General features: G+C 38.6%; 19 protein-coding genes and 3 long non-coding RNA genes across 82 annotated transcripts; 14 read left to right on the top strand and 8 right to left on the bottom strand.

The window, feature by feature from the left end:
- Window positions 1–1,579: 1,579 nt before the first annotated feature.
- Window positions 1,580–12,861, bottom strand: c22h7orf57 (chromosome 22 C7orf57 homolog). 3 transcript variants are annotated; one of them, XM_022211672.2, is made up of 8 exons: window positions 12,712–12,861; window positions 11,308–11,373; window positions 10,873–11,046; window positions 9,606–9,693; window positions 9,072–9,201; window positions 6,783–6,850; window positions 6,598–6,698; window positions 1,580–4,915 (listed from the first exon to the last, which is right to left on the bottom strand). In XM_022211672.2, exons 2-8 carry the CDS (start codon window positions 11,348–11,350, stop codon window positions 4,857–4,859), a joined length of 663 nt encoding a protein of 220 aa, XP_022067364.1. In that variant the 5' UTR covers window positions 11,351–11,373; window positions 12,712–12,861; the 3' UTR covers window positions 1,580–4,856. The 3 variants fall into 3 exon arrangements, with proteins under 3 accessions (XP_022067364.1, XP_022067363.1, XP_022067365.1); XM_022211671.2 differs by having other exon boundaries at window positions 12,717–12,860; XM_022211673.2 differs by having other exon boundaries at window positions 6,783–6,847; window positions 12,717–12,860.
- Window positions 12,862–14,776: 1,915 nt separating this feature from the next.
- Window positions 14,777–33,236, bottom strand: LOC110963349 (four and a half LIM domains protein 2-like). The gene is made up of 7 exons (XM_051941852.1): window positions 33,143–33,236; window positions 22,674–22,838; window positions 19,627–19,804; window positions 18,527–18,701; window positions 17,962–18,131; window positions 16,433–16,619; window positions 14,777–15,301 (listed from the first exon to the last, which is right to left on the bottom strand). The coding sequence occupies exons 3-7, from the start codon at window positions 19,780–19,782 to the stop codon at window positions 15,150–15,152; spliced, it is 840 nt and encodes a 279-aa protein (XP_051797812.1). The 5' UTR covers window positions 19,783–19,804; window positions 22,674–22,838; window positions 33,143–33,236; the 3' UTR covers window positions 14,777–15,149.
- On the top strand, window positions 29,279–33,974 carry LOC110945285 (PI-PLC X domain-containing protein 1-like). Its single transcript, XM_022186871.2, has 7 exons — window positions 29,279–29,496; window positions 29,637–29,773; window positions 30,734–30,859; window positions 31,244–31,399; window positions 31,852–31,964; window positions 32,576–32,646; window positions 33,162–33,974. The coding sequence occupies exons 1-7, from the start codon at window positions 29,376–29,378 to the stop codon at window positions 33,467–33,469; spliced, it is 1,032 nt and encodes a 343-aa protein (XP_022042563.1). The 5' UTR covers window positions 29,279–29,375; the 3' UTR covers window positions 33,470–33,974.
- A 240-nt stretch (window positions 33,975–34,214) lies between these two features.
- On the top strand, window positions 34,215–46,704 carry LOC110945284 (serine-rich adhesin for platelets-like). Of its 17 annotated transcripts, none has more exons than XM_051941833.1 (20): window positions 34,215–35,327; window positions 36,611–36,754; window positions 37,861–37,986; window positions 38,069–38,223; window positions 38,359–38,446; window positions 38,544–38,645; window positions 39,096–39,173; window positions 39,552–39,629; window positions 40,148–40,186; window positions 40,310–40,369; window positions 40,621–40,698; window positions 40,918–40,980; window positions 41,086–41,151; window positions 41,567–41,629; window positions 41,738–41,803; window positions 42,219–42,281; window positions 42,390–42,455; window positions 42,871–42,933; window positions 43,037–43,099; window positions 43,547–46,704. In XM_051941833.1, the coding sequence occupies exons 1-20, from the start codon at window positions 35,270–35,272 to the stop codon at window positions 43,630–43,632; spliced, it is 1,605 nt and encodes a 534-aa protein (XP_051797793.1). In that variant the 5' UTR covers window positions 34,215–35,269; the 3' UTR covers window positions 43,633–46,704. The 17 variants fall into 17 exon arrangements, with proteins under 17 accessions (XP_051797793.1, XP_051797792.1, XP_051797795.1 ...); XM_051941832.1 differs by having other exon boundaries at window positions 40,289–40,369; XM_051941835.1 differs by lacking the exon at window positions 39,552–39,629.
- Window positions 46,705–50,676: 3,972 nt separating this feature from the next.
- Window positions 50,677–101,355, top strand: LOC110956413 (collagen alpha-1(XVIII) chain-like). 5 transcript variants are annotated; one of them, XM_022201866.2, is made up of 42 exons: window positions 50,677–50,935; window positions 78,203–78,744; window positions 80,231–80,311; window positions 80,396–80,455; window positions 81,476–81,551; window positions 84,710–84,846; window positions 84,940–84,957; window positions 85,329–85,535; window positions 85,612–85,638; window positions 85,730–85,792; window positions 86,508–86,591; window positions 86,675–86,725; window positions 86,804–86,935; window positions 87,346–87,402; window positions 88,297–88,341; window positions 88,478–88,540; window positions 89,054–89,185; window positions 89,449–89,514; window positions 89,597–89,623; window positions 90,525–90,623; window positions 90,763–90,798; window positions 91,308–91,394; window positions 91,570–91,602; window positions 91,710–91,742; window positions 91,838–91,897; window positions 92,817–92,894; window positions 93,017–93,052; window positions 93,130–93,183; window positions 94,289–94,360; window positions 94,446–94,511; window positions 94,617–94,647; window positions 94,886–94,936; window positions 95,019–95,053; window positions 95,156–95,272; window positions 95,398–95,545; window positions 95,699–95,763; window positions 95,877–96,005; window positions 97,298–97,330; window positions 97,412–97,915; window positions 97,993–98,190; window positions 98,886–98,995; window positions 99,544–101,355. In XM_022201866.2, the coding sequence occupies exons 1-42, from the start codon at window positions 50,857–50,859 to the stop codon at window positions 99,749–99,751; spliced, it is 4,230 nt and encodes a 1,409-aa protein (XP_022057558.2). In that variant the 5' UTR covers window positions 50,677–50,856; the 3' UTR covers window positions 99,752–101,355. The 5 variants fall into 5 exon arrangements, with proteins under 5 accessions (XP_022057558.2, XP_051797756.1, XP_051797758.1 ...); XM_051941796.1 differs by lacking the exon at window positions 50,677–50,935 and adding an exon at window positions 67,591–69,175; XM_051941799.1 differs by lacking the exon at window positions 50,677–50,935 and adding an exon at window positions 67,593–68,665.
- LOC127531787 (uncharacterized) lies at window positions 56,940–64,350 on the top strand. The gene is made up of 2 exons (XR_007938889.1): window positions 56,940–57,417; window positions 61,820–64,350. It is a non-coding gene; the product is annotated as an uncharacterized LOC127531787 (long non-coding RNA).
- A 1,114-nt stretch (window positions 101,356–102,469) lies between the features above and the next one.
- Window positions 102,470–162,576, top strand: LOC110956415 (inositol polyphosphate-4-phosphatase type I A-like). 17 transcript variants are annotated; one of them, XM_051941811.1, is made up of 28 exons: window positions 102,472–102,604; window positions 107,869–107,989; window positions 113,116–113,175; window positions 120,149–120,350; window positions 121,258–121,302; window positions 122,010–122,128; window positions 123,385–123,501; window positions 123,590–123,669; window positions 123,873–123,984; window positions 124,949–125,039; window positions 126,005–126,152; window positions 126,925–127,055; window positions 132,016–132,120; window positions 132,210–132,318; window positions 132,573–132,590; window positions 134,735–134,921; window positions 135,422–135,637; window positions 136,614–136,755; window positions 138,187–138,336; window positions 140,137–140,169; window positions 141,113–141,285; window positions 142,761–142,884; window positions 142,970–143,037; window positions 145,080–145,279; window positions 145,365–145,462; window positions 145,800–145,912; window positions 146,128–146,282; window positions 151,145–158,937. In XM_051941811.1, exons 4-28 carry the CDS (start codon window positions 120,245–120,247, stop codon window positions 151,323–151,325), a joined length of 3,021 nt encoding a protein of 1,006 aa, XP_051797771.1. In that variant the 5' UTR covers window positions 102,472–102,604; window positions 107,869–107,989; window positions 113,116–113,175; window positions 120,149–120,244; the 3' UTR covers window positions 151,326–158,937. The 17 variants fall into 17 exon arrangements, with proteins under 17 accessions (XP_051797777.1, XP_051797773.1, XP_051797770.1 ...); XM_051941817.1 differs by lacking the exons at window positions 107,869–107,989; window positions 151,145–158,937 and adding an exon at window positions 160,097–162,576 and having other exon boundaries at window positions 102,470–102,604; XM_051941813.1 differs by lacking the exon at window positions 107,869–107,989 and having other exon boundaries at window positions 102,470–102,604; window positions 134,738–134,921.
- On the bottom strand, window positions 129,036–130,800 carry LOC110956429 (tripartite motif-containing protein 16-like). Its single transcript, XM_051941831.1, has one exon. It carries the CDS (start codon window positions 130,721–130,723, stop codon window positions 129,047–129,049), a length of 1,677 nt encoding a protein of 558 aa, XP_051797791.1. The 5' UTR covers window positions 130,724–130,800; the 3' UTR covers window positions 129,036–129,046.
- A 4,093-nt stretch (window positions 162,577–166,669) lies between the features above and the next one.
- LOC110956416 (neuronal acetylcholine receptor subunit alpha-2-like) lies at window positions 166,670–176,683 on the bottom strand (the record flags this gene model as incomplete). Its single annotated transcript, XM_022201878.2, has 8 exons — window positions 166,670–167,531; window positions 167,632–168,067; window positions 169,639–170,141; window positions 170,838–171,057; window positions 173,323–173,432; window positions 173,559–173,603; window positions 173,836–173,987; window positions 176,569–176,683. Coding segments are annotated over 8 exons (1,707 nt in total), but the record flags the coding sequence as incomplete, so codon positions are not given.
- Window positions 176,684–180,775: 4,092 nt separating this feature from the next.
- On the top strand, window positions 180,776–213,602 carry als2b (alsin Rho guanine nucleotide exchange factor ALS2 b). Of its 3 annotated transcripts, XM_022201879.2 has the most exons (35): window positions 180,776–180,987; window positions 181,289–181,357; window positions 181,891–182,036; window positions 182,797–183,767; window positions 184,007–184,361; window positions 187,925–188,099; window positions 189,875–189,971; window positions 190,327–190,404; window positions 190,485–190,736; window positions 191,283–191,454; window positions 191,536–191,725; window positions 192,122–192,187; window positions 192,324–192,486; window positions 193,390–193,521; window positions 193,602–193,730; window positions 193,847–193,870; window positions 199,141–199,211; window positions 200,015–200,081; window positions 200,165–200,361; window positions 201,415–201,480; window positions 201,579–201,677; window positions 202,182–202,346; window positions 202,433–202,544; window positions 203,134–203,211; window positions 204,269–204,402; window positions 205,492–205,656; window positions 205,732–205,849; window positions 206,188–206,345; window positions 207,327–207,437; window positions 207,516–207,692; window positions 207,781–207,838; window positions 208,432–208,493; window positions 208,602–208,751; window positions 209,318–209,414; window positions 209,993–213,602. In XM_022201879.2, exons 2-35 carry the CDS (start codon window positions 181,338–181,340, stop codon window positions 210,029–210,031), a joined length of 5,094 nt encoding a protein of 1,697 aa, XP_022057571.2. In that variant the 5' UTR covers window positions 180,776–180,987; window positions 181,289–181,337; the 3' UTR covers window positions 210,032–213,602. The 3 variants fall into 3 exon arrangements, with proteins under 3 accessions (XP_022057571.2, XP_022057574.2, XP_022057572.2); XM_022201882.2 differs by lacking the exon at window positions 193,847–193,870 and having other exon boundaries at window positions 184,007–184,316; XM_022201880.2 differs by lacking the exon at window positions 193,847–193,870.
- Window positions 213,603–213,656: 54 nt separating this feature from the next.
- Window positions 213,657–232,962, top strand: mpp4b (MAGUK p55 scaffold protein 4b). Its single transcript, XM_051941855.1, has 23 exons — window positions 213,657–213,861; window positions 216,091–216,405; window positions 218,566–218,642; window positions 218,721–218,842; window positions 219,867–219,944; window positions 220,016–220,099; window positions 220,390–220,521; window positions 225,351–225,432; window positions 225,532–225,617; window positions 226,647–226,721; window positions 226,798–226,994; window positions 227,872–227,930; window positions 228,031–228,048; window positions 228,146–228,187; window positions 228,280–228,300; window positions 228,436–228,450; window positions 228,797–228,838; window positions 228,979–229,152; window positions 229,776–229,856; window positions 230,008–230,101; window positions 230,527–230,635; window positions 230,724–230,858; window positions 232,035–232,962. Exons 3-23 carry the CDS (start codon window positions 218,585–218,587, stop codon window positions 232,224–232,226), a joined length of 1,896 nt encoding a protein of 631 aa, XP_051797815.1. The 5' UTR covers window positions 213,657–213,861; window positions 216,091–216,405; window positions 218,566–218,584; the 3' UTR covers window positions 232,227–232,962.
- Window positions 232,963–233,984: 1,022 nt separating this feature from the next.
- Window positions 233,985–242,722, top strand: tmem237b (transmembrane protein 237b). Its single transcript, XM_022201885.2, has 14 exons — window positions 233,985–234,186; window positions 234,412–234,447; window positions 237,928–237,959; window positions 238,071–238,084; window positions 238,175–238,246; window positions 239,282–239,410; window positions 240,017–240,113; window positions 240,348–240,505; window positions 240,688–240,823; window positions 240,903–241,094; window positions 241,501–241,574; window positions 242,143–242,230; window positions 242,307–242,428; window positions 242,511–242,722. The coding sequence occupies exons 1-14, from the start codon at window positions 234,166–234,168 to the stop codon at window positions 242,573–242,575; spliced, it is 1,236 nt and encodes a 411-aa protein (XP_022057577.1). The 5' UTR covers window positions 233,985–234,165; the 3' UTR covers window positions 242,576–242,722.
- Window positions 242,723–243,322: 600 nt separating this feature from the next.
- LOC110956421 (cytochrome P450 20A1) lies at window positions 243,323–252,961 on the top strand. The gene is made up of 13 exons (XM_022201889.2): window positions 243,323–243,641; window positions 244,619–244,668; window positions 245,094–245,260; window positions 245,999–246,141; window positions 246,249–246,416; window positions 247,390–247,468; window positions 249,200–249,312; window positions 249,386–249,440; window positions 249,650–249,770; window positions 250,370–250,481; window positions 251,252–251,316; window positions 251,815–251,904; window positions 252,363–252,961. Exons 1-13 carry the CDS (start codon window positions 243,570–243,572, stop codon window positions 252,517–252,519), a joined length of 1,392 nt encoding a protein of 463 aa, XP_022057581.2. The 5' UTR covers window positions 243,323–243,569; the 3' UTR covers window positions 252,520–252,961.
- A 254-nt stretch (window positions 252,962–253,215) lies between these two features.
- On the top strand, window positions 253,216–283,350 carry abi2b (abl-interactor 2b). 17 transcript variants are annotated; one of them, XM_051942344.1, is made up of 12 exons: window positions 253,216–253,377; window positions 261,171–261,338; window positions 263,131–263,307; window positions 264,728–264,745; window positions 266,779–266,885; window positions 270,753–270,899; window positions 274,180–274,304; window positions 274,977–275,177; window positions 277,713–277,877; window positions 280,016–280,099; window positions 281,579–281,767; window positions 283,162–283,350. In XM_051942344.1, exons 1-12 carry the CDS (start codon window positions 253,261–253,263, stop codon window positions 283,335–283,337), a joined length of 1,674 nt encoding a protein of 557 aa, XP_051798304.1. In that variant the 5' UTR covers window positions 253,216–253,260; the 3' UTR covers window positions 283,338–283,350. The 17 variants fall into 17 exon arrangements, with proteins under 17 accessions (XP_051798304.1, XP_051798303.1, XP_051798305.1 ...); XM_051942343.1 differs by having other exon boundaries at window positions 280,013–280,099; XM_051942345.1 differs by lacking the exon at window positions 264,728–264,745 and having other exon boundaries at window positions 280,013–280,099.
- A 2,833-nt stretch (window positions 283,351–286,183) lies between these two features.
- On the top strand, window positions 286,184–301,577 carry LOC110956424 (sodium/hydrogen exchanger 2-like). The gene is made up of 13 exons (XM_022201898.2): window positions 286,184–286,696; window positions 288,547–288,872; window positions 290,302–290,439; window positions 292,766–293,016; window positions 294,511–294,728; window positions 295,924–296,123; window positions 297,038–297,127; window positions 297,626–297,696; window positions 297,777–297,944; window positions 298,546–298,651; window positions 299,743–299,859; window positions 299,929–300,022; window positions 300,508–301,577. The coding sequence occupies exons 1-13, from the start codon at window positions 286,444–286,446 to the stop codon at window positions 300,885–300,887; spliced, it is 2,412 nt and encodes an 803-aa protein (XP_022057590.2). The 5' UTR covers window positions 286,184–286,443; the 3' UTR covers window positions 300,888–301,577.
- A 5,965-nt stretch (window positions 301,578–307,542) lies between these two features.
- On the top strand, window positions 307,543–372,201 carry LOC110956425 (inactive dipeptidyl peptidase 10-like). Of its 2 annotated transcripts, none has more exons than XM_022201899.2 (27): window positions 307,543–307,838; window positions 333,546–333,660; window positions 333,874–333,969; window positions 341,072–341,166; window positions 342,956–343,030; window positions 346,199–346,251; window positions 346,373–346,454; window positions 347,567–347,687; window positions 350,622–350,776; window positions 351,687–351,784; window positions 351,871–351,994; window positions 353,025–353,063; window positions 353,138–353,245; window positions 354,460–354,551; window positions 356,193–356,240; window positions 356,334–356,452; window positions 358,032–358,079; window positions 360,366–360,464; window positions 360,612–360,681; window positions 361,804–361,932; window positions 362,016–362,081; window positions 363,793–363,847; window positions 364,280–364,382; window positions 364,765–364,823; window positions 367,965–368,037; window positions 368,256–368,329; window positions 368,538–372,201. In XM_022201899.2, exons 1-27 carry the CDS (start codon window positions 307,779–307,781, stop codon window positions 368,664–368,666), a joined length of 2,385 nt encoding a protein of 794 aa, XP_022057591.2. In that variant the 5' UTR covers window positions 307,543–307,778; the 3' UTR covers window positions 368,667–372,201. The 2 variants fall into 2 exon arrangements, with proteins under 2 accessions (XP_022057591.2, XP_022057592.2); XM_022201900.2 differs by having other exon boundaries at window positions 307,544–307,838; window positions 364,283–364,382; window positions 368,538–372,156.
- Window positions 372,202–376,489: 4,288 nt separating this feature from the next.
- On the bottom strand, window positions 376,490–385,811 carry LOC110956426 (tubulin alpha chain-like). The gene is made up of 4 exons (XM_022201903.2): window positions 385,666–385,811; window positions 380,045–380,267; window positions 378,110–378,258; window positions 376,490–377,629 (listed from the first exon to the last, which is right to left on the bottom strand). The coding sequence occupies exons 1-4, from the start codon at window positions 385,666–385,668 to the stop codon at window positions 376,655–376,657; spliced, it is 1,350 nt and encodes a 449-aa protein (XP_022057595.1). The 5' UTR covers window positions 385,669–385,811; the 3' UTR covers window positions 376,490–376,654.
- An 8,861-nt stretch (window positions 385,812–394,672) lies between these two features.
- LOC110956427 (nuclear receptor subfamily 4 group A member 2-like) lies at window positions 394,673–404,718 on the bottom strand. 2 transcript variants are annotated; one of them, XM_022201904.2, is made up of 8 exons: window positions 404,096–404,718; window positions 403,969–404,016; window positions 402,947–403,779; window positions 399,926–400,055; window positions 398,721–398,878; window positions 398,434–398,633; window positions 397,468–397,646; window positions 394,673–395,431 (listed from the first exon to the last, which is right to left on the bottom strand). In XM_022201904.2, exons 3-8 carry the CDS (start codon window positions 403,772–403,774, stop codon window positions 395,175–395,177), a joined length of 1,752 nt encoding a protein of 583 aa, XP_022057596.1. In that variant the 5' UTR covers window positions 403,775–403,779; window positions 403,969–404,016; window positions 404,096–404,718; the 3' UTR covers window positions 394,673–395,174. The 2 variants fall into 2 exon arrangements, with proteins under 2 accessions (XP_022057596.1, XP_022057597.1); XM_022201905.2 differs by lacking the exons at window positions 403,969–404,016; window positions 404,096–404,718 and having other exon boundaries at window positions 402,947–403,957.
- Window positions 404,719–406,348: 1,630 nt separating this feature from the next.
- On the top strand, window positions 406,349–438,031 carry gpd2 (glycerol-3-phosphate dehydrogenase 2 (mitochondrial)). Of its 3 annotated transcripts, none has more exons than XM_051943073.1 (17): window positions 406,349–406,488; window positions 412,979–413,085; window positions 417,118–417,289; window positions 419,221–419,345; window positions 419,426–419,523; window positions 420,075–420,238; window positions 423,965–424,129; window positions 424,653–424,797; window positions 425,987–426,180; window positions 426,912–427,046; window positions 427,129–427,304; window positions 429,886–430,017; window positions 430,221–430,379; window positions 431,918–432,030; window positions 432,104–432,182; window positions 432,267–432,365; window positions 435,814–435,947. In XM_051943073.1, the coding sequence occupies exons 2-17, from the start codon at window positions 412,984–412,986 to the stop codon at window positions 435,904–435,906; spliced, it is 2,151 nt and encodes a 716-aa protein (XP_051799033.1). In that variant the 5' UTR covers window positions 406,349–406,488; window positions 412,979–412,983; the 3' UTR covers window positions 435,907–435,947. The 3 variants fall into 3 exon arrangements, with proteins under 3 accessions (XP_051799033.1, XP_022057599.1, XP_051799034.1); XM_022201907.2 differs by having other exon boundaries at window positions 406,350–406,488; window positions 435,903–438,031; XM_051943074.1 differs by lacking the exon at window positions 406,349–406,488 and having other exon boundaries at window positions 412,980–414,797; window positions 435,903–438,031.
- A 3,354-nt stretch (window positions 438,032–441,385) lies between these two features.
- LOC127532191 (tripartite motif-containing protein 16-like) lies at window positions 441,386–460,495 on the bottom strand. Its single transcript, XM_051943460.1, has 2 exons — window positions 460,354–460,495; window positions 441,386–458,891 (listed from the first exon to the last, which is right to left on the bottom strand). Exon 2 carries the CDS (start codon window positions 445,385–445,387, stop codon window positions 443,600–443,602), a length of 1,788 nt encoding a protein of 595 aa, XP_051799420.1. The 5' UTR covers window positions 445,388–458,891; window positions 460,354–460,495; the 3' UTR covers window positions 441,386–443,599.
- A 1,701-nt stretch (window positions 460,496–462,196) lies between these two features.
- On the top strand, window positions 462,197–481,834 carry LOC127532121 (uncharacterized). The gene is made up of 3 exons (XR_007939382.1): window positions 462,197–462,327; window positions 463,796–477,899; window positions 481,718–481,834. It is a non-coding gene; the product is annotated as an uncharacterized LOC127532121 (long non-coding RNA).
- A 19,211-nt stretch (window positions 481,835–501,045) lies between these two features.
- On the bottom strand, window positions 501,046–505,094 carry LOC110971115 (uncharacterized). Its single transcript, XR_007939383.1, has 4 exons — window positions 504,963–505,094; window positions 504,354–504,391; window positions 504,082–504,194; window positions 501,046–503,950 (listed from the first exon to the last, which is right to left on the bottom strand). It is a non-coding gene; the product is annotated as an uncharacterized LOC110971115 (long non-coding RNA).
- Between the last annotated feature and the right edge of the window lie 16,404 nt (window positions 505,095–521,498).

Raw genomic sequence — 521,498 nt, 5'->3', positions numbered from 1 at the left:
GATTAAATTAGGAGTGAAATCGACATATCAGTAACTGGAAAAATTTTAAATAAGCGACTGAGTCAAATCAGCATTATAATATGACATTTGTACCTCAAGGTTTAAAGAAAAATTTTAATGCTACTGAGAAAAAAGGGGTGAAGAAACGGCTGAAAAACGTTTTAATAATGCACTGCTTTGGAAGATGTTTGTCCAAGTTGATTTAAATATTTATAATTTGCAGTAAATTGGTGAGAAAACGCAAAAACACCGGCGAGATTAACATCTGAGGGGGCCTGGGGCAAGAACTTGCTTGGCCTCTGTTGACACCAATTATAGTTGGTGGTTTCATTATTTCAGAGAGAAAAATGTTATTTTGATAACTAATTAGTCACGTATAAATCATTTATCAAAGGAAAATTGTCTGGTTCAAGCTTCTCAAACGCGTGTTAGCTTCGGCAATATAAACACATCGACCAATAATTAATTACCTCCGCCAGGAGGTTATGTAATCACCGGAGTTTGTCTGTCTGTCTGTCTGTGTGTCCGTTTGTCTGTTAACAGCATAACTCAAAAAGTCATGGACGGATTTTCACGAAATTTTTACAGGATGTCCGGAAGAGCAAAAGTAACAATTGATTAGATTTTGGAGGTGATCCGGATCACCATCTGGATCCAGGATTTTTTTGAAGGTCGAAGGACAATTGCTAGATGGCCGCCAGTCTCAATACAGTCTCAACTGGACTGTAAAAATTTGGTGAAAATCTGTCCATGACTTTTTGAGTTATGCTGTTAACAGACAAACGGACACACACACAGACAGACAGACAGAAAGACGGCCTGGTGGAGGTATGCGCTCTCCGAGTGCTTTTCTAGTTACTAAAGAAACTGGTGGGCACATGACAACGATAATTAAAGACTACTTATGTAGCCTAATGGAATAATATGATCTCCTTCTTGTGGCAAGGAGAATGCCACTGACGTATAAAGCTCATTAAATCTGGACTAGAGTTCACCAGAAGACATGGGAAACTCTGAAGTCAACTAGAAGAAGGTTCAGCATCATGATGTGAAGCATAGAGGATCATGATATGAGTATGATTCTCAGCAGCAGCCCTGAAGGTTTGTAAAGGTAGAAGGTAAAATTAAAGCAGCAAAGGCTAGAGAAATCTTGGAGGACAACCTGACGCAGAGTGAAAAAGAACTGAGTCTGTAAGTTTTGTGTATAACCTGACAAGACTTTCAACAGTTCTACAAAGAACAATGAGGTAAACCGTTAGCATCAAACACAGAATCAATGCTGTAACAGCAGCCAAAGCTGCATCTATGAAACACTGACATGAAAAGGGTATGTTCTGACGCAATCACTTAACCTACCCTCTGTATTTTTAATTGACTTAATCGAAATCCATTTCACTTTGACATGAACAGATTTCAAGACATCTGAGAAGTGTTTTTACCGAGCTGAAAGTGGCTTTGACAACCAATATTAGTACTGTTGGTGTATATGTAGCATGTTTGACTAACATAAGCTCATCCAAAGTGATAAAAAAATGCAATTTTCTTCTTTGTTTCGTCAGAAAAAAAAACAGAACACAGGTACATGCACATGCCCATTTATTTAAATGACAACTAAAAGTCTGTGTGCAGTCTTGAAGAGAAGCAGGGTCTCACATTGAGTTGTGTCAGGTGGATTTCTCGTCTCTACAAACACTTGAGGGATCTTCTGCCTTCTTCAGTCTCCTCTGGTACATTTGCAATGTAAATAAACAAAAAAAGCAAACAAAGCGAGACAAGTGACAAGATCTCAGGGAGAACTTTGCAAAGTTAAGCCACTAAAGGTTCCCACTACTGGTTTGTAAACCGTTAACTCCACAGAGCGGAGGAACAACACTATCATAAACTGAACACTGTACCTGAATATTTAACAGTTCATAAAAATAAACCCGCTCTTCAAAGCAAACAATATCTAAAGATGATACATTCGCCATTCCTTGTACTGCAAAATAATAAAAACTCCAAGTGTCACGAAAGCGTAGGGAACAACACTCGACACCTTTTTATACCTCATACAGATAAATTATGCATCACTGTTTAAATATATCGTGTAGAAGAAAGAAAAAAAGCCTCGAACCAGACAGACAGACAGCCGTGTTGAACATGACACATCTCTTGTAAGTTTTCAAATGAGAGTCTGTCACCGCTGCAGCGTTTTATTGGATTTATTAGGACAAACACATCACCACCATGCTTTTTCATTTCAGGAGCAATTCCTCCTCGACAAATGTCCCTGTAGGATTAGGATTTCGCTGTCACAGTGGCAGCTCTAAAAAATTAAAACTATTAAACGACTCGAGGCCGAACCATCTGTCAAACGTCACAGGAAACTTTTACCTGACAGAAGTGATGTTGCAGCCATATTTCAATGTCTGCTGTTGTTTGGGTGCAACTTTCAAACTCATTTCCTTCGCCTTTTCATCTACAGTGAAGCCTAAATGTAATCAGAGTCGTGGTACACCTTGCGTTAAAGTGAATTTGTATTTGACAAACAGGTTTCTTCTGGCTGGAAATGATACAAATAAGTAAGAACAGATGGTACATACTGAGATGTTTCAACTTTTCTGCACTTTTTCCTCAAAAAAACAGGCAAAAAAAGTAGACATACTTCTTGAAACTGGTGCAAATGCTTAAGAAAATGCAGCTCCACTACCAGGACAAGTGGCTCTGGTGATTTTCTAACATGTTCTAATAAACTAAGTACAGGTAAGGAGTGGAAGAAGATGCTTTTTCTCACAGATTTGCACCAGTTTCAAGGGGTACGAATAATTTTGGAAACTCTCAGTAAATGACAAAACAAGCGAAACAGTGCAGTTGGAAACACCAAATTTGAGCTATTTATGTGTTTGACATTTCTACCATCAAAATATTTTTACTAAATTAGCCATACTCCTTGAAATTGTTGCAAATGATTAAGAAAACGCAGCTCCAGCAGCAGGACAAGAGGTTCCGGTGATTTCTAACATGTTCCAGTAACCTATGAACAGTCGAGAAGTTGAAGACGATGCATTTTCTCACAAATCTGCACCATTTTCAAGCAGTAGGAATAATTTTGGAAACAATAACTTCTCACTCTGTTCAAGAATGTATTGTAAATTCTTATTTGACCAACAGGTTTCATTTGGAAACACTGAATTTGAACTATTTCTGTGTTTGACATTTTTACCCCCACAAAAATGTAAAAAAAATTAGTCATACTCCTTGGAAACGGTGCAAATTTTAAAGAAAATGCAGCTTTAATAGGATTCTGGTGAGTTCCAGCATTTGCTACAGCGTTCGATGCAGTAGTTCTCTAGTTATTTACTTGTAGATGATGCCTTTTCTCAAAATTCTGCACCAATTTCAAGCAGTTTGAATCATTTTCCACATGGCATTTCCAGCAAAAATTGACTTAAAAATACTTACAAATCTGTCACAACCATCGCTGACAGTGTTTTATTGTCTGTTGTCTCTTGTCTATGTCATTTCCAGCCAGAAAAAAAACATCTTGATGAATAAAAAATTTAGTTCCGGCATGAATAATTTAGGGCTTGACTGTAATTTATTCAAGTTTTTTTTTTTTTACTGACAGTCTAATGCATTTAACTTAAGAATTAATGTCAAAAAGCATCATATTTAACTTGTCAACTTGTTTTATTTACTACTAGAGAATGTTTTTTTCACTTTCTATGTCTATTTTAACTACTTTAATGAACATGAATTGTGCCAAAACGCTGCAGCGGCAACTGTTCCTCTTATTTAACTGTAACAAACTCCCATTCTATCGATGAATGCGCGTCATAAGATGGAGGCTTCGGCGTGACCAGGCTGTGCACTAACACTAACTTCTCCTACTGACGTCTACAAAGTCAAAAAACACTGCGTTAGCAGGGACAAACTGCTTGGTTGGCATGTTCAGAACTCACGTTTTTAAAAACTCGTCTGCCTTCATCTTCACAGGGAATTACAGCGGAATTGGATTTCAGCTCGTCGGCCTGCAGAAGGAAACCGTTCCAGGTGTGAGATTTGTGTTATTTGGTGGAAGGAGGACGGATTAACTTAACACTGAAGGTTTTTAAACAAATTTAGATGCACAATCAGGATGTTTATTGGCACTGTCGCACTTGATTGCACTAGTTTTTTGCTTGTTTTTCCTTTTACGTTTCAATTAGAATCCATTTTGAACATGTCTGTAGGTTAAAACTGACACCTCATCTGCAAGTTTCTCAGATCATTGAAAGAAGCAACCTTTTGCAGAGCAGCAAGCTAAATCGTTTTTTTTGGCCCTTTTTAACCGAACTAATTCACCGTATGGTTTGGTCGCATCCGCCCCCCCGCAGCTGAAAATGCTCAAACCTCCAACATCCCTTCAGACAGCAGGAGCCCTTGGTCGAAACAGAGTAATATTTCACGTCACTGGAACCACAATTTATAATTAGCACGAACACTTTAAAACTTCACAAACTCGATCTTCATACAACCAGGGAGGGAAACTAACAGCAGCCACCAGCCGAACGCAGACTTTTAGGCTGCAAATCAAATCAGCTTCTGTGGTTTAATGCTAGTTTCCAGCCCTGCACACGAGTCGTCTTTCAAATCGAGAAACACAGAAATGAAAAATACCGCGACATGTCTACCAGAGAACTAAATCCATGTTTTTACAAATTAAAGCGAAAATAAATAGAGAGGACGGTACCATTGCATAAACATGAGTACAAAACCTAACAGTCAGTGGATGTACAATAAATGCGAGTGAATCCGAGGGGCGTGTTCGTGGATTTGTGACACCATGAACCACAGTTAGAGGGCGCCTCGTTCCCTCCAGACCAGAACTTTAAGCTCTACTCCAGGTCGTCCACGTCCTCCGTTGCGACGGTGCTGGTCTGTTCTGAGGTCACACCTGGAGAAATAAAACAAAAATCAAACATTTGAAGCAGAAAAAGGCCCCAAAATGTCAAAATGGCAGTAATTTGAAGACGTCACACAAATTATAATCACTATTAATTTGTATTATCACATTTTAGAGACTGTAATTACCTGAAAAAAAATTAATGAAAGTGTCTTCTCAGCACTGGTCTCACTTTCACTGCTTTAAGCTTCTATATCGGTCACATGTTGTGATATTTAAGAGGTAAACATGGCACTTAAAGAATGATTAAACTGTGCCACATCATGTTTCCAATGTATATCTTCTAATAAACATTCCAATTTTAAGTTTAGATTTGGCCATTTTATCTTATTTTTGGGTTGCAAGGAAGTTTTATGACCAAATAAATTTATATACACTCTACAATACGTCATGAGAGTGAAAAGTGATACCTAAAAATGCTGATTTGCACTCGTATCAAGGTGGAAAAGTCTCTGAAACGGATTCTAAGTGTTAATTTGAGCAAAAATCTGGACATAAACACAGAATAATCCGGATTTAAACACTGGTCTTCTTTCTTACGTCGGTCAGTGTCAAGATTTGCAGCTTTTCTCTGCTTTACGCCACTGTAACCCCAATATCTTTGGGTTTCAAGGAACTTGTGATCAACATTTTTCCGACTAAATAATTAATGTTTCTAATAATTTTTCCAACAATTTCATACAAACCATCATCGACTCTCTAAAATATGTTATCAAAAAGCACATTTTTAAATTTTATCAATTTGGAGAAGCCTAGTTATAGCCTAGCCGCGCTAGACAACCCACGGCAGCGAATTTAATTCTCTGCCAGGGTGGGTATAGTTACCCTCCATAAGCCTCGAGGTTGGATGCTCCTAAAACTGGCCGATGAATCACCATGAAGTGTAGAGTAAGAAGGCGGGCGTAACTAAGTGACAACAGAGGCGCGACGATTCTGACAGAAACAACCGGAAACAACCACAGAAACAACCGGAAACAACCATAGAAACAAGGATAGACAAGAAGATGGCTGCGCACAATAAACAGTTATCTCTCGACAAAAACGACAAGTCGTTGAGCTCCATTAGCACCGACTCTGAATAATCTTTCTGTTAACATGTCTGTAATATACTCGAGCTTCACCCATTGACTGTATAAATAAGGCTTCACCGAACTCCCGCATCCTCTGATTTCCGGCGCTCTAGGAACTACGTCAGCCTATTCGTTGCACTGATTGGTTGTATACCTACCCAACTGCTGCAGAGTGATTTGAAAGACAACCTTTTAGCCCGCCTCCCTCCCTGTCAAGAGTTCCTAGACCCTTGTGTCTTCAGACCTGGGTCTAGAGCGGCTAGGCTAGCCTAGTTATGGATATAAACACATTTAATAATTTAATAATCACCTTTTTTAATGGCTACAGTGACAAATTTCTTGTTTTTGTTGAGCCTTGTCAACTGAAACAGCATTTAAATTGTCTCAGGAAAATAAATGTTTACAGACTTCAAAGGAAAATAAAACAGCTTGCTGCTCTTTTGGCTCCTCAGAGAGATGAAGTTGAAGACAAGCAGAAATTATTTGTCTACAAATTGCACCACAGATCCTCATACAAGGATTGCTCCTGCTTTATTGAAGAAACAGATAGTAAATCTTTAAATATGTGCAGCACAGACAAGCCTAACATCAAACCCGTCTTACTTGAGGCATCATCGTCATTGGGAGACTTCTTCTTTTCCTCCACATATCCATGACTCAGCAGCTTGGACATGCTGACCGGTGGAGCTTTCTTATCGTAAGACCTGAGGAGGCAACGGGAGTCAAACGTGTCACAAACCCCTTTTAAGAAATAAATTCTGCTTTAATTTAATGATCAAAACTCTTACGTTCTCTTGTATTTGTTGGTTACAGACAGACCTTCCATCTGACCAGCGGCTTCATCAGGAGACATCTGCTGGACGTAAAAGTTTTCCAGAATTGTTTTTGTCATTAAATCAAATTAAAAAAAAACACACAAACGTGAACCGTTCTGACTTTGATACTGCAAAATTACAACACGTGTTCACGTTACACACAAACACACAGACTAATAAACCAGTACGAACTTGATCTGGGAAGCAAACGGATGAAATGAGGGCGGGAAACTTCAAGTGAAATTAGTCATGCGATGGAAAATGATTCAGGAAACTTGCGTAAACAAAACCGAACTCAAAAAGCAACAACTGATGGAGCTTCGACTTCCTCGGCACATTCTTTACACTATTAGGGAACACTTTTAGATACAAATTTCACAATAAATGAAAAGAAGATCAGGAGATATCTGCTGGTGTCTTTTTCTTACAGCCAAGAGGAACCCTCTGAACCCTAACATCCACCAGAATGTTTGAAAAGGAATGACGTCTTTGAAAAAACTCCCAAACTGGTACCATCTATCAGAGCCAGAAATTGTAAAAACAGAATTAACTGCCAGATTTTCAATTTTCAAATGTCTGTTTTTACATAATCATCTGTAATGTGCTGTTCAGCTGGAAAATCTCAGCTCTAAACCATATTTAATCAAATTCACTTTATTCCACATCTTTATTTAAAAAAATCATCTAAAATAAAACATTTGCTCTAACCTGATTCTGTAAAAGTTCTGTGCTCCTCATTAAACAGTGAAACTATTACTGCTTCAGTTGCGACTGACAGTCACTTAAAAATTCTGAGACTAATTAAAAGTGTATAATTTGTAAAATATTTATAGTACGTATTGTCACCGTTTTGTCATTCTAGCCTTGTTATAATGCAAGCCATTACTGAGTTCTCTCTACTTCTTTGTGGTTGTCCTGTTTCCATTGAGGTGCAGGATTTTTATATTGCAGTGACAAATGAGTGTGGAGTGAGGAAAAATGTGACAGGATCATTAAACGATAAGAAAAAGCTTTGGGCTCAGAGGGTTAAAGCTGCTGTCCGGAGTTTCCGTTTGTTTTCAATCTATGTATCATTTTTTAACAAAGCTTAAATGTGTTAGTCTAGTTCGATACTATAATATAAAGTTAGAATAACGCGATATGAAAATTTATTCATGAGCTCCGCCTTCCTCTCATAGACCCCCATGTTATTCCAAAAAGCGCCGGTCGCTGCCGACCAATCAAGTTCGAGCTTCAGCTTTGTCATGCTGTCAATCAACGGTTACGCGCACAGCAAGCAAGCCCATGCAGAGGTGGGCGAGCTACGCACTACGCAACCGCGCGCACATTTGTTTTGCTTGTGGAGGAGAGAGCATCAGGGCTCAGCAACTTCCAGAAAAGTTACCAATCCCACGGCTTGTCAGGCCAAGAGACTGCAGGACGTTTTTTGGCTCGGGGTGCTCGCGTCGCTCCCCGACCACGGCCTCCATAGCCCGCCTGACGACTTCGTTTAGATGCCCGACCTCTGGAGGAAGATGTTGGGGCGTCTGGGACATACTCTTCGTCAGAGGAGTCATGCAATTCTGAACTCTAGATAGAAATAAATAAATAATGTAACACATATACACGCGTAAATGCACTAAGTTTGATAAACAACGTCATTGAGAGGGATACACGAGTGTAATCACATATTGAAACTTTACTCGTTAGTCCTAGCAGATTCATGTTATTTTGGTATTAGGACAAGTTAGACTCAATACAGCATTCTAACGTAATTCCTTTATTATTTACTAAATGTACTAAATGCAGAAGAGGGGAAAACAGCAAAACAGGCCATATGCTGCAGCACTCTGGGCACTTCTCTCATGTACTGCGCGCGTGCACAAATAAAGGGGCAAAATCAGAGGGAGGGAGGGTGGGACCACCAGTGTTCTGGGAGACGCTGCGATTCAAACTCCGGACAGCAGCTTTAAAATAAACAGAACATTCATAAATTTTAATCTTTTTCCTTATAAAATTTTGCATGTTGCAATCATATCCTGTCAAAGCACCGCTCTGTACTTACCTGAACTTTTTATCTTTCAATATTTGCAGGAAATTTATCACAGCACCAGAAGCAGAAATTCAAACCCAAATGAATTCTAACTAAACAGCGAAGACAACGATGGAGCAAAATCAGGCGAAAAAATGGGGAAAATGATGGTATCAATGGAATAAATAAATTAAAGATGCAGGACGTTGGCATGGCGTTAATGTTGGGAGTGACCAGTTCAGCCCATTCACCTTATTTTTATCATGGGAAAATATATCAGTCTCTCTTTCCCAAGACGAACCGTTATCGGTGCCAAACGGAGCAGCCAGAGGCTGCAGGCCCGTCTTCATCTGGCTGTCAGGAGACGTTGCTTTGCTGCCGCTGTAAGCACAAAACCACGGTGACAAGCCATGTGAATTACTGCTCAGCCGTACGGTTCACTAAAGCTGCAGCTCAGGAGGCCCAACAAACACTTAGAAAGGTTTGGTCTTTAAAATGCAGCTGGATGACTGAAAGTGGTCGACCATTGACCGTCCTCAGAGTCCAACACATTCCAGCGTCGTGTTTGTTTGGATATCACGGTTTTCAGCTACTTAACCTTCACTGCACTCACACTATTATAAGGTTTCTACTCTGAAACAGTAAACATCATTAAAAATAGGCCCCCGGGGGAAAATGTGCTACTCAGAGTTTTGATTTGAACACAAACTCATCATCTCAACATGCGGTGATGAATCTTTATTGTGTTCAGGCGTCTTATCCGAGTGTCTAAACAGAGTTCTCACCTCTTTGACTCATCACCTCCAAACCAGTTGGGTGGATTGTAGGTTTTCTTCGGCTGATCGTCGGCATCAACATCATGACTCAACAGCCCTGCAGGAGGGGACAAAATATTCAGACTGAAACAAAAGCGCTGGCAGCAATTATGAAGCATTCTGTCTCACCTTTAATAGCACAATGTGGCATTTAACTTGCAGCCCATTCAGCCCAGCACCTAAACAATTACTCAGCTCCAAGCTGAGTCTGGAAATCTGCTTTTTAGGCAGCCTAATCCCAACTCCCCACTATTCTCCTTCATTGCTACCACAGCAGTGATTAGAAAAACAAATCCTTATCCATCTGGAACACAATGTAGAAGTCGACCCTGAATTTTTCAGCACAGGAAACAAAAATCACTCTGCAGCCGTTTTTTTATGTTTAACAAAGAGGAACAGTGAAGAAAAATATATTTGTTTAATACTCAGTAAATTTCATTTGTGTCAAACTTACCAAGAGGCTAAAGCATAAATAAATTGCAGCAAATCATGTTAAACAAGAAGTCTGCTGCCAATTTAATGCAACACAGACGTAAATTAAACATTTTTCAGATAGAGTCTGGTGTTGCATTGTCGCAACAGCAGTGATTTTGCTATTAGGGCTAAATAATTAACCAGAACATTATCGGAATCGCAATTTGCCCAAGTGCAACATCCAAATCGAAGGAGCTCTGAGGTAAAATGTTTCACAATAGACCTTTTGCAAAAGAAGCAATGGAGCGCTTTAGGGATGACATGGAAATGAAATATTTTAAAGACATACGAGGACATGATTGTTTGGTACAGAACAAATATAAAAAATTCTGATGTTTATAATTTTTTCAGTGGAAAAGAAAAGAAAAAACTATCGTGGGATTTATCGCAATATTTAATATGTATAGTCTACAATGTTGATCAGCCTAAAACGCACATATAGAACTCAAAGTGATATTTTTACTACAGAAAACCTTCTTGTCCCAGATAAGTAAAATTTGCAAATGTTGCAGTCTCAGTAAACAAAGGAGGCTGTTATGTTTGTCTCAAAATGTATAAAAAATAATGTGGATTCTTTCTTTCAAGCTGTGGACCTGTTGGCCACTTGTTCTAGATTTGCATTTCAAAGAGTTTGAGCCACGTGTGTCTGCATCAAACAAATCAACTGGGAAGCATTTTTATTTTAAAAAATCCTCACTTGCACTGCTGTGTTTCAAAGTCTCTGCACTGAGAGCATCAGCAAGTTGGTGGCTGGTTACTTTACCTTTATGTCCTCCTCCCTTAGCGAGCTTGACGTAGTCTGAGTCCGTCTCGAAGATCCCAACTCGTCGTCCGCTGATCCTCTCCACTGGAGAGGTTTTGTCAGCAGTCTGGGACAAACCGGGGATCTGGGAGGTCGGTCCAGTGACGCCACTGTTGGCAGCCCCAGGCTTTATTCCTGCAATGAACTGAGAATTACATCCGCTTTGCTTCGCTATGAGGCTCCACTTATAAACTAGCCGTCCAGGGTTTCCTCGCAGCATGAAAGGCTAAAAAACATACTGCCTTTCTGCTAAAAATGTGTCATTACAGGCAAAACTTTTCAGTCTTGAGTATAAAACAATGCTTACAGGTGATGGAGCCAGAAAATGTTTAGGATGTATTACAGACATGCATGCAAATTTTTTATGTCCCAAAGTTTAATTTCAATAAGTCTTACCGCCGGGCTTGGTCCTTCGATGGTTGGGTACAGCAGCACTCATTTCAGCTCAAGACACGAAACAATCTAAAGTGAGAAGGGAATACTTTACTATATAAACATTATTAATCACTACTTATGCAGCACTTTTAGAATCTAGGTCACAAAGTGCTTTACAGGGCAGCAAAATAAACCAAAGTCATAAAATAATTTGAGTTTAAAAGACAGTGAAAAGCACAACAGGGTGCATAAAACTAACACAAAGTTAAAGAGGCAGAAAAACTATTAAAAATATACATATGTAATGTTTTCAGTGTCACAAGTTAGCAAAAATTTAAAAAGACCTATAGTGGCAGCAATCAGAACACATAAAATTATTAGCACCAGGGCAATTTTTCTGACAGATACTACAATCTGTATTATCATTTTAGTTAAATACTTATTTTTGAAGCGATTTAGATCACATGATGGATTATGAACACATGAGACTCAAAGTAAATATTACCTGATCTATACTATATAATGCAAGAATACAGGAACAAGATTAGAACAGAAATCTTCATTCTATCATGTACTATGACATAGGAAATAGAAAAAGTATTACATAACCTGTGCTGGTGCACACCAAAGTAACATTAACAAAAACAGAAGAATTCTTGGCTCAGAAGCAGTATCTGAGTCCTGCACATTCTGCAGTTAAAGCAAGATGTATTGCACAGTAAATCTGAAATGGCAGCTTTTGCAAATTACTTTTTGAATTTTGTTCAGTAAACTAACCAAAAACCTGACATTTTCTGCAATAATTTATAGCCAGGTAGATAGCATGTGTCCCCAATGTACCACAAACCATTAGTTAAGATTGTAAATCACGTTACACAAATAACGCATCATCATCTGGCATCTATACCGTTCTAAATTGGCCATTTTCCCAGTGTTATTTGGGTTGTATGACCTCATGCGAAACATAGAGCTCCATTAACTGCACAGAAGCAATTATGATACTACCAACATGATTAAAATTGACTTAAAACGAATACTGTGCATTTATTTGTGACAGAAAACAAGTATATTAGCTAACGCCTGTGAAAAACATCAATAAAATAAGGTAGAGTAGCAACATATTACATGAAAAAGTGAGCCTACAGACGTAAAATTATAAGTGCGCGTTACACACAACGCCGCTGCTATACACGGAGGTAAACACTACCCAGAAACCCACTGTAAGGATGTTTTTTCTAGAGTTTTCGATGATTTAGTATTAACTTAGCAATGTGGCTAACAAAGCTTTGCTAATTAAGGCAGCTAAGCTAGCTAGCTGCCGCAAGTAGCATCACTGGCGTTACATTGAATTTGCGCAACAGCAGCGTTAGTTTTTGGGTGCGCAGCTCACAAAACTGCAGAGAGAAAATAAGAATAACATCTTACATTACCTGTGGCCTTCACTTTCTTGGTTTTGTGTAGCAGATTGTGGCAATTAAACGCCGTTAGCTTGTTCTATTCAAGGCTGGGCTGGTGGACGCTACTTCCTGCTGCACCTGCTGCCCTTTTCCGCTGCCAAAGATCGTATGTTTACTACAGACTTCTCACGCTGAGAAATATATTCTGCTGAGAAATATCTCAGCGGTCAATTCGCAGAGTGGATCTCGAAATGGAACAGAGTGAGAGCTCGTCCTTACGTTCATTCCGTGAAGATATAGAGGGACGATCTTTGATTTTTCAAAACTGCTTTAGCAGTTTTTCTTCGCAGAAAATTCAAGAATTTTATTTAACAAGTCAACAAAATACTACATTTGTATGTATGTATGTATGTATGTATGTGTATATATATATATATATATATATATATATATATAATAACTTTAGTTCTAAGTTAATCAGATTAATTTATAGGACTTGAAGGTCTTAGCTAAAACAGTCAAATTAGTCACATTAATCCTCATAATTTATGATACTTTAGGGCCTTAGCCTTAACATTTAAAGTAGCTCACCTGATTAATAATACTGTAGAATCATAGTTATATTATTTTAAATGGTCAATTTAATCTCAATATATAATATTACTGTCCAGTGGTTGCCTTAATATTTAGAGTAAAAATCTATCACAGAAACATTTATTTTGATGCCTCAAACACTTTCATTCCAAAATGAGGTGCACAGTTTATTTGCTTATAAGTATTCTTCACATAAAGACTGGAGAGCTGTAAATGACTCTTCATCTAAACAGGAAAAAATATTAAAAACATTGTGGAATAAAGGCTTATTTATTTGAAACACAGAATCATCAGCATATGCTCTCATAAATAATTCCTCCACCGCTGCCATGGACAATAAGACACAACTGAAATGTAATTTAAAGAAGTAAAATCAAAATTGAATTCACCAGAATTAGAAAACGGATGTAGGAACCCAAAGGGCTCTGACTCCAGCGAGTTATAAATTGAACAGCAGAGTTAGCTAAATCCAATTTTGCCAGGATTCTGTTTTGTGGAAGTTAAAAATAAGTTTTATTTCGTAGATGCCCAACTTTTTCATGCCCTGGATAAGAAAATGGCAAAATTATTGTTAAGTATTTATAATACAGTAAAAGTTCAAATAAGAAGCAAATTAGCCTAAAGCTAACTCAATAAACGATTAAGTATAACTGGCGAAATTACTGTTTCCTCATTTGAGAAGTGTACTTCACGTGATTCATGCATGTAGAGTTTGATTAAAATTGGTACTTTAAGCAAATGAAGCATCAATCAAGTCACAAAAAGTCTTTATATTGTATATTAGATTTAGATTTTATTAAACATTAATGATGTAATTAGAACAAATAGCATTAGTAGTCACAATCAGGTCATAGTGGCATTCGTTAAGTCAATTTCGCATGCTTTAAAGGGGAACTTTGTTTTTTTTACCTGGGGTCTGTTTTCATATGTCATTTCATACATGTGAGTGATGGAGAAATGAATTTTCGACATAGCTCCAGTATTTAGCCAGACAGGCAGCTTAGCAGCTCAGCTAGCAGCTTGGCTAGCGAAAAGTATGGGGCAGCTGGCCCCCCCGCGTCAAAGTCCGCCCTAACGTGCTTTTTTTCCCCACACTGACCGGCTCAGATAGTCTCAATGAGTGTCCCACAACATACTAGAGATGAGAAGTGAACGAAAACCTCCACATTACCTGGTGATGGGTCTTTGTTGTGGTCTGTATCCAAATCTCAGGACGCTTGAAAGCAAATCTCGTTCCGAAATCGCGTGAGAGCTCGCGCCAAAACACTGGTTTTGGCGCGATTTCGCAAGCTATCGTGCGATTTCGTTTTCGTTCACTTCTCATCTCTGGTATGTGGTGGGACACTCATTGAGACTATCTGAGCCGGTCAGTGTGGGGCAAAAAGCACGTTAGGGCGGAATTTGACGCGGGGGGCCAGCTGCCCCATACTTTTCGCTAGCCGAGCTGCCAGCTGAGCTGCTAAGCTGCCTGCCTGGCTAAATACTGGAGCTATGTCGAAAATTCCTTTCTCCATCACTCACATGTATGAAATGACATATGAAAACAGACCCCAGGTTGAAAAAAACCGAAGTTCCCCTTTAATGCTTCTGAAACATCCATCAGAGACATTCATCTTGAGGCCAGATACGCTTTCATTCCAAAACGAGGTGCACAGTTTATCTACTCATAAGGATTCTTCACATGACAGCAAAACAGAAACTGTGGAATGAAGGTTTCTGCTTATTCCTTAAAAACACATAATCATCAGCGCATGCAGAAAACACGGTAGAAGCAAGTTAATGTGTGAGAAACTCATAAATCAAACCGATATTGCAACTTTAGGAGGCAGCCGCTCTGCTCTCAAGGCTCCTCTCCAGCGTTAGGAAGTTTGCTCACATGTCTTTGCCACAGTCGGGGCAGAGGATGTCATCGTCGCTGGTCAGGAAACCTCGACCCACCAGGGAAACACAGCACCTTTTGCAGTTGAAGCACTCGTTGTGCCACTGGCGCTGCTCAAATGAGATGTACTTGCTGCCCCCGAGACCTGCGACGGATGCAGCAGAGAGAAATCTCATGATCTGTGTAATGTAATAACCCTGTAATTGATGCTGATTGGATCCACACAGGACACATAGGGAAGCATATGATCTATCGAGGGAACCTTCAGTCTAAGTTAAAGACCACTTAGAGACCAGATCTGCCCTAACTTCATATTGTAGCACTGCAGGTAATGTGTTTCATTCAGTGTCTGATGGCCAAAAAATGATCACAAGAAACTATTTTAACAATAATCTCTCATCAAAGGGGGAAACATAATGAAAAGTGGCAGCATTCAACTTTAAAGCTCTTTTATCAAACGTCAGATCGACTTTGAAGTTGTCTGCTGGTCCTCAATAAAAGGAAATGAGTGATATGTGACTAAAAAATTCAATATCTGGCCGTGAAAGAGTAGACTGTAGAAGGAAAAGCAGCTAATCCAATTAGCCTCTTGAAATGAATTCACAAACTAGGTAGCCTAAATTAGCAGAGGAGCCTCTGACTAACAGTTTTCATATGATAGTAGTGGTTAAGCGGCCTTTAAATTGGACCTTTAGTGCTATCTCGGTCTGGTGTACCACATAAACAGGCCAAAAGCGGAATAATTAAATCACACTGTAAAAGCAGAAAAACTGGCCCATCTAAAAGCTAACTAGCTAGATGCTAACAAACCAGTGTCTGACAAGTGGATTTCATTTGATTTTAAAAGTATAGTTCAGTATCTGACTGAGTTTGTTGTACCATATAGCCTAAATAAGACAAAAGCTAAACTGTTAAATTATACTGGTCAAAGAATGGTATCCAATACAGTAGCTCCTTAAGCTAAAAGCTAACAAAACTGGCTCAGCAGTTTAGCCTTTGACTGGAGTAGTAAAGTACAGTTTTCATATCAAGTTTTGAACTGAACCGTGACTGAGATTTGTAGATTTGAATGAGATAAGTCCAAGGACCTCCAGTGAAAAGTCGACCAACCTCAAACCATCCCCAAATTCAATTAATTAATAGTTTACATTAACAACGTGGTGTTTAAAATTTAGAAGTGCAATGATTTGTCAGACTGAAAGTGTTCATTAAATTACTGAACTGAATAATTGCCAACAAAAAAGACAGTTTTTAAGGGCAGTGATTGTGACTTTACCGCTGATGGGCTTGGTGCAGTGAGCGCACTTCTTGGCAAACAGGTTGCAGAAACATATGAGGCAGTAGGCGTAGTCGTCCCGAGAGGTGAATCGCTGGCCGGCCAGTGGCTGCTTACATCCGGTGCAGAGGAAGCACTCCTTATGCCAGGGCTGGTCGCGGTAGTTCACCCCGCCATGGATGATCGGCTGGAATGATATGATTTGATATGATATTTCACAATATTCAAAATAAAAATTGATCAAACAGAGAAAAAAATGAAGTAAACTCAATATCAGCAGTGAAAGATTGTCCCTAAGTGTTTCAACTCGGGTACTTAAATATGAATTTTGTACTTTTAGAGTTAGCTCCAGAAACCCGGGAGTGGGGTGTCTGCAGAGCAACAGCCACGCATGTGGGTTTTGGTGTTGTGTGTGCTTGGACAGCGTTGTGAATTGGGTTTTGACCATGCAATAAACATTTGTTGCTCACCGTACAGTGGTTGTCTCTGAGTTTTTGCTACAACTGTGGAGCCAAGTTGTAACAAAGCTCGAAGCTAACTAATCAGGCTTTGACCTACAGCCTCTGAATTTTGAATCTACTGGATTTTGTGTGATTTGATGTGGTTTAAGCTACATTTAAATTACAGTTTTAAGACTAACTGAGATTGTTATACCACATAAGTAAGCTAAAAGCAAAATTAATTACACTGTGGAAAGAAAAAAATAGCTCTTGTCTTGAAGCTAACTACTTTAGCATAGCAAAGTAGTCTCTGATTTTAGTGGATTTCATCTGATTACTTTTTATTTAATTTCTTTATTTGATTGGGACATTAATGGACATCTATTTAGACAGCAATAGACGTAATTATGCCGGATTGTAGCAGCAATGCTAATTTACTTGTGGTCAAGTTGCTTTAAAACACATCTTTTAGTATATGTATTGCATGATTCATTTATCAAATTATAATGGTCAAAAAAGGTCCAGAAGAAACAAAAGGGCATTTAAATGTAGATACTGAAACACTTAAGATGCATCAATTACAGAGTCCAGGAAAAAATTAAGATTTTACAATGCATATTAACACAGTTTCCAGAGCTTTAAATATATAATTCTGAAGTCCACTGTTCTGCATTACTGCTCTCTGCCTTTGTATGACGGTGAAGCTTCATATCTTTTAGTCATTTAGCCATTTGTTGCTGACTTAGTCACAGGCAAGCCAGATGACTAGTGTCTCACCTACCAGCTTTTAGCACAAAAAGACGCCTCCGATTCCTGCCTGCATGACCATCTGTTTCCTGCCCATAACTGTTGTATAGCATACATGCAGGTCTTTTTCTTTCACTGCACGTCATTCCATTGCGTTAGCAGGATTGGGACAAATAAGCATAAAACTAATTACATCTAAGGTAGCCAAAGACAGTAAAGACAGTATACTCCTATTTAATGAACTGTGCAGCTGTTAAAAACATCAATACAAGCATCCAACTACTTTATGTGTCTTTCCAGTTGCTTTTGCAGAGAGTGATTGATTTCTGCGCTTTCTTTTACCAATTTGCAGTGGATGCACTTCAGAGCAAACTGCTTCTCATAGCAGGGCAGGCAGTAGTAGCTGGCGTCCTTCTGGATGAAGCTTCTGATGCCGATGGGCTGCTGGCAACGGTTGCAGGAGAAGCAGTTATCGTGCCAACTGTTGCCCTTATGCTCCATCTTTCTGGAGCCTGGTGGGTGGAGGGGGCAGTGGGAGAGACAGCGAGAATGTAATTTTTCAGTTTAACCTGCATGTCAGCGCAGCATCCATATGGTGCCGGTGTACCGCTGAGTCATTCCAACTCACTAAAGCAATCTCATAGCTCATTATGCCTTCAATTCTTAAGTCTTCCTGTAGACAGAAAAGTCATTTTAGTTTTTATGTCGGATATTCAGATTGAACTTTGGTGATGTTATTGATCATTTGCACAACAATAGAACACGTTGCACCTTTGATTTCTGGTGGTTTTTGTTGATTATATAGCAAATATGCACATATTTGTACCAGTCAAATCACCTCCAACCTGTTTTATTTCAGGAAAATGGTGAAATTTGGTGCGTAAAAACCAAGACACAGTCTGCTCACCTGGCATGATGGTCTTCAAACATGCATGGCACTTGGCAGAGTACTCATTGCTGTAGCAGTCGGTGCACATCGGCAGATCATCCTTGGTGGCAAAGGGCCGATCCACCAGAGACTGGTTGCACTTAATGCAGAGGAAACACTCGCCGTGCCAGTGACGATCCTTGTAAGACAAATCCTGCAGAAACAAAGACTCCTTGGTTGCTAAATTTGCTTATTTTAGTCGAAGGAAGTATTTAAACTACTGCAAAACCACAGTGAAAAATACAGTGGTTTATGTCATAGCCGAGTTTATTTATGGAGCTTCTAAAGCGTCTTTGTTGTTCCATTTAATGCTATTAACTCAACTTTACTTTTCAGACCCATCTTCATATACGGTATGTAGATAGTGGTTCAACAGTAGGGCTGAAACTAACAATTAGTTTCATTAACAATTAATCTGTTAATTATTTTCTCAATCAATTAAATTGCTTGTTTAGTCTGTAAAATCAAAAAATGGTGAAAACTGTCAATTTGTGTTTCCCAAAGACAAGTGGTGAAAAATGTCTAGTTTTGTCAACAATTACAGATAGTAATTTACTATTGTAGAGGAGAAAGAGACGAGATAACATGTCTCAAACTAATTAATAGATTATCCAAATCATTAACAACTAGTCAATTATGTGCATGTTGGCCAAATTTACTTCAAAAACCCCTAACACTGATTAAAGAAAGCAAATCATGTAAACAAATATTGTTAACTGACAGCAATACCCTCATAAATTGGACATTTTTCAAGTGGAATTTTGTTTGTGTGCTGTCATACGAGACAAAGTAACCTGTCTGCACTCCTTTAAGTGCACAGTTGTTATTATGCTAGTGTTAACATATTTTTTGAATGTATAAAAATTCATATTTTGTATTTATTTGATGGGAAACAAGATATATTAGCTTACTATCTGTACAACTAGGTGCAGTAGCAAATATATTTCACGCAAAGAGAGCCAACAAGTGCAAAATTATAAACAAAATGTACAAGACTGACACTTTGGAAGAATCACTAAAGTTATGACAATTCATTTAAATACTAAACATCGATGGAAAATGAAAAGTTGGAATCTTACCTTGCTTGTGCAGCCAATGAGGTTTTGGCAAACTTCACAGTTGGAGGAGAAAAGTTTCTCATAGCACTTAATGCAGTACGGAAGGTCCTCCTTCAGCAGGTACTTCTGTCCATACAAGGACTCTTGGCACTCCGAGCAGTCGTAGCGTTCCACCATTTTGACTCAAATCCCCTCTGTTCTGGGAAAAAAAAAATAATGACAGTCAAAAACAAGGTCATAAATTCACATATCTGTCACAAAGGATTAGTAAGTTCCTAAACTTTGAAGATTTGATTGAGTTACTGTAATTGGAGGCCTGACTTTTTTCTATAAAAGCACCCCAGTGCCATCTGAGGATCACATGGATAAATATTTAAATGAATAACAAGCTACATAATGCCACTATGACCATGTACAGTGCTCTGGGATTCCGGGGAAATTCAATCCAATTCTACATACAACAAATTAAGCTAAGGTATGCTGCAAAACAGGCCCGTGGTGTAGAATAAAACCCATTTTAATAAAGCACATGATGTGACTATGCAACTCTTAAATCGGATTTATTTCCAAAATGATTCTAATTGTAAGTTTAAAGGGAGGTCTAAATTAGCTTGGATTTCACTAAGTCTAATCCATGCAGAAAATCATAAAGAAAAAGGAGACGAAAAGCAAAGAATTTTAATTAAAGTAAGGGAGAATCAAAGAAATATGTTTGCATTATAAGGTATTGTGGTATCTGATCTGTTACATGTATTACTTATTAAGTTAGTAGTATAGAATCTGTTTTGTTTGTTCTAGTATTTGATATGAGTTGCTTGTTATATGTAGTGTTTGCTCTGGTGTCTCTGACCACAGATGGAATCTGCATTATATTCAACCCATGCCATGGGAAAGTGTTCTCCTGTTTACAGAGCCCTGTTGGAGGTGTTTTTATGAGGGTTCTTCTGTCTAAAATACTGATTTAGGGATTCTTCAGCTGTTGTAGACACAGGGGGTTTGTTTGGGGATACTCCTCACTTGTTTCCCATGTGTTAGACAATAAAGAACCATATGTTGTACTCATTTACATGTTAAAACCTATAAAAGTGATCGCTGGCTATTGTCCAGCAAGGAGGATTCAATTGGCCGACTCCTTCCAGGCAGGTTCTGTCTGTACTGATGCTGCTCTTTCTTTTAATAAAATACTTTTAAAGAAAGTCAGTGTCACGGACATTTTCTCCTTCACCTGCACATCATGGACACCAGAGAGAGGAACAACGACAGTATTTAAAGTTACAAGGAGAGCTATTGCAGCGCTATCAGATGTTAAAATGCTGACTTTATAATGTGTTGCTGCATGCTTCTAACATGTTTGGAAGAAGTTCACCCTATTTATACAAGTGGAAGGTCCTCAAATGGGAAGATCTCACTGATTATGGCAGCTCACTGCTTAACTTTATTACATTAATAGGCCAGTAATTGCATTCAGTTACCACAAGAAACAGCTGAGATGACTGAGCGTGGTGTGTTACATATAAAGGATTATCATCAATGCAGAGCAGACAGAGTTTTTATATTAATGTCTCGTCAACATTGTTAAGTTGTTAGAGCCTCTCAGGAGGTAGTTTATGCACTGAGTGACTGAATGAAAGTTAGAACAAATCTTTGAACATGACAAAAAAAAGGCACCACATTTGCAACATTCCTCCACTTTTCCTGACTTGAGAGACATGAGACAGCATGTCCAACTAAACTTGTAAACTGCCACAGAATCCCGGGCTCATGTCAGTTAAACTCTGTATGCGGATTTGAGGCGTCACTGTGACCTTTGGGTGCAAAATCAACAGAACAGTTGTCTAATTTCATTTTAATTGAACTGAGATGAGGGGAAATCTACTGGAGAAGAAGAAAGATTTAATGCTGTCTTTCTTTCGGCCTTTGGTTTACCTTCGACATGTCCTTAAACAATGGATCCTATTGTGCTTATCTATCTGTACCTGCCATAGCCCTTTTCTGTAACTTCTATACTCTCCAAAATAACATTTTACCTTCGATACCTCTTCAAAAACCATTTGTTCCTTCCTCCAATTCCTCTGTGATCTTTATACTTTTGATACAAGAAAACCCTGTACCCCTTCAAAAACCCTCTACAAATCACTCTAAATCCTCTGTACCCAGCATACCCTTGTGAAAACCCGATCTACCTTCCAAAAGCCTTTGAAAAACCCTCTGTACTTGACCATAAAGTTTCTGAACCCTATATAATCTTCATTAAAAATTATTGTACCCTTCTAACCCCTTCATAAACCCATCATGCACCTCATTGACATTTCTTTGTACCCTTTAAACTCTTGAAGAAACTACTGTTCCATTTATACACCTTCATACACCCTCTGTACCCTATATGGTCTTCTAAAAAACCACTGTACCCTTCGTACCCCTTCATAAAGTTTCTCACCCTCTATATTCTCCACTGCACCCTTCCTACCCTTTCATAAGCCCTTTGTGCTTCCCTTGAATCCCTCTGTACCCTTTATACCCTTAATAAAAACTATTCTTACCTCTTCATAACTACTCAAACTAGACCTTCTGTACCCTCTGTACTCTTCTAGAAACCCACAGTACCTCCCATAGCCCTTCATAACCCCTTCGTTCCCTTCTCTAAACCCTCTGTGGCCTCTACTTCTATCCCTTCTATAAACCTCAAATGACCCACTGTAGCCTCCGTACCCCATTAGAAACCCTTCGTCTACAATCTTCTATACTCCCTTTAACCCTTTGTACAATTTACGAATGCCTATAAGCTATCTGCATCCTAGCAAGTCAACATCTTAACACTAGTCAGAAGAAAGTGACCGGCTGCTCGTCCACTTCAGCTGTTTTCAAAAGGTTTCTGAAGCAAATGTTTTGCTACAACACCCCAGAAACTTGGACTGTATTCAGCAAATCATGAGACAATTTGTAATATAGTGATTTTAGGATCCCAAACACTTCACAAAGAAGCGACACATGAATATTGGCTTTGTACCTTTTGCAGGAGCACAATCACCCAACTTTGTCTTCAGGAAAAATCTTGAAAAAAGTCATACCTGGGCGTCAGAGGAGTAGTCGGCTTGCCGTCTGAGTCCAGAAGTGTCTACTGAGCGCTGTAGTCCATCGGCTTTATATAATTACAGCATAATGTGATCCACAGTGGGGCAGGAAGGTGGAGACAGTGGTGTGACCAGAGTGGGCTGGCCAGCAATTTCAGGCTACTATAAATTAAAGAGAAAATCTTTTTTAATAAAATGTGACAAATTTCAATTAAATATTCCAGAGAACATATAAACACTTTAACATTCAATTTCAGTTAAGCAGCAGCAGAAGGCCTCATCTTTGCCCTGTGGTGGTTCAACTTCTTACATTCCTGCAGTTATTCTTTCCCCTCAAGGACAAAAGGCGATAACTTTTTAGGATTTTTAAAAACCTTTTTCTTAAATGTACCGTGCAATTAAGGGCCAAATATTAAAAAACAAAAAATATCCTAAATTATATTTGCATGGCAGGATTACTAAGCAGACAGAAATGAAGAGACATAAGCAAACAGATGTGAAATGATGACAAAAAAGATGCAAAACAATCAAAATGAGACATAAAACAATCATACAAAACAAACACAAAGAGACACTGAATGGCTACAAAGAGATGCAAAATGGCCAAAATGTGCCTGAAGCTAGATGTAAGCAACCACAAAGAGATGCACGACTATTAAAATGAGACAATAAACCAACCAAAATGAGATAACATATGTATGAAAAACACTACATTTGAAAAGTTTCCCAAAAGAGAGAGAAAACAACCACAATGTGCCATAAAGTGACCTCAATTCCACACAAAATGACCACAGAGAAGCATAAAATGGCTCCAAAGACATGTAAAATGAGACACAAAATTATCAAAATGGGTCAAAAACAGTCATAAAGAGATGCCAATTGACAATACGAGCCACGAAAAGATGCAAAACCATTAAAATAAAATGTAAAATGACCAAAGTGGGGCAATAAACAATCACAACAAGACAACAAACATGCAAAAAGACCAGAAACAGACACAGATGAAAAATGATGAAAAATAGTTGCAAAACAACCACAAAGACACACAAAAGTGACAGTAAAAGACACAAAATGTCAAAAAATTAAGAAAACAACCATAGCAAGATGCAAAACTACCAAAATATGACACAAAATGACCAAAATTGGACAAAAAAAAATACTACAAAAAGATATGAAATGACCACTGAGAGACCCAGAATGGCCTAAAAGTGATGCAAAGTGACCAGATATGAAGGAAAAGAGATGGAAAATGAACAAAATGACACACAAAACTATCAAAATGGGACAAAACACAAACATAAATGGATGCAAAACAGCCATGAAGAGACACAAAATTAACAGTGTGACACATGAAATTATCGAAGTTTATAACCACAAATAACAAAATGTGATATAAATTATTGGAAATTGGACAAAAAACAACCACAAAGGGTTGCAAAATGAACAACATGAGACACAAAATTATCAAAATTAAACCAAGAGATGTAAAGTATTTAATATAAGACGATGGGACACAGCAAATCACCACCAAGACATGTGAAATGTTCTTTGTCGCGAATGTCACATATAGCTTATAAGCTGTTATTACATTTGGGTTAGCTGTAAAGAGGATGGAATAAACGGGGATTTATTAGAGAGAGGAGGTCAGGGCAGTTTGTAAATTAGTTTAGTTGGAGGGTCTTATCTGGTTAGGAAGTGGTCACCTCAGTTAGCCTCCATCAACAATAAATCGGTTATTATATCATTGCTGATGACAGCCCATGTGTCCTCATAAACTCATAGTGCGTCTTTGTTTGCAGACGGGACGCCCAGCATCGGGATTAATTAAGGGTCTGCTGCTTAAACACATTACGATGACTGGCATCTTATAGAAGCAATGCGTACCGTAACACAAACAAAAAACATCCATCCATCCTCTATACACCGCTTTATCCTCACTAGGGTCACGGGGGGTGCTGGAGTCTATCCCAGCTGACTTGGGTGAAGGCAGGGGACACCCTGGACAGGTCGCCAGTCTGTCACAGGGCTACAGATACAGACAAACAATCACACTCACATTCATACCTACGGGCAATTTAGAGTAATCAATTAACCTCAGCATATTTTTGGACTGTGGGAGGAACCTGGAGTACCCGGAGAAAACCCACTAATGCACAGGGAGAACATGCAAACTCCATGCAGAAAGATCCCAGGCCCAGGCCGGGATTTGAACCAGGGATCTTCTTGCTGCAAGGCAAAAGTGCTAACCACTAAAAACAAAAAACATGTTACATAATTTATAGATGTGACAAAACATTTGTCTTTGTAAGCTAAAGAATGTCTCTACTGTCTTGTCCTGCACACTGAGGTTTCTCCCCAGCAGCTTCTGGGAAACTTTGTGAAATCTTTTGGCTTCTTGAGCTGAAAATATGTTCTAGAAAACTGTTAAAAAAGTGAAATCAAACCAGAAGAGGGAACCTGAAGCCCAAACAAAGTGGGTCAAAAATGACACCGTGAGGTCGTTTTCTGACATTATCGTTGAAATGAAAAGTTTGTATCATTCTATATTCCAACTATTCCTCAAAAAACATGTTTTTGACATCATTCTATTTACATTTTTAAGTTGTTTTTTACACTGCCAAAGAAATTTCAATACTGGAGGGACGGACGGCAGCAACAGCTGGAGGAAAAGAGTGGAAAAATGTCAACAAAATGGATGTTGGGATTCTTCTTTTTCAATCATCAAAATGTTCAAAATCTGTTGTAAAGTGAAAAATAAACATATTTCAAACATGAAATTATTCTTGCATAGATAAAAAAAATTTTAACACAAACAATCATACAAATGATTATTTTAAACAAAAATGACAAGAAAAGCCATAAAAACACATTGATTCTTATATGGGTCATTTTGACCCACTTATGGAAGAATGTAGGGTCCAATCACTGAAGCATCTAAGGGTTACAATGGCATCTGAAATCTTACATTGATATATCAAGTTCTTTTGTTTCTAATTGCTTTTTCACACAGTGAAATTTGGGGTTGTTTGAATAACAAAATGAAAGCCTGAAATTCCCCTGTTTTTTCTCATCATGTTGTTGATTAAGAATATACAGTTTTGGACAAGAACATCAAAGAATCTCTGAAATTCCTTAAAATTGAATAAAAGTCTCTTCTTTGAGCTCACATTAGCAAAAAAATGGATAATGCGGAAGTCAATTGGGGATATGTTCTGAAAGTTATTTTTATTGAACTTTCATGACTAAGTATTTGTCCATAAACTAATCCAAGCAGAGCATTAACATGGGTGTATTTTTCGGGTTTTGACCCCAACCACCAGCTGGAAAAACAGAGAGACTCTTTTCTTGTGCACTTATTGAATTCCTTCACTTCTTGGAAGAAATTCCTGGATGTAAATTCTTCAGCAGTTACTATAAATGTACAGTACATGTACTCACGCTAAACAAGAAAATCCATTTTGATCCCATCAAACAGTCTCCACAGTGATCATGAGAAGAAATTTACCACGAAAGTTTAGCCCACAAAAGTGCATCAGATTACTGTTAAATATGCCAAGGCACGGAAGTTTCCCTGTAAAGAAATCTAGCCATCCTCACAGATCTATATGGGACAAGACCAAACCTCAACAGTGGTGGAAAAAAGTTTTCAGATACTCCAAGCATTTGTGAAATATTGCATTGAGAATCACTCTTAGGTCTTCCAAGTGTAGCAGCCAAAATGGGAAACAAAACTTCAAAATGATTGTTGTACAGGAACAGAAGAAAGGTACATTTATTGAAAAAACCCCTGTTTTTACAGTGTAGGGTTGTGTAAGTTGGAAAACTGGAAGCTTCAAGCTGAGGTTCTCAAGCAGTAACAAACATTTGAGAAGCTTAAACCGATTTCAATCCATCCATCCATTCTCTATACACCGCTTTATCCTCACTAGGGTCGCAGGGGTGCAGGAGTCTATCCCAGCTGACTCGGGCGAAGGCAGGGGACACCCTGGACAGGTCACCAGTCTGTCACAGGGCTACAGATACAGACAGACAATCACACTCACATTCACACCTACAGGCAATTTAGAGTAACCAATTAATCTCAGCATATTTTTGGACTGTGGGAGGAAGCCGGAGTACCCGGAGAAAACCCACGCATGCACAGGGAGAACATGCAAACTCCATGCAGAAAGATCCCAGGCCGGGATTTGAACCAGGGATCTTCTTGCTGCAAGGTGATAGTGCTAACCACTATACGCCACTGTGCAGCCGATTTCAATCCATCTAAATTAAAGCAGTGACTTAATATCAGTTGTCAACTTAATTTAACTAAAATTAATTTAATTGCATGCTTCAAATTGAAGCAACTCATTTGAGTTTGTTGAACAATTATTGTCATTTTTTCAGCATACTCTTATTGAAAAATTTGTATTCATACAGATGTAAATATATGTAAATAAATCATTATGTATTTAAAGACTAGGAAGGACAGTATGATGGATTCCTTGAATTTAAACAATCTGAGAACGACGATTGGCTGAAATGGTTAAAATTCACAAACATAGAGGATGCAAACTGACAAAGTACGCACTTTACATATTAAAAGCAAGACAATTAAAGTAATTTTCAAACAAGAAACCATCCACAACCCAGTATGACCACAGAACAGAGGATAAAATGTGGATTTTAAGCCTGGATTTGACCTTTTAAAACAAAGCCTTCTTTCTGAATTTGCAGCATTAGTTTATTTCAAACTCAACCCCACAAAATCTGCTTTTTTGGTCACCATGACATTTACCGAATTTAGAAAACACATGTTTTTCATCAAAATGAAATGAGATGAGTAAGAGTGTTGGATTTTTTTTATCACCATCTTTTCTTTTTTAATCACCACATAAGATGCTTGTTTCTTGCCAGTCTCAAGTAGCCATAACAAATAATTACTATGTAGTATCAAAATAACGAGATGTCAGGCCATATTTCACATGATCGCAGTCTATTTTCTACAGAGTGGCAGGAAAACGAACATTAAAAAAAGCTTCTTGTGATCACATAACATCATTACTGGTCTTTTCTCAGGCCTCTTTCTCAGGGTGAGTTTGTGCCGCTGCTACATATGCATGACATGAAAGACCCACGGAAGTCGGAAATACTGAGTCAGTAGGTTGTCGTTTTATAACTGATTTACTGCAGCATTATGTTTAAATTTATTTCTTGTGCTAAACAAAGCAAAACCAAAAGATGGAAAATGAGATTCTCCTTTTTATAAATGGTCTTTCATGTGTTCAATATGGCTCACCAACACAAAGCATGTAAGTACATTAGGATAATCTAATAGAGCGGCACTAATGGAAGAACCGATCATGTGGAGGTAGGGTGACCTGCTGCTTTCCCCTGGTGTTGTTTCAAGGCTAGTTTTAAAAATACATCAATAACACAATTAAAGTAGTTAATAAGAATAGTGCCCAGAGATCTAAAACCAGTCAACAAAACAGAAATATAGCATAGACCCAAATTTAACAAAAGCAGTGACACAACAAGCCGTGACAGCACTATGAGCGGACAATACTTTAAGTGGTCACAAGACAGAAAGGCTGAGAATGGGTTTCCAGTAGGAGCTCCTAATGATTCAAGTGACGCCACACTGATAGAATTATCTGCTCTGTTAGGAAACAACTGAGCTGCAACTGACAATTTTCTGTTACTACACAAGTTTATGAAATGTCAGAAAAGCGTGCCTTATAGCGATGACAAACGTCTTGTTTTGTCCACAACTCAAAAATATTCTGTTTCCTGTCACAGATGAGGAAGGAAACAATAAATTCACAAGTAAAGATCTGGAAACAAAGCAGTCACTCAGAGTAAATTCAGAGTTAAGAACTAATTGAATCTGCACATTAACCAAAACTACACTACCGGTCAAATGTTTTAGAACACATCAGTTTTTCCAGTATTGTATTCAAATTAAAGTAGGTCAAGTCCAATGAATAGTTTGAAATGGTACAAAGATAAATGATGAACTTCCACAGGTAAACAACATTTCAGAATTATACAAAAAGGCCTTTTTCGTTTTTTTTAAAATAAATATTTAACTTGTATAAGTCCTTCTATACATATAGATATCTCTTTCAAAGTTTGATCAAATTACAATTACACTGACAAGACAAGATTGATAAGAAATGAAAATGCATGTGCTACAATCCCATTGGACACTTTGGCCAATGTTACCCAAGCAGTAGTTGGCCATACACATAAATGTCTGGAAGCCAGTGGCAACCACCTAAGCACCTCTTGTAAATGTCAAGGTCAAAGGTAACTTGTATTAATCTTGTCATGTTTGAATAAATTTGGTATTGAAATATTTGTGCAAGTTTTTCTTTTCCTGATGTGTGTATACATTGTTTTGGTATTATGATACCATAGTAACTGGCAGCTGCAATTAATGATCAAGAATATGCTTTTGAATCAATATATTTTAAATATACATAGCTCCTGTCAAACAAAAGCTACACTATAAATAAGACTGCACACTGTAATTTAATATTAGTCCTAAAATATTTAACTTTATTTATATTCTGGTGGTTAGTTGTGTAAACTGCTTTTATTTTTGAAAAGCAGACGCGAAATGATGACGTGTAAACCCGGAAGAGTTTGTAAACAAACGGTGTTTAGCAAAAGCAGCTTCAAGATGAGATTTTAAGATTAAACAAAGAGAGGAGGATGTTTCAGGTTAAGAATATGGAGGACAAACAGCGGCAGCAGCTCGGAGGGAATTCGGACTGGATGTCTCGTCTGCCGGAGGAACTGCTTGACGTCCCGCTGTGGAACTTCGCTCTGCCCGGTAGCACTGAAGCTAGTTCCGCTAGTTCGGAGCAACATTTAACAACAAAACTACATAAAACATTAAACATATATTAATAACACATCCACATATAGCCTATCTAAATAATTAAAAGTATAAAATGACTGTGTTCCCCGCAGGGAGCCACGACAGCATGTCCTTCTGCCTGGACGTCTCCTCCCCAGTGCTCGGATCAGAGCCCGGCCTCCTCAGACTCACCGACCGGTTCTTCCCCTGCTGCACCCGGCGCTGTGTGAACCGCTGGGCCACCACACAGGTACAGATGTGGGGCTTATAATGGTCACCTGCCTCACCATTAACCTGAGCCTCCTTCTGTGCATTAATTCTTGTGATTCAGTACAACACACTATTAAAATACAAAATAAGGATGATTTTAGTGGCTATTTTCTATCTTCTGATCACATTTTTAAATAATACTTCAAACATCCAGTGTATGAAATCCAACTGTGGCCTCTTCAAATGTCTAATTTTGTCCAAAATCCTTAAAATATCCAGTTTCCAGCAACATGTGACAAAGAAAAGAAGCAATTCATCTCCCTTGAGAGGCTAAAATCAGAAAATATTCGACATTATTCACTGATTTCAGCTGAAAATTACCAAAAAATGTGACAAAATCATTGTTGATTATTTTTCTTGACGTGTTGTACTATATACATTTACTTTATACTCTAACATGATCCAAGACAAGTGGCAAAATAATCACAATTGACAATTAGGAAGCTGGAAACAGTTGTTAAAAACACAATGAATCGTCAAACTAATTCTTTTTTTCGTCTCATAATCTTTTCCTATATTTTTAGCTGTTTGCAATATTTATGTGATATCCATTTGCTGGGTTATTATTTGAAAAAGGGCAGCAGGTGTTTCTTTTACTTTAGTTTCTCTCTCACTAAAAATACAAACATTTTGGATATTTCTGCCTTTAACTGTTTATTTGTATGTTGTGAAATTATCAGTATCTCCACAAACATAACACACCGAAATAGTCAGTTGAAAGCTACAAAAACATCAAATATTCCCGTTTAATCACCTAAAATAGCAATATCAACTGAAAACTAGTTAAATGAGAAGTCAGTTATCCCAATATTTGCAGATTTCTGATGTTATTTATGTAACTAATAAAATGATAAATCAATTTAGTGTCATTTCTGATGTTATCTTTGAATAAGACTGCTGAGTTTCTATGTTTCCACTGTAATTCTTCCCGTCCATGCAGCAGTCCGTCCTCAGTCATCAGTGCGATCTTGGGATTCGTTTCTTCGACCTGCGAATAGCCAGGAAGCCGAAAGGAGGCAGAAAACTGTTCTTCGCACACGGAATCTACACACTGATCACTGTCAAGGTTTGGAATTAACTAAACAACCAAAAATTGTTCAAAGATTTCCCAAAAATGTTGAAAATGTGGACATCAGAAGTTCCACTGTGAAAATATACTTTTTTTTCCACATTTTCAAACTATAGAACAAGCCAGTTTTGACCCGCAGGACGACATGAAGGTTAAGAACAAACCTGGTCTTGTAGCTCACAGATTCAACCCAAAATTCGCTGTAATTTAACATAAAACTGGAATCAAATTGGATTTAACTTCACCTCTTTTCTGCAAACATCCGTCCTCTTCCTCCCTACCTCAGCAGTTATCTTCTCCTATCTCTGCTGTGCTGCATGAGAAAAAAAGCACAACTGTGCTGTTTTTTGAATTGGTGTTATGAACGGTGTTTATGTGCAGGAGGCTCTGGATGAACTCTCCGTCTGGCTCGACGCTCATCCTAAAGAGGTCGTCATCGTCTGCTGCTCACATTTTGAATCTCTCACCGATGAAGATCACGCAGATCTGGTGAAGTTTATCATCTCGCTGTTTGGACGGAAGCTGTGCCCCTCGCAGGTAGAAACATTCACTCAATGCAGCCTCTCTGATGCAGGATTTGCTGCAGTTTTCTGCTTTAGATTCTAAATGAAGACACTTGAAGGCGTCACTTTGGGCTCTAACATTGAAAGACATAATTATGGTGCATTTATGCTCAGATTTTGCACTGAATCGTCTTGAAAGTGTTTTATTTCTAATTTTCTGCCGCATTTTATTCAGTTTTAATGTTTGTTTTTCACCTTTTAATTCACTTGTTTGAGCTGAGAATCCAAATATTGGTACTTTTTGTGCATTTGAAGACTTTGGTGTCGCATTAATCGAAGTTTTGAGCATCAAACACGACATTTTCTGTGTTTTTGAGAATTTTTATGCACCAATTCTTGACTGTTTGTTTCTTTTCTGCAACAATTTTGGCGTTTGTTTGTGATGAAAATTACTGAAAATGTATTTTTGCGTGTTTATCTGTGCAGGAGACTCCCTCTATGCGCTCCTGTTGGTCCAGAAGTCAGCAGCTTGTCGTTTCCTACGACAACCAGCAGGTGGCGCCGCAGCATCCTGAGCTGTGGGATGGGATACCTTACTGGTAAAATGATAAATATCTCAAAAACTATTAAAGCTGCAACACTCAGCCTGATTGAACAGCTGCCACATTAGAGACCAAACTGGAAGCGATAGTGCCCCCATGTGGTGAAACACGACCCAGTTGTTTTCAGTGTTGCGTGTCTGAAGCAGAGGGAGCTGCAGTTTCAGGACGACATTTGTAGAATCTTTATTTGTTGCAACAGCGCCACCTACTGAATTTTAAGGGTTTATTGCACCAGAACTCAAAAAATGATGCCTTTATTCCACCCAAAATACTACTTTCTGCACAAATACTTCTAGTTTTAAAGGTTTATTCGACTCATTTAGTATTTTCTAAATAATAAATTCTGGTTTTAAAGGTTTATTCAACAGAAAAATACTAGTTTCTGTCGAAGTGAAGTTATGGTTTTCAAGGTTTATTAAACCCTAAATAATACTTTCTGACCAAATAATTACAGTTTTAATGGCTATATTTATTAAAGGTTTGTTCCACCCAAAAGGAACTTTCTACAGAACAGGGCATAATTTTGAAGGTTTATTCCACTTGTAGAAGTACTAAAGGAACATGGTTGCTGTGGACTGACTGTCCTCATGGTGGCGCTCTGTCTGCAGGTACGCTGACAGCTCAGATCCTGAGAAAGTGATCGCTTATCTGGAGGAACAGAAGAGCCGAGGAAGACCAGGTGCACATTCTAAACTTGAGCATCAGAGTGTTAGTAGTGATATTACTAATTATGTAGGTATTAGATTAAATAACGTTGATGTTTTAACCCTCTGGAACAAAAAAAACTGCAGTATTTGTAAAATAATAAGCAAAATTACACCACTTTTCAGAGCCAGGAGCTATAAAAACACAAAGAGTTGTTTGTCCTTGAACTAGTTGTGCGCTATTTAATTTGAAAAATTAATCTAGTATGAGCTTAAAATCATGAAATCTATTTTTATTATTTCCTTTATGAAACCTTTCTGAGTTTTCTCTCCTTCTTCATGGTTGTTCTGTTCCCATAGAGGCACAGGACTTTATGTTGTAGTGAAAAATGAGCCCACAATGAGGAAAAAATGAGACAACTTGGAGTTCAGAAATGTTTCATGAAAATATTTAACTGCTTTAAGTCTTTTTTTCTGATCTAGCACATAAAAATCTGTGTAAAGTCAGATAAAAACCAACCTGAAACGTACCTGTCTGTTTGCCTTCCAGCTGGTTTCTACGTCTGCGGTCTGAATCTGACCGAAGACGCTCCGTACGTTTTCCTCCACCCGCTGCAGGACATGAGGAAGATGACGATGAAGGCTCTGTCGCTGCTGCTGCATTGGACCGGCGAGCAGCGTCCGGGACCGGAGGGGGGCGGAGTCAACGTCGTTTGCTGCGACTTCGTGGGTGACAGCCGCTTCTGCTCGCTGGTCATCGGCCTCAACTACAAACTCGCCGCTCGGCCACCGGCATCTTCCTCGGATGCTGCTGGCTGTTTCCATAGCAACCGACCTGATATCTCACATCCAGCATAGTCTGAGAAGCTTTTTTTATCCTCAAAAAGTGTTAAATAATTGTTATTTTATGTCTTATTCTGTTTACAGACTTCTTTATTTTCACATCACCTGCTTTTTCCTTTACATTAGTAGTATTATACTATGACCAGCATGTGTATATTATGACATAGTTTGAATATTATTTTTCATATCTGCCTGCATTACAGCTGCAGATGCTGACAGAGCTGCCTTTTTATGACACTTTTTCACAAATATTTGCACAAATAACCAACTTAGCATCACATATCATAGAGTATATTTTGTTTAAAGCTTTACAAATGTCAATTTTCTGTTTTGTTTTCATGTATTCTACTTTTTTCATGATTCAAATAGCTCTTCATTTATTTTTTACCTCTTAACTTACCTTCACATTTGAATTTCCTCTCAGGGATCATCAGTGAGTGTTATTCACCTCTTCACTGACACATTTCAATAATTACAAGTGTTTACTGTGAAATTACTGTCATAAATGGGACATAAATAATGGAGATTTCATGCGTGTTGTTTTTCGATTGTCACATTTCTGTTTTTTTAAAAATACAAACTCAATTTTTCTACTTTAAGCTTTTATAAGAAGCAACAAATGTTCATTAAATGGTTTATAGTGAAAACAATACAGTTGTAGCAGCTTTTTCTAAAAACTTTAATTAGTTTTTCTGTGTTTAAACAAACTGTCATTTATTGTCATTTAAAGGGAGGGTGTAAAGTGTTTCTGTAGCACTGGACATATTTGTAGTGTTTTACTTTGTAGTATGTAGTAATAGTGTTCTCTTGTTGTCATGGTTACAGTGACGCCATGTCCCTATCTCACAGTGATACAGAAATCTTTAACAAATCCGTGGATCCAGACTATAAGCCGTGTCACTCCCAAAATCTAATCAGGTGGTTCTTGTGTCATTTCTGACCTTCCCTGAAAATTACATCCAAATCTGTTTGTCTGTTTTTGAGTAATGTTCTTAGCAGACAGACAGACAGATGGACAAACATACGCTGATCGTCGCATAACTCCACCGCGTTCCTTTCACGGAATAATTAGTTGAATTTTGTAGACAAAATTTGTATAGTTTTACTCAAGTGCAACTTTAAATGCAGGACTTTTGCTTAAAATACAACCACAGGGGCCCTTTAAGAAGCATGTGGCTCTAGATCTGTTGTCCTATTGGTGTAGTCCTCAGAGCTGAAGACAAACTTCCTGGGGCCAACATGAAAGCGCAACACTTCTTGAATAAACTTTTTAAATTTGAGGTATATTTAGAGTGAAATCATCCTTTAATACTATAACTTGTGCATTCAAACCGCAAACTTAACGGTAAGTGGTGCTGTCTATAAAAAAATGCTCTAAACGTGTGGCCTTCGAGGACGTGTGGTGCTCTCAGGCTCAGTTGCTAGGCGACCACATAAACATAAGCAACTGTGCGCCTTGTTTTTTTAAACTAATATTTTTTATTTTTACTTTATACGACTTTTAACTTTAAGTGCTGCCTTTTAGAAGCTTTGTGAGTCAATCGAAAAAAAAATCTTTTTTCAACCACCACTGCCCTCCACAGTGTAACCTTAAACAAACTGCGCCACAGGAAATAGCTCCTTTTTTACTTTCGATTTCTTCATAGGGCAGGGCATCGCTCAGTTCGCTCTTTTTGTCAAGTACGACTTCTTTTAGTGCCTTTTTTGCAGCCTTTTCGACAGTAAAGTTGTTTCTGACGACTCTTTTTGTTCTTCTTTAGTTTTATTAGTTAGTTTTTATTAGTTTATATAGTCTATTTGTTTTAAAGAGGAATCATGTCGCTGGCGCTGCTCGCTTTGATTTTCCTCGTGTCTTCCAGTTTGTCGGACGCAGGTAAGTTCTCGATCTTTAACTTCATCGTGTTTAAAGTTTAATGTAGAAATATTCAGCTATACGAAAGTGTATTTTTGATGATTGATGATTTTGATGAAGACGGCTTCCGTATTCTGTATCTCGTCATGCAGTGCGCATGCGTCCTGCCTGTTAAAGTTAGTCATTTCTCTAAAAGCCGGTGAAAAATTGTTTATAAATCAGATTAAAGGAGCAGTAATGTGAATAAAAGTGTTTGAGCAGATTGACTTCACAAGGAGCTGCACTGACTGTAATTTTATGAAATGATTAATAGTTTAAGTCGTTTTAAAGGCAGAATACCACAAATTCTCCTCTTCACGTTTGTCAGAAGTGAATATTTGCTTGTTTCTTCATTTATTTACTATTTCAAAGCTGATTGCAGACATCTGAATATGTTCATTTGGGCTTCAGACAATAACAATGCAGCTTTTTCAATATAGACTGAAAATTAAAATCATCTGAAGAAGATAGATGTCAGCCTTGCTGCTAATGGGAGCGATTTGATGAAAGAAACTATGCAAAATGAGCCTAATAAAATCTAAAATAAATGTCCTAAAGCTACGTTTACAAGACAAGGCTATGATTGGAGGCGGTGTGAGTAGTATATGTGGTGCAAATTTAAATTATGTATTTATTAAATGATGTAAACTCAAAAGATATGTTGAATATTTTCATTTTATGATCTCATTAATGTAATTTTACTTTTAAAAAAAATGTATATCTGACTATAGGACCAGTAATGTGAATAAGAGGACATGTGGCCGATTGATTCACTCATTAATCATTAAAATTATTGTTTTTTCAATGACAAAAATATGAATGCCACAATTTCCTGTTTCCTAATTTAGTCTTCTAGAATCTGATCAGATTAGAAAAACAACAATAACAACTTATAATAACAATGATATTAATGTAATATAATAATTTCCAACAAAGCTGTGATTAATTAAATTATATAGACCCCAATGAGATGGTGATTATTTTCATTTTGTGTTCAGAATATTTCCACTTTATTCTGTAAACAAAAGCCGATTTAATTTATTGTGTGAGTAGTTGTAGTTGTATGTGTGAAAGCCTCACATTTATACACTCGTGAGTCATGACACATAAATTCTCAAGTGTTTCATTACATATATATGGAGTTAAATTGAAAAACTACATTTGGACAGAACATTGTGATGATGGAAAACACTAAACAGACTTTAAAATGTAAAATCTGAGAGTTTCAATAATTAAACGTGTTGATGTTGTTTTGTTCGGGTCAGTCATCTACAAAAGCACTGGAGGTGAAGTCGTCATCCCCCCCGGGTCTGCGGCTGATCTCATCACAGCCATAACGTGGAAACACAACGAGGACATAGCCATGGAGTGGTACGGAGGAGAGCCTTCTGCCTTCCGACAATTCAACGGTAAGTGTCCTTGAGATTAAACAGAAAATTGACTTTTACGCTCATTTTTAAACGTTAGCTTTAAGTAGCATCTTTACTCTAAACCATAGGTGTCAAACTCATTTTAGTTCAGAGGCCACATTCACCCCAATTTAACCTTAAGTGACCTGTAAAATCAGAGCATAATAACCTATAAATAACCACAACTCCAATTTTATTTATTTGTTTTGGTGCAAGAAAAGTATGTTCTAAAAAAGTTCACATTTAAGGAATTATCTTTTTACAGCACATCACGAACAACCTGAAATTTCTCAAGAAAAATAAGTGAAAATTCAAAAGTATTCTGCCTCAGTTTATCATTTACATATTACAACTTATAGATCACAGTCTTTCTACAAATGCACAAAACATTCAGTCACTGTTTGTCTGGAACTGATTGACATAGTATTTTACTTGATGATCAAAACAACACAAGTCAGAGAAAAACAAAAAAAAACTAAACAAAATATAAAAAAAAAAAAATAGCCAGTTGCTGAAGACAGACAGTTATGTTCATCATTTTAACTCTTCGGTCTTCCTTAGATGCACCTCAACGCACAGCTGACAGAGTGATGAACAGTCGTTCTGTACTCTAATATTTTGTACACTTGCGTTATTTCTGCAGTTACTTTCTGGTTTTTAAGCTGTTGGCTAACGTTATGCTAGGTTGGTATAACTACAGCGATGTTATTGCTAACATAAACAGACAAGGAGTAGCTTTAGCCGGGTTAGCACAACTTCAGCAACGTAAATGAAAAACATGATGCAACGAAGCACGCGTCATTCATCATGACACATGGCAAAGAGAGTCAGCCTGAAATGGGAGACATGTTGAGTCATTGTTAATTTCACATCGTCATTATAACTCAGCCCACTTAACAGCATATACTGTTTTATGAGAATATATCAGCGTTTAATCTGCAAAAACTCCGGTCGATGATGATTATCTTGAAAGGGGCTATAATCAGCTGGCTGATAAATCGGTCGGACCCTAAATTTGGCATAAAACCCTTAAATTGAGCAGATGATGCCTGAATATTTCAGTTTACTCACTAATAATCTATAAAATGTCTTTAAAACACCTCCAGGCTGCACTACTCTGAACACACTGACTGGAGAGCTGACCATCTCAGGTTTGACTCGGGAGCACAGTGGCAGCTACACGGCAGAAATCAACAACAAAGTCGCCGGCACGACTGAAGTCCGGGTTATCTGTAAGTAGAGGAATTTCGTCGTCTTTTTTTTTTTTACATTTTCACTCAATTCTGATCGGTGTTTGTTGCCTATTGCCGTCAGCTCCCGTCCCCACACCAACTGTGTCCATGTGGTGCGACGCTGAAATGACTTACTGCACTCTGACCTGCGAAGGCAACACCACCGACCCCGAACTGGTCACCTACTCCTGGCAGATACCTGATGCACATAAAGGTCGACAGGTCAACATCACGAAGGTACAAACGGGAGAAAAATGTGGAAAAGATAAAACAACTGTGGTCGTTGGTCATCTTTACAACATCATGCAGTGTTTTGTAAATCAGTCTTAGTTTATGAGTTTGAAGCTAACACTGGTGTTCCCGGGTTTCCAGGAGGACTCTGAGCCCTGGTTCCGCTGTGAGATGCAAAATCCCATCAGCTCTGAAACGAGTGAAAACTTCTCGAACCCTTTCTTGTTCGGTAAGTCGTCAGATGTGTTTAACAGCACGATGACCGCAGTCTGCAATGTAGCATCCATGTTGCAGTGTTCGTCATTTATGCTTAATTTTTTTTGTAGGAAATCGGATGGTCACCATCATCTTGATACCCTGCATAATTCTGCTCCTGATTGGTTTGGTTGTTGGGATTTGCATATATTCCAAATGCAAATTCAAGAAAAGTAAGAATCCTCTAAATATTGGTGCATCACCGTTAGGAATATATTTCTGTACATTGTTTACCTGAGCTACCCTCCTTTCTCTAAATCTGATCATGTCCGTTTACTCACTCAAGTGAGTTCCAGCAGCTAAAATGCAAAACTACACTAAACAGCCTGCAGCAGGAGATTAAACAGAGTTTGCATCTTTAGGCAAATAAACTGAGATGCTTCGGATCTGCAACCAACAGCTGCAGAGTAAATCACTAAAATTCCAGCATGTTTTGTCAAAGATATTCAGTTGACTATCATAGAAAATGAGCTAACGTGTACATTTTACGATTTAGTTTAGATTTTTGACAATACAAGTGAGACACAAAATGAGAAGTGAAATGACAAGAAGAGACAAAACAACAAGAAACAAACACACAACCCTGAATGAAGTATTTCATTAACTCTTCTATTTTTTGACAGCATATTCACCAACGAAGAAGGAAGAAATCGAGATAAAGGTCCACAGCTCAGAAACCCCAGAGAGCAACAATCACACAGGTCAGTTACAAGACACAACACTACACAATGAAACACAAAGCTACACAAATGAGACAGAGAACCACACAAACAAGACAAAACATTACAAACAGCACAAATGAGCTACAAAACCACACACGCAAGCTACAAAACTACACACACGACCTACACTCCCATTCAAACAATACACAAAATCACACAAACAAGGTATGAAACTACACAAATGAGCTGCAAAACCACACAAACAATACACAAAACCACACTACACAAATGAGATACAACAAACAAAACAAAACTAAAGCCACACGAACAAGACACAAAATGAAAAGAAGAACCACAGCACAAGACACAACATTCTGGTGAATGAAGTATTTCATTAACTCTTCTGTTTTTTGACAGCGTATTCACCAATGAGGAAGGACGAAATCGAGCTCACGGTCCACAGCCCAGAAACCCCAGAGAGCAACAATCAAACAGGTCAGTTACAAGACACAAAACTACACAATGAAACACAAAACTACACAAATGAGACAAGGAACCACACAAACAAGACAAAACATTACAAACAACACAAATGAGCTACAAAACCACACAAGCAATACATAAAACCACGCTACACAAACGAGACACAACAAACAAAACATAAAGCCACACAAACAAGACACAAAATGAAAAGAAGAAAAACGGCACAAGACACAACATTTTGGTGTTCAGGGGTTACACACAATATTAACGACTTGAGCTGCATACAAACTAACTTCCTGTTTAGTGTTTAAGAACGGAGAACTCATCTGTTGCCATGGAGACCATAACAGTTCATTGTTCGAGGCTGTAAACGTGTTTATTTCTGCTGTAAAGTTGGACGTTTTAACATAGAGCTCTATGAGGGTTGATTTAACGTGTTGGAGCCTCAAGTGGACGTTTTGGCTGTTTGATTTTTAGTAACTTTGAATGTGAATATTTCCGCTCATGACGGTTCTTTTATTGTTCAACAGAAAACACAGAACTACGTGAGGTTTCCTGTAACGGAGCTGGTGAGTAAAGTGTGATTTATTGATGGGAAAACAGTAACAACGTGATTGAAAACCACTAAATTTGACAGGTCTGTTGTGTGTCTGATGCGTCTTTAACCACAGTACCATCTCTATCTACTGAAGAAACATCGGCTCTGATCCCCCAGACATCCTCTGTGGTCCCTGACGTCAGCAGGAGAACTGGTGAGTAAAATCTTTACTTCTATGGTTCGGTGTTATTTTGTGTCTCGCTTGTTTTGTATTGTTTCATGTTGCATTTGTGTTATTTGATGTCTAGTTTTGTTGTTTTGTGTCCTTCTGTGTCTCGTGTATGGTTTCATGTGTTATTTTGTTGTTTTCTGTCTTGTTTGTGTTGTTTTGGGTCTCATTTCAATGCTTTCTGTCTTCATTTTTCAAAAACAATAATAAATCTCAATCCTTTTATAATTTGACAGAGACTTCATCAAAGAAAGAGGAAGAAACTCAGGCCCTGATCCACAGATCAGGAACCCCAGAGAGCAACGATGAAACAGGTCAGTTACAAGACACAAAATTACACATAGAATACACAAAACTACACAAAGAATACACAAACCTACAGAAGCGAAACACAAACTACAGAAATGAGACACAAATGAGACACAACAAACAAAAAAACTACATAAATGAGACACAAAAATACAAATGAGACATTTTAGAACATGATATAAAATATCATGAGTGTTTGTGACGATTATTTTATCGTTTCACAGCGACGACAACCTCAAAAGGTGAAGAAGCTGTGATGTCTGTTGCAGAGAGCAGCAGCGAAGCAGGTGAGACAAACTTCAGGAAAAGAGTAGAAAGCTGCTGTTTATGATGAGATTTTGTTGTTTTGTTGTTTTTCACATCTACTCTTTGAATGTGTGATACTTTCACAGCGACGGACACACAGGACCAAAGCACATCCAGAAATGACCTAACAACAGCTGCATCCACAGACACTGGTGAGCTAAAACACTAAAAACTATCTTTATCCACTTTTCTGCAGCTCAAACTTGATTTAATGTGTAAAAAATGTAACATCAAATTCACATCTGTGCTTCCCGGTTTGTTTTTATCGCCGCAAAGTGGAGAAAATGTCAAATACAACTGAACTTTATCTTTCCAACAACTCTAGTTGCTCGTTTGTACATTGAACAATCACAACAGAAATGAGACACAAAAAGATACAAACTTGAAAAAACTACACAATCGAGACTGAAGAATATTATAAGCAGCATTAGAAACCATTTTTTGGCATTTTAATGCTGAAAAACGTGACTTATATTAAACATATTTGATGCGAAGGAATGTGAGTTTTAGAATGTGTTATCAAACATTATTTTGAGCACTTGTGACGATTATTTCATCGTTTCACAGCGACGACATCGTCAGAAGGTGAAGAAGCTGTGATGTCTGTTGCAGAGAGCAGCAGCGAAGCAGGTGAGACAAACTTCAGGAAAAGAATAGAAAGCTGCTTTTTATTATGAGATGTTGTTGTTTTGTTGTTGTTTTTCACATTGACTCTTTGAATGTGTGATACTTTCACAGCGACGGACTCACAGGACCAAAGCACATCCAGAAATGACCTAACAACAGCTGCATCCACAGAAACTGGTGAGCTAAAACACTAAAAACTATCTTTATCCTCTTTTCTGCAGCTCAAACTTGATTTAATGTGTAAAAAATGTAACATCAAATTCACATCTGTGCTTCCCGGTTTGTTTTTATCGCAGGAAAGTGGAGAAAATGTCAAATACAACTGAACTTTATCTTTCCAACAACTCTAGTTGCTCGTTTGTACATTGAACAATCACAACAGAAATGAGACACAAAAAGATACAAACTTGAAAAAACTACACAATCGAGACTGAAGAATATTATAAGCAGCATTAGAAACCATTTTTTGGCATTTTAATGCTGAAAAACGTGACTTATATTAAACATATTTGATGCGAAGGAATGTGAGTTTTAGAATGTGTTATCAAACATTATTTTGAGCACTTGTGACGATTATTTCATCGTTTCACAGCGACGACATCGTCAGAAGGTGAAGAAGCTGTGATGTCTGTTGCAGAGAGCAGCAGCGAAGCAGGTGAGACAAACTTCAGGAAAAGAATAGAAAGCTGCTTTTTATTATGAGATGTTGTTGTTTTGTTGTTGTTTTTCACATTGACTCTTTGAATGTGTGATACTTTCACAGCGACGGACTCACAGGACCAAAGCACATCCAGAAATGACCTAACAACAGCTGCATCCACAGAAACTGGTGAGCTAAAACACTAAAAACTATCTTTATCCTCTTTTCTGCAGCTCAAACTTGATTTAATGTGTAAAAAATGTAACATCAAATTCACATCTGTGCTTCCCGGTTTGTTTTTATCGCAGGAAAGTGGAGAAAATGTCAAATACAACTGAACTTTATCTTTCCAACAACTCTAGTTGCTCGTTTGTACATTGAACAATCACAACAGAAATGAGACACAAAAAGATACAAACTTGAAAAAACTACACAATCGAGACTGAAGAATATTATAAGCAGCATTAGAAACCATTTTTTGGCATTTTAATGCTGAAAAACGTGACTTATATTAAACATATTTGATGCGAAGGAATGTGAGTTTTAGAATGTGTTATCAAACATTATTTTGAGCACTTGTGACGATTATTTTATCGTTTCACAGCGACGACATCGTCAGAAGGTGAAGAAGCTGTGATGTCTGTTGCAGAGAGCAGCAGCGAAGCAGGTTAGACAAACTTCAGGAAAAGAGTAGAAAGCTGCTTTTTACTATGAGATGTTGTTGTTGTTGTTTTTCACATTGACTCTTTGAATGTGTGATACTTTCACAGCGACGGACACACAGGACCAAAGCACATCCAGAAATGACCTAACAGCTGCATCCACAGAAACTGGTGAGCTAAAACACTAAAAACTATCTTTATCCCGGTCTCTGTGACCAATATATAAATATTTTATTGTCCAGCAAGACACAAAACCAAACAAAAAGGACACAAGACGACACAGCTGCTTCACAAACTGACAAGAAGAGACAAAAAAGCATGAAATGAAACACAAAATGACACAAAGGGAACATTTTTGATTTCCTGATCCTAGTTTTTGACTTTTTGACTGAACTTCTGCACCTCGACTCAAAATTAAAGAAATTTCACTGAAAATAGCCTCACATTAGTGTTTGGCAGATATTCCAGCACTTGAAACTCCTAATTTCAAATATTTGCAGCTTCAAAGTTGCTAATAATTCATAGTTTTGGTTATTTATCACCAACAGGCCTCCACACTCAGTAGAAAAGAGTAAGTTTGTGTCATTGTGGTTAAAAAATTCTTTCATCTTTTAACAGAGGAATCACCAGAGGAGTCGAATGGGGAAGAAACAACCAGACCTCTATTGGAGGCGCAAAACCAAAGTGTCTCCGTTTCTGCTTGACGAAAACAGGTGCTGTAAGGAAAATAAGGACGAAAAACAAGTTACCAAAGGAATTTTCTGAGATTTTCTGCTCTTAAACTGCTGTTTACACAATGCTAGGGAAATGAGCAGTTTACTGAGACATATAGTGCTGTAAAATCTGTACGACATAGTTTTTTATGCAACTTTTTACTTGAATATTTATTAAAAAGGTACAGTGTTCATCTCAGACTAAAATTTAATCCGCCCCAATTAGTGGCACTGCAAGATCTTAATTTTTAAAAATGTAATTTATTCAGGTGACTTTGGATTTTATAGAATTTTCAGGGTTTTTACCCTGGAACTAAATGTTAAATGCTCAGGTAGCTCACATCATACAACACTGTTTATACTTAACCTTAAAGCTGCCATATTGTGCCTTTTTTTCAGCAAAGGAATGAAAGAGTGTATTTCAAATTTTCAGCTCAGTATACCACAAAGAGAGTTCACTGGAGCAAGACATTGCATATATGGTTTTAGTTCTATTCTAAATGAGCTGTTCCACTCTGAAAACCAATGAGCTGCTGCTGGCCACGCCCCACATCATTAGCAGTGATGGTAGGAGTAGTAATGTGGCTAACACTACCGTTAGCATTGATGGTAGCAGTAGTAATGTTACTAACACTAACATTATAGTGATGGTAGCAGTAGTAATGAGGCAAACATTGCCATTAGCAGTAATGGTAGCAGCAGTAATGTGGCTAACACGACCATTAGCATTGATGGTAGCAGTAGTAATGTGGCTATAGCACTGATGGTAGCAGTGGTAGTGTGGCTAACCTTACCATTAGCATTGATGATAGTAGCAGGAGTAATGTAGTTAATATTAACTTCAATGATAGCAGTAGTGATGTGGCAAACATTACCATTAGTATTGATGGTAGCATTAGTAATGTGGCTAACATTACCATTAGCAGTGATGGTAGCAGTAGTAATGTGGCAGACATTACCATTAGCAGTGATGTTAGCAGTAGTAATGTGGCTAACATTGCCATTAGCAGTGATGGTAGCAGTAGTAATGTGGCTGACATTACCATTAGCAGTGATGTTAGCAGTAGTAATGTGGCTAACCTTGCCACCAGCCTTGATGGTGGGAGTAGTAATGTGGCTAACACTACCACTACATTGCTACTTTTACCATCACTGCTAATGGTAATGTTAGCCTCATTACTACTGCTACTGATATCATTAAAGTTAATGTTAAGTACGTTACTGCTGCTACTACCATCAATGCTAATGGTAATGTTAGCCATATTACTAATGCTACTGCTAGCATTAAAGTTAACTGTATTACTACTGCTACCATTAAAACTGTGTTTATGCTCGCAGAACATTTGGTGATTTTTACTCATGGCTAAAACATTTAAAAGATTAGCAGAAGCTCTAGAATGTAATTATACTTGGTGGACTGAGAGGCGGCAGCTTATTTGAATGGAAAAACCTTAAATTTACCAATTTAACTGGTAAATTGCAGTGTTTCCCCTGGGTTGAAATGACTGTGAGGCGGTGGGGTGTAGGCAAGGGCCAACGGGGTGGGGGGCGCGGTTGTGGTTGTGTCAAAAGCTCCACATTCCCCCTTGGAACAAAGCTGAAGCCTTGCAGCCTGGCTTAATTTCTTTGATATTTAGCATCTTTCACCTTCAATTCTGTACATCTTCATATTTTCTGCTACAGATTTAAGTCTGAAACAAAAAAGGGAAGTGTAATAGCTTATGGTGCAGCTCCTGTGTTGACTTTGCCAGTGTGACTGACCAGTATTTGGGGTTAATTTGCTTTAAATGTCATTGAACCACCAGCAGCAATACTAAAAGGGACTACTTTAACCCATTAATGGTCCAAAATGTGCTCTGTAATGCACTGAAAATATTTCAGACCACTGTTGTACTTATTTCCTCAGCAGTAAAGTGCCAACTTCAGTGCTCAGTGTCCAAGCTCATCTCAGATAGTAACTGCTGCTAAAACACCAGCCAAAAAAAAAAAGGTAGAAAATAATAGTATATACTTTATTGGTCTCACAAAGGGACATTTGCAACTTCACAGCAGCAGTTACAGAAAGAAATATCAAGAGAACAGATCTGTAAATTAAAAATATAACATATACACACTATATATGCAATATAAATAAGATGAACTGAATAACACAAGGATGGTAGCATACCAATTTAAATGCATATTTAGATTATATTTTGCATGCTGTAGCTTGTGCTACTTGCACATGAATGTATCATTTGTCCAGCAGAGGGTGCACCATCCTATGTTATTTAAGTGTTTTAATGCATGGATGATGTGTAAAGATGGAAAACACAATCATTGAGTAGTAAAATGCATTTAAATCCTTTTAATCGTGTTTCAAATGAGCTTTGTCAGAATGTCATCATGAAGAAAAAAATGTGATAATGAAAAAATGTGATAGCAATACAGACAAAGAGATTTAAAACTGCGATGAACTTTTATATTAACATTAGTTATTTTTTAAGCTGTTATGTCTTCCATCTTCACACACAGTCTGTGTCTTCTTTGTTTTTAATAGTTTTTAAGTTACATTAACTTGTGAAAATGTGACTTAAGTTTTCTATGTGTTCTTGTATTTTTATGTTTAGTTTTTTGTAATGTTCACATTGAACATATTTTCACCATTTTGAAACATGCTGACAGTCTTAGTATCCAGTTAATGCAGTAAACACAGAAAGCCAACACACTAAAGTGCCTTTGTCTGTTTAAAATGGACCCATCTGAACACCTAAACATCATGAACTAAATACTTATATGCTGCGTCAATGTCCAGCACTTTGTCTGTGGTGTCAGATTTAGTTTCAGTTTGATTGTTTAAACGGCACAAAAGTGACACAATAACTGCAGGTGAGGTGACTGTGGTTCATTGTCACAACATCATCATATTACCGCCTTTTCTCGCCTGCTGGCTTCTGTTTACAATGAAAACTAGCTGCTTACAGGTAATCGTGGTGCACTAAAATCAGAACTGGATATTTGAGCCATTATTTGCTTATTTGTACTGTCATTGATAAAATTGAATAAACCACTATGCCTGAAAAACTGAGAAAACCTGTGTATCATTTAATTTACCGTAATTTAATTCATTGCTGCTGCAAATATTGGAGCCCTGCTGTTCTTCAAAATCAATTAAAACCACCGAACAAAATGCGACTAGCAGCTCTATGCTACTGGTTAGCATTCCTACGTGGTCACTAGCACCTTCAGCTACTGACTAGCATTCCTTGGCTACCCATCAGCATATCTTAGCATCTTTGGTGACTAGCATTTCTAGGCTAGTCAACATTATTGCCTGACTAGCGTCTTTGGACTGGTAACTAGAATTCCTGCACTTTCGATGGACATTTCTAAGGTAGTCACTAGCATCACAAACTATCAACTAGCAATCCCTGAGCTGGTTATTACCATAGGTTTGTGGCTAGCTTTAATAGGCTAGTTCCTAGTATCCCTAGGCAGTAGTGACAAATACTGCTAGGCAAGCATTCTGAGGCCAGAGACTAGCAAATCTCAGCTACTCATGCTTCATTGCCTGGCTAATCACTAGCTTACCTGGGCTAACAACTGGTGTTCCTAGGGTAGTCATCACCACAGGGGTATCAAGTAGAACACCGAGGTCACTGAATAGCATCTCCAGGGTAGTCACTAAAATCCCTTATTGTCACCGTTGTCTTACTACGTTAACAATTAGCAATCCTTGTTTAGCTTGTTACTAGCACATGGCTAGTCACTGGGATCGCTCGGCTGGGAACCTAGCATTCATGACAAATATTGTTGGGATAGTCCCTATCATTTCTAGGCTAGCCAAAAGCATTCATAACATAGCAACTAGCAATCTTTGACTACTCCCCATCGTTGCTTGGCTAGTTACTATCATCCATGGGGTGGCAACTAAGATTTCTGGGCAACAACTTGCATTCCTAAGCTAATTACTACCCTATGCCAGCAACTAGTATTACCTTGATATAGCAGGTGACTAGCATTCAGAAGCTAGTCACCTGCATTCTTCAGCCACTGTCTAGTATCCCTGTCCTTATCATTAGGATCTCAAAATGAATGATCAGCATTCCAAGCTTGCTCGCTAGCATTCGTAAGCTTGTTACTAACTTTACTAGGCTAGTCACGAGCGTCTCATAGGTTAGCATCTGGCATTCCTGTGCACTTGCACCCAAGATGAGTGATTAGCGTTCCAAGGTTAGCCACTAGCATTGTCATTCCCGACACTAATCAATATTACAGGTGATGTGTAGATTGTCGTTTTCACAATGAAAACTCTACAGTATGATGATAAATGGTTAGGAAAGGTAGGGAATGATTAGCTCTGGGATGCTAATGACTTGTCCAGTTCATCCAAACCTCTGAGGCCTCTGAAGATTGACAACATGAAAGTCCAGCTGACAGATTTGCAGAAATGATGAATCATGTCGACATGCAGCAGAATCTCAGAGGAATGTTTCCTTTTTGACACCAAGAAGTGAGCAGAACATGTCCCTTCATTGATCTGACTGCAGAGGTTTCTGGGGAACAGGATATTTGTGGTGCAACACTTCCTGTCAGCTGTGGATGAACAGAGCTCAGTGTTCTCTGCAGGTCGGTGGGAGGACGAGCTGTCAGGTCGTGTGTTCACACAAAAATTACAGGTGTTTGTGAGTGATGCGCTTGTTTCCATAAGTGCTACCTTCATGATGAGTCTTTCTGAGCGTTGACAGCACAGAAGATGCATGGAATTTAAATTTTAAGTGTGAGGAGGGGGATGTCTGAACAACAACACTGAGAGCAGCTGGTGGCAAAGACCTGCCAGCGGAAAGTGGACTTATCTTTACGTGTGCAGACAGGACTGACAGTGAACTGAGGGATTCAGACAGGGAGGGATTTTTCTATTCAGTCGTGTAGTTCAGAAAACATGTTCTGACAAACCCTGTTACACTGACACCCACTTTACTTCAACCCACCAAGAGACGATAAAACAAAAGAGATTCTTTCTACAGAAAACCTTGAGAGCAAGGGCTGGTTGTTGAACAAAGAGCCAGAAAACACTAACGTACAGTCAAAGTGCCCCCTAAGGTGTCAAATTATGGGTTATTCAAGTGGGTTTATATGTGAAAATTTGCTTGATGGATTGTAATTGCAGCCAGTGAGCGATCCATCCAGAAGGTTGTTCAGTAAATTGTGTCAAACAACTTGTGCCAGGCTAAATCAAGCTAGCCACTACCAATCTAGTGTGTTGGTTAGCATTTTAAATAGCTATGGACAGGCCAAAGCAACATAGCTAGCCTCAATCCTCTAGTATGCTGTTTTAGCTTTAGACAGACCAAGGCTAACTAGTTAAATACAATTCATCTAACATGTTGTTTAGCATGTCAAATCGCTGTACAGAGACAAATGCTAGCTCACTAGTTACCTTATATTTTGCATGTTGCATGTCACACAGCTTTCACTATGCTAAGGCTAACTAGCTAACTACTTTCCATCTAGCACATTTTTTAATTCATTGAACAGCTTTGGAGGAGCCAAGGCGAGCTAGATTTCTATCTTGCCATCTATAATATTGAGTCGTTGGAGACAGACCAAGGCTAGCGACCTAAACCAAATCTGTTTAACTTGCTAAACAGCATGCTACATGGATAGTAGCTAAAGCTAGCAAGACTTGGACTGTCCTAAGGTGTTTGACATGTTAAACACGATGCTAGGTCATCTATATGCTAAATATTTGGTACAAATCATAAATTAACCTTGTGGTTGGTGTATTAAAGTCTTTAAGGATATATTTATATCTAGCTTATTTATTCACTTGGACGATGTAGATTAGCATTAAGTTCAACTGTGATTACAAGATGTAACATTGCTAATTGTGACAAAAAATAACAGAAAATATTCAGGAGCTTAATTCTTAACATGTTATTGAATTATAACTACCGATGCAACATGATTTATATTGAGAATTATTAATGCAAATCTGCAAAAGCATCAAATAGGTAAATACAGTATGTGCCTCCAAAATGCAAAATACTCAACAAGCGTCTTAAACTTGCACCAAACCAAACAGCCGCCTAATTAATTAAGAAAATAATAATTAGTTGCACCCTTATACCATAAAAATGATTAAATATGAGCTCCACTTCATGAATGCATGAAAAATAATATTCCAATCATGCCAAATGTAACCCTGCAACAGTCTCCAGAGTCATTTGTAGGACTTTCGGTTCATTTTCCTGCCTTATGTTAGTACTTATATACAGACTCTGAATACATCCTCCCCCTCAGATAGGCAGTGGTGGTATTTATGGAGTATCTGTCATCATGTGAAGCCTTTCTCTGGTTGTGGAATGCAGGTTTTAGTGCAGAACTCAGACAGGTGCCACTGCAGGCAACATGTCTGAACAGAGACTTAGTCAAACTCATGGAAAACTCCACATCGGTCAGAGTGTATTTGCTTTTATGACTCCATAATCATAAATCTCCACCCAAATATGTGACTTTTGAGAAAATCTCACCACAGTTGTATTTCTCAGTGGTGGATTTGGTCATTTTGGTCAAATAGACGAATCATTTACTCATTGAGCTCAGATATTTATTCAGCAAGTGTTTTACATCTGTCTCCACATCCCACTGGAAATACAACGGACTTCACTAGTCACTAGCATCACCAGGTAAGTCACTAGCATCTCTTGGCTAGTCACAAGCATCTCGATGCTACCATCGAGATGCTTGTAAGTGATCCTATACTAACTGCTAACATCCCTATGCTTTCCAATTGCAGAAATGAAGTTAACTGACATCAATTAACAAAACAAAATGTTTATCAAAGTATCCGAATGTGAATACACATTAAAAACAAATGCAACATCATAAAATGTATTTTTTTTTTTTTAGAATCTGCAATATATCTTTTAGCAGCTAGTGTGTGCAAGTTTAGCGACAGGAAGCGTTGGACGTGAAACTCTTACTGTGAAAACCCTCCTCCGGAAGCAGCGGGGTGATTTCCTGCAGCTTCACAGCGTCACATTTTCGCTCTGAGCGCAGCGTCAAGGTGCTCAATCCTCCGTCGGTAGCAGCAGGAGGTAGCAACTGCTCTCACCGGGCTCCACTCGTCCTCTGCGGCCGCCCAGTGTCTGCTGGAGATGAAAACTCCTCCAAGAAGCGTCTGAGCGGATTTTACTTTCAGTTGTTGTGAGATTTGTAGCTTTATCGATCAGGATGCGCAGCAGGTGTTGGACGCTGAGCTGCACTTTCATCCTGCTGCTGCTGGTGGCTCAGACGCGATCACAGCGCAGAGGTAACTTAATTTTATTCTTTAAAGCATGTTCTAATATCTGGTTTCAGTCGGTTTGGAGGAAAAATGTTGCTACAGAGCTTCAGAAGTACTGAAATATTGCAGAAAAAGTGCAGAAAATGAGTATAAAGCTGCTAAACATAAGGAGTTGTATCAGATTCTTGGTTTGCTGCTCTCAGTTGTGACTTTTTGCTGCAGTGAGCTGCAGAATTTGGATTTAGATGCTTTGCAGCAGGAATGAGCTTGATGATGTCTGGACTTGTTTATTGGAATAAAGAGCAGCTCAGACTCTGCTTCTGTCAGTTTTATGATTCATGCATCGACCTGTTTCTACTGCTGATCTCAGCTGCTTCTGATTCTACTCAACCTGCTGCTGCGACTGTCAGCTTCAGGGGCGTTTTGCGTCTCTATGTTGTCATTTTATTTCTCTTTCAGGCCTTTTTTCATCTGCTTGCAGTTGTTTGAGATCAATTTGTGTCATTATGTGTCTTATTGAGGTCATTTTGTGTCTTTTTGTTGTCATTTTACTTTTCGTGATGGTGGTGTTGTGTCTCTTTTTCGCCATTTTGTGTCTATTTGTCAACTTTAAGTGTCCTTGTAGTCCTTTTACATCTCTCTGTAGGTGTTTCGTGGCTCTCTGTGGTTGTTTTAAATTTCTTTGTAGTTGTTCTGTGCCTGTTTATGGTTGTTTTGAATCATTTTGTGCCTGTTTGTGTATGTGGTTATTTTGCGTCTCTTTGTGTTTTTTTGTGTCTCTTTGTGGTTGTTTTGTGTCACTTTGTGGTTGTTTTGTGTCTGTCTGTGGTTATTTTAGTCTGTGTGGCTGTTTTGTGTCTTTTTGTGGTTATTTTGTGTCCATGTGTGGTTGTTTTTGTCACTTTGTTGTTGTGTTTACCTTTTTGTGTCTCTTACAAAATGACCATAGACCGCTGCAACGAGGTACAAAACAGTTTTTCATTGTCGTCTTGCTGTTTTTGGTGCCTTTGAGTCCTTTTGAATATTTTGTTGTCATTTTGCATCAAACTGTGACTAATCTGTGCTTTGTTTTGGCCATTTTGAGTCATTTTGTGTAATTTTGTGGTCATTTTCAGCCTCGTTTTACTTGTTTGTTTGACTTTCTAACAAGAATTTCATATATTTTTGTGTGTCTGTGTGTGTAACTGTGATTGTGTTACTATGTGGGGGTGTGTGAGGTAATTTCTGCCTTGTTCAGATTTTCCCGTCTTCAGGGCTCCTCAGTCAGAGAAACAGATACACACTTCATTGCCTAATTTTACCTACACACACACATACACACACACACATCACGCTGACATTTAGATTGCCCACACAGTCATGTAGAGACACAGACTGTACTGTACATGCAGAGAAGCTTCACCCAAGCATTCCCTGTACAGTTGGGAGCTGTGGAACTCTGCTGGTGTTTCTGTTCTGTTGTCTCTGCAGCTACAGAAGTTGCAACAGTTTCCAGCTGCTTTCGGTCAAATTCCAAAGAGTTTCCAGCTGCAAATAGCTAAGGTGATGAGAAACATTCACAACAATGCATTCAATTTAGAAAGCACAGCAGAATTTTCTAAATTAGTCCCATCTCTCCACGTTTTCTCTCTGCGCTCTCAGTTTTTTTTTTTAAATTGGAATTTGTTTGTTTGCGGCTTGTGATCAGTTTGACCAAGAAAACTGAGCGAACACAGTGTCATTTTATCTTTATGATTTTCCCGTGTCTATTTGTGGTCATTTTGTGTCTGTGTGGCTGTTTCGTGTCTCTTTATGGTAGTTTTGTGTCTCTTTATCGTAATTTTTTGTCTCTTTATGGTTATCTTGTGTCTCTTTGTAGTCATTTTGTGTCATTTTTTTGGTCATTTTGTGTCATTTTTTGGTCATTTTGTGTCTCTTTGTGGTCATTTTGTGTCTCTTTATGGTCATTTTGCGTCTCTGTGGTCATTTTGTGTCTCTTGTGGTCATTTTGTGTCTGTGTGGCTGTTTTGTGTCTCTTTATGGTAGTTTTGTGTCTCTTTATCGTAATTTTTTTGTCTCTTTATGGTTATCTTGTGTCTCTTTGTAGTCATTTTGTGTCATTTTTTTGGTCATTTTGTGTCATTTTTTGGTCATTTTGTGTCATTTTTTGGTCATTTTGTGTCTCTTTGTGGTCATTTTGTGTCTCTTTATGGTCATTTTGCGTCTCTGTGGCTATTTTGTGTCTCTTTGTGGTCATTTTGTGTCTCTTGTGGTCATTTTGTGTCTCTTTGTGATCATTTTGTGTCTCTTTGTGGTCATTTTGTGTCTCTTTGTGGTCATTTTGCATCTCTGTGGCTGTTTTGTGTCTCTTTGTGGTCATTTTGTGTCTTGTGGTCATTTTGTGTCTCTTGTGGTCATTTTGTGTCTCTTTGTGGTCATTTGGTGTCGCTTTGTGGTGTTTTGGTGTCTCTTTGTTGTGTTTTGGTTGCTTTTTGTGGTTGTTTTGTGCCTCTGTGTTAATTTTAAGTTTTTTTTTTTTAGTGTTTCTGTGTCTTTTTGTCACCATTTTACATCTTTTTGTGGTTATTTTGTGTCTCTTTGCAGTGTTTCTGTGTCTTTCTGTTGTCATCTTTTTGCAATTTTGACCATTTTGTGTTTCTTTGTGGTCATTTTGTGTCACTCTGTGGTGTTTTGGTTGCTCTGTGTGGTTGTTTTGCGTCTCTGTGGTGGTTTCATGTTTCTTAAAAAAGTGTGGTTTTGCGTCAATGTAAACTTATTTTGTATTACTTTGTGTCTTTTTTGATTTGTTTTGCGTTTATTTTTTCAGAATTTTGCATTTCTGTCATCGTTTTCTGTGTCTTTGTTCATGTTTCTACGACTTTTGTGGGTGTTGTACTGGCTAATGCTAGTTAGCAGTTATCTCTGGTTTACTCATGTCCAATCCCAGTTGTATTGAACAATCCAGTCCAAGTCCAGGTTATGAAAAAACAAGAATGTATTTATTTACATTGTGTCGCTGATTAATTCACAAAAAAGGCTTTCAAAACAAACACAGGACGGGACACGGTAAGAAAACCGTGTGTCTCCACTGCTAACCTGGCGTTTTTTCCCATAATCTCACGTTCCGGTGAGTCAAGCTGCAGGCTCTTAAAGCTACAGTACCACCAGAAATTAAACATAAAGTGAAGAGTCTGTTCCAGTCCAGAAGATAAACAAATAACCATATTCCATTAGCATCACTCTGAAATAACCATTAAACCAATATGCAAACTTAAGATTCAAAAGTTACAGCAAAAATTATATCTACTGTAAATAACAAACAAATAAAATGAGAAAATCAGCAAACTTATGATTGCCTCATACAGGTGTTTTGTGTGTGTCTTTGGGTTATTTAGTGTCTCCTTTTTGTTATTTTGGAGGCTGGAGCAGGTTGGAGGAAACTAAATGAACCAAATAAAGAAACTGTTGTGAAACTGTGAGCCTCATTACCTGATAATTTACCGTCCGTGCTGGATGTGATTTACATCCTCGTTGTTTTCCGTCTCTGTGTTTAGCTGCTCTCAGATTTACTGCAGTCGTGTTCAGGAAGCGTGTAAACGCCGAGCAGCAGACGTCTCCTGTGGGTGGCCAGCAGCCTCTTCATGTTATGTACGATGGGTATTTTATCAAAGCACACAATAAAACCTGAGAGCTGCTCTAGATGACTAAACAAAGAGCTCCAGATTTAGGATGGAGAGGAGCCTGATGGGGTAATTAGACCTGAGGAGGATCTTTATTTCAGTTTGTTTCACAGCTGGTGCGACTTGTTTCGACACGACAACATCAAAAATGCCTGCGTTGCATTTTAATGTGGAAATTTTGTGTTGGCTGCTATTTTCAGTCGCCTCGAGCTCTTCAGATGCAAACACATGTCGAACACACAGTGGAAATATTGGAAACGCACTTGATTTGTTGTCCAAAGTACAGGAAGCAACAATTTGGAGACTGGTCTGTTTGTTGAGTCACAAATAATTGATTCCATTTAGAGTTTGTGGTGATTTTGCGTTTCACTGACAGGTTCATGTCTCTTTGTGGTGGTTTTAGGTCCATATGTGGTCATTTGGTGTGTCCTTGTGGTCATTTTGTGTCTTTTATTGGTCATTTTATATCTTGTTTTAATTGTCTTGTGTCTCTTTATTTTTGTTTTGTGTTTCTGTGTGGACATTTTGTGCGCATTGGTGACAGCTTCTTGAATGTAAAGATTCACAGCTTTTAAAATGTTGAATATCTTTGGTTCACAGATCAGCTGGTAATGAAAATAATTAATGACACACCTTTAGACGAGCCCTGCAGGGAACATGACATGAAACAGTTTAAGATTAAATATCTACTGGATTGTTATCAATTTTCCTGACAGACTGAAATCTGTTGATGTTAAAACATCATTAAATGTCTGCGGTGTCTCAGATTGTAATTCATGAAGATGCATCAGTGCTGCAGAACCACTAATTACAGAGTTAAACTATATGCTGCAGTGTGAAGCTGTAATGAAGAATCACTGTTGGGGTTTTGGAGAAAACATGTCTGGCTCAATTGCTTCACATCTAATCTAATATGAAGTTTTAATTACGAATATTTGACTTTACCTCACTGCATTAAACCTGTTATGATGTTTGTTTCCAGAGGATGATTAAAATCTTATCTTGACTTCGTTTAACATTACAAATCCTGACTTTTGTGGACTTAACTTATCTTGACTTATCTCTTTGCAGTATATCTTGTCTTATTTTTTGCTTATGTTGAGCTATCTTCACCTGCAATGATATTGACTTATCGCGACCTATCCTAACTTATCGCGACCTATCCTGACTTATTTTGACTTATCCTGACTTATTTTGACTTATCCTGACGTATTTCGACCTATCCTGACTTATCGCGACCTATCCTGACTTATTTTGACCTATCCTGACTTTTTTCAACTTATCCTGACTTATTTTGACTTATCTTGACTTATTTCGACCTATCCTGACTTTTTTCAACTTATCCTGACTTATTTTGACTTAACGTGACCTATCCTGACTTATCGTGACCTATCCTGACTTATTTCGACCTATCCTGACTTATTTCGACCTATCCTGACTTATTTTGACTTATCCTGACTTATCGCGACCTATCCTGACTTATTTTGACCTATCCTGACTTTTTTCAACTTATCCTGACTTATTTTGACTTATCCTGACTTATTTCGACCTATCCTGCCTTATCGCGACCTATCCTGACTTATTTCGACCTATCCTGACTTATTTTGACTTATCGTGACCTATCCTGACTTATCGTGACCTATCCTGACTTATTTTGACCTATCCTGACTTTTTTTCAACTTATCCTGACTTATTTTGACTTATCTTGACTTATTTCGACCTATCCTGACTTTTTTCAACTTATCCTGACTTATTTTGACTTAACGTGACCTATCCTGACTTATCGTGACCTATCCTGACTTATTTTGACCTATCCTGACTTATTTGACCTCTTCTGACCATTCAAAGATCACTTCCTAGTGCCCTTTCAGTGTAGTGTATGTGAAAGTGAAGCTACTGGTGCTCCAGCAGTCTTAGACATTGAAATCGAGTGGATATTTTTTAAAGACATTCTCTTTTTAGTATGAAATTAACTATTAAGTTTAATTGAAATCATAATAAAAAGGTCATTTTGTGTCCATAAGATTGTAACTTCACTAGCTCACCTTGGTTAAGTATCGTTAACTTCACATCAAAGCAATAATTTTGTGGCTCATTAATTACAGAACAGAAAAAAATATGTTAAAATGGAAACATGGACCTGGAAATATGAAAAAAATACACTTCTGTTGCTCAAACTTGTATTATTTCTCATATTTTCTTTTCAATCTGTGGTTTTTAAAGTAAATATTTGAAGTCTTTGCACCTTGAACATGGCGGAGGTGTTGTCTTTTCTTTTGTCTTTTTCGGTAATCCCTAAAAGAAGCAAATATGTAGGGCACAGAATCAGGTTTGTATCTGCAGGCTGAATCAACAGTAGCAGCTTGGCTTCTTTAAACAAACTCCCGGCACTCCTTAGTTTCTGCGTAGCCTCCAGGGCATTTCTCCACTGCGGTTAACTCCCAATTTAATGTGTAATTACAGCTTTTGTCCTGAGTGCGTCTCAAATCCTGACGATTAGACCTGCAGACTGTAACCAGCGAGACATCAAACCTCTCTGTAGAAGCCTGTAAAAGCTGCAGAGAGGCAGCTGTGGGTGTTTTCTAGCCGCTGCCAGTTTTTTAAAGGTGTGATCTGGCATCGAGGGCCGAGAGGATGTTTTGCTTCCCACCATCCCATGTTTCTGAGCGGCCGTATCCGATGGCCAGGTTGTTACCGGTGGAGGGTTTGTTTAGTCAGCTGCAGCGCCGACGGCTTTGAGGAGGTGATGATGGTGGATGTGGTTCGCTGCTGCCACCTGCTCGCCTCTTTAAGATCTAATCAGCAGCCGGCCGCAAATTATGACCGATTGTTGGAGCTCCTGGTAACACTGTGAGTCTGTGCCATGTTTATGTGTGAAACAGGCCGATGATTAGCCAGAACCGAAGCTTCTATCTCATCAATGAAGCTCCTTAAAATATGAAAGTGCTGCTTTTGTTTAGAGAGATGAATCAACCTGAAATTGCACAAGACATGTAGCAACCAACATGCAAAGATAAAAAATTAGTAATTCATATTAAATGAGCAAAAAAACTGCTGAATTTTCAAAGACTCTGCTAGCTATGTTTGAAAGGCATGTTATCTGTTGAAAAAAATGCCAAAATTAAACTGTTTTTTTAGTTTGAAGCTATAAAAACTGAAAGAATTGTTAGATTTTCATCTTTCTGGCGGTCCTTGAACTACTCATCTGTAAAGTGGTGTTTTGTCAGGAAAATGGACCAAATCTAAGCTAAATCATTGTGATATTTCATCACACGTTGCTTTATTTTGCATGTCGTATTTACGTATTTTGACAAAAATAAAGTATTTTATTTTTGTCACACTGTAACAAAGAAGTCATGTTAAAAACTGTGAAAACTTGGCAGAAACTGAAAGGAAAATAATATGCTGGAGGAAAAAAAATAATGGAATACTGTAATGTCCAAAAACCTTTAAGACAAAAAAACCCAAATAAAACAAAAAGTCTGCAAAAAATGGCAAATTTTTTGCAAAATAATGTTTTTTTTAGGTGATTTAATTCAATAAAATGCAATTTTACAGTCACATACTACTTATAAATATATAGATTATATATTTTTTAATGTTTAACATGTACATTATTCCTTTTTTGTGATTTTTCTGGACATTATCTACAATCTAAAATTCAAATCAGAGCTAAAATCAGAAAAAATAACATTTAAAAATGTATTTAACATTTTTAAATTCCAAATATACATACATTTTCTTTCATAAGAGAGCAAATATCTGTAAAATAAGAATTTTTTTTGCTGATTCCAATACAGTAAAAGCTAGTAATCAAACCCTGTAAAAGAACAATTGACCATTTATCAAAACATGGATTATTTACAGGTTTGGCGTGATTTTAAGGTTAACATTAAACACTAGGTTAATGATTATTTTATGTGATTTTCCAAGCTGTTTTCTATAATTTAACTAAACAAGGATAACCTGTAACATAACAGTAAATAGTTCACAATAAATCTGTTAAATTTGATCTTATAAGTTATTATTTTATACTTATTAGGGAGATCATTTGTGATGAATTTAAAATATTTTCTCTTTTGGTCACCAGTCCTTTATGTTTTTAACCCAAAGTCAAGTCACATGAAAGTAAAACGATCAGGCAAATGATCTTGTTTTGACCAAAACCACTTGTTTGGAAGCTAAAAGACGTTTACACGATCAGGCAGCTGAACTCGAGCTCCTGATATTCGACGCTGGAGGGATCGACGTGTGAAACGATGCAGCTCTTCTTTACCTGAGAGGTGTCGAAAGTAGAACTCAGGTATGCAGCAGGTCAAGTGTTCAAGAAGGCAGCGCTGTCAGCAGCTTTCAGTAGAATGAGAGGAGCCTGATGGATGAAGAAGGAGCAGCTTTTCTCCCAGAGTCCAATCATTTTAGTGCACTTAAATAAATTAATTTAGGACAATTTTAATTCTTTTAGGTTTCTAAATTGAAGCCTCTGTACTCCAAAACCTGCTAAACTGTCTAAATTAAACCATTTATCACCTGGAAAAACATAAAGAATGATCAGATTATCAGCTTTCTGACAGTCCTTGAACTCATCAAGAAAATGACCCTAATAATGTAAAAAAAAAGCAAAAATAAACCGTTTACTCGAACAGGTTTCTGTAAAAAACTAAAAATTCTTTACTTCTCATTGCATCCGTTAAGATATTAGTTACTCAGCTACGACCAACAGTCACATGATGAAAATTCAGAAACTTCTAGGCTGAACTGCATGCAGTGTTGACACAACTCAGACGAGTGTAGAAACAAGTAAAGAAAATGCAAATGATTAAATATCTGTTGCATGTAGAGAAGCTATTTATTTGTGTAGTGTTCATAACAGATGTGGAAACTAAAAAAAAGATTTCACATGTTAATTCCATGTATTTTTGGAGTTTTTTTTCAGTTTTTGTAAAATAAGTAATCAAAGAAATGTAATTGTTGCTTTTTCGTTTTGAATATTTCTGTTATTCTAATCGTGTCATTCTGCATTACACGCATTTCTGAGTTCTCTCTACTTCTAGTCATGGTTATGATCTTTCCATAGAGGTGCAGGACTTTATATTGCTGTTAAATCTGAGTGCACAGTGAGAAAAAAATGTGCAAGAAAACGCCCAAAACCTGCTGCTTGGAGTTTGGAGGGTTAATTGATTATGTTACAAATTGACGTTTTACTGCTTGCTCACTTTAAATGTGCAGTAAATGACTCTCAACAACTTCAAAAACAGCTTGACAGACCTTGATTAAGAAGGCTTAATTCTGATAAACAAATATAGTATAGCATATTAGTTATTTTTTGCAAGGAGTGGAAACCGTCTAGCAGCTTCTGAGTCAGAAAACGCTTCAGGTTTTGCAACAAAAGAGTCGAGCTTGGTCTCCACGCTCACAGAGGAGCTTTTTGTTCACGTCAACTGAAGCTTCATTCGCCTCATTTCCAGCCGTAAAAAGTTTAGTGGCGTCCGCACAGTGAAGCCTCTCAGTGTTTCTATCCTTGACTGTCAGCGTGAATCATTTCCACCGCGGTGGTCGAGCAGCAGCAGCTCTTCATTCACGCAGAGGTTCGTCCTCGCTTTGTTCCACTGACATTAACGGCTCAACTTCTGGTTGTTTTTCTGGATTCCAGCTTCAGGAAAAAACACCCTCGTGATGTCATGTTTTAACAAATAAATCAGTACTAACTCCTGTGTGGATCATGTGACTAAAACAGACAGAAAAGAAAGCATGGAATCCTAAAAGCTGGTTTTTGGCAGTAAAATGTCACAGCTATTGATGTAAGAACTGAAGTGATTTTGGTTATCAAGAAAACCATGGAAAATATCTCGATATCAGCTCTTAAGTTAAACTCTTATGAGCTATTTTTGTTGTTATCATTATATTTGTCCAAACAAATGCATCTTTAGTTGTATCAGACATTAAACTTAACAAGAAATTGAAGAAAACAAAGGTGGTCTAATCATTTTTTCCATGACTGTATGTTAAATTTGTTGCACTATTTGCCAGTTCATTAGGGCTGCAACTAACGACGCGTCGACGAGTCGTCTGAGCGCGAGACGTCATCAAAAGCGGAAGTGAGCGCGCAATGCAACAGAAATAACCTTCCGACCGGAGCGCGGAACACGGACGGACGTCGGCGTGTATTATGTATTGTGTGCATGACGTTGTGCATGTATCATGTATGCACGATGCAGCGCGGACGTCTGCGTTTAGATACAGCTGTATAGTAAACGCTGACATCCATGTTTACGATATAACGCGGACATCCTCGCTGCATCGTGCATACATAATACCATAGATATATACAAACGCCGACGTCCGTCCGTGTTCCGCGCTCCGGTTGGAAGGTTATTTCTGTTGCATTGCGCTCTCACTTCCGCTTTTGATGACGTATCGTGCTCAGACAGGCGTAAACTAACCGTGACGTCACCCGTTGTTTTCAACGGCGAGAAAATGAAGCCCGGATTTTGCTACTTCCTGGTCGCCGTTTTGGATTTTTTGGAGCCAGTGACGTAAAAAGCGTCATCAAACAGACTGGACCGGAGAGCAACTAGGGGCAGGATTGGCTGAGAACTCTCTTATCCCGCCCACGTTTTACCGCAGAGGCTTCTGTTGCTGTCTATCAAGTATAGCCACGCCCACTGGCTCCGCCAACTTTAATGATTTATTTAAAATTCAGTATTGATTTATTTTAAGATCGGCCACCTGATCTCTCATTTTGACCATGAAAACTAACGGTAAAAAATCCTGAGCTGTAGAAGATCAGTCTATCAAATTTTATTTTTTCCAAAAATGAATTGGGGTCTATGGAGAAAAAGCTTTTTGGAGCCAGCCCTAGCGGACGGCGTGATATTGCAAGTTTTTGACACTTCCGGGTTTGCTTCAATTCTGGAGCCAGATGCTACGTCCATTATATATACAGTCTATGTGCTCAGACGACTCGTCGGCGCGTCGTTAGTTGCAGCCCTAAAGTTCATAGAGTTAATAATGCTCTGTTTGAGTTAAAATGTAGTTTTTCCACACAAAAAGTTCAGTAACTTGCAAAAAAACCTTTCAAATTCTGTCTGTTTCGTCTTCATTTGACTCTAAATGTTGATGCATCGGTTTCTATTGTGTGTTTGGAGATTAGAGGGTTAAAAATACTCGAGTAAATGTACTCAGTTACACTGAAACTTGCTGTAGGAAGATGAACGTTTCTGTGCTTTTTGGACTTTCTCTTTGCTCCACTCAGGAATTTAAAGCTGCAGCTCGGAGGCCTCAGAACTCAACCTGACAGGTGAATCTGCTCCAAGGTTTCCCTTTCTACCTTTGATCTGCTTTGAAAGCTCCATAATTGGGTTTAATTTTCTGCAGTCAGTCACTTCACGAGGCGTCGGCCACCGTTTCTGGAACAACACGACTCATTTATTTATTCTGAGCTGCTCGGTTTATACAACAAACGTTCATTGACACCAACAACCGGACGACTGTCTCGAAGCTCCCGCTGCTTCCTGGGTGAAACTCCGAGCCGTTGTCTGGAAATTCCTTCGCTTTTGTCGGAGCTTCTTGGACGAGGAGGAAGACGAGGGCTTGTCATGGTGTTGATTTCTGCTGAGCCGCTGCCAAAGACGCCCTGCGGGGAAACTTTCCTTTATTTTGCTCCTTTGGCTTTCAGGAATTCCAGTTATTTGATATCTGTAAAGTACAGCAGCCTCCATTCTAAGCTGTCTACACACTGTAAAAAATTAATGCAAATTTAACTAGAAGTTCTTGGAAAATGTGCAGATATTTTACAAATGTTCTGTGAAATTTCAGATGATATATGATAATTTGCTTGTTATTTTGCTGATATTTGCTGTTATTTGAATGAAAAATGTTATTTCGATGACTGAAAAATGGTAAATAATTGTAATTTAACTTCTAATTTAACTATAAATCCTAAATAATAATCATAATGATGATAGATTTTAGTGTCTACAGTGAACTTTGAAAACTAAATTTTGTCACTTTTTTTGACCAAAACTGAGGTTTGAAGCTTTTTCTAAACAGGATTTTGCAATTTTTCTGATATATTTGATGTTATTTGAAAGAACAATTATGTTTTTCAATGACTGAAAAATGGTAAATAATTTAAAATTTACTCCTAAGTTGTCTCTGCTTCTTGACGCAGACAGTTTCTAGTGCATAAAGTAGTTTTTTGAGGTCTTTATAAACAGATTTTTGTGGCTTTGTTGTGCTTATATGACTGTTTGTGATATGCAAATTCATTTGACTTTTTCTATCAGGGCTTGGTGATTTCCAACTTATTTCCAATCCCTTTTATGTCATTTATCTCTCCATATTCACAGAAAGACACTGTGTTGCTGAATGTTTGCAGTCTGAATGCACAGAGGTTGTATTTTTCGTGCTTCTTTTGTACTTTTCAGGCATTTTTTTGTCGTTATTGATGCCCCGGTTTCCAGTTTTTGTCTTTTTTTCACATCAAATTTCAACATTTTTTCCCCTAAAAAGCAGGAGAATTTAATATTTTCAGCCTAGCTTTATCAGTTTTTCTCTCTCATTTCATCTCTGAGCTTCAAAAAGTTATGTGCAGCTGCAAGAAGACTCCTCTATCAGAATGTTCAGCAGCTTTTAAGGCCCTTTTGAATTTACTTCTTCGAAAAAAAGCAAAAGAAGTCAATTATCGTTCATATTTTGGGTACTAATTGTTCTCTATTGGTTCTCTTCTTTCATATTAGGGCTGAAAGCAGTGATAAGTACAGCCGCTCAGTGGATTTAAATCCTGTAGCGTTGTGCTGCTGCCATCTGCTGGTTCGTTTAATTATTACAGGAGATAAAACGTGACGGATGAGGCCTCTAATGGAACCAGATTCTCCATGTTTGTCCCTCACTGCTGCACTTAGGATGTTTCCTGCACCTTGAGTAAAGTTTTTATGGCTGAAAATGTCTGAAACAAACTGCGGCGTCAGCTTTTCCTGAGGGGAGTTTGACTTTTTTTTGTCAGAGAGATAATTTTTCAACATTTGAACTTCTTAAATATCACATTTGATTGTTCCTTGTGTTGAAAAACGAGCCACAAATGAGGTTGTGCTGCAAACAGCCGGTCCTTTAATGCACTCGTCTGCATTCGCTTCACAAAAAGATTGTAAGAAGATAAATATTTAGTTGTTTGCAATAAATTAGAGAAAGTATTATTACTGTTTTGCTTTGCACATTTCTGGCTGCTGTAAAAATGCTTTCTGCACAGTGATACGAGGGATATTTAACCATAGAGTTAGTATTAAATTGATTATTATTATTAATAAAATAATATTTTAAAATCTGTCATAAAAATCACTAAAAATCTGCCACAAGGATTCCAGAAAAAAACATTAAAAATACTGGAATAGTGTAATAATAAAAACAATGAAAATAACAGGAAATGTCTCTACAATAATTATATTTTTGGCTAATTAAATGCAATAAATCGAATTTTACAGTCACACATTGTCAAACAAAAAATTATTATTAACTATTATAATAATTTTCAAAAGTACAGATTTCAAAAATATTTTTTCTTTAACATGTAAATTAGTACTTTTTCTATGGTTTTACTAGTTATTTGTAATTTAACAAAACGGAAAATTAACGGTAAATGGTCAAAAATGACATCTTAAAACCTGTTTAAGAAAAGCTAGTATCCTTACTTCTTAAGTTCAGTGCTGTTGCTATATAAAATTAATGAATTTATATCGGTTTTCTTGTCCAAATTGTTGTTTTATTGGATTAAATCTCCATATTTTGGCTCGTTTTGGTCTTTCCAGCTGCCGCACAGTTCGGCCTCCCTTTGGCTCCGTCTTGTTGGTTCTTCCGTCTTTTGTGGAATAAATCTGAAACTCTGGGATTTCTCAGCCTCAGCAGCTTCACTGAGTCTCTGTTTAATCGCTGTATCGTGTTTCCGTCGCAGCGTTCTGGTTTCCCACAGTTCAGATGTTTGCTGAGGAAACACACCTGCTCATGTGTCGACTACAGCTGCTGGATAGTAGCTGCTGCTGTTTTGTTGGGTTTTTTTTGGTGCTTTTTCTGCTGTATGTTTTGGGGCCAACATTTTATCAACACCTAATATCCAGCAGATTATCAAGTCGAGGAAAATATCGGTCTACTGCAGCTCCAGGAACTGAGGTAGAGGCATGAAATTTGTAAAGACCCTCCAAACTAAGAGCAGTTTCTGGTTTTTTTTTTGTTGCTCCCGGCACATTTTTCCTCGACTTTACCCATTTTTTCCTTTTGGTTAACATTTAAATCTGATGTAACTCCTTTGGCGGCCACTCGAGGGCAGCAGTAATTATTCTTCTTGCTCTGGTTTTGGTCTCCACCAGCTCTTTAGCTGCTGAATATGCCACCGTATTGTTTCCACAGCAGTGTAGAGAGGGTTTTTAGAGTTTTTTTTTAGGACTGCATAATTGCTATGGGTTGGCACTAAAAGAAAAATTAAATTCAAATTCAAGTAATCTAATGAAAATGGCCGGATAACTACATTTTCAATGAAAAAAAAAGTTTTTTCATTCAAAATCATGTCAACAAACTGACATTTAAAGGGTCAAAATCTTGAACATTTATAAATATTAATAATATAATTTGGATCAAAACTGATGTAGATTAAAGTAAACAAGTCATTTAAAGTGAAGAAAAAAATTAATATGTAACTTGTTTGACATTTTTGATGTGGAGATTTTTGTCTTTAAGGTCCTGATTGTAACTTTTTTAATGATACTCATGCATTAAACATAATAATGCACCAGAATTAATGTTATAAATCACTGACAAATGCCAGATTGTCTTTTTTTTTTTTTAATTAAACCAACAGTGGCATAAAGAAGCTGGCATTAATCGGATTAAAATCCTGAAATTGTTGTCAGAGCTAGTAATTTAAAGTCAAATATAGCATTAATATGTAACATTTTTTGGCGATATTTTCAACATTTTTCTCTTTCAGGCCTCACTGTAGCTTCTCCTTTCATTTCCATGCAGCAGGATGCCTTGTGCTTCTGATTTGGTTGCATTCAGAGCTCACAGTGACAACAGGGGCTTTCTGGTTCTCGTTCTGGTTCCTACGGTGTCGTATGAATGCACAGATGATGGCGACCAGGCAGCGTGGGTGTGGGAGGTCTGAGGGCTGGAATGCAGAGCAGCTGGAGGGGTCTGGATGATGGGGGCACTCCGGGCCGAGCAGAGGATCCCTGAGAACCTGGAAGCGGGACATTTTCCGAGGATTTTCTGCGATGAGGCAATGGCGTCGGTCCCTCGGGAAGGCGGCTTAAGACATGGAGCCGATCCGACACGCCGCCTCCTCCTCAGCTGCTGCTTCCAGCTGCGTTTCATCACATCACAAACCAACCCGAGCTGCACAGAGCTGACTCTGTGGTGGTTGTGGTTATCTGGGAGAGAATAAATCAGGCTGATAAACACACCGAGCTGTCAGAGTCGTGTAACCGAGCTCCACGTTTGTTTGTTGTTTCCAGTAACAGCTGAAGTGCTGCAGGTCATCTTCATTGAGTTCTCAGAGTGTCGTCTGATTTGTCAGCCGCTGTGTTCGTTTTTCCACAAGTTTCCTGAAGTTTCTGGCCGAGAGAAACAATTTAAACCACCTTCATTTGTACATTTTGCAGTATGTTTACATTAGAAACCATTTAGAAAGCAACTGCAGATGTTCAACATGCAGATAATTCAGTTTAACATGATATGTTTTTGTCTTTAAGGTCCTGAGTGTAACTTTTCTTAAATGTTACACTGCATATTACACAATAATGCATCAGATTTAAAGTTATTAATCACTGATAAATACCAGATTGTGATAATCAAAAAAGGAATTTTCCACTTAGCACCTACGACATGGACAAAAAAATTAAAAAATCTTTTTTTTTTCCACCCAAAATCATGTAAACAAACTGGCAATTGATGCAGGATGGCACAGTTCAAAAGACAGCAATTACAGAAAATAACATTATAAATAGATTTTTTTTCAGTTTTTGATTATTCACTTCACAAAAATAACAAACATGGAATCAACATGTAATTCTTTACTAATACTGGAGATAAAATGTTGGCTCTACATACTATGGAAATTTTACTCTACATTTTTAATTATACAGTGCTTGTTTTCTATCTGCTCTGTATCAACACATCCTGCAGTTTAACTGAAAACTCCTTGGATTTCTGCCACGTGATAGCAGGTCACAGCTGAGTCACTAAGAGCTCCACAGTTGCAACAAAGAGTGCAGGATTTTTTGTTTTTGCAGAATTTCATTGGCTCAAGTAGTTTATTTTTAGAATTTTTTCCCCCATTATTTCCGGAGCTGGCAACACATGCAGACACTTGAAGATGTGCTGCATGTGTTGAGTCCAGTTTTTGTGAAGTAAATAAACCAAAAAATTAAACTGTGTTATAATGACAAGATATTTCTGAGTTCTCTTTCGTTCTGGTCATGGTTGTTCTGTTTCTAGAGAGGTGTAGGACTTTACGTTGCTGCGAAAATGAACCCATGGTGAGGAAATATGTGAGAGGAGCAAAAGAAAAGAGCTCAGAGTGAAGCTGCACATAAGAAGAAATGTGAAAAAACAAACATTGAGCTTGTAACTTTTGCATTTATGTTATTGCACAGATTCAGCAGCTTCAGAGGTTTTATGCTAAGCTACGTTAACAGGAGCAGCTACACCAGATTCAATGCAAAATTCTGCACAAAAAACTGCACAATGACTCTCTGAAGCTAAAAAAACTGCACTAAACTTGTTGCTGTTCTGTAAATAGTTTCTGAGCTTCACTTATATCTGGTTACTAATCTACATTATGGTATAGATTAGTAGAAACTCCAGGTCGTGCTGAGCAGGGTGTGTCTGAGCGGTACCAGGAATGCTGCAGGATCAGGGCTCAGGGGAGCTGCTTGTTGAGCCACACATGGGAGGAGTTTTTTTTTTTTTTGGGCAACTGTGAGGAACCAATGACTTCAGTCAGCATGCAGCGAGCCTCCCTCCTCCCTTTACTGAGGGATGCAGCAGCTCTGAGGGAGGGTCTCCAGGCTGCTTTTATCAATCTGCTTCCACTCGGTGTGGCTCGGATTCGACCGGCTGGCGAGCAGGTGGAGAAACGGGAACATGAGGAGGATCCAGATGGTGCTGCTGCTGCTCCTCTGGGCTGGCAGTGTCCAGGCCTGGTTCTGGAACAGTGGTCCAGACACCACAACAGAGACCCCCACAGAGATGACGGAGGCAACGACAGGGACGATGACTGGGACAGCAGGTGTTACTGGAACAGCACCTGTTAATGCAACAGCGGGTGTTACCGGGACAACAGGCATCACCGGGACAACAAGTGTGGCCGGGACAGCAGGTGTTACTGGGACAACAGACATCACCGGGACAAGCGTGGCCGGGACAGCAGGTGTTACTGGGACAACAGACATCACCGGGACAACAAGTGTGGCCGGGACAGCAGGTGTCACCGGGACAACAGACATCACCGGGACAACAAGTGTGGCCGGGACAGCAGGTGTTACTGGGACAACAGACATCACCGGGACAAGCGTGGCCGGGACAGCAGGTGTTACTGGGACAACAGACATCACCGGGACAAGCGTGGCCGGGACAGCAGGTGTTACTGGGACAACAGACATCACCGGGACTACAAGTGTGGCCGGGACAGCAGGTGTCACCGGGACAACAGGCATCACCGGCACAGCGGGTGTCACCGGGACAACAGGCATCACCGGGACAGCGGGTGTCATCGGGACAACAGGCATCACCAGAACAGCAGGTGTCACCGGGACAGCAGGTGTTACCGGGACAACAGGCATCACCGGGACAACAAGTGTGGCCGGGACAGCAGGTGTTACCGGGACAACAGGCATCACCGGGACAACAAGTGTGGCCGGGACAGCAGGTGTTACCAGGACAACAGGCATCACCGGGACAACAAGTGTGGCTGGGACAGCAGGTGTGGCCAGGACAACAGGTGTCGCCACGACAACTGGCAGCGGTGCAAAGCAGACGGAGGAAGCGGAGGACGACGATGACAATTTGTCCGGAGTCGGGGAGGAAATAATCAACGTGGCGACGGGAATCCGTAAGTTAGTGGAGGCGTGGGACGCGACCCCGACCACCTGGACTACTAACGGGAGCCTGACCGAGCAGCCAGAGGGTGCTAACACTAGCACCACAGGCAGGTTGCCAGGGCAACGGGTGGAGGAGGGCTCGGGGTCGGGGGATGGATCTGGGTCTGATGTAGTCACTGGTAAAGTTTGTCTCCCGGTGCCCTCCGATTGGCCCGTTTGCAAGCAGCCAAAGTTGTTCTCGCTGCCCAACTTTTTCAACCACACCTCTGTGGAACAGGTGGGGGCGGGGCTGTTGGAATGGGCGTGGCTAACAAGGGCACGGTGCCACCACAGCGCCGAATGGTTCCTCTGCCTGCTGATGGCGCCATGGTGCCCATCTGCCACCGCCCGCCTGCCCTGCCGCAGCTTCTGCCACGTGCTGCAGGACAGCTGCTGGGCGTCGCTGGACGGCGGCCAACTCCCAGTGGAGTGTGACCGCCTGCCGGAGAGTCCGGCGTGCGTTTCCGTTAGTAACTGCAAAGGTAACCCCGGCGGGTTAGAATGTATCCGGTGATACATTTTGAATCCGGTCACTTGCCGTCGTTTTTCCTTGTTGGTCTGTGTGTTTGTTCTGGTGTCGCAGCACGTCATCGCTGTTGTTGATGTCTTTGAACGTCAGAATTAAAATTTGCATATTTTTAACGCGTACTTTACATGAATTAAAACCAAATTAAATCCATTTAAATCATACCTGGCCACGAGTGGTACAGAAAATCAACCTGCAGGGACTTGAGTTGACCCTCTAAAGCTGGTCGTATTTTGTTATTTACAGAACAGCAACAAGTTTTTTTGCAGTTTTTTTATCTTCAGAGAGGCATTGTGCACTTTTTCCGTGCAAAGTTTTCCATGGACCCTGGTGTAGCTGTTGTTACTAAGCTGTTAGCTTAGCATAGAACCTCTATAAACTTAGAAATATCTAATTTGAGGAATGTGACGGTTAGAATGACATAAATCCTAAAAAAAAAAAAAAAAAAAACAGAAGTTAAATTTCTGTAATTATTTACAAAGTTTTGAAAAAAATCAAATCATTGCATATAACATTTTTAAATAATGTAAAATAAAGATAATTTTAGTCCATTTTCTGGACTTATCATGGACTGTCACAAAAGTTGAAAATGTAATTGGAAAAATATCTAATTTTGTCATAATAAAAGGTAAAATAGAACACGTCTTCCAAACCCAATGGTAGGTTTCATAGTTCAGAGGGTTAAAATATAAGAGTACAAAAATGATACAATTAGATGTCTTTCTCTGTCTTAAAACTGGTCAGAACATCAAAGTATTGGATTTACTATAACATAAGGCGGCAAATTCTCAAAAGTTAGTCTGGAGGCATCAAACTGTAGCATTTTTTTTGCTAGAAAATGATGTAAAATACACAGTTTTCGTCCATACCTTCCTTTTTCTTGTCAAAACTGCCTACATTACCCACAATGCAACTCCACCATCAACAGTTTTCTCTGCAGAGGTCTTCTTTTCCACTCCTAGCCTTGTCATCTTCACACAACTGACTTCATGAATGCACCAGTTCTCTCTGAGACCCAGAAACAGTTTTGTTGTTGTCAAAGCTGAACGTTTGTTGCACTTGTAGGATTTTGGTGTGTTTCAAGTCTCTGCAGGTCGATTTTCCAAACCCTCAGCGTGCCTGGAAGACGGTTGTTGTCGATGTAAAGTACAAATAATCCACAATTAATGAGTTACATGCAAAAACACTGGTGTTGTCACTGTTGTGGTGTCATTTTGTGTCACGCATGACACCTGAGCTCACGTCAGCGGGCAGCATGCCGTGTGGTTGTCTTGTCATGTGCAGAAGTGCATCCACAAAAAGCTCAGTTTTTGTGTGATGAGTCAGTAATGGTCAGCAATGCTCTTTTTGATGTAACTGCAGCATTTTTATTGCATCAAATTTAATGAGAAAATGATTGCATTAGCCTCACATTCATCAAACACAAGGTCCATTTATGTTAAAAAAAAAAAAGAAGAAGGAAATGCATATGATATATACAGTTTTCCCTTGAGTATAAACTGTGAGGACAGAAAGTTTTCCAGAAGTCCTCGTCCAGCTTTTTTACTGGCTTCATAAATTTACCGGCAGCTGTATGGGCTCGTTTCTTTCAGGGGTTAACAGGATGAACTCTGCTTCATAAAACCACATTATCATGTGTTTTCCCACAGGAATATTTAATGTCGATGTTCCAGGTTTAACCCTCTGAACCCTGAGCAGTTTGTCGATGTTTTTTGTCACTGTGGACGCACTTTTCACCACAGAGAAGGAGAGAGGACTCAGAAATAGGCAGTTTAAGACAGTTAGAATGACAGAAATCCTATAGAAATTCCGTATTACTATTGTTGTGGATACACAGCCTGCAGTTCTGCCGAAAAGTCCCTGAATTTTTGTCACGTGACTGTTTTTCACAGCTGAGTTATGAACAGTTTTTCAGTTATAATAAGCACTGCAAAATTTTTTGTTTTCTGCAGAATCTGATTAGATGAAACTGTTTATCTTTGGAGAATTTTTAAATGAGGCACGTCAAATAATGGGATTTTTGTGCTTGGATTTGGTTCAAAATCACACGATTAGTTTCAGAACTCTCAAAAAGTTAAAAATCTAATTAATTTTTTCAGTTTTTACAGCTTCTGATTCTAGTAATTGCTGTATTTAGGCAATTTACATAAAAACATAATCAGTTTAAGACAACAGATGTCCTGAAGCAGACACCATGTGCAGGATGTTTTGTTTTTTGTTTTTCTTCCCTTCCCTCTTTGCAGACTTTACTTTTTGCATGAGTCATAATCAGTTAAACTGGCTTTTAAAGCAGACACTTTATTCGGTTGCTGCACTGGCTGAGTCACAGAGTTGCTGTGTTGATCATTAGTGTGTTTTACTGGGTGTGAATTTCCAAACACCTGCATGGAAAAAGGGCACCTTTAGGGTCTCGTAGCCTAATTATGCTCAGACAGATGTGCACTTCGACAACAGCTCCCATCACGTCCCACTCTTGCATGCCGGTCACACGTTCCCATCCTCGGTGATCTCTCTGTCGTCACGTTTCAGGATTCCTGATCAGCTGTGTGGATTTATGGAGTGATGGAGGGAAACAATCGGCCCGTCTGTGGAGGGAAGATGTGGATGGCATTTGTGATAGCGGCAGTGGGTGGGAAAGTGGTCTGAGAAAGAGGGCGGCGACTTGTGCGACTCGGTAACAACGGGGCCTTGTGGCTCGAAGGAGACGGGGCGGCTCAAAGGCTCTGCCAGAGGTCGGAGGTCATGGTTGGGCCTCCCCGTCTCAAAGCAGCAGCTCTGGATGGGAGGTGATCAAGCATCCGAAGATGAGCAGAGACAGAGCGAGGCCTTTATGTGGGCAGGGAATTACCCACTGGTTAACTCAAAGTGCTGCTCTGCAAAGCAGTTCTTTAGGCTTTTTTTAGTGTCTGAAATGAAGCCTGAAATTGTCTTGTTTTTCAGTTGAGATTAAAGTGCTTGAGATAATAGCAAAAATCTGCAATATTGGACAAGCAGATTAACCCTCGTGTTGTCTTCGGGTCAAAAATGACCCAGCCACTATGTTTAATAGCATAGAAAAAAACATAAATGACCTTGTTTTAACTTGAAATTCAATGACTTTTCCATGCTGTATACTGTACACTTCCATTTTACAGTTTACACTAATCTGTTCCTTTATTTCTGACCTTCCCTGAAAGTTTCATCCAAATCCGTTAGCCCGTTTTACTAAAATGTAAATGTGCCAAACATCTGTTTTTCAGGGAACTTGTTTCTCTCTGACTTGAGATGTTATGCTAAGCTAACTAGCAGCAGGCTCCAGCTCCATATTTACAAGCTATTTCAAGCTAAAACAACTCCTTTTATAAGCAGTAAAAGGATAAAATGTGGGCAAAAGATCAAGACAGCAGGAAACAAGACAGGTTACACATGAAATTGTGTTTTCAAGCACTTCTTAAGAAGGTCCAGCACCTGTTTTACTTTTCAGAACTTTTCTGAGCAGCATTTTGGAGTTGAGAACGGTCCTGATGCTCTAAGAAAATCTACATGGACTCAGATAAATCTGCAGTCTGATCCACCATCAGTCAGCATCAATTAGCTGTCAGCTCTCCGCTCATTCAAACATGGATTACAGGCTAACGGAGGGATCAGAGCAGAAGGTGTCGCAGCTGCGTCGCCGCTGTTTGAAGCGTTAACTGATGCCTTTTAGCTCCGATCAGTCCCAGGAGAGTAAAACTAGAGCTCAGTCAACAGGTGGTGTTTGAAGAAGCAGCGTATCACTCAACATTACTACACTGATTACGTTTCCAAACAAGGCCTGCAGCAGAGCAAATTAAGCTCCAGTTGACTCATGTTTTGATAGCGGAGTAATGTTGTCCTGCAGGCTGAGATCACTCGCATGGAATATATGTTTATATTAGTGGCTTTAGCAGATAATTTCACTTTAGGTCAACCAGAGGACAACAAGAGTGAAATTCACATTTAAAGCAGTAATATTTTTTTATCTTCTGTCACATTTTTCTTCATTGTGGGTTCATTTTTCACAGCGATATAAAGTCTTACACCTCAGTGGAAACACAACTCTCATGGCTAGAGGAAGACAAAACCAAAAAAAATGTCTTCTGTGCAGTGTGACACAGACTGACAGAAATCATTATAAAAAAACTAACAAAAGGGGAAAGGAAAGTTGAATTTTCTTTACATTTAAATTAAATTATTAAATTAAATTATTATTATTAAATTATGTAAATTATTCTACACAAAAAATGCAAAAAAATGAAATCGACAAGTACAGGAATTTTCCAAGAATCCATGTGTTACCAACACTGGGGAAAAAAATTCCACATACTATAATTATTTAACTTTTTACATTTTAAATATGTCACCATAAAGGCGACTGTTGGTTACAGTTGAATCATTAGTAGTTTGCTGGTTGTGTGAAGAGGACAGCATTTTTTTATTTTTTGCAGAATTTGATTAGAAGAAATGGTTTATTTGGGGGGAATTTTTAAATCGAGGCATGGAGAATAAAGTGATTAAAAGTCACGATTTTGGGTTTAGATTTGGTTAATTTTCCTGATGGAACCACATGGCACAAAATCAGTGGTTTAAGGACAGTCAGGAAGCTTAAAATGTCTGGATTTTTTCTGTTTTTACAGTTTGTGGCTCTGATAAAGAGTGAAAATTTGGTGATTTTTCAAAAAAAAAAAAAAAAGATAACATGCTTTTTAAACTGACTTAATGTAGGAATAAACTAATTTCTTGAGTTGTTCTAGTTTTTACATCAGTTGGAATCCAACTTTTTGCAGCGATAAAGTTCAACCTTTTGCAGGTTTTACAAGAAAATGTAACTTTTTCCTCCCTCTCTGTGTCGTCTCCAGGGAGGACGGAGGCACTCTGCCCTCCCAAACCTCTGGAGGAGTCCATTAGGTCCACAAATGACATTTCAGCATGTTTTAACTGGCACGTTTCTGTGCTGCATCCTATTAGAGTCCCTCATGATCCACTTTCCCATGGATATCTGACACGCATTTCCTTCCTCCATCTGTCTGCCCTTCTTCACACAGCAGAACAGGCATTGGATTTCTCTGGAGTTGCATGTTGGAAAATGAAACATCGTGCATCCAGTGTTCCTCTGTAACAAAAGATGTGAGATCACCGCTGTTTGCCGATGCCCACAGGGCTGTGAATCATCGCTGTGACCCTGTTAACTGGAGAATATGAGTCAGAAATTAACTTTCCACAGTCTGTGTCAGCAGCAGAAGAAGCCTCAGCGGTGTTTTATCTACTTATTCATCATTCATTATTATGCAGATTAAAATTTGCTTTAATTTCAAAACACATCAAACACCCAGAACATCTATTTTGTTAATTTAGCTTCTTGACATCATCGGTGTGCATCTTCTTGAAGTCATTTATTGCAAAAGTTGAAACAGTTTTGCATAATTTCACGCATCTAATTTAATCAAAGTGGGCGGAGTTTAGCTGCAAAAAAGTGATGTCACATATGAATCAGAATGAAGCAATGTTTTAATCACAATTTTCTTCTGTTGTCAATCAAATATGATTTTTAAAACATTTAATTAACATAATTCAATGCAATACAACAATAATTAAGAATAAAACTCCAAATCTGGGCACATAGAGCGGCTAATCCAAGGAAAAATATACAGAGATGGAAATAAACAATTTAAACGTGTAAATTAAATACCTAATACGATGAGTTTTGCACCTAAAAAAAGACAAACGTCTTCATGTAAAACTGAGTCAGTCATTAATTTAATCCATTTCGCAAAATAACTTTCTGATATGTGTATTTTATTTACAGTACATGTTTCATAGACGCTTTCCTGGTTAATAAATGTCTCCATTGGTTTGTTAATGTTTGTTTTATTAGAAGTCCTTGAATTTTTGTCGCTTTACTGTTTATCACAACTGAGTCACTGATGGCTGCATAGTTGCTTCATGGAGAACAGAATTTTTTGGTTTTTGCAGAATCTGATTACCAAAAAGGGTTCAATTTTGGTGAATTTTTTTAATTTTTAAGTGATTTCTGATGAAATACTGCAATTGTAAGCTTAGATTTGGCTAATTTTACCAACTGAACCGCACGTCTTCTTCCTGTTTTTACAATTTCTGACTAATAATTTGGGACACTTTTGATTTGAGGGTTCAGAGGGTTACAGCAAGCCTGATAAGATACAAAAATGATCTTTGAATAATAGTAGGTTGCTTAATATGTGTATTTTAGGACATCAACATGAGATACCCTCAGAATTACAAGACTAAGGACAGATTATTTATGCAGAAAAGTAGCTCTCTAAGTCATTATGTCTGTTGTTATGTACAAAATATGTCTTGCTTTGTTATTTTATTTCATTTAGATGCCAGGAAAGGTAAAATTAGGCAGAAATGTGCTGTGAGAAGAAGTCAACATGGTGGTTTTGTGGAGCAGAAATGTCCCCTGGTGCCACAGGAACAGCATCAGTTAATGACTCAGACTGAGATCTCAGCTCTGATAGAGAAATTAAAAAAGTGTGTGTAATTGTTACACGATGCTCCTTCGACCACAACTTTAGCGGTTTGTTGGCAGACGTTGTTCTTGTTCGTGGGAGGCTTTGCTGCGACTGGCCGAAGGCTCCGGTTGGTGGGAGATCTGTGGTCTGAGTGGACAGTTTCCAGATGTGAGAGTGCATTAAAGCACGGCTTGAAAACATCTTTGATTAAAAAATTTCACGTCGGGGCAGAGGACAAGTCTACCTATTTGTCATGCTGAAGCTCCGCTGTGACCCACGTGATTGGTGCAACAGCTGCAGCAGCTGTGTCGCAGCGAGATGAACCGATGGCAGGTGCCCTCAGTGGGAAGCCGACCACCCGGCAAAGACCCGCTGCAGCTGGATGAAATCTCTCAGGATCCAGGCTTAGCTGCAGGCACCATTCATACCGCTACGACTGTGTATGAGTGTTCTCAACATGTGTTCAGGATTATGGTTGGCTATGAGCAACATAAGCAGGTATGAGGGGAACAAACACAAAGTTCTGAAGCAAAATTATGAATTTAACCACTAACAACCTGCTGTAAAACATAAAACATATTCATAGAAACAGAATAATTACTACTCAGCAGTGCTTTTCATAAAATGCAGCATTGCAGAGAAAACCTCTGTCTCTTAAGGTCAGATTTGGGAAATATTCCCCCTGAAAAACAGTAAATTGATGCTGTACAAGTTAATCTTAATGGTGTCAGAAATGCCTTGTGAAATTCTTGAAATTATTGATGAAACTGAAGACAAAATGGAGCTGCTAATTGACAAAAATCTTTTCTCTGAAAGAATTTACATGCGAATAGTGTTTGTTTTGTGTTTCAAATTTGGTTGGTGTTGTTTATGATTACAGTTCTTGAGTTTGCTGGTTTTTCGGTGAGTTACAGTTTCCTGTACTTTCTTTGCTTGAACGCTGAAGCTGCTTTCACAACGTTCACATCATTTAGAAACTTTGGAAAGCCCCACCATCGATGACCTCTGTACCCCCTTAATGCACAGATTGTACTTTCTGGTCAGCTCCTCTTATGAATCTGCAGCGACGGGCCCCAAAGTGTCTGCAGGGCCGAAACCCTTTTCTCCCTTGTGATGCCGATTTATGAGAATGTAATCGTCGGTCTCATGGCTGCTGCTCATTTCCCGTTGGGCTATTTCAGTCTATGGGAACTGAAATATCAGCAGTTTTCTCCATTAATTTCTTCCATGCTCTCAGTCTCAGATGCTGCAAATAAAAAGTCTTGTATCTGTGCTTGTCGATCATTTAGACGTCATTGTGCAAATCCATTTGACCTGCAGGGTCGCTGTATTTTATGGTTTGTTGTTCCAGAGGCGCTTGTCACGGTTCAGTTGGGTTGGCAGCTGGTTTTAATGCAGCTTTCTGACATGTTGCACCTCCTGCAGTGGTAAACTTTGGCATTTTGACACCTCCTTACTTGTGTTTTTTCTTGAACATCAACCAAAAACAAAATGCTCTTAGAACAAAACATCTGCTATGCTTGCAGTTTTTATGTGTTTTTGTACAGAGAACTTGTGATTTGCTGATCATTTCTGTGTTTCAAATTGTGGCGTTGTCACTGTGCGCATCTTAGCATGCCGATGTTAGCATTTAGCTTCGGTTTAATGTCAGATTAAATACGGTTTATTAGATACGTGTGTAACTAATGACATTCCTATTAGTCTCTGCTATTTGATGCTAATTAATAACTGTTAGAATGCTAATATGTTTAACAAAGGTAATAGATATTGAGAACATTATGCTAATGCTAGCATGGCATTGTGGGCATCTCAGCAAGCTGACATTAGCATTTAGCTTTCTGCCCAATACCAGGTCAACATGGCTGCCATTGCTAAATGCTAACTATCAAATTTTAGCATGCTAGGATGCTAAACCAAACTGGGGGACAAGATAAACATAACAGAGTAGCCTCAGTGCATTACTGTGAGTGTGTTAGCATGCTATTGTTAGCATTTGGCCTTAGTTGATAGAAAAATCTTCAAAATGACTTTAATGACAAATATTTATCATGAAAAAACAGGAAAATATCAACAGCTGATATGGGATTACAGCTAAAATGTAATTCCTGGTTGCTGCACTGAGCTGCTAGCATGTCTATTATTCCTAATTCTGTAGCTATATAATGTATTATTTATCCATTATCTTCAATACAAAGGTAGATTGTATTACTTCTGTTACATTTTTTGGTAAATAATCAGTCAGCTAGCATTAGCATTAATCACCATAAGTTAATCAAGCCACAGACTGTAAAAGACAATAGCTTACTTTATAGTCAAAAGAAGATTTAAACATACAAACACCTAAAATGAGTTTGATGCACGTATGTCATTAATCATTTTTGCTTTTTGGAGGGGAAATAATATGTCTTCTCACACAGCTACTTTTCGGTGGCTGATGATTTCATTCTGCAAACTGAAGTCCTGATTCTAAATCTTAATTTCCTGTTTTCCAGAAGACAGTGGCATCTCTTTGCTGCAGCTGATCGGAGATCCTCCTCCAGACGCCATCACCAGGGATTATGGACCAAATGGCAAGGCTGCCTACATCTTCTCCTCGGCGGCGGCATCAGGCCAGCCGGCTTTGGCCCACGTCCCCAACCCTTTTTACCGCCACTTTTCCCTCCTCTTCCACATCAAACCCTCCAGGTCGACCGCCTCGGTTCTCTTCTCCATCACGGACGGAAATCAGAGGCTCATGTACATCGGCGTCAAGCTGAGCGCCGTGCGGTCAGGTCGCCAGAAAGTCCAGTTCTTCTACACCGAACCCGACTCTGAGGCTTCGTACGAGGCGGCCAGCTTCGATGTACCGAGCATGGTGGACACCTGGAGTCGCTTCTCGCTGGCGGTGTTCGAGGAACAGGTGACTTTCTACCACGGCTGCGACTCGGAGCCTCAGGCGGTGAAGTTCGAGCGCTCACCGGATCCCATGGAGCTCGACAATGCCGCCGGGATCTTTGTCGGTCAGGCAGGAGGAGCTGACGGTGACAAGTTCCAGGTAGCCTTCAAGCAAATTTCTGATACTTACGAAAAACCTTACTGTTTTTACGTTGATGGTACTGCAGCTTTTACTCTCCTATTTGATCATTTTTATCATCTATAGGCAATTTTTGAAGTAAAAATACAAGAATCCCATAAACTTACTCTGTTAATCAAAGGACATCTGAATTTATTGGCTTCATGTTTGAATCTGTAATACAACTGATCAGGCAAAAAACGAAGGATGCACGTCAGAAAATGTATTGTGGATTAGCTGTAGCACCTGGTTGTTCCACCAGGTGGAGCCACTTACCGTTGATTAGCGACCAGAGGAGGACTACAGGCAGTTTGTGTTTGCAACAAAATTTAACAAAGAGGTACAGGAGAGGTTTTTCTAACATTCTCATTGCAGTACTTTTTCTTGAAATGCGGAAATGACATGAACAAGTGACAAAAAAAACAGTAAAAAATTGTTTTAGAGATGTTTTAATGATAAATTTTAAACATCTTATGTCATTTTGTAATGCATTTTTACTAAAAATACTGTGTTGTCAGTACTTTAACTTCAGTAAAGTACCACAAAAAAATCTTTCCACTACTCCTTTCCAGAGATATCACACAGAATTTGCTTGAGAAAAGTGATGTTTTTAAGTTTACATAACACCAGAGTAACACATTGACAGTTGTCTGTACATCCACAGTTACACCACAGACACAAAATGCTAATAGCTAATTGGACATCTTTATAATCATGTCAAAATACAAACAAAAGACTCAATTTTTTGTGTTTTAAGGCTTTAAAACCCATTCAAAATGTAAATACATTCAAATTTGGACAAGAAAACAAATATTCTGTGCATTTATGCAGACCTTAAGGGTGGGAACTTCCTAAATTGCATGTGACTGTTAATAAACTAACAGCAAGATGTGTTTTATTCTTCTGAGAATAAACTTGAACTCAGACATAAACTGAAAATGGAAGAAATAATGACTTTTCCAGACTCTTTTCTTAAATGTCGGCCTTTTATTGCTCAATATTTATTTTATTTTGTTGAATCCATTCATCAGTCCAACGACTTTAAAGTTTATGTTTTTAATTAATTGGCATTACCTTGTAGAAATCTTGTTTCACTTTGACATGAAAGAGGCTTTTTATCTTCCAAAGGATGGTGAATACTTTTTGTGGACATTGTTTAGTTTTAGTTTGGAAGATTCTGACCATTAATTCCAGAGTACCAGCAGAGGAAATGGTCAAGTGGTGAGGAGGCATTTCTGACAGAAAAGAGAAACATCGCCCTGGGTAGCCAGAAAAGTCCGAATAAAACACTGTGTGCTGACAGAGCAGGTGTGTGGACGTCTCACTTGAACATCTCCCTGTGGCAGGTTCTGACCTCTGACCACACGCTGACCACATGTGTTCATCTTTTGAAGTGACAAACTGGGGAATAAACTGATTTAAGTTCGGAAAATTAGCTGCATCTTGAGGCTAAATGTTGTGTTTTCAGGGAGCCATCGCTGAGCTGAAGGTGGTTGGAAACCCTCGGGCAGCTGAACGTTTGTGCGACGATGAGGATGACTCAGACGCTGTGAGTCTCTAGATTTTGTTTTTAATGTTTGTATGATTTTATGTTAATTTCTGAAGGCTTTAGGTGACGTCTTTATCTCTCCAGGCCTCTGGTGACTACGGCAGCGGTGAAATCGACAGGAGGCAGTCGGGACACTCAGTGAAGGTCGGTGCTGGGCATCATAACTTTGAGTTTTTAGCAGCTTGTTTTCACACCAAAAACATGTTCACTTGTTTTCCTGTTTATCCCTCTGAGCCCCAAAACCTGATCGCTGGTTTAAAAAAGAAATTTGAGGCATTTTGATCAAATTTTGAGTCAATCTAGACATGTTTTAGATTGTTTTATTCATTATTTTTTGTCAATTTCAATATATTTTTAACCAATTTAAAATATTTTGAAAAATTGGGTCATTTTGGAAAGATTTTGAATCACTCCAGACAATTTTTGAGTGCTTTTGGATAGCTTTAAGAAAGTTATTTGCCACTGGGTCATTTTAAAATAAGGTGGGATCATCTGGGACAAGCCTTTAGTCATTTTGAACAGGTTTTGAATTATTTTTTTTGACAAATTGTGAGTCATTTTGGACAAAACTTGGTTATTTTGGACAATTTGAGTAATTTTAAACCGTAATTGTACCACAATGTAGCTTGATGTGATTTACTCTGGCTCCTTGAAAACAAATTGAAAACAAAAACAACTTGCATGTAATCTTTTTTCTTACAAAGAAATTAAATGAAATACAATCTAGCTGCTTTTCTGTCCCTTGAAAAGAAAAAAACAATGATGAGAAAGCTTGATTAGACATATTTACTAGCACCTTTTAGCAGCTTTTGTGCACCAATAGTGGCCAAAATTGAATCAAAACGGCCACAATCAAGCTTGAAAGTAAAAATAAACTTAAAAATACTCAATGTGGGTGCGTGTTATTTGTGAATCTGTGCAAACTGGATGGTTTATAGTCACCTGATATGAATGAAAGTGATTGGAAAACCTGATTAAATATTTTGATTATTACCTTTTTGCAGTGTTTGTGCACAAATATCGTCAGAAATGTAATTAAAGCATCTGCAGTCAGGCTTAAAAGTGATAACATACTCTAAAAATGCTGTGAATTTCTGCACATTTATGTAGAGTTGTTGGCTGCAGCAATTATAAACCGCTGTACTCCTGTTGTGTTGTCCTCAGACAACCCCGGCTTCCTTCCGTCCGGTGCCCGAACCTCCACTGACATCCTCACAGGGAACCAGAGTCAAAGAATCAGGTACAAAACAAGTGACTGCACATCTTCAGCGAGCCGCTGCCAAGATGTTCAACACTGTAGCTGCTCTGTGGAAATGTGTCATGGAAGTTTTTAATCATACGGCAGCCGCTGCCAAGGAAACGTCTTGTAGGATCACAGAGCTTTTATCCAGAAATATGTGAACGGAGCTGCTTGTCCGGACCTGAAAGTGTGATGAGGTTCATTGAGGCCTTTTAGCATGGTGGTGAAGCTCTTTAGCTCCTTCAGGTGGAGAATTTAAGAACTTCTTTTGGTTTCGCACTGAATAAGTTGGAAAAAAAAAACACATTTGGCTTTAAAATCCCCTTTAAAGACCCACATAATCAGCAAAGGAACATTTAAATTTAATCCAGAGTGAAGATCTAGTTCGTTAAAAGTGCAGTTTTCTTCTTGTCAACGGCCTCTTCCTCTGCAAAATTAGACTTTTTGTGGAAAATAAAGTCAGAATATGTTTATTTCCAATCAGATTCATAGTAATGATGATAATAGGGTGTATTTAAATAACTTGTACTAAAATCTAAGTGCTTTACAAAAAAAAAACCACACAGAATAGAATATGAGAAGAATAAAACTGACAAGAATTGATGGTTAAAAAAACAAAACATCACAGCATAACAAAGTTGTAGTGACAGGAATCATAAAAAGCATAAAAACCAAAGTTGAATTTCTTTCATTATTTATTTGGCACAAATTTTAAAAGCCTGGTATCAACATGTTCAACATTTTTGAAGTGTTCACAGGTGTTATCAACTCTGAAAAAACATGGTGGCTCTCCATATTTTTACATTTTTAATTAGTTTCCCCACTTGTGTCCTCTGTGCTCTGTGTCAACACATCCTGCAGTTCAGCCGAGAGTTTCTGAATTTTTGCCTTTTGACTGTTTGTCACAGCTGTGTCACTGAAGGCTTCACGGTTCGGACTAGAAACACAGAATTTTTTGTTTTTTTACCAGAATCTGTTTTGAGAACACGGAATATTTTTTCGCAATTTTTTAAATGAGAAACAAAACAAATCACAATTTTAAGCTTGGGTTCAGTTAAATTTTCAGATGTAACAACACCTCATCGATGAGTAGTTTAATGACCATCAGAAAACTGGAATTTCAGTGATTTTTTTCAGTTTTTATGGTTTCTAGCTCTGATGAATAGTGTAATTTTGGGGATTTTTACGGCATTAGAAAACCCAGTGAACCCTGACAGACCTGAGCGGCAGGTAAAGACGTGTTTGTGTTGACTTTAGACGGCAGGTACGAGCGTCCTTCGGTGGACTACAGCCGGTCTGGATCACCAGGCCCCAGAGGTGGGTCACTGAGGGGCAGCAGGATGTGGTTTTAATCCACATGTGGCCGTCCTATCCCAGGATAGAATGAGCGCTGTGGTTCTGGCTGCTGTGCTTTTTGAATTCTGGTGTGTTTGCTGCCATCTGGTGGTCGTTTATCCTCATGCAAGCTTCTGTGGTAATTTTGTTTGCATCATTTAAGTCGTACTTACATGTTGTGTACTCCTACACAACTCTGTGTAATCAGATTACCATGCAGCCGTGTCGGACGCCGTTATCATCCTTAAAAAGTCAGTCAGGGTTGATGTGTCCACACCCCTGGTTACCATGGTAACAGAAGTTTTATTGCTTCGGCAAAAATTAGTTGAACAAAAAACAAAAATAAAAAAACTTCTTGTGTTTAGTTTTGCTGCTTTAGAGTAAATGTCCTAACCCTGCATTTTAAGAGTTTTATTTTGAAGGAGCAGCAGCAGTTCATCAAAATCTGATGTCTTTACTTTCTTGTTTTGTTTTTATTTACAGCCATGGCCATAAGTTTGGACACAGCATGACTTACTATGTCTGTTTTGATGTCTATTACAGAACATAACTAATATTTTTTGACAGCACCAGTTTAATTAGTCAACAAATCAACAAAGGATATAATATTATCAATAAATTCCAACAATTGGAACAACTTTGTTCCCAAAACATATTAGAAGAAAATAACACACAAAAAAATGCAGTACTTTCACAACTGAATTTGGTAAGAATAACAAAATGACACCAAACTCTTTTGATGTTTTTTTTAAAATATGAAACTTAATATAGTTCTCAGGAGTTGTGTACTGTATTGTAAGTGACAATTTTGTGGTATTTTGTAAGATTCACAAGCGTCATGGTACTTGTGTCCAAACTTATGGCCATGGATGTACTTCTCCATATCTATACTTTCTTTAATAACATTTTAGCAAACAAACACAGGTGCAAGTAAAATGAAAACTAATGTAAATTCAGAGTGAAAATAAATGGATAAACTTTCAGCATTAACAGTTTTCTGCATTTGTAGTAACACTGCAGCTTTTTACTGCAATAAGTTTTTATTTTCTTCACAGATCTCCTGTTAACTGAAGCAGGCGCTTCATGATTTGGTCCATTTTGAATTCAATGATGTGTTTAATGTCACATTTTGTCAGAAAGATTCATTAAAAACACAGAGAAATGTTTTAACTTTCAAAAACTGGGGGAAAAATCTGTCTAAAATCAGTCTTTAGTGTATTTAAACTCGGTACAAAATAGTGTAGTTTTGGGGTGAAGTTCTGTTAAACGATGAATTATCATTTGGGAAAATACTGGATCTAAACGTTGAGACAGTAAAGAATTTTATTTATATTACAATTTTAAAAAATCCTTAATGTTTTTAATTTGTCTTTCAATTAATTGCAAATATCTGTAAAATAAATAGATATTTTTTGCTTTTTTTAAATGAAGTAAATCAATTGTGTAATACTATGGACGGATGTTGTTAAAGAACAAATTACCAGTAGAAGGACAAACACCTCCTCTGTCCTTTGTTTTGTGTTTCTTTGCTGTGGAATTTAAAATTATTGCAGCTACATTTCAGCAATAATGGTCGCTTTGCTTTGTGCTGATGGTGGAGGTATTGATTCTTGGTTTGTGCTGATCAAAGCTGCATCAGTGTGACGTAATCTGAACTCAGCTGGAGTAAAAAATTCTGCTTTATGTAACTTTTACATGCACTAGAAGCTGGAAATTGCGTGTTTCTTGTGCCATTAAATCTTTTAATTAAATGATTTTTGTGCATAATTCTTGCTCGATTTGAGCGTATTTTTCTGATTATTATTTAACTTTGCGTCCTTAAGGTCCGAGCGGCGCTAAAGGTGAGAAAGGAGACCGAGGAGAGAAAGGCTTGACAGGGGACCGAGGCCCCATGGGACCCAAGGGAGAGCCGGGTTCTGGTTCCAGTTCTGGTTCCTCGTCTGCTGGTGGAGGACAGAAGGTAGAACGTCCCTCTAAGTCTGCATGTTTCAAGTATTTAGCTACAGATAAGTGACATATGACTGACACTATCCATTTGTTTCTTGTTTTTCAGGGAGAAAAAGGTGCAAAGGTACATAGGAGGTTTTAATTTTTACTGTTGCATCAACCTTTTATAAGTCATCACAAGTATTTGGAAGGTTGTTCATGTTTTGTTAATAGTTGCTGTCCAATTACTTTTGGTTACTTCCAGTTACCTTCCACACAATTCTTCCTGTACTGATGTAAACCCACTGAAATTAAAGATAAAACTTGACAATTTAATGCAGTTATTTCAATTTAAGTTTGATGACTTATTGACTGACTTATCAAATAAAAATGACAAACATCTCTTCATACAGAAGCTCTGGATCAGGTGATTTTAACTGGAAGCCAAAAGTTGTGACAATAAAAAGTTGATTTTTTTCTTTAAGCACAAATAAACAAGTCCTTCTTCCTCACCAGGGGAGCTCCGGCTTTGGATACCCTGGTAATAAGGGTGAACGTGGGGCTCAGGGGCCTCCAGGGCCCCCTGGTCCTCCAGGACCTGCAGCTGAGGTGGTCCGACTCGGCGACGGCTCCGTTGTGCAGCAGGTAGCCGGACCTCCAGGACCACCGGGACCACGGGGGTCGAATGGAGCTGCAGGACCTCCAGGAACTGACGGGGAGCCGGTGAGTAAAAAGATCAGAGGAATCTTTGAAAGTTTTTAGAGAAACTTGTTACTAGTTAAGGTTTGTTGTTTTTCAGGGCGATCCAGGAGAAGATGGAAAAGCTGTGAGTTTGTTGGTTTTTACTGAATAAGTTCTGCAAAGGAGAATTATTTATGGAAAACTCATCAGTGTCATTTTGGTGTTGTGGTCTCCAGGGTCCTGCTGGACCTCGAGGTTTCCCAGGAACTCCAGGAAGTGCTGGTGCCCAAGGTCAAAAGGTAGAGAACCTAAATACACAGCTTAAATCCCACAACAAGTTGTGTTTACTGCAATAATTTGTAGCCCTGTACCCGGATTTTGCATGAACTTGATGTCCATTTCTGTTTCCTTGCTGTCATTTTGTGCATCTTAACAGTGAATTTGTCACCATTTTCAATCTTGTCCTTGTCGTTTCTTGATTTTCTTGCCACTCATTTATGTCTTGGTGTACATTTAACAACTTTTTACTGTCTTTTTGTGTCTGTGTTGCATGCTTTGCGCCCATTTTACATCTAGTTGTGGTCCTTTCCTGTTTCCTTGCTGTAGTTTTGTTTGTCTTACCAGTGGTTTTATCTGTGTGTCCATTGGATTTGCAAATATTTCTGTTCAGTTTCCCTTCTACTAATTTCGTTCCTGTCTTTTTGTGTATTTTGCTCTAATTTTATGTCTATTTATGTTCAATTTGCACATCTTTCTGGTCTGTTCAGGTTTGAGTTCAGCTGGAGTTCAGTCTCTTTGCAGCAGTTTTGCATCTGCTGGTGTCCTATTTTGGCATTTGTTATCGTTTTCTTGTCTATTTTGAGTCTCCTTTTTAGCCATTTTTCTGTTTCCTTGCATTCATTTTGTACCTCTTTGTGTCTACTTTGCATCTCTTTTTCACTGAATTGCAAAAAAAGTTTTAAATCAGACTAATGATTGTATATTGTGATCATTTGTGGCCCCTGAATCTCTCAGGGTGAGCGTGGAGAAGGTCAGCCTGGACCCAGAGGCCCCCCAGGCCCACCAGGACCTCCTGGACCAGGCAATGGTGATCGCCCAGTAAGTTCACATGTCAAATCCTTTTTTATTCTAACATTTAAGTTTCCAAAACAAACTCTTCACTGTGTTTTCTGTTGTCACAGACATTTTTCGACATGGAGGGATCAGGATTCCCAGACTTGGACAGAATGCGGGTAGGTTTTTCTTCATAAACAGAAAGTTAAGTAGTTGAAGAAAATAAGAACATAATCATTGTGTGATTTATTCTGTAGGGTCCCCGTGGTCCTCCGGGCCTCCCAGGTCCTCCAGGTCCTCCTGGTACCTCAGTGGCACTAGGAGCTAGTGGTCCGGTAGCCTTTGGACCTCCTGGACCACCTGGACAAGATGGAGCACCTGGTCTACCTGTGAGTGTTTTACTGTGTAAATGTATCACAATGATCAGTGGATTGATGGAAAATTAATTACTATGATCAATTTCAAGCAAAAAATAGCAAAACATTGATGTCCAAGCTGCTTATAAGTGCTGTTTTTCTATCGTTTTCAATAAAAAGAACATGTTTATTTGTAATTTTGTTTGTATTTCTTTGGTCTTTACACTTGTGAAGCCCATTTCTCACTGTGTTGTGACACAGTATGGACCACTGAAATTAAAAGTCGTTGTTGGTTGCAGCTGTACTATGTTCAGCATGCTGTTAAAACCACCAATGAAGATAACTGCTAGCAGACAAAATGCTCTTCTTTACCCTCTGTTTGGAATCAGAATAAAGTGCAGGACTGTGAAAACCCATAAACACTTGTTGTTTTTCGCTTTCAGGGCCCTCCTGGTCCTCCTGGTCCACCTGGTCTACCTGGATCAGTGAAAGGCGAAAAGGTAAGAACAAGCTGACTCAGACTCTAACTTCCATTATCTTAGTTTTATGTGTTAGCCTGCTAACATATGCAAATTAGCTCTAACCATGAGTTTTTAGGTGATTAGGCATAAATAAAAGAACTGGACAAATGAAATGGGCAAATTACCAAATAACGGGTCCAGATAAATGAAGAAGCACCAACATTTTTGCAATTCACCTGCGTTGTTTGTCAAATTTTGCCATCCAGTTAATTTTGGAATTATTTTGTCAAGGTAAAGGTGTACCTCAAGGCTCTACAACAGGGCCGCTTCAGTTTTCTTTTCCTATGTTTCTTTATTTATGTCTCATTATTATTTTTTTATTTTAATGCTTAATTTGATGTAAACAACAACTCAAGCTGCTAGTGTGGCTGAAAAGAGGACTTAAGGATGTGCCACAAGGTTAAAAATCAGTTCTGTTTTCTGTTAATATCCCATAACCTTTACTGATTTTGGTGTCCAGTGATATGCAGATGATACTATTGTATATACATTTGACTCGTGGCCAGAAAAGAAGTGCAGAGGTGTACCACAAGGTTCAAAATCAGAGCCACTTTTGTTTTCTGTTTTATCGCTCTTGAACTTTCCTGAGTTTGGTGTTCAGTTATATGCACATGATACTATTGTGTATCTATGCATTCAAACTAGAAACTAGAGGCTACAAAGAAAATGGTGTACTTGAGGTGTACCTCAAGGTTCTACATTGGAGCCACTTCTGATTTTCTGTTTTGTTTGATATTTCATATGATATCTTGAAATTCAGTGTATATTATACTGTATGCAGATGACAACATTATATATACAGTGAACACTAGTATGTACAGTCAAGAGGTGTATGTTTTTTAAGGTTTTTTACTAAATCGCTTCTTCCTCCAGGGTGACAGTGGTGAGCTCGGTCTTCCAGGAGCAGCTGGAGAAAAGGTGAGAAAATCCTGTTTTGGCTTTAAAAGCATAACACTTTTTTTTGTTTTCAATAAAGATTCACTCAATGAACTGGTTTAAAAGTGAATATTTGTGGCGGCTGCATCTCTATAGACTTTTTGTTGCTTTCCTCCAGCAAAACGCTCAAGACTCCAACTTTTTCAACGGCTTCTTCTCTTTCTTTACTCCATCCTCTACGGTGTGTAGTGGGTCACAGGTATCGGGGGGTTTCGGCTTTGGTGGTTTGCTTTCTTTTTCTTTGTTTTTCAACATTTTTCATTTTCACGTTTGACACTATTATTAACAAATTGTGATGAGGATTTAATTCAAAATTACATCCTCAGCTGGGCTTTTTCAACATTTTTCATTTTCACGTTTGACACTATTATTAACAAATTGTGATGAGGATTTAATTCAAAATTACATCCTCCGCTGGTCTTCCAGAACTTTGCAGAGGAGGAATACTTTTTCCAGGATTAGCTGTTTTCCAGACTGTTTGATCTAACTTTATTTCACCTTCAGAGATCACTTAACTCCGCCTAACTTTTACCTTTTCACCCCTGCACATGTTTCTTGCATATCAGCTTTCTCTGCATCAGTTTTCCTCTCTGTCTTCTTCTCTGGTAGCGTTGAAGATGATTTCCGAACCAGCTAACATCAGAATTTTCTGAAAAAAAAAGAGACTAAACTCATTTTGTGCCTCTTTTGTCAGGGTACTCAGGGTGACCCAGGTCAGACGGGTACACCTGGACAGACTGGACTGGCAGGACTTCCAGGTCCAATGGGACCAATTGGGCCACCTGGGCCTCCTGGACCACCAGGGCCACCATACCGAGTTGGCTATGTGAGTTTTACAGTAGCATTGTGGTCATCTTCCAGGATTGAAATTAAAGCCACGCTAAGAGATGCCAACAAGGAAAACTTAGGATTGAAAGATCACATATTTTGATTTAGATTTATTCGAGGACCAGACACAAAATTCTTTAAGAAGCCAAAATTGTGGACAAAAGTCACGACATGTCTGGTTTTGGCTGCTTGTATGAATATCTGAATGAATAAAAACGTCCTTTATATGTCTCTGTTTGTATTTAAATCCTCTCATTACAGAATGACCAAAATGGATATGAGGTGTTAAATGGCGGGCCTGGAGTTGGAGGCCCACCTGGACCACAGGTACCCAGCTGGAGGTTGTATTTACTTTACTCACAGTGCTGCACATTCTTTGTCTCATTCTGTCTCCTATCACATGTTTTAGGGTCCACCTGGCATTGCAGGTCTCCCCGTAAGTACCACTAACACCCTGCATATCACTGCTAATGTTGCTTCTCTCAATATTCATCAAAGGCTGCCGCAGAATTAAATAAATCTGCTCACATTTTTAGACTTCTTCAAGCAGATTACCAGTAAACATCAATTCAAGTTGTACCGGAAAAGTGTGAAAAGTGTTTATTTTTGCAGACTTGCTCGACATTCATCTTATTTTATATTGAAAGGGTATAAAAGCTCATGTCGTATAAATGTGTCAAGTGCAAAAGTGAATGAGACAAAAAGGTGTACCTCAAGGTTGTATTTCAGGACCACGTCTGTTTTCCATCGTTATTATTGATGTATTGTATATTTTTCTGATTGCAGTGTTCAATTCTAAGCAGATGATGGTATTTAATGTATACATACACACTGAAAACTTGAAGTTTGCAGTAGTATTTCAGTATTTTAAAAACGTCTTTTTACTTGAAGATGCAATATAGACTATTAAAGTCAAAGACAATGCAATGGTCCTGAAAAACTCTGTCACAAATCCAAATAACAAAAAAATACACCAGGGCTTCTAAAAATGTAAACATAATATAACAGAAGAACATTTGAAAAACACAAATACAACAAGAGAATGTATGAAATAAAACAGTACACATATACAGTCTGTTTCCATGTACACGAGATGTAGTCCTTTTATTTTACATTGTTTTAGTCAGCATTTTTTAAGTTCTATTAAAGAAAAAAGTCTACAGAAGTCAATGGGACACTGCATTAAAGCTCCACAAATATAAATAAAGCTATATTACTAGAAGTAAACACACCCTCCTGTCAATATGTGTTATTTAGAATATTTGTGGTAGATTTCATGATTTTTTGTCAACCTTTTATTCATTATTTGCCCTATTTGCTTTGCCAATGGTTGCTAGGGTAAACCAGGTTTACCAGGTATCCATGGAAACAAAGGATCAGAAGGACCACGAGGACCAACTGGTATCCCAGGTCTAGATGGATTCCCTGGACAGCAGGTATTGATCCAGTAAACAGGATTTTATTGTTAAATTACTCCTCATGTTTAAAATATCTTCATATAATCTCCATATTTTATTGTAGTATTGTACCTGGTCGTATTTTTTGCACTGATAATATCTTGTGTTTGTTGTTTAGGGTGAAAAGGGCGACAGAGGAGAGAAAGGAGAGATGGTGAGTTTGCTATCTTTTATTACCTTTGTTTATGAATTTTGTCTTTGTATCTTTAAGTACATTTACACCTGTGCTTTTATCGACTGTTATTGATCTGTTTCCAGCATCGTCTTGTTTTACAGTCGAAATTTAACATTCTACATATCTGATTGTGACAATACAAAATGCTGACAAGTTAAAGACAGATTTTAAAGCTCCTATACTATAGTTTTTGGTAGAAAACATGACCTCCAAGTCCAAATTTATCATTTTAGTTTAACTTAAACTACCAGTACGGCAAAGTTGTTTATCAAGATGCATCCAAAACTCTAATCTAAAAACATTCTTTAGTTCAACATGTAATAGTCTATGCAGATTCATATAATCCAAACCCATCTTCCAATTATAACAATTCAAGTGGTAGAATTGGTCACTAAGACCTTATCGCAGTATTTTCTTAATGTAATGGATGCAAATTTGCTGTGTTTTTGCTAGCTTTCTGGCTGATTTTGTTCCTATTTGTTATTCAGGGTCTACCAGGACGAGATGGTGGACCACCCGGACCTCCAGGGCCTCCTGGACCTCCAGGACAGATTGTGTACCAGCCGACAGCAGATGTGAGTCTGTAAATGCGGGAGTATAATTGCATCAAATTACATTAACCTCTTACACCACAGCTTGTCTCTGAATCACTCATCGACTAAATTGAACTCATTCACTAACGGTCACAGCTCGTTGGATTGTTTGTTTGTTCACCTTCGTACTAACTGACCTAACTTTGTCTCGCTGTAGTATAACGACGTTTATTGGAACGAAGAGGGGCAGGTGAGTCGCCGAACTAACGAATCTCACCGTAAACTCACTAAGCCACTTAAACAACCGGAAACAATATTTTATCTCTTTTTAAAGCATTATTAATGTCTCGTCTTCAGGGAAGAGGTCTTCCAGGTCGAGCAGGATTCCCGGTAAATATCAACAGCACACAGTTCAGTTTGGTAAAAATCCAACTGATTCCAGAAAACGGTGGTAAATGAATGTACTGTATTGTGTTTCAAATTAGGGGCCTATTGGTCCAAAAGGAGACAAAGGGGAGTCAGGTCCTCCAGGATTTGCACCTAAGGTAGGATAATCCAAGTTTGAATTAAGGTATTTTAGCCTTGCATGCACTAAAACTTGCAAATTCTGTATATTTTTGTGCAGAACAGAGCTCTGCAAAGTCAGTTTTGTCTGAATAATGAGTCGTAGTAACATTGTATGCTCATTTCTTCCAATGTGGTTTATTTAACAGAGCAGTGTTCAATTTATCAAGCTCATTGCCAACTTTGACTGGTTTCTGGTTATTCGCAGCCTAATTGGAAACATTTGTTTACATGAAACATAATATTTTTAGTATAACTATTCAATATTTTCTGATGTAAGAAGTGATGAAAGACGAACTATCAACTCTGTTATGCACAAAATGAAACATGAAGCAGTTTTTATCTAATATTCACATTTCTGTTCTGAAAATGAGTGCAAAATAGCACATATTTAAAGAGCAGCTCATTTTTAAATGTAAACTTTATAGACTATATTAGAAAACTATTCCTATCCTACCGACTTCAGTATATTTTCGAGAACTTTCAGTGCTTTGTTTTGATCTTCTCTTTGAATTATACATTTAGTTGAGATTTTATGCTGTTTTGTAGCTTGTAAATTAAGTAACTAGAGAACAATACTGTAAGTAGGTGAATAAATCGTGGACAAAAGACCATGGGTTGCGATATCTGCTTAAATATTGGCACGGTATTCCTCAAGGTTCTGCATTAGGGCCTCTTTGGTTTTCTGTTTTTTGTTTCATTAATGAGAGGTCAAAAGCTTTTAAAGTTTTAAGATAAATAACTACAAAACAATACTGTAAATAGGTCAATAAATCCTTTACAATCATGCAAAAATTCTAATTTATTGTGGAGAAAAAGACTATGGGGAGTGATAGCTTTGCCTAAAATTCCCTTGAATGAATGATTTTTCAGTAGCTTTTATGTGAATGCTTTGTTTAGGGAGAAAAAGGAGAACCAGGCATCATCATGGGGCCTGATGGGAGACCTTTGTACCTCGGAGGCCTGCAAGGAAAGCCGGTAAATGAATCTCTGCATAATAATTTAGCATTTTTTCATCACATTTTGAATTATATGTGTCAGGAATTCCCTTGTTGGCAAAATCTCTTCGAAAAAGTGCATTAAACCTGTGATGTTTGCAGGGCGACCCAGGACTCCCCGGCCCAGAGGGACCTCCAGTATGTAGCTCTTTTTATGACTTTACAGTTGATGAATCACATTAGTGTATTTAGCTCACATGTGCTTTTTCCTCCAGGGTCCAAATGGTCCTTCAGGTCCAAAGGGGGAGATCGGTTTTCCAGGCAGACCGGTAAGTACCAAGTGTCAAATTAGAAATACAGACAGTTTTAAAAAAGACTTATCTGTAATAAATCAGGATCTGATTATTTTTGTGAACACTGCTGGTGCACATTTGCGATTTCTTTGTGGATTTCAAACTGCCTCAGAGAATAAAACATCAGATTCTGACTCACTCAGCACCTAAATGATCCCAATTTCATGTAGAGGGTCATTGTTGTGACCAGAGGATCGTCTTCGCCAACCATCAAGAGAAGAAACAACAATTTTTACAGTTAAAGAACCAGTTGCTGAGGTATTTTAGTTTGTGATGGACCAACAAACCAGCCCTGAAGCTAGGCTGTTAGCATAACTGCTAGCTGTTTTTTTTTCAGTCGTATTAACACTTTTTTCTGTGAATTTAATAGATAGAATTTAGATATTGTCTGTAATTTAGCAAAAGAGGGAACCACTTATTTGTATTTTTTATGTGGGTGTTTTTTTTTACAATGCAAAATGAAGAATATGAAGATACAGATAATCTTTGTTTTCATTAAGTCTAAATTATTACTTTTGTCTTTGATTTTGCTGGACATTATCTGTAATGTAACACCAGAAATTTGGTGGAAACACCAATAAAATTCCACATTTCCTGACACCAACCTTTGAATTTGACAGACTGAACAGTAGTGGTTGTTGCCTTATTACACTTCTTGACATCTCAATACAGGATGAATTTTTTTGGTCTAACTGTTGGTCACAGCTGGATCACTAACGGATTTTTAGTTGCAACAAGGAACACAGATTTTTGGGGTTTTGACAGAATCTAGTTAGATTAAAACTGTACAAAAAAATCACATTTTTTCCCAACAATACAGCAAGTCACAGATGAGCGATTCAAAGATGCTACTAATAACGAACCAGTAAATGTTGAAAGACGAATATGAAATCTTGAACTAAACACAATATTGTAAGTATAACAGTTTTTGATTTTTTTCTAGTGGGTGTGAAGTCAAAAGGTTATTGGATCTGTAATTGTAAATGTGTTTTAAACTGAAAAATCTAAAGTAAGGAGTCTAAAATGAGAAGAAGCTCAACATTTGACTTCACAGGATTTAAATGTGAGTCTTTTGTTTTAGGGTCGACCAGGACTGAACGGTGTCAAAGGAGAGAAGGGAGATTCAGGCGGTGGATCTGGATATGGTTACCCTGTGAGTGCTGCATTCACTTATTTCTGAGTTTGTGCAGCTTTTATGGTCAGAATAACAGCAGTGATGGATATTTGTTGCATCTCAGGGTCCTCCAGGTCCTCCGGGGCCTCCTGGACCTCCTGGACCTCCCATACCCGTTGACGGAGCCAGAGTGAGTTGATTTTCCTGTAGTGGTGTATTTATTGGTTTGTCTCATGCCTTAAAATTAAACTATTAAACTGGTACATTTATAACCATCCTTCTTTTTTTACTTCAGGGGTATGATGATTATTCCAGGTATTACCCAGGTGAGTTTTTTGCTCCTGATACAAAATGGTGTCATACTGTCAAAAAACTGTAAAACAAACAAACAAAAAGCTATAAAAGTAAAGCAAGTATTTCTATAATAATTAGATTTTAAGCTTATTTAGATACAGTGAAAGAGTGTCATTTTGTGGTCACACCATGTGAAAGAACTGATTTGAATCCGTATGATACATATTTTTGATGTGTATCTGCTGGTGTTTAATTTGTTGTTGTTTACAGCTAAAGGAGAGAAAGGAGATCGAGGACCACCAGGAACTCTTGACATTCCAGGTAGCACCACTTTATACGCTTAACTGCTTCAAAAAACTCTGGAAGTGAATGTTTTTACAGCAAAACTTTGTTTCTATTCCAGGTTTGGGGTCAAACGTTGACATTTACACTCTGAAGGTAAACCTTATGTTTCCCCGTGATTGTAATTTTATGGCTTATCGTTGTCATTAAAGTGCTTAAATCTACATCACTTGCTTGTGTGTTGTTTTTTCTGTCCAGTATCAGCTGAAAGGTGACGTGGGCTTGAAGGGAGAGAAAGGAGAGCCAGGTGGAGGATATTATGACCCTCGCTATGGAGGCAGTGGAGTCGGAGCACCGGGAGTTCCTGGACCTCCAGTAAGAAAAATAACAGAATTCAACCTCAGGATTCACTGCCTCCATTCAACTATATAATCTACGCTATTTAAAATACGGCATCCTGCTTTTAAAATGCTGTAAATAAGACTCTGTCCTCTCATCAGGGACCTCGAGGCGACTCCATCATCGGTCCTCCAGGCCCTCAGGGACCACCTGGACCCCCAGGAAGAGGCTACGACGGGCAGCCTGGACCCCCAGGGCCTCCTGGACCTCCAGGACCAACGCTGTCTGGGACTCACAGGGGAACACAGAGTGAGTTATGCTAAAATGATCTATCTCTTCCATGTTTATTACAAACCAATGAGGAACACATTGAATAATAATCCTCCACCTTTGTTCATAGAAAGTCAGTCCAGTTTACATTATAAGTTTCCTTTAAGCTCATCTGACTGTATTTAATGACAGCCATCAGTATTCCTGGACCCCCGGGACCACCTGGAGCTCCTGGACTACCTGGACACTCCTCAGGGGTCAGTGAATCTTCCACACCTTCAGCTTTATTTCTTTGTTATCCATCATTAAATACAACAGAAAAACACTTTCAGGCTGTGCAGCATTGGTCAGAGTTTGTTTGTGTTTGCAGGTGACAGTGCTGAGGTCTTATGAAACTATGACAGCCACAGCGAGGAGACAGCCTGAAGGTTCTCTGGTCTACATTATAGAGCAAACTGACCTCTACCTGCGGGTTCGAGATGGAGTTCGTCAAGTGCAGGTGAACATTTATCTTACTGCTGAACCTAAATCAGCCACAATGACACAAAATTGCTTGTTTAAGATGGATTTCTTTTTGTATTTATGCAAAAAAACCTGAAAAATGAATCAGTATTGCGTTGTATCAGGAAGCTTTCATGTTATGCTTGGGTTTAGACATGGTGAGATGTCTCATTATGCCAACTGTCACATCAAACAAAGTTTTCTACACTCAAGAAATGAGAATTCATCAGAATAGTTTTTAGGGTCGTTTCAAATTATCCAATTTCTGGAAAAGTGGATATTCATAAAGAAATTTGTGAAAGGACAAATTATTGCAAAGAGACAGAGAGCAATGACAGAATGACTGTAAGGAGACAAAAGCAACCACAAAAAGACAAAAAACAACCACAAAGAAACAAAAACAACCACAAAAAGACAAAAAAACAACCACGAAGAAACAAAAACAACCATGAAGAAACAAAAACAACCACAAAGAAACAAAAACAACCACAAAGAAACAAAAGCAACCACAAAGAAACAAAAGCAACCACAAAAAGACAAAAAACAACCACAAAAAGACAAAAAACAACCACAAAGAAACAAAAACAACCACAAAAAGACAAAAAACAACCACAAAGAAACAAAAACAACCACAAAAAGACAAAAAAACAACCACGAAGAAACAAAAACAACCACGAAGAAACAAAAACAACCACAAAGAAACAAAAGCAACCACAAAGAGACAAAAGCAACCACAAAGAAACAAAAGCAACCACAAAAAGACAAAAAACAACCACAAAAAGACAAAAAAACAACCACAAAGAAACAAAAACAACCACAAAAAGACAAAAAAACAACCACGAAGAAACAAAAACAACCACGAAGAAACAAAAACAACCACAAAGAAACAAAAACAACCACGAAGAAACAAAAACAACCACAAAGAAACAAAAGCAACCACAAAGAAACAAAAGCAACCACAAAAAGACAAAAAACAACCACAAAGAAACAAAAACAACTCAAAACAACTACAAAGGAGCACCAAACTACCACAAAAGACATTTTTAACCAACTGTGAGCATCAATGGCATGGGATGTATCAGTATGACAGAGACTTTCTGTACATTCTGGGTAAACTTTAAAGCTTCATTTCAGCCCTTGTGATAGGTGGTTGGTCAGCACAATTAAATGAGGACAAAAGAATAATTTTACACACATTTGATACCAGGATCATCTGAACTATGTCTAGTTTCCCTTTGGCATCAGTACTTTTCCATGTGTATTAATGCAGTTTTCGTCTTTATTTTGCAGCTCGGCAGCTACATCCCTTTGCCCATTGAGGACGTGAGTGTAGTTCTTCTTTTGTCTCTTGTTCAGAATATAAAACTTCCTGTTTGAGCACGTTTAAACTTGTTTTGTTTCCAGGGTAACGAGGTTGCAGCTGTGGAGCCTCCTCCGGTCGTCCCGTACTACCCGGACCACCATCATCACAACAACCCCGGGACCTCCACCCACAATAGGCAACCTGAGAGTCCAGTAGAGCCCCAGCCTCAGCCACAGCAGCCTTACCCGGACCCCCGGTACGAGCCAGACACCCGGTACCAGCCGGAGCAGCCTTACCCTGACCCCCGTTACCAGCCGGATCCTCGGTACCAGCCGGAGCAGCCTCAGCTTCAACCGGACCCCCGTTACCAGCCGGATCCTCGGTACCAGCCGGAGCAGCCTCAGCTTCAACCAGACCCACGATACCAGCCAGATCCTCGATACCCGGCCCCAACAGATCCCAGGTTCCCGAGCTACAGCGACCGGTTAAACCAGCCAGATGGGAGGTACTCTGTCCCGGAGAACCGCTACCCGGTCACCCCTGCAAGAAGGCCGCCTCCACCGGTACCTCAGACGCCGGTGCACCGCCACACCTCCGGACCAGGGGTAAGAAACACCACCAACTCCAGCTTAGGTAGAAGGTGTCGTCGGTAGGTGTAGTAAATGTTTGCCACTGTCCACAGCTCCACCTGGTGGCCCTGAACAGCCCTCAGACCGGCGCCATGAGGGGCATCCGGGGGGCAGATTTCATGTGCTTCACTCAGGCCCAGGCCATCGGGATGAAGGGAACTTTTAGGGCGTTCTTGTCCGCCAGACTGCAGGATCTCCAGAGCATCGTCCGAAAGGCCGACCGGGACATTCTGCCCATAGTCAACCTGAAGGTAGCAATTCAAACATTCCTATGCATTGCATTTTGAAATGAATGTATTTTTTCTCTGAAAGGTGAGGCTTTTATTTTGAAAGAGTCACAAATTAAGGGAGGCACTTCTTGTTGACCGTCTCTGATTTACTTGAAAGTTTTGTATCATAAACTCTGAACATTTAAAGTGGTGAAATTTTAGCTTAATTGATCAAGTTTTTATTGCTTTTTTTTAACCCTCGTGTCATCCTGCAGGTCAAAATTGACCCGTTTTAAAGTTTGAAAATGTTGGAAAAACAAAAACAAAAACATTTTCACAATGACACTTCTGATGTCCAACATTTTTGGGAAATTTTTGAACATTTTTGGTGTAAAAAAAGAAATGTCAAAAATGTTTCTTAAGAACATTCATATAAAAATCAACCAAAATCCAGCAAATTTTGCTGGATTTTGGTTGATTTTTATATGAATGTTCTTAAAGAAAATATTATAAGTTTTATTCTCACAGTGAAATTTGATGACGTTTGAACATCTCAAGAACTTTTAAAACTAATAAACTGAAATTTTCAGTTATTTCTCATCATGTCACTGATTCTGAATCTGCAATATTGCAACAACAAATAGATTAAACAGTCTCTGATTATGAGTGAGTTAAAATATGAAAAAAGTCATGAAAAGTCGTAGCTTCAGTTTTTGATCTTGTGTCGTCTTCTCCAGGACGAGGTTCTGTTTGACAGCTGGGACGCCATCTTTAATGATGGCAGAATGAAGGACGGCGTGCCCATCTACTCCTTCGATGGCAGGGATGTTCTCAACGACAGCGCATGGTGAGAAAAAGCATCAATGTAAATAACTATTTCACAACATCTGTAAGAACTACCAGCAGTCTCTGGGTGTTTTTTTTGCACTTTACACATGTTGGTTGTGTATAGAAGCACAGAATTTCTAGTTCTTTTTCAGGATCTGGTGAATGCTAATAGCTTATTTTTGTCAAAAAATAATTTGGTTTTGATTAAATATAATATGCTTTTCAAACTCGCTGGTGAGTTTTGGTGTTCTGATGAATGCAAAAGGTTTATTTTTTGGTGAATTTTAGTGTGAATTTAATGAAATGTCTCAATTTTAAGCTGAGATTTGGTTATTTGGTTTGGTAATTTTGGGAAATTTTTAAGGAATTACTGGGATTTTCTTCTTGAAGGTTTTGCTAATTTTTGTAGATTTGGGGAATTTTTTCACTGATTTTTTTTTTGGCAAGGAAACTATTTTTTGGTGCCCGTAAATGAGGACAGCGAGAAGGTTACAGTTTCAAACATGCTGGTAGATTTTACAGTTCAGAGTAAAGTTTTTACAGTTAGTAAACCTTCTCTTCTAACAGGCCGGAGAAGACGATGTGGCACGGCTCGACCAGCGGCGGCCAGCGACACGTCGACAGCTTCTGCGAGACGTGGCGGGTGGCCGACCGGGCGCTGACCGGCATGGCGTCGCCGCTGCAAGGCGGCGGCCTGCTGCAGCAGAGCTCCAGCAGCTGCTCCAGCTCATACATCGTGCTGTGCATCGAGAACAGCTACATCGCCAAGAGATAGACGCACAGAAACACTGTCGCCTACACACACTTCAGTTTGTCCTCCCACTGCCTGCGGTGCTCTGTAAATAGGATTTGTGTTAATGGATAGTTAGTTTGTGTTTGTTAGCCCTTCGTATACGGTGCTACACACGATCACCCATCATGTACGTGAAGCTCAGGTGACCGACAGTGACTCGGCCACAGTGGAGGTGGCCGGAAAATGTTCCCAGAAGAGCAGCTTTGTTGTCATTTCTTTACTGTTTGTGACTCGTCGGCTAGCAGAAGCTACAGCGCTGATAGAAATAAGATTAGCATGCTTGGGTCCAGCTAGTGAAGCCCAGTTTGTGTTAGCCCGAGTTGAATTTTAGCCGAAATCTTAATGCAGTTTTGGTGTTCACAGAGTTGAAAACTGAATCTAGAAGAATTTAGCAGAGCTTCATCCTGGTTGCTCAGTCTAGTCCAGACTTCTGTTACCCAGAAAGACAAAGAAGTTCTGCACTGCAAAGCAGGATTTAAGGTTATCAAGATAAGGTTTAACTCTGGATTTCCAGGACTATGACGCCTTACCCTGCACCCTATGTTCAAGATTCAATGATTCTTCTGAGTTTTTAAATGCTTATTATCGATTCTCAGAGCTACAAATGTTTTTTTTTCAGAATTCTCAAAGACTCACATGATAAAGATGATTTTTAAGCAATTTATCCTTCCCTAAACTGATATCTTTGTTGCTTTTCATATTCGGTGTTTATAAGGCTCCTATGTAAAACCGAAATATAAATCTAGAGGTTAAAAATCTGTTAAATCCAGCAGCAGTTGAAGAGTCTTTGAGGGTTTTAGAGTTAATTTAAAGATCCAACAGACAGAAACACTGTAAATTCATAAATATTTCAGCACTAAGTGAGACAGAAACACTCGCTGGAAGTTGATTTTTCATAAATAAGTGACTGCAGTGCAACTAAAACACACAAGCTACTGCTAAATTGTCATTTTTCAATCCTGTGTCGACCACAACAGCAAACCTTCATCTTTGTGAGGAAACACCGTGAGCGATTAGGAGGATAAACCACTAGAAATTGTTGACTTTTAATTTCTTTTACACCTCAAATACCTGAAAAACAGTGTTAATAACGATTAAAATTAGATAATTTCTGACGTTTTATACACCACAGTTACCTTTATATACAGTGTTTGTCAGGGCTGCAGTGGAAAATAGATACTAGGATGAAATATTCTGATGATTAATATAAAAGTTTTTATATGTGAAAAGTGTGTTTTTTAACGTCTCCTCTTTTACTCCAATGTAAGCCACAGCACTTGAGTAACATCCTTTTAATTTTTGCTCCAAGAGAAGATGTTTTCAGATCATATTTTTAGCAGTAACAAAAGGGATATTTATTTTTTATAAGCCGTGTTTTTTTTTTTTTCTACTTCACCTATAATGTTTGCTTTCACAGAGAATAACGCTCGGTGTGTCCAGACAAGGACATGCGAAGGACATGCAGTTAAAATGTGACGAGGATTCAGCCATAGATGTGTTGTGCACTGTTCAGGCTTCATGGAGGGTCGATGTACTAACAGAGTCTCTTCTGCATCTCGCTGAATAAACCTGTGTGGAAATTGTGAGTGATGGAGTCTTGAACTGACTTTATAGCAACATTAGTTTAGAAATGAACAGAGAATATGGAGATATTGAATAAGGTAAGGTGGGTTTTTCTGCAGCGTGCTGTGTTGGTCTGGTTTGAAATCCAGCAAATGTATTGTAATCAGGAGTCACCGCTGTGCTGCAGGGCTTACAGTGGTACAATGCATTCACACATAGTAGCTTGTTCATATTTACATATAAACAAGCTGTAAATATTACATGTTGTACATTTAAAAATAGAAAGTCAATGAGAGTGGAAATAACTGAGTCAATGATTAACCCAGCAGGAGAATTTACTTCACTCACTAGGTGGTGTCAAATGAGAAACCCAGAGTTCCTGAATTAATGGTAACTATTTAGGTCAAACCAGCCCTGCCATGGAGTTAAAGTTGGGTTGTTGTTGTTTTTTTCTTTAACAAAGCAGAATTTGTATTTTTTGTTTTTATCTTTTCCTCACCATCTTTTAACAATTTACCTCTCTGTTCCTGTGTTATTATTGTGTAATAGTAATAATAATATAATAATAATAATAATAATAATGATGCTATTACTGCTACCGGTACATTTGAAAATAGAAAGGCAATGAGAGAGGAAATAACTGAGTCAATGATTAACCCAGCAGGAGAATTTACTTCACTCACTAGGTGGTGTCAAATGAGAAACCCAGAGTTCCTTAATTAATGGTAACTATTTAGGTCAAACCAGCCCTGCTATGGAGTTAAAGTTGGGTTGTTGTTGTTTTTTTCTTTTACAAAGCAGAATTTGTATTTTTTGTTTTTATCTTTTCCTCACCATCTTTTAACAATTTACCTCTCTGTTCCTGTGTTATTATTGTGTAATAGTAATAATAATATAATGATAATAATGATGATGCTATTACTGCTACCGTTACTACTACTATTCCAACTAATAATAATAATTTTACTTTACTAGTTATTATTTTAAATGTATTCACAATAGATCAAATAAATATTAATAAAGGAAAAATAAATAATCCTCTAAAATAATTACATTTTTTTCCTTGTTTTAAAAAACTGCGTGCTGCTTGCTTTCGAGGATGCGTGATGACGTCCTGCGTCATTACGTAGGGGGCGTGGCCAGCGGTAGTCTCCGCTGCGACTGCAGCCAGAAGAGACAAGAAGAGAAACAGTGCGGCAGTTTGGGGACGAGCTCCACACAACAGTTTTCTGGCCTTAAACGGATATTTTACAGCGACTCTCAACCGAAACGGTATGTGGAGCTTGTCTACGGTGGATTTTAATTCAAATTACGCTTGGAAATGACATTTTTTTAAGGTGTTGTTAGCTATCTGCTGCGGCTTTGTCACTGTTTATACTGTTAGCGACAAGTTGAGAAACGGAGGCTGTAGTTAGTTTTTGCGCATTTTCCTGAAAATGACATAGTTTAGCTGATGTTTTCTGTGTGGAAATAACAAAAATACACGAAGTGGGACACAGCAGACTAACGTCAGGCGTAGAGAAGCAGCACAGGACAGTGAATATAACAATAATTGGTTATCTGTTGTACATTGTCAGATAATGTGAATTAGCTGCAGAGACAGGACGTGTTAAAGTATGTTAAGGTGTTTTAAGGATGTCAGCCGGAGAACAAACACTGCTGCTGCCTCTCTTACGTAACTTAGCGAGGAAAAGGTGCGTTTTCCTAAAGCCTGGGACTGTAAACACTCAGCTTTTATTGCTATGTCACGGCTGGACGAGCTCGTTTTATGACACACTCCTGCAGATTTGACTGTGTGTTTGCTGCAGGATGCTGGCTGTGATGTGCACATGTGCTGAGTGTGTGTTCGTGCATGTAGTCCTCATGGTCCACTGCAGTCCTGCTGCTGGTTTAGAGTTTCACTGTGGCAGGAGTCAAGGTCAGCTGGACGCTAGTTTCAGAGCTGATGATGCTCTTTTGGGATGCAGGAGGAGACTGACCTGCTTCAGAGTGAGGCCTAGGGGGTAAATCTGGGTGAAACGTGTGATTAAAAGCAAAGACAGACACTGGAGGTGGCTTCATTTGAAGGGTCTGCTTCTGTTTTGGTGCCAGAAATCTAACTAATAACTTCACTAGCTGGTTTGAGAGCGAGCAGGTGACCATAAAGTTCAGTCAAGTTCATTTTATTTATGGAGTCTATCACAGCAAAGGTGTGTCTGTCACTCAGATGGGGTAACAAAATGAACTAAACCAGGGGTGTCAAACTCATTTTAGTCCAGGGGCCACATTCAGCCCAATTTGATCTCAACTGACCTGGACCAGTAAAATCAGAGCAGAAGAACCTATAAACAACCACAACCCCCAAATTTCCTCTTTGTTGTCATGAAAAAAATACATTCTGAAAATGTTCACATTTAATAAATTATCTTTTTTACAAAACATTATGACCAAATGAACATGTTTGACACCCCTGTACTAAATGTATTTGACTGTTCCATTCACTTTTGTTACTACATTTGTCTCTTGTCTGCTCTGTGTGAGCACAGCCTGCAGTTCAGCACAAAACTCTGAATTTTTGTCACCTAACTGCTGGTTGCAGCTGACTCTCGAATGGCTTCTTGGTTACGTCAAGGAGCTCAGCATTTTTTTACTTTTTTGCAGAATGCCGTCTCTGCAAATTGTTCATTTTTGGCAGATTCTTTTAAAGTCATGTTGAATAAAATGATTTTAATTATTTTAGGTTTGGATTTGGTTATTTTTCCTGACAGAGCAACACATCACAAATGATTAGTTCAAGGACTGTTAGAAGGTTGAAAATGTGACAATTATTTCAGTTTTTACAGTTTCTTGCTTGAATAAGTTGCAGAATTTTTGCAATTTTTTAATTTTATTTTTGTACAGGTAACGTCTTTTAAACCTGCTTGTGGGTTTGGGTGTTTTTGGGTTTTTTTATTTACACATTCTATTTTAAAGCCAAAAAATTATGTAAAGTTGTAATATGTAGTTAACACAAGCTTCCAATTTGTGCTTTTTAAAGTGGCATAGAAGTTGATTTGAAGACCACCTATCGGGAAACAAGTTGGTCAATTGGGTGACGAGTTATGAAATTTTTTTATGTATTCAGCAGATACAAATTAGTAAAGCACACATTTACCTTTCTTTTAATAAGATATTGTCAAAAATAGTGGATTCTGTAGCACTTTCTTGCTGGCCAAACTCTCAATTTGAAATTGTCTGGTTAAATTTATGTGATTTTTAATTCTTTGATGTGGTAATTCTTGACTTAAGCATGTTTAAAATATGGGCAGAGTTCTAGTCTTAAACTGCTTTACTCATTGCTAGATATAAGATTCACAAAAGGAAAATATAAACACTAATGTCCACTGAAATCCCAGTTTTTACCCTGAATCTAAACATTCAAGGGTATTCCTGCTTCTTTACTTTGCACCATTTGTCAATTTCAGCAGATTAATGGATAATTCAGTCAATCAGCTGTAAGGTCTCAGGTCGATCATTGCATCAATTATGCAGTTATGGTGAATTTACTGTTATTCTGGTTCGGCTAGATCATTGTTTTGTCTCTAAAATGTCAGAAAATAGAGGAAAAACGCCTGTTCTGACACATCCAAGTTGCTTTTTCTGTACTACCAACAATCTGACACCCGAATGAACTGAGTTTGACAAATAACAGGAGCAGATTTCCACATTTTGGAAGCAGCGAGTGTTTGTTTGCTTTGACGGAGCAGATTTGATCTGAAGGGCGAAGCGTGTTTATTCGTCGGCTTCAGTAAGACGAGTTATCGACTGCGTCTGAGGCGTATTGACGAGCCGTGATGTGATTTGCTGCCACGTGGTCGGTGCTCTCCTCCATCTCCGTCACATCGTTGTTTGTGACTCATCACGTCTTCCCACTCAGCCTGAATCCTGTTGATTCATCTTCATCTCGCATTCGGCACGTGTGCAGCCGCTGCCAGCAGACGTCTTACTGCCTGCGATAGAAGGAGGAGGGGGATTACGTAATGATATTTATGAAATAATAAAGAGGAGCGGGCTGGTAATGAGCTGCGTCACCCTCTTCAGCAAAACAGATTTGACTGAAAGGTGGTTGCACAATGCAGATGAGCAGGCGGAGGAGCTGCTCCACATCCACAGAGATAAGAACAAGTAAGAGAATAAAGAATTATGTTGGGAAAAAACATACAAATGTGGCAGCAAGGGTGCGAGAAAAAGTGGAATACTGTAGTGTTGAAAAAAATGGTGAAAGTGTTTGTTTATGTGATATAAAAGTGTGCAACTGTGTCACACATTGCACTATTTTTAAAAACACAGATTTCTCTTCTACAATATTTTTATTTTGCTGTGATTTTACCGGTCCTTTCCACTTGAGATCAAATTGGGCTGAATGAACTGGAGTTCATGGTCTCCATGGTTGCACCAAGAAGGGCTGAATTTTTAGTTTCATAAAGAATCTGTGAAGTGGAAACCATTCATTTTGGGACAAATTTTCAAGTCAGACATCTAGAATTAGCGTTTTTGTTCTTTATTTTAAGCTGATGTTTGGATAGTTTCCCAAATGAAAGTAAAAGTCACGTATGAGTAGTTCAAGAACCTTCAGAAAGTAAAAAAAAAATGATTTTTTTTTTCTGTTTCTGCTGTTTCTTTCTATGATAAATGGAGAAATTTGGGTGATTTATTTCTTCTTTTTTTATTATTATTTGTTTAAAGACAGCATGCCTTTCAAACCTGCCAGCAAGTTTTGGGATTCAGAGGGTTAAATAACAAGGAAGTTTTAGTGTTTCATGTATTTTTCTGCTCATTTATTTTAGTATTAATTTAATTTCAGAGTTAAACAGCCACTTATGTTTTGGTGGTATTTTTTTCTGCCCGTCTAATTTATCAACTTTCTACTGAATTTTAAACACCAGAACGTCTTTGCTCTGTGATATTAGGTTAATCCTCCTCTGATGTCTTTACTCCACATGTAAACACTGAGAAGGATGCTGCGTGTCTCTGCTGCTGTTTCATGCTCAGATGGACACTTATGAATGAAGTGCTCGTGTACTGAGGTGATTTGGGCCGACTGAGCCCCTCATGCGACATTCGCTTTAATAATTGATAAGCATCAGGGAAAACTGAGAAGCATCAAAAACAAGAGGCAGAACCGCACAGACCGAGCGTGGAGCAAAACGTGATTTATCTCCCCATGACTTCTGCATGGACGGACCGGCTCCACACTGCAAAAGATATCTGCGTCGAGGCTTTTAGTGCTGGAAAAAATGTGTTTTTGATTCATTTACTGACAAAAGACAAATGTAAAACAGCCACTCAGATGTAAAGATTCCCTGCTTCTCTTTATTTTACGATAATCTCTGTAGTCTTAAGCTCATAAACTCAGTGAATTTATCTAAATAGCAAATTTTTTGAAAGATCTCAAATCGTCTTTACGGATTAAAAAAAAATTGTTTAGATGGTTCCTGATTGATATAAATCTTTTTGTTTTGTTTTAGATTATTCTTCTTTGGCTTCTTCCGCTTGTGTTTTGACTGTTTTGTTAACTTTGTAGGTCGATGTTTTGTATTCCGTGTATCAAAGTAAGGCAGCTATAAAAGGACTTTATTGATACGGGAGATGCAAAGGTAAATTAATTCATGAGTTGTAAACTGTTGAATTTTTTTGGAAAACAAATATCAACATTGTCTGATTCCACTTTTAAAAAGCTGAATACTTTTTTTCCCCAATGACAGTGAACTGAATATTTGTAGGATTTGAACAAAAACTTTGTTTTCCTGGTCATTTTTGAAAACTGATCGACATTTTTCAAAATTTTCTGACATTTTAGAGACCAGACAACTCATCAGTTAATCAAGGAAATAACCAGAATCGTGAAAATAACGGTTAGTTGTAGCTGCTGTAGCTTGGTACTCAGACAGCTCCTCTCCTGTTTTCTTGGTAAATAAAATACTAGAAATAGCTGAAAAATATGATTTTCCATCACCTACAGTGATGTATTTAAAATGGTTGAATTGTCAACTTTCCAACGGGTCTTGAACGCATCATGTGTCATGTGTGTTTCTGTCAGGAAAAACTACCAAATATCAGCTTAAAAAATCCCTTTATTCTACATGTAAAATTTAAAATTTACCAAAAACGAATGGTTTGCTTTAACCAGATTCTGTTAAAAATAGAAAACTTTGTGCTCCTCAATGGTACCGTGAAGCTATTAGTGCCTCAGCTGTGACCAAAAGTGATACTGGATCAATAAAGTAAAGCAGCGTGGCTCAGAAACAGTATATAGAGGAGCAAGCTGGAAGATACATTGAGCATGGTGAAGCATCTGATGTGCAGAGTAGAGTGGAAAAAGTTTGTAGAGGTTGTAAAAATTTAAGTAAACTATCTGTAGCTGCTTGATACAACACAGAGGACATTTCTCTCTTCTTCTAGACATAGTTGTGCTGTTTCCTTAGAGTTGCAGGGACTTTATATTGCAGCGAAAAATGAGCCCACACTGAGTGAAAATGTGACTGAATGCTGAATAGTCGATGCTGTTTTTGCTGCAGATGTGGCAGAGAAAGAGTTAACGTTTGTGAAGCAGCAGCAAGTCGAAGGAGTAAGAGGGTGAGGAAGAGCAGCTGCAGCTACGCCGTCTGCAGTTTGTTTACATCCATCGGCAGCAGACGGGTACGTGTGGAGACCATGTTCTGCCGGCATCACTCTTAAACACCGATGTCAAGCAAACACGCCGACTTTCTGCCCTGAGCGCAGAAATGCAGCATCATGCTCGATGCTAGTTGCTTATTTTTCCCACGTCTTGCTGGACTGTAGCTGCATTTATAGGGGAAAATGAGCAATGCTGCACCGAGACATGAAAAGTGGAAGGTGGTAGGACAAACGTGGCTTTAGATGAAGAGATTTCGGTTGGTTTTAAAGCTAATACAGTGCAGAGTCGCTGGAGGAAGGGAGGAAAGAAGGGCATGAAGCCTGGAAATTGTGCTAACTCAAGCTAAGAGTGATTCAAGCCTCCTGTTGTCCTGCAGGTCAAATAGTCCTGTTTTAAAGTGTGAAAATGTGGGAAAAAATATATGTTTTCACCAGAAGATTCTTGTGTTGTTTGTACATGCTCTGTTTTTGTTTACAACAGGTTTCCAGTCACCTGTGTACAAACCTTTGGATGAAACAAACAGAAACGTCATGTTTCAGTCGCTATTTACAGGATTTCCATTGTTTGTTTCCCCTTTTTGACCCGTTGGTTAATGGAACTAGCTGTTTATTTGGAGGCGTTTAACTTCTAATATTATAAGTGAAAATGTTAGTCTGAAGTCTTGGGCTTGTCTGCACACTTCAGCTTTTTTCCCGCAGACCGTTCACTAGCTAAAAGTCCACAGTGCCTATAATCACCGTTCATGATCTGACATCCATGGTCCTTGTCTTCTGATTCATTGGTGAATTCTCTGCATAGCTGCTCCGTTTTCATCAACAACATGTTTTTAGTTTTATTTTTTTTAGAAACAAAAGGATTTAAAATTCACCCAGCAGCCAAATTTTCATCATCAGATATAAAGATCTTTGGATTGGATGAAGGTTAAAGCCGCCACGTCCTTGATTTTATAAAAAAGGAATCTTACGGGTGTTTTGAGAGTCTTGGTGAACTGATAATAATCTTTTTGCTCGTCGTCAGCATGGATTACTTCCTTCATGTTGCTGGAATCGGTGCATTTTTTCGTCAAAGTAAAACTATAAGCGAACCCAACTAGCTCACTTCTGCTTTCAGCGTCTTCTCTTCAAACGCAACAGACTAGTTGTTGCTTTTGTCCTTCTTACGTCTGTTTGACCACAGAAGAAGCTTGTGTCATCTCAGCTCAGTCGAAGTGTTAAAATCCACCCACCTTCGGTCACTCTCTGCATGCTCGCTTTGACTCAGCAGCCACAAATCTCCCCAACTGCACCGAGCAAGAGGTTTATGCAGTTTAAGCTTCTTTGTTTTTTTGTGGTTGTTGGAGACGTTTGCCTTGTAGTTTTTAATTTGCCAGCTACTTTGGATATTTTCACTTTATCCCTCTGCCTAAAACAGATCAGTATTCCTTCACTTCTTTTTAATCACTGTCCATAATGTTGAAAAAAGAGAGATTATGATCTATTTTGACACACTATTGGTTCGATTCCCCGACTCAATATCTTGAATACGTCGCCCCAGTAAAACAGGAAAGAAGCGAGGCACGTTTTCCTTCGCATAAATAAAGAAAATGAACAAATTGGTGCACATAAATTCACTAGAAAGCAGCAAATGGAGCATTCGATACAAAATTTCCTTTAAAAAATGTTGGGAATGTTCAAACAAACATGTAATAGGTTATGATATGAGAGAAAAAAACATTTAATTGTGAAGATAATTGCTTCTAAATCCATTGTCCGGTGATTTGACTCACAGGCTTTTCTAGTTTTTTGGCGACTGACTCACCTTTTTCCCCCAAACTTGACTCATTTTACTTCCAAACCGATAATCGAAGGATTGTTTTTTTGAAAAAAATCGCCTAAATTGCACCATTTATGATAGACAGAGCATGTTGGTGATCCATTTTAATGCCTGTAGTTGTGTTTAGTGTGTTTGATTCTGGTCGTTGTTGTGTGAAATAGTTTGTTGAAGGTCGCTGCTGTCGACCAGGCTGTCTGTTTTAAGACACTTCCTGAAACAGCAGAAGGAAGTGATGCTAACTTGAGCCGCTGGCAGTTTAACACGCTGAGGGTTTTTTTTTTTTTTTTCTGTGCTTTTATAACCTCCTTCGCTGTCAGCGGCAGTTTGGTGAACAGCTGCATCTGATGTGGTTTCAGTTTTATGGACATTATTTGTGATATAATTTGACCCTCTGAACTCCAAGCAGCAGTTTCTGGGTGGGCTTTTTTTTACTGTTCTTGTGACACTTTTACTCACTGCTGCCTCATTTTTCTCTGGAATATAAAGTCCTGCACCTCTGTGGAAACAGAACAGCCATGAAGAAGGAGAGAGAACTCGGAAATGTCTAAAATACCATTAAAAAAGGAAAGCGAAAGTTGAATTTGTTTGATTATTTACTTAATAAAAATAGTAAAAACCTTTAATCTATATGTACAACAAGTGTTGACATGTGTTGCCGCAATGCTGGAAGAATACTGTCAAGATTTAACTCTACATTTTTACAGCTGAGTCACTGACGGTTTTACAGTTGCATCAAGGAGTGCAGAATTTACAATTTTTTTTACAGAATCTGATTGGTGCAAACGTTTTACTTTGAGAGAACTTTTAGTAAAAAATTATTATCCTGAAGAGTGCATGATTTTGTGCTTTTCAGCCAAATCTCCTTTTTGCAAATGGTTATTTTTAAGTCATGAGAATAAAGATTTTAAATGACTTTTGTTAATCCCTGAGAAGAAATTAAGTTATTACAGCAGCATGGATGTTCAATAAAGGGGTAAACAATAAGACAACAGAGAATATTAGGGTATGAAGTCAAGGTAAAATAAAAAAAATAAAATCAAATAAAAATACCATTAATAATAGTAATATGATATGAAGTGAAGGTAAAATCAAATAAGATGAAATAAATTAAAATAAAATAAAATGATAATACAATAAAAAATAATAGGACATTAAGTGATGGTAAAATAAAACAAGGTAAAATAAAATAAAATAAAATAAAATTAAATACAGTAAAATAAAGACATAAGATTTGATAAAATCAAATATAACAGAAAAAGCATCACAATATACAAGAGTATAATAATGATAATAATTTCTACGGGATTTATGAAACACACATGATTATTACAGGGACTACTGGAAACTGATTAATATGATGATTATTTCTGTTTTTACAGTTTCTTACTCTCATAAATTGTATAATTTTGGTGATTAAAAAGAAAAGATAACATGCCTTTCACATTCACTTGCAGGTTTATGGGGTTGGGAGGGTTAAAGTAAAACTTTAGTCAAACATTCAGTGTGTGAAATATCATCTGCTCTATATTTTAAAGCTAATATGAGAACTCAAGAATGTAACGTATAGCAAATACATGCTTCTAACATGTACTTATTACATTTTTAAATGATAGCAAGAAGACCACAAAAGCTTTGACTGTGTAAAATTCAGTCGGTACTCATGAAGAGTAAACTATTCTGATATCAGAGTATTAGAGTCCTCATTGTGCAGTCAAGTTAAATGAAGGAATAATAGTACATAAAATAAATAAACCCTGCATCAGACATGCTGCTTCACCTGCATCATAAACCACAGCCTTTAGGATTTGCTAATTGCATTGTCCCAAACATTTCAGCTTGGTCTGTAGGAAGCCAGTGAGTTTCTCCAGAGATATCTGCGTCACGAGGGTCTTGCAGAGGTTGTGGTTTTTGCAGACTTTAGCTGGAATAAACTGAGAAAAGCGGGTGGTGTGTTGAGAGTGACGAAGCCGAGAGTGAGGGGGAGAAACTCGCTCAGTCGGTGTGTTTGTGGCTGTGGGCGATGCTCATTTTCATGTGAAAGGCCTACAGCTGCTGCGTCCCTCTAAAGAAATTATTCATGCTTTATTCTAATGTGGATCCCAGAGGGTGCAGAGACAGCAGACACCTCTGTTTTTGGCTCAACACGAGGCCCAATGTGTTGTTTTTTTAGATGTGTCCTTTAAGTGACAGAGATGTTTATTATCAGGAATTATGTGGACGAACCGACAGAAACAAGCCAGTCATGAGTCATCTTTAATTTAGAGATTTATTGACTTGTTACAGTAACATTACAGATTATTCATAGTTTTGTCCTGTTTTTTTTTTACAATTTACATGTAAAGTAATATTTTTTTAATTAAACAGAGTAGTAATACTGTGATATTTCCACAAAACAGGGAAAATCTGTAAAATAACAGTTTTTAAATTAAAAAAAATAATTTATATATATATATTTAATTTTTTTCAAATAACAGCAAATATCTGTTAAATAATTATGTTTTTTTGTTGAATTTAAAAAAACCCAGAATGGTTATAAAAGCAAAATAGCACTGTATAAATATAAATAATTTGCAGTTTTCTCCTGTTTTTTATGGTTTGTATGTAAATTAATCTTTATTAATAAAGCAGAGTAGTAATACTGTGATATTTCCACAAAACAGGGAAAATCTGTAAAATAACAGTTTTTAAATAAAAAAATAATTTATATATTTTTTTAATTTTTTTTTCAAATAACAGCAAATACCTGTTAAATAATTATGTTTTTTTTGTTGAATTTAAAAAAGCAGAATGGTTACAAAAGAACAAAATAGCACTTGTATAAATATAAATAATTTACACTTTTCTCCTGTTTTTTACGGTTTGTTTGTAAATTAATATTTTTCAATAAAGCAGAGTAGGAATACTGTGATATTTCCACAAAAACAGGAAAATATGTAAAACAACATTTTTTAAAAAACAATTTTTTTTCAGTCCTCAAAAAAAATAAATAAAGATTTTAGTAGATTTTATCTGTAATTAATCAAAATGAGGAAAAGTCTGTTAAATAACAGTGGAGTTTTCAAAACATTACAGTTCAAAATGTTGAAAAATATTATTGCAAAATTATACATTTTTTTTCCGGTGCACATTCAGTTGGTGATGCAGAAAAAGTATAAATCTGTGGTCTTTGCTCTAAAATCCATTTTAAATTGCAGCAAACAGAACACAGATTAGAAAACTGATCACAGAGAAGATTCAACCAGTAACATTATTCTTGCTTGTTTTTGCACTGCAGCTAGTAGAACACAGATTCAGTAAATCCTGAGCTGACCGTTACTATTTCCTGCTTTTTCAGATTGTGAACTTCTGCTGCCTTTTGTGGAGAATCATCCTCCCCGACTCTTTTCAGTAAACTGTGAGTAAACATGAAATCCTCAGAGGCGACACAAACAGACACCCTCAAATTTAGACCTGCACCTCATATATTAGACCTCAAATCATCAAATTTTAATTCCAGTTTCTGCTCAGCTATATTTTCTTTACACTTTCGTAGCATAAAATATCAATAATTATAAAGATGTTTATAGAAGTTTAGCTGGATATGTTAAATATCTTCCGAGATAATCAAACAAACCGCAAATAAGGTTTTTCACACGTTAAAATTGAAATTTAAAGATGTTTGATTTAAATATAATTTGAAAATAACAGGCTTTCATTTGTAATAGTTCCTGAAATATTCTTGTTCAGCCTCCAGTTTCAATTCAGTTGAAAGTGGGTTGATTTTATCTGGGAGAATATTTGATAAATTAATCCAAAATGTCACTGATTCTCATTCTTCATGTGCAGTTATTTTATCATAATCTAAATATCTTTCAGGCAGACACTGTAAACCCAACGTAAACAGGAGTGTTTTTTCTATTGCAGCGGTTTGATAATATGAGTATTAATTATCTGTATTTTCTCCTGTGTGACTAAGATGCTGCCCTACTTCTGAAAACAAGTCTGATCTTTTTATTGACTGTAATCCAGCACCGACTGTGTTGTAGACAGATTTCTCCATTTTGTAGCATTATACACGTTAAACCAGTCAGATGACAATGAAGATGAAACATTTTGACAGTCGTGGTTCCTCTCAGCTTGAAGGGAACGTAAAGGGCAGAAAGATCAGATTTGTCCAGAGCTCAGCAGAGGAACTTTGATTGGGTTTAATACACACCAGTATCCCAGTTATGAGGCGCATGTACAATATTTAAATCTGTATTATGTTGTTTAGGTCAAGCACAGCTTCATTCCTGTTTACAGTCAGACATGACCACTGTAGTGATTCTAACATTCAGTCTGATGCGACGATATTAACAGCCGCAGCATTAATTCAGAATTCCTCATGTTTTTCCTTCATTTGTTTACATCTGTTTTGGTCCATGTTTGTTTTATTTGGGAGTTTTCCTTCTGCTGCTGGGTGCCGTTTGAAAAGTGTCAAGGAAGAACCAAATTTAGCAGAAAGTGTCGTCGGTCTGATGAATGCGAGCGGACACGTTTTCACATTCAAGTGTGTCGGTGTGTGTTCGGTGTGTGAAAAGGCTGCTGGCAGAGAAGAAGCTGCAGGATGAGGTTTCACCATGTTTGGTCAACTGGACTCTCAGCCTCCAAATCTGTCTTTTCTGCCCGAGGACGAAGCTAAAAACAGAAGCTTCAGCCTCGTAAATAAATACGCAGACAGTCCAATGCAAGGCCAACGTAAACAGCGTAGAGACCGGCTTCACAAATCATGAATTATTTTCTGGTGAGCTCTCAGTAGCTACTTGTTCTGTTAAAATAAACATCAACTAAAATTTCTCATCTAGTCGATTGAAAATCTGTCCAGAAAATCCTCCAAAATCACTGAAAATCAACCAGCTGTTCTCATGTGAGATTTTTTTAGGTTGACACGTAAATTAATACCTTTTTTCAGTGTTTTGTCTGTAAAATTCTTTATCATTATTTATTTATTATTTATCATTATTTATTTATTATTTTTTTGCACCAGATTTCAACACATTAGAAAAGTCGTAATTTAATAGTCAAAAAAAAAAAAAAAAAAGTCAAATGCTGTAAAGAGACGGATTCTTGATTCGATTTTTTTACAGTATATGTGCCAATTATTGCTTTTTTCTGTAATTTTATGAAGCATTATCTCTAATTCAACGTAAAGTAAAAATTGTAAATAATTATTTAGTATATATTAGAATATATTTCTTAATATACAGGCATTTTCCCTTTCAGATACTGGCAACAATATGTCAAAATAATGATGTTTTTAACATTTTTTTATTTTTAGATTGTTTATTTACATACAATCTTTGTGAAATAAAAAAAAATCAAAAATACAGATTTCTTACGTGGACATTATTTAATTGCTTATGTGTAAACTGTTGATATTATTTGCTATTTTTTAAGGCAAACCTGTATAATTATTAATATTAAGACTTTTTTATTACAGGGTAAAACTGTCAAGTAACAGGTAAAAATAAATCAACAATTTTATAATTACATATCTTTTCTTACAAATAATAATTGTAATTGTTTTCTGGTTTAGTTACAGTTAAAAATTAATTTATTCATAACTTTGTAATACAACATTTTTAACTTTTTTTCTGTTAATGTGCAAATACATACATTTTTTCCTGTGATTTTATTCGGTGTTGTATGTAATTTGACAAATTTTTTAAAAAGAAAATCAGTAAAAATAACAGTAAATTGACCAAAAAGCTTTATTTTTTTCAGTGTACGTACAAAGTTAAAACTTTGTGAGTGACTTTTGTTTCGCTGTTTCACAATAAAAGCACGTCAGAGGCTCTCTGTGAAGGATCTTTATCGGCCTAATAAACCTAAATCCCCAGTGTGAGCGCTGGATGGGGGTTTTATGTGTCAGGAGCTGTGGCCTGGATTTACTTCAGCTTTTAGAGTTCATGTGACTCACCAACCTACACGCATATAAACACCGACCGGCCCTGCAGCTAAATCTGGAGCTCCCTTATATGGCTGCTTTTCCCCCTCACACAGGTTCAGGGTTTGCTGCTCGACATATTTTCAGTTTGCTGAATTCTCCAGCCGGCGTCGTTACTAAACTGTCGCTGTCATGAGTTACAGGTTGTAGACAGCAGAGATGACAGATTGAAACTCCACAGGTTACACTTCCTCCTCTGTTGTCTAACAAAAAGAGCGTTTTATCGTTTCTGGGAAGTGAAAAGAAACTCAAATCAGCATCGGATCTCCGTAAAAAGCCTCAGCACTCATTTTTGATAAGAAGGACTTGGAAGCTGGTGCACATCTTGAGCCCTCCGTGGTGTTTTTTGGCCTAGACAGTGGAAAAAGTGACTTCAATTGGACGAGAGGCTGGAAAGTTTCTTGTAGGTTTGGAAACAAAGAGCAGAGATGCATCGAGTTGATAATTTCCTTGAATTTATTCACGTTTGTCAGAAACATTCCTACTTAGACACACATTTACTGGGCCTACTGGGTTGATAATCTCTTTGAGTTTATTTGCTCGGGTGTTTTTAGTCTGTAGAAAGTAGAAATCCTCATAAAAAACTAATATTGACAGGATGTTTTTTACTTGGAAAACATTTTCAGTTTGTCTCGTGTTTGGGACAGAAGTCTGCAGCTGTGTTGGGCCTCTCAATGCTAACATGCTCGGTGGTGACGGTCATTTTATGTTAGCATGTTAGCATGTTAGCATGCTAGTATTTGATTGTGATGGTATTTTTAAGGCAAGACCCACCGTCTGAGTCTGGATTGTTTTTATTTAACAATTAAGTAACTTAATTTGTTGTTGTTGTTACTACTATTTTCTGAGACAGATTTAATTTATTTCTCTATTTATTTATTTTTTTTACATCGTCTGATCACTGCAAATCGTTTTCTAGGGGGTAATGTTTAATTGAAATAGAATAAGTGGATCTATTCGTAGTACTTTCCCACATTTCACACGTAAGTGGTTCACAAAAAATGTGATTAGAGCAAATTACTGTTTATGAAACCACCAATTTTTTGACATTATTTACAGTTCTGACTATTTTTGTGGTAAATGTGTAAATTTTTCTGTGATTTCTTTTTGTATTCTCTGTAATTTCACAGAACAAGGAAAAATCTGCAAAATAACAGCAAAGAGTTGAAGAAATTGCAGTTAACAGCTGTTGAGAAATGTCATTTTTGCAGTGCAGCAATTCAAAGAAAACGTGCGAATGTCAGATCATCAGTTTCAGAAAGTTTTGTAGAAATAAGAGAAGCAGTCTGACACTATCTGACAGTTTGGAGAAATTCTTAATCCTGCTTAAACCCTGTAAATGTCCCATCTGTGGCTTTCCTCGCAGCTCTTTTGTGTTGACATGTCGCTGTGTTTGTGTGAGGAAAGCTGTGCGCCAACATGCTGACTGAGTTCACTTCCATCTAATCACAGAAGACGACATGTGCTCGCGTTTTATCTCCTCGTCCTGCTGTCAGACCGCATGTTGTCGCATTAATAATGAAGAACCGCAGGAACAACGCGAAGCTTCCTGCAGAGAGAAGACACTTAATCAATATTCAGGTCAAGAGGCGTTACTTAATATGACAAAAATGGAGACTTAACTTATTATGGATATTATATTTCTTACATTTCAGTAAATTTCCATTGCGCTGTGGACATGAAAACACAGCCTGCAGTTCAGCCGAAAATATCCAAATTTTTTCCACATGACTGAGTCACTGATGGTTTAAGTTTTTACCAAATTCGATTAGAGTATATGAGGAAAAAACGAGACAAATAAAACAGTGGGATAATAATTTTTTCAACATACGAGACTGTAAAAAAATAAAATAAAATTTTTGAAGTCATGAAAAGGCAACCACAAAAGATACATTCAAAAAAAATGGTGTAATACTGTTTAAAAAATTAAAATAACAGCAAATATCTGTAAAACAAGGATTTTTTTTGCTGTTTTAAATGCAAAAGATAATGTTATTTTAAAGTCTAACAGTGTAGAATCACAAATTCTAAGTGTTCTAACGTAATTTGTTTTAAGGTCAAAATGTAAATTAAATACATTTTCTGTGATTTTACCAAATATTGTCCATAATGTTAAAAAAAATGGGGAAAATCTGTAAAATAATAGTCTGTAAAGTCCAATTTTCTACACTTAACAGCAAATATTTGTAAAATTGCAAACTGCATTTTTTTCCCCAATTAATCAGTTTGAGTGAATTTTTGAGAAGTAAAAGTCAAATTTCTTGCATGTGAATATATATTTTTTCCTTTTCCTCCTTTGTGACAACAAACTGAAAATATTTGGACAAAACAAGACATTTGCCATCTTTAGGAAACACTGATTGACATTTTTAACCTTTTCCTGACATATTAATAAACAATTAATCAATCAAATATTCAGCAGGTTTCATTAGTTGTAGATATCTTCAGTGTTCTGGAGACTTTGGATGTTTAGCTGTCAGTAGAAAGGAAACTAGAAATGTTGGCCCAGAGGAAGATGTAGAACAGCATCCTGTTTCCAGTCAAACTAAATTCAAATGTGGATGTAAATCAGATGGATTCTCCGGCAGGTAACGCTCCTGATGTAGGGCACCTGTTTCTGACCAAAGTGGGACGCCGGCACTGTTGGACCACAAACGTCAAGAAGTAGGACAGCAAGCGTTAACCCAGACCCACAGATGAAATGAGAACACACGGTGGGAGTATTTAACGTAAAATGATCAGTTAGAGTCCTTTTTTTAAACGGCAAAACATCATTTACATGGAAACACAGTAAGAACATCTACAAGAACCTGAACTTGAATATTGATTTTTTTAAAATCATAAATAGAGCACGATTTAACCCAAATCCACCGCAGAGATCTCCATCTGTGTGGCGTTAAAGTGGACCACGGTGCTTCTCCATCTGAGCCAGATAGCCTCCCTTGCGTTTCCAGCTCTGCTGCAAATAGGCTAATTGCTCTTTTACCAAAATGGGGCAGAAAAGGAAGGAAGGCAGGAGACTCGAAGCTGCTCGTCCACATCAGGAGGAAACCTTCAGGGGATTGATCCCAAAGGAGTCAGGTGCAGATTTAGGGATGAAAAAAGAGGTAAAAGTTGTTGTCGTTTTCACAAAAGTTGAACAGAAAGATGTGGAAGAGGATGTAAAACAGAAACGAGTCATATGTGGATCCTTTAGGGAGCTTTAAAGGACACATAAATGTACATTTGTAAGTTTGTGAGTGGGATAAACACTGTGCACTGCTGTTCATGTATGTTTTTTTTCACGTCTACACAAATAAAACCCACGTGCTGAGGCTCAGGAGGCCGACAGATGATGCTAACAGACACGTGTTCTCTCTTTTTAGATGTATTTATACACCAGACATGGATATATGTTTGCCCTCCTGCTCCTTCTAGCGAGCAGCTGGATTTCTTCGAGCCAATCTCCTCGTCTCTTTTTCCACTGTTTTCCAGAGAGACGGCAGTGAAACAGCAGGGAGGTCAAAAATGTAGTATCAGTCTGCATTTCTACAAACATTTTTACATTAATTTCCTTATTTAGGTTAATATGCTGCAGCCTGCACCAACATTCAGTCTGTATTTTAGTCCAAAACTATAAACAAATTCAGCTACTCCAATATACAACCTAGAAAAACAACATTTTTGAATCTGAGACTAGAATTTGATGTTGAAAATTAATAATTATGCTTAGTTTATGCTTGACAGTAATGAATTATTTGGTGAAAACACCCAAGGTGACAACTTTATACGGCTAAAGTTAAACTAATAAAATAAATGCAGTTCAGACTTGCGTTGGAAATGAATTGTTGCTGTCTATAACTGCAGCTTTTACCGACATGTTCAGAAGCCGTTGCATTAACTGAGGAGTCTGAACGGGGCTTTAAAGCAGATTTTGAACACAGAATTAGAATGTGAAGATAGAAATGCGTATTAAACCGTCATATGAGCTGTGAGCTGTGTGGGCGGCAAACACGAGCAAAGATTTGATTCCCCGACCTTGAAAGTTGCAGTTTGTTTCGATCTTTGTTTTACTTTCTGTGTTTTGTTCCCTGTTTCTGTTCTCCACATGCTTTCCTTTCCCCCCACGCTGCTTTCAGAGGAACATTAGCATCAGATTCATTGAGATTCATGCAACCACGCATGTTATGCGGTTCACATTTTTCTCATTTGTCTTGAACTTTCGAGCATGACAGGACACAACAGAACTATAACAGTCTGCATCCTTTTGCATTTACCAACTTATAACTATAGAATTAAAAATAACAAGATGTGATGCCTGTAAACCCCTGAGGTGTTATTGGTATAATTAGCAGCCCACTGTCGGTTTAATAAATGCTGAATAATAATCATGCTTCTCCTGTTTGTGTCTGTTTCCACCCAGTGAGGTGAAGCGTGGCCTGCAGCAGCTGTGGAAGCGTCACATGGGAGTGTGTGTCTGTGTGTGTGACGCTGTGTGTTCACGCCGGACCCGACCGACATGGCGGGCGGCAGAGAGCGAGGCTCGCGGACACAGCGGCCGTGGTCGGTTTACCGCGCTAACACCTTCGAGCTGTCCAGCGAGTTGATCGGCCTGGCTCTGGCAGGTGAGCGGACGGAAAAAGTAAACCAGAAAATGTTTTTAAAAATGTATGTATTTAGATTTAATTATGTTTTCATACACTTTAGAAGAACAAAGGTACAGGAAAGACCATGTCAGATTGAATATTTCCTCAATTAACTGATTAGTTATTTGGTCAAAAAGTCTTTGTTCGGCTAAATCCATCCAAAAACCCAAACCAATTCTGGTAAAATAATAAAAATCCAAGAAAAGCAGCAATTTTGAATAGATTTTTTGCTCCAAAATGATTAATTATTTATGACATGTTTACAAGGCTAAATCAGTCCAAAACCCCAAACAGTTTCTGATAAGCTAATACAATTCCAAGACAAGCAGCAATTTTTAATTGATTTTTGGCATGTGTTACTTGACAATGATTAATTATTTGGTGAAAAATGTCCAAGGTGACGTCTTTGCTGGGCTAAATGAGTCCCAAAACCTCCCAGAATTTAGTAGAGCTAATAACAGTCCAAGAAAAGCAGCTATTTTGAATCTTTCTATTGTTTGCTTTAATATGCTTTTTTTTGGTGAAAAATGTCCAATTTGACAACTTATTAAGGGTAAAAATAAGGATAAATTATATTTTCATACGTCTCCTAAGAAATTGCACCTGCACTGATATACAAAGAAGCAAATTGGCATTTTTGAATCTTAAACTAGAAGGTTTTTGGTATTTTTTTGCTTCAAAATGTTTAATTATTTGGTAAAAAATGTCCAAGAAGACGTCTTCTGGAGGCTAAATCAGTCCAAAACCCAAACAAATTCTGGTAAACTGATACAGTTCCAAGAAAAGCAGCAATATTTCCTCCATTAACTGATGCAACCGTCACACAGAAATATCTACAAATGTTGTTTGAGCCAAATATTACGATGAGTTCTTGATGCTTTTCCAGGAAATAGTCAGGACCCGGATGAACCTGTGCTGGAATTCAGCGTCGGTGAGTCACACGTCAACTTTAGTTATCCCTCTGAACCCCAAGCAGTTTGTTGTTGTTTTTCTTTTGCTTCTGTCACATTTTTACTCACTGTGGGCTCATTTTTCACTGCAACATAAAGTCCTAAACCTTTAGTTTTTACAGAATCCTATGAGTACAAGCACTTTTTAAATGATACATGCGGAATAAAGTGATTTTGATTCAGGTTTGAACGCTTAGATTTGTTTGTTTTTTTTCTGACAAAACCAAAAGTCACATATAACAAGTTCAAAAACCCACTAGAAATTTTTTTTAAATCTGATGATTGCTTTTATTTTGACAAGTTCTCACTCAAATAGGTAGCATAAATTTGGTGATTTTTAAGATACACACAAACCGAAACATGCTTTTCAAACTCAGGGTTCATTTGTCGGTAATTTATGGACCAATTCATCATTTACCGCCTTTTAGTGACAGCGTAGCAACTTTAAGAAAGCAAAAGTTGCACCAAAACATACTCTTTCAGTGAAAAATTATGATTTTTAATGAAGGAAAATCAAATGAAATGTGTTATTAGCAGCAAAAATGATGTTTGATTATAGTTAAAAATGGTAAAAGAAGACTCTTAAACTGGAATATTGTCATCCTCTGACTCCTTACTTGCTTCACAGTTTGTGAAAGTCTGTAAAAGTCTTGCTTTCTACTGACTGTAAACGTGTTTTCTCGCCCAGCGTGCGCAGATCTGGTGACTCCGGCTTTGGATAGGAAACCAAACAGCTTCGTGGCAGTGAGCTGCACGACGCCGCCACAGGCCTTCTGGACCAAACACGCCCAGACCGAAGTCATCGAGGTCAGAGTCCTCACACCAGCTAGTCCATCTTCTGTCCTGAATCCACACCAGAGCTCCTCCAGCTTCCATAATGTGGCTTTATTCCAGGTTTTTAATGCTCAGAAGTAGGTGTGACTTAGTGACCACAGAGCGACCTGCAGAGGCGTCGCCCACGCTCTTCGATCAGGAGCTGGAGGACGACGGAGAAAGAAAGAAATTCAGCTGCAGCCACAAGCGTTTGGAAAAGTTTTCACCAGATTAAGTCCAAATCTGACCCCTGAAACCACTTTTCTAGTTTGAGGTCTCTTCAAATCGCATTTATGGAGATGCGTTTCGCCCTCGAGTGAAGAATGAGTCAACAAAAATATGGATTTTTCTTGCATGAACATCACTGTTTTTATGTTTATTTTGCAAAATTTACATTGCAGAATGTGAGAACAGTGCCAGAAATGTGTGTTTCCTACAAAAGACACTTTTTAAAAAGCAGCACAAACAGAGGGGTTTAAAGCTGGAAGTCGTTTTCCAGCAGAAATTACACACAAACCTTTCAGCAACTTGGATTAATAGAATGAGTCTGTTCAGCATTTTTCTGCTTTAACCCTCATGTCGTCCTGCAGGTCAAATCGACCCGTTAAAAAGTTTGAAAATGCGGGAAAAAAAAAAAATATATATATATATATATATTATTTTTTTTCACAGTGAAACCTCTGATGTCCACATTTTCAACATTTTTGGGAAATCTTTGAACATTTTTTGGTGAAAAAAAGGAAATGTTAAAAATGTTTCTTAAGAGCATTCACATAAAAAAATCAACCAAAATCCAGCAAAATTCACTGGATTTGGATTGATTTTTATGTGAATGTTCTTAAGAGAACATTAGAAGTTTTACTGATATATATGTAATCACTTTAGATATTTTTAGGATTTTTTTGGGAAGATTTTTACTTTTATTTTTTGAAAATAATTACAAAAATTTTTACTTTTAAGGAATTATTGGAATTTTCTTCCTGAAGGTTTTTTGCAAATTTTCAGAAATTTGGGGATTTTTTTGCTGAATTTTTGGATTTTTTTCAGAAAAGGAAACAATATTTTTTGGTGCCTGTAAATGAGGACAACAGGAGGGTTAAACATCTGTTAAAAATATAAAATATAAAATATCTGCAGTATGTGAAGCCATGATTTTTTCCCCCAATATTGATAGCATGTGGAAAATGATTCCAGGCTTTTTCTTTATTTTTTTAATGGCTGACTCTTGGTGTCGCTGCGTCTCTCCACAGGGAACCAGTAATCCCATCTTCCTCAGCAGCATCGCCTTCTTCCAGGAGTCCAACATCAACCATCAGACGCAGGTGAAGCTCGCCGTGTACGACGTGAAGGACCGATCGCAGGGCACAGTACGACCTTCCCTTTTAGACCTCTTTTCTTTCAAAACCCAGCTTGTGTTTAGACACGCGTGGATGTTAACGGTCTTTCTGTCTGCAGATGTACATGTTGGGTTCAGCACTTTTCCCTGTCAAGGAGCTGCTGCACGAGAAGAGCCACAGATTACAGCTGGAACTGCGGTAACACTCGCTTCTGTCTTTATACTTCAGTAATGAATAAAGAAGTTATGTCTGATGCTGTTTTTTTGGTTTTGATGCATTCGATGATAGTGACAGTTTAGGTATGGATAAAAATCCAAAAACTGCAAGTAACCCCAGACACTGTGAGGGGCAGATTTTTCATAGATTAGACGTTTAATGTGGTCATTTGTTTGGATGCACAGATCGGCAGAGAACCAGCGGGTGGGAAACATCACCATCGCAGCCTGGCAGATGGAGGACAGAGCAGATCAGAGGATGTCGGTCGGACGTCTGCCAGACAGCATCAACGGACGGGTAGGAATTCTGGTTCAGACTCCATGCTGGTACAAAACCTGGTTACAGAGCGACTTGTGCTGCTCCTTTAAGGACAGTAACTTTAAGTTTGCCTAATTCTTCAACTTTATCTTATTCATTGATTTGTATTTGGAAGCACTGTGAAGGTTTACGGTGTAAATAAAGTCCTCTGTGTCCAGTATTTCTGCTTTTATGAGCTGGTAAATCATCCCAAAACGCGTTTATACAGCGTCTTTAAAACAACCTGAGCTGACTGAGTTGCTGTACAAAATAATGAGCAAATGTGGTCTAGATCAAAGTCCAAAACCACTTTAAAACAGGTCAAAAAACAAATTTGATCCTGATCTAAAAACATTCCAAAATTAGTCTGATTCAGGTATTAAACCAAGTGTGAAACCAGTCTTAAACTGGTCCAAAACCAGTCCAAATGTGGTCTAAAATAAAATGAAACTGATGATGCAGTAGTTCTCTGGTCAGTTTCTAGTCAGTCTGTTGTTTAATTTATTTCCAGGAAGTACAAACCTGTTTTATCAAACAAAAATACACTAAAAATCAACATTTTAAATTCAGATTAATAATTTTGGGATTAACTGTATGTGTGTGTTTACTTACTGAGCAAAAATACTCACTGCAGCTTTAAGTTTTCTTCCCAAGTTAAACCCTAACAAGTAGAATAAGTTGATTCAAGGCCTGTGGTTCCAGATGTGTGGCCTTAATAGAACATGAGACATGTTATTCTGGTGGTGAGGCAGATTTCCAGCAGTTTCCAGTTTCATATCGCTGTACTTACATCAAAACTCTCTGAATTCGCTGTGTGCGGTTTCAGTTACCTGCACTTAACTTCACTGTGGCATATTTGCTGCTGATTTAGATTTTGAGTTTTATGAGGGTTTGTAATTAAATTACAGTGCAGTGTAACAGCTGCAGAGTGAATTCAGATTTCTGGATCCTCTTTGTCCTGCAGACGGTGCTGCCGGTCGACGAGAGTCTGACCGAGTCGATGGGAGTCCGAATAAAGTACGCGTCGCTATGCAAAGACACGCTGCTGCGCTCAGGTGGGAAACAGCTTTATTCACACTGAAATCGTCACTTTTTCAGAACAATTTCTGCTCAACCATGTTGCTTAAAGTCACTGTTGGCCAGACTCAAATGGCTTCATGACTGCACAGAAGAGTGCAGAAATTTTAGTTTTTTACAGAATGTGGTTCATGTAAACGGTTTAATGTTGGCAAATTTTCAAGCGAGACATGTAGAATAAGAAGATTTGGATGAAATAACGCTATTTTAAGCTGAGATTTAGTTGATTTAGCTTGAAGCAAGCTGATGAAAACAATGATTTTCTCCGCTTTTATAGTTTATTGCCCTGATAAATAGTATTATTTTAGTGATTTTATTTTTTTTAATATTCAATTAATTGTGCAGCCTCAGCTTTGGATTATTTCTACTAAAAGTCCAACACTGAAGCTTAGTAATGAATTAAAATTGAACCATTATGGAGTTTTTAGTTGAGTAAGTTTCAGTTTATGCTGATTTGTTCCATCCAACTGTCAAAGTGGAAACATATCTGTACGCTGCTGGTTTATTTGAATTATTTTGTCCTCAGCTGATAAATGAATCAGCTCTGTTAATTATCCTGTCAGAGGACAACAAAAACTGGTTCATGTGGATGAAACACCTCCAGGAAAGCAGGTTATCAGGTCAGCAGGAGGGAAACAAAAGGAAAGCAGCAGCATTGGTCCTGAAAACAAATCTTTTTCAGTCAAAGAACAAACTAATACACTCATTAATGCAACTTTTAGTAAAACCTTCTGCACTCTTGCATTCTTCTCCTCTGTGTTTCTTGCCCACACGTCTCTACATTTTTTAATATAAGAAATATTGATTGTCACAGCTCAGTGGGGGGTTTCTGTTTCCATCAGGGGGACGTTAGCGATCCAGAAATAACTGTTTGTAAAGGAATAACGACATTTACACCGTCAGAGAAGATCGTCTAATCTGAGCTAACTGAATTGTCCTCCAGTGTTTGGCGGCACCATGTCCAGGATGTACCGCTTCCCCACCACCGACGGGAACCACCTCCGGGTTCTGGAGCAGATGGCCGAGAGCGTCCTGTCGCTGAACATTCCCAGACAGTTCGTCAAACTGCTGCTGGAGGAGGACGCCGCCAGGTACAAACACACATTTAGCATGGAGCCGAGAGACTCCTGATGCAGCAGAATTAAACCGGGCTACTCCCTGTTACATGTATACAATCTGGAAATACACCTGCTACCTTATGCACCTTGTATTTATTCACTGAACCCACATGTTTACACAGAGGTGCACATTGTGTGTCATTTTTGCTCTGCTTTACTTTATATTTTTGTGTATGTGTTCAGCAGTATCTACAAATACAACATCAGTTACTGTCTTTATACTTATAAATTCACCAAATTAGCTTCTTATAAGAATAAGCTGTTATATTTTAGGTTTGCATATTTCTTGCTGTACTTTAAATACAAACAAGATTTCTGCTTAATTTCATTGTTCACTGTACAATGACAATAAAGGGAGTCCTTTGTCTGCTCTAAAAAACCTCGTCATCTGTAAGTGAAACTGGATTTAGCAGCACTTTGTCTGAGCCAATAGTGTCTGGGAAAAAATTGCACGTAATTCTGTCTTTTATTTCATTTATTTAACCTTTATTTCACCAGGATTAAAACCTCTTTACCATGGAAAGTCATGATGAAGTTACGGAAACAGAGAAAAACAAAGAACAATAAATCAACAAAGTGACGAAAGAAACATAAAACAGTTTTAAAACATCACAGTGTTTGACTTTTTTGCTTGCTAATGCCGATAATCGTCTCAGCTTTAATTGTTAGTAATTTACAACACAGTTTTGCAGTAATAACGACACATATTCCCAGTCTAACTCCTATTTTCCTTCTTCGTCTCCAGGGTTTGTGAGCTGGAGGAGCTGGGAGAGTTATCGCCCTGCTGGGAGAATCTGCGGCGACAGATCGTCTCTCAGTACCAGACCATAATACTCGCATACCAGGAAACGCTGTCTGACCTCAACGACTACAGAGGTTAGTGTCCACACAGGTTTGAAGGTCTTAAAAGACATGTTATATATTAAAAATTCACTACATTTAGCCCATTTATCAGAGCCAGGAGCTGTAAAATAAAAAAAGTCACCACTTTTTCAGCTTTAAGATGTTATTTGAATGCATCACGTGTGGCATATTGTTCAGTTGGTAAAATTCACCAAATTTAAACAAAAGTTTATTTAACTCTTTGAACCTTAAACCCAATGGAGGATTTAAAGTCAAGTTATTGTTTCAAAAAATTGCCAAATTTACCCCATTTATCAGAGGCAGAAACTGTAAAATCAGAAAAAATCATAACATTTTCAACTTCCAAATGTTCCTTAAAAGTATTGTGTGTGACATACGGTTCAGTTGTGAAAATTAACCAAATTCAAGCCAATAATTATCACCAGTTTCTCCAGAGTATGAGAATAAACGAAGCAGAGACTTGGTTGATTATTTACTTGCAGCTGTGGTTATGGCTTTTTATGTGAAAAGGAAATGATAAGCATATCTTAATAACTGAAATCTAAATACATAATCGTCCTCCAGTAAGACAAATATTACAAACAGAAATGCAATCAAATGCTCTACAATCATGAGCTTTTCCTTAAACACCATCAAATACTCTTATTGCCGCTACTTTGAACTTAACATAGAACGTCCAGTCTTATGTTTCATAATGACACACTCTTGCTAAATGAACATGGACACACTCTTATTCTGAAAACCGGAAGTTACGCTATACATGCACAGAGCAGCAGCAGCTTAACACTCATAACTTCAGACTCATGACATTCCTGACTTGACAAAGGTACAGTGTAGTAATAGTTTGAGCCAAAGAATAAACATATCAGAATGAGCTTCACATAACATGTATTAACTTGCTGCGCAGCTCCACATAACACTTAATAAACATGCTATTGCCACAATGTTGGCTCAATAATATAATAAGCACATGGAGTAAATGGAAGTATCCCCTCAATGAAGAATAGAAACATGACAACAACATTAATCAGCCGAAACATCACACATATTCCTTAGAAAATACTCTCTCTTTCATTCATGCACAACCAACCAAATTTCTCTGCCAACTCTTGACTTATCAATCACCCATTAAGCTATCACGCTGTGCATTACTACATGACATCACTCCTCATACATGTCTCACGTGGACACTAAATGAACAGAAAGAAAATCGAAGGCAATTTCAACGTAACATGTGTAACTCTGGGGCCTTTTCTACATGTATTGTGTTTGACTTGTGGGCCAGTCGTGAAAATTCACCAAATTTTAGCTAAAAATCGAGACTTTTCATCAAAATCAAGTTATTCTACATGTGTCATTTGCGAATTTGACAAAAATAAACGATTTGCTCCAGCTTAATTCTTAAAAAACAAAACAAAACGATAAATTCAGCACTCCTCACCACAGCCGTGAAGCCGTCAGTGACTCAGCTGTGACCAGCAGTCACTCCATAAAATTCAGGCTGTTTCCACAGAGCAGAAATATAAGATAAGAGCAAACCTTTTTCTTCTTCTTCCAGATAATACCAACATGAGAAAATGCAGTTTCGACGTAGAAAAGCAATAAAATATATAAATGAAAATAACAAAAATAATAAACTTATTAACCATTTTTTCAATCATTAAGATACAATCATTTGTCTTTAAAATAACAGCAAATACCTAAAAGATTTATGCACAATAAAAATAGTGTGATTTTATGGTCAGATGTTGTAAAAGAACACATTAACATTTGTATAAACACAAATTATTCATGTAGACATTACTTTCAATTTTGGCCTGTTCTTTGTCTGTTACTCCATTTTATCTTTGATTTATCAAAACAGGGAAAGTCTGTGAAATAACAATAAATGGTTCAAATAATTACAGCTAAAGACTGTTCATGTTTTACAGTTTACAATGATGGAGACCAAATCAGCTGGAATGTAAAACATTTTAACCAGTTGTTCTTTAAAGGACTTCAGCCTATGTGAGTTTAATGAACTTTACAGTGGAGCCACGAGTGTAAAGTCGAACTCCAGCATGTAGCGGCTGACTGAATGTGGTCTGGACTCTGTGGAGGAGAGTCACGGTTTCAGAGACGCTGTAGAAAGACAGAATACCTGCACTGTGATCCAGATAAACTCCAACTCTGGAGGAAGGAGGACCTGAGAGACGAGTTCTATGGCTGTTGTAGTGAAATGAATAACCGTGGGTGTCACATTGGACAGACCAAGATTTGTCATTGTACCCAAAGCCACAGTCATTCAGGCTCCCACTTCTGCTGATATTCTTGTATGAAACTGCTGCTATGAATCCTCCTCTCCACTCCACCTCCCAGTAACAACGTCCAGTCAGACTCTCTCTGCTCAGGACCTGATAACAGTCGATGAATGTGTTCGGATGATCAGGATAATACTGACGTTGATATGTTAATGTTACTTTGCTGTTTCCTTCAGATAATAACAGACATTTGTGTGCTGTGTTTGGATCCAGAGTGATTTGTCGTAAATATTGTAAGAGTTCAGATCTGGTCTTTGGTTCTGGTTCTGGCTGTGGCAGAAGAACATCTGGTTGAGGGACTGTCGGTGAGGTGTTTGTGCAAGTGCCCCTCAGAACGTCCTGTAGATGATCTCTGAGCTTTTTCACAGCTGCTGTCATGTCCTTAAAGTCCTCTTGAATGCTGGTGTTGATGCTGGATGGGTGTGTGGACACACCGACTTCTGACTCTGAGGGGTAGTTGAGGAGAAACTGGCTGTTATCTCGTGTATCTAAGATCTGCTTCAGCTCAGCATCTTTCCTCTTCAGATCAGTGATCTCCTGCTTCAGCTTCTCCTGAAGATCTTTGACTCGACTCACTTCAGTCTCCTGCATGGATCTGATCTGCTGCTCCACATCTCGGCTTCTTTTCTGGATGAGTTGGATCGTCTCTGTGAACATTTTCTCATTGTCCTCCACTGTTTTGTCAGCAGAGACGTTGATGTTCTTCACCTGCTGTTGGAGCAGCTTCACATCTTCTTCTCTGCTCTGGATTCTCTGCTGGATGTTTAGTCGACTCCTCTGGAGTTTCTTCTGCTTCTGCTTCCTTTCTGCTGCAGCTGAAACCGTGTCGTGACCTTTATGATCATCCACAGAGCAGAGATAACAGATCAACTCTTGATCAGTACGACAGAAAATCTCCATCGCCTTGTCATGAAGAGAGCAGATGTTCTCCTGGAGGTTCTTGGAGGGTTCCACCAGATGGTGCTTCTTAAACGCTGGAGACTCATAGTGAGGCTGAAGGTGATTCCTACAGTAGGAGGCCAGACAGACTAAACAGGACTTGACAGCCTTCATCTTCCTCCCAGTGCAGAAATCACAGGACACATCTTCAGCTCCAGCATAGCAGTGATCAGCAGCAGCAGCTTGGAGTCCGGTCTTCTTCAGCTGCTCCACTAACTCTGCCAACAGGACGTTTTTCTCCAGGTTAGGCCTCGGTGTGAAGGTCTTCCTGCACTGAGGGCAGCTGTAGATTCTGCTCTGGTCCTCTCCATCCCAGTGGGCTTTAATACAGACCATGCAGTAGCTGTGTCCACAGGAAAGAGTCACCGGATCCTTCAGTGGATCCAGACAGATGGAACAAGAAATATTCTCTGAAGAAAGTTGAGCTCCTTTCTGAGCCATTTTCTCATCTGAGCAGCAGCTTTCAGGGAAGTGAGTCGATATAAACCAGTTAGACCCAGTCAGCTGTCTGTGGTCACCTGTCACGTTGTAAAAACACCTGTTACTGTAAAACATTGATGTTTTTTAACAGGCTTAACTGTAATATTTTATCAACAATTTACTGTGACTCTACTGGTTTCCCCTGTTTAGATATTTTACTGATATTTTATTTCACAATTTTTCCACATAACTAATTTTTCTTGTATTTTTTTTCTGGCACCTTTGCTGCCTGATTTTTACAGCTATTGTTTTATTGGATGTATTTTTTACAGTGTGGTTACAACCAGACTCAAAGGTCTCAATCATGCAACAAAACACCTTTGACCACAGATATAATGTCTATAAAGGTCTCCACCCTCTGTGGAAGTTTTCTCATTTTGTTTCTTTACAACATTCAATCAATGTCAGTATAATCAACATAAGTTGGCTTTTCAGACAAAAAATTACAGAAAAGATTCTTTCATGGCAAAGTGGGATAGTTACCTCATTCAATATGTCCTTTAATGAACCAAATTAATTGTAGACTAAAACTAACAGCTGTACTTCAGAGGTTTTTCTCTGGTGTTGACGATTTCTTCCCTCTTATTTCCATATTAAAGTAAAAAGAAGCCATTTGGTGATGAAAAACAGTTCATATAAATAGCATCACTGACATACACTGATCAGATGTAATATTAAGACCACCTGCCTAATATTGTGATCCCCCTTTTGCTGCCAAAACAGCCCTGAATCTGTCTCCACTAGACTCCTGAAGGTATGATTCTGTGCTTCGGCTTTTTTCCAATGGTGTTTTTGGTTCAGTCATTTGGTGTGGCTTGGAAATGACCAATGTTCTTCTGAAGATGAGCATTTGCAGTCTTTGAATTTTGACTGAGGTTCAGGATGAGCGCCGTCTAGTGCCTCATCTCATCGTCCTGTGATGGCAAGCTCAATAATGGAGGGTAAAAAATAGGAAAATAGAAGATACTGAGTCAATAAAATAGATGCAACATGGCTCAAAAACAGTATAACAGTTGGACGATACATTCAGCTTGGTGAAACATCCTTCTACAGCTGATGTGCAGAAGTTTGTAGAGGTTGAAAAATGCAAGTAGTAAAAATATCTGTTGCACCTAGAGCCATGATTCTCTGTTTTTCCATTTTTGGGAAAACTTGTGGGCACTTGGAAAGATATTGAACTTGCTGATTTCATTTCATCGGTGAAGAAAAATGTCACGTGAAGGTTAAAATAAAGACTGTTGCTCTCTGCTCAGGTCCGTCATTCAAAGCCAGCAACCTGAAGGCGGAAAGGAAGCTGGAGTTCATGCCGACCAACCTCCACGTCCAGAGGATGAGGGTGCAGGACGAGCTGGGCTTCGGTAAGTCGCCAGCATGTAATTTAGTCGCAATTTTTCTGCACAAACTCACTAGTTTTTCATTCCAAACATCTCTTGAATTGATTCTCCAGAGCACACCTACGATGTGGTGACAATCGGCGCTCCGGCTGCTCACTGTCAGGGCTTCAAAAACAGTGGACTGAGGAAGCTCATCCAGAAATTTGAGGAGGCAAAGAAACAGTAAGTTCAAATCTAACCGTGAAACAGCAAAATGAAAAAAGTGTAATAGCATGTTTATCTCCTCAGTGATCTCTGCTCTGGTCTTGAATTTGGTTTTTTGCTTCATTCATTATTTGATTTTGTTGGTTCAGATGGTTCGAATGCTTTGATTTTGACATAAAATGACTGCATTGTTTCTTCAATTTCTGCATTTATTCTGCGGTTCAGTTCTGTGGCTTCCGTCTTAATTTTGTTTTTGTTACTTTCTCGATCAGCGTATATGAGGAGGAATGGTGAGTCATTGCACTGCTTTGCTTGTTTTCATTCTGTTTGCCTTGAATCACCACAAAAAGCTACTGTCACTGTGCTTTAAATTTTAAACAAATAGTTTTTGGGTTGCAGATGAGCTGGTGGGAAGTTTTAGTGTGATTTGCAAACACAAGATCACAAAACTTATGTTAATAGTAAGAACGGTTTGAAAGTGAGTCGAATGTATGTTGTTTTAAACAAAGTACACATTTTATAACACAGTTTGTCAAAATACTGCTCATTTTGTGAGTTCAGTCTGTGCTTTAATCTTGTTAAAGCATGTATCTTCACCTGGAAAACTAATGCTGGCAATAAAACGTCAATAAATTTCCTAATTTCTTGACTGAATATGTAAAGTGAAAGGTATCATCCACAGTCCTCAGTGTTTATCCAAGTCAGTTTCATGTTGTCTTTCCTGAACCACTAGCCGTGTTTACATCATGTAGTTTTATGCTTATTTTCAGGTAAAAATTTTTTTAAAACATTCCTGCAAAAAATTTTTTACACTCGCAGACTTTAATGAGAGATGGGGACACCTTCATTGAATAAGTTCTTACTGAGCAAACATTTAACTCACGACTGATTTGCTGTTTTCTTCCAATGTCTTCGTCTTTGGACAGCATCAAACACTTCCGATACCAGCAGTCATGAATAAATCATCACAACTTTTCAAACTTACAAAAATTCCTGAAGGCTTTGCTCCATTTTTCTGTCGTCGATGGAAAAAGTTTTGTTTATTTATACTTTTTCTTCAAAGTTTAGATTCCAGTTTTCCCAACTTGTGCTATGTAGCTTACAGTGACCCCATCTGACACAATGCAGTCTCGTTTATTAGCTAAATTTGAAAATTTATTTGCATTTGAAAGCAAAGCAGTTGATGGAAGCAAGCCTAGCTCACTTTTTCCTTGTGTTATTTTTACGATGTGTCCAAACTTCACTTCAAATTTGCTTGAAAATTATATGAAAACACGGCTACTGATTAGGACTGTCAAGAAAGGCATGTGCATGCAAACACTATTTATGTGTGTAAATGTCTGTAAAATTAGCAAAGCTTAACATATAAAGGAAAGAGCATTCGTCCCTTCGTTTTTGAAACAGTTCCTTTGAGACACAATGAGGATGTTCATGATTATTGGTCAATTAAAACCATATTAACCAATGAGGAAGACGACGAGGAAAAGGCATATCAGAAAATACCTTTTAGATTAGCTGTAGTACCTGCTTGTTCCATCAGGTGGAGCCTCTTGCTGTTTAATACTGAAGCAACCAAAAGAGGCGGTCACAGTTGATGATCTGATGCATTGTTGGGGTTTAGCTGGTGAAGGCGCACCATGACAAAGACTTCTGTTACGGATAATGGATTCTGGTTGGATAGCAAATACTAAAAGAACGTCATGCATCATGGTTAAAAGTAGATCTATTAGCATGTTCACTGTACTTCATTTGTTTCCTGTTTACCTCTGTAGCAAACCCTGGAAGCATTCACTCAGACTCCGAGCAGTTCATGTTGGCAAGCAGAGAGCATTGTGGGGGTATAGGTGGCAATGAACACCGTGGCAAAAACCTCTGTGGCAGTTAAGAGGTTCACAGACCTAAACCAGAGACAACTAGGACAGCACGCGAACGGCTAAGTTGCTAATCTAACAAGCCGCTTTTGCTGCGAATGTCACGTGTTGTGATTAACATTAACATCATTAGCATGTCTTCTGCATTTTGTACCTTTACTGTGTGATCCTGTAGCAACCCGAGGAGATTGTCTACAGGAAGTTCTGCCTCATAAGCAGAGAGCGTTGTCGGGCTTTTGCTAGTAAGGGGGCACGATGACATGGATTTCTGTGGCAGTTAATGGAGTCTGACCAGAGCTCACTTGTTTAAAAAGGAGCTGAAGTCATCAGGGACAGAAGTTCAATGACCAAGTAGTGTCAAATACCCTTACTCTGAAGTAGCTGTATCACAGTTGGGAAAACCTCATCCTGTTAACAATTAATTGATCATTGACTAATAATGTTTTCCAACTGTCAGTTAAGGAAGCGATTCAAAATTTGCTAGCTAACTCTTTTCACAATAAATATGTAAATTTAAGAGAGTGCCGTCAGCTCGGATACCAACGTGTCTTTGTTTCCCGCAGCAGTGCCCTGTCCAGCTCGCAGTCCATCGTCTACATCCCGCAGGACATCGTCCGAGCCAAAGAGATCATCGCCCACATCAACACGCTCAAGACTCAGGTCAGCTACTACGCCGAGAGGCTTTCACGAGCCGCCAAAGACCGATCGGCCAGCGGACTGGAGAGGACGCTCGCTATTCTGGCTGATAAGGTAATAAAACAGTTTGGAAACAATATTAATAACTTTATTTAGATAATACCTTTAATAGCAAGGGGTTAAAAAGTGCTTTGATAGACAAAGTAGAAGCAGATCCGTTTCCACGTCCTCAGACATTTGTGGAGAACTTTGAAAACTTTTGATTGCCCATGTCTGGTGTACCTCCTGAACAAATTTCAGCTCTTTCTTGGTTCACCTGTTTGAGTTTATAGCTTTTAAAAAATGTCCAAAAATGACACAAAATTGTCCAAACTGTCGCTAATATCATAATTCAAAATGGCCGACTTGCATTCCAGTAGGTTCATCGGACCCTAATGATTATTCTTAACCAAAATGACAGAAATGGCATAAAAAGCCATGAGGATTCTTAAACAGTTCATTTTTGACCTACTTATGGAAGAGTATAGGGTCCAATCACTTGTGCATCAAAGGGTTAACAATAAAAAACACCAACATTTCTCATCAGGTTTGTTATAATACCTTCTCCATTTCAGACTCGTCAGCTGGTGACGGTGTGCGACTGCAAACTGCTGGCTTCGGCTATTCAGGCCCTGAACGCAGCACGGCCCGAGTACATCGCCTCGAAAGCGTCTCCTTCCGCCGAGTCCGAACAGGTAGTCCTCCGCAACGACCAGGACACGCTGCTGGCCAAGTGGAGCGGTTCCAACAGCCGATCTTCACTGCACGTGGACTGGCATGAAGAGGAGTGGGTGAGCTGGAATCAACAGAACAGAACAGGACATTTTTTAATTCCTAAAGTCAACACAGGGTTAAAGTGACAGTATTATGTTCATTATTACAGTCATTAGTCTAAATCTGCAGTATTTTTCCTCCGTATCCCCGGGCAGCCTGACACAAGAGTCTCCAGTTATGTAATGAAGTTCACAACTCTCACTCATGTGATTCATCTAATAACTTGTGCATCCTCTCTCGCCTCCAGCGCAGATCTTTTCCCTGCTCTAATTTCCTGAATTGCTTTGCACCCACCTTTTTTACTGTAATGTTTTTATTATCTCAATAGCAGCTTCTGAGTGTTTTATTTTGTTCCGCTCGCATTTTTCCTCACTGTTCACTCACTTTTCACCGCAATATAAAGTCCTGCACCTCTATGAAAAACAGAACAACCATGAAGAAGGAGAGAGAGGACTCAGAAATGTTACTAAAACTGTAAAATATTTACATGTTTGATTAGTTTCCATACTTGTCTCCTATTTGCTCCCTGTAAACACAGCCTGCAGTTCAACTGAAAAGTCACAGAATTTTTGCCGCAAGACTGTCGGTCACAGCTGAGCAATTCATAGCTTCACAGTTCTGCCAATAAGAGCAAAATTATTTGTTTTTTACAGAATTTGGTTAGAGCAAGTGTTTTATTTTTGGCGAATTTTAAAACAGGAGATATGAAGTGGACTTGATAATACAGAAAAAGCTGTTTTAGCTCAGATTTGGTTGGTTTTCTCAGTGATTTGAGAGCTCCGATTAAGTTAAATTTAATAGAAAGAAACGGGTGAGTAGTTGAAGGACCATCGCTGAGTAGAAAATCTGACAATTCTTTCCACTTTTATAGTTTCTGGCTCTGGTGATTTGTGTCATTTTGGCCAATTTAAAAAAACAACATTAATTTCAAACCTCACGTCAGGTTTCATCATACAAACCTGACAATTCTCCACTTTAAACTTTTGTTTTCAGGAGAAAGTTTGGTTAAATGTGGACAAATCTCTGGAGTGCATCATCCAGCGAGTCGACAAGCTGCTTCAGAAAGAGAGGAGGCCGAGTGTTGGCAGTCAGGACAGTTCCCAGAGTGACCTGCAGGGCGGCAGCACCAAGAAAGGTAACACACTCGAATGCAGGACGGACGAAAGAGACTTCCTGATGTTGTTTTGATTCTGTTCTCTGTCAGCAGCAGAATTTAATTCACGTTTCAGCAGGCGATCGTTCACTGAGAGGTGAAAGCACTGTTGTTTTCCTTTTAAAGTCAACCAAATGTGTAAAAAAATTCCCATCAGACCTCCTCAGAATCAGCTGATTCTTTACCTACAATAACTTTACTATACTTAATGAAGTCATGCAAAGATTCATCTTCATACTATTTTTATTATCAAGCAAATAGAGGCGGTTAAAAGTTTCACAGCTTTTTATTCATGTTTTGTTTGTTTGCAAACTGTTTTGTAACAGCAGGAATGTTTTCCAGAAGATGATCCTGATATCCAGTGTGTACAAAAGAAGATCCATTCTTTGTCTAGAACTTGTTCTGACCGACCACCTATCACACATGTTGGTATGAGCCTTCAAAGTTTACCCAGAATGCACTTTTTAGAATTTTCTCTGGTGAATTATTAGAAAACAGAGACACATCCAGAGTACTAAAGAGTCGTTTGTCATTCTGGAAAATTTCAACATAATTTTGAACTTTTTTGGTCACTTTGCTTCATTTTTTACTCATTTAAGACAGACCTTGGATAATTTTGAGCGGCTTTTTGGACCGTTTTTGAGTCATTTTGGTCATAGACAATAAACTGCTGCTGTTTTACTGTTCAAACTATGATACATCCCATAATATTGATGAAGTTTCGAGTAATTCTGGATGCGTTTGGGGTTGGTTGGGTAATTTTTGAGTCATTCTGGACAATTTCAACATAATTTTTTTTAATTTTTTTTGGTCATTAAGATTCATTTTTAGTTCATTTAAGACAGACCTTGGATAATTTTGAGCGGTTTTTGGACCATTTTTGAGTTATTTAGGCCAAGTTTTGAGTAATCTTGGAAATGCTTTCAGGCATTTTGGATAACTTTGAGATATTTTGGAGAATTTTTGAGTCATTTGGGGCAAGTTTTTGCGATTTTGGAACGATTTTAAGACAAATTGAGCTAATTTGCTCAATCTTGGAAATGAAGGAAGAAGTGATTAAAAGTGTGAAATATGGACCCACCTCTATGTACTTTAATGTCCTCTAATGCTGCATGGCTTTATTAATCATACTAAAGTTCAGATTTTTAATTGAATGGCCTTGTAGTAATTATTATTTGCAATTTACGGTCATATTGCACTAAAAACTTTCATATTTTCAGTTGTCTGGGTTTCGTTTTGCTTGCTTGAAGGTGATGAAAACACAAAAGACTCGCTAAAATCAGCTTTCACAGGCCGGTAACTGATAAAAAGATGAACCAAATTTCTATATTAAGTTAAAAATAATTCACTAAACAGGTGATTTGTGCACTCATTTAGTGAAGTATGAATTGACTCTTCTATGGCTGTGAAAAGGTGATGGGAAAAGACGAGCTTTCTGGATCAACCCAGGAAGCATGTCGGAGGATTCTCCATCATTACCACCATCATCAGATCCACCTCCACCTTCATCACCGCCTCCATCCTCCTCCTCCTCCTCTGCACGTCCTCCCAGCCCTGAAACCTGTACGTTCATTTTTCTGCTTCTTCTTCTTCTTCTTCTTCTTCTTCTTCCATCGCTGCTCTCATGTCATAACCAGACAGGTTTCCTTCACTTAGAAGTGTTTTTTTATCCAAACTGAAGCAGGTTTTGTTGTGAATTACTCGTCTTTAAGGGTGTCGACGTTTTGTTTTGTGTGCAGTTTTTGTCTTTTCCCTCCGTGTTGCAGTGTTATTGTAGCTTTCAGCTGAGTCGATCCTTCGGCTAGCAGTCGTATCTGAGATTTTGTACATGTTGTGCTGGACCGGGGTCAAATGTCTGTCCAAATTCAACTTTACTAAAGAAAACAATGCAAAAAATATACTTTTACAGTTCCTGATGGCTGCTTAGACTCAATCAACCCTCTGAACTCCATGCAGTTATAGACGTTTCTTGTTCCGGTCACATTTTTCCTCACTGTGGGCTCATTTTTCTCTGCAACATAAACTCCTGCACCTCTATGGAAACAGAACAACCATGACTAGAAGTAGAGAGAACTTAAACATGTCTTCTCTACAATATGACAGTTATAATTCCTTATATTTAATGAATTCATGCGGAAAAAAAATTAAAAAACTTGTACAACTTTTTTCCAAGTTTTCACAAATGACACACTGGAAAGAAATGGTGGCTCCTCGTGCACCAGATATTTATATTTTAGATATTTACTCTTTATTGCATATTTTACATCGCCTACAAACTAGAGAGATGTTTCACCATGCTGAATGCATCTTCCAACAACTAATTCCTCTGTTTGCCGTTTTTGAGCCCTGCTGGATTTATTTTATTGATCCAGTATGTTTGATTTTCCTCTCGATCTCTTTTGTCGTCTTTTGAAAACTCAGAATTTTTGTCACATTACTGTTGATCACAGCTGAGTCAGTTGTGTTTTTTTTCAGTTGTAATAAGGAGCTCAGAATTTTTTGTCTTAAACAGAATCTGATAAGAGATTAGATTCAGATTTTTGTGCATTTTTCTTCAAATAGACATGTCGAATAAAGTGATTTTGATCTTAATATTATGTCTATTGTCAGGGTTTAAAGTGCTGTGGGGCCTAAACTAATGAGCTCAGAGTATCCGTATTATTTATGATATACATGTTTCTGCATTTTTTCTGGCTATAATGAAAACAACTATTTAAAGAAAAACGCCACAAAGGAAAAATCATATGACTCAATTAAGTACAAAACTTTAGAGACTATGCCAGTAAAAATCAAAAACTGTCCCAGAAAACTCTGAATTTTTGTTCCGTCACTGTTGATAATAGCCGAGTCACTAATGGCTTTCCAGTTGCGGCCAGCAGTGCAGAATTTTTTGTTTTTTATAAAATCTGGTTGCTAGATATGGTTTATTTTTGGTGGAATTAAGGGATTTTGATGAAATATCCTGACTTGATTGCAGATGAGTAGTTCAAGGAGCGTCTGAAAGTTGAAAATTGATAATTCTTTCTGTTTTTATAGATCGTAGTTATGATAACTGGTGTAACTTCTGGCAGATTTTGGGGTTCAGAGGGTTCATTAGTTTTAACATGCCTCATTAAAAAGTGCAAATCTCACATTTTGGTGTCTGTTTTGGAGCCCTTTACATTTAAAACCATGCATTTTGGGTTAAACTTTATGCACTTTGTGACCAACAGATTAGTTAATTAGCAGATTTAATCCGTGTTTTTGCATTAAGCAAAAAAACTTTTTTAGGTAGCTTTTGACCCCGGTCTGCAGTGTTTTCTGTGTGTCTCTGCTGCCCCCTGTGGCTAATCATGCATGTTGCACCTCCGTCCCCTCTTCCAGATGGGAGCCCAGCTGCTGAGGAGGCGTATCCAGGTAAGAGCTGCCTCCTCCCCCCAGGCTCCTCTCTCCTCACCCTCCTCTTCAGGACGATGTCTGCGTAGACAATACGGAGTTTTAAATAACTACACCTTTATTTATTGGAAAGCTGTGTGTACCACTAGTTTAGTTCTCTTTATGAAAGAACAAACTCAACCTCTTGGCATCTTCAAACCCTTCAAGACTTAAATATGAAGCTACAGAAGTTTCAACCAGTCAATTCATCACCGTTATAAATGAATTATTAGGACAAAGGTATTGGAAAAGACCAGTTGGACAAGTTCACATTTAGAACCTTGAGCCATAAACACCCAACAAAAGTACGAGTTAGACGATTGTTTTTAGATGTCTGTTGATCAAAATCAGTCAGTTTGGACTCTGAGTTGACTTTAACCTCAGTAAGTCAGACGGAGCTTCAGGCTGGATGAGGTGATGATGTAATAGTTGCGATCAGGTGACGATGTAATAGTTGCGATCAGGTGATGATGTAATAGTTGCGATCAGGTGATGACACAATAGTTGTGATCAGGTGATGATGTAATAGTTGTGATCAGGTGATGACGCAATAGTTGCGATCAGGTGATGATGTAATAAATGTGACGTCCTGGAGCTTCAGTCTGATCAGTTCGGTTTCTGTCGTCGCTTCTGCTTCCTGTTGTTTCTGTTCATGTGTTTTCTGTTTATGTCTGAAAAGTCCTTCTGAACCCCGTTTTATTCCAGTTTTAATGATATTCAAGGAGATAATTGACCCTTTGAACTTCAACACATTAATCTTTCCTCACAATGAATTTGCTGAATTCTCAGATGTTAATTTCACTTTTTTTTTCCGACTTCATGGATGATTCGTTTAAGGACTCTTTAAGTTTTTCTGGCTGATAATTGTTGCTGCCTTGTGATTTAACTGAGCTGACATGCTGTTGTGTATATTTTGCGTTACCAGGCGAGTGGAGCGAGGCGCTGTATCCCCTCCTCACCACGCTGACCGAGTGCGTCGCCATGATGAGCGACAAGGCCAAGAAGTCGATGGTGTTCCTGTTGATGCAGGACAGCGCTCCCACCATCGCCATGGATGTGTCGCTGCAGTACCGCCGCGACGTCGTCTTCTGCCAGACGGTCAGACTTCACATTTACACGAGCGTGGAGTGACTCAGACACCGCCACAGATCTGTGAATATGACCAACTTTAGAATGTTTTTATAAGTTGGACTCTGGAGTAAAGTGAAGGCAGCAGGTTAAAAACGAGATCAAACTCCTACTCGGCTGTGAGAGAGATGGTTCAGCACTCTGGGCCAAAGTTAAAAAGAGGATGTAGATTCTTTCGTTGGTATTTTTAGATCCTCGTACTGTTGTGGTTTTGGCAGAAACAGTCGATTCAGTTGACGGCAGGTTTCCACAACCTCTGAGTGAAAAACAACAGAGGCAGACAAACACATCAGGTGAACTGTAACAGAAGAAAACTGGAAAGCAAATACAGCACAAGTTTGCAGTTCAGAGAGCCAAAAATGGGTTGTTAAACAGAAGACTGATCATTGTCTAGACAGAAATAACAACTTTTCCAGTTCCAGCTGCTTAAATGTGAGGATTTTATGCTTTTATTTATCATCTGCTTCTAAAAAATGATCATCTTTGTGTTTTAGTTTGACAAAAAAAAGCAATTTAAAGACAAATGGCTGTAATTTTTCATCATTTTATGACGTTTTCTGATCAAAAGGTGAATATTTTAATCAGGAAGTCCATCTAAATTAGAAATTAAGTTGTAGTTTGGGTCAGAATGCTCTTTAGAGGCTCAACACTGGGATCAAAATGAACACGTTTTCCAAATGCTTGACTGTATCGTCCACATTTTACAATTGAACGCACACAAACGATCAGAACATTTTACTCCACTGTTCTTACAACAATACACAATGAATTTAAAAAATCATTTTACAGACAGTTCTGGTGGATTTAAATTGTTTTGAAAACTGATTTTGCATTCATTATTATGCAGCTTGAGTCAAGGGGTTTGTGTTGCTGCTTTTTAATTCTTAACTGACTGTTAGCTTAAAGGACAAATGCAACCAAAATATTTGATTATATTGCAGTCCTTGTTTCTTTTCTAATTTCCTTCCTACCATCTCTAAAAGTGTCCTTCCTTCCTCCCTTCCTCCCTTCCCTCCTTCCTTCCTTCCTTCCTTCCTTCCTTCCTTCCTTCCTTCCTTCCTTCCTCCCTCCCTTCCTCCCTCCCTCCCTCCCTCCCTTCCTTCCTTCCTTCCTTCCTTCCTTCCTTTCTTTTCTTTGTTGTTTTCTTATTCTTCGTTTCCTTCCTATTGCTTTTTCAAGCCCTTTCTTTGGAGAATTTTTTTGCAGAATTTTTGGATTTTTTTTAGACAAGAAAACAATATTTTTTGGTGCCAGTAAATGAAGACAACAGGAGAGTTAAACTAATGAAATTGCTGCAAAAATGTGACATAGCAAAAGTTAAATTCTTCCTTTTAATTCTAAAAGGCCTTAAAAAGTCTGAACCCACCGACTGAAAGCTGTGACTGCTGCTCGAACACAAACACAGCCTGTTCTGATCGGATGTTAATGCCGATGTGTTTTTACAGCTCACCGCTCTCGTCTGCGGCTTCATCATCAAACTGAGGAACTGTCTCCGTGACAACGGATTTCTGCGACAGCTCTACACCATCGGCCTGTTGGCTCAGTTCGAGTCGCTGCTCAGCACCTACGGTACAAAAACACCTTCACATTGTTCACATTCAGCTCTACCTGAGGTTTTACTTCCACTGGACAGTAACTGACTCTGTGTTTGTAGGAGAGGAACTCGCCATGTTGGAGGATATGAGCGTCGGCATCATGGATCTACGTAACGTCACCTTTAAGGTAGAAAGCACTTTACCATCAGTATTTGTTTTTAAACATGTCTGTCTATGATATTTTTTAGTGTTTGGCTTTCATTATGGTTCAGTTATTTCTGTTTTCCTCAAAACAAAAGAAGAAGAAAGGCTTATATTTACACATGTGGACAAAATTGTTGGTACCCCTCAGTTAAAGAAGGAAAAACCCACAATTCTCACTGAAATCACTTGAAACTCACAAAAGTAACAATAAATAAAAATGTATTGAAAATTAAATAATCAAAATCAGCCATCACTTTTGAATTGTTGATTAACATAATTATTTAAAAAAACAAACTAATGAAATAGGGCTGGACAAAAATGATGGTACCCATAACTTAATATTTTGTTGCACAACCTTTTGAGGCAATCACTGCAATTAAATTCTGTATTTGTCAATGAGCGTTCTGCAGCTGTCAACAGGTATTTTGGCCCACTCCTCATGAGCAAACAGCTCCAGCTGTCTCAGGTTTGATGGGTGTCTTCTCCAAATGGCATGTTTCAGCTCCTTCCACATATGTTCAATGGGATTCAGATCTGGGCTCATAGAAGGCCACTTTAGAATAGTCCAACGCTTTTCTCTCAGCCATTCTTGGGTGTTTTTGGCTGTGTGTTTTGGATGGTTGTCCTGTTGGAAGACCCATGACCTGCGACTGAGACCAAGCTTTCTGACACTAGGCAGCACATTTCTCTCCAGAATGCCTTGATAGTCTTCAGATTTCATCGTACCTTGCACACTTTCAAGACACCCTGTGCCAGATGCAGCAAAGCAGCCCCAAAACATTACTGAGCCTCCTCCATGTTTCACCGTAGGGACAGTGTTCTTTTCTTCGTATGCTTGGTTTTTGAGTCTATGAACATAGAGTTGATGTGCCTTACCAAAAAGCTCCAGTTTGGTCTCATCTGTCCAAAGGACATTCTCCCAGAAGCTTTGTGGCTTGTCAACATGCATTTTTGCAAATTCCAGTCTCGCTTTTTTATGAGTTTTTTTCAGCAGTGGTGTCCTCCTTGGTCGTCTCCCATGAAGTCCACTTTGGCTCAAACAACGACGAATGGTGCGATCTGACACTGATGTACCTTGGCCTTGGAGTTCACCTTTAATTTCTTTGGAGGTTGCTCTGGGCTCTTTGGATACAATTCCAACGATCCGTCTCTTCAATTTGTCATCAATTTTCCTCTTGCGGCCACGTCCAGGGAGGTTGGCTACTGTCCCGTGGGTCTTGAACTTCTGAATAATATGAGCCACTGTTGTCACAGGAACTTCAAGCTGTTTAGAGATGGTCTTATAGCCTTTACCTTTAAGATGTTTGTCTATAATTTTTTTTCAGATGTCCTGGGACAATTCTCTCCTTCGCTTTCTGTTGTCCATGTTCAGTGTGGTACACACCTTTTCACCAAACAGCAGGGTGACTACTTGTCTCCCTTTAAATAGGCAGACTGACTGATTATGAGTTTGGAAACACCTGTGATGTCAATTAAATGACACACCTGAGTTAATCATGTCACTCTGGTCAAATAGTTTTCAATCTTTTATAGAGGTACCATCATTTTTGTCCAGGCCTGTTTCATTAGTTTGTTTTTTTAAATAATTATGTTAATCAACAATTCAAAAGTAATGGCTGTTTTTGATTATTTAATTTTCAGTAAATTTTTATTTATTGTTACTTTTGTGAGTTTCAAGTGATTTCAGTGAGAATTGTGGGTTTTTCCTTCTTTAACTGAGGGGTACCAACAATTTTGTCCACGTGTGTATTTGAAGGGTTTGGAAGCAGAGTGGTCTAACTGCTTATTTTAGTTTTTGAGAAAAATTGGTTCAAATTTAGTGTTTTCAAGAATGGTCTAGCATTGGAAGCGTCACTGCAACGCTGTATTTTGGTTTGCCACTACAATCTGGACCATAAAACAGACAGAAATGATATAAAACTGGATTATTCGTGAATTAGACCACTCTGCTTCTGACCCCCTCATTTAAACTGCAGATGCCAGCGTTAAACTGATTCTAAATCATTCGCTTAACGCTGCTCTCAGGTCACCCAGGCGACCGGCAGCTCCGCCCCCGACATGCTGCCCATCATCACGGGGAACCGCGACGGCTTCAACGTCCGCATCCCGCTGCCAGGAACCATGTTCGACGCTCTGCCTCGTGAGATCCAGAGCGGCATGCTGCTGAGGGTTCAGCCGGTTCACTTCAACGTCGGCATCAACGAGCAGCAAACGCTGGCAGAGAAGTGAGAGAAATCAGCAGGACACTGATGTTTTATAGCAGCAGAGATGTCGGTGTTGGTAAAACTTGTTTCTCTGCGTGAGTTTCAGGTTTGGAGACACGTCCCTACAGGAGATCATCAACTCAGAGAGTCTCTCCAGACTGAACTCCTACTACGAACAGTTCAAAGAAGTCCTGCCTGAGGACTGTAAGTACAACCTGGGCAAGAAAGCTAACTTACAATAGAAAGAGGTAATAAAGTGTAAGATGATTAAACAGAAGTTTAACCCTCGGAACTGCAGCAATTTTTAGCTGTTTCTTTGCTCCTGTGCCTGAAAACTGGGTCGGTTTTCTGAGAGAATCTGGGTTACCGCTTAACACAGTGTTCATTTTTGACACTTTGGTCCATATTTGTGCAAAACTTCTGTCACTGAAATAGGAAATGCTCTTTTAAGATGCATTTTTGCATTTATTTTTTTTGCTCAAAGTTAATTTTGTAATGCTAAATATGTATCTATATATGTATCCGTCTCACCTACATTCAGGCCTCCCGAGGTCTCGCTCTCAGACGTGTCTTCCTGAGCTGCTGAGGTTTCTGGGACAGAACGTCAACGCCAGGAAAAACAAGAACGTGGACATCCTCTGGCAGGCTGCCGAGGTGAAGCTTCTGCTCTGATATCTGACAGAATTTCACTCAAAGCGTCGACTGATGACAAAACTGCTGCTTTTAACTCTAAATTAGGAACAGTTACAGTCAGATGTATTTCTTTTACAAAAAAGGTTTCCTATCATATCGCTCATAGTATTACAGGTGTGAATCTGAGTTATGAAAGAATTAAATTAACGTGTGATTGTATTTTCTCTCCGTCTCAGATCTGTCGGCGGCTGAACGGCGTTCGCTTCACCAGCTGCAAAAGCGCCAAAGACCGCACGGCCATGTCGGTGACGTTGGAGCAGTGCCTGATCCTGCAGCACGAACACGGCATGGCGCCGCAGGTTTTCACGCAGGCCCTCGACTGCATGCGCAGGTAGGACGCCCTCACAGCGCCTGAATGAAAACGCACAACCGCAAATCACACCTGGGCAAAAAAGAGTCTCACTGATCATTTTATGTAGAGGAAGTTAATCCTTCTAGACAGTGTTATTACCTACCAAAGACAAAGATACAACATGAGCTGAAACTGAGTTAAAAATCAGCAGAAATGAGAGAAAACAGACATTTAACGCCCACAAATCTGATTAGAAATCAAAGAAAAACGTGCTGCAGAATCGTCACATTCAAAAGTTTGCCACAGTATCACAATAATTCAATGATAAAAACTTTTTCATGCATGAATTCAACGCAATCAGGAGCTAATTCCACACACTTCTAATGCTGCTCATCAACTAAAATACTGCCTTTTAACTTTTGACTTTATTAATCCCCAGAGGGAAGTGAAGTTGTTACAGCAGCATGGATATTCAACAAAAGGGATAAACAACAAGACAACACAGAACATTAGGGTGTAAAGTAAAGTTAAAATAAAAAGAAATAATATACAAATATCTAAAATATAATATAAAAAAATCAACAGAATATAGAAGAGTGATCCAGAAATGTGCAAATGAGAATGTGCTTGAATATGCGAATAACATAAGAAGGTGTAGAAATGTGTTCTGAAGGTTCAGTTTTGGCAGTTTTCAAAAAACAAACCAGCCCATAGAAACCTGCTGGCAGATTTTGGGGTTAACTGGCACATTTGATGAATTTTAATGGATCTTTCTTCTCCAATACGCCTATTGTGTTCATGTTTGCATGCTTTAGTGTGTCAGGTTAGCAAACAAAAAGCCTTTTAGTCTCCCTAAAAAGCCAAACTTTACAATGAGATGATTCAAAAATGAAACAAAAAAGTCTCTATGTAAGAACAATCAGAGATAAGTGCAATGAAATGGTTCTGACTAAGATTGAAATTAAAGCAAATTATAGCAGCCAATTAACAAAAAATGCAGGAAATTGCAGCTTCTATTATCCACATGCTTCCTCTGATTGTTTTTTTTAAAATTAATGGAGATAAATCCAGGAAAAATACAGCGACTGTATCAACACACTGATGCTTTACATGTTGCACCGTGTCTTTAAAAGCAGTAAAGAACTCAAGTGGAGCAGGAAAGCAGTGTTAGGATTGAATTCAAATGTGTGTTTTGCCCACATGGGATTTGAAAAAAGCACCACTTGCTTTGTCTGCAAACAAACTGGACCTCAGAGAGGACGCTGAATGTTGTGGAGTTCGGTCAAAAAGGCTCAAATTTGCTCTTCAGTGTCGTTTTCTGGAGAAGAAAATTTCCCAACCGATGTTCAGAGTCCTCCTTCGATGCTTGTCGGTTTGTCTGAACGTCTGTCTGCTTGTCTCGTCCGTCTTTGTTGTCTTGTCTCTTCGTGTTTTTCCTTTTATTTTTTTGATCAAAGCGCTTCACCTGCCATCGATGCCACCTTTTATTCTCCCTCATTCCTCCACGTTTTCTACATTCAAGACAGAAATGCAGGAAAGATTACAAAACACATCCTCTGTTCACTTTTAAGTTTGGTTCAGTCTGTCTTGTCGGATGTTTGCCGTGCTGCAGAGCAAAAATATTCACACAGTCATGAAGAAAAGTTTACGTACATCATAGCACTCTTGACTTTCTGACTCCTGTAACTCTGACTTTTCTCTAATGGAGTTACTGAAATACATTATTTACGAAAAGCAATCTTGTGTTTTGGTCCTTTCATACATTTATCATAGATCTTCTGGAAATAAAACAAAATCTGCTGAGTTGAAAATATACATACAGCAACGATAACAATTGGTGAAATGTACTTTTCACTTCAACTGCATACTTTTGGTCTCCGTCCAAATTTCTGGTTGTATCTTCAACAGAACTGGTGCAGATCAGCTCAATTTGTTGACTTCTTTCTTCATCATTTCACAGGTGCTTGATGGGTTTAAATCAGGACTAAGTCTAAAACCTTCTTTCTAGCCTGATTTAATCGTTTTTTCACCCCGTCTGACGTGTGTTTGGGCTCATTGTCTTGTCCAAGATCAACCTTCTGCCTGATTATTTCAGGTTTTCCTGTAGAATCTGGAGGTAATGCTCCTCCTTCATTATTCGATTTACTTTGTGTAAAGCTCCAGTTCCACAGAGTGTAATACCAAATACATAACACACACCTGTGCTCTGCGCAAGGCCATTTTTTTTGTGAGTACATCAATATTAAATGGCAACATTCTACAGTGCCGTGGTTTCTGCTGCAATTTTTTTCGAAATTTCACCCGTACGAAATAATACAGAGCAGCTGAGCAGCCTTGGCGGAGTACTGCACTCTGAAACAAAGATGCACATGTTTTAATGATTCCATCTGAGGTAATTAAGAGTTACAGGAGTCATTAGAAACTTGAGACTGACATTACATGCATGATATTTAGAGGTGGATGTAGACTTTTGTCCAAGATGGTAAATTAGTGGAGTGAGAAAAAACTGACTAATATGAAAATTAAGAAATAAGAACTGAAATAGGTAAATTGTCCTCATGTTGTCAACTTTTAAATTAATGGCCAACTATTTCACTTCAATTTGAGCTTTTTTTTTTTTTTTAGCAAGAACCAACCTAAATTCTCTAATTGCAGCTTTTTAAACGTGAATATTTTCACGTTTTTTTTCTCCTCTGTGACAGTAAACTGAATCTATTTGGGCTGTGGACAAAACAAGACATTTTTTGGGAAACACAACTCGACTTTTCTCACCATTTTCCAACACAACAGCTAATTGATTCATCGACAGTGACAAGAATCGTTAGTCATCACCTTAAAAACAACATTTCTGACAGGTTTTATGACCAAAATGCTTCAAACAACGAGGTTCTAAAAATAAATCAGCCACCAGAAACACAGGAGACACTGTGACAGTAGAACTGAAGTCTTCTGGGAGTTTATGTTCCCAAACAGAGCGTTTATTGACATTGATCCTTGTATAAATGGGATTTCCCGCTACAGAACAGTCAACGCCTCTTTAAAATTTGCAGCAACTCTGTGTTTGTGTCGAGCAGAAACTGTTTGTGTCAGAAAAAAAGAGAAGCTTTGTTTTGTCATGTCGTGGATATTTCTGTTGCAACGAGATGTAATCACGCCTGTGCAATAAAGTCCCACAGATATGGCATGATACGATGTCTCTTCACCTCTTCTCTTCTCCTCACATCTCCTCCCTTTGTCCTCCCCTCCGCCTCACCAGCCGACGAGCATGAGAACTGCTTTTAGAGTTTCATTTGAGATGCATGTTAGAAAAAGCTCGGAGATACCGTTCCCCTCCCCTCTGAATTTCCCCTTCATTATCCTCTTTGTCCCCTCATTTATCCACGTTTCAAATGGACAAAACACCCTTTAAATACACTGTAACCCTCTGAACTCCAAGCAGTTTTCTTCATACTCCAATTTAAAGTCCTGCATCTCTATGGAAACACCACAATCAGAACTTAAAAATTGCCAGAAAGCAAGAAGAAATTCAAGTTTTGGCTTCACGGTTTTCTTGAGAACAGTTTATTCTTAGCAAATTTTTAAACAAAACATGTACAATAATCTGATTTTGATGAAAATATCACGGTCTTTAGCTTGGATTTGGTTCAGTTTTTCCAATGGAGCCAGGACTATCGGTAAAGTTGAAAATGTGATGATTATTTCTCTTTTTATGGTATTTCACTCCAATAAAAGTACGCAATTTTGGCGTCATTTTCAAAATAAAACCCGACTTTTAAACCTGTCCAGTGTTCTTCAAAGTGCCCACAAATGTCCACAGGACTGCATGTGACTGATATTTGACTGTTATTTACATTTTTCCAACCTCTACAAATGTTTTCATGCTTCTCTGCACATCAACTCTACAAAGATGCTTCACAATGCTGAGTGTATCTTCCAATTTTGCTGTAAACAGTCAGCTGAATAGTCTCAGAATTTTACTATTGGTCACAGTCGAGTGACCCAGTTGAATCAGGAAGCGGCGAATTTTCATTTTTTTTTTACAGAATCTGCTGAAAACAGCCACTTTATTAAAGGTGATTTCTTATAAAAGACATCTTGAGCAAAGCGATTCTGATAAAATCTGACCAAATTTGGTTAATTTCACTGTGAAAAATGTAAAAATCCAACATTTTTTCCTGTTTTTCCAGTTTCTGGCTTATAAATGTTGTATTTCTTTAAAGATAGCAGCCCTTTTTTCTGATATTTGGGATTCAGAGGGTTAAATGTCTGCATGCATACACACAGTAGACTTTAAAATATCACTTTAATTCTTCCCGTAAAGGGTGTTTTTTCCTCGTCCGTCCTCCTCCGTCTTCACCCCATGTCTTAGAGTATATAAACATGGAGAGCCATTGCTGTATTTTCTTCTTTCCCTCAGAAAGAACATCTCTTAATTTCTCTTGTTTCTCTCTTCTCCTTCTCTTTTTTCCTCCTCCTCTGTTTCCCGTGACATTTCTGTTTGTACGCCGGGTGTTTTTTTTTTATTCTGGTTGATTCATTTCCATTTGACTTATGCTTTTGTGCAATATTATTTCGACGTCACCCCATGAAAACCTCTATCATCGTGGTGTCCTCGCTGTCGTTGTGATTTTTCGCCTGTGTCTCGTGTTGATTTGCCATTTCACCTCCTTGCATGCACACGGACACACCATCTGTTTCTTTTGGCTTCGCTGCCACACTCGCTGCCCGCCTCCTTCCTCATCTTGCCTTTTTGTCTTCCTTGAATTCGCTCTCTCCTTTCCCGTCCATCACTTTTCGTCATCTTTATTCCCACTCCCGCCTTATTTTCCTCCTCCAACCTGCCCCACATCTCCTCCTCCATCTTCCTCCTCCTCTTCTTCCCCCCCCCCGTGACTCGGCAGCATTGGTACGAGGGAGGGGGTGATCCAGAAGAACCTGAGCGGCTTGCTGCCGGTGCGGGACTTCCGGCTGGACCCCAGCCTCCTGTACTCGCTGCCCCTGCTGGCCCTCAGCCCCAACCTGCTGGTGGTGTGGATCTTCCTCAGCGTGGCCTACTTCTTGGCCAAACTACGCTGCAGCTGAGTGGCCCTCATTTGACTGAATGCTAAACACTTGCTGGTGGAGGTGGTGGTAACGCTCTGCACCGACTCCCTGGAGTGTTTCTCAAACTGTGCCACTGTCCTGTGAGAGTGTTTGATCTAAAGGGCTTTACACAACCAACGCCCCATTTATCACGGGCCCGGCCCTGCACCTCATCTGATCTTTGCTTGTTTATGTCAACAGACACTTTCTGTTTCCTTTTCTTTCCTGCACGTGGACGGCAAACCTGGTGTCATGCAAATATTAAGATTAACATTGTACCGACACATGACAACACAGCCCCTTTCAGACATGCTCTGCTTTCCGTTAATGTGACGGCAACTAAACATGTCGGCTTCATGTCTGCATGCTGACTTTTCTTACGAGGTCAGACCAAGTAACACTTTACTTTCCAAATGACGCGAGTCTAAACTGAACCCGGTCACGTCTCAATATTCATCTAAAACCACCACAGAGAGTATTTAGTCTGAGTTTATTAAATACCTGCAGTGTCGGGCAGCACTAGAATCCACATTAGTGTCTCCAAGCTGTACTTTATGCACAGCATCAATCATTTCATTCATTAGTTCTAAACTATCCAGGATGGATCAGGATTTAACAGCAGGCCACACTGTGAACTTGTCTAGTTTAGCTTGTTTCTTCCAGCTGTTCAGGCTTCTTTCCTCTAAATTTACTTGTCAAGTTTAGTTTGTTGCTTCCGGCTGTTTAGGACTGTTTCCTCTGAGTTTATAAAATACTGCCGCAGGATCCATAGACCTTCATTATTTAATAATGAGTTATTTCCAACCTGGATTAGGATCTAACAACAGGCCACACTTAGATGAGCTGTCAGTCAGTTTAGGTTGTTGCCTTCAGATGTTTAGGACTGTTTCCTCTGAGTTTATTGAATATCTGCAGCGTCAAACAGCAGCAAAATCATTTGTGCATGTGGAACAACAGCGCTGGTGACTTCCTTAAATACATGTATTTATAATTGTCTCGGACGTGGAGACAGTATCAATCAAGATCTAGCAGCAGGTCATACGGTTGTTTTACTGTTGATAAAGTAGAAGTTAGACTATCATCGCACATGGTAGTATTTTCAGTATTTAAGAAGTCACAGTTAGTTATGTGGACAGTTTTATAAGCTGCTGTTAGTTTAGATTTTGTGTTTTGCCTGAGCAACATTAATGGAATGTCGAAATGGCAGAATGCCGTCGCTTTAACGGACTGATGAGGCAGAAATGTTCCTTCTCTCATGTCTAAAAGGGGCTTTTGTGTTCACACTAAACCAGCTGATTGTAAAGTCTGCATACGTGAAGTCATATGAGTGTTTTCAGCAGAGCATCCCCCTACACCACACACACAGACATAGCAGTACGCACTATACAGCTTTGGAAATATTCATCAGACAACTGTGAACACTGATTACTATCTTCTTTCCATCTCAAAATCTTCTTCTTTCAGACATTAAGTGATAATTTAGCTATAAATTATTTACATACAAAGCTTATGCACAAAATAATTATAGTGACTTGTGAATTTTGACTTTTTTTGTTACTATTGTGGCTTTTTTCGTGTTTTTCTTGAAGATGCTGTCATTATTTAACCACTATGATAACATTCAAACAAAACCATTTTAAATTTAAAGGAAACAGCAGGTTATTCCTAAAGCTCTACATATTTGTCTGCCTGCAGTTAGGCGGAACAATTCCTGAATTCGGTCATGATTTCTTTTTTTTTTAGTTTTTTGCAGAATCAGGGTAGAGAAAAAGGTACATTTTGACCACTTTTTAAATGTGGAACAAAGAGATATTGATGAAATCTTCATCTTTTAAGCTTAGATTTGGTTCCAGATGTCACATCACAGATGATTAATTCAAAGAAAACCTAAAACCGAATTGTTATTTTAGCAGTTTCTGGCTGATAAATTTCTTCCTTTTCAGCCGATTTTGGGGTTCAGAGTTGTTAAAATAAATGACCAGTGTGGTTTACAAGCAGCCCCTTTTCCAAAAGCCCCATTTTCTTTGAATTTATAAGATTATTTGAGTTATTTTCGGTGACGACAAACGGCCATCAGACTAAACTTCACATACTCAGATATTCCTGAAGCTGTCATTTCTCGCTGCACTTAGCATTAGCAGTGCTGTGGTTTCACTTTCAGCTGGTTTAGTGTGAACCTCCAGGATCCTCGTTTGTTTTCCAGTCTGTTTCTGACATATATGAAAGGAAAACTGACTAATATTGGTGGATTATCACGTCTTTTTTGTGGTTAGCGCCCTCCGGTGGACAGAATTAGCTCCTTTGTGACTCAGTGGGTGCTCTGCCTTATTCTTCACTGTTATAACACGACACTCGCTGAGAAAACAGATATAAAAAGGGACAGTTTATTTGTGAAATATGTGAATATGTATAAAAATGAGCAGATTATATACAGACTTTGCTTTCAGGACGGATCGACAGTAGCTCTCATGAGATTTAATTTCTGATTTAAGCGCCGCACAAACAGCTTATTTCATTCGTGCAATAGCTTCTTTGATTTATCGTTGTCTTCCACGTGCTTTTGCACTTAACCTTACAGGCTGATGTAGACGAAACTGAAGCTTTGATTTAGTGCCAAAGTCAAGCAAGCAGACTTTGGCTTTTGCATATTTATATATAAATATATTCAGGCTTTCTTTATTTCTTTTGGTCTTCCTGCTTTCCTAGAAGATAGAAGGAGTTTATTTTTTTGCTTCTACTTGAGCTTGTGCACTTTCCAGCAGATCTGGGTCGCTGACTCTGTTTACATGCAGCTTATTATATCCATTTTGATCACAACTATCCAGTAGGGATCATTTTAGAGTAAAAAAAAAAAAAAAACAACTTGCGCTTTACTGCACTGTTTACTCAGAAGTAAATGAACTGAACTCATTAAAGACATCAACCAGCCAAGAGCTCATTAGAGAAGGTTAAATTTAGTCCAAAATCTTGAAAATAAACACGTTTAAAGCACGTGAAGGCAGAAAATTCCTTTCAGCATATTGAAATTCAAGCATTCTGAGAGGAAACTAGACTTCTTGCACCTCCTCTTGACTTTGCTTTCATCAGGTATGTCAAATTATTTTAGTTCAGGGGCCACATTCAGCCCAGTTTGATCTCAAGTGGGCCGGAGCAGTAAAATCACAGCATAATAACCCATAAATAGTCACAATTCCAAATTTTTCCTTTGTGTTAGTGCGAAAAAGTACATTCTGAAAGTGCTCACATTTAAGGAATTATCTTTTTACAAGACATTATAAGCAACTTGAAATTCTGAAGAAAAATAAGTTCACTTTCAATAGTATTATGGCGCAGTTTATCATTTGTACATTACAACTTACCGATCACAGTTTATCTACAAAAAGGCACAAAACATTTAGTCACAGGTATCTGGAGCTGAATGATGTGGTGTTTTACTTCAAAAGGCAGACAAAAAACAACAAGACAAAAACAAGACAAAATATATCAAAAATGAGATGCAAAATGATAAAAACTGGAAACAAAATAACAAAAAATTTGCCAAATGACACAAAACAAAAAAAAAGAGACAAAAGTTACAAAGCGACAAAAAAATGGACAAAGCAATCAACTTGTCAGTGTCTAGCAATTATTTTAAATTCATAATTTTACAAATTTACCATTTACAGTTAATGTCTTCTCTGTAATTTTTACTCTTCACAAAGTCTCCCAGCGGGCCGGAGCGGACCCTCTGGAGGGCCAGTTTTGGCCCACGAGCTGCATGTTTGACACCCCTGCTTTAGAGGTTTAAATAATTCTTAAGTATAACTGATGACTGTAAAGTTTAAGTCTCTCCCCTCTAATGCTGCCGATGAGAAACCTCTCCTGCTCACACTGTGCATACCTTGCATACTTTGCAAACAAGCAGAGCGTCGTGACCCACTTTCTAAAGACAGCGTGGTTGAATGTGCCTTTTCCTGTGCAGCAGGTTGTAGCAGAAACAGGCAGCTGGAGGTAAAAAAAAAAACTGTCAGGACAAGATTATGTAAGAAAAATTACATTTAACACCTTCGTTGGAGGAAAAAAGAGAACAAACGCTCTGCAGCAGGAGATCCTCTGCTTACAGATTCCCCTAAAAGTCAGTAAGGGATTATTGTTTAAGATTTAAAAACACTATGTGGGTCTGCAGCTCCAGTTTTAGTATCTAATAAAACATTGCAAAAATCCTATGTAGCCTGGAGTGTACCGGCAGAATGACTGTAGACAAAATAAAAAGCGTAATTAAAGTTTCTTTCAAACAATCCATTGCTTTAAAAACTATATTTTAACACCTTATTTTTCGTGCAATTATGAAACACAGAATTAGTTTTTTCATGAAAGAATCCAACGTCCAGAAATCTAGAAGGGCTACAACCAGAACTTATTAATATTCCCTTTTTTTTTATTAGTTAATCAGTCAATTATCAAGTCTATGAAATGTCACATCTAATTTAAATGGAAAAAAATGGCATTCACAGTTAACCATCGTTAAGATTTTTCCTCGACTGTCACACTGACCGCAAATCCTCACATTCAGGAAACAGAAACTGCTTGAAAAATGATTAGTCAGCGACCAAAATGGTAAAAATTACTCGCGGTTAAATGAATATTCACCTGTACTCGCTGCACCTCTGAGATTTCTGGTGCATGCTAGCATCTTGAAGCTTATTGTTTTGTATTTTTGTCTACAAATTTACTTTAATTCACCTCGTTAGCAGGTGCACGCTGCTCGTTAGCATCATTCAGGAGATGGTGGAGACCAAACATGGAGCTAAAAGAGAGTAAATATTGGACTTACATTCATTTTGGGTCACAAACTCAGCTACTAATGAATGCTAATGTTACTGCATGTCTTCTGGATGTGTTAAAAGATTAGAATTAAATTAGTTAATATTTTCAATTTTTCTTTTTGACTGTGGTATTATGTAATAATTAGTTTTCAGTTCATTTAAAAGCAGCTCCTCTTAATCAAGAGATATTTAAATCCAGCTGGTATTTTTCAAGAGCTTTTTCTAGCACCTGCAAGATGATGTCTAAAATGTAAAAGGAAAAAGGACCAAATTAACTTTAAGGTTATTCGAGAGCCATTATGACTGAATTCTTTCAACTCTTTTGGCTGTTCTTGCCCGGCTGAGTGTCATTTCTGGGTTCAGTTCATCGATAAAAGCTGCGATAATGTTAAATGTCGTTGCTGCTATTCAGATTTTTTTCCCAGCGAGCTAAACTGGGTACAGTAAGTCAGCGTTTCGGCCCAAATCTGCTCTTCAGCTTTCATGACGATGCAGTAAAGATCGGCTCCGTCTTGCCAATTGACAAAGCCGAATCTTTGTGTTTTGTTTTTAGGATGCAGCTTCTAATTGGCTAACGTTGGAATGTACGTTTGTAGGATATTCAGGGGAATTGTGTTTGATTATGCAGAATAGCACTGCAGGTTGTACAGCCTTTAGAGCATTTAACTGTACCTGTACCAGCTATTACATTCATATAAGCTTTATCAGGTCCATTTGTGTAGAGCAAAGGCACTGACTTTATTTTATTCATGAATGAAGGAGGGATGTATTCATTGTTGCGCCAAAAGTCAGGTTTTTAGCACATTAATCCAGGTAAAACAAGTAAAAAAAACACACTAAAAATATGTGTTTCTCTTGTTTCAGGCGTTTTTGCATCACTTTACTGCAATATAATGCTCCTGTTGGTTTCTCAGTTGGTCTATTAATGTTTTGTCCATAAGATGTCAGACATTTGTTTGTTTTAGTTTACAAATACTCCAAAACCCAAAGAAAAAAACGGCAATTTTCACATTTTAGATTCTGAAACAAGCTAATTTTTGCAATTTCTTCTTGAAAAATTACTAGAATACTGAATTGATTGTCACATAATTTGCTGATTAATTTGCATATTGTCTAATCAAAGAGAGCTTTCTAGAAAAATATGTTAATTTTTCATGTCCCCTGTTACTAAAATGGTAGTATATTGTGGAAAATAAGAGTTTATTTAAGAGTATTTCCCAAACAACTAGCAGTAATACCATTTAACCCCCAGTGAAGTATGAAAATTACACTCCTAAAATACTAAAACATGGTTTCAAACCAATTATTGGTTGTCATGGAGCCTGCATTTTGGATAAAACCATTAAACAAACTAAGAAACTGGGCATTTAAAAGCATTTAAAGAGTATGGAGGCAGAAGCACTGAAGTTTTTTTTTTTGCTCACTGCAAACCTGCAATGTAGAAATCAATATCTCGGCCCGTGGAGCTAAATGAAAGCGTCAGTCGGCTCCCCGGAGTTTGGAGGCGTCGTCTCATTAAGATCGACCCAGTAAGGAAATGGATCAGACCAAAATAACCTCCTGTGGGAGTTCAGCTGCTCCCATGACCTCCAAACATCCAAAACACTACAATCATCCAGCGTGGACAGTAGCGTCTCCATTCCATCCCCGAAGATTAAATAGAAATATTCTGTCCAGCACTGGGTTGTTAACATTTCTGGGTTATTTCGGTACAATAACAGTGCTGTGCTTTACATTTAAAGGAATAGTTTGATATTCTGGGAACAATTCACTTGCAGAGAGTTTAGTGAGAAGATTGACACCACTCAATAAATAAGAAGCCACCACCAGCTACTAGTTAGCTCAATTATACTAATTTCATTGATTACCAAAAAATTGTGGGTCAAAAAGATGCAATATGTTCCGTTAATTAAAGAGCTTTGAGCTACTAGTAGGAGGAATTTCTTTCCTTTCAACAGGCCAAAGCTAAATGCTTTTAAAACTTTTTATTCTCTCATCGACCTTAAAGAGAAACGTCTCAGTTTTGCCAATTTTTGTTCCTTATTTTGTTTTTTTAAATGCGAGGAATCCAGATGTATCAGAGAATATATTTATACCGCTGTACATAAACTATATTTAAATGCTTGTATTGCCTAAATGCTTTATTTATTCTACTACCGTTTGCAATATATTGTCTTAAGTTGTTCCAAAGCAGAGTATAACTATTGAAGATTATTATGCTTGTGCCATATCTGTCACGCTGTCGTCACTTTAATATATCTGTTGTGATAATCTCGCTTTGAAATACATATTTATATGTTTTTGTTTATAGTGACTGTTGCCCTAGTGACAGTTTGCAGATATTTTAAACCTCTGAGCCTTCTTGTTAAATGAAAGAATAAATATTAAGTTTTTTTGTAATATTGGACATGTACATTAACATTTCTGTCAATAGGATCATAATTGCAAACTGTTATTGTTAAAATGAAGGTAAAAAGCTCTAATTTAATGCTGGTGTGTCTACAAAGTGTCTCTAGGAAAGGTGTTGTTAGAGGTGTTTTAGTCCTAAATGACGTTGATTTGCACTGTTTTTGCGGCTCTTTTGGTGTGACATTCGACACCAAACAGGAAACCCTGACGCTGGATTGTCATTCTTTGTGTTTCTTTTGGACTCGGCAGCAGTTTGGTGTCAGAGAACTTCATGTCCCATCATCCACGTTGCTCTAAATGTACCACAAACCCAAGAAAACCTCCCGTCAGTGCGTCCAGACGGTCACACTCCTGCTGAAATAAATGCTTGTGTGCCTCCGGTGGCCCAACAGACTTCAGTGATGTTTCATGTTCTCCTCATTTTACCTGCTTCAGGTTCTTGATTCAGAAACGAAACTCTCCGTGCTGTTTATTCATGTGTTTGTGAGTCTACGTCTCCTGAATGCTATTTGTCGATGTGTGTGAATGTTTTTATGTGTTTGCATCAGCAGCGTTTGCTTTTTCATGTCTTCATTCAGTTTAAAGCAGCTTCATCTTACTGCCCCCTGCTGGTCGTCAGTGGGAGCTTCACCAACAAAATATGCTCATTACTTTGTTCAAAGGGCGACTTTTAGCTGCATTTATATTATTAAATCGGCAAAAAATGAAACCTCAAGACGTCAGAAGAGTTTGTTTACAGTCTCTTCCTACATCTGCTGCTTCAGTCCAGTACTAACAAAAAAACAAACAGTCACATCTGAAGAAATAAGACCTAAATTACCTTTTTTTTGTCATTTTTGTTCCTTTATTCAGACTTGAGAGTGCACATTTCATAATTTTTCTTTTATGAATAATTTATTCTGGTGTCTTGAAGAGCTGTAAAGCAACAGAATGACTTATTATTATTATTATTAATATTATTATTGTTATTATTCTGTGTTTGGTCATTTAATCCCAGATCTTCACATTTGTATATTTGCTGCTTCGCCATCCCTGAATGTTTTTGTAGCATTAAAAAACTGAAATTCATGAAGATATTCATTAAATTTTAGCTTCATAAATCACTTTTTTTAAATGTGGGCAGTCGGGAATGTTTTCTATTTTTATAATTTTAAATTCCCGTTAACTGTTTCAAATGCAATACTTTAAAAATGTGTTTGAAAATATATTTTTGGACATTCTGTTAAAATACTACAATACCCATGAGCCCCGGTGCTGCTGTTGCCATGGAGAAGAAGAAGAAGAAGAGACCAGGAAGAGGCAGATTGTAAAACTGATTTTAAGTAAAGGTTGTATTTTTCGGAACTGTGGCCTAAAATTTGAAGCTCTGTGATTGGATGTTTGTTGAAATGCATCATGGGAAATGCTGTCAGTTTGTTCGACAGCAAAAATCGATTGAGCTTCACCTTCAGGAACAGGATGCAAACCAAAAAAAGTCTGGTTTCCTAATATTTTTTGTTACAAATATAACTTTTTTGGATAAATAATCCTGTGTGTTTTGTCTTGTGGTCTCTTCAGTGAAGGCTGCCGGAGAGAAAACACTGTGAAGAACGTCGGATGTCGAAAATACGCCTTTAACTCACTGCAGCTCAAAGCCTTCCCCAAACACTACCGACCACCGGACGGCACCTTCGGGAAAGTAGAAACCTGACGAGGAATCCGTGAATCTGAACCTCATGGGACCAGACTGAGGACAATCAAGACCAGAAGCAGCTTCAGCTCGTCTGGTTGCTGTTTCACAAGTTACAGAGTGGATGTTTTTGGACGGTGAACAAACAGAACATTTCCACCGCCTTAGTTTAGGAGCAGCTTTAGGCGCTGCAGTAGTTGCTTGTGTCCTATTATGCCGAACACGTTGTTTTCTTTGGTTTTTTATTTTTTATTGTTACAAAGAAGCACTGCCTCAGTCTCCTGTAATCAAACTCTGATGTAATCAACATGCAAATCTTAGAATTTTACGAATTTTCTCAATGAAAATCGTCAAGAAAAATCATTGAAATTGATTGAATTCAGCGAAATATAAGCAAAATGGTTAAAAACGGACATATTTCAAGAATAAGAGGAAGAAGATCGATGTGTTTTGGTCTATTTGTTGACAAAAATGGTTTATTCCAACTAAAATCATGAACTACAGTTATTTAAAAAAATATCTGTGTGGGTTTCGCTTCATATATCAAACACTTTATGAAGTAAACCTTTAAAATTTTGCCTGTTTCACTTTCAGCAGGTTTTTTTCTCACATTGACCTCTGAGGCTGTTTGAACAACAATATCTGAGAAACTATAAAAGATAAAAACCTTAAGTTTTCTCTGTTATTTCTCATCATGTCATTGATTCAGAATCTGTAAAAGTGGACTAATAGAGTTGAAATATGAAAAGAAACTGAAGCATACATTTCTTGTGTTAAATTTCTTTTGTTTTTTTGCGACAACTTGTCAAACCTGCTCAGTTAGGTTCAACAAACTTCACTTTTTGTCCATTTCTGTAGTAATATTTCATATTTAAAGTATTCTATGTGATTTATTTTGTATTATTGTGACATGCAGCTACATTTGGTTCAGAAAGTTTCACTAGTTGACATCCGGATTATTCATTTCTTTAATTTGTCGTCAAAAATGGGAGTTTTTATGACAGCGTGGCTTCATTGTTTTCATTTTTCAGCTTACCCATAATTAAAGATTATGTGATTTGTAATATTACAGATTCTAAAAGAGAAAACTTGCGGCTTTTATCTTTAAAAGTTTCTCAGATAGTGTTTAAACAGCCACAAATTTCAATGTGAAAGTTGGTCAAAGGGCAAATTGAAGTATCTGATCAGTTGAGCTAAAGTTTCACTAATATCTTTTCAAATGTCCGTATTTTATATTATGAAAATCTGAGGACAATCAGAGACAGTCGAGTAGAAACTGTTGTAGAAACTGTGATGATTTGACCCAAATCTAAATGCTTTTTGTCCTTTCTTGTCCTGTCACTGAACCAGAAGCTAAACTAGCGTCTTTAACCGTCTAGAATCAGCAGCAAAGTTACCTGAAGTGCCCTTGAGCAAGAATCCAAACCACCGACCTGCCTGGAGTGGAAACGGGAGAAGTGATCGCGATAAATGTGGAGCTCTTTAGCTATTTTTACCCACTGTAGGAGCAGCAGAAAACCTACAAATATGAATGTTTATTTTCTGAATTTTGAGTCTCTTTTTGCTCTGTTTTTGGTCTCCACCACCTCTCTTCAGCTGCTAAATGCTCCATTTTAATGCATAACATTTGGCCTTTAGTTTGCACTGAGATTATTCCTGAAAAGAAGCTCATATAGAGGACTTTTCAGTTTTTTTTGAGACAACAGGGGCTAAAAACAGCACTGTAGAAATCCAAACATCCAAACTTTTCTTTACGTTCTGCTTAAAAAAGGAGAAGTTCCATTTTATTTTTTCTATTCAGGAGCAGAAACTCAACCTACAACTAAGATACAATGAAGAATAGCATCAAAATAAAGTTCAATAACAGCCCAGAGCTTCAAAAACGTGGATAATATATAAATAAGTCGCATAAAGTAGCAGAAAATGTACAAAATAAGAAATAATGTCTTCATTCCTTGTTTAGTTTCTATGCAGTTTGTTTTCACGTTGCAGCATTTTGCAGATTGTAATAAAGAAGTCGTAGAACCTTATTAAACCTGATTTCTACTTGAATAAAACCCCTCTGAGACAAGTCCCGTTGATGTTTTTATGTTTATTTTCTGCTCCAATGTAAACAAACTATTAGATTTCTGTGCAGTGATCAGTTTTTGCCACACGAGGGCGCCACTGTTCCGTAAAAGACTCGTCACACCTGAACTATTTCACATTAAAACTGCTTCAGTTCATCACATGTTGGTGCTCTTTTCCTGCTGGATTCACTGAACAGCTGCTGTTTGTTCATCTGGACTGAAAACGTCTGTAAATGTTCTCATGTTGTACTAGAACCTGTGAATATCAGACACTGAAATAAACCCGAAAAGAGTTTCGATTTGGTTTGTCGTCCCGTTTCCTGTGTAATCATGTCAGCTTTGAATATTAGATAAATTATTTCTCACTCAATTAGTTGCTCCATTTTATATACATCATCCTGAAAAATCCAATAAATTAGTTCAGGATATTTCTAAGGAGCTAAAGTCCACAAAACCAGACATGGAAGCCTCAAGTTTATTTTGTTTTATGGCTTCAGGTTTTCAATCTTTTCTCAGGTTTTGCTTCTTGTGATTTATCTTTTGTATGCTTCAATATAACAAAAAAATGTTTTTTTTCCTTTTACAGTCAACATGTAAAGAGCTTTTTATGTATTTTTCATTATTAACTAGAATTTAACAAAGCATTTTTATGTTCTTAATGCACATATTTTTATCTCTAAAATAACAGCAAATATCTGTAAAATAATTTTTTATTTGCAGATTTGAATCCACAACAATGGTGGTTGAAACAGAACAAATTGATATTTGTCGTAAATGAAGCTTTATGGTTTGGCTGTTTTCGTGGTCGTTTTTTTAATTAATCCTTTTTTCCCTCTGATTTCACTATATATGAACTATGATTCATCAAAACAGGACAAATCTGTAAAGTGGCATGAAAATATGTTTAAAAACTTGTTTATTTATTTGCATACTGAACTCTCCTAATCTGGATTTATTGATGTTTTCAGTTTGCAGTTCATTCCTCCAACCAGCAGGTGGCGCCTGAAGAAGGAAGTTTTGAACCAGCTGCAGGTTTGATCTCTCCCCAGGTGAACTCAGGTCAGACAGCTGAGTCCCTGAGTCACTGAATCCCGAATCACTGCCAAACTCACACCAACCTCCCACGCTCAGCGGGTGAGTTTCTTCTTCTTCTCCTTCCTGAAACTAAACACTAAAAACCTGTAGCTAAACTACCTGCAGCTGTTCAGATGTGACAGAAAACATAACTAGCATTTTTATTATTATTACAGGATTCTTTTAAGGTTGTGTCTACAGATACGGACCCCTACCCGTAGCCTGTGGCCTACGGATACGGCACTTTCCCTTACTATAAATATTAATGAGACGTACATGAATATTAATGAGCCGGCTGATGAACGCGCTTTGTGATTGGCTGGTAATCCGACGTACATAAATATTAATGAGCCGGTTTGGTAATCCGAGTGATGAAGGCGCTTCCGTGATTCGAGGTGAATCTGCGTGCCGAGCCTGTCATGTCAGTCATCTGCTGTTCTCTTTTCTATCATGCATAATGTCTTATAAATATCATTATCTGACTTTTTCACGGACAGCGATTTGGGGGTTGAAATCGGCACTACTATTAAAAATAGCAAAACTTTTTATTCACGTGACCCTGTTCTAATAAAGCACAAACAGCAAACAAAACAAATGGCGGAACTAACAGCCAGCAAACTACAAGTATTTTTTTACCTTCAAAAGTAGCGACAGACTATTACATATTAACAACCTAAACAAAACCCTGACGTATTTTCTGCGTCTGTCAACACAGACAATGTTGTGTTTTCATGACATGCTGCTACATGCGGCTCAAGTCAGTTTGTGGAACTGAGTTTGGGATTTTTCACAAAAGTTTACGCCACAAGAAAGTAGACTGCGTCAGAACCCAAAATCAATAGATCCATTACTGATGGAATGAATGTCATTAAAGAGGCAGCTGACAGACACTAAACAACACTTTACTGTTGGACAGAGACGTCGCATCACTGATGGTGTGAGATCAAAGAAAGTTCTATAAGGATGACATGCAACATGACAAAGTTAGCATTTCAAAGGAGGCATTAGTTCTGAGAAGTACATTATCAGTCAAAAGCTTTATAACCATAGACTGTATATATAGTGGACGGAGCATCTGGCTCCCGAATTGAAGCCAACCCGGAAGTGTCAAAAACTTGCAATATCACGCCGTCCGCTAAGGTTGGCTCCAAAAAGCTTTTTCTCCATAGACCCCAATTCATTTTTGGAAAAAATAAAATTTTGATAGACTGATCTTCTACAGCTCAGGATTTTTTTCCCGTTAGTTTTCATGGTCAAAATGAGAGATCAGGTGGCCGATCTTAAAATAAATCAATACTGAATTTTAAACAAATCGTTAAAGTTGGCGGAGCCAGGGGGCGTGGCTAAATCCTGCCCCTAGTTGCTCTCCGGTCCAGCCTGTTTGATGACGCTTTTTACGTCACTGGCTCCAAAAAATCCAAAACGGCGACCAGGAAGTAGCAAAATCCGGGCTTCATTTTCTCGGCGTTTGTATATATCTATGGTTGAAACCAACGGGCGACGTCACGGTTAGTTTACGCCTGTTTATAACGCTCCAATTTTTCCATGTTTTTTCTTGGAAATGATGCATGTTAATGCCTCAATGTACTCTGAAATGAAAGCAAATTCTTCCCAGCTTTATTGCAGAAGTTCCCATAAATGTGTGGCACTGGTAGGTTCTTTGCTTTCACTCTTCTGTCCAGTTCAGCCCAAACCACCTCCATGGGGTTGAATTTTGAAGACTATGCTGGACACTCCATGTGTTCAAGCCTACCATCTTGTTCTCTTTTGCTGAGGTAGTTCTGGCATAGTTTGGACTGATGTTTTGGGTCATTATCTTGCTGTAGGATGAACCTCTGATCAACTAGGAGCATACCACAGGGTACTGCATGGTGCTGCAGAATGCTGTGGTAGCTGTTTTGGTTCAGGGTTCCTCTGACTCTGTCCAGGTCACCAACCCTGGATCCAGCAAAACAACCCCAGACCATCATCTATAGTTGACATTTGATGTCACACACTAAAAGATGCACAAACAACACCAAAAGATCCAAAAATGACACTAAAAAATGCAGAGGTTACACTAAAAGATCCAAAAATGACACGAAAGATGACACTGTAAGATAAAAATTACACAAAAAGATGCACAAACACTAAAAGATGAGAAAAATAACACTAAAAGATGCAAAAAATGTAGTTAAAACATGCAAAAATTACCCCAAAAGTTTAGACACTGAATATACACGTTTTGACCAAAATATCTGATTTAATCACACACTGATGCAACAGATTCTTCATTCTAAAAATTAAAATACCCTCTGTTTTCATTTATTGTTCGCTGAAAGTATTTAGAATATAAAAAGATAGATTATTTATGATGGGAAAGTGGTACCAAAAACAAATCCAACAGTAAATGCATGAATGAAAGCAGAAGGTCGCTCATTCTACGGATGTGAGCTGCTGCTGCACCCTGCTGGTAAGAACATGACTCACTTTAAAGAGTGTAAAGAGCCAGCTCAAACTATCCACGTCAAAAATGCTTTCATTGGACTGTATTATAATGTAATTTTAGTTTCTGTGTGATATCTGAGATATCAATATGGGAGTTTGACCGACACGTACAGCTTAATTAATGTCTTTAACGTTTAGAGTCATGCACGTCTTGTGGTGTTTACTGGTCGTGAGTAATGGCATTTTTGGGTTAAGAAATCACTCTTGCGAACTGAGGAACCCTTTTGGAAGAGAAACATCTTCAAGAACCAAAAAGAAGTCGAGTTGTCTCCTTTTAAAGCACTTAAGATGAGAGATCAGTTCCTCTGTGGCCCTCAGTGCTCTATTTCTGACCTCAGTATATTAAATTAATTCTATTTAATGAAGAAGACATGTTATAGTTAGAGAGAAGCTCCAATGCTTTATGATTGACAGCCACTTTCATTCGGTGTAATTACCCTTAATGCGCATATATCAAGGAACTATTACTCCTCTCTAATGCCTGTAAATACAGCACATTTCATTTCTTTCTTCCTCTCTGCTTCAGTGCAGAATTTAGATTTTCTTTCTCCCTCATATGACATAGATTTGTTGTTTTCTAGCCGCTCTGAACAGCTCCTCACCTTGCCTTAGTCACAAAAGTTTCATCAGATTTTTCTCTCTTTTCCGGTGTCGGTCTCCTAAGCTTTCGTCAGTCTTCTCTTTTTTCCCCGCTGTGAATACTGACTGCTGGGCTTTTTGACGTCAGCTGTAAGCAAATCAATGTCATGAGGGACAAAGCAAATTCCGTTTCACTTTATTTCAGTGAAAAAGCCACACATTCATCAGAAGCCAGAAAAGAACACTGGAGGGTTGTGGATCACACAGATGAAGTTTTATTTAAAAATAGCAAAATTTAAAATCACTTTTGATTGAATTTTTAACAGAATTTTGCATTTTTTGTGCATTTGCTCAATAAAATGATTAACTGGACTCCAAGAGATATTCAGTGACTTTTTGAATGCATCCCCTGATGTTTGCTTTTCAATACCCTTTTCACAGAATTGCTTGAAGTGTTCTTTTGTCATCATAGTCTAGTTCTATGAAGAAGCACTGATTCACCAGTCACTGGACCGTCCAGATACAGATGTCTTTACATTAGAATCACTGAGGCACATTCACTGCACTCATATAATCTTTACTTCACTAAACTCGTGCCAGCTGACTTCTATGTTAAATTCGTCATGGTAAACGGGGTGAGCACTTCTTGGATCACTTACTTTACATTTTATATTTTTAATTAGTTCTACTTTGACATAAACGTCATACTTTGTACATTATTGTCATAGAAGCCAAATAAATCAACCATGATTCAATGTTGAAAAGCAATAAAAGCGGAAAACTTCCAAAAGTGGGTGAATAATTTTTAAAGGCAATATAAAATGTCGAATTTGTTGGATTTGTTGTGAGAAGCTAAAAAGTATGCTTTACTGTTCATTAATAGACTTTTTTTCTTTCCGTGCTTCTGGGATATGCCTGTCCACTTTATCGGATAATTTTATTCATGAAGTAGATTTTTAGTCATGTTAATGTGATTTCCATTTTGGTTCTAAATCATCCCAGAGAGCCACGGAGGCAGGAAGAGTCCAATCGTCCCCAGCAGACACACGATAATGAACATCCACAGGAAGATCCGGTCTACTACCATGGCAACGTACTTCCAGTCCTCCTTCACCTGGAGAAACATAAAACCAAAGAGGGGATTATAAAGGTCTAGAAATCTGCAAAATGCACATTATTATTGAGAACAAATCACAAAAAGGTTCCACACTTACTGAAAAGTCTGCATCTTCTGCCTTTAGGTGCTCTGCGATGTAGGTGACCCCCTCCAGGGCCGATACCACCGCGGGAGACAGCACAGAGGCCAAGGGGCTCTGGACCAAACCATGTTCCACAGGAGGGGTGTCCCAGTCCAGGCTGAGCGTGGACTGCCTCTGTGGGAGGAGGGTGTAGCCCAGAGAGCGAGGGGAAGGTGGAGAAGAGATCCTGGAACGACCGGCCAGCTTCACCCCAAACCTTGAAAAGTCATGTGTGTGTGGATGGAGGTCGCAGTCGTTAGCTTCGCCTTTGGTTTCCAAGGAGGCCAGCTGGTGGCAGTCATCCTGGTAACCATGGAGATCGATGTCGGACTCCTGAGTGATCCAGGTGGAGGTGCAGTGGCAGGAACCCGGGGTCCGGATGGCGAGGAGTTTATCGGTCAGGTGCCTCCGCCTGAGAAAACAAGGTGAGTTAGAGGCCCAGTAGCAACAAGCAGAATATTTATCAATATGAAACATTACAAAAAGAAAAAATAATGATATACTTTTCCACAGAATCCCAGCTAACATTAACAAAATAGCACCACCACTTATAAGACAATGTGAAAAATACAATTAAAATGAAAAAAACTGGAAAAAAAATACAGTACCAATCAAAAATTGTAAAAATGTCTGTAACAAGTTGGTTTTTAAAACTGATTTAATACAGTAAAACAGTGTAGCTTTAGGGTTGCACATTGTAAAAAAAAAAGCAAATTACCATTGGTAAAAACTTACATTTTTGACATGGATTACAGTATTATGTACAGTTTTGGCTAATCTTTTGTAAAGTTTGTAAATTTATGCTTTTTTCTTAGACTTTACCAGTACAAAATGTGAAAAATAGTTTTTAAAAAAAAAGCATTTAAAAAAGATAAAATATTTACTATTATTTAGTCCTTAATAATATACATTTCTTTCTGTAAAGTAATACCAAAGAAATATAAAATAATGAAAACTTACGAACTCTTACATTGTAAAAGAACACGCTACTGTTTACATTATGTACTGGTTTGATTGGTATTTTTTTGTAATTTATACTTATTTTCTTAGTTATCTAGGGGAATAGAATAAATTTGTTGGGCTCAGATGGAGTCCAGCATGTTTGATGTGAATGTGGTCAGGACTGCCACAGTGAATGCACCGTCCTGACAGTGAAGCACATGGGAAATTATTAGTGAAATAACATTACTTTTTTTGAGGAAATCCTTAAAATACAGATTTTTTTCTGTAATAACCTCTTAAGACCTGCTGTCCACATATGTGGACATGTTTTTGTTTTTGATTTTTTTTTTTCCCAAAAGGGCATATTGTTAATACTAATAATAATACTAATATTACTGCTTCTACTACTACAAATAATAATAATAATAGTAACAACAATGCAAATCTAGTTTTATATATATATATATATATATATATATATATATATATATATATATATAAAGTAAATGTAATAAACATAATAATTAGATATTAGATATTATCCAGTTATTATATTTATTGGTTACTCCTTATCCCAAGAAAATAGAAAAAACTAAAATGCAACCCAAACCAAAGCTCGGCTCTAAGGAGGATAAAGAGGCAAATATCTGTAAAATAGTTATAGTTTTACTAATTTATTTACAGTAAAAGATATTTAAATTAATCTAGACCTTAATACTCAATTAGCCAAGAAAAGTTGTGTAATAAATGATATTGTTAGGTCTTAACTTTAATATTTAAGTCAGTCATGTAAATTTATATTGTATATAATAATGTAGGATCTTGACATTAATGTTTACATTATAAATATTGTAGAATTTTGATGTTCATATTTAATGCCATTTAATATTTAAATTGGCCTTGTAAAGTTGTATATAATATAATATTGTAGGGTGTTAACCTTAGTATTATAATTCCTTTTAATTTGACTTTTTGGGCTATATTCCAGTATACAATACAGCGTGAGAGAGTTTTGGGATGATATTCATTGTACATCCTCACCTGCCGGGCCTCAGCTCGTGGTCCGGTCGCTTCATGCACAGCCATCGTGGAACCGCCGACAGGAAGCACCTGCGAACCCACCTGGGCATGGAGTGGGTTTCCGGCGAGCGGTGGTGCACGTTCAGCACGAACACGGTGATGATGATGGACAGCGTGACGAAGATCATGGTGAAGAGCAGGTACTCGCCGATGAGCGGGATGACCAGCGACGTGGACGGGATGATCTCGGTGATGAGCAGCAGGAAGACCGTGAGCGACAGCAGCACCGAGATGCACAGCGTGATCTTCTCGCCGCAGTCGGACGGCAGGTAGAAGACCAGGACGGTGAGGCAGGAGATGAGCAGGCAGGGGATGATCAGGTTGATGGTGTAGAACAGCGGCAGGCGGCGGATCACGAAGTAGTACGTGATGTCGGGGTAGATCTCGTGGCAGCAGTCGTACTTTTTGGTGTTGTAGGTTCCCACGGCATTGACAATCGCCCACTCTCCACTCTCCCAGTAGTCCTAGAAGGAAGACCTTGTTAAGATACCATTTTGACTCCAGCACTCATGGATCCTGCAGATCATGGTTCCCAGCTGATGAATCATAGTGACTGTAAAGACTGCCTAGTTTTCCTTGAGTGCCACTTCACCAAGCAGGAAACATTCCCACAACACTGGCTAACATTACCTATAAATTCTAACCCTAGACAGGGTGTTTGAGGGATATTTAAAGAAATATTCCTATGAGGTCAAAAGTGAAGTAAGACAGAACAGTTTATGGTTGTTTCAAGTAAAGACGATGAACCACAATGACTTTAAAGTTTAGAACCAGTAGGAGCAAACAAACCGATTCCTTTAATTTTTCCAGTTTCTGGTTGTGATAAAAGGTGTACATTTAGTTATTTTTAAGAAGTAACACGCCTTGTAAACCCGCTGGCAGGTTTCGGGGTTTAGAAGTTTAAAGAAAACGTCTACATCTGCAGAAATCGACTCTCCTTTGCTGATCTTTAAAAACTCGGCTGTGAATTGAATTTTCTGCAACACGATGCTGGTAAATACTCCACTAATTAAAAGTGAGAGTGTTCAGCTGGCAAGCAGAGCTGAAGAAGACCACATGTGAAGCGTAGATAAGAGGAGGTGAAGAGGAAGAGCAGAAATCTGAGGCGAGCAGAGACACCAGCTGTGATGAAACCATGAAGGAGGACTATCAGCTCCCACCTTCAGGTCCACGGTGTTCTCCAAGGGCTCCAGGTCGATCTTGGCCCGGTCGTACGTCCACGATCCGAACTTCATCTTGCAGCTCTGCTGGTCGAAGGGGAAGAAGGTGACGTCGATGGAGCAGGAGGATTTGTAGATGGCTGGAGGAACCCAGCGAACCCGACCGGTGTGGAACAGCTGGGCCTTGGTCATGTGGGTGACGGCGAACTCTCCATCTGCACTGCATTTAAAAAACATTTTTTAAAATGTTTTTAACTGTAATTTACTGAAAAATGTACTGTTATATTACAGTTTCCCTATTTTGTTAAATTACAGATAACTAGTAAAGGGTATTACTATACATGTTCAACCAAACATACATTATGTTCATTGGATTTTTACAATTAGTACTTTGTTCTTTCTCAATATTTCACTGTAAAATTCTGCAGTTTTTATGGTATTCATATGAATTAAATTATGAAAAAAATATTTGAAAGGAAAAAAATAATATATTAAAGATTGAAAAATAGTACATAATTTTTAACTGACATTTTATAGTTTCTGTGTTTTGTTAAATTACTGATAATAACGACTAAAATCACAGAAAAAATATTAATTTACATTTTGATGAATAAATGAAGCCAATATTAAATATTGTCTGCATCTAAACATCTGCATTAAATAAATAAATTCTTGTACATCATTTGACAATAAAATTAAACATTCTTTTTGTTCTGTTTAAATGAGCAAACACTATTGTTATTTTGCAGATATTTCCCATTAATTGAAAGGAAAAACTATATATTTTAAGGATTGAAAACCAAGATTTTTTCAACTGTTATTTTACAGTTTTTATGTGTTTTGTTAAATTACAGACAATATCTTGTAGAAATGCAGCAAAAAAAGATTCATTTACATGTTAATGATAAAAAAGCTAAAAAATACATAACATCCACAGCTAAAAGTCTGAATTTTTACAAATAATAATTAATTCTTTTACATGGTTTGATCATAAATTTGCACATTTTCTCACTGGATTGAAATCAGTAAAAAAAAATTTAAAAATACTTAATTATTAGAAATAATTGTAAGTCCTGTCCACATCAAAAACTGCATTTTTGCAAACTATATTTATTTGCTTTTTACAGCTTTTGACTGTGAATATTTTGCCGTATTTAAATCAGTAAAAATATATACTTATTTTACATTTATTTGCCGTCATTTAAAAAAAAAGGTGTATGTTAGGGATTATAAAATGGTAAATAAAGCTATTATTTTACAGGTTTTCTCTGTTTTGTGAAATTAACGATAATATTTAGTAAAATCACAGAACGAGAGGAAAGAGGCAGCAAAAAAAAAGAAATCTGGATTAAAAAGTGCTGATGTTATTCAGCAGTTTTCATCTCATTAGTTTTCAAACTCAGAACTTGAATCAATAAACCTGAAGCTATGCCCATTTACACAGTCAACGCTTAATTATTGATAACTGAATGTTACCTCCAACGGATTCATGATGCAAGCTCATTTCCACAAAGTTTCACCCCCATCCAGACAAACCTCAGAGCGAACACTTCCTCAGACCCCGAGGGGAGGAAACTTGACTAAAACTGGATGATGCAACGCTGCTGTACAGCCGCAATAGAATCGGGGTCATTTATTCAACAGGATAATTTGCATGTATCACAAACTGATATGCGGTGAAATGCAGGAATGCCGTGGCGTCGTCGGGCTGCTGGGCTCCATGGAAGTGACCTTTGCTGTTTCTGCTCTTCACTGGAGGAGGACGCTGTTATGGATCAAGCAGGTAATTGATCACTACAGATTATTTCCAGCTCCGCCTACACAATTTCAAAGCCCACTCTGATTGGAAACACAATCTGTGCCCTTCTGCATGTGTTTCATATTCACAAAGTTGCTCAGAATCTTTACCTGCACCAGTGTGTTTTTTCACACCTTGTGGGACTTTCAGAGTTCTTTAGCTGACAGGAAACACAACAAAAACAGGATTTCCTTCCTTATTATTTAAAAATCAGCTACTCACTGATCTTTCTTTATCCTTTACCATCTTTGTGAAGCCTCACAGTCAGATTTTTCAGTTCTTTTTGCTATTCTTTTCCAGGCGGAGCCATGATGCAGACGTATAGATTGACACAGTTCATTGGTCCAGAACTGAGAAAGTTCTGGTGTTTGCAGCTTGTTTTAAAAGCATGTTATAGCTTTCAGGCTGAATGGAAATGACAGGTGAATTGAGTTTAGTGTCACTAACCACAGGGGAATTCATTTCGCATAATCTAGTCATTCTAAAGTGTTTGTTCTTGGTTGTTTATTAGAAGAAAAACTGTACAGTTCAACTCAGAAATAATACAGTTGTTGAGAGCTGACATGTTTCACATATGGTATTCATTAGGTAGGCATTTCTGTGTTTCTATTTGTTGTCCCTTAAATGTGTAAAGAGATTGTGGGGAAAAAATGAGTAGGATTTGTTCAACTGTGTGTGGTTTTTTACTTGTTGTAGAGCACGATGTCCGGCACCCAGATGAGCTCAGAAGGAACTCTGATGGACGTCACGTTGTCGAAGTCGGAGGGACTCCACTGCAGCTTATAATCTGTCCACTCCTGTCAACAAATACACATTTATTTAGTTGGTTTTACACACAAATCCTTTAGTTAAAACACTTTTATTTTGGATTATTTTTCTAATATTTCTCTAGTTTTGGTTATACATATTTTCACTTTGTTCACCTGTTTCAGCCACACGTTGGTGGTCATCATCTGATTTTTCTCGTCCTGTTTTGGAGTAAAAAACTGACAGTAAGTGAGTTCTGTGGGAAATATAGTGTTTATATTTCAACAACTAGATATCAACTCCTTAAGATTTTACATGTGAATTCAAAGTAATGTTTATAACGTAACATTTTCCAACTTAAAAAAAAACTAAAGAAGCAAAGAGGGTAAAATATTTCCATTTTCTGGACGTTTGATGTCGTTTTTGGGGTGTTTTGTGTGCATGTGATCTAACCACATCTATCAGCTGTGCGATCGAAAGGCCAAACTTGACGATGACGACATCCGTGATGTTCTGCGCCGGACGAGTCCACTTGCTGTAGCCTCCAAACAGACTCCGGAAGAGCTCGTCCTCGGTGTGAACTCGACTCGTGTCTTCAGCCAGCACTGAAAAAACACACAAAAGCAGGAAGACTGTACGTAAGTACGGCCACCGCCCTGGTCTGCCACTCCAGAGGTGCTGACCTCAAGAGTTCTTGGAGTTCCCAACTTCCTCCCAGGTCGCTTCACAATTGGCTGTGAACTGCCCCAGTGCAAGCCAAGTTAACGACCTGATAAAGCAAACAGAATGACGTCATCTGCAAAAAGAAGAGAGTCCAAGATTCCCGAACTGAACATCCCTCATTATTGCAACTGTGTCTTGAGATCTTGTTCAAGAATATCTTAAACCACACAGGATCGCAGACAGTGGCCTCGGTACTCCATAGTCCCTCAGTACCCCGATGTGGTCCTTTGGGTTACACGGTTGTAGGCCTGCTCCAAGTCCACGAAACACTCGTGAACTGGGTCGTCAAACTCCCATGACCCTCTCAGCCACTCATGATGAAGAGTTCGTCTACTGTTCCAAGACCATGGAGGAAGTCTGGACTGCTCTTCTGAATCTAGGGTTCGACAGTTGGTTGGAGTCTCCCTTCAGTACTCTGGAATAAACTTTCACAAGGAGGCTAAACAGTGTGATACCCTGATAGATGGAGCACCCCCTCTGATCCCTCTTTCTGAAAACCGGAACCACCAGCTTGGGCATCCTCCTCAACCTGGCTGCACATTGAGATCCTGTTCTTGAACGTCATGAACAGGATCATAAACAAGGGATATCCTTGGTGGAGTCCAACACAAGAATGTAACCTGTTGGACTATTAAAGACCCAAATTGCCCCAGATTGCCCAGAACTGTAAGACCATGACCACTTCTGGAGCCAAGAATGGGGCAAGAACAAGATGACAGACAGGATAGGTGTTGGGGTTCAGCGCATTTGAAGCTGGACGGCAAGCAACGACTGTTTCTACCGTTCTTTCACAATGTAGAAACTGAAATATATATATATATTGCTTGCTGTCTTCCCAAGAGCCTCCTCAGAAGACAACTCAACTTCTCTTTTTCGCTTCTCGAAAACTAAAGAACCAAAAGAGAGAGAAGTCCTGTTGCCCTCTCGTGAGATTACCATGGCCTGGATAACTGTAAGCCTCTGCAGACGTTCTGCTCTCTTCAGCACTTTCACTCCTCCTTTCAGTCTTTTCCTTTCCTGGGGTATCTCTGATTTATCTCTTAACCTTTCCCTCCCTGCGGGGCTTTTAAAGGACTCTTCTCCACTTTTTGCTCTGCTAAAACCGAAGCCATTACTGCTGAGATACTGTACCCACTCTCCGGAGAAAAGCAATTACCTGAACTTTATTGTTCATAAAACTCCACCGATTAGGACTGTACGATTTGATCTACTACTCTTTGATTTCTTTTTATGTTACGCACAAACCATTAGAGGTAATTGAACTTGGCGTAAAGCTCAGTGTCAGGGCAGGTTTTCTCACCGTCATCAGAGGCGATAATTCCATGTCCGGAATAAACTGCTTTAATTCCTCGTGTTTGACCTTCAGTATCAGATGTGTTGCAGGTTAAAGAACATCGTTGGAGACAGCATGAGGTAAAATATCCTCCTTTTCTGTTCGGTTTATGACCGGCAACCTTCTTTCTCTCTCTGTGAGCTCACGGCTTTGAACTCTAGTGAGCAACTTGGCATCACCAGCAAGAAATTTGGGATTAGCCAGAGCAAGAAACAGAGAGCCAAGAGCACAAACTGTGCAAATGTGTGCGTAATGCCAGTTTATGTGATTATATTGTCTATTTATAACCAGCAAAATGATGTCTCAGGTAAGACTCTGCCAGTAGAGGAGAAGCAGATTACGGTTTGTGTCCCAGGATTCAGCATAAAGATCATCTCACGTCACTGCTGGGCTTATTTACGGAAAAATACTGATAATTAGTTTTCAGTGCATTTCAGTTTCTTCTTCTTCAGACTCCTCTTGATGGCCCAGATAGGTAAAATTATGTAATTTATTGAAGCTCAACAAGAAATGGTGCAACTAAAATACATCGTTTTCAAACAGAAAGTGTCAAAAAAATTAACCCTCACCCTCACTGAGTTAATAATAAAGTGTTTTAAATTTTAAATGACCCTACAAGAATATTACAATAAGATTCCTCTTCCTTTGTCTTGCAAGAAATTAACATAATTTCAAAAATGAAGGGAAAATAATCAATTAATCTCCTGAAAAATTGCCTCAGCACACAATAATTTATTATTCAGCTCCTGCAGTGTGTATTAATATTGTAAAACCTGAAGCCTAATGATATAAAATAACAGAATTAAGTTGCAGAAGTCAGAGGAAATGATGGATCTTTGATGATCCTGGCAAGAATACAAGTGAGATTGATGAAAAATCTTAATTTAATCAGACATTTTCAAGATGTTCTCATGTCAAACTATTCTGATAAATGAAAAACACAACAAATGACATGAATTATGGGAAGTATTCTGACTTTAAAGAGCTTATAAAGTGCCACTATTAGGAACAGAAAGTCTCAGCGTGAATCAGAAAGCAGCCAGAGGAGAATCAGTGTTGATTTTTGAGTCTAATCGGGTGAATTAATGTGATTATGTGAAGCAGCTGTGATGTTTCAGAGGTTTTCTCACCGGAGTTGAAGAGGATCCAGCAGCAGCAGCACAGCGGCGTCAGATCTCTTTCTGCTCCATCTGGATCGCAAAACAGAAGCTCAGCTCTTCCTACAGACCTCCGTTCTCCCTCCGCTCATCTCCGAACAGCCCAGCCGGAGGTTTTCCTCACAGCTGGATGATCCGAGGACGTCCTCCCTCCGCCAGCATCACCGAGGCAGCAGCATCCGATTGGAGCTGGCAGCCTCCACTTCAGCTGAATGGAAACACCTCAAATTCTAAAATCTTATATTCCCACTAAATAATCTGTGTCTTTGGGGGGAAAATTCTGCTTAAGTCTGAGTTGTGCTGACTGAAAAAAATGGGATTTATGAGGTTAAATGTCACCACACTGTAAAAACAAAAACAAAAGTATGTTTTTTAGCAGTAATTGTTTCATCAGTTTACAGATTTTGTTAAATTGCAGATAATAAAAACACAGAAAATAAGTGTTAACTGACATTTACACATAAAAAATGTATATTTAAATGAGCGAAAAATAGTTATTTTACAGATATTTGCTGTTGTTTGAAGGAAAATTTATATATAAAGGGTTAAATAATTTTTACGTTATTTCATATGTTGATTTTAAAAAAGGTATAAAGAAACAGCCCAAAATACGAATAATACACACATCAAAAACTGCATAAATAACGTAAAAATAACATTAAATCCATTGAAGTCCAGATAGAAAGACATCGATCTTGAATTTATTTTCTCCCTGCTGCCCTCAGGTCTGTTCTACAGCCCATAATAACTAAACGCTGCCTCGCCGTGTTCCACTTTGTTGTGGTTTTGGGATTAAATAAAACCAGAGGACCGGAGGGTTCTACAGAGTTCACAAGATAAAGCAATAAATAGTGATAAATAGTTGGAGCTTCAGAAACCAATAAAGGGTCCTGGAATGGGCTCTAAAGCAGACAGATAACCAGAGGGATGTGTTTTTAACTGGCTCTAATTCAGATGTATTCTCCCAGAGCTTCTAACTGCACATATAGTGACGACACGTAGACCTTCATGAACACCAGGGTTAGTTTCCTACCAATAATTCTGCACCAGCATTTAGTCAAAAACAGCAGTAACTGGAATCTTGTCTTATCATACTTAGAATAAATCAAGCTCTACTGATGTTAGAGGCCTTCAAAGTTGATGAAATGTCAACCAAAGGCTGTATTTTAGGAGGAAAAATGGATCCACTCATAAATATATACACTCATAAGAACTTTCTGAGGCCATAACAATGTCCTCATATAAACATTTTGCATGTTTTTCCATTTTCAAATACCAATACTTATTCATTGTTATAGATTTATTGTCATTTTGAACAAGTTTAGAGTAATTTTTGATCATTTTCAGTCATTTTGGACAGATTTGGAGTCATTTTGATGAAGTTTCAGGTTGCTTTCAACAGTTCTCAATCAATTTGAACACATTTTAAGTAATTTTTAGTACTTTTTGAGTCATTTTGGACCATTTTGGTTTTATTATTAACATGTTTCAAGTCATCTTGGCCAATTTTTAGTCATTTTGGATAGGATTCAACTCAAAATACGAAAAAAACTGCAACCTTTCTTGACATATTCACCATCCATCCAACTCTACTGATGTTAGAGCCTCTAAAGTTGGTGAAATGTCGACCAGATTATGTATTTTTACTAGAAAATATGGATCTGTCTGTAATTATACACTTACAGGAACTTTCTGGATCCACAACAACATCCTCATTTCAAAACTTTGCATGTATTTCTATTTGTAAGGACCAATAATGGCTCACTATTGTCATTTTGAACAATTTATATGTAATTTTGAACAAGTTTAGAGTCATTTAAGACTTGAAACTTGTCCAAGTTTCAAGTCTTAAATGACCCCCCCTTAAAACCAACTCCGATTGATTCCATTTACTGTTCGACGTTTTGTGATTGAAAAGATAAATAAACCCCCAAATTAACTAACAAACTACTTATTTGCTCAGTGCTTCAGTAAATATACTTAATTATTCCCACGTCTGTGAGCTAAAGATGTAATAACTAAGAGCTGGAGTTGTTACATCATCACTGTATTATGTAATAAACCTCTGCATTAATGAGCAAGGAGCTGCTAAAAATGTGATGTGACCCTGTAGAGGGGCAGTAGCTGATGGAAGCTTTTATTTAAATGTTGATTTTTACAGTGTGTTTTTTTTTTTTTTATTTGAAATGATAACTATACTGATTACCTGATTGGAAACTATAATGACAGCATTGTTCCTGTTATTGAAGCAGTTCTGAGTCTTGAATGATTCACTGATTTAACTTTTCTTGCAGGAAACACAACCATGAAGATTTATTGAATATGAACAGTGAGAGTACACTACATATATTTGGGTTGTCTTTTTTTTTTTTTTTTACAGTGTTGAAAAGCAACATAAATTTTAGAGATGTTCAGACGTCTACAGTGTAAAATACAGGAAAACTAAATAAACAGTCCTTATTCCTGCGTTTGGTCTCCACAGATCTGAGGTGCAGCCGAGCAGAACTCATTTTAATATTCCCCCAAATGAATAGCAGCTCTTTCTGCAGATCAGAGGAAGATGATGGCTGACTGCAGACTCTTCATCAAGGTCGACAGTCTCTCAGCTCAGATTCCCTCCGCTGACCTCGACTCTCCGTCTCCATTTTGAATGAAGTGGTGTCTGGGGCTTGAAGTCGGACATGCAGAGTGCAGGAATCAGCACATCAGAGGGACGCTTTTAATGAGAAAAGACCTGAAATCTGCACAAAGACGATAAGGATGAAGGAGCTTTTCAAGGCCCAGAGAGCAAGAAAAATGTCCATTAGTGTTTCCTAAAGTCCAAGAAGACAAATGTACATTTTTAACTGTAACTTTCTGAACAATTTTTAAAACCGTTATGTTTGTTTTATTTACACTTGGTCATAAAACTTACCTTAGGTAACTACAATATGTTTATAATGAAAAAATATTCCAGATAACAGTAGAAAAAACCCTCTAATATAGTTTTATACAGATCCAGAAGACTTCACAAAATAATTTAATCATTACATTTTAAACTGTATTTATAACAGAGGAACTAAAGCCGAGAATGCACTTGTCTGTGATATTATCATCCTGATTAAATTATTTTTATTTAATGGTTTTAGTTATCTAATTAGTGAACTGAACTGATTTGAAATACTATTTGTAATTATTTTATTAATACATTTTAAAAAATCCTTTAAAAACAATTTACAGTTATTCTTAATTTTTTTTCCTGTTTTGGTAATTTTCTAGATATTATTGAGCAAAATTACAACAAAAACGATAACTATACAAAAAGTACTGTATGTAAACACACTGGCATAGATTTGTTTTTAATTACACACGTATTCACGACTTGTTGTCAAATACCTTCAATCAGTAGATAAGCAAGAGTTGCATAATCAATTAACTGATTTTAATGTTCGCGTTCTGATCCTTTTCGGGATCCGTAGATTCTGTCATAACATCCGAGGAGCAGCTGAGAGCAGAAGAGCACAGGAGGTCCCACTTTGTTCCCGTTTAACTGTACTACGTAATAAAAACATTTCCATATTTTATTCCTTTAAGAATTTTCACAGTCCTGGTAAAAATGTTTTATTTTTTATACATTTTTTTTTCTTAATTTTCACAATTACTAATGGGAATGCTGGTTATTTTCTATTTGATGTTACATAATAATAGAATAAATAGAATTTACTACTGCAGTTTTAATAAATGTAGTCAGTTATCAAATAAATACATTTAATTTTTCTTAGTTATTTAAAAAATATAAATATATCACATTTGTTTTGTTTTGATAAATGCATCTAATGTTTCAATCAATGATTTGTTTGATATCATTGATTGAAATGATTTTAAAATTGATTTAGCTCTTTCATTAACTATTAAATCTTTTATGTATTGCTTCTCACTAGTTTCAAGGTAATGCATGCAATGATTTGGTTATTAAACTTTATTAACTGAATTTAGTTTTAATAGAATTTTCAACAGAATCAGCATGTGCTAGAAATAACATTTTATTTCTTCATATCATGAAGAATAACAAGCCACACATCTGAATTTTTATTTGTTTATTTAACTTAATTTATTTTAATTTTATTTTACGTTTGAATGCGGCCGTTTTTAATTTAGTGTATTTTGAAGCGTCGCTTGGTCTCTCCGCAGAGTGACTCCCCCTGTCTGTGTGTTGGTGTATAGACGATCTTCGTAGCTAGCGGCGCCCTGTGTGTCAACATTAACGGATGAACAACAAGCGGCGGCGGTTAGCTGCTCAGAGAACTGTCGGGCCGGTGACTTATCTTCTTGCCAAGGCGAACAACCTCTGAGAGAGCTGACGAGAACCAGCCGGTGAGAAGGACGATACATTTTATGGAGGAGACACCGGAGGTTCGTGCTAGCTTATCGACGCTAGTTAGCAGGATTGATTAGCTAATGTTAGCTAGTAAATTTATCAACCTGCAGCCGGATTGAAACACCTGCCACAGTCTGTGTGAAGAATTTTTCAGCATGACATGCAGTTAATGTAGGTTTATGCACATTAAAATAAGCCTTTATTCACATTTCACCCTGCTGCTTTTAACTACAGGGGGTTTCTTCTGGGTTTCCCCCCTTAAATCAGGTTGGCAGTGAGTCAAACAGGTTAAAGTTGGTCTGATAAGGCTTGTTTGGATTGTGTTGGTGCATTCAGGTGCAGCAGTCCTGAGTGTAACATGCAGATGGAGGTGTAAACCCCACTGATGGAAACCCAGAGGAAGAGGTAGGTCCACTCAAAGTCCTCCTGCATGGGATAATCCTGCTCAGCTGGTGCCTGGCTGGATGTGATCGCCATGTGACATCGCCTACGGATGGAGCTGAGCTCACTTCTGCTTTCACCCACAAAACATCTGTTGTTAGGATGAAACACCGGCTGAGGACCCGCTAACACTTTTTCTACTTCTGCTTCATCAGCCACCCACTCACTCTAATCTCACCATAAATCAAATCAGTGTTCTTCCGCTGCCGTCCATCCAATTAGTCTGCCATGTTTCATGTCTGTTTTGTTAGACTAGAAGTGCACAACACCAGGACAAACTGACATATTTTGTGATTCTATGACATGAAAAACTCCCTAAACTTTCACCAGAGCAGTCCATTAACTCTGTTTGGAAATTTGGGAATGATTGGAGATACCAATAATGTAAGATGTATTTGAAAATAATATATATTTCTTAAAGCATTGTGTTTGCAGTGTTAAACTTAACCTCTTGAACCCAGCTTTTGTGGCTCCTAAGTGTTGTGTTTGCCTTGTAGCTCTGAGGATGACGGTGGTGGAGAGCGAGGCCTGCTCCACACCTGGAGGGGCTACTCCTACAGCGTCACCCCAGAGAGGGTGCTCCTCCCCAGGCCGGTGCTGCAGGTTGCTCTGGGCTCACGGCACGGCATCCTGCTGGTGGAAGGTAAAGCTTTACTGTTGTTTTGTGGACAGCGATGCATGTGCTTATTCCGTTATTTCAATAGACAAAAGTGATGTGTTATCAAACAGTAAGAGGCTCTACTTGGTGGAACAATCAGGTACTACAGCTAGTATACAATTTATTTTCTGATTGAAAATGTTTAAATTAATGTGTTTCCTTCATCTACTTACAACAATCTATTGATGAACATCTCTGGCAAATAGTTGAAGGTTTGACAGTGACTCGATTAATAGTTGCAGCTCCAGATTTAAGTAAATAAACCTGTAATGACAAAAATAGAAGTAAGAAGATTAATAATAATGATTTTATTTATATAGCACCCTTAAGAATAGTGTTCACAGAGTGCTTTGACAGTCAAAACATACAATACAGACACGATCAAGCAAAACATAAGGAGACAAGGCAGAGCAGTCAGTTAAAATAAATAGAAGAAATGACAATGTGTTCAGTGAATATATAGCAAGAATTGCACACATGTCAAACAAAGAAACTAGGCAGTTTTAAAATTAAAGAATAAGATTGGGGGAAAAAAATGAGATTTAAACAATTAGAGATGACATCACACCAAAGAACCAGGCAACTGAAATTAGAATTAAAAGAGAGAACATATAAAATAAACAGGATGTAATGCAAAATAGAAAACTAAAACTAAACTTCACATAAAAGCAAGTCTATAAAAGTATTTTTTTCAGAAGTAAATTTAAAGAAGTTCCTGACATGTTTGCTTTTACTTCCCCTTCAGGAGGACAGGTGTACAGCTTTGGTGAGTTGCCATGGAAACAGAGCCAGGTGCCCGAGCCGGCCAAACCGACCCTGGAGAGCGCGCTCAGTGGGCAGCGGGTGGTCGCTGTCGCTGCCGGAAGCTTCCACTGCGGAGCGGTGACGGAGGACGGCGGCGTCCACATGTGGGGCGACAACGGTGCCGGTCAGTGCGGCCTTCCGGGCCTCAGCACCGTCCCCAACCCGACTCCGGTGGCTCTGCTGGACTCGAACCGCAGCCCTCCGCAGACGGTGCCGGTGCTGGAGGTTTCCTGTGGCGAGCGGCACACGCTGGCGCTGTCGGTCCAGAGGGAGGTGTGGTCGTGGGGCAGCGGCTGCCAGCTCGGCCTCAACGCCTCCGTCTTTCCTGTCTGGAAGCCGCAGAAGGTGGAGCACCTGGCCGGCAGGTGTGTGCTGCAGGTGGCCTGCGGGGCGTCACACAGTCTGGCTGTGGTGCGCTGCCCGGGGCCTCAGGACGTCCAGCGGCCGCCCGTCGACAAATGTGGTCAGTGTAACCAGCTGCTCTACACCATGACGGACAAAGAGGACCACGTCATCATCTCAGACGGACACTACTGCCCCCTCGGCGTGGAGCTGACGGAGGACGAGGGCAGGCTGGAGGCGCCGGCCCCCACACAGGGGCTGAAGACCTCCCCATCAGAGCCCGTCCTGCCCTCCTACACCTCCACCTCCTCTGCCAAAAGTGCTGAACCCTCCTCCGAGCCGTCTGACCCTCAGGACTCCCAGAAAGATGGAGAATCTGTAGCTAGTGGAGAGCTGCCCACCTCAGAGCCTGATGCATCAGTTCAGTCCAAAGGTTCGAGCGGCTCTTCTGCTTCAGTGAAGAATTCACCGTATCCAGACGAACAGGCTGTGAAGGATTACCTGAAGAAACTGACAGACACCACACAGGCCGAAACAAAGACGACTGTTGGAGGGCTGCACACTCTGCTGGTGAGGACGGTTAATGTTGTTACCTTAAACACATATTAACCGATAAAGCAGAAGACAATAAAGAGTCAAAAAATACCCATTAGCGGAGTTAGCTGCTACTCTCAAATTATTTCCAGAAAGTAAACTGAACTGAACTGAACTAAAGCAGGTTTCAGTGTCTTCTGCTGCAGCTGTGGTCTTGGAGGAACTTCTATCATAATTCACTGATCTTCTGTGTGGCTCTGTTGCGTCTCTTCCAGCCCTCGGCAGCAGGACTCGGTTCCTCCGCTCCCACCTCCGCTCTCAACACCCTGGTGGCCTCCTGTGCCTCCGCCGTGGGCGAGCGGGTGGCCTCCACCTACGAGGCTCTGTCGCTCAAAAAGATGATGAACTTCTACCTGCCCTCGGCGGCGGCCAGGTCAGGCGGCGGCGTGGGCGACAACAGCACCGAGCGAGTCCGTCAGGAGGACTCGGTTCAGGCGAAGAAGAGCTCCAGCACCGGAGACATCCGCGAAGAGGAAGCTGAAGGTCTGCGGCGTCGCCTCTCACTGCCAGGACTCCTCTCTCAGGGTAGATACGCTGTTCACCTCTTATCCTCCTCCTATGCCCTGCTGCGTAAGTACACCTTACGCATGTGCGGGTCGATGTCGGTGTGTGTCCGCTTCAGGCTTCGTTGCTCAGCTTTGTGGGCATGCTCTGTTTGTGTCCTTAATGTCCCTGAATGCAGCACAAGCCAGTTTTAGATAACAGTGATCAGCCACTACATGAAACCATGTCTGAAAGGCTAAAATCGCAGATTGCATAAAGGATCATCAGATTATCAACTTTCCAACAGTCCTTGAACAACTATGACAGGTTTAATAAGTGGAAATGAACACTTAACTTAGAGCCTGCATTTTTTCTACTATAGGTAGCACCTTTGATTCCAGCTTTTTAAAAAGTTTTCTTAGACAAATATCAAATACAGACTGAAATTAAACTTTCTTTGCTGGTGTTTCTATATAAACACAGCCTGCAATTCAACCAAATATTCTGTGAATTTTAGTCTAAGTCTGTCAGAAGTTTCCTAAACCAGTCACTGCTTCTCAACTTTACCAAAAAATGCAGAATTTTTGTGTTTTTACAGAATCTGATTACCACAGATGCTTTATTTATTATATTTATTTTTACTAAACATCATAATTTCAAGCTTATTTTTGGTTATTTTTTCTGATGGAATGGGACTGCACATATGATGCATTCAAAGACTATCAGAAAGTTAAAAATCTGCGAAATTTTTCCGTTTTTACAGGTCTTGGGTGGGTCTGATAAATGTGTTTTTTTTTTTCGGCTACAAATCGCCAAATTGAAGCTCCTTGACCTCCAGTTGCACTATCGATAATTTAATTCACTCATAAACCTCATTCATTGCTGGCATTTGTCAGGACTACAGCCTTTTTTGTAAGAGCCGTTGACTTCTTACTGCTATTTTATCAAAAGTAAAAAAGCATAACAACAGATGACTTGAAAATAACCCGTTTTGATGTGAAATTCTGGCATTTTCAGACTCTGACTCTGGATTTTAATGCCAACAAACGGATCTGGTGTTCACGCTTTTGCTGCATTTGAAGGTCCACTTTGAGGAGTGTTCTAATGTCTGAATAGTCACCTTTTGTGAGATCAAAAACAAGGGAATGCAGATTATTTAGCCTCTTAATTTGTTAATCTACCGTTAAAAGTGACAGAGAAAAGAGTGCCGGGTTGCATTCAGGTCAAAGTTATCACCTCCTCTCTACCTGCCAGAGCGCTGGGAAGGATTTACCTGATTTAATGGAGCAGAATGAAGGTTTCAGACGTGATTAAAGGAGAAAGGTGCATTATGGGAAAGCCCTGAGCTTGTGTGTGACCTCGAACCGGAATTAGCAGCTTTGTAGAATAGATAAATGGTCGGACTTTGCTCCATTTATCATTGTATCTCTTACTGACAGCTCGAGTTAGTTTGCTGTGGATTTCATCATCTGTTTCTAGGTCAGACAAATGTGATGATTTCAGACTGAAAGATCCGGTTTGACAAGGAAAACTGACAAGTAATCTAGAAACCTCTCATATATGCGGGCTAGACACGTTAACTCTCTGAAGTGTAACCAGTTTCTGTGTGTTTTTTTTTTTTTTTTAAGCTCCTGTTTCATTTTTCCTCAGCGGAGCGGTCGAATACGTCGTCATGCGGCGCTATAAGATGGCTTTGTTTACATTTGCCGGTTGTACGCCACCTTGGATTGCGCTACATTCACTACCTTTTTGCCCTTCATTCTGGCTTCAATTCACTTTATTTGAAAATTCACCAAAAATAAACTATTAACATAAACTAGATTCTGTAAAAAATAAAAAATTCTGTGCTATGTGGTGCAACCGTGAAGCCATTAATACCTCAGCTGGGACCACCAGTCATGAGACAAAAATTCAGAGACTGTTCAGTTGAAATGCAGGCAGTGTAATTAAGATCGTAAAAAGTGAAATCTCTGTAGTATGATATGGCTAGAATGTTGTCCATGCTTATTCTAGTTTTTTTTTTTCATTTTTTGTTAAATAAATCAAGAAATTCAGCTTTCTTTTTACATTTTTTTTGTGATTTCTGTCATTCTAACTGCAGGACATTTTCTGAGTTCTGTGTCCTTCTAGTCGTGGTTGTTCCGTTTCCATAGCGATACAGGACTTAATACTACAATGAGAACCGTCACCGGAGCAAAAACAGCCAGAAACCGCTTGGAGTTCAGCGGTTTTTACAAGAATCCTCCGAGAAGGAAAACACAAGCTGCTCTCGTTTTAGTCGTCTAAGTTGTGTTTACTGAACTCGCCGTCACCAGAACTAAATACTGTAGCTGTCAGCCGCCTGTCGGTGTTTGTTCTGTCTGGTTTCTCCTTGTTGTTTGTCGGCTGTGCGACAGCTTGTGTTTGAAGCTGATCTGATCTGCTGTCTTTGTGCTGGCATGCTCTCACTTTCTGTTTCTTAATGCTGGACTTAGTAATTTTGTTGCACCATGAGAAAGTGCAATGACAATAAAAAGGATTTCTATCTATTCAGGTGGGGCTACACAATATATATATATTTTTTAAAAATAACAAGGCTGTTTGACGACGTCTCTGGTGAAAATCCACTTTTTTTTTACCATGTTAGAATGTCCATATGCTGTTTTTTTTATATGCTGGAAGACACATTGTGAGTAAAAAATGCAGTCAACAAGGGCTACAACTAATGATTGTTTGCTTTATTGACTGTTTCTTTGAGTAATCGATTAGTTGTTTGTCTGGAATGCAAGAAAATGGTGAAAAACATCGGATCAGTGTTCCTCAAAAACCCAAAGATGTTCAGTTTCCTGTCAAAAAGGAGGAAAGAAACCATAAAATAGTCCCATTTAAGAAGCTCCATCTTCAGAATTTAGACTTTTTTCCCCCCAAATTTGGTGTCTAATTTCCTTTCTTTGAACAAAATAAACAATATGAAGATGTCAAAGTGTAATCGAGGAAGCTCTATATGAGAATTTCAGGTATTTTCTGATAGACCAGGAAAGAAACAAGAAAATATTGACATTTAAGAAGCTGTAATCAGAGAATTTAGACTTTATTTCCATAAAATTACTCAAATCGATTAATTTGATACTCAACAATTAATCAATTAATCTTCAGCTCTAGTTGGAGCTTCCTAAATGTGAAAATTTGCAGATTTTCTTTGAGCAAAATGAACAATATGAAGATGTCAAACTGTGATCTACAAAACTGTAAATTTGCATGTCATGTTTTTTCCCGATCGACCAGGAAAGAAACTAAAAAATATTCGCTTTTAGGAAGCGGCAAATAGAGAATTTAGACTTTTTTTAAAACTCAAAATGACTCAAACTGATCGATTTGATAATAGACGAGTAATCACTCAATCTCTTTAGCTTCAGTATGAGCTTCTCGTGTGAAAATTTGCCGATTTTCTTTGAACAAAACAAACAATATTCAGCTCTCAAACTGATCTATGAAACAGTAAATCAGCATTAGAAGAATTTTCTGATAAAGTAGTGAAAGAAAGCAAAAAAATATTCACATTTGAGAAACTACATGCAGAGAATTTAGACTACTTATTGATTAACGTTTCCAGCTTTCATTTGAGCTCGTCCAATGTGAATATTTGCATCTTTTCTTTGAACCTCCGACAGTGTCCCCTCGGCTGCTGAGGAAAGCCGGTCGTCCTCGGATGCGAGCGGTGGCCCTCAGCCCGCCGGGAGGCTCCGTCCCCGGGGCCCAGGAGGTGCTGCCCTCCCTGCAGACGGAGGTGTGGAGCTGGGGCCACGGAGAGCACGGCCAGCTGGGCCACGGAGACAACATCGCCAGGTAGGACACAGGAAGTACTGTTCAAAAACAGACGCATCACGGGAAGGACTTGGTCTGCTTTATTTATCAGATTTAGTTTTCATTACAGCAGAAAAATGCAATTTAGAGCTCAGATTGACTGTAGAGACAGAGAAGATTTAGGAAATTAAGAAGAAAAGATTCATGTTTAGAATTAATAGTAACATTTTTCTTTTTTTTAGACTCTAAGTGAACATTTTTTATGAACTGCAAATATGTTTAATCCTCTGAACTCCAAGCATTTTCAAATTTTTATTTATTTTTTGCTCCTTCCACATTTTTTCTCACTGAGGGTTCTATGGAAACAGAACAACGGTGAAGAAGTTGAGAGAAAAAGATGCTTAACTTACACAAAAAGACACATAAATGACACAAAAAGATGCTAAAACCACACAAAAAGATGTTCAACTTGCACAAAAATGACATAAGAAGACATCAAAATGACACAAAACAATGCTAAAATAACACAAAATGAACCAAAAATGACCCAAAAAGATGCTAAAAGGACACAAAAAGATGCTTAACTTGCACAAAAATGACATAAGAAGACATCAAAATGACACAAAACAATGCTAAAATAACACAAAATGAACCAAAAATGACCCAAAAAGATGCTAAAAGGACACAAAAAGATGCTTAACTTGCACAAAAATGACATAAGAAGACATCAAAATGACACAAAACAATGCTAAAATAACACAAAATGAACCAAAAATGACCCAAAAAGATGCTAAAAGGACACAAAAAGATGCTTAACTTGCACAAAAATGACATAAGAAGACATCAAAATGACACAAAACAATGCTAAAATAACACAAAATGAACCAAAAATGACCCAAAAAGGTGCTAGAATGACACAGACATCAAAATGACACAAAACAATGCTAAAATAACACAAAATGAACCAAAAATGTTACAAAAAGATGCTAAAAGGACACAAAAAGATGCTTAACTTGCACAAAAATGACATAAGAAGACGAAAAAATGACACAAAATAATGCTAAAATAACACAAAATGAACCAAAAATGACCTAAAATGATGCTAGAATGACACAGACACCAAAATGACACAAAGGATACGAAAATGACACAAAAAGACATAAATGTTGCAAAAAGATGCTAAAATGACAGTTTTTTAAAATGTTTTTTAATGTTTAAATATTTTAAAAATTAGAGAACTGAAATCAACACATACAGGGTGACTCTACAGATATTCAATATTTTACCGTTTGCATTTTTCATTTGTTTCCATACTTGCCTCCTCTCTGCTCTGTGTAAACAATCTGCAGTTCAGCCAAAAAGTTCCTGAATGTTTATCACAGCTGAGTCACAAGCAGCTTCACGACTGTGGCTAAGAACACAGATTTTTTGTTTTTTACAGAAGCTTCTTGGTGCAAATGATTTGTTTTTGTCAAATTTTCGAATGAAAAAACACTGAATAAGGCGATTTCGATTAAAAGCAATCCAGATTTTAGGCTGAGATTTGGTCACGTTTCTGACGTTTGCTACTGGAAAGTTGAAAAACAAATGATCCCCTCTGTATTGTTTCTGGTAAATGGTGCAATTCTGGTGATTTATCAAAGATAAAATTCCTTTGAAACACCTTCATCTACTGTTGTCTTCACCTCAGGAACCTGCTGTTCAAAGCTCAGATTAATAGAATATATCTATAATCAGGATTCAGTGATTTCATGCAGATGGACACAGTTTAGTCCAGTTTTTTGTCTCTGGCTGCAGTGTTTTGTGTTTGTTTGCAGGCTGCAGCCGCTCTGCATCAAAAGTCTGAACAATAAGGAGGTTGTTCGGGTGGCGGCCGGCGCTCATCATTCACTCGCTGTGACGGCTCAGTCTCAGGTCAGTCGACGGTTTGTATTTTACAGCCAGAAAAGCTGGATTTTTATCTCTTTTATCACTTTGTTAATTTATCTGTATGCATATATGTATATATAATATGTATAGCCTTTATTGTCTTTATGTTTGTCTTTATTCTTCTTTTGATTTTTTTGTCTTATTTCATTCTTTGAAATAAGCTTCATTATGATTTTAAGCTCGCCCAAGTCAGCTGAGATAGACTCCAGCCACCCCGCCACCCTAGTGAGGATAAAGCAGCGTATAGAGAATGGATGGATGATTTTAAGCTGACATTTGGTCAAATTTATCAGAAAGGTACATGGATACTGTACTGGATTTGTGTGCTTGTGCCTTCCAGGTGTTCTCGTGGGGCAGCAACAGCTCCGGTCAGCTCGGACACATGAACTCGCCGAGCACCGTCCCCAGACTCGCCAAGGTCAGGACGACCTCCACCCACATCACATGACACGAGTCCTCCATGTTTCTCACATGTGACTGTTTGCCTCCTTCATCTAGATGTCGGAGGGGATCCGGGTTTGGGACATAAGCGCCGGTGAGAAGCACACCCTCCTGCTGGCCGACGGCGACTGCATCCAGCCCATCATCTACTACAGCGGGCAGCAGGTGAAGGAGGAGCAGCAGCAGGAGGAGGAGGAGGAGGAGGAGGAGCAGGCCAAGGAGGCCGGTCGGCAGGAGGAAGGAGAGGAGGAGCAGGAGAGGACGGGAGACTACACCCAGCAGCCGGTGCTGCTGCCGTTCTGCATGAACGTAAGTCACAGGAGGCTGTTTCTGCAGCGCAAGTTAGTGTTCAGAGGGTTTAGATGATTTAATATCAGCATAAGTAAACAGCTGGCATCCTAGAAACAAACTCGGATTTAAAGAGTTGAAATCCTACAAATTAAAAATTGAGGTTTTGATCAGGGCTGATGTGAGTTTAAAAAAAAACAGTGAAAATGGAAAATAATATTTTATTTTTATCGCTTCTTTATTGGTGGTTGTTGTTGGAGACATTTTTGTCTGAAGCTTGTCTGTGCTGCTTTTTTAAATCGACACCTGAGGCATAAAACACGGTTGTCTGTCAGTACTAATACACTTAAAGTGCTGCTTTAGTCATATCCCATTACCTTTCTAGTATTACTCTACCAATCAAAACTGCCTTTTACTAGATTTTGCCACAATTTATAGAAATATGCATCTAAAAAAAACAACATTTTGTGAGTTAATCCAGACGTTTTGCTGACAGGATGAGAAAATCTGCTGTAAAACCCCAGAGTTTCAGATTGTTTGCGAGTAGTTTTTGTGTTGTTTTTCCAGCTGGGCTATGTGAGCAGTGTGTTTGCGGGCGGCCGGCGGTGCGTGGCGCTCTCAGACAGGAACGTGATGGGCTTCATCGCCAGCCTCCACGAGCTGGCGTCCGCCGAGAGGAAGTTCTACTGCAAGCTGTGCAGCATCAAGTCTCAGATCATCCGCCCCCTGCTGGAGCTGGGTAACGCCACGCATCAAGGAGTTTAAAAAAACATCTGCATGTTTGCCTTTCTTTGGCTGAATTCCTTCTCTTTGGTGACAGAATCTCTGAGCTCCGCCCTCGGTCAGGTGGTCCTCGGGGTCCTGCAGACGTTGGCGGGTCGGTTCAGCATCCTGTGTCACCTGACCGGTCAACACGCCGCCAGCCTCACCGCCAACCTGCGCCGCGGCCGCGAGGTCAAAAATCTGCTCATCCTCGACCACGCCGGCATCTTCCTGGAGGCTTACCGCGAGTATGTGTCTGATTTATTTCTAGATGGATTTACCCTCTGGACCCTAAAACCTGTTAAACCATGTGTGGTATTTCTTCAAATTCACTTTATTCTACATGTTCCAGTTAAAAAATTGCCCAAAATATACCGCTTGCAGTTACCATTGGTGAGCCAACTGTTACCAGCAGTTACTTGACAAATATTCACAGACTTCTCATTCACTCTATGTAATTATTTATAGATTTTTTTTAACCCTCTTAACCACAAAACACACCTGTGAGATTTGAAAGGCAAAGGATGTTTAAAAGATCATTTAAAAAAGCACTTAGAAGCTACTTAGAGTTCAGAGGGTTAACAGAAACATGCTGATCACTGCCTGTTTATTCCTTATATTAACACTTTACGCTCTTTATCCAGCTACTGCGACGCTTTGGGAAACTTCCAGGTGATGGGAGGTTTCCAGGCTTTGACTAAACCTTCCCTGTAAGTACACATCACACACACATAAAACACACTTTCTGCATTAGAGTGGCCAAAAACAAACAGAAATACGCCTCTAAATGTGAAAAAAGTGACCTATAATTATCATTTCTGACAACTGGTGGGGATTTTCTTGAAGAGACTTCTTTGGGAAGAGTCCCGAGCTGATCCAGAAGCTGTCAGAGTGCAGCGAGGAGAACCCCGTCATGGCCGACCTCCTGGTGGCGCTCTTCTACCTCCCGACTCGCCACCTTCACGAGTACGGACGCCTGCTGCTCAAACTGGCCACCTGCTTCGAAGTGGTAGGAAGGCTGAACTCAGGCAGCACGTTTGATGACTCCTGGTAGAATTACTTCACAGTTAGATGCTTTAATTCCAACATAAGGCAGCCTTACCTCTCTTTCTTTTGACAGTAGATTTTTTTACGTTGCTGTATACATTGTATCTGCACCTCCTGGGGTAATATCTGAAAATTAGTGAAATCTACTGGTTTCAGCCATGATGAAGCCTTTGAAACATCTTAACTAAGCCAGAACATGGCTTAAAGTAGCAACAAACGGAATGAAAAGTGATCAAAAATGAATCCAAAGATAAAACAGCGAGCAACTAAACTTTCATTCTCACTGTGTCCTTCTGCACAGAAGACATTTTCAAGTTATTTCTTCTTCTATTCATGGTTGTTTTGTTTCCATAAAGGTGCAAAACTTTATATGTTGGAGAAAAATTGGCACAAAAGAAAAGTTAAAAATGTTTCTTAAGAACATTGACCAAAAAAATCAACCAAAATCCAGCGAATTTCGCTGGATTTTGGTTGATTTTTTTGGTCAATGTTCTTAAGAAAATATTAGAAGTTTTCTTGATATATATGTAATCACTGTAGATTTTTTACTCATTTTTGGAAGATTTTTACTTATTTTTTACAAAAATTACAAGAATTTTCTTGCCAAATCTGTTTTGTTTTTTTTAAAATAAAACTTTAAAAAAAAAAAAACTTTAAGGAATTGTTGGAATTTTCTTCCTGAAAGTTTTGCAAATTTTCAGAAATTTGAGGATTTTTTTTGCTGAATTTTTTTGATTTTTTTCAAACAAGGAAACAGTGTTTTTTGGTGCCCGTACATGCCAACAACAGGAGGGTTAAAACTATAAAATATGTATGTTTAGAAGCATAATTTTCTTGATTTTCCTGGTTGTTTCTGCGTTTTCAGAGCTCCAGCGACTACCAGAAGCTGCAGGACAGCTGCTCCAAGTTCGAAGCTTCGGCCCTGCAGCTGAAGAGAAAACGGAAAGAGGCGGATTACACCTTCAACTTCTGGAAGAGCTTCCCTGGAAAAATGACGGTAAACATGTTCCCTCCCCGAGCGTATCCGTCCACATTGGTACCTCGAGGTGTCTGAATGGCGTCCTTGTGTCTGTCCAGGACTCTCTGAGGAAGCCTCACCGCCGGCTCGTCTGTGAGAGCAGCAACAAAGCCCTGACGCTGCAGAACGCCGGACGCTTCTCCGTCAACTGGTTCATCCTCTTCAACGACGCTCTGGTCCACGCGCAGGTCAGCCGCCGCCGCCGCCTCCTCTTCCTCTTTCACTTTTATGAAGCCGCCATATTTCAGACTCTGTAACCTGGTGTGTTTCAAGCGTTTGTGTGTGCTTGCCTCCGTGCTGTCAGGGCGTGGCGCCTTGTAAGAACCTAGTAAGTATGAAGCCAGCAGCCAGTCTGAGCGCAGTGACCCTCAAGTCCCCTGTCAAACCCTGCTTCTTCTTCTGCTGCTTCTTCTGCTTCTTCTTCTACTGCTTCTTCTTCTGCTTTTTCCACTTTTCTTCTGCTTCTTCTTCTGCTACTTCTTCTATTGCTTCTTCTTCTTCTGCTACTTCTACTGCTTCTTCTTCTTCTTCTTCTTCTTCTGCTACTTCTACTGCTTCTTCTTCTTCTGCTTCTTCTTCTACTGCTTCTTCTTCTTCTGCTACTTCTTCTACTGCTTCTTCTTCTGCTACTTCTTCTACTGCTTCTTCTTCTGCTACTTCTTCTACTGCTTCTTCTTCTGCTACGTACTTCTACTGCTTCTGCTTCTTCTTCTACTACTTCTTCTACTGCTTCTTCTTCTGCTACTTGTACTGCTTCTTCTTCTGCTACTTGTACTGCTTCTTCTTCTGCTACTTCTGCTGCTTCTTCTACTGCTTCTTCTTCGACTGCTTCTTCTTCTTCTACTGCTACTTCTACTGCTTCTTCTTCTGCTACTTCTACTGCTTCTTCTTCTGCTACTTCTACTGCTTCTTCTGCTTCTTCTACTGCCTCTTCTTCTGTTTCTTCTTCCACTTTTTCTTCTTCTCCTGCTGCTTCTTCTTCTCCCTCTTCTTTTTCTTCCTGTTCCTCCTCTTGTTATTATTCTTCTGCTTTGTTTTTTTTCTGTTTCCTATTTTTATTATTTATTTTTTCCTTTTCTTCTTCTTCCTCTCTGTCTTCTTCTCTTTGTATGTGTGAGGGGTGTAGGGCTCTGTGTCACAGGATTTTCACCCTTTTGAACAACACAAAATGAAACAGCTGGAGTCATAGCTGGGAAAATGTAACTGAGATTGAGATTTACCAGTTTTAATATAAATGTAACTTTTAATTCTAGTTTCAGATTTAGCATATGTATTCAAATACGACTTGAAATCATAACCAGGAGCAGCTGAAAGTCTCAGATATTTAAAAATATTTTGAGAAACCAATATTTAGGTTATTTTTTTAGGCAAAAATGCCAAAATCTTCATGTTCCAGCTTCTTAGATTTGATGCTTTGCTGTGCCATACATGAGAGTAAACTACACATATATTACTTAAGCCTTCAGTATTCATATTAAAGTTTGTGGATCTAAACATCAAACCATCAGCTTAAGAGTTAGTGTGAAAACAAACTGTGGTGCAACAGAAGAATTATTGACTTATTTTATTTGGATTTTAAAGCCTGTTCTCTGCCAAAATGTCAACACCAGGAACAACTGAAAGTCAACAAAAACCTTTAAAACAATGAAGAAATAGGGCTAAAAACCGTGGTGTACTGTCTTAAACCAACTGATTTGAGAAAATCTGCATGTTATCTCTAAATGAAGTAAATGTTGTGCAGAGAACTGAATACCTGCAGCCTTTTCATCTCTAATTACTTTTAAATCAACATACAAAGCTGCTATTTAAAGCATGTTCAATCATTTTTACCTGGTTATTTACTTGAATGCTAACTGATTAGAATTTTGTTGAATTTCATCCTAAAATATGACAACTTTTTCTTCAGTTTTGCACAGATTAAAGGCTGAATTTGTGAGCTAGCTTTAAACTAAGCGTCCTGTGTTTCCGGTGATGCTGAGCCCTACCTCCGCCTCCGTCCTCTGCCTGCTCTCCACCTGCAGGAGGCTGCATGGGAGGATGAACCGACCACAACCAAGGCTCAAACGCTCTTTTTCTTCCTCATTTTGCCAACCGATCCAGCTTGCACCTAAAAGCCTGAAGCCTTGGTTTCTTCCTGTTGGTTTAAAACCCTAAAAAGCACCAACAGTTTGTGGTTCACTTCTCCTTCGCCCTCCCTCTGTTTGTCTCTATTCCCATCCCTGTCCTCTCGACTCTGCTCCGGTCCTTCCTGTGGTCGTCCTGCACATTGTTCCCCTCTTCTTCTTCCTCTCTTGCCTTGAGTCGTGCTCGTTTTGTCGTCCAAAATGTCGAGCAGTCAGTTCTCTGTGAAAATGTGAAGCAGGTTTGTGCCTTTAAATTCCTGCAGAGGTGCAGCCGAGTGTCGTGAATCTGAATGAACGAGACGCTGCGTGTTGGTGGAAGAAAAACGTAAAACCATGCATGCTGAGATTAAAAACACGTGTTGTCCTGCATGACTGATGCATCATCAAGTTTCCTGTTTGAGCTGTGAAGGCCTTTTTTGCTTTAAATTCATAGTTTTAAACTCTAACCTTTAGAAACGAGCTAACATTTCTACTGATATCCATCTTTATCAGGATTTAATCTCACTTGTATAAAATCTTCATCACAACAGTTAAAATATTGGAAATTAGCTGAAATTTAAAGAAAGTTGCAGGAGAAATCCAAAAGCAGGACAGTAGAAAGGATTATCTATCACTAAATTTACTGTTTAGGAGGAAAAAAGATGCAATTTCTGTGCTTAATATTAATATAAAAATGAGTTTTGACCCATTAATAACATTTAATTAGTGTTTTTAAGCTGAAAATGCAGGATAATTATTTAAAGTGTTTCAGTTTTGCTGCTATTCTTAAAAAGCTGCATGTAGAATTATTATTGCAGTCTATTTATATGATATTTTCTGGTGTCTGTCCGGCAGCAGATTTAGAGTCAGACTGAAAATGCGTCATGACGTTTCTTCAACCTGTAAAATCTTTTAAAAGCTTCAAACTTAAAATTTTACAGTCGATGGTTTTCTGCTATGAACATTCAATAACTAGCATTTCTGCTAATATTCTAAAAAAAAAACTGTATCCAAAAGTAGCGTCGCATTTTTTAATAATAATATTTTATATAAAAAAACTTAAATGCAGAAATAAACATGTTTAATTTACATCAAATTGCTTCAAATTATGTCAGAAACAGGTGAAATGTTTCTTAATTTTAAGTAAATGAATCATCACTTGTTTAGCATGAGGAATACATCTGTAAAAGTCTTTTAAAAAGTCGAATTTAAATATCCTCATAATGACAACAGAGTCTTGTTTTTAAGCGTACATTCAGGGAAGTAATTTATTGTTGATTTTTTTTTTTTAGCATTTCTGCTCATATTCCTAAAAGATATTATTGTAGTCTTTGTATAAAATGTTTTACTTTTATCAAGTTAATGTGTTTATTCGCAATAAACGAAATAAATTAATAACAGATTGAATAGAATTAAATTTTATCAAAGCAAAAAGGAGAATCCAGTGCTTTTGTTTTGTTTTTTCAGAACTAAAGTTAAAATTTTGACATATAAAAAGCTAAACCTCCAAAGTTTAAATGGGATGTTGAAGCTTGAGATTATTACAGACTAATATTCAGTTTCTGCCATGTCAGTCACCAAAAAGAGCATTTTTAAATAAACGGAGGTATACACACGTGGACAAAATTGTTGGTACCCCTCAGTTAAAGAAGGAAAAACCCACAATTCTCACTGAAATCACTTGAAACTCACAAAAGTAACAATAAATAAAAATTTATTGAAAATTAAATAATCAAAATCAGCCATCACTTTTGAATTGTTGATTAACATAATTATTTAAAAAAACAAACTAATGAAATAGGGCTGGACAAAAATGATGGTACCCATAACTTAATATTTTGTTGCACAACCTTTTGAGGCAATCACTGCAATTAAACGATTTCTGTATTTGTCAATGAGCGTTCTGCTGCTGTCAACAGGTATTTTGGCCCACTCCTCATGAGCAAACAGCTCCAGTTGTCTCAGGTTTGATGGGTGTCTTCTCCAAATGGCATGTTTCAGCTCCTTCCACATATGTTCAATGGGATTCAGATCTGGGCTCATAGAAGGCCACTTTAGAATAGTCCAACGCTTTTCTCTCAGCCATTCTTGGGTGTTTTTGGCTGTGTGTTTTGGATCGTTGTCCTGTTGGAAGACCCATGACCTACGACTGAGACCAAGCTTTCTGACACTAGGCAGCACATTTCTCTCCAGAATGCCTTGATAGTCTTCAGATTTCATCGTACCTTGCACACTTTCAAGACACCCTGTGCCAGATGCAGCAAAGCAGCCCCAAAACATTACTGAGCCTCCTCCATGTTTCACCGTAGGGACAGTGTTCTTTTCTTCGTATGCTTGGTTTTTGAGTCTATGAACATAGAGTTGATGTGCCTTACCAAAAAGCTCCAGTTTGGTCTCATCTGTCCAAAGGACATTCTCCCAGAAGCTTTGTGGCTTGTCAACATGCATTTTTGCAAATTCCAGTCTCGCTTTTTTATGAGTTTTTTTCAGCAGTGGTGTCCTCCTTGGTCGTCTCCCATGAAGTCCACTTTGGCTCAAACAACGACGAATGGTGCGATCTGACACTGATGTACCTTGGCCTTGGAGTTCACCTTTAATTTCTTTGGAGGTTGCTCTGGGCTCTTTGGATACAATTCCAACGATCCGTCTCTTCAATTTCTCATCAATTTTCCTCTTGCGGCCACGTCCAGGGAGGTTGGCTACTGTCCCGTGGGTCTTGAACTTCTGAATAATATGAGCCACTGTTGTCACAGGAACTTCAAGCTGTTTAGAGATGGTCTTATAGCCTTTACCTTTAAGATGTTTGTCTATCATTTTTTTTCCGATGTCCTGGGACAATTCTCTCCTTCGCTTTCTGTTGTCCATGTTCAGTGTGGTACACACCTTTTCACCAAACAGCAGGGTGACTACTTGTCTCCCTTTAAATAGGCAGACTGACTGATTATGAGTTTGGAAACACCTGTGATGTCAATTAAATGACACACCTGAGTTAATCATGTCACTCTGGTCAAATAGTTTTCAATCTTTTATAGAGGTACCATCATTTTTGTCCAGGCCTGTTTCATTAGTTTGTTTTTTTAAATAATTATGTTAATCAACAATTCAAAAGTAATGGCTGTATTTGATTATTTAATTTTCAATAAATTTTTATTTATTGTTACTTTTGTGAGTTTCAAGTGATTTCAGTGAGAATTGTGGGTTTTTCCTTCTTTAACTGAGGGGTACCAACAATTTTGTCCACGTGTGTAAAAACTACATTAAACTGCTGAAAATGTGCAGCGCTGATGTATTAAAATACCTCTGAAGAGAAACGGTTTCCTTTTTCTCCTTTGAACTCACATTAAAAGTAGTTTTCTCTCTCAGTTTTTCCTTGTTTGTGGAGATTCTCTGTTTATTGTACTTTATGTTTCTGTCTCTCTGTGTTTGTGCTGATTGAACGTCGCAGTTTGTTTCTCTTTTATAAAAACCCTCTCTTTGCCTCTTTCTTCACCTGCAGTTCTCCACCCATCACATCTTCCCTCTGGCTACACTTTGGGTGGAGCCGATCCCAGAGGAGGACACCGGACTGTAAGTTTGTTCACTCGCAGGTTTTAAACCCCTGAGAAATCTCTGTAACCTTCTGAATCTCAAAATCTGCGTTGAAAAACACGCTCTCTTTAAAGAAATCACCAAACTAATGCCATGTATGAGACAAAGACAAGAGAAACTTGTCCAAAATCACACAAAAATTGTCCCAAAATGCCTTGAAACTTGTCCAGAATGACTCAAAATTGTCCAAAATGCCCTGAAACTTGTCCAAAATCACACACAAATTGTCCCAAAATGCCTTGAAACTTGTCCGGAATGACTCAAAATCGTCCCAAAATGCCCTGAAACTTGTCCAGAATGACTTAAAATTGTCCAAAATGCCCTGAAACCTGTCCAAAATCACACACAAATTGTCCCAAAATGCCTTGAAACTTGTCCAGAATGACTCAAAATTGTCCAAAATCTCTTGAAACCTGTCTAAAACCACACAAAAATTGTCCAAAATGACTTGACACTTGTCCAAAATCACACAGAATTTGTCCAGAATGTCTTGAAACTTTTCCAGAATGACTCAAAATTGTCCAAAATGTCTTGGAACTTGTCTAAAACCATGCAAAAATTGTTCTAAGCGATGTGAAACTTCAAAACTATCCTAAATGACTTGAACGTGTCTGTAAAATACGACCAAATCCAGTAAAAACCTCAAAATTCTGTCTCCTCAGTCAGCTGCAACCAGTAATCAAAGGCACTCAGACTTCTGTTTTCAAACTTGTCTGTATATTAGTGTGTTTTTCACACAGTAAGTCACGTTTTCAGTGTCAAACTGTGTGTCGTTTGTGCAGATTTGGATTAAAGGTGATCACACCTGAGGAGACGTTCACCCTGCTGGCCTCGTCTGCCATGGAGAAGGTCAATCTTTTCATTCTGCTCAACAGCATTGTGCTTCCATTCCAGTTTTCCATTGTGTCTGAACTGTGTTTTGTTTTTTTTAGGCCAAGTGGCTTCGCTCCATCAACCAGGCGGTGGACCAGGCGCTGAGCGGGTCGGGGCAGGACGTGGCGTCGGCCGGGTCGGGGCAGAAGTTGGATCCTCCCATCTCCAGGACGGCGTCGTACACTTTCTATAAAGACGGACGGCTAAAAGAGGCGACGTACGACGGCCGCTGGCTCGCTGGGAAACCCAACGGCAGGTTAGACGAACACACCGTCTGTGTTTCAGTTTTAAATATTGATTTATCCAGTGATCGACACCAATTGCGTCTTTTCAGAGATGGTAGTGGGGCCTCAGAAAGTTGACACCTGTCTTAATTTGGTACTCAAAATTGTACTAAACGACTGAAACAATAGTCTAAAATGACTCAAAAGTAGCCAAAAATGACTCAATATTTGACGAAAATGACTGAAACTTTTGCTAAATGACAGCAATTGATACAAGATTACTTGTAACCTGTCCACAATGACTGGAAATTGTCTAAAATAATTTGAATGTTGTCCAAAATATTCTGAAATGATCTGTAACTTGTCCAAAATTCTCTAAAATGAATGTCTAGAATTACTCAAAATTGTGTAAAAGGACTCAAAATTACAATAATCTTGACTAGAGTGACTTAAAATTTGAACAAAATGAGGTACAACTTGTCCAAAATTACTTGAAATGATCTAGAATAACGTCAGTGTTGTCCAAGACGACTCAAATGTGTCAAGAAGGATTAGAAATTGTCTGAAATGACTCAAAAATTGCCACAAAGACCTCAAAATGCGTCTGGAATTACCCAAATTGTTCAAAATTTAGAAAAATGACAAACTGTTTCTGAAATTACTCAAAATTTGACATAATGACTTGAAAATGGTTCAGAATTACTCAAAGTTTGCCGAGAATGACATGAAAATGTCCAAAAATAACAATAATGAAGAATTATTTGTCTGGATTGACTCAAAACACGACTTGAAATTGTCCAAAATGACTTTAAACTTGTTCTAAATAAGTCAAAATTGTCCAAAATAATTCAAAGTGAGCCAAAATCACTGAAATGATCCCAAAATAACCTGAAACCTGCCCAGAATTACTATAAAAATGTAGCAAAATGACCATAATAAATAATTACTGGCCCTTAAAATGGAACAAAGTGGCACATTTTCAAACGAGGATGGTATTGTGGCCGTGGAAACATCCTGCAAGTGTGCATATATGTACATGGATGTGTCGGCATTGATACTAAAATCAGATTTATTGATCTTTCCAGAGGAGTGCTGAAGTGGCCTGATGGGAGGATTTACACGGGAGCGTTCAAGAACGGACTGGAGGACGGGTGAGCGTTGACCAACACACCACCTGAAGCAGTTCTTCTTGTTTTTTTTTCTCATGTGTTTATACATTTTTTGCGTGTATTTTTGTGTCTCTGTGCAGCTTTGGGGAGTTTGTGGCTCCGAATAAAACACTGAACAAGAACGACCACTATCAAGGTCACTGGAAAGACGGGAAGATGCACGGCCTGGGAACGTACAGGTGAGTAGAAACCTGAGAAACCCTGTCTGACGTTTAGCTCATATTTCTCTCCTGGCCTTCACTATAATTGTTTTACACTCAGATTTTCTCACCATGTGGCCATACTAAGGAACAAAACAGCATGTATTGTCACATTTTAAGGCCAAAAATTAAACTGATTAATCATCCATTGGAAAAAAATGTCTAAAAATGTACATTTATTTCCAAGAAGAAACAAAAAAATGAGCCTTCAAGCTTCGATTTTCTTGTTTTATTTTGTTGACACAGTTGAGTCAAAGGTTTTACAGCTTGAACCTCTCTTTCTATCAGTCCATAAATTAGAAAATACTGTCAGCAAACTGAATAAATACATTTTCACTATGTTTTTACGTCTCAAAATCCAGCTTAGGGTGATATTTTGTTTCAGATTTAAGCCCAAACTGCAAAATATTGTTATTTTAGTGTTATTATTCTGACAAATTCCCATGTCAGAGGACTGAATAAACGTCTTCGGTGTGACTGCAGATACGCCAGCGGGGAAGTTTACGACGGATCTTTCCAGGACGGGATGCGTCACGGTCACGGGATGCTGCGCAGCGGCAAACTCAACACCTCCTCGCCGAGCGTCTTCATCGGCCAGTGGCTGCAGGACAAGAAGACGGGCTACGGAGTCTTCGACGACATCACTAAGTCAGTTTTATTCACACGGATGAAACCGGATGAGCTCAGAAGAACGGGTTTGTGTTTTTAGAATGACGGTGATGTTTGTTTTCCAGAGGAGAGAAGTTCATGGGCATGTGGCAGGACCACCAGCGGCAGGGAACCGGCGTCGTCGTCACTCAGTTTGGCCTTTACTACGAAGGAGCCTTCAAAGACAACAAGATGACGGTAAATTCAGGCTTTACATCGAAAAAGACGACTTTTAGGAGGGAGAAAAACCCTGTCGAGGTTTAATCTGGTCGAGATTTTGTCCTAAAATAATAATTGCACAAATTTTCTCACATTTCCAACCTCCATCACCTTAAATATCTGATAATATGGAGTATTAAAACGCTAAATAAAGTCTATACAAGTGATTGAAAACATGCAGGACATCTATTTTTTAAAAACAAAGAAAATTATTAAGAACTCACAGCAGCACAGGCAAAGAAATGCACTGAAACAGAAAGTAGAACACATTTAATTCTCAGTTTAAATAATCAGAAATCAATATTTTTTGATCATTTGTTTGATTTGCGAGTGATATCTCTGTGCTTAAAATGTATAAGTAGGCAGGATTTATGCCCAATTTGATAAATTTACTTAAAAACGTTGTTAAAGCAGTTTATTATTGTTGTTGTTAATTGAGTTTCCTCGCCGTCAGGAGTAAATTAAAGCTGTTCGATGGGCAGAATAGAGTTAAATAGAATTCTACGAGATAGTGAAGTTTTGACCTGAGCCCTACAGAAGCCATGATTAGCGACTGTTTGTGTTTCAGGGCACCGGGGTCCTTCTGTCCGAGGACGACACGACGTACGAGGGCGAATTCTCCGACGACTGGACCCTCAGTGGAAAGGTGAACGTTTTAACTCTCTGAATTGTCCATTTTTAGTCACAGTGGGCTCATTTTCTGGCCGAAAATGGAGAGTTTCCTCTTTTCAGACCTCAAAAAAACATCAGTATCTCCGGAAATAGAACTTTCACAGCCGAGACATTTGATGAAGACAAGACAGAATAAGTTCCAGCAGATCTAAATGCTAAAACAGCTTCCTTCCTTCCTTCCTTCTTTCCTTCCTTCCTTCCTTCCTTCCTTCCTTCCTTCCTTCCTTCCTTCCTTCCTTCCTTCCTTCCTTCCTTCCTTCCTACCTTCCTTGCTTCTTTCCTTCCTTCCTACCTTCCTACCTTCCTACCTTCCTTGCTTCCTTCCTTCCTTCCTTCCAGAAATTAGGAAACTGAGGAAGGTGTGATTAAATGCGTTATCATTTACAGGGAGTTATTTTGTCAGTAATTAATTCATCCGAATTAACGCGTTAAGTCCTAGCCTTAATACTTTGATCTTACAGCATGAAAAAGCAAAGATTTTAACAACAAATTGACTTGGGAGACAGACGTTTTATTCACCCTCAGAGCTCTGAGTAGTGTGATAACATGTTCTGCTCCTGTCACATTTTTACTCACTGCAAAGTAAAGTCCTGCACCTCTATGGAAACAGAACAACCACGAAGAAGGAGAGAGACTTCAAGAAATGTCTTCTGTCCAGCATGACACTGAAAAAAAGAATTTCGCATAGCCTGCAGATTTTTTGTCACACAAATGTTGGTCACAGTTGAGTCACTGATGATTTTACTGTTACACCAAGAAACGCACATTTTTTCATATTTTACAGATTCTGTTTAAGACAAACGGATTATTTTTGGCAGCTATTTTTAAACAGGCATGGAGAATAAAATATCACAATTTTTTCTGTTTTTAAAGATTTTGTCTCTGGTGACAAAACCGATTTTGATGCTTTTGTTTAAAGATAAAATGCGTTTCAAACCCTCCATTGGGTTTTCGGGTTAAATGCAAACTTTTAAATAAAGCAGATGCAGGTGCACAGTTGTGATTGACTAAAACGCTGAACTCTTCCTCAGGGCGTGCTGACGATGGCGAATGGCGACTACCTGGAGGGCTCCTTCAACGGTGAATGGGGCTCAGGGCTCAAAGTCACCGGCTCCTACTTTAAACCTCACCTGTTCGACACCGACAAGGAGAAGACCAGAGCCGTGTAAGCTCACAGTGTGCTCATATTTACAGGAAATATTTTATGTTTGATTCATTTATGTTGTACATTACGTTTAATAATGTTGTAGGAAGTTAGGGAGTAAAGTTTAAATTATCTTTCAATGGACTCAAGTCACTTTTATTTGCTTTCTTTCTAAAAAAAAAAAATGATAGTACAGCATAATAATGCAAAGTTAATCCTCAGAATACTCATGAAAATGTCGAAAATGTTTGTGTTTGATCTTTTTTTGTCATTCTGGGCAACTCTGTGTCACTTTTGGTCAAATTTTGAGGAATTCTGGACACGTTTCAAATCATGTTGTTAAATTTTGAGGAATTTCAGAAACAACTGGGTCTTTCTGAACTATTTTTGTGTCAATTTTTGAGTAATTCTAGCCAATTTGGAGTCATTTAGAGCAAATTGTGAGTCATTTTAGACAATTTTGAACCCTTCTAGACAAATTTTGAATCATCCCGGACAAAGCTGAAATTATTTTAGACAATTTCAAGTACTTTTGGACAACTTCCACCTCACTTTGTTCATATTTGCAGTCATTTTAGTCAAGTTGTGAGTAATTCTGGTCCAGTTTCAAGTCATTTTGGTCAAATTTCGAGTCACTCTAGACACAATTGGTGTCATTTTGAGTCATTTTACAAAATCTTGGGAAGTTCTAGACAAATTTCATGTCATTTTAGAGAATTTTGAAGGATTTTGGACAAGTTTCAGGTTATTTTGCTCAAAGTTTGAGCCATTATGATTCATATTTTGAACCATTTTGGACAAGTTTCAAGTAATTTTAGACTATTTTAGGTCATTGACATTTTGAGTAATTCCGGTCCAATCTTTCTGTCAAATTTTGAGCAATATTTCTGTCACTGAAACAGGAAATGCTCTTTAAGATGCATTTTTACGTTGAATTTTTTGTACAGTTACTTGTAATGTTGAATACGATCTTTTTAAGACAAATTCTCTATGGTTGCCGCCCACAAGTGTTTGTCTTTATGGTGTTTTTGGTGCTTCATTTACACATTTCAAGCAACACACAGCATATTTTGTGACAGGTTTTGTGTATTTTTTCATGCGATGCTGCAGGAGGTTGGGGCGTCTGTGTGTCTGCGCTGAGGACAAATGGCAGGCGGTGTTCGAGGAGTGTTGGACTCAGCTGGGCTGCGATTCGCCGGGTCAAGGAGACAACGGGAAGGCCTGGGAGAACATCGCTGTGGCCCTCACCACCAGCCGGAGACACATCCAGGACAGGTAGATGCTCCAGAAACCTGCCTGACAGCAAGTTAAAGTTCAGAAACCCGTTCTTACGTTTGTGCTTCTTTCCAGTCCAGAGACGTTGTCCCGGAGTCACAGCAAAACTCTGGAGAGTCTGGAGGTGATTCCTCAGCACACGGGACCGATCACCATGGAGAGATACCACAGCATCCGCCTCTACCTCATCAAGGTGAGTCCAACAGCTGTCACGGTTCACTGCAACATGAAATCCTGAATCACCGATGGCTCAAAGGTTTTTACAATGGGATGAAAAAATGCTGCCAGCAGACTGAAAAAACATCAGTTTTCATGATGTTTTATGAATGAAATGTTCTCTGAATGTATCTTTGGATAATGTTTGTGAATTTCCCCGTTGAGGAATCAGTAAAGTTGTTCTTATATATGAACACGTCCATCTGTCGTCACCTTCAGAGTATAAATGGGAATAAAATTGACCAGTGCCTGGTAGAATGTCATTCCTGTAGCTGATTCCTGTGAGTCTGTGGAGCTAAAACTTCTCCCCTGCAGGCCTGCGACACCCCCCTCCACCCGCTGGGCCGGCTGCTGGAGGCCCTGGTGGCCGTCTACCGGATGACCTACGTGGGCGTCGGAGCGAACCGCCGGCTGCTGCCTCAAGCCGTCAACGAGATCAAGTCTTACCTCAGCCGCATCTTCCAGATCGTCAGGTACGCCGCTGAGCGCTCAGTCAGCAGCCGTCTGCACAGAGCTGAGATTTGATTCACTGTTTCATTCAGAAAACATGAAATGAGCCACAGCAGGTTTTTTAAATTTAAAAGGACACGATAAACGTCACATTTGAGTTCATTGTGTTCATTGATTCCCAACATTCCACTAATTTCTGCTCACTAGCAACGGTCTAAAAAGGATTAAAACTTATAATATTCCTACCGTGTTTATCAATTTCGAAGATAGACTTGTAGAGAGTTTTTAAAAAAGTGATATTTGCTTCTGTTTTTATATTATACACAGACTTTCATTTTTTTTTTTTTTACTTATATGACCTTTTGGAGACAAAATCCCCAGGAAAGTCTAATGAAATAAGAGTGTTTATTTCATTTTATTTAGTTTATGCTAAATTACCAATAAGAGCTCCAACTTTCTTCCAGATTGCTGCCTGATCTGAATCTTTTCTCATGACAAAGACACCAGAAGTTAAAAAAAATAAAAATAAAAAATGTAAAGGATGTTTTTGATTTCAGGGAAGGGTTTAACAAAATGAGCATTTTGTGGCATATCTCTGATTTTTTTTCTCTTTTAAAAAAAATAAATTAGTTCAGACTGTTTATTTTTGGCTTTTTTTAATTATTGGAATTTTCTTCCTGAAGGTTTTGCAAATTTTCAGAAATTAGTGGAATTTTTTTGCTGACTTTTTGGGATTTTTTTCAGACAAGGAAACAAAATTTTTTGGCGCCACTAAGTGAACAGAAGGATTAAAGAAACATTTTTAACATTTCTTTTTTCCACCAAAAAATGTTCAAATATTTCCCAAAAATGTTGAAAATGTGAACATCAAAAGTTTCACTGTGAAAATATATTTATTTTCTACATTTTCAAACTTTAAAACGGGTCATCTTTGACCCGCAGGACGACACGAGGGTTAAATAATAATCTAACTGAAGATCTTTATATTTTTTTGTTCCCTGCAGGTTTCTGTTCCCAGACCTACCAGAAGAGGGCGGTGTGATTCCAGAGCCGACCACCAGCCTCCAGGACATCAAGGACGCCACCGATGCCCCGCTGGAGTCGCCCAAACCCAGGTACGTCTCCGAGCATATGTCGCCATGATGGCAGCTCCACCGGCTCACCTTAACCTCCAGATTCCCTCCGTGTTTCAGCCGTGTGGTGAGCAGCTCGGCTCTGCTGCTGCCCGTCCTGCTGCCTCGTCTTTACCCGCCGCTCTTCACCCTCTACGCTCTGGATAAAGAACGAGAGGATGACGTCTACTGGGAGTGCGTCCTCCGCCTCAACAAGCAGCCCGACCTCGCCCTGCTGGCCTTCCTGGGCGTCCAGCAGTACGTCACACCACACGTTCACAGCAGAACACTTTCACTTTCTCAGCAAATCTGGAACTTGTTCTGTGTCTTTTTTGTGCCTTCACAGGAAGTTCTGGCCCGTTTCCATCCCGACTTCTTTACCTGCACGGGGAGAGAAGCAGCAGGTATCAGTTTGTTTATGTTTTTAAATGATAAAGCAGCATCTGGTTTGATTTTTTTGTTTTATTTCAACACTTCTTCACTTGTTTGTCATGTTTTTGGATTGTGTTGACTCTCTGAAGTGCAGTTTTTCCTTGCAGACAGACCAAAATTAAAATTATTAATCATTTTGTGGATTCATAGCTCTTTTATTTGCTTTTTTCCCGAAAAGTTCTGTTACATTACAGCAGAAAAATGCGACGATTCGAGCCTTTTCCAGGTCTTATTTTTGCTTCTGGTGCATTTTTCCTCACTGTGAGCTCATTTTTACTGCAGTATAAAGTCCTGTGCTTCTATGGAAACAGAAAAACCGTGAATAGAAGTAGAGAGAACTCAGAAATATCTTCTGTGCTGAATGACAGAAATGCGAAAAAACTAAAATAAATTACAATCGTTATCTTTTACTCAGCCTTGGTCACAGTCGAGTCACTTGATGGCTTCACATTTGGACGAAGAAATGGAGAATTTTAGTTAATAATTTTAGTTTTTTTGTGATTCAGAGGGTCAGTATGTGAGCTACACGGGGATACGTAAACGATGTTTGTTCTGCTGCGTTCAGGTGATGTCCAGCACCAAAGACGCCTGCTTCGCCTCTGCAGTGGAAACACTTCAGCAGATCAGGTAGAGACGTTTTTAAAACGGGCTGCATGAAGCATTTAAACCACAGGGGACACCAGTGTTGTTAAATATGGCAGAATAATTACAGTGATCCTTGTTTCATTTTTGCAGCACAACGTTCACGCCGTCAGACAAGCTGCAGGTGATCCAGCTCACCTTCGAGGAGATCACGCAGGAAGTTCAAGCTCTGCTGAAGCAGGACTTCCTGTGGTCCATGGACGACCTGTTCCCCGTCTTCCTCTACGTGGTGCTGCGAGCTCGGTCAGCGGCAAACACAAAAATCACAGAAAGTCACGCACAGCGAACACACACGGACAGTTAGCTAATTAGATCATCTTTTTGTTTCATGTTTTTAAGCAAAAACAGCAAAACTTTCACGTTCCAGCTTCCTAAATTTGATCATTTGTTGGTTTTCTTTGACATACATGTGAGAGTAAACTGAATGTCTTTCTGCTGGTCAGTCACTATTAGACACTTAAACACGTCATTTTGACTCTAAAAATTAATCTGTTTTGTTGCCATGAAGGTTTTATGAGGAGTCTGACAGTAAAACACGGACAAGTCGAAAAAAAAATTAAAAGGGCAAGAAAGATTGTGAGGTGCAAGAAAATTAAAAAAGATCCCAAAATCTACAAATATTTTAAATGTTATTTAAATGAGACATGAGTGTGGACTGTATAATCACACAAAATAAGGTCTGGATAGCCGAGACTACTCTGATTAGAGTGTAAAAAAGAAAAATACAGCTCAGACCAAATGGTTTGATGTTGTAATATTCAAAGGATTCAAGTGGAGGATCTTTAATTATTTTCTTGGTTCCCTTTTAGAATCAGGAATCTCGGTTCAGAGGTCAGTCTGATCGAAGACCTGATGGATCCGTGTGTTCAACACGGAGAACACGGAATCATGTTCACCACCCTGAAGGTAACATTTGAAACGCATGTTTTCTGTAAATATGTATCAAAATTACACCCTTAAATGGACACAAAATGACCACAGAGACACAAAATGAGCATAAAAGACACAAAACAAGCAAAAAAAGACACAAAATGAGCATAAAAGACACAAAATAAGCAAAAAAAGACACAAAATGAGCATGAAGAGACACAGAATTACAAAACGACCCCAAAGAAAACAAAAATGACCACAGACACAAATGCTTTTTTTTCGTGATTTATGGCATTAAAACTGTCCTACTGCGCTTAAAAGTGCAATATTTAATTAATATCATTTTATGCTACTTGCTGTATTTTAATAAATTGCCAAGAAAAAAAGCATTTGCACAGATTGAACTCTGTAAAGCCTGAAAATGTAAGTGTTCGAGTGGAGCAGTGAAGCCTTTAGCGTCTCAGCTGCTACCAACAATCAGGTGAGAAAAATTCATAGATTTTTCGACTGAGCTGCAGAATGAATTTAGGAAGTGGAGAGGAGACAAATGTGAAAACTAAGCTTAAAGCTAGAGACTGTTTCCTGTAATTGACTGTACTGTTCTCCTCCTCCAGGCCTGTTACTACCAGATCCAGCATGAGAAGATCACTTAAGACCGGATCCGCTGGTGATCCGGTGGGAAGCGAAGGATCTGCTGCTGCCATGGAGACGGGATCACCTCTCCCGTCTCTGACTCTCTACCAGCTTCTTATCCACAGATCATGAAGGTACTCGTGTGAATATTCTGCCGCAGACGAGCCTCTTAACGCCGTCCGGTGTAAAACGATGAATCCTGGGCGGTTTCTCCACCTCGGAGGGACGAAGACGTTTGTTCCGGTGTTTGTTCGGCTCATTGTGGGATCACTGGACCTGAAGATTCAGCCTGAAGAACAGAAACATGAAGTTTGGTCTGTTTGCTTCACACAGGCGGGAAATAATCTCCTCGAAGCTTCAGGATTTATGCAATTCTCGGCAGACAGATATTTAAGAAACCAACTAGTTCTTCTTCACTAAAAAGGAAGTAGGAATCGACTGGTATGTTTTTTATCCCCCTAACCAAGGATGCTGATATTTTCAGTAACGGTTAAATCAAGATTTAAAACACAAATTCCAATGCAAAACTTTGTTGAGATGCTTTTGTTTATTCATGTTTCAAACAAAATACCCCAAAGTGACTACATTTACACCAGTCATTCATTGATTTTGTCAGATTTCCAGCTTTCCAGCACTTCATCCGTGCCATCCGATTGGAAAAATTAACCAAATATGAGCTTAAAAATGGGATATTTCAACAAATCCACTTTATCCTATCTGTCTCTTGCAAAAAAATGCAGTCAAATAAATATTTTGCAAACAAGTTATGTAAAAAAAACTAAAAAAAATTATGTACTCATCATTTTCTCGACTGAACTGCAGGCAGTGTTTTCACAGAGCAGACGAAAGCCAATAAACAATATAAATAATAAAATATCTTTAGCATGTAGAGCCACCTTCTTCCAGTTTGGAAAACACATGTAGGCCTTTGGGAAAATGTTACACATGTTGACTGCATGTTTTCTCTCTTTTTTTAAAAAAATTTTTGTGAAATAAGTAATCAAAGAAATTCGCCTTTTCTTGTTTGTTTTTTTATGATTTATGGCCTCCAGAAATGTGGCCGATACCAGCTGACAGAGTGAAAGCACTTCCTAAATACTTCATTCCGTTTTTCTTCGCTAAATTGACAAAATTTTGTTAGTTTCTTCCTTTTCAAGGTTCTTTTTAGTGGTTTATTTGCCTTTATTTTGTGCATTATACTCCAAACTTAAACACAAACCATAAGTCTTGTGCTTTTGTCGCCAGAGGATCGGTTGGTTTGATAAATATCTGCCTAAGCGGTCATTTATGGCGAAGTTTGATACTGTATTTATACAAAACAACTCCAAACTGACTGTAACTCTAAATATCCATTTCTGTGACGTGAAGCTGAAGATCCGGCTTCGATTCGAGGACTGAAAGCACAGACTTTTCCCAAAAGCACGTTATCGACTGAGAAAATGCACAACCACGCTCTGGTTTTTGAAGAGGTTTTGCGGGAAAACCGACAATCTGAAGGCGCACATTGTTTTGTTTGATGAAGTTTCTGGTTCAAATTACTGTAACTGTACAGGACAGCGACTACATGTTTGTTTCCTAACCTGCTTTTATTGTGATTTCTAGGATAAATCTTCCTTCAACAGGAGGATTTGAGCTGCAGGAAGCTGTTTGTATTAATTGTGAATAACACAGGAGCTAAACTAACCGCAATCTGAAGCTACAATTTGAACTACAAAACAAATATTTGGGTTATTTTTTTCCATTTGCAGGTGAACAGAAGGTCAGCGGGCTTCAATGTGAACACATTAGAGCATTCTCGACCTCATGAAGCTCAAAGCTCTGCTCATCTGTTAATACTGTTCTTTTTTTAACTGTCACACACTTATGATCTGCGTCACACATGCCACTTTATAAAAGGGCTTAAGAGAGGAGTGTTTTGTTTTTTTAAAAATAACACAGACGGCTTTACTTTCCTCAGACGGTTAAACAACAGAGAGGCCGGCGGATCAGAGGTGAAGCTGCCGTTTTATCCGCAGCGGTTTTTGAAAACTGAAAACGGGCGTCCAGCTGGTACTGACAAAACCGATCTACAGTGTATATTATGTGCAATATGTCATTTAAATGTCAAAAGCTTCAGTTAAGATTGACTTTATGAAACATAAAAGCCCCAAAGGAGGAACTGAGTGCAACAAAAGTTCATTTCTGTGATTCTAATCTGAATTTTGTACAATATTTTGTGCGTCTACATGTATTTTTGATGAACAACTCAATCATCCTCAATATGAAGGACGCCAAATTCCTATAATTCAAGGTAATTTTGGCTCTTTTTGGGGTGATTCTGTAAGTTTTGTGAGCCAAATTTATGTTTTTGTCACAATTTTACCTATTTTGGGTGTTTTTCCTGGCATAGTTGAACCCTTCAAGGTAGTTTAGGCTCTTTTTGTGGTAATTTTCCAGTTCTTTTGAAGTTATTTTAGTTGGAATATTCCTCTTCTTCAAGCTTCTACAGACTGGGAGCTAGAATTTTTGAGTATCCACAGGCATTATGGCGCATCTACAAATATCGTCTCCAAAACACCTTCGACTGCCGCCTCAGTTCTTCTCTGTCAGGACTATGCATTCACTGTGGTAGTCCTTGTTCTCCCAACATTTATCAGGCTTGTTTTCATGCATTTAATAAGCAGACTCTACGCTTGCAGTTTTCCACCTAAGGATATATTTCTCGTCCTCCATCCATAGAGGTAGATGAGGTCGATGTGGATTCACTTTTGTTGCGCTGAGTTTCTACTTTGGGGCTTGAAAGTGTTTCTTTTTGATTGTTTCGAGCAAATACTCTGATGCAGTTTCACATTTAATTGATGTTGCACATGGGTGTACTTCTGTTGTGTAATGCGTGTTGGTCAGACAGATATTAGAAAAACTCAGAACTGCTGCTGCTGTTTTGCGTTTTAAGCGTGCCGGTGAAAGGCCACGTGCTCAGACATGATCCTCACATGTAATTTCAGAGTTTAATCATTTCGAATCTCTCCTGCTTTTTGCTCTTCCATCCCTGCTGAGACCATATGTGCCTGAAGTGAAGCAATATTGTCCTTTCTAGTTCATCCCCCAAAACGCCATCGACACACTTTAGGCAAAAGCAATCAAAACATCCGCCGGATTGAACATTAATTTGACGACCAGGGATTTAAGTTGAATGCTGTTCTCCCTCCTGTTTTTTTTTTTTTTTTTACTTCCTCTGCTGTGACTTTTTCATTTTACTGAACCACAATCTGAAGGCTGACATCAATAAAAACTGAGATTTCCAGTGCACAACAACACAACTGACTAGTGCAGAAGTATTACATGTATAGCAACAGTCGTACGCCAACTGACAAACTGTGTTTCGTATAAACTGAAGAAAGTGTTCATAAGCTCATGTTGGGTTCGTGTTTTTAACCCTGTGACTTGTTACCTGACTGCACCTCATGTTGTTGCGTTGTGAGTGAAAGTAGCTGTTACGTCGGTGGACTTTTGACTTGACGGACGCCCACATGTGTGTCTTTTACATGTCAAATGTGTTGTACCTTTAAATACTGACAAGGGGCAATAAAGTCATTTGATGGTTGTTGCAGATTTCGCTGTGACTCCTGCGTCAGCTTTAAGTGAATGAAAGGATTGTACTCTTTCTGCCACTGTACACTGAAAATACTTGAGTTTTCTTGGACTCTAGGAAACTTTCAGATTTGCTGATTGATCTTCAACACGAGCTCTGGTTGGAGGTCATTAAGCGACCCAGAAGTCTTTGTCATGGTGCCCCTTTACCGGCTTAACTGCAGCAACAACGTGAACTGTCTGAGGGACGTCCCCCCTCCAATTGCTGCAGTATTAAGCAGTAAGAGACTTGTCAAATTATTGTTTTTTTACCTAAATGCATGACTGGAGTGTCAAAAACTTGGATGTTTTGTGGAAACAGTGTCAAGAGCCTCGATATTAATCAGAAAAAAGTGACAAATCTGTTAAAAAATATCTTTAAAAGTCAATGATCTGGATAGTGTTCAACTAACCCAAATAATAACTTCCAAAGACATCAAAAACCTGAATATTAATGCTCAAAAGTATCAATAACCTGTATAATGATGCTCAAAACTGTCAAAAACATGGATATTAATGCACGAAAGTAACAAAAACCTTGGTGCTGATTCAGAGAAGTATCCAAAATCTAGATTTAAACTAAGAAAACGTCAATAATGTAGATAATGATGGTCAGAACTGTCAAAACATGGATATTAATGTCAGAAAATTGGACATTACCTGCAAAACGGTATCAAAAACCTTCACAAAAGAATCAAAAATCTGCATAGGCTGATACAAAGGTGTAAAAAATAATGGTCATTTATGCACTATCATATTAAAAATGTATATGTCAGTGCACAAAAATATATACAGCCTAGATATTAGCTTACAAAGGCATCTAAATCCTGGTTATTAATGTACAAATGTGTCAGAAATTTGGACAAACGGTATCAAAAGCTGGGATATTAAAGCCCAGAATGTCAAAAACCAGGATATTAATGCACAAAAATATCAAAAAACCTGGATAGTGTTGAACAAAAGCATAAATAATCCGGATATTAAATGTTATTAATGCACCAAATTATCCAAAATCTCACCAGAAATTACTAAAATATCAATTAACTGGATATTCATGCACAAGACCGTCAAAAAAACCTGGATATTGATGTTCAAAAGTAGCAAAATCTGCATATTAACACAAAACTATTTTAGAATGTGGATATTAACACTGAAAACTGTCTGCAAAAAAAGCACAAATTGTAAAAAAAAAAAAATCTCTCAAAAGTCTGTCCGTATATCAAAAAGCTGCATTTTAATTCACAGCTCGGAGAGATGGATGCTAATCTGACGGAGCTAAAGCACATTAGCTGATCATTAAATACAACTTAAAAGGGCTTTTCTTCACTTTAACTACATGTGTTGAATGCATGAGTTTGAAGTGGATTTTTGAGTGAATTTTCTAAATTTGCAGATGAAGAGGAATTCGAAGTGAATCCAGCAGGTTGTTGCTCTTTTCGAAGGAGAATCGTCCTGCTGTGTGTTGGCAGCTTTAAGCCTTTTCGTGTCAAGAGCCGGGAGATAATCTCAGTGTTTTGGGTGCAATAAAGCATCTTAGGAGTTTGTTTGCAGAGGGAGGACGGGCACATTTGGTCAAGTTATCTGGGAACCAATCTGGAGATTCTCCTGAATTTTAAAATTTTTTCTTTCATTCGTGATCTCCAAATGTTTTAAGCATTCATTCAAGGTTTCTTCCACCTTCATTCGTCGAATTCTCGTTCTTCTTTATACAGAAGAACTCGCTTCAGTTTCTCCCTGGATTCTGAACATTAATGCCCAGAATTGTCAAGAATCTGGATATGAACGCAAAAATGTATCAAAAATCTGGATCTTAATTCTCAAATTTGTCAAAAGCCATGAGAAAAATGCACTGAAGCATCAATAATCTAGATATTCATGCACAGATTTATCAAAAATCCTAATGTCCATGCACAAAAGTATTACAAACCTGCATGTAAATGTTTTACAATTGTCGAAAACATAGATATAATTGCATAAAAGAATAGGAAATCACACTATTAATGCAAAAAAAGGATAAAAAAAATCTAGATTTTAACTTACAAAGGTCTCAAAAATGTGAGTATCAATGCACAGAAGGAGAAATATTCTGGATAACAGCGCTCAAACATGCCAAAAACCTGAATATTAATGCAGGAAAACATCAAAAATATGGATATTAATGCAGAAAAGTGTCAAAACATAGGTATTAATATATAAAAGTAGGAATACTCTGGATATTAGTACTCAAAAGTGCCAAAAACTTGGTTAATAATGCCGAAAACTATCAAAAATATGGACAATAATGCACGGTGGTGTAAAAAATATGGATATTAAAGCAAAAAAGTTTTTCTGGCGTCCATTGACTTCAGATGTTTTAAGCATTCATTTGAGGTTTCTTGAGCTTTAATTCTTGTTCTTCTTTTTGCAGAGGAACTTGCTGAATGTCTTGAATCCCCTGAAGTGACACCTCCATTCCTCCCTTTCTGTCAAGCCTTCTGCGTGCCGCTGAAAGAGTTAAGAAGATTTGGCAGCTCCGCGGCAGCCAGCCAGCCGGTGAGGGAGGAACCGGCTTCCGGTGGCCAGAGGCAGGCGGCTCACTTGCCTGGGATTAAGTGGGATCGGGGGAGATTACAGCCCTCTCTCTCCTCTCTTGTTCCCCCGGAGCTCGATGAAAGCTCAGCGCTCTGTCCGGTCTCCAGGGTCCAACTCATCGCAGATATCAGCACATTTCCGTCTTTCCTGCAGCTGCCCTGGAGCTCGGACCTGCGTGAAGACCTGAGGAACCTCTGAGGCTTCAGGTGTTCAGGTAAGAGGCGTGCAGATTATTTTCCGAAGAGAGCGGGGCTTGGAGGATGGCCACACGGATCATCCTCCTCTTTATCTACAGAAATCTGCCCTCGAAGAGCTCCTGCTGCTTTATTCTTCACACCTCTGAGACGACTTTTAACCAAACAAAGGCTGAAACTCAGCCACAGCTGAGTTGTTCTGGTTGCTGTGAGTTGTCACTAGTGCAGCAGGAGATTATAATCTGCACTTCTCTGTATTTACATCACCATTAACCCCTGACCCCGTTCACACTGGTGCAGCCAGGGCTTCTTTCCTTTCTCCTTTCTACCTGCTTCTGCTCGGATTCTGACTCCAAAGCATCCACGATCGCTGCATGTCGGCTGTAAATTTCATTAACTGCAAATTTGTGAAATCCTCTAAAGCCGATCCTGCATTTTCAGCTAATCTTGGTCTTGTAGAGCTGTGCAGAAAGGTCGTTTCAGGTCTTTTAGTTTGGTTAATTGTTAAAAATGACAGAAAACCTGTTTTCTCCTGCAGCAATGCTGGAGTGCAACTGAACGCTGCACTGTTCTGAGTATTTCTGTTTGAAAAATGAACAAACATCCGTAGAGCCTGAAGAAAACAAGCCTTTAATTGTCCTAAAAGATCCTTAAATTCATCTTCCAGCTCCTAAAAGTTCTGCAAACCCAGCAGATGGAAATAATTTGTCATTTTAAAGTGTTTGCTGCCAACAAGAGGACTGATGTTTTGGAATAATAGGTAGCGTTTGTCATGTTAAACTGGAAAATCCTGCACAAAAATGTCAAAAATCTGCACATTAACTTACAAAGGAGTCAGAAACCTGAATATTTCTGAGCAAAAGTATCGCAAACCTGGATATTAACTGACAAAAGTGTCAAAAAGCTGAATGTTTTTGCACACAACCGTAAAAACCTTGAATATGACCTTGGAACAGCCTGAAAAATCTGGATGTTAACGCACAAAGATATCTGGAGTCTGGATACTAACTAACAAATGCATAGAAAATCTCAATATTACAGCACAAAATTATCATGATTCTGAAGATTGATGCTCAAAAGTCTAAAAAATCGGGACATTAATGTACAAGTCTGTGAAAAACCATTAAAATAATGTACCAAAGCTTCAAAAATCTCATTTTTCATGCATAGATTTATCAAAAATCTAGATATCCATGCACAAATGTCTTAAATATCTGGATGTTGATCCGCAAAAATATTAAATATCTAGATAGTAACTTGGAAATACATAGAAAATCTGAACATAATTGCATAAAATTAGCATAATTCTCAACATTAATCCCCCCAAATTCTCAAAAATCTGGCTGTTAATGCACAAATGTATCAAAAACCTGGATATTGATGCACAAATCTGTCAAAAACCATGAGAATAATGCACCAAAAAATCAAAAATCAGGATATTCATGTGCAGATTTATCAAAAAATCTAGGTATCCATGAACAAAAGTATGAAAAATCTGCATATTAATGTTTTACAACTAAGCAACTAAGCATAGAAAAAAACGGTTATGATTGCACATTAGCAAAATTGTCGATATTAATACCCCAAAAAGTCTGAAAAACATGGATGTGAATGCACAAAAGCATAGAAAATCTCACTGTTGATGCACAAAAATATCAAAAATCTTCACGCTGACTTACAAAAACATAAAAAATCTAGATATTATCGCACAACATTAGCAAAATCCTGGATATGAATGCCCAAAAGTCTCAGAAATGTGGATATTAATGCTCAAAACTGTCAAAAACCTACATATTTATGCAACGAAAACTGAAAATCTTAATATTAGTGCACAAAAAGATCAAAAATCTGGATATAAATTTACCTAAAATAACACTTTTTGTTTTGTAGAAACCAAAAATGCAAAGAAATCCACTTATTATTATGTTCTCCATAAAACTGTGGATGTAACACTTCACTCTAATAGTGAAAACCTTTACAGTGACACATGACAACAATTTAAAACATGTAAAATGGAAACTGGAACATAAAAAGTAAGTTTTAGATCAGTGTTTCAACTGCAGAACTATTAGAACGTCACTGTGATGAAATGAAACAATGGAGTGACATTTTACAAATTTGGGTTGTTGAGATTTTAATCTTGTTGCTCTTCATTTTATTTTCTGACTTTGTCCCTCCAGGTTCCAGTCAGCAGCCAGCATGAGGCAGGCGGTGGAGGCTCAGGTGTTGAATCCTCACTGTGAACTCGGAGAACACGGTCAGTACCCGACATTTATCCCGTTAACGCGCTGATTCGTCCTCCTGTTGACGTCTCCGCTGTCCGTCCGTCCTGCAGGCCTTCGTCAGATCCTGACGGACGTCATCGAGGAGGTGAGGCAGTCGGTCAGTCAGGACATCGACGGAGCTGAAGTTCTCCACAGTCTGCTCAACGCTCCCTGGCTGCAGTCGCTGCTCAAGGTCTGGAAACACTGACAGCTTACTGTTGGTCTTCATTTCAGTTGCAAAAACGTGGATATTGATGCACAAAAGTCCCTGGATATTGATACAGAAAGCATGAAAAACCTGAATATTACTGCAGAAAAGTTCCAAAAACCTGGATATTAATACAGAAAAGCATAAAAAAACCTGAATATCACTGCAGAAAAGTTCCAAAAACCTGGATATTAATACAGAAAAGCATAAAAAACCTGAGTATTACTGCAGAAAAGTTCCAAAAACCTGGATATTAATACAGAAAAGCATAAAAAAAACCTGAATATCACTGCAGAAAAGTTCCAAAAACCTGGATATTAATACAGAAAAGCATAAAAAACCTGAATATCACTGCAGAACAGTTCCAAAAACCTGGATATTAATACAGAAAAGCATAAAAAACCTGAATATCACTGCAGAACAGTTCCAAAAACCTGGATATTAATACAGAAAAGCATAAAAATATGGATATTAATTCACAAAAATATCAAAACCTCAATATTAATGAGAAGAAATTTGAAATATTCTGGATGTTACTACTGAAAAGTGCCACAAACTTGGATTTTAATGCAGAAAAGTATCAGAAATATAGATCTTAATGCACAAGGGTTTGAAAATCTGGATATTAAAACCGATAAACTGGATATTAAGACACACAATACAATAAACATATAAACACACAAACCTGGTTGTTAACATACAAGGTTATAAAAAAACCTTAATATTAACACACAAAATTGTCAACAAACTGCATATTACTGCTCCAAAGTCTCAATAACCTGGATGTTAACACAGAAAAGTATCCAAAACTTGCATAAAAATGCAGAAAAGTATCAACAACTTGGATGTTAACATGTTAATCATTGCATAAATGTGTCAAAACCCTCAATATTAATGTACCAAAGCATAAATAAAATGCATATTGGCACACCAAAACTTGCAAATGAGTACTAGTAATGTAAATATGTGTAATAATATGTGAGAGTGGATGTTTGTTCCTTGTTTCCAGGTGTACGAGTGTCTCCAGAGGTACCTGAGAGATTCTCCTGCTCCGGCTCTGGATTACGCTTCCGGACTTTCTCTGCAGGTTTGTGTCTGGTGATGAATTCTCAGTCGTCATGTTGAAACATTTGTTGAACTGTTTGTTTGTTTGTGTAGTTGCTGATAGACATCCGATCGTTATCCGGCTGCTCTGAAGACGCCAAAGAACTTTACCGTCTGTTGAGGCAGCCTCACCTGCAGGTACGAAACACCTGAACTCATCCGTCGCTGTTAGAACAGCTTACAGAAAGAAACCTGGATATTAATGTGGATCCAATACCAGTTCGCAAAAGCATCAAAACTTTGAATATTTTGTACTAAAATGTCAGAAATCTGGATATTAATTCACAAACGTATCAAAATGTTGACATTAACTTCCAAACCAGTAGAAAACCTGGTTATGTTAAAGTGAATATGACAGGTTTTATATTTAACGGTGTGCTGTTCATTCTCCAGCTGGTCGCGGTCCTAAACCTCCGTTTTGTTTCCAGGCTCTCCTGTCGGCTCACGATACGGTGGCCCAGAAGGACTATGAGCCGGTTCTGCCTCCGATGCCGGACGACCTGCCGGACGACGAGGAGGCGACTCGGATCGTCTGTCTGGTGAAGAACAAGCAACCTCTGGTGAGTCCAGACCTCCTCAGTGGGATTTAAATTCTGGAAAAATGTGAACAAAGTTTGGTTTGCAGCGCTCACGGTAAAAAAAAACAACCATTTTAACTGTAACTAGTGGGAGGATATACTGTTATTTTACACGACTTTTTGTTACATTACTGATGGTATCGAGTAAAATTACATGAAAAAACAATAATTCACATTTTGACTTGACTGCTTTTACTGTATTTTATCAAAAAAAAACATTTTTACAGTATTAAAATGAGCAAAGATTATATTTATTTAAACATTTCTATTATTTAAAACATTTTATGGACTGAGAAAGTGGTGCATGATTTTCAAAAATATTTATATTTTACAGATTTAAATTACAGATAATATTTAGTAAATCAAAGAAAATAGCACTAATTTGACGTTTGCATTTGACATATATTCAGGACTGAAAGTGTTAAATTATTTTATAGATTTACCCTTTTTTTTAAAGGAAAACAGAAAGATTTTGACACAAAATAATCCTGTTAAATTATTCCTAATATTATTATATACAATTCTGTATTACCTTTCGTGTTAGCAATAATTTGCCTGTTTTTGTTTGTTTTTACAATATGTTACCTCCCACCTCCTGAGAATGAGACTGTATTTTATTTTTTAATAAGTAGTCGTGCTATGAAGACATCAGTAAAGCAGGTTTGAGGTGCCAGCGGTTGATACTTGGATGATTTCCTTGAAAGAAAATTGTTAAAAGGTCTTTGAGTAGCTTCATTTTTTAATGGTTCTGTCCCACTGCATCATAAACCCAAACATTTATACGTGACCTGAATACAATCCAGAGGTGTCCACATGCTTTTGGTCACACAGTCAGATTTGGAAATGGTTCCTTCCTTTCTACCGTCACTGTAATTGTGAGGCTGCATGTAAAACAAACTAAGCATGAAGGTAGGAGAGTATAGTTGTAATTTGAATGGAGTGGCCATTTAAGCTGCCTCTAATCTCATTACTGCTTCACATTTTAACAGTTTGTCTGCCTCCGATGTCGTCCGCATATTTCGGGACACAAACTGGACCGTGGAGGAGCTCCAAGGCTGTTTTAGCAGATGGATATTTTAATATGTGGGTTGTGCAGCTGACGGAGAGCAGATGTTTGACTTGTATAATCTCTCATTTGTGTAATTGCCTGTCGATGCTGCAGATGAATTTCAAACCGCTGGAAGAGAAACGGGAGACATCTGATGCTAATTTACCGTCTGCAGGACGATCCGCGTGCTGCTTCTCTGTTAGCGACATGGAAACAGAGGTTCTCAACTCAGCCGCTGAAGTTTGTAACTCATCCAGAGGAGTCATAGGTGTCTTAGTGGCCGCATTCACTAGTTTCTTTCTTGTAACTCCATCAGAGGAGACATAAGTGTCTTGGTGGCCTCCCTGACTCGTTACTTTTTACTTACTCCTTCAGGAGAATCATAGATGTCTTGTTGACCTCCTTCGTAAGTCTTTTTCTGGTAACTCCATCAGAGGAGCCATAGGTGTCTTGGTGGCCTCTATTATTAGTCTGTTTCTGATAACTCGGGGGAGGAGACATAAATTTCTTGGTGGTCTCTCTCACTAATCTCTTTCTGGTAACCTGCTTGAGAGGAGTCATGGTGTCTTGGTGGCCTCCCTGACTAGTTACTTTTTGGTAATTCCTTCAGAGGAATCATATATGTCTTGGTGGCCTCCTTCATTGGTCTCTTTCTGCTATGTCTTTCAGAGGCGTCATAGGTGTCTTGGTGGCCTCACTTACTAGTCTTTTTCGGATAACTCGGAGGTGGACTCATACATGTCTTGGTGGCCTCCCTGACTAGCTACTTTCTGGTAATTCCTTCAGAGGAATCATACATGTCTTAGTCCCTCACTTGTCTCTTTCTCTCTCAGTCACTCAGTTTTTGAGGACAGCCACCTCTGGTCAGATTTATGCGTCTTTAAATGATGGCTTTAACTCGACTCCAGGGGATATTCAGTGACTCGTTCTGTATCCACCTCCTGACTTTTCAGTGTGAATGTGTTGAGCCTGTGTTGTCCCACAGCTGAGCGACCACCGCCGGCCTGCTGCTGCCTCCCCTCCCTCCCCTCCCTGTGCTCGGAGGCTCAGAGGTGGGAGGCGCAGTCGCTGGGACACGCTGAGGCGTTTCACCATGCAGGGGCTTCACCGAGTCGCCGAGAGCCAGAACCCGAAGGAGTCGTTGTGGTGTCGTGTCCAGAGAGGCAGCTACCCGCCCACTGAGCCGCCGTGCCGGCCGGCGGGGCATCAGCCGAACCCTCCACCGCCTCAGAGTCAGCTGACAAACCACTGCAGAGTCTGTTACACCAACCTGCTGTGGGAGCAGAGCTTGAACCGATCAGCTCCTTCGGTTTACAGCTCCGTGCTGATCGGTAAGGAAACATCTGGGCCTTGTTTCTACCTTCACTACCTTTAAAGTGAGAGTAGTGAAAAAACACTGAAAACAGCCTCATGGATGCTGTTGGGAAACGAGGTCCTCCTCATCACTTGTCGTTGCGTCTTCATCCATCATCTATTCATCTGTTTTGATCGACTTGAACAAATGCGATAAAAAATAAATTAGAACCATTTTATTTGAATGTGAGTTATTAGTTTGAAACTGAATTCAGTTGGAGTGATCCGACCTGAAAATTTAACTCTACGCTTCCACATTCAGTTTTTTAGGTCTTTTTCATCCATCATCCATTCGTCTACGTTAAATGATTAATAATGTCTGTTTCGTCCTCGAAGACAACATTGACAGAGCTTGACTTCAAAAACACTTGTAGAATTGTATTAAAAATTCATTAAATGATTGATTCTGATTTGAATCGGAACTACCTGAATTTTCAAAATCATGTAGTTTGAGTTTGTATTGTTTTACTTGAACATTTGTAAAGAAACATTTGATTTGAATCATGTTATTTGAAATGGAATCCCTCCATGCTTTCATATTCAGGGTTAAAAATTTAGATTTGAAGGAGTAAAGTTAATATGAACGACAAGAACTGAATTTGAATATCTGGCAATCAAAGAACACTTGAAACAGCCTCAGAAATGTTTTCATGACTCGTCATCTGCGTGCTCCTCATCTTCATTGTCCATCCATCTACTTTCATGGATTAATAATGTCTGTTTAAAAGTAAAGAAACTGAAAGAAGACTTAAAGCAGCCTAAGGAGTGTTTTTGTGGAGCGCCTTGTTCATCACTCATCGTCATCTTTATCTTCCGTCCATCCGTCTACTTTCATGGATTAATAATGTCTGTTTTTTTCTCGGAGACAACATCATCGAAGAGCTCAACAACGCAGATGAGGATGAATCAGGACGGATGGCCGGCGGTGCATCCCCAATCTCCACCGGCCGCCGTTGGACCATGTCTCCACCATGCCTCACGGTGCCTTACAGCGACTACCTCCCTCCAGGTCTGCCACGGCGGTTTCCAAACAAAAGCCCTCGTATCCGGACGGCTCCGCCAAGCCCCATGCGCCCCCACCGAGTCCTGGAGGTTCCCCCTGTGGAGCTGGCCAAGCAGGAGAGTCTGGACGAGCTGAGGAGCACGGTGCAGCTGGCCGCCAGCTCCATGGAGAGCAGCACCAAGGACATCAAGCTGCTCGGCGAGAGGATGGCGGCGGCGACCGAGCGCATGTCGGAGACGGTGCAGGACAACTCGCAGGCGTTGGCGCTCCTCACACAGGTGGTGGATCGACTGCAGACGCTGCTAACCACCACCAGAACGGAGCTCGACACCTTAAAACCGCCCGAATCCAAGAAAAGCCCAAAGTCCGGAGGCCACCGTCCATCCTTGACGCACCAATCCAGATGTTCCCTCCTCTCTCCGCCATCCTTCACGTCCTCCTCGTCCTCCTCGTCCTCCTCCAGCTCACTCAGCAGCTACATGGAAGCTCCCTCCACCTCCAAGCCCACCAGATGCCGCTCGGTGTCCTGCCAGGGATCTCCTCGGACGACCCCAAAGGTGAAAAACGCCCTCATGAAGAAGTACAGCCACGGCGATCATCCGCTCACCAACGGGCTGCTGGACGAACCCAAGGAGGCCAAAGGAGGTGGTTCAATCCAACAGAGGAAGAAGAAGAAGAAGAGGAAGAAGACGACATGAGAGATTCCCAAAGATCATCCAAACAGTGGACTTGTTGGGTCCTTTCAGAGTGGCTCGCCTCCCAACCCACCGTGGTAGTTTTACTTTTACTGCTCTTCTTCCATCATTGTCTTTGTTTCACATCTGGAACTTCATTCCAAGAACTTTCATTTCATCTGCCTGAACCTTAATTCCATTTTCACTCCGAATTGACCTTGAATCTGAATTGCTCAGCTTGAATGACTGAATTTGAATCACATACGTTGAATTTTCATTGTTTAACTTGAATGATTTCATTAAAAAAAAGATTGAATTTTAAACTGAATTATTAGCTTGAAATTGAATTCAGTTGCTTTGAAATTGTACTTGATCCTCACTGAAAACTCTCCATATGTTTCCAATTCACTTTTCAGTGCAGTAAACTGAATTAGAAAATTGAAAACTGGACATGGAGGTCTGAAGATCAAATACAGTTTCAGAGCCATTGAGTTCAGTTTCAATCATGAAATCAGGTAAATACCAAACGTGATGTAAATTCAGAGGTTTATTTCACTTCTACTCCACTTCTTCCATCTTCTCTGTTTCACATCTGGAGCTTCCTATCATTCTGAGCCTAAATTCCATTTCACTCCACAGATTTTACCCTTCGCCGTGACTGCTTCCCCATTTTCCATCCATCTTTGTGTCTGAATATATCAGGTGTTAATTCTTCATATTTTTTTTGTTTCAGGGAGCGACTATAAAGAGAAACGAGATCACAGGGGAGATTTTTATAGCTCGGGTGATTCACGGAGGACTGGCCGATCGAAGCGGTGAGATAAGTTTGGTTTTTGTGATGCTGGTCAAGTGGAATTACTGAGTTTGACTGATGGCGTGAAATAAAATACCTGATTTTTGCTGGGCGTTGGCAGGTTTGCTCCATGCAGGCGACCGGATCATCGAGGTGAACGGTTTTCCTGTAGACGGGATGGAGCCTGAACAAGTGATCCAAGTTGTGGTAGGTCAACGATGACTGGATTTAATGTTTTGACATGAACTTTGAAAAAGGAACAGTGAGAATCAAAATGTACAACTTTGTGCTTGTCTGGAAATGTTACTTTCAAATATTAACTATCCCATAGATCAACTTTTCTCAGTTGTTATCCTTGATAAATCAACGTGCATATCAGCTGGGTTTACTCTTTAGTATTTTTTTTGTCTTTAAGGTCCTGAGAATTTTTTCTTTTTAAATCTGACACTGCACGAAAAATAACAACACATCAGAATCAGTGTTTTTGCTAATCAATGAATATTTGATCATTATTACCAGAATTGATGTTGGTTTCAAAAACTAATTCAGTTTTAGTGAAAAATAATAATATTTAATAATTTGATGGGAGATTTCTGACATGGGCATTTATTGTCTTAAAGATCCTAAGTGTGAAGATTTTTTTAACAATAAAAATCGACATTGTATACAAAATAATGCTGCAACCAACTCACGATGTTATTATAAATATAGAGAAATCAAATTACCACTTATTATATGGAAAACATATCCTGTTTTGTGCTTTTTTGCATCAAAAACGACAGTGACAAGGTGTAAAATAATATATAATATTTTTACGGCCGTATTTTTTTGACATTTTTGTCTTTAAGGTCCTGAGTGTGATTTTTTTTTTTTTTTAATTTGGACACTACATGAAAAATAATAATGCATCCAAAAACATCCCTGTACCACTTAGAGATAGATCATGTTTTATGTTTTTTGCATCAGAAAAAACAGCGACAAGGTGGAAAAAAATATTAATATTTTGACGGCTGTATTATTTTGACGTTATTGTCTTTAAGGTCCTGTTTGGGTTTTTTGAACCTGACATAAATGTGTCACATGAATGATAGTTTAATGAATTTAAATCTGAATATTGAGGTGAACTTATCCATAATACATCCATCCATCTACATTAGCCAATAAGTGTGCATGCTGATGGCTGTTTTTATTCTTTTGGGACCTTCTATTATCTCCTTCTTTCATACATCCAATCAGCAAGCTCGGTCGCAGGGCACCATCATGTTCAAGGTGGTTCCCATCACAGAGAGGCCGGTCCACAACCAGACGATGGTAAATCTGCATTCATCTTCTGCCTCTTTTTCCACTTGTAAACATCACACTAATGAACTAGCGTGTTGCGTTTCAGCTGTACGTCCGAGCCATGGCCGACTACAGCCCCCAGCAGGACCCCACCATCCCCTGCGCCGACGCCGGCATGAGCTTCAGAAAAGGCGACGTCCTGGAGATCGTGGACCAGACCGACGCCCTCTGGTGGCAGGCCAAGAAGCTGCCCAGCAACACAGCCTGCGCCGGCCTCATCCCGTCCACCAACCTGCTCAAACGGTCAGACACTTTATGTTTTTTGTTCATTTAAATACATTTTTTTTTAAACTGTATTTTTTTTTCAAATAATGTAAATTGCAGTCAGGTCAAAATGTAAATTGATACTTTTTTCCCCTGTGATTTCACTAGATATCTGTAATTTTGCAAAACAGGGAAAAATCTGTCGAACAATTGAAAAATGAATTGCCATTTTTGAATCCTAAATAAACTTAATACATTTTAAATAATTACTTCTTTTAAAATAATAACAAGTATGTCCAAAATTGTACTTTTGCTCATTTTATTACAGTGAAAATGGTTGATTTTTAACCACTCATTTCTGTGATTTGACGAGATTATTAGCTATAATTTAAAACATATTTTCTCCTTAACAAACCATCTTGTAACAAATTCCCTAATTTTCTTTTATTTTTTTCACAGTTTAATATACATTTCAATGAATGATTTCAAAAATCTGTAAATTTTGCTAATTTAAATACATAAAAAATAAACAAATGTGTGTAATTTTACAATCAAATGCAACTTTTATTTTACACCTTGAAGGTCATTAAAACATACAAAACACGCTAAATATTATTCCCATCATATGGGCTCTTTAAAAGTGTATCTGTGTCATTTTAAACCAAATTTGCAAAGAATTTTAAACAATGAAAATATGTACATTTCTATTAATTAGGTAAAATTACAACGGTATTTTGTGAAGCAATTAAGTGTCTAAAATGCAAAATGGAAAAAAATCGGCTGATTCAAGCTTTCTAAATGTGAGAATTTGCTGTTTTCCTTCTGGTATCTGTTGTTATAAAGTGAATATTTCTGCGTTCTGGGACATTTAAAGACCTTTTCCTTTGGTTTAACTGGTTTCTTTTCATTCTGACAGGAAGCAGAGGGAGTTCTGGTGGTCTCAGCCTTACCAGCCACATGTCTGCATACAGACCTGTGAGTAAAATCACAGTTATTTCAGTTAATATGAACTTTAAAGTCCCATTGCAGCTTCACAGACCAGTTCTCTTTGTGTTTTGCTCCACGTTTACTGAAGTGAGCACTGTAGAAGAAGGTAAGGACAGATCCAGAACACAGCCCAAGTTAAATCTGCACATTTAGTTTGGGTTTTAGGGGAAATTTCACTTTTTATTTCCATTTTTCACCCACAGAGGAAGACTTGATGGCCCTCGATGAGAAATGTGTTGAAGCAGGTAAAGATTCAGCTGTGATTTACTGCTTTATGGGTCAGACGTGTTTATTTCTTTGTGTTTTATTCCCTCTGTGTGTTTTTTCTTTGGCGCAGATGAAGAGACATTTGAATCTGGTAGGTAAGTCTTTGTGGGTTTGACTGAATTTGTCTCTGAATTCGGAGCGTCGCTGTGATTTATCGTCCTACATGGGAAATATGTTTGTCGTTTCTTTTCCAAATTTTCCTGCCATCCAATGGGGGAAATATCAGAGGAGCTCAGAGACGGTAAGAAAACCTCCAATGCCAAATCAAGATTTTTTTCTTTCAGCATTTGATTAGCATGTTTGTTTTCTCCCTGAACAAGGTTTCGTCCTGCAAGTAGCAAATCATTTCAGTTTTTTCCCCTTTTTTTCCACTTTTATGTCAAAATACGAGCCACAATTAATGGGATATTGCTAATTCTTTGCATTTTTCCTTCATTTTTCTTCTCTTTGCTGATGTTTTTTAAGTCATCTGCTGTTTCTTGAGATTCTTCTGCTGTAGTTTGGAATCATTTTTAAATAACTTATGCATTTTGAGGATCTGTCTGTTTTAATTATGTTCCACTCTGCTTCTCTTTGTGTCCAACCAGAGGAGGATGACTTCAGCAGCAATATTGAAGGAGTATATCTGGGTGAGCAGGTTAAAACTCTTCATTTCTTGCATTCTGGGGAATCTTTATGCATCAGTTTACGGTTGAAATGTCCATATTTATGTCAATAAAAACCCTAAATTCATTCACAATGAGTCTCTTTCTTTTATTTCCTCCTTCAGTGGGTTTCAGGCGCAGCATGCGTCTGTGCCGGCGTCGCTCTCACAGCACCACCCAGCCGTCCTGCCACACCCGCTGTCCCAGCAGCTGCTACAGCGCCCTCAACAGCCCCTACGAGGAGGTGGTTCGATACCAGCGCCACCCAGAGGACGCACACCGCCTCATCGCTCTGCTAGGTTGATAATATAAACTACATATGTAAATTAAAAGCCAAATGTTTTTTACTCCGCCAAGGAACGTGGCCGAGTTATGTGATGATCGGTATATGTCTGTCTGTCTGTGTGTAACATTACTCAAAAATGAACAAACGGATTTGAATGAAATTTTTAGGGAAGGTCAGAAATGACACAAGGACCAAGTGATTAGATCTCCGCAGTGATACTTCTTATACTCTGGATCCAGGGATTTGTGAAAGATTTCTTTATCATTGCGAGACAGCAGCATGGTGTCACTGTAACCATGACAACAAGTGAACACTACGTCAGCTGCCTGCTGACGATCACATGATTGTGATTCTACTAAAAATCCACCGCTCCGGACTTATCAGGACTTATCCATCGGAAATCATACAAGGAACAAATGATTAAATAGTGGGGGTGTCCCATCAATTCCAGCCGCCTGCTACATATTTTGGTCACACAATTCGGTATCTGTACATCTATATTCTCTCTTCCTCTGATTTTTTTTTCAATATTTCAGCTGTCGGAAATGATACGATTGAGCAGCCTTGGGGTACTACTGTGCTCCCTGAGTGCTATTCTTGTTATTGATGTGATTCGATTTTTCTTCCTCCTCTCAGGTCCGTCTAGTGTCGGAGTGAATGAACTTCGCAGGCGTCTCGTTGAAATGAACCCGAACATCTTCCAGGGAGCGATACCTTGTACGTACACTTTACAACGCACGGAAACTTTCCAAAAACCCTCGCACATGCAGCGTTTTTCTTCATTCTGAATTCTGTTAAGCAGGTTTCTGTGATAATCTGAAGAAATCATTTTCTCAGACAGGTAATAAAGTTTGTTTTCCTTCACCAGACACCACCAGAGCACCCAGAGGATATGAGGAGTCCGGCAGAGAGTATTTCTTCACCAGCCGAGAAGTCTTTGACAACATGGTGTACAACAACAGGTGAAGCTACGGATACTGCGACCTGTTTATGAAGCCTTTTCCTCGTCAAACTGCTGATTGGTGGTCTGATTTTAAAAGTAGTGACTGCTGGTGTTGTACCAAAAAGTGATCTTTTAATCCACAAAAACAGCTGTCCTCATGTGTCTGCATGATTGTAGTGTAGTGTGTAGTTGTTTCAGAGTAATGTTTTGGTGCCCCAGCTGCACAAATATTGCAGTTTTTTAATATAAATGAGAGTTAGTGTATTGTTGAAATGGAACTGTGTGTATTTGCACATTCATTCAGATGAGAGCAGCTGTTAACGTGATGCTGAAGTCAAGAATAAAAGTTTTCTCCTTTTATAAAATCTAAAACTGCAGTCATTTTGCATAAAGAGCTTGTTAGTCAGATTATTTTTTTGTTAATTAAAGCATCATGTCCTCCAGGTTTGTGGAGTACGGCGAGTATAAGGGGACTCTGTACGGCACCAGCATCGAGTCTGTGAGGGACGTTTTAGACTCCGGAAAGATCTGCGTCATCGACATCGAGCCAAACGTGAGTCCAGACGCTTTCAGCAGCAGAATCGCTTCACTAAAATGCTATGAACGTGTTTTTTCATTTGAATTTATGTGTGTGTGTTCAGGCCATTCAGGCCGTGAGGACCCATGAACTGAGGGCCTACGTCATCTACATAAAGCCTCCGCCTCTGGAGAGACTCCGAGAAACCCGACAGGATTCATTCATCACCACCAACTACTACGTCAACAGACCCTTCAAAGTATCTGAACCTGCTTCTCCTGTCTTTATCACATTTAATTCCACAAACATTTGGTGCACAAAATTTCCTGGAAAGTATGTTGTGAATGTTCAAACAAACATTTGATCGTTTATGATTTCAGAGGGGGAACAAAACATACGTGTGAAGATCATTGCTGCTAAATCCATCGTTCGATGATTTGACTCTTAGGGTTTTCGAATTTTCTGGGAGCTGGCTCGATTTTTACCCCAAACTTGGCTCATTTTATTTCCAAACAAAAAATCAAAGTGATGTAACAAATTTCATTTTAGATTTTAAATGCACTGTAGCACATAACCTACACATCGCTTCATGTTGATTTAATATAATGTAATGTAGGTTTTGCTAATCAATTCTTTTTTTATCTTCAAACCACATTAGAACTTACATTTATGAGTGTTTTTGCAATTTTATGAAAGTTTGAAACAGATAAAAGCACCTTAAAGCAACTCTTTAAACTTAAAAATGTTAAAGGAAAGTTACTAATGTATCGTTACTATCTTAATATCGTGATTTTATCAAGTGTTTTCTCACATTCAGTTATTTTAACTCGAAACAATTTTGCAACTCAAAAGATGAGTTTGAACTAATGAGCTGATCACAAAACGGTAAAGAAAAAAGAAAATCAGTCTGTAGCTTTTTTTTATGTGACTAGGGGACTCAACTTATTATCTTGAGTTTATTAAACCTGTTTCTCATGTTTAGTTAATTTAACTCAGAAAATTTTACACTTTTGCAATTCAGAGAGGAATTTAAACGAGTTAATCGATCACAGCGGTGCTCAAAATGTAAAAGGAAAGCTCATCTGTTTGTAAACATTGTTTATGTGGCTAGTTCATTTTACTCACTTTAACTTACTTTGAGCTAATTAATCAGCTGAAATGTAAGTAACTCAAGGTTTTTAAGGCAGCAGGGGAACTTTTCTAAGCTGAAAGAACTCAAAAGGATGATTTGTGAACAGATTAAAGCTGCATATCTACATTACAAAGTCACGTCACAGTGGGAAAAATGCTCCTCCCATTTTGACTAAAAATAAGACAAACAGACTGGGTAAAATGTTGAGTTTTTGCAGTGCATACCTACCAGTAACTAGTACGTTTCCCACATTTGAGACACTTTAGACTCAGTAATCAGAGCCGACTTTGGTTCCTCCACCAGGACGAAGACTTCCAGGAGATGGAGGAAGCGGCCCGGAAGATGGAGTTGCACTACTCTCAGTTCTTCGATTACGTCATCGTCAATGACGAGCTGCAGGATTCCTGCGTCCAGCTGCTGACGGCGGTGAGGAAGGCCCAGGACGAGCCTCAGTGGGTTCCTGCCAGCTGGATCCGACCCACCGCCGAGTCGTAGAGCGCAAAACAACATGGCAGCTAGTTTGGCAAACTCAGCGTCTGGAATATGGGCAACGCTTGGAATATTTAACACAAACCTGGATGTGCAAAATCAGTTTTTATTACTGCATGTTTGAGGGGAGTAGGGCACAAAAAAAAATTCTCATCTTTGTGTTTGTAGCGTGCTTGATCTGGAGTTTAAACGGCTTCAAATCCGAGAAGATGGATGAACTGGAGCCCAAAGACATCCCTGAAACCGTCTCACTGTTCTTATTTGTTTCTTCATAGCTGCAGTAACTCTACAACCAGGAGTGTCTCTTCCTGATGTGCTTTTTGAATTTAAATGAGAAAAAGTTTGGGTTTTTGTGCTCTGTGTGCAGCTTTCATTCTAAATTTTTGCCCTGCTTCCTGCTCTTCAACACAAACCTGCAACAAAGATGCTTTTTCCAGTTGATGTTTACATGTTAGAAGGTTGTTTTGTTTGTTTTTGGGGGTCAGTCTTGATGAAAGGTGTGCTTCTTTGTGTTTTCCGATGAAATGTGAAATGTGTCGTCGCATGCCAAAGAAGCGGTTGAAGATTTATAACAGATTTCCAAAGAACTTTGTTTGGTTTGCAGAAGTAACACCTGGTGTCCTTACTTCATTCAGATAAGCTGATGAATTCTGTGTGTTTCAAAGTAAAGTGCAACCAAAGCAATGATGTTTTAATATCTGTACCTGTTTGTGACATTAATAAAATACTTGTTCGTCCTTCACATGCCATTTTTTCAGCTACTCTTTGCTATAGTTTGCTCTTTAACCCTCCTGTTGTCCTCATTTACAGGCACTGAAAAATATTGTTTCCTTCCATGAAAAAAATCCAAAAATTCAGCAAAAAATATATCTGAAAATTTGCAAAACTTTCTTCATGAAGAAAATCCCAATAATTCCTTAAAAGTTTCCCTTCAAAGTTTTATTTTAAAAAATCCACTAAATGTTTCAAGAAAATTCTTGTAAATATTTTCAAGAAAAAAAAGAGTAAAAATCTTGCAAAAAAATCCGAAAAATATCTAAAGTGATTACATATATATCAGTAAAACTTCTAATATTTTCTTTAAGAACATTCACCGAAAAATCAACCAAAATCCAGTGAATTTCGATTTTTTTGTTGAATGTTCTAAATAAAAAATTTTAACATTTCTTTTTTTTTCCACCAAAAAATGTTCAAAGATTTCCCAAAAATGTTGAAAATGTGGACAACAGAAGTTTCACTGTGAAAATATTTTTTTCACCACATTTTCAAACTTTAAAACGGGTCAATTTGACCCGCAGGACGACACGAGGCTTAATGCTACAAGTACTGTGATTTTCAGTCGGTTACCAATCTTCCAGTGTCATTTTCCATGTTTGTAAATTAGATTTTGATTTTTTTTTTAGCTCCTCTGTGTAATTCTTTCTCATGTGAAACCATGATGCGTGGATAGACTGAGGAAGTACCAATATTCACAGCTCATTTCTAAAAAACATGTTCTTGCAGTTATGATAATCAGGAAGCAACAGGTGGACTCAGGTTAGTTTCAGTCATCACAGATCAGTTCAGTTTTGTTGCAAACTTTCTGCTTTAAAACCTCAATTTTCAAATTAGTCATTTTAACATATTAGTCTCTGATTGTTTATGAGACTGAATACTCTACTGTAAACTTAAAAATAATGTGTTTTATGAGTGTTGACATGATCGGAAATTACTTGACATTTCAGCAGCACTTTCAGAGAGGGAGCCTTATTTTGAAGACACGGGATGCGCGTCTCCTAAACGGCTCCGGGTAAAATCGTTCCGTTAGCGCAGTGTCAACAATAACAGTAAAAGTGGCGGTTTACTCACTTTTTAGCGAGTTAACTCTTTAAAATACACTCAAAAGCTGCAAATGATTGAACTAGAGGGATAAATAAAGTCGCTGGTTTCGGTGATATTTCGGCGGATGGATACGAGAAGCACAAAGGTTCGTATTTTCCTAAATAACGGCTGCTAGCTTAAATGTGATTTAACCGACAATAACATCTGATAACTGGTAAATTTGGCTTCCAGGGTTTGTAATATGTAAAAATGTCCTTCTTTGCAGTGTAAATTAAATGGTAAAGTTTAGATTAAACTCACCAGCGTGTTATAATAATATACAGGAGTTAATATTGTTCGTAATTTCTGTCTTTTCTCTGTTAATAAACAGAAAATGAGGCCCAGGGAGCTCCCGCCTCTTCCGCAGGTAAGTAAGCTCACATTTCATCTTTTTGAATTTAAACTAACAAATAGTTCTGTCTTTTAGCATCTTAAATCTACTAAAGGTAAAAACATTGTGCTTTTCTGAGAGTCTGGGCTACTTTCCTTCCATAATATCTCTACTTTCAAGACCTTTGGATAGAAAAAAAGACCCCTTTAGGTGTTTATTTTACTGCACTTTGTCTGTTTGCATGTGAAGATTTTCATTTGAAGGTCATTATTTCAGAAATTAGATTTTTTTTTCTGTCACTCTGAGCCAGAAATCACTTCCTCAGTAGCACTTAAATCCACCTGACTTTGCAGTTTTATTTACATTAATATATGTTTTGAAGATTTGTACGTTGTACTTTGTTTATATGTCATTCACAATGGTTTGTACAACATTTTATTTATTAAAACTTGATGAACTTTATTTTATTTTTTCTAGCCATTTAGAGTATTTTCTGATTTGTTTGGATGGCAAACAGATATTCAGAATCCACTTTGTAAGAACTGTTGACTTTATTTATAATTTTAAACCTGACTTTGTTTCTGATTTGTGAATGCAAATTAGCACATATCTTGCTAGCACATATCTCGTTCCTCAAATTTCTAAAAACTTTAAAGGCAAAAAAATATTAGTTAATTGTTTTTACCCACCTGGAGCGTCTCTGTATTAATCTGATTTTTTAAAATATATATATTTAAAGCAGCAAAATATTGAAATCTATTTGGATTTTTGTTTTTGGTCAAATTAAGACGATGTTTTGAGCTCAGGGGCATTTCCACATTTCAAATTTTTTTAGACATTTTGTTTAAGTAACAAAGTGTTCAAGAACGACAGAAAACAGTAAAACTTTTAGCGAGAGAACTCAGCGATGATACTTTATGTCACAGATCAGTTCAGTGGAGCCTACATTTCCCATGATGCCACTAATAACATCATCACCTTTGATCCCAACTTCCTGGGAATATTTAGTCCAGGACATTACCAGGATTATTTTCTCAGACTTAAATAAAGCTCCTCTGAAGCTCCAAAGGAATCACTATATACATCTGTGCTCGGTTATAAAGGAATAAAGTTTTGCAGGTTCTAGCTTCTCAAATGTGTAGTAAAAGTAGCAGCAGCGGCCCTGAAACGTACATTAAAACACAATATTAACACATTTGCAGTATTTAAATTCAAATTTGGAGATGTCAGGTGGGTGTTTCATAGCTGAAAATGTGCTTTTTTATGGTGATTATTTTGGCTTGATGGGAAACCTGAGAATAAATAACCCTTGTGTCGTCCTGCGGGTCAAAATTGACTCGTTTTAGTTTGAAAATGTGCAGAAGAAGATATATTTCCACAGTGAAACTTCTGATGTCCACATTTTCAACATTTTTGGGAAATCTTTGAACATTTTTTGGTGGAAAAAAAGAAATGTTAAAAATGTTTCTTAAGAACATTCACCAAAAAATCACTTTAGATATTTGTAGGATTTTTTTTTGGGAAGACTTTTACTCATTTTTTTTTTGAAAATATTTACAAGAATTTTCTTGCCCAATTTGGGGGATTTTTTAAAAATAAAATTTTGAAGGGATTATTGGAATTTTTTACCTGAAGGTTTTGCAAATTTTCAGAAATTTGGGGAATTTTTTTGCTGAATTTTTGGATTTTTTTCAGACAAGAAAACAATATTTTTTGGTGCCTGTAAATGAGGACAACTGGAGGGTTAATGAAAGTTTGAATATAAAGTCCGAGAATATTGAATAAAACAGAAAATGCTGATTATAAACGCCTTTTGTACACATGGGATTTGATATATCCCCACCCAAAAAAAGTGACGATTCTCAGACTTTTCATTCCAAATTTATGACAAATCACAAAATTTCATTTAGCCACGTGTAAAAAAACTACTTTGCTGTCATTTGCCGTGTGGTTTAAATGAGAATCAACAAAAGTTTCTGAAATTATTGCCCTGTTCTTACACAATAAATGCCCAGATGATCAACATATTGCATCCTCAGATTCTGAATTTGACCATGTAGCACTGAACCAAATCTAAGTTTCTGTTATTTGTTCACGAGTAAAACCTGAAAATTCATTCAAAAAGGTCGCCTGCCTGTAGGAACCCACTGACAGATTAAACCACGGACGCACTTTGCTAATTCAAAGACTGCTGCAGCTCCAAGAGTTTGAAAAAAGCCTTGAGCAGTGTGACCTCTGTCCTGAGTAATCCTCGGTCCTGGCAGATGCATGAACACAGATTTAGCCGAAGATTTACCCGTCAGGACGTCATGGGTCGCTTCACTCTTACTTGATTCTTGGGTGAAATGGCCAGAAAGACGACGGTAAGGTTTCATTTTGACTGTTTTATCTGTTTCAGCTGAGAATTTATCCGTTCTCTATCACAACAACCAAACTGATTTACTTGTCGTGGGTCGTGGATTTGCCAGCATTTTATCATGACCTTGGTCTTGTTGTGTAAGAGCAGGTGTCTGTATTCCAGGAAATGTTTGTTTTTGGAGGAGAGAAAATCAGGTTTATCTACTTTTGATGAGACCAGGTGATTCATTCCTCGATTTATTAATTGTTTCATCTAAAATGCGTGAAAATGGTGAAAAATCTTGATTGGTGTTTCCCAGAGACCAAGAAGTCGCCCTAAAATGTTGCGTTTTATCAACAACAAGCAAAAATATTCAGTTTACTGTCAAAGGTGAAGAAGGAAACAAGAAATTATTGACATTTAAGAGGCTGCAGGCGCAAAATGTATTTAGTTTTTTCTTGGATAATTAATCGATTATCAATATTCAGTTCATAATAATTGACAGCTAATAGACTAATACATACAGCTGATCATTTTATTCTGTTGCTTTTTAAATGAAATTGTATTTAAAAGGTTCAAAAGCCACTAAAAACTCCAAAGATTTTGAATGTTTTATAATCTCAGTTACACAATATTTTCATCTTTCCAGTCTTCTGACAACATTTTAAATTCAAATTTGGATTGTTTACTTTAACTAGAGCCCGACTGATTCTGGATTTTTGGGGACAATAATGATTTTAAGGAGGAAGGAATTCTGATATTGATCGATCCGCCAAGTTATTCTGAAAAGGGAAAATCGTGTGGTCATAGTTTGTTAATTTTCCAGCAATATATTTTAGTAGCTGGTTAGAAACTTACCATGGAGACACCGCTCCACTCCGCACCGCCGTCTGCTCAGCTACATGTGCTGCAGATAGAGCTGAAAGGTTCTATTCAAATAATATTTGACTGCTTTGATCATTTTTTCTGTCTTTTTTCCTGCTTAATTAATAATATTTGATTTTTTTTAAAAGTAGAACTGACAAAAATGACACTAAAATCCAACTATATATATGATGTTTTTCACACTTTACTGTTAAAAAATGTTTTATGTGATTTGAAACTGTCTTTTCAGAAGTCTGCTTCTGTGTTGATGCTTTTGGATGCAGTTTCAACTCTTTCTCTTTGTGTTTCTTCAGCGAGGCCAGCGATCTCTTCCCACAATGCCGAGGTAAAAACAGCAAACTGTTGAATTTTAAACATTTACTGTGACTGTATTGATGTTAAACAGCCAAACTAAACTTCTCTTCTGTTGTGTTTTGTGATTTGTGGACTCGTGAAGTCAAGACACGACTGGTGAGTGAGGATTTACGCGACAGGAAAAAGGCTGTATTTGTATCGAAGCTCTTTGTTTGACTTGTTTTATGTGTTTATCGTTGTTTGAAGGAGAAGTTCCAGCACTAAAACACAAGAAGAAGAGAGTTAGGAAGGAGGCAAATGGAGTCGATGACATGGACGGTACAAAACGCCTTAATTACCTCATTTAAAGCTGCTTTATTCTCAGTTTAAAGGTTGTAAAGGGTTGTTAACAGCCTGTTCTACCTTTTTTCCATTATTTTGGAATTTCTTTCACTGTAGATGTTTTAGGTAAAAGGATAAAGAAATAAAACAGATCATTAATACCTTATTTTGTCTTTCTGATTGATTATTTCTTCCATTTGTAGTCGACTAAGGGTCTCTTTATAGTTAAAAGCTTTGTCATAAATGCTCTTTTCATTACATTTTTTTTTAAAAAAGTATTTAAATGTAACTTTGAAAATTAAAAAACATGAATAACATTTAGTGCAGTGTTACTTTAGGATGAAATGACCATAAAGACGGCATTAAGATTCTTATTTTGGCTGACTTATCAATTCTCTGCAATGAAAGCCAGACCAATTGTTCTATATGTGGTCAGAGCATTTTATAATAAGTTTTGTTTTGTTTTATACAATCTAAGCTCATTGTTACAGAGTAGATCTCATCTGTTAATGTGTTTCAGCTGCATTCACTGAAATAAAATGCTTTCCAAATCCAGTTTTACTCACTCCGAAGTGTTTAACGAGTAAAATTTCACTTTGTTCTTGTTGCTTTTTGAAGAAAAGTTGCATAAATGGGCTCAGGAAGCTCTAAAAAATCTTTAATTTTGTTTTAAAATGTTTTATAATATTAGCTATGCACTGTTTTACTTCTTTTTCCTGTTATTATACGGTTTATTTTGTTGTATATTTGTGGGAAATGCTTTAAAGTAAAGGATAATGGCTTCAAATCAGAGCTTCCCACTTGTCATGATATCGTAAAAAACTGTCTTTCCGACTGTTTTTTCTTATTAAAGCGAGGTCAGTTTGCAGCAAATTGAGGGTTTGAATCACTTTTCAGTTGATATGTGTTGTTTCAATGGGGGAAATAAAATCAAAAATGCATTTAAATGTGGCTTTGGAACATAAAAATGTGAAGAACTCAAAGATCTTTTCAGATTAAAATCCTGCTTTTTGCTCTATCTGTTCCGTTCAGATCAGGGGATGGAGATGGGAGGCGTCGGCAGTCGGAGGGCGTCCGAGATCGGAGAGAATCTTTCCCTGGAAGCCACGACGGACGCACCGCCGCAGAGGAGGAAGAAGAAGAAGAAAACCGCCACGACAGGTGAACATCTGGACTGCTGCTGCTTGTGTTTAAATCAACGCTGGTCTGACTCCCAGAATGTAGACTGAGGGTGTAAGAGCAGTTCTGATCTGAGAAACATCCAGGCAGCAGCCGACACGCAAAAATGTAAAGTTTGGTTGAAGATTTGGATGAAGCAGCAGGACAGCACCGCTAGTTTGAGAAATTTTATTCTTTTCGACGAGAGATCTCACCTTCCTCCATCAAAACAAAATAGCAAAAACGTTTCACAGCTTTTATCTTCCCCATGCAGTAGAACAATGATGAGGTGCACTCAGAGCATCCACCACTACAGCTGAACATCGCTAGTACGTCTTGCTAATTTTTTATTCTAAATTATCTATTTTTATGACAGTGCTCGCCTCTCTGAATGAAGATGTCCTCACCCTCATTTTCTGTCACTCTTTTTCAGTGAATAATGCAAACATTGCACATAAAAGTCAACTTTCTTCCCAGAATTCTGTCTTTAGGTCTCTTAAAACACGTTACATCATGCAATAACTTTTCAAACCGTCATTTTTCGTGAAGTATAATGCATAAAGTTCAACCTGCAAGTTGCTCTTTAAATATAAAGCGTCTGGATTTCAGATCTTGAAGACGACCAAGCCGAGCTGGTGAACGGAGATACGGCAGCAGATCAGACCACTGATGGAGAGGAAGTGGTGAAAAAACCCCGAAAGAAAAAGTAAGAGGAATTGTTTTCATTCCCAATGAACATGTAGGCCTCTTGCTAGGTTATTCTTTTGACGGAATTTGACTTAAAAAATGTCAGAAAATAGTGAAAAAATTCATGTAGGATTCATTTCAGAGGCAGGACTATCAGAAGTTTGAATTTGTTCAGATCCATCATAGCATCCAAACAAACTGGACTTGATGAACAAAACGTTGATCAACTTGAGAGTGTTTTAATGTCTTTCAGGAAGTCCAAAGTCGTGGAGTCGCAGCTTCCAGATGAGCTGGATGTGGAAGAAGACGATATCATCACCGACACTCCTCCTCCGATCCCCCAGCATTCCCTGTTTTCAGCCCCGCAGGGCCAAAGCCAGCCGGTCGGGAAGGTTTTTGTGGAGAGAAACAGTGAGTGTCAGCAGACGGACAGGAAGTAGAGGAAGCTTTACATTAAAGCAGGTCTATGAGAGTGGATTTTAAGAAGTGATTTCAAAGACTGCAAGCTTTGCCTCTTGATGCAGGTTAAATGTTGGGATTTTGGTGATTCCCTCTTCAGTTTAATTTCTATATATGTGCGTGTTTCCCTGCAGAGCGGTTCCAGGCTGCAGAACGCTCAGACTGGAGGAAAACCAGCGACCAGATGACAGACAACATGACTGAATTCCAGCACATGCAGCCGCTGTGGACGACCAGAGACGTCTCTGTCAGGGTGCACGAAGGCTTCAGGTGAAACAGCTGTCGGAGCTAAAACATCTACTGAAACGTGCGTGTTCTGTGTCTGAACGCCTCTGCGTGTGTGGCTCAGGGTGTTCGGTCTGTACTGTCACGGCTTCCTGGCGGGCTACGCCGTGTGGAACGTGGTTGTGGTCTACATGCTGGCCGGGCAGCACCTCACCGCTCTGTCCAACCTGCTGCAGCAGTACAGCGGCCTGGCATACCCGTCACAGTCGCTGCTCTACATGCTGCTGGCCATCAGCACCGTGGCCGCCTTCGACAGGTAGAACTCATAATCCACCACAATCAGTCAGACTTTATTATACAGCAGGGTTCACACAAATCTAACACGATACAAAGAGCTGATAGAACGACACAAACAAGGCCGAATTTATTCATACCCCAGCAAATTTGAACTTAAAGTTACTTTTAAATATAAATAAAAGGTATTGTTTCAAAGGTAATGAAAAGAGTTTAAATACTCAGGATGCACCAATGTTTTGTTCAGTTTTTCTCCCAAGAAAACTCCACAGGGCACCTTTAAGTTGCGTTTACATCATAAAGCTTGTGATTAAAGATGTAAAGTCAGTAAATATTGTGTCTGCTTCCACTCAGAATGAACTAAATGACACCAGTTTGCTTGTTTTCTAAAAGTGAAACTGCTTTTTTTGTTGTTGTTTTTTTGTCAGAGTGAATCTGGCCAAAGGTTCGGTGGCTCTAAGGGAGTTCATCACTCTGGACCCGGTGGCTCTCGCTTCCTTCTGTGAGTCCGTCGTCCAAACTCAGACCATTAACCCTCATGTCGTCCTGTGGGTCAAAACTGACCCGTTTTAAAGGTTGAAAATGTGTGTGTGTGGGGGGGAATCATAGTGAAACTTCTGATGTCCACATTTTCAACATTTTTGGGAAAACTTTGAACATTTTTTGGGTGAATAAAAAGAAATGTTAAAAATGTTTCTTAGGAACATTCACAAAAAAATAAACCAAAATATTAATACATGTATTCACTTTAGATATTTTTCAGATTTTTTTTTTTTTGGAAGATTTTTACTCATTTTTTGAAAATATTTACAAGAATTTTCTTGCCAAATTTCTGGGATTTTTTTTTTAAATAAAACTTTTAAGTGAAACTTTTAAGGAATTATTGGAATTTTCTTCTTGAAGATTTTTGCAAATTTTCAGAAATTTGGGGAATTTTTTTGGCTGAATTTGGGGATTTTTTTCAGGTAAGGAAACAATATTTTTTGGTGCCCATAAATGAAGACAACAGGAGGGTTAATCAGTCTCCACTCAGATGTATCTCACTCTCTTTGTTTACTTCCTCCTCTCAGTGTATTTCTCGGCGCTGATTCTGTGTCTGAGCCAGCAGATGACCAGCGACAGAATCAACCTCTACACGTCCTCCAACGCCACGTTATGGTGAGTTCACCGCAACCATCCGACGCTCTGATTTCCTCACTAAGCCTGGATTTGATTCTTCTTCTCTCTGCTCCAGGCCTCCGGGGTCGGAGCACCAGATCCTGCACCCGTGGGTGACCGTCAACCTGGTGGTGGCGCTGCTGGTCGGCCTGGCCTGGGTTTTCATCGCCACCAGACCAGAGACCGACTACACCGAGTGTGAGAGAGAGCGTCTAACTCTGCTGTGAAGTGAATCCATGCTGAAACGTGCAGGTTTACAGTGTTTTTCCTTCCTCCTCAGGTTACCTCCTGGCCATGGAGATCGAGCCTCCGAAGCCGGAGGACAAATCCGAAATGACCGCCTGAAAAAAAAATCAGTGGAACTCACTTCACCGCTTTGTTGTCACTTTGCACATATTTTTTGAATTTTATTTTGTCTGTGGATGTCTTAGAGGTTATTTTTATATTTCTGAAATGTGCTCGTCTCTTTTAAATACACGGTTTTAACAACAAGGCTTCTGTATTCCTGATGTTTTCAATGAGATAAATTAAATGTCGATTGAAAAAAAGACGTGCACTGCAGTGTTCTGAGGATTTAGCCTGTATATTTGGGGTATATTGTTTGTTCTTTTAGAAACTGGCAGAACCTAAGATGTTTTTTTTCTCCTTTTAATTCATCAAAACATGAACAAAATGAGTCACAATTTTGTCAAAAATTACACAAAAAATGAACAGGAGTCAAAATGTGTCCAGAATGACAAAAAATATGAACAACAGGAGTCACAATTTTTTTCTCCAAAATTACACAAAACATGAAGAAAATGAGTCCAAATTTGTCCAGAATTACACAATTGAACAAAATTAGTCCAAATTTGTCCAAAATGACATAAAACACCAACAAAATGAGACAAGTTGTGTCCAAAATGACACAAAACATTAACAAAATGAGTCCAAATTTGTCCAAAATGACAAAAATCATTAATAAATTGAGTCCAAAATGACACAAAAATGAACAAAATGAGTTTCTCCGATATGACACTAAACGTCAACAAAAAAACTGCACCAGCAGATGTTAAAATAATAGTTTAAGTGTAATAATTTAAAATAGCTGAACTGTAAATGATAAAAAAAAAATGTCAGCTGGGTGAAAGCAGTTGAAGTGTCAGATAAACTTACACTTGTGGAGTTCACTCATCGATTCAATCTGTGCCCCTTTGGTTCGCTCTGCCCTCCATTCAGGCTGTGTAGTCGAACACGGTTTCTGTTGACGTGGTAACGGCGCTGTTATCAGTGTGTTTGGAAATATCCGGATATCGATGAGTAAAAGTGAATAAAACTGAACATTTCAAAGCGAGCAGCCATGCTGGACTTTGCCATCTTTGCTGTAACGTTTGTCATCATTCTGGTCGGCGCTGTTCTCTATCTGTACCCGGTGAGTCACTTGCAAGTTTGGAGTTAGCTAGCTAGCGTTAGCCGCGCTGTGGCACCAGACTCCTAACGAAAAACGAAGATTTCACGTTTCCGCTCATATCCACAAGTGCAAACATCTCATGAAACACCATTTCAAAAGTAGACCTAATATTAAACGTCTTCTGCAGATTTCGGCGTTCATTTACCTCAATTAATCGAAACCAGCTTTCATGGAACACAACTTTAAGAAGTCGCGATCAGCATAAATAGCACAAACAGAGAGTGGAAACTGTATAAACAAATGCTTCCGGGTGTACAATTAGTACGCCGATTTTACCAAACGCAAATAGATGATTCAGAAATCCTAAATTAAGACACACAACATATATGGTGGTCAGTTAAAAACAAAGTGTTAAATTGACATATTTCCCAATGGGGTTCCATATAAGTGAATGGAATGCGAAATTATTGGAGCTAGCCAGTGTAACAGGCCAGAATCCCCCCCCCCCCCCAATAGTTAGAAATTAAATGTTCAGTGATACAAAATAAAGATTTTAATGTTATTTCACACACTGATAAGTCAACCTGATCCACTAAAATGCACAATTTTAACTCCCTTAAACACAATTTTACACACTTGAATCTATACCAAATGCAACTTCATGGAAATATTGCTTCATAGAAAAAAATCATGCAGTGAAGTGAACATCACATGGACCGATAATTGGAAAAGGCAATATTTTCTGTGCATCAACAGTCCAGTTAGACCGAATTAGCCTTTTTTTCACAAGATAATTTGTTATGGAAACTCAGTAGAGCAAAAAATACAAAATCTGCATGACTTCAGTCATTTTGTGCATTTAAAAGTGGTTCTTTTGGCCTTCTACACCTTTTTTTGTGACACCAACCTGCCAACTAATTTGAAAAGAATGGGCACCAAGATAAGCAGGATTCACTTCTTTTGTTGACATTAAAAGCTATTTTTATTCTTTCTTTCAGTCATCCAGGAGGGCCTCTGGCATCCCAGGTCTCAACCCCACTGATGAAAAGTAAGTTGTCATGTTTTCGCTTGTTACTGCAACTAAATTATTTGGCCCTGAAAATGAAAAAAAAAATATGCAAAATGATCAAATGAAGGTTGACTGTGCCAATGATACTGGTATTATGGCCCCAGAAAGTTTGTATATTTATGAATGGATCCTTATTTCCTACTAAAACACACGCTTTGGTTGACATTTTAACAACTTTTCAGGCAAGTATGACAAACCAGGGTTCATGTTTTTGCCATGTTGCCAAAATGTTTATGTGGACTCTTGTAGCAAAACCAAACCGCTGATCACTGTGGTCTGTGTGTTGTTATTATATGTGCAGAGTGATAAACTGCTTCCACATTGTCTTCATGTTAAAATGTAACAACCCTATAAGGTTTGTTTTGATTTATGGAATCACTGGATGTCGTGTTTTATTCCCTCAGGGATGGAAACCTGCAGGACATCGTGAACAGAGGCAGCCTGCATGAGTTCCTGGTCAGTCTGCATCAGGAGTTTGGTTCTGTGGCGTCGTTCTGGTTCGGCGGTCGGCCGGTGGTCAGTCTGGGCGCCGTGAAGCAGCTTCAGCAGCACATCAACCCAAACCACAGCAGTAAGGAAACCTGTCTGATGAGCCGAGTTTGTTCAGAAGATCTGCAGTTTCGACTTCTTAAATTCAAAGTCTGGCCTTCAAATTCCAGTTTTTATTCCAATTATTCAAGCTGAGGGATTCAGTTTCAAATTTAAATGTTTCTAATTCAGTTTCACATGAATTTCTTTGGGTTGTAGACAAAACATTTGTCATCTTGAGCTTTTTAGAAACACTGATTCACATTTTTCACCATTTTCTGACATTTTTTTATACCAAGCAATAATTAGTTAATTGAGTAAATAATCAACAGAGGAAATAATAATTAGCTGTCGACTTTTCCATTAATCACCAACTATTTTAATCATCAGTTGATCAGTTTTAGCGTTTTTATCAGGATGAAAAGTATAAATTAAATGTGAATATTTTCTGGTTTCTTTCCTCCTCTGACAGTAAACTGAACATCTTTGGGTTTTGGACAATTTCTTGAGACTTCAGTTGACATTTTTTACTACTTTTTTGACATTTTACCCACCAAACACCTCATAGTTTAATCAAAAAGTATGTGTGAAAGTGAAAAAAAACTGTTAGTCACAGTTCTAGTTTAGGAGAAATCTCCTGCAATAGAAGAACTTCATGTGTTGATCAGCCTTTTTGTTCAAGCAGAAATAAACAGCGCTTTAAAATACTGTATTTTGATAATTATTTAATCAGTTTGGGTCATTTTTAAGGGAACAAAATCGATGCTTTCTGTCCTTTTAGCGGACTCCTTTGAGACGATGCTGAAGTCGTTGCTCGGCTACCAGTCGGGGACGGGCGTTTCCGGGGAGACGGTGATCAGGAAGAAGCTCTACGAGACGGCCATCACCAACACGCTGCAGAACAACTTCCCTCTGGTGCTGAAGGTTCGCGTCGCCGCTGAAAAGACACGTTTCCAATGTTTCCGACCGCGTGTTTACTGCGTGTTTACTGTGTGTTTGTCGTGTGTTTACTGTGTGTTTGATGTGGTCAGCTGGTGGAGGAGCTGGTGGGGAAGTGGAGGTCTTACCCGGAGGCCCAGCACACCCCGCTGTGTGCCCACCTGCTGGGCCTCGCCATGAAGACCGTCACCCAGCTGGCTCTGGGGGAACGCTTCAGAGACGACGCTCAGGTGATTTCGTTCCGCAAGAACCACGACGCGGTAAGAACAAACTTTTATAAATACTCTTTTTGCATTTTTGAGTGTTTTTTTTTTTTTTTTTACATGAATGTTAAGAAGCACCAGGGTATGATGCATGAGATTTCACTTTCTATCCACATTACTTCTTCACAATCAGCTGTTTTTTCATCTCCAATAACTTCCTTATATTTACTTAAGATATGCAAAGTTTTGCCTTCATACGAGAAATATTTTCAGACTTACACACCGTTGATGTACTTAGAGGAGGGTCCAAATTTTAGGATTTTTAATTGCGTCTTCCATCATTTCTGAGACCCATAACCTCATATCTACACCATTTACAGTACTGAAAAACAGATTTGAGTTCTGTTAAAAACTACATTCAAATCACTTTTACATCAAACTCCAGGTGGTAAAATCCAAAAACAAAATCTAATTTTTTGTGTGTTTATGAGCCGACAATTTCAAAGAGAGGGACTCACATGCACATCATTTCAGATGAAATCAACCAAATCTGAAAAAACTTCCCATGTGGCCTTTTCAGAATCACCAGATTTTTTTGGTCTACAGTAACTTTAGTATATTTATTTAAGATATGCAACATTCTGCCCTCATACTATGAATATTTTTAGTTCCAGGCCCTTGAAGTACGTAGAGGGGAGTGTTTTTAAGTATGCCTTCTATCATTCCTGAGCCTCATAACTTCATCACTACAGCAGGTAGACGCATGAAATTTTCAGGGCTGAAAAACACATGTGAGTTCTGTTCAAAACTACTACAACTACTTTAGTAAAACTGGTAACGTTTATGACACGGAGTCATAGAAACAAGCATCAGTCCCCTGCATAGCTTACTCACATATACACCAATGAGCTGCGTCTGAGGAGGTTCTGGGGTAAATTTCCTTAAGATTTGGTTGATTTTTATATGAAATACTGAGGCTTCAAAGTCAGAAAATGAAGGGACTGATCTGTTGTTCTGCCGACGGCGCCAGATCTGGTCAGAAATCGGTAAAGGCTACCTGGACGGCTCGCTGGAGAAGAGCTCCAGCAGGAAAGGACATTATGAGAAAGGTGAGTGACAGCTTTTCTAGTTGTTGTCTTCGTTTTCTCAGCTTTAGCGCCTTCACAGCTGCTGCGTGTTGACGTGTGGAGCTGTGAGAGCAGAAACAGCCTGGAAGCTTTGCAGAGGCTCAGATGTTGTCAGAGCTGACAGTCGGCTCGAAACTCACCCGCTGTTGATCAGCAAACAGCCTCTGTTCGGGGCTTTGGGATTGATTTATCTGCCAGAAACAGTTGCTGCACTCGGCATCAGGCGGAAATTAATTTAGGATTCTGTCTGAAAGGCTGGAAACAAGACAAAGACGTAAAATGCAGTTATTTCAACCTCTAGTGTGTGCAGTAAATAAGAAAAAATGATCTGCAGGTACAATAAATGTTTGAGAGCAGCACAAGATGTATAGAAAATGTTCAAACATCCATATATATATATAGATAGATATACACGTAGAGGAGCTTTCAGGGGCCTCAATGTCTCCCTCATTTGGAAATTTTACACTTTTTTGACATTTTCAAGGGCCAGTACATCTTAATTTTTGTCATTTTAAACAAATTTGAGTCATTTTGAATGATTTTCAAATCATTTTGGGCAAATTTTGATCAATTTTGGACAGTTTTGTTTTATTTAGAACACTTAAAATAGGGGAAAAAATGGAACTTTGCATTTTCATGTTTGCCACACATCAAATTCTACTGATGTCAGGGCCTCAAAAGTTGGTGAAGTGTTAACCCAAAACTGTAGGAAATATGGATACATCCATATACGTACACTTACTGGAACTTTCTAGAGTCTAAATACCAGCCTTGTTTGAAAATTTTGCATTTTCCCCCATTTTAAAGCGTCAATAATTATTAATTATTGTCAGTTTGAACAACTTCCAAGTCATTTTGAACAAATTTCTAATTATTTTGATACATTTTGAGTCATTTTCAAATCATTTTAATAAAATTCTGAGCTATTTTAGATCATTTTCATTGATTTTGAGCATGTTTTAAGACATTTTGGACAATTTTGAGTCATTCAGGACAGGTCTACACTTAGAAATGGAAAAAAACATGAACCTTGCCTTGTCATATCTCTCTTACAACAAATTCTACTGATGTTTGAGGCCTCAGAAGTTAGTGAAATGTCGACACAAGGCTGTATTTTTAACAGAAAATATAGATACAGCCACTAATATATGTATTTATATATAGATACCTACACTTACAGCAACTTTTAGTAGATCCAGTACCACCTTTGTTTGAAAATTCTGCACTTTTTTCCATTTTTATTAGTCATTAAATATTCATTATTGTCAATTTGCACATTTTTTTTGTCATTTTGGTCAAATTTTGAGTAATTTTGAACAAGTTTCAAGTCATTTAAGACATTTTTGAGTTGTTTTGGACATGTCTAAACCTTGTCTTGACTCAAAAGTTGGTGACATTTAAATTTTTTTTCCCACTTTCAAGAGTCAGTTCCAGTCCATTTAATCATTTGGCTCTGTTGGCAGCTTTTCTGCCTGTGTCCTCAGCAAACTTCATGGCTGTGGAAGTTATACTGATCCCTTAAAATGGCTTCAAAGGTGTTTTTTGAGAGTGAAAAAAACAAAAATTCCTCAAAACACTAGTAAGTAAACTCTGAACTGAATCTGAGACGGTGCAACAACACGACCAGCAGCTGCAGAATCAGTTCTGATGTTTTGAGCTTTTCTTCACGAGTTGCTGCAGCTTTAATCAGTTTTTTCCTTCGTTGGTGCTCAGCTCTGTCAGAGATGGAGTCTGTGCTGCTGTCGGTGGCGAAGGAGAGGAAGTCTCAGAGGAAGCAGTCGGTGTTTATGGACGCTTTGCTTCAGTCCAGCCTCACAGATCGACAGGTGACGGCTCAAACATCTTCACGGTTCCCACAAAGGTCCCAAAAAGTCCTGACGTTCATATTGTTTGTTTCAGATCATGGAGGACTGCATGGTTTTCACTTTGGCTGGATGTGTCATCACTGCCAACTGTAAGGTCACATTTTGATCCTCTTTCTCTGTTCTGTCGCTGTGTTAACACTGTCTGCAGTAAAAGCGAAAAGTCACGGTTACACCTTTAGCATAAGGCTGCTGTTATGATTTCCAGTCTGCATGCCATGATGCCACCAAGCAGACAACAACAAATCACACTATTACAGCAAATACTCCTGTCTGAAATGTAAACACTGTGTTTCTGCAGTGTGTATCTGGGCTCTTCACTTCTTGTCCACCTCAGAGGAAGTCCAGGACAAGCTGTACCAGGAGCTGCAGGACGTTCTGGGTTCAGATCCAGTTTCCCTGGACAAGATTCCTCAGCTCAGGTAGCATCTCTGGACTGTAGATTTTCTATAAAAGATGGATGTAGCCACGAGAACTTGATACTTCCTAAAACTTACCTTGACTTATCGCCTATATTTCAACTAAATGGGACCACAGTTTACTAAATGAACTACATGTTGGACTTAAAGAAGCTTCAGATTAGCTGTAGGAAAATGCTTGCTCACTTAAATGAAAAGTGGCTCATTTTCAAATAGACTTCTATGCAATCAGGCAAGCAGAGGAGTCGCCCTCTGCTGGCTGTGAGAAAGAATGCAGGTATCATGATGTGAAGCACGGTGACGGCAGCATCATGATGTGGGGAAGAGTCTCAGCAGCAGCTCCTGGGAGGCTTGTAAAGGTAGAGGGTAAATTGAAAGCTGCAAAGTCTAGAGAGGACGACCTGATGTTACTTGGGACAAGATTTGTTTTCCAGAGTCTAGACTTCAACTGAAAATTTGTGTCTGTAGTTCTTCACTGTCCAGACTTGGAGGCTCCATCCATCTTTTATATTCAGTCTGGACCTGCACTTATACGCTGCATTTCTTTAATAACATCCAGACGTTCAATAACCTCGATCTTATCACATTTCTGTTTCTGGAAGATACTGCCAACAGGTCCTGAACGAGACGGTGAGAACGGCCAAACTGACCCCCGTCGCCGCTCGGCTTCAGGAAGTGGAGGGCAAAGTCGATCAGCACGTCATCCCCAAAGAGGTATCAGGTTTCCTGCTGTCTGCCTGTTTGTTAAAATGCAGATCATAGTTTTCTGTTTCGATTTTCTCACCTTTTTGGTTTGACCTGCTGAGGTGTTACATTCACAGAATTCTATTTAATATATGTCTGTGCAAACAGTCTATATCATGGAAATGTACACATTTTTGTTTCTATGCACGATTCTTTTTATGACGTCTGAAGCTTTTTGTTTTAGCCCTCTGAACCTCAAGCTTTTTCTGGGGGATTTTTACTCGCTGCAACATAAAGCCGTGCACATCTATGGAAACAGAACAACCACGAAGAAGCAGATAGACCTCAGAAATCAGAAAATGACACAAAATCTATCCAAAATACTTTTAAAATTCACAAAATGACTTGTCCAAAATTACTGAAAGTGTTCAAAATAATCACAAAAGTCCAAAATAACGCAACAAAAGCCCAACTTGACTCAAGATTTGTCCAAAAGGACTGGAAATGACTGAAAACTGTTTTATTTTTGTCACCTTTTTTTTCATGAGACATGCCAAATAAAGTGATTTTCATGATTATTTCAAAGACTGTTGGAAAATTGAATAAGAACATTAAAAATTCTGTGTGTTTTTACAGTTTCTGGCTGTGATAAATGGTGTCATTTTGTCATTTTTTCGAAGATTTCAACCTCGTTTTTGGGTTCGGAGGGTTAAATGTTCTTGCTTCAGGTTAGGAGAATCCTGATTAATAATCTGTTCTTATGAGCTCCACATGAAACACTGCTTGTTGTTTTATTTCAGACTTTGGTCATCTACGCTTTGGGAGTTGTTCTGCAAGATGCTGACACCTGGGACGTCCCGTACAGGTTCACTGATTGGATATTTGATTTTTAGAAGTGACATGTTCCCCATTTGATTATAAAAATGACAGGAAAAAACCTTAATCTTCCACGAAATGTGTCAAATATTTAGTGGTAGTAGTTTTCTGTGATATACTACACTCTAAAAATCTGTATTTACTGAAAGATGCTTGAACCAAAACAGGTTTTTTTCATGATATCTGACAAATACAAGGGCGATACATTCTGAATGTGCAGAAAGGTTTGAATTACACATTTCCTGAGAGCCTTTCTGCATTTATTCCATTACATTTGGATTAATTTTTACATAAATAAAGACTTTTCTAACCTTAAACTGATGGAGAAAACAAACTAACTGGTCCATAAATTTACCAGAACAAAGGGAATTAAGTGTTTAAAGCTTGGACTTTTTTGATGGAGGGCACCCAGAGCTGTTGACAGTTTGACAAATTTAAGACCTGATGTTCCAGTTTCTGATTGTGTGTTTACTTTGACGTCTGTCAGGTTTGATCCAGATCGATTTGAGGAGGAATCAGCCAGGAAGAGCTTCTGTCTGCTCGGTTTCTCTGGGAATCAGACGTGTCCAGAGCTCAGGTAAAGGCTGCAGTTAAAACGCACAACTTCCATGTGTTGTTATGATGATTAGAACAGTGGACTGAGTGTGGATAGATTTCAGAAACAGTGGAAGCTTTTTAACCGTCTGAACCCCGAGCAGTTCCTGTCACATTTTTAGTGACTGTAGGCTCATTCATTCCTGCACGTCTGTGGAAACAGAACAAACATCAAGACTCAGAGAGAGCTCAGAAAATTTACAAAAGCTTCCCAAAATTATTATAAATTCCTAAAATGATCTAAACTTTGTCCAGAATTACCAAAAATGTCCAAAATTACTCAAAATGTGTTCGAAATGATCACAAAAGTCCTGAATAACTCGACAATTGCCCAAATTCACTCAAGATTTTTCCAGAATGACCATAAAATGCCTTTCGAACCCACTGTGGAGGTTTTGGAGCTCAGAGCTTTAACCATCACTTCCATTTCTTCTCCGTCAGGTTCGCCTACACCGTCACTACAGTCCTGCTCAGCTCGGTGGTTCGGCAGCTGAAGCTTCACCGGCTGAAGGGGCAAACGGCGGAGGTCCGGTCTGAGCTGGTTTCTACGCCTAAAGACGAAACCTGGATCACCGTCAGCAGAAGAAGCAGCAGCTAGTCTCTAAAACGGAAACATCTTCACGGAGATGATTACCAGCAGAGTATTAAAAATCTCAGAAATACATCATTTCTCCGCCAACATAATGGTAGTTTGGAATTAAGCTCTTAATTTTTATCATTTTAACGACAGTCAGTTATTTTTGCACCACCGTCGTCTTTCTGGTGCTTTTTACTGCTCAGTATTCGGAGGCCTTAAGCACATTTTTAAATGTTCACAGTTCAAGTTTGCATTTTTTGAAAGTCTCTCGTGTGTTCAGGAGGGAAACTCGACGCTCTAAAGTTTCTGTGATGTCGAGAAAATCAACTTGTGCCAGCTAAAGTTTACCATAATTTCCAGAATAACTGCCTTTAACCAGAGTGTAGACATGTTTGTCTAACGAAATGAGCCACGCTGTTCTAAGACGTTTCACTTCATCCTTTATATTAAAGATGTATGAAGATTTTGTGTCATTTGTTTTTTTTGTTCCGTATATCACAGCTTCCACAACAAGTGAACTAAAAACATCCATCCAGTTCCTTTAAAAGAATTAAAAAGTCAGATTTTGAATTATAAAAGAAAATTAATAACTACTTTATTCAGTGTAATATTCCGGAAACTTTTATTTAAAAAAGAATGGAATAGAGCTTTTAAAGGGTGTTCTGTGAATCATCAGTGGGTTTATTGTGGTCGCCCTGCAGTACCGCACTCAGCCGCGGGGGCGCCAGCGAGTCCGCACACCTCTCCGCTAAAGATGTGAAAATGGCGGAGCTACAAATGCTTCTGGAAGAGGAGATTCCAGCAGGACGAAGCGCTCTCCTGGACAGTTTCACCAATTTGGAAAGAGTCGCGGAGTACTGCGAGAGCAACTATGTCCAGGTAGGCTGTCACACGCCTGGGACAGAGAACGGCGGAGTTTTTTAGCTCGGGTTTTTACGTTCGGCATCACTGGCGGCTAACTGATGCTAGGCTAGCTGCTGCTAACGCTGCCGATGCGGTGCAGCCGTGTCAGCTAGCATCGGCTAACGCGAAAACAAGCCGCTGTCAAGGCGCTTTTTATCACACGGCACACTCGTAATTCACAGTTTCCCGGCCACAGTCGTGTCAAGGAGTGTCAGTGTCGTTTTTTGGTTCACATTTCCATCGACACAGAGGTGTGTGGGACTTGCACATCCATAGTGGGCTACGCATTAGCCGACTAGCCTGTTAGCCAGCTGCTCGGTCCAAATAACCAAACAGGCACCGTGAAAATCAATTTGCGTGCTTCTCTGCGGGATCAGTCACCGCCGCTACAGCAGCCAGCGGACCGAGCACCGGCCGGAGATGTCGGACGTGATATCAGGGCAGATTAATCTGTGATGAGCCCCGGCTGACAGCAGATAAACCGCCGTGACAGTATTATAAACAGTGATTTATGATGCTGGACTGGAGCGCTTGGTCTTCACGTTGCAGCCACATTACGCCTGGAAATGCTTGTAGCTTCACCTACATGTTCAGGTTTAGGAGGAAAGGGTAATGTTGCATTTCTCTGTCCACATATTCAAATACTGTTGCAGATTTCCATAGCTTGTTGGCTTGTGCAGAGGCGTTGTAGGGATCTTTACACACTGTGGGACCAGAAATATTTAGATTTCAACCTGGTAATTGCCCTATTTTCAAGAGTTAAATGAATATTAAGTGTGAGACACTCTGTTCTCTGCAGAGTAAGGTCATCCCACTGTGCTTTTAGTTCCACATTAATATCACAGTGAGTGCAGCTTTGGTGGTTCTGAATCAGTCTTATTTATGACGTTTCACACCTATGATCGCATGTGAAGGTGCACTTTGTGATAGAAATGCTTGACAGCCGGTTACTGTTTTAGCTACCAGCTGGAGTGAAGTGGGAGTATCTTATCAGCTATCGACCCTCTGAACTCCAAGCACCCTCTGGGTATTTTTGTTTACTCCTGTCTCATTTTTTTTCTCTGTGGGTTCATTCTTCACTGTAAAATGAAACCCTGAACCTTTGTGGAAACAGAACAACCATGACTAGAAGGCAAAAGAAGTCAGAAGTGTCTTTCCAGTCATACATAATTTAGTAAAGAGTATAATATATGCATTTTAATACTTATTTTGCAAACAAATTTACTGACCTTGAGTCAACAAGTGCAATATTTTTCCAAGTGTCTTGATGAAAGTGGTGCAGATCACTACTGTTCTGTCACCCAGGCCTAGGTTTTAGTCAGTATGTGATGTTATCAATACTATCTTCAGCAGAAAACATAACAATGTATGTCATTTTTTAATCCTGTACATACAAAAAACTTCTCCAGGAAACAAAGATGAAGTTGCCATTGAGGTGCAAAAAACTCTTTGGAAGGAGGTTGGGATGTGTTTGTGGACACTAAAGGTGCAATTGTCAAATGTTGGATGTCACTTTTCAAAATAGAATCTTCCTCAAAATCCAAGATTACAATCCAGACAAACAGCCAAAGAAGATAAAAAAAATTCTTGCTGTGATGGATGGATTATCTCGGACTAAAACTGTGGAAAAACAGTGGTGACTTTACATGTTATAGATAATTTACTCTCTATATTTTCAATTAGTTTTATTTTTCCTCATCTGTGCTCTGTGCCAGCACAACTTGCAGCTTTAGCCAGAGATTTTTTTTTTTGAATTTCTGTCATGTGATTGTTGGTTACAGCTTTTTCACAGAATTTATTCATAGCCAGCACTTGATTTTTGGTCTTTTTTTAAAAAAAAAAAAGACCAGTAGAACACTATTATGTCTTTACTAGCAGTACTGGTAAAAGGTGACTACATACTATAGATATTTTTGCTACTACTTTCTGTGCTACATAAACACTAACTGCAGTTCAGTCGAAAAATTCTCTGAATTTTTGTCACATGACTGTTGCTCACAGTGGAGTTATTATTAGCTTCCCGGTTTTCTGAAGGAGCAAAAAATTTTCTATTTTTTTTTCAGAATCCAGCTAAAGCAAATGGGTTATTTTTGTTATTTTTTTTTAAATGAAAAATATATAATAAGGTGATTTTCATGACGTATATCGCAAAGTTAAGCTTAGATTTGGTCAAATTTCCTAATTAAATGGCATTTCATAGGTGAGTAGTTCAAGGACCATCAGAGTTTCAAAATCTAACATTTCTTCATGTTTTTACAGCTTCTAGCTCTGATAAATGGTGTAATTTTGATGATGCTCTAAAGGACAACATGTCTTTCCAACCCGGCAGATGTTGGTGTTCATCCTTCAGGTCCTGTAATGAAAGAAGCAACTAATAATAATCAGACTAAATCTATGGTCTGCGTTGCTTTTAAAAGCCGCTCAGGATGTATCCCTTCCTTGCCCTTTCATCCTGTTTCTACCTGCAAAGCTTCTTCCATTCAAACCTTTCGCTCATTCCTGCTTTTTGTGAGTTAGTTAACCTGTAACCAGGGCGCTCTCTGTGACACGCTGTCATAGAAAAAGTGGTGTGAAGCGGATCTGCTGCTTGAAAAGCCCACACTGGCCTGTTTGATCACCTTATTTTCTGGGGGTTTAGTGCATGATTGGAGTGACGGATGAATAGATCCGGGGCTGCAGCCTCGCCACGCCAGCGCAGTCACTTCCATTCAGAAGCTTTTGAAATTCTGCAGGTGTGATCTCATCTTTTCAGCAATTTCCTCTCATCCCGAAGCTCGACAGCACGGCTTTGATAGGTGAGAAATTTGGGAGCGCCGTGTTACCGAGAAGAGGTTTTGACAAGGTGTGATAGTGAAACCCGATGATGAAGAGGGCTGATCAGGTCTGACAGGTCGGCCTGTGGAGGCGGTGGTGGGGTTTGGATGTTGCCAGATCGCTGTCTGACCGCCCGCCCTGCTCTGCTCTCGGCCTGCGAGGTTTCCCAGCTGCTCTGAGACGAGTGTTAACACTTCTAGATCAGCATTCATCAGGAGGATATTTCACCTCTTTATCTCCGCCCTAATTCATATCCCTGTCCTGCTTTGTCTGTCTCTGATGCAGCTTCTCTTGGAGGAATTCACACCTGTTGAACTTGTATTTTGGCTCTCATAAACAAGCACAATAACTGTGTGACGAACATTTCTACCCTTAATTTACAGCAGATTAGGGATGGACCGATTAACGATCCGGCCGATTATTGCTTCCGATATTTGGCTTTTTTTCAGATTATCTGCATTTTATTGGCCAATTATTGCTAAATTAAATGCGCTACTTCAGGTCTCAGGGTACTGCGGTCTCACAAATGTCAGAAAATATGCTACTCTCACAGTGGCTAATGCTATGCTAACGGTTAGCAGCTAAGCTAGAAAGCAGCCACACATTAACCTGGAGCAAAATCTGGAAAACGGTAGTTAATAATGCTTTAAGATATGAACCTTAGTGGGCAATAAAAGTGATAATAGAGACATGACAGCAACATAAACGGTCCTAATTTAATCGCTCCTGTTTCTAGTTTACATATTCAGCTATTTTCACCCTTGTTAATGAAGAAGTCTAGCTATAAATGACAGGTTCTTGGCTCTCACATGCTGTCAAAACAATACAGTGTATGTCGGTTCCACATATCGGTCATCTCTCTTTCTTGATTACCAATAATCAAGATCAGTACTGGCCCTGGAAAACCTTGTATCAATGGATTCCTGCAGCAGATACCAGGAGTTATTTTTGCAGTAAAATGAACAGCAGATGAAAGAATTCTGCACCGTTGACATTTTTAGTAAAAATCAGAAGATGTAAATGTTGTTGTTGACTTTGGTTATACTTCCTAATAGTCCCCATGTGACGTATTTTTTCATTTTATCTGAAACTTTGATCTTGCCGTACGTTATGCCGTCTTTCCTTTTCTTTTTTTGCATTTCTTTTTGCTGCTGCCTGACTCTTAACTTGTACAGCACTCATTGTTCTAATTGTTCTCGATGCACAAACTTGATTTGCTCTGTTTTGACATCATTTTATTTTGACAAAAGCGACATTGGTTTGCTTGAATCGCTCGTGGGAAGACTGATCTTGGAGAGTTTTTGTAGTCGAGTAAAGGTTGTCTGATTCATCGCCTCTGACTGGAGCTGCATCGTTGCTCATTTTAGTGGGAGTAGAAAAGTGTGTCTGCTGAAATTATCAATGATTTTTTTGGGGGTGTTTTCCTCTAGTAGGTGCCGCTGAAGCAAAAGGGAAAGCGTATTGTTTATTACTCAGGTTTTATCCACTCCTCTCATTCACCACAGGTGCCAGATTTTGCCGTATTTAGTAGCTGATTCGGTTTCCTCATCGATTACATATAACTGTTTCCTCCATCTATCAGTTACAATTTTTCAGTCACAGGCAATTTCCGGCATCGTGTCTCCTTCCATAAAATCGGTTCCTGTGACTTCCTGAGCTACAAAATTTTATGTTCTAGTGCACAGACGAGACCTTGCAAGTATAAATTGCTTCCACCATCTTTTTATTACATAAAAACACACCAAAAAGTTGAATTTGTGATATTAGTTAGGCTTCAAAGATGGAAGAACCCTAGAATATGTATGTACGACACTATTCCAAGATAAAGACTTGATTAATCCTGAAGGAAATTCTCTTGCTAGATATCTTTTAGAAAACAAAATGTAAGAAATGCAGTGCCTCATAAAAAAGCAACAAGATATAAGAACAATACATTACTGGAAATCTAAGTAAATAAGACAAAACATGACTTATTGTACGTGAAAATTAAATATTGGAGAGGAATTGTACAGTTAAAACATTTCTTTAAAACATGATTTTGGGGTTCAGTTGGTTAAATATAGTAGTAATAATAAATATGAAAATTATACGAGCTCTCCATGAAAAATGAATGACTCAGGACCAGCATCTACACATTTTGCTGTAAATAATGATAACGACAAATCAGCCCTGGATCCTGGATTGTAGCTTTTGCATTTTGCTTACTTTATTGCTTCTAATTTGATTCATTGTTCAGCCGTTTAGCTTCAGCTCCAAACCCGAGTCACGTCAGATTTGTCGTCTCTAATGAGATATTTTATCATCGGCTGATTTAACAGATGAAAAATGTCGTCGTTCAGCCCCTCGGGAACCAGTTTGTCCTCATACTCATGCAGCGCTGCTCCCTTCACACACCTTTAAATGACGCCATTTGTTTGCCGGCTTTACCAGATGCTTAAATTAGTCTGATTTTACCGTGAGGCCTCAGAAATTACATCACCAGCACTGCGTGTTTCTCTTAAAAGGGAATTTTACCGCTGAGGATGCTCCTGATTGAACTGCCGAGGACTCCCCTAAAAAGAAAAAAAAATAGAAATAAAAACTCAGACTTCATTCTGATTCAGCTCACATCTGCAGCGCTGCTCTGGACTCATCTGCATTGTTTTAAAACGCATAAATACATACATTCCACAGATTTACATTTGAGCCGTGGGTCAGTGTCTCTGAGTAGAACGGAAAGAAGAAGAAATCTATAGGCGGGTTTTTTCACTTCTTCTGGCGTTGGGCTGTCGCAGCACAGCTGTAACATGAACTAAAATCAATTCATCAATATCCAATCAGCCCCCGAACGCTGCTGTGACCTGGTGTGTGTTTACCGTCAGTAATCTAGTAAATAATCTGCTGCGACGCCACAGATGCTGGCTGGAAGTAGATACTGAATCTTGTTGTTTTATGCTCACAACTAATGACTTTTCATTATCAATTAAGCAGCAGATTATTTTCCTGATTAATCAACGCGAGAAGATAATGAGGAACGTCGATTGCAGTTTTAATCACCCTGAGGTGACATCTCAACTTCAGTCCAGAACTTGAATATGGGAGAAAAAAATAGCTCAGTTCAAGAATGAAGAATCAACGAATGTTTGGTTTGTTGGCTGAAAAATGAAAATCAGAAATGAGCAACTCTGTATGCTATGTATTAGCTCTGTTAATTATCATTTTAATACTTTATTTTCATTATATTGACGACAAAATGTCAGAAAATTCAGCGAGAAGTCCAACATCGATTGTTTAAATGCTAAGATTATCAGTTTTCTACCACGTAAGGTAAATAAAAGCTGGAAATCGTCATGTTTGAGAAGCAAGAACAAACCGTTTTCGTGGTTATTTTTTGCTTTTATTTAAACACTTATAACCAAGAGTTGTGTTCCAGCCCTGCATTAAGTCATGCATATAGGAATCTAGGTTTTGTTTGTATTATATTGGCTATGAAATGTCAAAAATGGTGTTAGAAGGCTAGCATAACCTGTTTATATCCAAAGAATAAAAGCAGCAACTCCTTATGTTTAAGAAGTAAGAGGAAAATGCAGTGTAAGGAGCAAAAATCAACAAATATTTGCCTGAAAGCTCCCTGAGAGAGTCAAAATAGTTGCTGTAACTCAAATAAAATCTGGAGTCAGGTCATCTATAAGCGTTTTATTATTTTATTTGTCTTATATTGACTTCAACAAGTTGGACACCAGTGAGAAAAATAAAACGGAGATTTATTCACACTGAATTAATGCTGCAGTGGCAAAAATCATAAAAACAAAGCAACAAAAATGGTATTTCTTGAATTATTTATGCTACAAAAACCTAGAATCATCATGCAGAACAGACTCTATGTACTATAGATATTTTACTACTTATATTTTGAAGTTGTTTCCTATCAGCAGTTAAACTGTCCACTCTCAGATTTTTTGCCACATGACTGTTGGTCAGAGCCGAGAGAATAAAGGCTTCCCTGTTGCACTGAGAAATGCAGATTTTTTTGTTTTTTGCAGAATCTTGTTAAAGCCAAGATGCTTCTTTTTGGGGGGGATTTTTAAATGACCCGTGCAGCTGTATTACCTGCTGCTCACTGTAATACCACTGAGGGGTTTTTCCTCCTGCTTCACTGAAATCTTACTTCTTGTCACTGAAGCCTTTTCTAGCAGCAGTTTCTTTCCTTCAAACTGCGTCCAGGTTGCTCTGGTGCCACAAAGACTGTATTTGATGAAGTCTGTCCAACACAAGGTGACCTCCCAGTGCGTTGTGTTGATCTTCAGTATTTCAAAGTTTACCTTTGATTAAACCTGTTTGTAAAGGAATTGTTGGCAGATTTTTGTTGTGGAGAAAAAATTGAATGCTAAGAGAAGTACCTTACAGTTAAAACAACAAAGCAAAAACAGAAACATACTGAAGAATAAGAGGTTGTTGTACACCAGACACTGTTTATTTATTGCTTCATTTGAAATCGCAAAACAAATGCTAAACTAAACAATAGAATATCCTGTTAACCAACTAAATACACTGTTTGGTTAGTTTTTCTTTTGTTTTGCCGAGTCTAATGAGGATATAAATTGAATATTTTGGCATTTTGAGGTGTTGGTCAGCAAGCTACTGGATGTCACTCTATTCTTCGTTCTTGTCACTTTCCTTTTGATATTATTATATGATATTATATTTAATAGACTAAGTGATTGATTGCTAAAATATGCAGCAGATCTGTCACTGACTCTGTGCATTAGTGGACCAGAAACGTGCAGAAAAATGATGTTAGGATGACCTTGCCTTGTAGAGGTCGCCTGTTCAAAGTAGAATCCGTTTTTGAAATGTCTTCGTGCAGCTGAGGCAGAGTCTCACCCTCCTCGCTCTGAACAAACAGCATCATCTGCTCCACTAGAAACTGCAAACACGTCTTCTGAAAGTCAAACATCTTTCTTCTGTCTGTTCAGTCTCCAGATAAGCAGAGGGCGCTGGAGGAGACCAAGAACTACACCACTCAGTCTCTGGCCAGCGTAGCCTACCTGATCAACACGCTGGCCAACAATGTCCTGCAGATGCTGGACATCCAGGCCTCACAGCTCCGCCGCATGGAGTCCTCCATCAACCACATCTCACAGGTAGGAGCTGGGGAAATAAATCACTTTAGTTCACGCCGTTTTAATCGTAGGCTTTCCCCTGATCAGCTGTTGAATGGAGGACAGCCAGACTGTTAAAATATCACTCAGAAGCAGGAAGGTTTTATTGCCAAGTCGTTTTTCACATACAGCTAATTGCAGGGGTGCTCAACCTTTTTTGACCCAAGATCTACTTTTCAAGTAACCAACCTCCCGAGATCTACCAATCCGGTGTCGACATCGCAAACCCACATACATCGTTTCCAGCCTGCAGTAACTAACCTAACAACACTTTTTCTTGTCAGGCAACCACTAGACGTCACATCACAAACCCTCCCTCTCTCAAACACACACACACACACACACACACACACACACACACACACACACACACACACACACACACACACACACACACACACACACACACGATGTTGTTTGATGAGTTACTCTGGACACATCATCATCAAAAAAAACAAACTAGCACATTGAGAATGTTGTCCATGCTCTGGCTAGTGGCTTCATCATGTTCAATGAAAACTCACATTTTTTTGAGCTTTTCAGAAAGGCTTTTCTTCAGTGCTGGTGCTATGACGTGTATTTATGTAACCAGCATGCTGATCTGACGCGAACCGTTTTGACAAAGCATTTTTATCTTCAGCTAACTTTTTACACAGATTAACGAGTGGTTGAGATCTGATGAACGACAAGTCTTGTTCTGCAATGAACACACATTTTTAAATCACAAACCCAGTCAGTCATTGATGCTGGTACCTCAGCGGTGGATGATGCTCCCGGTAAATGAGTTGTAGGTTTCAGAGAGGACAGAAGCTCTATGGGTCTGACTCCTGACGGGTCTACAGAAGCACCCGGCTCCTTCAATTTTTTGCACCACCAACCAAAGGGTTTGCTCTCCCCATTTAACTCTTGCAAAGATGCGAAGCGCCATTTATTTTTTTATTACTCAGCCAAGGAAAGCGGGGGAGTTATGTGACGATTGGTCTACATTTGTCCTTCTATTTGTCTGTGCACAGCATTTTTCAAAAAAGGGGAATAACGGGTTTGGATGAAATTTCCAGAGAAGGTCAGAAGTGACACAAGGACCAAGTGATTAGATTTTGGTAGTGATCCGTCTTATAGTCTGGATCCACGAGTTTGGTCAAGATTTCTGTATCATTGAGAGATAGCAAAACGGCGTCACTGTAACCATGACAACAAGTGAACACTATGTCAGCTAAGGGCTAATTAGTTGGAAATAATACAATAACTGAGCAGCCTTGACGGAATTTCATTATACACTGTATAATGACAATGAAGCTAATTCTATTCTAATGCTGCGCTCTCTGCGTACCGGTATGGACTCAAATGTAGCTGGATTTCAATGTCTTTCTAAGACATATTCATGGAATATGAGGAAAATGTGCAGGGTTACTGATTATACAACTGGAAATGTGATGTTTTTTGAAATCTTTTTTTGTAGCTGTGAATCACTTTGTAACCCTTGTGGTCAGGTTTTTAATCAACTTTTCCCTATCTAAAGCAGCTATCATCATTATTTTTGCAATTAAAACGTCTCAAATGCCAATCTAACAGTGTGGTAAGTCTGTATAATTCAGTGTATCTGCATCCAGAGCTGCACGCCGGATTAAAAGATAAGAGATTTTCCTCGACATGCAGCAGGATTTGCACTTCATATTACGAAACTATCCCCCTTCTCCTCAGTCGGCTTTGAGGGATTTAGGCGTTTAATTAAGAAAAAGCAATGTGAAAGTTAAAACAAACTTCTTCTTGCTAGACGGTGGACATCCATAAAGAGAAGGTCGCCCGGCGGGAGATCGGCATCCTCACCACCAACAAGAACACGTCCCGCACGCACAAGATCATCGCCCCGGCCAATCCGGAGAGGCCTGTGCGCTACATCCGCAAACCCATCGACTACAGCCTGCTGGACGACATGGGCCACGGAGTCAAGGTGCTCCTTCTTTTTCCTTCATTTTAACCTTCTAATAACCAGAAACACGCCAACCACAAGCCGGTCTGTAATATTAGCCGAGCATTTTTTGCTCCTGTGGGCTTATTTTTCGCTGCGATATGAAGTTTTGCACCTTTATGGGAAACAGAACAACAAGAGCAAGAAGTAGAGATAACGCAGAAATGTGTATTTTGCAGTTTGACAAAGTTATAAAGCCATTAATCGTATGGGGGGGAAAAAAAGTTTTATAGCTGAAATCAACATATACAACATCTTTCCAAGTGCCCACAGGTGTTACTAAAACTGGAAAAAGACTAACTGGCTCTATGTGTTATAGATATTTAACTACTTACATTTTAAATTTACTTTTTGCCCAAAGTAAACACGGCCTGCAGTTCAACCAAATGTTTGACTGTTGGTCACAATCTATCACTAGTAACTCCACGGTTGCTCCAATTAATGCAGATTTTTTTCATTTTTTTTTTACAGAATCCGGTTCAAACAAGCTGTTATTTTTGACCAAATTTTAAAATTACACCTGTAAAATACAGCGATTCCCAAATTTAAGCTTAGATTTGGTTGAATATCCAGATGAAAGAACATAGTGGAGAACCAAGACCCATTAGAGAGTTGAAAATACAACAATTCTTTGTGTTTTTGTAGATTCTTGTTGGGGTAAGTTGTGTAATTTTGGTGTCCAGAGTAGAATTTAGTGTAATTGCTACATTTTTTACAGTGTAGTTTACCCTCTTTAGCCCTCCAGACTTTATAATCTTGACTAAATAACTCACAGCTCCTTGGGATGAAGCGTCAGAATGCATGATTTTAAAGTTAATATGCAAAATAAAAATCAGACAAGTTCACAAGACAGTCTGGGATAAGTGTGGCATTCAGAAGTGGAAATGTGTTGTGGGATTATTATGGGCTGCTCACTGCAGAATGAAAAGGACTTGTGGAGGTCAGACACTTAGTATCGCGTTTCAGCGGGCTTCGGAGTCGAGTAATTTCAGAGAAAATCGATGCCTGAGGCTTTTCTCCGGGATGAGAAGCTAAAGTCAGCCGGGACACGAAGTCTGTCACCTGCTGCTGGGAACAGGTTTCTGTCTAATAATTATTTTATTTGATCAAACAGCCCCAGTGTCTTTTTCTATATAAAGCTCATTTCCCACTGACTCCGTGAACAAAGACAAGCTTGTTTGCCAGAAAATGGAATCAGTCGCTTGAAGCTCACAAAGGTTTCAAAGATCGAATTCCTCACAAGTTAACACTGAGCCATTGTTGCCCGGATCTCCCCAGCTTGGCTTTATGCACCACATGCTTGAACAATTGTTGATTTCCTCTTTTCTTTCACACACTAATCACCTGATTTCTTCTCTTTCTGTTTCTGCTTGCCTGATTTTACCTTTGTTGTCAACCATAGTGGTTGCAAAGGTTTAAGGTAAGACTTTCAAAGTAAGAGCCTCGAATAAGAGAGGGGTTTTTGTTGTGTTTTTTTTCCTTGAATTGCTGTGTTTTTTGTTTTCTTCCTGTTTTTATTTACATTTTAAGTAGGGGTCAACTGATAGCTTCTTTCAGAGTATATACTAGTATTGATCATCAGTAATCAAAGGGGACTTTTAACTGATATTTGGAACCGTTACTCATAAATTTATAACCGCACAAGCTTTGCTGAAATCCCCTTATTTGTTTGTGCTTTACAGGCTTTATTAAAAGGAGCTTTTAACATTTATCCTTCAGTGTTGATTGGGTGTTATTCGTGATATGTAGGCAATGAGATCGCACAAGATTTCTGCAGAATTTTGAACTTAACGCTGCATTTATGGGATATACAAATAAAAGCACCTCCAAAAATCAGTTGACCCCGAATTTCAAGCCCTTTGTTTGTTGTTGAATAAAGAATTATTTGCTTTCTGATTGAAAATTAAATGACATGACTGATGCTTCTCTTATTTCTCACCTCGAGCCAGGCTAGGTTAGCTTAGCATCCAGAAAAGCACATACATGTGTAAAACTAAACATCAGTATAGCAGACAGGAAGTGACAACTGTCAACAGACATCAAAATAAAGGCTTTTTCAAACTAAAACTACATCGATAGTTCTGCCATAAGGGCAAAACACCATGGAAGTGAAGTTAGATTTAATAAAACACTCGAAACACTGATGAACATCTGCATCATTAGATCAAGTTGACAAAAACAGTGCAACATATCAGGGCTCCAGACTGCAACTCAATGGTCGCATTTTGCGACCAAAATTTGAGCGAGTGCGAGTAAATTTTTCATCTACTCACGCAGGTGCGACCAGTAAATTTGCCGTTTTTTTTTTTTTTTTTAATTACTATTGAGTATTTTTTGTTGCTGACAAACTTCTGTTCCACACTTCAGCCCAGTAGACAGTAATGCGCAAATGAACTGGTTTACCAACCGACATTAACTCCAAAAGAAGAAAGGAAACGAACACCAAAGAAGGCGGCGAGCGGGGGACGAATGACGGGGACTTTTCGGCAGCGTCTTCGTCATGTCAAGAAACTTCTCCTTAGAGAAACACTTCCTGTGCTGCTGGAATGGTCACAAAATAAAAGCCCGTAGCATTAAAAATACGCCTTCAAAATAAAAGCCTGAAAGGAACGGTTATTTTAGCATTAGCAAAACAAAGTCTTGCCAAAATTGATGAACTGATCAACAGACATTTATAAGAGTAATTTACACGCGATTCGGTATAAATACATAACGTGCACATGCATAACACATGCCTGTGCTCAGCACAAGCTCTTTTTTATAGCAGATTTCATCCGTCGAAAACGATACATCAACTGAGCAGCCTTGGTGGAATACTGCACTCTGAGTGCTTTTCTTGTTATGTTTTGTCAAGTGCTGCACAGTGAAATGTGAATTGAAAACATAGTTTCCGCATTTACTGTGCAAATATTTATCAGTAATACAGTCAAAATGAGAGGAAATGTTATTATTTACTTTGCAAGTCGATTTTGGTGTGCGCCCCTAAATTTTCTGGTTGCACTCCTAAAATTTTAAGTTAGGGGCCACTGCGCTCCTTGGAAAAAAAGTTAGTCTGGAGCCCTGCATATTTTGTCATCTTCTTATAAAATGATTCATACATCCATAAAAGTCATTGGTATTCATGACTTTTCCAAAGAACTGATCGATATCATTTTGTTTACATTTTCGCTGGAGTTCCGACTTGCGGCGAAACTCTGACGTAAGTCGAGAACCAGTGTGTTAATTAGGGTGCTTTCAAAGTGGATTCGGTTTCCTTTTCACAGAGCCAGGCTCACTGTTTCCCCGTTTCCAGTCTTCATGCTAAGCTAAGCTACCTGGTTCCTGCTCCACATAAGAGTAGCATCAGCGTCATCCACGAACTCTTAGCAAGAAAGCAAAAATGGATGATGCTAAAAACGATCAGAAACATTTACATGGTGGAAGTTCTAACCAATATTTACACCTCTACTGCAGGCCAGCGCTCAAAACATGAAGGCCGGAGGAGGAGGTGGACTTCCTCGCACCAACCCCCCAACACAGAAACCCCCCAGCCCGCCCATGACGGGGAAAGGGACTCTTGGGTATGTAAACTGCCCCGGTGCTCTTAATGGACGTTTGGAAAGCAGAGTTGTGTCCGCGAGGAGCCGAGCGTAGCTTTGGGAAAGAAACCAGGAGCTCTCCAGATGGTTGCTCACAGTTTCATCATCGCTCCTTTACCTCCTGGTTTAATTAGAGTCCCTGCGGTGGTTTAAATGTATTTTAGTGCCAGTTCGCTTCACAGCGGTGCTCTGTGCTGCTGAGGTTTGGGAGTCACTGCTTCATAAAGAATCTCCTCAACCTGGTTTTGTTTATGCAGGAGTTTTACATCAAGCTGCATGCTGAAATTTGACAAAGTCACACACATTGGGAGAACATAATCCATTAGGATTATCTATAAGATGAGCCAAAAGAGTTCCAGACAATTGTTTTAAAAGGTTTGGCTTTATTTTAATTCACACTGTCCAAACTTTGACAACCGGTGTGAGTTTCTACACCTTCAGATTTCATGCTTTGAATTAGCTTCGAGCTGTGTTTCCATGTTTAATGATCATTTTGAATGTTCAGATGAGATCAGGAAATGGGAAAAATCAGTTTTTAAAAGAAGGTTTATGCTCACTTGATCTGGTTTTGAGATCTTCTGAAGAGCTACTGTGCGACCTTGAAACAGCATAAAACATCTCCGATACCAGCTGACATGGAAGCATAATTAGAATTGTCTAGATCAAAAACAATACCTGAAGAATTCTCTCCATCTTCTTCAAGTGGTTGGACAGATTTTTATTTGTTTTAGCACTTTACAACCAACTTGTTTGCTTTTCTGGCTTCTTCTACTTTTAGTACAGCCATTGTGACACTACTCACCTTAGTTTCTCCAAAGCAGCCTAATTTAAATTTACAGACTCCAAACTTTGGCTGATATTTGCTCAACAGTTGCATATAAACGCAGCTTTTCATTCCCTTGTCATTTTCTGGCTGGAAGACCAAGAAAGGGAAGTATGTTTGGTTGATCAGTGATGCTTTAAATTAAATTTAACACCAAGATTGAGCTGTCGTGTCCAACTGAACAACAGAGCTGGGAGTTGTTTACGTCTTTGTCATTATATCAGAGTATTTTCTGGCTCATAATAAGCTTTTAGGGGAGAACTACAAATGACAATAACAGTAAAGTCAAAGCAATACATCTGTGTTACATTATTTAACAGAAATCCTTGCATTTTATTGGCATTTCTGGCCAATAGGTTAAAAAAATACTAAATTAAACTTGGTTAAAAAAAAGGTAATTTTTTTTTTTTTCATAAAATCTTTTCATTTTGGTGCTGGAGATTTTTATTTAGGGCGGCAAAAATTAGTTTGTGTTGAAAAAAAAAATAGACACCTCAGTTTCAAAATGTAGATCAATATTAGCCTTTTTTTTTGTTTGTTTTTCATGAGCAGAAGAAGCCAGAATGTCACGTAAACCCAAAAAAACAGCCAAACTACTTGGTCTAAAAATGGTAAATTTCTTTTAAAGTCAAATGACAGGATACAGAAACCAGATTATAAGTATTCTGAATGTTTGGAACATTATGAGGCACTAAAAGATGGAAATAAATTGTCCGTTGTAGAAGAGTGAAACCTAAAACTGTCAAATTTCAGCAATCAGTCTGACCACTTTTTTAATAAATTGAGTGGAAGTGATTCTATTTTTTTCCACTTAATAATTAAATAATTGACTGATAATTCTGCCTGTAGCTTATTAGAGATCAGGATTATTTAAATAGGATCTATAAACTGCAAAATCATGTCTAGTTTACTTGATGTTAAACAGTTCAATTTAAAGGATGTTGATCCAAAATATTGATTTGAAAACAGATATTTGGAAGTTTATATTAATACAGAAGTCTTTTTTTGGAAGCTTTCATTAGAAAACCATCTTTCTTGAGATGTTTTGTGGTCGTTTCTCACCCTCACTGTTGTAAAAATGAAGATCAGGGTGGGTTTTGAGTAAAACTTGTTGTGTTTTACCTGTCGGAGCTCATGAAAGGTTTATTTGATGTTGTCTGTTGTGTGTCTGACTGTTGAAGGTGTCTCTTATCCCACAGGGACTCCGCTAGTAAACGTTGTGTTCTTGTCGCCTTCGGGGAGCTTCCTCGACGTCGAATGCTGTTGGTGTTTCTGTGTGTGAACGTGTGTGTGTTGAGTTGTGCGACTGTCCGCCCCTTCATGTTGTCCTCCAGAGGCGTGTTTGTGTGTCCGTCCCTTCAAGACGCATGTCGATCAGCCACAGCTCCATGACGCACCTCCTGCCGCAGCCTGAGGCTACGGGCGGACATCTTTCTGGTTTTAATTTACCCTCCTCTTGTGGTTTCGTTTTATTTTCTTCAGATTTTACTTTTCAGTTGTGTGTTTGTGACCCAGCTCGCCCACTCCTGGCTGCCCCATATTCCTCATAGCAACGTTTTGCCATAGCAACAGTGCTCAGAGATGGGTCACCCCACTGTGTCAGCTGGGAAATCTACACGCCAGCGCATCTTTGCAGGCCCAGATCAATAAATTTGAGGGTTGTGGTTTTTTCTCCCCCCCCCCCCATGTTAAAAACTGAGGACGTCATTAGCATAGCGCTGCTGTCGGGCTACAAAACCACGTTGTTTTTATTTAATGTGTGTTAAAGTATGTGGGCAGTGCTGCTGTATAAGACAGATGTTTTTTATTACCTTAAGACCCTATAAAAATCTGTCCTTTTATGGAAGAAAACCAAAGAAAACAATGTGTTCAAACTTTTTTTTTTCCAGGGGCAGAATAATTTCACTAAACTGAAAGTGAAATCTGAATTTATTAGTCAGAATTCTTACATTAAACTGAGCTTAAAGAGTGAAAAAAATCAGGACTCTCGAGTTTAAAGTCAGGATGTGAATTCTGACAATCAAATGTTTGAGTTTTGAGTTTATTGTCAGATTTTTGAAAATAAGAATTCTGGATTTAAAGTCAGAATATTTTTTTTAGAAAGTTCTGATTTCCTACTTTAAAGACAAAATTCTCGACAAAAGAATTTTCAATCAAAAGTCAGAATTTTAAGTCACCTATGAGATTCTGAGAAGTTAAGATGTAAAAGTCAGACATTTTTATTTAAATTCAAAATATTGAGACCAAATTCTGAGACGAAAAATCCGTGTTCTGATTTTAATGTCAGATTTATTCATTTTTAAAATCAGAATTACAGAGAAAAGAAGTGAAGTGAAGAAGTTATTTGTTAATTTGAAAATGTCAGAATTCTGAACTTGGAGAATATATTTGAAATGATGAAAAACAAAACAAATTCTACTTTTAAAAATATTGGATAAATTAATTTCAAGTCAGAATTTTTCTAAAATCAGAATTCTGCCTTTAGTCTGAATTTTTCCTCATAAATTTACCAAATTTTATTGATCTTGATTCAAGCCTCCAAAGGGGCTGAATACTTTTTATAGATGTGCATGTGACCTAAAATATGCTTGACAGTTAATTGAGCTTTAAGAATCTTTTATCCACAACCAATTAAGAGAATTCCATATTTTTTTAAAATCCAAAACTGTGCAGGGAAACATAAAATAGAAGCATAGTCTGCATTCTAGGTTTTATTTTTGAGTTGTAAATGTAATATAATTGTTTTAACTCTCAAACCCAGTTCTGTATTAGATATACCAGACTTTTCTGACATATTATGAGTGTGTACCTGATGTGGTTTCTGTCCGGCAGCAGCGCCATCGTGTCGTCTTGACTCCGCCCCCTACCTGGACCTCAGCCCCGATCTTCGCCACCTGTCATTCCCCACATTTTAAGTTTGCACTTGTTTGTTTCTTGCTCTCCTCCTCCTCCTCTTCCTCCCCCCTCCCTACACTTCTCTGTGGATGTCTCCCCCCTCGACTCCTGTCCTCCTGACCCTCCCGCAGGCGACACTCCCCCTATAGGACGCTCGAGCCGGTGCGTCCACCCGTTGTCCCTAACGACTACGTCTCGAGCCCGACGCGCAACATGGCGCATCCCCAGCAGAGCCCTGCACGCACTGCATCCGTTAATCAGAGGAACCGCACGTACAGGTACCCCCTCCCCTTACCCAGCATGCCTTTCTACACTTTTTAAACAAGCCCACTTTTCCTCTCCTTCTTCCCCTTCTCTTCTTCTTCACTCCTACACTGAAAAAGGCGAGTAGCTTCTGAACATCTTTACCTTCCTCCTCCTCCTCCTCCTTGTTCTCTGAAGTGACTCCTCGCAGTAAAATCTCTTTTTGTATGTAAACCGAAACTAATTATTTGATGGAAGATCATTAGGGCCACTGTAAAAAAAGAAAAAAGGAACAACTTTAAAATTTAGAACCTTTCAGTCAGAATTCTAAGAAAAAAAAGTTAGAATTTGAAAGAAAGTTTGACTCAGAATTCTGAGGGAAAAAGTCACAAAACTTCAAGGTTTTCAAGAAATCAGAGTTGTGAATTTGAAGTCAGGATTTTAAAATGTCACAATTTTGCCAAAGGGAGCACGTCTGAATTTTTAGAAGTTGATGTAATTCTAAGTTTAAAGATGGAATTTTGAAAAATAATTAAAATCTGAATTATGTAAAAAGTAAGAAATTAAAAACAACTTGGAATTTTGAGATTTTAATCAGATTTTTGTCTTATTTTAGCTAAAGTCAGTTTTAAAGACATTTTTGTGATAATTTTTATGGAAAATTGAATTCTTAGTATAAAGACAAAATTCAGAAAGACGTAAAAATTCTAAAAAGCGTCAGAATAAAGTCCAGTTAAAAAGAAAAAAACAAAACCTGCCAAGATTGTTGTTTTTTTAAAAAGGCAAAATTTTACAATAGTAAGCATTTTGAGTTTGTCAGGGTCTAAAAAAGATAGATTTTTGAAATTTAAGTCAAAATTTAAAATTAAATTAGAAAAAATGTCCAAATTTAATTTGAAAATGTCACAATTCTGCCATAAAGCACACATTTGAGTTTTAAAAATTTGATATAATTCTAAGCATCAAAGTGGAATTTTAAATTCTAAACCAGAATTCATTTAAAATCTGAATTCTGAAAAAAAAGAGTAAAAAAACAACTTAAATTCTGAGATGCAAATTAGATTTTTGTTTTTGTCTGAATTTACAAAGTCAGTTTTAAAGACATTTTATTATTTTTTATGAAAAAGTGAATTCTGAGGATAAAAGAATTTTGATTTTAATGACGTCAAGTTCTTTTAAAAACTCAGAATTCTGAGAATAAATGTCAGACATCTGAAATACGGGAGTCAGAATTTTAAAGAAGCCAGATGAGTACAAAGACAGAATTCTGAAAAAGTAAAAATTATAAAATGCGACAGTCATTCCATTTAAACAGAAAAGAAAAAAAAACAGGATTCTTTTTTTTTTTAAAAGGGCAAAATTTTACAGAAGTCAGCATTTAGATTTTGTCAGGATCTAAAACAAACATGTATTTCTAAATTTCAATTAAAAATTTAAAATTAAGAGTTGAAAATGTTCCAAATTTAATAAAAAAAATGTCCCAATTCTAAGGAAAACATCAGATTAAAAAAACAGCAATAACGTTTAAATTAAAGATAGAATTCTGATTTTATGTGATTTTTTTTGTTGTTGTTGAAAAACAGGATACTGAGAAAACAGTCCGAATTTCTTGTAAAAGTTCAAACACTAAGAACAATTGTAGAATATTTAAAAACAAAAAACGTTCGAATTCTTGGTTTATAGTGAGAATTCTGGGATGAAGTCAGAACTAAGCTGCACCTTTCACAGTGACCCTCGTCGTCTTCCAGCTGTTTTGACCACATCAGGCTTCTGTAGCAGCTCTCAGGTGAAGCAGACTGACAGTTGATTTGGAAATCGCTCACCTGTTCGCTCCGCTCGCTGCTCAGATAAGGACAAAGAAACGAGGCTGAGCAGAGATTCAGAGCTGTATTTAGCACGGCGAGACGCCGGTTCCTATGGTAATAGTCATTAAATAGGCAGCGTCGCCCCCACAGTCCTGTCAACCAGTCAGCTCGTCTCCAAAGACGCTTTCATCCCCAACAGAGTGATATTCATAGACTCCTCTGTCTGGCCTGAGAGCAGTGAAAGCAGCGGGTTTGAGGGGGAAAAACAACATTTCGTCACTGCGCCCCATCTGTCGGCCAAATGTTTTTCTGGTCCGGAAACAGACGAGATAAGTTTCCCCGACTCTCCTCTCAGCACAGCTCCATCCACAGCTCATGTTCTCCATCCGTCATGTGTCCTGGTGCTTCCTGCTTCCACGGCGTCTCATATCTTTGTCTCTGTGTCGTGTGTCCCTGTCGAGGCTTCCGGCTGCTTTCTTTACTTTTTATTTCCTATCACTGTGACATAGTCATTTCAAAGGCATACCAGCTCACGCTAACACATCAATGCTCTTGAGGGCGATATGTGAACAGACTGAGTTATTGAGGAGCCAGAAAAAGACTTGCTGGAAGCAGCTTGTTGTTCCAGGCTGGTTACACAACCGTCGTAGTGTCACACCTGGAATTCAGGACAGAATCAGACGTGCAGAGCCAGTGTGATGGTTTAATGTCGCATTTAGGTGCATTTAAAGTAAATTATCGTTATTTTAAGGAGCCCAGGAACTATTTCAGGAATGTTATCTGTGTTTTCACCAATGAAAATGTATGAAATCCTTTATTCCAAACCGCTTTTTAATATTGGAATTGGGTGCAGCTTTAAAACTATGTATCTTTACAAAATTAAAACTCAGATGATGGCAACTGCAGTGTGAGCAAGATTCTACATTTATTATTTGGCACTTTTTAGGCATGACAGGGCAAAGAAAACCCAGTTATTTAGGCAATTATTGCAGCTTTTGTGGTGCTTTTCTCTTCACCCCACCTGACAACAAGGTCATGTTTGAAGAAAAAGACATAATAACTTTTTGCTACTATTTATTCATCCCGGTGCCACAGACATCCTGAATATTATTACACTGTGGGCTCATTTTGACTGCAATATAAAGTCCTGCACTTCCATGGAAACAGAACTCGCACAGAATACTTCCAAGCACTATTGGAAAGTGGAATGTCTGATGTTTTTTTTTCTGCTTTTACAGTTTCTTTCCCTGATATAAGGCGACATTTTGGTGAATTATTTTATCTTTTTTAAAAATAACAGAAGTGTCAACTGCTGCTGTTTTCCTTTATGAATATTTGCTTAAAAGTCTTAATGTTTCACATATTCTCCACTTGAGATACAAACGAGTTCCTGAGTTTAGTTCCTGTGGCTCCTTGTTGCCATTTTAAGCTAGAAATCAGGCGCAGGCTAAACCAGAAGCCTGGGTGTGTTTGAGTGTTTGGTCTGACGTGTTTTGCCGCCTGCCGACAGCAGTGGGAGCAGCGGAGGAAGCCACCCCAGCAGCAGTCGCAGCAGCAGCCGAGAGAACAGCGGCAGCGGCAGCGTGGGCGTGCCCATCGCCGTGCCGACCCCAGCCCCGCCCACCGCCTTCCCAGGTAACGCCCACCTTTCAGTTTCTTACCTGTGAGAGCTGTGTGAACGAAACTAACGAACCTAACCTGACTAATCTTTGTTGAGTCCAGGATTACTTCACACTCTGGAGATAATTAGTTCAGCCGGAGTCAGACTGCAGGAGTTTGGAATCACATCAGATATTCTACTTTATTCTCAGACATAAAAAAGATTGGAAAATAATGTGAGTTTAAGTGCCTGCAGTTTTCTATAGGATACCAAATAAGTTCAGGTCAATTTTGTACAAAATTATACAATACTATGAACATTTTTATTGTTGACCTATTTAGTTAAACTGCCCTTTGTCCCACCAGCTATGATCTATATTCTGTACATTTTTATTGCTTTTAATATGACTACTTATTTATAGTTTTGTTATTTTTATGGGCTCATGCCCTGTAAACAAGAACTTCCTGTTTCTATTAGCTTACTAAAGCTCATAGAATAGGAACCATAAACACTAAATAATCTATAATCTACGATGATCTTGCTCCTCTGACAGTCAGGATGATTGAAATGACCCTAAAACTGCTGCAGTCTGACTCTGAACCGGTGACTCTGGACCTGCTGGAATCCTTTCTCTCACTCTTCTCTTGTCTTGACCTTCCTCACCAATCCTCTCTTTCCGTCTTCCCCCTCACTCCGACCCCCCCCAGGTTCAGCCCCCGCCCCGTCCAACCCGGCTAAACCTCCCCCAAACACTGCCACAACCCCCGGGGCCCCTTCCTCGGGCCTCGACGGCCCCCCACAGGCCCCCAATCCCCCCGTAGAGATCCCGCCTGTCCCCCCACCTCCTCCCCAGCTCCCCGCCTCCGTGGCCCCCACAGGCCCTGCTGCTTATGGCAACCCTGCACAAGGTGAGTCCGACCCGGTGGGATAAGATCACCCCTGCATCCCCAACATCCATCCGTCCATCCATCCATGCTGCCCCCCTGGAACCCACCTCCCTGCTTGTGCGATGTGCTCGTCTACACGCTGCATATTCAGACTTTTGTCTCCTCAAACAGATTCTGAATGTAACCGCTCCAGTCTATCCTATCAGGGAGGCAAGACAAAAATATAGAATTCATGTGGAGCTGCATTATTTACACTCTAAATCAACAAGTACATTATTTCCCCATTTAATGCACCCATATATTGTCAAAACTAATTATTATGATTCAGAAAACCATTTAAGGCTGATTCTAATTGATAAATGATTGGAGTTTTGATTGAGAAGTGTCAAAATAGTTCAAGTAGATGAACTAGTCATTAAAGCTTGAAATTCCCCCCAAGTGTAGGCAGTATTCACTCATGTATTTAATCTTTTTAAAGGTGTTTTTGGTCATTATTTTAACTGTGGGGCATCATGCTGTCCTACAGATGTATCGATAGCAGCAACACACTAAGTAAAGCAATTCTACTTTCAAAATACTTGAATTAAAATGAACTTTTCACATGTTTTTTTTAGTGTTTGCAAGAAAACTCTGCAGAACAGCTTTTAAATTCACGACTCGCAGTTATTTTTCATGTATTGTCAGCCCTGGATCTGCCTTCAACTCATAGTCCTCTGAACCCAAGTAGTTTCTTTGCGTTTCATTTTCTCCTGTCACATTTTGACTGTTAACAAATTTTTCACTGCAATATGAAGTTCTGCACAACCATCACTAGAAGGGGAGAGAACTCATACATTTCTGTTGTGCCAAATGTCACAGTTGGAATGACAGAAATCATAAAAAATGAAATGAAAAATGTAGTTTCCTGGGTATGTAATTTACTAAAAATTGGAGTATACATAGTTGTTACTTTCCCAAGTGCCCACAGGTGTTCAGTACTGGAAAAATTGGTCATTTACAACTTCAATTTTTAATTAGTTCCCATAATTATTTTCTCTCTGCTCTGTGCAAACACAGTTCAATCATTTCACATTTCAATTGCGCCACAGAGCACAGATTTTTTTTTTTTTAATTTTCACAGGTGCTGCTCAGTGAAAACTGTTTATTTTCACCAAATGATTTAGAATAAATCAAATGTAAAGCATTACTCTGTCAACGAGATGTTTCACCATACTGGATTTATCTCCCAACAATTTGCTTCTCTGTTCCCTTTTTTTTTTTTTTTTTTTTTTGAGCCATGCTGCATTTATTAAATTGTTCATAGTTCAACCGAAAATTCAGAATTTTTCAGAACATCAAATTTTTAATTTTTTACGGCATTCGGTTGATGGAAACTATTTTATTTTTGGCAAATTTGTAAAAAGAAGCACGTAGAATGAAGAGATTTTGATTAATGATCACAATTTTAAACTATCATGATGGTTTAATATTAGTAAATTATTCAGCTGGGGCCACATGATGCATTCACAGACTGTTGGAAAGTTAAAAACCTGACATTTTATTTCACTTTTTAGTATTTCTGGCTCTGATAAATGGTGTAACTTAGGCAATTTGTTAAAAAAATAGCATGAATTTCCAACCCAGTGGCAGGTTTTGTGGTTCAGAGGGTTAAGAATGCCCCTTAAATAACAGACAGCTCTTATCTGTGCATCATTTATTTAAATTGGAAGGATGAGGGTTAATCTTAAAGAACATTTCAGAGCAAACATGAACTCTGCTGCTGGATCCTCTACCTCCATCCCTCTCTGCATCTCATCAGCCGCCGGCGTCTCCGTCGATGAGGCCGTTTTCCGATGCATAATGCATGAGCTGTGTGGTGAAACGCTTTCTTTCATTTCGTGCCTGTTTGTCCTTTTGCTTCACGCTGTGCAGGTTATTTTCTGTGGCTCGGTGTTGTCGTGATCGGTGAATGTGCTGCTGCTGTTCAGGACAAAAACAACGTCAAGGTTTACACTGGATTAGAAGAAGGCTTGGCATGATTTTAGGCGTCTGTCAGTCAAGTAGAAGTTTTTTTACAGCCACTGTGTCATGCAAAAATCCTTATATTTGCTCATTTTTTCACACATTTAGGTGCTGTTTGTGCAAAAAAAATATCAGTTCTTTAGCTTAGAACAAGGTTTGTTTTAGTGAATACATTTGATTGAAATTAGTCCAATTTCTGTTATTTATTCAGTATGTTTTAAGCAACAGACACTGAACCAAAGTGCTCTCTATTTGAAAAAAGCATAAACATTACAAATTAATATGAATAATGTAAATATATAAAGTTAAATGCCTAGAATTTTTTATGCCAGACCAAAATCGCTCATCTTTGTGGCTGTGCAGAAATAAAGATTAATAAATTTTTGTTAAAAAATTATAATTATTACCATTAGCAAATATGTCTACAAATAAGAGAACCGTACACCATGCTTTTTAAAATTAAACTAAAACGCTGCAGTAAATAAACAGAGAAGAAGATGAAGCTGCTTCCCTCCTAACGGCCCTCTGCTGCCCCCTGCTGTCTCCTCCCCGCAGGTGCTCCTCAGTTCTACAGCATGAACCGCCCGGTGCAGCAGCCCCAGAACGCTCCGGTGGGAGGCTCGCTGCCGTACCGCCGACCCTCCTCCGTCACCGGTCAGCCCAACATGGCCCACAACCAGAGCCAGCTCAACGGGGGGCCGCACTTCGCCCAGAACCAAGGTACAGTCGCACCAAAACCACCGGCTTACAGGCAGAATGTTGGTTTTTCTTAGGATTTTTTGACAACTGTGATCCTTAAAGAGGCGGGAAGACAAATGTAGGGCTGCAGTGTGTAGTTAGATTCCTTGTCTGTGTATTATTTTTCTATTATGATATTAATCGCTCAATAAAATGTCAGAAAATACTGGAAAAAATATCTAAAAGTTGAGAAAACCAGCTGGTAAATCCAACGAACATCACCGAATCAACTAGTTAAGCAGCTTTTTGAGCAATTTATCATTAATTGTCAGTCCAACCACCGGGTTTACAGACAGTATATTGACTTTTCTTTGGGGTTTTTTGGACATTATGATCCTTAAAGAGGTGGGAGGACAAAAGCAGAGCTGCAGCTAGGCATTATTTGCCTTATTTGTCTATTATTTTCCTACATTGATATTATTCACTCAATAAAATGTCAGAAAATAGTGTAAAAATAATCTAAATGTTTAGAAAACTAGTTGGTAAATCAAAAGAGCGTCACCGAATCGACAAGTTAAGCAGCTTTTTGAACAGTTTTACATCAATTACTTAACTAATTGTTGCAAAAAAAAAGAGAGAAATAAACGTACAAATGGCAACTTAATCTGTTTTGATTAAAACAGGGTTGTGCATGTTTTATTTGAACAATTCTTTAATTTGCAGCAGCTGCACGGTTTTCACAGTTTGGTGTTAGTTCTTCTATCGAGGCAAACAAACGCTTCATAATCACATGAATTGTAGTCACATTTAAGTGGATTTGTTGTATTAAGGTTCAGATAATATGAATTCATCTTCAGGATTTTAACCCTTTAAATCCCAGCTTGTTTACATAATGTCACTGTTGGTTTTTGCCAAGAAAAATACCCAAAACATCTGATTTTTTACATAATAAGTAATACTTGGAACATTTTTTTGCTTCTTTTTTATATATAATCACTGGGATTTGTCAGTGATTGATTCAGACAGATTTTTGTAAGATTTGTAACAAAAATTAGACCTCTTTATTTTAAAAAAACTGCCGTAAAAATCTTATAAACTCATAATATTTAACGCTTTCACTGATGGTTTTATACCCAACGACATCACTTCTGATCATAACAACTAAATATCCATTCAGTTTAATCCTTAAAACTCCATTATTTTGTATTTCTGTAATGTTTTTGAGTGATTTATTAACTTTCGTTCTCACCAAGACTCCCTGATGTTGATACTGGACTTTCTTTCCAAAGATCATCTGATTATTGAGCTGCTTTCTAATAACATTTGTCACCATTACTCTTATTACACAGTAAACCGAAAGAATCTGAGTTCTCCTCATATGAATTCACATGAGCTTCTTTCCTCAGTTGATCTGAAGTTTTCCTCCGTCTGATCTGCTGAATTAATGCTCTTTGTTTTGTAGTTTTTCTATCAGGAGTCCAGCTTCTCTCCGATCCTTTAGGTTTAAAAGGCAGCACACTCTTTTCTTTTCCTGAAACGCCTCCAGCTCTGTTGTTCCACTTCCTTCCTCACTGTTGTTCTGCCTTTCGTCTCTTCATTCCTGGCTGCAGTTTGTTCTTCTAAGATTCAACGAAGTGACTTTAAACTGCAATTAACAACTTTTTTTCAATCAACCTGCTCGATTATGGTTCTAAAATGTCTGAAAATTGTCCGATTATTCGGTTTACTGTCTTAGAACCTGATGAACATCTTCATCTAAATCCCCAAGTATGAAGAAGTTTATTACATCGAAAAGAGATTCAGAGCTTATTCTTGGATCAAATTAATCTGGTTATGTTAAATTATGGGGCTAAATTCTAGAGCTACATGTGGAGACTTGTTGGTGTAAGCTGTTAATCTTGCAAAATGAGCAACTTTTCCTACATTTTCAGATCTTTTCTCGACTAAACAATTGATCAGTTCATATTTTCTGCTTGTTTTCTTTAAATTCATGATGATAAAATAGTCAGAAGCATCCCTCTGACGTACATGAACTGTGCTTTGCTGTCGTCGTCATGCTTTAGCTCTTGTTCTTATTTAACTCTGCTGTGCTCTTCCTCTGTGTTCTAACGTCGTGTTCTGTGTCCTCCGTCTTCCCGTCCGTCCTCCGTCTTCCTGTCCGTCCTGTTTGGTGGTAGCAGGCCCACTCGCGCCCCCTCCCCCCTCCATGCAGATCACCCCTCAGCTGCCTCTGATGGGCTTTGTGGCCCGAGTTCAGGAGACCAGTAAGTGGTTTTTAGCTCCTCGCTGCCTCTGCATGACGTCCAGCAGAACCTCAGCGGTTTGCAGAACATCAGCCACCAGCAGACGCCACAGTTCTCTTCTTTGTCCACCTGTAGACGTGTTTTTGGACAAGCGAGAGCTCCAGAGAGCCTTCAAGGCTAACAGATCTGCTGTTGATTGCCTGTTGCATTTTTCACCCCACTATAAAGTCCTGCGTCTCCATGGAAACAGAACAGCCATGGCTAGAAATAGAGAAGTCCAATATGTAGTTTCATGTTGTTTTTGTGCACTTATGATGTGATTAAACATAAAAAAATAAAATTAGAATTACTTAATATACCAAAATAAAATATACAGATTCAACAAATACTACTTTAAGTGTCCACTGGTGTTACTAAGAGTGAAAAAAATTGACTCTACATACTATAGATAGTAAAAAAAGTTCAGTCGAATATTTGTGGCTTTTTTATCATGAGATTGTTGGTCACAGCTGAGTTAGTCATGGCTTAGCAATTGCACCAAGAAGCATAACATTTTTTAGTTTTTACAGAATTTAGTTTACACAAACAGTTTATTTTTGACAGTCTAGGAAAACAGCACAATCATGATTAGAAGTAGAGAGTACTTTGAATTTTTGTCGTGACTGTTGGCCGCAGCTCGGTTAGTTGTGGTTTCTTGGTTGCGCTGAGGAGTGTAGAATTTTAGTTTTTCACAGAATCATGTTTGTGCAAAGGTTTTGTTTTTGTAGGTTTTTAAAATGAGATGCGTAGAATAAATTATATTACCATAAAGTATCCCATTTTTAAGTGTAGATTTGATTAATTTTCCAGACAGAATGGCACGCCTCATGTTTAAAGAAATTAAAAATTCTACAATTGATTCAGTTTTGTTTTTTCTTTACATGCCTTTAAACCTCCTGATTTTTTAATACTCTCTTAGTATTTTTCCTCAATTATGCAAAGTTATATATAATGTTGTTACTGTGCAAACAGAGCTACGAATTTCACAGGTTCTCCCGATGACAGATGGAGAAAAAAGCGAAACAGAAAATGCATTTTCCGTTCTATTGACATGAATCTTGTCTAGTGATTAAAAATGAACACACAGCACCTTTTGCACAGCAGTAAATGTAATTTTTGATCTTTTAAAAACACTAAATGGTGGATAAATAGAGGTCTATTTGGTGGCAGATGTTGGTGGCTGGTGGTTTGTTGATGTTAAAATACGTGGAAAGCATGTTTGTTCATGATCCTGTTGGATTTTTTGTTGTTTCCTCCCTCTGATTTCTCCTGATTGCCCTTAAACTTGTACCCGTTGTTTTTTAAATGCATGTTGAGTCATAACATGTTCACTTTCTGCTCCTTTCATCTGTGTTTGTGGTTGAAGTACATCCAGCATGAACTCTTTCCAAATGCATGAAGGTGTCCGTCGTGTTTGTGCGTCTTTTCTCGCCTCTGATTGGTGTTTTTATTCCTGGAAAGTCTCAGACGTGCCGCCGCCACCTCCTCCTGCCGACGAGCCGGTGTTCGAGGAGCCGACTCCTCCGCCGCCGCCGCCGCCCGAAGACTACGAGGACGACGAGGACGAAGAGGAGTCGGCGGTGGTGGAGTACAGCGACCCGTACGCCGAGGAGGACCCGCCCTGGGCGCCACGCAGCTACCTGGAGAAAGGTCTGAAATATTTACCTTAAAATACTGAAAACATCTGGAGGTTAGTTTATTTGGTGCTTCTGTGTAAATTAGGAAACAACCCCAAGTATCTTCTACATGTCTTTTTTTTACTGCTACATTTTTCTTCACTTTGGCTCAAACTGAGTTGAATTTAATTTATTTGAAATTGAATTTTTTTGATTGAGGCTGCGTTAAATTAAAATTCAACAGTCTCGTTTTCTGTATATTTTTTTTATCAAAATTCCGATTCAAATCCTGTGATTCAGGTTCAGTTTACGGCACTGAATTTGGATTTTGAACGCTAAATATGGAGACGATCATTTATAATTTCAGAGCAACTAAATTCATTTTCAGTTGAGTAAATTCAGTTTGTGTGATTAAGAGTGACTTTTATTTGCAGTTAAAGTTAACTCCATTTCTTTAAATAATAGAGTCAACACCCTACTACATTCCACAAAAATGTTAATTTACCTGATTAGTTGAGGTGTTGGTAATAAACGGCTTTGCGGTTACGCCCAGAAACACAGAACTTTAAAGCTAGCAGTTTATTTTTGGTGAATTCTTAAATTGTAGACTTGTACAATAAATAAATTTCAATTAAATATCCCAGTTTTGAGCTCTGATTTGGTTCATTTTCCTATCAGAACAATAAGTCACAGATGAGTTATTCAAGGACTGTCAAAAATTTGGAAATTATTTTCATTTTTCCCCCTTGTGACTCTGACAAATGGTGTACTTTTGATGATTTTTTTCCTTTCAAACTGTATTTTCTTTTGCAGTTCAAACAAATTTAAACCATGTGATTGAGATTCTTTTTTTTTATATTTTAAATACTGTTTTTTCAAATTGAGCAGTTACAAACCAGTCAAATTCATTGTTTGATGGTTATTCAAGTTAAATTGGAATGTAAACCATTTACATACATTTCGGGATAGTATCGGCCCGATATTGGCATAAAAATGTAATATCGGTCAATATCGTTATCGAGGTTTTTTTGCATATCATGAAAACCGATAAAATAATGCCTGGATTTCTCCAACACTTACCGTCTCATGGAGGGAGGGAGAGTGTGAACTGTTATTTGAGACAATTTCTTTTTAAAAATGCATTTTTTCCATAACTTAAGTGGAAGTAATTTACTTGCTTGGGGCATGATGTATTAATAACACAACAGGAGATCTAAAATTAGTTAAATAGCCCACATATATTGGTATTGGAAATTGAGAGTTGGACAATATCGGCATATCATTATCTGCAAAAAAAAGCCGGTATCGGACACCCCGACATACATTGTTTTAAAACAGCATTTAAAGTTCAGTTTCTAGGCTCCCATGTAAACACTGTTGGGGGATTTGGCTCTCATCATTTCCACGTTTTCCCTTCTTCTTCTTCAGTGGTGGCCATCTACGACTACACCCGCGACAAAGACGACGAGCTCTCGTTCCAGGAGGGCGCCATCATCTACGTGATCAAGAAGAACGACGACGGCTGGTACGAGGGCGTGATGAACGGCACCACGGGCCTCTTCCCCGGCAACTACGTCGAGTCCATCATGCACTACGCCGACTGAACAAAACCCTCCCGACCGACCGCCGCCATCGCCGCCGGAGTGGGGGACGGGGGAAGTGGGGGAGGGAAGGGAGCCAAGGGTCAAAGACTTTGATCAGACAGAGCATGATCACCTCCGGGGGCGCGAAAAATGAGAAGAGACGGGAGGGAAGAGGAGGCGGCAATACGACGAACTGATGCCCAGTCATTCTCTCGACATCGCCGCCATTGTAAAACAACCACTACTCTAGATAAGACGTCTTCATTTACTCCTTCACGGGACGGACCGAGGCCGCTACATTCGCTTATTTCCGCTTCTTCCTCTTCTTTTCTTTTCGATTCACCCTTATTATTTGAAGCTGTATTTATTCGTGGTGGAGCAGGCTGGAGGGAAACGCTAAGAAAAGCACATCAGACGTCTTAAGGATCCCCAGGAGTGCTTTAAATTTATCGATCTGGTGAAGGAATCGTCCTCCAGATCCTCGACTGCACAACGACCCAAATAATTAACCCGTTTTCTTTACTCCTCTTGGTCCGGTTTTTGCTTGCAGAGCGGAGGCATGTTACGACGAGGATTAAAAAAATTCTGCTCTACTGATGATTAATGTCTTAATATTTTTAGATATGGTGTGGTTTGGTTTTTGATATTCACCCTCTACAACAACGACGCATTTAGGTCATTTCTAAGACGCTTGTGCCATATTGAAGTGTGTGTTGCTGTTCAGAGGTTATCACTTCATTTGCAATAAAATTTGGACGGAAGTGGGTTCGTTGCGCGATAAAACTTTTATCTTTTTTCTTTATTTTTCTTCCCGACGTTGTTTTGAATCGAAAGCACATACATTTGTAGTTTTAAAAAAATATTAAAAAGGTGTAGAAGAGACGAAATAATATAAATGTGAGATGTATTATCAAAAACGGGATCTGAAAAGAAGCCAGCTGTCGTGGTGAAAATGGTTTTCGATAGCCCCCCTCGATGAAAAAATTATGGCGCCGTTTGTCCTCCGTACAGTTTAATACGCTTTGGTGTTTGCGAGGGCTCCGTGCTTATGTCAGAATCTTTATTTTCTATTTAAAACAAGACAAAAAAAACACTAAAAAAAGAAGTGGGTCTGTGTGTGAGTCTTGCATGCCATTGTTCTTATCTGTACTGGTGTCCCAAAAACCTAACGTGGCGAGAATCACCCATTCTAAAAAGACCGAGCGGGAACCACCAGCCTCATCCAAAGAGACTGTTTCAGTCCGGGAGTCGCCCTCCGACCTGCGGGGGAGGGAGACGCCTCCTCACCCCTCTCCCCCCCGACAGTAGCCGTCATTACAACAAGTGGTGAAAAATAAAAAATCGTGTGTGTTTTTCAAAAGCTGCTAGTGAATCCTGCGGCGGGGCGGAGAAGACGACACTAAAAACCCGCAAAGCTCCTGCAGGATCCACAGCCTCCCTGGAGTCACAGACAGTCAACAGTCCATAATGCCATTGTGTTGCACAGTTAAAGTTGAATTGCAGAAGTATCATATTTGTAAAATCATGAGAACAAAGACAATAAAATTATTAAGATTTATCGAGGCCTTGGCTCTTGTTCTGTTGGGTTTTTTTTTCCTCGGTTGGTTGGTGCGAATGCAAGAAGATAAAGTACATCTAGTTGTTCTTTTAAAGCAGAATCATTCTTTATAATAATACATGATAAAAAATAAAAAATATATATTTTGTTCTCAGTAGGTGAGGATTCTTTTCATTGTGATAAATGTATTTTTTAATTTAAAAAAATTGAATAATGTCAATTAATGCTGAATCGATTATCATCACTGTTAATCTGTAAATTATTTTTCTTTAATCAATTAGTTTGGTCTGTAGAATGACAAAAATGGCACCAAAAAAATAAAAAGTTTATTACGCTTCTCATCTTGGAATAGAGGGGAATATTTTGTTTATTAGAAAAAACTGATGCTTCATATTGTAGGTTCTTAATCAAAATAATTAGCAAGGAAATTTTAAAATAATTCAGAATTCACAATTAAATTTTTATCAGATTAATCATGTTTCTTTATATATATATATATATATATATATATATATATAAATTTAAATTTTAGTTATTTAAGTTTTCTGAAATTAATTTAAAATTATTGAATGAAGACTTAATTTAATTTTATGAATTCAATTTGAAATTATTTAATTAAGGCCTTTTTTTTAGAATTAAATACAGTGCAAACAGTTCAGATAACAGCAGCTGCAATAACATTTAAAATAATTATTCATCATTTGCCAGTCCTCAATATACATATGTTTTGAATTAACGGCAAATTTTACTGAAATAATGGGGGTTTTACTGATTAAATAAAGTACAAATAGTGTCATTTTATAGTCAACAATTTATTTAATTTTATTTTCCATTTTTATATTTCTTATTATTTATGTTTAATTTTATTATTTGTTTTTATAATTTATTTTTTATTTTATTATTTATTTTTAATTTTATTATTTTGATTTTAAAATTCAGTTTAAATTTATTTTTATTTATTATGTATGGTAAAAAAATGTTTTATTTTAGTAATGTCATAAAAGTTTTTACATGTAATTTACCGTTACGTATTGATGTTGTACAGATTCTTCATTTATCTTATATTATTTCTCTAACACAATGTTTTGCTGCCTTTTGTTGTTCGTTCATGTCTTTTTGAGGCAGAACGAACCTTCTGCTCTCATAAATTGAAGCTCTGCTGCCATCATGTGGATTTTTCTTGCAGGTTTCAACGTCAGCGTTTCAAAACTTCTCCTCCAGCCGGTAATGTGAGTAAACGTCTGATTTAAAGTGAGTGACAGCCCCGGATCTTCAGCGTGTTTCCTGTCTTTCAGCTGCTCCACCCAGCAGCAGGACTCACCTGGTGAAGCAGGTTGAGAACAGGTGGAACCAGAACTGAGCTGCAGCTTCTTGTTCGCGCTCAGGAAGTTTTCTGCTGCTTTTTGGGGATTAAAATGACATTTTATTGTGTTTTATCAACCGTGGATTAGACTCTACAGACAAATATGTGATTTCTAAACCTTAAATGGAGCAGACTGTGCTGGTTTTGGATAAATCTGACTTCTTTCTTTGACGTTTCAGGAGATTTTTGAGTCTAAATCAGTGGAAATGAGGAGACTTCTCTGCCTCCTCCTTGTCTTCTTGCTCTGCTGTGGTTCTATAAAGTGTGAGCTCCAGGGTCAGAAGCCTCCGTCCAGCAGCATCCCCACCGTCAAACCTCTCCACGATGAGCTCAACCAGCCCCAGGCCTTCCCTGAGGAGCAGAGGGCCAACCTGCCCGTCTTCACCATGGACTACCCCCGGATCCAGGTGCCCTTTGAGTTCACGCTCTGGGTGCTGCTCGCCTCCTTCGCCAAGATCGGTGAGCTGACAAAACTAGGAGACACTCTGAGGTGGACAGCTCACCACAGTGTCCTCATACTTCCCTCCTGGTTTCTACAATAAAAAGAAAGAAATATTCAGACTTAAATGTCATCAAAATATGCATTATTTTTATTCAGCGACCTTTATGTAACCAGGAGATACCCCACGGAGATTAAAAACTTCTTTTTTGTGTTAGTCCTGGTGAAGATATGCCGAAGCAAATACAAAACAGTTACAAAATGAAACTAGACACTAGCAAAAAGAAAAAAAGAGTAAATTTACAAGCTAATAATTTATAAATAGTGACATACCGTGGTCAATTTTTAGACAGGAAAGAGTTCCTATGAGTAAAAATTCAGGTTTTTATTTATGTGGATGTTATTTACAGATTTGTCTTGATTTTTGAGGTTTAACTTTTAACATTCTGTGTCTTTTTGATGTAATTTTGTGTCGATTTCTAGCAATTCGGGGTCTTTTTGTAGTAATTTTGTGTCTCTTTGTGGTCATTTTGTGTCTTTTTGTAGTAATTTTGTGCCTTTTTGTGGTCATTTTGTGTCTTTTAATCGTAATTTTGTGTCTTTCTGTGGTTATTTTGTGTCTCTTTGTGGTCATTTTGCGTCTCTTTGTGTTTATTTTGTGTATTTTTGTAGTAATTTTGTGTTTTTTTGTGGTCATTTTGTATCTCTGTGTTTATTTTGTGTCTTTTTGTGGTCATTTTGTATCTCTGTGGTTATTTTGTGTCTCTTGTGGTCATTCTGTGTCTTTTTATGGTCATTTTCTGTCTTTGTAGTAATTTTGTGTTTGTTGGTGATCATTTTGTGTCTCCTTGTGGTCATTTTGTGTCTTTTTGTCGTAATCTTGTGTCTCTTTGTGATCATTTTGTGTCTCCTTGTGATCATTTTGTGTCTCTTTGTGATCATTTTGTGTTTCTTTGTGGTCATTTTGTGTTTCTTTGTGATCATTTTGTGTCTCCTTGTCATCATTTTGTGTCTCCTTTTTGTTGTAGTTTCGTGTCTCCTTGTGATCATTTTGTGTCCCTTTGTGATCATTTTGTGTTTCTTTGTCATCATTTTGTGTCTCTTTGTGATCATTTTGTGTTTCTTTGTGATCATTTTGTGTCTCCTTGTCATCATTTTGTGTCTCTTTGTGATCATTCTGTGTTTCTTTGTGATCATTCTGTGTCTCTTTGTAGTAATGTTGTGTCTGTTTATGATCATTTTGTGTCTCTGTCATCATTTTGTGTCTCTTTGTCATCATTTTGTGTCTCTTTGTGATCATTCTGTGTCTCTTTGTGATCATTTTGTGTCCCTTTGTGATCATTTTGTGTTTCTTTGTGATCATTTTGTGTCTCCTTGTCATCATTTTGTGTCTCTTTGTGATCATTTTGTGTTTCTTTGTGATCATTTTGTGTCTCCTTGTCATCATTTTGTGTCTCTTTGTGATCATTTTGTGTTTCTTTGTCATCATTTTGTGTCTCTTTGTCATCATTTTGTGTCCCTTTGTGATCATTCTGTGTCTCTTTGTGATCATTTTGTGTCTCTTTGTCATCATTTTGTGTCTCTTTGTGATCATTCTGTGTCTCTTTGTGATCATTTTGTGTCTCTTTGTCATCATTTTGTGTCTCTTTGTGATCATTCTGTGTCTCTTTGTGATCATTTTGTGTCTCTTTGTCATCATTTTGTGTCTCTTTGTGATCATTTTGTGTCTCCTTGTCATCATTTTGTGTCTCTTTGTGATCATTTTGTGTCTCCTTGTCATCATTTTGTGTCTCTTTGTGATCATTTTGTGTCCCTTTGTGACCATTTTGTCTCTCTATCTCTCCTTGTGTCTCCTCTGGTGTCCCTCCAGGTTTCCACATCTACCATAAGATCACCATCTGGATCCCAGAGTCGTGTCTTCTGATCTCCATCGGTCTGATAGTTGGAGCCATCATGCACTCGGTGAAGGAGGAGCCTCCGGCGGTGCTCAGCTCCAACGTCTTCTTCCTCTACATGCTGCCGCCCATCGTCCTGGACAACGGCTACTTCATGCCCACGCGGCCGTTCTTTGAGAACGTGGGCACCGTGCTGTGGTACGCCGTGGTGGGAACCCTGTGGAACAGCATCGGCATCGGACTCTCGCTGTTCGCCATCTGTCAGATCGAGGCGTTCGGGGTTCAGGACATCAACCTGCAGGTCGGTTTGTCTGCTCAGAGGTCAGAGGTCACAGCTGGAGTATGTGGGTGTCCTGTGTTTGTAGCCGGTTTGTGTCTCTGTGTTGTAATTTTGTGTCTTTTTGAAGCCATGTCATGTCTCTTTGTGGTCATTCTGTGTCTTTTTGTCATAATTTTTTGTCTCTTTGTGGTCACTTTGTGTCTGTGTGGCCATTTTGTTTATTTTTGTAGCTATTTTGTGTCTTTTAGTCGTCATTTTTGTCTCTTTGTGGTCGCTTTGTGACTTTGTGGTCATTTTCTTTATTTTTGTAGCTATTTTGTGTCTTTTTTAAGTCATTTTGTGTCTTTTCAGTTTTTTATTTGTGTCTCTGTGTGGTCATTTTATGTGTTTTTGTAGTAATTTTGTTTCTTTTTATAATAATTTTGTGTCTTTTTGTGGTCATTTAGTGTCTTTTTGTAGTAATTTTGTATTTCTTTGTCATCATTTTGTGTTTTTGTGGCCATTTTGTGTCTTTTGTCACTATTTTGTGTCTTTTTGAAGTAATTTTGTGTCTCTTCCTGGTCGTTTTGTATCTCTTTGTGGTCATTTTATGTTTTTGTGACCATTTTGTGTCTTTTTGTGACCATTTTGTGTGTCTTTGTGACCATTTTGTCTGTCTTTCTGACCATTTTGTGCATCTTTGTGACCATTTTGTGTCTTTTTGTAGCAATTTTGTGTTTCTTTGTGATCATTTTGTGTTTCTTTGTGGTCATTTTGTGTCTCTTTGTGGTCATTTTGTGTCTTTTTGTTGCCACATTGTGTCTTGTTTTGTTTTTTATTTTGTCTTTCCATAGTCGTCTGTGTCCTGCTCTAGTTATTTTGTTTTCTTACCGAGTTCATTTTGTCTGTCTGTCGCTGTCTTGTGTCTCTTTGGATGTGTTTTATGTTTCTTTGTCACCACTATGGTGACGACCATCCTCCTGGACACCAGATGTTTCTGTTTTTTTTATTTTTCAGAGCTGAATGACGGTCATCAGCTGATTGATCCACACCTGAGCTCTTTCTGACAGCAGCTGAATGTTCATTTTCTGGCTCTTGGTGCTTGTTTTGCGTGTCTTTGTAGACTTTTCTTCTTTCTTTGTTGTCATTTTGTGTGTCTTTATACTTTCTTACATCTGTCTGTCCTGAGTTATCATCTCATTGCAGTTGTTTTGTGTGTTTCCTGACCTGTTCTCTCTGTTTGCAGTCAGTTATTACATCTTTGTTCATAAATTGTTAAAAAAAAAAAGGCACGGCAAGATGCATTTAGCAGCTGCTTTTTTTATTCAATATGATGAAACTGAACGTTAATCCTCAGTTTTTAAGCCAGAGAGTTGAAATTGAAACACCTGCAGCTCCTTAAAATGGTTCCAGTGCACCATCAACCCCCAGCATGGATTCACAGGAGGCTGAAATGTGTCTTTGACTGCAGGAGAACCTGCTGTTTGCCTCCATCATCTCTGCTGTGGATCCTGTCGCTGCTCTCAACGTGTTCGAGGACATCGGAGTCAACGAGCAGCTTTACATCGTCATTTTTGGAGAAGGACTCTTCAACGATGCCGTCACTGTGGTGAGTGGAGCTTTATTCGGTGTCATTTCATCAGGAAACACGGACGATCTGCAGCATCAATGTTGTCACAGAAGCCTAGAAATCGCTGCTATTTCATTCTGTACCAGTGTACTGAAAAGCCCCCCTGATGGTTTTTAAATAAATGTTAATTGAGGTATTATTTAGTTGCACATTAGAAGCGTTAAAAACAAACAGAAGTATCTATTTAGCTAATTTCCAGTTAAAGTTTCCAGTTAAAAATGTTTATTTTTTAATATTTAAGGGATAAAATGTAGAGGTTTTCATGTTGTGGAGCAGAAAACCAGTTTGTTGTTGAATCATCAGAAGTTCTTTTGGCTTCGTGAAGACATTTTTGAACTTTCAGCTCAAACTGCACATTCCTTCCCTGATATTAGTAGAATATTTGTGGAAGCGTTTCTCTGTTTGAAGCGTTAAAATCAGTTTCCTCTCAGTCCAGTTTGACCAGTTTGTCTGCAGAGCGGAACAATAAGCCTGGTGTTCTTCGGCTCAGTTTCACTTGAAGCTTCACTCGGTGTTTGTTTGTTGCTGCAGATTGACCAAACATTTCAGGATTGTTGGTTTAAAACTCCAGGCTTTAAAGTGAAACTGAGCTGCAGAGTTTGATGAGAAGAACCAGTTTAACAGCTGGTTTCATTTTGTCTTATTCAGTGGAAGAAATGCACTTTGTTTGTCCTAACTGGAGTATTTCTTTTGGACTTCTGTGTGTCTTTTCGTGCTCCTTTATACTTCAGCACCACGACACATTTTCCAGCTTCACCTACTTTAAACACTGTAAGCTGCAAAAACCGAAAATAATCATCAAATATTTATCGTTCTGATGGTCCCTGAACATATCATCGGGTTCCATGAAAATTCACCAAATAAAGAGTTTTTTTTTAAAAAAGAGTGTGATGGAAATGTTGCCAAAACTAAATAATTTACTGCAGCCAGATTCTACAAAAACCAGAAACATCTGAGTTTTGAATCTAAATGTTAAGATTTGTGTGTTGTTGTGTAAAGTTAGTCCAGTTTTAAATCGTTGCTTCGATGGAACTATCTCATTGAAAAATTAGTCAAATATAAAAACCATTTAATCTAACCACATTCTGTATATAAATAAAGAAAACTGACCGAATAAAGAAATAAATGAATAGAATTGAATTTCTGAATAAATAAATAAATAAATTGACTAAGAATAAACAAGCTAATTCATAAAATTGACTAAGGATAAATAAATAAATAAAAAAATAAATAAAATTGACTAAGGATAAATAAAAATAAAAAAATAAATAAAATTGACTAAGGATAAATACATAAATAAATAAATAAAATTGACTAAGGATAAATAAATAAATAAAAAAATAAATAAAATTGACTAAGGATAAATAAAAAAATAAATAAAATTGACTAAGGATAAATAAAAAAATAAATAAAATTGACTAAGGATAAATACATAAATAAATAAATAAAATTGACTAAGGATAAATAAATAAAATTGACTAAGGATAAATACATAAATAAATAAATAAATTGACTAAGGATAAATAAATAAATAAATAAATAAATTGACTAAGGATAAATAAATTAATTAATTAATTGACTAAGAATAAATAAATAAAAAATAAATAAAATTGACTAAGGATAAATAAATAAATAAATAAATAAATAAATAAAATTGACTAAGGATAAATAAATAAATAAATAAAATTGACCAAGGATAAATAAATAAATAAATAAAATTGACTAAGGATAAATAAATAAATAAAATTGACTAAGGATAAATAAATAAAATTGACTCGCAGAATAAATGAATAAAACTGACTTATTGAATAAATACATACATCTGACTAAATAAATAAACAAACAAATAAATGAATCAAATCTGAGCTCTGAATTTTAATAAGATTTTTTGCATATATCAAAAGAAAAAAACTGCTGACCAAGAGCTTGGCCTCTGTGCAAAAATCCTAATATATAAAGTAAATAAGTCGTATTAAATAAATCTAAAACGTTTTAAGAAACATCACATCTTATCAGTTGATTTTGTTGTTGGTTGATCACAGAAAACGAAATTCCTGCAGTGTTTTATTTGCAATAAATACCAAATATTTTATGATTCAAGCTTAATCATTATTGTGTTTTTTGAAGGTAGATCTTTGATGATTTAAATGTTTTCTGGGTTTTTGTTCAGCTGAATTTAAAGTTGAGTAAAGCAGCATTTAAAGTTGAATTAGCTGTTAGCGCTAACTGAACTCGCTAATTTTAAACTTTTTAAGCAGGACTCTTGGAGTATTTGCACATCTTTTCCTGTATTTCTCCTCTGTAGGTTCTGTACAGCATGTTCTCCTTCCTGGCCGACTTGCCGGTGGTCGAGTCCGAAGACGTTTTCCTGGGAGTCGCTCGGTTCTTCGTGGTCGGGGTGGGCGGTGTCCTGTTCGGCCTCCTGTTCGGCTTCGTGGCGGCGTTCACCACTCGTTTCACCCACAACGTCCGTCAGATCGAGCCGCTGTTCGTCTTCATGTACAGCTACCTGGCCTACCTGGTGGCCGAGCTGTTCGCCATCTCCAGCGTCTTGGCGTGAGTTTTACTGCAGCTCCTGTCCGGTTTCTACTCACTGCTGGTCCATTTCTCTCTGCTGTGTGAAGTCCTGCACCTCGATGGAAACTAGAATCAACATGTCCAACATTCCAAAGTGTCCGCAGGCGTTACCAAAACATAAAACTACTTCTTTTCATCCTTTTTTCTCTCTGCTTTGTGTGAACACTGCCTGCAGTTCAACCAAAAGTCTCTGAATTTTTATCACGACTGTCGCTTACAGATTATTACTTTATAGTTTCGTGGTTGCTCAGAAAAATGCAGATTTTTTTTGTTATTTTAGTAGAAAATAGTTAGAATATTTTTCCACCTGCGTTAATGTTCTTAATCTAACTTGTAGTTTACTAAAAGCTGCTTCGCTCTGATCAGTAACAGATAGTAAAGAGGTTAAACTCCTCCTGAAGCCTGAACTTTATACGACTTGTACCGACTTGTTCCTCCACATAGTTTTCCAGCTTCACAGTGACATGAGAGGAACCATGTGATTCAGTTTTATGAATGAGGGAAAAAATACAGACAACTGTAGGCGGGAAATAAGAGTTTCAGAGCAGCTGCTATGAGATACTGGAGGGTTTTATTAAACACGCCAATCAGGTCTGAAAAGCAAATGAAGCAAAAATAATAATATGGATTAAATTGTTGTGATAATGTAGTTTTTAAGTTGTGAATCTAATTTAAGAAGATTGCTTAAGCAATCAAAAACTGTAGTTAAAACTTTTTATTTAGTGTTTCTAAGCACTGGTTGTTTTTTAAAAATGATTTATGAAGCTAGAATAAGTCTAATTTTTGTAAAATATTAAAAACATTACTGAAAAATATCCCTATAACTAATTAAAGCAATGGTGTTGTTTATTGTTCTTGTCTAAGTTCATGAAAAATGTGTCCAAAATAGCCCTCAATTTGTCAAAAACAGCCTGAAATCTGCTCAGAATAATCAAAAATCTCTCTAAAATAACTTATTTGTTCAAAATAAATAAAAACCTGTGCAAAAGAATTCACAATGTTCTAGAATATTGTCTAAAATTGCTCAGAATAAAACAAAATGACTCAATCTATCCAAAATGACCCAAAACCTGTCCCTAGTAACTAAAAATCTGCACAATAATTCTAAATATGTTCTAAATCTGTCCAAAATTATTCTAAATGAATCCCAAACGACAAATAATCTGTCTAAAGCAACACAAAATGTGCACAAAATAACTCGACATCTCTCTAAAATGACTTTTTTTCTGTTCAAAATAACTAAAAACATCTGCAACAATAATTCACAATGTTATAGAATCTGTGTTAAATGACTCAAAATTTGTCTAAAATGACTTAATATTGTAGAGAAAGAACTAAATCTTTTCAAAATAAATTCAAATTTAGATTTTATCCAGCATGAACACATGATGTTAAAGAATGGACCTGTATTTCAGCTCCTGCCTGCAGATTTATTCATCTTTTAACTTTTATTTTTATTCATCCTCTGAGCAGTATCATAACATGTGCCATCACCATGAAGTACTACGTGGAGGAGAACGTGTCCCAGAGGTCCTGCACCACCATCCGTCACGTGGTCAAGATGTTGGCGACCGTCTCCGAGACGCTCATCTTCTTCTTCCTGGGTGTGGTTACCATAACGACGGAGCACGAGTGGAGCTGGGCCTACGTCCTGTTCACGTTGCTGTTCGCCTTCGTCTGGAGGGGAATCGGTGGGATTTATCAGACTAAACAGGCTCCTAAACGTTCACCGGCGGGAAGAAAAGTGTGATTTTTAAAGACGTTTTCCATTTTCAAAAAATGGCTAAAAATCTTGAGATAATTCCAAAAAATACTGTGAATTTATTGCAATACAAAATAACATTAATGACTTAGAACTGTGGTTTAACCAACAATACAAATCCATGTATTTGAAGAAAATTTACTTTTTTTTGACGTAAACTGTTAAAATACATTTAATTGAAGTACTGTAGGGATTAGTATGGAGTCACAGGAGTGCCACATCAAAATATAAATAAATAGATAAATGTGCAAATAAATAAATACATAAATAAATGTGGAAATATAAAGATAAATAAATAAATAAATGTGGAAATAAATAAATGCATAAATAAATGTGGAAATATAAAGATAAATAAATAAATAAATGTGGAAATAAATAAATGCATAAATAAATGTGGAAATATAAAGATAAATAAATAAATGTGGAAATAAATAAATACATAAATGTGGAAATATAAAGAGAAATAAATAAATGTGGAAATATAAAGATAAATAAATAAATGTGGAAATAGAAATAAATAAATAATAAAAAGGAAAATTTTGTCTTTGCTTTTACCTTTTCTGTTTTTTCCTTTTATTTATTTATTTACTTATCTTTATATTTCCACATTTATTTATTTATATTTTGATGCGGCACTACTGTGACTCCATAGTTAGCAGTGTGCCAAAATGCAGCTTTTACCATGACAATTTTTCAGTTTTATTTGAAATGCATCAAAATGAATAAATTACAAAAGTAGAAATTAAGAAGGTGCATTTACACAATATTTGTTTTCCTTTAATAGAATGATTAAGTTCAAATGTATTACTGTAAATATTTGCTGCAAATAAAACACAAATAGTAGCAGTCAATACAAAAAACTATTTCTTGTCATATTCATTTTATTCACTGTAAAAAAACATAATTTTACAGTAGTTTTCATTTGACATGTTTTTGAAACGTACGAAAACATGAATTTATTTAAATAACAGACGATGAGTTTACATGTGTAATATAGAAATTCAAAACAGTTTTTATCATGAAGATTTACCAGGCTACAGGTTTTTCCAGTGTCATTTTAAAGATTATATTGTATTTTTTTTTACAGTTTTATTTATTTTTCCATGAAATTCTTTCTCCTGCAGGGATGCTGGTTCTGACTCAGATCATCAACCCGTTTCGAACCATCCAGTTTAACTACAAGGACCAGTTTGGTTTGGCCTACGGAGGCCTGCGAGGGGCAATCTGCTTCGCCCTGGTCTTCACTTTACCCGACAACATCAACAGGAGGAACCTGTTCGTCACGGCCTCCATCGCCATCATCATCTTCACCGTCTTCATCCAGGTGAGATGGAAGCTCCTCGTGATGCCTCACACTGAAGCTTTCTTATTGGCTCTGAGCTGTCCTCTGCTGGACAACAACATTATTTTATTTATCCCAGCTATAAAAGAAAAATAAATCATTGGTTCTTTTACGTATATTTCAATCTAGTTCAAAATAGTTTTTTAGTGAAGTTTTTTTTTATTGTCTCAGAAGGTTAAGGAAAAACACTCAATCATTCAAGAATATTTGCCCAACATAACTCAAAATCTGTACAAAATCATTAAACGTCTGTTCAAAATTATTAAAATCTGTCCAAAGTAGTTAAGAACCTGTTCATAATATATTCAAATCTGTTCAAAATACTTTTATAAACTGTCTAATATAGTTAAAAATCTGTTCAAAGTAATTAAAAATCTGTATAAAATAATTTAAAATCTTAATTTAAGAAAAACTCCTTCCAAAAGGATTTAATATTTGTACAAAACACAAAGCCTGTACAAAATACCTAAAAACCTGCTCAAATTAATTTAAAAATCTGTCCAACATAGCTAAAAATCTGTATAAAATGATTTTAAAAACATCAATTCACAAATCCATTCTTTCCAAAATGTCTTAATATTTGTTGAAAATCATTCTAAATCTGTCCAAAGCAACTCGAACTGTCTAAAATGACTAAAAAATGTCCAAAGTCATTGAAAATTTGGTCAAAATAGCAGAAAAAAAAATGTCAAAAATGTTTAAAAAATTTGTCCAAACTAACTACAATCTTTTTTTTTCACATTTAAAATTAAGCAGATTTAAGCAAAACTAAATAGTAAAGCACTGCATGATTTTCCCCTCACTATAATGTGTAATGTGTCGTTTACTGAGTCAGATAAAAGGGAATTTCTGCTCCTAGAAGCGTCGAAACGTTCAGTTTTCTTGTTGCTCTGCAGGGAATCAGCATCCGTCCCATCGTGGAGTACATCAACATCAGGAGGACCAACAAAGACCTGAACACCATCAACGTGGAGGTCCACACCAGAGTGAGGAGTTCTTCTTCTTCTTCTTCTTCTTCTTCTCTGGTCTCTGCTGCCCCCTGCTGGTCAATAGCTGCTGTTGCATCATAAATGAAGAAAAACATGAAAAATATTTGCTTAAAATGTGTGATTTACTGTCTGTACTAAATCTGTCTTTAAAGTAACAAACATTTTATAGTCCAGAGTAAAATGTCTCAAATGTCAGTTAGGAAAACGTTTTTACAACTTTTCGTGATGCAACTACAGAGATTTAGCAGCAGAACCCGCAGCTTCTCGGCTTTACAGAATTTTAAAGTTGATTTCTGCTCTTTTTTTAACCTCCAGCTACAATTTTACAGTTTTGATGAACAAGAAAATGAATTAAAATGTATTAGTAAACATCAGAAAGAGTGGAATATTTAGCCGCTAAAAAGTCAATTAGCGGCTTTCCTTCTGGAGCTGGTGGAGACCAAAAATGGAGCTAAAAGAGGCTAGATTTAATGCTGCTTTTTGTTTCCTGTCCAGATGATGGAACACGTCGTTTGTGGCATCGAGGACCTGTGTGGTCAGTGGAGTCACTACTACTGGAAAGACAAGTATGCTCAGACCTTCAGCTGTATTTAACAAAATAAAAGCATGATGAAGTGGAATCTTTACGTTTCTCTGTTTGTTTCAGGTTCAAGAAGTTCAACGACAGAGTTCTGAGGCGGATTCTGCTGCGAGACAACCGGGCCGAGTCCAGCATCGTGTCTCTGTATAAGAAGCTGGAGCTGCAGAACGCCATCGATTTACTGGACACACCGTTGGGAGATCTGAGCGCAGCACCATCTATCATCTCTCTGCAGTAAGACGCCTTTAAAACCTGATTTATTTTAAAGAACGCTTCATCTGCTGGTTGTTCAGAGCGGAGATGGAGTGAGAAAATAGATGATCAGGTACAAGGTGGCAACAGTTTCACAATTTAGATCAGGACTTGATAAAAATAACTGACATTATTTTTAGTATTTTTGTAAATACTGCAGAGTAAAGTCACAATACACTGTAAAATAAAAAAAATCTGTGGTTTTACAGATTTTTTCTTTTTATCCATATTAAATAAAAACATAATTAAAATGAAAAAAATAGAAGATAATTTAAATGTCTGACATAAAATTACATTAAACACCCTACAAATAATTTAACTTTTTTAAAGAAAGGTTTTTATTTATGTTTACAGTGGCATCAAAATAAGTCGGTTCATATTTTTGCATCTAAAGAGCTTCTCAACCCACAGCGGAAATGGTTTTACATTAAATCTGTGTGCGTTAGTGAACAGAAAGTATTGATTTTATTCCGGTTGAGTGTCTCTGCTAAATGCACGAAGCGTTTACTGCGAGTCTAATTCTGCTGCAGCTGACCAAGCAGTTTTCCATCAGCTCCTCTTAACATTTGCTGTCTTTAACCAGCGACGAGAAGAAGGAGGCGGCTCGGCCCAAGAGGAAGTTCTTGGCCGCTGACGTGAGGAAAATGCACGACATCCTGTCAAAGAACATGTACAAGATCCGACACAAGGTACCGAAACGCTTCAGCTGCATCAAAACTATCAGAAAGAGGGAGGTTTGATTTAAAACGCTCCTAAAATAAAGTGAAATGTGGTAAATACAAGTTCAGATCAATTTAGTTGGAAAAATCACCATGAAGCTGTGAAACAATCAAACCTCTGAAGGCGGAAGATCAATTAAATTGACTGAATTTAATGAAGCAGAACATCAGGGTTAAACGGAAATTCCCAGCAAATTAAAACACTTTGAAATGTTTTCACTTTGTCTTAATTTCTGTTTGACCTGTTACCTTTTATTTATTTTTTTGATCAAACAGCAATAAAACAACAGTTTACTGACCTGTTTTAAGGTGAAATGAGGTTTTCAGATTAAAATGTTGCTTAAATCATATTTTTGCAGTGTCTAAATTCACAACCAATTCATACATGTATGTTTTTTGAGAATATAGACTGCATTTTGTTGCGATTTCTGCTGGAATTCATATATTTTTCTGCTGGAATTCTTAGATTCATGCCACTTTTTTCCCTATGTTTTTATTATTAACAAATCCTAGGTTAATCTGATTTTTTTTTCCCAGATGTTTAGTTTCACCTTTTTAAAAATGCATTTTCATCCCATGAAGCAGCAAATTCTAGTCAAACTGGTACAAACAGGGAATTTGTTGGGGACTACTTTTAGTGGCGGATTAATACTCATTTGGAGGATCATTTGGTGTAATTTGTAAAAATATTTAAATTATTTGTTGCTCTTTAATGACACCTGTTGACTTTAAAATATATGATATATTCATAGTTTTATTCTTTAAAGAGGAGAAAGAAAATAATTTGAATGTTATGGTTAAATCAAAGTTCCAATTTTTTACATTTTAAACATCTATTTTTTTTTACAAATTTCAAAAATACGGGAAAAAATCTGTAAAACAAAAACAACAATTCTGTTCATTTTTTTACAGTGTATCAGAAAAAAATGTCATGATGTAATGATAAATGACAAATAGAATTGCACAACTTGTATTTTTTATGAGTTTTGTTCAGACGAGTCACTCTAAATAATAATCTCAGCCCAACATTTACCACTAACTGTATTTTCTGTGTTTTCCAGACGATAGCCTACACCAACAAATATAATCTGCCCGACAACAGTCGAGCCAGGGAGATTCTGATTCGCCGCCACGCCAGCATCAGACGCAGCCTTCGACCTGGAAGTTTGCGGGAGTTGGTGGGTTTTAGTTTAAAAGAGCTTCACACATGACTTGCTAGCTGTCCTCACCTGTTCCTCCTCTTTCAGGGAGAACAGAACATCCCCAGGTCTCAGAAGTATTACTCCCTCCAGCCTGGAGGAGACCTGGAGTCTGCGTTCGGCCTCAGGAGACGAAGTCACGGTGAGATCTGTTGAACTTTCTTGATCCCTCTGACCCCTAAAATGTACCTGTGGTTTTCAAAGGCATGTTGTCTTTAAATAAAATGCCAAAATTAAAACATTTATCAGAGAAAGAAATTGTAAAAATAGAAAAATTTAACAAAGTTTCAGTTTTCTGACAGTCTTTGAACTAATCGTGTGTGCTGTAAGGTTCAGTTGGTAAAGTTCACCAAAATCTAATTTAATTGAGGAAAAATTTGCCAGGAGCCAAAAAATGCCCAGAAACGTTTGACAGGGTTGACTGTAATGAAATATTAACAGAAAATCAGTTCCATCTATAGCTGCTAACGTTAGCGTGCCTCATAATATAACGATGTTAGAAATTTTCAAATGAGCAAGTTCAGTTTTTAAAAAATGTTGTTTATGTTAATTTTTTTTTAGTTTTGTAAACTGAGAAACTGCTTGAAGTTCTAAATGCTATGACTGATCGATCTTGTGTGTTTTCAGCTGGTGATGAGGTGGACCGACTGTCGGCTCGCGTCCAGGCCTCCGGTGTGTCTCCACGGTCCTCCTCCCGCTCTCTGGTGCCCATGAGGAGGCTGAACACCATCCAGGAACAGGGGGGTTCGGGGAAGAGCGTTGTGGACGAGGGGCCCTCTGGAGGTCCGTTCGGTTCCAGCCTCAGAGGCAGGAAAGCTGCGGTTCCTGCACCCAGGAGACGCAGCTCGGATCGAGAAGACGACTCTGAACCTCCAGGAGGAGAGGAGGAAGCGCTGCCTCCTCCTCCAGGCTGGGTACCCGAGGACGGAGACCCTGGAGAAAATGAGGCAGGAAACCCACTGCTGAGACACTCATCACAGATATCTAGAAGCTCCTCCAGGCTATGACTGAAAGCAGCCTCATGTTTGATATTTGTAGATGGACATCTGCCTCACATCTGCTTTTAGCAAATATCAAAACATTTTGTTCACCGTCAATGACTGGAGACAAAGAGACTCTGATGGTCTGTTTACAGCGATCATAAAGACTGTCCTGGCTTATTTATGCTCTTTTAAAGCATATTTACAAGATTAGGTGTCATCAGGAAATCACATAATTGAGCCAAACCTCTTCAACACTTGTTTTATTGAAGAATTAATGTCATATACTGTCAGTAAGTCCAGTTTCCATTCACTCAGGGTCATTATTATGTACTTTCAACATGTTTAACAAATTTTATACACATATTTTTACAATGTTGACATTATTTACATGTTTTTAAAGGGAATTTTGAGCTTTGTTTTTATTAAGTTGGCAAATTTTAAGAATTAAGCTGCTCCACAGGTAAGACGGGAGGGGAAGGGGAATTGAAATCCTGATGTTAAAGTGAAATACTTGATTTGATTAATGAGCTAGTCTTATTAAATTTATTCAACTTAAATCTATTTTAAAGAAACTTTAGTGTAAATTACACACAATATAAAGTTGATGCAACCTTATATCAACTCAACCAATCAAAATAATGCCTGCAACTTTAAAATTTTACGTAAATAATCAAATTAAAGTAAATAAACTTCTTAACCAGTTTCCACTTGAAATGTTTGCATCATAACATGTTGTTTTTTTTTAAATCAAACTGTACATAGAAAGTCTGGAGTAGGCTATAGAGAATAAGCATGTATTGTTTATAAGCAGCTTTTATTTTTTAAGCACAAAAATACTAAAAATATGAATTTCAATGCAGCTTCCTTCCATCTTCCACCCCTAAATGTTAATTTAGGATAGTCCCAGTTGTGTTCTATTCACGGAAACATGGCAATAATAGCAGTTTTCTGCAGCTTTAAGGGGATTAATGTGCGATTATCTGAGCTGCCAGTCAGGCTGAGGCATCGTGGTCACGTTATGGTGTAAATATGTTAGAAATAGAAATCTAATTCTGCTTTAAAAAGTGCAAATACTAGTTTTTAATATCCCAATCCAATTAAACAGATGGCAGCAGCGTGGTCTGTACAAAGACAGTGTTGTGATAAAATTAGCAGCAAGTAGAACCCAGACTTTGAGCCAATAAGTTGGTGAAATTAACTTTATTTAGCAAGAAAACAGACCTAAAGGCTGGAAATGATTAAAAACCTGAACCAGACAAAAGCAGCCATTTGCTAAACCTCCCTTTAGCCGCCAGATATAGCCGCCGCAGCTCTGCTAAGCTTTAAATCTGTGTTAAAGCATTAAGTTAAAAGACAAAAATCTAAGCACAAGACAGTTTGAAGGACAGTGTCCTTTATCTATCCTTTACAAAACCAAAAACAAGTTAAAATCTAAAAAACTAGATTGAACAATCTGCCTCAAAGCAAGCTACAAACGTTAGCATGTTTGGCTAACTACCTTACTACATGTTAGCTTAGCTGCAGCTGTCAGCTAAGGTTAAGATGGAAAATATGACTAGCAATAAAAGACTGCTTTTTGAAAATGGGAGACAATTTGCTTTCAGTAATAGATTAGAAATGATTGTATTTTTCTTTTTCCTGTTTTATTTTTATTTTTCATCCTGTTTAAGTGAGAATTGAGTCAGACGTGTGGATATGTGCACTTAAATTGTAGATAGTATATTTTTACTATTATTATCCCCCGCCTCCACAAAGTGGAAAAGGGGGATAGAGGTTTGGCGTCCGTCCGTCCGTCATGAAGGGACAGCTTTTCTTGGAAACTATTACAGCTAGGATTACAAAATTTAATGTGTAGCTTCACACCATGGACACCTTGATCAAGTTCGAAAATGAGATCTGTGCGATAATATTTAACAGAGTTATGGCCCTTTATCACTATTTTGGATATAGACTCATAGACATCACGTGGCGGGGGATGTTGATGACCATGTCGTCTTGTTATTACTATTTGTAATGAAAAACTAATGAACGAGTAAAAGTGATATAATTTGTATGTAGGAAAGTTATTGTAGGTATTTGAAAAGATATTTTAACTGGAAAAGCTGAATTAGAATCTGTAAAACATATACATAGCTATTAAATGTAAAAGCGCATTGTGCTAAAAGGTGTATATTGTACTGCAAAAACTCATATTCTAGCAGAAAATGTACTTGTTTGCCACCTTTGATCCAAATAAGATGCCGTCCTTATATTAATAGAATCCGACCAATTTATGTTCCTTTCGTAATGCATTTGCTGCTGCAAATTGGCTCTATGTAAAGATAATTTTTAGGAGACAAGCTTATAAAATCAATAAGAAGACACTCGTCTGTGCTTTCAAATGATCTTATGAGTGTAGCATCCATTTTTTTAATTTGTTTAACCTTCAGTTGAATGTGAAATGATGTAACAGAGACGTGGATCCAGTTATATCAGCTGATGGAGTAACATTACACCATTTAAACAGAGCATTTGAAACCAGCCGGGGGACCCACAGGTGCCATTAAACTCAGGAAAGAGGAGATCGAGCACAAAACACTCCCCCTTGTTTGCTTTAATGCCCTCTTTTATTAGTTCATTTGACTCTCTGACGGCCTTCTACACCCAGATAATCTATCAGAGTTTGTGTCTTTATATCTCCCTCTCACGGGAAGCAGGAACAATAAATCTATTTTTGTTTCTTAAAGGTGCATCAAAGAAATTCAGCAAAAACAATCCCAACAATGTGTTCGAAGTTACATTAACGCTGCTTTCTGGAAGCTGAAATGTGCAGGAAGTGTTTAAAAGTGAGTTTTTCGGTGAAGTTGTGCATAGAATGTCTCAGATGAAATAGAACAGATGTGAGCTTTTATCATGGCAGCCTGCAGTGGTCTTTACTCTGATTTCTGTGCAGAGAACAAACGGTGTAAATCTGCTGTGACAGGAAGCTTTGAACAGGAGACAGTAGGCATCTCTTTTTGAACTTAATACACAAGTTCAGCTGCAAAAATACACAAATGCTGAAAATGACAACAAGGAGAGTCAAAGTGACCACAAAGAGACAGAAAATGACAACAAGAAGACGTAAAACTGCTACAAAAGATTCACAACAATCACATAAACCAGAAAATGACCACAACGAAATATGAAGTAGTTCCAGAAAAACTGAAAATGTCTACAGAAAGATTTGATGACCACAGCTGCTCTGAACGTTGTCGTATTGGTGGCTAAGTTGTGCACACGAGGAGCCATTTTTCACGTCGGGACCGAGTGTGAATCGACTCATTACAGCTCTGCTCTGGAAAGTGTTTGTCTTGATTACTGCACAGCTGCTCTAATTAAAGACGCTCCACTGGATCAACAGCGTTTCATTATTTACTGAAAATCAGTTCACTATGAAATTAAACGAGATGAAGGAAGACAAAGACCTGATGAAAGCACAAACTGGGAAGGTTGCTGTTGCTAAGAATTCCAAATTATGGAGATAAATGAGCCAATTGGAGCGAAAACGGACTATAGTTTTTTTTGGCGTTTAAAGTGAATATTTAAACTAAATGTCCACCCAGTTGCATCATTTATTACTGGACTACAGAGAAACTATGTCTAAATTTCTGCTTTTAATTTAATCACTTTGTTAAAATGAAAAACTCCAGAAAGTATCAAGTATCTGACACATGATCAGAGCATCGCTAGGGAAACTTCTGCACTTTTAATGATGCTTTCCACTTTTTGAGGGGCTTTAATTACATTTTCTCAAGCAATTACAGAAGCAGAACGGGATTTTCTCACAGTGCTGTTGTGGGATTTTTCCGGATGCAGGCATTAGAATATGATCCAGTGTTGATCCAAAGAGAAATGGGCTTAATGAGCATCATCCTGTTCACATCTACTGCAAAGTGAAGGCTCAGAACAAGAAGATAAACATTTTCTGACAATACAAGAATGAAATGACTCCTAACTCAGAAATATTATCACAAAAAGACTAAACGTGACCAGAAAAAGAAGCAAGACAACCACAAAAAGGTCAAAATAATCTCAATAAAGAAGCAAATCAGCCACAAAAATGTGCAGAGTACCCATCAACAGAAGCAAAACATCCACAAAAAAATAGCTAATTAACCACAAAAAAGAGGAAAATCCAGAACCAATAAGTGCCAGTTAATCAAAAAAGGTGCTAATCAGACACAAAATTCGTCACATGACCACGTAGCGGTCTGTATCGCTCGAGCATTGTCATGTGACAATGTTGTGGTCCGCTAGTGACTGCCCACCGTCCATGCGATTTTCAGATGTGAGGCGCTGCCTCTAGTGGACACGTGCCTTCAGGTGGAGTTAATCACAAAAACAAACAAAACAACATCAAAAAGATGCAAAACAACCACAAAAGGAAGCAAAACAACCACAAAAAGATGCAAAACAACCACAAAAGGAAGCAAAACAACCACAAAAAGATGTAAAACAACCACAAAAAGATGCAAAACAACCACAAAAGGAAGCAAAACAACCACAAAAAATGTAAAACAACCACAAAATGAAGCAAAACAACATCAAAAGGAAGCAAAACAACCACAAAAGGAAGCAAACAACCACAAAAAGATGCAAAACAACCACATAAGGAATCAAAACAATCACAAAAGGAAGCAAAACAACCACAAAAAATGTAAAACAACCACAAAATGAAGCAAAACAACCACAAAAGAAAGCAAAACAACCACATAAGGAAGCAAACAACCACAAAAAGATGCAAAACAACCACATAAGGAAGCAAACAACCACAAAAGGAAGCAAACAACCACAAAAGGAAGCAAAACAACCACAAAAAATGCAAAACAATCACAAAAAGAAGCAAAACGACCACAAACAGAAGCAAACAACCACAAAAGGAAGCAAAACAACCACAAAAAATGCAAAACAACCACAAAAAGAAGCAAAACAACCACAAAAGGAAGCAAAACAATCACAAAAGAAAGCAAAACAAACACATAAGGAAGCAAACAACCACAAAAAGAAGCAAAACAACCACAAAAGGAAGCAAAACAATCACAAAAGGATGCAAAACAACCACAAAAGGAAGCAAAACAACCACAAAAAGATGTAAAACAACCACAAATAGATGCAAAACAACCACAAAAGGATACAAAAACCACAAAAGGATACAAAAAACCACAAAAGGAAGCAAAACAACCACAAAAAGATGCAAAACAACCACAAAATCAAGCAAAGCAACCACAAGAAGTTAAAGCGAACCACAGAAACCATGAAGTGACCTGCTGCTGTGGACGCTGCACTTCTCAACCTTTTTAATCTACAGCCAGTGGAAAGCCAATGTTTGATGCGGACGCTAAAAGCTGAGCGCGCTCAGTGGGGGGCTCGGCCATAAATATGAGTCTCGGCGTGGAAAACCTCCAGCTCATCAAACATGGATGAGGCCGGTGCATTTTTAATGGAGACAACAGTTTACTGTAACGAAGAGCATGGAATCTGGGAAGACGCGGAGATCTAACGTCTGTCAGCAGCTGATTGACGAGCTGCTTTATTACACAAACACACGTCTGACGCTGTAAATAAACCTCACTAACTGTGACTAATTACACCTATTGTACCTGAAAACTCTCTGATGCTCCAGCAGGAGGTTTTGTAGAGACTGAAAGCACAGGAAGTGCATTTATTTATGTCCCACAGCAGTAATTAATCTCCCACTTCCATCGTTTGAAGACTGATAAATAACTGCAGGATGTTAAAGATTCATTTGAATTCAAATTTAAATCTTTTTCTGGCTGGAACTGACAGAAACAAGAAATAAAAAGTAGTATGACTTTGTGGTAGAGGCGTTGATGATGTGTTTTTGTTGTAGTGTTACTAAAAGTCCAAAAATACACTAGAATTTAGCATTTTTTGTGGTTGTGTTGCTCTTGTTCTGCTTGATTTCCATTTTAAGTGATCTTTTGTGTTTGCTTGCCATTTTTTGTGGTTGTTTTGCGTCTTTTTCATTTTGCTTTTTTATTTATCTTTTCTTTATCTTTATCATTTAGCATCTCTTCTAGGATATTCTTCCTCTGTTGGGGTCTTTTTATATCTCTGTGAATATTTACCATCTCGTTTTAGTTGTTTTTCCTATTTTTGCCCATTTCGGCTCTTTGCAGTCACTCTTGTGCCACTTGGTTTGATCATTTCCAGCCAAAACAGAGGATTGGTGAAATAAAAATTCACTATGAATCAACACTTAGCTGGGGTGTGAATAGTTTCGGGCTCAGCTGGAGGCTCTGATTGGTGCTAATCAGGGGCAGGTGTGTTGGCACTAAGTGATCAGGTGAGCTGAGAGGAGAAACCACCACAGGTTTCCATTGAGAGGCAGCAGGAAGCTTTCACTCATCTCTAAGTGATGCATGCTTGTTTGTTTCCTTCTCTTCAGCTGCAGTAAAGGAACAAACAGCAGCAGGATCTTAACGGGTCAAAGGTTTGGTTCGGTTCAGCGGTGCCGGTTGAATAAATGTGAGAGAAAATCTCCACATGTAAATTCTCACACCAAACGCCTGCAAAGTCTTTGCCTGGAGCGTCTTTGCATTCTGATCAAGAAGCATCTTGGTATGTGGGAGGAACTGGCAAACATCCTGCTTCATGAGCTGTCTGTCAGCCGCACACAAGGCTCGCTGCCGGAGAGGCGAGAAGGAAGAGGGAGGGTCTGTGTTTAAAAGCACCCAGAGCGTTTAGTGCCTCGCACAGAAACAAAGCATGGAAAACAGATTGTGTTTTTGAATGTGTTGCCTGTGGTGGAGCTTCAGGGAGAAAATCTGCAGCCTCCAGTGGATTCGGTGGTCAGAGGAAACTTCACAAACTGAGCAGATTTGATCTTCTGTCTTTCTACCTCCAGAAAAAAGGAGAATTCAGCGAATAAAAATGAACCAAACTGCAACCGTCTCCCATCAGATTGAGTGTCAGCCGGTCAAAGATGTCAAGGTAGGATGGATTTTAACGCTAATTTCTTTAATTTCTGTCTTCATTAAATCTTCTTCCCTTCCTCGGACAGTTTTCACACTTTTATCACCACGCTAACACAACTGAATGTGTTTAAAATGACTTGGGTCTGGCTACCAAACTGCTTTATTTGAACTTTTTACTTCACATTAATGCACAACTCTACATTCTCGATGTTGAGCCAACTTTCTGTCTTTGCGGCTTCATTATTCAGCTGAATGAAAGAAATTAAACTCATTCAGTGTCTATTTTCCTCCCTGAAATGTTTATTTTTTGAACTGCTTTTTAATTATCTGCCAAGATGTCCTTGTCTTCTCTATTTCATCTTGTTTCATCTATTAAATTTCCTCAACTGAGCCTCAAACCATCAATTTTCCTCTTTAAACTATTTGTTTTTAAAAGTGGTGTGGTGTCTGAGAGGGTTTTTTCTTTGGAGGCTTTTGATCAAAAAGGATTCGGATAGGTGAAAATAGTTTTCTGTTTCAGTCGGACAGATTTAATGTTGCTTCGTATTTGTTTGTTGTGATGTTTAACCTCATTTTCACCAGATTCCCATTAAATCACTGTTCTCATCACAGATCATTTGAATGCAGATACAAGGACCCACTCCAGCTTCTAGCAGATAAAGTAGATTATCCTCTTCTAAATTTAACCAACTGGTGCCTACATTTAATTTAACACCTTATCTAAACAGTAGTTTTGGTGCAAAAACTCAACCTAGTAGTTTTGGAGGTTGAAGTGAACTCAGTGTTTGTTTGGTTTTACCTTTTGGATACAATTTATGAAGTCATTTTGGCAACTAAACTTCACCAAAAAGTGTTGGTGCCTCAGTGTAGTTGAGTAGTTTTGGTGTGTAAAGCTAGCAGAGCTGTGTTTGTTCCTAAATGTAACCAAGTGGTTCTGGTATTTAAGCTCGACTACATACAGGCTGGAAACACAAACAAGCATGAAGTGGAAAAACAGCGAGTGAAAGTAAAAGTCAAAACACGGCTTAAGAGAAAAAATAAAAGTGTATTAATGGTTCAAGATGGGACTTGAACTCAGATTTATTGGCTGCAAACCAACTTCAAAGTGCAAAACTGTGGCTCCACTGCTATTAAAGAGGTGATAACAGCTTAGTGAGCTACTGGAAGGCTGAGGAAATTCATCCGTATGTATCAGGATGATGTGCAGTGATAAAAGGCCGTTTAATGGGCTCTTAATAATTCATGTTAGCATTAAGCTACAAACAACGATGAGAATTATTGCTTTGAAAGTGATCGGGCAGATAGCTTTGAAGTAGAGCATAACTACGGCAGCTCAAAGGCTATGAAGTGGCTTCAAAGACAGAAAGCAAGATAAGAAACTGGTTTGTTATCAGCGATGACAGACCGTGTGTGTGTTTGATTTTGTTGGTGTTTTTAGGAATGATCGTCATTTTTTAAAAAGCCACAGATCTGTCAGCTATAAAATCGGCACTAATATTGTTTCTGGGTGTCAGCGTGGTCGGACACCGTTGTGCTTTTGTCTGATCTAAAATGCTGCTTGTCATACTCGGAGACAGAAGTGCTTTCATTGCTCTTTTGCTTTTCAGTGTTTGATCATTTTATTGTGTCTGGACTGGCTCACAAGCACACTCGTCTGCCTTTTATCACCTTGATGCCGTGTGTCAGTTTTGCTGAATTGCTTTTGAAGTTGCGGTTTTGAACATATTTCAGAAGTTGGACACCGAAAAGCTCGCGTTTGGGACAAAAGATCAAGTACCGGAGAGAGATTTTTACACAGCAGCATCCTCTCAAATCCCAAATAAGTGTTACTAGACTTTGGGTTTTTACACCACTTATCATGTAATGTCATAAAAGAGCTGGTGGGAGATTTAAGCCTTGATTACACTCCACCACCAACATGTAGCTTTTGTTATACAACTTTCTAGTCCACTTGGAGGGTTTGGTTATGTATACACTTTTCATGGTTTTTCTTTACTTTGATGACTATTTACATTCAAAGCACAGATTTCCACTGGTCTAATGTCCATTCCTTGTGTTTGATGGCACAAATAAATCTCTTCTGCTTGTTGCTTTGTCTTAGTAGTTTCTGAGCAGCTGTTTGACCATAAAGGCCTGATTGGTTCAGGCTCCTCTGAACAGTTGATGTAGAGATGTGTCTGCTACTAGAACTGTGTGGCATGTATTTGGACTCTAATCTGAGGTGCTGTTAACTTGTGATTTCTGAAGCTGGTGACTCAGATGAACTTCTTAGCAGCAGAGGAAACTCTTGGTCTGATGTTCTGCTAGCCTAGCCGCGCTAGACAACCCACGGCAACAAATTTAATTCTCTGCCAGGGTGGGTCTAGTTACCCTCCATAAGGCTCGAGGCTGGATTCTCCTAAAACTGGCCGGACCAATCACCATGAAGTGTAGAGTCAGAAGGCGGGCGTAACGAAGTGACGACAGAGGCGTGACGATTCTGACAGAAACAACCGGCGCACAATAAACAGTTATCTTTCGACTCGGCTTTGGACACAGCCCTTAAAGATTTGAAGCTAAAATTCAACTTGAAAGATAAACAAAGGACGGCACTGAAGTGTTTCATTGAGAAGAAAGACGTATTTGGACTTATGCCGACGGGATATGGCAAATCCTTAATATACCAGTTGGCTCCGCTGGTTGGGAAGCTAATGGGACTTAGCCACAATCCGCCGGCACTCCAGGAACTACGTCAGCCTATTCGTTGCGCTGATTGGTTGTATACCTACCCAATTGCTGCAGAGTGATTTGAAAGACAACCTTTTAGCCCGCCTCCCTCCCTGTCGAGCGTCCCTAGACCCTTGTGCCTTCAGAACATGGGTCTAGCACGGCTAGGCTAATGTTCTGCAGCTTCATGAAGCCCAATTTGTGTCACTGAGACTTTAAAATAGAACTACATGTTGGTTTTTAGTAAAGTCAGAAGAAAAGAAATGCACAGTTTAAGAGAAAAATGGCATTTAGCTGTTGGTTTTGCATTTAAAATGGTAGAAGTGATGTGACTGTAACTCTTGGTGAATTATGAAAGTGTCAAAACATCATTAGCTGCTGTTTTTAAAATTTTATTTTGACAGATATTTCTTGCAGTGTTTGCTCAGTGGTATTGATAAATTTTGAAGCTCCAGCCTTCTACATGGACTCCTGTGATGCACATTTCCCGCCGTTTTTACCGTTGCAACACATAAAACCATCTTCTATGAAAGTGGGAATGTGTTCATCCCAAGCAAAGCTGAGAATTTACGACAAAAGCGATTAAATTATGTTGATTCTTCAGCAGCAGAGCCTTTTATCTGATTAAAGTAAAGCCACTTTTTGTCCAGCTGATCCTCTGCATGTCAGTGATGAATGATCAAAGCGGTTTTTGTGACCTTTTGGTGTTTTGTTGCAGTTAAAGGCTCCGACGTTGCGGTGCTTCATTATTTCTTGCGGTTTATGCAAAGTGGCTCTTTGCTGCCAGCAGATCCCTCAGACAGGAAGAGGAACAGTCAGCCAAACTATAATCCCACTCAATCCTGTGCTGCAGCAGCAGGACTCAAGTAATCTGGCAGCCGATAAGAGCGACAACTTATGCAGAGAAATGTGTCACTTCTTCGGAAAAATGTTGTTTCCGCGGGAAAAAAATGTCTCCCTTCCATTCGTTTCAGCAGCCTGATCCACTGTGACGCCTTAAAAAACACCCACAGGACTCGACACAACAGCAGCAACATGAGCCGAACGCAGATGCCTCGTGGCGTCTCATTTGCATTATTTAGCCTGAGTGCTTTTAATAGTGTCGTAAATCAGAGCTAATTCACCGCTCGTAAATCCGTCGCTCCCTCTGGAGGTACAGTAAGTGGAATTTTACGCGAGGCAAAGACGCTAATGCTAACAGAGAGACAAACACGGTAACGCTGAGATGTGCTGCAAACATGAATGCACACAATTTCATGTTCAGATTGTATTTTTGCTGTAAAAAACCACCTTCTGGCAGAAACAACAGGTGTGTCATCGTCCACTCCAATTAGGTAAACGGGTAACAAGTAACCATGCTAACGTTGGCGACCTCTAGTGGTCATGTTGATAAGTGCTTTTAAATCTCAGAGGAAACCCTGGAAATGGATAAAATGGAGCTTTGTAACATGTAGAAAAGATGGTTTCATAATCTAAACTCAACCACCAAACTATCTTACTTGAGACCTAAACATCACTAATGAATAATCAAAGGTCTTTCTGTGACCTCGTTGTTTTGATATTCTCACCTCTGACTATTGGAACAGAACTAGCATTTTTCTATTCTTTACAGAAGAAGTTACAGTAAAAACAGGCTATTTTCTGATTTTTCAATTCTGCGTGTGTTGCAGATTTAATCACATTTAATGCTGGATCGACTGAAATTAATTCTGCTATTCAATGCTAAAGCTATAATAAGAGATTGCTATTTGTCATTGTTTAATGGTGTATCTATAGTAACATGTAGGATGTCTTTGCTAACAAATGGGAAGTTTTCAGTATAAAAAAAATTAATTTGTAAGTAAATGGATAAAATGACGGCAAATGTGGTGGCAGCTCATTGCTTAGACTTGATCCTATAATTTAAAAAATAATTATATTATAACAGTGTCTACGGTAAAATAAAGAAAAAGAAAAAAAAACATTTTCTGCACTTTTTCTTGTCTACATTTTCTATTGCAAAAATAATTATGCATTTTAATAAAAAAATAACTTATTTCCTGTTATTTAATTGCAGATCAAAAAATAATAAAAGAATTACCAATGCTATTATTTAATGGTGTATCTATAGTGACAAATGGAACATAAAATAACAATAAATCCATAAAATAACAGAAAATATGTCTGAATGTTGTTCAGATTTTGTCTGGAACAAACTGATTTTGTTCATTTATGCTTCACCTATTGTAAATAATAAAATATGTTAATATCAAACAATATAATAATTATGTAAAATAATACATTTTGCAGCACTATACCTATAGCACTGTACCAAAAGTGATAAGTCGTGTTAAAAAAATTCAAATCTGTGATTAAAAATTTATTTTAAACTTGTATACATTCATAGTTTTTCATGCAATAATAAGAATTCTGCTAAAATAAAAGGGATTTTTAATAACTTTATAAAAAATATAATTGGAAAATGTACAATTAAATGAAAATCAACCCGTTTCATTTAATATGGAGGACTTTTGTTGAAGAATATCATGCTGCTGTTCGTTTCCAGACATTTCTGAGTGTTCATATAAATGTGGAGGTTCTGCAGCACAGATCACTGCATATTAATTACAGTCCAATACAGCAGCTAAAGTCAAACAGGTCATTATCTCTGCTTCTCTGTGTGCAGCTGCTGCCACGATGAGGCCGGTTGTTGCTTAGTAACTTGCTATCGCAGCACATCTTCATCATATATATGTTCATCAGTCAAATCCTGTTTTGCAGCAGGTCAGAGGAGTGGGAGAGCGTTGGCAGTGAGTCAGCGGTAAAATGACAAGTTTCCTGTAATGCCCAGAGCTCTAGCTGATCTGGTGGAGATTCTGTTGACTTTTCTACCTCGTACATCATTCATAACGTCAAAAACTCAAACTCTGAATCGTGTGCAGGAGGATTTTTGTTTGTACATAAAATTCTGTCTGGTTCACCTCTTTCCTCTGTCCACTTTCACTGCAAGAAACACGGAAATCAAATCAACAAATAGTGCTAGAATTTGCTAAATCTTAAATTAAAGTCCCTGTCAGGCTACATTATGAGGAAATAAACCTAATCTGCAGTTTTAATTATGTTTCCAATCCATTTAAAGGGATTTTCTACACTGCTAAGCCACATTCATTTGGTGCTAATAAACTCCACGTCTCAACTGGGCTCAAAGGCCTGAAAGCATTAGCCTGATTAATGTGTGCAAGAAATAGAAAAAAAATGTATGTTCAGATAATTTAGTCTTATGTTTTCTGTATGTTTTTTTTCATAAGATACTGTGTTGATTATGACTGGTAAGACAGATGCTGAAGATGATTCAGTGACAGAACAAAGCATCTTATCTCCCATTTTCACAATTGTTTGAACACAAATTTGCACTTTAACATGCATCAAGGCCTCTGCTGTGCATATGTTAGGATATAATTTGAATTAGCAAAAGTTAAATTAGCTTGAAGCGGTGGAACCACAATAAATCTGCAGGTTTTTTCCCCCTTCTTCAAGGAGCTGAGACGAGCAGCTGTAAATGAATGAGTTTTATCAGCAGAGGGCAGCGTTGCATAAGGCTGCTGTCGATGCTTGAGGTGAATTTACTGACATCTTAGTGATGCAATGTGAAACGCTGCTGACCTCGACTCATTTCAGAGGCACAAGCATGTGAATAAAAATGAAAAAATCTGAACATAAAGAAGCATGAAAATAGACCGAACTTCAGCCATAAAAGTAAAAGGTTTGGATGTAGAGCCTGCTGCACAGTAACCGCCATGATTCAGTCTCGAAATGGACTCGAGCTGCTCTCGTCCTTGCTGCTGCTTTCTGCTTTGATGTCTTATTTTTGGGTCAGTGAGTCACTCGGCGCCGAGTTCCACCTCAGGAATCATCTCAGGTTAGCTGGCGCTCAATTATAATTGGCCAGACCAAGGTCATCTGCTGCAGCCGGAGGCGACGCTTAGCTCACTTCCTGCTCTCAGACAACATTTATCAGCACCCAGACAAGCCAAGGATACAGCTGTGGTGTGGACATGTTCAGATAGAGGGAGTTAAAATGTGAAATACAAGATACATGAAGGCTTGTTTTGCTTTGATGCATTGATCCGTAAGACAGCAAGGATCCCAAAAATTAGTTAAAAATAGTGGAGTACCTGTATTATAACACTGAGTGTAAAGATGGTGAAAATAATGGCAAATATCTGTGAAATAGTTGTAATTTGAACTGATCTGAATGCAGGAAAACACTGTAAATGAATTCATTTTAATTAGCATATTTAATAAATATTAAATTTCAAAAATATGTTGTTATATATAAAATTAATTAAATATTCAAATGACATTTCAAAAAAGCTACTTACCATTTTCATAATCCTTATAATGCTGAAAAAATTGCTAATGTCTGTAAAAATATTTTTGGTGGATTTAAACACATTAAAAGTGTGATTTTTATGGTCAAACTAGAAATGACTAACTTAATACATATTTCTGATGTGAACATTACAATTTTAGTGTGTTATTTTGCAGTATAAATTAACTTTTCTGTAATTTAAAAAAAAATTCTGTAATTTCACAAAACATGGAAAATCTGAAAAATTGCTAAAAAATATTTGGCGTTTTTCAACATAAAATAATATAATAGTTGTTGTGTTATTAGCATTATTATTATTGCATTAATATTAATGCATTTTTTCCTGTTATTTACTGGTTTGTTAAATTATAAATAATTGAATCAATTGGGAAAATCTGCAAAAAAAAGTGTCTATAAAAGTGTCTATTAAAAAAAGATAATAGACTGACACGTGGAGGTGTCACAGTTGTATTACACAATAATTTAACATTATAACTCTTAGGCTTTGCTTTTAGCCTTCACCACAGTGTTTTTTTTTCTTTCTGTCACTGTGGAGGTAAATAAGGAGGAAACAACCAGTGAATGTTAAGTGAACTGCTGCAGTGTAGAGCTGAGTGGACAGACTGAGCAGCTCTGTAATGCTTCCAACTAATATGAGCTTTTCTCTTAATCAGTATTGAACTCTGTGATCCGTGGCGTCTCTCCAGGTGGTAATATGAGGTTATGGGGAGATGAAGCAGAAAAGTGAGTGTGCTGACAACTCTGTCATGAAGTCTACTTTTTAGATTTTTATTAAAGACATGATTTATATATTTAGCTTAAATTAGGCCTGATGAGCTGAACTCACCTGGACCCAGCTGTCTGCTAAGATTAGTGGGAGATTTGGAGAAATATGCTCATTTGAATTGTTGCCAAAAGTGAGATGAGAAGATTACTGGAGCCTGTAGGAAGTGTTGGAAGATTTCCATTCTTACTGTTGTTCAAAACTGAATCCTTGTCAACATAATTTGGCTTTTTTGACCAGAATTTACAACAAGACTCCCCATGATTTACATCATGATGATGCCACCACCGTGCTCCACGTCATGCCGCCACCGTGCTTCGCGTCATGCTGCCGCCGCCACCGTGCTTCACGTCATGCTGCCGCCGCCACCGTGCTTTAAATAATGATGCTGCCACTCTGGACAAAAACCTTAATGTTTTTGGTCTCTTCAGACTAAAGAACCTTTTTCCAGTTGTCTTCAGCGTCTCCCACATGCCTTCTGGTGAAGTCGAGTCCAGAATTAATAGGTTTTGTCGATAATGTCTTTCTTTGTCTCCTGTTAAGCTTTGAGCAGTGAAAAACAGAACATTTATATGAACAGTCTCTCCATCACAGTCACGGAAACTCCTTCAGAGGAGTCATAGGTGTCTTGGTCACTCAAATTTTGAGGACGACTTGCTCTTGGCAGCTCATGTGCCATAATATTCCTTCTTTTCTTACTGAGAACTTTCTGGGTAAAATCAATAACAACAACAATCCCAAATGGAAAAAAAACTAGAGGGAAAAACTAAGCAACTATTCAGCAAGAGACTCTGTAGAACAGGTGCTTGAATTGAGCAAATGTTAGATTTTGCTATTAGTCACTTTACACAGAGATGTACTATTTTTAGATGCGATGACATGAGCAGACAGCAGGTGACACATTAACGCTGCATCAGACTCCAACCGACAGCAGAACAGCAGTAGACTCTGAGTCTATTCCAGAAAAGTCGACACAAAACAATTACGCAACCGTTTTCCTGAACAGCTTGAGCTCCAGTGGTCTGAATAAGAAAACACTCTGGCGTTTTAGTCACCGAGGCAGTCGCTGAGGAGATGCAGTGAGTGATGCTTGAGGTGGTCTGTAGGTTTGTTTTTTTTTCTGTTTGTGTAAAAGACAAAGTCAAACTCGGAGTCCTTGACCTTCATGATGAGTGTTCGGACGTGCAGATTCACTGCTGCTGCCTTCTTTCTCCTACTCTGCTTGTTTTTGTTCTCTGGGTTCATGTCAGTGCAGCTTATGAGATCTAGAATATAAACCCACAGAATATTTACTTTCAGGTGACATCCAGCCCAAAGACTATCTGTAAATGCAAAAAATGCATGGTCTGATATTGCATAGGTTTAAAATAAATGTTTTAATCTGCCTCACGTCTCCACTAGTAGCTGTTAAAGCTAAGCTAACTAGCAGCTGAATTTCTGTTATACAGGCAGGATCTTTAAATCAATGTACAGTCATTTCAACATATTCTGTGAAGTCATGCACAGTTTCACCTTCATAGTATGAATATTTTCAGAGTTACTACCTTGAAATACATAAAAATCAGTCCAAATTTCAGCCTTTTTTAAAATTATTTTTCCTTAATTTCTGAGCCTTATAACCTGATATGTTCAGAAGAAAAATACATGAAACTTTCAGCGCTGAAAAAAACTTGAGTTGTGTTAGAAACTGCAAACAAATCAGTTTTACATCCACTCCAGTTTACTGTTTAGCCAGTTGTGCTTAAATTTTACGTTTTACAATTGTTATACATTCCTATATAATATGGACAACTAAAAGTGTAAAATGTGGACCCACCTTTTTGTACTTTCAGGCCTTGTGACTCTGAAAATATGCACAATTCGAAGCTCTTCATTCAAAAATTGTATAACAATCTGATTCTGAGGTCAGATGGGAACTTTTTTTCAGATCTGGCTGATTTCCTATGAAGTGACCCACTTTAAAGTCCTGCCTTGCAAAGTTTTGATGAGTTTTTTCCTCAGATTTTGCGGCGATCGAAGTGAACGTGAAGACAAATTAATGACAAAGGGGTCACGTTGGCTCCCAAAGTAAATGAATGAATGGCTCTTCATCGAGGCGCTAATGAGCTTTAATTCAGTCACAGTCGGTGTCTGTGAGAGACGAGTTCACGGCGCCTCCTCCAGCGCTGCAGCACCTCTTATTTTAATTTCTATAATCTGTCTGAGCAGGTTGGCTTGACTTTGAACTCCTGCTGTGCTGCGGAGTCTGAATCCTTCCCTCCGGACCGAACCTCCCTCCAGGCTTCACTTCACTGTCTGTCAACCCTCCTGCAGCTCAGTGATTCAAAGATGTCGGAAATTTGCAGCTTTTAATCTTCTTACTGGCAAATTTCAGGTCTTTTGAACAGCAGGATTATACTGTGTCAAAGGCAGGTTTGGGGTTTTGAAAGGAAAATTCACCTTGAATTTGTGGATCTGATGGATAAATGATGGAACAGGTTGGCTATTCCCAGTCAGGACAGCTGATTTTTCAGTCAGGACACATCAGTTACGGATATTTACTGCCACAGCAGACTAAAGAAACCAGAATGCATTTTAATTCCTGTTGCATCTTAACTGTGTACAAAGAAACAGCAGCAGAACACCTGTCTGGGGGAGATGGTGAAGGAATTAAGAGGATTTTTTTTAGACAAACGCACATTACAGCTTCTGTGTCTCAAATCAACACCACACTTTTAGAAGAATATCTGCTCTATTACTTCTGATTTACCTGAAAAACGTATGGTGTAAAAGTTATATATTTATGAAGTTATTTGGGAACTTTTAGCTGCAAGTATTAAATACATTTCGAGGTAAAACTTTGACAAAAATCCTAATCTGAGGCTGTTTGAACATGAATATGTGAGGAAGTGTTAAAGATAAAAACATGAGATTTTCCCTGCTTGTTCTCATCATGTCACTGATTCAGAGTCTGTAAAGGTTCCAAACACGACAAATAATCCCAGATTTAAAAGAACATTTTCTTCAAATTCCTGTTTATGGGGGAGAACTTGTCAGACATGGTGGTGGTAGCATTATGATGTGAAGCAGAGCATGGAATTTTTCTGGTCTTTTTCACTGTTTTTCATGTTTCATTTCAACCATAATCAGAGATTATTTCATCTACTTGTCCAGTATGATTGATTCTGAGGATTTCAGGTTTTTGTCTTTGATAGTTTTGCAGATATCATCAATCAAATGGCCTCAAATTTAAATTTTTCTCCACAACCTGGTTAGTTTGAATGTGTGCTGCTGCTGTGATTCCATATGAAGCTACTAAAGGTCAAAAAAATAAACTTAACTTACAGTTTCTAACATGTTACCCACCTATATAAACATGCAGGTGTGTTTATATCAGTGAAAATGAGCCCACAGTGAGGAAACTGGCTGCAATTTGGCGATTTAAGCAACAAAAGAGTGATTATACGACTGTATTTAATAGCAGACAAAGGCTCAGGTGGATTTGTTTTTTGCTTTTATCTCCTCGTAAAAACCCACTTTGGTCTGATTTACCCTTTTGACACAGAAACCGGGTGAATTCGGCTCAGAAATTCCCCCCCGACGCAGAATTAGATTATCAGGCGCCAAGTGAAACTGGGTTGACTGATTTCAACTTGTGAATGACACCATTTTTTAGCTAATAAAATCAGAACACAGGGTTTTTGTGTGTGTGTGTGTGTGTGCCAGACGTCTGTTTACTCTGCAGAGAAAAGCCGGACGGACGGACGGACGGACGGACGGATGCTGCTGCTGCTGAGAGCAGTTTTCAGTTTTTAATACGTTGCTTTTTTTAATTGTTTCTGGGTAATTCTGTGCACCTTTTGAGGCTTTGTGCAGCAGCTGGGGGAGAGTTTGAAGCTTCACCATGATGGATCCAGAGATCAGGTTCATGGAGGTGAGGAGTCTCTGATTTCTAGATTTCTTCTGGGCCTTCACGGCTGCAGCGTTGTGCACGTTCTGCGTATATTTACATGTGAGATAAGGTGGTTTCACGTATGGTTTTCTGGTCCAGGGAGGTTCATGGAGGCTCCGAGAAACAGAAACGCCTCCTCAGGGACACAAACTGTGTCACTGTGTTGTTGTGATTCATGAATGAGCTGCAGGTTGTTTCTGAGCCAGTAAAAAATGCAGGAAAACTCATCTCTGCTCGCCTTTGTTTGCAGCTGAAAGACGCTTTTGTGAGGAGGATGTAGTTTAGTTTGTGTCGTATCATGAAAGAGCAGGTTGTTGTTGCTGCACTTTAAATCCATTTTATTTATTTTTTTAAGTTGATTTTTAAATATCCTGTTAAATCTGAGAAAAAATAAATTGTAAAAACAAAATGAACCGGCAGACCAAAGCTATAAATAATTTAATTTGTGTTTTATTGAATTTTATTTTGCTTTGCTTTGTTAAATATCCTGTGAAATCTGAGAAAAAATAAATTGTAAAAACAAAATGAATAGGCAGACCAAAGCTATAAAAAATAATTTTATTTTTCTTTCATTTAATTTTTTTGTTTTGCTTTGTTTAATATGTTAAATCTGACAAATTTATTTAAAAATTGTAAATCGCAAAGCAAGAAAACAGATCAAAACTATAAATAATGCCCATATCAAAAAGCCTTTATTTTATTTTATGTAATTTATTTTAATATTCTGTTAAATCTAAAAAAAAAAAATGTAAAAAAAACAAACCAGATAACAGACAAAAAACTGTAAATAATGCCCACATCAAAATGCCTTTTTTCATTATATTTAGTCTTATTATATTCTATTTTCAGGAAATCTTTTGGTTGTTTACTCACTAAGGTTTCCAACACTTTAACCAAAACATACAATTTGTAACTCAAAGAATGACTTGACTGAATGCTAAAAGAGTGATTTGTTGTGTTTGGATCAAATAGTCTGAGTGGATTTTGACAAAATATGTTTACTTCTGGTTGATCCTGGATGCTTTGTTTGGAACAAAAACATCTGTTGTCACTTTTGGTCAAGTTAATTTGGGTTTGTTGAAGAGAATCTACAAAAAAAGACTTTAAGTTTATGCAATCTCTTATATTTATTTTCTGTTTTTAATTGAACGATGTTGCTTTGTTAAAATCTGCTTTCACTTTGACATGAAAGAGTCTTTTCTGTTGCTGTAAATTCAAAGTAATTAAAGGAGAAGACTTCCACAGGAGGTTAAATACTTTGGAAAATAGTTTTTATGAAGCTTCTTTTTCAGCTGTGGCTTTTGTATGTTGGCTCAGGATAAATTAGACTTTTATTTGTTGCCTGGCAGCACAAATAACAGATGAATAATTTAACTAATTATAGCAAAAAGTTCAACCAGCTTAAAGGCATGAATGTAAAATCATGCAAATGTATGTCTGAGGTCCGTTCATGTGACTGTTCTCATAGCTGCTGTGTTAAAATATCTCTTTTATTTTAGTTTTTTACAGTCCTCCTGCATCTATGCACCGTAGGACCCTTGAGTTTGGATGGAAACATCCCATCATGAACATGACTAACAGCTGCACACTCCCACTCTCAGCTCCTTGTTCTGTTTGAAGCTTCGCTGCTCAGAGCTGAAGGTCGCGCTGCAGCAGAATAAAGACCCGTCATGACAAATTCTCTTTAATTAACATTATTTAAAGGTTCGGTCTTTGTTTTGGGTTGTTTATTCTCTCAGGGAGGATGAGGAAAAGCCAAAACAGACTGCAAAGCTCCTCAAATTAGGACTTGAAATCACCTTAAATCAGATTTTAACATGAGATTGATGCTGTTTTAATCAGCTTGCACCTTCTGTAGCGTTCATAAAGTGTTGCAGAAGTGGCTGCTTTTTATGCAGATTTACGAGAAATTCAGTTAAAATTTGTGCTACATTTGCACTAAAGGCCCCTGTTTAAACTCCACCTTAAAATATTTAGAAATTCACATCAGAAACTTAATATTTTCCTTCTTTTTCTTGAATGAGCTGATGTATTTTTCATGCACGGCAGTAGAAAATGCTATAAATGGATCCGTTTGTGCTTAAAGACATGAATTCAGTTTGAAGGAGCTTCTTCCTCGTGCTGAAAGAATCTCTTTCAGATGTTTTTATGCAACACTTCAGCTCCACGTCTTCCTGTTGTGCCATTCAAGGCTGCCTCCATCTCCCAACAAATTCTCTGAATAGTTGTGGTTTCTCAAACACGGATAGCTTTGTTATGAAGGACAGGGAATAGAACCAGAGATGCCCAATAATAGGACTAAACCAGACGGTTACTCTTAGAAAAGTGGCGTCCTTTTCTCTGCAAGAACCCTCTGAACTCCTGGAAGTTTCAGTGTTTTCAGGAGAAAAAATGAGAAAAAAGTTGGCTCAACATACTGTAGATATTTAACTTTTTAGATTTTTTTTCAACCTCTACAAACTCGACGTCTTTCTCTCTACCCTGCACTTCAGCTTTATAAATGTTCCACCATGCTGAATGTATCTTCTAAACACTGTTTTTGAGCCTTGCTGCTTTTATTTTATTGATCCAGAATGTTTTTTTTTCCCCTCAATCTTTCTAATTTGCATGGAGAGTCTCTGAATTTTTGTCATGTGACTGTTGGTCACAGATGAGTCACTCAGGACTTCATGGTTGTGTCAAGGACTGCAGATTTTTTTGTTTTTTACAGAATCATATTTGGGCAGACTGTATTTTTTTTGGTGAATTTTTATTTTGTTGTTGAATCATTATAATTTTAGCAGAGACGTGACTGTTTCACCATGCTGAATGTATCTTAAAACGACTTGCTGCTCTGTTCACTGTTTTTGTGCCATGATGCTTTTATTTTGTTGATCCAATATGTTGATTTTCCTCTGATTTGTTTTCATTTTGCAGTTAAGCAGAAAACGCATGCAAACAGTTCTTTATTTGTGATTACTATTTAAATTAGACCTATAGAATTAAATGTTTTTAATGAAATATGACGCTTTGGTTGAATTTCCTGGCAGAACAATGAGAGCAGTTAGTTCAAGGACCGTTGTAAATCTGATGATTCTTTCTGTTTTTACAGTTTCTGCCGAGTGAAAGGTGAAATTTTAGTAATTTTTTTAAACTTTCAAACCTTCTAGTGGCTTGGAAGTCATCTGTTCTTGCAGCAAATGTGTCAATACTCCAAACTTCCAGCCTGGAGTCTGTAGTTAGTAAAGACAGCGAGAAGTTAGATTGAAAAAGTTCAGTAATGAGGCAGCGATGGGTGTTTCTCAGCAGCTGTATCTCCCTGCTTGGATTGGATTGTGTTTCCCAGAGAGAAGCAGCTTTAACCTGCTTCAGTCTGGATCCTTCTGGGTCAATTAACCCACTTTCTTATCAAAAACAGACTTTTGAAGCAAACATCAGTGTGAGTCTGCAGGTTAATTACATTCACCTGCTGTCTCAAGTGGAAACTGCTCCCTGATTAGAAGAAGCTCAACGGTTTTGACCCATTAAGACAAAGTTAACTGGAGCCTTTTTCATTTTTTACATGTGCGTTTTAGTGTTAATCCAGGTTTCTTAGTCAAGGTAGAAATCAATGGAAAGAAAGTATATTTTAATCAGTGCTTTTAGGATTTAATTAGTCCATGATCATTTATGACAATCATTTGGATCATTTATCATCATTTAACACAACATACAAAGCACACACAATGTAATACACAACGTAGTTCCACTGATAATTTCAGTAACTCGAAGAGTTTGCTGCCAGCTGTTGCATTGTTTTGCCAACGTGTTTATTCAAGTGTAAATCTGCTCATAAACTATAAAATGTGCAGAAATGCGTTCATCTATGGACACACACAGCAGCTCCAGCACTGCAGCAGAACCGAGGCTGTGGTTTGAGGACGGAGGAGAGGATCTGAGCCTCTGGGAACGTCGCTGAACTTCCCAAACAGCAGCAGAGGTCAGAGAAAGAGATCGGCTCTGATTCCTCCTCCTAAATATTTAATGGAGGAGGGAAGAGACTCCAGCAGAGCTCTGAGGATCTGCTGCTGGCCTCCTTTCCCTCCATCATCTGAATTTTCGATCCCTCCTCGTCCTCTCCGTTGGTTCTCTTTCCACTAAGTGCTCAGGAAGTCGTGCTGCTGCTGCTGGTGGTGAGCGGCCGCTGCATCCTTGAAGCTGTTCGGTATTTAAAGACGCATTAGAGGCTGAGAATCTGATGCTGCAGGACAAGTGAAGGCAGCACGATCTGTGGGTTCATTCATGCTTCTGCTCAAGTACAAAACAACATGGGAAGTTTGGGTGTAAAATTTGACTAAAATGACAGCTTTCTACCAACTCATTATTGGAAATCTGAGCCTTGCCAATGATTTGAAATGCAATTTATCATTTAAAAAATTCCACCGTTTACATAATGAGTCAATATTGAAGCTGTGTGAAAAGTGACAGCAGGGAATAATGCTATTTTTGGACACTTGAACTTCATTTTCATCTGGATTTCTCTGGTTCAATCAGGAAAAATAGGCTTAGAATCATGCTATTTCATTAAAATCTGTTTATTCTATGTCTACTTCTAAAAAAATCACCAAAAATAAATGATTTGCTGCAACCAAATTCTGTAAAAAATTAAAAATTCTATGATTCCTGGTGCAACTGAAAAGCTATGAGTGACTCAGCTGCCATAAACGGTCACATAATGAAAATTCAGGGACCTTTTGGTTGCAGAGAGGAGACCAGTATGGAAACTATTTAAAAATGTGAATTGTTAAATCTCTATAGTTTGTGGAGTCGTCATGGTAACATCAACGGACACTTGATGTTGATTCCAGTTTATTTAATTTTTGTAAATTAAACACAGAAATTCATTTTTTTCTTCACCTTTTCCTCATTTCTGTCATTCTAACTTTGTTTTACTGCACTGAAGGCTTTTCTCAGCTCTCTCTATTTCTAGTCATGATTGTTCTGTTTCCACTGAGGTACAAAACTTTATATTGCTGTGACAAATGAGCCCACAGTGAGCAACACTAAGCACATACATCTCACAAACTGCCACATAAAAGCTGTAATAAATATAACAAATGCCCACAAATGTAAGACCTGTTGCAGTTTTATTTTGCAGAAGAAACCTGACTTTCTTTTTCCAGACTGGTGGAAAGAAAGTCGGAGAAATTTCTCCACCAAACTTTCAATCTGCGATTTATTCTGAAGGCTTTTAAGGAGGGGGTTCTTCAAAGATCACTCAGTTCATGATTTATGGAACATTTTGGTCCTGGAAACATGGTGAAAATCGACTTTTTCTCTGTGTTGACAGGTTTTTCTGTTTCATGGAGCGATTAAAAAGAGAAAATCAAAGACTTTAAAATGTGAAGAAACCGTTTTGATCTAACTTATAAATGAGATAAACATAACATGTCAGAATTTGTCACATAATTTTTGCATTTATTTGAGACCATTTTGTGGCTCGTGGTCATTTGTGTCCTATTTTAGTCATTTTGCATGTATGTGGGATTGTTCTGTGTTTCGTTTTAGTTATTTTGAGTCTCGTTTTGGTCACTTTCCATGTATTCGTGTTATTTTTGTGCCTCATTTTGGTCACTTTCCATGTATTCGTGTTATTTTTGTGTCTCATTTTGGTCTCTTTGCATGTATTTGAGACCATTCTGTGGCTTGCTTTGGTCATTTATGTCTCATTTCAGTCATTTTGCATGCATTTGTTATTTTTGTGTCTCATTTACATCACTTTAGTAATTTCACACGTATTTGAGGTAATTTTGCGTACTTCATATCCTTTTGTGTCTCAGTTTGATTTCATACAGCTTTTGTTGCCATTTTATTTCTGAATTTGGTCATTTTGCATTGCTAATCACTGATTTTGTGTCTGTTTGTCTCTTTTTGGTCATTGTGCACATCTTTGCGGTCATTTTGTGCCTCATATTGGTCATCTTGCATGTATTTACAATCATTTAGTGTCTCATTGTGATTATTTTGGATGTGTTTGTGGTCATTTTGTGTCTGATTTGGATAAAAATGTATTTTTTCAGTTCACTGTGCTCCAAATATTGCATGGAATCTGCATCTCTCTGTTGGACTCCTTAACCTCGGCTGCCACGTACGACTAACACTTGTGTTTCCAGTGTCTCTTCCTGACTAGAAAACTGACCTTGATGTGTAGAAATCTGTGTGGTTCGCTGGACGGAAACCTGTCCACTGTACGCGGCTGACACATGTAATAATGTCACCACGATTCCAGCGAGGAGGAGCTAACAGAAATGTATTATGACAAGCTGATCAATCATCATGCGGCCCACTGACAGCGTACGATACGTCTGCCGCTGTCCCAATGGTGATCAGAGGCTGCTTCATTAAAATTAATGCAGGATTCAAGGTCAGTTAACTGTACGGCCTAATGCACATGTTTAGCATGTGGGATGCAAACGGGCTGGTTTCAAACGGCTCTGCAGCACTTCACCAGTATGGAAATTATTGTATGTTTAGGGGAGTTTGAATCATTACATCTTTTTGGATGTGTTTCTGCAGACTGGGAGTCATTTTGTCAGACAGTATTTTGATTTATTCATTGATAAATATCACCTTCCCAACACTGATGCAGCCTCATATCATCACACTACCACTTCTGTTCTTCACTGTCAGGACTATGCATTCACTGTGGTAGTTCTGGTCAGGTTCACACCAAACATGCTGGTCTCTTAGTGGTCATTTTGTGTCTTTCTTGTGGTCATTTAGGATATTTTTGGTGGATTTTGTGGTAATTTTGCAACCTTTTTGCATGTATTTGAGACCATTTTGTGACTTTTCTTGGTCATTTATGTCTCATTTTAGTCATTTTGCCTGTATTGGTGTTATTTTTGTCTCATTATGGCCATTTTGCATGCATGTGGGACTGTTTTATATTGAATTTTAGTTATTTTGTGTCTCATTTTGGCCACTTTTCATGTATTTGTGTTATTTTTGTCTCATTTTGGTTATTTTGTATGTATTTGAGATCATTTTATCTCTGAATTTGGTCATTTTACATCCCTACGTATTGATTTTGTGTCATTTTGTCTCGCTTTGGTCATTCTGCACATCTTTACAGTCATGTTGTGTCTTATATTGGTCATGTTTGTGTCTTATATTGGTCATCTTGCATGTATTTACAATCATTTTGTCTCATTGTGGTTATTTTGTGACTCTTGTGGTCATTTTGCATGTATTTGAGGTCATTTTGTGACTTCTTTTGGTCACTTCGTGTCTTATTTTGCTCATTTCAAACATCTTTGTGGTCACTTTATTTCTGGATTTGGTCATTCTTACATTGCTACGTATTGAATTTGTCTCTTTTTGGTCATTGTGCACATCTTTGTGGTCATATTGTCTCTTTTTGGTGATGTTTGTGTCTTATTTTGGTCATCTTGCATGTATTTGCAATCATTTTGAGCCTCTTTTTGCATGTTTTTGTGATCATTTTGTGTGTTATTTGGATACAAACTGTATTTTTTCAGTACACTGTGTTCTAAATATTACATCCCCTCTGAAACCTATCCCCTGCTTAATGTGCCCCCTCTGTGTTCACATGAAATCCACCCCTCATACACACATATAAAGCACACATGAGGAGATAAAGCCCCTCCGGCTGCCTCGTGTTTTTGCTGCCATCTTCATGCGTTTCCATCTCCCCTCCTGTTGTCTTCATTATTTTTAGCCGGGCGGTGGGCTCGGCGTGTCTTTAGGGTTTTCTCGGTGACACCTATCCATTTGCATCCAGTCACTCAGCAGCAGGAAAGGCCAGCTGGTTTCCGATCTGCTCGATTGTCTCTCCTCGGAGGGATTTGAGGCGGTGCGGTTCATTCACGCTGAGCTGTAATCCTATAATTTTTCACTGTGGGATGCTGGATATCACAGAAGGGCCCTCAGTCCCCGAAGTGATACTGTAGGAATAGTAGAGTGACATAATCAGGAGTAAAAATACCACAAAGTGCATCACACACACTCACTGCAAGTCTCAGTGGGGATATATTGCACTGCAGCATGGCTTCATCCCCCAAATACTGTTTTCATATTAAATACAATGGTTGTTTTGGATCATTGTGGTCATTATTTTGTTCTGTCTGATTTAGGTCACTTTGTGTTCTTTTGCTGTAAGTGAGTAACTCCTTTTGGTTATTTTGCATATCTTTTTTGTAATTTTGTCTGATTTTAGTTTTTGTGTCGTATTTTGGTCATTTTTTGTCTTATTTTGGTCATTTTGTTCTAACTTTGGTTATTTCTGTCTTATTTTGGTCATTTTGCATGCATTTCCACTTATTTTGACACTTATTTTTGCTGTTTTATAACTCATTTTGGTCATTCTGTGTCCTATTTTGGTCATTTTGTGTCTTATTTTGGTCTTTTTCTTGTAGTAGATGTTTTGCATCATTCTGGTTATTTCTTTGTGGTAATTTTGCGTCTCATTTTGATCATATTGTGTATTCAGATTTTTATCTGAAGTGAGGTTCCCACATGAAACCAGTTTTCTACGCACCAGACTTGGTAGAAACACGAACATGCTGGTCTGGCCGAGCGGCTTTTATTTTGAAAGGCTGAGCGGAGCCTTGAGCTGATCGCGCGCAGCTGTGAGAAGAGGCAGCAGAAGAGGAGTCGCGCGGACAGGTTGGATGTTATTACCGGGAGACCGGCGGAGGAACCGGACGGAAGCATGACGGCGTCCAAAGACCCCACGAAGAAGAAACCCAAAGAGAGCCAGCAGGACGAGGTACGAGGAGGAGGACTGGGAGGCTTTACTGGTTTCTGTTTGAGGGCTTCACTGGTTATTACTGGTAGCTGTACTGGTTTGTACTTGTACTGGTAGCTGTGCTGGCTTGTACTGCTAGATGTACTGGTTCAATCTGGTCGCTGTACAGATTCCTACTGGTAGCTTCTCTGATTTCTCCTTGTAGCTGTACTGATTCTACTGGTAGATTTGCTGGTTTCTCCTGGGAGACTTCACTGTCTTCTTCTAGTGGCTTTACTGGTTTCTACTAGGAGGCTTGACTGGTTTCTACTGGGACGCTGTACTGGTTTCTACTGGGAAGCTTTGCTCAACACTATGGAGAATCCTTCAGGTTTCCAGTGTGACAGCAGCTCTTTATTTTATTTATCAGAATAATTTTATTCCATTTATTTTCTAGAATCTCATCAGTCTCCAACAGGAATCAGGAGGAAACAACCAACTCTCTCTTTGTGGTCATGTTGTGTGTCATTTTGACTTTCAAGTGTATTTTTGGACTCTTATGTGGTGGCTTTAAGTCAAATTTTCTTAATTTTGTGTCTAATTGAGGTCATTTTGTATCTGTTCAGCTGTTTTCTAGCTAACTTTGGTCATTTAACTTCTCATTTTTGGACATTTGTCTAATTTGGAACTCATTCCGTGCCTCATTTTAGTTGTTGTGTGGCTTAAATTGGTCATTTTGTGTCTTATCTTGGTCTTTTTGCTTGCATTTTCGCTCATTTTGTGTGCTTGTTTTGGTCATTTATCATATATTTGTGCCCATTTTGCGTCTCATTATTACTGTTTTGTGTCCATTTACCTGTTTCTATCTAATTTTGGTCATCCTGTGTCTCACTTTGGTCATCTTGCTTATATTTGCACACAATTTTGTCTAATTTTAGTCTTTTTAGTCTTTTTTTTTAGCATGCATTCACACTCATTGTATCCATTTTTGTTTTTGTCTCATTTTCTTAATTTAGTTTCTAATTGTGATCATTCTGCACCTGTCTAGCTCTTTCCCATCTCATTATGTGACTCATTTAGGTAATTTAGCATCTATGTTCAATCATTTTGTTTCTCTTTTTTAGATATCTCATTTTCTTAATTTTGAGTCTGTCATCATTATTTTGGTAATTTTGTGTCTCAGTTTGTTCATTTTGCCTCTTGTTGCGACTATTTTGCGTCTTTGCCAGCACTTTGTATCAGATTTTGTTCATTTTGTGTCTCATTTTACTCATTTTGATGCAGTTATTTTGTATCTTTTTGGCCGTTTTACATCAGTTTGGTTGCTTTCTAGCTTTGTTGCCACTGTTTGGCATAGAATTTTTGTTTCTGGTTGTCTTGCATCTTTGTGTAGCTGCGCATTTCATCTTTAGATATGTGTAATGTGTTCTGTCACTAGAACCTTGTAAAATCCTGTTTGACCTTCAGTATCTCTGAATATTCAGATGTGTGTTTGTGTTTTCCCCTTTCACCGTCAAACACGCTCTCCCTGGATTTCCTCGCCTGCTGTACTTTCCAGCGTAGTGAGTCTGATTCTACAGACTGTTGTGTTGCTTTGTGTCCACTGAAGCACAAACTGAGGCAGGAATTATGTCCGAGATGTTGAACTAATACTGTGTAGGAGTCGATGGAGCAGCTCCGCCTCCTGCTCCCTGCCAGTCACCAATCTGTGCCTCATTTTGGTCCTTTTGTGTCCTTTGACATCACATTTTGGTGGTTTTGCTTGTCTTTGTCATTTTGCATCACATTTTGGTAATTCTGCATCTCATTTTTGTCATTTTGTGTGAAGTTTGGGAAATTTTGCTTCAGATTTTGGTAATTTTGTTTCTTATTTAAGTAATTTTGCTTCACCTTTTGGCTGTTTTGCATCTTATTTTGGTAATTTTGCCCATCATTTTGTTCCTTCTGTGTCTTTTTGTTATTTTGCATCTGATTTTAATCATTTTGTGTCTTATTTTAGTAATTTTGTGACATGTTTAGGTCATTTTAGTCACTTTGCATCTTATTTTATTCATTTTGGTATTTTTGCTTATTTTGGTCCTTTTTTGACATTTTAGTCATTTTCTGTCAAGTATGGGTAGTTTACCATCTCATTTCTGGTCATTTCGCGTCTCATTTTGGTAGTTTCATCTGTCATTTTGTTCCTTTTGTGTCTTTTGGTCATTTTGTACGAAATTTGGGTCCTGTTGCTTCAGATTTTGGTAATTTTGTGTTTTATTTTAGTCATTTTGAGACTCATTTTAGTCATATTGTCATTTTTTTTTGTTTGATTTTAGTCATTTTGCATCACATTTTAGTTATTTTGTGTGAAATTTGGGTAACTATGGTTCTGATTTTGGTCATTTTGCATCTCATTTTGGTGTGTTTTACCCATCCTTTTGGTCTTTTTTGTGTCCTTTTTGTTTTTGATTTTGGTCATTTTACATCACATTTTAGTCATTCTGTGTGAAATTTGGGTCATTTTGCTTCTGATTTTAGTAATTTTGTGTCTCATTTTGGTAGTTTCGCTCCTGACTTTGATCTTTATATGTTTTATGGTCATTTTGCATCTGATTTTAATCATTTTGTGTCTTATTTTAGTAATTTTGTGACACGTTTTGGTCATTTTAAAAACATTGCATCTTATTTTATTGATTTTATGTGCCCTTTTAGTCATTGTGGTATTTTTGCTTGTTATTTTGGTCCTTTGTTGACATTTTAGTCGTTTTCTGTGAAGTATGGGTAATTTACCATCTCATTTTTGGTCATTTTGTGTCAAATTTTGGTAGTTTTGCTCCTGACTTTGATCTTTTTATGCTTTATGGTCATTTTCCATCTCATTTTGGTAGTTTTGTGTATCATTTTGCATCTCATTTTGGTCATTTTTCGTCACTCTCCCTGGATTTCCTCGCCTGCTGGACTTTCTAGCGTAGTGAGTCTGATTCTGCAGACTGTTGTGTTGCTTTGTGTCCACTGAAGCACAAACTCAGGCAGGAATTATGTCCAACATGTTGAACTAAAGCTGTGCAGGAGTCGTTGCTCAGTGTGAATCTCGTTCTGCTGCTTCATTAATTAAACACTTTCCACCTCAGCGGCTCCACATCTGACACAGATCGTTGTCGACACATTTTAGTCTCCTTGTGTCTTCATGTTTTATCATTATAATCCTCCGTTTACACCAAAGTCAGGTGGAGTCAAGATTTAAAGTCTTGTGGAGCGTTCAAGACGAAACATGATCCAAAATTATCACAACTGTTTCTCCCTGCTGCATCTCCTGTTGTCGTAGTAACAGTGGAGGAAGCACTTGGTCTCTCATATTGCTTATTTGTTGTCTAATTTGTGTAATTCTGTGAATCCTTTTGGTTACTTTAGTCTTGTTATGTCTCATTTGGTTCTTACTGAGTTGTTTTCCGTCTCATTTTGGGCATTTTGTGTCTAATTTGCATCATTTTGTGCCTTATTGTGGTAACTTTGCTCATTTTAAGTCTAATTTTGTGCCATATTTTGTTCATTTTACATGTAATTTGGGTCGTTTTGTCCATTTCATCTCACATTTTGTCCTTTGGTCATTTAATTTTGTGCTTCTTGTCTAATTTGGGTCATTTTGTTCCTATTTCGTGGTGACTTTGGTAATTTTACATCACATTTTGTTTGTTTTTATGTCTAGTTTGGGTCATTTAGTGCTTATTTTGTTTACTTTTGGTTGTTTTACACCCAATTTTCTTCATTTAATGCCACCTTTTGTACTAATTTTTTTCTTTTTGGTACTTTTTCAGAGACAAAAAGTAGTTGCATTCCTGCGGCAGATGAACCAGGTTTTCTGTCGATTGTTGTAAATCTGAGAGCAAACAGCTGCTTCCTGTCGGTGTTATTGTGTTTCTTCACACTGTGGCAGCAGCAGGAAGTTTTTCTGCTCACCTCTGCTGTTCGTGCCGTGATTGAAGTGTGAACGAAGAACCACGCCGTCTGTCTTCGTCTTTCTGTCTCTCACCTCTGGAGGAAAAAAACGACTTGGATGCTTCGTAACAGCTGCCAACCGACACCGTGTCGCTGCTGGAAACACGGCGCCACACGTCCACAAAACGAGCTTTAACCGGCATTATTTCCTTTTCAAATTCTCAGCTTCAGGTCAGACTTTCATCATCGGAAGTGAGAAATGATGCGAGCTCAGAAATGAGTTTGTCTGCTGCAGATCAGAGCTGAGAGGACGGACATGTGGAAGCTTTTGTCTGATCCTGTGTTGGTGGATAATCAGTGTTCAGTCTGGACAGGATGAGGAGATGCTGGAATGACTGAGTGTTCACATCACCCAAGGAACAGAAAACAATGTTTCTGTGGTCTTATTTTGATGTTTAACCAGCAAAACTCCATGGAACCTTTTCTCAGTCTGTTGTTTTGGTATTGTCTCATGTTGGTCCTTTTGTGTCTCATGTTGGTCCTTTTGTGTCTAGTTTTGGTCTTTTTGTGCCTCATTTTGGTTGTTTTGTCATTTTGGTCCTTTTGTGTCTTATCTTAATAAGTTTACATCTCATTTTGGTCATTTTGTGTCTCATTTTGTGGCTCATTTTAGTCATTTTGTGTCATTTTAGGAATTTTGTGTCTCATTTTGGACATTTTGCATCTCATTTAGGTAACTTTGCTTGCCGTTTTGGTCCTCCTGTGTCTTTTTGTAATTTTGCATCTCATTTTGTGTCACATTTTGGTTGTTTTGCATCCAATTTTGGTCATTTGGCATCTGATTTTGGTTGTTTTGCGTCTCATTTTGGGCCTTTTGTGTCTTATTTAACGTTCCATTTTGGTCATTTTGTGTCTCATCATAATCATTTTGCGTCTCATTTTGGTCATTTTGCATCTAATTTAGGTGGTTTTGTTTGCCATTTTGGTCCCTTTGTGTCTTTTCATCATTTTTCGTCTCATTCTCACTGGATTTTCTCGTCTGCTGTACTCTCAAGTGAAGTGAGCGTGATTTTGTCTGATCCTGTGTTGGTGGATAATCAGTTTGGACAGGATGAGTAGAAGCTGGATTGACTTCGTGTCACATCACCCAAGAAACAAAAAACATGATGTGTAACCGGCAAAACTCCAGAGAACTCTCCTCATTTCCTCTTCATCACAAACGTTCCTGATCCAGCTGTAGATCGATGCTCACAGCTGGAGAATGAACCACATACGGAGGAGCGGTTTCTGAAGATGACGAATGATGTGCTTTTGTGAATGTGTCTGCAGGAGTTTGTGGACGTCAGCCCGCCGCAGAGGAACTGGAAGGGCATCGCCATCTCGCTGCTGGTGATCGTGGTGGTCTGCTCGCTCATCACCATGTCGGTGTTCGTCCTCACACCCGGTATGACCACAGAGGAGAGTTTCAGTGTTATTTTAGATCTCAAATCTATAAAAAATATTGTTTCTGGGAAGAAATGCGAAACAGAATTGACTTTCTGACACATTGTAAGAGGAAAATATGGATAATTTTCTCTTTATATTGCATTTTTTAAGAGTTAAAAAGTCAATTTTCAGTGACTAATACCTGGATTTTCCTTGTTTTATTGTTTTCCAGTCGAGCATCCTGGAAGCAGTAAGTCCAGACTGACCGTGGCGGATCTCTACAAGCCAGAGTTCAGCGTTCACGACCCAGAAGCGACATGGATCAGCGGTGAGTTCAGGGAGTCTTCATACTGCGGGAAAAATCCACTCTTTGATCTGAAACAGCCTCCAGAGAATGTGGACCGACTTTTACGTAACATTCACGTGTTTTCGTCCCAGCTCAGGTTGTAAATATAAATGCAATTCAAGTTTAAAAGACATGTTATAATTATAAAAAATGCAAAATTCACACCATTTATCAGATTCAGAAACTGCAAAAACTGAAAAAGTGATCAGTATTTCAACTTTCTGATGCTTTTTTTTTTTGACCATTCATCTTTGGCATGTGGGTCCATCAGGAGAAAAAAACAAATCACAGCTTAGCACTTTGATATTTCTTCAAAACTGCTTTATTCTACATGTCAATGTCCAGAATGACCCAGAACCTTTCCAAAATTGTTAAAAAATTTGGTAAAAGGGGCTCAAAATATGTTTAAATTGACCAAAATGACTGACATTTTGCTTCTAATGACCCAAAATGTGTTTAAAATTGCTCAAAATGCAACCAAAACGACTTAACTTTGTCCAAAATCATTTAAAACCTTCTCGAAATGAATGAAACTTATCCAGAGTGACTCAAAATGTAACCAGGATGACAAAAACGACCCTGAATTTGTTTAAAATTTCTTAAAAATGGAATAAAGTGACTTTGAAATATGAACTTAGATTTCAGTGTTTTCTTGGATAAAACCCAAAGTCACACATGATGAGTTCAAGGACTGCTGGAAAGTTGATAAGTGATGATTTTTTTCAGTTTTTACAGTGTTTGTCCCTCATAAATGGTGTAATTTAGCAGGATTGTGGTTCAGAAGCTTTAAAAAGGTGAAATTAACGACATAATATTGTTTTTTTTTTTTGTTTTTTTTTAATCCTATAACATGGAGGCAGGACTCTGACTAACGGCTGTTCATAGTGAACATGATCCCAGCAGCAGATTGGACATTAAAGCTCCAATGAGAACCCCTCTCTGGATGTTTCCTCCTCAGGTGTTCTCAGTAATTGCAGCAGTAAAGTGTCCGTCAGACTAAATCTGAACACACAGATGACAAACGGGATGAAAAATCAAATTCACAGCCGCACCAACAGGTTTTCTCTTTACGTCTCGATGCATCACACCTCTTCACCTGAGCTCACCCTCTTTCTCTGGGCCTCGACACCAACACCTGCTCATTATATTTTCCCCCAGTGCTACATGAAATGCTGCTCTACTGGAGGTGTTGCAGCCTCGGTCTGTATCCGAGGGCTTTGTTGTTTTATCCCTCCGGCTCAGACTCTGGTCCGAATGTGGAGAGTCTTTGCTGTTTAACTGGAAGACAGATTGTGTTTGCATCTGAGGAGGAAACAGAGTAAATATCAGACATAGAAGGCAAAGCTGAAGGAGAGAAATGCCAAAATGACTGAAAATTTGTTTAAAATGACTCCATATCTGTGAGAAATCAATAACAGAATGTCCACAGTGACTCAAACTGTTCAGAACGACTGGACACTTTTGTAAGATGATTAAAAATGAGCTTTAACTTGACTCAAAAGTTGTCAAAAAAGAAGAAAATCTCTTAAAACTTACTCAAAATGCATTCAAAATGACTGAACTGAAATGAAACCGTCCACAGTGACTTAGAAAAACATTCAAAATGATTCAAAACGAATCAAAGTATGTCGAAAAATGACTAAATCTCATCCAAAATGACCCACAATTGTTGAGAATCATTTGAAACGTTTCCTAAATCACTCAAAATTAGTGCAGAATTACTACAACATCCAGAATTACCCAAAATTGACTGACAATGTTTTAATAAGTATTCAAACAACTGTCCACAGTGACTAAGAAATTGTCCGGAATCATTCAGAACCTTTCCAAAACAGCTCAAAATTAGCTTGAAATTACTCAAAATGTTTACATTGACTTGAAGTATATTTCAGTTGACTCAAAATTTGACCAAAATGACTAAAATTGGAAAAGTGTTTAACATGACTCGAAAGTTGTCTTTGACTGAATAAGTGTTTAAAATGACTAAAATTGTCTACAATCACTGAAAATGTGTTTAAAATTGTCCATATTGACTATAAAAGTGTTTAGATCGATTCTAAAATTGTCAGTAATGACTGAAAAGGTCTTTAAAATGACTAACGTGTCCATAATGACTGCGAAAGTGTTAGAAATAACTCTCAAATGTCCACAATGACTGAAAATATGTTAAAAATTGTCCATAATGACTTAAAATGTGTTTAAAATGACTCTAAAATTGCCTTTAATAACTGAAAACGTGTTTAAAATGATTCTAAATTTGTCCATAATGACTGAAATATGTTTAAAATTAGCTTATCTCTGTGTTGCATCAAATGCTTCGCAGGATTCAGATTCAGGTCTGAAAGTAGTTTTTGTTGTTCAGCTGCTTCCAGGGAGACAGATTGTTTGTATCTGAGCAGGAAACGGGAAATATCAGATAGGGAGAAACTAAAAGGTTGTTTTTGTGGTGGATTGTGGAGCGTTGATGACTAAATATATCCATGACACCTTTGTGGAGGCCTGCTGTTAGAACAGAAGGTGTTTGATATGAAGCAGCATGTTTACCTCCACAGGTGCATCATATAACCGTCTTAGAACCATCATGTAATCGTCACGTAAACATCACGTAATCATCATGCAATCGCTGCTCCTGCTGCTTCTCATTATGGTAACGCTGCTGGTTCAATCTCTCATAGCAGAAACTCACTGGATCGATTTTAATTTTAGGAATATTAGCAAATTACAGACAATATCTAGTAATGTATAGTAAAAAATATTTTTATTATACTCGGTAAAAACTGAAGTATTTTAAGCGTATTTTTTCCAATTGAATTTTTTATTTTCATAACAAATTTTCTCAGTAATATTGAGTAATATATATATATATATATATATTAGTGTAAACAATAAAATGTAGGTTTTAAACAGTTTCTAACAATTTTTTATTTTTTTTCTTATTATAATTATTATTTACGAATTTTCTCAGTTAAATTGCTGACAATATCTAATGTGGAATATCGAGTAAAAATAATCTTTTTTTTATTGTACACAGTAAAAATGGATGTTTTAAACTGTTTTAACAGTATTTTTTAAATATTTTTTATTAAGTTGTTAAATTACAGGTCACATGTAGTAACACCGAGTAAAAAAAAAATCATTTTTTTTTAGTGTACAGAGGAAAAAATATGTTTTAAACGGTTTTAAGCTTTATTTTTGAAATCGATTTTTATTTTGCAGATCTTCAGTTGTTAAATTTCAGATATATCCAGTGGTATCCAGTAAACTCAGTCTTTAAATATTTTTTTAACCATTAAAAAATAATCTATCATTCATAGAATTTTCTTTCAATTCATGGCAAGTATCTGCATAATAACTGAATTTTTTGCTCATTTATTCTAATTATTTAAATGTAGATGAATTTCCAGCTTTGAGAAGTTATTGTTTGTTTTTTTTCTTCACTTGGTTTAACTGATCGAACACACAGGATCAATAATAGAGCTGCAGATGTTGGCTGCTGCTGGCATGGACACGAAGCTATTTCATTTCTCAATGAACTCCTCTGACAGTGGATGAATAATGAAGACATGCAGGAACCAGTTAGCTGCTGGTTTGTGCTGTAATGAATGTGAGCCCAGCAGGGTCAGGCATCCCATTAACTGTTAGCTTCAGATGGATAATCAAACTGGGAGCATGATGTCTGTGTAAATCTAAAGCGCATCAGGTGTGATGGGAGTCCAGGGTCCGGCTCTGGATTTACTGCCGGTTCCCCTGGAGCTGCTCCGGCTGTAATTCAAACACGGTGGAAAATTGCTTCCTTGTCAACCTGCGACTCGTTTCTTCTCTCAAACGTGCGAGTTCAGCAGTAATTTAGCAGCAGAGACGCTGGCATCGTATCTCTAATTATCACCGGATAGATTCTCGGAGCGGAAACAAAGCAGGAAAATGACAATAAAACTCCCAAATCACATCTGGGGAATCTAAATGTTAGAAATGAAAGATGTGCGGCTGAATAATATTTCTTCTCGGCCTCATTAGGAAACAAAACAAACACACCAGTGGCCTGAGCTTGGCAGAAATATGTTGCTGAGCTGCACACATGAAGCCTGAAACGCTGCATGTAAATCAAATGAAACGCGCTTTTAAAGACACACCGGTGAGCCACTAAATGCTATTGTCTATTTGTCGCCTCTGAGCTTTTGAGGCTTGCTGTTAAAGCAAATTAAAAATCCCCAAACGACACCATTTGTCAGAGACAGAAGATGAAGATAGTCAGATTTTCAACCGTTTTATCCTGAACTACACTTGTGACTTTACGGTTTTTATCTGGAGAATGAACCAAAATTGTGACATTTCCTTCAAATCACATTATTCCACACGTCTCGTTAAAAATTCACCAAAAATGATCTATTTGCTTGAATGAGATTCTGTCAAAAACGCAAAATTCTGAGCTTCTTGGAGCAAACATACAGATATTCGTGACTCAGGTGGGATCAATGTAGAATTTTTAAAAACTTCAAATAACGTCCAGATCAAAAATGGGCAATTTTACAAAAAGTAAGTAATTCTTTTACAATGTTTTGTGCAAAAATACGATCTTTTTTTGTTATATTTAAATTAGAGAAATAATTATTTTACAGATATTAGGCATTTCAAGGAAAAACTGTCTATTAAGAAGAGGAAAATTTTGGAAAATGGACCAAATCTCAGCGTAAAATCAATTATTCTCCATGTCTCGTTGAAAATTCATAAAAAAGCAATATATAATGTCAGATAAAAAAATGAGTAATTTTCTAAGTAGTATGTCATTTATTTACAATGCTTGACAGAATGTTTTTTCTTTTGCTGTATTTAAATCAGAAAACAATATAATTTTACAGATTATATAATTAAGAAGAGAACAATTTTGGAAAATGGACCAAATCTAAGCATAAGATCACTTTACTTATTTCATTCAAAAATTTGTGAAAAATTAACAGTTTCTTAAAACACATTCATGCCAAACTCAAAATATTCTGCGCTCCCTGATGCAACCAAAAAGCCATGCTTGACTTTGCTGTGAACATCAGTGAGGTGACAAAAAATCAGGGACTTTTGGGCTGAACTGCAGGTTTTTAGGTACAGAGCCGTGCGGAAAGAAATTAGAGAACAGTAAAATATCTGCAGTGTGTGGAGTCCTCAATTTTTTTCCAGGGATGATTACAGCAGCGGAAAAATGTTGAACATGTTGATTTCAGGTTTTTCTAATTTTTATGGAACAAAATTGAAGAAATCAGCTTTAGTTTTTTCCTTTTTTATGATTTATGTCGTTCTTTCTGCATCATCTGACGGCTCCCTCTCCTCCTTCATGGCTGTTCTGCTCCTATAGAGGTGCAGGACTTTATGTTGCTGCAGACTGTACAGTGTTACAGTGATTATTCCATACTGCTCTGATTCCCTCGAGACATCGGCAGCATTATGGACGCTACGTTGAGTCCTGACGTTGCCACGGTAACCACGTAATCTCCTTTTGTGTATGGCGATCATTTCTGGAGCCGGAACGTGTCTGGTGAATTATTCATGAGGCCGCTGTTTACGTCGTGTGATCTTAAAGTCTGGTTAACGTGTTTCTGCGGGGTTTTAACCAGAGATGCAGAAGCAGCGTCTTACATAACGCAGCGTGAGTGTAATCAGCTGTGGATGAAGCCGCTCGACTCGTCATACCTGACTGCTAATGAGGTCTGTACAAACGAGCTTCATGTTTAGCAGAGAGCCCAGCGAATAAATCAGCAGGAATGATGCATTATTTATGGTGACATTATGTAAAATAAATAAATCATGTGGGGACAATACAGCAATACTAATAGATTCAACATTCAACACAGGAGCTAATAAATACAGATAAAATGGTAAAGACATGACCAAAAGTATGTGGACACCTCAGTTCATCCCAACACTGTCAAACAGATGTTCCCCTATTTTGTTAATTTGCACATAATTACTAGTAAAATCACAGAATAACCATTTATTTACGTGTTAACTTTAAATCTGGCTACATTAACATCCACATTAAGTCAGGTTTTATATCTATATATAGATATTTTACAGTATTTAAGTTAAGTGTAGCATTTTGTGCTGTTGTGTGAAAGATATTTTTGGAAATTAAAGTGCCATTTTATACACTTTAACATTAAAAAACAATAACTGGTGAAACCACTGAAAAAGTACTAATTTATCCTTCAATAAAAGCAAAACTGCATCTGTATTTTTGCAAATGTTTGTTTTCCCAATGTCACTGTGGAATACTTTTTTTTTATTTTATTTTTTTTACTGTATTTATATTAAATCTACAGATATTAATATGGAGTCACATGAGTGCCACATCAAATATAAATAAATAGATAAATAAATGTGGAAATATTAAGATAAATAAATAAATGTGAAAATATAGAGAGATAAATAAATAAATGTGAAAATATAAAGAGAGACATAAATAAAAGGAAAAAACAAAAGGTAAAAGCAAAGACAAAACTTTCCTATTTATTTATTTTTCTTTATATTTCCACATTTATGTATTTATTTTATTTCTCTTTACATTTCCACATTTATTTAATTCTCTTTATAATTTCACATTTATTTATTTATTTCTCTTTATATTTCCTTATTAATTTATTAATTTATTTATATTTTAATGTGGCACTCCTGTGACTCCATATATTTAGTGATATTTGATAGAAAAAAAAAATCTATCTAGGAAAGATTGAAAATTAATAAATACTAAAATTACAGATATTTTAAAAAAAATTGCTAAAAAAAAAGAAATTACATGCCAACCCTGAAATAAAAAGGCCAAAACTGCACATATCCACAAAACACATTGGCTTATGACTTACTGCAGACATGAAAATCAATACGTAACAATATAAATATATTTATCGTAAACTTTTATAGTAATAGTCTATTTACCGTAACTCCTTTTACTCACATTGATTATTATTTATCAGACCCTTTATTTAGGTGTTTTCTTATTTTTACACTTCACTGTTTAGTTCCGTAACTTTTATACAAGCTGCTCCTGTTTTTTCTTTTTAAATAAACCTGTATTTTGTGTAATTTTCTTTTCTTTCAGATTCAGAGGTGGTGTACAGGAACAGAGACGGTCACGTCATCAAGTTTGACTTTGTCCTGAACGAGACTGAAGTCATTCTGACCAACAGCACTTTTGTAAGTGTGGTATCGCCTTTAAAATGTTCAAATGTTTTCATTTCAAGCTGATATTAACTCCCCCTCCATTCTTTCTGTTTATGAATATGCACACTGAGCTTCTGCAGCACTTAAATTACCGTCACACTGATCATTAATGACTTATGTTTTTATTCGTGTTAACAGAATAGAAGCACATGTGTGTTTTTGTTCTCTAATTTAGAGCATAGATGTTAGAATGACTTGAGAGGCATGTTATCTTTAAAAAAAAATACCAAAATTACACCATTTATCAGCCAGAAACTGCAAAAACGATTGTTGAACAAATCATGTGTGATTTTCAGGTCTATCACAAAATTATCCACAAAAGATGCACAAAAAAACACTTTGTATTTGTCACTTTCAAAAATTTTTGTGGCTTTAAAATACAAAAAAAATGTTGAAAATCTTTAAAAATTGCATGCAAACTTAGTGAAAAGCAAAGAAATCTTTCTGCATTAGAAGTGACATACAGTAAGTGTTGGATTTTGCCTCCTGACCTCGCTGTTGTTGGCTATTAATGCTGTTGAAGGAGCTCTGATTGGATCAGGAAACAGCATTTAACATTCCTTCATCTGCAGAATCACAATGCTATGAGATCTCTGTGAGGAGGGTTTGTTTCCTCATTTCAGCTCACCTTATTTGGTGAGAAAACTAAAATGAATCAACAGTTATCATCATCTTCTGCAGTTGCATTACTTCTAGGAATATAAAATGGTGTTTGTAGCTGCTATTTAATAAAATCTGCTCAGGAATATTTATTATATTTATCAAAATAAGTCCAAATTTAGCAGTTTTCTTTCTAATTGCACCATTTTAGTCCTCATATGAACCTTTTTATTTCTTTCATCTTTCAATGCGTTTTACAGAGTCTCCCTGTGTTGCTGGAGCTTGTAGTTTCAGTGGTTACATAAGAGGATTTGTTTTGGATTTGTACCCACACGGTAAGCCTGTCAAACCATTCGAGCGAAATCAAAAAAAAAAAAAAAAAAAAAAAAAGCAGAAGTGGCCTCATAGTTTGGAAGTTTGACCTCCTCCAAAATTGCAAATGCCACCAGCTGCAGCAAACAAAAGTGAGCGTTCGCTGCCTGGCCGCACAGCTTTTAAAGGACGTTTTTCATGTTACTGCACAAAAAAAAATCAAGCAAAAAGACACAGTAATGGGCACCAAACAGACACTGGAATCTAGAAATGATGTTAAAATGTTGTTCTGTCAAATATTCGTCCACCAACCTGCTGTGGTTTCCTCGTGGTTTTCTGGCCTTTTGCTGCCACATTAGCTTTTACCAGCTGCTTGTTTTGTCGTTGAATGGAAGCTGGAAATGTGAGTGATGTTAGTTCACAGAAAAGGAAAATATCAAACCATTAAATACAAATCATATCATTTAAAGATCCAATTCTTTGCTCTTACAGCAAATATTTAACCCTTTGTTTACTTTTTTTCAGATTGTAAGAGCTTTTATACATTTTGGGCCTGAATAAAAACTTGATTCTGTTTATGGAAATTTAGCTTTTGAAATTGTTTGGGTTTAGATGTTTACATGAATGCTAATTATAAGAGATAGCTGGTGATTACAATGAATCTGATAGGAAGTAATGCAGTTTTGCTACTGAGATACATGTTTAAATGCTAACCTGCTAAACTGCAGCTGAGCAGCATCATTCATTATGCAACCTGAGCTGCTTCAGTTTGTGTCTTATTTGTGCACAATATCTGAAAAGAGAAGTGACATCCATCATGGTTCAGTTATATTATTACATTTTTTGTTAGGTGGCTTTCAAGGTGGCAAAGTACTCGCTGTCTGCAGATCTGAAGTACGCGCTGTTCGCATACGACGTCAAACCGGTGAGTTACACAGGAAAATACTTGAATCAAAAACACCTGAACAGCGTCGCATAAGGAACACACAACAGCTGGTGTTTTTTGATTTGCATCTTCACAACCACGCAGGCTGTGATTGGAGTTCTTCCTCAGCGTTTCCAGCCTTTTGTTTTATCTCCTGGCAGGCTGGCATTTACGCTGTGCAATACACAAGAGTGTTGTCCTCACTCATCTACATGCACCAAACACACAAACTCACATGAACTGTGGCCTGCAGCTACAAGCCTGGGATGTTTTTTTTTTTTATTCTCTTCTGTTCTCTGATGAGCACTCGGCTGCTTTTTTTTTTTTGTCTTAAAAGCAGCGGGAATTGGCATGAATTGGAATGATAGGCTTTGATGCTTTGGATGGTTTAAAGTCGGAGGCTGGACTGAGGGATGCACACAAACGCAGTTTCTGAACAGGTGTGGAGTCATTAGCTGTGTTTCTGCTTTTCTGCACGTGTCCTTGTTCATTTTTACTTTGTTCATTTTCTCTGTGTTTTGTGTGTTTTTCTGTCAGTCATCCTCAGAAGGCTTTCTATAGATTTTTAGATTTGTTTGCAAACAGATGGATCCAGGCTCGGGCTTAGAGACGCTGCAGCAGCTGATAAAACCAAAAGGAGGACGTCTGCGCGTCCTGCAGTTTGTTCTGCAGTGATTGACGTGTTAAAACCACATCTTTGTCTAAAAGCTTCTCACAAAAAATACATCCTAAAAAAGCCCTCCTTGATGTGTAGGAACATAGATTTCCTTTATTTTTCTATTTTCCACACATTTCCCTCCCCTAAGACATATTCAGGCTTAATTGATTGAGCTACAGTTTTATTTGTTGCTATGGCAACGTGACATCCCCCTCAAAGTACAAGTATCACTTATTGAGATTTCTTTGCTCGCTCTCAATTGAATTTTTCTCAGTTCGCGAAGGGAAATCACCTGTGCAAGATGCACAAAGCACAGTTCAATAAGCGAGGCAGAAGCTTTTTATAAACGGCAAATAAAACGGGCTGGATTTGTTTCGGAGGATGTACAATAAATCCGATTGCCTCATGGAGCCATACAGATTCTATTTATATATTTGAGATGGTTCCTAGTTAATAAAACCGCTGTATTCCATCTCCTCCCTCATTAAGTATTTGAAAATTTGAACTTCCCACTTCAGCATTGAGAGGATTTGAGGCGGTACTCGTGGGTCTCCAGCTGCTTGTTCACAGTAAAGATGCAGCATCAGGAAATTGGCATTATCCATCAGTTCCCATGTTGGCTGGAGGTGGACCTGGAGCTAGCTGGAGTAGGTGGTCATCATGAATATGCAAATGTTATGAAAATAGCAAAAACTAGCTGGCGGCCGGAGGGCACGGTGGAATTGAGCTGGAAGACGAAGCAGATTTAAATGAATCTGAAGCATTTTTGGTGACTGAAATTTCTCACGTGTTTGAAAGAGAATCGGGATTTGCAAGAATGAGTCAAAGGAATGATGTAGTGAAGAGAAAGTGGGTATCATGCTTGTGTGTTGAGTGTAAATGTGTCATTTTGGTGCACTTCCTGTTGTGACTGACACTGAATGTCAGTTTCCTTCTGATTTGATTGCTCTGCACAAAAATTAAACATTACGGGGTCAAACAAATGGCTCAACTGGTTGAGTGGGCGCCTCATGAACGGGGACTATAGTTCTCGATACAGTGGCCTGGGTTCGTTTCCAGCTCATTCCTTTACTTAAGGTCTTCCCCAGTTCTTCTCCCCACTTTGCTAGTTGTATTAAGTTCATTTTGTCGCTATACACTATATGAAACTGTTAACTTCTTTAAACCGACAATTCAGAAACGTTTGTTACCTTGCTAACATGTTTCGACAGCTCCTGCTGTCTTCCTCAGAGCGTCATCTGACGTTTGGTGACGTGTCCTTTTTTATCACGTGGTCAGTTTATCACTTCGGAGACTAATAAGCAGACGATGGATCAGGGAAGCCATTGAGATCAGGAAGCGGGCGGGCCACACCATGAACTGGGACGAGGGGGCCTACATCCTCTCGCACACTTGGGACACCATCCTCCGGAGACCACCGGGAGGCGTGGTCAGTTTGACAGATTTTGACAGATCTGTCAAACTGACCACGTGATAAAAAAGGACACGTCACCAAACATCAGATGACGCTCTGAGGAAGACAGCAGGAGCTGTCGAAACATGTTAGCAAGGTAACAAACGTTTCTGAATTGTCGGTTTAAAGAAGTTAACAGTTCCCCACTTTGCTGTCTGCCTCGTCACTGACTTATCCAAAAAGGCCCAAAAAATCCTTTTACAACTATGATAGTGACATTGAAAATGCTGCGTTCATAGTAAATAGACCATATATTATTATTAGGGATATCCCCCGATATTAACATGAAAATGTGATATCGGTCAATATCGTTTTTTTTTTTGCCTGTCAATAAAGAAATGCGTGGATTTCGCTGGCTTTTACCGCACATCATCAAACTGTCGTGAAGCGTGCAAACAAGAGTGGCTGCAGTAACAAGCTTGCTGTGCCTGACTATCAACATGTCTGTGGTTTGGAATTATTTCCAAGCCCACATGTGTCGGTGTCGGCTGATGCTGGAATCAGAAATTGAGAGTTGGACGATATCAGCATATCGGTTTTTGGCAAAAAAGGCAATATTGGGCATCCCTAGATTTATCTAAGTGATTCATTTTCATTCAAAAAAGCAAAATGTGTCTTTCTTTAACTCTGGTTTTATTTTGACAAATCGGGATTGCACATTGAAGTGTCGACATAATGTACAGTATTTCATTTTTCTGGTGCAACATTTCAATTTTAATGTCATTTTTACAATTTTCAACATTTTAACTTCACACTCGACTTGAGATGTGATTTAAATACCGATTCTGTATCTGTTAAAGTGTTATAAATACTGTAGTTAAACAAGTGGCACAAGCAGGGACGACATAAAATGATATTTGAATGAAGTAACTGTTAGAGCACCATATATTATAGCTAAACATCAGCTGAATAAAATGCATTGAGTTGCTCTGTGTACCAGACTTTAAAAAAGAGAAAGTTTTGATTGTTTTCTGAACTCAGACGGTGACATTTCCTCGAGGTATCGGTTGTAGATGGGTGTTTGCACTGTGTGATGGGTTTTACTGTCTGGCTGCAGATGTACAGATATTCGTACACGGCGTCTTACATCGTCTACAACATCTACACGAGGTGAGCCTGTTTGGATTTTCATCACTGTTTGCTCTCTGATGCGTTCAGAAACAGATGGTGGTTGGTGTATATATATATTTATATTTCTATGTATGGTGTTTTTTTTTGTTTTTTTTTATAGGGAGGTTTGGGAGCTAAACCCTCCGGAGGTCCACAACGCAGTCCTCCAACATGCATCCTGGGGAAGACAAGGACAGCAGCTGGTGAGGCCGACTGTTTGTTTTTACAGAGTCTGATCCTTTCTCTCCATCTCCTCGCCGTCCTTTTATAAATTCATGCTGCATTGAGGCTCCGGTGGGATCGGCGCCGATGATGCGATTGTTTTTAATGCAATATAGGCTCTGTTGACGTCCACGCTGTGCCTCGTCTGTCTGCTTTTGTCTGTATTTAATTCCACATTTTTACATTATATTACTCTCAGGTTGCTTCCTCGCACTTATTAGTTGAACCAAGAAAGTAGAGCCGACAGAGGAGGTGCTTTTCTTAATAATACCCCGACTTTACTTTGCAAGAAAGAGTCTTGGGCGTTGCTTTCATTTTAACGCCTGTGTAAATGCAGCACTTTGAGATACAAGCCGAAAACTCAGTGTTCTTCTGTAATGCCACCTAATAGTGCAAAAGACTAAAAAGAAAAGTGAGAATTTAAACTTTTAGCACAATGCCTCAGGTAACAGACAACCACATCATTCATGACTGGAGGGTAAACACATCCAGTTTATTCCAATATTTTTAGTTGGAGACCAAACAAACACTTTTTTATTGCCCGCTGTTTATGTTTTAGCTGCAGAAGTTCTATTTGAAGCCACAGAAAGCGATTAAACCCACACACCTGCCCTGATTAAGACCTTGAATAAAGAGCGGGCTGCTCCTAAACAGGATGTCTTATTTATTTGATGTTGGCATCATTTATGTCTATGGAAGGGTTTTATGTGCTACAGGTAATAAAATTGGCTGCTGTGCCTCTGAAATATTGAAAAGAGAGCTGTGGAAATTCTGTAACGGCAGGAGAAAACTGAACTGAAGAGGATATTGGTGAGGCTGCAGGATGTCAGACTGATCCTGTTTGTATTTGCAAATGCAAATATTAAAACACTGATGGAAGAGACAGAACAAACACCGCGCGCAGGGCTGAAGTGGGAGCTTTAATATAAAGAAAAAAGGGATTCCCATCAGAGAGGAAATCAAAAAGAAAAACAAATCAAGTGGACAAATAAAACCAAAAAAGGCAGCGTGACGGCAGAGAGGAGAAAAACGGCGGATAGAGGCGAAAACCAATGAAGTAAATTTGCATGTTTTGTCTCGTCTTTCTCTTCAGATCTACATCTTTGAGAATAATATTTACTACCAGTCGGATGTGAGGAGTAACTCGCTGAGAATCACCTCCTCTGGGATGGAGGGAGTCATCTTCAATGGAGTCACTGACTGGCTCTACGAAGGTGAGTTGTTTTGTTTTTTTTTTTTTAGAGGTATTTGGGATTTTTAGGAACTGAAAGATGCAGTTTTATTCTTTAATAATACACATGAATCAAACATGAATGGATGGAGGATGAATCCGACTGTTATAGTAGCATGAGAAGTTCTTTAACACTTTGGTTTATGGTCTGATACCTGCAGAACCAATGGTGTCATTCCATCTTAAATCATCAGATGTTCGAACAGTTTCTTCTCGACTGTCTTTGATTTACCTGAAAATTTAATAGGATAAAATGTGGATATTTGTGAAAGTTTGGCTCAAAATTCTAAATACTTTCCAAGATGATGATGATAATCAATTTACTCATTGACCCGCTTTCAGCATAATCTTTTTCCACAATGAAATTTGAGGCTGTTGGAATGACAAAATCTGAGGAAGCATTTAAAAAGGAAAAAATATCCAAAACATGCATCTCATTTCTTTCTTTTTTCACAGCACTTTAAACGGGCACTGTTACCTCTTCCTTTTTATGCAAAAATAAATCAATATTTATGTATTTGTGAATAATAATTCTTACACTTAAGGGAAGAGATAGCTGAGAGTTTGAACAGAATAAAGAAAACTGCCTTTAAACATAGGTTTTTAAATGATTTACTGTAAAATATAATTTTTTAAAAACATTTTTAACACCTTAGAGTTTGATTCTGGCCAAAGAAAGCATCTGTCTGCCTTTAAATGCAGTGAAAGTCTGAGCTACATGTAATAAATACAGATAAAAATGGAATTTATGGCTTTTAATTTAAAAAGTACAATGTTATTTCCATGAGATTTTAGTTGTATTTCATCTGCATAATTACTGTCTAAGTATTCTTTACTGCATTGTCAAATTGCCAGCCTTTATCTAAATTTGTAAATATTTTCAATTTCCAAAGGTGTATATTTTTGCACTTTCTCCCACTTTTGTTGGATGTAAGCCCATTAATCTGTGTTTACTGCGAATGTGGGATCAGAAGGAAAAAATCCACAAACACTCAGCTCCATTTTTAGTAACTTAAGAGTGTGCTTTTAAATCTTTTGTTTTTTTTGTTTCGTGTTGGTTGCACAACGAGAAGCCACAGCTTGTTATGAGATTACACGCTGATTATGATGGTTTGGGCCTTTAAATGTGATTATTTTTGTATTCCTGATTCATCCCTGGCAGCATTTTGAGGACGCTGCATTACGTAAATGAATATTGAACCCTGTAATGATGGTTTAATCTGTTAGCAGAGGCCTCGGCTGCTTGTTCGACCACACTAAACACATCAACTGTGTGAACAATGCCGAATTTATGCAATCTTTTACATAGTAAGAGATCTTTTAAGTGGATAAATTATTACATATGCACTGGAAGATGGATGGTTGCACTAAATGTGCAGCATGAGATGTGTTTTCTTGGCTCTTTTTGGCTGATTAAAGCAAACTGAACACATGCAGAGTCCATTTGTGACACTGACATATCTGCAGTTTGCATTGAAGCTGCACTGGCTTACTGACCTCTTTTCACTCGTCCCTCCATAATAACATGCAAATTCCAGCAGGAGTAATGTAGAAAAGCTAGTTTTTGATGCATCTGTCAATATCCTGATGATAGCAGCTGGTGGAAATGTCCAGTTTGGGGAAAGTTTGAGGTTTTTCCGCCTTTTTCAGCTGCCAGGAGGCAAACAGACGAACGCTGTGTGGTCTTTGGTTGAAGCTACAGTTTCAGGTTTCAGCGTGAATCTTCTGGCTTTTCAAAGATTTGTCTTTGGTATTAAAAATGCAGCAGAGCAGACTAGACAAACTCGACAGACTGGCGATGGAAAATCAACAACAAGCCTCGGCAATCCATTAAGTCGCCGTGTAAACACATTGAGTAATGTGCTGACGGTGTTTGCAGTTTGCACAGAGAGCAGTCTGGGAGCATTACAGAGTCACTGCGAGCTGCATATTTACGCTTTACTTTGTGTGGTAACCTTTACGATGGATATTTTCTGACAGTTAAAGAGCAAAACAAGTTTCAGCAAAAATATACGCAACCAGAAGCAGCATTTTTATCGTCTCATTTAGTTTTTTGGTGCATTCTTGAATGACAACTGTGGAATAAAGCGAGAAAATGTCATAATTTTGATCTAAAATCTCAGTATCGTTTAAAATACATGTATAGTTTTGAAGGAAATTTTCCATAGTTAACAGAAAAGACCTCCTGTAGCAATTTAAGTCATTTTAGTGAAATATCTTGATTTTTAGTTTCATTTTGGTTGTTTTCTATCACAGATGTTTGATTCAAGGACAGTCAGAAAATCAAACTTCTGATGATTTTTTTTTTCTCTCCATTTTTCTGGCAATTTTTTTTTTTTGAAAGATTGGTTTTTGGGGCTCAGAATAATCTCCTGAAACATGAGCTAGAAATTACAATGTAATTTAGAACCAGTTATTGGCAAATGGAGACACTTAGCCTAAAGCTTGAGCTTCAGAAAATTAAAGTTGCTGAACAGTTGCTGATGGAAAAAACGGGAGGTTTTTCTACAATTGTGTAAGCAAGCATGCAATTTGAAGACAAAATGTTGAATAGATATTAATGTAGGTTTTAGTTCCTGCATTAAATTAAACACCTCTTTTGGGGGAAAATCTTGTAAAATGAAACTGAATGATATGAGCAGCTAGAGTATCATTTTTCCCATTAAACTGCCAGTTTCTAGTTGGTTTAATTGTGTCTTTGACTTGTTTTTTGTCATGATGCAGAAAAAGCAGTTGACAGCTTCCAGAAAACGTGAACTGAATTCAACAACGAGCACATTCTTTATTTTAAATCTGACAAAATGAGCATCGTATCGTCATTGGAGCTTTGAAGATTATCACGTCAGAACAAGAAATAAAGGTGAACTGAAAGCAGATAGGAAATAGTTTGGAGATGTTTTTGTGTTTGTCCTGTCAGAGGAGATTCTTCACTCACACTTGGCCCATTGGTGGTCGCCTGACGGAGAAAGACTGGCCTTCCTCACCATAAATGACTCTCTGGTTCCCAACATGGCTCTGCCCCAGTTCACCGGCAGCACCTACCCCAGAGGCCTGCAGTACCCCTATCCAATGGTGAGCTGGAACTAAAAAAATGTGGAAAAAAACAAACACTGAAATTGGATCAAAATTATACAAAATTAACTTTACTTGGCTCAGACAGTGAGTTTAGGACATTTTGCTTTTTTTTTAACCATTACATGAACAAAATATCATGTACGATTGAAGAAATCAAACCGCAATCAGCAAAGGTAGTTTGAAACATAAAAATTGACTTATTTCACATCAACACATTTAAATCTGTGAATTTGGACTATTTTATATTGAAAACTCTGTACAATATTAATTTCTCTAAACCTATAATAATCTCAACTCAACGTCACAGTATTTTAATATCTAGATATGTGCAGTAGTATTAGTTTGCATGCAGAGGAAAAGGATTTTTATTTCTTACTGATGTTCCTATGTTTTTGCACTCTCCTGCTGTGACAGTGCAGATTTATGGAGTCACAGCAGTGCCACATCAAAATATAAATAAATAAATAAATGTGGAAATATAAAGAGAAATAAATAAATGTGCAAATACAAAGAGAAATAAATAAACAAAAAAGGAAATTTTTGTGTTTTACCTTTTCTGTTTTTTTCCTTTTATTTATTTCTCTTTATATTTCCACATTTATTTATTTACTTATTTATTTATTTATTTCTCTTTTGATTTCCACATTAATTAATTTATTTCTCTTTATATTTCCACATTTAATTATTTATTTATTTGTCTTTATATTTCCACTTTTATTTATTTGTCTTTATATTTCCACTTTTATTTATTTATTTCTCTTTATATTTCCACTTTTATTTATTTCTCTTTATATTTCCACATTTATTTATTTTTATTTATATTTTTGATGTGGCACTCCTGTGACTCCATACAGATTTCCCTGCTGTGGGATTAATAAAGACTTGCATATGTCTTTCCTTCTGTCAGGCCGGTCAGACGAACCCTGCGGTGAAGCTGTCAGTCGTCAACCTGTTCGGTGGGACTCACACTCAGGAGCTGCAGCCTCCCGATCAGCTCGGACTCAGGTGAAGACGCACAAAATCACCCAGATGCTCCCAAATACAGACCCAATATTCCTGCTGTGACCATCCTGTCCGCTCCTCCTCTGCAGGGACTTCTACATCACCATGGTGAAGTGGATCAGCAACACTCATCTGGCCGTGAGGTGGATCAACCGGCCACAAAACGCCTCGCTGCTGACCGTGTGTGACGCCACCGTCGGAGCCTGTCTTCAGGTGGTGGATCCGATTTAATTTCCTGCCTTCATACGTACAAACGTCTGCAGTATATCAGAGAAAATGTTTCATAACTGTAGCTGTGGTTTCTAAATCAAAACACAAGTGAAGCTCTCTTCTTGTGCAGGAACTTCCTGGTCATTGTTGAGCGTGTCCAATAGTTTTGCACCACTATTAGGCATCTCTAGTATTTTGTCCATCCCGCTTCTACCAATAGAAACATCTTTCTGGAGAATCAAAGCATTAAACCAAAGAAATCCTTTGTTCCATTAGATATAAAAGCACAAACAAAACATTTTCTAAGTGAATTAAGCATTTTATTTGTATAATTTCAGTTTTATATTTTGGTGGTGACAGTTTTAAGTGACCTTTAATTAATAGAAAGACTGTAGCAATAACTTTAAAAAGATTTGTATTAATGCAAACCAACAGCAGCACCAATAAATTCCACATTTACTGCTCAGAAGTTGCTCATTTTTTTATATTAAAATCTCTTCTGAGAAGAGCACAAATTAACAGACATAAAACAATTTAAATACGGTTTACATGAAGATTAATAGTTAAAGTATAAAGTCACAATTGAATCTAAGCCTTTATTTAAACCTTTGATAAATAGTTGTAATACAGATGTAAAACAATAATTTTGCAATGATTTGTGTCTTTAGTAATGTTAATAAGCAGCTTGTTTTACATGTAAACAAACTGCACAAAGACATTAAAGGTCTTTCTTTTATTTCCTGTCTTCCTGCATGGCCTAATGGTGTAAAAATTAAAATTTAGAGTAAACTACAAGTAATAACTTGCTGACAAACTTCCACCAACCACATGTGTCTATCATCCAAATCACATTTATATGAAAAAATGTACTCAATCAGGCACTCATACTTGAGTACAATGCGGTAAAAGAAAGTAGAACGATTCTTTTAACCACTTAATGTGCTTTTTGTTAACCTTGTATGCATCTGAATAAAGCCCCTGATACAGGTACTGATGCCAGCTGTTGTGTTTTACTTCCTGTTCTTTCATTCAGAGACACGAGGACTCTTCAGACACCTGGCTGCCCAGACAGGTAAACCCGAATACACAACACCACGACATAAAAACCACATGACTTTGAATCACATGACTCTTGACTCCTTGCAGAGTGAAGAACCGCTGTTCTCCAAGGACAGGAGCAGGTTTTTCCTCACGCTGCCAGTGAAACAAGGAGGGCAGGGAGATTTCCACCACATCACCATGTTCACCAAGAAGGCGAGTTTCTTTGTGTCCCAATCTCAGCAGAAATCATTTAAGAAGTCTCTTCGTTGAGGCTGGATTTATTTCTCGGAGGGAAACGAGGTGATTTTATCATTTCGAGAGCTGCCCGGTGACTTTAATTCCATCTGCTTTCACCTGCTGCTTTTCTACAAACTCACAGCTCCTCTGTGATTGAAGTTAAATCCGTTCTGGAAAGACGTCTTTGTGTTTTAAACCCTTTCTGCTACAGATTTTAGCCCAGACTTAATATATTATTTGAACACTTTAGTTTTTCTTACTTTTGTTTTTTTATGAACTTATTGTTTTGTGTTATTTTATCTATTTTATTATATTAATATATTTTATTACAAAAATCAAGGCATGTTGTCCTTTATCTGACCATTACATGAACAATAATGTTAAGTATGATTAAGAAAATGCAACCCCAGTTAGAAACTCTAATGAATTATTTTAATATTTTACAGTTTTTGTAGAAAATGAGTTTTTGCTGAGGAAAGAGAATGTTGATAAAAGATTGCAAATGTACCTTAAATGTACATATTGTGGACTAAACAGGAGCAATGCTACTAGTTTAACATATTTGTTGCTGAGAAGTTGCAAATATTTTTAAGAGCTGCGTTTATACGATGAGAACTTTAATTTTTGTAGATTCTATTGAACTCTGCACAGAGTACTAAAACATGAAACGCAGTGTACCATCAAACCAGAATATCAAAACGAGCAGTAAAAGTGGAGTGCAATGTAAAATGTAGCTTTAACAGTACAAATAGTGTCCTTAATTATACTAAATATATGAATAAGCGAGATTTTAGCTGATGAGCAACTTGTTTCACATGTTAAACTGTAGATATCGGCTTCCGCTGGGGTTAAATTGATTTTTCTTTTTTGTAATAGTCTCTTTTTTTATGTGCAAATCATGGAACTAAATAATTTTTCTCCAAATGTCAGCAACCAGCTATGTTTGAAATCCAATATACAAGCTATTACGTGATGTTTAAATGCTTTTATTCTTTTCTAAATCCTTCGTTTTATTTGAGTTTTTGCAACTTTGGACCCTTTAAAGTACACCGAATTAGCTATTAGCACTAATATGCCCATCGATGTACAATCACTTGTCAAATAATTACCGTCATACTACAGGAAACGTCCAGATCTCCTGATTCTTAGACAAATTCTGCAGCTTAACAACTTGCTAAATTCTCTTTCAGTTACGAAGCAGCCAGGATGAAGTTCGCCACCTGACGTCGGGAGGCTGGGAGGTGACAAAGATCGTAGGTTACGATGAAACCAACCAGATCATGTGAGTCTCAGTTCAAGTTTTAGAAATCACACATAATACACTGAATTATGAGTAGAAGTTCTGCCTTAAAGGTCACGTGGATGCGTAAAAACACATAAAAATGCTCATAATGCCGGAAAATGTCTCAAAACTATTGAACTTGGTGAATCTCTGTTTTCACTTTGACGTTATAGAGTCTTTTCTGTACATTCTTTATCCAAAAAGCCAAATTAAGTTGACCACGATTCGATGTTAAAAAGCAATGAAAAGAGGAAAACTTCCTAAATGGGTGAGTACTTTAAATATGAAATGTGTACATTCATACGTATGCAAATCATGCTCATATATTTCACTTTATTTCTTGGATTTAGTCTGTTTATGCATTTGAAGTTGAGCTTTTGCCCTCCAGCAAACACACCAGGTGCCCAGACACAGACAGGAAGACATACAGATGCCTTCCACAGCTGGAAAATACTCCTCAGAAAATGAATAATTTAACAGACTGCGACTTGTTATTGCCTAGCGTGTAATTATGATACTCTCCTAAAAATACACACTGACAATACTAGCAGAGGATGGGACAAGAAGGCAGTTCTCCAATTCACAGAATCGGGTTTGTTTCTGTTTTGACATTTTTCCCAGTTAATAGAAGAAGAAGAATCATTTCTGATGGCTGAAATCTTAAATAAAAAATGACCTTTCACTGAGCACAGGTGTGTGTACGTTATGTACTGATACCGAATTGCATGACCTAAATATGTAGCGGGTGGTGGTAACTGATGGGACTCAAACAAAACCACAATTTAATCAGTTGTTCATTGCATAATTTCTGACAGATAAATTCCGATAAGTCGGCAGTGATGGCTTTGTAGTAGGATCATAATCATGTGATGTCAGCAGGCAGCTGACGTAGTGTTCACTTGTTGTCATGGTTACAGTGATGACATGACGCTATCTGGCAATGAAATCTTGAAAAAATCCGTGGATCCAGACTCTAAGCTGCATAACTGCCAAAATCTAATCACTTGGTCCTTGTCATTTCTGACCTTCCCTGAAAATTTAAACCAAATCCGTTTTTGAGTGTTGCGCACTGAAAGAACATGAGATGGAAAGACAAACCTACGCTAATTGTCACATAACTCCAGCGTGGTCCTTGGTGGAGTTATAACAAGATTTGATTCAATGATACAATCCAAAATATGCTGTGTAACAGTCAGATGTGCTACAATGTCACATTTATGGCAATTTTATCATAACATTCAGTAACGTGATGTGATGTTTGATACGTTGCTATATGGTGGGATAAGTTCAAATATGATACATTATAATGCAGGATGCTACATACAACAAGAGAAGATAGGCCTCGTTTTAATACCATACATTACAATACGTGATGCGACCATACATGATCCTATCTGTTTTCAGTAATGTCGCTCACAGACAGATTCACGTTCATCACATAACTCCTTGGTGGAGTAATGGTGTCTGTTGTGCAGTAAAATCTAAGTAATCGTTTATTGCTGAGTTTCCTTTGTGAGCTGCAGCCTTCATGATGGCATAAATGTGTGTTTACGGCCGAGCAGCCACAGCAAACGCAGTGACGAGTGCAGCAGAGTGGCTCCGTGACCTTGCCCTACTTCAGCTGCTCTGCTTCCTCCACAGATACTTTCTGCGCACCGACGGCGCCGCAGCACAAAGACACTTGTACAGGTGGGACACACTACCAGTAACAGTAAAAACGTGGCCTTAGTCACTGCTTTCTTTCTGCTTTTTTGACCTCGTGTCAACTCTTTCCTTCGACAGCGTCTCAACACTCGACTTGTTTCCACGGCGATGCCTCACCTGTGATCTGAGGGAGAATTGTACCTTCTTCGACGCTGACGTCAGCCCCGATGCTCAGCACGCCATCCTGCACTGTCGAGGTCGGAGAAATTCACCAACTACGTACTTCTAAAATGAACATCTTCACCCTCTGAACCCCAGAACTAGTCAGCAGCTTTTAAAGACGTGTTCTGTTGTTGAAACGTCACCTGAAAGCAGAAAGAATTTTCCGATTTTTAACTTTTTGATGGTCCTTGAACGAAGTCGTTTAAGGACAATGTGCTGTTTGGTTGGAAAACGTAACTAAATCTCAACTTAAAGTCACTTTATTATACGTATTTGCAAAAAGTAAATTGGCTTGAAGCAAATTTTATAAGAAAAATGCTAAATTATATTATTATATGTATTGGAGGGAACCTTCTGTAGCATTTGGGTTGTGCAGAATATTCTATTTTCTATTTCCCAGGTTTGTTTAATTACATAAAATATTGAGTAAAATTCCAGAAAAAAGTATTAATTTACATGTTAACTGTAAAAAAAGTCTAAATTATCCACATCAGAATAGTGATGTCTTTTTTTTTTTTTTTACAGTGTGTGATCATAAATTACAGTTTAACTGCATTTAAATCAACAAAAACATCCTTATTTACAGGTATTTATTTTATTTGCAAGTTATATAATTTCATTTATTTCCTGCACTAAGGATAAAAAAATAATGAATACATTTTGAACCATTGTTTTACAGATTTCCCAGTCTTAACTTATTTCCATTGTGCCTTCCAAAGCTGATCAGGACTGTGATAGTCGTGTCGTCATACCATAACTCTCCATGTTTTCAGTGAAGGTTGTGTAACTTTCAGCAGCTCCATAAGCTGCTTACGGTCAAACTGTGGTTAATTATAATCACATCAGTGCAGTATTTAAGCCTGCAGGGATAAATATCAGCAGGAGCTCTGTCGATGATGGGAACCTCTGCAGAACCTGATTATTCAGTCGATTGAATAAACAGAAATTAATTTATAAAGAGCATTTTAAAAACAAGCAGATGAAGCAATGTGCTGTACAGTTTAAACAGCAGACTATGAAACACAGTTAAACACGTGGACTACCAGTGAAATGTGAATAAAATGTTAATAAAATACAATAAGATGTAGTCAGGATCTCAAGATTTGTTTTCCAAAAATATTGTAAAAATCATGTTATTGTTTACTGGAAGCTCTTGTTTATGGCCAGAAATGCTCCATGTGTTCAGTGCCATTAAAAAGGTAAAACTGTGGGTAATTATAATCACATCAGTGCAGTGTTTGAGCCTGCAGAGATAAACGTCAACAGGAGGTTTGTTGATGATTGGAGGCGATGGAAGAGTTGATTATTCAGTCTGTTACATAAGACATGAGAGGCATTGAGACGAGATATCAAAGAAACACAAAGCACATGGAAATATCAGACAAAATGAGCTTAGATTTATTGAAAAAGAGCACAATGTGAATAAATAGGCACTGATAGGTGAAGCATAAAAGTAAAATCTGCTTCCCCGTGTTTGGTTTTTAGATAATCACTCCACAATCGGCCGTCATTTTGGTGAAAAATGCCTCCGAATCTGTCGACACGCGCTCAGAACAGGATGGAAAATGATCAGCAGCACATTTTTCAGTCATATTTCGCCCTCTTTCATCGCAGGTCCCGGAGTTCCAGCTGTGCTGCTTCTAAGTTTCGACAACGTGGACTGTAAGTAGACGTTATTCTGCTTCGTGTGAAGCCATTTTTGTCTTTGTGCGTCTGCTCTGAAATGGAAAATAGTTGGCAGCAATTAAGCGTCATCATATCACTTGTGTGGAAACACGAGCAGCTGATTCATCTGATGCGGCACCAGACTGTGCTGGTAATTTGCACGTTTAAAAATGTTAAATATGTTTTGTATCGCACGTTAACTGGGCACGTTTCATTTCTTCTTCATCATAAATCGTCAGTGTTGCTGTGCACATTTATTTCAAAATGTGCAGGAAAAGATGAACGAAGAGAAAACTGCTTTGAACGGTTTGTGTTGCTGTCCATCGACACAGCAAGGCAGCAAGGACGTGAAAAGATGAAAAGCAACCACAAAGATACACAACCAAAAGCTGATGCTCCACCATGAAAAAATGCAAGTCAAAGCCAAAACAAATACTTTAAAAAGATGCAAAACAACCACAAAGGGATGATAAACAACAAAAAGATGCTACACAATCACAGAGGGATACAAAAGATGTAAAATTACTTAAAAAAGCTGCAAAACAATCACAAAATGATGCAATAAAGTGACAAAATGATGCAAAAGAACCGCAGAATATTACAAGTCAATGACAAAAGCTGCTATACAACCACAAAAATGCCAAACAAATACAAAAAGATGCAAAACAATTCTAAAAATACGAAAAAACTACATAAACAGATGCAAAGCAACTCCAAAAAGGTGCAAAACAGCCATAAAAATTTAGAAGTCACCGACAAAAGATGCAAAAAGACCACAAAAGCAACTGAAAAGCATAGAAGTCAGCCACAGCGAGTTGCAGAAGAACCATGAAGCGATGCATATTGACAGATGTTCTTTCTATTAATGCATGTACCGTGCAGGACGCTGGCCGACTTTTTAGATTTATGGTAATAAAATAAAAACGCTGTCCTGCCTTTCATGGCTCCTGCATGAAGAGCTGAATATTTCATGTGAGCTGCTGTCTGTATTGTCTTTACTTCTGCTCGACCCCACAGTTCACCTTCGCTGCCTCTCTGAGAGAAAACACGACTCGATGAGCACAAACTGCATCATTTGTGTTTGCTCGTCATCCTGAAACGCTCTGACTCACCGAAACGAAAGCTTCTTCTGTCACGCAGGGACAGGATGAGGTTAATAACTGTGAATTCAAGGTGGAATTACCCCTGTTGTTTTATTTTTGTCAACAAAACAGGACATTTAGAAAATAACATAAGATGAGGTAAAACTTTATTTAAAACAACAAAGAAACTTAAAAAGATGCAAAACAACCACAAAAAGCTGCAAGTCAATCACAAATATGCAAGTCCACCACACCACCAAATTGATGCAAAATGACCACAGAGAGACAAAACAACAAAAAGATGTTAGTCAACCACACGTTGATGCACAACTACAAATACATTCTTGTAAGCCACAAAAAGACATAAAAAACCCCACAAAAAGATGCAAATCAACCACAGAAAGTGCAAAAAGGTGCAAGTGAGTCGCAAGAAAATGCAACACAACCACAAAAATATGCAAGTCAACTACAAAACGATTCAAGTTACCCACAATTCGGTGCAAATCAGCCACAAAAATATGCAAAATGACCTGAGAGACACAAATCGACCACAAAACGATAAAGAACCACTGCAAAATATGTAAAACAGCCAACATGTGAAAAATATCCACATGAAGTGCAAAACAATCACAAAAAGATGCAAAATGGCTACAAATTGATGAAAAACAACCACACCACCAAAAGTGCAAAACAACCACAAAAAGATGCAAGCAACCACAAAAAGATGCAAAACATCCACATTAAGTTGCCAGTCAACCAGAAATTAATGCAAAATGATCACAAAGAAACACAAAACCACAAAATGATGCAAGTCAACCACAAAATGATGCAAGTCAACCACAAAATGATGCAAGTCAACCACAAAATGATGCAAGTCAACCACAAAATGATGCAAGTCAACCACAAAATGATGCAAGTCAACCACAAAATGATGCAAGTCAACAACAAATTGATGCAAGTGAACCACAAATTGATGCAAGTGAACCACAAAAAGATGTAAAATGAACACAAAGAAACACAAAAGAACCGCAAAAAATGCGAAACAACCACAGATTGATGCAAAATAACCACAGGGACACAAAACAAGCACAAAAAGATGCCAATCCACCTCAAATCTCATTGATTCCATGTCTGAGCTTTCAGTGCCTTTCATGGACGTCTGCTGCATCTGTTGATGATAAACTGGGTTTGTCATTCGCAGCCTATTTCATCTTGGAGAAGAACCTCCCTCTGCGATCTGCGCTGGAGACCAGAAGGACTGTTCAGACTGAAATCCGGATGATCACTAATGACAACTTTGGTAGGAATTATCTGCAGTGAACAGCTGTGTTAGCGTGTGAGCTTCATGTGCTAATTGAGCGTCTAGCAGAGTAAATTGCGCTTGTTTGCACCTGTTTCTGTGTTTCCGATCCTCCATCGGTCACCTCTCCTGTGTTTCTCCTCACAGAGCTGCCTCTGAAGCTCATCTATCCTCCAGACTTCTCCGAGTCGTCCCTCTACGGCCTCCTTCTAATTGTGTAAGTCGTCTCTGCTTTATTACATTTGCATTTTTCCATTCGTATTAATCGGCGAGCTTCAAAGGCCAAATTCGGTGAGGACAAGTGAAAGTGAAACACGCCTCTGTAGCTGCGGGCTGTTGGACACATTTTTACTCAATAACTGTGAAAATAAATCAGAAGGAAACACAAATGTCACATCCTCACACACACACTATTATAAAACAAGAAAACCTGCATTTTTGTAAAACTGCCACATAAATGTTGATAAAATGCTAATAAAGCTGAGTGACGCACGTTCATGGTTCATGATAATATGCACAACACAAACAGAAACACAGACTGCGTTTTACTTATGTCAGAAGTTTCCTGATAATTAAATTCACGTCCTGGACCGACCCTGTACACTTGAGTATTTTTAGGCAGCGGAAGAAAAAATTAACCATTACGCATTTAGTAGAACCACAGAAAGGTTCAAAAGAGTCGTTAAATGATGCAGAACAGCTACATAAAGGTTCAAAACAATCATAAGATGCAAAACAACTACATAAAGATGTGAAAGAACTAAAAAAGAAGGAAAACAACGAGCAAAAAACATGTACAACAACCACTGAAAGACCCAAACGACTACAAAATGCATAAAAAAATGAGCAAAATATGCGAAACAAAGAGAAAAAGTAAAAATAAGACTTGATAGCACTTTAGTCATTTGCAGAGGAAACTGCAGCGGTTTGTCACAAAACTAAATATTTAGATTTTAAAAAAGTATTTTGTCAATGAACCATTTTATTTGAGCAGAATATTTAAAACATCAATATTTCAGTTATCATTTGATTATAAAAAGCCAAAATTATGATTATAGTTAGATTAATTGTGCAGCTACAAAAGATGCAAAACTCATATAAAAGTTCAAAATTCAGCAGAACATTTTCAGCGAAGTGTGAAATTTGTGCAGTAAAGTGTCTAGAAATATAACTTTGTCTATCTACAGTTTTTTAGTTATCAAGTGTTCACACTCATTTTCAGTTTTTTGGCAAAAAATGCAGTTTATTCCTCTGAAACTCTGTCCGTTGGATGTAAAATGACAGTGAGAAAGTGTTTCTTTAAGCGTAGAGGGGAGTTAACTTTGTGTTGGTCCGACAGCGGCAGCTCTCCAGGCGACCAGACTGTGACGGAGGAGTTCAGGCTGGACTGGGATCAGGTTCTGGTCGGGTCAGATCAGGTCATCGTGGCCCGGCTGGACGGCAGGGGTTCTGGCTTCAGGGGTCAGAGGTGAAGACTTCTGGTGTTTGAAGCAGGATTTGTGCCGCTGAAGCTCCAGATTAGACTTTGTGACTTCGTCTTTGTCTCCTCAGGATCTTACAGCAGGTTCATCACCGGCTCGGCGACGTGGACGCCAATGACCAGATCGCAGCTCTGCAGTACGTAAAACCGGCCTCTGGTCCAGCCTGCAGCGTCTGTTCATATCAGCGTGGAAGCTCAGGAGGATTTCAGATTGTTTGATTTGTTGTGTGGACGAACCGACAGGAAGACGGGAATCGTTTCTATAATTACCAACAAAACAAAACACAGTCAGAATCATTTATTATTTAGTTTATTCTGCTGCTGAGATTCTTAATTCTTGGTTTAAAACAGCAATCTCCAGCAAAAAGGAAAATGAATCCACTAAGTGTTGTGGTGAAGACGGTGTTATTTATGATGTGAATTTAGCTGCATGCTACACATAATAATGATTAAAAATATGTAAATATACTTCGTTGATCAACAGAAAAGTATGAACGTATAAGTTTCTTAGATGTGAATTTGTCAGTTTGGGGTGTTGCCAAAAGGAAGGAGGTCTTTTCAAAACCATGTCATGAAAATACTCGCAGCCCCAGCGCTGGAATCCCTTTATTGGGTAATTTAGCATCTGAACTGAGACCAATTTCTGGTGTTGTATTTTTTGCTGCTGTCACATTTTGCCTCACTGTGGGCTCATTTTTTACCACAATATGAAGTCCTGCACCTCTATGGAAACAGAAAAACCATGACAAGAAGTAAGGGGAAAACAGAAATGTGTTCTATGCAGTATGATGAACTTACACTGACAGAAATCATTAAAAAAAAAAGAGCATTTTTTATTTCACAAAAATGAAAAAATCCTGAAAATAGCATGTCTAACATTTTCTCAAGTGATCACGGCTGTTACCAACACTGGAAAAAGGAGGCTTTACATATTATTGATATTTCCACACTGCTCTGCATTTCTACCAACTCTAGAGATGTTTCACCATACTGAATTTGTCTCCCAACAGTTGCTCCTATCTTTTTCGATCCATGCTGTATTTGCATAGACGAAAACTCTGCAAATTTTAGTCACAGGATTGTTGGTCACAGCCGAGTCAGTCATGGCTCTTCAGTTGCACCCAAGAGCTTAAAATTTTTAGTTTTTTACAGAATCTGGTTAAATGAAAAGATTTATTTTTACCAGATTTTTATTGTAGACACCTAGAGGCAAGCGAGTTTGATGAAATATCTGCACGATCAGTTCAAGGACTGTTGGAAGGTACAAAATCAGTTGAGTTTTTTTTTTCTCATTTTGCAATTTAATCAAAGAAAGCAGCCCTTTCAAACCTGCTGGCAAGTTTTGAGTTTACTTTTAGGATTAGAATAAGGATCGATGAGTTTATTTTTATGTTTCTATAGCAGCTTTTGTTGAGATTAGCACAATTCAGGGAGAAATATACGGCAGTAGGACCAAGCAGTTTTAAAATCGCGTTATCTTCAAAGCTGCATTTCTGTTGAGCTTTTTTTTTTTTTTAAATTAAAACAATGAAAAAAAACTTGGATTCAGTTTGGGGAGCTGCAGTCAAAAGCTGTCAAAAAAATATTCAAAGACTTAAAATTCATCTACCTAAAGACGAAGCTGCATGAAACACACAAAATGCAGTTTGTGCCACAGAGCGTGATCTGATCTAACACTCATTTAATGCTGTCTCACATGATCAGTGTAAGCTTCACGTTCTTCCAGTTAGTTATTCCTTGTAGCTTCCACCTTTGACCTTCACGCTGCTTTGACTCAGTGGAACAAAATGTAAAAATAGAACGCCTTGTCTGCTTGTCAAAACGATGTCTGTTCTGTGTTTTTTCCAGACACCTGGCGAGGCTCCCGTTCATCGATCGCACTCGTGTCGGAGTCTTTGGAGAGGTTCGTGGGTCAGACTGTGAACTAACCAGACCTTCAGTTTTTAGATAACACCTGGTTAATGCTAACAGGATCATTTATGAGGCAAAGGAGAGACGAAAACATTTAGAAATGTCCACTATGGAGACCTCTCTAAGTGATCTGAACACTGTTGTGGGATAAATTACTTGAGTGTTTCTGTTTTTTCCACTTTATCCTCCCACTCTGCTATGTTTTAGAGTGAATTGTTTATCTGTAGTACGTAGGTGGAGTGTTGCAGATTTAGATTTTACACATTAAATGTCAAGAAGTTGTAAAATTCGCTCCAACTTGTAATTATTACAAGAATATAACGCAGCTAGTGGGGCAATGCATCAATATTCTACTTCATTTTTTATATAACGTACTGTAAACATGTGTGCTGTAGCTCTTTAAGCTAACCTGAAGCGTCTCCAGCAGGGCTACGGCGGCTACCTCGCCCTGATGATGCTGAGGTCCACGGACAACCCGATCAGATGTGCAGCAGCTCAGGCTCCCATCACCGACTGGACGCTGTATGGTGAGCCAGGACTCAGATCAGCTTCAGTGCTGCAGGGAAATATTTTTTTAGCTCTGTTCCTGCTGCAGCGCCGTGGCTTTTTATCCTACATGATCTTTTTCATGCGTATTGTCAGGGTAATGTGACTTTAATTACCCTCCGGTTCTGCTGTGGGGAATCCAGTCTTATTGAAGTTTAGGATAAAAAGCTCTGCTCAGTTGTCAGGATTGAGAATCCTGCTGGATGTCATTATAGCTTAATAGAGCCATGTGGTGCTGTGGTCTACTTCAAACTAAGGCAGAGCAGGAAAATGACTTTATAGGCGCTGAAAGTGAACATTTAAACATCATTTCTTGGTGGTGGTGACTACTCCTTCAACATTTCTTGTTTTCTTCTCTTCCAGCCTCGGCCTCCTCAGAGAGATACTTCGGTTCGCCTTCGACTAAGGAGAGCAAATACGAAGTGAGCTGCTTCGACCCATTATCCATCTTTAAACTCTCTGAACTCAGAGAAGTTTGTGTGCCGTTTCACATTTTTTCTCACTGTGGGCTCATTTCTCACCCCAAGCTAAAGTAGTTTAATATCTGTAGTTTGTGTCTGTTATTTTGGCTTCTTTCTTAGTTTACTGGTAGTTTTTTGTCTCCGTGTAGCTCCCCCCCCCTCCTCACTGCTTCCAGGTGAATCAATCAGACTTTCTGCTGAACTCTAAAACCTTTAAGCTAGGAGCAAAACTTCACAAAAGTTCTGCTGCAAGAGTGAACACAAGAGTCTGCACCACCAGCATCTGAAGAACTGAACACCCAGTGTATTATTGATGGTAATGTCCCCACAGCGATAGGAAAATCCACATTGTTAGTGCATTGTGTGGCTAATGTGGCTAACATTAGCTTTGATAGGAGTAGTAGCAATAGTATAAGTAGTAGTTGTAACAATGGCAGTAGCAGCAGTAGTAGTAATAGTGGTGGCAGCAGTAGTAGTAGTGGTGGTAGTAGCAGGACTAGTATTTGTCGTAGTAGTACTATAGCTGCAGAAGTGGTTGTAGTAGCAACCAGTAGTAGTAGTTGGAATTTGGCTAGCATTAGCTTTGATGGCAGTAGTAGCAGCAGTAGTATTGTCACTTTTTTAGTATTGTCAGTAGTATTCTCAGTTTTTATTGTAGTAGTAGCAGTACAAATGTGGCTAATTTTTCTTTGTATATGTTGGTAGTTTTTGTCCCTTGTTTTTCATATTTCTGATATTTTTACTTCTTTTTGTGTATCTCTAGTTTTGTCTATTTTAAAAATCTTTTAAATTTGATCTATTTGTGTCTACATGTAATTTCCGTTTTATTTTTGCGTTTTTTGTTTTTTCCCATTTTGTATAACTGTTGCATCTGTTTGTATATTCGTTTATTTTTTCTTTTTCGTGTCGTTTTTGTATGTGTCTGTATGTGTTTATTGTTTTACACTTTTTTCTTATTTTGCATCTTCATGTTTTTTGTTTTTGTGACATTTTTGCTTCTTTTGTGTCTATCTTCAGTTGCTGTCTGTTATTTGTACATCTTTTTGTCTATCTGTAGTTTTGGTTTATTTGCTTGCTTTTGAATTTTTGCACATTTTTGCACATTATTTTTGCCCCATTTTAAGTTACTGTTGCATAATTGTTTTGTTATTTTTGTGTTCTTTCAGTGACTGTCATTTTTGGCGTTCTTTTGTGTCTGTATTTTTTGTCTGTTGCTTCTGCGTTTCTTCGTGCTATTCTGCATCTTTTTGTGTTCATCTGTAATTGTTTTTTTGTGTCCTGGTTGCATCTCTTTTTGTTTGTGTCATTTTTATCTCTGTGTTATTCTGTACTGAAGACATCTCCTCTGTCCTTCATGGTTGTTCTGTTTCCGTAGAAGGTACAGGACTTTATATTGCAGGGAGAAATGAACCCACGGTGAGGAAAAATACAACAGTAACCCCCAAAAAAAACCTCCCAGAAACTGCTGCTAGGAGTTCAGATGGTTAAGTGTAAATTGAAGCCAATTTTCTTTCCGCAGGATGCAGGTTTTTTGCTCAGATGGAGGTCACAGAACTCTGTAAAACAGGCCGCTGCACGTCTTAATGAAAATGCTTGGTTGCTTCGGTTCACTTGACAAACAAAACAGTGGCGGTGTGGTAAAAATAAAGTGGCCACCAGCGTCGACGCTCCAAATGTCGTCCTCACTAAACACAAACAGGAGAAACGGGGAAACGCCAGCGGTGTGAGCTAAAAACAACATAGCACAGTCGTCCTCCAAGTGAAGGTTGCAGCTGAAGTGTGTTTTTCCTCTAAGTGGGTTGTTTAACTGGGCCACGGCTCTATTTCTGTGTCCGTCGCTGCAGGAGGAGGCTTTTAATGACATTCAGAGGAGGGAAATGTGACACCATCTGATCAGGCAATAATCAGCAGGACGTCGTCACAGAAATGGGTTAGAAAACGTCCGGTTGATGAGTGACAGGAGATCGTTTACCTCCTGTTCCTCGAGCGTCAAACCTAAATGCTTCCCACAGAGCTGAACTTACTGACAGTGTGGTTCTGCACATCTGAACATTAACAGGCATATTTATTGGTTTCATTTTTGCAAGAATTTTCTGTCTTTAGCTGCACTGTCACAGCAGATTTCTAGTCTGTTTTCTAAAACCGCTGTCTGGCGTATTTATTAGTAAATTGTTGAACTAAACCTTAATATTTAAACTAATCTAAATGATAGTGTGTAAGACTCCTATTTTTATATTTCTTTACCTTTTGTGTTTATAAATGGTTTTTTTTGTCTCGCTTTGCATCTTTTTGTTTTTGTGTCCTTTAAGTCTGTCATTTTGTCATTTTATTTTTTGCATCATTTTTACATTTATTTTTGTTTTTGTCTCTTGTCTGACATTTTTGCATTTCGATTGCATTTACTATCTTTTTTGCATCTCTCGTTTTTGCCTTTTTTTTTTTTTACATCTTTTTGTTGCATTTTTTCTTTTTTCCCCTTATTTCTTGTCTTTTTTTCTCATGGTTGTATCTTTTCTGACAGTCTAATTTTTGTCTTTGCATCACATTTCTAGCTGTTATTTTTGCACTTCGTTGTTATTTTTGCTTCTATTTTTCATTTTTGCGTCTTTTTGAAAAAATAAAATGTATCTGTATATCTCATTTTGCCTGTTATTTTTGCATCTTTTTGTCATTTTTGCTTTTTTGTTTCTTTTTTTCGTGGTTGCATCTTTTTTTGTCCATCTGTAAATTTCTGCGTCTTTTTCTGTCACTGTCACATTTCTCGCTGTTATTTTTGCACTTTCTTGCTATTTTTGCATCTTTAAAAAAAAAATTGCATCCTCGTTTGTCTGTTTGCGTCTTTCTATGTATTATTTGTCTGTTTCCATCAAAACATGTCTTAAATTTCCCAAAGGAAGTTAAAATGAGTGACATTTCCAGCAAATTTGTGTTTGAAATCTTTCTTCTTCCCTTAATCACCTCACTTTAACTTGAGCTCCACTTGGCAGAGTGTTAGAGCATCGCATTTCAGTTACTTAAACTTTTTTCTGATAACTCTGTGACTTTGACGTGATGCTATCGATGCCCACAATTTCAATAATCTGACTTTCTGTGCTTCTTCAGACCTCCAAAGTGCAGCCCAGCATGAAAAGCCTGCAGGATAGGACTCTGTTTCTGGCTCATGGCACCGCTGACGGTACGACATCTCCTCCATCAGAAACACAACATGTCATCTTCATCGTGTTGTTTACTAAAGGCAGGCAGGCGTTGGTGGTTTTTATCAGGCTGTTTGTGTTCTTTTGAAATGAGCCTCTTCACAGTGCAGGGCTTTAAAACGTGGCCTTAATGAGAGCTTTTATCCGGCTGTTGAATTAACCTCGCCGACACTGATTTGCATGCTTTTTTTATTTGCAGCCAACGTCCACTTCCAGCACTCAGCAGAGCTCATCAAACACTTGATAAAGATCGGCGCCAACTACACTATGCAGGTAATCACTGCGCTCTGCAGAACAACAGTTAACTCGTAAAAACATGTCAACTGAAGCAGGGGATATTGGATATAAACCAGGATATTATCACACAAAAGTATTAAATCTGTCTGTTAACCTACACAAAAGTAAAAAAATCTATATTTGATGTGAACAGAAAGTGTCAAAATCCTGTATTTTATTGTGAGTAATCCTCTCGTGTTTTCAGATCTACCCAGATGAGGGTCACTTCCTGTCCAGACGCAGCCAGATCCAGCTCACTCAGTCCCTGGTTGGATATTTCAGAGGATGTCTGCACGATGCGTCATCGCTGCTCGACCAACGGGACGACGACTGAGGCGTTGCCGTGGTTACCGCTGTGTTTTTCCTGAGCGTACGTGCCCCCCCCCTCCCGGTAGACCGAGTTTGTGTTTTATACCTGTAGCACAGCGTCTGATGGACTCAACAAGCTTCTTCTCAACACATCAGACCAAGTTTGTCACCTCGGTAGAAACAGCAGCAGTTTGGCTCACGGGGAGTTTCATCGCCTCTGTTGTCCAGGCGGAGCTCAGAAATGCTTCGTTTCTTGGGGGATTTTTCAAATTCGAGCACTTACTGCAGGCTGCTCTTCACAAAATTTAGCAGAATTAGCATAAAAACTGAAACTCAGCTGCAATTAAGTGCAATTCTGTCACTGATTAGCTTTTAAATCAGTTAAGTATTTCTTCGTCTCCTCAAATATCAAATTCCTATAAATTCTTGGTCCTCTTATTTAGATCATGCTAATAGCTTTTTTGTCTCAACATTAAAAAGTGAAAAAAATGACCTGCTAGCATCACTTTCTACAGATTAGCTTCTCAGCTGCAACACAAAATGTTTGGTTCTTTTGTACAAAACTCAAAGGTAAAAGTTTGGTGCATAAAATTTTCAGATTGAGAAGTTAACTACATCTCCCAGGGTGCATTTCATCAAGAAACAACCAGTCACACATCTTCATGTTCTACCAAAGATAGCGCTGTTGATCTAACCTCCCGAAACAGTGTTTAAAGTTTAATTCTGCATCACTTTTAATAGAAATCAGACCCATATTTGACTAAATATTTGCCCCTGAGGATCATGGGTATTGTAGTATTTCTCCTAATCCGCCATGAACAAAGCCTTTTTTGTGTTTAGGAACATTAAAGATCATTTTTAAGTTTCAAAAAAAAAAAACGTCAATGAAGTCAAAAATTATTCAGTTACATGTAAATTGAAACAAACTGAGCTCTCTGATTAACATTTTATACTTAAATTTGCATTTTTTTCTCTCAGACAAACCTCTTCCGGCCCCGTTTCCTTACTTTTAATCATTAAAACATGTGAACAACATTGATTTTGAAGCAAAAGTGTGACTTTAGTTGGACTTTTGTGACTAATAAAGCACAAATCAGTGTTACAATGTATAAAAATAATTCCATTGTTAATTACTTATGTTTGAGTAATTTATTATAGGTTTTTGCACTATACTCAATGGAACTGTGCATTCTCATGCAAACTAAATCCGGCCTCATCCGAAAATTGTGTTGGAAAACCAATTTGGAGGCAAAAGTTGAATTTGAGTGTGAAAATGAATGTTTTCATCTTTTTTTCATAAGTCAAGCTCCTTGTCGGTGTGTTTGGATTTTTTAGCGGAGCATAATATCGACCGCAGGATCTTTCATGAAATATTGAAAGTTGGATGCAAATTACAGCAATCTGTCCTGTCAGTGAGACGTGAAATCATTTGAAAAAGCAGCTTCCAGTGAGAAATATACTAAAAAATGAGTTTTATAGAGTAAGTCCCGACTTCATGGACGTTTTTGGGGGCATATTGTTACCTTCATGTTTCCTTTAGCACATTTCTAACGTCCTAAAGGTTGAACTTAAACAATAGTTTGTCATGTATATTTACATGTTCTCTGTTTTGATATTTTATCGCTTTCGATCTCCTTGTCAAGTGTCTGCATTGAAATGGGGCTTATTTATTTGTTACTTCTATAAGTAGATATTTGTCATTTTACACCTTTTTTGTTGGTGGTTTTTGTCGTCCGTTGCACTTAAAGGTGAACAGGAGTTTAATGGGATTGAATTCATGTCACCCAAACTGCTCATAGTCGCAACATTTTGGGATGAAATATGACTTAAGGGGAAATTAATCTGCAGCGGGTCCTTTGCAGGTTATAAATCTTCTGTTGTGTAAAAACGACGTCGTTGTTTTTTAGGTAATTGCAGTCAGCTTTGTTTTTTTTAATGCATTTTGTACAAAATGTAGTTTTAGGCCACTTAATGTCTTTTTCTTTTATCTCTTCACATGATAAAACCATATTTCACTCCAGTGTTTTTGCTGCCACACTAGAAAAAGAAAAACAAATCGATTTCATGTTAGAATCTTAAGTTTATCTTTACAATTAGTTTTTTTTTTTGCTGTCATAAAATATTTTCATATTATTATTCATTTAAAAAAAATGTAAATAACTGGTCATGTTCCTTGAGCTGGGACGCTTAAAAATACTGTAAAATAAAGAGTAAAAAAACTCATACACTCATTAATTCCCCCTAATTAAAATACTGTCTTGCCTTAAATTTATTACTTTATCTTTAGTTTAATAAAGGATATTTACACATGTACAAACAAGGAAATTATACATATTTAATGAGATATACTGACATAAATAGATTGTATAACTAAAAATACGTTTGAAAACTTATAATGGCAGAAATATTTCCATTTTACTCTTTTTTTTTTTTTTTTTTGATGGAACTGTTTAATTCAAGTTAAACACTGAATATATTTCTGGAATTTAATCAAATTTATGAACATTGCCAGAAAAAGAAATATTGGTTGTATAAATGAGAGATCTGTATAATTGCACAAGTTTTAACAACAAAAGTGTTGGACAGAAATGTGTGTTCATCAATGTATGATTATTAATAGCGCTGGTAGTTCAGTTTATATCACCATCTATCAATAAATGATCTGTTATTATTGGATGTTTTAGGCGATTTCCTTGTTTTACCCATGGAAAAATCCTTTGATCAAGGTTAAAAAGCCAAAAACCCATATTGTCTCATGCAAACACTGGTATTCTGTCAAAATACAGTTTTACTATTTATCTTTCTGAATATCTCATGACGTATGTAAATATATTACAGATAATTTCTTTGGTTTTACACATTTAAATATCCTTCATTAAACTTTAAAAAGTCTAAACATACAAATAATCTCATGTAATATTTGCTAAAAAAATATTATTATGGAAAATGACTTTATTAGCTCCAGCTGTTGGAAAATGACCGATATTTTACTTTTTTGAATTTCCACTTATTTTTTTTCCAACCGTTTTCTGGTGTGGCTGCAATCTCCTGTATTTGCACCAATTTCCAGTTGCATCTTTTGTGCATTTCCAGCTGCTGTAAGCTATTTTTCGGGGGTTATAAAGTGCTGCAAAGAAAGGCAGCACAGCGCTCCTCGCTACAGTTATGGCCGCCAGATTCTTGTCGAGTGGAACTGATTGCGGCGACGATTGTCCTTGTTGGTGCTTTTAGAGGAGAGGAGGAAAAGGGCTGGAGCTGCCATGAAAACAGAGTCCGTGCTGGTAGTGATGATACATGTAGCTAGCAGCTGGTTGCCATGACAACCCAACAGGCAGCCCAACACCTTAATTCATTTAGAGAAGACATCCAGTCTGAAGAAACAATGCGTGAGCTGTGGTGTTTGTACCACCACTGCAGCTGGGTTTTATTTTGGCGGGGAAACGTTGCGAATGAACGAACGACAAGAAGCTTGTTGTATTTTTTGGCCGTTTTATTATTAAAGGTACCATGAAGGAGCCACAGGCTGGACTCGAATTATTAAAAGTGAATTTACAGTCTGATTGTTCTCTTATTGGTGTTTTTCGTGCAATGAATGCAAACGATTCTGCAGACCGGCGACCAACTGGGGTATCTACCAGCTATTTCCACCGTCCATTTTCTCCAAAGTTGCTTGGTGTGTAAAATGGTGAAAAATATCAGTCAGTGTTTCCACAAGTCAAAAATGTTCTTTTTACTGTCACAGAGCAGGAAAGAAACCAGGAAAATATTCACATTCAAGGAGCTGCAATCTTAGAATTTAGACTTCTTCCTTAAAAAAATCACTCACACTGATTGTCAAGAAATGAAAAAGAAACTTGCAGGCTCATTTGTTCTCATGTTTTTGTTGCTTTTTATGCTTTCTTGTTAATATTTTTTTGGAGAATCACAATGAATGCAACTGCTGCCACAACCAAGTAACAAACTAATGCTGCAGCCGCCAATTATTTGAATTATTTGGTATGAAAAATAAGTCATTGTCAATCAGTTGTAGTATATGTTCATTATTTTCTCAGTTAATCATCTGTAAAACCGCAAAAACTCAGCCCAGGATGATGTAGTTAGACCCAGACATGCTCAGTTTGTCACATTTAACAAAGAAATGAAAAAAATCTCGCATCTCTTCTATTGACTATTTTGCACTGTTTGGTTATTTTCTCCATAAATTGATTAGTTATTTGATCTATTACGTGGCAAAAAATGATGAAAAATGTAAAAAATCATCTAGAAAGTGTTCTTGGGTCGTGATAAAAGTGAACTTAGAGCCTGGTTTGTTCTTGTGTTCGAGTTTCTGGTCATGCTTTGTTGTCGTTTCCATTCCAGAGCCTGTCATTCCCCTCCTGTCCTGAAGGTGTCCTCCCACCCTGATTATCCTCCCTCCCCTCCTCCCTCCCATCCTCAGACAGCAAGTAGGTCCATGTGTTCGTCATAGACTGTATATAAAGATGGACGTAGCATCTGGCTCCAAAAATGAAGCCCACCCGGAAGTGTCAAAAACTTGCAGTATCACGCCATCCGCTAGGGTTGGCTCCAAAAAGCTTTTGCTCCATAGACCCCAATTCATCAGCGGAACATAGGTGACAAAGCCGGGGGTTTTCTTTTAAGCAGAGTCTGTGCCATAGAGTGACTAAGGACTGGAAAAAAAGAAACTGGAGCTGAAGAAAAAGGATGGAACCGTTGTTTGTGGTTGGTTTCAATCTGAAGGTAAGTACATGTATGTAAAAGAAAATGGGTAAATGACTGGCAGACTGAAGGAAAACATGAAGCGCTGAAATCACAGAATTACACTGTCTTTCTTTTAAAATCACTCAAACTGATTGGTGACTAGACAAGAAGTTGATAAATTGATTAATCATTGCAGACATACTGTGATGTGTATACAAAATTCAAATCTGACACCTGGAAAATAACCTGGTGATCCTGAAAGAAAGTTCAGACAGTTCCCATTCATTGCTTTTCCACTTCAAAAGTTCTTCTAGAAATGCAAAGCAGTCCTCAGTTTCACCAAGTTGTTGCAGAAATTGCTCCTGAAGTTGAAATCGATGCCTAAACTTTCTGAGAATTACGTTTGATTCTTCATTAGTCCACTGAAAACATTGTACCCTTGTTTTCCATCAGTTCCGAGTTCTTAAAAACTTTTTGCTTCCAGACAAATACAATTTTAAAGGGAAAGTCATTTCTAGATTGGAGCGGTAACAAGAACCCTAACGCCCTAAATGTGGGCTAAAGTAAAAGCAAAAGTGATTAAAACTTGAATACTAACGCACAAATTTATCAGAAACATGGATATTAAAGTACTTCAGTATCTAAAATCCCGATATTAAAGTATCAATGTATCTAAAACTTTGATATTAATCCATTAAAATGTAAAAAATCTGGACTAAAATGTGCAAAAATACTGATATTAGTGTATAGTAACTAAAACCGAGACATTAATCCACTGAAGTATCTAAAACCTCGATATTGCCGCTCTAAAGTATCTGACACCTGGATGTTTGTTCTATAGCAACTGAAACCTATGTTTTCATCCACTAAAGTATCTAAAACCTGGATATTATTGTTCTGTAATAACTAAAACCTAGATATCCATGTACTACAGTATCTGACACCTGGATATTAAGGACCCATAGTAACCAAAATCTAGATATTACTCCACTAAAATATCTAAAACCTAGATGTCACTGTTCTACAGTATCTAAAACCTAGATATTGTTGCACTAAAGTGTCACAAATCGGGATTTTAATGCACAAAAGTGTCTAAAACCTGGATGGTAATGTTCTATAGAAACTAAAACCTAGATATTCATCTACTTAAGTATCTAAAACCTGGATATTTATGTTCTGTAGTAACTAAACCCAAGATATTAACGCACTAAAGTGTCAATTTATGAACGGATTTTCATGTTCTAATATTAGTTTTTTTCCTTAAACTTAAAGTTATATCTACTGTCTTCTTGCAAACCGATCATCAGACTCTTCAACAAACTGAATTATGAACCTGCTGTTTTTGACGCAGCGTTTTAACTTCTACATTTGACACCAGTAGAGCCAACTCTTTATCCATCAGAGCTACAAGTGTCCAGCCTGCTGCAGTCAGACACTGATATCATCACCTTTTAATTTCCTTTTTGTGGCCTTGTGTCATCGTGTTTGTGCGGTGCAGAGATACTCGTTAAGCCTCATGTTGAAAGAGCAGGAAGTTACAGTGAAATGTAGGAGAACAGAGCATTTATCTTCCTCTCCGTCCTCCGTGACCTTTATAAATCCCCCGTCCATGCTGCCGAGGCTCCGCTCAGATTGAACCTTAATTACTTGAAAGCAATTACAGAGCCAATATGAAGGCCTCATCCGCTGAGGAAGGAGGAGGAAGCCGAAACTTGAGGAAAAACTGCGAGTTAAGACCTGAACTGGGAAATAAGTTTGTCTCTGGTGGTCGTGCAGAAAATCTATGCAGCTAAAAAGCTCTTTCTGCCGCAGAAAAGAAACAATACAAGCTTCAGTTTGGCAGTTTAAAGCCAGTGAAGCAGAGATCACATCTGTACAATCTGACCAACAGTATTTGGACAGGCTCTATATTGACATATTTACCCAGAAGTAACTGACTAATGTCTTGTGCATTAGATTATACTTATTCTGATGTTATTGCAGTTTGATTTGTTTATAAAATCCAATTTAGAAATAAAATATGGACCTAAAATGTCACAGTCCCTTAAACATTTTGCCCTTTCTGCCTAAACAATGATAAATGAACAGTTCATTGGCATTCATGGATGCACCGGCTCATTAATTTTTCTGCTTTTAACAGCAATGGAATGTGTTTAAGGAAAATTAAGTGCACGGTAATTCTATTTAATGTTTTTGTTGCTACAGTAATGTTTGCAAATCAGACAAACTGTATAAATTCATTCTTTTCTATATATACTGACAGTAGCACCACACTGACATCTTGTGGTGGAGGAGCCACAGCTCATCTGAAAAAGCTTGTTTTGCAGTTCTTGGCTGTAAATTCAGTTTTTAAAATACTTCTTCTGATTCATAACACTTGCCATTTTATTCCATTTAATCCTAAAATCTACAGTTTGTAAAGTTAATGATTCAAAAGGTCACTGATTACTAAAAGACTAATTTTTTGCTAATAAATAAAAGCTTCCACATCAGCCTAAAACGTGCCAACAGCTTTGAAAGACAGATTATATTTTTTAAAAGCAGCCGAAACGAGGCCATTTATCAGCCGGTCATTGAGCTATACATCTGTGACATGGCATTTTGTTTGTGAAATGTAACTAAAATTTAAGCTTAAGATCATGATATTGAATTAAAATCACTGTTTTCTACATGTTCAATGTTAAAATTTACCCCCCAACATTAGGAGTATCTTGTTTCCAATTTTTTCGAGTATTTTTAGAACAGAACTGTGATTTGTAGAAGCTGCTCACATCTGTCAGGGTCCACAGTGCAGTGAAGAAGGAAGTTTTTCTTCTAGAAGCAGAACCTTAAAGATATACTGAAGTTTGCTGTTGATCAGATGGACAAAGAAAAGGCCTTTTATAGGAAAGTTCTGTGGTCAGATGAAACAAAAACTGAGCTATTTGGCCACAACGACCAGAAATGTTTGGATGAGAGATGGTGAGGCCTTTAGCCCTAAGAACACCAAACTTACTGTCAAGCATGGTGGTGGCAGTATTATGCTCTGAAGATGTTTTGATGCTTTACGCAAAGTCACTGAACAAAACAGTCACTTGTAGATGTGGTTACAGACATAAATCAAAGCGCTCAAAGAGTTTTAGTGAAGTTTTGATCAAGAGCAGTGCAGAAGGTGTAAACGGCTTTATTAGAAAAGAAGATACACGTTCTCTCTGATTCGAGAGTCATATTTCAATAAAACCAAACACCATGAGATTGATCTCGGACAAAGTGCTGCTGGTCAGCACAACAGAAGATTTGTATCGATGACCTTTAAATCAATGAGAGACGTTTTCAATACTCCTCCCCTTCTTCATCCTCTTCAAATGAGTCTATGCCGACCTCCTCGTAGTCCTTCTCCAGGGCGGCCATGTCCTCCCTGGCCTCTGAGAACTCTCCCTCCTCCATCCCCTCTCCAACATACCAGTGGACGAAGGCCCTCTTGGCGTACATCAGGTCGAACTTGTGGTCCAGTCGGGCCCAGGCCTCGGCGATAGCGGTGGTGTTGCTCAGCATGCACACGGCCCTCTGCACCTTGGCCAGGTCTCCTCCAGGAACCGCAGTGGGAGGCTGGTAGTTGATGCCCACCTTGAAGCCTGTGGGACACCAGTCCACAAACTGGATGGAGCGCTTGGTCTTGATGTTGCCGATGGCCACGTTGACTTCTTTGGGCACCACATCTCCTCGGTACAGCAGACAACAAGCCATGTATTTGCCATGACGAGGGTCACACTTGACCATCTGATTTGACGGCTCAAAGCAGGAGTTGGTGATCTCGGCCACGGTGAGCTGCTCATGGTAGGCCTTCTCTGCGGAGATAACCGGGGCGTAGGTGGCCAGAGGGAAGTGGATACGAGGGTAGGGCACCAGGTTGGTCTGGAACTCTGTCAGGTCAACATTCAGGGCTCCATCAAAGCGCAGGGAGGCGGTGATGGAGGACACGATCTGGCTGATGAGGCGGTTCAGGTTGGTGTAAGTCGGACGCTCGATGTCCAGGTTCCTGCGGCAGATGTCATAGATGGCCTCGTTGTCCACCATGAAGGCACAGTCGGAGTGCTCCAGGGTGGTGTGGGTGGTCAGGATGGAGTTGTAGGGCTCCACAACTGCCGTGGACACCTGAGGAGCTGGGTAGATGGCAAACTCTAGCTTGGCCTTCTTGCCAAAGTCCACAGAGAGACGCTCCATCAGCAGGGAGGTGAAGCCTGAGCCGGTTCCTCCTCCGAAGGAGTGGAAGACCAGGAAACCTTGGAGTCCGGTGCACTGGTCAGACTGAACAGAGGTACAATTTACTTAAAACTTTTCTTGACTCTCACTTCTGACTGATAACTAATGCAGATGACATCAAGAGCTATTCAGATTAAATACTCCCAACCAACACTTTCAGAAGTGAACGACTTTTAGCTGTTAACTGTAATTTTTTAAAAGTTTAGTTACTTTGTTTCATGTTTTGAATGTAAAATCACATAGTTTATTGTATTAATATCAGCCAAACCTAACATTGTACAGATATTTGCAATAATTTGAAAGAAACTGTTATTTTATGTCTGCAAAAAGTATTGCCACTTTACAGCTACTTGCTATGATTTTCATAGTTTTTACAGTTTTTGAACATTGTCATCTTCCACCATTATTTAACAGTTTTCTTGGCCCCTTGCTGCTTTTTCAAAATATGCATTTGATTCTGGATATCTGGGTGTTTCTAAGAACATTTTAGCCTCTCAGCAGTAATGACTTGAAGAAAAACCTTACCAGTTTGCGGATCCTGTCGAGAACAGAGTCGATGTGCTCCTTTCCGATGGTGTAGTGGCCGCGGGCGTAGTTGTTGGCGGCATCTTCCTTCCCAGAGATCAGCTGCTCGGGATGGAAAAGCTGCCGGTACGTTCCTGTCCGGACCTCATCTGCAGGTAAGAAAGGGTTTATAGCATTTTAATTCAGCGTGAGGAGTCTGATTCACTATTAAAATTTAAATATACCTTTAAAAATAGGAGCCAAAAGGCAATTTGTTTAGTTTATAACTGATGTTAATGTGGTTTGGGAAGAGGCTGTAGCTGACACAATAGAAGCTTTTCACAGCAGAAGCAAAAAAAAGCTAACGTTTATTAAAAACATTAACCATGGCTCTGTTCCTTCTTGGTTTGCCACTAAGTCTTGCAAGTAGGCCAACATGTGCAATTCTAGCCAAGTCACTAAAATCTAAATTTCATGAGCGATCAGTTGTTATTAGTTGCATCTGGGCTTGCAAAAACAGATTTATAACTTGCTATTGAAAGTGAGCTTTTGGGATCTGATTCAAACTGAAATGTGTGGAGCCACTGGGAAACTTGGAAATTCACTTGGACAATATAAATTTATATAAATGATAAAACCTTGATCCAACACTCATTCACTGTTACAGCATCATTTGCTTGTTAATGCGGCTAATGATCAGCCTTTTTATTATCCTTTATGGCTTTGCAGACTTTGTAACTTCCCTCTTTGACAATCCTTAACAGATTTTTCTGAGGCTGCACAAACAAATTTCACGAATCATTTACTTGTATAGCGTTATTTTTTAGATGTTTTAGTCGCCAACAGCTAACATATCTCTTTACAGGGTACTAATTTGTGAGTGTTTATAGTTACTGGAACTTTTGCGATGGAGCTAAACATTAACTGATTGAGAAGTATTTTACAGCGACCATGTTTTTCAAAGCTGCATCTACAAGGTTTCACTCTGTTTTTGCCTCTACCAACTCCTGAGGGAAATATGTTGCTCATTATCTGCTAAATGCTCTCCTTTTTTTCACCAGTTAGTTTGCTAATCTGCTCTTCAGTGCTGACCATTGAGTGTATGGCAGGATTTTGTGTTGTTTTAACAAAAAGCTGCTGACCTATAAGACAGTTTGAGTGTACAGGAACGCTTGGGATAAAGTTTCCAGTGCCAAAGAATAAATGCTTGAGAAGCCAAGCATTTTTGAGTAATATTTTGCAGCTGCTGTGTTTTTAAAAACCTGCATCTCCAAAATTTCTCTCTTCTTGTGCTGTTTTTGGTCTTTCCCAACTCCTGAGGGAAATATGTGGCTTTGTAGCTGCTAAATGCTCCACTATGTTTTCTAGCTAGTTAGCTAGTGTGCTGGTTTGTAGGATTTTATAGTTACTAACATTTTTACGACAACCGTGTTTTTACAACCTGCATCTACAAAATTGCATTCTTTATTTGGCCTATTTTTGGTCTCCATCGATTCCTGGGGCAAACATCAGTCTTTTTAGCAGCTAATTGCCCTCGTATGCTGCTAATTCGTCCACAGCAGGCATTGAATTATAGGATTTCTTCATTACTCTTGCATTTTTGCTTCAGTGCGTTTTAAAAAAACACAGAGCAACAAAAGAAAAGGTCATGCATTGTCGTGTTTTATTTTTCTGACACATTAACTGATCTATCTGCCTCTTTGAGGGGCTATAGACTGCAGTAAAACAGATGGCAAGTGCTGAAGGAAGCTTGTATTTCCTTCGAAAGATCCCCAGAATTTAATTTGTCACTTTACTAGAAAAGCTGGTTTCACTGAAAATATTTGCAGGACTAAAACGACAGCATCCACCACTCCTTCAACAGAACTCCTAAACACCAGCTTCTGGGTAGAAATGTCAAGTCTATGAAACTGCAAGCCTCAACCACTTGGTGGAAATCTTAAAGACAGTCCTCACCTATAACGTTGGGCTCCAGGTCCACAAAGATGGCTCTGGGGACGTACTTCCCGGTGCCGGTCTCGCTGAAGAAGGTGGTGAAGGAGTCGTCGTAGCCGGTGCTGGGCTTGTCGCTGGGCATGTGTCCGTCGGGCTGGATGCCGTGCTCCAGGCAGTACAGCTCCCAGCAGGTGTTGCCCATCTGGACACCAGCCTGGCCAACGTGGATGGAAATACATTCGCGCTACGGAAGCAAAAAGACGATTATTATTTGATTATTGTGTCTTGAACCCAACACGGCTCAGAGATGTTTCATGACTGCAGACTGGTTCACCATTTCCCAGCTGCAAAATGTCAAATCGTGGACTAAAGAAACACTTCAGCCCATCCTTTTTTGCAGTAAAACTAAAGGTCGGCATTTGTGCTTTAAACCTGTCTTGACCTGCAGAAAATGAAAGCTCAGCTCTTAAACTGAGTGGAGTCTGCTTTTGTTTTACTGCCCTGATTTGTTTGATCTGTGCGTTCGTATTTTCAACCTGCATCCGCAGAAAACCTAAATTCTCAAACATACTTGCAAGTTGGATGCGGCACCTCGAATCAGGCGTCACAGATCTAAATAAGAAAGCGGTGGTAATTAACGCCGTCCTGTCACAGTGTCTGCTGAGGTCAAAGGGCTTCCACTCCCTGCTGAAGTATTTCTAGTGGCTTGTAAAAGATGTGGGTGAGGGTGGAGGGTGAACTCATGCAGAGGACAGAAGCAAGTTTGGTCTCATCATTTAGAAGTAAAGTTTGTCCTGAGGGAGTTTAGCGAGAAATGTCGTCTGTCGTGTTCGGTTAACTGGTCTTTCAAGAGCAGAGCAGAGTAGAAGGCAAAATCCTCACTGCACGTGAAGCACTGAAGTTACTACTCAGACTAGTTTCTGCTGATCTGTACCTGCTCTGTGCTGCAGTTTCTCTCAAAACCCAGCTGTCATTACAAACATGACATAGCACAGATGCCATGTGTTGCCTCAAAATGGCTTCACGCCTGTCAAGACGAGAGTTTAGGTAAACTCAGCTCTGTTTACATTTACTAAATAGCTTCATGTTTACGAGGTCGCTCACAGGGAGAAGACACCTCTGACCTCATTTTAGCTGGACGTGAGCCAGAGAAATATTCATGCTGTTGTGAAATTCCTGTCAGCTGGTCTTTGAATCTGTAGCCTGAGAAAAATGACAGGACAGCTTGTCGTTTTGAAACAAGGCGACCGAAAAGGTGCTTGATCAGCCCCGAAGCGTTTTTTTACTTGAAAGAGCATAAGGAACTTTTCTGATGTCTGCAACTTCCAGGGCTTCTTTAGAGATGCAGAGTAACTCAGCTAATTTGAAATTAATGAAAAATATATTTAGATTTTTATCTTTTATTGACTTTTCTGTAGCACACAACAATATATTATAATTAAGGGTGTGTGAAGCTAATTAGCAAACAGAGAAAGAGGGTCTCTAAAAGCAATGTGTAAAGAACTGAAACTGTGCCAAAAATATACATTATATGTAGTTTTAATGGATAAATTGCTAAAAAAAAAAAAAGTTTCCAGATGTATTGGATAAATGATTTTGTGTGCAAAACTGAACTGAAAGCTAAAAATGAGACAAATTCTTTCAATAGTAAATATATTTGAATTGCTGAAGCTGGAACATAATGGATAGATGTTAGAGATGTGGCTTAAATGTAGTTTAACAGTTAAAATAGTAACCTAAAATTACCTCAACCTAATGGATACAGGGCTGAAATTGTTTCTTGAACATAAATCACCGTAAAATAGTGAATAAATTTATTGATATAGTTGGCTAACGGTTAAAAAAAAATGGTTGAAACAGCTGAAAGTCAATAGTTGGTACTGCCATGTAACAAGAAATAAATATAATACAGTAGTTATGTAAAAGTAAAAGATATATAGTTGAGATATTTACCTGAACATAAGGTAACAACGATAATGGATAAATGACAGAAAGAGCAAAAAATAATTGTTTGAAGTAGTAATTTAATCAGAAATTAGTATAATGAATAATACAGAATTGCTTAAAAGTAAAAGAAAAATAGTTGAAACGGCTGAAAGTCAATGGATGAAGTAGTCAACCAGACAAGTAATAGATAAATGGTTTAAAATAGGTCAAAGTACATGGTTGAAATAGTTAACCTCAATGTAAAACGAGCCAACAATAATGGATAAATGGTTTAAACAGCTTATGGTAAAGTTGAAATAGTCACTTAACCATAAATAAATATGATAAATAATAGAAAGTTACCTACAAGTAAAAGAGAAATGGCTGAAATATCTGAAAGTCAATGGAAACTGAATGTCGTTTAGGAAACAACAGAGTGTTGAACTGTGATGTTGATCCAGTCCAAGCTGCAGCACCAAACAGAGCCACACTGTCAGTGCAGCTTTACAGACGTGACTAATCACCACCAGCTACAACTAGAAGCTGCAGCGGAGTTTAAACATGGAGCTCTGGGCTTGTTTTGAATTCGGATCCCCCTCGAAAGACTCGTGACGAGCAGAGGAGGAGTCTCGGCGCCAAGTATGGCGATGGCAGCCGGCTATTTTCAGTCCAATGTCAGCCCCACTAACCTGTTTGGACTGCAGCTCGTATCACGCTGATAATACGCTCGAACCGCAGAGTGCTGCTAAAATAAGAGCGTCTGACTCCAGGGAGCATTTATAGCCGCTGCAAAACACAGTGCAGCTGCAAAATCACTGCTCTGGAGCTCTGCAGCGAGATCTGAGGTTTTCAGATTGCCTGGCTGGATGTGAGGGGCGTCGTCGCCGCGTGTTGACACGAATCCCGGCCTGTAAAGTCCACACTTCACACGCTGAACAGAGCGATTATCTGCTTTCTGTATCTTGTCCAGGCGTCACGTTTGACGTCAGGATTTCAACACAGAGCAGCTTTGTGCCGTAAGGCTGCGGTGAACCAAAATACAAGAGTGGGGATGAGTCACAAAATATTTGGAAGTGAAACTGGAGGGGGGGGGGGGGCTGTTCTTGTTGTCTTGCTGGGAATTGTGTTTTTTTGAAACTGAGATGGAGGAAAGGCAAATTATATCTATTAAAACTCACTTTTTAAGGTGGAATTTGGGTGTTTCTGACATATTTTTGTTCTTTAGGACAAGTTATGAGTTACTTTGTACAAGTTTTTGATATATTGGACAAGTTTTCAGTTATTTTGGACACATTTCTGATCTATAGGACAAGTTTTAAGTCATTTTGGACACATTTCTGATCTATAGGACACGTTTTAAGTCATTTTGGACACATTTCTGATCTATTGGACAAGTTTTAAGTCATTTTGGACACATTTCTGATCTATAGGACAAGTTTTAAGTCATTTTGGACACATTTCTGATCTATTGGACAAGTTTTAAGTCATTTTGGACACATTTCTGATCTGTTGGACAAGTTTTAAGTCATTTTGGACACATTTCTGATCTGTTGGACAAGTTTTAAGTCATTTTGGACACATTTCTGATCTGTTGGACAAGTTTTAAGTCATTTTGGACACATTTCTGATCTATAGGACAAGTTTTAAGTCATTTTGGACACATTTCTGATCTATAGGACAAGTTTTAAGTCATTTTGGACACATTTCTGATCTATTGGACAAGTTTTAAGTCATTTTGGACACATTTCTGATCTGTTGGACAAGTTTTAAGTCATTTTGGACACATTTCTGATCTGTTGGACAAGTTTTAAGTCATTTTGGACACATTTCTGATCTGTTGGACAAGTTTTAAGTCATTTTGGACACATTTCTGATCTATAGGACAAGTTTTAAGTCATTTTGGACACATTTCTGATCTGTTGGACAAGTTTTAAGTCATTTTGGACACATTTCTGATCTGTTGGACAAGTTTTAAGTCATTTTGGACACATTTCTGATCTATAGGACAAGTTTTAAGTCATTTTGGACACATTTCTGATCTATTGGACAGTTTTAAGTCATTTTCAACACATTTCTGATCTATAGGGCAAGTTTTCAGTCATTTTGGACAGTTTTTTGATCTATGGGACAAGTTTTAAGTCATTTTGGACACTTTTTTGATCCATGGGACAGGTTTTTAGTCATTTTGGACACATTTATGATCTATAGGACAAATTGTATGTCACGGTGAATACATTTCTGATCCATCGGAGAAGTTTTGAGTCATATTGTGTAAGTTTTGTGTCATTTTGGACACTTTTTTGATCTGTAGGACAGGTTTTGTGTCATTTTGGTGACATTTTTTATCTGTAAGACAAGTTTTGAATAATTTTGTACACATTTTTCATCTGTAAGACAGGTTTTCAGTCATTTTGGACAAATTTTTGATCTATGGGACAGGTTTTGTGTCATTTTGGACACATTTTTTGATCTGTAGGACAGGCTTTGTCATTTTGGTGACATTGTTTTTTTTATCTATAAGACAAGTTTTGAGTAATTTTGTACACATTTTCATCTGTAGGACAGGTTTTCAGTCATTTTGGACACATTTTTGATCCATGGGATAAGTTTGATTCATTTTGGAAGAGTTTTTGATCTATAAGACAAGTTTTAAGTCATTTCGGACTCATTTTTGCTATCTAGGACATGTTTTGAGTCATTTTGTATAAGTTTTTGCTAAATAGGGCAATGTTTGAGTCATTTTGGATATGTTTATTGTTAAATAGGGCAGGTTTTTAATCATATTTGGTAAGTTTTTGTTATATAGGACAAGTTTTCAGTCATGTTGGACAAGTTTTTGCTAAATAGGGCAGGCTTTGAGGCATTTTATACAAGTTTTGTTATATAGGACAAGTTGTGAGTCATTCTGAGCAAGTTTTTTGCTCTTGAGGACAAGTTTTGAGTACTTTTGGACAAGTTGTTGATCTTTAGAACATGTTTTAAGTCATTTAGGACAAGTTATGAAGCATTATTTGCTAATTTTTCTTCTATACGGCGCGTTTTCAGTCAAAATAATTTTTTGTTCTTTAGGACAAGTTTTCAATCATTGTAGATAAATTTGTCACCAAAAGACAGTTTTGTTGCAATTCAGAAACCTGTTTTAACCGACGCCTGTGTTTCAGTGCTTTCCAAATGACTTGCAAACATTACAACACTCTCTCTGTTTGCACTAAAAGGAAAAGGTCAACTTCCTGAACTCGCGCAGAGGAAAGAACACGAGTTTGTTCTCCCGTGCTGTCACAAGAAATACGTGGTTAAGTTATCTGTTATGGTGTTTGTTTTGTTTTTAAAGTTGTGTTTGTTCCTCCAAAAGCAGGAGATTCAGCCGGTGAACATATAGAAATGTAAAACACACTCGAAGCCACATCAGCGTTCTCGACAGGCCATATGGAAACGGTTAACCCTTCCTGGAGCTGCAGCCAGCCGCCTGGCAGCATGTTTCCGCTCACTGACTTTGAGTTTTTCACTGTTTCAAAACACTTTGTGGCTCAGTTTTATGTGCTGTTGTTGCGCCACAATGTTTCTCAGAAGCTGTTTGGGGCCAGTAAAGCAGAAACAATGGACGAAAGCCGACATAGAGGAAAAGTTTGGAGACACAACAGCAAAACTGAGTCACACATCAGATACAACTTGAGGATATTAAGTACAAATAACAGTAATAACGTCTGAATACTCACCATGGTGCTGTTTTTGTCGTCCTTTTCTGGAGAAGAATTGGTTTGAAGACTGCAGGTTCTCACAGTTCACCTTTAATGAGAGCTCTGTGAGTGAATCCCACCAGAGTTTGACCGTCCAACACTTTTATAGCTGCAACAGGAGGTGGAGAGGCGGGAGGCGGAGCCGCCGACAGCTGACTCTGTTCACTCCACATCCTCATTTTTAAACACCAGACTTCATATTTGGCCTTGTCACAATAAAAGCACACAGGAAGTAATCTTAGGACAAAAATCCAGTCATTGTGGACAGTTCTTTGGTATTATGGGCAGATTTTGAGCAAATAGTGAGCAAACTTAGGCTTAAATTTGTTTTTTAGGACACATGTCGAATACTTTTGTTCTTAAAAAATGAGTTTTCAGTCATTCCAGAGCATTTTTTTGTCATTTTGGATTCATTTTCAGTCACTTTCAACATAGTTTTGAGACCTTTTGAGCACGTTTTTATTTTCAATCAATCTGGACATGCTTTTGTTCTTTACGACAAGTTCTTTAGTCATTTTGGACGAGTTTTTATTATATTAATAAATCGTAAGTCACACTGGACGTAGTTTTGTTCATTAGGGCAAGCTTTTGGTCAGTTGGGGCAAGTTTTTGTGTTTAAGACAAGCTATTTAATCATTTTGGACAAATTTTAGTTGTTTAGGGCAAGTTTTGCGTCAATTTAGGCATTTTTTTTGTTCTGTCGGACAATTTGAAGACATACTGCCCTTTTTGTTGTTCATTAGGACAAATTTTTAGTCAATTTAGGCAAGTTTTTGTTATTTAAGAGAAGTTATTTCGTCTTTTTGGACAAGTGTTAGTAGTTTATGACAAATTTTAAGTTAAATCGGACACATTTTTGTTCTCTCAGACTAATTAAAATATACTGCACATATTGTTGTTCATTAGGACAGGTTTTCAGTCTAATGAGCAAGTTTTGGGGTTTTTTGGGGCAAATTCTGAGTCATTTTGGCTAAGTTTCGAGTATTATCTATTTTAGGAGAAGTTTTGATTCAATTTGGACACATTTTTGCTATTTTAGGCCAATGTTCATGTGAGAGAAAGGAGGGGAAAAACACTGACAAACTGCAGAAACAGAATAAAAACACACAACAGCTGATTAAAATAATTGTCCAATTTAACTTGGAGAGCTATAAATATATTCACTCTAAAGAGAAATCTGAGTATAAAATAATGTTTCACTTTACTATCCCCTAAGAGAAATGTGTTGACCACAAGGAAGCAAAAAATAAAAGGAATGAAACCATAAAAAGGCCGTCTTCTCTAACATTATTCAGTTTTTATTAATGCAGCCTGGTGGTTTTAATTTGAAATCGTCTGTCATCTAAAATCATCAGTTCTGCTTTGAAGCACTAGATGGAGCCCTCATCTTTCACATTTAACGACCAGTAATCCTCCTGAACACAAGTTACACCAGTTTTACAGTATTTATGAAAGCAAACAAACAAGCAAACAAAATGATTTAAATGTTAGAAGGTCACAAATATCCACATTTACATGATTAACCCCAGTAAATATGCAAAAGCTTTTGGTTTTCTTGTCAACTAAATATGTTCATTAGTAGCCACAAGTGTAAATTATTAAAATAAATTCTAATGTGTTTAATTTTTTAAAAAACTGACGGATGTTTTATTATTGATATCTAATGAAATCACAGAAAAAGAATATTATCGTGTTTAAAATAAAAGGCCAAAATTGTAAATTAATCAGAAGTGGGTTGTTTTTTTTGTCTTTTGCAGTGTTTAACAATTAAATGACACCATTTTTACTTAAAATATAACCAAGAATGTGATTATTTAACAGAAATCTGCTGGTATTTGGCTGAAAAATGTTGTAGAATTTTAAGAACTTTTTTTGCTGCTGGCTGTAGAGAATCTGATATAATCTGCTGAAGTGCTGATTTCGTTTCCAGTGAACTTAACTTAATGAATTGAGTGAACTCTCAGCTGCTGAAATTATAAGAATTAATGTTTGTAGCTCCTAATACAAATGAGATCTTTTCAGTTCAGTTAGTTAAGAGTGAGTAAAACTGAGATGTTTGTGATAAATGATGAGTTGATTTGACTGAATTACTGCCTGATGTGAAGGAAACCGTTTAAATTGGCGTCTGCAGTCGTGTTTTAGTGCGTCGGGTTCAGGGGGATAAAGGTGTTTGTGAACTTCAGCTGTCCATCACTCTTTACAGGAATGTGGAGCTGCTGCAGGAGGCCGGAGCTCATCTCTGCAGGCCTCCAGCTCTGAATGGAAACGTCCTCATAATCCTCAAACGCACCCCGAGTCCTCCGGAGCCTTTAGCTCCGTCCCCCTGAGCCGCTCATTCCCCTTCAGACGCTCCCCTGAGCATCTCTCACTTTCTTTCTGAGAGGAGCGATAGTTTGCGATAGCGGAGATCTGTTTCATGTTTCCACCTCCACAGATTACTTTTCTTTTTCGTCTCTCTCGCCGGCTCAGACTGTAAACTCTTTTTTTTCTTCTGGCAGATTTTCTTTGCAGCGTTTTGAGCCGAAACGTGACGAGAACAACAAATCTTTTCAGTTTCAGTCGGTGGTTTTTGTCGTGTTTCTCCTTTAGCGACTGAATTTCAGGTCATTTTATTCATATTTTTTACCGAAAACTAAAGTAAAAATTCCCTGACAGTTTTGTCTTGGGCACATTTTGTGAGAAGAAAAGAATAAAAGCAAATATTTAGTGATACAGTTTTATATGTACCGCAGATTTTATAATTTCAGTCTTTACACAAGTTAATATCTTCCATTGTTCATTAAAAACAAACAAAATGCATATGCTCTAATGTAAAACTAAGGCTAGAAAATGTAAATAAGGGGAAAAAGTGCACTGCAAACTGTAGCTGTCATACTACATTACATTATTACCTTTTTATATGTATTTTGTTCGGTTTATGCAAGAACCTGCAGGTATAAACTTAATTCTTCTCTAAATCTGTGTCCCCACGAGATGCTCGAGATTCTGTAAATCCTTTCTGCACTGTTTTTAACAAACTCCTGCTCATAAATTGCATCTGGATAAGAGCTAAAAACCTGAAGTAGGATATTTCCAGTGCTCCATGCATCACCTGGGATCCTCTGTGTGTGTTCTGTCCTCCGTCTCCGAGCTTAAATTAAAATCCCGTCCACTGATTCGAGTGTTTGCATCTCTGTTTGTCCTGTTAGCGCCGAATGCTAATTTCACTCCCCGAAGGGCTCAACAACAAACTCTAATCCCTTCCAATTATTATCTGTTGTTTCGGTGACAGAAACAGTTGCTAAGTGGCCTCAGAAGTGCTCGTCTGTTTAATGCAAAATCCACTGATCGCTTTCTCAAACAAAGAGTCACTTTCAGGAGCTTTCTGTGGCTTTATTTTGGTTTATTCGTGGCTTTACAGTCTAATCGCTGATGTTCCCGACTGTTTGTTCTGTTGCATGACGTTCCTCGGTGTCGTACAAGTGTGTTTTTAAAGACTCCTTCTGGTGGAAATCCAGTTTATTTTACTTTATAACATATCCGTGTGGCGTTTTTAGATGCTTTCTACCTTGAAACGGTCTTAAAAACACAGATTCAGACTTCCACACATCAGTCAGTCTGGGACCTAAAATGAAATTCTGTTCTTATGTTTTGACTGAATTTTGAGACTTGCTGGCCTTTGAAAAGACCCATTAACTTCCTTTAGGTGTGTATTAATATGGATGTGTCCATATTTGCGACTAAAATACAGTCTTTGGTCGACATTTCACCAACTTTTAAGGTCGCTAATGCCAACAGAACTTCGTGTGTGGCAAAGGTCCAGGCTTTTTTTGCTATTTTGAGTTGAGACCTGTCCAAAATTACTCAAAATTGGTCAAAACTACTTAAAAATGAGCCAGAATGATTCAATTTTTGTAAAAAAATGATTTGAGAGATCTCTAGAAATAGTCCAAATTTGACCAAAATGACTTGAAAACCTGTATAACGTGTTTAAAAGTCACTGAAGTCACTCAGTTTGTTCAAAATGACAACAATATATAATTACTGATCCTTGAAAATGGAAAGAGTCCAAAATGTTCAAACAACACTGGTGGTGTGAGCTCAGAAAGTTTCTGTATATATGTGGATGGATCCGCATTTCCTGCTAAAATACAGGCTTTGGTCAACATTTCACCAACTTTTGAGGCTCTAACATCAGTAGAATCTGATTTGTGCCAAGTATGACGAGAGAAGGGTCCAGATTTTTGCTATTTTGAGACATTCCTAAGTAAGTCAAAATTGTCCAAAATGACTTGAAAACTGCTAAAAGTAAATTAAAATTGCTCGAAATGACTAAAAATTAGCTCAGAATGACTCAAAATTTGCTCAAAATGACTTGAAACTTGTTCAACATGACTTGAAAGTCACATAAAAGACTCTAAATATGTCCAAAACGACTTGAAACTCGTTCAGAATCAGTTGAAATTTGTCCAAAATGACTGAGTTCTCCATTTGATACTGAAATCTGGGCAAAATGACTTGAAAGTGTTGGATTTTGTTCAGATTTAGATTTTTATTATTTATTATTATTAAATGCTGTAAAATATTTTGATGTTCAGACCTTAATATTCCCGTACTTCACACTTTTAATCTATAAATACTACATTTTATCAGTTATATTGAGGTTTAAAACTACGTATATTTCTAAAAGCGACAATTACCACAAAAAGAAAGTGGTGGTTTTCTGATTTTACACAGATTCGTTTGCTAAACTCGAAATATTTTGAATAATTGGCAAAGTTTTCATCAGGGTATAATATCTACAAGTATCATTCTATCATATGTTATATTTTATTCACACATCTTTGAGTCTTAATTTCTGTAATAAACGACACATGTTGAGCTGAGTCCTTGTTAACCTGCCTGAGCTGCACACTGAGCTGTCTTTACATCTCACATTTTGATTTCCAGATTACCCATAGAGCCCAGAGTCAATCAGAATGAACATTGATTATTGAAAATGGCTGAAACAGTAACAGGTGTGATGATAAAGACGGAAAGTAATTCAGCTGCAGCTCGTTGAGGCCGATGAAACAAAGATTTCACCGTTGCGGTTTGTGTTTTTTGTCTCTGTGCAGGTTTTAGGAGCCGCCATGACTCCAGATGGAGTTTTTTAAAATTTATAATTGCAGCACCTGATCGGTAATCTGCAATAATCAGTGATGGATTACATGTTGGAAGCGAGCGGGGGGTCCCCGGCTGGTCTCTGGGCTGACGGCGATAACGATAAGCCGCATTGAAGCTGGATGGATGCAGAGATCAAAGTGTGAAGTCAGAGCCTCAGAAAAAAAAGAAGCCACAAGTGGTGATAAAAAGGTGAGCAGCAGCCTGAAGGCTTCAGGATCCTCAACACATCCTCCGTTCTCCGACCTCCACCTCAGCATCCAGCTCATACATCATCCAGCAATACAGAAATGAGACAAAACCTTCAATTCGGATCAAAATCACATCGAAAATTCATCAAAATGCTTCTAACATGACCCAACATTTGTCCAAAATGGCAAAAAAAAAGACTCACAATGAAACCTAAAGAGAAAAAAAATGCCCAAAAATGTAACATTTTTTAGGCATATTTTAGTTTTTCTGCCGTTTTGGAAAGGTCTCTGCTGTTTTTCTGAAGTTCTTCGTGTTTCTGGACAGTTTCTAAGTCAATTTCGGTGTATTTTCATTCTTGAGAACACATTTTAGAGGCATTTTGGACGTATTTTGAGTCATTCTTGACAGTTTTTTTGTTTATTTTGACAACTTCTTTATTATTTTAGTCACATTTTTGCTGTTTTTGGCCATAATTGTATTCTTCAGAATAATGTTTGTCATTGTCAGACATATTTAATAATAATTATGGAGAAATTTTGATTCATTTTTCTAAATATTTTTCCTATTTTGGCCGAGAACTTCTACTGCTTTCAATAGATTTGTCTCCCATGACTTTTAATCTCAAAAAGTCCAAATTAATGTTAATTTTTATCAGTTTGGACAGGTTTTTGTTAATTGTAGACATGATTTGTGTCATTTTGGGTACATTTTCTAATATTTTTTGACAAATATTTGTCATTTGAAACAATTTTTAGGTCATTTTCAGCAAATGGTTTTGTCAATTAAAACAAAATTTCATTAACTTCAGACAAATTTCTCCCATTTTGGGCAAGTTTTGTGTGATTTTGGACAATTTTTTTTAGTCATATTTGGCCACTATTTTATGCAGTGTTAGTCATTTTGAGAAATATTTAATATTAATTATTGAGAAATGTTGAATCATTTTTAGAAATATTTTTACTGTTTTGGCTGAGGACTTCTAATTCTTTCCATAGATTTGTCTCTTTACCTGTCCTTTTACCTCAAAAAAAGTCCAAATTAATGTTAATTTTAATTAGTTTTGAATGATTGAGGGCTATTTTTAAATAATTTTTGGACATATTTTTACACTTTGGGAACACATTTTTGCTCTTTTAGACAGCTGTTTGTCATCTAAAACACATTTTAGGTCATTTTGACGAACTTTGAGTCACTGTTTTTGGTCAGTTTCTTTATGTGGAGCCTCAGAGCATCAACAAACTTTCTCACAGCGCTATAGGGGTTTGACATTGACATTCATGTTGCTGTAAAATGCCTTCGAGGATCAATTGGATTCCTTTAGACGAATATTTCTGTGATGTTCCTGCAGAGTTGCAGAGTCTTTGACCGATATCTGATATTGTATTATTGTCTCTCTGCACCTGCCAATCACCGTCTTCATCAGAATAAATTGGACGTTTCTCAGATGCCGCCATCGATTGGTTTCTATCTCGGCCCGCCACGCTGGAGCACCGAGCAGCCTCCAATATCGATCTGCCGGCCTATTAAAAGCTCCTCGGGAACATTGTCCCTTTTATGATATATAAGACCCTTTTCAAGCCATGAAATCATTTTTTTTCTTCCACGTAGAAGAGAAAACATGCCACACAGTCACAGATGTGGCCGAGGGCTTCGAATTCTTTCAATAGATTTCTCTCTTGTGACTTTTACCCTCAAAAAAAAAAATCAAAATCAGTGTTAATTTCCGCAATTCTTTTGTTCTTTCGAGCAAGTTTTCAATCATTTTGGACAAGTTTGGATTAATTAAGGAAAGATTTTGCGTCAGTTTTTGATATTTTGGACAAATATTTGTCATTTAAAACTAATTTTATGTCATTTTAGTCAAATGCTGAGTCATTTATAACATGCTTTTGCTAATTCAGACAAAAAGTAATCAGTTTTAGACCATTTTCTGTTATTTTGGTCGGGTTTTGAGTCATTTTTAGGCATCTTTTTATTATTTAGCACAATGTTAGAGGCATTTTTGGACAATTTTTTCTCTATTTTTGACAAAGGTTGAGTCATTTTGGACATGTTTTTTTTTTCCACATGACCAAAACTTTAAGCTATTTTTGTCAGGCTTTGGCAATTTCAGACAAATTTCGGACAAATTTTGATCCACATTGGACATGTTTTTGCTGCAGACAAAGCGAGAGGCTTTCTATTTATTACTATTTATTTGAATCAAATTACTTTTATTCAAATTTTTCTAATTTTCGTTATTGTAGACAGATTTACAGTCATTGTGAGTCATTTTGGACAGATGTTTCTTCTTCAGGACAATTTTTGAGTCATTTTTCAGCATATTTTTAGACTTTAGGATAATCTAAGACTCATTTTTGACTTTTTTTCAGTTTGTCTACAAATATTTTGTCACACTGGATGGGTTGTGACACATTTTTAGTTTTTTTTTGCTATTCTGGACTAATTTTAAGTCATTTTTAGGCATACATTTTTGGCAATTTGGACATTATTTTCTATTTTGGACAAATTGTGAGCCATTTTGGTCAAGTCTGTGCTATTTTGGACAACTTAAGTCATGTCAGACAGAATCATTAAAAGCTCATTGGGAACATTGTCTTTTTTATTTATATATATTGCCTTTTAGAAGTGATAAAATACTTTTTTCTGCTACTCAGAGGACAAAATGCTTTCACAGATGAACCTGAGGACTTCTAGTTAATTCAATATATTTGGCTCACATGACTCTTAAACTTAAAAAAAATCCAAATTAATGTTAATTGTAATCGGTTTTGGAGGTTTTTCAGTAACAGGAGCAGCAGGAGGTTCTAGAGGTTTTATTTTTCGGGCTTTTTGTGTCGCAGGTGCTGAATATTTGCTAAGAGCAGCAGAAAGGGATGTCTTTAATGTCACGTCTAACCGAAGGGCTGCAGAAATGTCAAGCAGCCAGCAGCTATAAAACACGCACTTTCTCCTCCTCTGACCTTCATGCCTCGGAAAATTCTGGAAGAAATTCATCAGCTGTTTCGGCGTGACCTTTTGACCTTTACGTACATGAGCAGATTCTCGAAGCGGAGTTGCAGACTGTGCCTTTGATGGCTATTTTAACATAGAAACTGGTGAAATAACCGATAAAAATACAGCAAAGTAAGAAGTATGAGCGTCAGATTACATCCATGTTTGATTTTTTTCATGTTAGTTTTAGAAAACAGCAAAAAGTGCAAAATGAAAAGAATTGAAATATAAAATTAAAAACATCTTCAATATTTAAGGCAGAAGTTGTCTGTTACCTTTAACTTGCAGCATAATTTATATAACGTTGTGTATCATAAATTCATCGTAATTTTATGAATTTATGTGTGTCTGTTTATTTCAAATAGGTCTACAGTTAGTTAATAACCAAAAATGTATGTATCTGATTTTTAATGACCTGAAAACAGCATTAGCTTCACAAAATTCTAAAAAGGGCATTAACTGCTTTCAAAAGACTATTTTAAAATAATGCAACCTTAATCGATATGTACAGATAGTTAATTTGAAAGTAAAATATTTGGTTTGCTTGAATTATATATTCATGTCAAGTAATTAAAAAAAAGAAAATAGGCCTTTCTTTGATTCCTGTGGTCAAAAATCCAAAGAATGAAATAAAATAAATGGTAGAATCTCCACTTCCTTAATTGGCAATCACTTATTTATTAAAGCATGGACAATGACAGCTTACTGTGAGAACACAACAGAGTTTTAATCACTATTAGACTAATAAATGTTCAAACAAACATAAACATGATGAAGTCTCGTATCAAAATGCGTCTATACAAGCTGAGAAGTGTAAAATAAGGCTGCTCACCTGCTGAACACGTAGTTTTATTCACTCACAGTCCTTCATTTTGAGCTTAACTCACAACGTAAAGAATAATAATCTAAAAAAAATCTGATTTCAGTCTTGGAATCCTGACAACTCATCAGCATGCTTCCAGGTCAAGTGGCCACAATTCTTGAAACGAATTGCTTCTCCTCTTCAGAAATTAGATTCACTGGCTCCGTTCTAGTTTTGAAAATGTCCTCATGTGGTCCACAAAGGCCAAATAGTCAAATTATGTTGGGATTGAAGCAAAAGAGGCGCCGTCACTGAGAAAACCACAGAAAAACGTCCCCTTGTATGCTCTCCCGTGGCTCTAAAATGGCAGCGTGTCGAGGAATAACTTATCTATTATTGCAGGTGGCGGCACCAGATCCTCCAGCTTCAGGTAGAAAATCCTCTGCAGGCCTTGGATGCACAGAGTGCGAAGTTCAGGCAGCTTCTCCAGCAGCCTGGACAGGTGGTTGGACCAGCAGCTGGAGCCTCCGTCCGTCGAGCCGCCGTCCTTCAGGCATCGGACCACGTTGTTCTGCAGATCCTCCACCTTCTTGGGCTCCTTCAGGCCGTGACGCTCTGCAGGGCAACAAACCCCATTTCAACACATCAGAGGATTAAACAAGGGAAGGGACCACCAGTGGAAGAAGCACCACCAAATTAGCATCACTCTAGATATACAACACGGTCTCACGGGGATTCGTGAAACTGTTACGTAAATTTTTTGTTTCTTTTTCGTGCGCACCAACACGATTTCGTCATGTTTTTCGTGCCGCTCACCACGAAATGTTTTTCGTGTTGCTCACAACGAAACCCGCTGTGGTAATCACAGCTGAAAGTGGTTTATACCAGCGGATTCATGACGATCTAAGCTGTCCATCGGCGTATACTGCTTGTGTGATCGCGTTTGCGGCCGCCGGCCGCCGGACATTCTTGAAATTCCTATGCAAATTGGGGAAAAAAAAAAAAAAAAAAAAAAAAAAAAAAAAGGTAAGTGTACCACCGGGTTATGGTTATGGTTAGGGTTATGGTTAGGGACGATGTCATGCAAAATATAGCGTTGGATTCGCCATGGTTTTACATTAAAAATATAATACACACATTCGTTTGAAATACGTTCTGGGTGGCACGAAAAGTCCGCCGTTTAAAATACATTGGTGCGCATTTCGTGGTGAGCGGCACGAAAAACATGACGAAATCGTGTTGGTGCGCACGAAACCGAAACTAAAACTTACGTGACAGTTTCACGAATCCTCGTGAGATCGGGCTGAGATATAATATACTGCATTTTGGAGATGTTCAAGTCATTTAAAGGCTTCTGTTTTAAAATAGCAAATCTGTGTTAGCTATTTTACTATATTACTTGTAGTAAATTATTCCAGCTGGTTACTTTTAGCTGACTATTTTAGTTGTTTATGCATTGCTAACTGTCTCAGCTGATTAGCTAATGTTAGCCAAATTTATCAACAATTTATCCCAGACTTTGTTCATGAAAGATTTATTTTTTCACACCAGTAATTCCAAGCCTTTTCACAACCCTTTTCCAAACCATTTTTGGGAATTTTTTCCACCTGGTTACTTTAAGCTAACCATTTTAACCATTTATCCATTGCTAACAGTATTAGCCAGTTAGCCATTATGTTTACTTTGAGCTATCCTTTAGCTATCCTTTGTACAACCCTTTCTCCAATAATCTTTCACTTTTGCTAATTATTGTCACTTTTAGCTAACTGTTGGAGCCATTTTAACAAATTTTCCAAACATTTATCAATTATTTTTCATTGTTTCAACCAGTTAGCCAGTCCGCACAGCTAATTTTTCAACCATTTATTCCGTAATCTATATATTAAAGATTTATAATTTTTCTAACTAACAATTTCATGCATTTATACAACAATTTCGTCAAAAATTTCTCAGATTTTTACTAATTATGCTAACCGTTTCAACCAGTTGTCCATTGCTGCCTCAGCCAAATTGCTATTATTGTTTTGCTAATTACATCAATGATTTATTCCACAAAGTTGTGTATTAAATATATATTATTTTTATCTAACAATTCAAAGCCTTTGCAAAACTCATTTTTACAACAGTTTGTCTATTATTTGTAGTAAATTATTCCAACTGGTTACTTTTAGCTAGTTTTTTAAGCTATTTATCCATTGCTAACTGTCTAAGCCATTTAGCTAATACCCAAATTCATCCCAGAAATTATATATGAAATATTTGTTTTTTCTAGCTAACAGTTCAAAGCCCTACACAACCCTTTACCAAACCTTTTATTTGCGAATTATTCCCTGTATCCATAGCTAACTGTTTTAGCCAGTTAGCTATTATGTTTAGCCAAATATGTTAGCTATAATAAATAAGCGTCTGTGTGTCCAGCATGCTCTGTCCCTAAATGTCGTAGAAAATGTTGGTTTTTCTCACATCTCTTTGCATAACTCTCTGCAGGTAAGTGACTTTAGCATCTTTGTTTGATAAATATTTAACAAATAAAACTGTAAATGAAATAACTGCAGGTCAGAGATCTTGGAACATAGCTCGAGTGTTTATCAGGGGATGACTTTCAGCCGACAAACAGAAACTAAGTGTAAAATGTTTTCTTCATGTCTCACCGGTGACCAGGGCGAGGGTACAGATGCAGGAGAAGGTGGAGACGTCCAGGTTCATCCTCTGCAGGTTGGAGGAGAACTCCACGATGCTGTCGATCCACTCGCCGAAGCCTCGGAGGCACTGCAGCCGATGCCACACCGAGCCGTCGCAGAAGATCAGCTTCCCTTCCTCCGGGTTCGACCTGAAACGTTGAGACAACTGGAGCTGAAAGTGTGAATCTGAAAGGCCGGCGTGAGTGTAAACTGTCTGGTTCAGTGTCAGGGTGTTGCAGAAAAATCTGTCCAGCATCCATTAAGTAATTTGTATTTCAAAACAGGGACAAAATGCTTTTAGTGGAGCTTCTTTACCGGTTAATCAATCTTTGATTTGAGCTAAAAAAATTAATCCAATGAACATTTCAGCTTTTTGAACAATTTACTGTTATTTTACAGAATTTCTCATTAAATTACACACAATAACTCATTAGATCACAGAAAAAAAGTAGATATTGACAGGAAAACTGCTGTTTAAAATAAATATGTACATTAAAGATAATAAATAATTTTACCCGTTATTTTAGAGATTTTCCTTGTTTTTTGTTATTTAGTAAAAAGTATAAAAGCTTTAATTTGCACGGTGACTGTAAAACAGTCAACAGTGGTAATTTGTGCTTTAAGCATGTTTGTAGTTAATTGTAGTTAAATCAGGAATAAAAAGCTAAAATATTTTTGTTCTTTAACATTTGATATGTCAGAAATTGCAGTTTGGTGTTTTATGTGTGGCTATGACTTACATAGTTTTGCTGTATTTAAATGAGCTTAAAATCTCATTATTTTAGAGACATTTGCAGTTATTTTCACAGTTTTTTACAGTTTTAGAACATCTCAGTATTCAGTCAGTGTTAAATCTGTTTTGTTTTTTTTACATCTGTGTTGCTTGATTTTCACTATTTTCTTGCAGATTTACCTGTTGACAGGCGAGTGATTTACCTGTACGACAGTCTGAGGACGAACAGCTCCAGGAAGGCTGAGTAGAAGAGCAGGTCCTGGTCGTGTTTGGGCAGGGAGGTGAATCCAGGGATCTTCTGCGTCCAGCCTCGGATCACCTCCATCGACCTGGTCAGCAGCTCGTAGAACTGCCGGACATGCTGAGCGTCGTCTGCAGGCGGACTGCCCGGACTCTGTTTGAACTGAAAGTCAGGTTGGAAATGAAAAACGAAGGCCGAAGCTGCAGTTAAAGCTCCGTCATGTGCTGTATTTTGAATTTGTTTTCTTACTCTGGAGTAGTCGAGGCGAGACGGTGGAGGGTTGGACTCCACGTGGGCCCTGACGAGGGCGCCGAGGAGGCTGCTGCCGGCCGGAGACGAGTCTGGAGGAGCTCTGGGTTTGGATGGGAGGCGACCTCTCCGACCCTTCAGACTGTCGGTCCTCACAACTGCAGCGAATAAATGAGGTTTAGAAGCAGAATGGTCTAACCCACCACAACCCAAATACAGCGTTACAGTGGCACTTCCAGTGTTAGACCATTCTTTAAAACACAAAACTTTGAACCCATTTTCCTCAAAACTACAGAAAGCGTGTCAGACCATTCTGCTTCTGAATCCTTCAAATGAAGGAGGAGAAACATCTGAGCATGAAGCTCCAGGTAGGACTGCACAGTTTATCCTGTCAGCATCCGCTTTTCCTTCTTTATGCATGAAGAAAACTTATGATACTAAGATTGAATGCATTAATTGTCAGACTGATGTGAAGCCAAATCATCATTTTCAGTGTTTCTCAGTCACTCTGCTGTGCACATGGAGCCGGAATGTCAACAAACTCTTTAAATATAGTCAAAAAAAAATGGAAATTGCACCAAATATTGTTTAGAGTTGACACTCCAGAAAAGAGCATTTTAGTTTACTGTCACAGAGGAGTAGAAAAACAGATAATGTTCATGGCAGGAAGATGTTAGATGAAGCGATTAATCGATTTATTGATTAGCTGTCATTAATCAGCAGCTTTTTTGATAATCAATTTATTGTTCTGAGTCATTTTTTTAAGAAAAGAAAATTCTAAATCATCTAAAAATGCTTCTTTATTGTAGACAAAACAATCTGATCAATATTTCTTAGAATTTATATGCTGTTTAGCTAAACTTCAGTGACTAATCTGCATAATTTACTCTGATTGAAGGCGTCTTGGATACACAGAATTTGTCAGTTTTAGCTTCATTTAAGAGTTTGTTGACATTCAGGCTCCACATGTGATCAGCAGAATGATCATGAAACACGGAAAAAGAAGATTTAGTTGCACATCAGGCTGCAGTATTTGACAAATTATCGATTAATCGATAGATCTTGCAGATGTTTCTCTCCTGTTTGTCACTAAAAAACAGAATATATTCACGTTTAAGAAGCTGGAAATCAGACAACGCACAAAAGAACAACATAAATATCAGTGATGTGAGGCAGATTGTTGGTCTGGAGGTTTGTCCGTTCACCTTCTTTGACCATTCCCACTGCGAGGCACTTCTGGAAGCGACAGTATTGGCATCGGTTCCTCCTGCGTTTGTCCACCGGGCAGCTTTTGGCAGCCAAACACACATACTTGGCGTTTTTTTGCACCGTACGCTGCACAGAGAGCAGAAAAACTCAGGTATGATTCAATTTAAGATAAGATAAGATGAGACTTTTTAACCCAACAGCAGAGAAATTTGCAGTGGAAATCGTGCAAAACTTAGGAAAATAAGTAAAAAGTAAAAAAAAAAACATAAATACTGTTGGTATTGAACTGATTCTTCGATATGTACAAATACTGATGTTGCACAGGTTCCTCTGATTGTGCAAAATGACATGATTGCATGGAGTTGTTTGAAAGAAATATTGATGTTGCACAGATTCAAGGAGAAAATACAGATTTTATATATCTTCTAAATGGACTAAACACACTGTAGAATGCATTTGATCAGATATTAGTGTAAATTGATGCCAATCAGGAATGAACTTTGTGTTGAATTGATCAGTTCGGAACTTTGTTTAGTCTATTTAATATGATAAATACACTTCATTTTTAAGGATATCTTGGATAAACTGCGAACCAGAACATGTATTTTGGATATTTTTAAATGCAAATGGTCTCAAAACTACTTTGAAATGCGTTAAAACTCTCAAAGTGCATACAGAATATACCTCAACACTGGATCTTTGTTACCAGTAAACAGCATGTTGGTTCTAAATGTGGCTTAAAAGACACTTTTTTTGGAGCCAAATGGTTCAGAAAACAACCTTTTCATCAACATAAAGTCATCAAGAACTGATCTGGAGTGGCTTTTCTAGGATGGCTCGTTGTAAAGAGCCTTTTTTGGGGAAGTTTTTATCAAGAAAAGCCACAAAAGCCTTAAATCGTCCTGGAAATGACCAGCGGCGCTCCGGCTCCTGAGAGGCCGGATCAGGCATTCAGCAGGTGGACGCTCAGTCTGGGTAAATACAGCGACGTGGTCATTCATAATCTGGAGAGTTGCCCCCGGGAATCTCCCTCCGAGATGTGAAGGAGGAGGTTTTCATTCGCGGCACGTCGGCGGCCGTTTCTCACACAGGACATTTGGAACGTGTCAAGAGATCAAGAGATCAAAACGTGAACGTGGAGTTTAATGTGTGATTTGGAGGCCGGTCAGGGTCCCGGTGGGACTGTTAAATTATCACCACTTATTAGAAATTAGAGCTGCGTGACGGGGCAGCGCGGCCACACCATGTTTCATCCTTAAAATGAATTTTTATTATGTCAGGTGCACAACTCCAACATCTCAGCTTTCATTTAAAACAAAAATCAGTTCAATTAATGTTTTAAAAAAAGAAAGAAAAGACAGTACAGCCACACAATTAAGTTTCTGGTTTAGATTAACTTCATTTACTGCAATATATATTTTAAAAAATGTATTATACAGATATAAAATGTATGTATATGATATGTGTCAAACAGTCTTTAAAAACAGCAGAATTATGTAGAAATAACACTGTAAAACTGGTACAAAGGACATCAAATATCTGTAAAATAATGGCATCTTCTGATTAAAAGAGCAAACAAATCCTGACATTTTTTGATTAAATGTTATAATTTATACAAGTAAAGATATTTCATGTGGACATTTTGAGTATTTTTGGCTTTTTTTATGGTTAATATGTGAATTAATAATTTTTCAAATGATTTTAGGAATTTGTATTTTAATAAAGCGGCGAAAACGATAAAACTTCAGTAAATTGTATTTTAGTTCTGGCGGTGTGTCATATTTAATACTGTTAAATTATTTGGACTAAGTGGAAATATGCTAATAAATTATGTTTACCCAACACAAACACAGTAACTTTATTCTTTTTAAAAAAAAATTCTGAAAGAAAGCAATTTATTTAATTTCCATACTTATTTAATATTCTTTTGAAGAGCATTTTGTGTTATTTGTTCAAGCTACACAGTAAAAAAAATCATTAAAAAAACTTAAATCTCGTGACAAAGGTCTCAGAAAAATGTTTAAAAATGGTAAAATACTACGACCTTCAAATCCTGTTTAAAGCAAACGTCAAACAAAAATTAAAAAATAGAAAAAATATTTTTGAAGTTATATTTTTATGAGTATTTAAATTAGATTTTTACAAGATTTAAATACAGTTTTTAAAAAAGTGAAATTTTACAGGTAACATTGAAAAAGAAAATAATTACAATTTGCAAAAATACTGGACTGGAAATTGAGGTAGTTAAAAAAGTGTCATTTGTCAGTCCTTATTCTACATGATTGCATTTAATTATAATTAATTATGCTGATTATAATGCAGCAAAACTGTCATTTTACAGTTAAAAATAAGACATTTCCCATCTAGAACAGTTTTTAAAGACTGTGTGGACATTTACTGTTTTAGTCTGTGTTTTTTTCTGCTTTTTTGTTTGTTCTGTGAGTCTCAGCTAGACCAACTTTATAGAAATGAATCTCATAAATGTGAAGTTCTTGCAAAATTTCATGATTTATTAACGTTCGTCTTGGAAACGGAGCTATGTTGTGCAAAGTGCATGTTTTGTCGATCTAACAGGCAACCAGTTGTAGTGAAAGGACTCAGAATGCAATATAAAAAGTAAGGTTTTAACTTTATATTGTTTAAAACACTACATTATTTTTAACATTATAATACTGTTTTAAAAAATGTTTTAACTTAATTTTTTTATATAATTTACTATTTTACAGATTTTTTTTACTGTTTTGTTAAATTACAGAAAATATCTTGGAAAAATCACAGAAAAAAAAGTAACTGTGATAAAAATGTCCAACATTGGTAATAATGTCCACATTCAAAGTCTGTATTTTTAAATGGTCATTTTAATTTCATATAAAATTGCACTGTTTTGCTGTATTTAAATTGGCTGAGTAAATTTAATATTTAGTTTTATTCATGTTTTCACTGAGGTTTTGTTTGTTTTCATGTTTTTACATTCTGAGATGAAAACGATCCATGCTTGCAGCGGTCCGTGAACGCACCTTGAAGAAGCCCTTGCATCCCTCGCAGGTTCGGACCCCGTAGTGCTGACAGGCTGCGTTGTCTCCGCACACCGCGCACAGCCCCTCCGCGCTCAGCGCTCCTCTGCTGGTTGCCCCGGAGCTCTGGTACTCCACAAAGTGGTGTCCGTGGGCGAGCTGCAGGGGGTGAGCGAAGCCCATGCCGGGCTGCTTCCCCAGAACCGGGCCGTCCAGCGGCTGGTGCGTTCCTGCCGCGTCCAGGTTCATGGACACGTGCAGGGATCCGTCAAACTTCACCTGACAGGCGGACAAACTCTGAGCTCCCTGCGGCGCGTGTTTGAGGGAAAACAGCGAGAATCTGGACAGCGCGTTTTTCCGGTGCGCCGCCGCCGCCGCCAAGTAGTCCTGCCGGAAGCTGTACAGAGAGCCGGAGTCCTCCCACATGTGTCCCGGAGGCGTCTGGAAGTTTGGCGTGATGGAGGAGTGTGGGGACGGAGAGCGGTAGTAGTACACGGAGCTCGGGCAGGAGAGCAGCTCGTCCTGCGGGTGATGCTGGCTCGGCTGGTACCGCGGACAGCCGTCCTCCACCTTTACGCACGGCAGCTCCGCCTGAACGGGCACTTGGAAGAGACACGGCGGCTTCACGTCGTAGCCGGAGCCGTAGGTGTCCGCCAGGGGGCCGAAGCTGGAGCCGGACGCCGCGGCGGAGACCTCGCTGTTGGTCAGATCCATGCTGAACTTGACGAACTCCGGCGTGAGGAAGTCGCAGCTGCGCTCTGAGGCGACGCTCTGGGAGGCTGGACTGGCTCCCTGCGGAGAGGAGCCGCACTGGGTCTGGACGCACGGCATGGCCACTGCCAAACCAACGAAATATCACACAGAGGGGAATTAGAAAAACAAGTGATAAAACGTGCAAATGTTCAGCTAGAGTGAGAACTTTCTCTACATGTTCTCGTCATTTTTTTTGCTTAAAAAGTCCGTTACGCGCCCGTTATTCCACCTGTTGGAATGTTTTTTTGCACCAAAAAAAAGCAAGAATTTACCTGAATCCTCTTATTCTCCACAAGCTGGTTTCCTCCACGAAACTCTACCTGGCGTGAGATGAAAACAAAAAGCTTCAGACACATTGGATTTCTGGATTCCTTCCTAAATTATTACAATATTTGATACCTTAGACGTCCAGGAGGCGCAGCAGCTCGGTGCTGTTTGATCCCATGTCTGCGGCTTCAGCTGCTGATGGAGGAAAAGTCCGCTGTCTGGGTGGACGGAGCAAAGGAAATGACTGTTCACTTCACCCACTCTTGGCTCTCAGACTGAGCTGACACCGACACCGACAATGTGCTTTTGTTTACGCCGTGCGTCTCCGTGTGCCAAACCCAGTTACGCACAAATCCCAGAGGGTGGCGCGCAGCGTGTGGGCGCGCAGAGTGAGAAGCTCCTGCAAGTTGGAAATGATGCTGCTGGCTCACTTTGCTGCTGCAGCTCACATCTGAGGTGTTTTATTGTGTTTTTGTGGCTGATAGGAGTGTGGACATGTGCGTGTTTTTAAAGGAAAACTCACATTACGCACCGAATTGATCATTTTTGAAAACTTTAATCAGGAGACATTGACTTTGTAGATATTCAATGAGTGATCAGGAACAAGAAAACTAGATTTGGTTGAATATTTAAATAGAAAATATGATTTTGACCCAAAATAGGAAGTTTGTATTGAAAAATAAACATCTCACAGATACAGATTTTCTATAATTTCACATGAGATCATGTATTTCAGTGCTTTTGTAAAGTTTAATTAATATTTGCATGTATAAACACAGAAAATACCATGATTTATAACAACCCTAATAATTGTGTAATTAGATATCATTTTAAATAAAAATTACTTGTTTTCATATTTTTAGCTGCCATTTTACACATTGTATTATTTTCAGACTTTACCTGTTTTGTTAAATTGCACATAATATAGTAAATCACACAATAAATGTGTTTTAAATGTTTATCATAAAAAACAACAAAAACCGGCAACAGCATCAAAAAATAGGTCAACAATTAAAGTAATTTACAACAAAAATATTGTATTTGTACAAATAATATTTTGCTCTTTCTTTTAGCAATTAACAATAAAAATCACTGTTTAAATCAGGGCAAAGGTCTTCTTTTTGCAAATATTTGCTGCCATTTGAAAAATTTTATGTATTCGGGATAGAACAAAGATTAATAATATTTTAACTATTTTTATAGAATATCCACTTTTGTTTCATTACAATTACAGAAGAATCTTGTTGATTTACATGTTGACAGTATAAAAAAAAACAGGTTATCCATGTAAAAAATGTTCACATCAACAATAAACATTTTTGCAAATTAAAGTTTCTTTTTCTTTTACAGCATTTGACCATAAATTATGAATAACCTTTTTTTTTTACTGTTTATATCAGTTAAAATAGTATTATTTTACCAACATTTGCCATTATTGTCACTTTTTACAGGATTTATTGACGGTGTAAAATGATCAAACTGCTGTTTATTTACTGCTAAATGCACATACATTTAACATTTTTGTTTTGAAAACGTTTAATTATCCAAAATATCTTCATTTACGAAACAAATCTGTTTAAAATTATCGTCATTAGTATTTACAGTATTAAGCTTGACTTTTACAGTTTCATCTATTAAATAAACACAATGTATTTGTACTATTATGATTATTTATTTCGGCTTTTAATATTTACAAAAATTTAACATACGATGCTCTGTGAGATCAGTTGATTTTTAATTTATTCTCTGATAATTGGTCAATAGAAATAATGGAAATGCCCAATACTGGCCTCAGTAACTACAAAGCCAGTAATGGGTCAGTTCCTATCTTTCATGAAAGAAAACCTGCAAAATAAAATAGATTTCAAAAGAATTTTTCACATTTACAAAAGAAAATGTTTTAACATTTTTAAGCTATTTTAAACAATTTACTCCTGTTTTTACAGATTTTCCCTGATTTCTTAAGTATCTAGTAATCTAGATATCTAAAAAAAACAATTATTAATTTACATGGTAACAAGAAAATAGATAAATGTAAACAAGGGTCACAGGATCACCTTTTCTTCACAGATTTACTATTTGTGTAGATTTTTGAGCTGAGCTGAAGCCCCAGCTTTTTAAGATACTAACAATGTCTGTGTTTTACTCTATAAAAACACTGTTAGTGTAGTTTTATTTGTATCCTTAAGCCTTGATGTTTTTCTGCTCGCCTCCTACCCTGAAACTGAGAAAAGCGACAGCTGGTAGCTCTTCTGCCCCTTTATTATTATCCTGAGGAAGAGGGTGGACGGTTGCGCAATCCTTCCCTCACTTTACGTCAATTACGAGGCCCCGCCTCCGCTCCAACCCCATTGGACTGTACAATCTAAAGGCTGCTCTCCGATTGGATCCCCTCGCCGTCGCTCCCTGCCGCTGACTTCCTGATTGTAGCTGTCAAACACAGGTTCGGATAACAGCCGATACCCTCAGTCGCCGCCCTGCATCGCCCCGAGCGACTTTTATTCAGCCACAAACCAAGAAATCCTGTAAGTGGAACGTCTCTTGTGTCAGCCGGTGTTTTCAGGGCATTTTAAACTCTTTCTAACTATTCCTTTACCCTGTTTGTTTTGGCAGAGAGCCAAAATAGCCGAACAGTATCTGCGGATTTTTCTTGCTAGTACCTGAGACCGATAACCACCTTCTTCTGCTACTGTTAGCGCTGAAGATAAACCGCATTAATGTGTGTTTTGTGGTCATTTTATAGCCATACAAACAGCTCAGTTATTTACAGGATGTTAGCTCATCCTGTAAAGATGAACAACTGGTGTCTGTGTAATTCGTGACTGTTAAGACGAGGCTGATTGTTGGTTTTCCGCAGAGAAGCACATTGAGTTTAATCCACAGCTGCAAGTCACTTTACAACGACTTCTTCCTCTTTTGTGGAACAATCTAGCAGCACAGAACAATGCACACAGCCTGTTCACAGCTGCTGATAAAGGCAGACATCTGAGCTCCCATGGAAGCAGCTGAAAAAAAATACACATTTTAAATCTACTTCATCATGTGTTTGAACCCACGTTGCATTCAGAAACCTCCTGTTCTGTTCTGCTGCTGACTCATGAGTGAACAGGCTGATGTAAGTGAAAGATTGTGTTTGCCTATAGGAGGAAGTGGGAGGAAGAGTTTTCTTTTGAGCTCAAATTGCTCCACACAGTTCTGTAGTTCAGCCGGTACAGAGCTGTGATGGTCATATTTAGTTTTTCTGCGATATATGTCCCACCAAATGACTCTAATAACCGTATTTGGAAAGAATTAATAGTCTTAGAATGTCTGTGGTGATATCATAGGGGAGAAAAAAGCAATTAGGAATGTTTCTGGTGTGATGTAACGCTGGAAAAGTAGTTTTCTGCTTATTTTTTGCTTTGAATAACATTCAGATTTGGCTTTGCAAAAGAATCCTTGCGATAAAATAACTTGATAGAAAAATATGAGCAGTGAAATAGATTTATTATTATGCCTAAACTGTTTTAGTATTATTGTGATATATTGGAAAAATATCCGGAATCTTCTTCTGATCTCTTGAATAACTCAGTTGGAAGCAAATTAAAAATTCTAGAATAATTGTTAGATCTTGGGCAGAAGTCCATCTGCCTAGAAAATAAAAAGTATTTGGAAAAAAATGCTAAAATAATCAGCTTGGAGCCTTTCTCATGTGTTGTAACACTTGCAGAGGCATCCAGAAAAGTGTTTTGCTTTGGATGAGACTCATCTGAGTTTGTACTCGTCGTACCATTTTGTGTTGCTGAGTTAAAGGTTTCTTCGACCTTTCTGTAGCTGAGTTTTGTCCATACAACTGCAGTTTTTTTAATCTGTCGATTAGCTGTTTTGTCTATAAAATGGCGGAAAATTGTGACATATCTTGTTTTGTCTCCATCGAGGACGTGTGTAGAGATTACTGTCACAGAAGAGGAAAGAAACTGGAAAATATTCACACTAAAGAAGCTATGATCAGAAAATATACATGTTTATTTCTAAGAAAATGCTCAAACTGATTAATCAAATAGTTGGTGATATGCTCTGATGTACAATTCTACAATTCTACCATTTCATTTAGCAGACGCTTTTGTCCAAAGCGACGTACAACACAAGCAAGAATTCAGACATAAGGAAAAACCTGTAGTAAGTGCAAAAAGTGCTTCGAGTGTGATTGGTCAAAGGTGTTGCCATCAAGTTGCAGAAGAATGATGTGCAGCCTTCCTCCTCAGTGTTTCTCTCCAGTTTGCTGAGCACATGCAGTGTCTCCATGCCAACAAACTCGGTCTTTTATGCTGAAATGTAAATCATGCAGCCCATGGTACATCCTGTGTTCTGCTGCAGACTCACTATGAGCCTGCAGATTTATCCAAAGTCAGCATGAAAAGGAGTTTTCTGACTATTAACTTACTTATTAATGTTCATCCAGGTTAACTGCACCCATCAGATGACTGATTCCTGTTATATTTGGCCTTTATGGCAGCACAAACTCATTTAATTAAGATTTTATAGCAAAGCTATCGAACAATTCTGATCCAAAATCCAAACGGTTCTGACAATTGATTTATCAGTATGAGCCACTTTCAATGGAAACAGTCAAAATTCTCTGCTTGCAGCTTCTTAAATGTCAATATTTTCAGTTTTTAAACCTTTTCTGTGACAGTAAACTGAATATCTTTGGACAAAGCAAGTCTTTTTTTAAAAAAAATCTTGGTCTTTGAGCAACAACTTTTATTGCTTAAATTCCAAACTTTCAGTCTTTGCCAAGATTTTAGAGCCTCAAACTCTTAATTTAAAGAATTCTGACCTGTTAATAACATATTTAAGTGAAATTCAATCTGGCTTAAACTATAGTGCGACTGTTTAATTACTGTCCACCTATTTTCACAGTCGATTAATTGATTTGCGTCATTTTCTAATAAAAAAAAGTTAAAATTCTGTCATAGCGTCTTAAATTTGATTATTTTCAGTTTTCTTTCCTCCTCTGTGACTTAAAGTTGAACATATTTGGACAAAATAAGGCATTTGAGGAAACACTGATTGATGCTTTTCACTGTTTTCTGACCTTTTACATGTGAAACAACTGATGTGTTCATCAAGAACATGATCTACACTGAAAATGATCAGTTGTTGCACATTTGCTTCGTAAATTGTGTAATGCTGGAGTTTTAGTTGGACAAAGCAAGTTTCCTCGACCACAGTTACACATCTTCACATTCTTTATTGTGTTTGAACAGACAACGGCAGCAAATCTTCACATCTGACAACTTCAAACTAGAACTGGAAAGATTCATTGATGAGTTGTCAACTAGAAAAACTGATCCGTGATTATTTTGTAACAGCAGCTTCTTAAATGTGAATATGTTCTGGTTTCTTTCCTCCTCTGTGACAGTAAACTGAGTATCTTTGGACAAAACAAGACATTCGTCAGTTTGGACTTAAAGAAATGGCATTCATCACCCTAAATGAAACGTTTTATCGTTGCCAAGATTATTTTCTTAGATTCGTATCTGACAGTAAAATCTTTAACTCAATCTGACTTTACTTCAGGTCTCAGTAGCAGCTATTTTGGCACCAAATGCTGCAGAAAAAATACCTAAAAGCACTGAAATCAGTTTATTTCAGTCTGGATCAGTTGTGGTCCTGAATATTCTTCATGATGGTTTTTAAAACTTCAACTTGTCTGCTGCTTTATAAGGTTGTCCATGTCCTCAGACATATTTGCACTTCTGCTCAGAGACTTTGTCTTTTAGTCGCCTGCAGTGTTGCAGTTAATCAGTGATTTGTTGAAATTCCTGAATCGGAAAGCCTTCATGGACACTCTAAGCTCCTCTTGGTGCAGATAAATAAAGCGCAAAATGCAGATTGTTTTGAAAACTAAATAAAAATCTGACTGCAGAGTTGAGACACCTGAAGTAGCATGAATTGACTGATGGAGTATAAATTATATTTGTCTGTTTCAGCTGTAATAGTGCACAATGAGTGTATTTTTACACATTAGTCAGTACATTTCAAAGGTCAATAAATTCACGTGTGAGGAAGGTGACTGAACCCTAAACTGTACCCGAGTATCGAGAAAACTTTGGATTAGATATTTATTATCCTTTTTATTTCATTTCCAGTGTTTTTTGGGGCAAATAAACCCCTAAAATGTAGTTTTTCTTTAAGAGCCCGGGTCTACAAATGGGCTGAACTTTCTCATTTTACACTGCCTGTCCAAATAAAAAAGTCACTACCTGGATTTTACTAAGCAAACAGCTAAGAGCCTTCTATTGGATAATTAAATAACAAATAACAGAACTGGTTCAAAATAGTTGAATTACTGTTCGTAATCTAAATTCTTATTTTATTCCACATACAGCAAAACCAATGAGTTTGTGTAGCTGCATTTGACAGAAATCTGATATTTCTGACCACTTTTGAAGCAAAAATGTCAAATGTGTTTGAATAAATGAAGCTGCAATTAATAAAACTGGTTTAAAAACACTGAATTATTATTATTAATCTCCATTCTAATCATGTTTACAGGAAAATCTCAGCTGTTGTTTGGTCTTTACATGATGTAGAATGAGGAGAACGAAGACATTTAGGGGGATGACGTCACTGTTTATAATGTGCAACTGTGGAGAAAAAAATGCTGTGATGGATGGAAGCTCTGAGGCACACGATGCTGACAGATCTGACAATTTAAGAACCGGTTCTCAGATTCCATCCCCTAAAAAGCCTACGTGATATGTGTTATCTAATTTGTTGTACATGAAGTAAGTAGTCTGTGATCTAATAATGTATTAGTCAGGATTTAACACTAGGAGCTTTATTTAACTAATGATTAATCCTCTAATTGTTCTCATTGAACCATTTGTCATCTGATTAAAGGACCTATTGTTTAATAGAGCTGCAACAATTCAGATTACTTGTCAACTATGAAATTAAGCTCCAACTATTTTGATAATCTATTGGAGTAATTTCACAATAAAAATTATCTAAATTCAGTGCTTCTGGCTTCATAAACGTGAATATTTTCTCGTTTTGACTTTTTTTTATGTTGCACTTTGGGGAATTTTTGACATTTTTAAACCATTTTCTGACATTTTATACAGTTAACTAATCGATTAATCAGTTGAGTGATTTTTTTTTTTTTTTTTAGAGAAAACTCTAAATGACTCATAACTGTAAATATTTTCTGGTTTCTTTCCTTCTTTCTGATGGTAATTTGGACAAAACAAGACTTTGGTCATCCTTGAGGAGCATTGACATTTTTTGGACCAACAACTGGTAGATTAAGAAAATGTAAGCTGAAATACGTCATCCATCCTAATCTTTTTATTTATAACAGCTAAAAAAAAGAGGAATAATTTACTGTCAAGTAAAGCAGAAGCAACACAAATGGGTGATGATGACTTGAGTCGTTGAATTTTCTGTTAATCAACTGATTGTATTCCTAAATTCTGGCGTCACATTAGCACAGTTAGTTGTAAAATCTAAATTTGGATCAGTATCTGACGTTTTCTATTGATATTTCATATTTTTTGACCTTATCGGTATAGAGTATTTCAACTGTTATAGGACATTAGATGTGTGATTGTTGTAGGATGAAGTGCAAAAAGCTAATGATGTGCAAATGCAGGTGCAAGAATGTCATATTTTATTCATTTTACAGAAGTTTTGAGCTAATTGTTTTTGTTTAAACAGTTATAGTTTCTGTGACAGACCATAGTTCATAATTTGGTTAATAAAAGTACAAGAATATCGAGTAAAAACCCAGATTTGTGCTGCTGCCGTCTGGCCGACACATTAGCGCTGTATTCGGTCATTAGTTACACCAAACTGGCTTATTGACATTTGAGCCATCTGTAGCTGTAGTTTTATTAAAATGCATTAGAATCTGCCTCAGTGTTGGCCGCTCCCTGGAAACCTGTATTCAGAGTGCATTAAAGTAGGAATGCAAATAGTTTTTTGGGCTGCTCCTGGTGGGATTTGAGGCCTGGACCGTGCCAGGCAGCGCTGGTGTCCCGTTCAGCTCTTCATGGTGTAAAGATCTTTATAGAAATATGAAACCAGCGTCCTGAACAGCTGCTCTTATACTGTCAGTGTTCATGGTAAAGATAACGCTGCAGTGCTGTTTGGTTGTCAAATCTTATTAAATGATGTTTTAATAGTTATTATATCAGGGATTTACTGTTTCACATGTTTATGCTTCTTCAGTAAATTAATCGTTGTGTTAAATAGAATTAAACAATGAGTCACGCAGGCAAGTCATTTTTAAATACATTTTTTAAAATGAGTTTAGCTAAATTATTTGTTAGTAATTATTTTATCAAAAAATTCTGAAATATAAAAATTAATACATAATTACTATGTCCTATATGAATAATATATATTATAAAATATGATACTTTTGTTATTAATTAATGATTTTTTAAAATAAAATTAAACAGTAAGTAATGCAACTAAGTTATTTTTTAACTTAATTTCATTAAAAATAATTTAATATAATTCAAACTTATTCTTTTACTTATACTATTGATTTTAAAATATAAATTATAATAATATAAAATAAAACAATGATTATAATCTGAAGAAACATACTGAAACATTATTCTTCATTTTAAACAAATCATTTAATTCATTGCTATTTTTTCAGCAAGAAATGAAGTGAAAGTTTACCCCTCTTTGTTTAACTCCTACGTCACTGGGGGTTTTCCTTCTCAATGATAATCTCATGTTAAATTCTCCAAATGATTGCAGAGAAAGTTAATAAAATGTGTTAATTCTCCACAGCTGGACAGACAAAATTACTTTTCACGAATTTCAATTAACAGTAAATTTCCATTTTGACAAATCTGATCAAATAAATGTCCCAGATGATGAACAAACTTCAGTGTTTCTGCAGCCTGACGAGCAGCTTTTTGGATCCTCCCACTCCGTCCTTACTTAACTCCCTGCATGCCTCCCTCACATGATCCCTGTCAGTCTCACAGCAGCTCTGTCGTCCCTCCACAGGGCCGATGGCGTTCAGGAAGGCTCTGAAACGGACGGCGGTGGTCGGCGGCGGGGCGGTCGCCGCTGCGTTCGGCCTGTCGCAGCTCATCGAGTACAGAAAGACGCAGGTGAGTCGATGTTGCCGCTTCAGGAGCCACTTTTACACAGTGCTTTGTTTTATATGAGAGCATAAAGATCCAGTTTACAGGACTCCACTGGAGACCCACTAAGACCTTCTGAATGCAGCTTTTCTGGATAGAAATCTCCTTCACAGGGAGGGTGTGCCTTAGAGGGCATGTCCCATCTAGAAGCTGGAATGTGTTTAGTCTTCCAAAGGTGTGTTTTCTTCTGTTCTCACTGAATCACAGCGCAGGGAGACATGGAGTCACTGAACTGCTCTGATAAAATGAGCAGATCTTCTCAGAGCATCATGGTTTTACAGTGTTATGGAAGCTACCACCCCAACATATTTACTTCCACTCTACTCACTCCTGCATGGAGGAGTTTTATGACTTTGCTCCTTAATCATGAAGGTCAATTGTACTGCGACTGTTTTTATCTCAAATACTGACTCTCCTGTACAACCTCTGTAGGCCATGTATGAAGGTACTGCTAGCAGCTAGTTAGCTTAGCATAAAGACTGAAAATAAAGGGAAACAGTTAGCTTTGGTGTTTGTCAAGGCGAATCTGTAGCTTCACCTCGACTGTTCCCCTCTTTCCTCCTTTTTGTTTTACCCTTCGATGCACAATATGGGTCAAAAGTGACCCATATTCAATGAAAATGATTATCTCCTGACCCATGTTGTGCATCAAAGGGTTCAATCCTAATATTTTTACTATTTAGCCATTTAAAATTAAGCTCAAGTGTCTTTTGGTAGTGTTTCTTGAGAAAAAAGTGTACTTTGACGTTCCTTCTGCCACGTTTTGATGTTTTTGCAAAGAGTTGAACGAGAAGATTCTTATCACTGTGATGTCTTTGCGTAAAAATTGATGCTCCTGCTAGCAGCGAGCTAAGTTAGCTTAGCATAAAGACTGAAAGTAGTGGGAAATCTCTAATCAGACTTTCCAAAAAAAGACAAAAATGGCAGAAATGCTATTTGCAAACAGAAAAATTAACTATTTAAGGTATTAGTTAACATTTTCCTTTCATGTTGACTTTCTTTCTACCCAATTTTGATGTTTTTGAAAAGAGTTAGATGAAAAGATTGATACCACTATTATGTCTTTATGCTAAATTTGAAGCTACTGCTAGCAGAGAGCTAACTTAGCTTAAAGGCTGTTAATAGAAGGGAAACGGCTAGCGTAGCTCTTTCTAAAGGCTAATCTGTAGCCTAATTGCGACTATTTCCCCATTTCCAGGTTATATCTCCATTTATACTGTCTAATGCAGGCAAAAAAGCCAGAAAATAGTCTTTACAAACAGAAACTGAAGCATTTAAGGAATCAATTAGCATTTTCCCTGTTATGTTATACTTGTTTTTTGTGTCAGAAACAGTAAATTGTTGCTGCATGTAGATTTAAAAAAAAAAAAAAATCCATTTGATATTTGAAATAAAGTTATGATTTGCTGCCTGACAGTGCAGATGGAGAACAACAGATAAAGTTTTAAAGGCGACTGACCTGAAACTCCGCTTCGTCTTCGTGCAATCCCAAATAACAACCAACTTCACCTTGAGACCCGGCGAGCAGCTGCGACCTCTGAACCGACTTTATTTTTAGGCACATCTCAGCATGCCGCTCTTTATTTGACTGCACAACCTAATGTGAACTTTGTTTTGTGTCCCGGTGCGATAATGTCTTCTCTTGCCCATCGCCGTCCTCCCAACCAAAGCACGGATTGGTAAGCAAGAAGTCGACCCTGATGAAATATAATTATTTTTCACAATAGTTTGTAATCATGCATGCCTCTAATCCCAGTAATTGCAATGCTGATGAGATGAATGTCCGTCTTGTCTCCTTTAGCAAGGGCATATGGCTTGGAGAAGTTTTCAAGACAGCGGCCGATTGGCTATTAGCGTGGGCCTTGCTGCTGCTGCTAACTTGATTACGGGGTGCACTTAATTCTGTGCTGTTGTTTGTCTGCGTGCATCATCAAAAATAGACAATGATTATATCATCGCCTTGTTTGGAGGCTGCAGACCTTAAATTACAAACGCCTGCTTCCATTTGCAAGTCAAATTTCCGCGGTGGCTTCAAAGCAGCTTGATGCAATCATTTAGCTTCAACTGCTAAATAGGAAAATGAATAAATATTTCATTAGAAGTGAAATTCCACGTCCTCATATCAGAGGCAAGCTTTTTTTTTTTACATTGTAGTTGTGATTATTTCTTTAAATTAATTATTTTGCTAATCAAACAATGGGTGTAAATGATGTTCCAAGAGTGGAATGTGATTTATTTTGTGTTTTTCGAGCAGCATGTTGCAGCAGGTAGTAACCCTCAGAGCTCTGTAAACTCTGCTTTGCTACTAATCACACCCAGAATCTGTCCTGGTTTTTTTTTTTTTTTTTTTTTAAATGAGCAACACTTCACCTGGAAGCTGAAGATGATGTGAGACACTGTAAGCACATTATTATTATTTCACTTTTTAACAAGAAAAGCTTCCAAAAACCAGTTTGAGGTTTATCTTAGATTTGTTAAAATGCACCCTGAAGTCGCTAAATCAGACAGTGAAGGTAGTAGTAGTCAAGTATTACAAAGAAACGAATGTTACAGTATCAAAAGTGGAGTAAAAGTACAGACAAACATCGGCATATAAAACTGAGGTACCACAGCAGCACAAAAGTTAAAAAAAAAAAAGAATTTTCCCTGCAGCTGAGATGCCAAAACATACAGTAAAATAACTTTTTCATAAAAATATAAGTTTCCATTATTAAAATACAGTTCAGAGCATTAATTTGGGCTTTTTAAATGGTAAAGTTAAAAAGAAAAAATTCAATTTTTAAACGGTATGCTATTTATACAATCCTATTCACCATGCTGTGTACAGATTAGTAAAGTTTTACTTCATGTTTGGGTTGAGATTCTGCTGGTATTGAGCACAATCTATTTAAAAATATAGAAAAAATGTTGCAAATAAAAAAGAAAATAAGCCTTATAATTCTATTATTTAAACAGTATACTGTTACACGATGCCATATATAGTATATTGTGGTAACATTAAACGAATGTTGAATGATCAACTTGTTGGAAATGATCAAATAAATTAAGTTCCTGCTGTTATTGATCACAATATATTTATAAATATGGAAAAAAAATGTGTACAATCACGTTTTTATTGTGATTTTTGTGTTTTTAATATAAATATATATACTATATTTATTCTTTGTAGTTTAATTTATTTTAGCTATTTTTTCTAAATTTGGGTTTCTATATATATACTTTATTATTGTTGATATTATTTGTAGTTTTATTCATTTATTTATTGTCTTTATTGCTCATTTTTATCTATATTTGGGTCTCACAGGGTTAAAATAATTAACAACTATGTAGTTCATTGAGCTCCAGCTGTTGACTGTTTACAGACTCTATAGGGAGTTAGTAGCTTAAAACACAATAATTCATGGGTCGTAAATTTGTAAATCGTAGTTAATAAAAGATATTTTTCGATTTTCTTTCATCCAGAACTCTAGTTGATTTTTTTTTTTTTAACTAAGTTCAGAATTTTTTAAATATTTTGAAACCAACAGGTCGCTCTTGTGGTTAATTCAAGTACAGCTTCAAAAATGAGTGTGTTTTGTGCTCAGCTTCAGGTTTTATATGAACTCCTTCTGTGCAATTAACAGCAGTCATTTCTCACTTCACGTGAAATCAGATACATACGTCCTGCTCCTTCCGCCACAATGCATATTATTAGCTTACAGTAATGTCATTAACCAGACACAGCAAATCCATAATGTATGAAAATGATTGCACATCAGTATGCGTTATATCACACGTCTTCATATGAGCTGAGAATAATGTGCTTATAGTGTTTCAAAAGGCTCCACAAGGAAGGTGTTGCCACATTTTCTTACTTTTCTACAATATAATGTAGAATTTAACATAGAAAAGGACTGATTTTAACATAGAAAAATGCTAATATTAACATAGAAGTGTCTCTTCAAGGCCTGAAAGTGTTGATTGTTTGTGCTGCTGCTCGTGTATTTGTGTCGCGTCCAGGCCCGGTTGGCCCACGTGGCTGCAGAAGCAGAGCTGAAGGTTCCCTTCGCCGATGAGCTCCCGACCCGACAGGCTCAGCTGGCGGCGCTGAAGAACACCGAGGAGTTTGACGTGCTGGTGGTCGGAGGAGGAGCGACGGGCGCCGGATGTGCCTTAGACGCCGTCACTCGCAGTAAGTTCTGCTGCTTCTCCACATTTTTAACTGTCTCAGGCTGCACTGACGTCTCACAGACAGCTGGTTCTACCCAGGCGTGAACTAACTGACGTCACCCGTTGGTTTCAACGCTGAGAAAATGAAGCCCGGATTTTGCTACTTCCTGGTCGCCATTTTGGATTTTTTGGAGCCAGTGACGTAAAAGACTGGACCGGAGAGCAACTAAGGGCAGGACCAGTCTATGGGCGGGCCAGACTGAGAGCTGAAGACTCTCTTATCCCGCCCACATTTTACCGCAGAGGCTTCTGTTGCTGTCAATCATTCCAGACAAGACTGTCTATCAAGTGTAGCCACGCCCCCTGGCTCCGCCAACTTTAACGATTTATTTAAAATTCAGTATTGATTTATTTTAAGATCGGCCACCTGATCTCTCATTTTGACCATGAAAACTAACGGGAAAAAAATCCTGAGCTGTAGAAAATCAGTCTATCAAATTTTATTTTTTCCAAAAATGAATTGGGGTCTATGGAGAAAAAGCTTTTTGGAGCCAACCCTAACGGACGGCGTGATATTGCAAGTTTTTGACACTTCAAAGTGGGCTTCATTTTTGGAGCCAGATGCTACGTCCATCTTTATATACAGTCTATGGTTCTACCTGTCCAGGTATCAGACAAATTTTTAATGTAAAACTGGCTTCTGTTGGTACATTTTGTTTGTAGTGTTGAGGATCTAGAAGTTAATGTACGACTGCATGCGGTTTAGATTTTGTTTGCTGAAAACACGCCTCGGCCTCCACATTCTTGGCATCCGTTATTAACAAACAAGCTCATCCTGTTGATTTCCTGTCTCCCCGTAATTATTTAATACGTACCTTCATTGGAAAAGTATTTATGACATATTTCAATCCAGAACAACTTGTCGTGTAGAACCCCAGTGCATTCTGGGTCACTGGTGTATGTACAGAGCGTTTGCCCTGCAGTCTGTGGGCTGTAATCAAAGTTGTGTTTATGTAAAGTAATTGGTTCGACTATAACAGGACTCCTACAGTTTTACAGTCTGAGTGCTAATTTATTCTCTGCTTTGATTAGATCTAATTCACTTTTTATTGTTTTATTGTTTGAATAAATATCCCAATTTTGAGCTTAGATTTAGTGTATTTTCCTACATGCGAGTGGTTTCAGGACTTCTGCAAAGTTGAAAGTCTGATGATTGATTCTCTTTTTGCAGGTTTTTTTCTCTAACAAATGGTGTAATTTTGACAATTAAAAAAAAAGGCAACATGCCTTTCAAACCTGCTGGCAGATTTTGGGTTTCTGAAGATTAATAAATGGCCGCATGCACATCAGATTTGTACTGTACTGAAACACATGATGCCAACACATTCAGATGTCGTCAGATTAACAGAAATGACTGCAGGTCTGACAGGAGCTAAAACAGGATTTTAGATGGTAACTAGAAAAGCACTCAGAGTGCAGACCTCCGCCAAGGATAGAGAGGAAAACAGGAAACCCATGCAGTAAAGGATGATGAGCTGGAATCGAACCTGTGTCTCTGACACAGTTCTGTTTACGAATCACCTTCTTAACCAGTTGAGCTATCTGGACATCTTGCTCCAGTTTGTTGACGACATACTAACCTATGATGTTTTTGTCATATTTTGGACCACATACTAAAAATTTCAAAGTGATCCAGAATCCAGGATCCTTTCCGGATTGCCACCAAAATTAAATCGGCTCTTCCTCTTACCATAGTCTACATCCCCTCAAAATTTCATGTGAATCTGCCCAGGCGTTTTTGAGTTATCTTGCTAACAGACAGACAGACAGACAGACACACAAACGCCGGGTGTCACATAACCTCCTTGGCGGAGGTAATAATGCATATAAGAAGTGGGGAAATTACCTTTGAAAAAGCCATAAGTATGAGTGCGTTTTGTCATTTTCCTCCAGACCTCAAGACTGCCCTCGTAGAGAGAAATGACTTCTCTTCGGGTACCAGCAGCCGAAGCACCAAACTCATCCACGGCGGCGTGCGCTACCTCCAGAAGGCCATCATGCAGCTGGACTACGAGCAGGTTCCTCCTCCTCACGCTGTTCTCTTCTTTTTCTTCTCCGTCTCCTTCTGCCTCTTATCTTTAATCTTTTCCTTTATCAGTACATGATGGTGAAAGAAGCCCTACACGAGCGAGCCAACCTGCTGGAGATCGCTCCTCACCTCTCAGCGCCGCTGCCCATCATGCTGCCCGTTTACAAGTAAGTGACCCGATGCTCCTGTTGTTTTTCCTCACTGTGGGTTCGTTTTTCCCTGTAGTATAAAATCCTACACCTCTATGGAAACAGAAGAACCATGACTAGAAGAAGAGAGAACTGAGAAAAGCCTCTTGTGCTGTATGATGAAGTTATAAATAGTAGAGAAAGAAACAAAGGTTAAAGGTCTTTGATTTAAAAAATCACATGGAAAAAAAGGTGATCCTACCAACTATAGATTCTCCTTTTAGAGATTCTACTTTGCGCATGCTCATACTTCAGTTTTATTTTCTAAAAATTAGACATAAAAATAATGTGATTTAATTGAGTTGTCATTATTTGTGGCTGAGATTTGGTTATTATGTGATTAAAAGTGTTACAAATGTTTCTAATTTTATAGTTTTTACAGTGTAATTTTGGCAATATTAAAAAATGTATCATGTCTTTCGAATCAGTCATTGAGGTTTTGGTTTCAGACGGTAAAAATGAACTAGAAACATGCTGGTAGTTGGACAAAAGTTTCCCTTCTGACTCGAATCCCTGCGTTTTCCTCCCAGATGGTGGCAGTTGCCTTACTACTGGGCAGGGATCAAGATGTACGACCTGGTGGCCGGGATCCAGTGCCTGAAGAGCAGCTACGTCCTCAGTAAGACCAAAGCCCTGGAGCTGTTCCCCATGTTGAAGAAGGACAAGCTGGTGGGAGCCATCGTCTACTACGACGGTGAGTCGAGGCTTCTTTTTCGCTTTTTGTTTTTGCCGTTTGTCTGAAAATCACGCTTGGTTTGTTAATCTGTAAACATGAAAAGACAGCTGAGTCAGTGCTGCCCTTTTCCGCCGTTTCCCTCTTCTGAAGCTAAGAACTGCACGAGTTAACCGGCGATGGGCTCGGGGAGGGTTGCGTGAATTTAATGGCGAAATACAAGAGCGGGATTTATACTGAAACACCAGCAGCAGCTCTCTCAGCTTAAAATCGTCACATTTTTGAGTTTCTTCACTGTCAAATGAATCCAGTGGTCTAGACATCCATGTGTAAAGGAAATGCTACCTGCTAATGTGGCTCATGTTTTAAATAAATTGTGGCTCTACATGCTAGCAGATATTGACCCGTTTACATTTCTAAATTATTTCATGCTTGTTTTAATGGAATATCACAATTTGAAGCTTAGATTTGGTTTAATTTTTCCAGACAGAACTGAAAGTTAAACATCATTTCAAGGACTGCCTAAAACACACAAAAAAAAACCAACAATAATCTTTTTTCTATTTTTGCAGTTTGCAGAAAAGTTACATGATGTATTTTTGGTGATGGTACTTTTTTTTTTTTTTTTTTTTTTTAAAAGATAAGCAGCCTTTCACTGGAATTCAGCAGGTGAAACTGCTTGGATGTAGAGGACAAAATCAACATTTACTCACTTTATTTCATTAATTTTTGGTGAATTTTTAAATGCCACATGCAAAATAAAGTGATTTTAATTAATTATCATGGTTTTAAGCTGAGATTTTAGTCCACCAATTGTCAGAAAGTGAAAAATCTGATTTAAAAAAAAAAAAAAAAGTTTTTATAGTTTCTTGTTCTGACAAATATTGTCATTTTAGTGATTTTTTTTTTTAAATATATAATCTGCTTTACCAACTTGCTGGTGGGTTTTAGGTTCAGAGAGTTAAATCACTGTGTTGCAATAATATGCCTTAAGACAATTAGGACATTATAAACTCAGCTGACATTGCCATAAGACTCCTTTATTTGTTCAGGGAAGGATATTTACCCTTGGTTGAAAATCTGTGGACGGACAGACAAAACACTTATTCTGTGAAGAAAAACTTGCAGGAAAGCTCTGCTGCTGTGCAACATCGACCCAAGAAAGTGATGCGAAATTAGCAAAGAATGTTGCTGTTGGAGAATACATTCAGCATGGTGAAACATCTTTCTGGAGATGCTACCAAATGTGAATAGTAAAATATCTATAGTCGTTAGAGCCACATTATTTCCAGTGTTGGAGACAAAACTGGGCACAAACGTGATACAGAATGAAAAGACTGAGACACAAAACAACAAAAAAGATGTAAAAATTAACAAAAAAGGCTGCAAATTTGAATTCAGGTGAATTCTGTGTCTGAATAAACTTTAATTTTACATAAAATCATGCAGAAATCCCACAACCGGTCCAAAAAGAAGATTAAAGGGTGCAGGCCTCAGATGCCGTCAGGCCCGAGGGCGTTACATCTCCACTGGTGCCGAACTAAACGTGTTGACAGGCTGGTCGGATGCCCTTGCTGCCCCGCGGTGGCGAAGCTCGCGTGCTCTTCGGGTCTGTACGACGGAGAACCAAACATATGCTGAGCGTCCAGCTGAGTGTGAGGAGCTTCGAGCCGCCGGCGCCCTTTTCCTTCCCGCCACCCAAAATAACAACATCGTGTCTTCAGGAGGCATGTCTTTTACTGTCAGCTGGTATCAGCTTGTCATGTTCAATCACAGCAGGCTTTTTGTTTTAGAAGCTCTTTTTGTTTGTCAATAGATGCACAGAATGACATCAAAACCGGAAGATTATTACAGCGTGATTACGAGAAAAATGTAAAATTAGTGATGCCAAAATGACCGATCTACATTTTGAATAATGTCATTTGTTTGGAGAAACAAAAGCATTGCAGAAATTGATGTCATTTGTGAAGCACGGTGGTGGCATCATCATGAATCAAACATGTTTTGATTCATCTGAACCAGAGGAGTGAACTCAGAAACCAGAATTTGGAATTTAAATCAGTAAAAGGAAGCATCTTCCTTTTTCCGGTTAGCTTCCAGACAATTATTTTTCAGCGATAGATTCTTAGCTGAGGTTTTATCTGCAAACCTGATGAGTTAGTTCCTGCATTTATGTACAATATTTGTCTCATTTTGTTGAATTTGCTTCTTGTTTTGTACTTTAAAGACTTTTGATTGTTTTATTTGTGCACAAAAAAAGCAAATTCCAAACAATTCACAAACTTTCAAGCATCACAGTGTCAACATTTACACTCCTAGAGATGATTTAAAATCACGAGTCGACGTATGAACAATGACACATATAGTTGAATCTGAATGTATTTATTCCAGTAATCTCCCAGTGAAAACGGTACAATCGATTAAATTGCAAGAAAAACAGCACTACTACAACTTTGACTCCAGAAAAGCAATAATTTATGTGAACTAATGAATCTGAGGAACCCAAACAAACGCTGACTGCAGGCTGGGAAAAGAGCGTCTTGTTGGTGCAGAGCAGCATCTGTTTGATTTCCGCCTCCCTCTCCTCCCTCCATCATCTGCTGTGCGACGGGGTTTGGATGGTGGAGGAGGGGTGGGGCGTCTTTTCTCCAATTATGCCGTCTGGAACAATCACGCCCGTGACATTTCCAAATATGACCTTCTCTCCCGGCGGTGCAGAGCTCCGAGCGGCGGCGGCGGTCGGACCGGCTGAGCAGCAGCAGCCATTTCTCCTGCTGTCTGGCTGCTGCCACCGACGACAACAGCAGATTCTCCTTCATCCTCTCACGTTGAATTAGATGTGCTTATATACCTCTGTTAAATGCCATTCCAGCAGGTTTAGCTGCTGCAGCTACGACACGCGTCATGATTCTGGTTTAAATTCCACCATAAACCTCCAAACAATCACATGTACGCTTAAAAATGCACTTTTTTTTGTCCACATATGAACATTTGTTTCCATTTTACAACCTGAAAAAGCAGCAAATCCCACTTTAATGAAGGTTATGGTTATTTCCTCTCATTTGCTATCAGGAGAGACTAAATAGCTACTTGTACTGGAGGATTTTTGCAGGTTTTAGCCCAGTTTTCCTAATAAACTGGCTATATATATATATATATATTAGCCTGCTAAACTCAAAGCAATTTTGGATGTTTTTTTGTGCTTTGTTCACATTTTGGCTCATTTTTCAGTGCAATATGAAGTCCTGCAACTGTGTTGAAACAGCACAGGCACACAAATAAGACAAAAATGACAAATGGATACAAAAAGATGGACAAATAACAAAAAGAGGCAAGAATAACAGACCAAACAACAATGGCAAGGAGGAGAGAGAACTCGGAAACATCCTCTGTGCAGTATAACGTAGTTAGAATGACGGAAATCATAGTAAGAGAAACAACAGTTTAACTTCTTTGATTGTTTTATAAAAATTGAGAAAAACCTAGAACAAACACGTAAAAAATTCCCAAGTGCTCACAGGTGTTACCAAGCCTGGAAAAATAAATGATGTCTCTTCAGTTTACAGCATCAAAACGTAGCGAAACTAGAACTATTTTTAGCAGTTTTATCAAGTTAGTTGTATGAACTAGCTAAGCAAAAGTTTTCGCTGTCATTACAGTATTGATGATGTCAAGAGAAGCTTATTCTTCTCTTGTCGACATGAAAAGTCACAAAAATATCAAATCTTCTTCTCCGTCTCCTTCCAGGGCAGCACAATGACGCCCGTATGAACCTCGCCATCGCCCTCAGCGCCGCCCGCTACGGCGCCGCCGTCGCTAACTACACCGAGGTGGTTCACCTGCTGAAGACGAAAGACCAACAGACTGGCGTCGAGAAGGTTTGTGGAGCTCGCTGCAGGGATGTCATCACAGGTGAGGCAGGAAGTTTGATTTAATTTGGTGTAAAAGTGTCTCTAAGTCTGTGGTTAGAAAGATCATCTTGTGCGTAAATGAGTGGTCGAAGAGAAGGGAAACAAAGGGACTCATTAACAGGATAAAATGATTATTAAGGACTGTTTGGAACTTTATGTGCCACAAACACCACAAAAAAGACACGGAAAGAAAAAAACAAGGACACAAAATGAATCAAATGAGACAAATATGACATACCTGATCAATAAAATAAATGCAGCATGGCTCAAAAACAGTGAACAGAGGAGCAAATTGTTGGAAGATACATACATCATGGTGAAACATCTTTCTTCAGCTGATGAATAAAGAGTATTAACAAGTTTGTAGATGCTATAAAAATGTAAATAGTCAAACGTCTAGTATTTAGAGACACTTTTCTTTCAAACTGAATTTAAAAATGAGGCCACAGTTAGAGGAAAAAATGCTGATTGGAGTCCAGAGGGTTAATAAAGTGTAGTCTGAAGGGTTAAATGTGTGTTTACAGGGCAGGAGTTCGACGTGAAGGCCAAGTGTGTGATCAACGCCACCGGACCGTTCACCGACGCTCTGAGGAAGATGGACAACCAGAAAACCCAGAACATCTGCCAGCCGAGCGCCGGCGTCCACATCGTCATCCCGGGTTACTACAGGTACAACAAACGTCCTCTGAATCAGATTTTATTCCTCCTGTTCTAAATGCATCGCCTCACACATACATATCGGGGTGTGTTTCCTCGTTGCCGCGTGAATACGAGCTATGCTGAGCTATTATCCGGCCTCCACTTAAACGCAGTCGTCTCTGCTCCACATACAGCGCTGGAGTGGTTTTGTTGAAGTCGGAGGTTTTAAAGTTCAGCTGAGCTTATTGAGTGAAACCCGAGGGAGCGCGAGCCCTTTGAACACAAATGCCAACCACCTAATTTTCCTCCTCCTCCCTTTTTCCCTCGCCTTCCTCCCGCCGCTATCTGCCCTCCTCTTCCTCCCCCGTAGCAGTGTTTTTCCTTTTGTTTGTCTCCGTCCCTCCTCTCTCCTCGTCTTTTGTGCCTCCTTTCCCTCCTCACCTCGTCTTCCACAATAAATTAGACACAATAACAGCTGCTCACTTCTTCAGCAGCTCTTCATTTTGTTATTTCTGCTGCTTGTAATACGATTAGTCCGTCTCACATCCTCATGTTCCTTCTACTCCATCATCTTTCAACATTTCTATCAGGGACTGTGGGTTTTTCCAATGGTTTCTGGGAAATTTTAGATTATTATGTCAAGTTCTTTCACTCTTGAGGTAGGCAAACAGATTTAAAGTACCTGACACATAAACTTGGGAACAGTTTTAATTATAATCGTTTTCTGGAGGTTAAAATTGCTGGAGTCAAACTGACCCCAAGGATAAAAGATGTTACTAAATTTGAAGGTAATCGGAGGGTTACAGGTATTCTATATGTTTATTTTTCTAATATTGTGTCATGCAGAAAATATCACTAGTTGACTTCTGCATTATCATGTTTTTAGTTGGTGTGTATCATGTTTCAATTATTTTATCTACTTGATGAGAAATAACAATGAAAATTTCACGTTTTTATCTTTAGTAGTTCCTCAGTTGTTGTTCAAACACCCTCAAATTTCAATGTGAGAAAAAAAACCTGCTGAAAGTGAACTTTTTTTCAGCACAAATTGTCTCTGAAAGTACTCTATTAATATCTTTCTAAATAAATCATATGTGAAATAAAAATGTCAGGCAGGTCAGAAGTGGCTCAAGCAGAAATTGTTCTAAAAATATGAAGTGATTTGAGATAAAATGAAAAAATAACAGCTATCAGTCTTGTTTGTTTTTTGTCCCGTCAGTCCTGACAACATGGGTCTGCTGGATCCGGCCACCAGCGACGGCCGCGTCATCTTCTTCCTGCCCTGGGAGAAGATGACCATCGCCGGGACGACCGACACCCCCACCAACGTGACGGCGCATCCCATCCCCGGAGAGGACGACATCAACTTCATCCTGAGGGAGGTTCGCAACTACCTCAGCCCTGATGTCGAAGGTACAGGAGGTTCCTTTACTTTAGGTTCCTTTACTATTAGTTTTCACTCATTTTATTCTCAGGCGTCTGCTGCTGCAATTCCAAGAAACCAACCCTACAAATATATAATCAAGCAAATAAACCTTTCATTTAACTTTTTTTCTTATTTTTTGGCATTCTAACTGTCTGTTTTCTCTGCTTCTCACCATAGTTGTTGTTTCCTTGGAGATGCCAAAAAAAAATCCCTGAATTTTTATCACGTGGCTGTTGGTTGCAGCTGAGCTACTCGTGGCTTCACGTTTGCACAGAAGAGCGCAGAATTTTTAGTTTTTTCTTTTTGACAGAATCTGGTTACAGCAAACTATTTTCTGTATATTTTTAAAGGAGACATGTCGAATAAAGTGATTTTGATGACAGATTAGTGTTTCAGTCACCATCTGAAAGCTGAAAATCCAGTATTTTGTTTTTGTTTTGACTGTTTCTAGTTGGTAAATGATTTAGTCGTCATTCAATCCCACCGGCAGGCTTTAGAATTTGAGAAAAAAAGGCAACAGATCAATTAGTAATGAAGATGGGCCCTGTGAAATATGTCCAGCAGAAGAAATTTCAGCATCACATCTTCACCTTGTTCTAGATCTAAGACTCTCCAGTGTTTTGCGTATATGGATGTATTTTATCACCCAGATTCATCATAAATACAGAAAGTTTGTTTTAGTTGCTCTGAATGAAATACATCGGTGTGCTGTCCTCAGTGCGAAGAGGAGACGTTCTGGCGGCGTGGAGCGGCATCCGTCCTCTGGTGACCGACCCGAGCTCCAAAGACACCCAGTCCATCTGCAGGAACCACATCGTCAGCATCAGCGACAGCGGACTGGTCACCATCGCCGGTCAGCTGCTGCCAGTCTGCTGCAGAGTTCATCCGCCCTCACCTGGGTGTGGTTTTATTAACGCTCAGCTTCCTGTGTTCAGGTGGGAAGTGGACGACCTACAGGTCCATGGCCGAGGAGACGCTGGACGCCGCCGTTAAAGCTCTGGGACTGTCAGCCGAGTCCTGCAAGACGGTGGGTTTGATGCTGGAAGGAGCGAAGGGATGGACGCCAACGCTCTACATCCGCCTGGTGCAGGACTACGGCCTGGAGAACGAGGTGAGATTATTATTATTATTAGATCAACTTTAAGCTCCTCCTTTGCACAGAATGCCTCTATTAAAGGTTGCACAAACTGGAATATTTTACCTCTAGCTATCAGAAAAAGCTCCACCTCTGTCATATTTAAGAGACAGTGTAAGTCATGGCTGATGAACAATCAAACTTATGAACGTTGAGAAAATCAGAGAAAATCAGGCACTTTCACCCTGTAAAACCCACTGTTGCACAAATGCAACATCAGTTTTATTTATTATGATTATATTATTTTATTGAACATATATATAATAGCATATAAAATATATAATAATTTTGCAATTTTTTTTTCTCTGTTCAGATTCATATATGTATGATCTTTGCTAATTTTTAAAAATTTGCGAGAATTTCTTTTCATTTATGTATGTATAAATTCTTTTGTAATTTTTTCCTATATTTGAGTTTATTTATTATTATTATTATTAGTGTTGCAATTTTTTTACATTTAGGTATATATGTATGTATATATTTCAGTTTGGTTTTTTTTTGCTATTTTTTTTCCTATATTTGGGTTTATATATTTTTGCAAATTTTTTTTTCCTAATTCTTTTTCTGTGTTCGGGTCTTACAGGGTTAAAGACAGACATTTACTAGAAGCACTTTATGACGGGCTCTGCCTATAAAGCACTTTACTAAAATAACAGCACATTAGGGTAGGTTTAAAGCCGCCAGAATTTTCCTGTTTTTGCAGTTTCTGTCCGAGTTACACGGTGTAATTTTAACGATTTTATGTTCCTTTAAGATAACCTGCCTTTCAAGCGTTGTAATTTTGTTGAATTTTTTTTTTTTTTTAAAAGATAACGCGACTTTCAAACTTGCATTTTGATTTTCAGACGGTTAAAGCTGCATTTTTGTGGCTCCTGTGAGGTTCCTGCTTCGTTAAAGGCAAAGAAAAGTTTAGGAATAACTGGCTGCTGTGCACACATTCATCTCTGAACAAACCTGTAAAAGCAGCAGCAGTGGAGCTGACATTAAAGCTGCTGCTGTAACAAAGCTGGCATTTCTTCTACACAAAAGACCGGACACACGTTGAAACGCTCTGTCCAATTTATCAGTGGCATTAAGCAAGGGCACGCCGGCTCTCCAATAATTAGCCTGTTCGTTTTCATTAAAAGCAGTAGAACATAGTTTGAGGAGGAGGAAGAACTCCTACAGTAAACTTCCTCCTCATTAGAGGCTCCTGCAGCTCTTCTCTGGAATATTCCTAAAAGGTCACTGTTGATATTTGGACAGCGTTTGCCCTTTCACATGATCGGCAAGCCGGCCATCTGAATAGCAAATAGCCTCTTGTGTTCTGTAAACACGCGACACCTCATCGACAAAGCGGCGCTATCGTTTATCGTTTAACTCCAAAGAGGTGGAATCGATCATCTGAATACCAGCAGCTGCCCAAGACGTTCACGCGCTTTAACCTGGAGTTTTTGGACCGATATCATCTGAAATCAACACATTTTGATCAAAAGTAAAATGTTTTATGCTCCTTCTGTTAAAATCGGGGTTCAGTTTGGAGTCAGTGGACAGATCAGTTACAGTTATAAATGTCAAGATGTTCTGCTGAAACCAAACAAGCAATCTGAAGCTGTGGGGTTTCTTAAACGCTGATTTATTTTTTGTTTATACACACCGGTTAACCACCATTTAGCAGGCGATACAGTCTAAACTGTTTACTTTAGGTTCAATTCTAAAGTGAAAAAATGTAATTTGGGCTGTAGATTAAAAATAAAATAAGATCTGCATGTGAAGTAATAACATATTTTTTAAAAATGCTGGATTTCCCCACAAAAAATAGGAATATTAAGTCAATTCAGGTTATGCTGGATTTCAAGGTTTTTCCTCAAGTTCACAGAACAAACAAAACTCCGAAAATTTTTAGAAATATATAAATTAATCTTAAAGAGTTTGAAAATATTCTACAAATGTTATTGTCCGTCTATAATTCAATCCAGGAACATGATTTTATAAGCTGTTTCCAAAATGATCTGACTTTATATTACTGATTAGACTAAACCGTTTCATTTGTCTCTTTAAAGTAATCTTTTTTTTAACATTTTTATTAAAATTAAAGTAAAATATGAAGCACAGAAGAGAAATATTGTGATGTTTTCAGTTCAAATATGAAAACTTTATTCTGTTTACACATTTAGAAGTGACAATAATATATTGTTTCTAACTTTTTCTTGATTGTTGCTGTATTTTGTCTGAGAAAAGTAGTAGCTTGTAGGGTTGTTTGACCGATAAATGATAAAAAAAAAAAACACCTTTATGAAGGCGAGATTTTGGTTTTAAAGAATATGAAAATGTGGTGTTATTAATTTGTCATTTTTCTACAGAAAGTTGCATATTTTTTGTTAATTTTGCTATTAAGTAGTTTACTGTGAATAAAGTTGCCTTGATTTTGGTGCTTTTATAATTTTATTTGTGTCAATTAACGTTTGTTCTCTTAATTTATTTATATAGAAATGACATATTTTGTGATTCTTTTTTCCCTCTCTTTTGGCTAAATATACGGAGGTATTACAGTTTTCTGTGTGTTTATTGGCTGTAGGTCGCCCAGCATTTGGCCGCGACGTACGGAGGGAAGGCGTTCGACGTCGCCAAAATGGCTCAAGTCACCGGACAGCGGTGGCCGATTGTCGGGAAGAGGCTGGTGTCTGAATTTCCGTACATCGAGGGCGAGGTGAGAGGATTTACCGTCCAGACAGGATATAAATCAGCCCCAGTAATTGATAAACTTTGTTCAAATGCAGCTAGAAGAGTAGCAACAATTCAGAGTCATAATGAGTTTAACTGGATCTCTAACAGCACAGTTTGGGCTAGTTGGAATAAAATCTGTCATTTTAACTCTGATGTTAAAGGTCCTCGCTGTGTGTTGTTCCTCAGGTTCTGTACGCCATCAAGGAGTACGCCTGCACCGCCATCGACGTCATCGCCCGGCGAACTCGCCTCGGCTTCCTGAACGTGCAGGCAGCCGACGAAGCGCTGCCTCGCATCGTCCAGATTATGGGCAAAGAGCTGGACTGGAGTCAGGAGAGGAGGACGGTAGGATTCACATGATCAGGGGTCTGAAGTCCGCTGAGGTTAAAGAGCACAAATCTGAATTTAATCTTTAAATAAAAACAATAAGAGTAAGTCTACAAGCGGAGTAATACAACAGATTTCCAGTAAAAAAATATACTAAATGTAAATATTGAGCCAATTCGTGTTATTTATTTGGGTCTTCATGTGAGAATCAATCTTAAAAAGCATTAAAATAATTATCAAATGTTAATATTGCGCTTGTTATGTCTATGATTTAGTCTGAAAAGCATGGTTTTATAACTTTTTTCTTGAAATTTATGATTTTTAATGTAAATCTGTAGATCAGTCTTAAAAGATTAATTTGTTCTATCTATTATGTTACCCTAGAAACAGTTTTCCAGCCTTTATGATTCTACTATTGCAGGACGTACTTCATGTTTCATCTCTGCTGCTTTCTGAATCCTGGCGGTGAATCTGTGAACAATAGAAAAGTCGACACTGTTCAGCCTTTAGAGGCAGCATGAAAGCTGAACTCTCACTTATTGTTCACCACCAGAGGAGAGGCTTAAATAAAGACTCAACAGGTTTTACTCAACCGTCTCAGATGTGCCTGAATGTACAGAGCATAACATCTGAATATTTCTAAGGATAAATGGGAAATTTCAGCTCTATGTATCAAATACCTTCTGATATTCTGAAATTTGAGGCTGTCTGAACATCGATATCTCAAGAATGTTTCAAGATAAAAACCCGACATTTTCACTTTGATTCCTCATCATGTCATTGATTCTGAATCTTCTCAAGTGGATTGCATGATTATGATTGAGTTGAAAAATCAAAAATTTGAAGCCTTCATGAAAAGTCCCATCTTTGAGCTCACATTAACAAAAACAGTGATAATGCAGAAATTAATCAGTGATGTTGTCTGACCCACATGTAGCTGCATGTCACAGTAACGCCAAAAAACTGAAAGAAAGCAAAGTTATTTTTCATTCACTTTCATAACTGACTGAGCAGGTTTGACAAGAAAACAGAGATATTACTAAACGATCTAATTCAGTGCTGGAATTCTGAAACATTTCTCAAAATATCACGAAGAAAATGAACTTTTTGGAAAATTTTAATAGCTGTTCCTGAGAAGTTTAAACCGCTAAAAGTGGAACAGTTTTTAAAAAACTTTAATCTCAGGAAGAACTAAAATGACACATCATAGCCTGATGTTGATGCTTGAAGTTGGTTGTAGGAATAAGAACATAAACCAGTTACAGTCTTGAGATTGTGATGCCTGGATTGAATATAAAACTGATCTGGTTGCATTTTTTACTCAGAAGTGTTTGTCAGCTCAGACATTTGATGTGTTTATCTGCCTTACGTATAAAGTTAAATTTGTACCCTCGTCTGTGTGCTTCAAGGGTCTGTAGCTCTTAAAACATTCATAGCATGGAGGTAAAACTTTGCATGGCTTCAATAAATAAACTGAAGTGACTGTACATAAGAAGATTTGTCTAATTTTATATGGACAAGGAAATGATTTCAATCTTTTTGATGTAAAAATCCAGGCGGAGCTCGAGGCGGCGAAGAAGTTTTTGTACCATGAGATGGGCTACAGGTCTCGATCTGAGCAGCTCACCAAGACGTCAGAGATCAACCTGGACTACCAGGAGGTCATCAGGTAATAAGAAGACTAAATAATCAGCATTATTCCACTCACATAGGTTCATAATTCCTGCTCTTGTGTCCGTCAGGTACAAGAAACGCTTCCACAAGTTTGACAAAGAGAGCAAAGGATTCATCACCACTGTGGACGTGCAGCAGGTTTTAGAGGCGAGTTCCTCCACTTGTTTCCGTCTTTACGCCGTCGTCTTCATTACGCCTCATCGATCCAACTCTTGTTTTTCTTCTCTGCAGAGCATCAATGTCCACATCGACGAAAACTCTCTCCATGAAATCCTTAATGAGGTGGACCTCAACAAGAACGGTCAGGTCGAGATTGACGAGTTCCTGCAGGTATGGTTTCTGTAAAGCCAGTTCTATTTATTTATTTGGCTCTCCATGCTCTTCTTGAGGTCCACTAAACAAAAACAGCTCCCCAAATATAAAAATCAGTCTTGAAAATTATGCAAATAATCTAAAAATATTGATAGAATTAGGTCCTGAAATGGTCACCTTTTTCAAGAAATTTCTGTTTTTCTGCACTAACTAAAGAATGAAACCTGAATGTATCAAATTTTTTAATTATTACAGAATATTTCACCCGACAAAGAACAAGCTGAGCTTAACAATATGGAAGCCAATCTTAGAAATAATGAAAATATTCCGAGATACTATATATACGTTTGTTATATCTTATAAAATCATAATGTGTTTAAAGAATTTTGGACAATATTCAGAAATGTGAAATGCCGGTTTTATTTATTTTATTCATGTTTATTTATTTCTACTAATACAAAAGAAACGAAAACAAACCGAAGTTCCCGGAAATGTGTCCATTCATCTTTAGAAATGTGAAAATAATCTAAAATATTATATCAATACATTTTTCAGTCTTTTTGCACACAAATTATAATTCCTAAAACCGAAACCGTTTTATTTTTTCATTTTTGAGGATTATTTAAACTGAAAAATGATGCTTCAAGGGCTCAATCACAGGCAATGAGAGGAAGCTTTTTGCTGGAAACACTTTCCAGAGAACACAAAGACAGAATTCCAACCTGAGCTACGATATCGGTGACATTTCTCAGAGCAGCTCACACTGGTTTGTGTCTGATTAGAGGAGCCATTAATGCCTCGCACCTCCGTCAGCCGCTGCTCCTCTTGAACCTGCAGAGCAAACAGCAGCGATGACACAAAGGCTGGATAATAGAAACCCTCGGGAATCCATTACACACAGATTTAACCTCCTTACTGCTGCCACGTTTCCCCTCTGTCACCTGAAATGTGGATACTCACTCTGAAATTTCTCCAAACACATCTGCCGACTGAGCGTGCAGATCTATTTCAGATTTTCAGTATTATCGTCCAGATAAATGCAACAAATTCCTCCTCATGCGTGCTCAAAATCTGCTACGTAAATTGCCTGAAAAAAAAGACTGCTGGAGGTGAGAGCGCTGAACATCCGCTGCTGCAAACAGAAGGTGTGAAGTCAGATGAAGCTCATTAGAGAGTCTCTGTCAGCGGCTCGTGTAATGAGGCCTGAGGAAGACTCAAATCACTTCCTCAACCCAGGAAAGAGTCACTACAGTAAAGCCTTTGTTCGAGGCCTCTACCGCCGGATGTTAAGGAAAGTAAAAACATGCTTTTATCTCGTCTGTGTGACAGAATCTGTGTATTTTTGTGTTTATTTTGTACACGCCTGGCCTGCACGTGGACGCCTTAGGGACAACCAACAGGTAGTACTGATGCTGTAGTGATAAGGTCCTCTGGAGGGAAAAACACTAAAACGAGGTCCGAGAAGTGTTAAAGCTGCACCAGGTAGCTCCGTACAGTTTTAAATGACACAGGTCACAGGCAAGTTAAATGTTATCTTTTTCTTACTGTCAACAAATCCTGTAAAAAATAGAAATTAAAAAAAAAACTGCCACCGAAAGTAGTCCTTAGGAAAAGCAGGAAGTGATCGAGGAGGTACTGAGATTATTTAATTTTGTAAATGTTTACAAGTACAATCAGAAAAGTGTGCTTAAAGTATCAAAGTATGTATCTTGATGCTGCATGTATTTAATAAACTCCGAGGAAATAGTCTATACAACCGAGAGCACCGGCGGATTGTGGCTAAGTCCCATTAGCTTCCCAACCAGCGGAGCCGCGGAGCCAACTGGTATATTAAGGATTTGCCATATCTCGTCGGCATAAGTCCAAATACGTCTTTCTTCTCAATGAAACACTTCAGTGCCGTCCTTTGTTTATCTTTCAAGTTGAATTTTAGCTTCAAATCTTTAAGGGCTGTGTCCAAAGCCGAGTCGAAAGATAACTGTTTATTGTGCGCCGGTGGTTTCTGTCAGAATCGTCGCGCCTCTATCGTCACTTCGTTACGCCCGCCTTCTGACTCTACACTTCATGGTGATTGGTCCGGCCAGTTTTAGGAGAATCCAGCCTCGAGCCTTATGGAGGGTAACTAGACCCACCCTGGCAGAGAATTAAATTCGTTGCCGTGGGTTGTCTAGCGCGGCTAGGCTATTAAAATCCTTCCCAAAATCACTTCACACAAAATACAAAACTCTTTGGACACATACGTCTTGATGTGCATGTATTTAATAAACTCAGAGGAAATAGTCCTAAACAACTGGAAGCAACAATGTGTACAGATGTTTCACCACAATGATTTACTCATTTTGCCCAAGATGTTTGTTTGGTTTTAAGAAATACATTTTTTTTCCCTTTTATACCAGAATTCTAATGAGGTGTAGTCAGACCATTCTACACCACAGAATGGTCTGATGACAGTAGGGCCTGCTTGTTATTGTTGTCTTTATAACTATTAGTGCTCTTAGCTTGCTAAACGAGGAGCAACTTTGAGCTCATTCGAGGTAATCAATTTATACATTTCACTGGAAACACTTCTTATTCCATCAAATAACTGACAAAAAAAACATTCAGAGAGTGCAGCACTCCGCCAAGGCTGCTCAGTCATTGTACAATTTCTGACGGTCAAGTCCAAATAAGTCCACAGCGGTGGATTTGTAGTAGGATAACAATCATATGATATTCAGCAGGCAGCTGATATAGTGTTCACTTGTCATAGTTACAGTGATGCTGTGCCGCTATCTCACAGTGATACAGAAATCTTTAACAAATCCGTGAATCCAAACTGTAAGCCACATCACTGCTAAAATCCAATGAGTTGGTCCTTGTGTCATTTCTGACCTTCCCTGAAAATTTCATGCAAATCCATGAGTCTGTTTTTGACTAATGTTGGCAACAGACAGACAAATGTACGCTGATCATCACAGAACTCCGCTGCATTCCTTGGCGGAGTAATAAATAAAAAAAATATTCATCAGCTTGATAAGATGTGCTTAGTATGACAGAAACAATATTTAGTGAAAGACTGACTTTAGGTGAGTTATTTTTGACTCACCAGCAGACATGAAAGGGGCGGAGCTTATTACCTGTACTCTAACCAGCCTGCAGGGGGCGATGGAGATGTTTTGGCTTCGGTTCCCAGGAGCTGTCACATCCATCTTTAAGTTGTTTAAATGCAATTACATCCTTAAAACACTTGATTTTTATCTTCTTTCAGGATTTGTTGGCAGTCAGGGAAACATAAATTGACGTCAGGCAGCATTAATGTGCAGAAACACTGATATCTGTTTACATTATTTATATAAAACTATTTTCCGGCATGGTCAGCTTTAACACATGAAAACTAAAACTGGTGCTGGTTTAATTTCTACCTCCTGAACTCAGGGATGTGAAGGTGATCGGACGGCTGTGAAGGGTGTTTTTTTTTTTTCCACAGATGAAAAGGAGGACGACTCAGTCTGACGAGTCGTTAACCTTTTTAAGGCTGTTGTCGTACAACCATGTCCTCTGCTGTTCCCTCTGCAGCTGATGAGCGCCGTGAAGAAGGGACAAGTGTCGGACAGCCGCCTGGCCATCCTGATGAAAACAGCCGAGGAGACTCTGGATAAGAGAGGCCCAGTGACGGTGGACCGGAGCGGGGGCGGAGTCTGAGCTGCTGCTTCCTTTAAAGGTGTTAATGGCAAAAAGGAAACTCATGCAAATGGCGCTATCTGAATGACAATATTGCAATCAAGCACGCAGCAGGATGAATTTGGCCAAATCAAGCGCACTCCTCTGTGTGTTTTGGGTGAAACGGTATCTAATGATTGAGGCTGAGATTTGTTTTTCATGAGAGAAGACATGTTTTCCTGAGTCTGGTGCCTCTCACAGCGCAATGTTTTGTATTGTCTTTGAAACAAAACCTTTAATACTTTAATTATAACATTGTTTTTGTACGTTCTCCGGCGCTCCTTTTCAACATGATCGACACTGATTGTTGCGAAAATACTGTCTTCAGACGACAACTCGGCTTTTTATTTTATTTGTTCAATATTTCCTAATAAGCCAATGTTTCCTGGAAAAAAAGTAATTTGGTGCTAATTATAGAAAACAGACAGCATATATTTTAGATCCCTGTTGCCCACAATTGGAGGTTACATTTTGTCATGTTGAAATGCTTAATATGTTAAAGAATAGCCTAAAAAGACACACTCGGAAACAAAGAAATGTGGAAGAATACATTCTCGAGATTGCACCACTTGAACCCTAACATTTGTCCTAATTTTACAACCGTTATGGTCACAGTAGCTTAGCTTAGCATAAAGAACTAACTAAAATTTGCTTTCCTTCACTTCCAAAGCTCACAGATTTAAACATTATTGGTTTCTCTGTGTATTTACAGTCTCAGGTAATGTTTTCACCAGCTTTGTGCTAAGCTAACTAGCGGCACTATAGTATTGTTCCCTTCTGAAAAAAAGTACATCTAAAACAGCTAACTGAACTGAACAGCTTATAAAAATCTGCCTTCTTTCACTTCCAAAGCTCACAGAATTAAATGTTATTGTTTTCTGTGTGTATTTACACTCTCAGGTTGTGTTTCCACCATCTTTGTGCTAAGCTAACTACCTGCCCAGTGGTATTAGTTTCCTTCTGAAAAATGTGCATCTAAAAGTCAAACTGTTTCCCTAAGAAGCTCTTATCCATGGATCGACCAATGGGGGGGGGGCTGATGAACTCTGAGTTTTTGTTAGGTGTGTAGCTAGCTACAAAAGGCTCATGCTAATGCTAAGCTAGGATGCTCTGGACTCAAATTAATGCTTCCAACAGTATCCGAACTAAGTTGATGAAATCTGCGACATGTATCTTTAAAAACATAAAATATCAGCACATGTAGCGGCGACCACTGGATTTCATTCCTTTTACTTTCAGATGAGCCTAATAAATACTGTACTAATATTTATTTGTGGTTAAATGGACCTATTTTTACCTACAATTAGCACCAAATTCTGACATATTCCCAGGAAACGTGCTGTTTAGTAAATACTGTACGTTCTTAAAGCACACCTGCTGCCATGTTCTACTGTGTTCTCCATCTTTTTGCACTACTGCCGACACCGAGGTTTACATGTCCAGGTCTCCAGCTTTACTGTTCGACTGATCTTCTCTATTTTTACTGATTATTTATTGCTTTTTCTGCGTGTTGCTGCAGCTATTTCTACTCACTGAGATTTAATGTAAACGTATAACGAACGGCATCTTAGAAATGCGGTTTCATCGGGACTATATGATGTTTTTATTTGCTACTATCACGTGCTAAATGCGTTCTTTAAATAGTGTAAAGCGAAGTGGAGTTTATTCTCTGATTTCTGTGCTTGTGGTTGAGTTAAATCACCGTATTGTCGCACATCCAGCCTGCCTGATGGCCTCGTAGCCGATCAGCACTACGTCGATATGTAAAACCCTGCATGCAAAGCTGATGTTTTTACTGCTTATGGGACGTTTTTAATCTTGGAACAGCATGTTTAATGTGTGGATGAATGTATGACCTGTGCCTTCATGTGCCTACAACATGACACTCAACCTTCTTTTACACAAATACACGCTAAAGGACATTATGTTGAGAATGTAAAGATATTTATATGAACATTTATTACATAAAGAAATTATTTAAAATCGAGGTTGTACGTCCATTTTGTACGAACGGAGGCCTGTTGAAAGGACGTGATGCCATATTGGAGGATCTTTTCGTCAGTGTATTTTTGTTTTATTTTAAGGCAGGGAAATCTGTAAAATAATAGTCATATTTTAATATTTTTAATGTAAAACATTTTTAAATTTAAAATAACAGCAAATACCTCTAAAAAAGTATTTGTAGCTCAGTTTTATTTACAGTAAAGGTTAGTTTGAAAGTAAATATTGCAAATGCTTGATGTAAGTTTAATTAAAATTGGAAATAATTGCAAATATCTGTAAGGTAAATTTTCAATTTTATTTCACTACAGTAAAAAAAATAGTTTCTTTGTAAAAATACTATTTTTTTATTATTTTAGCATGTTTTTATTGTATAATGTGAAAATAATTTTTGTTGCAATAATTTAACAAAATCAGGGAAAGCTGTAAAATCACAGTAAATTTATTTAAATTTATTTGTTCAAATAAAAACATTTGTGTTTCTGGTCCAACGCGGCTACAGGTCCTTTCACAGATTTCGGCTGCAGCTTTTATTTTGTGGACCTCTCTGCTTCCTCAATGCCTTCCTGTTCCACTGGTGTTCAGTCACATTTCAGTGAACTCTGCAGGTGTTCTTGTGTGGTCACTGGAGGTTCCTCCACAATACCTTCCACTCTGAGGACCCTCGTGGCTGTCAACGCCGCCGCCCGTCAGGAATCGCTGGTGGGCAGCACGACGCAAATCCTCAGATTTGATTGTCTTGTTTGGATGAAATTACAGCTTTATCCGCACTCAAAGAGAATCATATTCCTCTGTCAGAACACGCTGAAAGAGAAACAAAGCAATTATCTAATTAAATGTATCTGGTTGCCCCGCTGAGCTTTGTGGGGTTTTTGTGTTTCCTTGTGAACATCAGTCAAAAGTGGCGTCGAAGGAAAACATTAAACCACGAGGCCTGTTTTCATTTTCAGCTGTTTCAATTCAGTTTTGTTTTGTTTTTTGTCTTTTTCAGGATGACTTTCAGCCAACGCCTGTTTCTGGAGTCAAAGCAACAGAAAATCAGTTTAGTTATCAAATTTAGTTATTCTTCCAAGTAAAATCAGTAAAAATAGTAATCGAATATACCATTTCTTTTCTGTTTTTGTTCTTAATATTTACATGCACTTGTGCTTAACTTTTTCTTTCCTTTGCAGTTTGATGGGGGTTTTCTTGCAGTTTATTGTCAGGGAGATGCTGTCTTGTATTTGTCTACATCTGCTTTCCTACTATTTGTGTATTAAGTAATAGCCTCTAGTTAGCGTGTTAGCCAGCTGTAGATGAACTTTAGTGCGTGTTAGCCAGCTGTAGATGAACATTAGTATGTGTTAGTCTGTCCTTTAGCGTGTTAGCCAGCTGTAGATGAACATTAGTGCGTGTTAGCCTGTCCTTTAGCGTGTTAGCCAGCTGTAGATGAACATTAGTACGTGTTAGCCTGTCCTTTAGCTTGTTAGCCTGTCCTTTAGCGTGTTAGCCAGCTGTAGATGAACATAAGTACGCGTTAGCCTGTCCTTTAGCATGTTAGCCAGCTGTTGGTGAAAAGTAGTAACTCTTAGCTTCTCCTTTCTTTCTATTTCCTGTTTTCTGCCAATTTTTACTGAATTTTACAGCATCTGGTCACTGCACATGGTGTGTTTCAGCCCGGTCTCACGGGGATTCGTGAAACTGTCACGTCAGTTTTTGTTTCGGTTTCGTGCGCACCAACACGATGTCATGTTTTTCGTGCCGCTCACCACGAGCGAAACCCGCTGTGGTAATCACATCTGAAAGTGGTTTATACCGGCGGATTCATGACGATCTAAGCTGTCCATCGGCGTTTGCGGCCGCGGCCGCCATTATGGCGCAGCGGCGGCCGGATCACATCTGAAAGTGGTTTATACCGGCGGATTCATGACGATTTAAGCTGTCCACGTTTAAGCTGTGTTGTGTGTTTAAGCAGAGATTTGACTTATTTTTCCACTTAACAACTGATGAGTGTTGAAAATCTGACAGTTTTTTTCAAATTAATAGCATGCCTTTTAAACTCCACAGGATAAAATTAACTTATTTTTTAAGTGTTTGCAATTTTTTGAAAGAATAATAATGTATATATGATTATTTTGTATTAGCATCAAAAGTCTATACATTTTTTTTAACAGAATTTGACTAAAACAAACATTCTGGTGTCTTCTGGATGTTTTTAGCAATCAGTTTATTCAGTTCAGAAGCGTTCAGTTTCCTGTTAAGTGTTACCTTTCTGTGTGCGATTGTAAAACGTCGGGTCGAGTTGCATCGAGCTACTGGAGGTCGGTTCTCACATGGATAGATGAACACGCAGACACACACTTCAACCTTCATGCTGCAAACTGACTGAAAAACAGCCTTTTCTCTGAAAGGTCACGGCCACATTTGAGTGGCAGCTTTAAGTCCTGCGCTCATATTACAATCTGCAGCGAAGACGTCTTCCTGGGAAAGGCCGGGAAGCAATTAATTGTAATGAATAATGGGACAAATGTGGGCGGCTTACGACCAGTAATGCTGCTGATTCTCTGGGGGACCAGGACCCAGAAACCACCTTTAACTGCTTCACTTCAGTTTATCATTCAACTGCTTTGTTTTTAGTTATTGTGCAAAATAAACAGATTTTCTAAACACTGGGGTCTTAAAATCAAACAGAAAAAGAGAAGCTTCAAAATAATCTCACAAAAAATGTTTGATTTGTTTGACTTAAAAAGTATTTTTGTAAATTTTTATTAATGAAGTTTTATTCTGACAAGGAAACATGTAAAATAACAGTTAAAAATAATTTTTGCTCATACAAATTTTTGCTTGATAAACAGATATATAAGATTTAAATGTACTAAAAAGATCTTAGTTTTAAATGTACTAGAAAGATTGTAGTTATAGTCAAATGTAAAAATAATTGTAAAAATAGAGATTTTTGATGCAAATTAATGCTTTTCTCCTGATGTTGCTAGAAAACAAGTACATTTTTTAAATTTCAGTTAAAAAATGGCGATTTTCAATCACTATTATATTATTGTGTTTATTTGTTAATTTTACGCTAATTTTATGCCTTAATCCAATTCACTTTTAGGAGGCTTTAATGTTTTTTGCTGCCGAGATGGTGCAGGTCTGAATTCCAACGGAACTGTGAAGAGTTCTAATAAAAAAGAAACGGTTGAATTTAAAGGAAAAAAACATTGCATAGGGATAAAAATGTATTTTTGAGCATTTTTAATTTAGAAAAGTCTCACTCCTTAAATAATGTAAGAAAAAAACAAAATGTGATTTCATGGTCAAATATAGATTTCATTATTTGTAAAAATATATTTAGGAGGACATTGTCAACATACAAAAGAATATTTTATATAGTAATATAGTATGAATGATAGATTTTAGAAAAATCTATAAATGTAACAAAAACACTGTCAAAATTTGTTGTTTATATTTAGCAAGTGACAGCAAGTTTCTTTAGCTAATGTTTCTGTGATAATAGACTGAGAATTGAATCACATTATGAATATGAATAATTACAAAAGTCTTTAAGTCAGACATTGTTCTCAGGGTCCAGAGGTGATAAACCTCCGTCCTCTGCTGGGAATAATGCTTCAGACCTTTCTGGGGCGACTCTCCAACCTCCTCCGGTCGAACAAAAACACCATTTTTCCAGGTGTCCTGACATTTACCTCCATCCTTGGCAGGCTTTGTGTGGACAGGAAGCTTTTTCAGCTGTGTTTCAATGGTCACCTGCCAATCAGCCAGAATCTCTGCTCCACATTCGGCCTCCAGCCACAAGAAGAGGAAGAATTTTACCATCAAGCGGCACCAACAAGGCCTGGTTGTTTCCTCCTACGCAGTGGAAATTAAAAAGAGTTTCCTTTTTGTCTTCAGATGGTCTGTGATGTGCTTCTGCCCGGCGACAGAGCCTCCTTTCAGGCTGCAGTGAGTCCTTCAGCTGCCTTCCAGCAGATCTCTAATGTGATAATAAAACCAGTCAACATGCTCTGTTCACTGACACATCCCAGTTTGAAATGTTACTGGACTCATAAGAAGGTGCAAGTTTTCTATCCAGTACAACAGAAAACTGGTTGAATATGTGAGAACATCATGTTGTTCAGAAACTGTAGAAACTGACAATAACATCAAAAATCCTAAAAGAATGTTTTATTTCAGATTTGAATACAGTGAAGTGGAAATTTAGTTGTGAACAATATGTACTGTTTTGGCCTCCCACCCCATTTTTAATTAATTAATTTTGTGTATTTATTTATTTGCTTTTCTTTTTTACAGTAGACATGTAAACTAATCTGCATTATATGCACGTTATTCGGATTATTGATAACGGAATTACTCAGCCATGGTGCTGACTCTTCCACCATTTCAGAACATTAAAAAATATATATAATATTTTACTTTTTTCTCAAGTGTTTTCCAGAAAAAACATTTGGACGCTCATTTATACGTATTAGAATAAAAAAATATTTGTATTGACGTAAAAGCAATTAATATTTTCACTTATTTTTACACTTTTGCATGTTATTTGTGAAATATCCATCAGGGTCGCTGCTCTCTAAACCAGTCGCGATCGGAGCATGTCATTGGCTGACAGACACGTCATTCTTAAGCAGACTCGATTCCAATTGGTTCGTAAATGTTTAGTAATGGGGGGCGGGCACTTCTTTACAACACTGATTGATTGGCTACTGTCGGCCGGAGCCACTCCTATTGGGTGACGGAGGTGTCAGTCAAAAGTCCAACCTGCAGGCGCCATTTTTTGAAATTCCACATGGGAAATTCTGCGTTTATGTTTGTAATAAAGTGAGTTTGACTAAATATTTCACTGAAATGAGTCCAGTAGATCGTTTTTATCTAAATTTTTTCGGTCGGTGTTTTCCTACAAGGCTTCACAAGTGAGTTTCCTCTTTGCTTTAATGTGTTTGTTGTTGATTGTAAGTGCAGATTTGATTGTGTAGTGAAATCTTATGTATACTTACAGTTGTGTTTATTGCAGTTATGTACTATATTACTTTTTGTGTAAGTTGACTGGAGTCATTTAAATGAAATGGTTCAGACTCTACAATATATTACAGACAACAAACAGGAGATGGCGATGACAACATTTGACAGGGATATCAAATAATAAAATTGAACTTTCACAAACAATAATTTACTGAGCAATAAGAAGACAATATCACATAAAATGATCCTGAATATACATAATTGTTCTGTCAAGTCATGGCAAATATCTGTAAAATAATGATGTTTTTAGCTGAATGAAATACAGTGAAACTAATTAAACGGTTCTGCAAATACAGATTTTTCTAGGAAACACATGGATGAAGTACTCTTCATGCTAAATACAAATCTTGTCGTATTTATTTGTGAATTCGTGTTTTCCTTTTTTGTAACCAACATTGGAGATTTTTGATATTGATGCTATTTACAGATTTGATTTTATTGTGAATATCTTTAAATTTTAAATCAGTGGAAGTCTCGAAAATAACACTAAATGGTTCATATAATTACAATTGACGACTGTTTAGGCTGTTTGTGTTTTACAGTTTACAATAATCGATGAACTTTGCAGTGGAGCCACGAATGTAAAGTCGAACTCCAGCATGTAGCGGCTGACTGAATGTGGTCTGGACTCTGTGGAGGAGAGTCACGGTTTCAGAGACGCTGTAGAAAGACAGAATACCTGCACTGTGATCCAGATAAACTCCAACTCTGGAGGAAGGAGGACCTGAGATGAAGGTTCTGCTGTTGTTGTAGCAAAATGAATAACTGTTGGTGTCACATTGGACAGACCAAGATTTGTCATTGTACCCAAAGTCACAGTCATTCAAGCTCCCAGTTCTGCTGATATTCTTGTATGAAACTGCTGCTATGAATCCTCCTCTCCACTCCACCTCCCAGTAACAACGTCCAGTCAGACTCTCTCTGCTCAGGACCTGATAACAGTCTGTGAATCTGTCCGGATGATCAGGATAAGACTGACGTTGATCCATTACTGCTACTTTACTGTTTCCTTCAGATAATAACAGACATTTGTGTGCTGTGTTTGGATCCAGAGTGATTTGTCGTAAATATTGTAAGAGTTCAGCTCTGGTCTTTAGTTCTGGTTCTGGTTGTGGCAGAAGAACATCTGGTTGAGGGACTGTCGGTGAGGTGTTTGTGCAAGTGCCCCTCAAAACATCCTGTAGATGATCTCTGAGCTTTTTCACAGCTGCTGTCATGTCCTTAAAGTCCTCTTGAATGCTGGTGTTGATGCTGGATGGGTGTGTGGACTCACCGACTTCTGACTCTGAGGGGTAGTTGAGGAGAAACTGGTCGTTATCTCGTGTATCTAAGATCTGCTTCAGCTCAGCATCTTTCCTCTTCAGATCAGTGATCTCCTGCTTCAGCTTCTCCTGAAGCTCTTTGACTCGACTCACTTCAGTCTCCTGCATGGATCTGATCTGCTGCTCCACATCTCGGCTTCTTTTCTGGATGAGTTGGATCATCTCTGTGAACATTTTCTCATTGTCCTCCACTGTTTTATCAGCAGAGACGTTGATGTTCTTCACCTGCTGTTGGAGCAGCTTCACATCTTCCTTTCTTCTCTGGATTCTCTGCTGGATGTTTAGTCGACTCATCTGAAGCTTCCTCTCGGTCCTTACTACTGCAGCTGAAACCGTGTCGTGACCTTCATGTTCGTCTACAGAGCAGAGATGGCAGACCAACTCTTGATCAGTACGACAGAAAATCTCCATCACCCTGTCATGACAAGGGCAGATGTTCTGGAGGTTCTTGGAGGGTTCCACCAGATGGTGCTTCTTAAACGCTGGAGACACATAGTGAGGCTGAAGGTGATTCCTACAGTAGGAGGCCAGACAGACTAAACAGGACTTGACAGCCTTCATCTTCCTCCCAGTGCAGAAATCACAGGACACATCTTCAGCTCCAGCATAGCAGTGATCAGCAGCAGCAGCTTGGAGTCCGGTCTTCTTCAGCTGCTCCACTAACTCTGCCAACAGGACGTTTTTCTCCAGGTTAGGCCTCGGTGTGAAGGTCTTCCTGCACTGAGGGCAGCTGTAGATTCTGCTCTGGTCCTCTCCATCCCAGTGGGCTTTAATACAGACCATGCAGTAGCTGTGTCCACAGGAAAGAGTCACCGGATCCTTCAGTGGATCCAGACAGATGGAACAAGAAATATTCTCTAAAGAAAGTTGAGCTCCTTTCTGAGCCATTTTCTCATCTGAGCAGCAGCTTTCAGGGAAGTGAGTCGATATAAACCAGTTAGACCCAGTCAGCTGTCTGTGGTCACCTGTCACATTGTAAAAACACCTGTTACTGTAAAACATTGATGGTTTTTAACAGGCTTAACTGTAATATTTTATCAACAATTTACTGTGACTCTACTGGTTTCCCCTGTTTAGTTATACTGATAATTTATTTCAGTTTTTGAACCTTACATTATTTCACTGATTATTCATATTTTTTTTCTGGCACCTTTGCTGCCTGATTTTTACGGTTGTTTTATTGGATGTATTTTTTTACAGTGTGGTTACAACCAGATTCAAAGGTCTCAATCACGTAACAAAACACCTTTAACCACAGATATAATGTCTACAAAGGTCTCCACCCTCTGTGGAAGTGTTCTCCTTTTGTTGCTTTACAACATTCAATCAACGTCAGTATAATCAATATAAGTTGGCTTTTCAGACAATAATTAACAAACTCACTGTCTGCTCCAATTTTCTGTCGAGCTTCCACTGATTTTAGCTTTCAAAAGCTCCTGTGGTCAGATTTAATATGCCTCAAACCTCCTCTCATTTTCTGAATCCCAAATTGGCCAGACATTGAAATGAGTTAATAAGCGAAATAGGAAATCTTACTAAATGTTTTTATTAAAGTGATGATAATAATAAACATGTTTTCTATGACAGTGCCATAGAAATAATCTTGTCAGTTCATCAATGTGTGTATCAGTGACTGAATTGTATATTTTTATATATATATATCTGTGGTGTGTTTTTGAAAAATGCTCTGCAATTATCTTTTAATTATGTGAATGCTGAATATGTGGTTGTACAGTGTTTCCAACCAGAACTAAATGACTCTTTGTTGAACTTTGATCACATCTACAGAAGTTCCATTGAACACCTGATGGTTTTATTGCTGCTGTAACCTTCAGCCACTCTAAGATTAGTCTTGTTGACTTCAGCTAATAATGTTTTTTTAAATCTCCACACCGTATCACTTTGAACGTGTAAGTACGGTACCAAGCCTTCAAAATAATTTCAATTCAATTCAATTCAATTTTATTTATATAGCGTCAATTACAGTCAAATCGTCTCAAGACGCTTTACAGAACCCATATGCCTGACCCCCAGAGCAAGCCCAAAGGCGACAGTGGCAAGGAAAAACACCCTTTTAACAGGGAAGAAACCTCGAGCAGAACCCGGCTCTAAATAGGGGGGACCCATCTGCCTGCTGGCCGGGCGGGTTGAGAAGGACAGAAGAGGGCAAGGGGGAGGGATGGGAGAAGAGGGAGGGGTGAGAAAGCAAGGAAAACACAACACACATTTGAATACATGCATGACAGGATATGTGACACAGACAAAGTATAAGCTAACATTGAAAACTGACTCATAGTTTACTCTTATGATGTACGGCTCTGACATTAAACATACTCCTTATATAGCTAGCAGTAAAATTCAAACAGTATGTAAGTTAGCATAACAGTATATTGAAGGCGATGCAGAGTTGACTCGTGGAAAAAGGGAATTGGAAGCAGAGGGCTGGTGGAAGGTCAGTAGCAGCATCCCACAGTGGACATGGTGGAGACTGGACCAGCTGGTGGAACATCGACCGCAGATCTGAAGCATCCAGCTCTGGGACCAGGGACACTCGGAGAAATAGCACAGGGGGAAACAGAGTGAATGTACTGCAATAACGGTATACATATTAAATGTAAAGGTAGATAGAGAAGGGCTCAGTGCGTCAAGAAAAGTCCCCCAGCAGCCTAGGCCTATAGCAGCATGACTAGGGGCAGAACGAAGGGACGTCCAAGAAGGAGTCAGCTGTACAATGAAGACACAAGCCGGACCTCTGTGGGTCACCCAGTCAGCCCCAACTATAAGATTTGTCAAAAAGGAACGCTTTAAGCCTGGTCTTAAAAATAGAGAGGGTGTCTGCCTCCCGAACCCAAACTGGGAGCAGGTTCCACAGGAGAGGCGCCTGATAACTGAAGGCTCTGCCTCCCATTCTACTTTTAGAAATTCTAGGAACAACAAGTAAGCCTGCAGTTTGAGAGCGAAGAGTTCTACTAGGATAATAAGGTACTATCAGATCTTTAAGATATGATGGAGATTGGTTATTAAGAGCTTTATATGTCAGAAGAAGGATTTTAAATTCTATTCTGGATTTAACAGGAAGCCAGTGAAGAGAAGCAAGTATAGGGGAAATATGATCTCTTTTGCTAACTCCTGTCAGTACTCTCGCAGCAGCGTTTTGGATCAACTGTAGATGTTTGAGAGAGCTATTTGGACAACCCGATAATAAGGAATTGCAATAGTCAAGCCTGGAAGTAACAAAAGCATGAACTAATTTTTCTGCATCACTCTGAGACAGAATGTTCCTGATTTTTACAATATTACGCAGGTGAAAAAAGGAAGTCCTACAGACTTGCTTTATGTGTGAGTTAAAGGACATGTCCTGGTCAAAAATAACTCCAAGATTCCTCACAGTAGTACTGGAGGCCAATGTGATGCCATCCAGAGTAACTATTTGCTTTGAAAGCGAGTTTCTAAGATGTTTGGGGCCAAATACAATGACTTCAGTTTTGTCTGAATTTAGCAGTAGGAAGTTAAAAGTCATCCAGGTTTTAATGTCCTTAAGACAATCTTGCAGTCTAGCTAACTGATCAGTTTCATCTGGCTTCATAGATAAATACAATTGTGTGTCATCTGCATAACAATGGAAGTTAATACAATGCTTCCTAATAATATTGCCTAAAGGAAGCATGTATAATGTGAAAAGTATCGGTCCTAAGACAGAACCCTGAGGAACTCCGTGATTAACTTTAGTCTGCTCAGAAGAGTTATTGTTGACATGCACAAACTGGAACCTATCTGATAAGTAGGATTTAAACCAATCCAGTGCTGTCCCTTTAATGCCAATTGAATATTCTAGACGCTGTAATAAAATTTTGTGGTCGATTGTGTCAAACGCTGCACTAAGATCTAACAAAACAAGTATAGAGACTAGTCCATTATCTGATGCTATGAGAAGGTCATTAGTAACTTTCACTAGAGCTGTTTCTGTGCTATGATGCACTCTGAAGCCTGACTGAAACATTTCAAACAAATTATTCCTTTGTAGGTGTTCACACAATTGATTTGCAACTGTTCTTTCCAGAATTTTAGAGAGAAATGGTAGGTTGGATATCGGTCTATAGTTAGCTAACACATCTGGATCTAAAGTAAGTAAAGTAAAATAAGGGTTTAGTCAGTGCAGTGACGGACAACAAATTAAGCCAAGTCAATGCTGTCTGTAAAGCAGCCAGTACAGAATAGAAAACAAACAACTGACTGAGATGTCAAAGGATGAATTATAAAGTACAAATAGAATAGCAACACTTGGGGGTTTCTGCTTTTCAGTCTTTCCTTTGGGTGTTTTCATTGTCATCTTTTACATTTTCACCACAGTGCTCCAACGTTGACAGAGATATCTTGCAGAAACCTTACAGTCGGCTACAACTGTCTCTATTTAACCTTCTAAAGTGCCAAAATGCCACCAAGAGTTTAAACTTTCCCCATTGTGTGACATGAAGTTCATAAACGTTGCACATTAATACATAAGAAAGCTATTTATATGAACTTGTTATTGATTGATAATACCCATCAGTCACTCAATGACTCAGGAATACAAATTGACAAATGTTAGTTTTTTGTTCAAATTAAAGTGAAATTAATGTCATTGATTGAATATTCTGTGTGATAAATACGAATGATCCGTTAGCTGAAATAGACACAATAATGTACAGTTTGTGGTACTCTAAGAGAGAATATGGTAGGAGGTAAACCCCAAATTGTGATGCAGAAAAGTGCTTCATCGAATCAGTTCTGCACGACAGTTCCTTCACACTCAGAGCTTCTCTTCATGTGCTTTTTAGTGTTTAGTTCGTGGATGAAATAACACGATCCGTTTTTGGAGAAAGTCCTATCATACGGTAGTCCAGTCTAACTAAGCATTAAACATCAAAAGTTTCCTCTCTTTTCCCTGTTTGAACTGGGCTGAATGAGTGAACAGAATCCAGTCATCTCACATTCAATCTGACATTCTAATAGTGTTTAAAACAGTTTTATTCTTTCAAATGCTTGATGGTGTTAAAGGATTTTGGGAGCTAACAAATGTATGAAATATCCTTCACACCGATGATTAGACCTACTGCAAATCTCATAAAGACAAGAGCCACAAGGCGTCAGTCTCTGGTTTAAATCAATATTTAAAGCCAATAGAATCTGTTATCGGCACGTCTTTATCCTGTAAAGTGGAGGTCTCAAACTCATTTTAGTTCAGGGGCCACATTCAGCACAGTTTGATCTCAAGTGACCAGTAAAATAATAACATAATGACTGATTGGTTTAGTGATTGGAAGTCAATAAAACATCAGTGTAAGTCAAACTGAATGAGTGTATCAGTGGATCGAAGTCACTTCACTGCAGCTCCATGACTCCATCTGCTGGACAGACAGAAGTACAGTAGTTGATGCGACTTCCTCAACCTCACTGCTGTCCGCTCGATGAGTGGAGGAGCAGCTGATGTTCTTCCAGGAGGATTTCGGTGGATGTGCGCTGAATGATGTGTTTCATCTTCAGGTGAAGGTAGAAAGTGTGTGTGAGCTGATGTGAGTTCGACAGCATGGATCAGTGTGAGGACTCTTGGAGCTCTCTGTGTGAGGATCAGGAGACCCAGAGCAGAGACCAGAAGTGAGGCGACACCTTTAGCTGTCACTGGAGACAGCTGGAAACTAAAACCTCTCTGGGCTTTTAAAGCCAACGAGTGAACTGATTCTGCCTCCACGTCTGCAGGAGGAGTTTACTGTTTTTTGAAAGACACTTTTAAATGTCTTTATCAATAAATCCTCAAACACATGTTGATTGTCAGCTCAGCTCTTTGTTCCATACATGTATATGTCCCTATGTGATTGGTGTGTGCAGTCAGAGAGTAAAGAATTAAATCTGTCAGAGCCTTTGTGTGGTGAAGAGGCTGCAGGACATCAGCTGATCCAGCAGGTGGCACTTTTGTTCTTTGGCTCCAACCAGAACCAACAAGAAATCAGCATCAGCTGCAGCTTATCCACCTCATAGAGTGTATAAGAAGTTTTAGTTGACAGCTGTGTCCAGTGAATGAGCAGCAGCGTCCTGTTGAGGTTGTGAGAAGTTTACAGCCCCTGGTATTCCCAGTCAGTCTCCCATCCACATACTAACCTCCACCAAAGTGCTTAGCTTCCAAGATCAGGCGTATTCAGGCTGGTACAGCCATAAATGATAGTGTCATGAACTGTGGGACCTTTTCTACATGTCCATCATCTCCATCATCTGAGTCCTGATGTCCATGTGAACGTGACTTGAAGCTCTGAACAGACTCACACACTTCGTCCACCACGGCAGTGAAGAGCCGCCGTTACACAACAAGTTATTGATTGTAGCTTCACCTTGAGCCCAACATGAAAACGTTTGAGACACAGGAACATGTTGGGTTTCTATTACAGTTTTTCGCAAAATAAAAGCGATATTTCTAAAATTTCGACAAAGTATATTTGCGCTTTGAACGTGTTACCATTGAAGGTTGTTCTGGGCAGAAGCATCGTAGCTCTCGTAAAATATCATCCCGCGAGATTTCACTGCAGGAAGATGGACGCCCAAAACCTGTTTCTATCTCCTTATAACACTCTGCATTCCTCTGCTGTTTGCTGTCTAGTATGGCAGTGATGTTTTTCTCAAGAATAATGGCAAGAAACGTCTCGGTCTCCTCTTCTGTCCACACGTACCGCGCCATGTTTACTCCGAGAGAACTGGTCATGTGACCAGGTACGTCACGTCCGGTGACGTATAATTCCGGAAAAAGTGTTTCCATTGCGCTTTTGCGATATTTTTCAATATCGAAACGTCTGAAAAACAGCCTCATGAGAGCGTAAAAGCCTTTTAGCGATATTTTAGTCCTTTTTCGAAATTCAGGTGTTTCCATTACCAGTTTTGTATTGCGCTATTTACATTTTGCGCATAGCTAAGGGTAATGGAAACGCTGCTGGAGACAATAAATCAGCTCATATCACATCATGGACAACAAAGTCACACATACAGGCTCCTGAAAATGACGCGTTCATTCAATTTAAGTGTTTATTCCAGGTTGAAGACGCTCTACAAAGTAGAAGAAAAAAACAGCACGTCTTGTCACAACATCTATAAAACTGTGGTTTGTTCCTGAGGGCCTGGTTAGTACTTGGATGGGAGACCACCTGGGAATACCAGGTGCTGTAAGCTTTTTACTTCTCTTCACAACCTCAACAGGACTCTGCTGCTCATTCACTGGACACAGCTTCTGCTGTCTTTTTGTAGTGATGACTGATTGAGGCTTTGCTGAAGCTTACACACTTTATTCAAAACATGCTTCATTACTGGAGGCTTCAATGACACACAGAGCTCCAGTAGGACATCTAGTGGTCAATAAAATCAAGTGCAGTCGACACAAAAATACAGATTATTTGATAGATTTTGGTAGTACGTCTTGGGGTTTATTGGTAAAGAGGGTGTGCTTATGGAACTGGTCATCAGTTTTTATTAAGAAACAGTTTATCCACTGTTCTTCGACGCGAGCGGTTTCTTCTTTTACAGACTATTTCCCCAGACTTGGAAAAAAACCCGTTCACACGGCACAGATGAGGCTGGGGTACACAGGAAATGTTTGGCTACATTACACAGGTTTGGGTAAACAGTGTTGTGGGTGGTCCAGTATGTCAGCGGCTCTGCACTTGTTTCCAGAGGACATCAGTTGCATTTGTAGTTTGTCAGACTCTGTTTGCATCTTGATCCAAAAGTCATTCCTTATTCATAATAGAAGAAAACATAAATACATGTGGAGGCTGCTGCTGGATCCACAAGTGTAGCAAACTACCAGTGAACTGTTAGATAGATAGATAGACAGATAGACAGACAGACTGCCTGGCCAAAAAAAGTCCCCGCCTGGATTTAATGCAGCAAATAGGTAAGAGCCTTCCATTGGATAATTACTGCAGTGATGAATGTGTTTCAGCTGCAACAACTTCTTTAACCCTAGCTGATGCAGTGAGGAGCTTCTCAGTTCTTAAACAACCGTGTCGGATGCGTGCAGAAACATGCTGCAGATGTTTTATCGCTCGGTGGTCTCCAGCGTCCGCTTCCACGCTGCAGTTTGCAGGCTGAAGGCAGCCGACACTAACAGACTTAACAGTCTCATCAGGAGAGCTGGCTCTGTCCTGGGGGTTGAGCTGGAGTCTGTGGTGGAGACGTCAGATGCTGAGGAAGCTGCTCAGCATCACGGACAACACCTCTCACCCCCTGCATGCCACGCTGACGTCCTATCAGAGCTCCTTCAGTCACACACTGAGACCACTGAGACGCACCACAGAACCACACAGGAGGTCTTTCCTACCTGTGGAAATCAGACTGTACGCTTCCTCCCTCTTCTGCAGGAGGGATACATGATCAACGGACTTATTTCCATGTGCAGCATCATCACACTTTTCCTTGATCGTCTCACTATCTGTATTACCACTGTTCAAGAGCAATATTTCTGTACATCTGTTTACTTTTGTGTTCACTTCACTTCCTGTTTATCCGTTTCTTGTTCTTGCTACAGTTTACATTTTGGAAGTGTGTTATTTTATTTTCTATTTTATTTATTTTTTAGCCACTATTCCTTCAGCTAAGACACTTCACACAAACACTGAGACACTTTGCATTTTGTACTTTGTATTCTTGTGTTTATTTTTCTGTTTTACTACTGACCTCTGTGTAATTGTGTATATTTCACTGACCTTTATTGATTGTATTGTACTGGAGCAAAAAAAATCTCCAGCAGGACGAATAAAGTTTATCTTATCTTATCTTATCAATCATGCAGCTCCATCGTAGCTTCACCGTGATGCTCAGGTGTGGAGGTTGGACCACAAAGACTGGACACCAGATTCAGCCGTTACGGTTTGATCCGATAGTCCGGAGCTTAAACAAGCTGACTTTTACTCAAAAGATCTCTGGATCTAATCCAAGCAAACTTTCTTGTTTGTGAATACTTCTCCATTTCAAGTCAAGCAACAAAACAAACACAAGATTCAGACCATCAGACTCTCCAAGGCAACGATACGTTGAGGTGCTCAACCAGTCGAGTTGGTGATTTAGTGGAGATGCTACAACTTCTTCATTTTGAAGGTTTCTGGTTCAAGACCAATCTTTCGAAACATTTTGCAGTTTGTCCTCTATAATCTTCCTGGCACCACGATAGGAAGAAACTAGAGCAGGAACAAGTATAAGATGTTGTGGGGTAGAGGAAAGTCTAATGTTTCCTTATGCAGGAGGTTCACTGTTCAAGTCCAGCTTTTGTACTTTGTCCTCATGAAAACCTCTTAGTACCATCACAAGAAGAAACTCAAGCATGAACTTTGCAAGAAAGATGGTGTAGAGATATGTACTGTGCCTCTTGCAAAGGAAGTTCTTGCTTTAAATCCAGCTGAAGGTCCTTTTGGCTTATTGAGAACCTCTTGGTACCATCATTAAAACAAACTCAGAGACCTTGTGCGGATCATGGTGCAGAGATCAGTTTTCAGCCTCTTTTGTTGGCGGTTTAGGGTGAAAAAACCCATGAGGCCCTTTCATTTGGACTTGTCCTCGCCGATACTAATTGGCACCATCATTTAAGCGTCGTTACTGATGCACCTTGTGGGAAAGTTGGTGCAGAGGTAAGCTTTGCGCCTCTCGTGTTGACGGGATATGGTTCAAATCCCCCCATGGGCATTTATTTGTACTTTGTCCTCGCAAATATTAATTGGCACCACTATTTAAGCAAAGTTAGAGACAATTTTTGTGGGAAAGATGGTGCAGACATAAGCTTTGTGTCTCTCATGTTGAAGGTTTGTGGTTGAAATCTCCCTTCAGACCTTTTGTCTAGCCTTTGCCCGCTCCACTCTTTACTGGTACCATCATTTAAGCATAGTTACGGCTTCAGCATGTGGGATGGTTGATGCACAGACAAATTTTATGCCTCTCATGTCAAAGGCTTATGATTCAAATCCTCCTCAGGACCTTTTTTTATTTGTCCATTGTCCTCTTTATTACTTCTTTGTACCATCACTTAAAAAAACTAAGAGCTACGCTTTGTAAGACAGATGGTGCACAGATAAGTTCTGTGCTTCTTGCTCAGGAGGCTTATGGTTTAAAGCCAGCATGAAAACTCTTTTAATTCTTTGGCTTCTTGAGAACCTCTTGGTACCATCATTACAACAAAAGTCTTGAAGTTGGCCCTTGTGAGAGAGGTGGTGCAGAGGTAAGTTATGTGCATCTAATATTGAAGGTCTGTGGTTCAAATCCCCCTCCAGATCCGCTGTTTGTACTTTCACCTCTTTAATACTTCTTTATAGTATCATTTAACAAATACATGGGCTACACCTGGTAAGAAGGATGGTGCAGTGGTAAGTTCTGTGCCTTTAAACGTGAAGGTTCTTGGTTCAAATTCAGCTCAGGGCTAATTTTTTTCGTCTTTTTGCTGACTGAGAACCTCTTGGTACGATCACTAACGCAAACTCTACCAGAAACCTTGTGTGAAAGGTAGCGCAGACATAAGTTCTGTGGCCGTCATACGGGAGCGCTGCAGTTCGAATCCCGACTCAAAGCCTTTTTGGACGTGTTCAGTACCATGCTTTACATGATAAAATGAAACTAAAGCTGAAAGTCAGTACGGACCACAATAGCCAAGCGGTATGGTAGTGGACTCTGATGCGGAGCGTTGCTGGTTCAAATACAAGGACTGAACACAAGCAGGATAAACAACAACAGGAACCAAACTCTGGGAACCAAAGTGAGACAAGGAGTAACACAAATGGCTAAATGACAACTGGAAACAAACTCTGGAGAAACAAGGAGCAACACAAATGGCTAAACGACAACTGGAACCAAACAAGGAGCAACACAAATGGCTAAACAACAACTGGAACCAAAGTCTGGAAACCAAGGTGACAGAGACAGCGATGGTGACATGGACCTGAAGAGGGAAGGGGAGTAGAAGAAGGGGGAAAGAAAAGAGCCTGTTTTTTTTTTTTTTTGTTTTTTTTTTTTACATTTTTTCCCCTATTTTTGGTGATTTTTGGCCCAAATTTAAGAAAAAGCTTCACCAGGGTAGGGGATCAAACCCTGCTCGCCCATCCTCCAACTGCTGCCACTACCTCTGGACTATAGGTACTTCATACTTACATACTGGGTTTTCTTCTATTCCATAAGGAGATCACCCGAACACTAAAAGAAAAAAAAAAAAAAAAAAAAAAAACAATCTCCAAAAGATTTAAAACTCATAGATACAAGCTAATCTGTCTATGAGTTTTAAAGAACATGCTAAAAAAAACACACAATGTCAAAAAGTCACACTCTTCTCCTGATCACTCATTTTGACATTTTAGCACAATTTCAAAGCCACACAAGTCACCTTCTTCATGTCACAAATGGGAGAGAACAGCAAACAATCATTTTTAAAAACCTCGCTGTAATTCGTCCCCATTCAAAATCCCCAACAGATGTTCACATTTTCAACATTTTCGGTGAATTTTTGAACATTGGTGGGAAAGAAAATAATTACAAAATTTTCTTTAAGAACATTCACATAAAAATCAACCAAAATCAAGGGAATTTCACTGGATTTTGCTTGATTTTTCTGTGAATGTTCTAAAAGAAAATATCAGAAGTTCTACTGGTGTACATGTAATCATTTTAGATATTTTTAGGATTTTTTGGAAGAGTTTTACTAATTTTTGGAAAATATTTACAAAAATTTTCTTGCCAAATTTGGTCGGATTTTTTTCAAAGGGAAACTTTTAAGGATAAATGAAGAGGGTTAATACATCTCAAATTAGGAGGTTACATGAAAGCGAAAATCTATTTTTGAGTGAAAAACTGGTTGTTGTTTTTTTTTAGCATATCTAGCTTATTTTAAGACACCTAAGCTTGACAATGCCGGTAAAATGTAGCTGAAAATAACTAATAACTAATTTTGAGATATGAAGATTGTAAATATCACATCTTATTTCATGAAATCTGACCAAGCCACATTTCACTTGTTGTATTGGCAGATTTTTTTCACTTATTTCAACTTAAAAGTTTCTTGAAATAAGGTTTTTTTCCTGTTTTGAGAGCAGCATTTTTTCCAGCGCAGACATGCCACAAAACTACAGTCATTTAAAATGGAAACTTTCTGGCTTTAAGAAACGCTCAAAGAAAAAAGAAAGAAAAAAAATAGTGGTTATCAAGAACAATTGCTTTTTCAGATCAAGCAGAGGGGGAAATGATGGAATCACTCAGTTCTGAGGAACAAGTGATGGAATCACCCTGCAAATTTCCCTATCCAAAACTAACACCTGCGTCTGATTTAATGTGCTCATTAGTCTGCGGTCGAAAAGGAGCGCTCACACCTCGGAGAGCTGCTGCACCAAGCGGATCGACATGAATCACGGCTCCAACACCAGAGATGTCCGTTGAAACAAAGGAAAGGATCGTCAAACTTCTTCAAGAAGGTAAATCATCACGGAATGTTGCAAAAGATGCTGCTTGTTGTCATCTGTGTCTAAAATCTGGACCGTGGGAAGGTTGTAAAAGGCAAGCATACTGGCAGACCCAGGAAGACGTCAAAGCGTCAAGACAGAAAACCTAAAGCAACGTGTCTTGAAAACAGAAAATGCAGCAAAACAAATGAGGAACCAATGGGTGGAAACTGGAGTCGTCGTCTGTGACCGAACTGTAGGAAAGCGCCTAAAGGAAATGGGATTTACATACGGAAAGGCAGAACGAAAGCCATCGTTAACACCTAAACGGAACAAAACAAGGTTACAACGGGCTGAGGAAAAACAACGGCGGACTGTGGACGACTGGATGGAAGTCGTATCCGGTGATTAATCGCGAATGTGCATTGGGCAAAGTGACGATGCTGGAACTTTTGTTTGGTGCCGTTCCAATGAGATTCATGAAGACGACTGCCTGAAGAAAACATGCAGATTCCCACAGTCATTGATGATGTGGGGCTGCATGTCAGGCAAAGGCAATGGGGGGACGGCTGTCATCACGTCTTCAATAAATGCACAAGTTTACGTTGACATTTTGGACACTTTTCTTATTCCATCGATTGAAAGGACGTTTGGGGACGACGAAGACATTTTTCAAGACGATGACGCATCTTAGAGTCACAGAGCAAAAACTGTGAAAACTGTCCTTGAAGAAAGACACATGACGTCAATGTCGTGGCCTGCAGATAGTCCGGATCTCAATCCAATTGAAAATCTGTGGTGGAAACTGAAGGAAATGGTCAATGACAAGGCTCCGACCTGCAAAGCTGATCTGGCAACAGCAACCGGAGAAAGTTGGAGCCACATTGATGAAGAGTTCTGAAGAGTCACTCGTTAAGTCCTCAGAGACCGCAAGCTGTTAGAAAAGCCAGAGGTGGCGCAACAAAGTGCTGGTGGTGTCTTGGAGTGTTTTTCTGTTTGTTTGCTTTTCATGACTCCATTTTTTTCCTCAGAATTGAGTGATTCCATCAATTTTTTTCTCTGTTTGACCTGAAAAGCAGTTGTTATTGACCACCGCAATTTCTTCGTCTTGATTACTTTTAGTGTTTCTTAAAGCCAGAAAGCTTCCATTTTAAATGACTTTAGTTTTGTGGCATGTCTGTGATGTGCTTTTTTGTTTCTCCAAAATCAAACAAGGGAATGAACATCCCCCAGGACCGGTGATTCCATCATTTTTGCCAGGGCTTGTACAAGTTCTTCATCCGTTAGAAAAGTCCTGTCTGCTAAAACATCTTTGAGAACAGAACTCCTTTCCAACACATTTGCTGCTTCGTCTAAGTGTCTACCATATGTAAAACAGCTCTGAGGGTTTCATCCTGAGCTCCACTCAGAGATTTCACTGTGCAGCAGCTCAGCAGTTTGTTGGAGAAAAGCATTTAGGTTCAATCTTTCAAGCCCAAAAAAACACCAGCTGTTGCCTTTAGAAAAAAAAGACACCGTTTACCAGCGTCACAAGCTGTAAAATCAGAAGGAACCGTTGGATTTTTCAACCTTCTGATGGGACTTGGTCTAGTCATCTGTGATGTTCAGTTCCATCAGGAGAATCACCCAATTCTAAGCTGAACATCGTGATATTTCATGGAAATCTATTTATTCTGCATTTTAAAAAGAGTCAACAAAAATGAACCAGATTGAATCAAATAGTTTTAATCTGGTTTTCTAATTGTAATGATTTTGTGATTGTTCCATTTCATTTTGTGAAGAACTTTGTCACTTCATTAAAAGGATGGACTACAGAAAGAACCCAGCAGAGTTTAGCTCCAAACAAATGACCTCCAGTCCTAGTTGAAGACATAAAGTGGGATCTGGAGGGAAGCTGTCGGTGTGAACGTGTCGGCTCTCTGGTTAACTCGCCTGCTTGCGTCTCCATCCTGACGCTGCTCTGCTGGACCGGAGCTCCTGGACCGGCCGGGTGGACCTTCCTTCGCACGTCTTCCCAGTGGGAGTGATTCTGAGTCGGCCTCTGAGGATTCTGAGGAGAAGCTGCAGGGCCACATGAGACACTGTGAGGAGACAAAGCAGAAATGATTCACACACCAGACATGAAGAAAAGAAAACATCAGAGAGTGTAAAACACAACAATGAGTCCTAAACATCACTGGGGATGAAACTGGAGGCAGAAAAACTCAAACAAAAACCGCCTCAACAACCTTTTCGCTCCAGAATGCGGAAGAGACTTTATTTCTGGAGAATCTCGTCCAAAGTTGGATTTACTGAAATGTGTTTTAATTTTCAACACGTAAAAGAAGAGGAAGATCTGAGTTTTCAGAGCTGCAAGCAAACTCATCTCATTCTTCTACCTCCTTTGTATCACCATAGAATCTGAACACAGAAACTCATCCAGACACTAAAGCCCCAAGACTGGCAATAAGTCTATTCATCACTTCAAATAACAATTCTACATTTGTTCTTTACTCGCTCCCAAAACCGTTCCAGCAGCTGAAGGAATGAAACCGAAAGCGTCTGACAACCATCACAATGAGACTTAACGTGAGATTCGTCACATAATTACTGGTTTTGTGAGCAGCACGAAAGAACGGCATCTGATGAATGATGATATTTAAAGTGACTTTTCAATCTAAAATAAGGAAACCTACATCTACACAGCTGATAGACGAAGGGACATTAAGGAGCAGATCGGCCACACTTTCACACAGTCTGCATGTTTCTGCAGCTTCTCCTTTCTGACTCTGACTGCAGCAGCTGTGCTGTTTTCAGCCCGGATGACATTTTAGACTTCTCATATTGCTTCATGATGATACTTTGTTCCTGTCAGAAATATTTCACGTTGCATCCACTGACCTGTAGCGTTCCACACCACATGACAGTCAGCTTGCTTATGACTTTCAATCATAGTTTTATGTCTTACAGCCAGAAGAACACAGCCGAGAACATGTCCTTTAAACACAACATGCAGCTGGAATCAGAATCTGAGCTACATGTGAGCTGATAATTTGGTAGGAATATTGTTCATCCTGTTAACATTCACACAGTCTGCACTTTCTGCAGCTTTCCCTCCTTCAGCTGCTGCGTCACTGTCAGTCTGTGTCAGGACTTTATCATCTTTCTGCTTCTCTAATGTCATCGTTTGCTCTTCATTTGTAAAACGGGACACTTTGGCTCCGGTACTGTCACGGTCCTGATGATACTGGGACTAAATATGTGCTCTGCATGGATCATCTGCTTTTAAAATGACACAGCAGCAAACATCACAACAAAGAGCCACTCAGAGAGAATCTACAACTCATTCACTTTAAAACCAGCAGCAGCTTCTGCTGAAGCCTCAAATTACAACTTGGAGCTTTGAAAGTCTGGAATCATGATTTGATGTCAACTCCAACTCTGGATCTTTTCTCTCCTCTCTTTGTAATTCTTCAGGTCTCTGCCTCACTATGCTCCGTGCTGTCAGATGACAAATGTTGGGAATTTGCTCTGAATTAATAAAAGTGAATTGATTGAGCTCACCTGGATTCAGTGTCCTGCATCCTGGATCTGGAGCCACTGTACAGCCACAACAGAAGCAACAACAAACCAGCGTCAGCTGCAGCTGATCCACCTCCACTTTCTCGCAAACAGCGTCAATCCACAGCAGGAGGCGCCACCTGGTGGTCGGAGGAGGAGCCAACAAACAGTAAACTCCTGCAGACGTGGAGGCAGAATCCGTTCAGTCAATGTGAGAGAGCCTCTATTGCTCACAGATGTAACTGAAAGGTCATGGCAGAAGTTGGCAGCTGATTTGTTCACCCTGGAAGATAAAAAATCTGTTACTAGTAGACTTCTTCTCTAGATATATAGAGATTGCTCAGCTCAGCCCAACTCTCTCTGCCAATGTCATTGTGCATTTACAGTCAATATTTGCACATCATAGAATACCAGAGACACTGATCACAGACAAGGGCCCACAGTTTGCATGTCAGGAAATGAAAGACTTTGCAAATGAATACTGTTTGGAGCATGTACCAGTAGTCCCAGGTACTCACAAGTAACAGGTAGAGAGACATGCAAACAGTCAAAAACCTCCTCAAGAGAGCCAGTGATCCATGCAGAGCACTACTGACTGACAGAACCACAGCGCTGGCAAATGGCTACAGCCCGGCACAGCTTCTCATGGGACGTAGACTCCGTACCACCTTGTCTATGCTAGAGGCCTTGCAGCCAGCCTGTATCTGCAGCAAAGGCGTCACGTGGAGAAAGAGAGAAGGATGAGGGAAAAAAAGAATGTTTTAACAAAAGACACAGAACGAGAGATTTGGACAAACTCTTACCTGGACACTCAGCTTGGATTACAGATGCAAAAGCACAGGACACAGTGACATCTTCCGCTCAACTCCACAGTCTGCTGTCGTCAGTGGACCACAAGGGACGATCAGAAGGAACCAGATGTTGTCCGAACTAGGTCTGGTAGGAGGTGGTAAAACCAAAAAGTCTAAATCTGTAAAAGTTATCCATTAACATTTCTCATATGCTGAGATTAGGTTCTAAAAATTGACCTAAAAATACAATACAGGATACTTTTGCATAAAAACGTGACATAATTCATGGAATAATTGTTTAAAAAGAAAAACAAGAATGTTATGGGATTATTGAAATGTAAATGAATTATATTTGCCCTAATATAGTTAGTTGACCAATGTGAAGTGAGACTATTTGATATTCTGAATGTATTTTGTGTGCTTACAGCTAAGAAGCAAACACAACAGCAGTGGTTAGCACTTTCGCCTTGCAGCAAGAAGATCTATGGTTCGAGTCCCGGCCAGAGCCCGGGATCTTTCTGCGTGGAGTTTGCATGTTCTCCCTGTGCATGCGTGGGTTTTCTCTGGGTACTCCGGCTTCCTCCCACAGTCCAAAAAATATGCTGAGGTAAACCGATGACTCTAAATTGCCCGTAGGTGTGAATGTGAGTGTGAATGTTTGTCGGTATATTCTCAGGTGGAAGAGTGGGTCGTCCAATGATCGAAGGGTCGGTGGTTCGATTCCCGCTCTCGCCTAGTCATGTGCTGTTGTGTCCTTGGGCAAGACACTTAACCCACCTTTCCTCCAGTGCTCTTCACTGGTGTATGAATGCGCGTGAATGTTGGTGGTGGTCGGAGGGGCCGTAGGCGCGGATTGGCAGCCACGCTTCCATCCGCCCCAGAGTGAGAATGTGTGAGTGTATGGTTGAATGGAAGCAATTGTTGTATAAGCGCTTTGAGTATTCTGATGAGTAGTAAAGCGCTATATAAGAGCAAGTCCATTCATTCATTCTGTATATGTAGCCCTGCGACAGAGTTTTCTGTTTGTTGGTTCCTCCTCCGACCACCAGGTGGTGCCTCCTGCTTTGGATTGACGCTGTTTGTGAGAAAGTGGAGGTGGATCAGCTGCAGCTGACGCTGGTTTGTTGTTGCTTCTGTTGTGGCTGTACAGTGGCTCCAGATACAGGATGCAGGACACTGAATCCAGGTGAGCTCAATCAATTCACTTTTATTAATTCAGAGCAAATTCCCAACATTTGTCATCTGACAGCACAGAGCATAGTGAGGCAGAGACCTGATGAATTACAAAGAGAGGAGAGAAAAGATCCAGAGTTGGAGTTGACATCAAATCATGATTCCAGACTTTCAAAGCTCCAAGTTGTAATTTGAGGCTTCAGCAGAAGCTGCTGCTGGTTTTAAAGTGAATGAGTTGAAGATTCTCTCTGAGTGGCTCTTTGTTGTGATGTTTGCTGCTGTGTCATTTTAAAAGCAGATGATCCATGCAGAGCACATATTTAGTCCCAGTATCATCAGGACCGCGACAGTACCGGAGCCAAAGTGTCCCGTTTTACAAATGAAGAGCAAACGATGACATTAGAGAAGCAGAAAGATGATAAAGTCCTGACACAGACTGACAGTGACGCAGCTGCAGCAGCTGAAGGAGGGAAAGCTGCAGAAAGTGCAGACTGTGTGAATGTTAACAGGATGAACAATATTCCTACCAAATTATCAGCTCACATGTAGCTCAGATTCTGATTCCAGCTGCATGTTGTGTTTAAATGACATGTTCTCGGCTGTGTTCTTCTGGCTGTAAGACATAAAACTATGATTGAAAGCCATAAGCAAGCTGACTGTCATGTGGTGTGGAACGCTACAGGTCAGTGGATGCAACGTGAAATATTTCTGACAGGAACAAAGTATCATCATGAAGCAATATGAGAAGTCTAAAATGTCATCCGGGCTGAAAACAGCACAGCTGCTGCAGTCAGAGTCAGAAAGGAGAAGCTGCAGAAACATGCAGACTGTGTGAAAGTGTGGCCGATCTGCTCCTTAATGCCCCTTCGTCTATCAGCTGTGTAGATGTAGGTTTCCTTATTTTAGATTGAAAAGTCACTTTAAATATCATCATTCATCAGATGCCGTTCTTTCGTGCTGCTCACAAAACCAGTAATTATGTGACGAATCTCACGTTAAGTCTCATTGTGATGGTTGTCAGACGCTTTCGGTTTCATTCATTCAGCTGCTGGAACGGTTTTGGGAGCGAGTAAAGAACAAATGTAGAATTGTTATTTGAAGTGATGAATAGACTTATTGCCAGTCTTGGGGCTTTAGTGTCTGGATGAGTTTCTGTGTTCAGATTCTATGGTGATACAAAGGAGGTAGAAGAATGAGATGAGTTTGCTTGCAGCTCTGAAAACTCAGATCTTCCTCTTCTTTTACGTGTTGAAAATTAAAACACATTTCAGTAAATCCAACTTTGGACGAGATTCTTCAGAAATAAAGTCTCTTCCGCATTCTGGAGCGAAAAGGTTGTTGAGGCGGTTTTTGTTTGAGTTTTTCTGCCTCCAGTTTCATCCCCAGTGATGTTTAGGACTCATTGTTGTGTTTTACACTCTCCGATGTTTTCTTTTCTTCATGTCTGGTGTGTGAATCATTTCTGCTTTGTCTCCTCACAGTGTCTCATGTGGCCCTGCAGCTTCTCCTCAGAATCCTCAGAGGCCGACTCAGAATCACTCCCACTGGGAAGACGTGCGAAGGAAGGTCCACCCGGCCGGTCCAGGAGCTCCGGTCCAGCAGAGCAGCGTCAGGATGGAGACGCAAGCAGGCGAGTTAACCAGAGAGCCGACACGTTCACACCGACAGCTTCCCTCCAGATCCCACTTTATGTCTTCAACTAGGACTGGAGGTCATTTGTTTGGAGCTAAACTCTGCTGGGTTCTTTCTGTAGTCCATCCTTTTAATGAAGTGACAAAGTTCTTCACAAAATGAAATGGAACAATCACAAAATCATTACAATTAGAAAACCAGATTAAAACTATTTGATTCAATCTGGTTCATTTTTGTTGACTCTTTTTAAAATGCAGAATAAATAGATTTCCATGAAATATCACGATGTTCAGCTTAGAATTGGGTGATTCTCCTGATGGAACTGAACATCACAGATGACTAGTCCAAGTCCCATCAGAAGGTTGAAAAATCCAACGGTTCCTTCTGATTTTACAGCTTGTGACGCTGGTAAACGGTGTCTTTTTTTTCTAAAGGCAACAGCTGGTGTTTTTTTGGGCTTGAAAGATTGAACCTAAATGCTTTTCTCCAACAAACTGCTGAGCTGCTGCACAGTGAAATCTCTGAGTGGAGCTCAGGATGAAACCCTCAGAGCTGTTTTACATATGGTAGACACTTAGACGAAGCAGCAAATGTGTTGGAAAGGAGTTCTGTTCTCAAAGATGTTTTAGCAGACAGGACTTTTCTAACGGATGAAGAACTTGTACAAGCCCTGGCAAAAATGATGGAATCACCGGTCCTGGGGGATGTTCATTCCCTTGTTTGATTTTGGAGAAACAAAAAAGCACATCACAGACATGCCACAAAACTAGAGCCATTTAAAATGGAAACTTTCTGGCTTTAAGAAACACTAAAAGTAATCAAGACGAAAAAATTGCGGTGGTCAATAACAACTGCTTTTCAGGTCAAACAGAGAAAAAAATTGATGGAATCACTCAATTCTGAGGAAAAAAATGGAGTCATGAAAAGCAAACAAACAGAAAAACACTCCAAGACACCACCAGCACTTTGTTGCGCCACCTCTGGCTTTTCTAACAGCTTGCGGTCTCTGAGGACTTAACGAGTGACTCTTCAGAACTCTTCATCAATGTGGCTCCAACTTTCTCCGGTTGCTGTTGCCAGATCAGCTTTGCAGGTCGGAGCCTTGTCATTGACCATTTCCTTCAGTTTCCACCACAGATTTTCAATTGGATTGAGATCCGGACTATCTGCAGGCCACGACATTGACGTCATGTGTCTTTCTTCAAGGACAGTTTTCACAGTTTTTGCTCTGTGACTCTAAGATGCGTCATCGTCTTGAAAAATGTCTTCGTCGTCCCCAAACGTCCTTTCAATCGATGGAATAAGAAAAGTGTCCAAAATGTCAACGTAAACTTGTGCATTTATTGAAGACGTGATGACAGCCGTCTCCCCATTGCCTTTGCCTGACACGCAGCCCCACATCATCAATGACTGTGGGAATCTGCATGTTTTCTTCAGGCAGTCGTCTTCATGAATCTCATTGGAACGGCACCAAACAAAAGTTCCAGCATCGTCACTTTGCCCAATGCACATTCGCGATTAATCACCGGATACGACTTCCATCCAGTCGTCCACAGTCCGCCGTTGCTTTTCCTCAGCCCGTTGTAACCTTGTTTTGTTCCGTTTAGGTGTTAACGATGGCTTTCGTTCTGCCTTTCCGTATGTAAATCCCATTTCCTTTAGGCGCTTTCCTACAGTTCGGTCACAGACGACGACTCCAGTTTCCACCCATTGGTTCCTCATTTGTTTTGCTGCATTTTCTGTTTTCAAGACACGTTGCTTTAGGTTTTCTGTCTTGACGCTTTGACGTCTTCCTGGGTCTGCCAGTATGCTTGCCTTTTACAACCTTCCCATGGTCCAGATTTTAGACACAGATGACAACAAGCAGCATCTTTTGCAACATTCCGTGATGATTTACCTTCTTGAAGAAGTTTGACGATCCTTTCCTTTGTTTCAACGGACATCTCTGGTGTTGGAGCCGTGATTCATGTCGATCCGCTTGGTGCAGCAGCTCTCCGAGGTGTGAGCGCTCCTTTTCGACCGCAGACTAATGAGCACATTTAATCAGACGCAGGTGTTAGTTTTGGATATGGAAATTTGCAGGGTGATTCCATCACTTGTTCCTCAGAACTGAGTGATTCCATCATTTCCCCCTCTGCTTGATCTGAAAAAGCAATTGTTCTTGATAACCACTATTTTTTTTTCTTTCTTTTTTCTTTCTTTGAGCGTTTCTTACAGCCAGAAAGTTTCCATTTTAAATGACTTTAGTTTTGTGGCATGTCTGCGCTGGAAAAAATGCTGCTCTCAAAACAGGAAAAAAACCTTATTTCAAGAAACTTTTAAGTTGAAATAAGTGAAAAAAAATCTGCCAATACAACAAGTGAAATACGGCTTGGTCAGATTTCGTGAAATAAGATGTGATATTTACAATCTTCATATCTCAAAATTAGTTATTAGTTATTTTCAGCTACATTTTACCGGCATTGTCAAGCTTAGGTGTCTTAAAATAAGCTAGATATGCTAAAAAAAATAACAACCAGTTTTTCACTCAAAAATAGATTTTCGCTTTCATGTAACCTCCTAATTTGAGATGTATTAACCCTCTTCATTTATCCTTAAAAGTTTCCCTTTGAAAAAAATCCGACCAAATTTGGCAAGAAAATTTTTGTAAATATTTTCCAAAAATTAGTAAAACTCTTCCAAAAAATCCTAAAAATATCTAAAATGATTACATGTACACCAGTAGAACTTCTGATATTTTCTTTTAGAACATTCACAGAAAAATCAAGCAAAATCCAGCGAAATTCCCTTGATTTTGGTTGATTTTTATGTGAATGTTCTTAAAGAAAATTTTGTAATTATTTTCTTTCCCACCAATGTTCAAAAATTCACCGAAAATGTTGAAAATGTGAACATCTGTTGGGGATTTTGAATGGGGACGAATTACAGCGAGGTTTTTAAAATTGATTGTTTGCTGTTCTCTCCCATTTGTGACATGAAGAAGGTGACTTGTGTGGCTTTGAAATTGTGCTAAAATGTCAAAATGAGTGATCAGGAGAAGAGTGTGACTTTTTGACATTGTGTGTTTTTTTTAGCATGTTCTTTAAAACTCATAGACAGATTAGCTTGTATCTATGAGTTTTAAATCTTTTGGAGATTGTTTTTTTTTTTTTTTTCTTTTAGTGTTCAGGTGATCTCCTTATGGAATAGAAGAAAACCCAGTATGTAAGTATGAAGTACCTATAGTCCAGAGGTAGTGGCAGCAGTTGGAGGATGGGCGAGCAGGGTTTGATCCCCTACCCTGGTGAAGCTTTTTCTTAAATTTGGGCCAAAAATCACCAAAAATAGGGGAAAAAATGTAAAAAAAAAAAAAAAAAAAAAAGGCTCTTTTTTTTTCCCGCCTTCTTCTTCTACTCCCCTTCCCTCTTCAGGTCCATGTCACCATCACTGTCTCTGTCACCTTGGTTTCCAGACTTTGGTTCCAGTTGTCGTTTAGCCATTTGTGTTGCTCCTTGTTTGGTTCCAGTTGTCGTTTAGCCATTTGTGTTGCTCCTTGTTTCTCCAGAGTTTGGTTCCAGTTGTTATTTAGCCATTTGTGTTACTCCTTGTCTCACTTTGGTTCCCAGAGTTTGGTTCCTGTTGTTGTTTATCCTGCTTGTGTTCAGTCCTTGTATTTGAACCAGCAACGCTCCGCATCAGAGTCCACTACCATACCGCTTGGCTATTGTGGTCCGTACTGACTTTCAGCTTTAGTTTCATTTTATCATGTAAAGCATGGTACTGAACACGTCCAAAAAGGCTTTGAGTCGGGATTCGAACCGCAGCTCTCCCGTATGACGACCACAGAACTTATGTCTGCGCTATCTTTCACACAAGGTTTCTGGTAGAGTTTGTGTTAGTGATCGTACCAAGAGGCTCTCAGTCAGCAAAAAGACGAAAAAAAATAGCCCTGAGCTGAATTTGAACCAAGAACCTTCACGTTTAAAGGCACAGAACTTACCACTGCACCATCCTTCTTACCAGGTGTAGCCCATGTATTTGTTAAATGATACTATAAAGAAGTATTAAAGAGGTGAAAGTACAAACAGCGGATCTGGAGGGGGATTTGAACCACAGACCTTCAATATTAGAGGCACATAACTTACCTCTGCACCACCTCTCTCACAAGGGCCAACTTCAAGACTTTTGTTGTAATGATGGTACCAAGAGGTTCTCAAGAAGCCAAAGAACAAAAAGAGTCTTCATGCTGGCTTTAAACCATAAGCCTCCTGAGCAAGAAGCACAGAACTTATCTGTGCACCATCTGTCTTACAAAGCGTAGCTCTTAGTTTTTTTAAGTGATGGTACAAAGAAGTAATAAAGAGGACAATGGACAAATAAAAAAAGGTCCTGAGGAGGATTTGAATCATAAGCCTTTGACATGAGAGGCATAAAATTTGTCTGTGCATCAACCATCCCACATGCTGAAGCCGTAACTATGCTTAAATGATGGTACCAGTAAAGAGTGGAGCGGGCAAAGGCTAGACAAAAGGTCTGAAGGGAGATTTCAACCACAAACCTTCAACATGAGAGACACAAAGCTTATGTCTGCACCATCTTTCCCACCAAAATTGTCTCTAACTTTGCTTAAATAGTGGTACCAATTAATATTTGCGAGGACAAAGTACAAATAAATGCCCATGGGGGGATTTGAACCATATCCCTTCAACACGAGAGGCGCAAAGCTTACCTCTGCACCAACTTTCCCACAAGGTGCATCAGTAACGACGCTTAAATGATGGTGCCAATTAGTATCGGCGAGGACAAGTCCAACTGAAAGGGCCTCATGGGTTTTTTCACCATAAACCGCCAACAAAAGAGGCTGAAAACCGATCTCTGCACCATGATCCGCACAAGGTCTCTGAGTTTGTTTTAATGATGGTACCAAGAGGTTCTCAATAAGCCAAAAGGACCTTCAGCTGGATTTAAAGCAAGAACTTCCTTTGCAAGAGGCACAGTACATATCTCTACACCATCTTTCTTGCAAAGTTCATGCTTGAGTTTCTTCTTGTGATGGTACTAAGAGGTTTTCATGAGGACAAAGTACAAAAGCTGGATTTGAACAGTGAACCTCCTGCATAAGGAAACATTAGACTTTCCTCTACCCCACAACATCTTATACTTGTTCCTGCTCTAGTTTCTTCCTATCGTGGTGCCAGGAAGATTATAGAGAACAAACTGCAAAATGTTTCGAAAGATTGGTCTTGAACCAGAAACCTTCAAAATGAAGAAGTTGTAGCATCTCCACTAAATCACCGACTCGACCGGTTGAGCAAGTCAACGTATCGTTGCCTTGGAGAGTCTGATGGTCTGAATCTTGTGTTTGTTTTGTTGCTTGACTTGAAATGGAGAAGTATTCACAAACAAGAAAGTTTGCTTGGATTAGATCCAGAGATCTTTTGAGTAAAAGTCAGCTTGTTTAAGCTCCGGACTATCGGATCAAACCGTAACGGCTGAATCTGGTGTCCAGTCTTTGTGGTCCAACCTCCACACCTGAGCATCACGGTGAAGCTACGATGGAGCTGCATGATTGATAAGATAAGATAAGATAAACTTTATTTGTCCTGCAGGAGATTTTTTTTGCTCCAGTACAATACAATCAATAAAGGTCAGTGAAATATACACAATTACACAGAGGTCAGTAGTAAAACAGAAATAAAAACAAGAATACAAAGTACAAAATGTAAAGGGTCTCAGTGTTTGTGTGAAGTGTCTTAGCTGAAGGAATAGTGGCTAAAAAATAAATAAAATAGAAAATAAAATAACACACTTCCAAAATGTAAACTGTAGCAAGAACAAGAAACGGATAAACAGGAAGTGAAGTGAACACAAACGTAAACAGATGTACAGAAATATTGCTCTTGAACAGTGGTAATACAGATAGTGAGACAATCAAGGAAAAGTGTGATGATGCTGCACATGGAAATAAGTCCGTTGATCATGTATCCCTCCTGCAGAAGAGGGAGGAAGCGTACAGTCTGATTTCCACAGGTAGGAAAGACCTCCTGTGTGGTTCTGTGGTGCGTCTCAGTGGTCTCAGTGTGTGACTGAAGGAGCTCTGACAGGACGTCAGCGTGGCATGCAGGGGGTGAGAGGTGTTGTCCGTGATGCTGAGCAGCTTCCTCAGCATCTGACGTCTCCACCACAGACTCCAGCTCAACCCCCAGGACAGAGCCAGCTCTCCTGATGAGACTGTTAAGTCTGTTAGTGTCGGCTGCCTTCAGCCTGCAAACTGCAGCGTGGAAGCGGACGCTGGAGACCACCGAGCGATAAAACATCTGCAGCATGTTTCTGCACACATCCGGCACGGTTGTTTAAGAACTGAGAAGCTCCTCACTGCATCAGCTAGGGTTAAAGAAGTTGTTGCAGCTGAAATACATTCATCACTGCAGTAATTATCCAATGGAAGGCTCTTACCTATTTGCTGCATTAAATCCAGGCGGGGACTTTTTTTGGCCAGACAGTCTGTCTATCTATCTAGCTATCTATCTATCTAACAGTTGACTGGTAGTTTGCTACACTTGTGGATCCAGCAGCAGCCTCCACATGTATTTATTTTTTCTTCTATTATGAATAAGGAATGACTTTTGGATCAAGATGCAAACAGAGTCTGACAAACTACAAATGCAACTGATGTCCTCTGGAAACAAGTGCAGAGCCGCTGACATACTGGACCACCCACAACACTGTTTACCCAAACCTGTGTAATGTAGCCAAACATTTCCTGTGTACCCCAGCCTCATCTGTGCCGTGTGAACGGGGTTTTTTCCAAGTCTGGGGAAATAGTCTGTAAAAGAAGAAACCGCTCGCGTCGAAGAACAGTGGATAAACTGTTTCTTAATAAAAACTCATGACCAGTTCCATAAGCACACCCTCTTTACCAATAAACCCCAAGACGTACTACCAAAATCCATCAAATAATCTGTATTTTTGTGTCGACTGCACTTGATTTTATTTACCACTAGATGTCCTACTGGAGCTCTGTGTGTCATTGAAGCATTGTACAAAGTATTAAATAAATTTCAGTATATGGTCCAATACTTTTTTTCCTGTGTTATTTCATATTATTGCACATAATTTAATTTATGGCCATTTGTGTTTTGATTTCTTTGCATGTGTCAACTGCATGGGTTGTTACCTACATCTTGTAAAAATATCAAGTCAATAGCACCTTTAGAAATATATTTACTCAGGAAACTGGTGATGTGTTCAATACTTATTTCCCCCACTGTATTTTAGTCCTTAGTCCATTAAACTAACATGGACTTAGTCACGGCCGGCCCAAGCCTTCAGTGGGCCCTAAGTGAAATTTACCTCGGGGGCCCCACATGAACAACTTCAGTGCAAAATGTGAATATATGTCAACAGTGTTTCCCTTTGGTTAAAATGGCTGTGAGGTGGTGGGTTGCGCCACAGGCGCGAAGCAACTAGGGGGGTCCGGGGGCATGCCCCCCCCCCGGAAAAATTTTGAAAATCAAGATGCAAAATGGGGCATTCTGGCACAATTTGGAGCACATTTTGTTGTATTTGTAGCCATTTCCAAAAACTAAATTAAATAAAATTTTCATGTTTCTTTTCTAAAAATTAGTGATAGGGAGAAAATATGACAAATATAAACCCACTTGTCCTTGCGATCAAAACATGTCAACTAGTCCAGTCTACTATATTCTGGTCAGATTTCCACAAGCCATTCCAAAATGCCACATCAGTTCTTATTACAAATTTGAAAAAGATGACAAAGGACTTGAATCTGGAATCAAGTGGTGACTTTTACTTTTTTTCTAAAAACAACTACATGTTAGGTACCAAATTCCCACTTCATTTTTATTTATAATAAAAAGGTTATGTCATGACCTTCATTTTACTTAAAAACGTGAAAGAAAACTTCAACTCTGGGTTAACAATTGGTTTTCTGAAGGAGTTAGTTCTGTTTTCAAAACTGTTACCTTTCTGAACACAGAACTAGAATTTGAACATCATGCAGGAAATCATACTGGTAGTCATTTTTAAGCCCCAAAATTATAATTCATGGCATGTATTTCAGCAGTTTTTATGCTTTTACTTTACATCAAATGCTTCTTTACTTTCACTTCACTGAATTACTTTTACATTTATTGGGGTAAATTTTGACTCAATTTACTTTTACTCAAGTAATGTAATCAAGTTCTTTGATCATTACTGACTATGTTGATGTTGGAAGTTCATTTAGATGTTTTTTTTAAAAAGTTTCCTTTATCTTTTAACAGAAATTACCTGTAAGGTTGCTTAGCTTACTTTTTATTACAAATGATTGTAAAACAGAGTGTAAAAGTACAGATTGGCATGCCAGAAAAACATATTTTCATATTTGAAAAGGCACATGACATGTTTATATTATTATACATGGAAGATCTTTTCCAAAAGGACAATTCAAAATATTTTGATTTTATAACATACATAAAAAAACAAGTTCTCTAGAACAATGGTTCTCAATCCTGTTCCTCAGGATCCACAGTCCTGCATGTTTTAGATGCTTCCCTGCTCCAACACACCTGATTCAAATGATCAGCTCGTCATCAGGCTTCTGCAGAGGCTTGATGACGAGCTGATCATTAGTGTTCAAGAGCAGTGGCTCTAGAACACTAAAATCTTTGCTTTCTTTTTGCTTTTTCTGCTCTATTTCTCTTTTCATCTGTGTGTAATAATGAACCCGCAAATGTGAGTCGCGCTGTGTACGTTAAAGCTGTGTATCGAGAACGGAAGGATGGATATTGGTTGTTTGTTGGACAAATGTGTTTATATTACCCGCTGTGGTAATCACATCTGAAAGTGGTTTATACCGGCGGATTCATGAGAATTTAAGCTTTCCATCGGTGTATAATGTTTCTATCATCGAGTTGGCAGTGTCGTTCTATTTTGAAAAATGCTTATGTAAATATCAAAACGGCCCACCCGCAGGCTGCTGAACCTTAACGGGTTTTAATTCCGGTTATGTTTAGAGTCGAGGATTTAGATCATTTTGGGTTAAGTGAAGGGATTTGTTATATATTAAAGGTTCGAAAATGTAATTGCAATTACCAAATATCCAACCGGAGGAGAAAAAGGCACTGTGGCAAATAAGACTCAGACTGAGCCCTAAACTTGCGATGCTCACAACATTTATCAAAACAAAAAAGTCCTACAACCTACCTTTATCCTTGTTTTTCTTTTCCTGCTCCTCCAACCGTTTTCTCTTTCTTTTTTGTGCCCCTGAGAGGTACATTTTCTTGGACGGCAACATTTCTGTTTGCTTCTGTCCGCCATTGAGCAATGACACTGTCACTGAACTTGCGCAGCCGCTAAGGTATTCTGCCGCAGGAGTAACTAGGTCCACTTATTGATACCATCGAAGGTTGACATACTTGGCAACCTAGCTGGCATTAGAAAATTATACCAAAATTATTGTTGTACAACCCGGAACAATGGTTATTCATTGTTTTGTTTTTTTCTAAATTTTTTTACAATTACACTTGCTTTTTATTAAGGACTCTGGGGGGCCCCCTGGTGGTGGTGGGCCCTAAGCGACCGCTTAACTCACTTATGCCTTGGGCCGGCTCTGGACTTAGTGCTAACTTCATACAAATAGAGATTCTTTCTTCCTTATTAATGTGCACCATTTATGAACTACACGTCACACAAGATGAACAAAGTTTAAGTGTTGTCACTGATTGTAATGGTTCTCCAAATATTTCTGACAAATTAGAAAGCCTTTGTAATCACAAATATTTCACCTATTTGTTGAAGGTGAAAACACCCAAAGTGACGACTAAAAAGCACACGAAGAGAAGCGATAATTGTTTGTTCAACTCGGTGGTGACTGAGAAGAAGGAGATTTTGCTACAACAGGGATAGTAGGGTCACTAGCTTCATCAGCACATGCTACACTGTACGCCGCCATTGTTGTTGTTGTTGCCGCATGTGGCGTATGCGTGTCAATGAAGTTATGAAACTGCGCATGCGTGTCAATGAAGATACGAAACTATGGCGCAAGCGTATCTGAAAAGTAGCGGAGAGCCAGTAAACATGGAGCTGCGGCTTTTCAAAATCTTTCCACTCTGGAACCTGGTTTTAAAAATGATCGTTTACAGTAGTGATGTTACGCTCGAGCCAGTTTGCTCGACACAGTGCTGAGCTTTTGAAGCGAAAGTGTTTCGAGACGGTGGCTGAATCCCAAACCACCCCGTACACACTCTCCCTCCACTACCGAGTGTCACTCCAAAAGAAGTCACACTCGCAGCTGTGGAGGACACCTATTATTGAAGGGGGAGGGTATAAATACGATCGTCAGGAATGGGACGCCCTGTCGCCTCACCGGAAAACGGAAGACGTCATTGCCATGGTAACACAAAGACGCCTACTGTGCATGGCTGTAGCGCTGTGGCACAGGTTGCAACTAACAAGGATCGCTGCTGCTTCCAGAAGATGAAAGCATCCCACTTTTTTTCACACATGTTTTCCAATCCTATTATCTGGCATTTCAAATCCAACAAATGAATAAATGAATTCTGTCAGTTGTGTTCAAATTTTAAGGTGTCAGGGGGTGCACAATTAAATCAGACGTCAGCAGAGAAGAAGATTTGTTTCTTTTGTTTTATCTTTTTACACCACTCTTTTTGTGATGTTCTGTCAGTGTGAAAAAGGCGTGGGAGAAATAATGGACGCATGTGGAACTCACATCGATATGTTGTTTCCTCCTCCATTTCGACGTTGCACTTCCTGAAAAAGTTGTCGAGAGTGAGCATCGATCCAGACTCGCTATTTAAGGGCTGAACAGTCCACTCCCCCTCCGCACTACGCGGTTTGGGACGGCCCTTAATATGGAGGACCCTCCACGGGAACGCGCAAACGGAGGGGTAGTGTGTAGGGATAGTGTGTAGGGGGCGGTTTGGGATTCAGCCGGTGTTTCGATCCCTGCTTCAGCAGGCCCACAATCATGTGACTATCGAGAGCGAGGCCTCGTTACGTCACATCGCGTGTCGCGGTGCTTCGCGTGAACTTTGAAGGGGTCGGACATTTCAATCTGTCCAGGTCTTAAAAGACATAGGGGTCTGATTCATTCCTCAAATTGTGGGTTTTTGAGAGGAGGAGATCACACCAGCGCATTTGCCATTTGTCATTTTGAGAGAAGTTAGGGAGAGTATACATTTAGTTAGAACTTAGTTTAGATATATCTAGTTGCATTAAATACATTAAATAATACACAGATACATAAGCATAGATTCACTCATACACACACAGAGATTCATAGAAACACACTACACATATATGCACACAAACATACATATATAACGTTTTAAAACATTTATTGCAAGCATAGGCGTCAGTTTAGGGGGGGAAGGTGGGGACGTGTGCCCCCCACTTTTTGTCAGGGGTCATTTTGTCTCCAACACATTCAAATTCTTCACATGTAAGCCGTTGTAAACCCAGTTATTTTCAGCAGTATAGAAAATTCCGACGCTCCTGAACGCACCATCAGCACTCGGCCGAGAGTTGCACAGACATGCAGCACACCTTCCTGAGGTTAAAAAAAACGTGCAGATGCTAAATTTGCACCCGTGCCAAGTGGAAGCTCCGACCAGAGGCGTGCAGGGGCAAAATTTCGGCCTGAGAATTAGTACTATAGCGGCCCACAGACCACTCTACCTGTGTGTACTGATAGCTCAACAGGTTGAGCCTCCGCCTTTGGTACGGTGGTTGTGAGTTTGAGCCCGGTTTGAGGTATTTTGCCGCCGTTCTTCGACATTTTCTCAAAGTGCTGTGGTCTCCATCCCCCCCACTTTTAAAAACAAACTGATGCCCTTGATTGCAAGTACAAAGCAGTGTGAGACAAGCAGTCCTGAGGCTTTTTTAGTTTTTTCCACATAGATGCAGTTCTGACACAGGACCAGCAGATGTCACTCTTCTGATTGTATCAAATGCTTCGAAGCAATGTGTCATTCTTGAAGCAGATGTGTCAAAGTGAAGCTTCGATTTCACCATCACTAGTTTACAGACCCCCAAAACGCCGTCTTCATGTGGATGATATGCAGATTCGGCAAGAAACTTGTGCGTTTAGACCTCGGTTTGTCTTCGTGTGGATGGGGCCTTATTGTCTCAAACGTTTTCATGTTGGGCTCAATGTGAAGCTACAATCATCTGTGGCATTGTGCTGTGTGATAAAACTGCACCTTTCAGAGTGGCCTTTTATTGTGGGCAGTCTAAGGCACATCTGTGCACTAATCATGGTGTCTAATCAGCATCTTGATATGGCACACCTGTGAGGTGGGCGGCAGTCCAAGCGTAAATCTGATTCTATGGACGCTTCCAGAGCTGCTGCACTTAAAGACACATTCAGGAGATTTTGTCGAATATTCCGAGCTTCATTTGCGAAGAAGGTCCTGAAATCTTCACTGCTGAGAGCTAAAGGAACAGAAGGCTCCACAGAGCTATGATGTATTTCCAGTCTGGCAACAGGACTGAAACGAAACCTCTAATCAATCTAATTAATACAAAGGTGTGAAGTGTAATTATTCGAGGGTGTGACTGTGAAGCGATGAGTCATTTTGGATCACAAATACACCATTATTAGTCCGTGCAGGAGCTGCACTGACATTTGTAAGTATCACCTGCGGCAGAACCAAACCTGATCAGGACAGCATTGGAAAAAAATGCTCCTCTCAAAACAAGAAAAAAAAAAAACTTAGTTCAAGGAACTTTTACCTTGAAATAAGTGAAAAAAATCTGCCAATACAACAAGTGAAAAATGTCTTGTTAAGATTTCTTGAAATAAGATACAATATTTAGAATATTGACATCTTAAAATTAGTTGGGAAAACTTATCTGTATTTACCAGAATTGTCAAGCTTAGGCGTCTTAAAATAAGCCAGACACGCCAAGAAAAAAAAGAAAAAAATCATTTTTTCACTCAAAAATAGATTTTTGCTTTCATGTAGCCTCCTAATTTGAGATGTACTAAACTTATTTTGAGTTGTATTAAAGTGGCACTTCTCTAGATTTAAGACCATCTTGTACTTAAAATAGGATTGCAAAGATGAATTTAAGCATTTTGAGATATGTCTTCTCACAGTTAGCTAAAAATCCTAATATCTAGTTATGTTTTGACAGCATTTGTTGCATTTTAGGGTAAGCCAGATATACCCAAAAGCAAGTGTTTTTAACTCAAAAGCGGACATCTGCTTTTTAAATATTCATGTTGAGTACAAAATGTAAGATGTATTTTACATATTTTAGGTTGTATATTAGCGACATGACTCGAGATTTAAGACCACCTTGTCCTTGAAACAAGATCAAAAAGTGTGATTTAAGCATTTTAACATATCCGTCCGTATACAGTTGGTTGAAAATACATTTGCTGCAAATATGACCATGGTTCTTACTCTCAAAACTATTTAAAAAAAACTCTACACTACGTAAAAAAGTCTAGTATTGAAATCAACAATTTATTTTTGAATTTGCATGCAACGCATTAGCAAACTTGACAAAAAGAACTAATTGGTGATTTTCCAATAAAACACATTTACTTGAATCAAGTGGTTTATTTCTTATATCAAGATTGTGTAGCTTCTACAAATAACACCCGAGTTCAAAAAATGTATGAAAAGTAAAATGAACCTTGTTTCTTGTAAAATGCAACTCAAAACAAGATCATTTCACGATTGTTTGACTTAAGATATTTAAGATGCGTTGTCTTAAAACAAGTCCCTCTATCTTGCTGAAATGTCGCTTGTTAAGTGAATTTATCTTAAATCAAGTGAGATGAGACATTTTGACTACAAATAAGACAAATAGACTTGGTAAGATTTTGAGTTTTTGCAGTGAGCGACCTCTGACCTCTCTTGTATTCCAGGATTCATGAGGAAGAACCTGGACCCCGTTAGCCAACACACAGATGAAGAACTGTGGAACGCTCTGCAAGAGGTTAGTGAGAGCAGCGACAGAAACTGAGTTTAAGACCTGCTGAGGTGGTAAGTTACGAAACAAACCTAACAGAGGCGATGACAAGACAACAAAGAAAGAAAGACCTAAAGAAGTACAACTGCAATGCTCTTTGGAAATTAAAATTACTCCGCCAATATTACAGAAGTTAAAGCTGCAGTAAAGAAAAGAATTATTCAAACGGACATTCAGAAGCACGACAATCGCAACTCCTCCCTTGTTATGTAACTTGGATATCTGGTACTCTGTGTACCAATTCCATTCAAATGCTCCAGGTCTATTTAAAATTAGAGCTCATCCATTAAAGTGCTGACAGTAATGTCAGAGTCATGTCAGTTTGCATTCTACCTATAATGTTATTTACCTGTAAAGACAGAGGACTGGATGTAATAACGACGAGACAGTACGAACTGTTTGAATCCAAAGCACGCATCCCTCAATCTAACCAAGTTGGCGAACCAATCTTATGATCAGAATTAGGAAAGGAAGCGTGCATCAGGCTCTCACAAGTACGACAAAACTGCTAATTCACTTGACTTAATTTCCCAAATTCTAAACAAATTAGGCCCATTATGTTTTTGTATGTTGCAGGATTTAGACTTCTCTAGACAGAGCAGTATAGATGTCAGATATCAGAATTCACTTGTTTCCTGCAGGTGCAGCAGGAAACAAGTAAATTCTGATATCTGACATCTATACTGCCTCTGGCCAAGTCGGGCTCCAAGTTCAGCTGGTGTATGTTGGCCCAAGCCATTCTGAGGAAGAACCGCATCCTCATCCTTGATGGCCAATGTGGATCCCAGGTTCTGCAAGTTAACGTGTTAGCACTGCATACAGAGTTTACTTCAGAAGGACATTATTTTGCCACCAACAGTATAATGCATACCGAACCTAACACAGTGACCTACACAAACTGTTAACCTCTTTAAAGTATTTGCAGATTCTGACCTGACAGATTTTGAAGCATGTTGTTGCTAAGTGCATGAGGGCTTAGAGCCATCCCACTGTCATCAGTGTGGTCTCTCTCTCTCTCAGATATTTTGGTCCCTCTGTGCAATTTCTCATGGCTTGAGGGAATTGCCTACAGTTTATAATGTCATCAAACACAGGTTTAAAGAAAAAATGGTAAACAAACAAGCAAGGAAGGAGCATTTGACCCGAAGTTACAAGACATAACCTAGCATAGCAACATAGCATAGTCAACATAGCATCTTTGCTCTTGAGTCTAAAGAGAGTGAAGTGCCGAGTCATTAATTACACCATTCGTCAATGAGTGATCTGTAACAGCTGGAGGAAGGAAATTCCTCCACACTTTGATGTGTTATTTTTTTCAGCACACAGGGTTTTAACCTAATGACCTTTTTGGAGTTGTTTGCCAAGCGTATCAACACATCTAAACCTCCACCAACTCCATTGTTACATCTCGGTGACAAAGGCAGGAGGGAATTTGGCACAAATTGGCCTCAAGAATGAACCAATTAGATGTCATTGTCAAATGCATTTTTGGTTGCAACTTCAGAATTCCGACACTGGCCATAAGAACATTTCACTGAAATGTCAAACAGGATAAACTGACCCTTTAACAAGCTGCAGAAATGCACTTCCACTTCACTGGTTATTCTAAGGATGCCCCTGCGAGTAGAGTTGGCAGCAGAGTGTAGTATTATGTACCTGTAGTCACACCTGGTATGTTAGCATGGTCTGAGTTGTGGATTGTTTACAAAATGGCTATCTAACGCTCAGACATGGCATAAATTACAGGCAGACACTGGGTGTGTAATATTACTTATCTTTATTTACAGAGCACTTATCAAAGTTTACAAGTCAAAATATGACAAATTTTGAGACAGACGAAAGTGCATCATGGCATAAAAAGTCAAATAAAATTAGGAAAGGCTCTCAAAAGTGTGTATCAAGAAGAGACTTGAAAGAAGTGAGTGACTCAGCTGGTGCATAAGGTAGTACTGGAATGTAAGAAATGTAACCAGGACCATGAATCTGATGAACTTCAAAAGCAATTATTAAAATCTTCAACCGCCTAAATAATAGGCAGGTTGTTTCTTGTGTAGCTTCAGGTTATTTTTGTTGTGCCAACTTCCATATTTTGACACATTTAAAATTAGTCTTGGTTGCCAACACTATCGGGTGTAATTCCAAAAGGAGTTACACCTCACCATCAGTGTGACTCTGATGTTTATGCTGAGAAAAGTAGCTTCTTTGTTGCCCTTGTTGACACCAGGGCCCTCTTTCAAAAGTTTGCGCCTCACCAAGTGCAAACCTTGAAGTTGTTGACGATCTGATAATCTTGCTAGCAGCAATGTCCTTGCCTGAAGCAATTGTTATGCAAAGCAACGATCCCTGCATGTGTTTTCTTGCATGCCACCATGGTTCACAGAGGAAGTCTGTGTACGTAGGTTCTCATTCATCCAGGTCATGGTTATCCAAAGTAGTTTAAATCAATCCACTGGACTTTAAGAAAGTTCCTTAAGGACGATGATGATGATGTCGCAGACCACCCCCCCTGTTCAGAGATGGCTTCTCTACTTTGACATGGATGGCTTCTTTCACTCCTCTCTCAAACCATCTGTCCTCCCTGTCCAAAATCTGAACATTGGTGTCCTGAAACGAGTGTCCTTCTTCCTTAAGGTGAAGGAAGACTGCCGAATCCTGTCCTGAGGAATTGGCTCTCCTATGTTGAGCCATGGCTGTTTGGTTTCCCCTATGTAGATCTCTACATAGGACATGGCGGCATCATCTTTTGCCAATTTACAATCAGGTCCTTTCAAAAGTCCCCAAAAGAACTACTCAGCAGACTCATGCTAATGACCACCATTTGCACACGAGGGCTCAGTGACATCTGTGCATTTCAACGACCCCCACCGATACAACGACCATCGTTGAGTAGTCAGATGAGTCTTGGTATTGGTCGTTGGAATAATAGCCCTGAACACACCTCACAGAGGTTTAAAAGCTGAGGCAACACCAACCACCACCAGAACTGAAGAAGCCTCTTGGATGAGAGGTGAAACGTCTTCAAGGAACTTTCTTAAAGTCCAGCGGATTGATTTAAACAACTTTGGATTCACAGAGGAAGAACATTGATTTCAAGCACCAGCTTCCAGTCTGTCATTCTAACTCAGTCCAGCCTTGTACTTGTTAACACTGTGACTTCTGTTAACGGTGGAATCACTGTCAGCTGGTCCTTTTAGAGCAGAGCTGAAATGCAGTGGAAATGTTTTAAGTGGGACTAAGTTTGCTTTGATGCCAAAGCTGGATTGCAATTGATCTGATCACTCTTGTGAACATTGTGGATTCTATGCAAATTGCCATATAAAAAAGTGAGGCAGCAGATTTTGTGAAAATGAATATTTGTCATTGGAGAGCAGAGGAGACGGAGCAAAAACTAAAGACAGCAGCAGTAGAGGCCTGGCAGAGCATCACCAGCAACCAAACCCAGTGTCCGGTGATGTCTGTGGGCTGCAGGCTGTCATTGACTGAAAAGGAGTTTGTCCAAATACCTTTGATACCTTACAAACATGGAGTGCACATCTAAAATGTGTTCTCATTCCTCCACCACACACCTGACTTGGGTGCAAATACCCTCAATTTAAAGCTGAAAGTTGGCACTTAAAGTTGGCATCTTGACTATTTCATTTCTAATCCTTTGTGGTGGTGTACAGAGTCCAAATACTAATGGACCCGACTGTATGTTTCAGGTCTCGACTTGCTCTAAAAGTCAAGGACTGGCTAAGTGCTATCACTTAAAATATTGCTACAAGTAAAACAGACTTTGTTTTCAGGTTCTCCATGCAGGGGAGATCCACGCCTATGATGAGCGTCATAGCCAGCTACAAGATTCAGACGGGATCTTTCAGAAAATGGTCGAGCAGACAAGCAGACGGGCAAACAGCAGCTAGGCAGGCAAGTTTCACCTTCAAAAATACCTAAGCACACATTGAGAAGTCAAAAGCTTTTCTCATTACGTTAGGTCAAACTAAATTTACAAATTGTCTCTTCAGGTTTACTTGAGCCCAAGCCATGCCAACGTGTAAAATGACTGTGCGCAAACAGCCGACGGTAACTTGATTATCTTTGAGGAAGCGTCACTGCTATGCCAGAAGCCTCAGCAAAGTGCCTGAGTGTGTGCACTGGCACTGCAGCCGCCGACGAAAGCACCCACCACCCCGCTGCAGCTGGTGAGGAGACTCACCAGCTGCAGGACCTACTGGGACGCTGTAGCCTCAAATGTCTGAGCCAAACATGCACATTTAATGCTGTTTGTTCAAGCTCACACAGATGGAAAATCACTGGTGTAATAACTGTTGATGCAGGCCAACATTTATTATCTATTGCTTCATATTTATCCTGTTAAATTGCTTTCAAATTACCTTGACTAATCGACTAATCTTTATACACATTTTGCAGACTTTAGGAACAGTCTACAAAGGACATTTTACTACAGATACGTTGTATATCCACTCCACTGACTTTAGACTTAAGATGGAGAAACAAATTTAAACACAGCTGCCACAGATGACGTGGACTTTGTTCAATGACTTTGATGTTTTAAAATTTGTTATATTAACTGTCAATTTGTGCATTTGTTTTGTCAAATTCTACACAAAAGATGCATTAACACAACACTTTGTGATCTTTGGATCAGTATATTCACAAAGACAAGAAAAAAAAGACCCATACTTTCACCTTTTGAAGAACCTTTGAATACAACAAAACACACAGTTTTCTGTAATTAACAAGCAGACTTTGTCACTAGAGCAGGATTGTTTAGCCTTTAAAACCAGGGACTGATAAATAAATGCTGGCAGCAGTACCATCTTCTTGGAAGGCCTCAGGTTTCTCAGTCACTCCTTACATCTGGAGTCCAGCCTGTCACAATTGTGCCCCCAGGCCTCAAGTTGTCAGGACTGCTGTTTTCTCCATTGCCTGTGGAATATTTGGAATTCAAAATATGTACAAAGTGTCTAACCAGATTCAGATGCACATTCTGATGAACAGCCACCGTTCTGACTCGTGTGTAATGGCGACGTCTTCACCTCACCTGTCTGGCCGCCTCCAGCAGGGCTGCTGCCTCCGTCTGACCCAGCTGCTGCACCATCTTGTACAGAGCGCCCTCTTTGTTTTGCAGCAGGGTGAAAGGTCGGTCTAACTCCTGGATGGTGCCACCGTCCAGCACCTTGAAGCATGACAAAGGCCAACAGCAACCCTTATTTAACTGCTCATGTGCGCTGGTTTAACAGCTACAAATTATTTAGATGCACAACTGACAGCACACGAAAAATGGAACATTTTCAGAGCTAATGGCAGTAAAATATTCCAAGGAAATGTGGCACATAGCACAATGGCAACGCTCAATGAGTCTGGATTATTCAAAAAACTCAGAAAATTCCACTTGCACTTTTCACACACTCTGCTCTTTGATTTACGTTTTCACAAAGTCGGACAGCTTGTGTTTGACAATAGCAGGAGAAACTCATTGACTTTACGTCACTGTATTTTGTAGACTTACACAGTAAAGCTGCGACAAAACACTGCATCTTCACATCTACATTCACTGAGTTTCACTGACGCACACCGTGGGACTCACCAGAATGCGGTCGCTGTCTATGATGGTGTTGAGGCGGTGAGCGATGGTGAGCACGGTGCATTCTCTGAACTTGTCCCGGATGGCTTTCTGAATCAGCTCGTCTGTCCTGCGGTGAAACACGCCCACAGGCAAAACCGTTCAGAACCAAAACACACAACAGCGTCGGGTCAGAGATGCACGTTCAGCTGCTCAACACCTCAACTCAGCTCTGTGTCTGACCGGCGTTTGACCTACCTGGGGTCCACGTTGGCCGTGGCCTCGTCGATGATGAGGATGCGGTTCTTCCTCAGGATGGCTCTGGCCAAACACACCAGCTGTCTCTGACCCACGCTGAAGTTGGAGCCCGACTCGGCCAGAACCGTCTCCAGCTTACCGGGCAGCTCCTCCACCACAGACTTCAGCTGCACCTGCAGGGAAAACGGAGGCAAATTCAAGGAAAGCCTGCACAGTGTGTGTGTGCAACAACAACGGGAACCGGTGACTCGACTTTTGGGTGTCGATTAGGCACTGACCTCTTCCAGAGCTTTCCACAGGTCTTCATCGGTGTGCTGGTTGAAAGGGTCCAGGTTTTTCCTCACAGTGTCAGTAAATAGCACTGGGTCCTGAGGAACGGATGGAGGAGATGTCAGACAGAAACATGGTTGACTTGGCTTCAGCACGTCCACAAGCTGGATTTCATTTCACTTACAAAGTTGAACAACTTCAGAAACATAGAAGATGAAACTAGAGAAAAATAAATAAATAATACATTACAGCAGTCTTTCACTACTGCTTATCAGAAAATACACTGCATGATGGTACAAGCCCACGTAAGCCCACTTGATACACAGTTCTGCCAAAGTGGTAACATGCCAAGGTAAACAGCACTGCACAGGAAAGCAAACACTGTGCAGGATTCAAAAGCCCAACCTTCATTGTTAACTACATGGCATACTGTAAAGAAGATCTTGTCAATCACCTCAAAATATTCTATAGGTGACTTTGTCAATAATCGTAACTTTATCAGTCTGCCAAGGAAGGCGGTGGAGTTATGTATGTCAGTCCTTCCGTCTATTAATCTGTCTTTCCGTCTGTTTGCAACATTACTCAAAAACAGACAAACAGATTTGGATGAAATTTTCTGGGAAGGTCAGAAATGACACAAGGACCAAGTGATTAGATTTTGGCAGTGATGAAGCTTATAGTCTGGATCCACAGATTTGTTAAAAATTTCTGTACCATTGTGAGATAGCGGCACAGCGTCACTGTAACCATGACGACAAGTGAACACTACATCAGCTGCTTGCTGACGATCACATGACTGCGATCCTATTACAAATCCACCACTATGGACTTATCGGGAGTTATCTTCAGAAATTATACAACGAACTGAGCAGCCTTGGCAGAGTGCTGTGCTCTCTGAGTGCTTTTCTTGTTCTGTCTTGTGTTGATCCAGGTTTTAAAGGATGAAACACATTTGCAATGTCAATGGTAAATCATCATTATGAAGGAAACTATGAGATCAGGTAGCCAACTTCAGAAAGACTTCGGGCTATATACCATAATTTCTGGACTATTGAGCACACCTGAGCATAACACACACCCACTAAATTTAAAAAGGAAAAAAAAAGTACATATATAAGCTGCACTTGTCTATAAGCTGCAGGTTTACAGACAGCTGCTACAGCAAATGTCAAAGGACTAAGAGAGACATTTCTTTAACACAAGGCTGCCATACTGCACCATCCAAATACTCACTAAATATTGAAATTTGCAGTGTGGTAGGCTGCTGCTCGGAGGTGGTTGTTGATTCCCATGGAGACGTAGATTTCAAAAATGATAATATACAGATAACGAAGAGAAAGAAGGCAAGCTTATGTGTGCATCCAGTGAGTCAGACTACCTGAGGAATGATGGACATCCTCTTGCGTAGGTCGTGGAGGCCGATCTCAGAGGTCACAACGCCGTCGATGGAGATCTTTCCCTGAGGTTCTGTCAGGCGGAACAGAGCCGAGATCAGGGAGCTTTTCCCTGCACCTGTTCTGCCCACAATACCAACCTGATACATGGGACAGAAACAAAGTCAGTGACTGATGGTCACCCACCATGTACTTAAAAAGCACACAGTGTCTGTCTGTAAACAGAGATGTCTCACCTTCTCGTTGGGTTCAAAGGTGGCGCTGATGTCTTTCAGGATGATGGGGCCGTCTGTGCTGTAGGAGAGGCTGACCTGCTCAAAAGTCACCAGACCGTTGCTTGGCCAGTCAGGGGGAGGACGCTTCTGCGTTTCCCAGGGTGCTTCGCTTTTTAGCTCCGTGTACTCCACCACCCTCTCCACAGATGTCATCTGAAAAGACAAAAGGTTCTTTTCAATTCTGCTTTTTGTGTCTACTTTCATCATTGCTCAGAAGTAGAGTCAGCTTACAGATCAAGTGCAATGCCAACTTCAGTGGCACTGAAGCATGGCACCGCAACACTAGCCAGGGTTGTGTACAGCTCTGTGCAATGTCATTTTAATGTCTAATAATTCAAATTTATATCACCTCTCAATTCTTGCATTACATCTAAGTTGAACAGTTTAGTATGTCCTTCAGTGAAAAGTCCAAAACAAATTCTTGAGAAATACAAACTGAAAGTACAGGCACCAAATTTGAAACTCTGTCCAACATATAAATTTGAAACCTGTGATCACAATATCGATTAGTCTAACTGCATGAACATGTTGAAACTGTCCCAGTAACAGAAGAAATTTATTGTTGTAGCCAATTTATCATATAACTAACATTACCTTGTCTCACTATTGTCAGTCTGGTTTGACTGCACTCTGTATTATTTTCATATCTCAGCTGAGGAGTTCCTGTTACCTTCATGAGAAGCTCAGGCTGTAATGTTTCAAGGACAATGCTACAATAACTTATATAGTCTTGTTTTGATTCTTAGTCAGACTTCTCCTCTTTGGCTGTGAGACTACCACAGTGAATGCATAGTCCTGTTAATGAAGCATGGATGTAGAGTGTGGTGATTTATGTCTGCATTAGTGCAGAATGTTGGGGAGCTGAGATGTGCAGATAGCACTGTGAACGTCTGTAGATATATCAAAACTACTCCAGGCTGCAGAAGCTTGGTAGAGGAGAAATATTCCAATGTGACAACCATCCACAGCACACTGACCGACAACGGAGCATGCCACCACTCACCTCTCCACCTGGCCCCTGCGATGGCTGTTTTCGGCTCAGTCAAAAAGTCGCCGAACTGGAAACTAGGGTCTCCCTTCTCCATCAGATCGGGGAAGATGAGCGCCTCATTGACTCTTTGCTAGCGCAGGGATCCAGCGCTCCTGGAGCCGGAGGAGGACCCCTGGACGACACCGTGCCATGGACCGGCTCGCCCACCGGGGACCAGTGGGCACCTCTTGGAGCCAAGCCCAAGTCTCTCCGGTGCTCTACTCCGGGGCAGCCGGCCCCATGGCGCCCAGTTCACCGCCGCGGCGGATCACTGAGGCTCTCACCACCCTGTTCTCCTCCACCAGCCCAGGATATCTGCCTGTCAAACAGGTTTGCTGTCCTGGATGAAGAGTGTTGTGTGCTTGTAGCACTAAAACAAAAGAGCGAGCCAACTTTACCGGGTGAGCACCGTGTATATGACCTTTATTTCTTATTTCCCTGGTGCGTTCTGTCCCGAACCACAGCTAGACCTCACTAGTCGAGAACAGACAATGTGCACCTTAGGCAGAACCAATCGAACACTGATGATAAGACATCTCTAACAATATATCACATCCTCCCTTTTAAAGCTTAGCGGTAACTGTTAACTCTCAACAATAAACCTTAATGCAGAATATCAGGAATTATTAATTTTTTTTTTTTTTTTTTTTTTTTTTTTTTTACACTGTCGATAGTACCAAAAAAAAAATAAGCAATTATATACAGTAAACCTTCACACAAAATCAAAACTCAAATCTGAACTCGGCTTATCAGTGGGGCTGTTAAGTATCAGTACAACTCATAGTCCCTAAACCTTGTAGGCATCTGCACAAGCCTCCCACTTCTGGTGTTGCATGTGGGAGTAACTGGAGTGGGACTTCCGGACTCACAGGCAGGTGTACGTGAGTGTGGGAGGGCCTGTGATCCGCTGTCCTGATCCTGTGAAGTGGTTGATTGCTCCAGTATGTTATCATCGTCCCTTCTGTGAAGACTGGGATGGATCCTCCTCAGATGACGGCGGTTTCTTCGGAACGTGACACCACTGGGAGTCTGTACATCATACGAACGTGGTTCCAGTCTTTTACTCAGAACAGTAGCAGGTTCCCAACCACGACGGGCTGACATGTGGACTGTAGTGCCAGGAGTAAACTCGGGCAGTGGCTTTGTGTTGTGGTTATAGTGGTGCTCTTGCCTGGCTTGTAGGTGTTTCAGCCGTGAGTGAAAACCATGTGCGATAGCTGGTTGCAGTACAGCTGTTGAGCTTGGAAGTGTACTACGCAGTACTCTTCCCATCAACACTTGTGCCGGTGAGAACTCAGTGCCAGTCACTGGGGTGTTTCTTAGTGACAGGAGAGCCAAATGTGGATCTGTGCCAGTCTCTGTTGCCTTTTTAAGTGCGTGTTTAACAGTCTTTACCGTTCTCTCTGCAAGGCCGTTCGACTGCGGGTATCCCGGGCTGGAGTGGACAAGCTTTATCCCCCATGACAATGCAAACTGTCTCATTTCAGAGCTGGCAAAAGGGACATGATCACACATCAGCTCTTTGGGGATTCCATGTCTGGCGAAAACGGTCTTCATCTTGCGTATGACTGAGTTTGCTGTTTTGTCAGGTAAGTGTAACACCTCAGGGTACTTTGATAGGTAATCGACCATCAGGAGGTATGACTGCCCTTGTAATTCGAAGATGTCGGCACCTATCTTAAGCCATGGCAGCTCGGGTACCTCGTGTGGGATCATAGGCTCTTTCTGATTTCTTGGTTGGAGTTGTTGGCATGGACCACAGCTTTCCACCGCGTGTTCAATGTCCTGTGTCATACCAGGCCAGTACATCAGTTTTCTTGCCTGTGCTTTCATCCGCTGTATACCCTGATGTGCAAGGTGCAGTCTGCCAAGCATCAGCTGTCTCACACTCTGTGGGATCACGATCCTGTCACCAGCCATCAGGATTCCATCCCTGTTGCTGATAGTGTTTCGCATAGGCCAGTATTGGTGCAGGTGACTTGGAACACTTGTGCGTCGTCTCGGCCAGCCTCTGTTGTGTAGCTCCATCACTTGTTGCATTGTATTATCTGTTGCCGTAGCGACCTTTAGTTTTGAGAGGGTATCAGCGTCGAGTGCGTCTGTGGCTTCCATTTCATGCACTACTCTCTCTTCGAACAGACTTCCATCCTCGTCCTTGCAGTCACTGATAACCGCGCGGGACAAGGTATCAGCCACGTGCATGTCCCTGCCTGGTGTGTAGGTTATTTTCAGGTCATAGCGTTGGAGCTGCAATAACATGCGCTGGAGCCGTGCTGGTGCTTTGCTTAGGTGTTTCCTGAAGATGACTTCTAGCGGCTTGTGATCTGATTGTACAGTCACTGTGTTGCCATAGACATATTGGTGAAAGCGCTTGGTTGCGAAAGTTATTGCCAGCAGCTCTTTCTCTATTTGAGCATAATTCCTCTCTGAGTGTGTGAGTGCTCGTGATGCATAAGACAGTGGCCTGCCTTCCTGCAGTAGGCAGGCGCCAAGTCCATCTTTTGATGCGTCGCACTGAATTATGAGTGGCTTGCTCTGGTCATAGAACTGGAGCACTGGGGCATGCATGAGCGCAATCTTGAGCTTTTCCAGCGCAGCCGTGTGTTCATGGCTCCAGTGCCAGGCAGCGTCTTTTCGTAACAGCTCTCTGAGTGGGCTTGTAATTGTGGCTTCGTTTGGAATGTATTGGCAGAGATATCTCGTCATTCCCAGTAGCCTCTGTAGTCCTTTTTTGTCTTCAGGCTGTGGCATGTTCCTGATGGCTTCCACCTTGGACTCGTCCGGCTTAACTCCCTTGGAGGTGACAACGTGCCCCATGTATCTGACTGAATCCACCTTGAATTGGATTTTGTCCTTGTTGAATTTGATGTTGTTTCTCTGTGCAGTGTCCATGACTCTCTGCAGAATGGCATCATGCTCTACCTCTGACGCAGCAGCGATAATCATATCGTCTGCTATGATGTGCACTCCATCAATGTTGCCGAATATTTCCCAGTTCTTTTGTTGGAAAACCTCGCTGGCAGACTTTAGTCCAAAAGGAAGCCTCTTAAAGTGGAAACGGCCCCATGGTGTGCTGAATGTGCAGAGCATAGAGGAAGGCTGGTCCAGTTTCACTTGCCAGTATCCATCCTTTTCATCCAGAATGGAGAAGATGGTTTTCCCTGACAGCCTGTGGAGAACTTCCTCTGGGGTGGGTATTGAGAAATGCTGTCTCTTGATCGCCTCATTTAGGTCCCGAGGGTCCAAGCACACCCTGAGCGACCTATTTTTCTTTTCTGTAAGGACAAGGCTGTTAACCCACTCTGTGGGTTCTGTCACAGGTGCAATGACGTCTCTCTCAACGAGCTCCTCCAGCGTAGTCTTCAGCCTGTCCATGACAGCGATGGGGATTTTCCTGCACCCGTGCACTACTGGGGTCACCTGGGGGTCTGTGTGAATGTGATGCACCCCAGGAAACTGACCCAGACCACTGAAAACAGAAGGATAGGCGTCCACTAACTCTTCCTTAGTGGCTGGAGGTTTGACTGTAATTGTTTCCATCCTCTTGACTAACTGCAGCTGCTCACAGGCACTTCTGCCTAGTATTGGAGTTGAAGAGTGTTTAGTGACGAAGAAAAGGAGATCTGACGTCGTCCTGGCTACGTCACAGGTGAGACTCACAGTGCCTTCTGGCTTCAGGCGCACTCCTCCATAAGCCACAAGAGCAACACGGGTGGGGTGCAGCTTATGATGACCTGGAATCTTCTGCAAAATGCTCAGAGGGAGTACATTCGCATCTGCGCCAGTGTCCAGCTTAAAACTGACCTCTGTATTTTGTACTTTGGCTGTAGTGTACCATGCCTTGTCTTGTTGAGTGTTATTAGGTTCAGCACATAACACAGTTCCAATAAACAAAGATTCGACCTCCAGATCATGCACACCTCGGGCAGTTGGTCTCCTCTCATGTGTTGACATGCACATTTTCGCATAGTGGTTCTTTTTATTACACTTATGGCATGTAACACCAAATGCTGGACATTGTCTGGGTTTATGTGTCCCACCACACTTCTTGCATGTGTTTGCATTAGCTGTGTGTGCCTTTGGCTTTTCTTGTGACCTCACCTTACGTTTCATCATGCCCGCTCTGTCCTTCTCTAAGCCGGTTGACACCTTGTGAAGAGCATCCACGGACGCCTCTGGTTGAGCTGAGCGCATTACTTTCATCTGTGATTTTGCTACTTCAGCCGCTCTGCAGATATCAACTGCTTTATCCAAAGTCAAATCCGTTTCTCTCAATAGTCGCTCTTTCACTCGGACATCAGGCACAGTAAACACAAGCTTATCTCTTATCATGTCATTTTCAGTGATTCCAAACTCACAGTTCTTACATTTCTGACGAAGTTCAGTCACAAACTGGTCGACATTGACTCCTTCTGTCATAGGTTGTGACCAAAACTGGTGGCGCTCGAACACAATGTTCTTCTTTGGTATACAGTACTTTCTGAATGCATCCAGGATATCTTTCAGCGTAGGCTCACCATCGTCTTCTTCTGTCGCAATTTCGAGGGTGTTGTATATGTCTAGCGCATCCTCACCAACTGTGTGTAACATAATTGCGACCTTCACTGGTTCACCTTTCTCATCCGCGCTGGTAGCTGTCATATACAGCTTAAACCGCTGTTCCCAACGGCGCCAATTTTCTGCTAGGTTGCCTGTCACCACCAGCGGTGCGGGCGGCTTGAACTGGTCCATGGCTTCGAGCAAAAACAAACTTTCTTCCCACAGCGGAGTTACAACGAAAGAACTAGCCAAATGGTGTCTCGTGTCTCATGTGGATGAAGAAAGCACCACTTCTGACACCATGTTGTGTGCTTGTAGCACTAAAACAAAAGAGCGAGCCAACTTTACCGGGTGAGCACCGTGTATATGACCTTTATTTCTTATTTCCCTGGTGCGTTCTGTCCCGAACCACAGCTAGACCTCACTAGTCGAGAACAGACAATGTGCACCTTAGGCAGAACCAATCGAACACTGATGATAAGACATCTCTAACAATATATCACAAAGAGGAATTCCCACCATTGTCTCGTGACTCGCTGCGGCCGCCCGGGCGAAGACGGTCTGCTCCCCCCTCGGCACTGCACCGGAGCACAGTTTCGGCAGCGGCTCACTCTACTCTACGAAAACCGGCAGCTTTTGTGTTTACCCCGCGGCCGAACCCGACTGCGTCTGGTCCATCCTGCCCTCTGGTTCCCAGGAGCAGGAGCCCAGGGGAAACTTTACCAGACCTTGGGATGGCCACTCAGCCCGCTCCGGTAAATGCCACCGCCGAAAGGCCACCGGATGTCATCAGGAGTCCACATCGTCGGGTGATCATCGGAGACTTCACCGTCAGACATGTGAGGTCTCGCCTCTCCACCACGCTGTGCTACCCCGCTGCCACAGTGAATGACATCGCCACCAAGGTCCGCGAAGTACTGGAGGCACACCCCTCTGTCAAAGCGGTGGTCGTTCACGTGGGCGCAAACGATACAAAGAAACGACAATCAGAAATCCTTAAAAATGATTTCACCCGGCTCTTTCAGGCCCTAAAACAATTTGATGTACTCACTTTCATCTCTGGTCCTGTGCCGACTGTCGGCCGCGGGTTCGGCCGCTTCTCCAGGCTCCTGAGCCTCCACACCTGGCTCTCCACCGCCTGTCGCCAGCACGGTGTGGTTTTTATTGACAATTTTAATCTTTTATGGGAGCGCAGGGACGCTTTTAGACAGGATGGCCTCCACTTGAATCCCCGTGGCGCCTGGCTGCTCTCCTCCAACATTCACTTCTCCCTCAATAACCACATGGTCAATCACCATCCACCTGTTCAGCTCGGATCATTATCACTCACGTCACTACCACCTTCTTCTTCACGTTCCTGACTCCTGATGCCACACGACCCAGGTACTGTCACCACCACTCACAACACAACTGGCTCCACCTGCAGTCTCACCGCTGACACTCTCTACTCATGGATTCCCGTCATCATCACAAACAGAAATAGTATCAGACCCAGTTGTCGCAGCATCAGAACTATAAACAAGGACAATCTCGCCTTCCCACCACCCATCACAGATCAAAAGACAGCAGTAACCATAAACATGGCACTTTTAAATTCACGCTCTCTTTCCAGTAAAACTTTTATTATTAATGAGTTGATTTTAGATAACCATGTTGACTTCTTGTTTTTAACTGAAACTTGGCTGGGGGCAGATGCATCAGCAGTTCTCGCAGAGGCCTCCCCACCAAATTTTAACTCTGTGTTTTCATTAAGGCATGGTAGGAGAGGTGGTGGCACTGCATCAATCATTTCTGGTTTATTCTCAGTTAAAGAAATTTTATTTGATCAGTACACCACTTTCGAATACCATGCCTTTACTTTTAACAATCCCTCAATTTTATGCATCACAATATACAGACCACCAAAACAATGTGCTGCTTTTAACAATGAATTCTCTGAGTTTTTAACAATAATTCACAGCACGTATGACAGGATCATTATTACTGGTGATTTTAACTTACATATAGATAAGCTGTCAGATCCTATGTCTAAAGATTTTATTGATGTTCTTAATTGCTTGGATTTTAGACAACATGTCACACAGCCGACTCACAACAGGGGACACACTCTGGACCTGGTCATTAGTCACGGTCCTCTGTCCATCAGTGTGTCCTCTGTTGTTGACTTGGCTGTATCTGACCATTTCTGTGTGTTTTTTGGAGTCACTGGTTTTATCCAACAGGAGGCCCCTGTGAGAACTGTGAGGAAGCGCTATTTGACTTCTGAAGTGGCTGCAAATTTTTTTGACATTTTAGAGAAATATCCTCCGGCTTTTCTACCAGCTCCCTGCGATTTTATTGTTGACTATTTTAACTGTAAACTCAAGTCAAGCCTCGACTCAGCTGCTCCCTTTGTAACAAAACAGATACATATAAAAAACATACCACCATGGAGGACTGAGGAAACAAAAACACTGAAGAGGAAATGCAGAGCAGCGGAGAGAAAATGGAGGAAAAACAAATTGACAGTAAATTATCAAATATTTCGTGATCTAGTAAAAACATACAACAGTGCACTTAAGCAAGCCCGAAACAACTACTTCTCAAAACTGATTGCCAGTCACAAAAACAATACCAAATTTCTTTTCTCAACCATCGACAAACTACTTAACCCCACTTCCAATAATTATAAGGGCTTCATAAGTAACACACTCTGTGAGGAATTTGCAGTCCACTTCGGAAGGAAGACAGAGTCGATTAGATCTAGCATTTTATCAAATCTGAAAACTGCCTCTACTTTTACTGCTTCTGCGACTCTGTCTTTAACTGAGGAAACACTGGACAGTTTTGACCTGGTTGATGCAAGCACATTTGGTGGAATTTTATCCCAAATGAACCCAACAACCTGTCTTTTAGATCCCATCCCCACTTCATTTTTTAAGACATACTGTGGGCATCTTGAAGACGAGCTTTTAAACATCATGAATTGCTCCCTTCAGACAGGGGTCTTCCCTGCTGCTTTTAAAACGGCAGTGGTGAGGCCCCTTCTGAAGAAGACTAATCTGGATCCTGCTATTTTTAATAATTACAGACCAGTATCCAACTTACCATTTTTAAGCAAAGTTTTAGAGAAAATTGTTTTTACTCAGCTGAATGCTTTTTTAAAAAGACACAATATTTTAGAAAAATTTCAGTCAGGTTTTAGGACAAACCACAGCACAGAGACGGCTCTGTTAAAAATTGTTAACGACCTCAGGAGTAATTTAGACTCCCATAAACTTTCTGTTCTGGTGCTACTGGACTTAAGTGCAGCCTTTGACACAGTAGATCACCCAACTCTTTTATCTAGACTTAAACACCTGGTCGGCCTCTCTGGGACTGTTTTAAAATGGTTTTACTCCTATCTCTCTGACAGAAGTTTTCTGGTAAGTTTGGATACATGCTCATCAGATGTCCACAAAATGAAATACGGAGTGCCTCAAGGCTCAATTTTAGGTCCCATTCTTTTTAACTTATACATGCTCCCACTTGGAGATGTCATCAGGAGACACGGAATCAGTTTTCACAGTTACGCTGATGACACTCAACTTTACATTGCCGTGTCTCCCGATGACACAGGGCCAGTCGATGCCCTTTTTAACTGTATTTTAGACATCAAATCTTGGATGGCAGAGAATTTCTTGCAGCTCAACCAGGACAAGACTGAGGTTTTAGTTATCGGCCCTGAGGCCAAGAGAGAGAAACTTTTATTAAAACTGTCTTCGCTATCTTTTAAACCTGCTGGTTCTGTAAAAAATCTGGGTGTCATTTTTGACTCTGAGCTTAATTTTATACCTCATCTTAAACAAGTAACTAAAACAGGTTTTTACCATTTAAAGAATATAGCCAGAGTCCGCCCATTTCTCTCTCTAGCAAACACAGAGATGTTAATGCATGCTTTTATTTCTAGTAGAATGGACTACTGTAATGCCCTGCTTTCTGGTCTTCCCAAAAAAGCTATTTCTCACCTCCAACTATTGCAGAACTCAGCTGCACGAGTCCTGACGAAGACCAGAAAGCGGGACCACATTACACCAGTTTTAAAATCATTGCATTGGCTCCCTGTGTGCTTCAGGGTAGACTTTAAAATTATTTTAACAGTTTTTAAATGTATTAATGGTCTTGGGCCTTCATATTTATCTGATCTACTTTTACCTTATGAACCCTCACGGACCCTCAGGTCCTCTGGCACTGGCCTTTTGATAATTCCCAAGGTGAATACAGTGACACATGGCGAGGCAGCTTTTCAACATTATGGCCCTCGCCTGTGGAACAGCCTGCCAGAGGACCTGAGGGCTGTAGAGAACGTAGAGACTTTTAAATGCAGGCTCAAGACTCACCTTTTTAAACTGGCTTTTACATAATGCTTTTATTTTATCGTAATGCCTTGATTTATACTGTTTATTCCCCTGTTTTGCTTTTATTTCTATATTTATTTTATTATTTTGTATACTATATTATTATTTCACTATTTTAGTATTTATTTTACTATCTATTTTACCATTTATTTTACTATTTATTTACTATTTTACTATTCTTTATCTTTTAGGAGCTATTTTATTCTTCAATTTTTAGTTTTTACGTGTTATTTTTAACACGCCTATTTTAGATTCCAGTGTTTCCTCAGTGGGGAGCCGTCTGCATCTGGGGCTTTGGCAGGGCCAGGGCCAAGTGGCCCTGGAGCTAGGTGGCCTGTTGGCCCTGATGGGGCCTGCTGCTGCCCCGGGTGCAGGCGACTCTCATTGATGGCGTTTCCTCTTTCTGGTGCTTCTGCTCTCAGCCAATACACACTATTATTTCTTTTACAGTAGTGTGCGTGTGCGTGTGTGTCTGACTGTCTGTGTGTGTATGTCTGTGTGTTCTTAGGAAGTATGCTGTGGGGCGGGGTTTGGGAGGGATGTGGGCCATTGTCTTTTTTTATTGTTTTTTATTGTTTGTTTTTAAATTGTTAAGCACTTTGTGCTACTTTTGTATGAAAAGTGCTATACAAATAAACTCTGATTGATTGATTGGCTGTCAAAATCAAACAGGAGCTTCACAAAAAAAAAGCAAAAAGTGAAAACTAGGACCTAACTGAGTACATTGCTTGACTTGACAGAACATCCTTTGTGGTATCTTAAAGAGAAAGGGAACACAACCCCTACAGCAAAGAGCAGCTGCAAAAAAAAAAAAACAAGATTTGAATCTTAGTAATAAAAGGTGGACTGACTTCAGTTGCATTGTGTTTCTACTATGGGGAGTAATATAATAGATTTTCATTTTTGAATCTAAACTATTAGCTTTAATTTGACATTAAATATCGCACAGGGGTGTAATTGCTTCTGCTGTACTAAATATTACATTCAGTGTACCATTTCGCCCTTAGCTAGGTTGTACAAAATGCTTATCAACGTCTTCATCTACCTACTCATGTACAAATGGCCAAAGCCTGCCAAGGGAGCAAACGGCATACCGTACAATTAGTGGATAACCACTAATTGGCGCCAAGAAAATTAATCTATCCCTTCATCATCTGCCAGCGCTTATAGACCCTTTATTTGTTTACAAACATTGTGACGTTTTTTGTGGGCGGGGCTTATGCTGGAGGCAAAAGCGGAGCGAGAAGTCAAGTGGGACTGGGAGTATATAGTTTGCGCTGGGAGTTTGCGCTGCAAACTCGAGCATTTTTAACCCGTTAAGCTTCAGTGTCCCGCCAGCGGTACACTTACTAATTTGCATAGGAATTTAAAGAATGTCCGAAGGCTGCAAACGCGATTATATAAACACTATGTGCTGATGGAAAGCTTAGATTCTCATGAATCCGCCGGTATAAACCACTTTCAGATGTGATTACCACAGCGGGTAATATAAACACATTTGTCCGACAAACAACGGCTTTAACGTACACAGCGCGACTCACATTTCCGGGTTCATTATTACACACAGATGAAAATATTCCACAAAAAACGGCCATAATCCAACCTTTTACATCCAGACGACACAAGCCAGTAAACTATTTTGTCCAAAACATGTCTTGAAGTCGGTATAAAATCCACGAATCGGTCGTTTTCAAGGAAATGCACCTCGCGATGCGCGTCCAATATTCCCTGTATTTCTCGTCATATTTTTTATTTATAAATAGAATATTAGCGATTTTTTGTACTGAAAATGGCTGGAATTGACTGCAGCTGATCGTCTCTGTCCAGTCTTTTCGCCTCAGTGCATTTAACCACAACTGTCTTCGTTCCCTCTGAGCACGAGTGTTCGGTGGAATCCTATAAAACTTTAATTTGAGTTCGCCAATGTCATTCCTCCTACTCTGGCATCCAAAAACACAGCAGGACGACATTTTAGAAAAGTTGATAGAGCCTAGTCCCTCAGTCTTTCGCCTTTTGGTCATTCGTGACGTGGGTCATTAAAGGGTCTATTTAATCACAGAGATCATTATGTATGTCAATGACATAATTGAAATTCTGAGATCTCTCAGCTGCAGAATGATCACAATCTATTTAGCCTTTTTTCCCTGGAAAAGCTGAACCTGATGACCCGTGAGCAATCACAAGCACATGTGAACGTTGAATGAAAAAAATTTAATGAAATATCGCTTACTTCTTACCATATTCTCCACCTCGGCACTTTGTCTCATCGTCCACTGGAAGTTTCCCACTAGTGTCAAAGAATAAGTCAGCACCAGGCCCACCTCTCCAGCCTCCAGCCCTGAGAAAGAACAATTTACAGAAATGAGACTGCTTCTGGACACGCACATTTCCAGACTCAGCTGATACAAGAACTCTTCAGCTGATCAGTGTGGGTCATTTTCAGATGAAAAAATTTTTGTTGTCCAATATTGCGGTGCAACAACATTATCATTCAAATAAATATAAATGGACTAACTGGAGGTAGGTATGACAACCAAAGAACAAGATCTCCTCAGAACTGTTCCTCACTGATAAGATAAGGAGTGGTGCCTAAAAATTAAATATTAATTCAGTTTTGTAGTTACAGAGAAAAAACAATTATGAAACTTTTTATAGAACAACGCTGTTCAAGCCTGTGGGTGTAAAATAAAAGCTCTGAGAATACGAAGATGCTTGCCATAGCCTGAGAGTTCTGTGGAAACTGTAAGACAGATTTAAAACCAATAAATGAGGACTGCGTAGCTTACTGTGCCAGTGTTTAGATCTATGTGTTCCGGTCCTGCTATGTGCGCTCACACATACTGAATTTTCATACAACTGAATTTAGTAAAAAGCTGTTCTTATTTACAAAACTTTCTGTTTTTGCTATCAGACAAAAGGACAACTACGGAACAGTGACTGAAACACAGCCTACTGAGGCCACATGTTAATCAGGAGTCACGTCAAAGTAATTTCCAAGCTGCTCCTCTACAGCTAAAATACAGAATTTAGAACCACAACGTTGACCTCACAAACTTACCAAACAAGTGTTTAAAACAACCTGTGCTGTGAATTTGGCGATTTTCATATAAAATGATCGAAAAGACACAAAGAAGCGACAGACAGTCACACGCACTCATTTATGTCTATGTTTGTCAACGACATACACAGAGAGTCTTCTTCCTGAAAGTGGTGGGGACAGTGGCAGCTGTTCACAAATAAGACTGGGTCTAAGTCATTCGAGCATCACTTTAAATCAACTATATATGAATCTGAAAAGACACTGAAATTACTGAGGGGTTTCTAAACACCTCTTGCGGCAATAGTTAGCATCAATTTCTGGTTTTTCTGTTTGACAGATAAATTGTTCAAATGAATGTAGAAGATGAACATAATTCCTCACCATCTCTGAGAAAAATGCAGCCAAATGTTGTAAGGAAGACAAACACGGAGCAAATGCTGTCAAGGCAAAGTGAAAACCAGCGTGAGGTCATCAGCACCAAAAACCACGCCTCTGAAAAAAGAAAAGAAACAAAAAGTTTGATTTACAGCTATTTAAGGTAAGATTTTATCTTACCTGTAATCACAGATATTACAAAATATTTCCTATCTACATCTCTGGAAGATTACTGTATTATGTAATATTCATACACCCTTTAAGATAACTATTGCACTACTTAACCACTTTACTTTCTCACAGTACGAGTTTCTGAATAGAAATGTGTGAAATGACTAGGGATGAATGTAATGTTTGCTACTTTCCAACTTTTGCCCTAATTTAGAATCTTGATCCCAGAAGAATCTGTTGCATTAGGGTATTTCTCACTTTTGAATTAATGGAGTTACTCTAGCTTAGGATTTTGAGTCCTCTTATATTGTTGGCAGTTGGAACTTTCAGTTCTGGTGCAGCATTACATGGGTCTGTCTGATCAGAAATGATGGTCTGCTGTTGTTGTGTGTGTGTCTCTGAATTGCTGGAAGTGTTTCTTCAGAATACTTTGCTAGTGACCCCAGACTTTAGAAGTTATAGTGGGGCGTATGCGTTTTTAGCCCAGGTAGTGAATTTGATTCATCAGCATTTACTGACTGCAGACATTAGTTCACTGATGAATGTGCTTCATGGCCTGGAAAAAAAGCTAAGCCCCCCAGCTATCATCTTATACATGGCACTTGGCAAAAACACACATTTTATTAATGCTTCAAACACCACAGCTTCCTAGTTCTACATATTTTCAAATCACCTTGTAAAGTCTAAATGTTAACTGTAAATATGCAAAAAAGAAACATTAAACCTGAGTGCAGGTCCTGATGGGCATCGAAGGTTTTCTTTAATCTCTCCTCAGCCCTGAAAGCTCGGATCGTCCACAGACCCTGAAGAGACGAAGACAGGTGGGAGAAGACGGGACTCCGGGCTGCAGGAAAAGCCACAACGAAGCCAAAGTCATTTAACTTACAGCTCAAATGATTTATTCATGCACATGAAATATTTGGCACAACTCCATTGACGTACTTGTTGACTCAAGACGTTTGATATCACGCGATGTACTGAGGTAGAAGCGTCTCAAATACAGAAAGATTATAAGCAGAACGACAACAGGGATGAGGACAAGAGGGATGACTGCGGTTGCCACAGCGACCACGCCAGCATTCTGTAGAATTAACTAAAAGAACATCACAAGATGAGGAATACTGTAAATTCAAGATAAATGCATATTTAAGCAGAGGTAGCATGTGCAGTAGTCAAACCAAGAGGAATTCCTCACTTGATAAAAGTCCACAAATGTGATGGGCAGCAAGGAGTCCACTTGGCTGATGTCTTTGGAGAACCTGTTGAGAATTCTTCCTACAGCACGGGAAAAGGTTACTTCTTACTACCAGGGCCATGTAGGTTCAAGTTTAAACCCACATCATATTTAATATATGCCTAACAGGTTCAGGCTAATAATACAGTCACTTAAACACCGATAAGTCTGCTTTAGCCACAGAAATACAGTTGTGCTTGAAAGCTTGTGATCCCCTTCGGATTTTGCATATTTTGGGGCAAGTATGCCCGGCAACATCATCACTGCTAAAACTAGAGAAACCGATAAATAATTAAGTAAGGCAAAATCATAACTGCTGCTCACTCATTTAGTGAGGAAAATGATCCAACATTACATATTTCTCTTTCTCTTGCGAATCAGTTTTGGGACAGGTACTTCCCTCTTGCTGGTACAATTCAGAAGGCATTGTTCCCATAAATATAAATCATATCAGTCTCTTTAGACCAGGGGTCGGCAACCTTTAACACTTAAAGAGCCATTTCGACCAGTTTCCCACAGAAAAGAAAACACCGGGAGCCGCAAAATCCTTTTGGCATTTAAAATGAAGACAACACTGCATATATCGCTTTTTTTTTTTTACCTCTATGTCCTTGTTAATCACTCGTGATTAATTAATTACAAAGCCTCTAATTAGATAGATTCATTTTTTTAAATTGTGTCCTTCCACTAATATTTATCTTACTTGGTTAATGTCATTTTTGCTCCTGGACCCAATGTTAGCTGGAACTCAATATTTTTCGAATGTCTATTGTAAAATCTATTTATCTATTTATCTTAAGCTAATAACTTTTCTCCGGTAAGTCGCTGCCCTACTTTCCAAGACGACACTCCTCTGACTCTCTGACCTGCTGCCTGGACATCGAGCCGTGTTCTTGTGAGTAACGTGTATTACCCTATCATGAGTACTTTTAACTCAAAGACAAGACGTGTCTTTCTTGGAGTGGAGCTTTAATATACAGGCTTGCCATTCTTGAGTACAAAACGATGTGAAACTACAGGCGTTGCTTCTCCATCTTCTCTGCATCACTTTTGCGCTCTCATGTCCCGGGGGAAAAACCCCAGCAGCACATCCGGTGGAGTGACACGTCAATATAAGAGCGGTAATTTCATAATAAAATTCTCTGTATTAAAACGCATTGAAACGCGCCTGAAAGGCAGAACAATTTATTTTCCAAAGTTACAGGGAGCCACAACAGAGGGCTAAAAGAGCCGCATGCGGCTCCGGAGCCGCGGGTTGCCGACCCCTGCTTTAGACAATCAAATTAAGTCCCTTTAATAAGACAGAGATCATAAATGTAAATTACACTGATCATAAATCAGTGTTGAAGAGCAATTAAAGGGAAAATGAGTCAGCGAGAAACAACTCTAAGCACGTCCTATGCAAGATAAAACTGGGATCATTAAAATTCTCACAGTGCAAACCGCAGCAGCAGATACTGTTGTCGTTAAACATACAAAACATGCTTGAGGCTAATGTTAGTACAGATATTAAAATGGTCTTAAAACTGTATCTTTTGTGCTAACTGAAGAACAGACAAATTGTGCTGATCACATTACCCTAATGACTTTATGATCCTTCTTCTTTGTTTTATTGCAAAGTGTAAGTAGTAGAGTTGCACCACAGTATTTGTCTTATTTCCATCTGCTTCCTTGTGACATCATGAGTTGGTGCATCGTTCCCTGAATGCTCCCTCAGACACCATAATCTTAATACTCTCTTACAGTGTGTGACAGACCAAGATTTTTAAATCTTGGATTGTTACTACAAAAGTTCCCACTTGTGTGAGTGATGGAAACATATTTTACAGTCTATTAGGATTTTAAAATTCTCCAGGTGCATCTCAGAGTTTCATACAGTGGCAAAAGTTCAATATTTTCATTAGACATTGCGCAAAGTGAAAACTATATATTCTAGAGTCATTACACAGAAACTGAAGTAAGTCAAGCCTTTATTTTGTCTCAGAGTGGATGACAACGGCTTACAGCTCATGACCCCCCACCACAAATTCTTGCAATATTTCACAGAGGGCCACAGAAATGTCACCCAAGGGACCCTAGAGACTCCCACACAGTCCTAAGAAGAACTCTAATAAGCTAATTTTCTCAAAAGACCTGCAAAGAGCCTTGAATTTCTCAGTCAGGTTCAGTACACACAACCACAATCATGGAGAAGACTGCCGACTTGACAGCTGTCCTGAAGACACCTTCCATAAGGAGGGTAAGACTCAAAAGTAAGAACATTGCTGAAGGGGCTGGTTGTTCACAGAGTGCTGCGTCAAAGCATATTAATGGAAAGTTGACTGGAGGGAAAAAATGCAGCAGGAAAAGCTGCACAAGAAAAACAGATGAATGCATACTTGAGAGGACTGTCAACAACAGCAGAATGAGGAATGTAGAGGAGATTTACAAGCATTGGACTGAGGCTGAAGTCAGTGCATCCAGAGCCACCAAGCACAGACGTGTTTGGGAAACGGGTTACAAGTGTGGAATTCCTTAAAGACTAAACGACGCCAGAAGCATCTTACCTGGGTGAAGCTGAGAAAGAACTGGACCGTTGCTAAACGGTCCAAAGTCCTCTTTTCAGACAAAAGTAAATTTGGAAGTTTTAGAAAACAAGGTCCCAGAGTCTGGAGGAAGAGTGGAGAGTCACAGCCTCACAAGTCCAATGTGAAGTTTTCACAGTCAGTGGTGATTTGGGTGCCATGTCATCTGTTGGTGTTGATCCTAACATTTCGAGATACATTTTGGAGAGGTTTTATGAGCTGTTGTCATCAAAGTTAAAATAAATAAAGGCTTGAAATATTTCAATTTATGTGTAATGACTAGAGTATATACAGCTTTCCCTTCAAAGAATAGACGATGAAAATATCAAACTTTTTCCACCATATTTCAATTATACGAGATGCACCTGTAATAGTCTGAGCCTGGCTTGATTGTATATTGGTGAAGGTTCTTTTGTTGTGGTCCTCAGAGATCTCCTCTATTTGTGTCGTGATACACTTCCACTAATATATCATTATAATCGCACTTTGCTGTCAATACAATACAACAGGAGGCCCACTCACACACATTGTCATGCTATTGACTGAAAACACCCGACCAAACTGAGATTCAACTTACTACTACTTTGCCTCATTTGTTAAACTGGTTTCTCTTCATCTACTCTTTGGACTTTTCTGAACAATCAATGTTATTTTAGGTCATTGTTTGTTTATGCAGAAACACAGAATATTCTAAAGGCTCCACAGACTTTCAAGCGACAATATAAATGTGACTCATTACTTTTCTTAAAAAACTCAAAATAATCCTGAATAGGGCTCACCTATGGGGTTCACATCAAAAAAGTGAATGGGTGTGCGAACAACAGAACTGAACATGCGGTTGTGCAGAATCTGAGCTGATCTCACCAACCCATGAAATATGATGAGACTCCGGGCATAACTTAAGACCACAGCAGCTGCTGTCAAACCTAAATGTAAAAAGACAAAGGTTACTTTGGATCGTTTTTTTCTTGTTGTTGTAGAGCAGGAAATTCTACTTAAAATGAAGGATTTTATCGAGTCAACATGGGCGTGAGAACTGCAAGAAGAGAAGGCTTACCTGAGTAAATGCCAAGATAAACTGTGAGATTCAACTCTCGATCTGACTGAGTGACATTCCCGTTCTTCATGCCAGCAGCAGCTGCCGTGCTGTTAGAATATTCTTCTCTTGCCCTGTCAGACGATGAAGCAAACACATCAGACCAGACACACTGAATAACATAGCAACCATTTAACTTGAAACCAGTAAAATAAACAGCGTATAAAAGCAACAAACGACTGCATCTTCAGTTATTCATCATGAAAACATATCCACATGAACCAAGTGCTCACCAGTACACCAACCACCAGTCCTGCAGGATATAGGCAGCCTAGAAAAGAAAGTTCAATCAGCATTTTGTCATGGATGCAACATGCAGGTCTTGTTAGGAACACGTATCAAAAGATGTACCAACAGGGGTGAAACGACTTAGCCCCTGGTTTGTTTCCACATTTATATTTTCTTCCTTTTAAAATGCAGGTTTTATTGTTTGCTATCTGCTGTGAATCTCTCTACAGAACTTCATATCAAGCGAAATAAACAGAAAAACCAAAGCTCTACTGCTATTTCAGAAATATGATTTGTGTTTTCAGTCCATGTAATTTTGAGTTATCTTCTGATCAATATTGCTTGATTCCATACATTGTTGTATAGTGTCCTTCATGTGTGGTTACATGTCTTCTCTATGGCTGTTATATGTTGAACAGCTAATATAATGAAAGATATACACTGTATGAACAAATGCGTTTGCTAATGTCATCTATAATATTAGTTTTCCCACTAACTAGAAGGAAATACGGAAGACTGAGGGAATTTCAGACATTGGAAGAAAATAGTTTCTTTAATGTCCATATTCAGTTTTTCCAAGTTTTACTTTTTGAGATCCATGAGCCAGGGCTTACCTCTGCGATGATACTGAGCAGAACAATAACCATTAAAGCCAGAAGGCTGCAGCTTGCAGTGAAGTATTTAAGATAAATATGACTGCTGACATTTCCTTCAGCTCGACTTTCTTCTGCAAAAGACCCAAATGTTTTAACCTGCAAAACAAGCATTATCCAGACATAAAGATTAATATCTTATTTTCACTGACTGAAGTTGAGGTGCATGAAAAGAAGATGGAGGAAGCATATTGTCAGAGATGTGTAATGAGCTTAAAAGGTTAGAAAAACTTTTTTCAGGAAAACTGGACAGAATTTCTTATTAGCAAGATCTGCAAATGATAAAGTACCTAAAATGATAAAGAGCTGGAAAATGTAAAGGAAGTCCATAAAATGTATCTGAAATGAGGGGTAAATAATGATAACATGATGTTCCTTTTAAATAAACCTACAGGAGGCTGCTCAGGGCTGCTGCCCTCTGGTGGCAGGAGGCTGCTGTAAGAACACTGTGAACTGTGTGAGAGATTCGTCCTCTGGCTGATTAAAGACAGTTTTTCTGGATCAGCTGATCGAGTTCGGTCTTGTTCCTCCTCAGTTCTCAGCAAGGACACCATGTCCAGGCCAGAACGCTGCAGCTCACCGTAGGTTCCCTGGCCCATGATACGACCCTGCAGGGGCAAACGATAAAACTACATGAAGGTGAAACCAGGCGTGAACTCACCGTGACGTCACCCGTTGGTTTCAACCATAGATATATACAAACGCCAGATGTCTCGAGACGGAGTCGGCGGCGTCGTCACTTGGCAGCCATCTTAGGACAGTGGACTGCTCTGGCGCACTGTACTGTAGTCAATGGTAAGGTGGATGATTTCCTCACTTTAACACTCATAACTCGCTCAATTCTTGATTGATTTACAAACGGTTTAGTTTATTACAAACCTTATTAACGTGGCTATGATGCAGGCTCAATTCCGAAATCGCAGCTTTTCGTTTTGAAAAATGCGGCATAGTTGTGTGTCTTTTCTGCCTGGCTACTCACATTGAAGATGGTGTTACTCACAATCTGATTTTCAATTATTAGGTTTTCCTGAGACCAACGTTTTTTGAGAACCTAATCTTTAGGCGAAATTACATTCTTTGTGGTTGTGGTTGTATTTATTTGCTTGTTAAGAGACTTTGATTGAGACCTTAGACTTATTGTTTGTATACATCTATGCCTGGATTAGTTAGCCTGCAGCCGAAATGCATTGTGGGTAATGTAGGCACCAGGTTCATGAAAAGAAATCATCTCTTTTTGTTGTGCATTGATTTTGGTTGAGCTTTGTTTTTATCTGTGCATTAGAAAGCTGATAGTAATAAAAAAGTGCAATGCTAAATATTAAAATTACATTTACATCCATTTATGCTGAAAAAAGCTGATATCTGTGTTCATTATTATATGAATTCAATGGTTTTAATTATTCTTATGTAAGCAGTAAAACAAGTACATCTCTGACGTTTATAACAAACCAAGCTGTTGTAAAATCGGTTGAAAATTGAGCAATCTACAGTGATTTTAAAATCCATGCTCCATTGACTTCAATGTTATGAGTGATCGAGCAGCCCTGTCCCAAGATGGCCGCCATGTGGCGACGTTGCTCCCCATAGGCTGACAGCGCTCATGAGCCATCTAGTGTTTGTATATATCTATGGTTTCAACGCTGAGAAAATGAAGCCTGGATTTTGCTACTTCCTGGTCGCCATTTTGGATTTTTTGGAGCCAGTGACGTAAATAGCGTCATCAAACAGGCTGGACCGGAGAGCAACTCGGGGCAGGACCAGTCAATTGGACTGTCAATCAAGTATAGCCACGCCCCCTGGCTCCGCCAACTTTAACGATTTATTTAAAATTCAGTATTGATTTATTTTAACATCGGCCACCTGATCTCTCATTTTGACCATGAAAACTAATGGGAAAAAAATCCTGAGCTGTAGAAAATCAGTTATCAAATTTTATTTTTTCCAAAAAATGAATAGCTTGTTTTCAGTCACGTGATTCTGACACCGCGCGAGATTCAGACGGAGGGCAAGACGTAAACTACAGCAATGGAAGAGATAGAGGAAAGTGTCTATTGCAGCTCTTTAAATGGAATTGCAAAAGAAAGGTACCTGCAAAAAGTCACAAGATATGCCGGATGCAGGGCCGGCTCTCCCTATACGCGAATTAAGCGGCTGCTTAGGGCCCCGCCGCCACTAGGGGGCCCCCGAATTGACTGTGTCTGATGGTCAGATCCACAGACTGCCACCTAACATTACTTGCTTCGGACTAACCTGGCAACCACGGTGGTTGCCAGAGGGGCCCTCTGTCCCCCCGCACTTTCCACATCTGTCCCCTCTGTCCACCGCACTTTTTTCAGCCGTTACAACAGCTAAACCCGTTATTAGCATCCAGTAACGTGTTTTCCCGAGCCGTCTTTGAATGCACCATGAGCGCATGCTAACGCAGGTGTTCCACAGGAGACGTGCTGCTGTGCTGAGCAGTGCTGAACGTGCGTCTGGAGTAATGTTTAGCAAACCAGCCAGAGCTAGCAAGAAGCAAAAAACTTTACACAGTTTTTTCCAAACAAACCGTGTAAGTTGTGTGACCTTGTTGGATGCAAACAATGTTAGACTTGTTAGCTAAATGATGACAAGGTAAAACGTGGCAATATATCAATATGTTAAGCTAGTTAACAATAATTCAAATGTGGCTGCCTCTGTTACGTTACTGCTAATTAGTTTATTCTTGGAATAAACCCAGTCCTCTTTCATTTCTGGGCAGAAGATGTGCTCACAATTGCTCTCCATGTATTTAAGTCTTTTGGTCCCAAAAGAGGAGAGTCAGGGAGGAGATAAAAAGAATAGGCTATCTATGGTATAAAAGTGGTTAAATTTACAACTATTTTTACTGCTTCTCTTTCTAATTCTATCTCAGAATTTTGATTTTCAGATTTTTTTAATGATTATTTCCATAACAAAGAGCAGAGTCAGGCAGGAGATGGACCAGAGGCGGCGGCCAGCAGTAATGTTGACCATGCAGGGTCTGCAGAGGTAAAAAAATATATACAAGTGGCTGAGAAAAAAATATGTATCTATGGGTTAAAGTGATTTTGAGGTTAAATTCTACTGCAATTTTTACTCTTCCTAATGCTATTTCAGAATTTTTCTTACCACATTTTTTATGTTTATTGCCATAACAGAAAGAGCAGAGTCAGGGAGGAGATGGATCAGAGGCCAGCAGCAGGGACAAGGATGTAGGGTCTTTACAGGTAAGGAGAGATTATAACTTCCTGAAAATAAGATATCTATTGCAGGGAGAAACCAGGCAGTACTGATCATTTTATGTTCAGTGTTTGGCACCTCTGGCTACTCGTCCAGTAGATGTTCAAGGGACATTGTTGTCAACTCAACTAGAGTTTGGCCACTAAAACTTTAGATTTTATAGTTTAAAGTTTTATACTTTATAGTTTAAAGAACTAGCCTAGTTGGTCCCCTGGTATTGTACTGTGGCTGTTAGGGATTATGTGGTTCTTTAGCCACTAAGGACGGTGCAATTAAATGTAAGAGAATGATAAATCGCTCTGAAAAATTTGTCCCCCTCACTTCTGAGATGGTGGTTACGCCCATGCCTGTCTTTATTCCAATAAAACATCAATCATCATGGTAACATATCAATTTAAACTGGCTTATTAGAAAACTATACGGGAAAAATACAGGAAAGAAAAAATAAACCAGCAGTCAGTTGGTGACTCCATGCTTCGTGCGTAAGTTAGGCTACTGTGACACCACGGCACCGTTTCAAACTTGATCGATTACACTGGTCTGGAGAAGCCACAGATGGAAAAGCAGTAGCACGAGAGATGGCATCATGGCTCCAAAAAGGAAGTTCAGGAGTGGGCTGAATATTTGCTGTTAATCATGTGCATGTGTGTTTTAACCCAATTACAAGCTGTGCATGTGATTTGGTAGTTGCCCTGTACATGTTTTGGGGCCACAAAAAAAATCTTGCTTAGGGCCACCAAAGTCTTAGGGCCGGCCCTGGCCGGATGTGATCCCTACCTTCTCAAGAAGACGGATTTTTCGACAGATTTAAGATATTTGCCTACTGTTGAGGCAGTTGACATCGCAAATTACTTAGTGTTCCAAATGTCCTTCTGCACAAAACAGCAGATGAAAGCGTACAAAAGTATGGAGTCTTACAACTATTTTGTTAGTGGATGGGTGCACGACCTGGGCTCAAAACTACTGAACAATGACCTTCGTTTGGTTTTCGCCAGGGTGAGTGTTTATTTTATTATTTATGACTATTTCATGTTTAGCATATGTAAGCATCAGCAGTTAGCAACAGCTATTAAGCGCAGTGTGTGTGACGTAACTTAAACAAAGCAACGAAAAAACAAACGTTAGTGCTACATAGGAAAGTACATGATAACTATAAGCGAATAAACAAGTTACCTTGGACAAAATGGTCACTGCACACACGGGCATTATCTGACTCTGCTCCTCCAGATCGCAGGCGAAGATTTAGTAGCCATTTCTTCCGGCGTTTTTCAGTGAGCTTCTTACAACTTTCCCCTTTATGAGTGACTACCTTGGGTACTCGGTAAAAACTCTTGCTTCTTTCCCGGTTGGAACGATTTGAGCAGCTGTAAACGACGCAAAACATCAGCATCTTGGTTACAGACTTGCTTACTACTTCACTTGTTGCCCTCTGTTTGGATTTCGCACCCGCTGCCCAGCACGGAAGTGACGTCAAGTGAAAACAACCTATTGGGGTCTATGGAGCAAAAGCTTTTTGGAGCCAACCCTAGCGGACGGCGTGATATTGCAAGTTTTTGACACTTCTGGGTGGGCTTCAATTTTGGAGCCAGATGTTACGTCCATCTTTATATACAGTCTATGGGTGAAATGAACAATGCAAACTAAAAGGTCAGCAGATGTTGTGGCATTTTAAGATTGAACAAATGATAAAATTAGACAAATAGGATGTATAAATCAAATGAGGAGCAAGCAAAGATGTAACGTGTCAACTGAAGTTATGAGGACACTGGATAATCCTGTGGAAAGCAGCAACCCGACTGAAGCCTGTGGAGCCTGAGGCCACATAAGGCATGAGACAGGAAGTTCATGCCCTCTCTACGTCTGCTCTTGTGAGTTGAAACGTAGGGCACGCTGAGCCAAGCAGAAATAAGGCCAACCTATCAGAAATAATAAAGAGGAGGTGGTCTAACTTTTGGTAACATTACATCATATACATTCTGATTGGGCCTTAAGATGATAAGTTGTGGCTTTCCAGAACAGAAGAGGTGTGTTTGCATAGGTAAAAAAACAAAACAAAACAATGTAACGCTTTGTGTAGTTAGTTAAAATCCCAAGATTTTGCTCATGTTTGTTCTTATAGCCTCTGGATTGAAAAAAACATTATTCACATCAGACTCTGAAGATTGCTTGAAGACTCTTTGTTGATCCAACTTTTGATCCAGAATTGATTTTTGACTGTGTGTGTGACAAAGCTGCCTGATCATCACCACCCCTGAGCAGGCAGACTGAGTCACAGCACAGAACAGCTGCTGTCCTCTTTAAACGTTCTCAATGTAGCACTAAATATCAAGGAATTGTGACCACACACATATACTTTATGGCAAAACAGGGAGGGTGTGTGGCTAAGAAGATAGTTTAAATCATTTCCAACACATTTGTCTTTGCAATGAACTTAAACATAACATCTTTGGAATTGGGATACAGTAAAAAACAAGAAGCAGTGGCAAGCTTCATTAAATCATTTTCTTCTAAAGGGCCACAAACCTCCTTAAGGACCAAAATGTGGTCAGCTGCTGTCAGATGCTGCAGCTGGTGCGTGACCAGGACACGACACTTGTTCTTCAGCAGGCCAAAGATACACCTGATTATGAACACAGACAGACGTCACGTAATTCAGAAATACGAGGAGAAGCACTTCTGTCACAGATCTGACACAGCTGCAGTTACTATGCAGACGAGTTACAATAGGCCAAATGTTTCCCTAAATACCTCTGCATGTTTTACCATTGTCTGGACACATGGGCTATGTCTGAAATCAGCCACTACACAGTGTGCATTACGTCAAAGAAGAGTTGCAGACGGCTGAGGGAGCCAGCCGAGGATTGGTGGCATTTCCACAGATTTCTGCCGGCTATTTTACAGTGACAAATTTTACAGCGTTGAGATGTATGTTCTACAGAATGTGTTTATTCTATACGTGTAGCTTGTTGACATCACAACAGTCAGGGCTCAAATTATGGTGTAAAAATTTTAAATGAGCATTTGTATTGATGTGTTTAATGAAAGCAGAGTGACAAAACAAATACCTGCAGAATGATATGAATTTCTCATAAAAGTGCCAGTCATTTTACTACCAGAGGATATCGATTAGTTGAGCAGTAATGTAATTAACAGACTCGAGTAGTGCCCAAAAGTTTCACTTTTGCCTAGGAGCTCCCATCATAGCTCCCATTCACTTTATAGTAGTCTCTAAATAGGGAGGAGAAAATGAATGGATGATTTTGGACACAGTCATAGTCTCCTAAATTCATAATGCACAGCAATCGGAAATATAAAGTATACTAAAACCTGGCAATATGCAGATTTAATTGTTGAGACATTTCCAGAAGAATATTATTTCCTGAATAAGATATTTACTCTTTCTCTTTTGTAAGTTTAATTGCCAGTGACATTCCCAAATATCAGCATGACTGGCATCTGGCCTCACTCACACTGTATTATTTTCTTAGTTCGGAAAATAAAATGGTGAAATTTGTCATTTTTGTGACTGATAAAACGGAATCCAAAAACAAGTATGCATTACACACTCATTAGGATCTGGATGGATTCAAGAGACAGAACAGACAAAACAGCTCGTCACTTACTGTTCAAAAATATGTTTTCCAACTTCTGCATCCACGGCACTTAAAGGATCATCCAGGAGGTAGATGTCTGCCTCCTCATACACAGCCCTGAAATCAATCAAACACACATTTTCTAATTGAGTTGAAGCTTCCTGTGTCACATCAATGTGCACATGTACATGAGGCTGAGCAAACAAGAGCGTGCTTCAGGGAACATTAAAAGCTGCCTCTCGGCTATGGTAAGAAACATATCAGGTGACTCACACTTGGAGAATGCAGAGAAATGCCATTTAATGTGTAACTGCTTGTTGCCTCATGTATAAGTTATGGAATGTGTGTTTGAGGTAGCATTCCTTCGGCTGAACGGTAGCCTTGACTGTCCTCGTACCGTGCCAGGTTGATACGAGCTTTCTGTCCCCCGCTGAGCGTGGCTCCTCTGTCACAGATCAGCGTCAGATCTCCATCTGGGAGCAGCTCCAAGTCCTGCACTCAAAAACAGAGAAGGCTTAAGATAAAAAAGAAGAATTTAAAATAAATACAGCATAAATGAATTCAACAATTTTGCCTCTCATAGTAACAGTTTGGTTTTGTTTTGGCCACAACAAAACTGATGCCACGTTCCATTAATGTCTAAGGCCAGAAATTGTTGAAAACTCTAAATTCCAAGCTAAAATGGCAACAATCAACATGGCTGATGGCAAGAAAGGTAAGACAGGCAGAATATAAACTAAAAGCAGCATAGATCAACTAAGGAGAGAGGATAAACAATGCAAGCATCTGCCGGAAAGCTTCCAAGTAGGACCACTGAAAGCACAGACTAAGAGTCATTTCATCATGTATTTTCAGGCGGGAAGTTTGAAATTTTCAAGGTCTACGTTGTCATTAGCACAGACACAAATCAAAAGAGTTAGCAATCGAACACGGATGTGAAACTGACCACAAATGTGATCTGTGAGCGCAATGTGTCACTGTATCACAAACTAAAGCCACAGCTATTTTTAAAGAATGGAAGAGTCAAAAATAATGCCCAAAGAAGGACAATCAGTGGAAAACAGTCAGCGGTGCAGAGCAGATAGAGGAGCTCCGATCTGGCCACCTCTGACTGTCCTCCATCACAGGATGTGGTTTGCAGCAGGGTCATATCTCACCTTCTTCAGAGCGCAGGCTCTGAGGACTCTCTCATACTTCTGGAGGTTCAGTTCTCTCCCAAACAGGATGTTGCTGCGGATGGTTCCAGGGAACACCCAGGGCTGCTGGGATGCGTAGCTCAGGCTACCTTCAACCTTCAGTGTCCCAGTGTCATGAGGCAGCTCTCCCAGGATGGCGCTCAGCAGGGATGACTGGTGGCAAAATCCATGTTAGGGACATGTCAGCTGAATATGAAGTGGCATGCAGTCAACACCTTTTCAAATTAAAGCTTTACACAGATGGACTCACCTTTCCAGACCCGACTGGTCCAATTACAGCCAGAAGTTGGTGGGACTTTGCTGTGACAGAGACATTCTGCAGAGATGGTGCATCCAAAATCTGGCCGAAAAAGAGAGGTGATGCTGTAAAACCTTTTAGAACAGATGTTACATTAGATAGATAAGGAATGCAATTCCACTCATTGCCCACTGTGAAATGTCATTTTAACATCACAATATTCACCTGATCCCAGAAGCAGGTCAGATTTTCAATCACAACAGAGGTTTCCCTCTTTTCCCTCAATGGCAGCTCACAGTTTTCTCTCTTCACCTCTTCCAGCAGGAGGAAATTCTGGGAAGGTGTTAATGGACACGCATGCTTTTACTCTATAACCAAAGTGCTGTCTGCTGACTGACATTCTACAATGCCTTAACACTGCAATCTCACCAACATTAACCTCTGAAAAGTGTAACATAAAATTTTAACATTCCCTCTGTCAAGTCCATACTGCAAGATGTTACTAAAGCAGGTTATGTAATACATAACATTTTACAGTCACTGAGTGACAAAATCTTACTGCCACCCATTTTACCTGTAAGCTATTATCTCAGATGTCTTTACCAGATACATTTATAAGGTCAGACATATGTTGAAATGTACTGGCTTCCTGTAGCGTTCTGTCGTCCCAAGTGGAGGACTGATACATAAGGCTTATTAATAATAATGTTTGAAAAACTGGGCATTGATTTCAAAGCCTTGAGTCACTGAATGGAATTTGGGTCTATGTAGTCAACTGTTTGGTTTCATAATGTTCTGGGAATTTAGGACTTTCATAATATGAATATTTGAGCAGAGGGATTTGGAGGTTGCTTCAGTTATTTGGTGAAAATAAATCATCAATCAACCATTAATACCACTAACAAGTGAAGTGAATAGCAATGATTATCTTGCTAATGCTGTGCTGCCCGATACCACAAGGTATCTTCAGAGGTGTGTGGAGCCCAGGCCTTGATGTGTCTGTTATGGCAGCACAAGTGGAGCTACACAATATGAGGCTGATGGTTTAAGTGTTGTGGTTGTGCAATATACAGGAGTTAGTTGATTTTTAAGAGAGACCAGAATTACCTCAATCCTGCGAAGGCTCACAACCGTTTCTGACAACTTTTCAATGGCCAGAGGAAAGAACAGAGTGACTGTGAGCTTAATTGTACCATAAAGAGACACAGTGACAAACACGCTGCTGGCAGTGATGGGGTTTCCCAGGAGAGCGTAGGCGGTAAAGGTGACAAAGACAATGATCTTGCTGCTGGCAAAGAAGGAGGCCATGTTGAGTCCTCGTAGGTAGGAGCTCTTCAGTATCTGAGCGACTTCTTTCCTAAGAAAGTAAGACAAAAAATGCTTGGTGACAAAGTTAAAGTGTTGCTGAAGTTTGCTCTGTTTGTAAGCTGTTCTCTTAAATGTCTGAGTCATGCCAGCTTTATGTGCAGCCTTTCTGGCACAAATAATTTTAACTAAAAAGACCCTTCACTGAAAAGCAGTGGGTGCAATGCAGTCTATTACTAATTTGCCATGCACCAATAATCTTAAACGTGTGAACAAATCAAAAAATGATCAACGTTGCATCTATGTATAGTAGGCTTTTATCTTTAACAGTTCGAAAGAAATTGCTGCTCAAATCTAGCCTCAGTTTTTACTGTGCAAAAAAAAGTGCAGAAAGTGGGTCAACAGGCAAGAAAAGAGTCTTTGACAGTAATTGATACAGCAATAGAAAATTTCACAAATATCTTACGAAAAATATATATTTTAAGCTTTAATTAAAAATAAAAAAAACATCAATTTCAGGGAAATCAGAAAGGGTAGAGCAGATTTTGCTCTAAAATGTGATGATATGAGATGCAAATACCCGATTGCGTTATTTTGATTTTTAAATAAAAACAAAACCATAATTCGAGTCTACATCACCACTTGGTCATTTACTTGAAGTGTTACTGTTCCACCTAACATGTTATGTTAATGAGTCTTAATAGTGGCTTTGCCACACACCTACACCTGGCAGTTATGAATCTCAACAAAAACTACTCTGAGATGAAACTTGTTTTGATCTTTGAGAAAGTCTCGAAACAATGAACACTACTGTTGTAACATGTCAACCAGGACCTTTGACGAGCTAACACAACTACACCCATCTCTGTAATACAAGAGGAATTTCAGCTGGAAAATATGGGGCACCCACAGACAAGATGAAAAATGTAATCAAAGTTAGTTTCTGTTTATAAATGAAAAATTAGCCCTTTGCTTTTCCTTTTCTGCACAATTATCGAACAATTCTGTACAACATTGATCAAGACAAGTAAAACATTTTGACATTACAACCATTGGCACAGTGTTGGTATTCATGTTCTCTGCACCACATTACTTCAGGTCCACAATTTACAAGTAGCTTGTTAGAAAGGTGTTCATGTGTAAGCTCCCACATCTGTCACTCATTATCGAGCACTCAGCAACTGTGTTTAAATACTGGCAACTAGAAAGTTGCATAAAGCACTTCTGCTCTTATTTTTGCAAAAACACTCTTAAAGTCTAAGGGTGTTTAATACTCAGGGTTGATTTTGAACAGAGGAAGAAGCCTTTTACCTGCTACTTGTCACTCTTCATTTTAAAACCACAATGATGCCTAAAATATATATATATATATATATATACATATAGATGTCTCATGGATATCACATGTGCTGCAAATAATTTGGCACATGCCCCCAGAGAAAGCACACACCATGGCTGTGTCCGAAATGGCATACTAACGTACTACATACTCAATGAGTATATACTGTATACTACGTACTGGAAGTATGATTAGAATCTATCAAATATCTATCAAATATCTCGGCTGAATGCCGGCTTCAGGTTGATTTTACGCTAACAAACAGTCGCATAGTTAATGTGGCAATTTCAAACTGGCACTCCTCATGCAGTTATTAGCCAGATTATGCGAATCGTTTCAGTTATAGCTGCAGGCTACTGGAGGTAGCTGCTACTTGTTCTGTATGCAAAGCGAGCTGCTGCAACTAGCTGCTAGCATTCAGTAGCACGTTGTGAGGCGTCTGACAAATTTAAAACGTTGGTCAAAAAACACCTATTTCTCAAATCTGTGGGGTGATTAGGATGACTACTTAACCACATAAAATAAAATAAAAATCGCCCCAGTCCGGCCACATATCCCGCGGAAGCTCGGTGGGTAGCTCGCAAAGCATTACGGGGCGGTTGAGTCTTGTTGAATCTTGCTTATCTGAATCACAGTCAGTAGGTTTGCACACAAAAGGATTATGTGTTGGTATTTGGGCTGAAAACCAATGACCGCAGCATGGTATGAAAACAAAGTCAGGGCAAGTACTGCAATTGAAGAAACAACAAACGTTTGAGGAAGGTGCCCTCAGTCTCAAATAGGCCAGGTTTGGGTATAAATCTTCCCGGCTCCTGCACACAACTGATTGTGTATCAGCAGTAATGCTGAGTGTATACAAATGTCTTGTACTTCAGTTTCCAACTAATGAGAATGCCGGCTATAACACTGACTATAGCTCAAACTACTATTGCGTCTCAGTTGTTGTGCAGTCAGGTACATCACATAGTCTTTAGGGCTTATTATGCGTACTTCACTTGTGTTATTGCAGAACTTCTTTTCAGCTGAACACAGTTAAAGTTAACAGCGATAAGAGACGCTGTAAAAAACAATCTAATCTAATTCTCCTCTCTCTTTCTAAACCCAACGTGCAATAAACTAGTATATGCAGATACAGTAAAACATTTTTGATTGATTGATTGATTGATTTTTATTTTTCTCAAACAAGCACATGCATAAAAATAAACATTATATGTAATGGAAAAAAAATGCCATACTATGACAAAGTGCAAGTTCGAGAAGGGGCTAAAGGAAGCAAAGCTTATCAAGTTCAGCCCCCTCTTACGCCATCATATAATTTCAAGATACATAATACATAATTCATAATCCATATGATTTTTGAAAGATTAAAACATTCAATTTTCATAAAAATAGAACTCTGATTAAAATAAATTCTTAAAAAACTAAAAAAATAAAAACAAAAAAATATATAACATTAGCTGTCCAGTTCTGTATAGCTGAACAAGAGTGTTTTTTTGTAATTACTTTTAAATTGATTTAAGTTAATGCACCTTTTTAAGTCCTCATCCAGTTTATTCCACAGTTTTACACCACAAAACGAGATGGACATACTTTTCAGAGTTGAATGAATGGTCGGTTGTTTAAAAATACACTTTCCTCTTAAGTGGGATGCTCCCTCTCTAACCATGAACATCCTTTGGATGTTACTTGGTAACAACTTTTTCCAGGCTTTGAACAAAGTCTGACCCGTTTTATATTTAATTAGGTCCCAGAATTTGAAAATACCTGATTTTAAGAATAAAGGATTTGTATGAGCAAGGTACCCAGCATGATGAACCATCCTTATGGCTCTCTTTTGTAAAGTGTAAATCTTATGTATAGTGCTTTAATATGTATTTCCCCATACCTCAACACAATAGGACAGATATGGATCAATAAGTGCATAGTACAAAATCTGAACAGACTTCTGATCTAAAACATATTAAGTTTTAAACAAAACTCCAATACTTCTGGAAACTTTGGTGCACACATATTTAGGATGAGGTTTCCAGGATAGCTTATGATCAATTAAAACACCAAGAAACTTAATTTCATAGACTCTTTTAATTTCCACATTTTCAATTTCCAAACATACTTCATGCTTAATGTGATGATTTCCAAATATCATGAACTTGGTTTTGTTCAGGTTTAATGATAATTTGTTTTCATCACACCACACTTTTAGTTTTAGCAATTCCCTTTTGACAATTAATAACAGCTGCTGCAAATCCCCCCCCCCCCGAGCAGAAAATATTTGTGTCATCTGCAAAAACCACCAGTTTTAAAATATTAGACACTTTCCAAATATCATTAATGTATAGAATGAATAGTTTAGGTCCCAAGATGGACCCCTGTGGTACACCACAGGTAATGTTCAAGCGCATGGATTTATGGTTACCTAGTTGAACAAACTGCTTCCTAGTACTAATATAACTTTGTAACCATTATGTGTTAACCACTGGTGCAGAGTTGTTGGAGGTCACTAGAATGATGCTTGAGTGCTTTTTTGGTCCAAATAAGGTGATAGAATATTGACTGTGCCCTAAATACTAGAGTAATGACTAAAAAAATAGCTTAGAAATTATTTCACATATTAAGCTACACTTTCAGAAATATCTTTTTATATATCCATGTTTGATTCTACCATAACTTAAGACAAATACGAGATTGTCAAGCCGATATTACTATAAAAAAATTAGTATTTGAAAAAGAATGACCCATAGCAAAAAACACAGATATATCGTGTATGTACACACGTGGACAAAATTGTTGGTACCCCTCAGTTAAAGAAGGAAAAACCCACAATTCTCACTGAAATCACTTGAAACTCACAAAAGTAACAATAAATAAAAATGTATTGAAAATTAAATAATCAAAAACAGCCATTACTTTTGAATTGTTGATTAACATAATTATTTAAAAAAACAAACTAATGAAACAGGCCTGGACAAAAATGATGGTACCTCTATAAAAGATTGAAAACTATTTGACCAGAGTGACATGATTAACTCAGGTGTGTCATTTAATTGACATCACAGGTGTTTCCAAACTCATAATCAGTCAGTCTGCCTATTTAAAGGGAGACAAGTAGTCACCCTGCTGTTTGGTGAAAAGGTGTGTACCACACTGAACATGGACAACAGAAAGCGAAGGAGAGAATTGTCCCAGGACATCCGAAAAAAATGATAGACAAACATCTTAAAGGTAAAGGCTATAAGACCATCTCTAAACAGCTTGAAGTTCCTGTGACAACAGTGGCTCATATTATTCAGAAGTTCAAGACCCACGGGACAGTAGCCAACCTCCCTGGACGTGGCCGCAAGAGGAAAATTGATGACAAATTGAAGAGACGGATCGTTGGAATTGTATCCAAAGAGCCCAGAGCAACCTCCAAAGAAATTAAAGGTGAACTCCAAGGCCAAGGTACATCAGTGTCAGATCGCACCATTCGTCGTTGTTTGAGCCAAAGTGGACTTCATGGGAGACGACCAAGGAGGACACCACTGCTGAAAAAAACTCATAAAAAAGCCAGACTGGAATTTGCAAAAATGCATGTTGACAAGCCACAAAGCTTCTGGGAGAATGTCCTTTGGACAGATGAGACCAAACTGGAGCTTTTTGGTAAGGCACATCAACTCTATGTTCATAGACTCAAAAACCAAGCATACGAAGAAAAGAACACTGTCCCTACGGTGAAACATGGAGGAGGCTCAGTGATGTTTTGGGGCTGCTTTGCTGCATCTGGCACAGGGTGTCTTGAAAGTGTGCAAGGTACGATGAAATCTGAAGACTATCAAGGCATTCTGGAGAGAAATGTGCTGCCTAGTGTCAGAAAGCGTGGTCTCAGTCGCAGGTCATGGGTCTTCCAACAGGACAACCATCCAAAACACACAGCCAAAAACACCCAAGAATGGCTGAGAGAAAAGCGTTGGACTATTCTAAAGTGGCCTTCTATGAGCCCAGATCTGAAACCCATTGAACATATGTGGAAGGAGCTGAAACATGCCATTTGGAGAAGACACCCATCAAACCTGAGACAACTGGAGCTGTTTGCTCATGAGGAGTGGGCCAAAATACCTGTTGACAGCTGCAGAACGCTCATTGACAAATACAGAAATCGTTTAATTGCAGTGATTGCCTCAAAAGGTTGTGCAACAAAATATTAAGTTATGGGTACCATCATTTTTGTCCAGCCCTATTTCATGAGTTTGTTTTTTTAAATAATTATGTTAATCAACAATTCAAAAGTGATGGCTGATTTTGATTATTTAATTTTCAATAAATTTTTATTTATTGTTACTTTTGTGAGTTTCAAGTGATTTCAGTGAGAATTGTGGGTTTTTCCTTCTTTAACTGAGGGGTACCAACAATTTTGTCCACGTGTGTAGATATTAGACTTAAGAAATAAAACTTGATTTAATACCCAACTTGCATACCCAAATTATGTACACACGTGGACAAAATTGTTGGTACCCCTCAGTTAAAGAAGGAAAAACCCACAATTCTCACTGAAATCACTTGAAACTCACAAAAGTAACAATAAATAAAAATTTATTGAAAATTAAATAATCAAAATCAGCCATCACTTTTGAATTGTTGATTAACATAATTATTTAAAAAAACAAACTAATGAAATAGGGCTGGACAAAAATGATGGTACCCATAACTTAATATTTTGTTGCACAACCTTTTGAGGCAATCACTGCAATTAAACGATTTCTGTATTTGTCAATGAGCGTTCTGCAGCTGTCAACAGGTATTTTGGCCCACTCCTCATGAGCAAACAGCTCCAGTTGTCTCAGGTTTGATGGGTGTCTTCTCCAAATGGCATGTTTCAGCTCCTTCCACATATGTTCAATGGGATTCAGATCTGGGCTCACAGAAGGCCACTTTAGAATAGTCCAACGCTTTTCTCTCAGCCATTCTTGGGTGTTTTTGGCTGTGTGTTTTGGATGGTTGTCCTGTTGGAAGACCCATGACCTGCGACTGAGACCAAGCTTTCTGACACTAGGCAGCACATTTCTCTCCAGAATGCCTTGATAGTCTTCAGATTTCATCGTACCTTGCACACTTTCAAGACACCCTGTGCCAGATGCAGCAAAGCAGCCCCAAAACATTACTGAGCCTCCTCCATGTTTCACCGTAGGGACAGTGTTCTTTTCTTCGTATGCTTGGTTTTTGAGTCTATGAACATAGAGTTGATGTGCCTTACCAAAAAGCTCCAGTTTGGTCTCATCTGTCCAAAGGACATTCTCCCAGAAGCTTTGTGGCTTGTCAACATGCATTTTTGCAAATTCCAGTCTGGCTTTTTTATGAGTTTTTTTCAGCAGTGGTGTCCTCCTTGGTCGTCTCCCATGAAGTCCACTTTGGCTCAAACGACGACGAATGGTGCGATCTGACACTGATGTACCTTGGCCTTGGAGTTCACCTTTAATTTCTTTGGAGGTTGCTCTGGGCTCTTTGGATACAATTCCAACGATCCGTCTCTTCAATTTGTCATCAATTTTCCTCTTGCGGCCACGTCCAGGGAGGTTGGCTACTGTCCCGTGGGTCTTGAACTTCTGAATA

This window comes from Acanthochromis polyacanthus, chromosome 22 (genome assembly GCF_021347895.1).
Source record: "Acanthochromis polyacanthus isolate Apoly-LR-REF ecotype Palm Island chromosome 22, KAUST_Apoly_ChrSc, whole genome shotgun sequence".
In the NCBI taxonomy this organism is placed as follows: Eukaryota; Metazoa; Chordata; class Actinopteri; family Pomacentridae; genus Acanthochromis; species Acanthochromis polyacanthus.
This window is presented reverse-complemented; position numbering and strand designations above follow the sequence as displayed.

What these genes read in the sequence shown, in the direction of transcription:
- LOC110945285 (XM_022186871.2), top strand. Translation starts at nt 29,376, where the DNA reads ATGTTTCAGGTTAAGAATATGGAGGACAAACAGCGGCAGCAGCTCGGA. An exon ending in TGGGATGGGATACCTTACTG is followed by an intron (nt 31,965 to 32,575) that starts GTAAAATGATAA and finishes CTCTGTCTGCAG; the next exon opens with GTACGCTGACAGCTCAGATC. An exon ending in GAAGAGCCGAGGAAGACCAG is followed by an intron (nt 32,647 to 33,161) that starts GTGCACATTCTA and finishes TTTGCCTTCCAG; the next exon opens with CTGGTTTCTACGTCTGCGGT.
- LOC127532191 (XM_051943460.1), bottom strand. Translation starts at nt 445,387, where the DNA reads ATGTTTTACAGTAACAGGTGTTTTTACAATGTGACAGGTGACCACAGA.
- mpp4b (XM_051941855.1), top strand. Translation starts at nt 218,585, where the DNA reads ATGAGGCAGGCGGTGGAGGCTCAGGTGTTGAATCCTCACTGTGAACTC. An exon ending in GGCTGCAGTCGCTGCTCAAG is followed by an intron (nt 218,843 to 219,866) that starts GTCTGGAAACAC and finishes CCTTGTTTCCAG; the next exon opens with GTGTACGAGTGTCTCCAGAG. An exon ending in CTTCCGGACTTTCTCTGCAG is followed by an intron (nt 219,945 to 220,015) that starts GTTTGTGTCTGG and finishes TTGTTTGTGTAG; the next exon opens with TTGCTGATAGACATCCGATC.
- als2b (XM_022201879.2), top strand. Translation starts at nt 181,338, where the DNA reads ATGGAAACCCAGAGGAAGAG. An exon ending in GCTTCCCTGGAAAAATGACG is followed by an intron (nt 193,522 to 193,601) that starts GTAAACATGTTC and finishes GTGTCTGTCCAG; the next exon opens with GACTCTCTGAGGAAGCCTCA. An exon ending in TCCGCCTCTACCTCATCAAG is followed by an intron (nt 205,850 to 206,187) that starts GTGAGTCCAACA and finishes TCTCCCCTGCAG; the next exon opens with GCCTGCGACACCCCCCTCCA.
- tmem237b (XM_022201885.2), top strand. Translation starts at nt 234,166, where the DNA reads ATGGATACGAGAAGCACAAAG. An exon ending in TGGATACGAGAAGCACAAAG is followed by an intron (nt 234,187 to 234,411) that starts GTTCGTATTTTC and finishes GTTAATAAACAG; the next exon opens with AAAATGAGGCCCAGGGAGCT. An exon ending in ACCGTGGCCGCCTTCGACAG is followed by an intron (nt 241,095 to 241,500) that starts GTAGAACTCATA and finishes TTTTTTTGTCAG; the next exon opens with AGTGAATCTGGCCAAAGGTT.
- LOC110945284 (XM_051941832.1), top strand. Translation starts at nt 35,270, where the DNA reads ATGTCGCTGGCGCTGCTCGCTTTGATTTTCCTCGTGTCTTCCAGTTTG. An exon ending in AGAGAGCAACAATCACACAG is followed by an intron (nt 39,174 to 39,551) that starts GTCAGTTACAAG and finishes GTTTTTTGACAG; the next exon opens with CGTATTCACCAATGAGGAAG. An exon ending in AGCTGCATCCACAGACACTG is followed by an intron (nt 41,152 to 41,566) that starts GTGAGCTAAAAC and finishes ATCGTTTCACAG; the next exon opens with CGACGACATCGTCAGAAGGT.
- gpd2 (XM_022201907.2), top strand. Translation starts at nt 412,984, where the DNA reads ATGGCGTTCAGGAAGGCTCTGAAACGGACGGCGGTGGTCGGCGGCGGG. An exon ending in TCGAGTACAGAAAGACGCAG is followed by an intron (nt 413,086 to 417,117) that starts GTGAGTCGATGT and finishes TGTCGCGTCCAG; the next exon opens with GCCCGGTTGGCCCACGTGGC. An exon ending in ATCATGCTGCCCGTTTACAA is followed by an intron (nt 419,524 to 420,074) that starts GTAAGTGACCCG and finishes TTTTCCTCCCAG; the next exon opens with ATGGTGGCAGTTGCCTTACT.
- LOC110956415 (XM_051941810.1), top strand. Translation starts at nt 120,245, where the DNA reads ATGGCGGGCGGCAGAGAGCGAGGCTCGCGGACACAGCGGCCGTGGTCG. An exon ending in AGACACGCTGCTGCGCTCAG is followed by an intron (nt 125,040 to 126,004) that starts GTGGGAAACAGC and finishes ATTGTCCTCCAG; the next exon opens with TGTTTGGCGGCACCATGTCC. An exon ending in TCCTCCCAGCCCTGAAACCT is followed by an intron (nt 138,337 to 140,136) that starts GTACGTTCATTT and finishes CCCCTCTTCCAG; the next exon opens with ATGGGAGCCCAGCTGCTGAG.
- LOC110963349 (XM_051941852.1), bottom strand. Translation starts at nt 19,782, where the DNA reads ATGGTGGAACGCTACGACTGCTCGGAGTGCCAAGAGTCCTTGTATGGA. An exon ending in TCATTGGCTGCACAAGCAAG is followed by an intron (nt 18,702 to 19,626) that starts GTAAGATTCCAA and finishes TTGTTTCTGCAG; the next exon opens with GATTTGTCTTACAAGGATCG. An exon ending in AGTGCATCCACTGCAAATTG is followed by an intron (nt 16,620 to 17,961) that starts GTAAAAGAAAGC and finishes ATATCATTCCAG; the next exon opens with CCGATCATCCATGGCGGGGT.
- LOC110956426 (XM_022201903.2), bottom strand. An exon ending in CCTGGAGCCCAACGTTATAG is followed by an intron (nt 378,259 to 380,044) that starts GTGAGGACTGTC and finishes TCTTACCTGCAG; the next exon opens with ATGAGGTCCGGACAGGAACG. An exon ending in TCGACAGGATCCGCAAACTG is followed by an intron (nt 377,630 to 378,109) that starts GTAAGGTTTTTC and finishes ACCTCTGTTCAG; the next exon opens with TCTGACCAGTGCACCGGACT.
- LOC110956425 (XM_022201899.2), top strand. Translation starts at nt 307,779, where the DNA reads ATGAACCAAACTGCAACCGTCTCCCATCAGATTGAGTGTCAGCCGGTC. An exon ending in CCGTCGGAGCCTGTCTTCAG is followed by an intron (nt 351,995 to 353,024) that starts GTGGTGGATCCG and finishes TCTTTCATTCAG; the next exon opens with AGACACGAGGACTCTTCAGA. An exon ending in GGCTCATGGCACCGCTGACG is followed by an intron (nt 368,038 to 368,255) that starts GTACGACATCTC and finishes TTTTATTTGCAG; the next exon opens with CCAACGTCCACTTCCAGCAC.
- LOC110956413 (XM_051941796.1), top strand. Translation starts at nt 67,699, where the DNA reads ATGAGGAGGATCCAGATGGTGCTGCTGCTGCTCCTCTGGGCTGGCAGT. An exon ending in AGTCGGGACACTCAGTGAAG is followed by an intron (nt 80,456 to 81,475) that starts GTCGGTGCTGGG and finishes TGTTGTCCTCAG; the next exon opens with ACAACCCCGGCTTCCTTCCG. An exon ending in ATTGGAACGAAGAGGGGCAG is followed by an intron (nt 91,603 to 91,709) that starts GTGAGTCGCCGA and finishes TCTCGTCTTCAG; the next exon opens with GGAAGAGGTCTTCCAGGTCG.
- abi2b (XM_051942343.1), top strand. Translation starts at nt 253,261, where the DNA reads ATGGCGGAGCTACAAATGCTTCTGGAAGAGGAGATTCCAGCAGGACGA. An exon ending in ACGGGGAAAGGGACTCTTGG is followed by an intron (nt 266,886 to 270,752) that starts GTATGTAAACTG and finishes ACCCTCCCGCAG; the next exon opens with GCGACACTCCCCCTATAGGA. An exon ending in CCCGCCCACCGCCTTCCCAG is followed by an intron (nt 274,305 to 274,976) that starts GTAACGCCCACC and finishes GACCCCCCCCAG; the next exon opens with GTTCAGCCCCCGCCCCGTCC.
- LOC110956429 (XM_051941831.1), bottom strand. Translation starts at nt 130,723, where the DNA reads ATGGCTCAGAAAGGAGCTCAACTTTCTTCAGAGAATATTTCTTGTTCC.
- LOC110956424 (XM_022201898.2), top strand. Translation starts at nt 286,444, where the DNA reads ATGAGGAGACTTCTCTGCCTCCTCCTTGTCTTCTTGCTCTGCTGTGGT. An exon ending in GCCATCTCCAGCGTCTTGGC is followed by an intron (nt 293,017 to 294,510) that starts GTGAGTTTTACT and finishes TCCTCTGAGCAG; the next exon opens with TATCATAACATGTGCCATCA. An exon ending in TCTTCACCGTCTTCATCCAG is followed by an intron (nt 296,124 to 297,037) that starts GTGAGATGGAAG and finishes GTTGCTCTGCAG; the next exon opens with GGAATCAGCATCCGTCCCAT.
- LOC110956421 (XM_022201889.2), top strand. Translation starts at nt 243,570, where the DNA reads ATGCTGGACTTTGCCATCTTTGCTGTAACGTTTGTCATCATTCTGGTC. An exon ending in GAAAGGACATTATGAGAAAG is followed by an intron (nt 247,469 to 249,199) that starts GTGAGTGACAGC and finishes GTTGGTGCTCAG; the next exon opens with CTCTGTCAGAGATGGAGTCT. An exon ending in ATGTGTCATCACTGCCAACT is followed by an intron (nt 249,441 to 249,649) that starts GTAAGGTCACAT and finishes GTGTTTCTGCAG; the next exon opens with TGTGTATCTGGGCTCTTCAC.
- LOC110956427 (XM_022201904.2), bottom strand. Translation starts at nt 403,774, where the DNA reads ATGCCGTGCGTCCAGACCCAGTGCGGCTCCTCTCCGCAGGGAGCCAGT. An exon ending in GATGCAAGGGCTTCTTCAAG is followed by an intron (nt 400,056 to 402,946) that starts GTGCGTTCACGG and finishes CTCTCTGTGCAG; the next exon opens with CGTACGGTGCAAAAAAACGC. An exon ending in CTCGCCTCGACTACTCCAGA is followed by an intron (nt 398,634 to 398,720) that starts GTAAGAAAACAA and finishes CCTGACTTTCAG; the next exon opens with TTCAAACAGAGTCCGGGCAG.
- c22h7orf57 (XM_022211672.2), bottom strand. Translation starts at nt 11,350, where the DNA reads ATGAGTGCTGCTGTACCCAACCATCGAAGGACCAAGCCCGGCG. An exon ending in TAAGGGAGGAGGACATAAAG is followed by an intron (nt 9,694 to 10,872) that starts GTAAAGTAACCA and finishes CCCCTCCTGCAG; the next exon opens with GGCTGTTGAGTCATGATGTT. An exon ending in GGAGGTGATGAGTCAAAGAG is followed by an intron (nt 9,202 to 9,605) that starts GTGAGAACTCTG and finishes TTGTGCTTACAG; the next exon opens with CGGCAGCAAAGCAACGTCTC.